Source organism: Nomascus leucogenys, chromosome 8, assembly GCF_006542625.1.
Source record: "Nomascus leucogenys isolate Asia chromosome 8, Asia_NLE_v1, whole genome shotgun sequence".
NCBI classification, from domain to species: Eukaryota; Metazoa; Chordata; class Mammalia; order Primates; family Hylobatidae; genus Nomascus; species Nomascus leucogenys.
In genome coordinates this window covers 44929204-45446467 of record NC_044388.1, presented here as the reverse complement: position 1 = coordinate 45446467, position 517264 = coordinate 44929204, and the positions used below count along the sequence as shown (strand labels likewise).

Sequence of the window (517264 nt, the reverse complement as noted above, 5' to 3'; positions counted from 1 at the left end):
CATTCAAATGGAAAACCCTTCAGAGAGCCCTCAGAGCCCTCAGGAGAAAACTCCAATGTAAAGGGGCACAAATCTTTAAATTTAGAATAAAGAAAAAACCTTAGTCTTTCTTTTTCTCTCTTTGCTTCTGTCTGTCTCTGTCTACACATATCAGAAAGGAAAGGGAAAGAGAGACAGACAGACAGACAGGAACAGAAACATTTTTAAACTGTCTAAACATCATTGATATCTAAATATAGTTTTGGATATCTCTCTCTCTATCTCTCTCTCTCTCTCTGTCTCCATCCGTCCATCCATTTATTTATCTATCTTTCTATCTATTCATCTATCCATCCACCATCTATCCTTCTCTCTGTCTCTCTATCTATTCATCCATCCATCCATCCAGCCAGCCAGCCAGCCAGCCATCTATCCTTCTACCTATTTATCAAGATGGAAATGGGCACACAGACAGACACAGCAAGAGAGAAGCTAGGAAGGATGCTAAAGGTAAGGCCAGCTGGGAATATGTCCCAACTGAGGGGACTGGCCTGAAAAAAGCCCCTTCCAATGGCTAGAAACACAGTTCAAAAACTTGGAGTAGAGAAGAGGGGTGGAGGAAAGTCTGTATGCTGCTAAAACTGCCTTCAGTTTTAACCATTGTTTTATTTACTGATAGAACCCTGTGTCAGCCTAGGTCGAAGCCCTAGGAAGTAATGTTGAGAAATAGTAGCAATAGCAATAAAGGCAAAGGGAAATTAATCTCAGCCCAGTGCTGCTCTGGGAAAGCAGGTAAGGATTATCCACTTTGTCAATGAAGTTTTCTTCTGTCAGAGCCAACAGAAGTTGAAAGTGATCAGGACTATCGGGAGCATCAGTAGGGACCTCTGTGGCTCTAAAGTGGGGTGGATTTATGCAGCATATGGAAACTCAAGGCAGCTCTTCACGATGGAATCAGTCAGGGAGTAAGAGGTGTTTATTGGTTTCTAAGTGTTCTTTTCTGCTTTTCAGCAACGTCTTTTCTCATAAAGCCTGCAAGCGGGGCTTGAAAAATAAGATGTCCTGCCCACTGTGGGTTGTCATACATTAAAGAGCCTGGCACTGGGACCTTGGAACAGAGCCATGCCAGTCGGCAAGAACGCATTCCACTGTGGAGCTTTTGATAAATGTTTGCCAGAGGAGGAGGAAGAGAACATCAGAAAGTTCTTTCCGAGATGTGTGTGGGTTGTTAACTTGCAGATCAGGTCCCTGAGCATATCTGTTCTGGTTTATGTGTGGATTTTCAGTTCTTTGAAGACTTTCCTAGATCACAAGGAGATGCAGGAAAAAGCCAGTGAGGAGCCTGACCCCTTAGCCCGAAGTAGAGGTTCCCCCTGTCCCCGGTTCTTTGGTGACGTACTGCACCTCCTTGCTTCCCCTGCTAGGAAGCTGGGCTGTGCCTGGTGGAGCAGTGAAGACCCTGGAGAAGAGTGAAGGGCATGTACACGTGATACTGCCTCCTTAGGACCTTGCCTTACCTGCCAGCACCTCAGTGCCCTGGCTTAATTGCCTGGCTCACTCCTTAGAGGATTCTGACTTGGAATTGAAGGTCTTGCCCCATATCCAAAGGCTGCCTGCCCTAGTGCATGTTCTAATGTTCAACAGAGCTACCTCAAAATGGGGGATGCTGCAGGTGAGAAGGCTGTGACCTGTCGACAGATCCCCTGCCTGATAAGCTTACTGGTGGCAACAGTTCCATTTACTGAGGACTGAGTGCTGTACCAATCTTTCTGTGCATCCTGTCATTTCTTTCTTCCGATGACCTCTCAAGTGGTAGATATCTCAATTTTGCACGCTCTTCCTTAGAGGAAATTGTAGCTCATGGAAGTCCTGTAATGTGCACAGCTACAATATCTGGGCCCTGTTATTTTGCAAATTCTGCAAATACCACCATCCTTAGTCTTGTCACTCACTCCCCCTCCCCTTCACTGTCTGAGGTTAAAGGACAGGTGACAATGCAGTTGAGTTCAATTGTGGTCTCTTTAATTCAGTAAGGATGTATTGGGCTCTTAGAATGTGCCAAGTACTGAGTCTGGGGCCCAGCACGCAGGATGGGCAGTAATGTCGGCACTGTCTGGGTAATGGCATGGAGCTCCTTGAGGCCAGAGATTAATGTGTGCGGCACAAGTGTCATATCACTCAAGTGGCCCTAAGTGCACTGGCAGAGGCACACTGCTCAGACAGGTGCTGGTGCTTTTTTTGGTGTTAGTGGCTAGTGGGGTAGGATGTGGTGTGGTGGACAGGCCCGGATTCACAGAGGCACTGTGAGGTGGGATCTGCAGAGTTTGTGAGAGTTCAGTGGTTAGACAAGGGGGAAAGGACACTCCAGGTGGATGACACAAAAGCTCAGAGCTCCGAGTGCATGGAAATGGTGTGCAGTGTAGCTTTGCTGGAGCACAGAGTGAGGGGAGTGAGTCTGGGAAGCTAACCAGGCCCGATTCCCTGCCTGTGGCCCCTGGAGGTGAAGAGCAGACGAACTGGCTAAGGAGGGGCCAGTTAGCCAGTTATGGGGCTGGAAGGCCTTATGCTACATGGATCCTGCCCTGGGAAGGAGATGAGATCTCCGAGCACAGCAAGTGGCTGTCTGTTCTGGGACTTCATGCAGTTTCCTTAACACCCAGAAGAAAGAGAGAAAACAAGGTGACCTCTGACTGAAAGGGAAAAGAATTCCAGACTAGATCTGATGAAGAAGCAAAAGGGAATACTGTGAAAAATGCTTCAGGCTTGCAATTCCAGGCACCTTCACCTCTCCAGTCTCTGCAGCAGCTGTGTGGGGCCGGGCCAGGGAGGGAAAGAGATACCATTCTAACTAGTGCATTTAAGGGAGAACTGTAGGTCTGCAGTTTTGAAAGTTTTTCTTTCTCTTTCTTTCTTTCTTTCTTTCTTTCTTTCTTTCTTTCTTTCTTTCTTTCTTTCTTTCTTTCTTTTTTTCTTTTCTTTCTTTCTTTCTTTCTTTCTTTCTTTCTTTTTTCTTTCTCTTTCTTTCTTTCTTTCTTTCTTTCTTTCTTTCTTTCTTTCTTTCTTTCTTCTTTCTCTTTCTTTCTTTCTTCTTTCAATACCACAGAGACAGTGATAAAGAGCTGGGTGAGATTCAAGGGTTTTGGTTAGCAGACAGCCACTTGGCGAGTTGCTGACCTCAGCACTTGCTCTTTCCCTTCCTCAAGTGCTTTTCTCCTCCTGTGCTAAATACACAAAAAGAAACACCCTGACATGAAATATCAATGTTTTTTGTTTTCATTTTTCAGTACTGATCTGAGTAAATCATGCCGGGGTCATTTATTGGGAAGGAAAATGTGGCATGGCAGGGGATATGCCTTGAGGTGAGTGTCATGTTTAAGGAGAGCAGACAACGGTGGGGCCAGTTTCCTCTCCCTGGGGAGCCTCTTGGAGCCAGCTGTTAGGTGCATGGGCTGCTCTGGATGCACACTGGGTATCTGTTGATATACAGGCTTTCCAGGCAGGTTAAATATGGAGCGGAAACATCCCCTTTCTTTGTGGCTGCACCAGCCCCTGAGAGTCATCCAGAGGGGCAGAGCTAGGTTGTTCTAAGGAGGGGCTTCACAGCATAAACCTCTATCTCTTCACAAACCAGAGTTGCTATTGAAGACTCTGAGTGAGAAGAAAGTGGGAACGAACAAAGAAGAAAGTGTGGAAAATTAAGAAGCTGTGATTATATATTTTAAGCACTTCTTTTGCTTTTCAGTTTCATTTTGTAACAGGAAGGGACCAAAACTGGTCTAGGCAGTGTCTTGGCTAAATGCTATGATACTTGTGGTGGTAGTGAATGGAATATAAAACATCCCCTTGGGTGCTCAAGAATGCCATCAGTTTGCAATTTGCAGAACGGAAAATGTTTATTATAAAGTATAGAGAAATTTTTATACGCAACATTACTGCAATGGATTGTATAAAATAAATCTGGGGAGTGAAAGTTTATATCCTGAGTTCCAGAGTCTCAGATCTTTAAATCAATACTCCCCTCCACTGATGAGAGCAGTTTCCCAACTGATGCATCAGTACAGCCAGTCAAAACATAAAAGGAGCCCCCAGGGAGGAAGCAGGTGTGATACTAAATTCTCCTCTCAGCCTAGGGACAGCCTAAACTCTGAATCGAATTTCTGTAACTGTAAATTCTGGAGTTAACTATGTTGGCCAGAAATTGCACTAAAAAGCCGTCTCATGGTCTGGTGATCATGGTATTCATAAGGATCCCTTACAGCTTTTAATTCGTGTCCTTGGCTGCCTGATGGACAGACCTCGTGAGGTTTGTATTTGTGTCTTTAGGAGTCAGGTGTGCCAGAGCCTCTTTGCATGGGTGTTTCACGTGCGTGTGCAAACCATTGGTCACAACTGCTCTTGGAGGTTTGCCCCCAGATCAGCTGCAATGATCAGATGCTTGGCTATAAACATGGATTCAAGGTTAGGGCTTTCAAGGTAAGGGCTAAGTCCTTAGTGTGATTAGACTAGGGTCTGGGGAGTTATACCCTAATGCCAGGATCATAGAATAGCATTGCTGATGAGACATTGGTAAGTGGAGAAATAAAGGTGCAGAGAGGACTTCTGAGGCTTTGTCTTAGGTTCCTAAGCTAAGACAGAGTGTTTCTGCATCTGTCACCCTCCCTCTTCTGAGCTTCCAGGGCCATCTAGTCCTCCTCTGCTGTCAGCAAAATGAGATTCCATTTGCCACTTTTGCCCAATGCCCCCACCCCACCTGTAAGCCCTTGTCCTCACATGAACGCAATCATTGCCACACAAAAGCACAACACCTTGACGATGACAGCTGGCCGTTTGTGTCCCCAGCTGAGACAAAGACCCAGAGAGGAGAAAACTGATCCACAGGGGAGGGACATGCCTGACCTGGGAACACCTGTGTCCATCGGGGAAAGGAGAGTTAGAAAGGCAGCGGGACTGTGTGTGTCTCACACCATCAATGAGCTAAAACCCAGACCACGCTGCCCTGCGGTTTCCTGTGCCAGACCACGTGCTCTGCTGTCAGACTTCATTTCTTCTGTAGTTGTCTTTCCCCCATCCCTAAGACAGGGAGGCAACACCAAGCCCAAGTAAACTCCCCCAGAAGAAGGCTGATAGAGAAGCAGGACTGTGGGCTATTCTGTAGAGAGTGCCTGGGGTCATCTGGCTGGAGAAAGACTTTGTGAAATGCAATGTAGTGTGTTTCCTTTCTGGGTGCCCTAGGTTTCAATGAGTAGTCAGAACCAAGACACATACTGCTGTATGGTGTGTTGGGTAACTCCATGTCTGAGTCAGGGGAGATTCTGATGCCTCCAAATGCCCATGGAGTCTCTGTAGCCTACGGTGCCAAGCTATTTCTCATCCATGTGCATGAGGTCAGTTCTTCCTAAAAGTATCTTGCCCTGTAAGAAAGTGAGGCTTGTTATCCGAGGTCTGTACCACATTATGCATCAACACTAATGCATCAGTGCATTTGATTAAATGATATTTATGTTTGAGTTCAGGAATTTCCAAAAAACATTAAAAAAATTGCCTTTTGATGTCTCCTAAGTCAGCTGGCAGAGAAATAATTGCAAGGGAAATTCTCTTTGGTGAAAGTGGACATTCTGCTTAACTGAATGAGAATACCAGGGGGTGGGGAGAAATAAACATGCTTTGTTTTCCACAGAAGGGAGCTTGCATATGTCCTTGAGGAGTGTACAGATCTGGGGCAAACAATACACAAATATGTGCTTCTACTAAGAGATCCCAAGGAGGGGCGAGTCTGTCACGCTTTTCCTGAAGAAGGTGACAAGAGGAATTCGGATGGATTGTAATTACAGATGTCACATCTCAGGGGACCCCTCAACCTTGAGAAACCTCAGGGCTTAGACAAATGAACAAACGACAGAGATACAAATCAGTGGCTCTGGTCCTCACAGACCAGCAGGTTTGAAAACATTGGAGACATTACTTGTCATGAGCAATTCATTTTACTTGGAAATGTTTGTAAGTGTTGGACTTTTCGGCATGACTTGGAGATGAGATTAAACATCACGAGAGCTTTAGAAACACCCCCAAATGGAAAATTCGTAACGCTTGAAAGGAAGCAGCAAATTTGCAAAAGGATTTCAAGGCTGTTGTTAAGTCATGCTATTAGGAAAGAAAGGTCAGCCCTTGCCCGAATGGAAAATCGATGGAGCGTGGCTCTGGAACTTGTCTTCCTCCTTGTGTGGACAGCGAGAGACGGCATTCCCCCTCCAGGGGCATCCGGCCTATTCTGCGCCTTCTCTCAACTGTCCTTCAGTCTTCTTACCTGGCAATGAAAGGCAAAGTAGGGTTTTGTTTGTTTGTTTGTTTTTTGTTTCTGTATTTTTAGATTTACAGACTTATTTTTGTGTGCAGTTTTAGGTTTACAAAAAATTGAGCAGAAAGTATCCATGTACCCCCTCTCACCACAGTTTCTCTCTGTTATTAATATCTTGCATTAGTGTAGCACATTTGCTGCAACTAACGAACCCACATGGACACATCATTATCACCCAAAGCCCACTGTTGCGCTCAGGGCTCACTCTTTGTGTTATATCTTCTATGAGTGTTGACAAGTACATAATATGTGTCCACTATCACAGTGTCATACAGAGCAGTTTCCCTGGCTGAAAAATCCTATGTGCTCTGCCTACTCACCATCCCCACACCCCTCAGGCAACCACTGATCTTTTTGCCATGTCCATAGTTTTCCATTTTTTAGAACATTATGTAGCTAGTATCATATAGGATGCAGCCTTTTCAGATTGACTTCTTGTACTTAGTAATATGCATTTAAGTTTTCTTTATGTCTTTTCATGGCCTGATAGCTTATTTATTTTCTTTTCCTCTCCTCTCCTCCCCTCCATTCCCCTCCCCTTCCCCTCCTCCCCTCCCCTCTCCCTCCTCCCCTCCCCTCTCCCTCCTCCCCTCCCCTCCCCTCTCCTCCTCTCCCCTCTCCTCCCCTCCCCTCCCCTCTCCTCCTTTCCCCTCTCCTCCCCTCTCCTCCCCTCCCATCCCCTCCCCTCCCATTTCCTTCCTTCCTTCCTTCCTTCTCTCCCTCCCTCCCTTCCTTTCATTCCTTTCCTTCCTTTCCTCCCTCCCTTCCCCTCCCCTCCCCTCCCCTTCCCTCCCTCCATCCCTCTGTCCCGTCTTTCCTTCCTTCCTTCCTTCCTTCCTTCCTTCCTTGCTTCCTTCCCTCCTTCCTTCCTTCCTTCCCTCCTTCCTTCCTTCCTTCCCTCCTTCCTTCCTTCCTGAATACTATTCCATTGTATGGATGTGCCATGGTTTACCTATTAATCTATTGAAGGATATCTTGGTTGCTAATGGCAAGATTTTTAATCTTATGATTATATTAGTATTACTGAAATTGAGAGGGGAAAGTGGCCAATTCAGGGAAAATATAACTATTTATAGTCTCCTTTTTAAAAATAAAACAAGACTTTTGTCAGTTTATAAAAGAAACAAGGTTGAACCATATGAAATTGCCAATATTTAATCCTTTTTTCACATTCAAAAATAGTAGTTTCACATGGTTCAACGCAGCATATGCTCACAGTATATAGCTCACATACAGAAATGTAGAAAATTGAAAGTGAAACATAGGATTTTTTTGTAGGTAAAGAAATATAAAATTAATGTAAAAGTATTTTCTGTCTCAAAGTCCAGTCAGACTAGTTTCAACCCCATAGCTAGTTTTAGTCTTTTTAATCCCAGAAAGAGGTGAACTCATTGCATGCTTTGAGTGGATAGCAACACTGGTGGATTTTGAAGCAACCCACCCAGACATGGAGTTATGGCTCCTCTGCTGTGCAGCAACCCTCCTGATGAAGTTAGCTGGTGCTCATAGCTATCCAATTTATTGACAAGCCATTGGACACCAGGGCACAGGGCTGGCCTTCTATAGCTTCCTTGTTTGTGGGCTATAAGGGAGAGCTTTGATTTCTCAGGCCAAGACAAAACATTGCAGGATATGCTGCTCGGTGTAGTGAAAAGTGTGCTGGTCTTAGGGTCAGTAGTTGGTCAATAGCTATTATTTAAAAAAAAATCTATGTACTGAGTTCTGGAGATTTAGCAGTGAGCAATTCAGACTAGTCCCTGCCCTCAACAAGCTTATATTGCAGAGTGCTGGATGTGGATGTGGGGAACTACATGAGCAGAAGATGGCCCAACTCAGCCATGAGCCAGGGCGAAGGACCTGTGTGACCTTGGCTGGTTGCTCAGCCTCCCTGAGCCTTGGGGTTTTTCGAGTATCAGCGGAGATAGCCTGTTCATAGTATATATAAAATCACTTTGTAAATTGTACATTACTCTCTCAGTGTAGTTTCTGTGGTTATCTGTTTTCAAACTATAACCCTCTGCTTTGGAAGCGGGCTTTCCCAGGCTTAATTACTTTGGAGCTCCTAGGAGAGCTTCCATGTTACCTCTTATTCCATCATGATTTTGGAACCTGGTCACATCTGTGCTCCCCTGCACTCTCTGGATGCCATCCCGTGCTCCTCTACTCCTTTCCGAACATCTGTTCCCTCAGTGGGTTCTGGATATTTTTTCTAGAAGTTTTATTGTTTTAGGTTACATAGTTAGATTTATAATCCATCTTGAGTTAATTTTTAATATGGTGCTGATATAGATCAGTTAATTCTTTTGCTTATGGATATCCAGTTGCTTTAGCATCTTTTATTGGAAAGAGCAGCCTTTCTCCATTGAATTACTTTGCTTCTTTGTCAGAATCAATTGACCAGATAAATGTGAATCTCTTTCTGGCCACTGTGTTCTGTTTTCATTAATCTGTTGGTGTATATTGATAGCAATACCATACTCTCTTGATTACCATAGTTTTTTGATAATCTTGAAGCAGGTAGTGTAAGTCCTCTATCTCTGTTCTTTGCTTTCACAGTTGTTTTGGCACTTCTAAGTGCTTTGCATGTTCAAATGCATTGTAGAATCTATTTGTCAAATTCTACAAAAAACAGCTACAGAGGTTTTAATTGGAATTGCATGGAATCTGTAATAACTTGTCAGATAATTGACATCTTAACAATATCGAGTCTTTAATCCATAGTATTAATATAGCTCTCAATTTTTTTGTTTTCAATTTCTTTCAACAATGTTTTATATTTTTTAGTGTATAGGTCTTGCACATATTTTGTCAGATTTATCTCCAAATATTTCATATTTCTGATAGTATTATAAATGGTATTTAGACAATTAAATTATAAATGTTATTTTTTAAAATTTAAATTCTCTATGATCACACCACTGCACTCATTCTGGGTGACAGAATGAGACCCATCTTTTTAAAAATTTCAATTTCTAATTTTGTGTTGCTAGTATGTAGCAATGCAATTGGTTTTAGATGTCAATCTTGTATCCTGAAACATTGCTAACCTACTAATTAGATCTAGAAGCTTTTTAAAACCATTGCTAACCTACCAATTAGATCTAGAAGCTTTTAAAATAGATTCTATATTTTCTACTGCTACAGTCATGTTGTTTGAGAATAAAAACAGTTTTTTTTCTTTATTTTGTGGAAATAAATGAAGACCATCCAAATGAAAACAAAGCGTATTTATTCAGAGCTTGCTATAGCAAGATAGTCAGCCACAATCATTTGTGTTTGACAGAGACTCAAAGGCAGGCAGGGGAGTGGGGAAGCTTCATGGTGGAAAAGAGAGGGAATCGTGTATGCCTTGACTGGAGGTGATTGGCATAGGGAAGCTTTAGGTGGGTTAACTAGAAGTGGGGCAGTGTACATGACTGGTTTGGGGTGGATATTTGGCTTTTTTTCCAGTTGGTTCTAAGTTGGAAGTGGGAGCAATATGAGAAAAGCTGTCAATTACTCATTATATTCTGGCTGTTCTGTGCTGATTGCTACAGGAGTTATTGTTTGGCTTTGTGGGCTGTTTGCTACATAGTAGTTTGCCTTCCTGGACTCATTACTGCAGACAGTAGGTTGGCTTCCCGGGCTGATTGCTACAGTTTGTGGGTCAGAGTACTATTTGTTTTTAATTTTTAATTTTTGTGGGTACACAGTAGGTATATATATTTATAGGGTACATGAGATATTTTGATATAGGTATACAATGCATAGTAATTACATCTGGGTAAATGGGGTCTTCATCCCCTCAGGAATTTGACTTTTCTTTGTGTTACAAACAGTCCAATTATACTCTCTTAGTTATTTTAAAATGTATAATAAATTATTGTTGACTCAAGTCACCCTGTTGTGCTATCTAATTTTTGTTTTTATATATGGTCTGACCATTGCCATTTGCATATTCAGTCTTTCATTTTGCAATTTGGATGCACTGTATTTCTTTTTCTTGCCTTATCATGCTGGCTAGAACTTCCAGTACAATATTGCATATAGAAAGGGTGACAGTAGACACCTTTGCCTAATTCATCTTGGAAAAAACATTCAGTCTTTCACCACTAAGTACAACGCTAGCTGTAGGTTTTCATAGGTGCCTTTTACAGGGGTGAGGAAGTTTCCTTCTATTCCTAGTTTGCTGAAAGTTTTCTTTTTTAAATCAGTTTATGTTTGATTTTCTCACATGCTTTTTTTTTGGCATCTATTCCACAGTTGCAATGTTGATGTGAGTTTTCTTCTCCCTTCTTTGCCTTCCCTCTCTCCTCCCTCCCTCACTCCCTTCCCTCCCTTCCCTTGCCTTCCCTGCTCTTCTCCTTCCTTCCTTCCCTCCCTCCTCCCTCCCTTCCTCCTTTCCTTCCTCCCTCTCTCCCTTCCTCCCTCCCTTTCTCTCTCTCTTTCTGTAGGTATGATAAATTCTATTAATTTATTTTTAAATGTTAAATCTACCTTGCATTCCTGGGACAAATGTCCCTTGGTCATGATGTATTATTCGTTGTATATGTCCTTAGATTTGATTTGCTAAAAATTTGTTAAGAATTCTTATATCTATGTTCATGAATGATATCGGTTTGTGTTTTTTTTCTTGTAATGTCCTTGTTTTTGATATCAGAATAATACTGGCATCAGAATGAGTTGGAAAGTATTCCCTCTTTTTCAATTTTGGGAAGAATTGGTGTACAATTGGTGTTTTTTTTTTTTAATGTTTCATAGAATTTCTTAGTGAAACCATCCAAATGTGATGTTTCCTTTGTGAAAAGATTTTAACCACAAATTTAATTTCTGTCACCCAGGCTGGAGTGCAGTGGTGCAATCTCAGCTCACTGCAAGCTCTGCCTACTGGGTTCATGCCATTCTCCTGCCTCAGCCTCCCGAGTAGCTGAGACTACAGGAACCCGCCACCATGCCTGGCTAATTTTTTGTATTTTTTAGTAGAGACAGGGTTTCACCATGTTAGCCAGGATGGTCTTGATCTCCTGACCTCGTGATCGGCCTGCCCCGGCCTCCCAAAGTGCTGCGATTATGGGCATGAGCCACCACTCCCGCCCTATTTATTCTTAAGTAAGCTTTGGTAGTTTGTCTTTTCAAGTAATTTGCTCATTTCATCTAAGTTGTAGAATTAATTGGCAGAGTCATTTATAATATTACCTGATTATTATTTTAATATATGTAGAAGGAGTCATGTTTTTTTATCTCTCATTCCTGATATTCATGATTAGTGTCTTTTCTCTATTTGTTTCCCCATTGGTCTGACTAGAGATTTATCAGTTTTACTGATCTCAGAGAACCAGCTTTTGCTTTCATTGATTTTCTCTTTTGTATTTCTATTTTTGTTTTCTTGATTTCCCTCTAATGCTTATATTTTTTCCTTTCTTCTGCTTTCATGAGGATTAATTTATAGAAGTCCTCCTTATCCATGGCTTTGCTTTCCACAGTTTCAATTACCCTCAGCCAACCATGGTCTGAAAACATTACATGGAAAATTCCAGAAATGAACAATTCATGAGGTTTAAGTTGCATTCTGTCCTGAGCAGCACATGAAACCTCATACCATCCAGCTTCATCCCGCCCTGGCCGTGAATCCTCCCTTTGCCCAGTGTCTCTGCGCTGTGGGTGCTCTCTGCCTGTAAGTCACACTTGTAGACCTCACGGGTTGTCAGATCCACTGATGAGGCATCGCCATGCTTGTGTCCAAGTCACCCTTACTTGACTTAATAATGACTCCAAAGCACAAAAGTAGTGGTGCTGGCAACTCAGATACGCCAAAGAGAAGCTGTAAAGTGTTTCCTTTAAGTGAAAACATGAAAGTTCTCAACTTAATAAGGACAAAAATTGTATGCTGAGGTTGCTAAGATTTACACAAGAATAGATCTTCCATCCATGAAATTGTGAAGAAAAAGAAATTTGTGTTACTTTTGCAGTCGCATTTCAAACTGCAAAAGTTATGACCACAGTGTGTGATAAGTGCTTAGTTAAGATGGAAAGGCATTAAATTTATTGATGGATGACATGGATAGAACATGTTCTGATTGACAGCGATGGGGATTGGCACTATCTGTGGTTTCAGGCACCCACTGCGGGTCTTGGAACCTATTCTATAAAAGAAGACTGCCGTACTGTTCTTTTTCTAGTTTTATAAGGTGCAAGCTGAGGTCTTTGATTTCAGATCTTTCCTCTTTTCTCTTGTAAGCATTTAGTGCTGTAAATTTGGGATGGCATTTCAAAGTCTCCATATAATGAATACGGAGTGTTAAAATTGATTGGGACACTTGAAATTCTCATGTTCTATCTTTACATTTTACAGTTAAGGAAACATATATTAGTCAGCATTTTACAATTAATTTATGTACCACTCTTGGTGTTTATTGAAAAAATTTCTCTGGTGAAACCAGTTTTGGAATGTTACCTATCTTTATATTCAGAGACAGACTCTGTCTGTTCTGTTTTAATCTTGTTAACTGAATCCAAAATTACATTCTAGTTACTCTTTGTGGACCTAGAACAGCCTTCAGTGAAATGCAATCCCAGTTTTCTTCTGTAAGCACAGTCTGTTTGTTCCCATCTATCCTAGCGTCCAGAATTCTTGAGGAAGGGGAATTTCATTAGACATACTAAGCCAAAAGAAGATGTCACACTGAAGAAGGTGGCTGTGTGAATTCTGACCAGTAAGTTGGGAGGTACAAGGACTGAATGAGGATGGTAAATGAACGGATGTTCACAGAAGGAGATGCTGAGATTTCACAAGAGAATAACCAGAACGTGCATGCTGGCCGTTCTTTGTTTTGGTAGCAATAACTCAACCAAAATACTTCACATTCCAGATTACTTAAGCAAGTATATTTTGACCCTTGTCTGTATATGGTATGAATGAATGAATGAATGAATGAATGTCATGTACTTCTGTGTACTATTTACCTTCTGTAATTCATAACCGTTCAACTTTTCTCATAGCTGAAATATAGCATAGCTTGTTTTTCTTTTTTTGGTAGAATTGGTTTAATCTAGTAAAAAAAAAAAAGCTACGAATATTAATAGGACTCAAACCTTTGTCAATTTCCTTTCTCACTTTGGCCCAATTTTGTAAATTCACTCTCAGCAGAGAGGAGTAAGGTTAGAAATACCAGAAATTGGATTGAAATGTGACTTAGAATCAACACATCACCCCCTTGTTGAAGTCCAGAAGGAAGGGCTGTGCAGAAGAGAACAGATGGTTGTGTTTAAGGTACTAATTTCTTCTGGCTTCCTAATTCAGCAAGGAAGAAAGGAATCAGCAGCCACAGTCTCCCCTTGGCTGCTGTGTCTTGTCATGGAAGTCAGAAACAACTGCAGTGGGCTGTTGAGGAGCTGAAGGCAGCTAAACCCTCTCTCCTTTAAAAAAAATAATGGTCATCATTTTCCACCCTTATTAACCAGTTTTCAGAATCTTAGTACATTTCTATGAAACAGCAAATCAGTCAGCAGGTAAAAAAAAAAGTGGGCCAGGAGGCTTATTTGAAATCTAGCTAAGAGCAGATGGTGGGAGGGAAAGGGTTATGCATGGTACTGCATAATGTGGTGCCCAATAATGTTAGGATGAAGACATTATTATTTTCCCTGGATGAGAAAATGTCCAGCCTGAATGCATGATTACACTGGTTAAACACTTCTCAGTAGTTTTGGACTAACTTTATATGTGCATATTTATCTGTGGGCTGACTTTTGTGAAGAGACTGAATCAAAATTAGATTGTCAAGAATGATGAGGGTCAGGAAGAAATTATAGAATCCTGACCATGTGTTTGAGAAAGACAAGCAGAACTGAGTTTGACAGACACTTCTGTTTCCTTTGCTTTAACTTCAGTCTGAGACGGTGAGACTAATTAATATACCAGATGCAATCATTTCAAACCAAAGAGCATTTTTTGGACACCTACAGTACATTGTACCTTGTTAGAATATAGAAGATCTAACATGCATTGTTCTTTGCCAAAGGGTTGTGGTTTGGAACCACATGAGACAAGCTGGGCAGTTATTAATCTGTCTTTTATGAATTGATGAAATGAAAATCAGAAAGGGCTAAACTATGTGGCCAAGACAATGAGAGCTGTGAGAGGTCAGTATAGGATGAAATTAGTGTTCTGGAGATACAGGAGAAGATTTCAGAGACAGGTCAGTCTTGCAATAGACATTGAAGGGTCTGTTTACATATACACAGTCTAGTATATCAAAGAGAGGCATATGTGTATCCCAGGAACTGGGGTGACAATCAGCAAACGCTTAGAAGCATCAATATGCAATGCATGATCTTGGGTGCTAGGAAAACGTATCCTGCAGTCCAGCACTGGAGTTAAGACTTTAGTCTCTGAAGTCAGAAAGCCTGAGTTCAAATCCTGGCTCTATACAGTGTGTACTTGTACAAGTTAAATATTATTTAACCTCAGAATGCAGAGTGTTAAAAGTTCATAATATGTTTTTCAACTCTGTCTATGCAAGCCACCTCTCTTGTTATTTATTGACTTATGTACTTTCATCATCACACCCTGGGATGGATTTGACCTTAGGCAAGGCAGCTCTCTGCAGCTCAGGGGATCCCTGAAAAGGCTGGGATCTGTCAAACCCCAGGAGCCGGGGTAATGAGTTCTCCATTGAATGGGGATCGGGGCAGTGTGTCTTCACGTCCATCAAACTGATGTAACTCTGAGTTTTAAGGGTCTATGTATGGATTCTGCCAAATTTTCTAGATAAATGTTTGTTATTATTTGCAAACAATAAGTTTTAGCTCTTCCCTTCCTATTCTTAGATCTCTTTCTTTCTTGGCAGGGAACTCCAGTGCTATATTCGGCAGCAGTAGTGAGAGTGGCCATATTTTTCTTGTTTCTAGTCTTTAAAAGAATGCTATCAATATTTCCATATTAAGTATAATGGTTGTTATAGATTTTTCATGTAACCTGTATGGAGAGAAGAATAGCCCTATCTTTCCTTAGCTACTTGAATTTTTAAAATATTATAAATAGGTGCTGGATTTTGTCAAATGATTTTTCTGCATTGATTTAGATATGTAGTTTTTCTTCCGTTAGTCTATTAATGTGGTGAATAATATTGATTTTTTAGGGTTGTGTTATGTTTGCATTACTGATTAATCCATGATTGATCATGATATATTATTTAAAAAAACACAATGTTGTATTCAGTTTTACTTAAGGGTTTTGGCATCAACATTTAAAAGCAATGGACCTATCAACCTCATAAAATGATCTGGGCATTTGAACCTCTAAAAAATATCTTTGGTGGTGTTAGTGGCGGTGGTGGTGGTAGAGAAGAGAGGAAGTGGTTGGTGATCATTTCAATTATTATTATTTTTTGAGATGGAGTTTCGCTCTTGTTGCCAAGGCTGGAGTGCAGTGGCGCCATCTCTGCTCACTGCAACCTCTGCCTTATGGGTTCAAGCAATTCTCCTGCCTCACCCTCCCAAGTAGCTGGGATTACAGGCACCCGCCACCATGCCCTGCTAATTTTTGTGTTTTTAGTAGAGATAGGGTTTCACCATATTGGCCAGGCTGGTCTCAAACTCCTGACCTCAGGTGATCCGCCCACCTCAGCCTCCCAAAGTGCTGGGATTACAAGCGTGAGCCATTGTGCCTGGCCTCGATTTCTTTAATACTTGAGATTTTTTTCAAGTTCTTTTTTATTCTGGGGATTTTTTATCATGTTTTCTAGATCCGTATCTCTTATGTTTATGTAGTTATTTATAGTAGTTTTTATAATTTAGTTTTTAAATAACAGCTTTATTTTGATATAAATACTATAAAGTTTACCATTTTAAGTGTATAGTTTGGTGATTGTTGGTTATTTGGTGGAGTTTTGCATGGATCACCACCACTGCCTCCAGAACATTCACACCACTTCCCCCAAAACCCCTAAACTCACTAGCGGCATAGGTTAGTAGTATTAAACAAACTCTGTGCCCATTCTCCCCTTTGCCAAGCCCCTAGCAAGCGTTAATCTATTCTCGGTCTCTGTAGATTTGCTTATTCTGGATATTTTCGTATGTGTAGAATCATATAATGTGTGCCCCTTGTTTCTGACTTCTGTCACTTAGTGTAATGTTTCAAGGCATATCCATGTTGTAGCATGTGTCAGAGTTTCATTCCTTTCTACAGCTGAATGATATTTATGATAGGATATACTGCATTTTAAAAATCCATTCATCAGTTGTTGGATATATGAATTATTTCCACATATTGATTATTATGAATAATGCTACTACAGTCATGTACAAGTTTTTGTGTGAATATGTTTTTCAATTCTCATGAGCGTACACCTATGAGTGAAATTTCAGAGTCATATGGTAACTCTCACTTCTTCACGAACTGCCAAACTGTTTGCCAAAGTGGCCACAGCATTTTATGTTCCCACCAGAGTGTGTAAGGTCTCAATTTCTCCACCTCCTTGGGGAACACTTGTTATTGTCTGCCTTTCTGATAGCCAACTTAGCATGTGTGAAGTGATATTCCAAGGACCTATTTTTCCAGTGACCAATGATGGTGAATATTTTACCAATGACCAATGATGGTGAGTATCTTTTCATCAACTTATTGACCCTTTGTACATCTCTCCTGGAGAACCAATACCTCCCCTCAAGCCTCACAACTCGCGCCTTGACTATAAATCCCCACTTGTTCTGATTGTATTTGGAATCAAGCCCAGTTCCATGCTGGAGCATTTCTTCCCTTCTTGCAATAGTTTTTGAATGAAATCTATCTTTACCACTTTAACATCTGCCCAGCTCTGGTTTTCTTTAACTAAGTCCTTTGCCCATGATTTTAATTGAGATATTTGTCTTTTTATAATTAAGTCAAAAAAATTGTTTACATATTCGGGATAAAAGTCCCTTAACAGACACATGATTTGAAAATATTTCTCCCATTCTGTGTGTTGTCTTTTCACTTTCTTTTTGTTTTGTTTGTTTGTTTATTTTCGAGACAGAGTCTCACTCTATCACCCAGGCTGGAATGCAGTGACATGATCTCGGCTCACTGCAACCTCTGCCTCCTGGGTTCAAGTGATTCTCCTGCCTCAGCCTTCCGAGCAGCTGGGACTACAGGCACCCGCCACCATGCCCATCTAATTTTTATCTTTTTAGTAGCGACGGGGTTTCACCATATTGGCCAGGCTGGTCTTGAACTCCTGACCTCGAGATCCACCCACCTCAGCCTCCCAAAATGCTGGGATTACAGGCGTGAGCCACCGGTGTCTTTGAAGCACAACATTTAAACAATTTTGATGACATCCAATTTACTTATTTTTCTTGTCACATGTGCTTTTGGTGTCACATCTAAGAAGCCATTGTTTAACTCAAGGTTACAAATATTCAGAGGCTTTTATAGTTTTGGCTGTTACATCAAGGCCTACAATACATTTTGAGTTAACTTCTGTATATGGCAGGAGGTAGAAGTCCAACTCCACTGTTTTGCATATATTTAATTGTCCCATCATTATTTGTTGAATTGTGCTGGCATGGTTGTCAAAAATCCATGAACCACCAATGAAAGGATTTATTTATGGATTCTTAATTCTATTCCATTGATCTATATATCCATCTTTATGCCAGTACTACCCTGTCTTGATTACTGTAGCTTTATAGTAAGTTTTGAATTGGGGAGTATGAGCTCTCCAACTTTGTTCATTGCAAGAATGTTTTGGCTAATCTGAGTCCACGTGAATTTTAGAATCAGCTTGTTCCTAAGTAGTTTTTTTTTTTAAGCTATTGGAAATGAAGTTGTTTAATTTCATTTTTAGATTGTTAATTGTTAGTGTTTAGAAATGCAATTGGTTTTTGTATTTTGATCTTGCTTCTTGCAACCTGGCTGAATTAGTTTACTAATTCTAATTTTTGGTGGATCAGTTAGGATTATGTCATCTGCAAGTAGAGAGAGTTTTATTTCTTCTTTCCAGTTTAGATGCTTCCCTCACCCTCCTCACCCCCACGATTTGTCACCTAATTGTCCTGCTGTGAACCTCCACTACAATGTCAAATGAAGGTGGCGAGAGGGCATGTTCTTGTCTTGCTCCTCATCTTAGGAGGAAAGCTTCTGATCCACCATGAAGTGTGCTGGTAGGGTTTTTCACAGATGGCCCTATCAGGTTGGGAAACTTCATTGCTATTCCTAGTTGTTGAGTGTTTTTGTCATGAGAGGATGTTAAATTTTGTTCAAAGCTTTTTCTGGCTCTATTGAGATGATCTTAGGGTTTTTGTCTTTCCTTCTATAAAAGTGGTACATTACATTAATGGGTTTTCATGTATTAAACCAATAAATCTTACTTGGCCATGGTATATATTCCTACTACCCAATATGTCTGCTTTATATTTTTTATGATTTCATGTTTTTGCTTCATATTGGTAATATCTTCTCAACTTCTTAAATATACTTATCTTTCTTATTTAAAATTCTTGGTTCATATATTCCAATATTTTTGTTTCACTTGGTTTTGTGCCCGTTGCCTACAAGAATGTCGGTGCTCCGGACTAAAACAGGAACATTGAGCAAGGGATTTAATATAGGAGGAAAGATAATGGTTCTTTCTGGAAGTACAGACAGTCCCCAACTTACGATGTTTCAACTTAACAATTGTTCGACTTTCTGAGAAAACGATACGCCTTCTGTAGAAGCCATACTTCAGTACAGTATTGAATAATTCACGAGATCATCGACACTATATTATAAAACAGGCTTGGTGGTAGACGATTTTTGCCAGCTGTAGGCTAATGTAAGTGTTCTGAGCGTGTGTAGGGTAGGCCAGGCTAAGCTATGGTGTCGGGTGGGTTAGGTGTGTCAAATGCATTTCGATTTAGGTGATGCATTTTAATTTCAGTTTACCGCAAGCTTATGGGGAGAAATCCCATCGTGAGTCAAGGAGCATCTGTACTGAGTTTCAGTAGGGTGGTCGGATAGCTAAAGGGCAAGGTTGTGAAGGTGGTTAGGAGGAGGAGAAAAAAAGTTGGGAGGGGAGGGAAAGATAAGATTCTGAGAAATGAAAACCGGCAGTTGAAGAGCTTGAGAGCTGGAAGGCGTTAGAGCAGTGCCCCTGCCAAAAGTGGGCTTCCTTCACACTCCACACCTCTCAGCCTGCTGTTTCCAGGTTGCCGGCGGGTTGGCCTTGAGACTGCTTCTCCCTGATTTTGCCTCTCACTGAGGTGCTATCCAGCTGAAGCCAGAAGACAGCTCACTCAGTCTGGTTTCTTTTCCTGCCAATCTGGGCTTGGCAGCCACCAGGGAGAGATGGGAGAGTTGAAAGGAGAGGAAAGGAAAGCCGCGATTTTTAAAAATCCATTTTCCTAGGAAGCACTGGGGGAGCTGGTGAAACATCTAATGCCCCAAACTCTATCCCTAGTAATTCTTATTATTCAGTCAGGAACCCGCCTTTTAAAAACACTCCCTGTGATTCTGAATAGGTGATCCAGGCATCAAACTGAGAGAGAATGGAAAGGAAAGGACTCTTGCAGTTTGACCTCCGGCCGTCCCCTCTCAGCTGTCCCCACGAGGGGGTGCTTTGCGTGTCCTCACCTCTAGAAATGTAAACCTCTGCCTGTGTTTCTCTCTGGTTCCTCTCTGGTCCCTCTAGTTGAGGGAGAGGCATGACACAGAGCTCTGGGCGCTTCTTGGCCGGTGGGTACTTGCATTAGTTCAGCTTTCACCCTGCTGATAAAGACATTCCTGAGACTGGGTAATTTATAAAGAAAAAGAGGTCCTATGTGGTTGGGGAGGCCTCACAATCATGGTGGAAGGCAAAAGGCATGTCTTACATGGTGGCAGGCAAGAGAGAATGAAAGCCAAGCAAAAGAGGTTTCCCCTTATTAAACCATCAGATCTTGTGAGACTTATTCACTACCACGAGAACAGTATTTGGGGAAACTGCACCCATGATTCAATTATCTCCCACCAGGTCCCTCCCACAATATGAATTATGGGAATTATGGGAACCACAGTTCAAGATGAAATTTGGGTGGTGATGCAGCCAAACCATATTAGTATTGATTAAATACTGATAATGTATTTCCAAAATAGATAATCCAGCCTCTCTAGCCAGGTGGTTGAGTTGAGGATGCATTACAATTTAAAATAAAAGTCCTACAACTCAAAAAATCTTCTACTCAACCACCTGGCTAGAGATGATGGATTATGTATTTCAGAAATTCCCTGTTTTTCTTTAATCATGCCATCAAATGAAAGCAACCTGCAAACAGACTAAAATCTGGGTCTTTGAGTAGGCAAATAGAAAAATTAAAAGCAGGTGGGGGTTGAGCTGCAGGTGATAATGGAATTGCAGCTGGCAGGGAATGTGCCTGCTTCCCTAAGGCCTGTAAAGTTGGATTAAATCAAACAAATACTGGTGGAATAGTCAAATATGCTTTGGAGTACTTAAATCTGTTTGGGGACTAAGAAAGATGGGATTCAAAAGAAAAAAATTTCTGTTATCCCGTCATTAGGTGAAACAAAGCTACTTACCTATTTTTCTACAGTATTACAGCTGGCCCCAGCTGCATTGGTGAGAGAATTTTCATCCCTGCCCCACTTCCACTGAGTAATTTTCTGTGCAAAAAACTGACTCAAGGGTGGGGAGGGCAACATTAGTGTAGAGATGGGAGCGACAGATAGGCTGTTCCATGCACATCATTTTACACTGAGAAATGTTCTTTATAGAATTCTCTGATTACTTTTTTCAGGTTATAAATGTTATATATTCTTAGAAGTATTTTTTGAAAATAATGTGGATACAAAATCCTCAAAAATAAAGTCACCTTTTAAGTGCACCCTAGGAATTTGACTTTTAAAATATAATTTGCTGAGAGACGGAGAATCCCTTTGTTCAGCGAGTACTCTACTATTTTGTTTGTTTAGTTAATCCAACTTTTTCTTCTACTATTGCTTTGTTTAAAGCGAGTTTCGTTACAGTTAACAGTATTTAAAGAGGGACAGCCCTGTGCAGAATGTTTAAAGGTGTGTTGTGGGGTTGGATCAAGAGAAATGGAAGATTCGCTCAAGATAACAGAGTTCAATTTGAGAATAATTAATGATGCATGCTGCAAAGTATAAAGTAATAGGGTAAAAAGATAACCTAACATAAAAATGTTATACAGAATAATGAGGTGATCAGAGTAGGTTGGGGGAGCTCCCGGGAGCCTTGTTGCAGCTGTTGACCTTATTGGGGTTGTCTGAGGGACTGCCCTGCCTGCTTTGTCATTCACATAAGGGTGGGGACACTTGCCCCTTGTTTTTTCCCACAGACTAAACCTCACTCGAAATCGGTGGCTGTCCATTCACATGTGATCTCTCTGAGGCCCCTCTCAGTGATCCCACGTGATCCAGCTGTGCCCCCCCGCCCCTCTGCCCAGATGCTTCAGGGACCCGGCTTTTCAGGCTTGCCCTCACCAGCGGCCATCAGCCAACACTCAGGGAGGTAGCTAACACCACTCCACCAGGGCTTTCCGTAGGAAGAGCTGAGGCTGCCTGGGAGGCCCGGGGCGACAGGAAAAGGGCTCTCTCGAGTTCTGAAAAGAGAATCTCCCGCCAGATCGAATTTCAACCCCTAAGCTTGTTTAGCCTTATGGTCCGAATTCAGATTAGGTTGTCACTCAGTCTGAGATGCCAGGAAAGGCCTTCTGCAGACAAAATGTCCCCTCCCCCCGCCCATCTGCAGCCAGGTGTGTGCTGCACCGCAGCCTTCCCGAGACACAGTGTGGATTTTAAAAATTTGTTTATTTTTGTTTCTCAACCACTTTATAATGTATTTTAAGTTTATTTTGTAACATCTTGTTTTTAAGTATTGCTGCTGTGCCTGTTATCCTTCCCATTGTTTTCATCACTGATTTATTTTGTGAAAGTTGTACACTAATGTCCTGTTTTATGTCAAAATCAAAAGTATTTAATGAAATACCAGTTCTGTTTAATGTGGTTATGGAACCAGCTGGAAACACAAAACGAACAGTGATTGTACAGCAGGCTGGACCCAGGAGGTCAGGTTCATTTTGGTACATACGCAATAAACTCGTGACTTTACGAAAAAAAAGAAAGAAAGAAAGAAAGAAAGAAAGAAGAAGAAGAAAGAAAGAAAGAAAGGAAGAAAGAAAGAAGAAAAGAAAGAAAGAAAGAAAGAAAGAAAGAAAGAAAGAAAGAAAGAAAGAAAGAAAGAAAGACAGAAATCGGTGGCTATCATACTCGTCCTTGCCCTTGCCAGTGGTGGGGTTAATTTTTGGACTCCACACAGTGCTATTTTTACAAAGTGCTATAATTTTTCTTAGTCCAGCCACAAATTTTACAGAAGAAAGCTGAGACATCAGAAACTGTAGCTCAGGATTGGCTCATGTTGTTTAAGATTCCACATTTCAGAAGGATTTGTTAGCTTTGTTACTTCACATTACCCAGTCTTCTCTGACTTTAATCACCGATCACACTGGCTTTATTTTTTCTCTTATCCCTAATTTTAACTTCTCTTCAAGGGCTTTCTGGGGAAATAGTGCTTTTTTTCCCCAAACAGCAAAAGAGAGGCCTAGATGAGCCTGTGTTCTTTTATTTCTCACGTGACTCTGTTTAAAATGCACAGACATCATGGAGACATATTTAGCTCTGTACTGAACACCACAGAAAACTGTTCCTCCAGGCTTTGGTGGTAATTTAATTTTTTGAGTTGCAGGACTTTTATTTAAAATTGTAACACATTGATGTAGTCACTTGTGTAGGCAGACAGCCACGTAGATAATTACAAACATGATTCCACAATCACGGGCACTGCACATCCCACTGTACATGATGTTTTTCCTCCAGCAAAAATTTGCTTTTTCCTAATACTTTTTATGATAAGTGTTCCTCATTTTAAATGCTGTTTTAAACATATTTTGGAAGAAACTAAGTGACCTAATTCTAGAAACATTGGGACTACCCTTTTTGCTTTTGGAAATTGAACTGATTGCTGTGTAGAAGAAGAAAGACCCCAGGAGAACATCTAGTGTAGATGGATGGCACATGTATTAGTCAGCCTAGGCTGTGTCATAACAAGATACCAGATCTGGGGGCTTAACCAACAGACATTTTTTTTTTTGCTGTTTTGGAGGCTAGACGTCCATGCTCAAGGTGCCAGCAGGGCTGGTTTCTGGCGAGGGCTCTCTCCTGGCGTGTAGACAGCCGCCTTCTTGCTGTATCCTCACGTGGCCTTTTCTCTGTGCACATGGACAGAGAGGGAGCACAATCTCTGATGTCTCTTCCCCTTCATATAAAGACAGCAGTCCTATCAGTTAGGGCCCCACCCTTGTGACTTCACCTAACCTTAATTACCTCCTGACAGACCCTGCTTCCAGATACAGTCACATTGGGGATGAGGGCTGCAACACAGTTCAGTCCAGAATAAAACAAATGTCCACAATCGTATAGTTAAAAGCTAAGGCATGGCACCTTCAGCCACAGAAGCCTGCATATCTGATCACAGGTTAAAGGACACTTTACCAAGCTAGTATCTAGTGGATCCCTGACTCTTGGAAACAGTAGAGGAGTTAACTCTGCCTTGTCCCAAACCTCTCTTCCTCAACACACTGCCTCTGTTTGAGCTGTGGACTCTGCAGCAAGACAACTGCCACCCTGAATATCCACTTTTGCACTAGTTGTAGGAAACCCTCAGTTTCTTCAGAGCTTATGCTTCAACTGCAGTCTTCATCAGCTCACCTGCTGAGACGTTTCCTCCACCGTGCACTCTGTCAAATGCCTGTGGGCAATGCTGCTTAGGACTATCTCTGGTCTGCGGGCTCCCTTGCTCCTCTCTGACCTGTACTGCAGCCATGGAGTTTAGAGATGGAAGTAGATGTGTGAGGCTTTCAATTTCATTTTTTGAATTCAACGGGATCTGTAACAACATATTTCAAATGTACACGACACTTTTACACAATGGTCTTAATTCTTCAAGGGTCTTGGTCTCTTGTTCCGAGGTCAACTTATTCTTTCCTTCACATGTTCAATCACTGAAATGACAAATCTTTATTGAACACCGGCCATATGTCAGGCATTGTGATAGACTTTGGGGATACAATAGTGAAACCAACAGATATAATCCCTGTTCACTGAAAACTTGTAAGTTGTGGGATCTTGAGAAAATCTCTTGGTCTTTCTGGGACATATATTGCTCATCTTAAGGTAGGACTATTGGAATGATAAATCATCAGTGTTAGAATGAATCTTTAAAATGATGATTTTTCCATCTGATAATTGGAATGATTTGATCTTCTAAGTAATCTAAAATTTCAAAAAAGCATTAATAAGAAAACTTAAGATCACTTGTAATCCATATAAACAATGCTAATCCTTTTGTACGTTTCTTCCTAGATCTTTGCCTTGTATATGCATACAGATGCATATACATTTTTGTTTAAAAATTTACATTCTGATTAGAAACTGCCTTTTAAAATTTATTATATATATATATATTTATGTCATTGAATATTATTATTATGCTTGCCAGTGGCTCTTTGGTATCTATTATATGGAATATATTACAATATTTATCCCTCTTGTTTTAGGGCATTTAACTTATTTTCCGATGTTTACTACTATAAATAAATGGAAATACATGTCTCTGATTGCTTCCTTAGAATAAATTCAAAGAAGTAGGATTGTTGACTCAAACAAGTTTTTGCTTTGGATATATATTGCAAAATTTCCATCCAGGAAGCTTGTATCAATTTACATGCCTATTATCTATGTACACAAGTGCTAGCTTTTTCTGCATCTTCACCAATATGGATATATATATTTTGTAAATCCTTGCCAATTTGACGGGAGAAAGAAACACATTTTTTAAATTAAACAGTTGTAAGGTAGCACTTGGATGAATTTCTTTTTGTAAGTCTTTTAACTATTAGTATTTCTACAATTCCTATTTCTATCCTTTGTCTATTTTAATGTTTCTTTCTGAATAAATTTATGAGGACACTTCTGATCTCAGAGATAGTAAAGCCATTTTCTTTTACACACTGCAAATATTTTTCCTACTTTGTGGGTTTCTTCTTACATATACGTATTTCAAATTGAAAACACTTATTTTTTTGTTGCCAGGTCCATCAAGTCATGCATTTTTTTCTTTCTTTGCTTAGAAAACTTTCCCATCACAAAGTTAAATATATTTTCCTAGTTTTCTTTTAGTCCCAAATTATTGACTCTATTTTGGGACTTTTTATTATAGTCCATGTATTTGTCTGTTTATTCTGCCATTAAGGCCATATTACATTTGTTCTGGTTTTTCATGTATAAGATCTCTAGTTTCTTTTTTTATTCTCGTTTTACTTTTTATTCTAAGCATTCTAGAAATTGTCTCTATCTTGACTTCTACATAGATCTCCCGTGTTGATTCTGCTATTAAAGTGAAAGACCTTCAAGCTATGATGTTTTAAATTTCCGTTCTGTATTAACACAGACCCTAATACCTTATCTCAATCTGTTGTCTTATCTCATCTTTCAGCTTTTACTCTGTTGATATTTTCTTGAATTAAATGACAAAAAAGTGCCATTTAAAACTTCTACTTATTGTAGTAAATATTTTGCAAACAATTGCTTAATTTCCTTGAGAGTTTCTCAAAAGTCTTCTTTCATATTTTTTTCACAGTTTTTTTTTTTTTTATAGATGCCACCAATCTTTGGCAGAGCAGAAGGTTACTAAGGCCAGCCATGTGTCTCTGCTATGTGTGGTTGGCCTTGGATCTTTCCATCATCTACCTAAATCCTTTTAGGATCTTCTGATCTGATTTTAGCACTAGGACTCAGTTAAAGACCATTTCAGTAGCCCAGTGGCCTGGGCAGGAGGTCTGGGACCTGGCACCTTGGGATCTTCTAGCAGAGGAGTTTGACTTCTTCCTTCCTTGTGTTGGAGAAGCCTTCCTTTAGGGACCAGCTTTCTCTTCCTAGAGTTTTAGTTGACCCATCATTCACTCTAGGTACAGGGAGTTTCTGTGCCCAGTGTTCTTCCCCTGACAAATAAGGGAAGATACATCCATTTGGAAAAGAGTTCCATTCATTAGAGGGAATCCCCAACACTTGTGGTTTTCTATTTGTCTTGTCTGCATTTAACCCTGCCTCCTAGTGAGACCATGCTGCACCTTTTCCAGGGCTCATCCCTGGGGCCCTCAGTGAAGGGATGCTTCCTGGGGTTCTGCCAGGATGCCCTTTCATTTCATCCTGTGTGATGGAGTCCCTCATCTCACATCAGCAGGTTGTTTTGCAGGAACCCCAGTGTGCTGGACATTTGGTGTTTCCTGTCCTTTCCCTATTGGCTCTTCTTCTCCCTGGAATGACTTCAAATGTGGTAGCATGTGAGAATCACTCTTTGTTCCAGGTTTTCCTGTTTTATTGAGGTCCTCGGCTTATTTTAGCTGGTTTCTAGAAGAGGTATAATTAGACGCTTCTGATGAAATAAGATGGTGGAAGACTTATCTAGGAAATCAGAAATGGATCTTAAAGCTTATTTGAGATAGCACCTCTCCTGCCAGCCTCACAACTGTGATTCAGGGATGAAATGAGATGATGAACGTGGAAGGACTTTGAAGACTGCCTGAAGCATTATGCAAATACAAGGTTGCTTTGTTATCGCCACATTTTATGATACCAGAAATCAGTAGCCCTGCTGGAAGCAAATTTGAGTTGTGAATTGTTTTGAGGCATGTGTGATAATGGAAGATGGTTATTTAGGTGAGGCAAAAAGCCATTCTATTTCTATGTGTTTCGCCTCCTTCTTTCACAGCAATACATCTGAAATAGAGGTTTGTCTTGTTCTTTATTCCCCCAAAGAGAAGGCTGGCCTGAATTTCCATTTTAGACTATTTCCTTGAGTGCCAAGAGATTGTTTCAGCAAAAGAAACTAATCTTCAGATAGGTCTGTCCCCGCACAATGCCTAGGATCGGGGGCAAAGGCTTTAATTAAAATGGAAGAGTTGGTAATTTCTGGTTGATCTGGGAAGCTTAAAGTTGATGTGGTTTGAATGAAAGCAATGACTTTTGCTCAAAATGCAAATATTAATGCAAAAAAGAGCCTGGGATTGACTCTCAGTGCAATTGGAAGAGATTGTTATTTCTTTTTAATGTCTTTTCCCTTAATGTAATGGTTCTTTTTTTCCCCCTGAAACTCTGTAATATATACATTTAACAAGTGGGTATTTTGTTCTCCTTAAACTTCTTTTCACTTGGCAGTTTGCCTGTCTTTTCAGACTCTTAAAAGCAGTGGAAATTTTGGTACTAACAAATCTTGGAAAAAGTAATAAGGATGTGTTTTTGCTTGTGTTTATTTGGATGATGTAAGAGCCAGTTTCAGATGTAGCTTTTCCTCCAGCCCTTCGCAGTGTAGTTGTGTGTATAGCTTAGACCTACCTATCCTCTAGTCTCTATTTATACACAGAAAGTGAAAGTGACACTTATGTACCCTGGCATTTGTATGTACTAAAATGAAGTTTTAAAATTGGAAGTAGCATGTATTGCTCTTGGGTTAAGAAGGCTCATCTAATACCAAGTACTCCAATGAAACAAAAATGCATTTTGAATGTTCATAAGACATTAACAAGGGTAGATGAAAATGTGAACAATTATACCAGTATACATTAACAGCATTTCTGATCAGTGATGCTTTTTACTAATTACAATAATTGTGGGTAAAAAGTGTACATAATGTGAAATCAAAATGGCTTAAGCATTGCAAAATTATTATTATTATATTTATGTTATAGGCAAATTTGTTATAAAAATAAAAAATAAAAACCAATCATACTCCCCGTATCCTAATAAATCATGGTTTTTTTTTTCTTTTTCTTTTCTACCTGTATTATCTACTTAAGCACTTTTATGTAATTGTAATCATAGTATCTGTGCAGTTTTGAGTTTAGCATTTTTCTTTCAACATTCATTATATATGTAGGTACATATATATGTATATATATAATATACATTTAAAAACCTTTATATATATGTGAGTGTGTGTGTATATATATAAAGTTTTTCCCCCCTGCAATTCTCCCTTTAACATAGGGCATGCCACGGCTGCTTTATCCAGCCTTCTGCTGTTAAATCTGCAATTGTCTCCCTAATTTGTTGTTCCTATTTAGGTAATGCGGCAATGGATATCTTTGTTTCAATTAACTTTAACTTTCTTGTCGCAGGAAAGTTTTCGTTCATTTGTTTGTTTTTTAGAATACATTGAAAGGAGTGAGATTACTGTGCCAAATCTCAAAGAATTTCCAGTAGGTACAGGGTAGAGAGGAGCCAGTTAGAGGAAGACACTGTAAGTGTCTCAGAGAGTCTCATTTAGAGAGAGAGGTGAGAAAGCCAGGAAGAAAGGAAAGGATGGCTGAGGTGGGCAGCTCACTTGAGGCCAGGAGTTAGAGACCATCCTGGCCAACATAGTGAAACCCTGTCTCTACTAAAAATACAAAAACTAGCCAGGCGTGGTGGCACGCTCCTATAATCCCAGCTACTGGGGAGGCTGAGGCAGGAGAATCGCTTGAACCTGGGAGGTGGAGGTTGCAGTGAGCTGAGATTGTGCCATTGCACTCCAGCCTGGGCGACAGAATGAGACTCTGTCACCAAAAAAAAAAAAAAAGAGAGAGAGAGAGAGAAAGGAAGAAAGGAGGAAGAAAGGGAGGGAGGGAGGGAAGGAGGGAGGGAGGAAGGAAGGAGGGGCTCCCTGGCAGGTCTCCATCCTCAGGTGCCACAGGCCTAGGCTGGAGGCAGGGCAAGCTGTAGAAACCCTAGGAATGATCTGCAGGGAACTTCTTTCCCTTTGTCAACCAACGTAATTTGGAAGCAGCTTTGGATTTGAGTCAGGCTAATTGGGAATGTGACTCCACACTCCTCCCCCTGAGAAGTCTGCAGATTTTCACTTCCTGCTGGAAGTTGTGGGCAAGGAAGGCAATGGATCTGGTCCAGGCACCCTGGGGAAAGCAAAGAGAGGGAAAAAGGTGCCCAGGCAAAAGGAATGCTGCTAAATAATGAACGAGGGTGCCTCCACCATCATTCCAGAATCAGGTGGTATTTGCCAAAGCTCTGATTTCCCTCACCGGAAACCACAGGCAAGAGCGCTGCTTGCGGTGTAGCCATTCCTTTTCCCTCCAAAACTGGAGGTGGGGGGCCCTGAGGGAGGAAAACAAGCCCGTACTGATCAAAATCACTAATAAGCCTCAAATCCCAACATCTCACATCACTAATGGCTTCGTACCAGAGCTTGGCATTTATTTTCCTTTCCTTTTCAGCCAATGAGTTCTGACTAGTTTGTCCAGCTGTAATTAAATAACTCAGTGAACTCTGCCTTTACTAGAAGTTCTTTTTAAAAGAAATGGAATACTTTAGATTAAGAGGAAAAAAAAAAAACAAACAGCCACAAACCAGGCCGCATGATGAGATTTCTAGTTTTGCCATAATTTCATTCTCTGGAAATCCAGAGCTTTAGGAGATTGATAATGCAGGGAATGTGAGAAGAAGTTCCTCTATGGTAACAAATCCAAAATTGAAAATCCACTGCAACCACATTTGAGCTCACATCGTTCCCACTTGTTTTTCCACCCATTATCGTCTGTGTGCTTTTTCACCAGCTCAGGCTCTGTCCACGTTCAGCATCTTGCAGGTTAAATGTTCCTTTTTATTCTTTTGACTGCAGTAGTAGTCCCAGTATAACCATGACTCCTTCCCTACCTCTAAAATACCCTCAGCAAAATGGCAGAAAATATGTACAGATGTTAGTAAGCTGCAAATTTATTTGCAAAGAGAAAAATATAAGCCTGCACTGTCATTTTCAAAAACATGTAGAAGCCGCATAGTAATGTTGACTCATCTGACATACACCTACATGTATGTTTCTCTTAAAAAATCTTCTAGACAAAAAAAAAAACTCCAGATGACCATTGATTAAAACCTACTATGTAACCTAGAAATGGTGCTATAAGTGTTGACAATATATTTCTAAGTCACATTTCAGTACTTTTACACGTCTGTAAAAATTTTTCATGTTTCACTGGCACTTTTAAACCCATTTAAAGGCCTTAAAAGTGTTCAGGGATTGTCTAGAAGCATGGTCTTCTTGCTCTAGACAGAATATAGGAATTAAGAAAGTGATGAATGAGGAAAATGGACAGGAAGGATTTACAATCTATCCTGTAAACAAGATGCAACTTGCTGTGTGTTCTCTGAAAATCACTTTGCCTTTGTGGCTGATTCATAAAAGTAAACCACTATCCAGGAGATGGGCTAGGATGCAGCTGTAAATAAAGTTATAGTGGAACAAAAGTCTGGAAAAGAAGAAAATAACCTCTAAGTAAAGGAAAGGGAAGGGGGATTGGAATTAGGGAACAATAGATTCGAGAGGTGATGCAGTCAACAGTGAGAAATGTTTAATATTATGCAGATTGCAATTTTTCGTATGCAATGTCTCATGTGATTCTTATGACATCCTAGCAAATATTGTGGTATTCATTTTGTACATGGAGAAAATGTGACTCATTCTGATATAAACACATTCCAATAAGAGACTGGCCTAATATCACACAACTAGGAAGTGGTAGAGCTGGAACCCAGATTCTGAATGTGTGATGACTCTTAGTGTTCTTTTCACTCTGCCATCCTGCCTCAGGTAGAAACTTGAAGTTAGAACTGCTGTACTGCTGTATTCTTTAAACGTGATGGGAATCCGGGATGAAACTCTTCAGTTGAGCGAAGAAGAGGAAATAGGGAACAAAGAAGGAATCAATTTCTCCATGCTGGGCATGGACCAGTCAGTATAGCCAGAAATCAACAATCCTGCTAATTCCAAAGAAAATGAGTCTTTATTTGCTCAACTGCATCATCTGCTGGCAGGTAGCTTAGGCTGCGGTCAGTCCGCAGACTGACATGCAATTCTCTTTAGTTTGCTCATGATATCTGACCTGAGAGAATCCCATCCCTTTTGACAGCTTATTAATGAAGCCTGTGTGTGGGAGAGCCGTGAGAAAAGGCTTCTACTGGGGGTGAGGTGTACCAGGCTCCCAAGGAGGCATTGTCCCCAGACCCTGAGGGCAGGGCAGCAGTAGTGAGAGAGATCACTGTGCCTCTTCTTATCACAATTAATGCTTATGTGATTTCCTTTGCTTATTTGTTTTTATTTTTTGAGGAAAATTAAATATAGTATATTATCCACCCTAGGCTAAATGATTTCAATGCCTTCACCTTCTTCATTACTGTGTTTTCTCATCCTGAAATTACATTGGCTTTAGAACTTGGGGCAAGCCACTTCACCTATCTGAAACTACGTCCTACATCCCTCACAGGAGTATGCAGAAGTGTCTTCTACTGAAAATACATTTCTTTTTGCATTTGCGGGCACTGGCTAGGTTTCAAAGGATTCGAAATGGCTTCTCTTATATAGTATCTGCTTCTGCTTTTCCTTCCCAGAGTCGAAAACATGCAAGCAAAGTCCGACTGTATTACATGCTTCACCCCAGGGATGGAGGGTGTCCTGCCAAGAGGCTCCGGTCAGAAAATGTGAGTATCTGGTACCATGTGATATCCTCAGATGATTTGTTCTGTGTACCGAGAACTTTGCAGGTGTAGGAATTGTAGTCTAGTCCAGATTCATAGAAAAGCTGAGTGAGTAGAAATACCTCTCATTAAATATTACAGGTATTATAATATATATCGAGGTTTTTTTATTTTCCTGCCAGAACTTGCCCATATAGTATTGGAGGAGTTTTTGATGACATTGCACTGGGACCATAAACAGTGAGAATACACAGAGGTTGTGGGGCAGAGATCGAGGCTGGGTGAGGGGAGGCAGGACCACAAAATGATGAAATATTAAGAAGACAGGACCTCAGGGGCAAATCTGTCAGAAATATTAGATACTTCACTTTTTACATACTTTATTTTTCCTCTGGTGTATGAAACAGAATGCCTTGTTTGTTAATTTATAATGAAGAGTGTGCATATTTTGAAAATAAAAACACCCAGGCTTCTTGATCCCTCTCTCTGAAGGAACATTTGCTTGGGAAGACAAATGACAATTATAAAGTTGCTTTGAGGGTGTCAAGTCAGAGCAAAGGGCTTATTTCAGCCAGGCCAAGGCAAGGCTGATGAAATAAACATTCCCTCCTACCAGCAGGGGTTACTTTTCCTAATGAGTAGAATATTCATATCCGCCAGCTGCAGAGGCTCCTCCTGATAAACACTGTGGATTAAACACAGAAATTCCTCGCCCTTTGAGTTAAGAGGAGGCTCCAGGCGTAGAATTTATACCCCACACCATCCGTGTGCTTGTGATCTTGTTTTCTTTCTGCTGCCATGTAGATGACGGTTGTCTTTTCTCATTAAAAATTAATATATGATCATTGAAGAAACTTTACAAAACCTTCACTGTGTATTTTTCACAGGGGATAAAAAGAGGGAGCAAGAGAACTGCCCATGAGCAGAGGTTGTGAACATCAGGGCTGGTGTTTTTAACAAATTCTAATCACGCCTCTTGGTGTCACAAAATGAGCTGTTCATACACAGACTAATCTGGAACACTGCAGATCTGTCTTTACTGCCTTGGTGAAGCAGCCTTTAGAGCTTATTGGAAGCAAAAGGTGTCATGAAAACTTTGCAAGCTGCTAAGAGCCGGGACTGAGTCTAGTTTTTTTTTTTTATCCCTTAGCTGTAGGACCCTGGGCAAATAATTGATCTCTTGAAGCCCCAGTTTTCTCGGTCAGGCAGGCCATAATCGTCATATTTTACTTTCCTCACTGGGCTATGATGAACATTAAATGAAGTGGTAGACAGGAGGTGTACTGTGACTTGTCAAGCATCACATGCAGGCACTGAGAAAACAGATAAATAAGACGCAGTGTTGCCTTAAAGAAATTCATAATGTAGTGTGGGAGATTGACATCGTATAAAGAGTAGCTGTAGTATCACAGCATAAGTGTTTATTAACATCCTGCGCAAAGAACCATGGAGACAAAAGGCAAGTGGATCATGCCAAGGGGCTCTGGTCAGGGAGGGTGTTCCTGAAGAGTTGGCATTTGAGCTGCAGCTTGGGGGCATGAATGGATTTTACCAGATGGAGGCCGTAGGAGTGAGGGAGGAGGATACCAGTTTCCTAGGCACATTCCTCTCAGAAAAACTTATTAAGCCATGGGAGAGTTGACCTACACCAGCTTTTATGTAACCTCACAACTCTATGGCTACTGGAATGGTGCTTCCTATTGGGAGAGTATCTATTAGCAGAAAGAATAGCATCCTTTTTTTACTTCTTGAAATTATCCAGCAATCAGATCTGAATCCCTTCATTTAATAGCCATTTAGTGTCTTATGCTAATGGTCAGAGACAATGGGGTTCATGGCCACTTGACAATTAGCTATTTGGACACAGGTTATTTTCTCTCTGCTCAGGTTGTAATAACGAATGTTGCACTTACATCTGAGCTCCTAGGGAAGGCTTAAAGTGGCAAACAGAGATGACTGCACTCAAGCTAGTGTTGTATTTGTCCAGACTCGAGATGGTCCTTGCCACTCTGGTCAGGTGCACAATCCCCTTTACTCAAGCTCTGGTGCTGCCAATAACCGCAAGGACAGTTTACAGTGGGAAAGATGTTTGGATTTCAGAGCAAGAAGCATCTGTTTGCATTCTTTATCAAAGGCCCCATGGAAAACTTCTTTCTCTGCTGTTTCCTGGGTTTTGAAAAACCTTGATCTACCAATGATTTATTTATCAAATCATTTTTCTATAATTTATTGAACATAATATAAAAGCAAACCAGTAAACAGAAAAAGCAATAAAATCATCTTACTTTTTGAGAGTGATAGTTGATGCTTTTGTTACACTATGTGTACATTTATAGGTGAATATATGATTTCCACTATGCATTTTGATCTATTGGACACAGCATAGAAGTCACCCCCAGTACTTCTCAGGGGCTTTAAGAGTGTATGTTGGTAATTATATGAATCAACTTTCTTTTGTACAGGCTTATACCTAAGAATTGAGAGATTGAATATACAAAGACGTTGTCTGGAGAATAAGAAATCGTGTCTTATTTTTGGGCATTGAAGCCATTGCTGGGTCCGGGGTCAGGGACCACTGCTGTTCTGGGTGAGTGGGTGCAGTGGCTCACACCTGTAAACCCGGAACTTTGGGAGGCTGGCAAGAGGAACACTTGAGGCCAGGAGTTCAAAACCAGCTTGGACAACATAGTGAGACCCTGTGTCTACAAATTTTTTTTTTTTTTAATTAGCCAGGCGTGGTGGTACATACCTATAGCCCCCGCTCCTCAGGAGGCTGAGGCTGATGGATTGCTTGAGTTTAGGAATCAGAGGCTGCAGTGAGCTACGATTGTGCCACTGCACTCCAGTCTGGGCAACAGAGTGAGACACTGTCTCTAAAAATAATAACAATAATAATATCGAATGTATAGATTTATCATAAGGCCCAACTGACGTAAGTCATATTTGTTTAGCATTTTGTTTTCAAAGCACTTTCTGCATGTATTATTATTACTGATACTCTCTCCACTAGCACCCTGTATTCTCAGAAGGATATAACACTTTATTCTGCTTGCCTCACTTCCTACTCAGCTTCTCTGCTCCCAGGGGCTGTGACAGGTTTGCATCCCAGTGTTAACTGATTGAGAAAAGCATTCACATCTGCCCTGAATACCACCAGTGCGTGGCTTCTGTAAACAGAGAAAACGTGTTCCTGATTTCCCACACGCTGACCACGTATGAGCCCTGCTCCCACTCCATTCATAGGAACTTGAAATTTACTCACAAATACAGCGAAGGGCCTGTTATTACTTTTAAGGTCTATTGTAGCCATTTCTACTTCACGTCGTTTGGCTTTTGCTGTTGTTGTTCTAAACACCCAAATTCATTTCTATCTTATGTTTTGACATTGTCGGCTGTTTCAATTTTCTCTTCACGTGCTTTTCTCTTTAGAATCCTTACTTGGATCTCACATTTTTTTTTCCCCTGGAAGACATTTTTCCCTTGAGGCCACAGAGTAAAATTAAATGAGAAATAAATTGTTATAGTCAATTGCCTTAGAGAAATTTTCAGTAATCCCTCCAGCGTTAGAGACAGAAAGGACTTCAGTGTTCACGCAGTCCATTGAGACTCAGTTTTTCACGCTTTTATTATCTTCACACCCATGGGTCAGATGCTTTGGGAAAAAATGATCTGTATGGGAAACAGCACTTTTAAGTAAAAAAGGTGATTTAGTTTTACCTGGGTTTTTGTGTGTGTGTGTGTGATACTTTGATTTTTGCAAAATGTAAGTAACTGCTGACCAAAATTGCAAGTCAGTATTAAGTAAACAGTATTTTTATGTGGAGTTAAGATAATTCCCTCTAAACATAGAGAAGCTTAGCATTTGGTTAGTGTCATCAGGGTTATTACTCTTAATATACATGCTTTCCTTTAGATCTGAAATATTCTGCATAGCTTGAGAAGCTGAGTGTCACTTTCACAAGTCCCTAAACATCCTAGAGTCTAGATGGGGAGGAATCAATCTAATCTAAACCCTGCTTATTACAAAGGTGAAAATAAAGAAGTACCATGACTTGACCAAAGTGGTCAGACCTGAGATTAAAATCCTGCTTCCCTAAATGCTATTCCTAGTCTTTTTCCACATATCTTGAAGTGGTGTGTTATTTTTCGGCCTTGTAACTGTTACGGGGTCTGGAGCCAGGGAGCATTGTTGTTCTGAGCAGGATAAAAATAGTGGCTGGCTTTTATCAGGCACTTTCCACGCATGTTCTAAATGCTTTATATATATGAGTGATCTTTCATCTTCACAAGCCCTGGAGAAGGCAGAAGTTGTCACTGTCCCCACTTAGCAGAGAACTAAACAGAGAGATTAAGTAATTGACTGTGATCACCCAGCTGGTACTTGACAGAGACGTGGCTGGAAAAGTAGAAAACAAAAGGAGATTTACTCTGATACTGTAACCTGGCTCCACAATGTCCCATTGTAAGACGATAATGAGCATCTGCAAAGTGCTGGGGGACATGGACACCGTCCCCAACACAGATCAGGGTCTAGTGGGGAAGTCAGATGTGTAGACCCTGTATCTCAATGCAGCATGTAAGTGCTACCATAGGCATATGCCTGGGCATGGTGAAGGGTCCCTGGCCTCTCCTGATAGGTTGGGGCTAGATAAGGTTTCCTGGGGAAAGTGACACTGAACCACTTCTTAAAGGATAGATTTGGGTGAGCTAAATAAAAAAGAGTGGGGAAATGCCCTTTTGAGTGTGCAGTCAGCATTGGTAATGTTTTCAGGGAAACAAACTCAGAGGCTTTTCTTGAGTATGAAGTTCTAGCACTGTTGACTACCTAGGGCTGCTGTAACAAATTGCCACAAACTGGGTGGCTTCAACAAAGAGCATTTATTCTCTGGTGGTTCTGGTGGCTGTAAGTGTGAAATTGAGGCATGGGCAGGGCCTTCTTCTGGAAAATCTGAATGAGAATCTCTTCCTTGCCTATCTCATAGATGCTGGTGGTTGCTGGATTTGCAACTGTACCACACAAACCTCTGCCTCTTCTATCTTTTCATTTTTGTTTTTTTATTTTTAGAGATGGCGTCTTGCTCTGTTGCCCAGGCTGGAATGCAGTGGCACAATTATAGCTCACTGCAGCCTCAAACTCCCAGGCTCAAGGGATCTTCCAGCCTTAGCCTCCCAAGTAGGTGGGATTGCAGGCGTGCACCACCACACCTGGCTAATTAAAAAAATTTTTTTGGAGAGATGGGATCTTGCTGTTTCCCAGGTTGGTCTTGAACTCCTGGCTTTGAGTGATCCTCCCACCTCAGCTTCTCAAAGTGTTGGGATTACAGGCGTGAACCACCACACCTGGCCTTCTTCTCTGTGTGTATCTCTGTGTGTTCTCTCTCCTTCTTATAAGGACGCCAATAATTGGATTTATGGCCCAGTACAATCCAACATGACATCTTCTTAACTACTTACATGTGCAAGACCCCATTTCCAAATAACATTGCATGTCCTAGGTTGATGTCAATTTGGAGAGGGACATTATTCACTCAGTACTATGGCAGAGGCAGGAGTCGGGGTTGGGATGGTGGGACATTGTGCGTAACATTCACATTTACTTTGTCAAATGTCCCTTGTGTTCTCAAGTGGTCTGCTGCTGACTTCGTGGTCAGTTCTCAAAGACAGATGCGTTTACCAACAAGTGCTGTGTGTTTTGGCTTTCGGCTTAAATAGTACCCAGCATTGAGAGTCAGAAGTGGAGATTCTATCCCCAGTTCTGCTACGCATGAGTTTCACAACTTTGCTTTAGACTTTCTAAAACTCAATTACTATGGTTATAATCAAGCAATATAATTGCTGTCCTACCTGTCTCTCAGAGTTGTTAAGGGACTCAAGATAAAATCATGTTTGTGAAGGTGCATGATAAATTGTAAAGTGTGTGTCAAGTGTTCTGTCGTGGAATTTTTTCTTCTTTCTTGTGGATTATCTCCTGATAATTATGAAGGCCCCTTCATAATTAATTAATCAATCAGCCAATTTCTACTGAGCTTCTACTATGTACAGAGTACAGAGCTGCATACTGTAAAGGACACAGAAAAAGGATGAAATATGAAGTTCATCAGGTAGTTGGAGAGAAAAGTCATACAGAAAGCAATTTAAAAACAATCAAGGGCTAATTTGTGTGGCCCTGCCTCTAATGAAGCTGATGATCAGAGAAGTGATTTTTTGGTGGGAGCTGGAGTGCTTAACAATGGCTTCCCCAAGGCAGATGCTTTAGAAGGCTCTGGAAGATTTGTACCGTGATGGGGCGCCTGTTCTTGGTGGAGCTGCCTGCTGTGCAAAGCCTTAGAGGCAACGATGAATAAGGCCTGTGGGAGACCCGGTTAGGCAGAGACTTGCAGGGACCCTTCAAACTGACTTTCATTCAATATTTATTTAGAAAGGCCCTTTGAAAAATTAGAAATACATATAGTTGTTTTATAAACCCAGTTATAACATTAAAACATGTTTGGAATTGTATCTCTTGTGGATAGCTGTAGTTACACACATTTGGCCAAGATAGAGATTATGTTCATGGATGTAATTATGAAGTACTATGTGACATATGTTTAAAATTTCCCTTTATTGCCTTTTGTTATAGCAAATTATCCCCCCCCCCCCCCACTGCCCCGGCCCTCCCTCACCTTTCTTTCTTCCTTCTTTTCTCTTCTTCAGCCTCCTTTTGTTAATTTCCAAACTAGCAATTTCTTGGGAGGACAATTAAAGGTTTATAATGTAGGTAACACAAGTGCTTCATTTTTAGGAAACCACATGCATTATCAGGTTCAGGATTGTAGCTGACTGTAACTGTCAATACCACGTTGGCCAAGCCCCAGGTTGGTGATGAAATCTGCAGTAGCTCTGTGCAACTTGCATGTGCATAGTGCAAAAGCACGAGAGAGAGAAAGAAAGAGAGAGAGACCGCGACAGAGAGAGAGAGAAGAGCATGACAGAGAGAGAGAGACCGCGACAGAGAGAGAGAGAAGAGCATGACACAGAGAGAGAGAGAGACTGCGACAGAGGGAGAGAGAGAGAGAGATCTTTGTGGTCAGAATGTTCCCTCGTTCCAGCTTTGCCAGAAGCAAGAACCATTCAGAGTTAATCAGTGGAAACTTGGCTTAACAGGCGTTTTGTTTTTTCTGACTTCTTTCAGTGCAGATTTTGCACTGCTTTTAGTTAGGTGACCCGAGATGCCGCTTAGCTCTCCTACCCCCTAATCTGGTTCTGGTGAGGGTGCTGCGAAGCAGGGCTGGAGCCTGGGGTATGTTTGGGGAGGGATGGAGACTGAGTTCGCCAGTAGGAGGGGCTGGGTGCCTGAGGGCAGGTGAAAGATTTGCAGAAGCAAGTTTATGCCAACCTACAGATGTTTCCAAGGGGTCAAATAAAAGAAAAAACTCAGGACTTAGGTAAGGACTGATCGTATATGGAAGTCTATTGCAATAGGGGGAATGTCCCAACCACTTGGAGAAGTAGAGCACGGCTAGAAGGAGCTGGGTATTGGAGAGTCAAGTGAGTAGGTGCTGTGAGTGAGCAACTAAACAGGAATGTTTCTCTGCATATGTAGTCAGTCGATTATAGGGAAAGGCTGTTGGCAGTAGTGGTGTCTTGTCTGCATTCTTGCATAAGCTCTCAGTGCTCGCACAAGCATAAGAGTGGGACAAAGTTCAGGGACCATGGGAAAGCAGAGAAGACTGACCAAAGTTTGGTCCGGCTGAGTTAGTGGGCATTTTGTCCAGATTTGTTAGTGGGGACGAATAGTTCAGTTAATTATTTATGAGCAGAAGAATGGGAATTGGGAAAGTTTGTGTCTGGCCTTGTCAATAGGTAAATAAGATGATCATCCACACATCTTATCTAAGTCTTTTGGGGAAAGGTTGGTCTTTGCAGCAAGCCCTTTCCTGGAACAGAAAAGGATGGGAGATTTAAAAGAAACTATTCATCTTTTCCAGAAGCAGGAGCTCATATTTTTCCAGGACTTCAGCTAAAGTTCAACATTGTCATGTGGGTGGGGCGCAACCAAGACGGTCGACCCTTGTCTTAGTTGGCCTGTGCTGCTATAACAAAATCCCACAGCCTAGGTGGCTTAAACATCAGAAAAGTAATTCTCACAGTTCTGGGGAGTCCGAGATCAAGCTGTCAGCCGATTCAGTTTCCGGCGAGGGTTCTCATCCTGCTTTGCAGATGAACATCTTATGGCAGTTCAGGTGGCATATGGGATAGCAAGAGAGATCATCTCTTTGTGTCTCTTTTTACAAGGGTACTAATCCCATTCACGAGGGCTCCATTCCCATGACCTAGTCATCTCTCAAAGGTAATACTATCTTATGACCTTTACATATAATCGCATTGGGGATTGGGTCTTCAATATAGGAATTTAGCAACCATAGATTCTAGACTGGCTTTTCTCTTTTCTCTCTTTTTTTTTTTTTTTTTGAGATGGAGTCTCTCTCTGTTGCCCAGTCTGGAGTGCAGTGGCCCATCCTCAGCTCACTGCAACCTCCACCTCCCGGGTTCAAGTGATTCTCCTGCCTCAGCCTCCAGAGTAGCTGGGATTACAGGCACTCACCTCCATGCCCGGCTAATTTTTGTAATTTTAGTAGAGACTGGGTTTCGCGATGTTGGTCAGGCTGGTCTCGAACTCCTGATCTCATGATCTGCCCACCTCGGCCTCCAAAGGGCTAGGATTACAGGCGTGATCCATCGCACCTGGCCTAGACTGGCTTTTCTCAGATACCGTTCCAAAGGGCTGATGTAATACAATTATGATTGCAATAGCGTTATGCATGTTTCTTTTCTCCAGCAGGTGATTAGAAAGCATTACTGATTCTCTGTTTCGTTTTCTTTGAATGTCTAGCGTCCTTTCCATTGTTCTGTCTTTAACCAGTAGAGACAGTTCTCTCTGTGGCATTAGCAAGTCTGTGTCTCTGCTTTGCTGCACGCTTATGCTAGGGAGCACTGTCACCATCCAACTCTCATGGGTCAACATCCTATTTATTCCCAAGCTCCATTTTTCTTTGCTTCCTTCTAGAGACCACCAGCTATTCAGCTTTTCTTCTTCTTTCTATTTAGTATTTTTTTCATAATAAGTAATTTTTTTGTGCTGTTCACACAAATGGAAAAGACCACAGACAGAATTTTAAATTAGACATTGTCATTTACAGAAAATCTATATTCAGGGAAGGAATGGTTGAGGGCCCTTAATAACTAAAATCTGGTGATGACCACACCATAGTTCTTTAATATGTCAACACAGGAATTGTTGCTCTGCTTGTTTTTTGAAAGGGATGATGATAACATACATTTGAAAAGAGTCATGGTGACTAATGAAAAAACATTACAGATTGTCATTTCACTGAATCTACCGGCTTTCTCTTATGACTGACGTGAAGTGGTGACTGCGGAGGGACTGGCTTCATGACAAGAAGAGAAAGGGAATACAATGAAGTCTTCCTCCCATTTCTGTCCTTCAGTTGTTCAGAGGAGTATTAGGGTTCTCTAGAGGGACAGAACTAATAGGATAGGTGTATATGTAAACAGGAGCTTATTAAGGAATATTGACTCACACGATCACAAGGTGAGATCCAACAATAGGGTGCCTGCAAGCTGAGGAACAAAGAAGCCAGTCCGAGTCCTGAGACCTCAAAAGTAGAGAAGCCGACAGTGCAGCCTTCAGTCTGTGGTCGAAGGTCCAGGAGTCCCAAAGCTGAAGAACTTGGAGTCTGATGTTCTAGGGCAGGAAGGATGCAGCATGGGAGAAAGATTAGGCTGGGAGACTCAGCCAGTCCAGTCTTCTCATTTTCTTCTGTCTGCTTTTATTCTGGCCACACTGGCAGCCTTGATTAGATGGTGCCCACCCAGACTGAGGGTGGGTCTGCCTCTCCCAGTCCACTGACTCAAATGTTAACCTCCTTTGGCAACATGTCACAGAACAATACTTTGCATCCTTCAATCCGATCAAGTTGATACCCAATATTAGCCATCGCAAGAGTTAATTCATTGCCCTTCCAAGGATATTTGATGGATACATAAATAAATATATTATTTTCCTATATTTTACATTAAGTATGGTGCAGTATTTGTACCATTTTACCTTTTCTTTTTTTTTTTTTTTTTTTTTTTTTGAGATGGAGTCTTGCTCTGTTGCCCAGACTGGAGTGCAGTGGCGCAATCTCGGCTCACTGCAACCTCTGCCCTCCAGGTTCAAGTGATTCTCCTGCCTCAGCCTCCCAAGTAGTTGGGACTACAGGCACGTGCCATCATGCCCGGCTAATTTTTGGTATTTTTACACATCTTGGAGGTCATTTGACATGAGGTAAAGAGTGTTTGTGTGCATGTGTGTGTGTATGTGTGTACAGTGGATGCTCATTATTTGTGGATTCCATATGTGCAGATTAGCCTACTCATTGAACTTTACTTGTAACCTCCCATCAGTACTGGCACACATTTGTACTCATTCACAGCCATGGGCAGAGTAGTGAAAAGTTTGAGTCACCCAAAGTGCATGTTTCCAGCTGAGGTCAAACCAGGTAAGACTCTGCCTTCCTGCTTCGGCTTCCATACTGTGAACAAGTGTCCTTCTCACAGTCTGTTTAGAGCCATGCTTGTTACCTTTTTGTGCTTTTTAATGTTGATTTCATTGTTTAAAATGGCCTCCAAACACAACGCTGAAGTGCTGCACTGGGTTCCAAAACACAAGAGGGCTGTAAGGTGCCTCAGGGAGAAAAGACATGCATTAAATAAGCTTCCTTCAGCCTGAGTGACAGTGCTGCTGGCCGTGTGCTCAGTGTTAACAAATCACCAATGTATATTAAATAATGTGTCTTTTAACAGAAACGGGCATAAAATGAGGTTACATATTGATCATTTGAAAATGTTATAAACAGAGGCTCACAGGAAGCTAATCTTGTATTTTCTTTAAGAGCAATGGTTCAGTATTTGCTAATTTAGTGTTCATAGCAACTTTATAGAACAGAACTGCCACACATAATAAGAATCGAGTACACAAACACACACACACACACACACACACAAACATAAACCCGAACAGATGCTGAGGATTTCATTGTAAAGATATCCCATAATTTATGTAGTCCCTTACTTATGGATATTTGGGTTTTTCCTATCACTTGCTATTACAAAGAATGCCATGATGAATAAATGTGTGTATCTCTTTTTCAGGTATACAAGTATATATATATATATATTTATATCTGAACGTTTCCTAGACGTGAAATTGCTGGGTGAAAATGTGTGCATTTATAATTTTGATAGGTATTGCTCTGTTTCTCCATGGAAGCTGTATTCGTCTACACTGCCCGGGGCTGCCAGCACCTACTGTCTCCTGGAGCACCTTTCTCCACAACCCTGGTGGCAGAAATGAACACAGACTTTGGACTTTTCTTTGTGTTTTTTAAGACAAATACACAGAACTTGATGTTTGAGAGTCTGCTCTGTATGCCAGACGCATGAGAGTAACTTTAAGCATCCAGATGCTTTTTATCTTTCCCCACTCAAAGTACCCCTGGTGGGACGAGAGTGAAGCAATAATGTTTAAGGTCCCAAGGAGACGATCAATGTGTATGGGTTCCCTTCATTTGGGTCTCTTCAGGGTAATTTGCAACTTCTATAGTCCAGTTAGGACAGGCCTGCTGTTCCCACCTGGAAGACCTGAAGGGCAATTAGAAAATCAATAGATGTGATTTAGTGTTTACTAATGTGCCTCACTGGCTCAAGTCAGGAGTTAAAAGATAACCACTGGCCAAATTCAGCCATCTCCTGTTTTTGTGTGGTCTGTAAGCTAGGAATAATTTAAAATTTTTTTAATGTTTGAAAAAAATCAAAAGAAGAAGGGTATATCATGACACATAAAAAATACATGAAATTCAGGCCGGGTGCAGTGGTTCGCACCTGTAATCCCAGCAGTTTGGGAGGCCAAGGTGGGCAGATTGCTTGAGTCCAGATGTTTGAGACCAGCGTGGACAACATGCAGAAACTCTGTCTCTACAAAAAATACAAAAATTAGCTGGGCATGGTGGTGCATGCCTGTAGTCCCAGCTTCCCAGAAGGCTGAGGTGGGAGGATCACTTGAACCCAGGAGGCAGAGGTTGCAGTGAGCCAAGATGGTGCCATTGCACTCCAGCCTGGGTGACAGAGTGGGACCCTGTCTCAAAGAAAATCACAGGAAATTCAAATATTAATATTCATAAATAGAAAGTCTTATTGGAACACAGCCACACTCATCCCTTTACGTGTTATCCACAGCTGCTTTCATGCCACAAGGGGAGAATTGAGTAGTTGCAACAGGGATGGTATATCCCAGAAGGCCTAAGATATTTACTGTGACCCTTTACAGAAGATGTTTGCTGCCCATTGAAACTCTAAAGGTGCCTTTCTTCTCTTCGTTATCAGACTTTCAGTTTGTGGCTGTTAGGTTGAAAGTTTCACCTAAAAGAGAAGCATCATTTCAAACCCCTGAGTTTCCATTTGCATTGTTGCCATTTGGCTTTGTTTCTTTTCGGAGAAAAGTTTGAAATTTGTGAAAATATGATGTGGAAACAATGAGGACAGCTTATTTCTGTTTCTTTCTTCTTTTCTTTTCTCTCTCTTTCCTTCTTTTCTTTTCTTTCTTTTCCTTCTTTCAAAATAGGGTCACTCTCTGTTGCCCAGGCTGGATGGAGTGCAATAGCATAATCATAGCTCATGGTCTCAAGTGATCCTCCCACCTGAGTCTCCAAAATAGCCAGACCACAGGCATGCATCACCACACCCAGTGAATTTTTAAATTTTTAAAAAATTTTTAGTTGAGACAAGGTCTCACTATGTTGCCCAGGCTGGTCTCGAACCTCTGGCCTCAAACGATTCTTCCTGTCTTGGCCTCTCATAGTGCTAGGATTATAGGCAACAGTCAGCCCACCTGCTCATTTTATGCCATCTGTCCTTCAAGCCAAATTATGATAACCCAAATTCCTGAGTTTTCTAGGACAGCCCAGATTTAATATGTTCTTTCTTGTCAATATAAATTACCTCACCAAACTATACCCCCAGGTGGAATAAAATTTTTTTGTTATACAGGTACAAATACACAAATAATAATTTAAATGAAAAAAATAGTAGAACTCGTCATTGATGGAAACATATGGCATATTGCTTCAGCTACACATGATTTTCTCGGCTTGAGATTAATTCTCTAGCTTGGGACTCTGCTTCTGAAACTCATTTATACTGAGATATATATCATAGTTATAACTTCTGCCTAGAATCTGATACAGAGGAGAGGAAAGAAGGATTCATTGAAAAGACAGCCGTGGAAATAATTGTTTTCCCTGGTGGAGATAGTGCCATGGGTCTTTGATCATTGGAAAGCCTGGTAGCCCCCTCCTGTACTCTAACTCCACTGTTTTGTTGTTAACATATCATTGCATATACCCTCTTGTTTGTTTGCATGCCATTTGTTAAACCTTTTTTTTTTTTTTTTTTTTTTTTTTTGAGATGGAATCTTGCTCTGTTGCCAGGCTGGAGTGCAGTGGCGTGATCTCAGCTCACTGCAACCTCTGCCTCCCGGGTTCAAGCAATTCTCCTTCCTCAGCCTCTCGAGTAGCTGAGACTACAGGCATGTGCCACCACACCCAGCTAGTTTTTGTATTTTTAGTAGAGAAGGAGTTTCACCATGTTGGCCAGGATGGTCTCTATCTCTTCACCTCGTGATCTGCCCACCTCGGTCTCCCAAAACACTGGGATTACAGGCGTGAGCCACCGTGCCCAGCCTAAACCTTTTTAATGTGTCAGGCCCTATGCTAAATACTTGATAGAAATTTCATTTGAACTTCATAAATATGAGTAAGAATCTTCATCACCTCTGGTGAAAAACATGTGGAGGGAGCTTAAGTCAAGAATCTTATCCACAGTTACACACCTTGTGGGTGATACAGCCAAGATTCAAACTCAATACTGTTTGGCTCTAGAACCTGAGGTCTGTATTATCATATGATCTTCAATCATTTATTTTTTCAATCAGAAAATATTAATTGCTTGTCTACCAAGAGTCAGGCAGTGTGCTGATTGCTGGGAATTTAACAGTGAATGAAACAGATGCAGTTTTTGTTTACAGAACTTACAAGGATAGTGGTGGGGGGGAATGGATGTTAATTTTTAAAAATCGTACAAATATTTAAATAAAGAAATGTAATGGAAACGTTAGAATAAAGAACTCCACAAGGTCTTTGGAATCAGGGAAGGGCTTTTCTGAATACGTGATGCTTGAGCCGTGTCTAGAAGTTGATTAGTGATTAACTAAGCAGAGAGGTGTATATTTTGCGGTGATGGTGGGGAAGGGTGTGGTGTGATAATTCCAGGTAGAGTAAGTAGGATGTGCAAAGGCCCTAAGGTCTGAGAGAGCATGGTCTTTGGAAGGACTAAGAAGGAAGTCATAAAAAAGAATGAGTTTATGTTCTTTGCAGGGACGTGGATGAAGCTGGAAACCATCATTCTCAGCAAACTAACACAGGAACAGAAAAACAAACACTGCATGTTCTCACTCATAATTGGGAGTTGAACAATAAGAACACATGGACACAGGGAGGGGAACGTCACACACCGGGGCCTGTTGGGGGGTGGGGGGAAGGGGAGGGAGAGCATTAGGAAAAATACCTAATGCATACGAGGCTTAAAACCTAGATGACGGGTTGACAGGTGCAGCAAACCGCTATGGCACATTTATACCTATGTAACAAACCTGCACATTCTGCACATGTATCCCAGAACTTAAAGTAAAATTTAAAAAAAAGAAGAAGACAGCCAGCATGAGCATGGCTGGTGTCTGCAGACAGAAGAAGGTAGTGATGGGAGATGCAGAGTGGACTCAGGGAAGAAGAGCTGAGGGGAGCTGTCGAGTATCAGCCTTGCAAGAGTCCACTGAATCAGTGTGGCCTTGGATGAGGCTGATGGCAGAAGTGAAAAATGAGACATTGATAGATTTTGAGGATACCTGAGTAGGTAAAAATGGATGAATGGGAAAATTAGTGTGAGATCAAAGGAGGTTTTCGAATGACTTCCAGGCTGAGAACTGGAACGTTGCTGTCCCGTCCTGCGGTCACAGGGATGCTGATCTTTAAGGCCAGGAGTGCAGAGAATGGGAAGACATGAGAAGCAGGGAGGATGTGAGGAAAAACTGTTTCTCCAGGTTATTCCAGGTTCTACAGGTGGAGCAGGAGTGAAGTTGTATGAAGGTGCAGTTTGCTTCCAGCCAATGGGGTAGTGGGCAGCCTGGTAGAAGCGACTGGGCGAACTCTTGTTCTCAGAGCTTCCTTTAAGCCAAGACTTTCTCCTTCTCTGATGACAAGAGCAGTAGGGGGAAGGAGGAGAAGTCAGGGCAAGCCCAGTGGCAGAGGGACACAGGGACACAGGCTAGAGGCACCCTGCCATTGTGCTGATGCCCAAAGCCAGGAGAGTGGGCTGGGTTCCAGGTAGGTGCCAAGTGAGAGGGCACCCTGGTGTCACAAAGTAGGGCAGCAGGAGGTTGTCTGGAGGGCTTCCCGGGGGGATGCGGGTCAGCAGTGATTTGATATGTGCTTCCAGTAGGAGGACTGGAGTTACTTAAACAGCTGGTAGAACTCAGGTGTGGTCTTGGGATCTCAGTCCCAGTAACTCCCGGAGGGTCCACCCTGTTCTTCCTTAAACTTAAAAGGCAGAGATGGGAAGACCCAGAGATCACAGTGTTAGACTTTAGGAGGGCAGGGGTCTTTCCTTATGCATCTTTGCATCCTCAGCATTTTGCACGGGGGCGGGGGGTGATGTTCATATTTTCATAATACTGCCCTATTATTTTTCTTTGAAACAACTATAATTTTAAAAATTATTTTCATTAAAACCTGTTGTTTGTATAGAAAGTCTTAGAGAGCAACGGAAGTGCATCTGGTTTTCATTATACACCTATCGAAGCTGCCCTCCCCTTCTGTAACCGCCCTCTTACTGGCTGTCTCTCTTGGTCATCACTGCCCTAAGCTTGACCTTATTTCACATCAGGCTCATTAGTGCAGGGGTTGATGTTATAGTCTGGATATTTGCCCCACCCAAATCTCAGGTCGAAATGTAATTCCCAGTGTTGGAAATGGGACCTGGTGGGAAGTGATTGGATCATGGGGATGGATTTCTCGTGGGTGGTTTAGAATGGTTTATCTAATTAATGGTTTATCATGAGGACTGCACCATCCCCTTGGTGCAGTCCTCATGAGAGTGAGTGAGTTCTTACGAGATCTGATTGTTAAGTGTGTGGCACCTACTCCTCACATCTCCTGCTCCCACTCCTGCCATGTGACACCTACTTCCCCTTCTGCCATGATTGGAAGCTTCCCGAGGCCTCACCAGAAGCAGATGCTGGCACCATGCTTCCTGTAAAGCCTGCAGAACCGTGAGCCAATTAAATCCGTTTTCTTGTAAATTACCCAGTCTCAGGTATTTATTTATAGCAATGCAAGAGTGGCTTAATAAAGTTGATTTGCAGCTAGCAGAGGTCCATGTCCTTCCCAGATTCAATTCATATTTCAGCCATAAGAGAGAAGGAGCGTGTTCCTCAGGAAGTTCTTCTCTGGAAGACATTATGGCTGTGCCTCAGGGGTGAAAGGACTGATCGTACATATTGCATGACCCTTTGTCATGGAAGATTATAAGCCACATCCTTTAATGGTGTCTTTCTCTTGACACACTAAATGTGCCCTTGAAAATGAGACCAAATCTATTTTTGTTTAGGGTAGTTTGAATAGAAGAATACTGGTGGCAACAGACTGCAAAAGAGAGTGATTATTTTATATCAAAATCACTCTCTAACTTCAGTTCTGCAAGGTTAATTTCCCATGCTGGTGTTTGTTTTTGGGGGACCCCACTGTGGTGCACAGGAATCTCCAGACATGGTCTGATGGCCCACCTGGGTGTGGCAGCTGGGTTCTTCAGTGTTCTCTTTCCTTTCTGCTCTGTTTCTTTTTTTCAGGTGTCTGATTCTCCAGTATATGTTTCCTGACCCCATTTTTCCCCTGATAGATGGATTTCTTTGGTTAACATGCTAGAGTCCCACAAAACTTAAGTTTATTTTTCTCATGAATCTCAACTCTTTCCTGAAAATTTGTATCATTCGCTCTTAATAAAATTCCTTTCCTTCTGTGTCTGGGTCCATTTGTCTTCATCTCTTGCTGGGGTACAGGGAGGGGTCTGGGAGGATCTCTCCTCTTTGCCTTCCTTTGTCCTACATAGCACCATGAGTCTTCACTCTCATATGGCTCTCATAAATCACGCTTGCTGTCTTCCCATTAGGTGACCCCCTGTGACCATTCTGTTTCTCTTTAGTAACCTCTGGGCATTCCTCATGCCTAGAATATTATTCTTGCAGAACGAAGAAGTCTGTTTCCTTCACTACATTCTGGCTTGTGACTGCTTGGCTTTGTTTAGGTTGATGTGTTCTGTTAGGAATATATATATATATTTTTTTCTTTTTGCCTTAGAATCAGCCAAGGATGGTGACATTAAAATACAAGACACATTTATAACTTCATGTGACCTGGATTTGGTGCAGGTCATGCTGAGACAATGATGAATGTCTCCTGATCAACACCAGAAAACCTTGCAGAAAATACATTTAAAAAATAGGAGTGATGTATTGAGTTCTATTAATTTGCAGTAAATTGTCTTTTTGGACTTAGGTCTGGCAAACCCCTACTGTGCACCTGCCCTGTGTCACAGGCTGCACTGGGAACTCTGCATATGTTATCTTACATAATTTTCAGAAAATTCTATCATGTAAGCATTACTGTGTGCATTTTGCAAATGATCTAAGGAAAGGGCAGAGGGCAGTGGAAGTAGAGATAAGATGAAAACTGAGGTCACCTAAATCTAGCACCTTTTTTATCTTGTCACCTCCCTGTGGCCGCCTTTGATGCATTGCATTTCTTTATTTTTAAGAACATAACTTTCACTCAATCCTGCCTCAACCATTTCATGTATAAGTGACCTTAGTAGTCCCAGGTTCCTGTAGAACATTTTTTATGAGCGTAGCTCAAGGAATTCTTCCCCTCAAAGCCTGCAGTGGGTGGAGCAGTGTTCACAGGGTCATCCTAACTTTGTTCTTTTTTCCCAGGTGCCTGCTGAGAGTTGGTGGCTTGCAGACTTGTTGAAAATCTGAGGGGTCAGATAATGTGGCGCCACTAATTCAGCATCATGTAAAAGAGAGGGCATAGGCTTTGAAAACTCCCCTGGGGTCAAATCAGGCCTCCAGTTCCTGCTAGCTGAATGACCTCAGTCAATTTCCTTAATTTTTATTAGGTTTAGTTTCTTCATCTAAAAATTTTAAAGAATAAATATGATCATCTAAGCTTAAAGCATAGAGTACAGGATGTGGTGAGAGACAGGTGCTCATTAACTATTACCTCTTTCTCCTTTCCAATGAACCAGATGATGCTGAACCTCTTTCTGATTGGATATTTGATAGTGTATTAGTCTGTTCTCATGCTGCTAATAAAGACATACCCAAGACTGGGTAATTTATAAAGGGAAGAGGTTTAATGGACTCACAGTTCTATATGGCTGGGGAGGCCTCACAATCATGGTGGAAGATGAAGGGCAAGTCTTAGATGGTGGCAGACAAGAGACAGTGAGAATCAAATGAAAGGGGTTACCCCTTATAAAACCATCAGCTCTCATGAGACTTACGTGCTACCACAAGAACAGCACTGGGGAAACTGCCTCCATAATTCAATTATCTCCCACTGGGTCCCTCCCACAATGCGTGGGAATCATGGGAGCCACAGTTCAAGTTGAGATTTAGATGGGGACACAGCCAAACCATATCTGATAGGGAGTAAGAGAAACCAACAACAAAAGACTGATTAGAATGAGCTAGTGGGTCTGTATTCCAAGATCAAATGCTGCTTAGAGATGCATTTATTAAAAAAATAAAAGCCCTAAGTAATTGTCAAGGAATTAGAAAAACAGAAAATATTACTGTGTTCAATACCTTTCTTGTTTTAAAGAAGCTAAACGAATACAAAGAGTAAAAAAATATGGTGTTGGCATTTGCACACTGGGGCTTTGCTTGGAGGAACACATCTTGTCATTACTTGACTGTGATCCAGCCCCAATATTTAAGTCTAGCCAGAAGAGAGTTAAGATATTTTGAACAGCTCTAGATGACAGCACACACAGCCCTGAGCTGTGTGCACGGAGCAGCTGGTTGTATTCCCCTCCCTTCTGCTCATGGGTGGTGTTATTCAGTCATGGCACAGTGACTTTAATAGATATTAAAAGTGCAGCTATTTGAGCACGTCATTCTCAAAGCCCCATTGAAACGCTCTACGGCAGCACATGTGACTGAACATGGTACAAGGCCATTACTTTCCTGCAACGGGAACCATTCCTTTTGATCTGTGACTCCGTATAGCAAAATAGTTTTGTAATCATGTATAATTCGTCTATTAGTTTTGTCTTTGTGCCAAGCATAGTTAAAAGAAAAATCGTGTGGAAAAGATTATTTTTATTGTGAATTCCTGATGGAAAAAGGCATTTTCCTTCAAAGTTATTATCTTGGTTTTATAGCTGACCTTTAAAAGAGTGTTTATGACTTTAAATACTCCAGAGCTCAGCAAATATTATCCTCCATATATTTTTAAATAGTCATTATAGCTTTGTCTATAAGCATTGAGTATGTATCATAAGACGCAATGTTGGTTGTTTAAAATTTTTGATATTTTATTGTAAAAGAAAAAAACTTGTTTCATTGGTACATTGAGTGATGATTGACCTTTTCTTATTAAATTTCCTCTTCATATTTCATCTGTATGTAATCCTAGAAGGTCACTGGTTGGCATTAGCAACCCCAAAAATGAATGGTCATGATGTCACATCCTAGAATTAACAAATTAGTTTGTTTGGTCTCTCATTATCTACTATATCCTTTACTGTAATGTGAGATGAAAAAGTTCAAGATGGAATTGTGGCCTGCAATGTCTTGGACACCAAGAATTAGGGATCTTCAGTGTGTCCCTCCTCCCACCTCTCTTACCATACATACTTTGCATTTTTATGTGTTTTCTTTTGTATGCTTTATGACATACTCCTGGGCATGAGTTTTCTGCTATCATGGCGGATGATGCAAAAAAAAAAAAAAGGGGGGGGTGGGGAAGAGAAAGAAGGGAGGGAGAAAGGGAAGAAATAGAGTGCTATTGAGGGAAAAGTAAAGCTGAATCATAACCAAAGAATATCTAAGCCTGGAAGGGTTTATATGGCTTTTCAATGGAGTCTTGCCACCTAGAAACAAAACAGAAAATCTATATTCCTGTGTGCATTTCACTTGCACTTCCAGAAAGGCTGGAGATCATGGGCGAGTCATGTAACTTCCCTGCATTATTTCTTCCTCTGCAATAAATGATCAATTGTTCCTTTCCAATTTTAATAGCATGTGATTTAAAAGCTCCTTGGAAACCAATACCATGATTTATAAACAAAAGGGATCAGTGGATAGTTGATAATTTCAAGTAATTCTTTTATTTTATCATGAAATCATTATTCATTTTTATAAACCATTAATCCGAGTTTCGTGCATATTCTGGCATAGCATAAGTAGTGAGCACAGCCGGGAAGGGTCCCCGCCCTCCATTGAAAGTGGCAGCTCTCGTAAGTGCTATGGATGAAGGGGCACGGTCCCTGGGAGAGCACATGGGGAGAGATCACCAGCCTCGGAATGAGGGAAGGTTTCTGCAGCAGTGATTCTGAGTGGCATCTGAACGGTGCACAGGCTTTTGCTGGGTAAGGAGGTAAAGGAAGAGCATTCCAGGAAGAGGGACAGCATTATGAAAGTTTGGGGAGAAACGGAAAGAAGGCAAGTTAGGCTAATGCAGAACAAAGCGGGATGTTGTGATAGAAAAGGCTAGCATGACCAATATGGTAGGAGCCAGACCATGTGCGGTTTTTAGGGAAGGAGTGACAGTATCATTTATCATCCAAACATGACACTTCTGAAAGTGAAAGGGCACTATTAGTAGTAAAACTGGGCTGGGCGTGGTGGCTTATGCCTGTAATCCCAGCATTTTGGGAGGCCGAGGTGGGCAGAGGTCAGGAGTTTGAGACCAGCCTGGCCAGCATGGTGAAACCCGTCTCTACTAAAAATACAAAAATTAACTGGATGTGGTGATATGCGCCTATAGTCCTAACTACTCGGGAGGCTGAGGCAGGAGAATTGCTTGAACCCGGGAGGTGGAGGTTGCAGTGAGCCAAGATTGCGCCACTGCACTCCAGCCTGGGCAAGAGAGTGAGACTCTGTCAAAAAAAAAAAAGAGAAAGAAAGGGAAGAAAAGAAAGGAAAGAAAAGGAAAAGGAAGAAAAGAAAGGAAAGAAAAGGAAAGGAAAGGAAAAGAAAGGAAAGGGAAGGAAAGGAAGGGAGAAAGAAAGAAAAGAGGAAGGAAGGGAGGGAGGGAGGGAGGGAAGGAAGGAGGGAAGAAAGAAAGAGATGTTAACGAGGAGTGGCAGTTCCTCTGCAGAGCTCAGAGGAGAGATTTGGGTGGGAGAGTTAAATTTGTGTGTGAGCTCTGCAGTTGAGAACGTCTACCAAGAAAGCTTGAGGAGAGAAGAAAAGTGAGCCGGGAAACCTACTGGCTGCGAAGATGGTGAGACCACCAAAGAGACCTGGAAGAAACAGGCAGGTAGGAAGAAAACTAGGAGTGTGTTGTGTCAGGGAAGCTAAGGGACACTTAGCTGAGTACTAACAAATTAGTGCTAGAGGATGAAATAAAAATCATGTGCATTTTATTACTGTATGTTCAATAACATATATATTGAGTGGACCATTTTTGTTTCCTCAAGAGAGGAATTGAGTGATGAGCAATATAAAACACCAAATGTCCCTATTTTCTTACCTTCGCAGTGATTTTGATGATCTTAGAGATAGGCATAGGAGAAACCCATCCTCTGGCTGGAAATGGGGGAATATTGCCTGGCAGATCTGGCTCTGAACATTGTCCTAAGGTAAGGAATGTGCCATCTGCGGTCCTCTTTCTGCACTTATTCTCTCTCAGAGCCATCATGCTTGAATTTCTAACAGGATCTTCACCCTATTTCCAGATCCTTGGCTTGGGAAAGGACCTTGCAAACTCGTTTATACTAAGGTGTAAAGGATTGATAAGCCTAAGTCTTTTGTTTTGCTCAGAGAACTACACCTGAAACAACAAGAAAGCTGTCTCTATTCTGGAAAATGCAGTTCTCTGAGTGTGGGGAGGATGTTCTGAACCTGCCTCTCTTACTTGAATTACTTCCTTGTAGTTTGCTTTTAAATACCTTCGAAATAGAACCCTAGGGTCACACAATTGTAGACTTTGGGCTGCTTTCAGTCTACAGTAATCACACCTCAGAGGACTTATCTTTCCTTTCTCTCCAAACCTGCTTCCCCTCTTAAATTTCCTTTTAGAATTTGATTAATAACACCAACTTCTTCCCTTCTTCCCTTCATCCAGTCTAGAAACGATTGAATTATATTTGACCTGCTCGCTCACCACATCCGGATGCTGTGAGTCCGCCCTGCCTGCCACTGCCGGCTTCATCTCTGTCCCTTCCTGTGGTTTCAGAATGAGATCACGCTTTTATCAACTCTCCCTTGGCCTCATGCCTCTGCCTCCTGACCCTTGTTCCAAGTCTGTTTTCTTCTATTCAGCCTAGAAATTGTGCTAACAGCATTGCCTTTCTTATGTAAGGATCTGAACTTGGGCCCATCCTCTCCATACATCTTTGCTGGTGCATTTTCTCCTAAAGCCTAAACTTCTTCTCAAAGCACCTATTGTCCCTTCTAAGGGCTGCCAAACTAGAGCTTGCCTGCCTTACTTATTATTTTTGTTTGACATTAGTTGAAAATTGCAGGATAGCAAGAGAAGAGACCAGCTAAAACATTTTACTCTTTCTTCATTCCTAGCCAAAGGTGGGGGTCTATCATTTTATGCCCCTTTGTGAAGATGCAAGTCTCAAACTACCCAAAAGAACCGAACACCTGGGGTGGGAGTTGCTTAATCATTCAATGGGAAGGAACTCTGTGGGTTACGGCTGAACAGCTCCAGGGGCTGCAGTGAAGAGGGTGCTGGAAGTGGGGCAAAGGCTTAAACTTGATGTATTCTTTTGCTTAAGACAGAAATGTGAACCCTTGGGTAAATTTTATCACATTTCTCTTTCCTTATTTGAGCCGCTGAAGAGCAGGGTGTTCCTAATATTTTCTAGAAATATAAAACAAAGCCAGCGTGATGACTAAGGCAGCTGGACACCTGCAGATGTGTCTTGCCACCTGGCTTCGGCTCCATCTCCCTACCCCATCTTCACCCCCAGCAGGAACAGACTGGCCTTTGACTTCTGCTGGCTAGGGACACGGACTCCCTGGATTCATCTGGATTAAGAACCCAAGACAGTAGTCATAATCTGTGAAGCAGTCTCTTCTGCTTCCCACGAGGAAGAAACATCTTAACAGGTAGGGTTGGAGAATCCAAGGTCCCATGGAGGGGACTTTTCATAAGGTGGCCCTTCACAGGCCTGTATTATCTCATTCTAATCTCAGTCTTTCTGGGCTCAGTGCTGGGCGTTCACCGAGGTGAAGCATAATCATGTCAAACCTGATACTCCTTGCTCCTGGGAGCATTCATCCTAGCCATATTTTTTTCAAAGCTGTTCACCCTTCCAGAAATGGACATATGCTATCCTCTTCCTTTTTCTGGAGAAGCCCATTCCTCACTCACGGATCTGCTCAAACAGTACCTGCACCACGAAGGCCACCGTGATCTGTGGCTCCACAGCCAGAATCCGCCGCTCCTTCTCCGTGCCCCTGTCCCCATGACCACCATGATCTGTGGCTCCAGAATCGGCCGCTCCTTCCCCGTGCCCCAGTCCCCATGACCACCATGATCTGTGGCTTCACAGCCAGAATCGGCTTCTCCCTCCCCGTGCCCCTATCCCCATTCTGTTTTGCGGTGTATGTGTGTGTCCTGTGTACCGAGGGCTTCCAACTCTCTGTGAGGAGCCCGGACCAATGGGATTCTATTAGTCCGCTGTGGTCCTCCTGCGTTACTCACGCTTCAAGTCCTTGTGCATTGTAGGCACTCAGTGAGTGTAGGATGAATAAATGAAGGACTGAATGAGAAAACAGCCCCTGGGTTTTAGCCAGACCTCTGTCAGTGCAGAACGTCCCTTGAGAAGCTGACATCCTGGCCCTGGGGAAGTGTTTGGTGGATAACTCAGGCAGGAGAACCTCCAATCCGCTGTCTGGGGCTCCTCCCGATTTCTTGAGTCCATTAGGGAATAATCAGGAAGGAAACTCCCTGTTCAGCTGTCATCCCAGGTCACTGCTCTCAGGTGTTCACTGAAACGATGCAATCAAATAAATGTTTTAAAGCCCTAAATTCTTGCTGAGTAGGGAAAGACCTCAATTATTCAAAGGCTCCTTTCATAGAGGTCAGCCTTTGGCCTACACAGAAAATAAATAAATGTATTTATTTTCTTTTCTGATTATAAAATGATGTACAATGATTATTTTTTAAATATTGTAGCTGGGATTATAGGTGTCTGCCACCACGCCTGGATAATTTTTGTATTTTTTTTTTAGTAGAGATGGGGTTTCGCCATGTTGGCCAGGCTGGTCTTGAACTCCTGACCTCAGGTGATCCACTTGCCTCAGCCTCCCAAAGTGCTAGGATTACAGGCATTAGCCACTGTGCCGGGCCAATGTCTTTTTTAAGCTTTTACAACCTTTTCCAAATTTTCCATTGTTATTTCTCCTTAATTATTGACTTTTACATTTTATTCTTTGTGTTCTTTCCCCAGTTTGTGAAATTGTCTTCTAACTTTGAGACGGCTGTTTGTGTGTGTGTTTGTGTGTGTGTGTGCATGTTTGCACATTTATCAAAGGTTGATGCTGTTCACGCGAATTTTTGCTAAAGGAGATAACACCCACTGAAATAGATTCTTTAGGAGTGTATAAAGCAGATTAGAGGGAGGAAATGAAAACTGGAGGGAGGCACCTTTGAATTTGAGGTCCCTATAAAATCAGTTCACACATTTCTGCTGCAGCATCTCAGTCCTTCGACATTGGCCCCCAATTATTATTTTTTAAATATTGTTTATTTATTTTAGTTGAAAATTAAAATCCCTCTCCTAAGACATATCACCGTTAACAGTGGGATATAGATTGATCCTTTCAGATTTCTTTACTTTTATGTATCTGCAAATATATATATATGTATATATTTATACACATATATTTATATACAAGTGATATATATTTTATATATAAACCACATATATAAACTATATTTCTATATTATATATATATGGTTTTTAAGGCAGAATTGAGGTTACATTATCAGTGATGTTCTGTATTCTACTTTTTTTTCAAGACAGGGTCTCACTCTGTCACCCAGGCTGGAGTGCAGTGGTGTGACATGGCTCACTGCAACCTCGACCTCCTGATCTCAGGTGATCCTCCCACCTTAGCCTCCTGAGTAGCTGGACTACAGGCAGGTGCCACCACACCCAGCTTGGTGTTTCTTTCCTTCTTTCTTTCTTTCTTTCTTTCTTTCTTTCTTTCTTTCTTTCTTCTTTCTTTTTGTATTTTTAGTAGAGACAGAGTTTTACCATGTTGTCCAAGCTGGTCTCAAACTCCTGGCATCAAGTGATCTGCCCGCCTCGGCCTCTCAAAGTATTGGGATTACAGGCGTGAGCCACCATACCTGGGTATTCTACTTTTTATGTACTAAAATAGTTTAGTCAGATTTCTATTTCAATACATATGTTTTATTTTTAATGCTTTCTTGTTTAGTGTTACATTGATGGATATTTTGTAACATATTTAACCAATCTCTTACAATTGAAAATTTACGTTGTTTCCAACTTTTCACTGTTATTTTTGTCCACTGGTACAGGAACTTACCTAGAGACAGTCCGACACTTGGCATTGCCACAATTCAATGCATGCACATTTCACAGCCTTTGAGCTGTGTAGCCAGGCTGCCCTGCAGAAAGATGGGACTCATTGATATTCCCAACACCGATATATGAAAGTCTCCACTTTACCTCATCTTCACAAATGATCTTGTCAATATAATAATACTGGACGTTACTAATCTTTATAAATTTGATAGGCAAAAATGCAATTGCTTTCATTAATACAAATTTAATCACTAGCAAGGTCATCATTTCCTATGTTTATGTCTTTTTTTTTTTTGAGACGGACTTCCGCTCTTTCGCCCAGACTGGAGTGAAGTAATGCAATTTAGGCTCACTGCAACCTCCGCCCCCCAGCTTCAAGTGATTCTCCTACCTCAGCCTCCCTAGTAGCTTGGATTATAGGTGTGTGCCACCATGCCTGGCTAATCTTTGTATTTTTTTAGTAGAGATGGGGTTTCGCCATGTTGGCAGGGCTGGTCTTGGACTCCTGACCTCAGGTGATCCACCTGCCTCGGCCTCCCAAAGTGCTAGGATTACAGACATGAGCCACCGTGCCCGGCCAATGTCTTTTTTAAACCTTCACAACCTTTTCCAAATTTTCCATTGTTATTTCTCTTTAATTATTGACTTTTCCATTTTATTCTTTGTGTTTTTTCCCAAGTTTGTGAAATTGTCTTCTAACTTTGAGATAGCTGTGTGTGTGTGTGTGTGTGTGTGTGTGTGTGTGTGTGGTGTGCATTTATCAAAGGTTAGTGCTGTTCAAATGAATTTTTGCTAAAGGAGATAACACCCACTGAAATTGATTCTTTAAGAATGTGTAAAGTAGATTGGAGGGAGGAAATGAAAATTGGAGGGAGGCACCTTTGAATTTGAGGTCCCTATAAAATCAGTTTGTACATTTCTGCTGCAGCATCTCAGTCCTTCAACACTGGCCCCCAGTTCATTTGTTTTATGCGTAAGGAGTTAGAGCACACAGATTTTTCACAAGCCTCCATAAACTGCTGTGTGCACAGTCCTAGAGGTCTGTGAACTTAGATGGGAAAAAATTGCATGTTTATATGCACCAATCTCTTGAAAGTTAGTATTTCTTTCAATTATAAATGTGAGTAACAACTAACAGTAATACTAGCAGTTTCTGACACCAATAAAAACCAATATTTTAAAATCACATTACTGTTGTTGAAGATATCTTGAAATATCACTACTATGAATTGAAACTAGATTTTGTTATTTTATAAAGAAGCATATTGTTATTGTATCTTTTATCACACAAGCATTATATATTTTGATGGTTGCATTTCAATAGATCATGAACCTGTGCGTTTTGCTTTATGCATTTAAAAATGTTATTTTGCGCAAATCAAAACCACAATGAGATACCATCTCACGTCAGTTGGAATGGCGATCATTAAAATGGCAGGAAACAACAGATGCTGGAGAGGATATGGAGAAATAGAAACTTTTATGATGTTGGTGGGAGTGTAAACCATTGTGGAAGATGGTGTGGCAATTCCTCAAGAAATACCAGAAATACCATTTGACCCAGCAATGCCATTACTGGGTATATACCCAAAGGATTGCAAACCATTCTACTATAAAGACACATGCACACGAATGTTTATTGCAGCACTATTTACAATAGTAAAGACTTGGAACCAACCCAAATGCCCATCAATGGTAGACTGGGTAAAGAAAATGTAGCAACATATACACCATGGAATACTAAGCAGCCATAAAAAAGAATGAGTTCATGTCTTTGCAGGGACATGGATGAAATTGGAAACCATCATTGTCAGCACACTAACACAGGAACAGACAACCAAACACTGCATGTTCTCACTCATAAGTGGGAGTCGAACAAAGAGAACACATGGACACAGGGAGGGAATATCATACACCGGGGCCTGTCGGCGGGTGGGAGGCAAAGGGAGGGAGTGCATTAGAACAAATACCTAATGCATGCTGGGCTTAAAACCTAGATGATGGGTTGATGGGTGCAGCAAACCACCACGGCACATGTATACCTATGTAACAAACCTGCACTTTCTGCACATGTACCCCAGAACTTAAAGTAAAACAAACAAACAAACAAAAACCTTGATATGTAAAGAGGTTACGTGGGCACATAGTGAGTAAATAGCTTATGTCAGCTCTTTTCTTCCTGTGTCAGTTGTACTGCTGGAACTCAAATAGATCACTGTATTACCTTTTACAATCCCAAATTAAAGAATTTCCAGAATCAAGCTTGTCATCTACTATCAGTGTCTTACACACTTTAATATTGTCTTCTCTCAGGAGGGGGACATTTCAAAAAAAATATGTTATTTTGAAAAGGGGTCTTTAGGCTTCAACAGGCTGCTAAGGGCAAGGCACCCATAGGTTAAGAATCTCTGAGCTGGAGACAGCGTTAAAATTACAAGAAGGTTCTAGTTTGCTCCTTGGTGAGAAGCTAAGGTTTCTTCTGCTGCCATGGCTCCTTTTGGGTATTCTTTCTCCTCAGTTTTGCCCATGTGACTGAGTTAAGAGCTTTTCGGAGGCTCCTGGAAGCTTCTCAAATGCTGTATCAAATGTATTAACATCCACCCACGTTCCACATTAAATACATTTTCATTATAAAAACTTGAAAAAATTATTCTAATTTTGTTTTTTAAATCCTTGGTTTGAGAAACTAATTTAATTTACAACTGAATGCAATTTATTGACAACCAGTGTGCTTACTCAGGGTTCTAGTAAAGTGGGAAAATCTAACATACAAATTGTCTTCTAAATGTAATGAAATTTTTATGAGCACTAAATTTCACAATTAATGAAGTCGACACACGATACGTTTTGTGTACATTTAATTAAACATTTAGCAATAGCAATTTTTGGGATTTTCTTTTCATATTTTGGAGGCATTTTTGTAAAGTCTGTTTTACAGGTCCTGGAAAGCACCTAGACGCTTGTGCCAGTGTCTAATGGATTAAATGTTGACAGGGGCCACAGCCTTTTATACTCAACGTTTTCACAGAGCACATCCTCCACCTCCTCTCAGTAACTGAACACTTGGTTCCCTCTCTTCGCGCAAGGACTTTCCTGCCACCATCTGTAGGAGCGGAGGCTACTGGCTGCCCTTTGCTGTGGGGACTACAGGCAGTGTTAGCATATTCCTACTTCTTTCTTGCTTCTTGCATGGTTTTACTCAGTGCAAAACCATCCCCTGTACTTTAAGATTCATTTTATCCACAGATATCATCCTGATAGTTCTCCTTTTGCTGTAATCTGTTTTAGCCTTTATGCTCTTTGATCCCTGAGTTAATAGCCTTCCTGCTGTCCAGCCACTGCCTTGCACAACTTTCACCTCCCATGGGGACAAGCTGTCCCGCCACCGCCTTGCACAACTTTCACCTCCCATGGGGACAAGCTGTCCCGCCTTCTAACCTCAGAGCTCTATGGCAGGGTCTGAACTTTGTTCAAGGCATGTCTCCAGCTTCCCAAACAAAACAGAGTCATTTTCTCAAGAAATGTTTGTTTCTTAATACTACATGAATACCCTTTGTCTCCGTTGCAATCCAATTCCCCAGTTACAGAGTCTTATTCCTTTGTTAACACGTGGTACCTCCACTGTATTAAAATGCAATATATAAACTTCTAATCAGAACCTCCTACTCGTCTAATTCTCCAACTCCTGATTCTTGGGACTCATTCTTTACCTCATCCATATCCCCCGTCCCTTCCTGCTTTTCTTTCCAACCCATCCAATACTGACTTCTTTGCTTCTCTTTTTGCAGCTTTCCTTTAGACCAGTCTTTTGCCAGCATCCTCAATGTCTTAGCTGTAATAGGAAAAATGGCAGTCATATTAATCACTAACATGACCAAGTGCCTGCAGTGGACCAGACTCTAGGCTCAGTGCTTCCCATGCATTGCTTCATGGATGTAGGTACTATTATTCTCTTCATTAAAAAAAAAAAATAAGCAAAGGATAAGACAGATCAAATAACTTGTCTCATACTGTTTGAAAACTCAGACCTGATATTTTATGCCATTTTCCACTAAATGTATACATAATCAGATGTCCTCTCAACTCCACTTCCTCTCCTTGAGCAAGTTTACGCAGGCTTCTCATCTCATTTACTTTCTGCTCACATGGCTTTGGGCACCTCTGAAGCATTGGCCAAGGTTACTGATGACTTGCTAATTACTGTGCCAATAGGCCTTTTTAGTTCTTTTCTCACCTGCTCTGAGCATATGATACCAACAACTATTCAAGTATTATTTAAAATAACGCTTTATTTTTTTCCGCTTGGATTCGATGACTTTTCTTCCTCCTCCTTTTCCTTCTATTTCTGACCACTTCATTCTCTGTGGCTGGCTTGCCTTCCATTGTTCTTCTTTCAAATTCTGACCCATCCAGAGAGCTCATCCTTGCCTCGCATCCCTCCTCTCCTTAAATCGGGGGTGTCCAATCTTTTGGTTTCCTTGGCTCACATTGGAAGAAGAAGAATGGTCTTGGACCACACATAAATTACACTAATGCTAACGATAGCTGATGAGCTAAAAAAAAAAAATCGCAAAAAAAATCTCATAATCTTTTAAGAAAGTTTACAAATTTGTGTTGGGCCACATTCAAAGCTGTCCTGGGCCAAGGGTTGGACAAGCCTGCTCTAAATGTAGTCTCTGTTGTTTTATTCGCTGCAGTGGCTTCAATCACCGCCCGGCCTGTTGACCTTCAGACCTCCTGCTTACTTCTAGACCTCCGTCCCAAATGCTTTATAGATCTTTCCATTTGGAAGTTGCTTAGGCACTGCTTATGTCCAGTCAGAGCTACCTCTATTCCCTGTATTTCCAATCTTGGTCAATGAGCCTGCCCAGCCAGCTAGGCTGGAGTCATTCTCACTTTTACCCCTATTTTCAGTCCATGAGTACCTCCTCTCTTTGTTAGCTGCTTAGCCCCCATCTCTGTTTCCTCCACCCGCCCCTCACTGGTTTTAATATCCTGCTTTGCTTCACTCCTCCCATCCTCACAGACTGCCAGAGGACTGTTCTCAATTGCAAAACCCATTACTTCACAAGCCTTCCTCTGCTCATACTATTACCTCCAATCACTCCCTATTCTTGTGGACTGCCTCCCTTAGCTCCTTTTGTTATGTATTCGTACAATGCTTCCAACAATTTTGGTGACTGGTTTTTCTGCTTTCTTTAGTTTGACTCTGCGTGCCTCCTGGGCAGCCATGATGCCTCTTCATTTTGTACTTCCAAGTGCTTATATGGTACTTTTCTTATAGTGGGTGTTCTGTAAATATTCACCGAATGAATGAGAAGCATGAGATGCCACTTGAGACTGTGAGCTAGACCTTACTGCTGAAAGATGTAAAAATAGCATTCCAGGAAAGCAAGCATTCTGGGTAATATCCGCCATTGCCTGACTGACGTTTGCTCCTTGATATTGGTATAATGTGGCCAACAGGGTCCCTCCTCCACCTCTTGTACTCTTTCCTGGCGAGCTGTTTGCAGCAGTCAGGAAAGGTTAGAGGAGTTGTCATCATTTTTACCAGCTTGATGTGTTTGCCTGGACTCAGGGCCCCAGGCAACAAAATGGACTCTTTTGGTGGTTTTCCTTCTCCATGTTCCTGAGGCCATTGTGGTTGAAAGATTCCTAGGAGATCAGGTGAGGTTGGTCAGAGTCTTCCTTAATAGCATCGGTGGACTTTATACAGTGTTTCTCCTGCTCTGCACTGTGGCATTACTACGTCTGCTGAGGTATTTACTTGTCTTATCTGCATTCCTAAGTAATCCATCTTGGATTCTTAGCTTCTAAGAAGACTGAATTTGAAAGATCTAATTTCCAGCTTCATCTCAGCTACCAATTTACTGTGTGCCCTGGGACAAGTCACTCCCACTCCCCATGCCTGTTTCTTTCTCTGGAAAATGAAGATGCTTCCCAAGCGCCCATCCAGACATGCTGTTCTGGGACTCTGAGTGTTGTGATGGGTCCTGCAGTTAAACGTCCATATGTGTTTGTTTACAGTATCTTAATAGTGAGACACTGAACTCACTGTTTTACAGAGACTATCGAATACACTGAACACCATGCTTAGTAAATTGTGATTGCCAGCTGTAGGAACGTCCCTTCTGAGAGGAGAGTTGAAAACGTGGCTATAACACAAAACCTGTTTCCTCAGGCTTTATGAGGGGTTAAATTCCTGAAACCAGCTCTCAAATATTTTTTAGATCCAGTTTCTAACTCATATCCTTTATTTTAGTAATGCTTTTAAAAAAATCTGGCACTGTCTGAAAATGGACTATTCTAAATAGGTATGTTTTTCAGATAACTGACTACGATTCTATGAGCACACAAACTGGATAGTGCTCATTTTATAAGGATGGAAATCCTTACAAAACATATAGAATGTTATCGTGTCCTATAAAGAGAAAATATTGAGTATAATATAATTTAAATTTCCTATGTGACTAAAGTCATGTCTTTTATTCCTTTATTCAACAAATACGTATTAAACTTCAAATATATGCTAAGCACTGTGCTTAAGTAGCGGGTATCTCATGTCTTACTTTGCAGATTTATTACCACCAAAGATTCCTCCTTATTTCTTCATTTATACAAGTTGACTGTTTTGATTTTATATATTAAATTTGGAGTTCTGAGCAACGATAAGGCAGAGTTTCTGCCTAGAGCATCAGATTTGGTGGGCAATTCAAATTGTCACATGCTCAGTCAGTAAAAAGCTGAGTCAGCTGTGTCTCACACCAGCCATTTTAGTCATCTAGACATAGGCGTTCCCCCAACAAAGAGTTTGAAATAGCAAACATCAAACTCAACAGGCTCTGTAATCTTTAGGTCCCAGCAGATTCTAATTTTATTTTATTTCAAGCAAGAGGGCATTATTGCAAAATATTTAATTTCTACATTAATGTCTTTAGAGATTTTTTTAATTTTGGACAATTCCAATAATATAATTTTTTCGTTAGGAGATTTTCAAGGTTGGCCTCCAGTAACCTTGAAAACAGCCTTAAGTCATATTATGGGATGGTGGTGTTTTGGAATAATTGCTGTTAAATGTAAGGTCACTCCTACTTTCCCTTTTACATTCATTTTAAACCTGGAGATGGTTTCTATAGAGAGTTGGGAGAACAGGCTGGTGAATGTTTTCTAATGAGAGATGGGTAATTACCAGGGTCTTCCAGAATGTTAGAGCATGCCGACAGGCTACTTTGACTCTCTCTCTCTCCGCTCGGTTGTACTTTTCCATCTCCAGAATCTTTCACCTAGGACACAGGGCAGTTTCTTCACAAGGAAATCATCTAAATTTACACCCAAATCTTCCAGACTTTGTTTTCTTTTATTTTGTAGAGTCTCATGAAGTCGATTGTGGTTCACACGCAGGTGCCAATGATACATTACACATTTCACACACTGCATCTTAAAACTGGGGCTCGTAACTCCTCTTAAGGGCCATTTAAGAACGTGCCAGGGTGTTTTTTTATTGTTGCAGTGGGGTGTTACAGGTACTTAGCAGGAGAGGCCAGCCATGCCAAATGTCCTGCAATTTGGAGAGCAATATTTCATAAGACTAGTCCCATCTAAAATGCCAAAAGTATGCCTATTGAGAAATAACTTTGCCATGTCCAGTGCATTCCTTGTAGCTTGCTGTCCTCATTCTTTTAAGCATTGTTCATCTTTCCTACTTGCAACCACTAATGGTTAAAATCCTGCTATCTTTGAGTCTTACCTAGGGACTACCTTCCTTGTGGAACTCTCCTTGAATTTCTTGCTGGAAATAGTGTCTCCACCATTTTAGTGTTCATAGTATCTTGTTTTTACAGATCACTTCTGGATGTAGCTAATTATTAATATCTACCTCCAAGGTGTCAGCTCCTTGAGGGCAAGGATGTGTCTTACTCAGAGTATTCCTGGAATACTATGGGGATTCATGGCAAGGCTCAGGAAACATTTGTTGAATGAATGAACGAGAGTTGTTGAGTAAATAGAAAACTCTTTATTCCTGCTAATTTAGACCTGTTCTAAGGCTGCCTTTCACAACCAGTATTTCTTAAACTAGAGCCCACCTATAATAGTTATCTGAAATCCCTGCATATGTCATTCTTAATGAAATATGAAAGCAGTGCCTAAGGCTCCACCAAGAACAGTGATTCTCGTTGGCCTGCCCCTGAAATTGTCTTGACACAACTTGTAATAGGCTATGACTGCTCAACAAATCCAAAAACTTCTGCATTTCAGCAACTTAACAGGCCCCCAAACAACTCTAGTTAATTCTGTAGAATACAGAAGATTCACTTTGAAGTATATAATAATATTAACACAAGTCCTGTGAATTAACATTGTGACTAGGCATGCATTGCAAATTAGATGCAGTTACCCTCTCTTGGACTTTTTAAAATGTAGAACATAATGGAGTTTCAAGGCATTTTAAGTTTGGGAATGAAATATACCAGAGTTTTGATTTTTGCAAAGACAATGGCAAACTTAATGAAAGACCAAGAATGGGTCTGTTCTATTCACTGAACCCCCTGCGATAATTGTCTGCCTGCAAAGATGAATTCAGGGCTCTTAAAAAAGGATGTCAGCTCCCTTTAACTGTGCTCAGATTTTTAAGTTAAAAGTATGGAGGTCAGCCAAACGTGTTGGGTTTTGCTTGTAAGCCCAGCTACTCAGGAGGCAGGATTGCTTGAGGCCAGGATTTCAAGACCAGCCTGGGCAACATAGCAAGACCTCTAAGAAAATGAAAATAAAAAATTAGCTTGGTGTGGTGGCCTGTGCCTGTCTTCCCAGCTACTTGGCAGGGTGAGGTGAGAGGATCGCTTGAGCCCAGGAGTTCGGAGATGCAGTAAGCTGTGATCATGCCACTGCATTCCAGCCTGAGCAACAATGCTAAACCCCCAACTCAAAAAAAAAAAAAAATGGAGGTCTTGCTCAGCCCAGGTCTGCCAGATGTCCCTGGTTCCCAGTGTCTGCCTTCTTCCTCCTCCCACAGCTGAGGCCACTGGGGCATCCAGGCCTCAGGGCCTTTTTGGGAAGAGATGATTAAGGCCTGCCCCATAACGCTGGACACCAGTATCAGTCATGCTTGCTCCAAGGCTTATCCTGCCCTCATGGACCTGTGGATATTTTGGATAGCTATAGACTGTCCTTCCTCCTCTGCCCCTGTGGCATCTTGGTAATTTAGCTGCCACTCTGGAGCAGGTGCCTGTTCCTACCAGGGAGAAGAGTCCTGGATGTGAATCCAGCCCAGTGGCTTGGGCCCTGCTCACTGCTGCCCAACTGTACAGATGCCAGATGCCTCTTTCCTACTTGGGCTCCTAAGGCTGCAGGCCATGGCATCTCATTGTGCCGGCTCCAGCTCTGTCTGGTGCCAAGTGTGTGCCTGGGCTGGCATCTCTTTCTTGCTGGAGTTGGCTGCCTCCCAGTACCTGCTGCAGGGTCTGATCTTCCTGTTGTAGGCACTCTTCTAAGGTCCCTTTGTCTTTTTTTCTTTTTTTCCCAATTTTTAAAAATTAGGGTGAAACATGTATACATAAAATTTACGGTCTTAGGCATTTTAAGCATACAGTTCATTGGTATTAAATACATTCACAGTGTTGTGCAAACATCATCACTCTCTGTCTCTAGAACTCTCTCCATCTGATAAAACTGAAACTCTATACCCATTAAACAATAACTCCCTGATTCCCCTCCTCCCAGCCCCTGGCAATCACCATTCTACTTGCTGTCTCTGACTCCCGTAGGTACCTCATGTAAGTGGAATCACACAGTATTTGCCTTTTCATGAGTGACTTGTTTCACTCAGCATAATGTCCACAAGTTTCATCCATGTTGCAGCATTTGTCAGAATTTCCTTCTTTTTAAAGGCTAGATAGTATTCCATTATATGTATATATCACATTTTGTTTATTCCATCATCCATCCATGGACACTGAATTGCTTCCACCTGTTAGCTGCCGTGAACGTGTGTGTGCAAATATCTCTAATTTTTGTTATTTCGACTTTATTCATAAATCATTTTCTTGAATTTTTCCGTGTCTTCCCTGTAGTCTTTGATCAGCTTTACAACAGCTGTTTTCAAGTGTTTGTCTCATAGATTTGCCATCAGGTGCTCTTCAGGGGCAGTTTCTGCTGATTTACTGATTTACTGTTTTTCCTTTGAATGGAATGTACTTCTCTGTTTCTTTGTATGTCTTGTTACTTTTTTCCTTTTTGTTGATAATTTGAGTCTAATAAGGTAGTAACTCTGGACATGATTCTTCTTCTTCCCTTGGGTTTGCTGTTTCTTGTTATTGTTTTTGTCTGTTTCTCTCTCTCTCTCTCTCTCTGATCATTGTAGGCTGTCTCTGTGCGAAGGATCAACCTGAAGTATGAATTTAAAGTCTTCTCAGGTCTTTTCTGAGCCTGTGCCTTTTACTGGACATGTGCAGTCATTTTCTAAATCCCCCCCATATGCAGTTACTTTGGAATGTTCCAGTCTTTCCTGGCTGGCTCCCAAAAAAGAAAAATACAGGGGAAGGGAATGGGTACCCGTCCTATAAATCCCCTGGAACTCACTCCAGCCAGGGGAAGTGGGGCTTGCAACAAATGGGGAAGTGCAACAATAGTGTCCCCTCAGCTCTTTGCACCTCTGTGATCAGAAGCAGTGATCAGTGATTAGGGTGCAGATCGCTGATATTTGAAGGCCAGGATTCTTTTCGCCCACCCTGGCTCCTGCAACTCTGTGTAGGTTGCTCCAGGAACCCATACACAGTAGCCTGCTATGGGGCTGTGGCTGGGAGATGAGTAGCTGCTACTGTGCAAGGAGCTGAAATTGACTGAAATTCACTGCAGTTTACTGTTCAAGCCTTCTCTTGGAAGTTGCAAGCCTTCAATGGACTCCAGAGTTCCAAAACAGTTACATTAGATAGAGTCTATAAGTGTGACTGCTATCTAGATGGGGAAACAGATTCCAGGAATTTCCTACTCCCATGATCTTCCCAGAATCCTTTCTTGGGCTCTTTTTCTTTGAGCCAGATTTGTTTGCCCTTCTTTGAGGGGAGTTGTTTCCCTAGGGTTTCCTTAGAGCCTTCTGAAATCCCCACCAGGCTATGTCAGTCCCACTCAGACACACACTTAGATCTGAATCCTTTGGTGCAACACGGGTTGGGAACACTCTTAAGAACCCACATACACAGAACATAGAATGAGTACAAATTAAGTATTTTAGAGGAATAAAGTATTGTGAATGTGTTAGATTAGGCAAATAAAAAAGGATCATCATATGATGGCACATTCATGCACATTTATAAATAACATTTCTATTTTTGTATGTTGGAATCCCAACAGACATGCTCATATTTCCAAATGAGGGATAGATTTAAATCAATTCATCTTCAATTACAGTTTTCCTGTTACGTATTTTTATCGTGTTCTCATATATGTGAAATCATTAGTAAAAGTAAAGCAAAGAATACTGGTCTCTTTCATCTTTCAGCACTATTGAAGCAAGAAAGATGACTGTTTTCACAACGTGTTTTTAGGGTGCCAACATTGAAAGGGACTGGGAAAAATTTTCTTGTAAAATATTCATGAATTCATGACTATGGGCTTCCATTCATGGATAATTGTGATAAATGTTTCATTTACATTTCTATTATTATGGATTATCTGTTTTCTTTTTAGTTTAGATTAAAACATAATGTACTCACATATGAAATTCAAGTGAAGCCTTCTGTGAATCACAGGTCTGCAGATTTTAAACATAATTATGGTTACTCAAACATTGTTTATGCCTGACCAACCATGTTTTAATCAATGCCAAATAATTTTGTTTTTTTAAATACTGAGGCTTCAAGAGAGAAATATATGCCCAAGCGGGCCTGTAATCCCAGCACTTTGGGAGGCCAAGGCAGGCAGATCACAAGGTCAAGAGATTGAGACCATCCTTGCCAACGTGGTGAAACCCCGCCCGTCCTCAAAATACAAAAATTAGCTGGGTGTGGTGGCACATGCCTGTAGTCTCAGTTACTCGGGAGGCTGAGGCAGGAGAGTCATTTACTTGAACCCGGGAGGTGGAGGTTGCAGTGGGCCGAGATTGTGCCACTGCACTCCAGCCTGGTGACAGAGCGAGACTCCGTCTCAAAAAAAAAAGAAAAAAAAGAAAGAAATATACAAAGAAAGCACTAATATGCATTAACTAAAAATTATTTGTTGCTTTGGATATTGGTTGATTATTTAGTATCTACTTAGAACATGTGTATAACTACTTGAAATATGATTTTGCTCTGTTGTTTAACATGGTTAACAGTAAAATGTGTAAATGAATAATAATGCTTTAGACTGGATTTCAAAATGTACTATATATGTAGCATGAATACCCCCACAGCTTTTACTTAGCTCTTCTAGCCTAAAGGTCAGAACAATACACAGACCTCCCATTTGGTTACTTGATACGACAGAGATAATTAACTGTCCTCCGAAAGATTTGTACCCTACCTCTTAGAGTACAGAATTGTTGCTGACAAGTGTCTTCCCTACTAAAGACATCATTTCCTAGCCCTCCTTACAATTAGATGGGTCATGATACTAGTTCTCACCAGTGGAATGTGAACAGAAGTGAAATGCATCGCTTTTAGGTCAAACTGTTTAAAAAGAAAATGTAAAACAGTTGAACAAAGAAACAAATCCATGACGTATTCACGCATTAGAATACTGTTCCCCAATAGGAAGGAAAGAACTACTGATTCAGGCAAAACATGGATAAGTTTCAAAACATTGTGTGCTAGAAGCCAAACACAAAAGAGACCATATTGTATAATTCGATTCGTATGAAGTCCAGTAATAGACAAAACTAGTCTATGGTGAGAAAAATCAGGAAGTGGTTGCCTGCGGGGAATAGCGGGTTGACTACACACGAGCACTAGGCAACATTCTAGGTAGAAAAACAAATGGTTGGCGTCTTGTTCTGAATGGTTATTACACAGGTGTAACAGTTGTCAAAACTCATTGAACTCAACACTTAAGATCCAAGCATTTATGTGTGCATGTGTAAATTACATTTTAATGAAACCAGATGTGCCTTCCCGACTCTCTCTTTCCCCATCCTCTAACTCCGTGGTCTCAACCAGAGGCAATTTTGTTTCCCAGGAGACATTTGGCAGCAGTAGGAGGCATTTTTGATTGTTGTGCTTCTGGTGTCTAGTTAGTACTGGTCAGTGATGCTTCTCAACTTCCTACAATGGCACACAATAGCCCTCCACAACAAAGCACCATGTGTTCTGAAATACCAGTGATGCTCAGGTTGGGAGACTGCTGTAGCTGAATGCAGTATGGACCCACAAGATGGAAACATTTTTGCCACCAGCACAGGATGTTACATGAACAAGAAAAAAATTTATACTGTGTTAAGGCACTGAAGTATTAGAGTTTGTTTGTTTCAGTGGTTAGCATCACTTTAACTAATATACAAGACTTTAAATCCTTGAAGCTAAGAATAATATTTATGAGGAAATGAGTGAAATTTATCTTAAGTTTTAATATCAAGCAAAGTTATGCTTCCTCTAAACCATTATTGTAATTTTATCTGAAGGACATTGTCAGTTTTATTATTTGATGTGTTTCCCTTCTTGTTTCAAATCACAGAGAGTAATTCCTAGGCAGCTCTTAACTCTCCAGGAACATATGATTTGTGTTTCTGCATACTCCCCTTGTCTTTAATATTTTTCTATCTTTATTTCCTAGCACTAATCCCATAGCTACCTATTTTTGCTTTTGGTATTTCGTTATTTTTTAAAGGCTAGCTCATCTTCTTTGCGTAAAAATTCAGCTTATAAAAATAAATAAAATATTATTCAAATACTTAACATTCCTTTATTTTAGGTTTTGAATTAATAATGGTTTTTGTATCTCAGACCTTGAAGGGATTTTTATCTTGTCTTAACCTCTTAAGATCGAGAGACATAAAATGTTCATAGTGATAGTTCATAAAGTTGTTTCATCTCTAAAATAGAAGGTGTTCTCTACTGTATATAAAAGTTCTATACTTTATACATGGATTATAACTTGTTCATCACTAATTGGACACACCTTTTGAATTATTCTTCTGATAAGGAAATGGGATTCATGCCACTCTGTAGTAGACATTCTTGGCTACCTACTCAATATCCACCCTCTTCTCCGTTTTCCTTCTGGCAGATCTCCAATTTTGTTCAAGTATCCACTCATTTCAGCTAATCTATAAGTTTCATGGGAGAAATACGTCCACTTAGCACCACACGTAGCATCATGGGTGGATTAAGCTGTGGCCTTTGCCTCCTTGTCAGCCATTGGTTTAATCCATGGATCGGTGGTGCTATTCTGGCTACTGAAATGCAGAAGCCAACTGAGGTGGGGAGTGGGAGTTCCAGGAATGATTTTCCTCAACCTTAAAAATAGACACGAGGGAAGATGATTGTTCTGTTGCTTGTGGACACTGTTGTATCTGCCTGAGATGATGAGAACTCTGGCAGCCATCACAGGACTATATGGAGAGTTAGCCAGAAGCACAAACCAGGCAGGCCAAAGATAGCAGCCAAAGAGATAAAAAAGAACCTGAGTGTTTGTTAGACTTCCAAACCACTAACAAAAAGGACTCCAGAGCTAAATTCCCTCTCCCTTTGTTGTATGAGGAAATAATTTCCTCAAGCCAGTTGGTTTAGGGTTTTCTTGTACTTGTACTTGAAAGTATCCTTCCGAAATATCTTCTTGTACCTCTCTGATGACTTAGGGTGGTTTTAATATTTACAGTGTTCCTGTGTGTGGTCAGTATGAAATCCAGGCTTATGAACTAGAGGATGTGAGACCTTTACCTTAGTCAAACTATGCTCTAAGAAGCAGAACGCATTAGCCCAAGCCCCCAAGAGAGTTGGCAAAGTTCTGTGAAGAGCCAGAAGGTAAGTATTTTAGATTCTGCCAGCCATATTGTTTCTGTTGCCACTCCTCAACTCTGCTATTATAGTACAAAAGCAGCCACTGAGAATACATAAGTGAGTGAGCATGGCTGTGTGCCAATAAAACTATATTTACAAAAAGCAGGCAGTGGGCCAGGTTTGGGTTGTGGGTTTGCTGACTTCTGACCTAAATTACATTCAGTCCAACTAAAAATAATCTAGGTTGATGGGGACACGGAACAGCTAACTATGAGATTACTTACCTGGCTCCACTGTCCCTCCTTTTTCTTGGATTATCTGCCCTCTGGTAGAATAACCATTTTGCAGTAAGGTGGCAGAAAGGCCAAAAGTCAGGAGAGAGAAAATTGAGAACAAGAGATTTACATTATAGACATACTACTTAATCAGTTACTGAATAACCAGTGGTTGGCTACACTCCTCTGAAACTACTTGTCTAGAAAAGCCCACGATCTTGATGCCACCAAATGAATGACAAAAATGCATTTGGACCAGGTTTACTCTGATCTGTCTGTTTTAACACAAATATCTTTGACCAAATAAAAGGCAACATGTTCTGCCTTCAGAGTTTGGATAAAGGCAGGTGCATCTGGGCAGTCTATGCAAGGATGCTGTTCTAATTAGGGAAATGGAAAAGCCTTTAATTCTGAAAGTGCCAGCCTGTCACATTTAGCCAGCATATCTGAGATCTAATGAACCTCTGTCAAAAACAACAAGGGGTAATGGAAATCAGGTATGATGATTTAGGAAAATGCCAGTGATGAGGATCTGTTGAGAAATAAGTAAGATAGGAAAAGCAGAATGGAAATTGGAGCATCCTGGCTTAGCTGGTCCAATGATAAAAATTATGCAAATGTGCGCAGCACATCTTTAGAATACTATTATTAATTATACAAAGCCCATCTCTTACTTCTCGTTCCCCTGTTTGTTTAAATGCAATGCTGTCTCTGAAAGTAGGCTGACATGAAATCATGATTGTTTTTTCTTTTTTTCTTTTTTTTGAGGCAGAGTCTCACTCTGTCACCAGGCTGGAGTGCAGTGGCACGATCTCAGCTCATTGCAACCTCTGCCTCCCAGGTTCAAGCGATTCTCCTGCCTCAGCCTCCTGGAAATCACGACTTTAAAGGAGATCTTTAGTGTACATAAGCCCCAGAGTGAAAGCGTCCCAGTGAATCACTTGATTCCTCTGTGACAGCAGCTGAGGATCCGCAAAGCATGTGCATCTTAGACTAAGCATTTTGTTTTCAGCAACATTGGGCTGAAGCCCATTCCAAATAGAAGTATACATGTTGCACATGAATACATGCCATCTCGAGACATTTCTATCCAGGACTTTAGTGGACTCTGATTAATACTAATACATACAAAAATGAAAATGGAACAAAAGAAACCCCCCCTGAGGATGCCCCTCAGGAAAGACGTTACATTAGCTTTGTTTCTAATTAGGTCCTTTCTGCCTTTTGGGGAATGGAGGAGACCTGAATCCCTGTAACTCTTTCATCCAGTCGCTCCCCACAGCCTGACTGTCATTTTACAATTAATTGAAAAACCTATGCTTTTAAGTTGATGCCAGATGACTTAGCAGGAATAAACACACTTACAGGTGTCTCAGGAAGCACAACTCTAATGCCTAGGAATTCTTGATGACTTCCCTCCTGATGGCACTTCCCGCAGTTTGCAACTAACTAGGCAGGCGTTCCATAGCAAAGTGGTTTACTTGCAAGTCATGTAGTGATGGAAAAGGAGTCATAATTTTAGCACTATTAATGGAAAATATAGACAGGTTAAACAAGAAGTATAATGCTGAGTTCCAATCCTTCAGTTAGTAAAAATATTCTGTAGTGAGTGTGGGGAGCTAAAGGTATCATCCCAGCTAGGTCTGGAACCTTCTTTTGGCCTGGATCCTGCCTCTCTGTCCACTTCATCTCCTACTCTGCATTTCTTTCCCTTTTCCAGATGGTGCCATCTCCTTTCTCATCTCCACATCTCACATAGGCTTGGCCAAGTCCTATGCATCCTTCAAGACTCAGTTCAAATCCTTCTTCATCTGTGAAGGCCCCAGTGCTCTTAGGGAAAGTTATTGTCTCTTCTGTGCTTCCCCTTGTCTACTGTAGATCCCATCACAGTGTATTGAGGTTGACTGACCCAGTGATGTGTCATTCTTCTTCTTTCATTGCAAGCTTCTGAAGATCAGAATTATTCATCATTGTCTCCTCAATGCCTGGCATATAGTAGATGATCAATGCATATCTGTAAGTATGAGTCAGACTACTGAAAAGCTAGATGTCATCTTCATTGTCCAATGATGTACTTATTTATAAAATAGGTTGAAACAAAATCAAATGTTCTTTACAAGGCTGTCACAGCACACTACTGAACTGAAAGCCAATTAGCTCCAAATCTGAGAGCTTAGAGAATGATTTCACATCTGGACTTCCTATGTGACTTTGGTCCACCATAGAGACCACATCTGGCTTTTCCATTGGTGTTGCCATCCCTTTTTCCCCATCCAATTTGGGTTTTATTACCAAGTAAAGTCCCAGAATGAGGTCCACCTACCCCTTTTCTTGTGGTTCTTATCTCAGGGCTGCTTTGCTGGGCAGAGAACTGAAAACAATGAGAACACTGGGGAATGTCTTTTGTGCAGAGAAATCTAAGTGCAGTGGGAAGAACAAGCCCAAAGGACAAGAAAAGAAAAAGAAAAACCTCACATAAACTAAGCAGAGTTGCTTATCTGGATCTTTGGGGAAGAGCCTTGGCTGGGAACAAGTAAAGGGATGTGTACCAGGAAGACTCGGGAGGCAATTTTGCACATAGGGACTCCGGAGGGTGGAACCAGGGTGCATTTTCACATGTGGCATTTTCAGGAAGTGGCAGCTCTCTGCTGGCTCTCACTACCCACACAGGGGCAGGGGGCACAGTCCCCCTCTCCACCAGCAGCACCTTTCTCCAAGACAAAGGGCAAAAATCTATCCCCTGGCCCTCCTCATTAGTCACCAAAGGACAAATGTATTGTGTTCCAATGGTTGATTTATAAATATGTTACCTAGAGTATGAAACACTTTTCCTCCACAGGAATAATATAAAATCTGGTTAGATTCCTAACTGATCCACCAATCCTCATTAATTTAGAATTAATTTAGAGAATTAAAAGAAACTTTTGGCTTTCTTTTAATTTAATTAATATCCAATTTTTTTTTTTTTTTTTTTGAGATGGAATCTTGCTGTGTCACCCAGGCTGGAGTGCAGTAGTGCGATCTCAGCTCACTGCAACCTCTGTGTCCGGGGTTTAAGCGATTCTCCTGCCTCAGCTTCCCCAGAAGCTGGGATTACAGGTGCCTGCCACCATTCTGAGCTAATTTTTGTATTTTTGGTAGAGATGGCGGTTCACCATGTTGGCCAGGCTAGTGTCAAACTCCTTACCTCAGGTGATCTGCCCACCTCGGCCTCCCAAAGTGTTGGGATTACAGGCGTGAGCCACCGTGCCCAGCCCTACCCAATCTTTATAGCATGATTTCTATTAGAAGGTATATTTTGGGCTCTAAATGTGGATACTCATTCTCCTATCCCTTTCTGCCCTGCCTGAGGAGACTTTTAGGTCCTTGGTATTCACAGGCAATGCTCTGGGGGTTACAGTTCTAAGCACTGGTTAGTTTCTCACTTTTAAAACAAGTGACACCTCTGTTACTGCATTGAGAAGACATTTTCACATCCTTGTCTTCTCCCCGAGTGAAGATGCCATTCCAGTTACAATGGGGTGGGAAGAAATGGCATGGTCCCAGTGGGTAGGGGCCTCACATGCTTTGGAAAACCTTTTCTTGTACATGAGCCATTCTTGTGTTGAGAATTTGTATGTTGGTGATGTTGAGGACTAACTTCTGAGTATGTGTGTGGACGCTCACAGGTGGAGATGTATGTGAGCCCTTATCACCCGGTGTCTGATTCCACCTCTGCCTCCTTCCCCCGGTAGAGTCACACCATTCAGGAGGTGCTTCGTGCAGCCTGCTACAATCCCCGCAGGTTCCTCCTCCTGCCTGTGAGCAGGGAGGGTGTTTGTTGGTGGTGTACATGCAGCTTTTTCCTTTGGGATTTCATTAGATAGTTTTATTTTATGCATCAAAGAAAAAAGAGCAGGAATATTAGACTTTTTGAGAGTAATGTGAATGTGAATTTATCATATTTGATGCCAATTTACTTAAGGACACACTTAGGGCTCTTTTTAAAGAAATGCAGAGAGTCTACAAAAAAATCATTGCAAGCGTAATAAAGCTGGGGAAGTGGCTTCAAGATGTGTGTGATCCAATTGTATACAGTACTTATCTGGTTATAAATACAAATTCCCTCCCTACTAAGATGCTTCTAGCTAATAGCTCTAAATTACAGTCGCATGGCCTGGCTTTAAGACAAAGCTATATAAGGTGTAGGAAACCTCCACCCTCAGTGTCACCTTAAGGCTTAAAAATAGCTTTCTCATGAGACTGACTACTCTGCCTCTGAGCCTCTCTTTCCCCTCCTTCTCTCCCTCCCACCTTACTCAGATTGTGCTAAAAGGAAACAGGGCTTCTAAAAGAGTCTATCGGGCTGCGCATGGTGGCTCATGCCTGTAATCCAGCATTTTGAGAGGCTGAGGTGGGCGGATTACTTGAGGTCAGGAGTTCAAGACCAGCCTGGCTAACATGGAGAAACCCAGTTTTTAGAGAAATACAAAAATTAGCTGGTCATGGTGTGGGCACCTGTAATCTCAGCTACTTGGGAGGCTGAGGCAGGAGAATTGCTTGAATCCAGAAGGCAGAGGTTGCAGTGAGCCGAGATCATGCCACTGCACTCCAGCCTGGGTGACAGAGCAAGACTGCATCTCAAAAAAAAAAAAAAAGATTCTACCCAGACATGCTGATAGTTTATCTGGCCTGTGATCTAGCTGGGCATTGATGCCACACTTACTGTCTGCCTTGTCCTGTAACTTAGATGGATGATTACAGCAAGGAGGAGGGGATAATGCAAGTCCTTCTGACCACAGACTAATACCTGCATTCATCCAGAGCTACCATAAAGAGTTCTAGAAAACCAAGTGTAGATTTTATGAAGTTGGGAACACTTACTCTGAATGGTCTGCTAATTCCCTCTACATTCATACTCAATAATAGTGCTGATTAATAAGATCAATAGTGACAACAATCACCTGAATGGAATTGCTTTTATTTAGATCATGAATCATGACCATGTTGATGTTTTCAAACAAATTTCTGAGACTAAATAACATGCCCCAAAAGTTGATAAGAATGTTCAGCTGCAGACATTCATTATTACTTTGCAATTAGGGAGAGGCAAGTCCATTGTTGACCTAGGTTCACGGGAGGCAGAGAATTAAGTAGATGGTCACTGGGTCCTACTGCAGAGGGCATGGTGAAATTGTCTACAGATCTTAACATCCAGACAGAACTCACCTTGGAGAAGCATGGGCTGCTGAGGAGTGTGGGGCCTGTGCCCTTTGCCTCCAGGGAGAGCAAGCACATTAAAAGGCTTTGAATGGCCCGGGCGGGGTGGCTCACGCCTGTAATCCCAGCACTTTGGGAGGCTGAGGGGGGGCAGATCACCTGAGGTCAGGAGTTCAAGACCAGCCTGTCCCACATGGCAAAACCCCATCTCTACTAAATAATACAAAAATTGGCAGGGTGTGGTGGTGGGCACCTGTAGGCCCTGCTACTCTGTAGCCTGAGGCATGAGAATCACTTGAACCCAGGAGGCAGAGGTTGCAGTGAGCTGAGATTGTACCACTGCACTCCAGCCTGGGTGACTCCGTCTCAAAAAAAACAAAAAACAAAAAACAAAAAAAAAGGCCTTGAGTGCCCTCTCCATGAACTCGCTGCCTGTCAGTCACTGTTGTTGAGTATTTCTCCCTGCTTTCTCTAATTTGCCTTCACTAAAGTCTTTTATTTTATTTATTTATTTATTTATTTATTTATTTATTTATTTTTTGAGACAGAATCTTGCGTGTCACCCAGGCTGGATGGTGCCATCTCAGCTCACTGCAACCTCTGACTCCAAGTTTCAAGCTATTATCTTGCCTCAGCCCCCCAAGCAGCTGGGACTACAGGCCCCTGCCACCACACCTGGGTAATTTTTTTGTGTATTTTTAGTAGAGACAGGGTTTCACTATGTTGGCCAGGCTGGTCTTGAACTCCTGACCTCATAATTTGCCCGCCTCAGCCTCCCAAAGTGCTGGGGTTACAGGCATGAGTCATCACACCTGGCTTCAAAGTCTTAACAACTCATATGTCAACTTGTTAATTACCAAAAGACAGAGAAGAAAACATCAGTTTGGGGTAATGCATTTAAAGGGAGCCCTCAGGCTGATTTCTAGGCCCCATCCAGTTCTCATCTGAGTGAGCAGTATTTTGAAGTTGCCTCCAAGAATTGGACTTGATCATTTAGTTTCCTCTCATTTCTAAGGATTCCTGGGATTCCAGGTCAGTGCCACAGGGGAACCTTGGGAAGTGTGTGTGTGTCAGAAATTTAGAGGAAGAATGTCATCAGAAATTGGAACTTGAATCCACCAGAGTATGAGAGATAATTGCTTCCACTTCGGAAGTCGTTATTTTGTGCTCCCAGAACCTGTATCTTTAGAGCAGGCATGAGAACTATGGTTTAGATGGGCTGTTTGCACATTTTACTTTGTGCTACAAATTTTTGCTTGCTTTTCTCTCTGTGTGTGTCTCTGTGTCACTGTCATGGAGACGAACTGGATGAGGGAAGGAAGAAGGAGGCTGGGTGAGCAGTTAATCGTGCAGTAGCTGTTCTCCAGAGAATCCTACCCAAGGGTCATGGGTGATTTCTGTTTTTCCTCTACCTTTGCCCAGACTGCCTTTCTACTGTTGCCTTTGAATAAACTGGAAATTTAAAAAAAAATCATAAGTGCAGTTTCCTAAATCATTTGACACTCCAGTCATCTTGCGAGTATTGTTATAAGGAGTTTCCCACAGAACAAGCTGGCTTACTTTTATCTTCAAAGATGGGATCAGTAAGCTTGGCTAGATTGTCCAGTTCATTTGGGCCCAAAGTAGATTTCTTCCTCTAACCCAGGCCTACCTAAGAGGATGGTGGGGTCTGAGTAGAGCTAGCCTAACCTCCATGGCAGGCTGGTGACACTGTTGACGCAGACTGGTCACTGCCCTGTGGATTGCTTTATTTTTAGGGCAGAATTGCTACCAGTTATGAAGTGCAGGATGCTGTGTTGGTTAATTAACAGCTATTTATAAGTGGCTATCTATATGAGGTTCTAATCCAGAAGTTGGCAGGAAGGAGTAAAAGAGAACTGAAAAACAAAATGCTAAATGCAATGTGGCATCCTGGATTGGATTCTGGAACAGAAAAAGAACATTAGTGGAAAAACTAGTGAAATCTGTATAAAGTCTGGAGTTTTGGTAATAGTAAGCTATCAAAGTTAATTTCTCCGTTATGATGAATGTATCATAGTTATGTAAGGTGTTAACAGGAGGGGAAACAGAGAACAGTATATGGTAACTTACTGTACTTTCTGTAAATTTAAAATTATTCATAATGAAAAATTTATTAAAAATAAAAAGAAACACCATCCAGAGTCACAATAACTTTAGTAAAGTTGGTCCCTATTGACAGACTCTTTGAAGTTTTAAGTTTATGTATTTTTTTAAGAAATATACATTTTTACTGAATGCTTTATTTTGTTTTTATTTATTTATGAATTTAAATTAATTTTTTTTGCTTGTTTTTTAGAGACAGAGTCTTGCTCTGTCACCTGGGCTGGAGTGCAGTGGTACAATTACAGCTCACTGCAGCCTTGAACTCCTGGGCTCAAGGGATCCTCTTGCTTCAGCCTACCCAGTAGCTGGGACTAGAGGTGTGCACCACCACACCTGGCTAATTATTTTTTATTTTTATTTTGTAGAGATGGAGTATCACTGTGTTGCCAAGGCTGGTCTCAAACTCCTGGCCTCAAGCAATCCTCCTGCCTGGACCTCCCAAAGTGCTGGGATTACAGGCGTGAGCCACTGTACCCTGCCTGAATGCTTTATTTTGAATATTTTGCATTAGAAGATATTTCTGGGTGGAACTAACACAGAAAAGCTAATAAATATGTGATTTGTTTTGACCTTTTTGTACACTCTATATCAGAGACCAACTACTTATTAAATGGTGAGTGGAAATTTCAGAATACTTTCCATCTGGGTCCTTCAAATTGGGACTTAAGGACCTTCAGTGTGTGCAAGGTTTGATAATCAAAAGGATGATTTCACCCTACTGGGAAAAGATGGTATTACTGAAGAATCAAAGATAAAATTACAGGATTATAGATGAGATACAACATGTTTCAGCTCTTCTCCTTGGTAAAATCAAGTGCTCAGAACTTTTCATAGGAGGACAGAGTTTTATATCCAGAGAGATTAACTTTCCAGTGACACAATTTCACAATGATAGATATGCTAGCGTCCAGGGAACAGGAGGAGAAAAGGCAGGTCCACGTGATCCCCATGGGCATCCTGGAGAAACTGCTAATGACAAAGCTCCAGCTCAGTCTGACCAGCTAGCAAAGTAAAAAGGCCTGGGTCGGTGTTGATATCGCAAGGAGACTTGCTTTTAGAAACCTCCGTGGAGCACAGAGTAGTAATGAAGATCTCCTGCTAGAGGGCGAGACATTTGGACCCTAATCAAACTGACTCCCTCTTATTTATTTTTGAGACAGTCTCGTTCTGTCGCCCAGGTTGGTGTGCAGTGGTGCGATCTCAGTTCACCACAAACTCCACCTCCCAGGTTCAAGCGATTCTCCTGCCTCAGCCTCCTGAGTAGCTGGGATTACAGGCATGCACCACCACGCCCAGATAATTTTTGTATTTTTAGTAGAGATGGGGTTTCGCCATCTTGGCCAGGCTAGGCTCATACTCCTGACCTCAGGTGATCTGCCCGCCTCGGCCTCCCAAAGTGCTGGGATTACAGGCATGAGCCACTGCGCCTGGCCCAAACTGACTCTCTCTTAAGTAAAGGGAGGGAGAGTCCAAGGAAACACCTCTTGTAGTGGATTTGTGGCATTCTGTAGCATGGGGCTGACTCTCTTGGAGGGCTTGATCCCCTTCCCATATTTCTGATGCAGCAGGTCTGGCGAGGGGCCCTGGGCATTTGCATTTCCAGCAAGCTCTCAGGTGACACTGAGGCTGCAAATCTGGGTACCACATTTTGAGAATCCAGACTTTCTTTTCTGAGTATCGTGAATCCAGTTGAGATTTGAAATCTTTTCCCCTATAAAGCCGTCCATTAAAGTTATATCTTTTCTTTAGATCTGATCCTGTTCTTTTCCTCTGTGCTGAGTGATAAAGATAGCAGTGGAAATTGGAGGACACGTGTCTGTCTCTGATTGGCTTCTCTACAGAACTGAGGACCTGAGGTAGCACTTGGGGTGATAAAGTTATAAAACCACAGGCGCTTGTAGGCTTGGGCAGAAAACATTCATCTTGATGCCTTAGCAGTTTTTCTCCGTGATTTGGAGGGCCTGGCTGTTGTCAGGGTTGCAGCTTGTTTGGAAGTCCACATGGTATGTAAATGGACCCACAGGGGAACCTGCCGAACGAAGGGACCCAGATTAGTGAGATGGGTCATGCTGGTGGCAGTGCCAACTAGAGACATCCCTGTAGATCTGCCCCATGCATGTCTGGGCTTCCTCCCAAAGAGCAAAAGGAGATCTTATCTCATAAAGCATACATTCTCTCTCCCCTTTTATTTGTTAACCCTATAAAATTGTGGGATGAGGGGTTTACTTACTCTAAATAATTATTTTTCAAAATTTGATTTCTTTTTTAAAAGTAAAAAAGCATCACCTACTGTGGAATGTTTAGACAATTCATAAAGGACAAAGAAAAAATAATTTTGCATAATCGGATGTATATATATATCACCTTTTTAATATTTAGAGGCTTGCCTTTCAGGTTTTGTTTTTACTCTTGTTCTTTCACACATGTGCAAATCTTCTTTCTGGGTACTACGTAGATCATGGCTGTGGTTTCCTCTCTATGGCTTTGCCTCTCACTCTGGGTACCAGCTGTGTCTTTATAATCAGCTACAAGGCTCTGTTTGGTAGTCATCATTTCCCCTTCACTGCCTGAGCTCATCGCCTCTTACTCCCTCTGTTCCCGTGTGGCTGGTTTCCTTTGCTAATCTGTGCACACGCTGCTCACCTCATGCTCAAGGCCTCTCTACTCACTGTTTCTTCTACTTTGAATGCTGTTCCCCAGTTCATCATTTCTTTCTGGCCTTTATTCAAAAGTCCCTTCCATAGCGAGTCTTCTTGAACCCCTTTAACATTTCACGCACTTTTTTTTTTGAGACGGAGTCTCCCTCTGTTGCCAGGCTGGAGTGTGGTGGAGCGATCTCGGCTCACTGCAACCTCCGCCTCCTGAGTTCAAGCCATTCTCCTCCCTCAGCCTCCCGAGTAGCTGGGATTACAGGCATGTGCCACCACTTCTGGCTAATTTTTGTATTTTTAGTAGAGATGGGGTTTCACCATATTGGCCAGGATGGTCTCGATATCCTGACCTCATGATCCGCCGGCCTTGGCCTCCCAAAGTGCTGGGATTACAAGTGTGAGCCACTGCGCCCAGCCTATTTCACACACTTCTTCCTGTAAACTTATTTCACTTCTTTCCTCCTTAGAAAGCATGACTAACTAACATAATATGTATTCTACATTTTACTTACTTGTCTTAACTATGGTCAGCTTCTCCAGCTAGAATATAAACTCCATGACAAAAGGCATCACTGGATTGCTTTCTGCACTGTCCCTAGGACAGTGCCTGGTGGAGGGTTGACACCCCATAAAAAGCTGCTTTAAGATGTCAAATGACTGAGCTCAACAATACATCATAAATTATATTCCATATTCCATGGCATATTTTTCTTTATCATGTTTTTTTAATTTTATTATTATTATACTTTAAGTTTTAGGATACGTGTGCACAATGTGCAGGTTTGTTACATATGTATACACGTGCCATGTTGGTGTGCTGCACCCATTAACTTGTCATTTAGCATTAAGTATATCTCCTAATGCTATCCCTCCCCTCCCCCACCACCCCACAACAGTCCCCAGTGTGTGATGTTCCCCTTCCTGTGTTCATGTGTTCTCATTGTTCAATTCCCACCTATGAGTGAGAACATGCAGTGTTTGGTTTTTTGTCCTTGTGATAATTTGCTAAGAATGATGGTTTCCAGTTTCATCCATGTCCCTACAAAGGACATGAACTCATCATTTTTTATGGCTGCATAGTATTCCATGGTGTATATGTGCCACATTTTCTTAATCCAGTCTATCGTTGTTGGACATTTAGGTTGGTTCCAAGTCTTTGCTATTGTGAATAGTGCCACTATAAACATACATGTGCATGTGTCTTTATAGCAGCATGATTTATAATCCTTTGGGTATATACCCAGTAATGGGATGGCTAGGTCAAAAGGTATTTCTAGTTCTAGATCCCTGAGGAATCGCCACACTGACTTCCACAATGGTTGAACTAGTTTACAGTCCCACCAACAGTGTAAAAGTGTTCCTATTTCTCCACATCCTCTCCAGCACCTGTTGTTTCCTGACTTTTTAATGATCGCCATTCTAACTGGTGTGAGATGGTATCTCAATGTGGTTGTGATTTGCATTTCTCTGATGGCCAGTGATGATGAGCATTTTTTCATGTGTTATTTGGCTGCATAAATGTCTTCTTTTGAGAAGTGTCTGTTCATATTCTTCACCCACTTTTTGATGGGGTTGTTTTTTTCTTGTAAATTTGTTTGAGTTCATTGTAGATTCTGGATAGTAGCCCTTTGTCAGATGTGTAGGTTGCGAAAATTTTCTCCCATTCTGTAGGTTGCCCGTTCACTCTGATGGTAGTTTCTTTTGCTGTGCAGAAGCTGTTTAGTTTAATTAGATCCCATTTGTCAATTTTGGCTTTTGTTGCCATTGCTTTTGGTGTTTTAGACATGAAGTCCTTGCCCATGCCTATGTCCTGAATGGTATTGCCTAGGTTTTCTTTTTTTTTTTTTTTTTTTTTTGAGACGGAGTGCCGCTCTGTCACCCAGGCTGGAGTGCAGTGGCGCAACCTCAGCTCACTGCAAGCTCCGCCTCCCAGGTTCACGCCATTCTCCTGCCTCAGCCTCTTCGAGTGGCTGGGACTACAGGCGCCCACCACCACGCCTGGCTAATTTTTTGTATTTTTAGTAGAGACGGTGTTTCACCGTGGTCTCGATCTCCTGACCTCATGATCCGCCTGCCTCGGCCTCCCAAAGTGCTGGGATTACAAGCGTAAGCCACTGTGCCCGGCTTGCCTAGGTTTTCTTCTAGGGTTTTTATGGTTTGAGGTCTAACATGTAAGTCTTTAATCCATCTTGAATTAATTTTTGTATAAGGCATAAGGAAGGGATCCAGTTTCAGGTTTCTACATATGGCTAGCCAGTTTTCCCAGCACCATTTATTAAATAGGGAATCCTTTCCCCATTGCTTGTTTTTGTCAGGTTTGTCAAAGATCAGATAGTTGTAGACATGCAGCATTATTTTTGAGGGCTCTATTCTGTTCCATTGGTCTATATCTCTGTTTTGGTACCAGTACCATGCTGTTTTGGTTACTGTAGCCTTGTAGTATAGTTTGAAGTCAGGTAGCATGATGCCTCCAGCTTTGTTCTTTTGGCTTAGGATCGACTTGGTGATGCGGACTCTTTTTTGGTTCCATATGAACTTTAAAGTAGTTTTTTCCAATTCTGTGAAGAAAGTCATTGGTAGCTTGATGGGGATGGCACTGAATCTATAAATTACCTTGGGCAGTATGGCCATTTTCACAAGATTGATTCTTCCTACCCATGAGCATGGAATATTCTTCCATTTGTTTGTATCCTCTTGTATTTCATTGAGCAGCTGTTTGTAGTTCTCCTTGAAGAGGTCCTTCAAGGAATCCCTTGTAAGTTGGATTCCTAGGTATTTTATTCTCTTTGAAGCAATTGTGAATGGTAGTTCACTCATGATTTGGCTCTCTGTTTGTCTGTGATTGGTGTACAAGAATGCTTGTGATTTTCGTACATTGATTTTGTATCCTCAGACTTTGCTGAAGTTGGTTATCAGCTTGAAGAGATTTTGGGCTGAGACGATGGGGTTTTCTAGGTATACAATCATATCATCTGCAAACAGGTACAATTTGACTTCCTCTTTTCCTAATTGAATAACCTTTATTTCCTTCTCCTGCCTGATTGCCCTGGCCAGAACTTCCAAAACTATGTTGAATAGGAGTGGTGAGAGAGGGCATCCCTGTCTTGTGCCAGTTTTCAAAGGGAATGCTTCCAGTTTTTGCCCATTCAGTATGATATTGGCTATGGGTTTGTCATAGATAGCTCTTATTATTTTGAGATACATCCCATTAATACCTAATTTATTGAGAGTTTTTAGCATGAAGAGTTGTTGAATTTTGTCAAAGGCCTTTTCTGCATCTATTGAGATAATCATGTGGTTTTTGTCTTTGGTTCTGTTAATATGCTGGATTACATTTATTGATTTGCGTATGTTGAACCAGTCTTGCATCCCAGGGATGAAACCCACTTGATCATGGTGGATAAGCTTTTTGATGTGCTGCTGGATTCGGTTTGCCAGTATTTTATTGAGGATTTTTGCATCGATATTCATCAAGGATATTGGTCTAAAATTCTCTTTTTTGGTTGTGTCTCTGCCAGGCTTTGGAATCAGGATGATGCTGGCGTAATAAAATAAGTTAGGGAGGATTCCCTCTTTTTCTATTGATTGAAATAGTTTCAGAAGGAATGGTACCAGCTCCTCTTTGTACCTCTGGTAGAATTCGGCTGTGAATCCATCTGGTCCTGGGCTTTTTTTGGTTGGTAGGCTATTGATTATTGCCTCAATTTCAGAGCCTGTTATTGGTCTATTCAGAGATTCAACTTCTTCCTGGTTTAGCCTTGGGAGGATGTATGTGTCAAGGAATTTATCCATTTCTTCTAGATTTTCTAGTTTATTTGCATAGAGGTGTTTATAGTATTCTCTGATGGTAGTTTGTATTTCTGTGGGTTCAGTGGTGATATTCCCTTTATCATTTATTGCGTCTATTTGATTCTTCTCTCTTTTCTTCTGTATTAGTCTTGCTAGCGGGCTATCAATTTTGTTGATCTTTTCAAAAAACCAGCTCCTGGATTCATTAATTTTTTGAAGGTTTTTTTGTGTCTCTATTTCCTTCAGTTCTGCTCTGATCTTAGTTATTTCTTGCCTTCTGCTAGCTTTTGAATGTGTTTGCTCTTGCTTTTCTAGTTCTTTTAATTGTGATGTTAGGGTGCCAATTTTAGATCTTTCCCGTTTTCTCTTGTGGGCATTTAGTGCTATAAATTTCCCTCTACATACTGCTTTGAATGTGTCCCAGAGATTCTCGTATGCTGTGTCTTTGTTCTCGTTGGTTTCAAAGAACATCTTTATTTCTGCCTTCATTTCGTTATGTACCCAGTAGTCATTCAGGAGCAGGTTGCTCAGTTTCCATGTAGTTGAGCGGTTTTGAGTGAGTTTCTTAATCCTGAGTTCTAGTTTGATTGCACTGTGGTCTGAGAGACAGTTTGTTATAATTTCTGTTCTTTTACATTTGCTAAGGAGTGCTTTACTTCCAACTATGTGGTCAATTTTGGAGAAGGTGTGGTGTGGTGCTGAAAAGAATGTATATTCTGTTGATTTGGGGTGGAGAGTTCTGTAGATGTCTATTAGGTCCACTTGGTGCAGAGCCTAGTTCAATTCCTGGGTATCCTTGTTAACTTTCTGTATCGTTGATCTGTCTAATGTTGACAGTGGGGTGTTTAAATCTCCCATTATTATTGTGTGGGAGTCTAAGTCTCTTTGTAGGTCACTAAGGACTTGCTTTATGAATCTGGGTGCTCCTGTGTTGGGTGCATGTATATTTAGGATAGTTAGCTCTTCTTGTTGAATTGATCCCTTCACCATTATGTAATGGCTTTCTTTGTCTCTTTTGATCTTTGTTGGTTTAAAGTCTGTTTTATCAGAGACTAGGATTGCAACCCGTGCCTTTTATTATTTTCCATTTGCTTGGTAGATCTTCCTGCATCCCTTTATTTTGAGCCTATGTGTGTCTCTACACGTGAGATGGGTTTCCTGAATACAGCACACTGATGGGTCTTGACGCTTTATCCAATTTGCCAGTCTGTGTCTTTTAATTGGAGTGTTTAGCCCATTTCCATTTAAGGTTAATATTGTTATGTGTGAATTTGATCCTGTCATTATGATGTTAGCTGGTTATTTTGCTTGTTAGTTGATGCAGTTTCTTCCTAGCCTCGATGGTCTTTACAATTTGGCATGTTTTTGCAGTGGCTAGTACTGGTTGTTCCTTTCCATGTTTAGTGCTTCCTTCAGGAGCTCTTTTAAGGCAGTCCTGGTGGTGACAAAATCTCTCAGCATTTGCTTGTCTGTAAAGGATTTCATTTCTCCTTCACTTATGAAGCTTAGTTTGGCTGGATATGAAATTCTGGGTTGAAAATTCTTTTCTTTAAGAATGTTGAATATTGGCCCCCACTCTCTTCTGGCTTGTAGAGTTTCTGCTGAGAGATCAGCTGTTAATATAATGGGCTTCCCTTTGTGGGTAATCCGACCTTTCTCTCTGGCTGCCCTTAAGATTTTTTCCTTCATTTCAACTTTGGTGAATCTGACAATTATGTGTCTTGCAGCTGCTCTTCTCGAGGAGTATCTTTGTGGCATTCTCTGTATTTCTTGAATTTGAATGTTGGCCTGCCTTGCTAGATTGGGGAAGTTCTCTTGGATAATATCCTGCAGAGTGTTTTCCAACTTGGTTCCATTCTCCCCATCACTTTCAGGTACACCAATCAGACGTAGATTTGGTCTTTTCACATAGTCCCGTATTTCTTGGAGGCTTTGTTCGTTTCTTTTTATTCTTTTTTCTCTAAACTTTTCTTCTCGGTTCATTTCATTCATTTGATTTTCCATCACTGATACCCTTTCTTCCAGTTGATCACATCAGCTACTGAGGCTTCTGCATTCATCACGTAGCTCTCGTGCCTTGGTTTTCAGCTCCATCAGGTCCTTTAAGGACTTCTCTGCATTGTTTATTCTAGTTATCCATTCATCTAATTTTTTTTCAAAGCTTTTAACTTCTTTGCCATTGGTTCGAATTTCCTCCTGTAGCTCGGAGTAGTTTGATCATCTGAAGCCTTCTTCTCTCAACTCGTCAAAGCCATTCTCCATCCAGCTTTGTTCTGTTGCTGGTGAGGAGCTGCGTTCCTTTGGAGGAGGACAGGCGCTTTGATTTTTAGAGTTTCCAGTTTTTCTGCTCTGTTTTTTTTCCATCTTTGTGGTTTTATCTACCTTTGGTCTTTGATGATGGTGATGTACAGATGGGTTTTTGGCATGGATGTCCTTTCTGTTTGTGTTTTCCTTTTAACAGACAGGACCCTCAGCTGCAGGTCTGTTGGAGTTTGCTAGAGGTCCACTCTAGACCTGTATGGCTGGGTATCAGCAGCAGTGGCTGCAGAACAGCGGATATTGGTGAACCGCAAATGCTGCTGCCTGATCGTTCCTCTGGAAGTTTTGTCTCAGAGGAGTACCCGGCCGTGTGAGGTGTCAGTCCACCCCTACTGGGGGGTACCTCCCAGTTAGGCTACTTGGGGGTCAGGGACCCACTTGAGGAGGCAGTTTGCCTGTTCTCAGATCTCAAGCTGCATGCTGGGAGAACCACTACTCTCTTCAAAGCTGTCAGACAGGGACATTTAAGTCTGTGGAGGTTACTGCTGTCTTTTTGTTTGTCTGTGCCCTGCCCCCAGAGGTGCAGCCTACAGAGGCAGGCAGGCCTCCTTGAGCTGTGGTGGGCTCCACCCAGTTCGAGCTTCCCTGCTGCTTTGTTTACCTAATCAAACAACTAACTCGGCAATGGTGGGCACCGCTCCCCCAGCCTCGCTGCCGCCTTGTGGTTTGATCTCAGACTGCTGTGCTAGCAATGAGCGAGACTCCATGGGCATGGACCCTCCGAGACAGGTGCGGGATATAATCTCCTGGTGAGCCGTTTTTTAAGCCTCAGTGGGAAATGCAGAAATCACCCATCTTCTGCATCGCTCATGCTGGGAGCTGTGGACCGGAGCTGTTCCTATTCAGCCATCTTGGCTCCTCCCCCTGTGTCATGATTTTTAATAGCTGTTTCCACATAATAGCTTTTTCCCATTGTATCAATACATGACTATACCACAGTTAATTAAACATGAATTTAATAATGAATATACAACAGTTTTTTCAAATATTATACTCCATTAACTTCAGTATTGTAAGTTTCTGCTTATTTTGCTGTTATAATCGGCACCTTAGCAATCAACCTTGTATGTATTTGCTCAAATCCTGATAATTTTCCTAGAATAACTTTCCAGAAATTAACTTTCTGGGTCAAGAAGAATGTATCTTTAAGGTGTTTGATCTACATTCTCAAATCACTATCCAAAAGGCTGTTTCTCTAAGCAGTGATTTCTAATGCTGATTTCTTTGCACCTTTGACAATAAGACATTATTTTTCAAAAATATTCCAATTTTTATGAGTAAAATATGGTAACTCATTAAATAATTTTATGTTCCTTAGGTTACTGGTAAAATTGATCTTTTTTATGTTTTTTAAAATTGGATATGTATATTTCTTTTCTTTTATTTCTTTCTTTTTCTTTTTTTTTTGTTTTGTTTTTGAGATGGAGTTTCACTTTTGTTGCCCAGGCTGGAGTGCAGTGGTGGGATCTTGGCTCACTGCAACCTCCACCTCCTGGGTTCAAGCAATTCTCCTGCCTCAGCCTCTCAAGTAGCTGGGATTACAGGCACCTGCCACTACACCCGGCTAATTTTTGTGTTTTTAGTAGATGCCAGGTTTCACCATATTGGTCAGGCTGGTCTCGAACTCCTGACTGCAAGTGGTCCACCTGCCTCTGCCTCCCAAAGTGCTGGGATTGCAGGCAGGAGCCACTGCGCCTGGCCTGGATATGTATATTTCTTTTTATCCACTTTTAGTTTATGTCGTTTGCTTAACTGGTGGGGGGTTAACTAGCTTCCTTTTAACGCTTTGCAAGTGTTCTTTATGTAAATAAGCATTTAAAAATATGTATGGTTAATATTTTTTTGCCATTTGCTTTTAAATACCTTCATGTTGTTTTTTTTTCTACCATTACCTTACCTTGATCTTGACTTCGTGTGATTTCTTGATATACAGAATTTTATATGAAATACGATATGCATGTATTTTATGTTTTGAACTGTTTTCAGTGTAATGCTTAAAAAGTTAAACTCATCCTAAGACTATATGAGTATTTCTATTTATTTCTCCTAGTGACTTTATGGTTTCATTATTTTCCTGAAATTGTTATTCAGTCCTTCAGTTCCATTTATTGAATAATGTCCTTTTCCTCCCTGACTTGACATTTCCTTTATTACATACTAATTTGAATGTGTTATTTCGTTGTTTTGGCTCTGACTGTTTTATTAACTTGTGCTTTTCTGTAGCAGAAACCCACTTTAAAAATTATTAGAGTTTTATAATATGTTTTTCGTATTTCAGACTACAACCGCTTCTCATTTTTGATTTTCAAAATTATCTTAATTATTTAGTATCCATATTTTTCTTGAAGAAGAAATTCAGAATCATTTTGTTCCAACCTCCAGTGTTCAAACTTGCATCAGTTTTGCAAATACATATGGGAAGAAATTACTGCTGTTGGCTAATTCAATTGGCAAATTCTTTAGTCCCTTTCTTTAGTGCCATTATGAGATGCGATTTGATATGCACTGCTCCTGGGGCAATTCCCAATTTCTGGAAGTTCTTCAGCTAGCAAAGCTCTGTTCCTCCAGGTGCCATCTTTTCCTGCTCCTTGCTACCTGGTTTCCCAACATTAGGAGACAGGGCCTTCTGTGAAAACCGTGATTTCAGGATATGGCGCTACTGGAGCTTCCCTGTCCACCCATGTAGCCTGTCTGCGGGTAAGGTGGGGAGCTGCATTCACCAGCATGCAATGTACCAACTGCCTTCCCCATCCTGACTGCTAAGTAGGCAGGGATGTCACAGAATGGATGTAGAAAGATGGCAAAACAATGTGTGTTTTATTTATTGACGTGATAGCATGTGCTAAAGAAAGAACGGAAACAACAGAAGCCCATGGTACAGGATAAATGGTCAGCGATTTTGTTGGTACAAATCTGAGTCTGGGAGACACAGTGGAGATATCCTCCATGTCTTATCTTTGTTTCAGAGGTTTCTCTTTTATGAGACACAACCCTGGGTCAGTCGGCTTTTAATAAAAACAGTAGCTTATTCTTAAATATAGTTTTTGCTCGCTAGGTTAGGCACCATTCTAAGTACTTTCCACATATAAACTCATTTGATTCTCACGACTGCCTTATGAGATAAATCCTATTATGATTTGGGTTTTATGGCTTATCTCAATTGAACTTATGCCTTACAGCAGGTAGAAATTCACTTTAGATTCTGGCATCAGGTGGTCTATCAAATTAATTTTTAGTGTGCACTTCATCCTTTTCTATCTTTGTTAATGTTTAAAAGTTATAGTTAGGTAGACACCTAGGGCTGCTAACCAGGTACATTTTAAACTGGAATTCATCTTTTATAAACCTTTTATTAGAAAATAAAACCCATATACAAAATTTAGAAAACAGATGTATCCCTTAATGAGTCCTAAGGTAAACACTATGATAACCACTACCCAGGTTGTGAAATAGATCTTTGCCAATCATTCCAGAAGCTTTTCCCATTGTCTCCTCCCAAGGTTGACCCTCTCTTTTCCACCAGAAGTATCCACTCTCCTGACTTTTCCAGAATCACTTTCCTGAGTTTTTGTATAATTTTATCACTAATGTACCCCTCTAATGAGCGTAGTTTAATCTTTCCCAATTTAAAAAATCTTGACATACTTTTTACATCTATTTTAGTCGGCAGGTTTCTTCTCCATCTTTCATTCTTTACCATTTACCTATAAAAGAACCTGGGAGCATTTGACGTAAAGAGTTTTCTAAAGTATAGGTTTTGCTGATTGTGTACTTGTGATCCCCATTCAACACTTTCCTCTGTCCTTTCCGTTCTCTGAAAATTGGCAGATGGATCCAGAGACTTGATTGGATTTGGGGTTGATACATTCGGCAAGACTATAAACGGTGTTGCGTTCTTTCATTAAGAGGCGCATGATATCTGATTGTCTCTCTTTTTGTGATGTTAGCAGCTGTTGATGACCAATGCCTAGATCCATTAATTCATTGGAGGTTGCAAAGCTGTTTTCTTCTATTTTTTTTCATTGATTAATTGGAATAATTTTAGAACAAGTGATTTTCCTCATTTATTGTTTGACACTCTGTGCTACAATTCTTTTAGGAAAAGCAGAAAAAATGCTTCATTCTTTTCTTTTATCAAGTGTCTAATTAAAGAACTGGTTCCCTATCATTCTACAAAGGTGAACAAACAGGTTTTTAGGAAATGTTAGTATGAATTCATGTATTTGGAGCTATTTGAAACGTCTTGGCCGCACACGGTGGCTCATGCCTGTAATCCCAGTACTTTGGGTGGCCATAGTGTGTGGATCATGAGGTCAAGAGATCGAGACCATCCTAGCCAACATGGTGAAACCCTGTCTCTACTAAAAATACAAAAAAAAAATTTATCTGGGCATAGTGGCACATGCCTATAGTCCCAGCTACTCAGGAGGCTGAGGCAGAAGAATCGCTTGAACCTGGGAGGTGGAGGTTGCAGTGAGCCAAGATCGCGCCACCGCACTTCAGCCTGGTGGCAGAGTGAGACTCTGTCTCAAAAAAAAAAAAAAAAGAAAAGTCTCGATCCTTTTAAAGATCCAATTGTCTCATTTGCTTCAAGGTTGCCTTTGAGTCCTTGTGTCGTGACTGTAGTAGTCATTCCTAGCTTTCTTGTTGTCTAGCACGGCAAGATATTCCAGGATCATGTGGCACACTTCCTAGAATTAGTCTTTCCCCCCACCCCGCCACAAAAGCCTGGGTTTCTTTTTGTGGCAATGGCGCTTCAAGATTGCTAGGGTTTTTGAGTGCTAGGGAGGTTTTGTAGAGTTTGTCATTGTTTTTAAGGCCTCTTCACTGGTTAGAATTAAGAAGTATATATGTTTATATGATATCTCAAGGGTTTATACTAACACTTCCAATTCAAATCACAATTATAGGGTTTGATACTCTCCTGTATTCCATCTGCTCACTCTTTCTACACTGAGTATGTTGGTTCACAAAGACGCAGGAAATGATGAATTAGAATATTCCATAATTATTGATATACTTTATCCAATAATATTGCACATATCCCATGAATAACAATAGTGATGCTGCAGCACCAGTATAACTAACTGAGAAATTAAATCTCTTTATTGCAGCACATATTCTCCCAGTGTCTCCCCATCTTTAAATATGCTGTATCTGTGGTATCTGAGTTTACAGCCGTTATACACTGTACTTTATCCCTATTGGTTCTATTTATCTTAATTATATCTATTTATATATCTATATGTATATATCTCAGACTACCACCAGTTTTTTTTCTTTTTTTGAGACTGAGTCTCACACTGTTGCCCAGGCTGGAGTGCAATGGAACGATTTCGGCTCACTGCCACCTCCACCTCCAGGGTTCACGAGATTCTCCTGCCTCAGCCTTCCCAGTAGCTGAGATTACAGGCAAGCACCACCACACCGGGCTAATTTTTTGTATTTTTAGTAGAGACAAAGTTTCACTATGTTGGCCAGACTGGTCTCAAACTCCTGACCTCGTGATCTGCCAGCCTCAGCCTCCCAGAGTGCTGAGATTACAGGCATGAGCCACCACGCCCGGCTCAACTACTACCAATTCTTATATCAATGTCTCCACAGTCATTTTGGTTATTAAAATCAGTCTTACATTCTAGTAGGCACATCAGAGACAGCTCATGAGAATAAGCTTCCCTGACTTCTGGCCTGTTTCCTCATTGAGGCCTTTATACTTATATGTCAGCTTTGCTGGATATACAAAATTTGTCACACATTATTTTGCAAATCTAAAATATGTTACATCGTTTGTGTTTGAAATAAAACATTGCAGTTGAAATGTCTGACGATAATCTAATTTTGTTTTCCTTCCATCTTTTTCTTAAAGGCTCAGGTAATTTAAAAATATCTTTCTATACGGTTTAGTAATTTTACTGAAAAATTTTTTTGTGTTGATTTCTTTCGGTTGAGATTTAGGGGTATACATGAGGCTCTTTCAATACAGTTGGCCCTCCATATTTGTGGGCTCCACATTCATGGATTCAACCAACTGCAGGTCAAAAATATTTGATAAAACGAAATAAAAATAATACAAATAAAAGATACAGTATAACTATTAGCATAGCATTTACATTCTCTTAGGTACTAGAAGTAATGAAGGGATGGTTTAAAGTCTACAGGAGGATGCCTGTAGGTTATATGCAAACAGTGACATTTTCTTTCAAGGACTTGAGCATTTGCAGACTTTGACAACTGTAGGGGTCCTGGAACAAATTCCCCATGGATACTGAAGGATGATTGCGTATACTTCCTTTAATTTTAATTGTAGGAGAGTTTTCTCAATTTATAGTTTGTTTTGTTTTGGTTTGTTTGCTGAGATTATGCCTGTAATTCCAGCACTTTGGGAGGCCGAAGTGGGTGGATCACCTGAGGTCGAGAGCTCGAGACCAGCCTGGCCAACATGGTGAAAGCCCATCTCTACTAAAAATACAAAAATTAGCCGACGTGGTGGTGGGCACCTGTGATCCCAGCTACTCGGGACGCTGAGGCAGAAGAATCACTTGAACCTGGGTGGCGGAGATTGCAGTGAGCCGAGATTGTGCCACTCACTGCCCTCCAGCATGGGTGACAGAGCAAGACTCACTTTCAAAAAAAAAAAAAATCGAGATTGCTTTCCTAACTTAACAGAGCTTCTCTGAGAGAGAGAGAGAGAGAGAGAGAGAGAGAGTATGTGTGTGTGTGTGTGTAGGGTAGTGAAGTGTTTAAGAACAGAATGGTTTGTTTACTGAAGTGTATTAGCTCCAGTTTCCCCCACATTTGTCTGAACCTTCTCTTTGTTTTGTCTCCATCATTTTTGTCCTCAGTTTTAATTCTACTCTCAGCAGTTTCTCCTCAGTATGAAGCTGTGGCCTGAAAAAAGTTCTGGTAGGTTGTATGGAAAAATTGCAGGTCTAGGCTGTGTCTGCCCCTCCAGGCTCTCCACAGACCTGTCTTATAATCTGTTGTGGGGATGGGACATGTGCTCCTGATGCCAGCTGCTGTTCTCACACAGGGATGCCAGGCTTTCTGTGAATACCTGCTGCTATTGAGGGTTCCTCCGGCTCCAGGTCCAGCAGAGCTCTCATTGCCTCACTCTATTTCCCTGCACAGATGCTGATAGCATGCAGATTTTGTGCTATTACTGGTTTATTTCCATTCCCTTATGTTTTGAGGTTCATGAGAACAACCTTGTCACCTAGTTTTGTAATAAATATTGTCTGTGAGTTTTTTATTTGCCTTTCTAGTTCTATTTTTATTTGGGAATTTAGAGAGATTTAAAAAATGATACCACTGCTGCCAACATTTTCCAAGAACTCTCATTTTATTTTGTATGTATGTAGTTTTCATCAATCAACAGATATTTATTAAATGGTCTATGGCAGGTCCTATTATAGACACCAAGGATATAGCTATAAACAAAGCAGAGTTTCTACCCTCAAGACATATAATAGGAAAAGAATGGTATTGAACATACACACCACTAAATAAGTGAAAAAACATCAAATATAAGTAAATTTCATGAAGTAAATGAAATGAGATAATATGCATCTATTCTTTTAAACCATTTGATTACATGTATATACACACATACATACACACACTTTATATACACACATATATGTATTATATATGTATACATACACATATACGTACTCACACACAAAGATATTTGACTTACATACAAATATTTTTGAATAGTATTTTCTGGATTACAAAGCCTGTTTCCATACAACGCACTCTTTTATCTTTTTATGAATAGGCAGATAGGGTAGGTTTTACTCCCCATGTGACAGAGGAGGAATTTCATGTTTAATAATTGTAAGTGACATCCAATACACTTACAGCCAAAGCTTCATCAAGTATCTTTTGAATCTGAATCTGCTTTTTTAAACTTAATATTCTATTTTTTAATACCACATTACATAAAACACTGTGCTGGGGCTTAGAGATGACACCTTTTCAGCCCAAATAATTAAGTTTCAATTAGAGACAATAAGATATATGCTTAGTGCTGTCAGATGGGGGTGGGGGGGGCGGGCAGGCCTGAATGAAGTTCTATGGGAGTGAGGAAGCATCAGCTGTCTTTGTGATGGGATGTCCCGGGGAAGCCTAATGAAGGAGATTGCATCTGAGTGGCCCTTGCATATAGAGACGAGGCATTGTTAGTTGGAATGAACCATGTGAACAAAGACAGGTAGGCATATCCTTACCGTAGCTGGAGGAGAGCGAGAGTTCAATCAACTGTTTAGTTTTTCTTCATACACTCATCATTCAATGAGTTTTCAAGTTACTATGTGCCAAGGCAGAGATAGAAAGATACGGAAGGAGCTTAGTCTAGTGGGGGAGACATGTGCTCCCCACCTGATTCGAAAGTGAGACCTTTCAGTGGGACTGAATCTTCACTTACCTGCAGCATCCAACAAAAACAGGCAGCCGGGAGATGAGGAGCAGAGGATTTTAGTGCTGGGATTCTGAGCCATTTTCTTGGCAGGCTGCTTGGTGTTCCTAACCTTGAAAAAAATCAATTTGCTTAGAGCATATTATGTCTAAAGGCACCCGTGGGGGAAGAGACCAGAAAAGTGTGTTGAGTGTTAGACGTTAGCGGAATTTAAATGTCATGATAAGGAATTTATTTTGGGGTAGTAAAGCGTGGTTGAGAGTTTTTGACAGGAAGACTGACCTAAAATGGCAGTGCGTCCATGAATTTGGCCAAAAATTCAAAAATCAGTTCCATCACTTTCTGAAAAGGTGACATATTGATGAATTTAAACCCTCTGAGCTTCATTTTCTTGACCTGTTAAAATTGGGAATTTATTTATGTATTTATCCACTGACACCTCATTTATTCATTCATTTTTAAGTTCAACTGATATTTAATAATTACTCAGTTCTGGCCGGGCGCAGTGGCTCACGCCTGTAATCCCAGCACTTTGGGAGGCCGAAGCGGGAGGATCATGGGATCAGGAGATCGAGACCAGCCTGTCTAACACGGTGAAACCCCGTCTCTACTAAAAAAATACAAAAAATTAGTTGGACATGGTGGCACACGCCTGTAGTCCCAGCTACTTGGGAGGCTGAGGCAGGAGAATCGCTTGAACCTGGGAGGCAGAGGTTGCAGTGAGCCGAGATCGCACCACTGTCACCTGGGCGACAGAGCGAGACTCTGTCTCAAAAAAAAAAAAACCTAATAATAAATAAATAAATACTCAGTTCTGGAGCTACGTGGTCTAATGCAATAGCCACTCACTCAAAAGAGCTATTGAACACTTGAAATGCAGGTAGTCTGAATTGAGATGTGCTATCAGTGTGAAATATACACTTGATTTGGAAGTCTTCGTATGAGAAAAAGAATATAAAATACCTCATTAATGATTTTTATGTTGAATACATCCTGAAAAGAAAGAAGAAATAAGTTTAAGAGAGCTATTGTACAGCATGGTGACTATAGCTAATGATGATACATTATATTATTGAAAAATGCCAAGAGAGTTGGTGTTAAGTGCTCTTGCCACAAAAATTATTGCTATGTGAGGCAATACATATGTTAATTAGCTAGATTTAACCATTCCACAATGTATATGTGCTTCAAATGCATAGAATTTTATCTGTCAATTAAAAAATAAATTTGAAAAAATGTTTTTTGAAATTAATTTCATGATTCTTTTTTTCAAAGATATATCATTTAGAATACTTAAATGTGGCCTCATTTACAGCTTGTACTGTATTTCTACTGGACAATGCTGCTCTAGATACTGGGTGTACAATATTGAATAGTGGTCAGAGACAGATAGCAAATAAGCACATTTAAATATCTAAGTCATCTAATTCTAGACTGTGAAATAAGTGCTGTGATCTTCCCACCTGCCTCTCATCCCGCCTTTGCTCTCTCCGGCCGCTCTGTTCATTTGTGGCATTTTCTTAGCCACTTCTCTTGGTTAGTGGGGCTTATCTAACTTACATAGTTGTCCTCTCTCAGGAACTCTGGCTAATTTCTCCCTTTTGGGGTCTTGCAACTACTGTGACCATCTGTTTAAATATTTCTTCAGTGACTGAAAAAACAAACGAAAGCCATCCAAATCCCAAAGGCAAACAGAATTCTTCATTTCTCTTCAGTAGAAATCTTCATTCTCTCTTTCCTTTATTATCAAAATTACCATTTCCCCCAATACTATGGAAATTGGGAGTTTTCATCCACAGAGTGGGTGGTTTGTATCCAAATAGCAGGGCATATATCTATCTAGTTCATGCCAGCCTTCCTGTAGACACTATAGCTTCCCCATGGGACTCTGAACATCACCTACCTTCTAGCCGTAGGACACATCCTTTGTATGTGGACAAACTCACACAATAACATGTCATTCCAATTATATCCATTTCAGTACAGTGTATGAATGCCACTTTATGCCAATTGGCCTTTTCCTGAGACAAAGCAATCATATTGGTAAGAAAGCAAGGGAGATAGTACATTAGGTGGAAAACAGAGTTAAGTGACCAAGTTAGAAATGGTTAATGAATGGCCATGTCAAGTCCTTCAACTATTTAGTTCATGTTTATCAAGTCTGTTTTATAAATCCAGACCTGTGTCAGGCACTGGCTATGATGGGAGGATAATTTCTAAAGTTCTTATAAATTTGTTACCTTTAAGATGTTTTTAGAAAGACAATTCTAAAACAAAAACAAAATGCTAATAAGGAAATTAAAGGGCAGGACCAAATCAAAATGTATGGCAAGGATGTTAAGGACTGGGAGAGGTCAGGAAGGAAGATGTGGATGAAATTTGCAGACATCTTGAAGGAACTGTTGGAGAAAATGGACCTTGATATCTGGATGTGACTTAAACAGGTCAGGAGGAGAAAGAACAGCTTGACCCAAATGGAGTGGAACGGGATGCATGAGAGAGAACAGTGGGAGACAACGTTACCCAGGACCCTGTAGTCAATCAGGAAATGTGACTTCCAGGCCTTTTGATCCCAGTAAAGCGGGAGAGAAGAGACATCATTTTCTGCATTCTGCTTTTCTCCAAAGTTAAATACCAGAATATAACCAGAACATGCATAACAATGGAAATAGTGGCATTTATTGGACATTCTATCTTACTACACGGTATGTGCTGAGAGGTGCAGTTATTTCTGTGTCTAGCAGAAGGTATCAGATGACTGCTGCCTTCAGGTGTAGCTTAGTAGCAGCTGCCAAGTGGAGTTTCATTATAGCCACAGAATGTCTTTTGCCAAAATGAACACCAGTGATCAGGATCGTAGAATGTCTAGCCAGTGCTCAAAGAAATTCCATATACTACACGGGAGCCAACATGAACAAAATACTCCTCATTATTATTCGCTTCCTGAATGGGTTTCACCTACAAGTAGAGGATGCCTAGAAAAGAAAAAAACCAACAACTTAAGCTTCAAGTTGCAACATATCTTTGGGATTTTTAAATCATTTAAATGAATCTTTTAGACTTTTTCTCTAGAACAGAATATTGAGATACAATTCATATGTCACAAAACTCACCTATTTTTAAAGTATAAAATTCAAGGGTTTTAGGTATATTCACAGAGCCGTGTGACTGCCAGATCTACAGTAACCCTGGAAACTCTTTACCCATTAGAAATCACTCCTCATTTCCCCTCCCATCTCCCTCCTCCCTGTTCCCCCACTGCCATCTGATTCCTAGACAATCACTAATTCACTCTCTGTATTTATAGATTTTCCTATTCTGGAAATATCATGTAAACGGAGTCATACATTGTGTGGTCTTTTGTGATGGATTGGCTTCTTTTATTTAGCGTAATGTTTTCAAGATTCATCCATGTTGTAGCCTGTATCAGTACTTTATTCTTTTGGTTGCAAATACCATACCTTTGTATGGACATACCACATTTTATTTACTCCCTCTGCAGTTGGCAGACATTTGGGCTGTTTCCACTTTGGGGCTATTATGAATGATGTGGCTACAAAAACTCATGTAAAAGTTTTTATGTGGACATATATTTTTATTTCTCTTGAATGAAATACATTCAATTCTCATTTTCCACAGTAGTTATGTTCTATAAAGTTGTCATCAACACTGAATTAGCAAATGCTAAGCCACTGCTCCTAGGTAAAATGCAGGATTAGGTCTGGGAGGCCTCTGGTCACAATATTTTTGTCAATCCATCCATATGTAACCTTGGTTTGTGTGTGTTTCTGTTTAGAGACACCTTATTGAATATGCATATATATATAGTAAATATACATATATATATATAGTAAATATACATATATATATATATAGTAAATTTCTTTGCTTTTTAGCCTCACAACAATGCTATCCACTATGCTTTTTTATCGATTGTTATCTCTGGAATTCACAAATTTAGACAACTTTTTTCCATCGCTCCATTACTCTCTATGCATGTTTCTTTAGCATTTTCTGGAGTGGTCTCACATAGAGATCAGTGAATTTCCTCTCTCTCCTTCTGGATGTAAGTACTAGTGATTGACTAGCATTGAACTCAAGGCCAGCAGCACTACGATGCATGCCTGAGTGAAGCTTAGCTAACACGTGTGTTTTCTCCATAAGGAGTTTCACCGAACACCTCACTGCCATTCTGAAAGTGCATGTCTCCCTCTTAGGCTTTCTACCTTCACCTAAGCAAAAGAGAATGAGGACAATCATCTGAATTAAATTAAAGAAATCTTTATAACAAAAGGGAAAGGTGTTTGGGGATTAGATTTCTAGCCAGAGTCAGTGAGGTTTTCCATCCTGATTGAATTCTTCTGAAAACTTTTTAACTTTGCAAAATGTTTTGACTGAGCAGCCTTAGGTTACTCCACAAACATTCTTTTTATTTCTTTCAGCAATATGAACGTTGCATTTAAAAAGTCTGACTGAATTTTTGCCTCCAGTTTGAAACTCATAATTTAAAAATAATCTTTAAGCCAGAAACTTTAAATATATTCATTGAGGTCAATTAATCAAACTTTATGGAGTTTCTACCCTGGGCTGTATATCAACCTTGCTCTGGATGCAGCAAGATACTCTAATGAAAGTGACGTCTTAATTCTTTTTGTGCTACTGTAACAGAACACCACAGCCTGGGTAATTTATAATGAACATAAATGTATTCAGCTCATGGTTCTAGAGGCTGGGAAGTCCAAGACTGAGGGGTTGCATCTGGTGAGGGTTTTCTTGCTGTGTCATAACATGGTGGAGGGCATCACACGGTGACTGAGAGCAAGTGAGGGTTGAACTTGCTTTTACATCAATCCCACTATCTTGATAACAAACCCCCTCTCTCCATAACAGCATTAATCCATTCATGAGGGCTTAGCCCTCTTAAAGGTCCCACCTCTCAACACTGTTGCATTGGCGATTAAGTTTCCAACACATTCAAATCATAGCAGATGATATAATTTAGAGTTGCAAAGAGCCATTAATTTGGGATTTTGGTGGCTAAGAATATGCAGTTAAAATTCTGCATAGTGGGCTGAGCGGCAGTGGCTCAGGCCTGTAATCCCAGCACTTTGGGAGGCCAAGGTGGATAGATCACTTCAGGTCAGGAGTTTGAGACCAGCTTGGCCAACATGGTGAAACCCCATCTCTACTAAAAATACAAAAAATTAGCCAGGCATAGGGTGTGCACCTGTAATCCCAGCTACTCAGGAGGCTGAAATGGGAGAATCACTGAAATCCAGCAGGCAGAGGTTGCAGTGAGCCGAGATCACGCCACTGCACTCCAGCCTGGGAGGCAGAGTGAGATTCCATCTCAAAAAAAAAAAAAAAAAAAAAAAAATTCTGCATAGTTGTGTATCCACCAGTGTCATTAGAGCAGTTAGTGTTAGTGGCAGTTAGAATTGCACTATGTGAATAACTGGCCCCTTTTGTAAAGTATCTCACTAAGTGTGTACTGTTGGCATGAAAGGCTGCCTAACTTTTCAGGGCCTCACAGCCCCTCTATTGTCAGGTACCTAAAATTGCCTGGTCCCTCCTTTACAACTATGGCATAACTATATCCCATGATACATTATTGTATAAGAATTGGTTTTCCTCTTCTATTATTTTTTATTTTTCTATGTGATAATGAGATTGCCCAGGAGAGCAGAAATCTAGGAATATATGTTAAAACTACCATTGTGAAACTAACATATTTCCCTACTGAACCCTCAAGTTGGTTTATAAATTGTTGTCACCTCTGGTTCTTTACCTGGCCATCTTTCTGTCAGTTGGAAAAATGTTGGGTTGCCATAGACCTCCCTGTGTTACCTGTCTCCTCTTGACTTTTATGTCATACAAGTTACTAATCCCACAAACGAACCCTCTGCTCCATTCATTCAGTACACATTTGAAGGTCCTCCAGTGTGGTAAATGTGGTGCTAGGTGCTGGCTCCTCCCTATCAATGAGACAGTTTCCTAGACCTTAAAGAAGTTTTGCCATCTCATAAGGCGGACAAATATGAAAACAAGTAAGTGCAATAATTCCATGTTCTGTAGAAGAAGAATGTACAAGGCACCCAGGAGACCCAAAGGCTGGTTCTCACTTCTCCCAGACAGTAGAGGGAGCCAGAAGGAATTTCAGGCTGGTGCAGTGGCTCACTCCTACAATCCCAGCACTTTGGGAGGCCAAAGCAGGAGCATTGCTTGAGCCTAGGAGTTCAAGGCCAGCCCGGAAAACAGGTTGTAGACATTCTCTCTCTACACACAATAAAAAAGTATTATCCAGATGTAGTGGCATGTGCCTGTGACCCTAGCTACTCTGGAGGTTGAGGTGAAAGGATTGCTTGAACCCAAGGAGTTCCAGGCTATAGTGAGCTATGATGGCACCACTGCACTCCAGCCTGAGTGACAGAGCAAGACTCTGCAGCAAAAAAAAAAAAAAAAAACGCAGCAGCTTCACCTCAAGGAAGTGATGAGCCAGGAAGACAGATTCTGGTATGACTGAATTAGACACGAAGCGATTCAGACGGGCATTCCAGCATTTCCTTTAAGAAGGCTTAAAGATGAAAACCCACACAAACAGTCCTGATTTACATTAATTTTTTTTTAATCTTACAATTAGGAGTATGTGAGTCCAACATGAGACTCTAGTTCTTTGATTATAATACTTCCTCTTATTTTCTGTCTACTTCTCCAATTCTCCTGGTGCCAGCCTCCTTGATAACAGGGCATGGAGTCATATTCATCTACCACAGCATCTAACACAATTATAGGTCCTTAAAAATGTGTTGGGTAAATAAATACCATAAATCTGTTTTTCATTCATTAAGGGCAACTCTTTGCCCTGGAAACTAGTTCTCAGTCATTTTGTATGATGATACTGGCCTCTGTATCTAGGCCCCTAGACTTTCTTTGGACATTTCTACCGGTTAGAGCTTCAGGGAGAAAGGCCAGGCATGGCTGGAGTTTTCACTGGAAGTGGTGGAAGAGATGCACAGATTCTAAAGAGAATGCACAGATGAACAGATACACAGATTCTAAGACTGAGAATTAAGCTCTGGCTTCTGAACTTGTTCCTAATTTTAAAAAATTACACACTTTGACGTATGTCATGCATAAGTAGTTAAAAAAAATGGTATAATTCAAGCACCCACTTTCACCCTGATAATCTTCCTTTTTAAAAAAGGGTAAGACTTGATTTCATTCTTTTTTATGGCTGAGTAGTATTCCATGGGGTGTGTGTGTGTGTGTGTGTGTGTGCATTTACATTTTCTTTATCCAATCGTCTATTGATGGACACTTACATTGATTCAATATCTTTGCTATTGTGAATAGTGCTGCAATAAACATAAGAGTGAAGTTATCTTTTTAACACAATGATTTTTTTTTTTCCTTTGGGTAGATACCCATTAGTGGGATTTCTGGATCACATGATAGTTCTATTTTTAGTTCTTTGTTACGCTAATAGCCCAGACTTCACCGCTCTGCAACATATCTGTGTCACAAAACTGCACTTGTATCCCTCAAATGTACACAAATTTTAAAAAGTGAGACTAATACATATCCTCTAGCATGTCGTAAAAAGGCACCAAGTTTGGTCTCTCATTCCTCTTGCATAATCCACTCCTCATTTAATGGGCAGGAACCCTTCAGGAACTCCCTGATTTACCTCTTCCTGGTGATCCTGGTATATGCCATCTCCCTGGCTTCCATGCTGTCTCCTAGGCTTGACTGAGGAGGTAGGTAGCTCGGGGAGCCAGGAAGCCAACCCTGCCCCTTCCCTCCAGGTCCATTTCATTTCCATAGTATTCCACACAGAAGTAAAAGTATTCATACTATTTTGTTTTTTTCTCTATGGAGGAAACTGAAAGCACTTCGGCTTTCAGTATTGAAACCCTCAGCAAGGGTATTGCCAATGGGCACAGCCTCAGGGCTACTAGATTTCCTAGCAGGAGAGGACCCATTGGGAAAGCCCCTCCTCTCTCCAGTGGTCCTTTTCCACTCACTGACCACCTCCATCCCAGCCCCAGTGTTTGAAGTCTCTCCCTGAACTTCAGGCCAGCCTCCTGCTCCTGGGACACACACACAACCCCTTCCTTCCAAGGATGAAATGCTAATTATCAGAGATATTACAGACTAATGCCTTAAGGAGGAAGGAGTTCATTTCCTAACTACCACATAATTTGCCAGGCAACACTCTCTAGCAGTCTGGACATCTTATTACTCTACAGATAAAATATGTAATTCCCTTCCTACAGCCAGTCACCACCCTCATCATCCTCACCATCCAATTTTAAATTGTACTCTCTGGGCTCACTAGGAATAAGAGAAGGGGCCATTGTGGGGCCATATACTCATTCCAGCTTACTCTTTAACAAAGAGATGCTCGGCTATTGCTGCACCATTAAGGAATAGATTAACTTCTTGTCTAAACATCTGTTCTACCCTCCACTTCCAACTGAGCAGGAGGGGAAGCAATGGATTACTCCTCCCCTTCGTAAGTATAGATAAATGATGACCTGCGTGCACAATAGCAGGTCACGTGGTCTGACCAAAGATTAATTTTTTTCTGAATTATGATTCATTTTCATTAAGTCTTACAAAGGAATAAAAATCCAGCTGGATTTAAACATTTTGTGCAGCATTTAATGAATCACCTTTCCTGAAAAAAAGGAAAATTATGCAAACTCTCCCAGAAAATCCAGCCAGCATAGTCATCATAGCTTTATGATACAGAATTAATTATGAAAAACACTCAATTCCTTAAAGAAATCTCTAAAAATCTTGAACATCATGGCCATGTATCCTGGTGAGGCTAAAATTGGTCAAAAGCAGAGCGGAATAACAAATGGTAATTTCTGCTAAATAATTCAGGCTATCTGAACTCTGATATTTTACTGACTTTAATGAGTATAATGGGTCCAATTAGAGACTGCTTTCCTTCACCGTGCCAGGCTCAATGTGCTCTCTCTTAATTGTGGGTCCCGTTTTTTTTTTTTTTTTTTTGAGGCGGAGTCTCGCTCTGCCGCCCAGGCTGGAGTGCAGTGGCGCGATCTCGGCTCACTGCAAGCTCCGTCTCCCGGGTTCACGCCATTCTCCTGCCTCAGCCTCTCCGAGTAGCTGGGACTACAGGCGCCCGCCACCACGCCCGGCTGATTTTTTTATATTTTTAGTAGAGACAGGGTTTCACCGTGGTCTCGATCTCCTGACCTCGTGATTCGCCCGCCTCGGCCTCCCAAAGTGCTGGGATTACAAGCGTGAGCCACCGCGCCCGGCCCCGTTTTTATTTGGATAACTCATCTCTACAAATTTGTCCTGAAATCCCAGTAACTGGCATTAATAGCTACTAACTGTATGTCGAAGTCAGTCATTGAGTAAGTTTTGATGATGATTATCATGAAGAAAAAGATACTGCACCGGGGCCTGTCAGGGGGTGGGGGGCTAGGGGAGGGATAGCATTAGGAGAAATACCTAATGTAGATGACAGGTTGGTGGGTGCAGCGAACCGCCATGGCACGTCTATACCTACGTGACAAACCTGAACTTTCTGCATATGTAATTCCAGAACTTAAAGTATAATAAAAAATTTTTTTAAAAAAAGAAGATGAGTAGAAAGCAAGGCAAAAAGAGAGAGAGATTGCAGGACAAAAACTAGATGTTTCAATACACTATTTCGTCTGGGATAAGTCTCATTTGTAAAAGAATGGAATGGGCTTCTCTCACACGTGGCCTTTCTTTCTCCCCGCGCAGGGAAGTGATGCCGACATGGTGGATAAGAACAAGTGCTGCACACTCTGCAACATGTCATTCACTTCGGCGGTGGTGGCCGATTCCCATTATCAAGGCAAAATCCACGCCAAGAGGTTAAAACTCTTGCTAGGAGAGAAGACCCCATTAAAGACCACAGGTACGTGCAGGAACAGTGATGGTGGGGAGACCCTGAAAACCAAGTGCTGGCCTGTCATGCGGATCATGCTCCTCCTTCAGACGCAGTTGCCAGAACCAGAGCCTAATGGTAGACGTCACTCAAATCCTAAAGGGATGGGTGGCAGACCTTAGCAGACCTGGCTGTCCTAAGACCCCTAAATACCATTGCGGGCGCTCATTCTATCACCCTGGCTCCTTCAGCTTGCATCTGCTGAAGAGCTGTGTGCATTCTGCAAGATGTTGTCTATCATGCCTATTGTGTATTATATAAGATGTGATATCTATTCTGTTTCCTAGATTCTGTCTGCAATTAGTGTGGATCATGCATGCTGTGTTATGTGTAATAGAGAGGTCTCCTACCAATGTCTGTATAATGCAGGACATCATCCTTTTTTTTACCTTGGCAGGGGAGAGTGGGAGAAAAAGAAAGGAAAACTGTAATCTTTAAAACTACTTTAGTGTGCCAAGAACTGATTTTTTTTTTTTTTCTGAGATGACATTCTCATCATCTTTGCAGGGGATCCTGTGATTCATCTTGCAGGAGATCCTGTGATTCAAGCCTATTAACTTTCACAAGTAAAATCTTAAATATTGATAACCGATGATCTGACCTTCTAATTGCTAACTAAAATAAATTCTTCAGAGGTCTATCTCATCATGAAACTAAAACACTGATATAATTTAATCAAGATAAACTATTTGGACAAGATTTGTGTTGTGGCAGAAATGTGACCAAACAGGTTATAATCCAGAGAAGTTGGGGGCATATTTCATGGTGCTTACTCTTTTCATGCGATTAAAATTTAGCAGTACATTTTATCTGCTAATGAATCATGCATAAACTGTAGGTGTAATTACTTTGTAAATGGCATTTTGCAAACTAGAGAGAGCCTAAAACAATGCTTGGCTTTTATCCTTACCTCTGTTTTTCTTAAGAAAAAAATGTATTATTTTACCTAGAGAATCACAAGGAATCATTTTACTGTATTTTTCTATTTAGTTTAACTAAACAACATTGTTTTTGTAAAAGCGGCTGTGACATTCAGGCATAGGATGTGGTTGCAAAACACATGAAATCTGGAGACAAGCTCTGTATGTTTGGGGGCACAGGTTGTGTATCAGCCTTTGACAAGCAGCCAGTCAATTGAAACTCCTGATTCTTGCTCCCTTAAAGGTTGCATATTCACCTTGTAACCTACTCCCCATCAAATCTCTTAAAATAGACACCTCAAAAAAACAGTCACTGGAAAATTTTTACCTGTTTTCCATGAATTAATAACCAGCCCATTTGTTCTCTCTGCTGAAGCAGAATATTACTGTTAAATTAAATTTTGGAGGTAATGATGGAAGAGGAGAAGGTGTGTGTTTGCTTATCACATCAATTGGCAAATGGGAGAGTTATTCTTTCTACCAAAAAAAAAAAAATCGCACATGCAAAACTAGTTCTTTGTGAATTTAAATACAGCTTCAAGACAACTGAGCATCCAGTTGTTTTCCTGAATTCAAACACTCTCAGATCTGGGAAATAGAACTTGAGTGTAATTTGTTAGCTGTCATCAATATATTCCAAAGGAAAAGGAAAAAACGAAGTACAGCCTTTTCTTAATGGCTTAGTCTTGGCTGTTCATGGGACTGGCTCAGCCCTCCCTGTTGCAGAAACCAGGTTGCTGGATAGGCAAGAAGGGAACGAATAGGGTGTGGTGCACCGAAAGCTATGGCTCAGGTTGGGCGTGCCTTGTGCCAGCACCCCCTTCACACCCAGCTCATACCCCCTTCTGCAGTGTGCCCTCCCATCCATTCCCTTCTGCAGCTGATTTGAGCAGAAAGGATCTTGGAAAGTGGCAGCACCAGACAGATCAGAGGGCCTAGGAAGCTAAACTGGCTCCTGGCATGGGTTGGTGTCAACCCAGCTGTTGGCAGGGAGCAGAGAAAGCAAGGCCTCCTACTAGAGGAAGTGCGTAGTCAGACATGAGGCAGATTGGTTAATAGGAGAAAAGACATGCAAATGTATGCAATGTGTGTGCACGAGCACCCTCAGAATGAAGACCCAAATGCAGTAGAAATCGGCCATTTTTATGGTTACTTCAGCAAAGTAAGGGCAGCCATGTAGAAATATGATTGCACAAAAAGGGAATGATCTAATGCTGTTGGGCAGAGTGGGGACACCCAGCAAGGCCTATCTGTCTAGATTCTTCTTGGCCTCTCCTAGCAGCACTCCTTCCTTCTGGCTGTGGGGCAGGATCCTGTCTGGAAAGGGGGTCTAGTGTCCTACTCTCCAACAAGGTCAATCAGATAATTTCCTTATGGTCAGTTTTTACACAGAAAGGTGAAGGGAGTGAGGGGAAAGTTAGAGGAATAGTTTTTAGGTTTTATGGCTGGCTTTGGGGAAAAGGGGTTTCTGGTTTTTATGATCTGCTTTGGAGAAGTGGGTTTCCAGGCTAGCCTTGGGGGAGAATGGGACTGGGAGACAGGAGGGTAGGAGAATGTCAGAGAAAAACTTCACTTCTGAGGCTGCTGCTCAGGTCTTCATTTTGAGATATTGTCTTGAGTCCCAACAGCAGAAGTAGGCATTCTGGGGATGTCCCAGGTTAAGGGTTGAAGGCCTGATAGGAGGATGGCACCAGCATCAGAGGCTCTGGGCCCAGGGAGCATGCAGATGAACCAGCAGTGTGCTGGTGTTGGGAGAGCCTGGCAGATGGTAGCAAGGCCTGCTACAGTCCTGGGTTCTAGGAAAGGATAGGCTGTGAAGACCATGGCAGGACTCCACCATTTAATACAAGCATGCTGGGCTGGAGACCACGCAGAGGGAACAAAACAGGAACCTGAATTCTAGCCTTAGAGTATGAGGTGGAGGCTTGGTCTCAAGTTACTGCAAGTACAGGAGAAAGACCAGGAGGCACTGGAAAAGAAAACCCACACTATGGCCTCCTGAACTATCAAGTACAGCTCCTTGAATGGAGTCCAGATGGCCATCCTCCCTTACTGCCTGCAGCCACACCCAGCAGCAGCTTCTCCAGGGCTCCAGCTTCCATGTGGTGGCTGCCTTGTGCTCCTCTAGGAACCGCTCTGCCTAATTAACCAAGCTGGCTTGAAATTGCTTCTATAATAAAAACAAAAGGAAAAAAAAAGAACATAGAAAATCCAATCAACTGAATCAAGATGCAAGAGAAACAATTCTGCTCAGGTATGCTGCCCCCACCCCCGTGAATAACAGGCTCTTGAACTGGGGTGATTTCTGTGTTGGAATAATGGAACCACAACTCATTGCTTCTGCCAGCTACTTTGTCTGGTGAGGGTGGGCAGTTGGGATCTGTGAATCACTACCTTTCTACCCCCTCAAGCTGCACTTTGATCAAGCATCTTCTGGGTCTCCTGCAGAATGAGTTGCAACTTAAGTTGCCTTCTCCAGATGGGTGCATGTTTACTAGAATTTCTGAAATGCTTGGCAGAGCCACTGGAATAACACTCATTCATTTACATATTGTCTGTGGCTGCTTTTATGCTGCAATGGCAGAATTGAGTCGTTATAACAGGGATGATCCAGGCCACAAAGCCTAAAATATTTGCTATGTGGTTCTTTACATAAAAAGTTTGACTCTTGATCTAGATATTGGATGATCTTGAGGAACACGCATCAGGGAGGCAATGGGTTTTTTATACAGAAACTCACAACAGGTGCCAGTGTGAGTTTCTGTATAAAATGGAAGCAGTCTTCCAGGCTGTGCACCAGTCAGGAGCTGGGGAGGTGCCTGGGATAGAGATTGATGAAAAGGATGTGACTGAGAGCAGGCTCATACCTGTAATTCCAACACTCTGGGAGGCTGAGGCTGGAGGATTGCTTGAGCCCAGGAATTTGATACCAGCCTGGGCAACGTAGTGAGACCCTTTCCCTACAAAAAATTAAAAATTAGCCGGGCATGATGGCACATGCCTGCAGTCCAAGCTCCTTGGGAGGCTGAGGTGGGAGGGTCGATTTAGCCTGGGAGGTTGATGCTGCAGTGAGCTGAGGTTGCACCACTGCACTCCAACCTGGGTGACAGAGTGAAACCCTGTCTTCGGGAAAACAAGAAAAAAGACCCCAGTCATTGGGTTTAGGGCACACTTTAATCCAGTATGATCTCATTTTAGCTCAACTAGTTACAGTTGCAAAAAACCTATTTCCAAAAAAATTGACATTCTGAGATTCTGAGGGGACATGAATTTGAGGGGACACTAACCCAGTATATGAGCAAACTCCAGTTAACTGCTGGCAACCAGCAAAGATCATAGGCCCTGATTCTGTGCCTGCCAGCTCGTGATTCTCCTCCCCCAACCTCTTTTTTTTTGTGATAAACCCGTATCAGCAAGATCTCATTCAAAATCCTAAAGAAAACGTCATTTAACTGTTCTCTTTAGAAACTTACTTTTGGAGAAAATATGAATGAGAGGAAATCTGATGTATGGAAAAAAATCCTTAAACTATAGTTATTCTCCATTTTCCACCATTCATCAAAGTAATTTTTAAGATTATGCATAATCGGAATGGTTAGGTTCTATCCAGCATTAATAAGAACATTCATCTGTGTCTATAGCAGAGACTTTGCTTATCAGACACCCATTTGCTTTTTATCTTCCCCCGACTTGCAATTGATTGTGTGTTAAGACCTGGCTACAAGATGGAAGAGAGCCATTCAACTGCATTAGACTTTGCACGAACAAGAAATAAGCATTTATTGTGATACTTTGTGGTTGTGTGGTATTACAGGAGAGTCTAATCTACCCTGGTGGCTACATTATCCCTTAAAGTTATTGTTTCATTATAAGCTTTTATGAACACATCTATCATTCACAGTAAAAATGGATATGAGTGCAATCATTCATATAATTCCCAGACATCATTAGTTTGACAGGTAATGGCATCAAATTTAGCAATAACCTTTCTTTCATTTTTGACCCTTCAGAGTTTGAAGTGGCCCTAGGGTTATATGTGTCTTCAGTAACAAGGCTGGTTGGATAGAGAACCATTCTGAAGTGTGCTCTGCAGGGACCACAGTTGTTACCGCCTCTGTTCATGACTGCACTTCTGGGCACATAGTAGGCATTTAATTAATACTTGTTCGATGTGTAAAAATTGGAAGCATACATTAGAATAATAATAGGCAGTTAAGCAACTATAGTTTTATTTTAAAATTTAGTTACCTTGGTTATTTAAATTTTAGTCAAGTAAAGAAGATATAAGTAAAATACTTACTATAGTGCCTGCCACACAATTCAGTGTGGAATGGATATATTATTGTATGTAAATACACACAAGTGTATGCATACACACAACTGATCCTCATTGTTTGAGGATTCTGTATTTATGAGTCCACTAAGATTTATTTGTAACTCCAAATTAATTCTCCTGGCACTTTGGTGGTTATTTCCAGACATGTGTGGAATTGTGAAAAATGTGAGTCATGCCAAGTGCACATTCCCAGCTGGGGTTGAACACGGTGACATTCTGCCTTCATGCTTCAGCTCTCATTCTGCAAACAAGTCTCTCTCTCTCTTTTTTTTTTTTGCAGTCTATTTAGTGCCACGTGTTTTGCACATTTTGTGCCTTTTGTTGGTGACTTTGCCATTTAAAATGGCCCCAAAGAGTAGTGCTGAAGTGCTATCTAATACAAGAAGGCTGTGATGAACCTTACTGAGAAAATAAGATTTGCTCAGACATGAGTTACAGTGCCACTGGTGGTGTGTTTAAAGTTAATGAACCAAACATTTATATTAAATCAGACACATCTAAGCAGAAACACACATACATCAAGGTTGTATATTGATTGATCAAAATCTTGTAACCACAAGTTCCTAGGAACCTAACCCTGAATTTCTCCTAGGAGCAAATGTTCAGTATTTGCTATTTCAGTGTTCCTGGTAACTTTGTAAAACACAACTATCATGAATAACAAGAATGGACTATATTCATAGCAAAAGTACTTTCTATTCATTACATTTATATAAAAAAGTTTCAAAAAGTCTGTTTATTTCTCAATAATTAAATAAGAATATATTAATATTTAAAAGATTCTGGGTGTGGTAAAACTATATATAGTTGAATAGACTGAATCTAGCTTAATAAAGAAATCAGTAATTATAACTGATAATTGTAATTGTAAAGATATTATACAGATACAACACACGCATTGTTTGACCTAATCTTCATAAAAAGCGTGACGTTTACAGTATTATTGTATCCAATTAACTGAGGAGGAAACTGAGCCCCTGCAGGCTGAGTAACTTGCCTGATGTTACATTGTAAGATACAGAATTGTAAGTCAAACCTACCTTTTTTCATTTCTAGCAATACATAATGTTTTATAAAATGATTTACTGGTATTTGCTGGTCTACTGAATAGAACATTTCAAAATCCAAGGCTCTCACTAAGTGGATTGGTAGCAACAAAGACAGATATTTATACACTTTAAATCAAGTATCTGTTATTTGTAGGAACAGTAAACAATGTAAGAAAAGCAACAGGTAAGCAATGATCTCATTCATTGCATGTGTTGTAAGTGTGTTTATTGTATATTCCTCTTCTAAAATCTTATTGGTTCTCTTCTTTTTTTCCCTTATTTCCTGTTGAAAATTAGAGAGACAGAGCTTCAGAACTTTTACATAAATTTCCATGCCAGACAAGAATTGCTTATTTAAGTTCTCTGTTGAATAAGTAAAGATCAGGGTATTCTAGATCTGCTTGAAAGTTACATAAATTCAAATTTTGAATAATATATGCACTCTAGGTTCAATCAGCACCTCATATTTGCATATAAGATTTTATACACCATAGCAGTTATTTCATCTGAATCAAGTTATTTGGTTTGTGTGGCATAATCTGTCTAGATGCTTGTTTTAATAGATGCAAACAATAGTTTGTCAAACAGGCAGATGTTAATAGTGGTGCATCTTCTTTTAAATTAGGAAAGCTGGCATGTTCTGAGGCATCATCTCTAGATCAGTGCATTTGTTCCAGTTGATGTTTTTGGCTTTTCTAAGCTTATAAATATAAGTAATAGATTCACAGAATTGCAGAGCTGGAAGGGGCTTAGTGATCGTTATTTTAGCCATCTCAGATACCTTGTGAGAAAACTAAAGCCCAGAGAGGTGAAATCATTTACCCAAGGTGATACAAGTGGCTGACAGCAAAGACACTTCTCTTGCAGTAATGCTTCCCTGGTGTCACTGGCGGGAGAAACCATGCCAGTTAGTCCATGCCTATCCTACAGTGAGTAAGATTTAAATCCATTAGCAATGTGAGGTAAGCTGAATTCTTCTGGCCATAATTTTTCTGCACTGGGTCATAGCAAGCTTGGGGCAATGATCAGATTAAGACTGCTGTGTTTTTTGTTTTGTAGTTGATGACTAGTGAAACAAGAGATCAATGATTGAATAAAACTAAAGATTTTAACAAGGAGCCTACTGCCTAGGTGATTTTCACAAATCCTTTTCAATACCATAAACTAGCTTTTCTCTTTTGAGTGATCACATAGTGGTATAAGACCATTGATGATCTCAGCATCTTTTATGATGTGGTTATACCTTTGTTTCAGAAAATATTCTTGACATACTTTTATAAAGGAAAATAGTAGAACAATAAAATAATCAATTTCCTGTGCATACTCTGAAACTGTCAACAGGAGACATGGTCAGGACTTGAAATCCATATACAAAATGCATTGCTATTCAGAAAAAAACTACAAGAGAAGGATTTTCTAGTGACAACTCCGGAATCATCTATTAAAGATAAGAACCCTAAAAGTGTCTAGTCTATGAAATTGAGAAGACACTCATAAAGTAAGCATCACACCTGAAATAATGGGTAGTAAATGTCCCAAACTATATTCTCATTCTTTGAAATATCTATACATTTTAAACATCAGCCTCAAAATTCTCACTTAATGCTCAGATTCGTTTCTTTAAGAATCGGATGCAATAGGTGCAAATTACTGCATGGCATTTGAGTGTGATTAATATAACATTTTAAAATATTTTCTAAATTCATGTAAATTACTTCTGTTCTCTGACCCTGAAGGTTGGTGAGAAGACCGGCCCCAGCCATTCACTGGGGTATCCTCTCCCTCTTTAGTGCCACTCAAAGGGCTCAGAGGATTCTCGACCTGTGGACTCTGGCTACTTGATGATCTTACCCAGGATGCTGTCGTGTTCTCAGCCTCCACAAACTGGAGGTCCAGCCCTGGGGCTCCCTCAGAAGTGTATTTTAATCATCTGTTTTCTTCATGGGCCAAGTCTCCTTTGTTTCAACCTAGGCCATGGAAAAGAAGCCCAAGGCCCTATGGGAGACATTCCTAGGGAGGTCCCACCACCTTGGACACACTGTTTTTAAGCTGCTCAGGTCTCTATCAACAGTTACAACTCCCTTTTTTCCTAGTCCCCAAGAAGCCAATTACTTTCTTGACACCAGGCATACTCCTCTTTGACATTCAGATCCCTTTGCCTCTCAGACAACTCAACACAAATCCATTTGCTCATTCTCTCCCAGAGGTGGGGAAAACCAGACTTTAGAGCCTGGCTACGTTTTTGGAATGGAATGCAAAAATTCTTCTCATTTTAATGAAGTGAGCCTATAAGAAAATAATTTCTAATTTCTCGATAGGTTACTCTGCTATGTAAATTGTCACATGACACAGACACCTAGCATGTTCACTTACTGAAAACAGAAATATGAAATTTAATGTATTTTCCTCACTTTGCCAGCCTTCAGAGAAGTTGTTTCTCTTGTGTAGGATTTCCTGCTAAGTAATTTTCTGCTATTGTTTGTTGAGCACTCAGTAGTTTATGGCTCTAATCGTAAATCCACCTAAGGTTTGTAAGTGTATTTTGGCCATCTTGAGGTACCATGAATTGCAAATGGGAGACTAAAGGGGCCCAACAAAGTTTATTTTATTTTATTTTATTTTTATTTTTATTTTTTTTCGAGACGGAGTCTTGCCCTGTCACCCAGGCTGGAGAGCAGTGGTGCGATCTCAGTTCTCTGCAACCTCCACTTCCTGGGTTCAAGCAATTCTCCTGCCTCAGCCTCCCGAGCAGCTGGGATTACAGGTGCATGCCAATACACTCAGCTAATTTTTGTATTTTTAGTAGAGATGGGATTTCACCATGTTGGTCAGGCTGGTCTTGAACTCTTGACCTTGTGATCCACCTGTCTGGGCCTCTCATAGTGCTGGGATTACAGGCATGAGCCGCCGCCCCCCCGGCCTATTTTACTTTATTAAATTTGTTGTTGTGGTGGTGGTGTTGCTCAGTTGCATTGAAGGACTAAGCAACGAAGTTTTTGCAACTCTTTTTAGAGGCAGCAATTTGTCTTGGTCGTGGTACTGGCTGAAGACATGATCTGGGCATTCTGAGTGCAATCCTCAAGACTTAGAAATCAGTAAGTCTTTGGAAGCTAGGGGTCCTCAGTCATCTGAAGGAAGGATTGCTGCTCTCTTGCCACTTGTTGAGATCACTTAACTGAGAAGCAGGAGATGGGTTGAAGGCCTACCCGTGAATTCTTGCTGTGATTATTTCCTGATTAGTGCAGACTGCTAATCATTAGCATCTTCATTTTGCATTTCACTCTACAGAGCAGATGAAATCTTAATACCTGGCCCTTTCATTTTCAGTTAGCAAAACTAATATATCAAAAATGCTGATGAGAAGGTGAGGCAAGGATTCACTGTGGTATATGTGGTAAATTAACATTTAGTCCATCCTTTTTGATACAGAGGGAGGTTTTATTTGTAGTCAAAGTAAGTCAGAGAGAAAAAGGTCCATACATCTGATGAACCCTGATGATTTAATATTCAAAAATCGTGCTTTAAAAAAAAAATGTTTCATCCAGAGTGTGGGGTATAGAATGACTTCTACCTAGAAGCTCATGAATCTCGAATCACCAACATGTTTTCTGTTTCTGATAAGATTCTATTTAACTCTTTCTCATTGTCTGGTATGCTTTACCCAATATCTCTCCCTCCCCCATCAGGTATTAATAATCCTTAATTCTACCAACCTCCCAGAACCGCCCTCCCCGGGACAGTCAGCATGCCTTCACGTCAGGGATCAGCTCCCTTAAGCTCCCTCTCCTCTCTGTTTCAAAGCTGTTTTTCAGCAGCTTTGGAAAACAGCTGGCCATCAGTCCAAATTCTGTCACCTTCTATGTGTCTCAAGTGTCATTAAGTTGTACTTCAGTGCCCCATCTTCTGGCTAAGTAATTCCACATCCTTTATCCTGCATCATATGCTTTTCTTCCTCATATCATCTCTCTGGCTCTTATATATACTTTCTATTATTCTGTAAAACATCCTGGATGGCTTTGAAGGAATCTCTGACTGCTGGAGTGTCAGCACACTTACGACCAGCTACAGGAACATGCCATCACCATTGCACTAGCTTTTCTGACTCACTCTTACCAACCGCTCTTCCTGCCTCATGTTCTTCACAGCCCAGCAATGTGGGACTGAGGAAAGAACACAGGACAGCAGTTAGGGGATCTGGGTTCTAGTCTTAGTCTTCTCTGTGGTTAAGATGCCTGCAAAGTAACTTTTGTCAAACAGACACTTTTAATCCTCACAACAATGGTGTGAAATTGAACCACTGGCCCCATTTTATTTTAGGAAACATTCTCACTGTAGGTAAAATAACCCACCAGAGTTGTGATTGGAATCTGGTTTTGGTTTTATTTCAAAATGATATTTCATGATATTATTTTCTTTGTACCTGTTGCTCTTATGATTTTTTAAAATTATTATTACTTTTGTTTTAAATTTGTACACACAGGGACTTGCTCTGTTGCCCAAGCTGGAATGCAGTGGTGCAACCACGGCTCACTGCAGCTTCCTGGGGTCAAAGGAATCTCCCACCTCAGACTTCCGAGTAGCAGGGACTACAGATGTTCATCACTATGCCAGGCTGTTACCCACCTTGGAGTACAGTGGCCTTAAGATTACCTCCTACCTCAGCCTCCCAAGTAGCTGGGGATGTAGTCTCACTATGTTGTCCAGGCTGGTCTCGAATTCCTGGTTTCAAGCAATCTTCCCACCTCAGCCTCCCAAAGTGCTGGGATTACAGGTGTGAGCCATCGTGCCTCGCATATGATTTTTTTTAAAGCACATAGACTTCTGTAGAATTAATACATCTTAATAAAATAGTTCTGTAAAATTAGTTCAAAATATGTCTATTTCAGACTTTAAGCTCCATGAGGTCATGCATGGCTCTCTATACTAAGGCAGGGCACATTTCCAGAACATAGTTGAATGAATGAAACGTGACTATACGAATATTTGGTATGGCTGAGGTGCAAGTGAATCCCATCCCTACGCTGTTGCTCCAGTCTGAGGGTTCCCAGTCCTGTCTGCCCATTGGAGGTACCTGCAAAGCTTTAACATCTATCATGGCTCGGCCCCATCCCAAGCCATTCTGAGCTAAGTGGCCTAACTGGGTCTGGAGTCTTTGAGTGTCTAAACATCCCCAAGGTGATTCTGATGGGAACCTAATCCAGTGCTTTCCTAATTTAATTTGCATATGAGTCACTCAAGCCTCTTGCAAAATGCAGATTCTTATCCTGTGGTCCAGGTTGGGGCCTGAGATGGGCTTCTTTAATCAGCCACCTAGTGCTGTGGATGGTCTTGGTGGGTGGTGCACACTTGGAGCAGCAGGTTTTAAAGCAGCTACGTCCTCACTGGCTGTTAATGATACACTTGTCCTAAAAAAATCCCTCAAAATAAATCATTCGTATTTTCTCTCATGTGCTCCCTTCCATCTGTGTCTGCATGGCAGTAATGAAGTATGCAATTTGTGACCAAGCCATAGTTAAATTAATGATTGTGGGTGACACAGCGGAATAATTCAGGCTCTAAGTAGGCTTCTGCTCCCCCAGGGACTGAATTTGCCTAAAGATTTTCCAACTTTTGTCTGCAAAGTCTTGTCTACCCTAAAACCAACTTCCTCCTTTGCAGTGTTCCTTTGTCCATCAGCCTCATTGCTCAATTTGAGAAGCAGTGGTGTAGGGGTGTGGTCTTCAAGCCCTCAGGGACTAGGGTACCTTCTTGCTTTTACATTTAATACTCTGAATTCTTTCAATCTTGGTGATGGGAGGGACTTGACATGATGGAGCAGAGTAGCCCCATCTACCTTACATCTGATCTCAAGAATTCGAGAGTTACTTTGACATTTCATAGATTGACTCAGAAAAGCAGTTCCCAAATGGCAGTTGAGATAAAGTGCTTTATTTCTAGATTAAATTCAAAGTGATACATGCAAAATATATGCATAGCTAATATTCATCATTCAAATACAAAACAGAGCCAATTTTCAGAGCTTGCAAACCATGGGTTAGTAAGACCAATGTTATTTTTAGGGATATATGCTTAAGGCAACTCAAAATGGAGGTTCAACAGAGAAACCATGAGGTCCCTTTTTTCAGGGGTGGGGGTGGTAGCTGAAGAGCGGATATAGACACAGGCGTTCCACTCACAGAATGGAACAGCACCAACTTCCCTAAATTCATTCTAAAATCGCAGCTCTATTCTAGCCCAGGGCAAAAGTCCACCCTCTTTGTCTCTCTTCCTCTAAACTTAGCCTGCACTTTCTCTCTGCTGTGCCTCTGGCACTGATCACTTTTCTCATCTTTGAATTCTCTATAAATATTCATAGGATATAAGAAATGATCCAGGAAGCTGGCTCTCTAGTTGAATAGCTAATGCTGCCGGATAAGTAAATCATTCCCCAATCCTGAGCACGAGGTATAGATTAGGTGTCTGGGGAAGGCTGGTAGAATTAAAAGAACCAAAGCTGGTTTCAGTTCCCAGGGGTCAGCGCACCAGTCCTGCAGCTCCTTACTGCCTGTGATCCAGGGGGTGCCTCCAGCTCAGTACTCCAAGAGCGGCACCTTCAGTGGGCATTGGGAGTGCCAGTGGCTCAACCAGTTCCTGTCAGGGAAGCCCACGTTGTCCATCTGGAGCTCCGTGTTAAATGTAGGGTTTGAGGTTTACGAGGAAAGGCCATCATTGTTTCTAGCAGTGCCCAGTTAGCAGATCATTGATTCTTCCTAAGCAATGTGCAAAGAAGGGAGAAATGTGAAGTCATAACCCTTAGAGTTTCTGAAATTTTACCACAGTCTTAATGTCTCTGTACTTTTCTTTTTCTTTTGCTATTCCCTTAGGTCAAAAGAAATGCCTAATAGGTAAGTTTATTAAATAGCTAGATCCAAACAACTTAAGTACTTATGTCCTAATAATTTAGTAGCCATCTGATTTTTTTTTTTTTTTCTAAGACAGGATCCCCTCTTGTCCCAGGCTGGAATGCAGTGGCACAAATATGGCTCGCTGCAGCCTTGACCTTATGGGCTCAAGCAATCCTCCCGTCTCAGCCCCTCCTTGTGTAGCTGGGACTACAGGCACGTGCCACGATGCCCACCTAATTTTTGTATTTTTTTGTAGAGACTGGGTTTTGCCTTGTTGCCCAGGATGGTTCCAAACTCCTGGGCTTGAGTGATCCACCCATTTGGGCCTCTGAAGTTCTGGAATTACAAGCGTGAGCCACTGTGCCTGGTCTGAAATAATTATACCCATAAATTGAAAAAAAATTCCTAACATTTTTGCTTCTTTCTTAAATAACTACACTAATGAATGTGTTTACCTGGTGGGTACTGCATAACTTTAAAACCAAATTGAATCTTGCCACCTGTGTTTCTTGTTTCTCACTGAATGATTTGATTGACTGGTCATACACAGCAGTATCCAAAAACCCAGTTTCACAGAAATCAAAACAGTTAAAACGAATGTAGCATCTAAGTTGAAACTGTGAGCTACCTTAAGCTAATGGTCCCTGTGGTGTCCAACAGCTGTTATGAGGCTTTCCTCAAAATGTTAAAATATCTTACAGATTTCCTATGACTTAATTCATTGTGTCATCATAGGACACCTCTGCACAGAGTTTGAGAACTGTGGCCACAACTGGAGATTTTGATACTGAACTCAGGGAGTGTAGCACCTTGACTGAGTAGTGTTTGAAGATTTAATGCCCATGAGTATACTATAGGGAAATAACTGCTTTTCAGATCCGTCTGGACAGAGTGGATGCTATCATTGATTCCGGCATTCATCGTTATACCTACAAGATGTCCTCAAGTACAGCAGTTTATGTAAGAGAAGTGATTTCTTCTCTTATGTAAATTATGCTATGGAGAATAAGCTGCTCCCATCATTCACGAAGGGTTTATTTAACACCTATTATGTGCCAAGCCCAGTTCTAGGTACCTGGAATCTATCAGTAAACAAAGGATAAAAATCCTTGCCTCATGGACCTTAGGTTCTGGCCTCTTGATTTCAAGGCAAAGAATGTGGAATATTACAGCCTTTGGATTCTTTTGCCAAGCAACCCACGAAAGTCATAAAAGGACTTTTATCCCCTCTAAAGTTCTATTTAATGGCTTATTTTCAAAGATTAAAATTCTGCAGAAAACAGGCGTACTTATGATATTTAGAACCTAATCAAGTGACTGAAACTAGAGGGAATTATTCTATATTAATGAAACTCAATGATCTATGAATACTCTCTTAATGAAAACTGACGATATATGAATGCAGTGTGGGTAAAGAAGCAACTTCTGTTAATAGGCTGATTATACTTAGAAGGTTGATGCATAATTGAATTGGACAGTCCCCTTAAGTCATCCTCATCTTTGTTTATGCTCAGGAAATGTGAAATGGCATGTATTTTGAAACATCAGATACATTATAGTGCTTTTTAATTTCCTTTGTGGTATAAAATAAATAGCATGTGGATTTTTCTATCTCATGGTGCCAGGTAGCAGAATTCACATCCAGACATATCATATGAGAAGAGAGGTGCTTCTTTTTATCTAAATAATTAGAGCCATATTTGGATCTGTGATAACAGTGGGACAACTGCTTTTCTCAGGATCTCTTAGAGAAATCAGGGAAGCTGGTACTTTTACATTATATTCTGACTGGGCCAGCCTTCCTCCAGCTCATTTTCCCTCAAGTCTACAATAAATTAATAATAAAGCACTACAAATAAAATCTTCTGAGATTTAAGACTGGGTTGTGGCACCACAAGTTCCCTAAACAGTGTTTTTTAGACTTTGTACTAAAACAAGCTAACATAAAATGTGGCCTATATATAAATGGTAAAATAAAAATGTTTTCCATCTTCATCGGGGAGTATATATCCATGAGTACACAGCAGATCACCCATATTCCACAACTCAGAAACAACTGTTACTAAGATTTTTTTCTATAGCCTTCTAATCTGTATCATTTTATACATATATATAGTAATAGTAGTAGTTAAAGTTTTGCAGCTATGTGTATAAATGATTTTGTTGATATTATACATATAAACCACATCTTTTAGTTTACATCCTATTCTGAACGTTTCCCCAGGTCCCTAAATATTTTTCTAAAACATATCTTTTTTTTATTTCTGCATGTCTCTCAGAGTATAGATGGCTATAATTTATTTAATCTATCACCTATTAAGAGTATCTAACTTGTTTCTTTAACCCTGTAAAATAAGTTTAATGAAACTATCAAATATTTAATGTTTAGCTATCATATTTATCAAAACATGAAAATTCCCCCAAGTTGATATTAAAAGTCACCAGTACTTTTCTCCATGTATTTATCACATGTTCATTGAGCATCTATTATCTACACAAGAGGCCCAAGCCTCTGCCAGAGATGCAAAAGAAATCTAAGTATGAGGCCTGACTTTGCGGTGGGCATGGAGGTGAGGTGCTTCCCTGCAGAGGAGGCTGGACTGTGTGGTGACAGAACTACAGAACGACACTGACAGCTGCCTCTTAAGCCACTCACTGAATGGTCTAATCTAACTTTACTGTTGATAGCATTTGCAAAAACAGTAATATTTGCTGAAGAAATACTCCTACCAATTTGATTTAGGGTGGGAAAAAAAGGCAGTTTATCATAGGGACTGGAAATCAGAAAAAAGCGTTTTCTAGAAAAAAATGCGCATTTCCAAATAATCCCCACTGAGAGTAGATGTTGAAGCCTAGGAAATGTGCTTTGATTCTAGAATTAATCTGTTTGTTTATTTGGCCTATTGCTCTGTAGGCATTATTGGAAACGAGTTGACATTGAAATATGGGGCTGGTCTTAGAGTCCAGAGATCTGGTCTTTACCACTTCCTCTGCTGCTTAGTAATCAAGGGACTCTACACTAGTGGGTTCATCTCCCTGGGCTTCAAGCTGCCTTATTGACCAGACAAGATCTCTGAGTAACTTAAGAAAACACAAGGAACAGACATAATAAACTGCATAATATCACACAGCTGGGAAGAATTATTGTTGTGGATAAGAATGTGTTAGTTGAGAGAAACCACATATTTTAAAATGAATAAATTCTGGCTTTATTTCTCTATATCAAAAGCCCCCAAATCCCTTGTGAGAATGAATTAAACTTCACTATCCTAAAGCCTAGAAAGCATTAAGCATGAGAGAAAAGGGAGAGAAAAGAGGAGAAAAGAAGGAAGGAAGAAAATAAAGAGCCAGGGGCTTGGGGAGGGAGCTTGATGGGGGATGTAGAGAGAGAGAGAGAAAGTGTGTGTGTGTGTGTGTGTGTGTGTGTGTGTGCATTAGACATGTTGAGAGAGAGAGAGAGACAGAGAGAGGAATGTATGTTGTCAGCTTGAATGGCAGAGAACCCTGTGGCTCCCTGGCAAACTGAAAGGGCCTAGAAGGCAGACAGGCAGGTGGGAATCTATCTCACTGCTGACAGTTTCACCCTCCTCCCCAGCTAATGACGCCCACCTGGTGGTCTGACAGAGCTTTGAGATCTGTTCGTGGATCTTGTCTTCTTGGTTGAAACACCTGCTCTCATCTCTGGAACAGTTGTTCCCAAAGTCTTTACTCATTTCCCAGGACGATGTTAAATCCAGTCTGTCCTCAGAAGCTGGGGTGACCAATTTCAGTTTGCCTAGGACTTTCCTTGTTTTAGCCCCCAAAACCGCAGGTCCTGGGAAACCCTCTCAGTCCCAGGAAAGCTAGGATGGTTGGGGCCATACCGAAAGCTGGTGTTAGGGTTTGGATGCCAGGATAAACAAGTCAGAGTAAAAGGTTTCCTGTTTGAAAGTAAATTTTCCAGAAGAATGTGCACTCTCTGCAACTTACAGAAATAGACCACCCCAGAAAATATAAGTTTGGGGGAATAATGGCTTTTAATATATTTAGTTGAATCCAAAAGAAGGAGAGAGACTGTGATATGTATGTACACTTTGACATGTTTTCCTTCTGCAATTTAGCCACCAGGACCTTGCCAGGTAACTGGCTTATATTTATATTGACTGGCACAGGACCTAGCTACCTCAGCTCTAAATGACACAATCTAGAAGAAACAAGAAAACTCTTGGTTACCGTATTTCTTTACTCACTCATAGTGTAAAGAACATTTTATTTATTCACTCATTCATTTATTCATCAAAAGGCATGGAATTTACACTATGTGTCTGTTGCATGCAAAGTGCTGGCACCATGAAGAGTCAGGTTGTAGAATATGTTAGACAATTAGACAGTGTAGACGATTACAGAATGAGGAAATTTTCTGAAAGAGACTGATACGGTTTGGCTGTGTCCCCACCCAAATCTCATCTTGAATTGTAGTTCTTATAATCTCCATTTGTCGTGGGAGGGGGCTCCCAGTGGGAGGTAATTGAATCATGAGAGTGGTTAGCCCCACACTGCTGATCTAGTGATAGTGAGTGAGTTCTCACAAGATCTGATGGCTTTATAAGGGGCCTTCCCCACCTTTGCTCGGCATTTCTCCTTCCTGCTGCCATGTGAAGAAGGACGTGTTTTCTTCCCCTTCTGCCATGATTGTAAGTTTCCTGAAGCCTCCCCAGCCCTGTGGAACTCATGAGTTAATTAAACCTCTTTCCTTTATAAATTACCCAGTCTCAGGTATGTCTTTATTAGTAGGGTGAGAACAGACTAATATAGAGACACACACAGGAGCTGTGGAAATATTTTTATCCTTAAATCAACTATGATTATTATTCCTGGAATAAATAAATATAAGATGAATATACATATTATTTTAGATTATTACTCAAGACAACATATCCAACAGGTGACAGCTGCTGATAACATACTCCTTGACAAACCTTGCATAAGGGACTAAAAGTGATGCTGAAATTCATTCCATGATGAGGTGATTCTTAGAAATCAAGTGCTGAAAACTGACTTGCTTCAATCAGCTCAAGCCTTAGAGCAGCTCGCATTGATTTTATTGACTCTGAATCAACCATAGATCCATGATCTTTTGTTCAAAATATATGGGGCTGATTGTATTTTGCAAATCAGAAATTGTAGGATTTGGGATATATAGTAAGGCCCAGATACCATACGTTGTGTTTATATGGAGATAGGACAGCAGTCCATGACCAGAGATATTAATAATTCTATTGCAATATGTATGTATGTTTATACCAAATGTAAAGACTATAAATCGTCTCATGTGACTTCAGGTCAGGTTTTGGTAATAAATGAATCTGAAAAAACTTGAGTTTTGGGGGTCTTTGCATTTTTACGAATTGAAACAGGGACTGTGAAGATGTACTAGAAGAGAGTCAATGCAAAAGTGTCTAATGGGAGCTTCTGTTCCAGTTTCCCTTACACATACACACAGATGAGCAGTCACACAGCTAAGGTTACAAGGTGGTATTTAAGAAATGCCAAAGGAATTGTGCAGTGAGTAAACGCTTTATAAGCTTAGAGGAGGGAGAACTACTTCTTGCTTAGGTTGTTAAGGCCCCACAACGCATATGGGATTCAGTAGCATCTTGTGGGACAGGTGCATGGCTATGTGGAGAGGCTGGTACAGGTCAGCACACCATTCTAGTCATGGCCTTGGGCAAAGGCTGGTGGGATAACAGCTTAATGTTCTCTTGAGTTTCTTCATGGGGAAAGGAATCAGAATTTCCATCTAACTTTACCAATATTAATTTATAATGTTAGCTACTATTTTAGAGATTCTTTTTTGTTATGGTGAAATGGGAAAATTAATTGGGGTTTTAAAAAGGCGAATAATTATTTCTCTCTGTCTCATGGATGATATGACATTTTGGCTATTGCCTACAGCAAAACTAGCTCCATTGCTGTTGGATGTATTATGCTGCTTTCTTTTATGTGAAGATCTAAGAAAGCTTCATTCTATAGTTATTTTCAAAGAAAATGTGGCAATATTTAGATCATTTGTTCTCAACATTGGCCGTGCTTTGGAAACAAGAATCAGGCTGTGGGAGGAAGGAGGTTTTAAAAACATCCTGATGCTTGGTTCCCACCCCTAGAGTTTTCGATACAATTGATCTGGGGCACAGACTGGACACAGAAATTTTTAAAGCCTGGTGAGTCTAATGTTGAAATTACTGGTTTCGATTAATCGACTTTTGGTCGAATCTATATAAAGGGTAGGTAAAGTAAATATTTAGTTAATATTTTTGCAATTAGAATAAAAAAACTAAAATCAAAATAAAGATTAACTATATGTCAACTGAAGTGTTTTTTAAAGCATGTTTTTAAACCAAAAGATAACCTTTGCCCCATTCTTCATTCATTTTGTTGGAATAATACACTCTGCCAAAGCATGTAAGTGTTAGGGTTCATGTACATGCACAGATTTATCATTAAAACCTGGAAACTGCTCTCCTCTCACATAATTTCTATATCTGGTATTGAATCAAAGCCGTACAAGGGAGACAGCTTCCACAGTTTGTTCCGTCCACACCCTATGGGTTAGCTGCAAAGTGTGTTAATTTTAAAAGCGATGGTGAGTCTGAATTTTTACCTTGAGGAAACCAGGGACATTAGAAATTTGCCAAAGGTCACACAGCTCACTGATGGTGGAGCCCCACCCAACCAGAGATCTGTCTTTGATTCAAGGCTGTTTTCATGCTACTGCCTTTGTCTGCTTTTATAGGCACTACGGGAATATAATCTGGATTGAAATGAGTGAAGACAGTTAAAACGGAAGCAAAAAAAAAAATCTTTTAAACTTTCAGACTATACACAAGATTGTAGAATTATTCAGAGAGAGAAGCTACAATACCAATGTAGCATCAAATTACTTTCTTATGTGCAAGATAAGATTATCTTATTTGATGAATATTCTATTGTGCCTCACCCCTACCAGGATATGGTATAGAAGGTATCAATTGATAAGATTGACTGAAATGTTTTATAGGGCTCACTTTAAAGAAAAATAAATTATGCTTCAAGAGTCAACATTTATTCAGATTGTAAACGTTTGATATGTTTTCCATTGCCATCAAAAACAATAGCTAGCTATAAATCCTCAGAAATTGATAAGGATTCAGGAAACTTTGAAAGTGAGATTCAATTACCTTCACAAAAGTGGATAGAGATCTTTTCACATCCAGGTCAACTGCATATTTGTAGCTTTTATTTCTAAGTCATAGCAGAATGATACTGGGTGGCTGCTGGAAAGGCCCACATTTAAGCTTTATTTCTACATGGTGATACATGACCAAATCCTGCAATGAGGCTTTTAAGGGGCATACTGTTTGTGAGTCCCTGTAGAAATAACACCATTAAGTTTAATCTAAACTAGCTAAAACTTCTTGATATGATGAAATCTCTGGATAAAGAAAAAAGAGCTTCTTAGAAATACTGTGATGATACAGGCATTACTTGAATTAAAATGTCATTTAGCAAGTATTTGTTTCTATATAAGTTATTTAATTGAAAAAATAAAAGTCCACCTAAAAGTTACCTGAAAGCTTGGGGAGTTGGTTAATTGGTTCCTTAACTTGTTTTGAGGTCTTGGACCTCAGCTTTTCCTTGGAACGATAACCCTGATGCTCACGGTTTTGCCAGCTGCATCCCACATCTCAGAGACCAAGAAAACACACAGGATGCTGCTATACCGCGCTAGGACTAATGGCCCATGTGAGAATTTACATATTGATTTCTTCTCCAAAATATTTGGATCGGAATATTTTTTCCAAAATTTAATGAAATCCTATATGATATAGAAAGATGATGGATCTAGAAAAAATGTCCCTTTGCTTATTAAGAAGTATGAAAAGGATCTTTGGGAGAGTATTGAAGGGAACATTGGCTTTGGGAATTCCAGATTTCATTTTAGTCCTGTTTTTCCCATCAGTAGATATCTCACCCTCAGTAAGCCACTGGCATTTCTGAAATCAATCTATCATCTGAGAAATGGGATAAAAGACCAAGTCACAGTCCTTGTAAGGATGGAAGCAACTTGTATGTTGTAATACATAGAAAAGTTATTGTTACTTTCCATTAGTAAGCTCTTTCAAGTTAGGCTCTTTTTTGTTTGTTTGTTTTCTGGACCAGAAATAATCCTAAGCTCACAATAAAATGTGTTAATTTAATAGGTGGAACAATGCAATCTCAAAATAGTGATACATGGCTATTCTGTTTAGATAAGTACACCTGATCTATAGTATTTTTCTTTTGGTTTTTAGAAAAACATTGTTATTTCAGCATCAATGTGAGCAGGTAGAGGTTGAAAACAGTCTATTACAATAAACTGAAGCAGCTGACAATAAAATTAGCGTGACTTCCTCAATTAATACAATCCATGTCACCAAAAGATCAGTTTCTACCGCTTAGCCAAATCCTTTATTTATTAGTTAATTACATTTATAGCACACAAACGTCCAATTCATTCATTCAGAATCTTTTAAGTCATGATTGTCCAATGTTTACTTCAAGTATTAGCTTTATTTTGACTGATAGATCACTCCCTTACCACTAATAATTTATTTATTTAGTTGCATTTTATCCAGTATTTATTTTTAGTGTTACATACACACAAAAATAATTGAAGGCAATTACAATAGGCTTATTGCATTATTAGTGATGCTAGAAAAATTAAGTTATTGCTCAAGTTTTACCTGGCTCATTGAGCTTGTCCCCTGTATTTTACTACTTTTTTTTCTCTAAATGCCCATGTTAAAGCAGAATGCATTTTACAAGTGAGTGGGAAAGGCCTTCAATAACCATGTTTTCAAAGCTACTCCAGGCAGCCAAATACTTACAGCTACTGTCCATAGCTCCTGAGAGCCACAGTGGGAATAACTGAGAACTTATTTTTAAAAATCTTATTTTTCCCCTAAGGGATGGTCTTTTGAATTATCAGATTTTGGCATAACAATACGCAAACTCTGATGTCAATACATTAAGAATTTTTATTTGTGTCCCAACTCAAAAATCAAAGCTGGCAGGGCTAATTTTCCTGCTGTCAATGAACTCTTGGGGATGTTTAAGCTCTGGAGTGAACAGGAGACTTTTGGTCTTCGGGTATTGAGGAAGAGTGGACTCAGTGTTGGACTAACGTGGCTGTGGTTCTCTGGTTGTTTCCTTTCACAGCAACACCCCTGAGCCCACTTAAGCCCCCACGGATGGACACTGCTCCGGTGGTCGCATCTCCCTATCAAAGAAGAGATTCAGACAGATACTGTGGGCTCTGTGCAGCCTGGTTTAATAACCCTCTGATGGCCCAGCAACATTATGATGGCAAGAAACACAAAAAGAATGCGGCAAGAGTTGCTTTATTAGAACAACTGGGGACAACCCTGGATATGGGGGAACTGAGAGGTAAGGGCAGCTCTTCTCACTTCTGCCACAAAACTGGGCTTTCAGAGAAAAGATGGGGCTTTCACAAATTGGAATGATTCTTCTTCTTGCTTTAATTATTAAGGAAAAAGTGAGGCTCACCCAAAAGAAATGGACAAGAAAGGAAATGAGCAGACTTGCTTTAGTTTGATTTTTATAATCTCCTTTGTTTCAAAGTGTTTATTTCCATATTTTTATTGACTGCTATTCAAACCAAAGGCACATTCATGAACCAGATTGTTTTCCTTCTGCTTTATCTTTAACTGCCTTCTTTACTGAATGCTCTTGTAGAGTAGCAGTGTTAAAAAAAAAAAAAAAAAAAAAAAAAAAAAGATGCTAAATGGGAGGCTGAGGCGGGCGGATTGCTTAAGGTCAGGAGTTCAAGACCAGCCTGGCCAATATGGTGAAACCCCGTCTGTACTAAAATATGAAAATTAGCCGGGTGTGGCAGTGCACGCCTACAGTCCCAGCTACTTGGGAGGCTGAGGCAGGAGAATAGCTTGAACCCAGGAGGCAGAAATTGCAGTGAGCCGAGATCGCGCCATTGCACTCCAGCCTGGGTAACAGAGTGAGACTCTGTCTCAAAAATTAGAAAAAAAAAAAAGATGCTAAAGAGGCCAAATAGTATTATCTTACCTTAAACTTTTGTGCTTTTATAAATTTAGCCAAAACAAAGCCACAAATTGACTCAATTTAATGACTTGAAGCAAGCCCAAGCCCCTTTAATGAAATCTTCAGGAAATCACGGTAAGACGGTGCTGTGTGGCAATACGCAGTCAACACCTGACTCCTCCGCACCACGCCCCTGCCCCAGACAGGGTTTTCTTGACAGCTAGAAACCATATGTCATTTGAAGTTCATGTGAGGTTTCACAGAAGCTGCTGAATTTGGAAAACATAGCGTGAGGATTAGTTCTGTGGATTCCTTAGGAAGCCATCAACCAATTTGTGGGACTAAATAGAATATTTTATCACCAGCAACCATTTAAGCATTTTTGATCACCTACATACTTTTGATCAGCTTGATGTCGGCAGCATAGAAGTACAGCAAAATTGCATACTATATTTTCTGAAAGAATGCATTTTTCTCAGAAAAATAAAAATAATTCTGCAAGAGGTGCTATTGATACTTTACTTCAGATTTGGTGTAAGTTTGATGAGCTTTTGTGGGCAGGTCATTCATAATGGCTGTAAGCTATAGATAACAACATTTACAGATCAATTTGGAGAAGACAACCTGGGTTTAAACGGGGTTCTGCATACATAATTCTAATTACCCTAATCTGGCTGTGAACCTCTAAGGGGGATAATTATAACAGAAAATGACTTGGAACATTTCTAGACAAAATAAGTAATATAAAAGGTCATGCTACAATGAGTTGAGAGGAGGGACAGGTCACTTCTCAATATGTTGGTTGCAGAAGATCTCACCAAGGGAATATACTCGATTTGGAACTAGAAAAGTGGGTGGCATTTTAGAAGGTGAGAAGGCATTCCACGTGAGCAGAATCACATATGCATGAGCAAAGGTCAGGAAACAAGCTAGAGACAGCTAAGAAGTCATCATGGAAGAATCTTATACTGCAGCATAGATTTAAGGTTGGAGATCCATGGCTACGTATATAGAGCTTGATTAGAGATTGATTTTTTTCCAAAAGACCTGATTAAAAACAAAAAAGGAGCAAACATTAAAAACACTTTATTTTTGTGTATGTGTTCTAGCTACAGAAAAGCAACTTGGGGCTTCCTATTTCATTGTGTTGGATAATCTCATTGCAGAAGCTTTTTTTTTTTTTTTTTGAGACGGAGTCTCTCTCTGTCGCCCAGGCTGGAGTGCAGTGGCGCAATCTCGGCTCACTGCAAGCTCCGCCTCCCGGGTTCACGCCATTCTCCTGCCTCAGCCTCTCTGAGTAGCTGGGACTACAGGCGCCCGCACCACGCCCGGCTAATTTTTTTGTATTTTTAGTAGAGACGGGGTTTCACCGTGGTCTCGATCTCCTGACCTCGTGATCCGCCCGCCTCGGCCTCCCAAAGTGCTGGGATTACAAGCGTGAGCCACCGCTCCTGGCCTGCAGAAGCTTTTGAGTCAATGGTACTACTGCTTTTTGATGGAGGATTTCATATGTTTTCAGTCTATGTCTTGTTAAAGAAAATAGGCAGGGTCTCTCCATAGCTGAAGGCCTACCTGCAATGCCTGTGTTGCTGGCAGATAACAAGTTGTTTCAGTGGCTCCTTCCTGGCAGGGCACTGAAGGAGAAAAACAGGGCTTTATTTATGTTTGGTGCCAGATATTATGACTTGAAGAAAAAGTATTCCTAGAGCACATTCTTCCTGTCTATTTTGAATTATCAGTGCTGCATCTTTTATGTACAACTACATCTTAATGACTTGGGTGTCTGAATTCTGTAACATTTGAGCAGCTTGTCTTTCATACAGAAGACAAAAAGGCTGCTCTTTGACTTGATAACTCAATGTGACTGTGACTCAGTAGCCCATGGAATGCGATTAGCATTGAGCACAATGCCCTTGAAACCAACCTTTCCACACGCTCCAGGTGATATCCTGATAGATATTTATTCAAGCATTAAATATTGCAAAAGCTTAAGAATAAAACAACTATGGTAACCCAGCACTTTGAAACACACACACACATACCACACACACCCGCCTCTATTCCTGGAATGCTTCTAATGTATGATCAATCAATTAATAAAGGCAAAAATGCCAATCCATAAATATAGGCATATCCATGACTTTAATAACATCGTATTAGGCAGCTGAAGCATGATGTAGCAATGTTACAGGATGGTAGGCTTTTTCTGTTTCTCTCATAGCACTTCTCACATTTTTAAACACTATCTTGTTCACTTACTTTTTTTTTGTATTTTGTTTCTCTCTACTTACTTTATAGATTATTAGCATCTTAAAAGCAGGCATTTATGTCTGGTTTGCTCATTTATATGTTCAAAACACCTAGAGTAGTGGCAGACACATAATTGTTACTCAATAGTTGCTGAATGAATGAATGAATGAACACAGAATGCCCTAAAACAAAATCACCTGAAATCTTACATTCTTAACACGGCAATCATTTTCATTTCTAGAAGGATTCTGATTTCATATTTTTTATAAGAAACTATTTCTAATTTTAATTTTTTTAAATGATGCATATTTTATGTATAGTGAAATGCAGAGATATTACATGTTACAGTTCTATGAGTTTTGACAGTGCAAACACCTGTGTAACCCACAGCCTTATAAGATACATAACTTTTCCATCATGGGGAAAATTCCCATGTCAACTCCAAACCTCCATTCCAGAGAACCATTTTTCTCATTTATTCATCATAGATTAGTTTTGCTTGTTCTAAAACTCCATATAAGTGGAATCATAGAATATGTATTTCTTGTGTGTCTGGCTTATTTTGGATCGCACATTGTTTATGAAATTTATCCATTTATAGCATATAAAGCAAAGTAGTACCATTTTATTACTGAGTAGTACTCTATAGACAAAAATACCACAGTTTGTCTATCCACTCTATTCATTGATGACCTTTGGATTATTTTGGTGCTATTTTAGATAAAGCTTTCATGAACGTTACTGCACAAGACTTTTTTTGGTCAACGTGTGTTTTACTTCTCTTGGTAAATAGGCATAGGATTGCTGGGTCATAAGTTGCATGTATTTTTAACTATATAAGAAACTGCCAAAATCTAAAGTAGTTGCATTATTTTGCACTTCAAAAAGCCAACATATAAAAATTCCATAGCCTCACCAACATCTGTTCATGTCAGTCTTTTAAATTTTAGCCATTTTAGTGCATATAGGAGGGTATTTCATGATGCCTTTAATTTGTATTTCCATATTGACTAATGATGTCAAGTCCTTTTTCTGAGACAGAGTCTTGCTCTGTTGCCAGGCTGGAGTGCAGTGGCACGATCTCAGCTCACTGCAACCTCTGCCTCCCAGGTTCAAGAGATTCTCCTGCCTCAGCCTCCCAAGTAGCTGGGACTACAGGTGCATGCCACCACGCCCAGCTAATTTTCGTATTTTTAGTAGAGACGGGGTTTCACCATGTTGGTCAGGATGGTCTTGATCTCTTGACCTCGTGATCCACCCACCTTGGCCTCCCAAAGTGCTGGGATTACAGGCATGAGCCACCGCACCCTGCCGTCAAGTACTTTTTAAATGTGGTTATTGGTCATTTGTGTATCTTCCTTTGTGAAGTGTCTGTTTATGTCTTTTATCTATTTTTAAAAATTTGTTTTTTGCCTTTTATTAATGAGATGAGGTAGAAGGCTTTCACATATTATGGATTCACATTCTTTGTTGAATATATGCATTATGAATATTCTCTCCTAGTTTGCGACTTGGCTGTTAATTTTCTTAAGCCTTTCAATGAGCAGGCATTTTTAAATTTTGGGAGGCTAACTTAACTTTTTTATTCTTTTATAATCATTGCTTTTTGTGTCTTACCTAAAAAAATCTTTGCCTGTACCAACATATTCTTGTATGTTTTCTTCTACAAGTTTCATAGTTTTAACTTTTACATGTAGGATTATGATGTATCTGAAATTAATTTTTGTGTACAGTATGAAGTAAAGGTTACAATTTATTTCATTTTTATATATTTACACAGTTGTCACAGAAAGTTGCAGAAAATATTTACTTTTCCTCATTGAATTGCCATGAATGACCTTTATTGAACATCTATTGATTGTGTGAGTCTATATCTGGACAATTTATTCTGTTCCATGGATCTCTTTGTCTTTATACCAGCATCACACTGTAATGATTTTTCAGCATTCTAGAAGTCTCGAAATGAGGTAGTGCAAGTTCTCCAACTTTCTTCTTCTTTCTCAAGATTATTTGGCTGTTCTAAATCCTTTAAATGTCTACATAAATTTTAGAATCAATCTTGCATAAAAGCTTTGTTGGAATGTTGAATGGGATTGAATTCAGTCTGTAGACCAATTTGGGAATAATTTATTTAAATTCTTCAAAGTATTGAGTCTTCCAATCCATGAATATCCTCTATCTCTCTATTCATTTGTTTTTAAGTTGTATAGGCAATGTTTTGTAGTTTACAGTGTAAAGATTTTGCACATCATTTGTTAAATGTGTCACCAAGTACAATTGACTCTTGAACAACACAAGGATCGGGGCACCAACCCCCTACACGATGGAAAATCTGCAAATAACTTTTGACTCCTCAAAAACTTAACTACTGATAGTCTACTGTTGACTGGAAGCCTTACCAATAACGTGGTTGATTAACACTTATTTTGTGGGTTATACATACTTTATACTGTAATTTTACAATAAAGTAACATAAATAAAATGTTGTTAAGAAAATCATCAGGAAGAGAAAATATATTTACTATTTGTTAAATGGAAGGACTCATCATCTTCATGTTGAGTAGGTGCAGTAGGATGAAGAGTAGGGGTTGGTTCTGCCTCTCAGGGGTGGCAGAGGCAAAAGTGGTGGAGAAGGTGGAAGGAGAGGCAGAGAGTCAGGCACTCTCGGTGGAACTTTATGAAATACATCATCATTTATCTGACTTTTTTGCTTTTTCATTTCTCTAAAAATGTTTCTCTACAGTACCAGTCCTTCCATTGCTTGCTTTTATTTCAATATCTGTATCATATAAGGGCCCGTGTCATAAAAGAAGTCAAAAAGCAGTCTTGAATCATTGGACTCCTTCTGCCAGATTGTCTAACATCGACTTGTTTTCTGGCACTGCTTCTTCTACGTCCTCTTCCTCATCATCTGGCACTGGCTCAGACTCACTCACTTCCATCAAGTTGTCTTCTGTTAATTCCTCTGGTGTAGTGTCTGTTAGGCCTTAGATTCCAAACTTTCATAATGTTTTCTCTATCAGAGTTCTCTTCCATAGTGTCCACAGTCTTGTCCATAGAGCACTGTGGGTAATGAGCCTTAGAGTTCCTGACTCCCCTGACCTATGGGCTGAATTATATACATTGTGTTTAGTCGGGGGTAAACCACTTTGACACCTTCAATGGTGAATTTATGGGGTTCTGGGCAGTGAAGGGCATTGTCCAATATAAAAAAACAAAACAAAACACACTTTGAAAGGCAGTTCCTTACTGGCAAGGTACTTCCTAATTTCAGGGACAAAGCATCGATGGAGCCAATCCAGAAAAATGGTTGTTGTTGTCCAGGACTTTTTGTACAGCCAAAAGACTGGCAGCTGGTGTTTATATTTTCCTTTCAAGGCTGGTGGGGAAGGTGGGTAGCAGCTTTATAGATAAGGGCAGTCCTGATCATAAACCTGACTGCATTTGCACAAAACAGTAGAGTTAGCCTATCCCTTCTTGCCTTAAACCCTGGTGCTTGCCTCTCTTCCTTACTAATGAGTGCCCTTAGTGGCATTTTTTTCCCTAGAATAGGGCAATTTTTTCTGCATTAAAAGCCCACTCAGGAGGATGATTTTCTTTTTTTTCTTTTTTCTTTTTCTTCTTCTTCTTCTTTTTTTTTTTTTTTTTAGACAAAGTCTCGCTCTGTCACCAGGCTAGAGTGCAGTGGCACTATCTTGGCTCACTGCAACCTCCACCTCCTGGGTTCAAGCAATTCTCCTACCTCAGCCTCTGGAGTAGCTGGGACTACAGGTGCATACCACCACGCCTGCTTAATTTTTGTATTTTTAGTAGAGATGGGGTTTCCCAATGTTGGCCAGGCTGGTTCCAATCCTGATCTCAAGTGATCCGCCTGCCTCGACCTTCCAAAGTGTTGGGATTGCAGACATGAGCCACTGTGCCCAGCCACTCCTCAATAGTTTCCTTAATGATGCCTGGGAACTCTTCTGCTGCTTCTTTGTTGGCAGAAGCTGCTTCTCCTATTATCGAACCTTCCCTTGCTGGCATTAACTTCTCCAGCTTTAGATCCTTCACCTTCCTTTTGCTTTAAGTTGTCATACAATGAATTCACTTTTTCTCGAATCATATTAGGTATGCCTTTCCTATAGCAATCCTGCACTCACATAAAAGCTGCATTTTCAATACGAGGCCAAAAGTATTTCTCATAAAGTTCAAAGTTTTTATGCCTGCTAATGTAGCTATAGCAATAACTTCATACATTTCTTTTTCTTGTTTTTTCTTTTGTTGTTGTTTATTTTTTTTTTAAACAATGGACGTTATGCTGGATTCATTTATGTTGAAGTGGCAGGCAACCAATCTGAAGATCTCCATCCATAGTATATATCAAACAATTCAACTTGTTCTTGTAGTCATGACTTTCCTGTGCTTCTTAAGAGCACTTCCAGCATCATGAGTTACACTTAGTATAGATCCATGGTGTTATTCAAGGTTTCCAGCATTGCATTAAACATGATGAAAAATACACGAGAACCTTGAGAGATCACTTTTTACTGCAATACACAATTTACTGGGGAGACAAACTGCTCACGTGGAGATGATTAGGATCACATGGCATTGTAAGTGAATCCTCACAATACTTGTGCTCATTCCAACAGGAGATGGTTATGAAATTACTGCAGGACAGGGCCAGGCACGGTGGCTCACACATGTAATCCCAGCACTTTGAGAGGCCGGGGTAGGCAGATCACGAGGTCAGGAGATTGAGACCGTCCTGATTAACACTGTGAAACCCTGTCTCTACTAAAAATACAAAAATTAGCCGGGTGTGGTGGCGGGCCCCTATAGTCCCAGCTACTCGGGAGGCTGAGGCAGGGGAATGGCATGAACCTGGGAGGCGGAGCTTGCAGTGAGCCGAGATTGCACCACTGCACTCCAGCCTGGGTGACAGAGTGAGACTCTGTCTCAAAAAAAAAAAAAAAAAAAAAAAATTATCACAGTCTAGTGTTTACTGCCTTAACTTTATGCAGCTATGATTTAATACTGCATCTTTACATTTCTTTACATTTCTCTTGACTACAAATGGCGCCATGCGTGCAGTCTGTGTATATGTGTGAAAGTTTTGAGAACTTTCAACTTTTAATAATAGATTTGCATATATTTTATAATAGTAAATATAAAATAGACTGGTATCTACATATATTTTAGGCATTCATGACATACCTAATTTTTATTAATTTTTTGACATTTCTAGGCTTTGTGGTTCTCTGCTTTCTCATATTGTTGCAAATCTCCAGATATTTTTCCAATATATTGATTGAAAAAATTGTGTGTATAAATAGACCCATGCAGTTCAAACCTGTGCTGTTTGAAAGTCAACTAAATTTTGTGTTGTTTAACCCTAGTATACACTGTATTGTATTTTTGACATTTTATTTTGTGTGTTTTATTTTTTTGTGCTGCTGATATATAGAAAATGAAATTGAATTTTGTTCATTTGCCTTGATTCCTGTGACTTCCACGTAACTTTCTACTTGTTATTAGTATATACTTTAATAGTGCAAATAATTTCCTCCTTTTGTATTTTTTTAATTTTCACATTAATCATTGGGAACCCTGTGAAATTGTGTTATTCTTGCCTTTGCTTCAAGTAGCAAATCAAATTCTTAAAAATAAAATTATTTTTGCAGATTAACAAAGAATTATAAATGAGGTTGGCCTAGATGGTTATGAATATGCATAACTTGATTATTGACTCAACTTTAGTGTTATTTGTTCCAGAAAAAGATGATACCTGTCTCTACTTCCAAATTTTAAATTAATAAGAAAAAAGTCTTCTCTTCCTGAATATGTAATGTAATGTAGAAAACAAAGGAAGTTATTGAGTTATGGAATTATAAAGTTCAATGGTCAGAAAGTACTTTAGAGGTTTTCTTTATAGATTAAATTCTTCTTGCCAGTATAAAACACAGATAGAAGGCAGTTTCTTACTTAGAAACAGTGGCAATGTAAATTATAAAATTATGGCTAGGTTAAGATAGAATATTCATTTTGCAGACCTTGATCACTTATTCTTTTAAATACTTTAGGATGGAAAAATGCACAGTTATTTTATTGTTGCAGAGGAAACGAGACTATTCTATTCTAATTCTCATCTGAAGACACAGAACAAAAGAATTCATTAAAAAATTTAATGATGTTTCCAAGAACTGTAAGCTGAGTTGTGCTGGAAAAGACAGTCAATATCATTGAATTATATCCCTTCTTTTTACAAAGAATGATTCTGAGGCCCAGAGACATGAAGTGACTGTCCCCTTCTAAGTCGGGGCTAGACCCACGGCTCCTCACTGAGGGTCTCACAGTTTCTGGTGATTCATCATTGACCACCCAGAATCCTGAGTAATTAACTCTTTTGTTTAAACAGTTGAGTTTGGGAGACTTCAATATTTTTCGTGTAGAAAACTTGCTTTGAACTCAAGTATAGAATAAACACAGCCAACTCTGAGTTTTCTGGGAATGGATTATTGGCAACATGCATTATGGACCTTTAACAAAGGACTTTCCCGGACATTCATGACTCCATCTCAGCCGGAGTGAATACAGCCATGCAAAGAACTGTAGTCACTATTCATGGGGGCCTGGGTGAGAGAGACAAAGTTCTAGAAAGAGAAGACATACTGCTGGAGAGGCCCCTCGAATGTACAGTAGCTCCCCCTGTAATGCAGCTGCTGCCTCTGTGTGTGGAAATGGGGGTGGATTGCAAGAGGATGCAGGCAGCTTATCTAGGACTTAAAATCATGAAAGTAGTATGTGCGACAGAGGAACAGATTTGCCTCAAGATAAGCAGAACCTGGTGGTTGAGAGGGCTTTACATTTTTTGTTTTTTGTGTGTGTGTTTTTGTTGTCGTTTGTTTTTTTGAGACAGTCTTGCTCTGTCACCCAGCCTGGAGTGCAGTGGTGCAATCTCAGCTCACTGCAACCTCCACCTCTCAGGTTCAAGTGATTCTCCTGCCTCAGGCTCCTGAGTAGTTGGAATTACAGGTGCCCACCACCACGCCTGGCTAGGGCTTTACGTTTTGAATTATTTCTGCTGTGAGCTTTCAAGTGACAGAGGATTAACTGCTTCATATTTTCTTCCATTTAACCTTGGCATGGCCTTTCTCCACATCTCAGGCAGTGGACAATGTGGTGACACTCTTCTACGTTCAGGTACCCAAGTCACCTGTGCATGGGCACTCAGGCTGTGGGTCTGCTCCAAGACCAATGAAAGGAAAGACATTCTAGGTAAATATCAATAGTAATAATAATTTTAAAAAAGTTTTATAAGGTAACCAATGCAACTGTTGCTGTGCAATAATTACCTCCAAACTTAGTGGCTTACAACAACAAATGACGCTTCTTATCTCTCACAGTTTCCATGAGGGGATTTGGGAGTAGCTTGGCTCAGTGATTCTGCCTTGAGGTTCTTCATAAAATTGTAGCAGAGACATCAACCAGGGCTGCTGTCATCTGAAAGCTTGAAGGAGGCTGGAGGGTCTACTCCTAAAGCCAACTCATTGCATTCTGGGTAATAGATTAGTGGTTGCCAGGCATTGCAGAGAGCAGGAGAGATTGATGATAATGGGGTATTGGAAGCATAATGGAAATTATGCTTGGATCATGGTGGTGGCAACCTGGCTTTATGGTTTTGTCAAAATCTGAATAGCTATGCACCAAGAAGAGAGCAGTGTGTACATTTAACAAGCTAAGTAGAAGAAGAGAGAAAAGGCAGCTCACTCACACACCTGGCTTATTGGTGAGAGGGCTTTGTTTGTCTCCTTGTGGGCCTCTCCCTGGGGTTTTGAACGTACTGGTGTTGTGTTCGCTGGCTTCCTGCAGAGTGAGTGACCCAAGGCAGCATCTGGAGGAAGCTCCCCTTTCTATTACACTTGAAGGTCTCTGAGCACCACTTCCACACATTCTATTTGTTAGAACTTCTTCATATCACCCACAATACCCCAAACAAGGTGTTGCTGATAGAAGTCCTGGAGGATGGGTCTCCCTCCTGTCACCTAATGGAAAAACTACACTCCACATTCTCCACTGTCTGTGGTACAGTAAGAATTAAGGGTCTCAGACCGATGATTCAACATTTTCAAGTACTGAATACTTGACAGAAACTAGTGTCAATTAATATGTACTTTGATTATATTTAATCAATTAAAATAAAAGCATTAGTTCTCCTTATACCAATATTTTCAACCTCTGAAATCTGTATGTATTGTATCTAGTTAAGAATCAGCAGAAAATAGGACCTTTAAGCAGATAAGATAATTATAGAACACAATTCTAAATTAAATGTTAGTGAAGAGGTGCCAGAGAAAATACTCAGCTTAGATTACACCTGGTTATTTTTGCATTATTATTTTTAATGTGTTTTGACACCTCAGCTGTTCTATGTAGACTCACTCTGATCTTCAGAGCCCACATTTTGGATTAGATAATTAAACTGCTTAAACGGCTCATGTTCCTGTCATATTACTGGGTAGGAATGAAGTGGGAAAATAGTGTGATATAGAAGAGATAATTTTCATTCACTCATTTTGTCATTCATTCATTCACTTATTCAAACGCAATAAGTTCCTGTTATGTGAGAGGCCCCTGTGCTTGAATTTATAAGGGAATGTGACTCATCCTCCAATCTCAAAGGGTTTGAAGTCTGAGGAAGGGATGGGGGAGAAGATAATATCTTTATTGAAATAAACATAACACAAAATGTGAAAAAAAGCTTAGGAGCCTTCCAACCACAATGCTTCGGGAATGGAGAACACCGGAAAAACGACTTCCAACTTGAAGTTAACATTGAGATATGTAGAAGTTGGAGGCTAGTTTCCCTAGAGTGGAGAGATCAGCATGACTACAGGCACAGAGAGATGGGGAAAGGGGATCATAACTAGCACTCAGGTCAGATGGGACCTCGGGTTAGATGAAGGTAAGAGAAGGCTGGGAAGACAGATTGGAACCCAACTGTAAATGGCCTTGCATGTCAGGCAAAGCGGAACTGTATTTGGTGGCCACTGATGTGTTTTTGAGTAGAGAAATGAATACTTGTCAGTAGAGGATGTGATCATTGGAGTGAGGAGATTCTGAAAGCCAGGAAACCAAATCGAATTCATGCAGAGGCCTGCTGAGGGCCTGGAGGAGACCGAGGCGGAGGTCAAGGAAGAGGGGACAAGGGGGAGAAGTGGAACAAGTGAAAGATATATTTCTTGGTGCACTATTCAGAGTGCTCTCCCAGTTAGCAAAATGAAAATGAGCCTGTACATTAGAATTCTCAGACACCTTGGCAAGGCCAACATTTCCTATTGGGAACTCCAATAGGAAAAACAGAAACGTAATGAGTAATATAAGTAATAATTTAGATTTCTGTTCAGTCTCAAATCCAACAAGAAATGTAATATGAACATTCTCAGTTGTGTATTTACATACTGTAGGGGCATTCTTCCTTCAGCTGCGATAGGTTTTGCCTGCTATTGTTATTAATGAAGCTAATAAATGGAACACTCTCTAAAGAAGCTTGGTTAACTCTTCCATCATCACTGACTAGGTTCCAAGAGAGATGAGAGCTTGGCTTCTAAAATGAAATCATTTTTGCACTACTGCGTCCATTTATGCACTGTGGGCAAACTCAAGCAGGAAATTAGAAACCTATCCGGATTTCAAATATTAGAGTCAGCTACTACATTGGAAACAGCCCTATATTTGATATATGGAAATACTGTTCTCTGTTATTAGATGTTGACCAAGAAAAGGGCAAAAGCAACAACAAAATACCCCTACTCATATCCAAAGTACTTACCTGGGCCGGGCGTGGTGGCTTATGCTTAGAATCTCAGCAATTTGGGAGGCCAAGGTGGGAGGATTGCTTGAGCACAGGAATTCGAGATAAACCTGGGCAACATAGTGAAGCCCCACGTCTATAAAAAATAAAAAAATTAGCCAGGCATGGTGGTGCACACCTGTGGTCCCAGCTACACAGGAGGTTGAGCTGGGAGAATCACTTGAGCCTGTGATGCAGAGATTACAGTGAGTCATGATTGCACCACCGCACTCCAGCCTGGGTGACAGTGTGAGACCCTGTCTCAAAAAAAAAAAAAGTACTTAATCTGTTCTTTAGTTACCAATTTTGGCCACATTGAAGAAGCTGACAATATCATGTGAAACTGCTAACCAATTCATTTTTCTCCTCAGTGCTCTAAGACCCTCCCTTCCTGGGTGTTGACTGAAGATCTCTATTGTTTAGTTTAAGCTCTAGAACCAGTGTAGTATTTTGCAGGAGCTCAGCATAGTGGTTTCATAAGGCTCTGGGAAGATGTATCCATTACGCTGCCTCTAAAAAGATGTGGGCTTTTTTGTGGCCCATATTCATTTGACAAAACAAGAGACGCTTGTGAAAAGATGCAAAATCAGGAGAAACCTGTCCTAGAACAAATGGGAAACTGTTTTGTTTGTTTCTAAAATTGTAATTTTAACTCCATAGAAAAAAGTAGCCTTGCCTTTTATTTTAAAGCTGCTGCCGATGGACCTAATTTTCTGCAGTAGATGGGATTCTCTAACTGATTGTGAACTGAGATTATGGTATAAGAAACAAATGTCAGGTTTACTCAAAGTAGAACATACCTCTTGACATATTTGTTTACTATCTCATGTTGGCTAATATTTAATAAACACTGACTGGGCATGATGGCTGATGCCAGTAATGCCAGCACTTTGGCAGGGCAAGGCAAGTGGATTGCCAGAGGTCAAGAGTTCAGGACCAGCCTGGCCAACATGGTGAAACCCCATTTCTACTAAAAATAAAAAAATTAGCTGGGTGTGGTGGTGCATACCTATAGTCCCAGCTAGTCAGGAGGCTGAGACAAAAGAATCACTTGAACCTGGGAGGCGGAGGTTGCACTGCACTCTGGCCTGGGCAACAGAGCAAGGCTCTGTATCAAAAAAAAAAAAAAAAAGTCAGATTTACTCCAAGTAGAACATACTTATTGATGTATCTGTTTACTCTCTCATTTTGACTAATATTTAATAAGCACCTACTGTTTAACAGGCATGTGATAAACCCTGGAATACCAAGATGCCATTGTCCTGATATATAAAAAAAGACATGCATTCTCTCTTCAAAAAGTCCACATCATTGTGATTTCTGAGGCAAATAAAATACTGTGAAGAGCTTTTTACCTGAAGATGTCTGGTATGTTTTGTGTATGTAAAAGCGTAGAGATAAGGTAAAGAAAGAAATGAACAAAAGCTGAGCTCATTCAGTACTCTACAATTTGCTTTTCTTTTTTTTTTTTTTTTTTTTTTTTTGAGACGGAGTCTGTCTCTGTCGCCCAGGCTGGAGTGCAGTGGTGCAGTCTCGGCTCACTGCAAGCTCCACCTCCCAGGTTCACGCCATTCTCCTGCCTCAGCCTCTCCGAGTAGCTGGGACTACAGGCGCCCACCACCACGCCTGGCTAATTTTTTGTATTTTTAGTAGAGACGGGGTTTCACCGTGGTCTCGATCTCCTGACCTCGTGATCCGCCCACCTCGGCCTCCCAAAGTGCTGGGATTACAAGCGTGAGCCACCGCGCCCGGCCTACAATTTGCTTTTCAAATAGATTCTGCTGCTGGCCATTATCATCTTATGTGAATGTTTCCCCAAGAAAATGGGGATTTTATAGTTGAGGTTGAGGTAAGGGAGGAAACAGCAAGTGTACTGATAAATTGTGTCTGAAACCTTGGTATGGCTTTATACCCAGGACCAAAACTGCTACCTGAAAATGGAGAAATTCAATTCTATGGTGCTTTGCTACAATGGAGTCACCTGAAAGAAAGAGCTCTTGATTTGTCCATCCATGAGTCACTCAACAAATGCCTATTAGGTGGTTATTATGTAACGGGCACTATACCCCGTACTGAAGATATAGTAATGAAAAAGGAATAGTTATTTCCTTCAGGAAACTTCTAAGCTAGCAGGTAATGCAAGCAATCTAACGTTATTTGAAGCATGCTTTTTAGATCCTCAAATGATTTGCATATCTTTACTGTAAGAAGTAGGAAAACTTCCTTTAAAATCTGGAAAAAGCCACTTCAACTTAAAAATACACAACTAAAGATTTCTTTACAAATATTGAGGCTGGTGTTTTGCTGCCAATAGAAATGTTATTTACCAAAACAGATCTTTTATTTAGAAGGTGAGTATGATGTCTACATTAGATGAGTGGGTTCCTAGACCTGAATAATAAACAAAAATATGCAATAACTTGAATTTAGAACCTATTTTTACAAAGTATGACAAATAATATGTTTACTGAAATAACTAATGGGCCAGTGGCATGGCAGCACAGCTTTTCACAGATAGCAGCTGGCAAACTGTTAAATGATTTGCAGTGAGTTATCAAGCACTGCTGTTTTGTAAATAAGAGTCTTGATTTCTTTTGCAGTTATATGTGAAAGAAAGGCATCTATCACTCAATATAAACCCTATTGCAGGAAGTATAGTTTTACAAAGTCCCAGTGAATCAGTAAGGTTCAGTGTAGTAGAGTCAGGGTCATAAGCCCTGAATTTGAGTCCTGTTTTTCCTGCTAAGTAACTGTGAGACCTTGATGAGTTGGTTCATCTCTCTGGGTCTCAGTCTCCTCTCGGAAACGAAGGTGTTGGGATAGGTGATCTCTTCTAGCATTGTTGTCCATCTAGTTTCCTTCTAGGTCAGTCTGTACCACAGAGGAACAATACATTGTGAGTCTGTGAACTTGGATTGTGAATAACTGTGCCTCCAGAATATGTAAAATATCAGATTGTTCGAGCTTATGTTTAATGACGCACTGACCCTACCTTGGGACTACAAAAAAAGGTTTATTTTGTCCCCTCTCCATTCTGTTTGACCACCCCTGGACTTCAGCATCCAAGGGCAATGCAAGGTCTCAAGGCAGCTATATGTTCATAGCAAAAAGCTTTTTATTATGATTTGGCTTGAGTCTGGACAAAATGTATCTTGACTTGTGGCCCTAAGCAAAACAACATATGAGGAATTTTGGAGGTGTCTCAACACATTCCCTCATACCTAAAACTTGCTCTCTACCCTCAAGGGGCAATGTCTACTAAATTTATTGACTCCTGCCCTCATCTTATTTCCGTTTCATAACCTCCTTCACTTTAAAGTGCACACTTATGAGTTTTATATTTTCAGCTTTTAGACATAAAGTTTCTTTAGTGGAGTCATCGGTGGTCTTGGCCTCTGCAGCACATGCACACACTCATGTACCCACCCATGGTTCCTGATCATATATGTTGTTTCTAATTGTCACTCATATTTTCCAAGTGTGGTTACCGTGTGAATGGAGGTCACTATTGCTGCAACCGTGTCTTGGGGATCCATTTCTACAAATGCTAGAGTAATCAGACCAACCCTTCTACTGATAATAGCTGTAAACTCTGGAGAAAATATAAAAATCATCTACTTGAAGACAATGGGGAACAATCAAAACCAGGCAGAAACTGGAGGGAGGTGAACATTTGGAATAAGGAAGGAACATTGAGTGAGTTTTCCAGTTTTTGTGGCTATTTTCCTCAGGGCTGATCCCAGTCATCAGCAAGCTGGCTGGCTGGAATGTAGCTAAAAACCCACAGTCTTACTGGCTTGAAGACCAGAGGAGAGAGCTCTGCGGAACCATAGCACTGGAAAGTAAAGCAAAAAATTCAATAAAGTGGAAAATCAGAGTTGTGTGTGTGTGTGTGTGTGTGTGTGTGTGTATGTGTCTAACACTGCCTAAACCTGTCCTTGATAACTAAACAACGTACCCATGGAGCCAACGCCAGACATCTTAGCTCAAGCTAAAAGTGCTGAGCAGAAATTTCAGCTGTTTCACACAGACCTCCCAATCCCCCATGCCCCATCCCAATTCCCACACCACCGCTACCACACACACATCACAAGGGAACAGAATTTGGAGTTTGACTTCAGCTAAGTTTGCTGCCGGCTTTCAGAATCAATGTTCTGGAGGAATATAACAGAATCCAGCGTTTATACAATGTATCATTCATAATATTAGGATGCAGTCTTAAATTAATATGCACAGGAGGAACTAGGAAATGTGACTCATGCTCAAGAGAACAAGCAATCAATAGAGACTAATACTGAGATAATCCAGCTAATAGAATGCAAGGATTTAAAAGTAGCTATTATAATTATGCTCAAGGATATAAAGGAAAGTATACTCACAGTGAATTATGGAATAGAACATTAATCAGCAATAGAAACAAAAAGAGCCAAGAGAATCTGAAAAATAAAACATTCAAAGTGAAAAATATACTGGATGAGTTTATAACATGAGTTGGATTTAAAGAGAGTGAACTTGAAATTAAACAGGTACTATCTAATCTCAAGAACACAGAGAAAAATATTTTTAAAAATTAAAACACAGTGTGTGGGACAATGTCAAAAGTCTTTCATATGTGAAAGGAACACATTTGCATGTTTAAGAAGTTCATGAATCCCAAGTAAGATAAATATAAAGAAAACCACACCTAAAATTATTACATACATTAATTCCTCACTTAACATCTTCAATAAGTTCTTGGAAACTGAGACTTTAAGTGAAAGCCCTACAGCAAGTCCTCAAAGAAGATAATTTTGTTCAACTTGTTTTGTTGATGAGAAAAAAATCATCTCTTTATACATTGTCTCATTAAAGTCACAATTTCTAAGAACGTATTGACAACATTAAGTGAGAACTTACTGTACATACTGGTCAAATTGCTGAAGACCAAGGAGAAAGAGGAAATCCTGAAAGCAGTCAGAGAAGAATTACACATTATATAGATGTCAACAACAATATGAATTATAACTGATTTCTCATTAAAACAAAAAATTAAATCCAGGATTGAGTGAAACTCTGTGTAGAGTACTGCAAGAAAAAAAAAGCCTGTTAATCGGTGAAAATATTCTTCAAGAATAAAGGTGTAATAATGACATTTTTAAATCAACAAAAACTAAAGAATTTGTTGCCAGCACATCTGTACTACTGGAAATGCTGAAAGAAGTTCTTCAGGCTATACTGAAATACCAGATGAAAAATCAGATCTTCAAAAAAGATTGAAAATGACCAGGAATGATAAATATGTGTATTAGCATAACACGCTTTCTTTGTTCTTAATTTCTTTAAAATACATACGATTTTTATGACTCCTTTAAGAAACTGAGACATACCCAGCAACTTGGGAAGCTGAGGTGAGAGGATGGTTTGAGCCTGGGAGGTAGAAGTTGCAGTGAGCCGAGATTGTGTCATTGCACTCCAGCTTGAGCGAGAGAGCCAGAACCTGTCTCAAAATAAGTAAATAAATAATAAATAAATACTGAGACATAATTCACACACCATAACATTTACCATTTTGAAGTATACATTTCAGTGGTTTTTAGTATATTCATGCGGTTGTGCAACTGTGAACAAAATTAATTTTAGGGCATTTCACCATTTCCCATTATTCCCTCACCATAGCCCCAAGCAACCACTAGCCTAGGTTTTATCTCTGTGGGCTTGCCTACTTTGGACATTTCATATAAATATAAATGTAAAATATGTGCCTTTTGTGTCCCTTTTTTATTGATACATAACAGTTGTACATATTTATGGGGTAGATTTTTTTTTTGATTCATACATGCTGCCTATAGTGATCAAATCAAGGTAGTCCCAATATTCTTCACTTCAGATATTTAGCATAATGTGTTTAAGGGTCATTTATTTTGTAGCATGTATCAGTACATCATTCATTTTTATTATTTAATGATATTTTATTGTGTGGATGCACTTTTTGTTCATTCATTGGTGGACATTTAGGTTGTTTCTATCTTTTGACTATTATGAATAATACTGCTAGGTACATTCATGGAAAAGTTTTTGTGTGGATGTATGTTATCAGTTCTCTTGAATATATGCCTAGGAGTAGAATTGCTGGGTCATATGATAACTCTATATTTAACTTATTAAGTAATTGCAAAGTGTTTGCAAAAGTGATTGCACCATTTTACATTCCCACCAGCAATAGATGTGTTCCAATTCATATACATCTTTGTCAACACTTATTATTATCTACCTTCTTTATTCTACCTATCCTAGAATATGACATAGTAAGTCACTGTGGCTTTGATTTACTTTTTTCCTGATGGCTAATGAGATTCAGTGTCTTTTCATGTGTTTATTGAACATTTGTAGATCTTCTGGGAGAAATACCTATTCATATCCTTTACTTAGTCTTTAATTGAATTATTTGCCTTTTATTGTTGAGTTGTAAGTAGTCTGGATACTGGATTCTTATCAGATATATGATTTTCAATTTTGTCTCTCATTCTGTGGACAATCTTTCAATTTAACAATACCATTTGAAGCACAGACATTTTAAATTTTAATTAAGTTCCATTTCTATATATTTTCTGTTGTTGTTGTTTGCATTTTTTTTATCACATTGAAGGAAATATTGCCTAATCTAATTGTTACAAAGATTTACATCAAAATTTTATTCTAAGAGTTTCGTAGTTTTCTTCTTACATTTATGTCTTTGATCCATTTTGACTTAATTTTGGTATGTGATTTGAAGTAAGAATCCAACTTTATTCTTTTGCATGTGGAATGTAGTTGTAATGGTACCATTTGTTGAAAAGACTTCTCTTATTGCATTGTCATGGCACCTTTGCTGAAACTCAATGGACCATAAATGTATGGGTCTATGTCTGGCCTATCAATTCTATTCCATTAATTCATATGTCTTTTTTTTTTCTGCAACACTGCACAATCTTGATTACTGTAGCATTGTAGTAAGTTTTAAACTCAAAAAGTGTCAGTTCTCCAAATTTGTTCTTTTTTGTTCCAGACTTTTTTGGTGTTTTGGGGTCTTTTTAATTTTCATATGAATTTTAGAGCCACCTTGTCAATTTCTCCAAAAAGGCAGCTAGGATTTTGGTAGGGATTGTGTTGACTCTGTAGATAATTTTGAGGAATATTGCCATTTCAGCAATATTAAGCCTTCCAATTTATGAACACAAAATGACTTCATTTATTTAGATTTTCTTTCAACAATATGTTATAGGTTTCAGTGTGTAAGTCTTGCATGTGTTTTGTTAAACTTATTCCTAATTTTTTTACACAGTTGCAAGTGGAATTGTTATCTTAATTTTATTTTTGGATTGCTCATTGTAAATATGTAGAAATATATTTTTTAATATAAATCTTGTATCTTGCAACCTTGCAGAACATATTTCCTAGCTCTAATGGTATGCTGTGTGTGTGTATGTGTGTGTGTGTGTGTGTGTGTGTGTAGGTATTCCTTAGGATTTTCTAAATACAACATCATGTTATCTCCCAATAGAGAGTTTTACTACTTCTTTTCCAATATGGATGCCTTTTGTTTAATTTTCTTTCCTAATGGTACTGGCCAGAACCTCCAGTACAATCTTGAATAGAAGTGGCAAGCATAGGCATACTTGTCTTATTTCTGATCTTAGGGAGGAAGCTTTTAATTATCGCTATGAAGTATGATGTTAGCTGTGGATTTTTTCATAAATACTCTTTATCAGGAGGAATTTTCTATTATAGTTTGTTGAGTGTTTTCAGCATGAAAGGGTGTTGTGCTGTGTCAAATGCCTTTTCTTTATCCATTGAGATGATCAGGCGATTTTTATCTTTTATTTAATTTGTTTCACGAATTATATTTATTGATTTTCATATGTTAAACCAACCTTGCATTCCTGGTGTAGCTTCCACTTGGTTATAGTGTACTATCATTTTTAGGTTTCTGGATTTAGTTTGCAAGCATTTTGTTGAGAATTTTGATGTCTAGTTTTATTAGAGATGTTGGTCTGTAGTGTTCTTTTTTTTTGTGATGACTTTATGTGGTCTTGGTATCAGGGTAATAAAGACCTATAGTGAGTTTGTGAAATTTCAGGGTTAAACAATGAAAAAGATATGACCAGTAGCACACATGAGCTTTATGTATGTGATGCTTTGATAGGCTTGTATGCAAGGGAAGTGCCTCATTGCATGTATTTCACAGGCTACAGTGTGAGGACCACTACACAGAACAGGAGGTGGTCCAGGAAACTTCTAAAGGAGAAGATAACCAGAGAGGGGACTTGACTGTATAGGTAATGTTGCTCAGCAGCATGGCAGGGAGTCCCTGGGCTAGAGAGCCATGAAGGCAGTGGTGGCTTTGCATCTTTTATAGATACAATATTTATTTTGCCTATGGCTAGCAGATGTTGAGCACAGTTTCACAGGGTATGAAAAACAGGCAGGCTCAATGTGACAAAAATCTGCTTACTGGCTCTATTTAATGTAAATGAATGCATAAAAAATTTGAGTTTGGTTCTGGTGGGTTTTGTGCTAACAGATCTCAGCCTGCTATGAAGGAGGAACCAACCTAGGGCAAACATACAGGGGCCATAAAGCTCATTTATATGACAGCAGCTTATAGAGTGAGTTGGGGAGCATTTCCTGTTTTCCTGTTTTTAGAAAGACTTTGTGAAGGATTGGTGTTAACTTTTCTTAAAATAGTAGAATTCACCAATGAAGCCATCCAGTCTGACTCTTTTTTTGTATGAAATATTTTTGATTTCTAAGTCAGTGTCTTTACTTGTTATAAGTCTACTCACACATTCTATTTTTTCTTGAGTCAGTTTTGGTAGTTTCTTTCTTCTATGAATTTATCTGTTTTAAGTAGGTTGTCTTATTTATTGGCATGCAATTTTCCATAGTATTAACTAACAATCCTTTCTATTTCTGTAAGATCATTAGTAAGATCATTAGTGATATCCTCTCTTTCATTTTTTAGTTTAGTAATTTGTGAGTTATCTCTTTTTGTCAATTTAGCTAGATATTTATCAATTTTGTTGATCTTTTCAAATAATCAACTTTCAGTTTTGTTGACTTCCATTATTATTTTCCTATAATCTATTTCATCTTCTTCTATTCCAATGTATTATTTCCTTCCTTCTGCTTTCATTGAGTTTTTTCATTGAGTATTTTGCTCTATTTCTAGTTTTTAAGATAGAAGTTTAGTTATTGAATTGAGATCTTTCTTATGTTTTTAAATGTTTTATTTATAGCTATAAATTTCCCTTCAAGTACTCCTTTTGCTGCATCCTGTAAGTTTGGATATATTGTTTTCATTTTCATTTATCTCAGTGTATTTTTTGCTGTCCATTTTTATTTGTAACTTGATCTATTGGTTATTTAAGAGTGTGTGGTTTAAGTTCTACTTATTTTTGGATTTCTCAAATTTCTTTTTTTTTACTGATTTCTAATTTTGTTCCATTATGGTTAAAGAATATACTTATCTGATTTTAATCCATTTCAATTTATTAAGACATGTTTTATGGCCAAACATATGATTCGTCCTAGAGAATGATTCATGTGCACTTGAGAAGAATATGTATTCTGTTGTTGATGAGTGAAGTGTTCTACAGATGTCTCTAAGGTTTACTTGGTTTATAATGTTGTTCAAGCCTTTTATTTCTTGTTGATCTTTTGCTAATCATTCTATCCATATTGAAAGTGGAGTAGTGAATTCTCTAACTATTACAGTTGAATGATCTATTTCTCCTTTAAATTCTATCAGCTTTTGCTTTATGTACTTTTGGGGCTCTGTTCTTAGGTACATATATGTTTATAACTGATAGATTGACTGTATTATCATAATGAAATGTTCTTCTTTGCCTCTAGACAAATTAAATTAAATTGATAACAATAAATACAATTTATTAAATGGATACTTATTATTTTAAATTGGTTAATATAAATTACATTGTCAACTATATAATCAACTATAAAGTTGATTAAATATTAATGAAATTGACAACTATCACATAAAGAATAAGACTATAAGGTTTTTATACTTTATGGGAAGTGATACAATGTTAATTCTAAGTAGAATAAAAAGTTAAAGTATGTTTACAATAATACGTAGAGAAGCCACCATGAAATACAAAGAAATATAGCTAAAAAGGTAACTGATAAATAAAAATGACAGTCTAAATATTCAATTAAATGAAAAAAGCACGAAGAGAGGAACAGAGAAGCAAAAAATAGATGAGATAAACAGAAAACAAGTGGTAAAAATGGAAATCCTAAATTTAATCATCTTAGTAGTGACATTAATTATAAGTGGATTAAACACTTAAAAGCAAAAATTTTCAGAATATATAAAATTCAAAACACAACAAAACCAGTCCTCACTGATTTCTATATATGAATGGTTTATAATATATATTAGGACCTATATATTAGTGGTTTATAATGGAGACACTTCTTTGTGTGAACTTATTACAAAGGAGATGCTTATTTATTATGGTGTGAATAACTCACAATAAAGAGATTATGATTCTAGTGGTAAATAGTGTATTATCTGTGTATCACTCTGTTGTATTATTGTTACATTGCTATATACATTATATATATATTACTGTGTATGGCTATATACATACAACTGTGAATACTATACTTTATGGATGATTTAAGTTTATTCAAAGATAATTTTGGTTTTAATGCATTTGTATCTCATATGCCATGAATTGTCACTCAGTTGTATTTAGCTCACCTCTCTGTATGAATCTCAGCCAGTGTTGGAGATTTTACATCCAAACTTGAAGCATTTCAGTTATATCTCAATCAGGCATTTCCTTGAATACTTTCATCCTAAGGTGCTCCAGTTTTAGGCTAAGAATTCTTTTCCCCAGGCAACAATATGGCTGGACATAAAGTTTCTCTAGATATTTTCTTCTCCATTTTTACAAATGTTTATTCAAATAAAGACCATTACTGCAATGGACCTACATTTTCTGTGTGTTCTATTTAGTTTTATATATTCTTCTCTCTGATCCATCAGACAAAACGTCCTTAAACACAATATTGATTATGTCATGGTTTTTCCTAAAACCTGAATTCTGCCCTCAAATACTGCTTGCTTAGTAAAGTTAGGTTTTTTCTTAATAATTTAAAATTTTCATTCTTATCCATGTCTTATTTATCTTTTAAATAAACATTTTATTTTAGAATAGTTTTAGATTTACTAAAACATGGTGAAGATAGCACAGTTTTTATATATGCCACAACCAGCTTCTCCTGTTATTAACATCTCACATTTGTCACAATTAATGAGCGAATATTTTACATTATTATTAACTAAAGTCCATAGTTTATTCAGATTTCCTTAATTTTTACTGAGTGTCCTTTTTCTGTTTCAGAATCCCATATAGAATACTATATTAAATTTATTCATCACCTATTTTTAGACTCCTCCTCTTGGCTGTGACAGTTTCATAGGCTTTCCTTGTTTTTGGCGATTTAATAGTTTTGAAAGCACTGGTCAGATATTTTGGAGAATGCTCCTCAACTGGAATTTTCCTGATGTTTCTCTCAGGATTAGACTGGGATATGCGTTTTTGAGAGAAAGACCACAGAGGGAAAGTCCCATTTTCGTCACATCTTATCAAGTGTGCATGCTATTACCATGATTTATTGCTGCTGATGTTGACCTTGGTCACCTGGCTCTTGATCATCTTGGTCACTCTTAGTCGTCCTGTACTCTTCCGAAGGAATTCATTATGCACAGCCCAGCCTTAGGAGTGGGGAGTTATATTTCACCTCCTTGAGGGTGTAGTATCTACATAAATTATTCAAAATAATTCTGCATGTGAGGTTTATCTATCCTCTTTGTTTATTCAGTCATTTATATTTGAATAAACTCATGGATATATTTATTTTACACTTCATATTATAATCTAATTCTACTGTGATTATTTTATTGTTCAAATTGCTCTAGATTTTGCTATTGGGAATTCTTTTTGTTGGCTCCCGTGTGCCTTTGATATACTCAAATCACTGTGTGTGTGGGTGTGTGTGGTTTTTTCTGTACTTCCTTATTTTCCAGCACAACAAGATGCTCAAGGCTCATTTTGTAAATTTCCTGCCTCAGTCCTAGAAATAGCCATTTCTGAAAGGAGTTCCAGTCCTTTTTTTCTGGAGAATGATATTAGAAACCAAGATTTGGGTGCTAGGTTGCTTGCTTAGCTTAAATGATTTTCTCTTTTTTATTCCATGTAATCAAATTCTTTCCCTTCAAATATTTTTTTAAGTGGCATTTATACCTTTAAGCTTATTCATTCCTCTACTATAAGCTTAGAGTCTCCTAAATGGTCTCCCTCTTCAACCTATTTCCTACTTGGCAACTATAGAGATTTTTATAAAATACAAATCTCATTATGCCATTATCCTGGTTTAAAAACCTTCATAATCTCAGTATTGTCCTCAGGAGAAAGTTTAAACTTAATATTGCTGGAAATGTATTTGGGATCTGGTTTCTGGTTTCTATTTTCCTCTCCAACTTCACCTCTTAAAAATTCTCAACCTTGGTTTACACTGCATCCTTACTAAAATTATTTTCATTTCTTATGAGCCTTTGCATAGTTTTTTTTCCTGGAACACTGACCTTACTCTTTTTTTTTTTTTTTTTTGCACACACACAAACACACACGCACACTCTTACTTCACTTTGTAGATTTCTACTCAATTTTCAACTTTTTCCTTAAATGAGCATCTTTTGGGGAGTTTTCTCTAGAATGCTTCCAGGCTGGGCTCGCTTCCTGTCTCCACAGGGCTCTGTACAATTGCAGCACTCATTGCAATGGGCAGTAATTACCATTTTACAGTCTCTTCCCTCTGGACAGAGTTTGTGATGGCAGAGACCTTGTATCTTTGTTTCATCATTGTATGATTAACATTTAGCACAATATCTGTCACTTGATATGCACTAAAGAAGTGTTTATTTAGTGAATCAATAAATGATCCATGCTAGCTTCAGGATGTAGTGGTCACTGACATATTTCTAAAGAAATATGGTTTTCCAAGTGTTAAATATGTATTAATTTTTGTAGGCAAAGCATGCTTCAGTATGAGACACCTCCTCCACAATGGAAAGATGAGAACAGTTACTGAAGATCATCTGTGGTTACTCACAGTTAGGCAGAGTTCCTGGCTTTCTTTGTTCTTCATTGCCACCATGGAAACAAAAGGCAGATGAAAGCTTCTTGACTGCTTGGGATCAGTTCTTATCTAGTGTGTGGGCATAAATATGTGCTTGGTTAAACAGACTGGGAAGCCAGCCATGGAGAAATGTACAGGAATGCTAAAGCTGCGAAGGAATTTACACCTGCACCTCATAGCTCAGAACAGAACATGGCCTCCGTGGTATCTTCAAATTCCAAAACTTCTCCACTTTCATCCCGAGAGTTATACACTCATGAAGAATCGAACACAAGAACAAGTAGATAAGGTTTGACTTTGCCTACTCCTGCCCTTTTTTTACTCAGAGAAAACTTTGGTATCTTTTAAATATCTTCCCTAGGGAAACTGGGACAGTCATTTTGGTCTCATGAAATATGGCTTGTATTTGAGGTTTCCAGAGCTGCTAGAATGGAAATGATCTCTGCTCCTTCTGAACATATGCACAGCAGTGCTCCTCCTCTAAATCTGGTAGTATATTGTACACATTCCCTCCAATCCTCTTGACTTAGCTCACATATCCCGGGGATGGAGAAATGGAGAGAATATTAATAGCCCTCCTCTAGCAGATAGCTTTTCTAGGGAAGAGGCTAAACTTGCCACAACTTTGCCAGGTTGTTCTTATGAAGGAAGAACACACTTGTGTATTAGGTTTGAAAACAATCTTTACCTTGGTACTAGATAGAGTTAATGATATATTGTCTTAAAGGGATGACCCTATTTGACACAGTGAGAAAACTGGGACAGCCAAATGGTCTGAAGTATTTGGCTTCTCTAGTATCTTGGTAGCCACATTGACTGTGAATGTGTGATGTCCCTCTCAATCACAGTAATTAGGATGACTAAATGTTTAATTATTTTTCCTACTCTTTGCCCTTGATAACCTAGCATAACTTTTGTTGGATACCGTATATTATCGAATGTTCACCCACTAGAACAGTGCGCCATTTGGTGCAGGTAGGAATTTTTTTATGGCCTCTAAGTTTATCAGATAAAGTACCAGATGACTAATTGAATTTGAATTTCAGATAACAACTCTTTTAACCTACGTACAATAAGTATGCAGGTATTTGGGACATACTTATACTAAAAATCTGTTTGTTATTTATCCAAAATTCAAATTTAATCGAGCATCCTGTATTTTTATTTGGTAAATTTGACAACCTTAATGACCTGCCTATTTTTCGGGTTTAAATATCTTTAAAAGTTTAAATTTCAATCAAATAAAGAGTATAAGGCCATTTTAGAGAGAGGAAATGAGTTCACTTTGTTTTTATTTATTTTATTATTATCATTATTTTAGGCGGATTCTCGCTTTGTTACCCAAGCTGCTTGTTCGTGATCCCAAAATTTGTAAAGTCATTTAAAAAAAGCATAAATGAAAGCTTATATCCTTTGACTAACAAATCCTAGAGATCTAATAGGCAGAGTGCCTACACTTAAAAATACTGTACTGTATACTTAAAAATTTGCTAAGAAGGCAGATCTTACGTTAAGTGCTTTTATCACAATTAAAATAATAAGAATAAATAAAGAGGGCAGAGGAAACGCAGAGGTGATGAATGGGTAAGAGCACAGATTGTGGTGATGGTTTCAAAGGCATACATTTAGCTCCAAATCCATCCAAGTTGTGTACATTAAATATTTACAGCTTTTTGTATGCCAATCCTACTTCAATACAGTAGCTTAAAAAATAAAAGAATAAAATCACTAAGACACTGTTTTTTAGAATAATTCTTTTCTGTACAAATTCTTGAGATGTTTAAAGTGTGCAAAAAAACTGAGCTTTTCCTTCATTCCCATTTGTCTAACAAGATTTGGAAAGTCACCTAACCAAAATAAATGTAAATGTTTTTCCACATAAAATTTGACTTTTTTTTTCCATTATATTGTGACATCAAAGCCTCAGCCATCTTCTGTTTTCTTTTAAAAGGCTTTTAGTGGTAATTTTGCTCATTTAGCAATGTGCCCCGTTAGCACCTTTGCTACACTTTTATCCACAGATAGATTATTTTATCTGCTGCCTTGACACAGATCTCTAGAGATATTGGAAATATTTGACACATATTTACAAAATAATTCTTACTGTGATTAAGCTAGCTTTAGTCATTCTTTTAACTGTTTAGGAAATTTGGTTTGTAAAGTTGATGAATTCTTATGCAAGCCCTGTGAACCCTGTTCTATTGTAGTTGCTGCTGCTGTATAGTCTATCTTTTTTTATTTCTTTTTTTTGAGATGGAGTCTCCCCCTATCACCCAGGCTGGAGTGCAGTGGCACAATCTCGGCTCACTGCAACCTCCGCCTTGCGGATTCAAGCAATTCTCCTGCCTCAGCCTTCCGTGTAGCTGGGACTACAGGCATGCACCACCAAGCCCTGCTAATTTTTGTATTTTTAGTAGAGATGGAGTTTCACCATGTTGGCCATGCTGCTCTTGAACTCCTGACCTCAGGTGATCCACCACCTCGACCTCCCAAAGTGCTGGGATGACAGGCATGAGCCACCATGCCTGGCCTCTATACTTTTTTTTTTTTTTTAAATAAAGGGAGCTAAGTTGACAAAAACTTTTTTTCTTTTTTCTGGAACTATCCCAAGATTTTCCCAGAACTTTCCAGAACTCTCAAGGCAAGTTTCTGATACATCTTTAAAATTACTTGGCAAACCAAACCTAGATATCAAAAAATGTTTTTTGTTAGTCTGTTCGTTAGCAGACACTGCTTGTGCTGCATTTGTGACGAGAACCATGCAGAGAGGTGACCTATGGAATCATAAGACTGCCTCTGTGCAATCAAGATGGAGCCATTGGCAACTGTGTCTTTTCAAGTATCACTAAATAATTTGACCTATTGGATTCTGCTGAGCTACCATTCTAGCCTTCACATCCTCTGCAAAGTCATCCAGAACATTAAGAGAGATATAAGGGGCTAGTGCTGTGGTTCACGCCTGTAATCTCAACATTTTAGGAGGCTGAGACTCAACATTTTAGGAGGCTGAGGCAGGAGGATTGCTTGGGCCCAGGAGTTCAAGACCAGCCTGGACAGCTTAGGGAGACTTCATCTCTACAAAAAACAAGAAAACTTAGTCAGCCTTGGTTGTGCACACCTGTAGTCCAAGCTACCCAGGAGGCTGAGGTGGGAGGATTACTTGAACCCAGGGGTTCGAGGCTACAGTGAACTATGATTTCACCACTGCACTGGGTGACAGAGTGAGACCCATGTCTCAAAAAAATACATACATACATAAATACATACATAAAATTTTAAAAAAGAAAAAGAAAGATGGATATAACAGCATGAGAGAGGACCAGACAAGGGAGTTATTTGGGTTAGTTTTTTTACCCTTTTTAAAAAGTTACCTCCACACTCTGTGTTCTCTCCTAAATCTTTCTGTTGTATAATAATGTACAATAGAATATATACAAAGAATGTGTGTGTGTGTGTGTGTGTAACAAAAGGACTTAATTTTGTTAGCTTGAGGCATGTATTCACCCTTAAAGATATGAGGGTTAGAGCCAGCAGGCAGGAATTCAGATACACGTTCTCTGTAACTTCATTGTGTGTGTTCTTGAGTGTGTGTGTGTGTGTGTTCTTGCCTTCTGTCACCCACTTTCCCTTCTGCTCCCTTTATTTTTTGTAGAAAAGTTATTTGGGAAAAATCCAAATTTACTTTGACCCCAAGAAAAATGAGATTTTGTCTTTCCATTCTACCTTTATGAAGGATTGTTAGGAAAATATCCTTCATGGCCAAGAGTTGTAGTAATTCCAAAGCTCAAGACTCTCCACTAAGCTGGAGCGCTAGGTAGCCAGAAATTCCGATATCGGCTAAGGGTCTCGGAGTCTACCTGGGCACATCAGCCCCAGCCAGGCTTTGCCATTTCACAGACCATCTCCAATCTCATTCAAAAACTCCTGGGAAACTTTACTGGAGCACAGTCTTTATATCCCCAATTTTCGTAACTGGATTAAGGAATGTGCAAAGCAGTGATAGATAAGAAATTTAAAAAGCTAAAAAAAACCCAGCAAAGCTGAATGCAAGAATTCCTTCTAAAGAGTGGCCGGTCCATGTTTCTCCAGGCTCCTATCTGCAGCATGTGTCCCTCCCATTGCCAGGTCAGCCCAAGAAGCAGCAGAGTCAGACACCTGGCCATGGACCTGGCCAAAGGTTGGCTGGAGGGGCGTCCTGCAGTCCGCCAGCACAGAGGGTAGTATGGGAGTGCAGCAAGGCTACCGTGACTAAGAACACTTATTCCATGATGGTATCATCACTTAACAGTTGGGTATTAGACTGATTGCAACTATCATAAAATCACAAAAGCTTTTTTGTTGACTTAATATTTATAATGTGCATTCTCTTGGTTATCCTTTTTTATTCCCCACACATAATACCTTGTACATTTACTCAGGATTCTCCATTTAAAAGAAATCCAAACAGTGGATATAATCATGGCAGAGCCTCTGGTTTATGTTCCATTTTCTCCATAGGATCAGCAGCTTTTTCTGAGGCCTTCACATGCAGGCACAGCCTGACAGATGCAAAATTGAGAAGTGGGTGAAATTTGACTTTAATGACTGCACTTGTTTCTTCTGATGCCTTTTCTAGCCTCAGAGTCACTCTTGTGGTACTTGTCTTCTTGGTCCCCATTGATTCTCTGAACACTGTTCCTTATAACAAACATAGGTAGTCTCAGAGTCTGATAAGTGGGTGCTTTATTGTAGAAGAGACTCGGTGGATTTCCTCTCCTAGCAGAGGTGCCTTTTAACCCTTACTTGAACTGTGGAATGAAAGACTCTATCTCTTATTAAATGAGTATAAATTAAAGACAAATATAAGATGTGTTTGTTGTTTTAATTTTATGTTTAATTGACAAATCATAATTGCATATATTCTGGAGTACAAGGCGATGTTTTGATACGTACATCCATTGTGAAATGATCAAATCAGGCCAATTAACATATCCATTACCTCACCTATTTATCATTTCCTTGGGGTGGGAACATTCAAAATCTATTCTTTTCACCATTTTGAAATATACACTACATGATTATTAACTATAGTCACTATATTGTACAATTGATCACCAGAACCTCTTCCTGCTGTCTAACTGAAACAGTGTACCTTTTGACCAATGTCTCCTCTTTATCCATTTGTTGGTCTTGCTTCAGCCTCTGGTAACCACCATTCTACTCTCTACTGCTAAGAATTCAACTATTTGAGATTCCACATATGACTGACATCATGTAGCATTTGTCTCCATGCGTCTGGCCTAGTTCACTTTGCATAATGTTCTCTAGATTCATCCATGTTGTTGAAAATGACAATTTTTCTCTCTTTTGAAAGACTAAATAGTATTCCATTTTGTAGGTCGGCATAAAAGTCTTCCCAATACCTCTTAAAATATAGCACGTGTTATATACTACTGCACTCACTAGCTTCCCAGGGATCAGTGCTTAGAAGCAAGTTGGGTCCAGGAAGGACTGCTCCACCTGAGTCACATGTGTGGTTTTCCCAGGTGTTCTTAAATGCAGTCATTTGTCCAGGTTGTCATCATGGTCTGAATTGCCTTAGTGCCTCTTTCTATTCTGTAGCTTCTATTGCAGCAAATGACCCACCTAATAACTATTTTAATATGGCATTGGGGGATTTATGTTTCTAAAATGAATCTTAACTATTCTCTAATTGAATCCCCTTAATCTCTCTCTCTCTCTCTCTCTCTCTCTCTCTGTCACTCTGGGGAGACAAGGAGTGGTAGGTGCACAACTTAAAGGAATTACATATTAATGCCTTGGTTGAGGTCACTTTGTCCAGACCTTGGCTGATTCAGAGACTTGACTTTAGAAATCCCACATTTGCTGGGATGTCAGCCTCTTCAAGTTTGAGTCAACCTCACTGTCAATAATTCTGATTTGGTGCTCCGCAATTCCCATGTTAACTGTTGACTTTTATTGTGTTTCTAAAATTGCTTCCATTCTAAGAATGATTTGAAAATAATTTTATGTTATTTTATTTTGATTGTATTACCGTGGCATTCCCTTGGACCACGTCTCTAACATTTGCAATTTGGTTGAGAAATGTGGTTTCAAGACAGAGAAGACATTTCAGGACTTCTGTGTGCCTACATGGGAATGGGAATTGCAGAGTTTTTTTTTTTAAATCTATTTCATTATTTTTTATATTTAGGACCCAGACTCTTTTCCTCCTTTTTGAACTTTTCAAGGTGATTATTTTTTTTTCCAGGAACTACACCTTCAAGTCTCAGCTAAAGAAGTAATTACTTTTTAAAGATACCTGGTTTTGCATTCGGCAGCTCTCAGATCAGAAATAGGTACTGTGACTCCCTCTGGAGGGAGGTGTTTGTTAAAAAGATAGAAAGTTTTCATTTTAAAAGTTGGCAATTGTGTCTCATGAATTTGGTGGAATTAAAATTGATCCTGGGACCCCAGTCCCTCATTAAAGATTCCTCAATGCTCCAAATGTTCCCCATTAGGCGGCTACTTGATCATCTAAGACAAACTCTTCCCTGCAGAGGATCCATTGTCAGTGGTTTCTTCTTGGTACTCAAAGCTCCACTGTTTAATTACAAGCTCTTTTAGGCTCTGTCAGTGGTGATTGATTGTCACCCTGTTTCTCTCCTCTGATAGCCCCTGAGGCTCTAGCAGCACAGCACATTATCCTCCTTTTCTAAGTTGTTATTTATTTCCCTGAAAGAATAATGAAAGCAGCTGTAGAAATGTGGAGGCATTTGAAGCTGACCTTCTGAACACCAGAAAAACCCCACTGTAAAGGCTATGTTGATTGGGTTTGTCAGAATAAATTGAGCACTGGCTAAAAAACGTGATGGATATGTGCAGGGCTTGAGGCAACTCTTTGGCTCGATGTCAGAGATGCGGATTTTTCCAAACTGAAAGCTTTTGTGCACCATACATCAACCCCTATTGCTCAGCGAAGTCAGTTTTTTAATTGCAGTCCATTTTGTGAGTGCAAGCCAGTTTCTCAAGATGAAAAGGGCTGCACACCGTGTGTGTGTGTATGTATATGTGTATGTGTGCTTACGCAATCTCACATTTCTAAGACATTCTCTCGTGTCCACTCAATTAAAAAGCAATTGAATATTGAGAGGCATGTTTGAATCATTGCAGGCTCTTTGGGGGAATATCTTGAATTTTGATTGCTAGACTTGTTCACAGTTCTGCACAACACACCTTACAACAGTCAGATAGGAAACTTACTCAAACGTCTCTAACCTTGAGATGAATCTGAGCCACTGCTACTTTTTCTTGAGGGTGGTAATAGAGGCCCCCAAACTGTTCCAGAACTCAGAAATCTTTCCCCCTCTCCAACTTTTACTAATTAGGTTACAGTTTGACTTTTAAAAGGTGTCCTTTTAAAATGTTGCCTTTCAGATCACATCCACAAAGGCCATGTCTATTAGTCATTTACTCTACAATAGCAAATATTTTTTAGGAGCCTTTTCATGGTTGTGACACCAAAGTTAAAGACAAGGTCACTGCAGATGTAGAGTGATTTTTCAGAGGTGCAGAATTAATAAATCAAAAAGCAGCAGTTCAAACCTAGGACTTCCATGTTTAAGTCTGGTGCTCTGAGATATTGCCACCACGCCCTCACTGAGAAATACTTACAATATATATTTATTGTACCTCTAATACCAGGGAATAGAGGTTTTGATTACTTGCATCAGAGGATGGGCATCTTGGAACAGAAGTATGCCTGAGGTTGGGACTCAAATGTGTGTAAGAGCGTATCTGTGTATGGTGGGGTCGGGGTGTTCTTGCAAAGAAGCAAGTGACAGCACTTTGAGGTGTGAGTGTATGTCTGTGTGTGGTGGGGTGTTCTTAACAGGCAACAGGGGATTGTTAGGGAGAGAATGAGAGGCAGAAAGTCAGATAGAAGGTAACAAGGACATAATTTCCCCTAGTTATCCTACCCACTCGTATTCAGGCCCCTAGCGGAAGCACCAACTAAGACTCATTGAAAATCATTCCCTAAGCCATCTTTTATATTTCGATGCCTTGGCTAAGTGATCCTCAGAAATCACATAAATGAAATTGCTTTGTACAGGTTTGGGAGAGAAAACCTGGAACACTGTTGTTCACCAGATTTCTTTGGAATTCAGTTACCTGTACTGTAGTTGAACAGTGTACTCATAGATCCCCAGGAAATTGCTGTCCTTGCCTTTAAAAAGATCTCTCATCACCTAAATGGGGAGACAGAATGGAGACATATGATTGGATTCCAGAAATATTGCTATAAAACTCCTATAAATATGTACAAATTAATATACTGCAAATGATGCGCAAGGTGCTGAAAGGCATGTGTGTAATGGCCTCATCAGAGTCCGCAGGAAGCTAGATTGCAAAATAAATCACGCATCAGTATCTTTTCTATAACTGTACGGATGGCTCCCTTCCTTAGATGCTTTTATACACAAGCGAGTTGTATGAGATTATTGGCATTTGCTTGTTTTTTTTTTTTGTAAAGTGATAAGGTATCATCAATGCAAAGAAGGTAATTGGTCTTAAGATCACCATGGTAAATGATTCCTCAAGAAAGGAAACCTCTACCAGCAAACAGCGTGCATTCCCTGCCCAGCTCCTTGCATATAGAATTAAAACTTCTGGAGCCTCTTAACTACATGTAGGATAACTGCTTGATGCATAACATTATTACTTTGGCTTACATTTAAATTTCTAGGTGAAATAAAGGATGTGGAAATAATCTTTCTGTGGGATTGGTGTTATAGGAGTGTTCTGTGTTCTAAAAAATGATTTTTTAGAGGTGAGTGCAAATAGAAAATATTTCTCTCTAGCTATTTTACAGGGACAAACTGAGGCAATAAAAGCCTCAGATTCATTCACATCGTGCATAGATGCACAGAGGAATCAGGTTCTTTGTCTAGACTTACAGGGTCTTTTTCAGGAACCTCTACCTACTTGTGGACCAGGAAGAAATTAACTTCATTCAGTCCAATGCTGTTTAAAGCTCCGTGGTATCTGATGTTTAAACAATCTTTTTAGAGAATTCTCCATCTCTCAGATATTTGCCAATTTGCCCATACCTTTTGTTTTGCTCCTCTCCATAACTTTTTTTCTTAAGACAATGTTTTTGCCCCTTTACTTTTCATTCATTTCTACCTTCCCAATCACCTCTTCAAAAATGCACTTGGGTGCATGTGGACAGCAGTGGCTCATGTGACCTCAGGGTCCAGGAGAGCAGTGTGTCCTTCATCAAGGTCCAAGGACTCGGTGTGTCCTTCATCAGGGTCCAGGGGAGCAGTGTGTCCTTCATCAGGGTCCAAGGACTCAGTGTGTCCTTCATCAGTGCTGACTTCCCAGGAGATGTCACTCAGCTGCCTGGTTGCTATTTCCTGGTGGCATTTGGAGTTGTTGCTGAGGTAACTCATAGCTAAGCTGCTTTCCGAAAACGGGCAGAGCTTCATGGTGCTCCTGGCTTACATGGACTCACGTCTGCCCCTGCAGATGTAGTGGACACCTTGAGACTCTGCCTGTGACAACTATTTATCCTTGCCTGATGAGCTGTCCTGAAGCTATTCCTGTAGAATCGTCTCATTCCCACTTAGCCAGTCCCCTTTGAGAAGCTCCCAATCAGACTCAAACATGCTTCTGGTTCTTCTCTACACTATTAGGGAAGCTTGAAAAAGCTCAACCTCATGGCTTGCTCACACTAGCCTCACATTACCTTGATGTTGCTACATGCCAGGTTGGTGCAGGGTAGCTCTGAGATGGCCATGGAGCGAGGACAGACCTTTTATGTGCTACCCTCACTAACTGTACTTTTGCCCAAATATCTCCCCATCTTCTGGTCACCCCTTGTCCCTCACTACTTCGTACTGCTGAGGGTCCCAGCGGTTAAATATCTGTTTTCCCTACATCATATCCTGTCTTTGCCATCACATCGCATGTGTCACTTTCCCACTTATCAGGTTACCTACTTATTGGGGACAGAAGAGGTGTTTCTGCCCTGGGAGAACACTATGAGTTGAATTGCTCAGACTTGGTTTTTGGTCAGCTCAAAAGTATAGATTTGAGGGATGAATATGGGGTTAATAACAGGAAAAACAAAGGGATTTTGAAAAATTTGCATTCTAGACAACAGCTGAGCTCCCATGGCTATAGCGTTACTGTACAATTAGGTCTTGAAAGTCAAAATATTAATGTTAACTGTTTCTTCGCATTTCTTCTGCAATAAATTGTAATCTTCTCCTCATCCAAACCTACCCTCCAGCCCTGGAAGGTTCTTGGGACAAGGAGGATGAAAACCATCCACAGAAAGGCAAAAGAGGACAAGTCCGTGACAGTGAGTCCTTGCTGTGTCTGGGACATTGAACAAGCTCAATAAGTAGTAATCTCCCTCTCCTTTAACTGAAATTAAAATAAAATCTATCCCACAACACCACTACGTCAAATATGTGTACATGTGAGAAATACAGAAAGGAGAATCACAGTTTTGATGAGTTATGGTGGTGAGGTTGTACATGGTTGCGTTATTTTGCTAGAGTTGCCATAACAAACTGCCACATCTGCGTAGCTTAAAACAAAAGAAACTGATTATCTCACAGTTTGTAGGGCAGATTTCAGAAGTCCAGGTGTTGGCAGGGCTGTGCTCCTTCTGCAGGCTCTGGAGACTCATCCTTCCTTGCTTCTCCTGGCTTTCCTCGGCTCACAGCTACAAAACTCCGATCTGTGCTCAGCTTTACAGGGCCTTCTTCTCTTTGTCTCAGTCTTTCATAAACACGTTAATCTTTGGATTTAGGGCCCACCCTCCTCCAGGATGATCTCACCTCAAGATCCCTACTTTAATTACATCTGAGGTCCTGAAAGGACATGTCCTCTGGGAGTCCCTATTTAACCCACAACAGGGGCGTATGTTCTCCTTTATTATTTTCTTGTTTTTGAGATAGCATTGTTTTGCACATTACCAACTAGTAATAAGGAGGGGAGAAAATGGCATGGCTTTCCAAAAAAAAAAATCTATAAAACTATTTTGCTAGGATTATTCCCCTTTTTAAAAACATTTTCTTGCCCTTCACTCCTGAAAAATTCTATGTGCCTGGCCTTGTTTTTATGGAAATCCTCGCATCTAAAAACAAGCTGTGTAAAACTGGTATTCCAGACATCAGGCACCAAATACTTCACCCCAGGAATTCTCAGCCCAGTCTATTCAATCACTAGACAGCCCTATAAATAGAATCACAAACATTTTTGGCTCTGCTTCTCCAGTTGGACCAGGCAGGAAAGGCTCCCTGTGGTTGTTTCACTTGGGAAAAAAAAACTGGATTTGAGCAGAAACCTAGCTCCAGAGAAAGAAATCACTTAGCTCTTATGCACAGGTACAAGATGTCTGCAGGGCAATATTGACTTGAGAGGTTTCGTCTGAGTATTTGAAGTGGGAGGATTCATCTTGAACTGAAAAATGGATTGCCATATCTCAGGGTAAGATTCTAGCTTAGTCTTGTGTTCAGACACCTTTTACAGCATAGATCTCCTACCAGAAATCAGGTTTCCCATCCAATGGCTTAGAGCATAAAACCCTCTCTAAATGCTTAACTCCATTTCTCTTTCTCAATTTCCTCTTTTGCAAAATGAGAGTGGGTATCACATGGTACCATTATGTTGCTTCTATGTCAAAAAGTGTTAAAGAATGTGATTTAACTTCCATCCCCCACTCCCCACCGTCTCCTGATCCCTCTATTAAAACATGGAACAATAGGCAGGAACAGGCCAGACCAGGGAACTGCATATATCTTGCATTAGAACTGAGTAGAATTTAACAAGTTGCTCAGCTTTTCTAAGACTTAGTGTCTAATCTGTAAAATAATGGCATCAAAGTAGATAATTCTGGCCAAGTGTGGTGGCTCATGCTTGTAATCCCAGCACTTTGGGAGGCCGAGGTGGGTGGTTTACCTGAGGTCAGGAGTTTGAGACCAGCCTGGCCAACATGGTGAAATTCCATCTCTACTAAAAATATAAAAATTAGCTGGGTGTGGTGATATGCACCTATAGTCCCAACTACTCGGGAGGCTGAGGCAGGAGAATTGCAGAGGTTGCAGTGAGCCGAAATCTCGCCTCGGCACTCCAGCCTGGACGAGAGAGTGAGACTCTGTCTTAAACAAACAAACAAACAAACAAACAAAAAAATAAAGTAGATAATTCCTATAAGCCTTCCCACCTCCCACCTCTCATATTCCATTACAGCGTGGTCTAATAAGATAGCCAAGAGCCAGATGTTGCTGCTGAGCACTTGAAATGTGGCTAGTCTGAATGAAAAGAAACTGTAAGTGTAAAGGACACACCAGATTTTCAACACTTGCCATGAAAAAAATGTGCATTTCTAATTAATATTTTTATATGGATTACATGTTGAAGTGATAGTATCTGGATGCATTAGGTAAAACATATTACTAAAATTAATTTTACTTACTTTGTTTTACTTTTGACTATGGCTTCTAGAAAATTTAAAATTACACATGTGGCTCTTATTTCATATCTGTTGTCCAGTACCACCCTATAATAGCTACGCAAAATAGTGTAGAAACTAAAGTCCAAATGTTCAGAGTTACATATAGTGCTCATATGTCACATGTGCATAAATTTGTGCACAACATGTGTGCATTAACTGTGACTGGGGTTTTAGTGATGCTGTTGTAATGTGGTACAGCTTACAGTATTTTTTCGCTTGTGTACACATGACACGTATACCACTTGTATTCCCATTTTCCCACCAGTCAACCACTGCCAAATATTTCCCACTTCCTAGGATTGAACACAAGACTAATCGTCAGCATGATGATGTCCATGCTTAAATTCTGAGTTCCCCACGGTTTGGTTGTGTGAGTCTAGGAAAGTAAAGCGACCTCTTTGACCCTCAGTTTCTTCGTTTATGAAGTGGAACTGATAGCAGCTATCTTCCACATAGGATATATATGAGGTCTAGAGAAGGTAATGCACTAAAGGCACCAATTCTAAGCCTGCAGGGAAATATGTTTTCAATGAAGGTGAGTTATTGTTTCCTAACTGTGGACACGTCTATAGGCAGGAGAGACATTTGAAGTATACAAATAAAATACTGTGGATTTCTTGTACCAGTTAACGTATACTTCCGTTTAAAGAAGAAAAGAAAACTTGCAGAAGATGGAATTAGGTCCAAACAAGAGAGCATTTGGATAAATACTGTTGAGGGTTGGACATTTCAGGTAGAGAAACCAACATAAGTAATATAGAACCTCACCTGTGGAGCAGAAAATTACTGAACAGGGATTGAAAGTAAGTTTTCTGAGGGGAGATAGAATTAAAATTGAAAAGGAAGCTCGAGGGTAGCAAACATTAAATATATCTACATGTGATGTTTCATAGAAATGCGATCTTCATTTCCATTGTATGGTGTCTCTTTACATCTATGTAGTTAGATTCTAATAGAAGTGATTCTGTATAGTAGAGATGTATGTTGGCATTTTTATCTAGTGGATACGCCTTATTTTCATCCTCTCTAAGCCTAAAAGGACCCAGAAGTGATGTTGGAAGTAAAAATCCTTCTACTTTATGCTATTTCAGAATTTCCCCCTCTCTGCTCCAAGTTAGTAATCATGTCCTTTGAGGATGATGCCATCCAGCTACCAACCTTTACACCATCTTGTCAACCCCTCCACCAATTCCTCCTTCCCTCCTTTCCATACAAAATTTCACGCCTCGACCACAGCTTTCTACACTTACAAGTTTCTTTTTTTTTTTGAGATGGAGTCTTGCTCTGTCCTCCAGGCTGGAGCGCAGTGGCGCGATCTCGGCTCACTGCAAGCTCCGCCTCCTGGGTTCACGCCATTCTCCTGCCTCAGCCTCTCCGAGTAGCTGGGTCTACAGGCGACCGCCACCACGCCCGGCTAATTTTTTGTATTTTTAGTAGAGAACGGGGTTTCACCGTGATCTCCATCTCCTGACCTCGTGATCCGCCCGCCTCGGCCTCCCAAAGTGCTGGGATTACAAGCGTGAGCCACCGCGCCTGGCCCACTTACAAGTTTCTTAATTCCATAATAGCCATTCTCCATGTGGTCTTATAATAAAATGGATGGGAGGGCCGAGGCTTCCTATTTTCATTGTGTTATTAGCAGTATGACCTTGGATAATTTATTTAACTTCTCTGAGCCTAGAATAGAGATAATCATAACACACACTTCATAAGGTTATTACGAAGACTAAATGAAAGAATGTATATTAAATGCTTAACGCATTGCATGGTCCACAGTAAGTCTTCCAAAATATTATTCAGTGTTAACAATCCTTTTAGCCCTTTGATCCATATATTACCGTCTTATCAACATTTTCCTGTCTTCGTCTCATTTCTTATTTAGCCTAGACATCAATATGTCTCTCTGTCTTCAATAAATCTCTTATTTGTACCCTTGGGTCTCCAGCCCTCTTGAGTTTATACCCTCTCAGGCAGACTTTAACTGCGAGGCATACTATGATCGAGATGTTGAGACTCCAATGGAGAAAATCTCGATAAATTAACAAAATCCTCCCTTAACTCTTAAATTAGACTCTAGCTCTTCTGTGTGCCCCTACAGAACACTTTTTTCCTCTTCTCTATGAGCAGACATTTCAAAGCTTCTTTGAAGTCTCTTTCTAACCCCACCACATTCCCTCGCAGCAGGTGGCCTCCCCTCTCACTACAGAGACAAAATCATGATCTTCAAGCCTTAAATCCCTCAGGCTCCTGCCTTCACAGCTATGGACTTATCTTTCCCTCCCGCCCCATCCCCTCAAAGGATTCTCTAAGAAATAGGGCTATATCAGTTGGAAAGCCTTATTAATATACCTATTTGTTGAACATAGGGAATGTTCATTGCTATGTAAGAAAAAAAAGATACTTCTCTCAATGGATTTAAAATCTGAATAGGCAAGTTGAAATAACTCAAATATGAAAAACCATCTAGAAAGCATTTAAATCTCACAGGCATAAGATGTTTTAATTATATTCCCTGCTTATACATGGTTGAAAAATTTTAAATGGTAGAAAAATTATAATTCAAATCATAGGTTGAATTATAATATTGTTAATAAATGTTATTGAATATTTTAGGAATACATATATTTTCTTCATCCACGAAGACAGTAAAACAATAAATATTTTCTCTGTGTGTGTATATTTATATATACGCACATGAACACATATATGTATATACACGTTTGTGTGTATGTGTGTGTTTGTGTGTGTGTACTTGTCTTTTGCTTAAGCATTAGATTCTCATGCCTGGCTATGCTACAGATATATTTGGTTCTAAAATGTTCCAGTTATATAATGTGATGATACATTCTTAGTGTGCTTAATGCCCTTGAAAATCTCAGCCTCTCTAATAGAACATTCCACAGCAACATTCTTAGCCTGAATACAAATCTCAGATTTTCAAGGACAAACTGACTTCAAATATCCCAACCTACTAGTTGACTGAATATTGATTGGTTCAATAATCATTTGCTGAGTATCTGCTAGGCCAGGCACAGTTCTGGGAGGGAATGAGCAAAGGTAGATGATGGCCATGCAATTTTACAAACAGAATTATCAGGGAGACCCATAAAGGGCGTGGATCATTCAGAGCAGGGTTATTAGGAGAAATTTTAGAGTCATATGTCCTAAATTTGGGTTTGGATATTTAGTTCATCAAATGTATAATCCCATAGCTTCCCATTCTCTCCTTCTTTTACCCAAAATCCAAACTCAGTAAACTGTAGCTTCTCTGTGTGCAGCTGTCAATGGCCACCTCCAGCCTCCCTCCCCAACTCCATCATAACTGGTGCCTGTCCATCCAACATCTCACATTAGCAATCCCAGTATTGCTTTTTCTTCTCTAAAGATCCATGGGCATTTTTATTTAGTCACAGAGGCCTGACTTCACACCAGCAGGATGAAGATCTAGTCTGTCTCTCAATGTTATGGCTACAGGGGGATATCACAAAAAGATTCCTAACTAACCAGCTTTGCTAAGTCCCCAGACATCGTGCATGTTTGCTGACGATGGCATGGAGGCAGGTAAGACAGGTCCAGAATCTGGGGCTGGCAGTTAGCAGCCTAGAGTCTACCCTGGGCCCTAACACAGAAGAGTTTTATATGTTTAGGAATTTTTCCTTTATTGATTTCTTCCTTTAAGCATGAGGTCAAAAATCTCTTCTAGTGCTGCTGTTTCTAGAGAGTGGCACCATGAATTCCTATGTTGTCAGAACCCTCATCTTACTAAGCTAGAAACACTTTTATTTCCTATTGGTTTCTGAGACGCCACACTTACCTGGTTTTCTTCTCACTAGCTGCACTTCCAGGGCACCTTGGCAGCTCCTCTTTCTTACTTGATTTTAGAGAGGGAAGTGCCTCAGGGATTTCTCCTTAGTCATCTGCTCTTTTCTTTGTATACATCTCCCTCATGCTCTTATTTAGCCCCGAGACTTCTAATCCAGTCTTTATTTTTTATTTTTATTTTTTTCTGAGACAGAGTTTTGCTCTTGTTGCCCAGGCTGGAGTGCAATGGCGCAATCTCAGCTCACTGCAACCTCCATCTCCCGGGTTCAAACGATTCTCCTGCCTCAGCCCCCCGAGTAGCTGGGATTACAGGCATGTGCCACCACACCAGGCTGATTTTGTATTTTTGGTAGAGTTGGGTTTCTCCATGTTGGTCAGGCTGATCTCAAACTCCCGACCTCAGGTGATCCACCTGCCTTGGCCTCCCAAAGTGCTGGGATTACAGGCATGAGCCACCGCACCCAGCCCCCCAGTCTGGTCTTTACGCAGATGACTAACAAATTGACTTACCTAGCTCCAACCTCTCCTTTAAATGCTTGAATGATGTCCCACCTTCTTGCTCTACATCTGTGCTTGGTGTTTACTAAATATCTCGCCTTAACTTTTCTCAGAGTCAGTGATCTCCTCCCCATCTCTCCTAGCCCTGCCTCCCAGCTTGTTGCTGTAAATGGTACCACATCCATCCAATTACTTTTGCCAAAAGCTGTGATAAGTCATGATCAATTCCTTTCTTTCCCTCTAATGTCACGTTTAATCTATAAACCCAGTTTTCTCTGCTCCCAAATAGACCCACAATTTGGCCATTTTTCACCACTTCTATCGCAACCACCCTAAGCCACTTCAACCCTCTCCCTGACCTTGGCCACAGCCTCCTAAATATTCTTCCTCTCCTGCCTGACAGAGTCATATTTCTAAAGCATAAATTAGATGATCACATGCCTCTGCTAAAATATCTCCAGTGGCTTCCCATTATAACCGGAATAGAATTGGAACCGGTTCTTAGGGTGTGTAAGACTCACACTATCTGGCTCCTTCCTGCCTCCCTGTCCCTCGCTGCCTTCCCTCCCTTCTTCCCCTCATTTTTTGAGTTCCAGCTGCTGATTTTCTTGCTATCCGCTGGATGCATCAAGATTTTCTCTCTCAGAGCCTTGGGATTTGCTAGTCTCAGTGCTTGACATTTTCTTCCCCAGGGCTTCATATGGCTACCACCCGCTCATTGTTCAGGTTGCAACTCAAATGTCGCTTTTTCAGAGAGCCTTCTCAACACTCTGGATAAGGAGCACCACCCCCTCCTTTCACCACATCACCTTAATTCCACTTCTTCATAGTCCTTAGCACTATTTGAAATTATCCAATACTTTGACATGTTTTATATCTGGCACTATCCATCACATGCTAAGCTCCTTGGGGCATGAACTCTGTCCATTGTCTTTAAGGCTGCATTCTCAGTGGCTGGATCAGTCCCTGGCTGTGGGAAGTGCAGAGTACGTGTTTGTTGAATGACTGACTGAAAACTAGGCTTGACCAGCTCTTTTTGCTTTACCTCTTCAGCAACGGTGTAGAATATTGAAGTTTTCCAATTAAGAGGGAATCCTTTAGTCCTAGGCAGGAAGAGGATATGTACTGAGATCTGGGAAGAATTTAGAAACACTTTGAAATATAGTCACGACTAAGCATCCAACAAAATATTCTTTTATTTAACAAATATTTCTTAAGAATTAAAGATGTGTCAGACGCTATAGGCTGGAGCAACAAGGCAAACAAATTATTGTTTCCATCCTTAAGGAGCTAATAATTTGGAAAGGAAGGTGGGCATTGTCTTAGTTTGGGCTGCTGTAGCAAAACACATAGACTGGGTAGCTTAAACAATTGATCTTTATTTTCTGACAGTCCTGGAGGCTGGAATTCCAAAGATCAGGATGCAATCAGGGTCTGGCTCTGGTGAGAGTTCTCATCCTAGTTGCAGACCACTGCCTTCTCGCTGAACCTCACATGACCCTTCCTCAGTGTGTGTCCAGAGAGAGTGAGAGAGAAATCTCTTTTTATCACCTTATAGGGCCACCATTTCTATCTGATTGAAGCTCTACCCTTGTGACCTCACTTGACCTTAATTACCTCCTAAAGACTCTATCTCCAAATATAGTTGCATTAGCATTGGGGTTTAGGGCTTCAACATATGAATTTTGGGGGCACATAATCCATTCCATGGCAGACACATACATATCCCCTTGCAATTCACCAGCAGAGGAAATTGCAGAATACTAGAAGCACAGGCAAGAAAAATAGTATGACCTGGAATTAGCAGGCCCAGGCACTCCTCCACAGGTATAGACCAGTGAAGCAAGCCAAGAAAATTGGTGTTTATCATAAGCTTCAAATGCCTGTAGGATCCAGGGGCAAAGGGCCACTAGTCACAGAAAGTGTCTTCTGCTAGAATAAGGTGATTCAGCACTGTAGTGGCTTAAATGGGGCTGATGGATACTCTGCTATTTCTGCGGAGGAGGAAGGGATCTTTTATTTCATCTTAGGCCTATGTAGCCTTTCAGGGGCCCTGTGGTTTGTAGGATAGCTTTGTCTCTCATGCCCTGTGTGACAGATTTCCAACAACTAAGAGAACTCTCACCCTCTGGTTGTTGCTGGAACGTTTGATTCAGTTTCTTGTACACATGGTCATTTCTGATAGTCATAGGCAAGACAGACTTGGAGGTTCGCAGGTTAGAGATCACCACTTCTTCCAGCAAGGCTAAGCAGGCCCAACTAAGGCAAAATTGCAAAATGTGTCTTCTTACTTCTTGGCTTCTCTTGTGAGTAACTTTGATATCAGTAAAACTGAACATAGCTACCATAGTTATGCTGGGCATTTGCTAGTATTTTCTCATGCATTCTCTCTTTTCAATCTTTACACTTACCCTGCAAGGAAAATATTATTCTTGTTTTCCAGAATCAAAGAAGAATGCTTACAGTGTTTGCATAGAGTAGGCTCCAGAATCTGCATTCTATGCCATATTCTACACCACATCATCCTAGTGCCTGCCATGAAGCCGGGCACTCGGATGACCATGCTATTCTCTAGCTGGGCTTCTTCTGTTATATCTAGTGACTTTCCCTCTGTCCTCTTAACATCCACGCTGCCATTTTTCCATCTTCATTTTGCTCAGTGCTTTGATCTGTCCTTGTTATTCCTCCAACTAGACAGAAGCCTTCTTAATGTCTTGGATACTTTTTCTTGTGTTGGTGTCCCCAGTACTTAATACAGACTCTGACATGGAGGAGGGAGGTGATAAAGGTTTGCCAAATGAAGTGTAACTACTATCTAACCTTTTGGACTCACAACACTTGAGTTGGCCTTAAATCTCTGATATACTTTGGATATTTGTCCCTCCAAATCTCATGTTGAAATTTGATCCCCAATGTTGGAGGTGGGACCTGGTGGGAGGTGTTTGGGTCATGGGGATGGATCCCTCATGAATGACATGTACTGTCTTCATGGTAATGAGTAAGGTCTTGCTCTGTTAGTTCTAGTGAGAATTGATTCTTAAAAAGAGCCTGGCATCTTGCTGTCACCATGTGACACACCAGCTCCCCTTCCCCTTCCTCCATGAGTGGAAGCTTCCTGAGGCCTCACCAGGAGTGGATGCTGATGCCATGGTTCTTGCACAGCCTGCAGAATGATGAGCCAAATTAATCTCTTTATAAACTACCTAGCCTCAGGTATTCCTTGATAGCGGTGCAAACAAACTAAGATGATCCCCTCTTTAGCAAATGAAACATAAAACCCAGAAAAGGGAAGAGATTTGTGCAACTTCACCCAGTTGATAACATGATTTAGGGCAGAGCTGATTCTGCCAGTGTTCTTTTTTCTCCATAACTCTGTGTTACCCAGGCCAGGTTCTTGGAAATACAAAACACTGGCCTCAGAGGGGCCTCCCTTGAAGTGTTGGAGAAGGCAGGCATTTGGGGCAAGGGTCTTTTCCTGTATCATTAAGTCACAAGCCACCCACACATATTCAAGCTCTCTACTGTTCTCTTTGGGCAGATACAAGTAAAGTATAAACCCCAAATATCTGGAATAAGCTATTTGTTTATCTTATAATTCAAACATATGAAACATAAGCCATAGTAATTGGTTAGTGAAAAGAATTACCAGGTCATTTTTCAATTAAAAATACCCTTGTACTTTCTGTTGTGCTTTCATGTATTGCGAATGTGTGATGTAAACATGTAAAATACTTGGAACTGATGATTCCTATTAAGCATATAATAAATGTTCTTACGGTGAATTGAAGTGGAATGTCTATTTTTACTAAAACTAAGTGAAATACTCAATATTGATAGTGCCTTATTAATAAATTCCATCACCCCATAACTGCTATTAGTTCTGCCACAACTGAAATAGGAAAACCATAGGTGGGTAAGCTTTTTCAAAATGTGATTTAACTTGCCTTGAACAATTCATAGATGGTATCAAAGAATCACTAGAATATTAAATCTTAGACTCTGAGTGGCTCTTACAGATCTGGTCCAAGTCATTCATTTCACAAAGAGAAAAATCCAAAGAGGAAATGTGCGATATTTTCCTGATTCCCCACTCCATTTCCCAGCGACCTTCAAAGCCAAAAATTGTGATACTGAGCATGCCCAATGCAGGGTCTCAGGAGTCAGTGCCGTTAGCTTGATGATGTCAAATCATGTCAGTATTGTTACTTGTTCCTTCAACTCTAACCTTGTGCTTGAAATTCCCAGCCTTGCCTGCTCCCACATTTCTACCATCTCTCAGCTTTGCCCTGCCCTTGTTATCTGTTCCAATTTCGGAACCCCTGGATCTTTGCAAATTATCAGCTGCTCAGAACTGATCATTTTGGACTCATTAGCTCCAGCTGGTGGAACTGTATCCTACTCTCAGTCATTTCCCTCCAGATTTGAGTACTAGTTGGGGACTGTCTTCAGTCTCTTGCGTCTGCATTCATCCATCAGTGGTCTAAGTTCTGGTCTCACCTAAGTATTTCAACATCTTCCCATCTGCCCACCTGGTGAGTTTTCCTGGACAGGTGGCCCTGTTGTGTGCTGGCCGGTTTCACTCGCATCAGCACTGTGTCTGGCGCTAAGTAACTTTCCCGAGGTGATCCACTCCCTCGCTGGTAGGGCTGAGATTTTTAGGACAGTGTTCTGCCTCCACCGAGCCCATGTTCTTCATGGTGCTTACTCTTGTTAGGCTAAAAGGACAGAGACCGGAAATAGTGGATGCCACTTCTCTAATAAAGCAACCCAAGCCTCAATTTTGTGGAACAGAAATGTTGCTAATATTAGAATATAAATAAGTCCGTCAAGACTTTACTAGTTTTCTAAGATGCATTGGAAATGAATAAGCAGTAGGGGATATATAATCAAATGCTTCTGCTGAAAAATAAATGTACAGCACAGACTTGAAAGGAGCTTGAGCCACAGCAAGGCTTGCCTGAGAATGCCACTAAAATATAAACAGATCTTCATCAACAGTTTTGAGCCAGTTCTCAGAGAGGTTGTGTTAAGCACTATAACTGCAGAATTACAACCTACCAGGGCCATTTGTTATGGAATTTCTCAAGTAGCAGCAATAGGAAATCAAGTGACCTGATCAACAGCTTAATAATAACATCTGTAAAACAAGTGATGGGAGTGAAGAATTGTTAATTGGATAATTTGTGTCATAATAGCATATGATGAATTTTACATTGAGAGCATCTCAAAATCTGACAATGGTCTCTCTCCCCTTTGAACAAAATCTTTGGTTTGCTATTAAATGGGATCCCTCAGGAATGATCCTGAGCTACAAAAATGTTCTTTTCCAGAGGAATAAAAGTAATATTAATCAGGTTAACAGATCACTAGCTCTGGGGAAAAATGATCTCACTGTGTCCTTGTCCTGTGCCCTGAGGTCACTAGCCCTGCCGCGCTTTGGGGAAGGATGGAAGAAAGCATCTTCTGACGTTTCCCACATCAATCTTTGCTCCAGCATCAACTCTCTGTCATTCTAAATGCCCAGACTTTTATTTCTCACATTATAGTTAGCCTCTGTTGTGATTTTTCAGGATCCACAGTGGCAGAGGTAAAATTCTTACAAGGTGATCAGTACGCATGGCCTATAGCAATAACCTGCTGCATTCCTAAGTAAGCTGAGATACTCTCCTGTTTCAGGATCTCTGAGAACTCTACACAGCTAGTGAAAAAAATCTAGATTTATTTTTCATGTCAAGCACTCTGCAAATGCTAAGATTTTGTTTGGCTGAGGTCCTAGCGTTTATGGAGTTGAACGTTTCTATTGTGCATTTTCCTTGTAAGTGATTCACTCAAAGAAACTAAATTGAAGTGTCTTGGGCCACTGATAATGGGCTGTGCCTTAAGTCTGAAAAAGACATATAGACCCACAGTTAAAGGGCATGCATTTTGGCTGTTTATGGTGGGCCTGGTCTGCACGGGTCCCTTCACACTCTCTTCCCAGGTCACACTTCCTTACTCAAGGGATTGTCGAAAAGCCTGAATCACCTTCAGAGCCTCTGATTTAAATGTCATGGTGCATAGCTGATGCTAAGAAATAATGAAATACAACTGCTGGCTGGCATGAGCTCTTCCCTAAATGCTGCTGCCCTCTCTGGTGCTCTCCAGTGCCTGCCTACCTGGGCCTTGCCCCTGCACACCTGTCCTGTCTCCCCATTCTGTGTCAGAGAATCAGGTTCTGCTGCTGCTCTCTGCCTGCTTGCCAACAGTGCAGTGCAGTGCAGAGCCCTTTCCTGCATTTCCCATCCAGACTCAACGGCTTCCCCATTAGTGTCCGCTTTAAAAGCAATCTCTGATTCCAGTGTGAATCCCACCCCAGCACAGCATATCTGATGGAGGCATCAAGTGTACCCTACTCATGTATAGAGATCCAAAGAATCTGTGCCTTTATTATCATTCTTTAAGCATTTTAAAAAAAATCTCCAAGTCATCTTTCTGTGCTGGACAGACTGCAGAGAGTTGGAATGGGCATAAAGGAGACTGATCTTGTTGGAGCCCCACCCATATTTTCTACCCACAATCCTTTAGTGCATGTGGACTCAACTCAGCATTGTGGCCACCAACATTTGTCTGAGGGCTTTCTGTGGTCACTAGAGCCCACTTTGATGCCCCTGTGGCCAGCTGAAAGCATCAGAGAATTAATAGTCCTGCCCCTTCTCCTAGCAACCAATCACAAATGATGGGCCAGGAATTGGTTACTGACCCACTCCCTCACCTCTCAGGTGGGACTACTCCAAAACATTAACTCCTTTACACTCGCTCCCAGAGTTCCCAGTATGATTCAGCTTTATTCATGGACCGCAAACCCTTCACTAGACATTTAAACTTACCTGTCTAATTTCCCCACTCCCCATTAGTGTTTCCTGGAATTGTTTCTAGAAGAAACTTTTTGCACTCGATTCCTTGAATCCATCACTTCTGGGGAAACCAAAACCAAGGTGCCATTTGAGCAGGAGCAAGGAGACGGTTGGGCAGGAAACTGTGCTTTTCAGGTGCCTGCAGTGCTGTCCTGAGGGAGACAGACCCTTGCTCTGGTCCCACTTTCCATCTTCTGTATGGATCTGACCTGGGAAACCAGTCATTTCTTTCTATTTTTCTAGTCGTAGAAAAAGTGTAGTATACTGTATAAAAATGACTATATAGTTTCAATGTTTACATTAAACAAATGAATTGGTAGCTTGGATTTAAAGGTGTCAAAAGATGATTAAAAACCTTGTACTAAATAGTACCTGATTTTCTGTCAATACAAACTGCGTCCTCTTAAAAGATATTTAAACCACCATTGTATTTTTTAAATCTGCAGCATCAGTTAGGCACCATGAAATATATCTGGTGTCAAGGAGTATTATTTATACTCACTGTTTCCCCAGACCCTCTGACAGAATTGTTTATGAGCATTTAGTTCTGTAGAGCAGGGATGTGGAAGATAAATACCAGTGGGTCCTCTGGGACACCCCATTACAGACGAACAGGCTGCCTCGTGTTGTTTTTGTCCTGGTCATGCCAGGACAAAGAATTTGTTTTCTCTTTGTTATAAGTGCACTGGTATTTTAAAGTTCCTCTAAATATTGAGTCTGAAAAGTCTTATTAAGATGGTGCTGTTCCTAGGGTTGGTTACCTTGTTAAAACATGCACACCAGTGGTGGAAATCTGGTGCCTACAGATTAATGTATAGAAACCAATGATGAGTCCAACTCACACATCCAGCTAGTCTCCATCACACCTTCTAAAGGTAGAGAGTGTGTTAGAATTTGAGAGAATATTCCAGTGGTCCGATCGGTGCTGTGTGCCTTATTTGTTTTATTTCCAATCTCACACCAATTGTCTATAGCAAAACTATCTGTGGGAGGAAAATTTTCATTTTGGAAAAGCAAAACGTTGCATGTATCTTGGGCTGCCTCAGCAGAGAGCATATTCAGTAAACAGTTTGTGTCTGTGGGCACAGTTTATTGTACATCATCTTGCCCTTAGTAAAATGCTATCATCTTTTGTTGTGTGGCTCTTCTTCTGGATTTTATTGTAAGCTTTGATGCAGGGACCCTGCTTCAACTTTTAAGCAGCCTGCATTTCATACTCTATGCTGTTTATTTAACTGGGGCATTGTAACCACAGAGGGCATTTACAGATATTTGCTCAAAGAATATTCAACTGATCCGTAATTTTCCATCTCATTTTAGCTTTATATATATTTTATGCTTCCTGAAACTCAAACAATTGTGTCTGCTTGCATAGCGTTTCAGCATTCCAAGTGACGTTTAGAATGCTCTCTTAGAAGCTGCCTCTGCTACTAAAATTGCAGCAACTCTCTGTATAACGTTTAGGTGAAACTGTTGGAAATTGCCAGTGTTCAAACTTTGGTGTGCATTAGGTTCTTCTTGTCTAAAATATACCTGCATAGGCCCTAGCCTTGGAGCACTGATTGGTAGGTCTGGAGGGACCCTGAAATGTGTATTTTTAAGAAACTTCTTGTGTACATCAAAGTTGCAACCAATGTTCCAACATCTTGCTATTGCCTTTCCCTAAATTCTAGTGCAAGAAAAAGCTACATGGGGAGTACTCTGCATTTTTACACTTTTTGTTAATGATGTATAATATAAAGAATATGATCCTTTGCTTTAAGACCCTTATGTAAAGATCATCATCACATCATGTCACGATATCACATTGTGACATCATGACAAATTCTTCTCAAAGCTCAGGGTCTAGTCATAGCTGAGATATTTTTTCTTGATAAATTTACTTGCAATTATTTCTTCATGAGTGAGAATGATTATGTGTCCTTCTTCACTCTGGCTATTAGAAAACCTAAAACCAAGTTTTATAAAATTACTATAGTTCTGCTCTAACAGGCTTTTTTTATTTTTATTTTTTATACTTTAAGTTCTAGGGTACGTGTGCACAATGTGCAGGTTTATTACATATGTATACATGTGCCATGTTGGTGTGCTGCATCCATTAACTCGTGATTTACATTAGGTGTATCTCCTAATGCTATCCCTCCCCCATCGCCCCAACCCACGACAGGCCCCGGTGTGTGATGTTCCCCTTCCTGTGTCCAAGTGTTCTCATTGTTCAATTCCCACATATGAGTGAGAACATGTGGTGTTTGGTTTTTTGTTCTTGCGATAGTTTGCTCAGAATGATGATTTCCAGCTTCATCCACGTCCCTACGAAGGACATGAACTCATCCTTTTTCATGGCTGCATAGTATTCCATGGTGTATATGTGCCACATTTTCTTAATCCAGTCTATCATTGATGGACATTTGGGCTGGTTCCAAGTCTTTGCTACTGTGAACAGTGCCACAGTAAACATACGTGTGCATGTGTCTTTATAGCAGCATGATTTGCAATCCTTTGGGTATATACCCAGTAATGAGATGGCTGGGTCAAATGGTATTTCTAGTGCTAGATCCTTGAGGAATTGCCTCCCTGTCTTCCACAATGGTTAAACTAGTTTACAGTCCCACCAACAGTGTAAAAGTTTCCTATTTCTCCACATCCTCTCCAGCACCTGTTGTTTCCTGACTTTTCCATGATCACCATTCTAACTGGTGTGAGATGGTATCTCATTGTGGTTTTGATTTGCATTTCTCTGATGGCTAGTGATGATGAGCATTTTTTCATATATCTGTTGGCTGCATAAATGTCTTCTTTTGAGAAGTGTCTGTTCATATCCTTTGCCCACTTTTTGATGGGGTTGTTTGTTTTTTTCTTGTAAATTTGTTTGAAATCTTTGTAGATTCTGGATATTAGCCCTTTTTCAGATGAGTAGATTGCAAAAATTTTCAGATGAGTAGATTGCTTTCTAAAAACCTTGAAAAAAGACTAGATGAATGGCTAACAAGAATAAGCAGTGTAGAGAAGTCCTTAAATGACCTGATGGAGCTGAAAACCATGGCGTGGGAACTACATGATGAATGAACAAGCTTCAGTAACTGATTCGATCAACTGGAAGAAAGGGTATCAGTGATTGAAGATCAAATGAATGAAATGAAGTGAGAAGAGAAGTTTAGAGAGAAAAGAGTAAAAAGAAAAGAACAAGGCCTCCAAGAAATATGGGACTCTGTGAAAAGACCAAATCTATGTCTGATTTGTGTACTTGAAAGTGATGGGGAGAATGGAACCAAGTTGGAAAACACTCTGCAGGCTATTATCCCGGAGAACTTCCCCAACCTAGCAAGGCAGGCCAACATTCAAATTCAGGAAATACAGAGAATGCCACAAAGATACTCCTCGAGAAGAGCAACTCCAAGACACATAATTGTCAGATTTACCAAAGTTGAAATGAAGGAAAAAATCTTAAGGGCAGCCAGAGAGAAAGGTCGGGTTACTTACAAAGGGAAGCCCATCAGACTAAGAGTGGATCTCTCGGCAGAAACTCTACAAGCCAGAAGAGTGGGGACCAATGTTCAACATTCTTAAAGAAAATAATTTTCAACCCAAAATTTCATATCCAGCCAAACTAAGCTTCACAAGTGAAAGAGAAATAAAATCCTTTACAGACAAGCAAATGCTGAGAGATTTTGTCACCACCAGGCCTGCCCTACGAGAGCTCCTCAAGGAAGCACTAAACATGGAAAGGAACAACCAGTACTAGCCACTGCAAAAACATGCCAAATTGTAAAGACCATCAATGCTAGGAAGAAACTGCATCAACTAACAAGCAAAATAACCAGCTAACATCATAATGACAGGATCAAATTCACACATAACAATATTAACCTTAAATGTAAATGGACTAAATGCTCCAATTAAAAGACACAGACTGGCAAATTGGATAAAGCGTCAAGACTCATCAGTGTGCTGTATTCAGGAAACCCATCTCATGTGCAGAGACACACATAGGCTCAAAATAAAGGGATGGAGGAAGATCTACCAAGCAAATGGAAAACAAAAAAAGGCACGGGTTGCAATCCTAGTCTCTGATAAGACAGACTTTAAACCAACAAAGGTCAAAGAGACAAAGAAAGCCATTACATAATGGTAAAGGGATCAATTCAACAAGAAGAGCTAACTATCCTAAATATATATGCACCCAGTACAGGAGCACTCAGATTCATAAAGCAAGTGCTTGGAGACTTACAAAGAGACTTAGACTCCCACACAATAATAATGGGAGACTTTAACACCCCACTGTCAACATTAGACAGATCAACGAGACAGAAAGTTAACAAGGATATCCAGGAATTGAACTCAGCTCTGCACCAAGCAGACCTAATAGACATCTACAGAACTCTCCACCCCAAATCAACAGAATATACATTCTTCTGACAAGCTTTTAAACTAATAACTATTTATTTTTTATTTTCCCTTAGTGCTTGAACCAGAAAAAGGTAAACGAGCCAAGGATTTTATGTTATTGTAAAGAGGATTTTATTTAACGTCACATTCAATCCTTTTTAGAATTGTTCTTAGTCCTGGGCTTCCTAGAAAAGAGAGCTTTGAGCAAAGATTAAAATGCTGACACTTCCTTTGCAAGGGTAGCAAAAGTGAGGAAAAATCAGAGGGGGTTCAAAGAAAGATGCGAAGCAATAAAAAGTGATCCATGACTGTGCTGGCTACGGCTTCATGATGAGCTGCAAGATGATACAGAAGGTGACCCAGCAAGGTTGTCACTCAGTACGTGGGACACTTCTGGACTGTCCATATCAAGGACACTTGCTTTAAAGCAACCAATAGGAGGGAGGAATCAGGGGCATTCTTTTGTTCAGGCTTATCTCAGCTCTTTGATTTTCTTTGGGGCAAAATTGGCCCCATGGAAAGCCAACTCTCCCACACTTCCAGCTTGAGTCATCCAAGTCCTTTGGAGGCTGGCTTGGATGCTGATTCCATGCCCTCCAGTGCAGTGATTCCCTCAAGTTCAGAAGCTGTGGAAGGAGCCGGAAACTCAGGGCATGCGCCTGGCCTGGCACTTTCAGGGCAAGTGACTTACTGTCCTCTGGTGGTGTCATTAAGTCCATGAAACAGGCTAGCTGAGGAAATCCAAGACTACAGATAAGATTTGCATTTAACACAGAAGCAGATAAGAAGTAGGGAGCATGTGTGAGCTGGAAAGAAGATGGGAGGGAAGGAAAATTCAAACCTGAATAAAGTAGTAAATATACAAATGTTGGACAAAGGGCAAAGTGTGTTTCACCAATTTGAATGGGCAGGTGAGGCTAGGCGTGGTGGCTCATGCTTGCAATCCCAGCACTTTAGGAGGCCAAGGTGGGCAGATCACTTGAAGTCAGGAGTTTGAGACCCGCCTGACCAACATGGTGAAACCCCATCTACTAAAAATACAAAAAATATTAGCTGGGCATGGTGGCAGGCGCCTGTAATCCCAGCTACTCAAACGGCTGAGGCAGGAGAATTGCTTGAACCCAGGAGGTAGAAGTTTCAGTGAGCCGAGATCCCACCACTGTACTCCAGCCTGAGACTCCATCCTGAACAAAAACAACAAAAAAAGAAAGTAAGAGAGAAAGAAAGAAAGAAAGAAAGAAAGGAAGGAAGAAAGAAAGAAAGAAAGAAAGAAAAAAGAGCAGGTGAAAGATTTCAAGTTTGAGAATGACTGGGTAGAGGCCAGGCACGGTGGCTCACACCTGTAATCGCAGCATTTTGGGAGGCTGAGGTGGGTGTATCACGAGGTCAGGAGTTTGAGACCAGCTTAGCCAACATGGTGAAACCCCGTGTCTACTAAAAATACAAAAATTAGCCGGCTGTGGTGGCGGGCACCTGTAATCCCAGCTACTTAGGAGGCTGAGGCAGGAGAATCACTTGAACCCGGCAGGTGGAGGTTGCAGTGAGCCAAGATCACATCATTGCACTCCAGCCTGGGGGACAAGAGCAAGACTTCATCTCAAAAAAAACCCCAAAAAACAAAAAACAGAGAATGACTGGGTAGAAATCCATTGAATAAAGTATACAAAATATAAGGAACATGTTTTTAGGGAGGTAGGGGAGGGGATTGAGTAGGATGAGGTAGCACAGATGCTTTGGTCATGTTGAGTTTGAGGTCCTTCAGGTGAAGATATCAGGTATTCATTGGATGTGAGTCTGGAACCTAGCAGGAAAACCAGGACAAGCATATGGACTTCAGATGATAAACACAAGGTCATGACAGAAGTCTATGAGTGGATAAAATCAGTGACAAGAGCAAGAAGAAAAGCAAACAAAGCACAGGAACTTGAGGGATACACACTTTTAAGGAATGGATACTGTGTGTGCATGGGAAGCCAGGGTCCACAAAGGAAATTTGGAAAGAGCTGCCAGTGCTATGGACAACTTAGAAATTTTCTGTGGTTGTCACTAGTAGCTTATTTGGCATGGAACCTGCATTTCCTGCTCATTATTTGTATTGACACACAAATTGGTCCCGGGGTCTGTACTATTGCCCCAGAGCAGTAGCAGATATGATTTAGCATGCACACAGTTCTAAGAGAAAGAAGACAGCGGATATGAATGCGCATTGATTGAGTATTCATAATATATAACGAACTGTGCTGGGGACCTTACGTACATGGCCTCCTTTGTTGCTCCTCTATAACTCTGTGAAGTGAAAGGTATTATCTTCATTCTTACAAAGCAGGAAGATGGGCCTCAGTGTCATGACAGTAAGTAATGGTGCTGCAACTGGAGTCTCAGGTTTGTCTGATCCCAATGCCCATGCTCCCCCTCTATGCTGGCCTACTCCAGCCTTTCAACCATGAAAATGGGGGTCTGTTCACAAAAATTCTTGCTGGAAAAATCAGCTCTCTGGTTTCCAGACCCTAAATCTTTCAGTTTAGTATTACATTTTTTCTGTGAAATGAAAATAGATGATAGCAAAATTTTATTTTTGACCTCTGTTGAGAAACTATTTGAACATTCAAAACTTTACTTTTCATTTTTACTGATCTCCCTTACCAGTGTTCAGAATAATGAACATGAGACGAACATTTTCTCCAGAAGGGAATCCTACATTGATATGATGTAGGACAGGATAGTTTTTCTAAATGTGATTACATGCACCAGACAATAAATTAAAATGTGAGTTTCTGGCCGGGCACGGTGGCTCACGCCCATAATCCCAGCACTTTGGGAGGCTGAGGCGGGCAGATCAGGAGGTCAGGAGATCGAGACCATACCGGCTAACATGGTGACACCCCGTCTCTACTAAAAATACAAAAAATTAGCTGGGCGTGGTGGCGGGCGCCTGTAGTCCCAGCTACTCGGAGAGGCTGAGCCAGGAGAATGGCGTGAATCCGGGAGGCGGAGCTTGCAGTGAGCCGAGATTGCGCCACTGCACTCCAGCCTGGGCAATAGAGTGAGACTCTGTCTCACAAAAAAAAAAAAAAAAAAATTAGCCGGGCTTGGCGGCGTGCGCCCGTATTCCCAGCTGCTGGGGAGGCTGAGGCAGGAGAATGGCATGAACCCGGGAGGCAGAGCTTGCAGTGAGCATAGATTGCACCACTGGGCGACAGAGTGAGACTCCATCTCAAAAAAACAAACAAACAAAAAAAAGTGAGTTTCTGGGATAAGATATATTCTACAGATAATATATAAAAGTTCCAGGCAGACACAATTAATGATGACACAATGATGTAGTTTAAATGGACCACAACCTAAATAATGCTGTAGCTGACATGCTAGGCCTGTATTTTTGCCCTGAATAGATTTTCCACATTTGAATGGAATATTTATGCTCTTACGCTAAAATGAAAGAGCAAAGTCAAAGAAGCTATTACATAGTCCATTAAAACTACTTTCAAGTGACTCTCAATAGGAGAAATTTCCACAACTTTTGCATTTGCAAAAGGAACTTTTCAATTAAGCACAGACTGCTGTTCTCAGAACTCAAAGAAAAGTGCAGATGCCACTCAGGTCTTTTTGGAGATGATAATTGTGCATTTGTTATGTAGTGATGAGCTAAGACAAACAAAAAAAAAATGCAAAAGGGCAAATCTGGTTTTTAAGTCTGAGAATAGGAGAAAATTTAGTCTAGGACTACCCCGGGTTTCACATGTAGCCTTTTTTTTTTCTTTTTTTCTATGGCCTATCTCTTATTCTCCTTTTTGCTCTTTATAGAGCACACTGGAATCAAAGATATGCCCAACGAATCAAGAGGGCATGAGGCATCCTCTCTTTTTTATTTACAGTCTCAAGCAAAACATGACAAATGTACAAACATCAAATGCCTATTTCTATGTGAAACCCTGGCGCTCTTCCCAAGCAGAGAAGTTAACGGAATTAAATTGTATTCATGCCATTTTTGACAGAAATTGTTCCTGCTTTCATCCAAATGAGGCAGATGACTCATTTTCCCTTAAGTGATTCCACTGACAATCACGCTTCCCAGACAGATGAAATGGAAAAAAAAAAAAAGTATATGATTTGATTGATTATCCACTTAATTAGGATGTTTTTGTGAGATTGTCTTTGGATATCCCCTCATGGGATGAATTGCCAACCCTGCATCGCTCCCTCACACAACCCATATTTGCTTTATAATATTGTGTCTACCTAAGGCATGATATGCTTGCAAAGTTTTATTGGTTTGATCTATGATAAAAGATAACTATATACCCAGGTGTTCTTTGTGCACACAAAAAATTTGTTTGGGTCTTCTTTAAGTTGATTGATGAGTGTCTCTACAAATGATTTCTCTATTTCCTGGATGTATGATATAAAACGAAAGCTTTTCACATTCCGGATTTGGTAATCAATGAGGACCTATTTGTGGATTCTTTGTAGTTTTGTTTGTTTTCAAAGATTGGAATTATCACAGGATATTTTTATTTGTTCATATGATTGAAATAAACTATGTAGCATTCACCAATTAGAATCTGTTACAATTGCAAGGCATTTATTTAATCTTCTAACAATTGTAAAGATCAAAGATACTGTCTTACCTTGGCACTGTTTAATATCAGGACAGAATAAAGGGCTGAGACCTGAATCTGGTGCAATGTGCATTCACTGACAGCAAATTCTGTGACTTGCATCCTTGCTGCATTGTGGTTTTGTGGGCTCAGGTGGAACACAGAGTAACTCCTCAAAAGAAACTAAGTAAACAACAGGACTTAAAACTGGGGGGAAGCCAAGGTTCAAAGCTATAAGAATTTACAGCAGTGATACAGCAAAGAGCCTTGGATCAGTTTTCCATCAAGAGATCAAGGAAGTGAGAATAGGTAAGAAGAAAATTGAGAAGAATCCAGAAAAAAAAAATCTTACCTTACTAATTTGTCATACGAGGCATATATGAGCTTTGGCTAAGTTCAAATGACTGATGGTAAGACAGCTTGGCCAATATTAGAGCCTAACTGTGGGTTTTACAAGTAAATTCTTATTGAAAGGGAGAACATGGAGAGCCTTTGGGCAGTAGTCACCATGTTGCTATCTGGGAAGACACACTGCCAGCCCTCAGGATGCTCAAGGTGAAGTGGTGGAGTGAACCAGGGGACAATGGGTAGGTGGAGCCTGCTTTTGAGGTCTGGAAGCAACGAAGAAACTCCAGTGGATTGAAACAGTAGCTCATAGACCCATGCTGGTCTGAGAACTGATTTTCACTTATTTGCAGACACAAGTACAGACATCAAGAGTAATCATTTAGAGACTTTTTTCCATACTTTATAGAGCAATATTAATTCTGTTGAATCCGATGATAAAATTTGGGTCTTACGTTTAGGAAGTTATTGTTTTTATTTTATTTTTCTACTAATTTACTTTTTATAGAATTTTGCAAAAGTATGGTCTGCAATGTATTGAAAATTAAAAGTTGCTGATGACAGAAAATGGCAGATAGGAGGCAGTACTAACTTACAGCTCCCACTCGGGCAGACAAAGCAGTGTGTGGACACTCACCTTGTGAACTTTCACTCAAGAACTACCGCAGGAACATACCAGGAAAGCCAAGAGAATCCACAGACCCTGTGAAGGTAACAGCTTGCCACTGTAGGCCCTGTGAGACAGCTGAAAAACTGTGAGTGCCTCATGTGTGAAAGGGGGAAAGTCTGCCCCTGAACACACATCCTCACTGGGGAACTTGATGGTCCAGATCATGGGAGGATTTAATCTTACCTGGAGCTGAGACAAATTGAGAGAGCCGAGTGAAATATAGGGGTAAAGGAAGCAGCAGGAAGAACCCTGTGGGCACTCTCAGTCCCCAGGGAAGCCATCTCTGACTTTGTCTCACAGGGGTCCTTGGGGAGGACTACCAGTGGAGCTGGGGAAGGACATCAGGGAGAAGGAAACTTCCAGCTGAACTCTGTAACAATTCTGACTGAACACGAAGTTTCCTGGACAGAATCTGGGGGATGGAGCAAAGATACCAGCACAAAAACCGCAGTAAGTGGGAAGGCATGAAACCTGAAAACCCCACCTGCTTTCTCAGCAGGGAGGCTTGTAGCATAGGACAAATTCTGAGCCCTGCTTACCGGCTGACTGGAAATAAACTCAGTGCTGTTGGGGGGCCGCTGTGGAATGAGACTGGCGTTTCTGACTGTGTGGAAGCTGAGTGAGGCCTGTCAGTGCCAGCTTTCCCCCATTTTCCTGGTGACCTGGATGATGCAGCAGGGGCAGCCATATTTCCCCTAGGAACACAACTCCCATGGGCTTGAGAAACACACCTCATCTCCAACAGCAGCTACAGCAACCCTGCCCAAGAAGAGTCTGAGCTCAGACACGCCTAATCCTGCCCCCATCTGATGGTCTTTCTTTACCCTCCCTAGTAGCCAAAGACAAAGACATAATCTCTTGGGAACTTCATGGCCCTGCCCACTGCCTGAGAAACCTGAATACTTATCCAGACAACCCTAGGTCAAGCTTGTATCCTTCCTATACTACTGCAACTGATGCTCTCTTTTAAGAGCCACCTCCTGGCTGGAGGCCAACCAACATAAGATCAACACACTAAACAAAAACACAACCAAGGACCCCCACAGAATCCACTTCACTCCCCTGCTTCATCCACTGGAGCAGATGCTGGTATCCATGGCTGAGAGACCTGAAGAGAAATCACATCCCAGGGCTCTTTGCAGACACACCCCAGTACTAGCCCAGAGCCTGGTAGCTCTGCTGGGTGACTAGATCCAGGAGAGAAATAACAATCACTGCAGTTTCACTCTCAGAAAGCCACATCACTAGGGGAATGGGGAGAGCACCACATCAAGGGAGCACTCTGTGAATAGCAGCCCTTGAACTGGAGATCTTCCCTTGGACATAGCCTACCCAAATGAGAAGGAACCAGAAAAACAATTCTGGTAATATGACAAAACAAGGTTCTTTAACACTCCCAAGAAATCATACTTGGCTTGGATCCAAGCCAAGAAAAAATCCCCGAATTGCCAGAAAAAGGATTCAGAAGGTCAATTGTTAAGCTACTCAGGGAGGCACCAGAGAAAGGTGAACACCAACTCAAAGAAATAGTTTTTAAAAAGATACAAGATATGGGCCAGGCGCCGTGGCTCATGCCTGTAATCCTAGTACTTTGGGAGGCTGAGGTGGATGGATCACGAGGTCAGGAGATCGAGACCATCCCAGCTAACATGGTAAAACCTCATCTCTACTAAAAATACAAAAAATTAGCTGGGCATGGTGGCGGGCACCTGTAGTCCCAGGTACTCGGGAGGCTGAGGCAAGAGAATGGCATGAACTCGGGAGGTGAAGCTAGCAGTGAGCCAAGATTGTGCCACTGCACTCCAGCCTGGGCAACAGAGTGAGACTCCATCTCAAAACAAAACAAAAACAAGCAAACAAACAAACAAACAAAAACTGCTGAAAGAAATTATAGACAACACAAAGAAATGGAAACACCTATCCCATGCTCATGAATAGGTAGAATCGGTATTGTGAAAACGACATTACTGCCAAAAGCAATCTACAAATTCAATGCAATTTCCTTCAAAATACCATCATCATTCTTCACAGAACTAGAAAAAACAATCCTAAAACTCAAATAGAACCAGAAAAAGAGTCCACATAGCCAAAGCAAGACTAAGCAAAAAGAACAAATCTGGAGACATCATATTACCTGACTTCAAAGTATAATATAAGACTATGGTCACCAAAACAGAATGGTACTGGTATAAAAATAGGCACATAGACCAATGGAACAGAATAGAGAACCCAGAAATCAAGCCAAATATTCACAGCCAACTGATCTTTGCCAAAGCAAACAAAAACATGAAGTGGGAAAAAGACACCATTCAACAAATGGTGCTGGGATAATTGGCAAGACACATGTATGTAGAAGAATAAAACTGGATCATCGTCTCTCACAATTTTGCACTTGAGTAGTACAAAATTCCACTCAAGATGGATCAAAGACTTAAATCTAAGACCTGAAACCATAAAAATTCTAGAAGATAACATGAGATAAACTCTTCCAGACATTGGCTTAGACAAAGAGTTCATGACCAAGAACCCAAAAGCAAATGCGACAAAAACAAAGATAAATAGATGGGACTTAATTAAACTAAAAAGCTTCTGCACAGCAAAAGAAATAATCAGCAGAGTAAACAGACAACCTACAGAGTGAGAGAAAATCTTCAGACACTATGCATCCGATGAAGGACTAATGTCCAGAATCTACAAGGAACTCAAACAAATCAGCAAAAAAACAAAACAAAACAAAACAAAAACAAAAACACAAAAAAACCCAAATAATCCCATCATCAAAAAGTGGGCTAAGGACATAAATAGACAATTCTCAAAAGACATAAAAATGGCCAAAAAACATATGAAAAATGCTCAACATCACTAATTATCAGGGAAATGCAAATCAAAACTACAAAGTAACATCACTTCACTCCTGTAAGAATGGCCATAGACAAAAAATAAAACAAAATAGCGGTTGGCATGGATGTGGTGAAAAGGGAACACTTTTACACCCTTTGGTGTGAATGTAAACTAATACAACCACTATGGAGCAACAACGTGCAGATTCCTTAAAGAATTAAAAGTAGATCTACCATTTGATCCAGCCAGCATTCCTACTACTGGGTATCTACCCAGAGGAAAAGAAGTTATTTTATGAAAAAGATACTTGCACATGCATGTTTATAGTAGCACAATTCACACTTGCAAAAATACGGAACCAGCCCAAGTGCCCATCAATCGAGTGAATAAAGAAAACGTGATATATATGTATACACACACATAATACTACTCAGCCATAAAAAGGAACAAAATAATGGCATTTGCAGAAACCTGGATGGAATTGCAGACCATTATTCTAAGTGAAGTAATTCAGGAATGCAAAACCAAGCATCATATGTTCTCACTCCTAAGTGCAAGCTAGACTATGAGGACACAAAGGCATAAGAATGATACAATGTACTTTGGAGACTCAAGGGAAAGGGCAGAAGGGGGAGGAGGAGAATACACATTGGGTAGAGTGTACACTTATTGGATGATGGGTGCACCAAAATCTCAGAAACCACCACTAAAGAATTTATTCATGTAACCAAACACCACCTGTTCCCCTACTGAAAAAATTAAAAGTCAATAAAAACAAAAACATCTGTTGCCTGTACCAAAGATATTTTGAGAAGCATTGACGATGTAAGAGGAATAAAACACACCTTATAGGGTCCCCAGTCTCTCCCTTGCCTTCTACCTTTGCCTGCCTGCCTTCTTTCCTTCCTTCCTGCCTGCCTGCCTGCCTTCCTTCTCTCCCTCCCTCCCTCTCTTTTCTTTTCTTTTCTTTTCTTTTCTTCTTTCTTTCTTTTTTTCTTTCTTTCTCTTTCTTTCTTTCTTTTCTTTCCTTCTTTCTCTTCTTTCTATTTCCTTCTTTCTCTCCTTCTCTTTCTCTTTCTTTCTCTCTTTCCTTCTTTTTCTCTTTCTCTTTCTTTTTCTTTCTTTCTTCTTTCTTCTCTTTCTTTCTTTCTTCTTCTCTCTTTCTTTCTCCCTCCCTCTCCTTTCTCTTTTCTTTCTTTCTTTCTTTCTTTCTTTCTTTCTTTCTTTCTTTCTTTCTTTCTCCTCTCTCTCTCCTTCCTTCCTTCCTTCTTCCTTCCTTCTCTCCCTCCCTCTCTCTCTTTTCTTTTCTCTTTCTTTCTTTCTTTTTCTTTCTATTTCTTTCTTTCTCTCCTTCTCTTTCTCTCTTTCTTTCTTTCTTCTTCCTTCTTTCTCTCTTTCTCTTTCTTCTTCTTTCTTTCTCTTTCTTTCTCTCTTTCTTTCTTTTTCCCTTTCTCTCTTTCTTTCTCCCTCTCTCCCCTTTCTCTTTTCTTTCTTTCTCTCTCTCTCGCTCTTTCTTTCTTCCTTCCTTTCTTTCTTTCTTTCTTCCTTCCTTTCTCTCTTTCTTTCTTTCTTTTCCTTCCTTCCTTCCTTCCTTCCTTCCTTCCTTCCTTCCTTTCCTCCTTCTTTCCTTCCTTCTTTTGGCTATCAGCCTCTTTACCTGTGAACTTTGAAGACCTTTTAAACCAAAATAAATCACTTATTTCAAAAGATTATTTTGATGGATATTAGTACCCTGGACTGCAGTTTCTGGTTAAAATGGAAAAAATATGCTGCCTCGGTCAAAATTACAAAGACACATACTGGACTTTCCCCTACCCTGTAAAATCCTGACCCTGTTTCCACTACCAGGAGTCACCTGGTCTCCAGTGTTCTTGATGATGCATCAACTGAATAAAGGTTTTCGTTTCTATTTGAATCCCTTACATAGTTTTCTTTCAACAGCTGAAAATATTCAAGCAATAGGGATGCTAAAAGTGAGTCTCATTTTCAAGTTGATGGGAGGGAGGTGAGTCTCATACTGCTTGCTGTCAGTCTATGACCTATGCCTGGCAGTTAAAAGTTCAGGTGTGGATGGAACAGCAGATATTTTTCCTAACCCATTGGGCTACAGGGACAAAAGTTGCTATTTTCTGCCCAGTGGAGTCCTATTAATTAAGAGAAGGATGCAGCAGCTTGCTATTCTGTCTGTGGACAGCTGGGATGGGATGGGGATGGCAGTGTGGGCTGACATGAGGAAATGAGAGCTTCTCCTGGACAAAGGCCCTGGTATCAGGACTAAGTCAGGAATCTGATCTGCATACTCATGGAGGAACTGGAGTTTGGCACTCTAGACCATTGGAGCCCTTCAGAAGGCCTGTTATTAGGACTGTGACACCCAACAAGATCAGATTATAGCAAGTGTGACTCACTGCTCTGTCCTGGGGCATATAATTAGAACCTTCTCACTTCCTCTGCTTGAGGTTAGGACAGCCCAGAGACTGTCAAAGGCTAGGCTGAGCATGTGGTGAAGGGAAGGTGGGCTCAACAGGGAAGGAGTAAGAAGGCTATGTGGGCTGGAACCCAGGCAGGAGCCTGTCCACACCCTGTATGAAGTGGTGTAGGAATGCTTTATTTTGTCCATTTTTATCTTGGTAGAGTCAGCATGGCTCATGACAGAATGGAGGTCAGAATAACAGAATATCTGAATGCAAGAGAAATTTTACTTTGCTTATCTGTTGACTTTTGTCCTGGGAGGAATAATGGGTGTTGGAGAAGTTGCAGATTGGGATATCCAGTTTATGGAAGTAAAGCAAAAACAAACAAAACAAACAAACAAACAAACACCTTTCTCCGTCCTCTGCAGTCCACTAAATAGCCCCAATACATGTATACACACACATGTTTAATTAAACAGCCATTTAGTGAGCAGCACAGGGAGCAGCGCTCTTGCAGGTGGGGTTAGAGAGAAAGATGCCTGACTTGAGATGGCATTGTTGCTTTGAAGCAGTTTTTAGTTCAAACGGGGACATGCAAGCATGGCAACAAATGAGACTGTGCTAGCTCGAGTAGATCAGGACCAAGAGGAGTCCCACACTCTGCTTGACGAATGGAGATAATCAGTCTAAGGAACCCAAAGGGTGACTCAGGCACTGTGCGTGGTAAGGAAAGATAACAGAAGGGACCGGTGCTGGGAACCCAGGACTCACTGGGACAAGGGGCGGGGGCCCCGCTATGCCTCCCACCATTCTCCTTACACAGCACATGTTCAGGCGGACCCCTCCCTCGTGTGTCTCCCATCCAGATGTCTTCAGCCCACTCTCCCACCTGCCTTTAGGCACAGCCCTGGGGGAGAAAGCCACACGTAGGACAGCAAGGCCATCTGCTTCTGCAGCTATTGTTAAAGATTAGCTGTCAGGTTGAAGGGAAGTGGACATTTCCTTAAGATGGTATTTCATCAGGTAAGGTGTTCCTCTATTTTTACCAAAGGGAGGAGAAACTCAGCTTTTCATGGAGAAGACCCCTTAAATACTAAAAAATCCGTCTTTGGTCAAGTTTTCCAATTTTACCTGGGAAATACAGCTCTTCAACTTTCTGGAAGTCAGTATGGAAAAACGTTTATGTCTACACACACACACACACACAGACACACACACATATATATGTGTTGTGTATACATATGTATGTGTGGGTACATATGTGTGATGTATTTGACAATGAGATTCCTACTAATTAACCTAAATTACAGACCAAAATTGAATACCTACTATGTGTCAGATCCTATGTTGGAAATATATAAAAGAATCAGGACATTTCTTATTCCCCAGGGACCTATAACCAAGTAGTATTGGAGGGCAGAGTGTTAGATGACTAAAGTGTAATGAGGAAAAAAGAGAGATGGAAGAGAGAGAAATTACAATAAGGGAATGTGTGGTACCTTAAGATTTCAATTCTGAAGTATTTTAGAATAGAGGTCAAGTCAGGCATTAGAATAAACGTCAATGTCAGACATTTAAGAGTTCAGAAAATCTTCTATCTAAAACTTCTGATTGATTTGTCTGTGTCTATTTCTCTTATTGAATTAACTATTTTGCAGTCAAACTCCTCCTCCACCACCCCAAATTGTAATAATTCACTAAATAGCAGACTTTTGTAGTGGCTGATCAGGAAAACCCCGTAACAATCCAAATCTATGGTGATAACTACATCTAAAAACTGCATTTGGAACATTAAGGAAGCACTTTCTGGCTGTTGGGATTTTATCTCATTGAATTCTAGGACTAATATTTTATTTATTTTCTTATACATGTCAACATAGGATTCCAAAATAAATTCATTATACCCTTTAAAATATACATTGTGCAATGTATGTTTATTGCAGCACTATTCACAATAGCAAAGACTTGGAACCAACCCAAATACCCATCAATGATAGATTGGATTAAAAAAATATGGCACATATACACCATGGAATACTATGCAGCTATATAAAAAGAATGAGATCATGTCCTTTGCAGGGACATGGATGAAACTGGAAACCATCATTCTCAGCAAACTAACACAGGAACAGAAAACCAAACACCACATGTTCTCACTCATAAGTGACAGTTGAACAATGAGAATACATGGACACAGGGTGGGGAACAACACACACTGGGGCCTGTCGGGTGGTAGGGGTGAGGGAAGGGAGAGCATTAGGACAAATACCTAATGCATGTGGGGCTTAAACCAAGATGATGGATCGATAGGTGCAGTAAACCACCATGGCATATGTATACCTATGTAACACACCTGCACATTCTGCACATGTATCCTGGAACTTAAAGTAAAAAGCAAACAAACAAACAAAATATATATATACACATTGTGCATTACTTTCGTGGTCAAAGAAAGCATATCACTCACATATTGACGTATGAAAAAGAAACATTAAATTGAGTGTGCTCTTTTTTCTGAATTGTGGTATAACCCTATAAAACAAAATTAAGGGAGCTTTAAAAATGCACATAGTCTTTGCCCCTTCAAACATCTCCTTTTGGAAAAGGCATATTACTGTATTGATGGGAGGAAGAGAGACATTATAGTTACTCTTAAATCTTCCTCTCACATCCATAAGCATTAGTTTTAAATTGTCATGAAATTCAAATAATAGCTTGATAAGTTTTTCCATCCAGGTTAAAGAAAAAGAATCATTTGGATACTTCTCTAAAGATTAAGCATTCCTTCAGAGTTCAATTTATCCACATTACCTTTTAATGTTTACTCATTTCATTTGTTCATCTATTCATCCATGAAAACATTTTTTGAGCACCTATATGTGTCAAGCACTCCTCTGAACTCAGAGATATGAGTTACCAAAAGACAAAAGAAAAATCTACCTTTGAATGTTAGGTTCAATGCAGCATTTCAGAAAAAAATTAAAAAGTAAAATATGCAATATATTACCTATTGCTAAATGCTGTGGAGAAGGGTAAGATAAAACAGGGCCTAGGGTTGAGGTTTGCAGTTTAGCTGGAGCACTCAAGAAAGGCTTCACAAAGGTGACATTCGAAGGAAGCCCAGAAGGAGCTGAGGGCGACTCCTGCACAGATCCAGGATCAGACAGAGGAAGTAGCAAGCCCAGGCCCAATTTTTCAATCTGACTTACTGCAACTGGCCTGCACACCAGTCTCTCTCTTTCTGCTCTTCTCACCTCCACTAGACAATTATCAACACAAGAGTTAGAGTAATCCTCTTCATAATATTTCAGTCCAATGACTCTGATCAAAAGCCAAAGTCATCAAGTGGCCTGCAAGTCCTCCACATTGTCTTGACCTTTCGTGTTGAGTGTATACATGCACTAAATTCTCCTTATTCGTAGTAGTTATCTTCTATAGTCATCTTGCCCCGAGACACTGAATAAGCCAATACTGAAAACATTGCTCCTACAAGAAATATGTACATCTATCTATCCATCCATCCATCCATCCATCCCCATATCTCACATAGATTATAATCTTAAATCCAAAAGAACTCATTCTGGATTTTCTTTATTACGAAAGAGAAAATGAGGCTCAGAAGCCTTAAGTGAGTTGCTTGGGAGCCACCCCATTAGCAGGAGCCAGAGTTGAGATTCAAATCCCAGTCAACTGGCCCCAGAGCTAGAACTTCATGCACTGCCCTATGCTGTGCCTATGGCCTTCGTCCTCTCTGTGGGAGAGTTGGAACAGGGAGACAGAGGTTGCCTCATTCAACCTCAGCTGGCTACTTGCACATGGGCTACTCTATTGATTTGGGGGTTACAAATACATTTTAGCAAGTAGACAAGTTCACAAGTATGAATCTGTAGATAATAGTGAGGACTGAATGAATATAGACATATACAGTCATGTACCGCATAACAAGGCTTTTGTCAACAATGAATCACATATATGATGGTGTTCTCACAAAATTATAATGGAGCTGAAAAATTCCTGTCACCCAGTGATGTCCTGATGATCCTGACCTCATGTAGGCCTAGGCTGATGTGCATGTTTATGTCCTCATTTTTCACAGAAAAAAGTTTATAAATTTTTTAAAAATCAAAAATTTCAAAAATAGAAAATCTTATAGAATAAGAATATAAAGAAAGAAAATGTTTTTGTACAGCCGTGCAATGCATTTGTGTTTTAAGCTGTTATTACAAAAGAGTCAAAAAATAAAGTTTACGAAGAAAATTAAAGTAAGCTAAAGTTGATTTATTATTGAAGAAAAAATAGTTTTTATAAATTTAGCGTAGCCTAAGCATACAGTGTTTATAAAGTCTACAGTAGTGTACAGTAATGTCCTAGGCCTTCCCATTCACTCATCACTCACTTACTGACTCACCCAGAGCAACTTCTAGACATGCAAGCTTCAATCACAGTAGGTGCCCCATACAATGTACTATTTCTTATCTTATATTGTGGGGTTTTTTTTGTTTTTTTTTTTGAGACAGAGTTTTGGTTTTGTCTCCCAGGTTGGACTGCAATGGCACTGTCTTGGCTCACTGCAATGCTGCAACCTCCCCCTCCTGGGTTCAAGTGATTCTCCTGCCTCAACCTCCTTAGTAGCTGGGATTACAGGCGCCCACAACCATGCCTGGCTAATTTTTGTATTTTTAGTAGAGACGGGGTTTCACCATGTTGGCCAGGTTGGTCTTGAACTCCTGACCTTAGGTGATCTGTCTGCCTCGGCCTCCCAAAGTGCTGGGATTACAGGAGTGGGCCACCACGCCCAGCCTTACACTGTGTTTTTATAGTACTTTTTACATAAATACTTACCACTCACTCACTGACTCACCCTAGGCAACTTCCAGTCTTGTAAGCTCCATTCATGAGAAGTGCCCTATACAAGTGTACCATTCTTATTTTTATGCTATAGTTTTACTGTACCTTTTCTGTGCTTAAGTATGTTTAGATACACAAATACTTACCATTGTGTAACAATGGCCTACAGAATTCACTACAGTAGCATCTGTATAGGTTTGTAGCCTAAGAGCAATAGACCATACCTCATAGCCTAAGTGTGTAGGTAAGCTATACCACGTAGGTTTATGTAAGTACACTGTGTTGTTCACACAACCAAATTCCCTTATGCATTTCTCAGAACATATCCCTATCATAAAGCAACATATCACTGTGTGGTGTGTATACATATATACACACATATATATGTGTGTGTGTCTGTATACATTTATACACGTGTGTGTATGTATGGCTGTATAATTTTTCTATTTGGGTGCATCAAAGTGTACTGGGAGATCAGTCTGAACAGTTGGAAAGGTATTGCCACCCTCCCCAAAGCCACTGCCTGCTCAGAGTTCAAAACAACCCTAGAGCACAAATGGCATTGTTCGCAGAGGCTGTTGATAGAAAGGAAAAGCAAGGCTTCAGATGGATCCTGGGGTGCTCTCCTTAAAACTAAAAAACGTGCAATTACACGACTTTCAATATATCCTTTTGCTTTTGCTTTTTATCTGGTTTATGAACTTAACTAATTACCCATTCAATAACCTCAGTCACTCGATTTAAGAACAAAGCAGGGAAAATATATTGAGATCCACTATGTCAACAGCTTTCTTAGAAGCTGTTCGTGTAATGTCCTATCTTCCATGTTTTCAAAAAATGTTTAAGAACGAAGAAGAGAGATAATTTTCCATTCAAATATATGCCAAGAAAATATAGGATGATTAGTATATAAGGAAGCATTTGACCTGTCAAAAAAGATGGGTATAAATAGCATCTGTAGAGAAGGCAGCCTGCCAGAATAATTTGAATATGCCTGAGGATGCCAAAAATGAGTGTTCCTTCCAGAATATTAAATTGTTACAAAATGTCCCACTCATGAGTTAGGTCTTTATTTTTGTCCAAAGCAAAGGACTACCCTGATTAAAAATAATCATAGTTTACACTGATTGAGCTGTTTGGGCTTTTTCAAAGTTGTTTGCCTATATTAACTCATTTAATTTTCATATTAACTCTTTGAGTAGGTACAATTATTATCTCCATTTTAGGAAACAGAGACACATAAAGGTTACAAACACATATAGAATGAAAAAGGAGAGATTAGGGAGCTCCTCTCCATGAAAATGATCTGTAGGTATGTCATTCTTTCATTTCCTCTGTCTCTTCAGGCCTCAATACATTTGGAAATTTTTGAGATAGAGTCATTTCTAGGCTTTATAGAATATTTTTATTTTCTACACATCAACACTTTCTCTTATCTATAATTTGTGAGTTCTGTTATTCTCTGTTACCTTGTAAATCAAATGAGGTCAGGTGTGTTTCTATAAATAGATAAGGCCACTGAGATAACTGTATTAAACTGGGAGGCCCCCTGTCATGTGTCCCACAGAAAATCTTCCATGAAAGTGGCAGTGGGGCTGTCAGGTGTCAGGGTGTCAGTGTCAGGCTGGCGTAGGGGAAAGGAGAAGCAGGCAGCCATCTGGCTTTGGTGCCTTGGGGGCCACTGTCTATGAAACTCTCTCCAACCTAACTGGCCACACCTGAAATTTCACCTTTAAAGGTGTTTTCTTCTGGTGTTGAAGACTTTCTAATTTAAAAGGCGAATACTACAGGGATGCAGCAGACAACCAGGACTTAACACAGCATTTGGCAGTCTGGCTGCTGAAAAAAGATAAAGACCTGCTTTAAGTGATGTGTCTCCAAGCAGGGGAGAATGAGGATCTACGAGCTAGAAGGACACTGAAGATTAGACCCAGGTACCCAACAGCTGGCTTGTATGTGAATGGCAGAGAGGGTAAGAGAGAAAGAGTATAATCTGGTTTTAATAAAACAGATTAACAGGAGATATTGACAATTAGCATCTTCTTTTAACAACTCAATGTCAAGTCCTAGTTGAGTCTGGAAAATCACCACTAATGCTGCATCCACTTCCCTTGGCCCTATCATTGGCCAGGTGGCAGGTAAAGCTCTAAAGTGGAGGTTGGTGAAGACACATTAGGACTTTCAGCTGATGTAGCTAAAAGGCAAATATCACAATCCTTCGACAGTTGTGACCTATCACTATCGATGCTTACTCAGGGAAATCATAGAGGCCAACAATCCCCAACATTTGAGAAGAAATGAGAAATAGCCTGGAAGAGATGCCACTGCAAGGCAGAGAGAAGGGAAGAAGCGTGCTTCTACACTTGTTCATTGTGCCCTGCATACATACCGCTTTCTACCACCCCAGATAGCAACAAGCAACTGTTTGAGCTTTAATCCAACCCACTGTGTATCTTGATACCATAATCCACAACTCCATGTTAGAAGCCCAATCCACTTCAGGCATAAAGGAAGCTGAATTAACAATTGTGTTCTAGAAAAAATGAATTTTATGAAAACACTTTACATAAAAAATTGCCCTGCTGTGTTAGTGCTTCCCTATATCCGACGAGATCTATGGCACCAGCATGGGAAGGAAAGAAAAAGCACATTTTGTATCTATGAATTTTCATTTGCATCACATCAAAACCCAGACCAACAAAAAGATATTTCCCCCATGTATTGTTATTTAATATATGGTTAAAAGTCACTTTGAGTACACTTCAAAGGAATAGATTGCTTCAGAGTAGATCTATTTATTTCTGTTTTCTTAACATTCAATTCAGAGCACAAAAAAAAAAACAAAAAAAAGCTTAATTCCTTATGTTTCTTGCAGTTTGCCACAGTGACCATCTCCAAGACCAAAATCAAGGTTGTCTGAAGATGATTTGCTCAAACGTTAAAATCTATCATCTTCCCTCTGCCGTATAGAATACATCTAAACCATCTTCCAATAAAGAAGATCTTTAAATATTTAGAATGATCTACTGTGTCCCATCTGAATCTTCACTGTAGGGTGACAATTTTCCAGCCCTTTCTTGGGTCAGGCATCCAACATGGCTAAAATTGTCTTTTAATGACTGAGAATAAATTTATTCCCTAGCTTTAGATTTCGTTTGTTTAGAAACAGCTTTTGAAGATGCAAAGCCATTTGCTTCCCAATTAAATTTTCAAAGCTTTGCATATATACTATTTAAATAGAGAAAGAATTGTTTTAGAAATTGTGTGTTCTTTGTTTAATTGACTGTTTGGTACCCTGCAGTCTATGCCTGCAGGCAGTGAGATGAATTCAGAAGGCTAAACATTTAAACATCCTGTACTTTGGAATGACTGTAGTATGGAGTAATAGAGTAATACAGGCTCTTTAACTAGGGCTGCGGCAAACCCTGATATTGGTGAGTTTTCTTAGATTGAACTCACAGGGAAGAGCTGTTTTCACTGTGCAAGTGTAAGACTGGATGTGCCCCCATTCCTCCTATTATCCTTATGGGAGTGGCGTGGCAAACTGTTGTGATTTCCCAATGGGGATGTCCCTGAGGTTCCTTACTTGGGGCACCCTAAGAGCTGTGCTTAAAATTTGATGGGAAACAAACTGGTGCTCCTTGCCCCTACCCCCCATTTCAACTAGAGCAGCCATGCTTCATCTATTTCACATAACAGTTTCAAAATTAGGTGTTTTAAAACAAACAAACAATAAAAACATTGTTCTTCTATTTTCCCTCCCTCTATTTTTTTTCCATAAAAGACCTAGTGTAGTAATTAAGGTAATTAATTTTGAAATAGGAAATAAATAGTTTCAGATCTGGCTTTTCTGCTTACTAGTTCTGCCTTTAATGTCTTTGAACCATGGTTTTCTCATCTGTAAAAAGAGCTCATAGTATTCATAAGGTGGTTTTGAGGATTAACTGTGATAATAACAACCCTTTCATCCTTTTAGGAAAGCTTTCTTCTCTTGGCTTCCTTGATATCACCAAATTCCACATCAGGGTTTGATGAGAAGAATGAACCACTATGACTGACATAGAATAAGACCTTTATGATAAGGATTAGACCTCATGCAATTATGGGAACTGGTGAGGCAGTCTTTTAAGGCTATTTTTTCTGCATCTTTTGTTGGGCCTGCTAGAAGAATAAGGGAGGTGAGGTAGGAAGGAGCGAAGAGAAATGGTACTGGGGTGGAGAGGGGGAAACTGGAGCCCAGGAGGACAAACTGGAGGCTGTGTCTGTGTCTTAGTGCCCCCAGCCTCAGTCACATGGGTGACCGACCTGCAGGATAGATTGGGTCCTTGCACCTGGTTCCTGCACACATATCTGGCCCAGGATTCAGCAACCTTGAGGGTGGAGATGCAGTGGGAGCTGGAGGTGTCTATGGACTTGGCCTTGCCCCATGCATGAAGGTGAGACAGCAGATTAGCAATGATTCCACACCAAGTGTCACTGTACTAACTGCTCTTTCACACTCTGGAACTTCCTTCTCTTTACCTACACCACCTTCATACACGATCTGACCATCCCTGTGGTTTTAAATGCCACCTATGTGTTAATGACTCCCTGGTCCACCAGCACCTTCCTTGCCCTGAATTTTCTACAATATATGTTGATGGGCTGGAGCTTGAAAGACACAGACATGAAGAGTAAGCCACTAGCACCCCACCCGTCACCACAAACAGATGAGGCTAATAGATGGTGGAGACCTCTCCCTATCAGCTGGGGTGAAGGCTCATAGTGTTTTCAGAGCACTCTAGACAGTTACTACCAACCAATCATAATTGACACATGAGCTGAATTATATTTGCTATCCCTAGAGGAATAGGTAGAACTCATTGAGATGGAACCCAATGGGGACAAACATTAATATCTAAGTAATCAAGCAGAAAGATAAAGAAAACAAAGATGTGGCTTAGCAGAAACGTGTGTAGAAAAGCCTTAAGGGAATTGATTGATAGCAGGTTCAGTATGAATATTGATTTGTGTCTCAAGACTCACACACACACACACACACGCTTATACTGAAAGCTTTAAAAGTATTGATAGACATAATAGTGCACAAGATCTGTGACTGTCCTTCTCTACTTTGCACTGATGAGACCATAGTAGGGACTTGGCCCTCAGTTTGAGAGTTGTAGTTTAAGAAAATTATCAACAAAGAGGATGTGCCATCTAAAATAGCCTGGAGGTGATGCAGGAAGCTTGAATGCATATTCCAATGAGAACACTGTAAAAGAGCCGCTTGACTTTCAGCCTGGTAAACAAAACCTTAGGGGAGATGATAACTCTCAAGTATTTGATGTATTTAAAGAGATGAGAATACACTTATGCTAGGGACCCACACAATGCAGAATTTAGGCCAGTGGATAGAATTCAGCTGTATTTAAGAAAGTATTTAGGCCAGATATGGTGGCTCACATCTGTAATCCCAGAACTTTGGGAGGCTAAGGTGGAAGAATTGCTTGAGCCCAGGAGTTTGAGACCTGCCTGGACAACATAGAAAGACTCTGTTTCAACAAAAATAAAAAATAAAAAAAAAACTAGCAAGGCATGGTAGTGCATGCCTGTGGTCCCAGCAGAATACTAAGGAGGCTGAGGCAGGAGAAATGCTTGAGCCCTGGAGTTCGAGGCTGCAGTGAACTACAATCGTGACACTGTATTCTATTCTGGGTGCAGAGCAAGTCCTCATCTAAAAAGGAAGGAAGAAACGAAGGAAGGAAAGAAGGAAGGAAGGAAGGAAGGAAGGAAGGAAGGAAGGAAGGAAGGAAAGAAAGAAGGGAGGGAGGAAGAAGGGAGAGAAGGGAAGGGAAGGGAAGGGGAAGGAGAAGGGAGGGAGAGGAGGAAGGAAAGAAAGAAGAAAGGAAGGGAAGGAAATAAATAAAAAAGAAAGTAAAGACAAAAGAAAGAAAGAAAGAGAAAGAAAAGAAAGAAAGAAAGAAGAAAGGGAAAGGAAAGGAAAAGAAAGGAAAGGAAAGGAAAGGAAAGGAAAGGAAGAAGGACAAAGGAAGAAGGAAGGAAGGTCTCTAAGTGTAAGATGTTTCATGTCACCAATGGTACTACGGCAGGACAAAAATCGATTCTGCTTGTCAACGATTTAACAAATTCCTACAAACCCTATGTAGTTTGGAGGGACCAATGGTTTCTTCAAACTTTTAAGCTTTAAAAATACATAGATTTCTAGGTACCAATGTAAATTTACTGAATCATAATCATCTAGGATAAGGCTGGAATTTGTGTTTTTAACAACTCCTACATGATTCTCACTTGTCAGGTGGGCAGATATGAGAATACTGGACCAGATGATCTTGAAAGAGCTTTTCATACTCCCTTGATTCTATTTCTAGTCCCTGTCATAGGAGGAAATATTCACAGTGGGAGGAGTATAGACTCTACAGCCAGAATGTGTGGGTTCAAAACCCAACTCTGTCTCCCACTAGCTAGATGGTTTTGAGCAAGTCTCCATACCTCAGTTTCCTCCCTGTTAAATCAGTATAACAATAGTATCTACCCCTAGAGTGTTGCAAAGAGTAAATAAGCAAATGGGAAAATGCGTAAAGTAAGCACATCAGTGCTTATATATGGCAAACATCAGTATTAGTTATTTTCCTTCTGCTCAAAGATGACAAATCCATGTACAAGACAGTTTGATTAATGGGTGTATCAGAAGTGGAAGAGAAAGAAATTACTCAAAAACAAAGACCTTATTGTTTCTACCTTTATATTATTAATCATCTTTCGAAATAGTTCCAGCTTTAGTGAACATTATAATGCAGAACATATGTAAATATTTGAGTGTTGCGATCAATTCTTTTTTTTTTTCTGTTTTTTTTTAAATTTTTTTTGTACACAAAACAATAAACATTTTCTAAAAATACATACAAACAAAAAGATGTGTATCAAACATATTAGGAAGGTTGCACATGGGAAGACGGGGAATAGAAATGGGGAGTGGGAATTAAAGAAAATAAATGAGAGAGGGACTTTATATGGATCAGTGATAATAACTCAATCCTCTATTTGACAAAGAAGAAGGAGAAGGAAGAGGAAGAAAAAGAAAGTGGGATAAAGGATCAGAAAGGGAGGAAAATAGAAAAAATTAGAGTATGACTCCAGGGTAGACCTGTTTTGTTGTCACTGGGTTGGTTGGTTGGTTTGTCTGTTGTATTTTTCATATGTTTCGCCATGTTGGCCAGACTGGTCTCAAACTCCTAGCCTGAAGTGATCAACCCACCCCGGCCCCCCAGAGTGCTGGGACCACAGGCGTGAGCCACCACGTCCAGCCCCCACATTGCTTCTGGCCTCCGTGGTAGACCTCCCAGACGGGGCGGTCGGGCCGAGGCGCTCGCCACATCCCAGATGGGGCAGCCGGGCAGAGGTGCTCCTCACTTCTTCCCAGACGGGGCGGCCGGGCAGAGGCACTCCTCACTTCTTCCCAGACGGGGCGGCCGGGCAGAGGCGCTCCTCACTTCTTCCCAGACGGGGCGGCCGAGGCGCTCCTCACATCCCTGACGGGGCGGCCGAGCTATCAATTCTTGTGTTGATGGGCGTTGGGGTTGTTTTGAGGTTTTGGCTATTGTGAGCAAAGTTGCTAGAAACATTCTTGTAGAAATCCTTTTTTAACACTAAGTATTTGCTCCTTTTAGGTAAATATCTAGGAGTAGAATTTCTACTGCTAGACATTTCTTGTCATAAGGTAGATATATGTCTAACTTTATTAAGTACTATCAATCCGTTTTCCAAATTATTTGTTCCATTTTGCAATCCCCTCGGGAATGGGTCAAATTCTAGTTGTTCCATATGGTCATTTACATTTGATATTGTTTTAATTTGATGTTAGTATTCATGGTGGGTATGCAATAGTATTTAATTGTTCTTTTAATTTGTATTTGTCTAATGACACATGATGTTGAGCACCTTTTCACTTGCTTATTGGTCATTTTTATGTCTTCTTTTATGATACATGTAATAAATTATTTTGCCCTTTAAAAAAATTAGATTGTCTTTTTATCATTGAGTTGTAGGAGTTAATTATATATTCTGGATAAAAGTTCTGTATCAGATACATGTGTTACATATATTTTTCCCCAGGCACTGTCTTATCTTTTTGTTTTCCTAATGATATCTTTTACAGACAGAAGCTTTTGCTTTTTATAAAATCTAATTTGTCACTTTGTAACGGTCAATACATTTTGTTTCCTAAGAAATCTGTGCCTGTTCTAATTTCATGAAGATATTATTTTATATTTTTCCAGAAGATATCTCATGTTTTTATGTTTTTATAGTTTTGGTTTTTACATTTAAATATATAACCAATGTTATTATTGATGTGTGTTGGAAGGTATTCTTAAGCTTTGTTATTGGCTAAATTGTATTTACAACTATTAGGTTCTCCTGATGAATTTCTTCCTTTATCATTATAAAATATTTTCTTAATCTCTGGTAAAAACATCTTGTCATGACATTTATTTTGTCTAATATTAATATAGACACTTCTACTTTCTTAAACTTATTTTCATAGGATGTCTTTTTCTATCCTTTTACTTTCAACCTATAAGTGTTCGAGGTGCCTCCTTTGAATTCAGCGTATATTTAATCTTGCTTTTTGTCTAGTCTGATAGTTTTGGCCTTTTGACTATTTAATTCATTTATATGTAATTTAATTATTAATATGGTTGACTTTAGCTCCATAATTTTGCTATTTGTTTTCTATTTGTTTCTTCCATTTTCTGTTTTGCTATTCCTTCTTTTCTGCCTTATTTTGGCTTAATCTAATACTTTTTATTATTCCATTTTATTTTCTCTATATTTTTTAGCTTTCTTTCTTTGTATTTGCTTATTTGTTGCTCTAAGAGATTACAGTATACAACCTTAAATTATCACTGCTCCATTTCATATAAAATACAATAGTCTTTAAACAATATTGTTCTACTCTGAGCCATTCTTGAGCTGCTGTTGTCATAGATTTTACATGCCTGTACATTATAAACAGCATAATACACAATACAGTGTTTTAATTTTTGCTTAAATTGTTTGCTTCCTTCAAATAAATCAAGAGGAATTTTAAAAGATAGATACCCACATATGAATAATTTCTGAGATTTTTCTCTTTTTTTCCCCATAGTCTAAATCTGGTTGCATTTCCCCTCCACCAGAAGACCTCCATATAGCATTTCTGTAGTACTGGTTTGCTCTCAAACTATTCATTTTATTTTTGTTCATTGAGAATATTCTTAGCCTACCTTCAATTTTGACAGAAATTTTTGCTAGAAATAGAATTCTGAGTGAATAGATTTTTTCTGTTTGTTTTTCCTTTTTTTTTTTCTTTTATCACTTTTTGTTCCTTGAGCAGTTCAGGCCCATTTCCACTCTGGGCCTCTATGCATGCTGTTTGCTACCCCTGGATAGCTCTTTACCCTCCTCTTCACATCTCAGGCTAATCAGCATTGTCTGGTTCCATTTCACACTTCTCCGAGAACTCTGTTGACCATACTATCCCAAATCACTCTTCTTCCCACTTACTTTCTCCCTCATTATCCTGCTTACATCCTGTGCAACATTTTCACAACCTTTAATTATATTTTTTAATTTGTTTACTTGTTTCTTGTCTTTTTCCCTGATTAGCTCCATAAGAAAATGTACTCTGTCTTATTCTCTCCCATATTCATAGCATTCAGCAAAATACCTCACACCGTAATAAAGGCTCAATGATATTTCTCTAATGTAGAATGGATACAATCGAAGTCATAAGGACTTCTAGCTTTGCTAGACTTGAAAAGACATACTTGAGTAGTCATGTGCTGCTAAAGTCTCCAGGACCATATGTTTTACAAACACTGTGCTAGGAAATATAAATACAAAAGTGATGCATCTTCAAGGAGATTTTCCAGATCCTCTGAGTTAGAAACAATCTCCTCTCCTCCTCTAGTTTCTATCACATTTCACTTCATCCTCATTGTAATACTTTTAATGGTCTACCTTGAATTGTTACTACTTCTGCATCTGTTTTCTGTCTCCAACTGGATTGTCCGACAGGTCCTTGCAGGTAGGAACTATATTTTTCTAACACATATTAGGCAATCCTGCAGAAATAGCCTTTAGGTCGGCAGAAATTTTAAGATACTCTTAATATGGTGTTGTGCTGAAAGTGAATAAGGAAGTTAGCATTTTTTGGTTTAATAAGATGTTCTAGTTCTCTAAGGAAAAGAAGACTCATATAAGTCCGAAGTAATTAGGATTTCAACTGTGCATTAATAAAGCACAGTTCCCACCAAGGACACTGTGTCATGCGTGGGGGAGGACTCCTCTGCCCCTTCTCTGTCTTTGTTCTTGTTTATATGCACTGCCTTTCCAATTTATAATCCCTGTAGTTTGCATTGCAATAAAGTGCCAAATATTTCCTGCCCACGCCTCTGGCTGCAGAGCGTGAGAACTGTTATGGAAAGCAACAGATCAGAATATGTTTTAGATTTGTTGGAGTTCTTAAAAATGCCCATTTTTAAACATAAATATTTATGCCTATCACAAGCTGAATCTCTATTTGTTATGGGGAGAACTTTGATTAGCCTGTAGCCTGTAGAAGACCCATATAAATAGTAGTTAATATTTATTGTGACAAGATTAACGGAGAACTCTGGAAGGAATAAACCCTGAAGCTGGTTTTAGTATTCTGATTCCATGCATAGAAGAGGAGAATGGGTCAGCCCTGGATAAGCATTTAAAAACTCACACACTGGTAGTTATAATTTATTGCCTCTGAGTTTGCGAACCATAGTAATCTTACTGAATCATGAATCCCTGTGCAATGGAAAGTCAGTATAACTGTAGCACTTTTTTATGGAATAGCTTTTTTTTTTAAGGTCCAGTATTGTTCTGACAAATTTAAGCTCCCAAAAGGAGTACGATTTTTATGGGAGAATTCTTTGTAAAGCGCAGGTGTATGGTGAGATTGGGGGTTGATCTGAAGCTTCTTGTACATTTCCAAGCCCCAAACAAAAGCTTAGAGTATCAGAATCTCCGGAAGTTGTGCCTGGGAATCTGGATTTTATCATGATCCCTGGAGGATGCATCCACACTCTGAAGTTTGAGAGTCACTGCTTGAGAAAATAGGTTTCAATATTTGTCTGTTTTATCTCTGAACTGGCAGTTTGTACCTGAAAAGTTGTCAGCCTCTTAAGCTGCTTCCTAAGAAGATCCCAGATATTTGTGGTTTCATTGTTCTTTTCTCATAATTAAATGGACTCTTAATTGAACAGTCAGGTAAGTCAGTACCTGATTATGTGATTGCAACAAAAACAAAAACGAAGCTAGCTCTCATGCCAACCCACCCAGCTTATTATATGCAATTCAAATAGGTCTCTCTGAAATGCTCACTGGGCCATAGGAATGTGAACGCCTCCAGGAAACTCTGCTCTTTGTTCAGATTGCTGTAGACGTGGGCATTTCTAAGGACACTGACATTCAGCGAGCAGGACTCATTGGATTTGATGGAATCGGAAAGTAATTTTAGGCCTGGCGTGGTGGCTCACGCCTGTAATCCCAGCACTTTGGGAGGCCAAGGTGGGTGGATCACTTGAGATCAGGCGTTCGAGACCAGCCTGGCCAACATGGTGAAACTCTGTCTCTACTAAAAATAGAAAAATTAGCCAGGCGTGGTGACACTTGCCTGTAATCCCAGCTACTTGGGAGGCTGAGGCAGGAGAATTGCTTGAACTCGGGAGGCAGAGGTTGCAGTGAGCTGAGATCATGTCACTTGCACTCCAGCCTGGGTGACAGAGTGAGACTCCATGTCAAAACAACAACAAAAAACTTTATTTCTGCCCTCCAGTAGCTCATTCAAATTGTCTTTGTGGGATTATTTTTTCCAGACTTTTAGATAGAAACTAGGGCAAGTTTCATGAACTTTCACTTATTTTTAAGTAGTAAAGAGTCCTTTGCTACTTGTAAATACATACATTCTGTATTCCTTAATTAATATATCCATGATAGAGCAGTAATTTTTAAATCTTTCCAAAATTTATGAAAAGTTAATTGTCCCCACTTCCAGCTCAGTCCTGCTTGGCGCTGTCTACTTAACACGGGAAAAGAGGGTGTGGGGGGCTTCTCTCTTTGTTCTGCCTGGAGCTTTTGCTTTTCTTCCTTCACCTCAGTACATTGCTCTGGCTCCTCCAGGGCTGAGGGATGCAAGTGGAAGCCTAGCAAGGGAAATGGAAGTTTACTTGGTAGGTCCTGTGCAAAGCTAGGACCTTTGCTAGGACCTACTGCTTGTCTGGGAAGGAAGTGTGAATTGATTCTCCTCAGGATGCTTTTGTGAAAGGAAAATAAACTCAGGCCCCCGAAATCACCAAGCCAAGCGAAATGTCAAGCTGGGAAACCTGCCTCCCATTTTCTTCCTAAATATGATAGCTACAAATTTCAGAAGCTACATACCTCCCTCACAATTTGCCCTCAAGGAAATTCCTTGCGGACAAAGGGCAGATAGAATTCGAAGTCATCCATCTGAGGCTCACCTGAGACAAATGCATATATGATTGTTTCCTCTACCCTATTGTTGATGTAAAAATGCACATTCGCTGAGCCAGACTAAATTCTGTATTTAGTGGGAGGCTGATCAAGGACTCAAAAGAATGCAACCTTTTGTCTCTTGTCTACTCATGACCTGGAAGCCCCCGCCTCAAGTGTTCCCACCATCTTACACATATTGATTGATGCCTCGTGGCTCCCTAAAATGTATTGAAGCATTGCCCACTTTGGGCACGTGTCCTCAGGACCTCCTGAGGCTGTGGCAGAGATGCATCCTTAAACGTGGCAGAATAAATTATCCAAATTGAAATTGATTGAGACCTGTCTCAGATATCTTTTGGTTTACAATTTCATGACTTTTTCAGGGACTTGTCATTACTTAATACAGGCCAAGTAGCTCCTCTGGCATCACTTTAAGCACCTAGATAGCCAGGTGAACACTTCCAGCATCTTTCTGCGGAAGTCTCATTGCCCTCAACTTCAGGCAGCCCTTTTGGGTAGTATCTAAGAAGTCATCAAATCAGCTTCTTTCATACGGGGTACGCACGGTCTGTGAGAAGCTTTCATATATCCTTTCTTCTGACAAGCTCTGAGAACACAGGCCACGCCCAATTCTGTCACCTTTTATACTTTGCCACCAGAGAAGATAACAAACCACAGTCTCTAGCCCTTTGCGTCTTGCAGGTGATGTCAGAGTCCAATCTACCACTTCCGAAGTAACGAGAAGGTACTCCTCAAGCCCTCTAGGTAGGTAGTTCTGTGCAATCCCTTCTCCACAGGCTTAAGGTGAGGGAGAACTCTACGGTCCCACATGGAACTCACGGTACAATATAGCTCTCTCTTAAGAAAGTCTCTACCCATTTCTTTCTTTCTTCTTCAGTCTCTTCTTCATACTAGTGGCGAGTGGTCAGCACAGGTTTGTGACCACTTCCCCTGGACGTTCTGCACTGATGCTCTCTTACCTCATTTTGGTAATGTGGGTATAGTTATCATCTGTGTCTAGGACTTCCCAGTAGGGCTTCAACTGGGACACTCAAACAGAAAGTGTTTCCATTTTAACATCTCTTCAAAATAGTAAAAATAGCAAGCCCATATTGATCACTTGTTATGCGCTGGGCACTCTCACATACATGCCATATCTCACTCAGCCCTCCCCACAATACTGCAAGAAAACAGAAGTCCAGAAGGGTCAAATAATTTGCATAAAGTTACCCAGGTAGCAAGTTGCAAAGCTGTCCCAGCATAGTGCATTATTTTCTTTTCAGGAAAAGAGGAATAACTCTGCCTCTTAGAAATTAAATACTATGCATTGATAAAAACAAACGCTACAGCTTTCAGTCCTGGCATTTACAATGCTAGAACAGAATTTCGTACGCATTTGCTAAACATTGTTGTATATATATGTCACTTTTTTTTTTTGAGACAGGGTCTCACTCTGTCATCCAGGCTGGCAGTAGCACTGTCATAGCTCACTGTGATCTTGAACTGGGCTCTCGGCCTCCTGAGTAGCTAGGACTACAAGTGTGTGCCACCATGCCTGACTTTTAAAAATATTTTTGTTGAGACCAGATATTGCTATGTGGCCCAGGTTGGTCTTGAACTCCTGGCTTCAAGCTATCCTCCTGCCTCAGCCTCCCAAATCATTGGGATTCCTGGCCATTTTAATATCTTATTCACCTAGTTCTTACAACACCTAGTGATGTGATCAGCCTTGTCTTCAAACTGAGGCTAGAAAGAAGTTTCGTGACTTCCTCCAGATCACAAAACTAGAAATGACTGGAGTCAGAATTAAAATCCAAAGTTTCAGATCATGACCGACTTTACTTTCCTCTCTATTCTGAAGGGACATACTAGCTGAAGGAATATGTTTCATTATGGGTCTCAGCTCTGCGGCAAATGTTTAAGGCTATTTGGTTAAAGCTGCTTTCTAACATAAATTGGCTCTAGATTAGTCAAGATTTTTACTAAACTTCTGAAAGCAAAGACCATCTTATCCATCTTGGAATCCCTAGTACCTGGCCCAAAGTTAATACTGTATTAGTGAATTAATTAAATGAATGAAAAAGTGAATGAATAGATTGTTTTCTAAATTCTGGTGGAAAATAAGACTTCACATGAACCAGACTGATGTATTATTCTCCTCCTGGTATTTACATTTTATAAAATAATCCTAGAAGAAACACCTAAATGAATGATGTCTAAAGTTGAATTTTCAATGCTGTCATTGGAGTAGAGTGGAAAGGAATTAGGATAGAGTTTTTCTCTGGAGTCTCAAATTTCACTGCAGAGATGACAGCGTATTATGTCTATATGATCTAGAGAAAAATAGAATGCATCTTTGAGTATAAAATGCCCAGGAACACCTTACCTCAATGCAAAGAAGGATGCTCTAATAATTTAAGCCTTCCAGAAATGAAATAAGCTGCTTCTAACATATTCATAATTACACTTCTGCTAAGAGACCTGTTTGCTGTGTTCTGCAAGGAAGGGTTGAAGTGTTGGTGGGGCAGATCAGGAGTTCTCTCTGACACTGTGTCCCTGAACTTCTGGAGACGCTAGGATTCATTTCAGGTGGTTGATGACTGGATGCAGCTAACTAGGTCTGTCTGTTGTCCACAGGTCTGAGGCGCAATTACAGATGTACCATCTGCAGTGTCTCCCTAAACTCAATAGAACAGTATCATGCCCATCTGAAAGGATCTAAACACCAGACCAAGTAGGTACTTTTGTGCTTTCACTCTTCAGTTTCTTCGATGTAATTTTTAGTAAGATGACTAAAGGCTCAACATTTCATCTATTTCTAAATAAGTAGAGTGGAAATTACATCTCTTTTGCTTCAAAGTTCGCATGATATTTATGCTCACTTGAAAAATGGCTTCTTCCTTTTATTTGGCATGAGTAATAAGAATCTCTTTTTTTCATTTTTTCAAGGACAGTTTAGCATACTTTTATGAAATTAGGACATATTAAAATCTATGCTAAGTGTTTTAAAATCAATAATATTATTCTTATTTGTAGGATGTACCAAACTTTGATGACAAATTCTATGAATGTCTTCTACCGTTTTCCCTTTCTGGATGAATATTATTGATTATTATAGAAACATAACAAATCCCCCAGGATATTAAGTCATTTATATACATAACTATTTCCAAGTGAATGGAAACTTATTCCATTTTTTTCAAATACTCTCATAATTTTAAACTGAGAAAGTCTCACCAGGCACCGTTTCACCTATATTTTTACTATGCAGCTCTTTAAAAACCACTGGACATTTTTAAACCAGCTGCTAGGACTGTTAATAAGATGCTAATAAAATATATGAAAAAAGGAAAGAATGTCTCAAAAAGATGTAATTTTCCTGAGCATAATTGTTTTCATTTTTCTAATATTCATTAGGAGGATCATTTAACAGATTGAACTGTATCAAGACCTCATGAATTATGAATGCTAATTTAACAAACATTTGTCTAGAGCCCACTATGTCTCATACTCCAAGCTGTGCACTAGGGAAGAAAAGACGAATAGGCTGGGCGCGGTTGCTCACGCCTGTAGTCCCAGCATTTTTGGAGGCTGAGGTGGGAGGATCACGAGGTCAGGAGATAGAGACCATCCTGGCCAACACGGTGAAACCCTGTCTCCACTAAAAATACAAAAATTGAGCCTGGAGTGGTGGCATGTGCCTGTAGTCCCAGCTACTCGGGAGGCTGAGGCAGGAGAATCTCTTGAACCCAGGAGGTGGAGATTGCAGTAAGCCAAGATCGGGCCACTGCACTCCAGCCTGGGTGACAGAGCAGGACTTCATCTCAAAAAAAAAAAAAAAAAAAAAGATGAATACATTGAGTCCTTCCTCTTCCCCCTGCCAGGCTGAGGAAGCAGCTGTGTAAACCCATAGATTGTTCTCTAATGCCACGTGTGCACCCGGAGCTTTAAGCATGGCCGAGGGAGCAATCCAGGGCAAGCTTTAGGGGACACTAGTGCAGAGGCTGGTGCATAAGGATGAGGTTATGGTCTGATTTTGCTCAACACAATATCCTTGTTTCCTAGTACAGCACCAGATATATTTTAGGGTCTTTATACACTTTTTTGATTAAATGAATATGTGATTTCAAAAGATGAGTAACCATTTTCTAAGCAGGAGTATGAAATGGAGCATTACAAGCAAAGAAATTGTTTTGCAAAGATGTTGTAAAGATGTACATCACAGGGAGTCTAGCTCAGGTGAGAAAATTTAAACCCAAAGTTAGTTATTGACTCTCAGTTTTCTCCTCAATATTCTCTTGTGAGTCAAAGCCAGTTCCATGGCTTGCATTACTCTGGTCCACCCGGAGGACTCTTATTGGAATAATTCTTCAAAAAGAAGGTTTTTCTTGATTTGTTATGGAATACTAGAGTTCTTGTATTGATTATTGGATACTGCTCATTCCCCCAAGCTGTTTTCATCATTTCTCTAAGTAACATTTTGTTACAGGCACCTTACACATTTGAATTAACCTGTATCTGATGTGCAGACAGACACACAAATACCTGCAACAATAAAAGATAACTTTTTGGGAGCATGTATTCATCGCTCAATACATAGAAAAAGATAAACAATGATGACTTTAAATGGTATGAATTATTTAAATAACTAATATAGATAGTATCTCCAGATTCAGAAAAATGTCTCTCTTCTCTATTCTGTACATACGTAACTTCATGGGCTGGAATCTGTGCTAGGTATTTTCACATCTATTATCTCATTTAATTCCCTTAACTACCCTTGAGATAAATATTAATATTATTGACCTGTTATCTTACATGAGAAAACTAATGCATGCTCAGAGAGGTTAAGTGACTTGCCCACTGTCATCCTGACAGCAGATGGCAGAGCCAGCACTGATCACAGTGGTGTCTGACTTATGTCTCTACTTACTCCATGTCATTCAGTTACCACGAACTTAGGCTTGGAATGAGAGCCAACAGAGAGTAGTATGTGCATTTTGAAAAGAGGGTTCCACTTCCTTGAAGTGATTTAAATACACAAGGTTTCAGAAGGAAACATCTCTTATAGTGCTGCCTTCTTTCCTATAAATAAGATGTTTTTCATTTCTAACTCAAAAGCACGAAGCTGCTCTGTTTGTGAAGAAAATAATTATACTGTCCTGTTTCACATGCCTGTTTTATCTTCCCTTAGACCTAATTTGCATATCATGTGCGGGCATGCTTGTGATTGAGATTGAGATTGAGAGAGAGAGAGAAGAGAGAGAATAAATGTTAAATGATTGTTCAATTCTTTTGTCTGTTTATAAAAATCAAAATTTTTTTAGTAAGTTGTAGAAGTGTCTAATTTTTAAGGAAGTCTAATTCATCAGTCCTTTTTTATGGTTAAAGTTTTTTGAGTGCTATTTAAGAATGCTCTGCTTATCCCGAGGTCGATAAGATAATCTCCTATGATATTATGTTGGTTTCCTTACAAATATAGGTCTTTGATCCACCTAGTGTTAATTTTATGCATAGTGTGAGGGAGAGATCAAGCTTCATGATTTTTTTTCCATACAGATACCAATTAATCCAATACTATTTACTGAAAAGACCATCATAGACCTTTTTTGTGAAACAGGTGACTTACAAATATGTGTACATGTGTGTCTGTCTCTATATTCTGTCTCAGTGTTATATTTCTTTTTTATGCTAATGTCACATTACTTATTTCCTATAGTTTTACAGTGTCTTGATATCTGATAGAGTAAATCTTCTAATTGTATCTTCTTATTCAAGACTGTCTTCACTGTTCTTTCCTCTTTGCGTTTCCCTATAATTTTTAGAATCAGCTTGTCAACTTCCTCAAAAAATCCTTCAAAATACTGAGTTTTCTAATCCATAATCATGGTACATACCAGCGTTTGTTTATATCTTCTTTAATTCTTTCAATAGTGTTTTGTAGAGTTCTTTGTAGAGGTCTTAAACATCTTTATTTAGATTTATTCCTAAGAATTTATTGTTTTGGGATACTAGAACAAATTTGATTATTTAATAATTTCATTGTTAAAATTAATTACTAAATTAAATAATAATTACAATCTATTATTGTTTATAATTGATACATAATTGTACATATTTATGGGACCTAGTGTGATATTTTGATATATATTTATAATTAGCAAATTCATCACCTCAAACATTTATCATTTCTTTATATTGGGAACATTTACAATCCTCTCTTCTAGCTATTTGCAAACATGCAATACATTTTTGTAGAACGCTAAAACTTGTTTCTTTTATCTAGGTGGAATTTTGTATCTATTAACCAATATTTTCCTCTCCCCTCTCCCACTATTCTTTTCAGCCTCTAGTAACAACGATTTGAATCTACTCCTATGAGATCAACTCTTTTAGCTTTCATATGAGTGAGAAGATGTAGATCTTCTTTCTGTGCCAGGCTATTTCACTTAACATAATGTCCTCCTGGCTTATCCATGTTTCCATGAATAAAAAGAGTTCATTCTTTTTAATGGCTGAATAGTATTACATGTCTTTATATAGGTGACATTTTCCCTACCCATTCATCTACTGATGGACACTTAGGTTGATTCCATATTTTGGCTCTTGTGAATACTGCTACAACAGAAATGGGAGCACAGACATCTCTTTTTTTTTTGAGACGGAGTTTCACTCTTGTTCCCCAGGCTAGCGTGCAATGGCACAGTCTCGGCTCACTGCAACTTCTGCCTCCTGTGTTCAAGCGATTCTCCTGTCTCAGCCTCCCAGGTAGCTGAGATTACAGGCACCCACCATCATGCCTGGCTAATTTTTGTATTTTTAGTAGGGACAGGGTTTCACCATATTGGCCAGGCTGGTCTTGAACTCCTGACCTCAGGTGATCTGCCCACCTCAGCCTCCCAAAGTGCTGGGATTACAGGTGTGAGCCACCACACCCAGCTGCCATTTCTTAAATACACTGAATTTCTTTCCTTTGGATACATACCCAGTAGTGGAATTACTGGATCGTATGGTAGTTCTATTTTTAGATTTTGGATTTATTGTTTATCTTTGCAGCTTGGTGGTTTTCCGTAGTGATAAGGTTTGATTCCTTTACCTTTCTCTTTTGTTTGTCTGTCCCACCAGTGAGATACTTTCACATATTTTTATAATGGTAGTTATTCTTCTTTTATTTCTAGACGTAGGACTTCCTTAAACATTTTTTGTAAGGCTGGTCTGGTGATGATTAATTTCTTCAGTTTTTGCTTGTTTAGGAACTTCATTTCTGAAGAATAGCCTTCCAGGGTATAGTATTCTTGACTGACTTTTTTTTTTTTTTTTCCTTTCAGCACTTCAAATATGTCATCCCATTCTCTCCTGGCCTGTGAGGTTTCTGCTAATAAATCGGTTGTTAGTCTGATGGAGATTCCTTTACATATGACCTGATGCGTTTCTCTTGTTGTTTTTAGAATTCTCTCTTTGTCTTTGACTTTTGACAGTTTGACTATAATGTGCCTCAGGGAGGACCTTTTTGGATTTAATCTATTTGGGAACTTTTGAGCTGTGTTTATCTGGTTATTTATGTATCTCTGAAGATTTGATAAATTTTTAGCTGTTATTTCATTAAATAGGTTTTCTACACATTTTCCCATCTCTACTCCTTCTTGAACTCCCATAATACAAATATTTGTGTTATGGTTTCCCGTATGTTTTTAGGCTTTCTTCATCTTTTTATTTATTTATTTATTTATTTATTTATTTTTTTTATTATACTTTAGGTTTTAGGGTACATGTGCACAATGTGCAGGTTTGTTACATATGTATCCATGTGCCATGTTGATTTCCTGCACCCATTAACTCATCATTTAGCATTAGGTATATCTCCTAATGCTGTCCCTCCCCCCTCCCCCCACCCCACAACAGTCCCCGGAGTGTGATGTTCCCCTTCCTGTGTCCATGAGTTCTCATTGTTCAATTCCCACCTATGAGTGAGAACATGCGGTGTTTGATTTTTTGTCCTTGTGATAGTTTACTGAGAATGATGTTTTCCAGTTTCATCCATGTCCCTACAAAGGACACGAACTCATCATTTTTTATGGCTGCATAGTATTCCATGGTGTATATGTGCCACATTTTCTTAATCCAGTCTATTGTTGTTGGACATTTGGGTTGGTTCCAACTCTTTGCTATTGTGAATAGTGCCGCAATAAACATACGTGTGCATGTGTCTTTATAGCAGCATGATTTATAGTCCTGTGGGTATATACCCAGTAATGGGATGGCTGGGTCAAATGGTATTTCTAGTTCTAGATCCCTGAGGAATCGCCACACTGACTTCCACAATGGTTGAACTAGTTTACAGTCCCACCAACAGTGTAAAAGTGTTCCTATTTCTCCACATCCTCTCCAGCACCTGTTGTTTCCTGATTTTTTAATGATGGCCATTCTAACTGGTGTGAGATGGTATCTCACTGTGGTTTTGATTTGCATTTCTCTGATGGCCAGTGATGATGAGCATTTCTTCATGTGTTTTTTGGCTGCATATCTGTCTTCTTTTGAGAAGTGTCTGTAAAAATCAATGTACAAAAATCACAAGCATTCTTGTACACCAATCACAGACAAACAGAGAGCCAAATCATGAGTGAACTCCCATTCACAATTGCTTCAAAGAGAATAAAATACCTAGGAATCCATCTTACAAGGGATGTGAAGGACCTCTTCAAGGAGAACTACAAACCACTGCTCAATGAAATAAAAGAGGATACAAACAAATGGAAGAACATTCCATGCTCATGGGTTGGAAGAATCAATATCGTGAAAATGGCCATACTGCCCAAAGTAATTTATAGATTCAATGCCATCCCCATCAAGCTACCAATGACTTTCTTCACAGAATTGGAAAAAACTACTTTAAAGTTCATATGGAACCAAAAAAGAGCCCGCATCGCCAAGTCAATCCTAAGCCAAAAGAACAAAGCTGGAGGCATCACGCTACCTGACTTCAAACTATACTACAAGGCTACAGTAACCAAAACAGCATGGTACTGGTACCACAACAGAGATATAGATCAATGGAACAGAACAGAGCTCTCAGAAATGATGCCGCATATCTACAACTATCTGATCTTTGACACACCTGACAAAAACAAGAAATGGGGAAAGGATTCCCTATTTAATAAATGGTGCTGGGAAAACTGGCTAGCCATATGTAGAAAGCTGAAACTGGATCCCTTCCTTACACCTTATACAAAAATTAATTCAAGATGGATTAAGGACATAAATGTTAGACCTAAAACTATTAAACTCCTACAAGAAAACCTAGGCAATACCATTCAGGACATAGGCGTGGGCAAGGACTTCATGTCTAAAACACCAAAAGCAATGGCAACAAAAGCCAAAATTGACAAATGGGATCTAATTAAACTAAAGAGCTTCTGCACAGCAAAAGAAACTACCATCAGAGTGAACAGGCAACCTACAGAATGGGAGAAAATTTTTGCAACCTACTCATCTGACAAAGGGCTAATATCCAGAATCTACAATGAACTCAAACAAATTTACAAGAAAAAAACAAACAACCCCATCAAAAAGTGGGCAAAGGACATGAACAGACGCTTCTCTTCATCTTTTTTATTCTTTATTATTTTTCTATTTTGTCTGCCTGAGTTATTTCAAAAGGTGTGTCTTCAAGCTTAGAAATTATTTCTTCTGCTTGAGCTGGTTTGTTTTTTTTAATTCTTGATGGTGCTTTTTATTTTATTCATTGAATTTGTCATTGCCAAGATTTGTTTGGTTATCTTTCTTGAGATATCTAACTTTTTGTTGAATTTCTCATTCTGATAATGAATTGTTTTTCCAATTTTGTTGAATTGTCTATCTGTATTCTCTCGTATCTCACTGAATTTCCTTAAGATTTTTATTTTGAATTCCTTTTCTGGCATTTTGTAATTTCATTTTTTATGGCTCTATTACTGGGGAATTATGATCCTTTGGAGGTGTCATGTTTCCTTCACTTTTCATGTTTTTTATGTCTCTACATTGATAACTGTGCATTCAGTAGAATAGTCACCTCTTCCAATTTTATGGAATAGCTTTCATAGAAAAGTATTTTTCCTGTAGATGGATCCCAGGGTCTCAGTAGAATAGAGTGTAGTGACTTTGATTCTAGGTAAACACAGCAGTATGGTCTCTGCATAGTTTCTCCAGCTGTAATTAACAGTAGTGACATTGTAAATGCCTCAGTGACCTCAGCTGTGGGAGTTTGTGGTGGCAGTGGTGTGGCTTTGCTGAAGGTGAGCTTAGTGAGCTGGTTCTCAGTCTGGGGACATGGCCATGCACTTGGTGGGTCAGCCTTAGATGTAAATAGGGTCTTTGTAGATGTAATCAGTTAAGATTCTCAAGATGAAGTCATCCTAAATCTACAGTAAGCCTTAAATCCAATGCCTGGTGGCTTTAAAAGAGAAAGGAAAGGGAGATTTGGATACACAGAGAAGAAGGCTAAGTGCAGATGAAGGCAGAAATTGGAGTTACGTTTCCACAAACCAAGGAATCACCAGGAACTGGAAGAATCGAGGAAGGATTCACTCCTAGAGCCTTTGGAGGGAGAGTGAGGAAGCTGACACCTTGATTTCCCACTTCTGGCCTCCAGAGATTGTGATTAATTCTTCTCTTACGGAAAGAATGAATTTCTGCTGTAAACCACCCACATTATGATACATTTTAGGCAACCCTTTAGACACATTTTACTAAGCCACTGCTTACAATGCCTGCCCAGGTGATGATGACGATAGAGATGATGCCACCATGGATAACTGGAGTGTAACTTGTGAGCCTCTGGAGTACAGCAACAAATTTTATTGTTCTGAAAGTACTATCATATCTAAAATGCACAGCATTCTTGTAGTTGGCCAGATGTTCTTATCTTCAGGTTATAGGTTAGAAAATTGAGTCTCAGAGAAGTTAAATGACTTTTCCAAGGCCCTAAAAGTAATTGTTAGCAGAGGCAAGAGTCAGGTCATATGCCCTTATTACTACTACTATTACGATAACTAATCAAATTGTAATTGTCAGATTGCTCTTTGCTGGTAGTAACATGGTCTTTTACATTTTTGGGCAAAAGCTGTAAACAGTATAATGGCAGTCAAATTTGTCTCCATTGTTAAACAGCAAGAGAAATATTAACTATCTGATGAGATTAAAGGTTTGGAAATGCAAATGCTCATGGCAATATTTAAAGCAATTGCCTATTAGTAGATTTTTCAGAGCTTCCAGGGAATATAGTCTGTCAATTAGTACAAATGATTAAAATAAAATGTAAGGGCGCTGTGAGTATGTACCATAGACTAATGAACAATTCCCCATTAATATACTTAAATTTGAGCTTAGGGAACACTCCAGGCCTCAGGACATTATGTTACCTAGAAATAAAGGATATGAAAGTTGTCATTACTTACTTTGATACTTCAGTTGGTAGAAAATGAGATACAAGTGTCTAAGATAATAAATCAGACTGACCAAAAATTAGTAGTAAATTCTAAATCTGCTTCTTCCTTTGAGAAGAGGCCTTAACGCGTAATATCCATTTGTTTCTCTGAGGTTTTTTCCCAACTGGCATGAATCCTCATGACAAAGGGCTTGTATTATTTATTTCCCCATTATACTCATTTATTTGGGAAGTACTTGAATGAATGTTCAGACTAATTTTCAGGGATGGAGTATCTTTGTTTTAAATATTTTGGAATTCACTTCCCACATTCAGCATACTAGTGAGTCAGCTGAGGGTTGCACAGTAATAAATAAGACACTTTTGTAAGATACGTGAACCACAAAGAACCTTCTATATTTAATAAAAAATAGAAGCAGCTTAAAAGCTTGAGAAGATGTTCTCTTTGAAAACAATCAAACAAACCATAAATCATGCATGGATTTCAAAAGCTAAACATATTAATATTCTTTGTAGAATTTTCAATATAGTTTACTGATATTAACCAAGAACCCCAATAACCAAGAAACCTGAGACTTCGATATTGTGCTTTTCATGAGAAAGCATTTTTTTTTCTGAAAAATAAAAAATATGTATCACCAGTAAAGTTTTGAGATAACAGGCCATAAGAAAATATTGAAAATAGAGCTACCTTTTCCAAAGAATGTAAAGTTATTTCTCTTCAGCTGATAATCATTTGTAAGCTGCTAGTAAAGCTCTGAATAAAGAGTGAAATCTGGAACCCATTGCTAATTCTTTGCTTGCCCCATTTTATAATTCCGAATGTAAAAAATAGCTCTTCTCCCTGAAAGTAAGACTTGTGGTGTGTCATCAAGTCTTTCTAGCTAAGGACTATCTGCATAATCAGCATCACTGTGACAATGGCAGGAATGAGGCTGTGTCACAGCCTTTGGGCCAAAGGGTGCTTTCTACCTAGCCCTGTCTTTAATTGGTAGAACACTTTAGTCCACTACTGTTAAGAACCATCCCTTCTATGAGGAAGGCATCAGAAGAAATCGGCTCTAACTTCTCACATGGAAAAGGCAGTAGCTTTTAGAGAGAATTTCAGAGATGCCAAAAAAGACTGTATATATCTCTCTGTATCTACAGCACTAATACACAGGCAATTTGAGCAGCTCTCTTTTTCCTAAGTTGCACTTGCATGCTTTCGCTATACAGGCTGTACCTAGGGATACATTATAATTACAGTATGTGACTAGATGAGGTGTTCTGCAGACTTGAAAAGAACTAAATGGGGAGCATGTTCATTCTTTCATATCACTTCTAAAATTAACCAATGACACCTAATATTGTTTAGCTCATTCATTTCCTCCCTGCTTCCTTCTTGGGGGACCTATAATCATTATTTTGTCTTGCTTGAAATTTGCGTGAGTCATGATTGCCTCCAGAGTGGTTCCGAGCTGATGATTTAATATCTCAGCTTTAATTGTGAACCCCATGGAATACCTCTCATGTTCTTACGATGCTGCTTCAGATTAGTCCTCCAGTACCAATCTCCAGGGGTGCAAGGCCATTACCCGATGTGGTTCTGAGAAGTTTATTTGCATCAAGAAAGAAAAGAACAGGAAGGAGAGTGGTGGAGCCATATAGACCTGGCCTGGGAAGCAGATGGCCAGAGTCCCAGGGTCAGCCCTGTCTCTCACATCCTGAGATCCTGAGTGGCTTTAAAAACTTAACAAGTTTTTTTTTTTTTTTTTTTTTCTGTTGTTGTTGTTCTTTGGAGACAGGGTTGCTCTCTGTTGCCCAGGCTAGAGTGCAGTGGTTCCATCTCAGCTCACTGCAACCTCCACTTCCTCGACTTAAATGATCCTCCCACCTCAGCCTCTAGAGTAGCTGGGACTTCAGGCGCACATCACCATACCTGGTTAACTTTTTGTATTTTTAGTAGAGATGGGGTTTTGCCGTGTGGCCCAGTCTGGTCTCAAACTCCTTGTCTCAAGCAATCCTCTTGCCTCAATCTCTCACAGTGCTGGAATTATAGGCACGAGCCACTGCACGTGGCCCCACAAGTTACTTTTAAATAAACCGATTGAGCTGCAGTTGAATACAATGCTATGCATAGATTTCAGCTACGCAATTTGATGGGTTTTGACAGTCATCTACACCATGCAACCATCAGCCCAATCAAGATATAGAACATTTTCATAACCACCAAAGGTTCTCTTGGACCCCTTTTTGCCCAATTTCCTATCCCCATCACAGCTAACCATTATCTGATTTCTATCACTGTAGCCTAGTCTTGTCTATTCTAGAACTTAATGGAATGATACGGCATGCTTTCTTTTTTCTCTGGCTGCTTCTGCTCAACATAATGTTTTTGAGAGTTGTTCACATTATTACATGTGTCATTTGTTCTTTCTTTTCCTTTGTGGATTTGAACAAAACAAGTTCCCTCACTGAGTTTTAGTGTCTTCATTTGAAATGTGAGGGGTTGGAATACAGAGTAGTCGAGGTTCCAATCAATTCCAACAATCTCTAATGTTATAACCTTAAAGTTTAACTGAAATTTCTTTAGTGTTTTTATATTTTCCAGCTGGCAGAAGGTTGTCTGTAAAATCTTTCTTCTCCAGTGCTTTCTTCTTTACTGCACGGTGGCCTAGAAGCTGACCCACCCTCCATTTGGGTCCAGCTAGGCCTACTACAAAGAATAAGATTGTGGAGGCCTCTTTTTCCGGTCCTTACGTTAAAGGCAATAGGGCTGTTCAGGTGGTTATGACTTGGGGCAGAAGCAATAAATTCGGTTTTACAGGGAGAAAGTGAAGAAAGGAGCTTATTTTCACTTTATTTCCTACTATGAATACAGAGCACAAAATCTAATGACTTCTCAGGCAAACAGGGATGGGTAAGAGGGAGTCAAGAAGGTTCTAAAGGAGATCCTGGCTCCTCCTCTGAGCAGCCCAGGCTGCTGGACTTATCCTCATTCTGGGTCTTCTGTAAGTTAGTGTAGCGCCTTCTCAAATGTTTCACCAAATTTTATAAGAAATTAAAATATGTCCATTTGTAAACCATCTATAGCTGAGATTGATTTTTACAAAAACTTTGGTAGAATTTTGAGTTTAGCCAATATTTCTCTGTTCTCTTAGAGGTTGTGGCTTGTGGAATACCCGGCAATTGAATTAAATAAATGAGAAATGTCACTTCATTTAATTAGATTTTGCTGGGGAAGTAGGGAGAGAAGATAAGCTGGGAATGGACATGCCCTTGATTGTGTTCCTGAATCAGTTATCTATCACTTCTCTTTGGGGTAGAGGATAAGAGCTCATTTTGGCTGGGATTTTCATTTTGTAGATGGAGTTGGGGTGTGAATTATGGACAAATCAGCACCCTCATCCCATTTAATTTAATCCCATAATCAAAATCCGTTGAGTACTGACTATGTTTGGGACATTAAAACAGGCCCTAGGGGCAATGCAAGGTGATTATAGAGATGATTGTACCTTTTAACAAATTAATAATCTAGTTGAGGAGATGCAACAAGTAGTGATTACAGTTAACGTCAACGTGTGATATGGTGAGTACAAGAGGTGCAAAACATGGGTAGAATTCAGGGGAAGAAGTAATTGCATCTGCCTGGAGCCATCAAGAAAGGTTATTGTGGAGTGGGTGCAGTAATGTGTATTGGGAATGAGACTGGCTGGGTTCAGTCCTGAACCTATCTACTAGTTCTGTGACCTTGAACAGATACCTAAATACATCATTATGGCTTAGTTTCCATATTTGTGAAATGTAATAGTTATAAAAAGTACCTACCCAAACTGACTATAGTGAGGATTGAGTTTTAAGAACAAAAACAACAATAATAATAATTATAAGTACTAAATGGGCCCTGAGGAATGGGTAGATGAATGCTGAGGTGTAACCCTCAATACTTCTGTCTCAAAATTATGAAAATGCCCAGAATTTTTCCTTGCATGGCTAGCTTCTTACCCAAGATTGGGGTTTATGGATTCTCACAAAGTTCTGGCCTGCTCAGGGTTTAGAACCCCAGTGGATCTCAGTGAAGCTGCGGGGTAGAAGAAGTGATCCAGGAAAGGTCTCGAAAGACGATTCTCATTCTGAGTTTCTTGTGATCTTCTGCCTCGTTTTATACAACAGTCTCAAGCTTTATATTCAGTCCTGCACTCTCAGAAGAAATGTTTCTTGAATGCTCTCAATTATATGTGGCCATTACACCCTAATTTCTCACTCAGACTCCCCACTTCCTCTAGCTCTTTGATTACCAAGTTCATTTTGTCAGTCATGTACCATTAGCACATTATTCTCTGGAGACCATGGTGTATTAACCTTGACAATAAATAAAATAAATGAAACTATTTTCCTGGATGAATTTCCTAAATCATTCTCCCAGTGGCCTGTGGGATTCTCTACGTGGAATTTCTTTACCATTTTGATTTTAGGAAGGTTATTTTTCTTCCCATTTACATTTTTCATTTTATTATTAAACATATATACACTGCCTACTCAGGAATCTTTATGCTACCACTGATAGTATATTCTGGCTAATCTCAATATTCACTGATTAAATCTGAGTGATGACATTTGATAAATGCTGTATTTTCCAGAGTTGGAAGGATTTTTTTCAAAAAACAAATGATGTCTATGCATGACGGAGACATCTCTTTAAGTGTTAAACACTGTTATTTAGGTAATAATTTAGTGATAAACGTTTTAAAGAGTTTTGGGTTTTTTTCTTCTTCTTTTTTTTTTTTTTTGAGGCAGAGTCTTGCTCTGTCCCCCAGGCTGGAGTGCAGTGGCATGATCTCGGCTCACTGCAACCTCTGCCTCCTGGGTTCAAGTGATTCCCCTGCCTCAGCCTCTAGAGTAGCTAAAAATTTTTGTCTTTTTAGTAGAGACAGGGTTTCACCATGTTGGTGAGGTTGGTCTCGAACTCCTGACCTCAGGTGATCTGCCCGCTTGAGCCTCCCAGAGTGCTGGGATTACAGGAGTGAGCCACCATGCCTGGCTTTTCTTCTTTTTTGAGTTAATGTTATCTAGATCATTCTATGTTATGTTAAGAATAGCCAGATGTAACCACAATGTACACTTCATTCAGAATATAAACTTATATAAACATCAATAGTAATATGTATTACCTGCAATAGTCCTTAACAGCAAGTAGGAACCATGTGCTTTTTCTTTAGCTTTTAGAGTAACAGAAAAATCTCAGTCCATTTCACGCTGAGTAGTCAAATACAAATCAAAACCTATAAAGTTCGCTTTCAGAAATGTTGGTGATATTTCAAGCTCTAGGACACAATTAGTTCAAAGTTCTATATCTACAGCCTCTGGTGCTATTGTACTCTCCAGAGACAGATCTGTCTTTTCTCTTCCTTATGTAAGTGCCCTTCCTTCTAAAGACACCCAACAGGATAACATGTGCACTTTACTCTTTTTGATTTCTAAAACCATCACCACTGAACTGATTTCTATTCTAACAAAAAGATCTTATAAATGCCTTAAATAGATGAGTTTCAGACCTCTGGTTTTATTTCCTGGGACATGGATAAAGTTCAAATAATACATTCTGTTTTCTGACATCTTTCCAGTGCTAAATGACATAAGCTTACTAGATAACTCAGATGTCATGGCCACATAGCTTACTAAATTAGCATCTAGTTGTCCCTTAGTATCTGTATTGGAATGGACACTTTAAGTCTCTGTGTAGGTGGGTCTAACTGCGTATGTTAAAGTTTCTCATTTTAAATCTAGCTTTTGGTCAGCGTAATTCCTATTCAAGGCAACTGAGTAGGGGGGAGCTTCAGATTTTTCAGTATCCTCCATACCAGAAGGTTTGGAAGTCATGCAGGTTTCTATTGGAACCAGATGTCATCATTTCTGTATTCCACATCCCGTGAGAGTCCTGAAAGTAAAATTACACCTCCCATGGAAAGGAGAGATCAGGTCACAGTGTAATTTGAGAAAGTCATCCCAGCCTGGAAATCGAATGACCACCCTCTCCTGCACCCCTTCTAAAGGTGATAGGAAGGAGGTCAGGCTCTCTCACACCCACATGTCAGGAAAACATCAGCACAAGTTAAAAAAAGACTCGATCAATGCTCTTCATTCTATGTGCACATTGGAGAGGCAGCTTTCATTTCCAACTTACTCTAAAGAAACTCAGTATAAAATAACTAGTCAACCTTTTGGTGCATGCGAGTGATATTTCTGGAGTGAATCTAGAGAGTTTATTTCTGGGGATGAAATCTGGTCCACTCACGATCTGGAGGTTTTCAGTGAGATAGTGTGTCATGGTGGAGGAACATCAGCAGAACTTTCCTTGATTTGGTTGATAGTTTAGCAAATATTTATTAAGTGACCCACCCACTCCGTGCTAGGCTCTTAATCCCATAGTAAATGACAAGTAAATAAATTGCTTTTTTTTTCCTTAAAGTGCTCAGGTAATTTTTAAAACACCTAAACCCTAAAGCTCTATGATTCCCAAAAAGGCACCCAAATTCTTGAACTCATTGAAATCACAGAAGAGAGTGCTGGGGGCCTTCACAGTGGTGAAGGTCATGGAGTCCTATTAGCAGTTCTCAGGAGTGTGGCGTTGGGTGACTGGGCACCAACACGGACCTGCAGTTCTTCCAAGCCCAAGTTATCACCAGCAATGTAGGTTCTCTGGGGAGCTCTTATTAAAAAAAAAAAAAAAAAAAAAAAAAGGTAGCTTGGAACATGAGTTGGGAAAGAAAGAAGGCAGGCTTAGGATCTAGGAGGGATGTCAGATATGAAAAAGATGGGGGCAATGACCAGGCGTGGTGGTTCATGCCTGTAATCCCAGCACTTTGGGAGGCCGAGGAGGGTAGATCACCTGAAGACAGGAGTTCAAGACCAGCCTGGCCAATATGGTGAAACCCCATCTGTACTAAAAATACAAAAAATTAGCTGGGTGTGGTGGCAGAATGTCTGTAACCCCAGTTACTCATGAGCCTTAGGTAGGAGAATCACTTGAATCTGGGAGGTGGGGGTTGCAGCGATCGCCACACTGCACTCCAGCCAGGGCAACAAGAACAAAACTTCATCTCAAAAAAAAAAAAAAAAGATGGTGGCACCAAACCAGCACTTGCTATTGCGTTGAATGAGCTGATATAGAAGCTTTGACTTCTAAGGACCTACCCAAGGAAATTACTTTTGTCACTCAGAAACTCATATCTTCCGGGCCTTCTCTGAAAAGCCCTCATCACTTATATATGATGATTTAAATTTTGTAACACCTGATAGAACATTTCATTGCTATTAAGTAAGGGAAGAAACCAGGATTTAAAACTTCTGTTAAGAACAAATGACATTTGTGATCAAAGAATAATGATTAGAGACATCTATCTGTCCAACCTCTGTTGAAAATTACTTTGGTTATTCTTTCTCCCTTATAACACTTGCTCTAGTGTCATTTAAGGAATTGGTAGCAAATGAGCAGCTCCAATAAGACAGTGTACAGATAAAAGAGTAAGACAGGATGTCAGATTTTGTTAACAAGAACTGCTTTATTGTTCTAAAGCAGATTTTTTACTATCTGTGCAGGTAATTTTTCTTTTAACCTTGAAGCAAGATTATTCCTGTGTCTTCTGATTAAAATATCTCATCCTGTGCCCACAATGGATGCTCAACAATTAATAGTCTTTCTTTTCTCAACTGTTTAATTAGGGTTGAGGCCAACACATAATTTGAATGACTAAAATCAATGAATATCATGAATATCATTCCAAAATGTACTCTACTAATGTGAGTAATTTCTCCTTTCCCATGAGACAATGGAGCAGGCTGCAACAGTGGCCCTGCCTTATGATGTAATTTCAATAAATTGCTTCCTTTTCTCAAAGTGGTATCTTCTCCCCTATACACACCTGCTAGGTAACTGTCAACATTTTTTCCACAGAAGAAAACTTCGCTTTTGTCTACTTTGCAGGCAGGGATAATTGCACAGTGAGATGCGTAAATGACAAATACTAAAATCTTATCTGTGAGAAGTTTAGAGGGGGGTGGCCCAAGACTGAAATATAGAGTGTCATTGACAGGTGGAGAGAAGGCAGAAAGAGGAAGCTGGCACCAGCAAGGAAAATCTTGGCCTTTTAGGGTCCAGGGTTGGGCAATCCTGTAGCAGTAACCCCTGCTTCAATATACTCTCGACTTATAAAAAGAGAAGTGATCAATACAAAACTCAGTGAGTTAAATATCGTCTTCTACATGAACGTATTCCTGGACTCCCTTACCATGGTAGCTTTGTCCATGAGGATTTCTTTACCTTCTCCAGCTTAGTGTTCATTAAGCAAATATTTCAAGTATTCTGGAACTACTTGACCTCATTCACGTATTTTCTCTTTTTGGAGGGCAGACTGAGATTAAGTAATTTCATGATCATATTTATTCAGAAAAGTCTGGTGGAGATTAGATGTGTGGTCTCTGAGAATCCGAGGGAGACTGGGATGAGAAAGTGAAAGGACATCTCTTTCCTCAGCCACTGGGTGGAAACTCATTGGTTTCGCCTGTAGGAGACCTGCCATTGGGAGCAAGGGTAGGGGCTGGAGGAAACTAAGAGGCCCTCCTGCTCCCTCACAGCCTACCAGCATCACCCCAGTTTCTGGACTAGTTTTCAGAGTCAAGGAACAGCTCCCTTTAAGGACAGAGCCACTGTGGTCAAATAAATCATGTCCTTTACCCTCTGTCATAAAATTCATTGGTCTAAGAAGAGAGTTGGAAGTGGAGATACCTTCTCAAGTCCAGCAGAATCATGCATGTGGTATAATTTCATAAGACATCATTATAATTCAAAGTCTAGTTCAGAAAATTTTCTGTTCTTGTCTGTTTTTTCATTTCAGAATTGTTTCTTCTACTAGTAGTGCTCAAAGAAGATGAATTGCACTGTTACCTTTGGATTTAGACAGCAGATATATTTATGGTTTCCTAGCATGTTCCACTTTTGCTAGAGACCTAATACTTGAGAGAGATTCAGTTCAGCTCTGTGTATTTACTCTGTGTCTAGCTAAGTGTCAGATATTGCAAGGATATAGCACCAGCAAATAGTGTGATTCCTGCCTGCAATAAACCTATTGTTTAACTGAGGAGACCAAATTAATAGATGAAAATAATCAAACAACATTTAAATGCTAATATATTTGAGACTGACTTTATATAACATGTAAGGACTTCAGAGAAGGGAGAGATGATGCAGACATGAGTAATGAGAGAAAGCTGCCAGGATGAGATGAACCTGGGCTGGGGAATGAGAATGAATTCAGTTTGGGGTGGAATGAGTTTGAGGGGCCTAGGAACATTCAGATGAAGATGCCGGTGGGCATTGAAGTTTATGGCTCTGGAGTTCAAGAAACAAATGAGGGCTGAAGATTCAGATTCAGGATGCATAGGGTCACAGGAGCTGGTTGAAGTGTCTGATATGGGAGTAGATGAGTTCACTCAAGGTGAGTGTGTAGAGTAAGAGGAACTTGAGGAATAAACACACATATGTTTACACAGCACACATGCGTGCACACACAAGTGGTGACAAAGGAAGAGAAGTCAACGCTTTTTCTCATAATGATACATTTTATATTTCTTTTCTAAGTAGGAGAACAGGACAGATTAGTGCTTCAGAAGTCAAGGGAGAAAAAAACATTTCAAGAAGGAAGGTGTAGAACAAACTGATTAAATGCCAGAAAGAGTCAAGTAGAAAGAGGATTGACAGATGGCTTGTCAATCAGGAGGGGTTGTCATTGTTTGCCTGGGGAGTTTTGTAGAAATTTCTAGACCATGATTACCACAATGGCTGGGGTAGAAAGAAAGAGGGGGAGTTCCTTACCAGTGTGCCACTGTATGAGGGAGAGTGCCCAGCAGCCCCATTGATGACAGCACTCAGGAGGATGGAAGGTGATGTGTAGCTGTTTGCCATGCATAGGGGAAGGGGTTTGCATAAGAACTCAAATTAAACAGCAGAACCCTCTTTTAAAATAAGTAGCAGGTGGAATTTCATAAAAGTAGTCTTTTTTGGAATTAGACATGTTGGGTCCAAAGTGCCACCCAATGAAATTCCTCCCTGGCCCCTGCTGATCCCTAGAACTCTGGGGAACCATTGGTAATCATTGATGATGGGATTTCTGAGAGGATGGCCTAAGGTGCCTACCTGTCTTCAGCTTAGGAGATGGAAGAAATTCTGATAGAATCCGGCCAGGAGTGCAAGAAGTTAAGTTTTAGACACAGTGCTTTTGAAGGAATGGTGCTTTACCCGAGCAGGAATGTCCTACAGGTTCTTGGAAAGCAGACCTGATATGAAGACTTGAACCAGACTTCGAATGGACATTTTGGAGTCAGCTAAATCGGTACAAGTTAAAGCCAGGGAGAAGACGTATCGTCCAAAGTAGAGAAAGGTGCAGAGAGAAAGAACCGTGCCCTGGGCATTGCACCTGACTGACTTCAGTCAGAGAAGCAAGACCTCTAGGAGGTGTGTGTCTGTCTCTCCCTCTCTTTTTCTCTCTTACACACAGACATACACTCACACATGGATTTATAACAGGGATTAGACCTTACCAGGGGTGTCCAATCTTTTAGCTTCCCTGGGCCATATTGGAAGAAGAAAAATTGTCTTGGGCCACACATAAAATACACGAACATTAATGATAGCTGATGAGCTAAAAAAAATTGCAAAAAACTCTCATAATGTTTTGAGAAAGTTTACGAATTTGTGTTGGGCCATATTCAAAGCCATCCTGAGCCGCATGCAGCCTGTGGGCTGGGGGTTGGACAAGCTTGCATTGAGCCTTTGTGAGAGCTGGTTCAGCACCCTCTCTAATGCTGGTGCTTGGAGCCTGGAAGACAGGCTGTTGGAGGAGAGATTTTGGGTGGGGAAGAGAAAGTGCTACTCAGACCCTGAGCACCAGCTGGGACCTCTAAGGACAGACTGAAACCCGAGTTAGTTCTCTCCACCTTCAACCTCAATGAAGTGGTAGTTCTGCAGGAGAACCTGGTGCTTACATGTGGAAGCTGTGAGCCCTGACCTTCTGAGAGTGAAAACCAGAAACATATAGCTAAGGGAATTATAAGAAATGCTGTGCAGGCTGGCCATGTTAGTACACTGTAAAACCACCACAGTACCCTCTAAAGCTGCCAGCTAACAGTACACAGCAGGATAGTTAAATGCCAAATGAAAGACCACAGCATTAAAAGTGCTGAGTCTTCTTGTCCTTCTTTGGAAAAAAAAATCAAAGATATAGTAACTTAAGATGTTTCCATTTTTGTCAGAAAAATGAGCTTATTTTATTAACAAATGACACTGAATCTCTTTGCACAGAAATCTCTTTGCACAGTACATAGAAAAACTTATAAAGCAAAGACCGTCTTTTATTTAAACAGAACTGTATGATTTTAATGAAAATATTCTAGAATCATATGTGTAGTGCCAACATAGAAAATATGGAGAGGTAAATCTCTACTAAGTAAAAGGCTTTTTTTGTGGACTAATATACAAGAAGTAGGACGGCAATGCGAGACATACATATAGACCAGGGTGGCCTCCTGTATGTCCAGAGAACAGAGGAAAAGGTTAGGGTTTAATTGGGGAAAGAGGAGATTATACAGGTTATTTTGAAAGTTCACTAGCTGGCGACGTCTTTCAGGAGCTGGCAAGCTCTGGTGAGTGACAGTGGGGGCGTTGCTAGGTAAAACTTGTAGCCTCAAAGTCATAGCAGCTGTTTCTTTGGATTGAGTTTGTGAAATAGTGTGTCAGGCAAGTGTTTTTGCATAAGTGGCTAGCTGTCCTTGTGATCATTCATATTATCAGGCAAATCGTATTAGGACAGGCCTCCCACCATGATCTTCTCTGGCTCCATTTTGCCAGAGTTTGACAAGTGACACAAGACACAAGTGACTCCATTTTGAATCTCACGAGTTTCACAGTAAATGTTTAATATATATCTAGGATGACTTGTACCCGGGATGCTAAAGAATTAAAATATCACCTGGAGAATTCACAGCTTCATCTGCATTCTGAGGTTATTTTGAGGGGAAAGATACGATTATTTGTTTTCCAAGAAAAAGCATTGATGAATAAAATGAAAAAATATATTTCTGCTGGTACTGTGGCATAGGAATTTACTACAGAGCTTTCATGTAAAATAGACTGTCTATAATTGGAAGTATTATTATTTACATAATTTGTTCAGGACAATGAGTTAAGATAAAATGTACAATTTCCCTTGGTCAAATTTATCTATCTATCTATCTATCTATCTATCTATCTATCTATCTATCATCTATCTATCATCTATCATCATGTATCTATTTATCTATATAAAGTTTGACAAGATTATGGAAGATAATTCAAAAGGAAATCACTTGGCACTGTGTGACTAGCTTGAGCTAGAAATGTATTAGAGGCACAGGTACTGACAGTGGCAGGAAGCCATGGACAAACTGTCATTAGGACAGGAGTTAGTGGGAGAGTGGGACAGACCTCAGGGAGCAAAAATGCATAAAAATTACACTGACATGGAGTCTTTGCCCAGCTCCAGTATCTCCTCTGTGGTTTCTGCCTGAGGAAGATTATCGCATAAGTTTGATCCCAAAGGGGCCATGGGGATTATTTCTGGGTCATCTATTTTTTTCTATTAACATACTCAGGAAAAGCTCTGATCTACTTTCATAAACATCTGTGTTTGTATTTGTGTGTACTTTGGTGGTTGTGTATATCTGTGTGTCTCTGTGATTATGTGTGTTCACATGTGTGTTCGTGTGTTTTTGTGTTTGTGTGGTTGTGTGTATTTGTGTATGTGTGCCTTCAGTTCTATATCTACAACTCTGCCTTATCCACTGAGTCAACTGAAAAATTATATCATTTATAAATTTAGAAGGGAGACTTTATTTTTTATAAAGGGTTACAACCTACAAGATGGCCATTCTGACAGGTTGGGAAGCGTCTCTAGCAGAGGCCAAAAAGCAGGCACTTCACAGGAGGGGGGGGAGGAACAAGGATTTGTGCTAAACAAGTTGGCCAAGTACACATATTTAACAGGTTATAGGAGGAGGTACGAATATTCATGCAGGGGTTTGGTTATGTTAGGAGGAGGAATGCATATTCATGAAGGGGTTCAGTATGATTCATGCATACTGAACAAACATGCATGTTACATGTGTCCCATGTTCCCTTTGAGGTGGAGACTTAACATTTAAGTGTATTATAATTAGGCCCTGTATGTGAAGAGGTGAAGCAGGGACATGAAGGCACTCAGTGCACAGCCTCTGTAAAGCCAGCCAGAACCAGTTCACAGTCGGTGGTCTTTTATCAGGAGAAAGTTACAGAAATCAGTCTATTGTGCAATCAAAGCTATAGTTATGGTTGTAGAACAGGAGGACTCCGTTAGTCAGTGTCTGGTGGTGGGCGAGCTGCAATTGTTTCAACACTGCTTGTCTCAAAGCCAGTGCTTGTTAGCTGCTGAAGAAAAAGACAAACCTGTGGCAGTTAAAACATAGTTTATTCGTTTATTCTTTAAGTGCAGGGGTGCAGGGCCTTACCCTTTACCGGCATGGCCTTAGGTCCTGTTTATGATTTGGTATCTTATTGCCACAAAGAGTCTGTTCTGTCAGTCTTATGGCCTCTCTTTTAACATGAATGTTGGTTGGCTGTTGTGTCTAAACCACAAACGGGAGTGGGCCTAATGAGGCATATCTGACCTCTCATCCTGTCATGGCTGGGATCTCTGGGGTCCCCTCGGCCAAGAAGGGGGAGCCCATTCAGTCAGTTGGGGGCCTTAGGATTTTATTTTTAGTTCTCACCTGGGACTCAAGACTCTCAATTTAGATGTGCAGCAGGCGTCTCAAACTTCACATGGTCATAAAGAGAATACTTGATGTCTATCTCCTTCTACCTCCTTCTCCCCAAATCTCCCCTTACTTCTAAATAGCACTATTTTTATGCAGTTTCTCAAGGCAGAAGTCTTGAAGATAATGGCAGTTCCTTCCTTCCCCTCCATTTCCACATCTGTCCATAAGCCAGTTCTGTGACTCCACCTCCACACGCCTCAAATCTGCCCCCTTTGCTCCCTTTCCCCTGCTAGTCACGTGTCCAAGCCTCCAGTCTCTCTCTCTGATGGGCTGCCCACGACAGCTTCCTAACTAGCTCCCCGTGGGGACATTTGCCTTTCTATTGCCATTCCTCACATCAGCCAGAGTGAACGTTGGAGAATATCATCCAGATCATAGTCCCCTCTGCTGGCAATCCACTGACACCTTCCCACTGTACTCAGAAGAGGATTCGGACTCTTCATGCTGGCTCCCACAGCCTTGTGTGATCCAATATCAACCCACCTCCCCGCCTTGGCTCAGGCAAATCTCCCCTCCCCACCACACCCATGGCAGCCTGGCCGGCCTTCTTTCTGATTTTCAAGTAGCCAAACTTCTTCCTACCTAACTGGAGTTTCCTGCTCTAGGTAGAATTGCTTTCTGATGTGCCTTGCCCCCAGTCATCACATGACTAGCCCCTTCTTGTCAACCCAAGCTCAGTTCAAATTTCACCTCAGTATTCTCTGTCACATCAATCTATCCATCCACGCATTCATCTATCCATCTATCATCTATTTATCTATCTCTTCTTTTACAAATGGAGTAAAAGCTGCAGAGGTGCATGGCTTTTCTGGGTCTTGTTCACAGCTGCATCTCCAGGGTTTAGAAGGGACCAGCACACAGAGGGCAGACTCTGGTTAGAGACAACCAGAGAGAGGGGATGTTATTATAAGGTGGGAAATGCCTTGTTAAGAAAAAGCAGAGAGTGCTGTGGGAATATAAAAGAGGGGCTACCAACCTCAACAGTGAGGAGAACTTGAAGAGCTGGTACTTGGCTTGAGTTGTTGAAGAGTGGACAGATGTACAGGAAGAGTAAAGAGGTTGGTTCAGGACCATACGTAAAGGCTGATTTATATGTCTGAGAGGGACACTTGCATGATATCTTCAGGGAACTACAAATCTTTAAAATAGTACTGGAAAAAACCCTGGAATGCAGAGAGGAAAGAAATAAGCCTGAGACATTAGCAGGAGGTAGGAGCTAGAGTAAGAGCCTAAATGGCATTTTAAATTAACTATTATATTCTTTTTATGGCTGAAGAGTATTCTATTGTGTATATATACCATGTATTCATTGGTCAATGGACATTTAGGTTGATTCCATGTCATTGCTATTGTAAATAGTGTTGCAATAAACATGAGAGTGCAGGTATCCTTTTGAAATATACATTTCTTTTCCTTTGGGTGAAACTCGAGGTCATTATGTTAAGTGAGATAAGCCAGGCACAGAAATACTGATGCCTCATGTTCTCACTCATGTATGGGAGCTAAAAAAAATAGATCTCATGGAGCTAGAGAGTAGAATGATAGGTATCAGTGTCTGAGAAGAGTTTGTAGGTGGGAGTGGGGGTTAAAAAGAGTTGGTTAGTGGGTACTAGCATCCAGTTAGATAAAACAAATAAGCCCCAATACTCATTAGCAAAGGAGAGTGACTATGGTTAGCAACAATGTATTCTATATTTCAAAGCAGCTAGAAGAAAGGACTTAAGCAGTCCTAACAAATAGAAATGATAAAAACTTAAGGTGATAGATATCCCAAGTACTCTGACACGTTTTACACATCTAACAAAATACTCACATGTACCCCATAGACATGTAAAATATTTTGTATCAATTAAAGTATTCTACAGGTGGTGGAGTCACATGGAAGTGATTTTAATTCAGAAGATGGGAAGTTGGTTTAAGAAGGAAAAATCTAGGAACAGAAATAACATTTAAGAAATTATTTAGGTAGTCCAGGCACGATGTGATGTGCTTCTTACCCAGGAGAGTGGTTGTAGGACTGGGTGGAGAAAGGGACAAGAGATTTATCTAAGACATTAACAACACTGTTAAGTTGGAGAGAGGGATGAGTAAAAGACAGTTGTATAAAACAATCCCAGATTTCGTATTGAAAAATTGGATCGATGGTGGAGGTATCACTCCAATAAAGGAGGAAATGCTAGTTTGAGACAATGAGAAAAATTATGAGTTGAATTGTGTTCATGTTAAATTTGAGAAGTCTATGAATCATTAAGAATAACTTTTTAAGTAAAAAACTGAACAAGAGTGTTGGAGGAAGCACACAATAAGTTAAGGGTGGAAATATAAGATTTGAGAATTCTCATCTAGTGGTAGTTAAAACCATGAGCATGGGTGCTAGGTAGAAAAAAGGATATAGGGTAAGGAGAGAGGCAAGCAAGGATAAACCCTAAAAAACAGCAAAATGTAAGTGTGGGAGGAAGGAGATGAAAAAGGAATTGCTATAGAAGTAGGAGAACCATGTGACTGGTATCTCAGAATAGAGGGCAGAGTTTTAAGGTGGGAGACCACCGGCAGCATCAAATGCAAGGGAGAAATACGGTAATATAAAGTCCAAATACCATCTGCATAGTCTGGAAGTGGGCTGTTTTGATGACCTTAGCAAAGGCAGTTGGTTGAGTGGTTGGGAGAGAAAACAAATTGCAGTGTGTTAAGTGTTGAATAGAACCGGAGAATCCTGTCTGTGAGTAGGAGGAGGGACCCACTCTGAGATTTGGGGAAGAATGGAAGAGACCATGGTATATTATTCATCTAGTGAAGGAGGCTGGGGGAATTCATGCTGTAAATGATCAATCTCATCAGTGATGAAGGAACGATCAGTCACAAGTGAAGGAGCAGAGACTGTAAAAGAGACAGTATGGACCCTGACATTGTAGTTATGTGTTGCCACTACAACTCATTAGCTGCGTGACATTGCGAAAGTAGCTTATCCTCTCTGAGTTTCAGTTTCTTTATATACAAAATAGGAATACTACTTCCTGCTTCATGGGACTATGAGAACTGAAGATAATTTTCACAAATCTGAGGACAAGTGCTCAGCCTGAGCAAGCTTTTACTAAATGTTACCTGCTATTTTTGTGATGGTGGTTGTTAATCTTGAAGACTGTGGAGTATATCTGAGATGGTGATTAAGAAGTATTTGTAAACTAAAAATAGAACTACCATATGATCTAGAAATCTCACTACTGAGTGTTCATCCAAAGGAAAATACATCAGTATATCCAAGAGATACCTGCACTCACATGTTTATTGCAGCAGTATTCACAATAGCCAATATATGGAATTAACCTAAGTGTCCATCAATGGATGAATCGATAAAGAAAATGTAGTATATACACAATGGAATATTATTTGGCCATAAAAAAGAATGAAATCATGCCATTTGCAGCAACATTGATGGAACTCATTATGTTAAGTAAAATAAGCCAGGGACAGAAAAGCAACATCACATGTTCTCACTCATATGTAGGAGGTATAAAAGTTAATCTCATGGAGATAGAGAGTAGAATGATAGATACCAGAGGCTGGGAAGGATGTCTGGGTGTGGGTATAGGTGAGGAGGCGGAATTAAGAGAGATTGATTAATGGACACAAAATACAGTCTGATAGAAGAAATAAATTCTGGTGTCTGATAACAGTAAGGTGACTATAGTTAGCAATAATGTGTTGTTTATTTCAAAGTGGCTAGAATAGAGGACTTTAAATATTACCAACACTTAGAAATGATACTCAAGGTGACAGATATCCCAAATATGCTGGCATGGTCTTCACACATTCTATGTATGTAACAATATATCACTTATACTCCATAAATACATAAAATACTATGCATCAATTAAATTTAGAAATGAAAAAAGAAGTATTTGAGAAGTAGTTGATGAAAGACCAATACAGATATTTTAAATATTTTATTCATAGATAAAAATGTTATTGATGACCCAACTGGGATGAATGAGAAAGTGGTATGAGACAGAATGACATTTTTCCCAAAGGTTTTTGCTTGATTTCCACATGTTTATGATTGTTTAACATTTTCAGGCAAATTCTGTGAGGACAGAAGTTTATATCTAGTTTTTTCACCAATGTATTCCCAGTACCTAGATTACCCTCTTTAGTTAATTTTTGTTTGTCTTAAAAAAAACAATGGTTGGTTTGTAGTTATCAAAAGCAGAAGCAGAAGTTGGTGGTAATCTTGAAGGTGGTGGTTTGACTGAGGTTGTATTTGAAATCTGTTCTATCCTTGCTTTTTACCCAAACACAAAAAACTTTAAGTGACCCCCAAAAAAGTACTTAGGGATAATCTCACCTCATACCTTGTCAGCTTACAACTATAAAAACTAAAAAGGGACAGAAATACTAAAACCAGACCGTGGAGACTTTGGTATGCTATGATGTGATATGATATGATATGACATGACAAGACATGTATATGTATAATACCTGTACCCTTAAGCGGCATGAGTGGCCACTGAAAATGCTCTTGTTAATTTCTTTCACCCTTGAGAGTCCTCATCTGTAAACTGATGTTATCAAGAGCTGTATCATTGGATGTGATGATTAAATGAAATAAATGTAAAGTACCTGGTTTGTTCCTTGGCACAGAATGAATAATTGGTAAGTTTTTTTCTTTCCTCTCCCTATCATCAAACAGTCTTTGGTTTGGGAAGAGATTGATCTAGAAAGTGTAATAGAGATGGAATCAGGTTGGTTTGAAATTCAGGAATTCTGAATTCTCATGCCATCCATATCACTCATTATCTAAGCAACCTTAGGCGATCACTTAGTATCATCTATACAATGGAGAATAGTAATTTTTCCTACTTCTCCAGTGGAATTATTGTAAGGATGAAATGATATCAGTCATGAAATTCTGTCTGGATGCCAGGTGTGACTATTTTGGTCCTCACAGCCACCTGTTGCCCAGATAGTCATTCCCATCCTGGATGACAGTCAACCATAGCTTTGAAAATTTTTTTTGGCATTTTTAGGTCTCCAAGCTGATGGCACAAGAAATTCAGAAGCTAACTGAAATGCAGTATGCCACCCTCTACTTTGAATGCACTTCAAAACATCAGAATGTTCAAGTTTTCTATTAGCCATCCAGGGCTGTATAAGAAATTACCCCAAAACTCGGTAGCTTGAAACAACAAACATTTATTGCCTCATAGTTACTGTGAATCAGGAATGATGTTAGAATGTAATCTGGGGCTGCAGTCATCTGAAGGTTTGAGTGGGGCTACAGGATTTGCTTCCAAGGTGCTGCACTCACATGGCTGTGGGCAGGAGGCCTCTGTTCCATGGCTCTTTCCTCCTAGGATGGAAGCTAACATTTTCCAGGGTGGCCAGTCCAAGAGAAAGAATAAGGAGGGGACACAGTTCATTTTATGACCAAATCTCCAAAGTCACACACCATTAACCCATTTATGCCTGAGATTACAATTTTTTGAATTTTTATAATCAGTCCTTGGCGATGACCTTGAGCAGCAGGATATAAATAACTCCCACATGCTTAGCTTTCCAATAATGGAACACTAGGCATAAGTGGCTAGTATATTTTTTTCTATTTGTTAGAGGCAAGTTAAGTTCAGCCACAGTGATGGGAGGTGGGGTGAAGATTAGGCTCCTCCTCTTGAAGGGAGGAGTGTGAAATAATCTGTGGATGTATTTTTAACACTATCACATTGAGGTATAGTCAAAGTTAAAGAGGCCCCATGTGGCCTTTTGGTCATCTGCGGAGTGTGTGACTGCCTGTGATGATGACACATTTAATTTAGGAGACTCATCCTTCTCCACTCATCTTCTCCATGGGTTTCCAAGGGACCCATTCAGCCTGCTTGCTCAAGTTCTCCCAGTAGAGTCTGGCTTATGTTTATATATGTTTTCATACACTGTCTCCTTTAAAATATAATGTCTCTAGCGAAACAGAACACAATGCCTGGCACAAGTAGGAGTTCAGTAAATGTTAGTTAAATGTATTGAAGTCTCCCTAACACAAATGGCTTATCCGGTCCTTTGCGGTAGATAGATTTTGGTATGAGAAAGAGGGAGAGGACATAAAGACTTGGATAGTAGGAATAAGGGAAGGGGACCAACTGGGGAAAAGATGCACAATTAGGTGCTCAGAGCACAACCTTATGACTGCATATGTTTAGGGAGGGCTAACTGTGAGACCTGAAGGTGGACCAAGCCCTGTGAAAAGAAGTAGTAGCAACTTGATTGGTGGCAAGATGACCTAAAGAGTGGGAAATACATTGGGGACATTTCTCAAAACCTGCAAAAGAGAGCTCACTCAGAACTGGAGTAGGGAATAGTACCCAAAGAGTAAATGGGTTCAGCAAGAGAAGAGAGGGCTATTATGAGAAATCTTTCCAAGTAGATTTTAATCCTGAAGAAATACCATGTTGTAAATTCATCTCAGACATTTAAAATGCATTACATGCCATTCTGGCCCTAGCTGCTGATTCAGCCGGCATTTGTTGAGCAGCGAATGTGTGTCAGACACAGTTCTTAAGGCGTGCACATTTATGATCTCATTTAATCCTCACACACACTGTACGGGAAGTTTTAGTACTCTTCTTCTTTGATAAGAAATTAGTGCTGTGGGAGCTTATGTGTCTTATTCAAGGTCACACTGCAAGGAGAAAAACTGGGATTTGAATCTAAGTTTTTGAACTTAGATTCATGCCACAACTTTCATTTCTGAAAATGAGAAATTACAAGTGCAGCTATATCATGGATTAAATCACATTTCTTAAAATATAGCATCTACCTAAGTGAGAGACCAGTATTAGGTAAGCAGTGGGCCTATCTTGTTTCATGAAAAATACCTTGGTCTTGACAACAGAGGTTTATTGTAGCAATGCTTAAAGTGAGAGTGGTGATTTTCTTTTTGGAGTTTGTTCTGCAAATTCAGATCTGTCCCACTCAGAGGTATGGTTGAATGTTCCCCAACACAAATCGTCTACCTTTCTTGATCATCCAGACTACACCCATGCATCGTCTACTGTATGAAAACTAATAACCATGTAACCACTACAATAGTCAAGCATAACACAATTGCAAAACTTTAAAGCCTTGATTTATGATTATATACTTAATTGAAAGTTTAATAGAACAACGTGATATCTTTCTCATGATCCTTACTGATTAGAATTTACTCACTTTCTGTTCTTCCTTCAAGGAAAGAAAATATTTTCTCTTTTGCCGTTATGTTTTTCTGGGTTCTTTGATTTCTACCCCTGTCCTCCAGGCTTGTGTGCCGTTCATTCATCCATGTATTCAGTAAACATTAATTCATTCATTAATTCTATAAACATTAACTCTTTTAGCATGTATTTATTATCTACTATGTGCTAAGTACTCTCCTAGTCACTAAAGAACCATTATGGATTATAGGCCAGCCACTCTGCTCACTTTTGTGGATATAGAGAGGTCGTGTGAGACAACATCGCTGTAATAAACAAATGAAGCATAATAGGAGATACAATGGCATTTCAGGTGGGATACAGCAGGGACATGAAAATGTACAAACCTAATATTAGTGGTTCTGTTATAAAGTCTATATGATATTCTGCTATTATATGTTGTTTTACCTACAGGAGATAAGCTATTTTCCAGAGGACCAACCTGTCGACTAAAAAGTAGGTATATTACTCCGTTCTCATGCTGCTGTGAAGAAATACTTGAGACTGGGTAATTTATAAAGGAAAGAGGTTGAATTGACTCATAATTCTGCATTGCTGGGAAGGCCTCGGGAAACTTACAATCATGGCAGAAGGCAAAGGGGAAGCAGGCACCTTCTTCACAGGGCAGCAGGATGGAGTGGCCCCAAGCAGGGGAAATGCCAGATGCTTATAAAACCATCATATCTTGTGAGACTCACTCACTATCACGAGAAGAGCGTGAGGGAAACCACCTTCGTGATCCAATTACCTTCAGCTGGTCCCACCCTTGACGTGTGGGGAATATGGGGATTACAATTCAAGGTGATATTTGGGTGCAGACACAGAGCCAAACCATATCAGTAGACCTTGACAGATGGTCACTGTGTTAGTGTGTGACCTGTTCCTCTGAGAAGCAGAGTCCAAGACAGGATTAAACATGCAGGAATTTTGTTATGGAAAACACCTGTGAGAGAAATGTGGAAGGATCTAGGAGAAACTGGGAGAGCTGTTAGACCACTATTCTAAGCCTTAGTGGAAGATAGAGGGAAGGATGGTCAGGTGGAAGCATCCTGGACACTGTGCAGTCTCAGAAAGCAGGTTCCATTGGAAGGTGGAGCCAATGTTTCTCTTCAGAGAAGCCCTCTGGTTTCCAGAAGGGGTCTGCTTTAAAATCCCTGCTGCATTCATGGTCTGGGAGTGGCCCAAGAGAAGCCATCACAACTCAGGAGTTGGAACCTTGGTTGACTACTCCCTGTAGGGACAGGTCTGTGAGACACACTCTCAGGGCTACCACAGCCACCCTGAGTTGGTACTCCAGGCTGAGAGGGAAATTGGCAAAGAATTTGTTTAAAGCAGTTTGGTGCATTTTAGGAGAATGACAAGCTCAATATGGCAGGACTTTAAGGTGCCTTTTGGTTGGAGAAACAAGAAGACAAAAAGGGAGAACATTTAGAAATAATGCCAGAGAAATGCTCAGTACGTTAGACTCTGATAAGATCAGTAGTCAGATCAGAGTCTAGTGTATAAATCTAAGGAATTTAGGCAATGAAGAGAAATTGGCGAATTTTAAGTAGGGAAGGGCTCAATTAGTTTTTTTTTCTTTCAAATAAATCAATTAGTGAACATATTAGAAGATGTGATAAGAAGCAGGGAGACGAGTTGGAACAGAGTATGTTTTGAACTACAGCAGTGACAGTGGAAATGTGGAAGCTAAAAAAAGTATTTGAAAAGTAGAATTAACATCACTGGATCACCAGTTGTGTGTGAGGAATCTCTGATTGCCTGGTTTCTGGCTTGGACACTAGATAGGAGCCATTCCCTCATCAAAAGATTGCATGAAAGTGACACTGGTTTGGGGGAAAACTAGTTAAGATTTGGACAGTGAAGTATTTTAGGTCTCTCAGATACTGATTTATCCAGCAGCCAAAAGATAATTCAAGGCTTGAAATGCAAACTTGGGAGTTGTAAGCTTTTCTTTCTCAGGAGCCATTTTTAGCAATCCTAGTGGAGTCAGTCAAGAACCTCAAATCTTGTAAAGGGATTAGTCTGTTCTAGCTGCCATAACAAAATACCTCAGACTGGGTAATTTATAAAGAACAGAAATGTGTCTCTCATGGTTCTGGAGGCTGGGAAGTCCAAGTTCAAGGTGGCAACAGATTCAGTGTCTGGTGAGGGCCCATTGTTTATAGTTGGCAGCTTCTTGTTGGGTCTTTACATGGAAGAAGGGGCAAAAGCATTCCTTCAAGCCTGGTTTATAAGGCCACTACTCATATTCATGAGGGTGAAGGCCTCATGACCCCATTGCCTCCCAAAGGCTACACCTCTTAATATTATTCAGCTGAGGATTAGGTTTCAACATATGAATTCTGTGGGTGGGAGTACAGACATTTAGACCATAGCAAAGGGTATTGGTTAGCTTGTTTCTCTTGAATCTTGGCACCTCCTTTGACCTTTGTCAGCTTAGCAGAGGTCAGTAAAGAGAAGAACAGCCATAAATTGATGTAATGCCTACAAGATCACAACATTCCAAAACAAGTTTTTCACCAAATGGACAAAGAATTCTATCAGCCTCATTCCTGTCTTTGTCTTTCTTTCTTTTTTTGTTTTGTTTTGTTTTAAGACTCTATTACTGCATTTCAAGCAGATGTGTGAAGTGAATCTGCACACATTGTTCAAGAGTACCCTTATCTCTGGACCTCTTATGAGAGATGGTGAGATATTATCTGACTTTCTTGACTCAACCATGCAGAACTCACACACAGAAATCATCAGAATCTCTAAGAAAATAACATGCTTTGGCTTTAAATTTCATTTCCATTGTTTAAATTTCATGACATTAATTCAGGCAACATAGACATTTCCAACAAAACTTCTATGCATAAATCACAGTCTTGGGGGAATGGGGAAGAGAATGAAAGATTGTTGTGATTCTGTGGAATGTGAAGAAGGTTTCAAAATAGCATTTTAAAAATCACCTATCTATGCCAGGAGATAGCTATGTGCTTTATATCCTTCCTCTTCTTCCTCCTCCTCTTTTTTTTTTAATCTTCTTTTAATGCACTAAATCTTTAATGATCAAACCACCCACTCTGTGGTTCAAAATAAACAAATGGTTTTCCATCTTGTTCAGCATGAAACTGTGATCTTGTGTCATGGCCTGAAGGGTCCTTCCTACACCTAAATGTTTATCTCTTTGCATTCCTTCCAACTTCTCACCCTTCTTCCCTGGGCTCCAGCCACTTGGATTTCTTAGCTGCCCCTTGAAGACCTCCGTGGAACTCTGGCTTCAGAGCTTTGCCCTTGCTAGTCCTTCTGCCAGCTCTTCCCCTGACAACCACATGCCAAATGGTCATTTCCCAGGGAGGCCTTCCCGGATCACCCTACTTAAAATTGCAAACTGCTGCTTCCAAATCCTTCATAACGCTTCTCCTGCTTTATTTTTCTGGTTTTTTTTTTTTTTGAGACAGAGTCTTGCTCTGTCCCCCGGGCTGGAGTGCAGTGGCGCAATCTCGGCTCACTGCAAGCTCCGCCTCCCGGGTTCACGCCATTCTCCTGCCTCAGCCTCCGAGTAGCTGGGACTACAGGCACCCGCCACCGCGCCCGGCTGATTTTTTGTATTTTTTAGTAGAGACGGGGTTTCACCATGGTCGCAATCTCCTGACCTCGTGATCTGCCCGCCTCGGCCTCCCAAAGTGCTGGGATTACAAGCGTGAGCCACCACGCCCGGCCTCCTGCTTTATTTTTCTTCATAGCCCTTATCATTTTCCAATGTCCTATATAATTTATTTATTTTCATTCATCGTGAGTCTCTCCATATTAAATATAAGGTGTGGGTTTTTGCTGCTTTGATTTTCTGCTGTGTTTTCCGCACATTAAAAGAGATTAGGAGAAATACCTAATGTAGATGACAGGTTGGTGGGTGCAGCAAACCACCATGGCACATGTAATGTAACAAACCTGCACGTTCGGCACATGTACCCAGAACTTAAAGTATAATTTTTAAAAAATAAAATAAAAGAGTGCCCAGCTCTAAATCTGTGTGAGGGGTAAATATTAACATTCCCATTCATGTGTAAAGAGATTGGGCTGAGAAAGCTTAAGTAATTTGCCCAAGTCACATGATTCATAAATTGCAAGGTTAAATTTCAAATTCAAATCTGTCTGGCCCCAAGGTCCACGCCCTACCCATCACTCTGTGGCTTCCTTCATTTCCAAACAGTGAAATGCTTTCATAGAATGAAGATGAGGCTTCTTAACAGCGAGCTGCTGCTTTCCAAACTCTGGATTTTAGATCAGGGAGTCAGACTGTGAGAGACCCATGTCAGAGGCCAAGAGAGGAAACAAACGCCATCAACAAAACAGCGGGATTTGCAGGCTAACCCCAGCAGTCGTTCATGAGATCACTGAACACCTTCTTCCCGGTTCCCAGGCTGGGTTGCCCACACACAGACTGTGGGAAAACTGGTGACACACGCGAGCCTGCCAAGAGTTCCATTTAGATTGCATGCACAGATGTCTAATTGGAGTTCTCTGTTTATTAACATAAGCTGCTTTGCTATTCCGAAATGGAAGTTAATCAAAATATTGCAAATGATGCACCTTAAGAAATGTCACTCTTTATCATGATTGCATTTCCATATTTTTTCCATGAAAGTTTGCTCTGTGTGTGTGCGTGAGTGTGTGTATGTTCAATTCTTTAAAAAATCTACTCTACTAAGATCAGGTGCTGGTGGTGGGATGTGTCTAAATCTATGTTCAGAGGAACTGGCAGAGAAAGAAGGAGCCACAATCCGTTGCAGCTTTATGTACTGCACATAACCTACATTTCTGCAGCAACTGGTTAGGAGCAGAGCGATTTCCTGGCATTTGCAGCTCACACCAAGCTCTGGAGAGCCTTTCTCCCTTCCCTTTCTGTGTCTGTCACCAGGGAGGAAAGGTCATCAGCTGGAAGCAGATAATTATGCTGCCTCAGGAACTGGCACTTTCCTCTGAGGACCGCTAGAATGTAATTCATTTCTTCCTTCTTTCTTCTTGAGTATTAACAAAGTCAACAAAAAGGATTTTCTTCCCACCAGGACTTGCCAGCATTGGATGAGAGCAGTCAGCATGAATTTTAATCAGAGTGACTGTTTTTCAGCCCCGAATTTTCCATAATCAATTTCTTTTTGTCTATTAATTGAAAGTGAATATTTATAGAGTTTGAGAAATGATGGATCCTAACACCTCGAATCCCACTCAGTCACATTCAGAGTTGAGCTCCGGTGCGTCTCCATAGAACCTCGAGTTATGTAAGGGATGCATTTGAAGATGATTTTCTTTTCTTTCTTTCTTTTTTTTTTTTTTTGTTCAAGTGATTCACCCTGTGGTTTCTTTAAATAGGTCAGCTAGTGCTGTAAATTAATTTACACAAGAGGGAGTCAAATTTTCCTTCCTCTTTTTTTAAAAAGAAAATTCATATTGAAGATGAGATTCACGTGGATTTTCTTAAATTTGCTTTTCTTTTTACTGTGCCTTGTGGTTTGCTTTGTGTTGTTTTCCTCCAGCTACTCTTACCTTTGTGGGCTGTGTGAAGGAGAGACTTGCCCACCTGGGACACTCATTACACTGGCTCCATAACTTCCTTTGTGATCAGAACAGCCTGATGCTGATGGTGTTTGAATAGGGATAAACACACAGACTTTGTTTTTTTTTTTTTTAATGGGCTTTAGTGTGAGGGTGTCAGGATTTCAGAGGACTGCTGGGATTAGAGAAAATTGTTACTTGGTTACTTTTTTCCTGCTTGGTATCACACCTTTCTTCCTTTTTTATTGACTGTCTTAATTGCTAGGGCTGCCATAACAAAGTACCAAAAATGAGTGACATAAACAACAGAAATGGGTTCTCTCACAATTCTAGTGGCTAGAAGTTCAAGATCAAGTCATGAGCAAGGTTGCACTCCCTCTGAAGGTGCAAGAGAAGGGTCTGTTGAGGCCTTTCTCCTGACTTCTGGTAGAGCTTTGGCTTGTGGCAGCAGAACTCCAGTCTTCACATGGCTTTCTTCTTGTACATGCTCTTCGATGCCCAAATTTGTCCTTTTCATAAGGACACCAGTCGTATTGGGTTAAGAGTCACCCTACTCCAGTATGACTCATCTTAACTAATTATATCTACAATGATTATTTCCAAATAGGGCTGCATTCTGAGACACTGAGTGTTAGGACTTCAACATACAGTTTTGGGGGGTAGCGTAATTCTACCATAACACTGACTGTTAGTTATCAATTGTTGCTTAACAAATTACTCAAAAACTTAGTGGCTTCAAACAACAACATCTATTATCTCACAGTTCCTATGGGTCCAGAATTCAGGAATGGCCTAGCATAGTGTAACCGGGTTCTGGTCTTTAGTTCTGAGCTTCTCCTGAGGCTTCAATCAAGGCCGTCATCATCTTAAGGCTCAACTAGGGGGAGTCTGCTCTCAACCTCACTCGCTCAGTTGCTTGAAAAAGTCCACAAAGATTTGGTTCCTTGTGGGTTGTTGGAATGAGGGTCTCAGTTCCTGCTGAACTCCAGAGCAGAGGCATCGCTAGGCATGAGAAGCTCAAACATACAGCAACTCACAATGATCGCAGTAAACAAGCAAGAGGGCAAAAGAGGAACAAGATGGAAAACACAGTATTTTATAACCTAGTCTTGGAAATAATAATACGATTCATATGCTATTTGTTAGAAACTTGTCATCAGACCCAGTCTACACTCAAGGAGAGGGGATTATACCAGGACACGGATCCCAGGATTCAGAGACCTTTGAAAGCCATTTCAGAAGCTGCTACCTTGGTCCATCCTCTGAGTCATCCCTTTTTGTGAAAACTAGAGCTTGTTTGTAACTGATTAGTTTACTTGACTTGCTACTTCCCATTAGAATTCCTGGGGTCTACTAACCTTTTTTTCATTTTGCACTGTCTCTGCTACTTTTGGTACAAAACGACAGTGTTTCTGCTGGTGACATTAACTTAAAAGCATTGTGGGATTTCCTTGAATCTTATTTGAGTTTACTGTACTAGAAAAAAAGTTATACCCACAAATCTCTCCAAGAAAAGCCCTTCTCCACCTTTGGGGTCTGCTCAGAAGCCTGAGAGATCATGTCTTGATGCTTCCTAGCCGTCCGACTGTTCCATTGAGACAATCGGTAAGACACATCTTTCATCTCTTTAAAAGGCTCTTTGTGAGGCAGAATAACACTCTGATCCTTTGATCTTTTTGAAGTCTTAACCAGTAGTTATGCAGTCTTACCCTTGGCTATATGTCTATACCACATTTTCCTGAAAGTACTCAAAAGCTATTTCTTAATTCTAGCATCTTTTGCTGTCCAGAGAGATTGAGACTTTTCAAAATTATCAGGTCTTGTTTCCTTTATGTTTAACAATTCTTCCTTCAATTTATCACTCTTACAGTTTACTATAAGCAGCACAAAAAGGCCAGACGGCACCTTCAGCCCTTTGCTTGAAAATCCCAGCTCCATCACCAAGTTCATTAGTGCTGGCCAGGGCAGAGTTGTGAGGTCGAAAATAGAGTCAGTTGGCCCCTCCCACACATGTGCACCTCCCTGTGGCATCCCCTTCCCTGACTGTCCTTCCCCCTCCACCACTGGCTTCATCATTTTTTGCAGTTTTTGACTGCATAGGCTGAAATTTCCAACACCCAGCTTGACATGTCTTGTTTCCAATAGCTTCAATATATTAAATTCAATTCCCTGGACACTTGGAAGTCCATGGTGATAGTACTCATCATATAAGCAAATCACTGATAATGCTTTGGTTGGCTAATGTTGTTCCCTCTACCTTATCTCAGTTAAAATGTATAAAATAGTCTTTAAGGGGTGGTAAGGTCATACGATGATATAAAGTTATAATTCTAATGATTTCTACCTGAATAGCTTTACGACTACCTTACCATTTATAAAGGGCTTCCTTTCACTCATTTATTCCTCACCAAAGGCCTATATGGCCAGTGTCTTCTTAATTTAGAGATTAGGGAACTGAGGCTCATAGAGGTGAAGTCATCTGCTGTAGGTTCCATGATTTAGACAGTGCTGAGTGGCACCAGCAGGACCACACTCCACAGCACTGTGTCCCATTCCATATCCTCGATGTCCTGCTGGAACAATTTGGAGGATATCATTATTTGGTGTGGGGGATCAGGGTGGATTTTAACTAACATAATTCCCAGACGTGGCTGAACTGTTTCTACAACATTGAGTTTCACTACAGCAGACGCTACAGCCATTGCCGCCTTTGCAGTATGGGCTTTGCTTTGTATTGGTCCAGACCTGGATGCCCTGGGGGTTGCCACACCAGAACACAGTCTCCCAGAGCCTCTGCAAGCATGTGCTGGCTTTCTCTATCCTCTTCCATGGCCTATCAGCAAGTTAGAGTTTGGCCCTGTCTGCAGAATGTGCTGACAGCTTTCAGTAATGGATATGGACACCTGCTGAAAGGTTTGGCTGTGTTTGTAGCTGGGTGCTGGTTGGCACATAAACTCTGAGCCTGAAGGTGGAAAAAAAAAAAAAAAGAAAAGGAAAGAAAGTTAGCATAGAATTCGCTCTATCTGTGGATTTGTCATCTTGGAGTTTGTGATCATTTTAGACAGGACTGACAGAAACTGCTGAACTTGGAGCTGAGTGATGTTAGAGGCATGAGCCCATCTCTGCTGCAATGATGTTGGCCAGGCCACAGGCATTCAGCCTGGTGGAGATGAAGGGAACTTAGGGAATGGCCTGGTCCAATTCTTCATTGAATAGATGAAGAAATTGAGGCTCGTGGAGATGAAGTGACATTTCCAATGCAGCCATTTAGTGATAAATCCATTGTGTTGATTGATCTTCATTTCATTCTCTTCCACGGTTCACTTATTCTGTTACATAATGTTGTTTCAGAGTTGTCCCGATAGTATAATTATTGTCAAATAATTTGTTATAAAAATTGTATGAGGTCAGGCACACTGGTTCATGTGTATAATTCCAGCACTTTGAGAGGCAGAAGCGGGTGGATCAGTTGAGGCCAGGAGCTGGAGACCAGCCTGGGCAACATAGTGCCACACTGTATCTACAAAAAACAAAAAAATTAGCTGGGAGTGGTGGCATGTATGTGTAGTCCCAGCTACTCCAGAGCCTGAGGTGGGAGGATCACTTAAGCCCAGGAGTTTGAGACTGCAGTGAGCTATGATTGCACCACTGCACTCCAGCCTGTGTTACAGAGTGAGATCCTGTCTCTAAAAATAAATTAAAAATAAATAAATAAATAAACAAATAAATAAATAAATAAAATTAAAAATTAGATGACCATATTATTGCTTTTTCTACCACTCGTAGGCCAGCCCTTGTACCAGGGTCCTCCCTGACCCCTTGGTGGCCCACACATGAGTACAGGCTCCCTGGTCTTCTCCATCAGCTTCCCAACTTCTTTTTCTCCATGCCAGCCTGGCACGTTCCTTCTGCAAGCAGGGCTGCATCCCATCCCACATTACTTCCCATTCTCCTTCTCAGCAACCTACCACATACAGTGCTCTTTTCAAACTTCACGGCTTCGGTTCCCAGTCCTTCCCTCCCCTCCGGCCTCTCCACCACACATTCCTCCCTGCAACAAAACATACTTCTGCCAACTTATCCCTTGCACCTGCTGCTCTGCCTCTCCATCCTTCAGTCCCACTCTGCCTGAGGGCCAGATTTGGAGAGTAACTTTCCACTCCTGCCAGTGGCTGACCTGAGCATAGTAGTAATTGCTGGCATTGTGGGACTCTAGATTTTCACAGCACATGTACCCCAGGAGATGTACTCATGAGCTAAAGGGGAGTCTGACATTTTCCCTTCCCCTGCTCCCTGTGCTTCGAGGCACTGCAGTGTTTGAGAGAGAGACACAAATTATTACAACATAGCGGTGGCTCATTTCTCTATCAAATTCACCTATTTTTTTTCATTTTATTTTCTATTTGGGAAAAATCAATGGATTGATTTGCATTTCAAAACATATCTGATTTCAGACACTTTCAGTGACTCTAGCCCAGAACTGTCCATTGGAATGTTCCGTGGTGAGCGACATGTTTTGTGTCTACTTTATAACACAGTAGCCACTGGCCAGACTCAATTGCTAATACTTGAAAGTGGCTAATGTGACGGAGGAACTGAATTTTAAATAGTATTTAATTTTAATTATTTTATATTTAAATAGCCACACATGGCTACTGGGTACCTAAGTGGGCAGTGTAGACTAGACCATTGTACCCTTTGTTGAGGGGAGAATTGTGAACTTATCAAATATTGACATTCCCCAACTTCCACCATCTTTTTGCCACATCCCACCATTTCCCATGATTCTTTGCTTGCCCTTGAACAGGTAAAACCAGGGCTGCTCTTGGTTTCTGGAAGGTATATCTGTCTTCAGTCCCCCATCTCTGTTTCTGCCAATTATATAACTTAGTAATTGACTTAGCCTAAAACAGAGGCTCATGTAGCAAATAATATATAATAAATAATAGATCACATTTATTTGTTGCTCCATATGTACCAGGTATGTAATACTTCCATATATTAATTCGTTTAATCTTCAAAGCAGCCCTGTGAGGTCTGTGTGTTATTATATTATACCCATTTTATAGTTCAGGAAACTGAGGCAAAAACTACAGAGCTACTACATGCCAGAACTGGGATTTGAAGTTGGGCATTTGATAGTAAACCTCACTCTTGGGCACCTATTGAACTGCATCTGCCATATGCTCCCCTGCAGAGAAATTCCTGGCCTGGCATCTTGGATGCTCTCTGTGCCTGCCAGCATGGAGTGGGATTGGGCTCTGTATACTAAAAAACAGAAACAGAATCAGAATCAGAGAGGTTTCCTACTGCAATACTGCAATGCAATTCTGACGCTAACTACCTAGAGTTAGTGCAGACTCCACAACTTAAGGGCACAGACTTCAGCAAGACCGCCCTCACTTCAGATGTCAGCTGCAAGCTCTGAGGGTCCCAGGACACCTGCACTTCTGACCAATTGGCTACAAATTTGGGGTTCCCATTACTCCCTCAGGTTTGATACCTAGAAGGAATGTCAGAACTGGGGAGAGATATAGACTTGCAATTACGGTTTTATTATGAAGGCTACAAATCAGGACCAACCAAATGACAAGATGTATAGAAGAAGGTCTAGGAGGCTCCCAAATGTGGAGCTTGTGTGTCCTCTTCTTGTGAAATCAGGGTTGTGGGACTTTTCTTTAATTCAGCTAAAGATGGGGTCCTTGTCACATGGCCACAAAAATTCAGGCTCGCAGACAATCTAAAAGGTGAGTAAGACAGGATTTTATTGGGTGAAAAAGGAAAAAAAGGAAAGAGGGACCCTTCACAAGCCAGAGTCCCTGCTGATGCGCTTCCTGCCCGCAGCTTGAATCCCAGGTTCCACACAGGAAAAGGAGGGGCCAGGCTCCTTGTCCACTGCAAAGGGTGCCAACTTCCTGAGGCTCCACCCCAGTGCACAGGCTGGTTGGAGTTTTTCTGGGAACCTCTTTGCACTCAGCTGTCTTATCAAGACACAATACTCCCTCATCACGCTGATGTGTTCACTCAACTGAGCTTCGGTGTCCAGAGTTTTATTATGCTTTCATTACTTAGGTATGACTGAAGTATTGATCATGTGACTGAACTCAGTCTAGCCTCTCTCTACTCCCTAAAGGTTGGGCTGCTATTATTTGGCCTCAACCCTCTGATCACACAGTTTATCTTTCCAGCATGGCCAGACGTCATCCTGAATCTATCTAGGGACTCACTATGAGTCACCTCATTAGCATAAGCTGTCAAGTTCCACCATGAATTACAAAGATACTGCTGTCATTTGGGAAATCCCAAGCGCTTAGACCTCCACCTCAAGAACCTGGAAAAAAGACCTGACAAACTCATTGTACAAGAGCTACATCAGAAATTTTTCTTTCAAGTAACTAAGAGTAAGGAAACAAGCACTTCTAAATGTCCAGTGGTTATTGGTCATATTCATCTACATTATATCATTTTATCTTCATGACATTCCTAGGAGGAAGATATTATCGATGTCTTTGTTTTATAGATGAATAAAGTGAGGCTAAATAAAATTAATAACCACGTACATGAACATCCAAGTAGTAACAATTGGTATGGAAGTTTAAAATCAAGTTTAAAATCTAACTTTCAATCACAAGCCCTTTGAATACGTTACAAGAATAGTAGAAGGAGATAAGAATAGAGATATAGATGCTTTCAACACCTAATTGTTTTTCTTATCTAAAAATGCAGGATGGGAATGGACTTGCCCAGGATAGGACAGTCAATGAGAAATGTGAGGATCTGAGAGTGAGGCTTCTTCCCAATGTGCCAAATGATTGCTTTTCTGATTTTCCTCATGTGTTTATTTACGAAAGATTACATTTTAATGTGTGTCAGGCCTTTAATATTTAGCAAGCATTGAAAATACACAAATAGAGAGACACAGACCCCAGGCTTCCTTGAAGAGGACACAGACAGTACACAAAATATTGCAATGTGACATGGCTACTGAAACAATAAAGAAAAGCACTTAGAAAAATGCAATAAAAGGCTAGTTGTGGTGGCTCATCCCTGTAATCCCAGCACTTTGGGAGGCCAAGGCGGGTGGATCATGAGGTCAGGAGATCAAGACCAGCCTGGCCAATATGGTGAAACCCTGTCTCTACTAAAACTACAAAAATTAGCCAGGCATGGTGGCGGGTGCCTGTAATCCCAGCTACTTGGGAAGCTGAGGCAGGAGAATTGCTGGAACCTGGGAGGCAGAGGTTGCAGTGAGCTGAGATGGTGCCACTGCACCACTCCAGCCTGGGTGACACAGCAAGATTCTGTCTCAAAAAAAAAGAGAGAAAGAAAAATGCAATAAAGGAAACAATAAAAGAAAGTTCTAACTAGAAAGGGGCGGGAGGAAGAGGGGAGTCAGGAAAGATTAGGGGAGAGAATGCAGGAGCTAGGGGTTGGAAACAAACAATGATTAACCAGATTTCGAGTTCCATAAGTGAATAGAAGAGGGGTATTGAACTCTCTCTCACTTCAGATGAGGAGGCTAACGGGTTGTCGACAAACAGAGTTAAACTCTGTAAAATATTTAAATAGATGTATTATTGGCCAAATATGAGTTACTATGGCCCGTGATGCAGCCCTCAGGAGGTCCTGAGAACATGTGCTCAGGGTGGTCGGGGTGTAGCTTGGTTTTATACATTTTAGGGAGGCATGAGACATCAATCAAATACATTTAAAAAGTACATTGGTTTGGTCCAGAAAGGCGGGACAACGAGAGGCGGGGTTCGGAGGCTTCCAGGTTATAGGTAAATTTAAACATTTTTTGGTTGCCAGTTGGTTGAATTTGTCTGAAGACCTGGGATTAACAGAAAGGAATGTCTGGGTTAAGATCAAGGGTTGCAGAGACACAAGATTTTATTTGCAGAGGAAGCCTTCAGGCAGTAGGCTCCAGAGAAAATAGGTTGCAAAGTGTTTCTTATCAGACTTACTAAAGTCTGTGTTGATGTTCATTCTGGAGAGGTATAATGAGGCATGTCTGACCCCCATTACCCATCATGGCCTGAAACGGTTTCTTAGGTTAAATTTTAAAGAGCCCTGGCTGAGCAGGAAGTCCATTCTAATGATTATGGGGAGGGTTTCTTAGAATTTTATTTTTTGGTTACAGGGTCCTGATGATGCTCAAAGCCTAGCACTTTGCAGACCCCTTGCTCTGCCTCAGCTGTAGCCAGAACCCCCAAAGTAGAAGGGAATGGAGTCACCCAAATAAGGGAGGTCAGGTTGTGATGTTGTAGATCTCAGGAATGAGGAGGATGTGTGTGTATTAGGAGTTCCAGCAAGTTTCCTCATCTGTAAAATGATGATGTTCGACCTCCCTAGATAATCTCTGGGATCCCTTCTGGCTCTAACATTTCATTATTTTGTGATTTTGTGAAAAATGTTTTGCAAAGCAAATGAATAGTGTAAACAAGATTATAAAGAGAATATTTGCCTTCTTAAGGGAATAAACTGTTCTGAAGCACATCAGGAGTGTTCATTTGCATATAAACAATGCAAATTCTATATAAGCAGAGAAGGCTTGTTTTCTTAGATGTTTTGGTAAGTTAATTACAAATCGTTCTTGTCAATTTTGCTAGTGTATATGTATTAGGAAGCAGAAGAGCTGAATTCATTTCAAAAGTGCTATACTTTTGAATGTTCACAATTTCTTGAATGTTCCCAATACCTGACTTTTCTCTGAATTAGCCCGAATTTTCTTAAATTATTTCTTTATTCCATGGGTTAAAACATTTGGGATTTGTTTTTTTCAAGAAGGTTTTGGATAATTTGTTATGTTCATCAGATCTCAGAGGTGTCAGCTGAACCCCATTCTACTTTCAGTCATCCCGAATGGGCTTAGGACTACTCAACAAAGTCTATAACTTGTTAGGGTCCAAAGTCCTGCCTCCACTTTTGATTCCCAACATCTTAATGATCTCTCTTCATCTTTCTCCCCCTGTACATTTGAGTGCTTCTTTTTCCCACTCCCCATATCAATTAGACTACGTAGGCTTCCAATAAAAATTACCACTTTGGAAGTATTTTATTTGTCTAGACGACTGTATTGAAGATTTGGTTGTCATACAGAGCTAGCACCATGCAGAGCACAAAGCCATCTTCCTGATTCCATTCTCTCTAGGCCTCTTCCCCTTCTCTCATATTCTCTTTCTCTTCTCTGTTTTTTTTCTCCAAACCCCCTCATCCCCCTGACATTCACCCTTTTCAGAAGCAAGACACCTTGTGCCCCTTGTCTTAAGCACAGCAGTTTCCTGCTGTAGCTTGGGCATTTTCTAAAAGTTTTGTTCTCCACTCCCAGGTGTTGCTCAAAGTATTCCAAATACATTTTGTTGTGTCAGGGTAGATTCAGGAAACATGATCTGGAAGAAGCAGGTTTCCACCAAAGGGGATAGGAGAGGCTGGGCAAGCAGAGAGGTGGGGGATGAGTTTCTGGCAGAAGGAACAGCCTGCACCAACCATGGCAACATGGGAGACCCAGCACGTAGAGGAGCCTCACCTGATTTTCTGTGATCTGGATAGGTGGAGTAATGGCAAGGAGTAATGAGTAAAAGACAGGAATGGAGAAGAAGATGCCAGTGACATTACAGTGACCTTTATGTGTCATATTAAGACATTTTTATTTTCTCAGAAGGTGCTGGGAACCCAGTGAGGCATTGCAGCACCAGTGTGATGAGGCTGCAGAGCTGACTGCAAACATCCCAGATAGAAAACTAGTGCAATGCCATGGACCAAGAGTAGGACATGGGGCAGGGGATGCGAGGAAATGGGACATTTAAGAGTGAAGTAGGAGACCAATACGATTTGGGATTGATTGATTATGGGCTGAGGGAGAAAAAGGAACTGGCCAGGGAAAACGCTGCACTTTTGTCTTGAATATTTATTGGCCAGGTTAGGAAATACAAGAATAGAAATTAGGAGATGTTCAATTTTGGAAATATAACTTCATTTGGTTTATCACTGCACTATTTTAATTTATGGGGCCAAAGTGTTACGTCCTTGGATGTCATTCAGTTCTCAGGCAATAGGCTGAACAAGTTCCAAGTCATGACTGTTCAGCAACATTTTTGTGAAAAATGCCTTAGACATGACTCCTCCTCTCCTAACAAACTCTGGCCATATCATTTCATGTAAACCATGGCGCATGATTGCCTTTTCCTTGTCACTATAAGCTTGCTACCCGGCTATCAGAAATGAGGCTTCATCATGGCTAAGGATGTTCTGCTCTGTTTTCTCACTGGCTTATTGAACAGTTTACATTCAGTGTGGGATCAATTAATCATTATATATTTCTCTAGCTGCCACCTTCAAACTCACATGGTCGAAGCGCTTTCTTCATTCTTCCTCCATATTGTTAATATCTCAAGAAGACTGTGTACATCTCTGGTCATTTTAAATGGTGAGACCATTTTTTTTTTTTTTTTTTTTTTGAGACAGAGACTTGCTCTGTCGCCAGGCTGGAGTACAGTGGCACAATCTCAGCCCACTGCAACCTCTGCCTCCTGGGTTCAAGCAATTCTCCTGCCTCAGCCTCCCAGATAGCTAGGACTACAGGTGCGTGCCACCATGCCCAGCTAATTCTTGTATTTTTAGTAGAGACGGGGTTTCACCATGTTGGCCAGGATGGTCTCGATCTCTTGACCTCATGATCTGCCTGCCTCAGCTTCCCAAAGTGCTGGGATTACAGGCGTGAGCCACCGCACCCGGCCAAGGTGAGACCATTTTCAATGGTTGTTACTAGTCTATCTTAAGATTTCTGTCTCAAAACCAGGTCAGAGAATCCCCCTATCCTGGATCTTCCGGATGAGAGTAAGGGGAAAGACTAGCGGTGGAAGAAACGGAAGGTTTTGGACGTGCCTGTTCCTACAGATGTGATTCTCATCTGGCTTGTGCTAGAAGGCTGCCGCATGCCCCATGTGGCCCAGCCTTCAACAGGGGCTGAACGTCACAGAAGTTCTATCTCTCATCACATTCCCTGACAGGGACACTTCTCTTTTGGGAAGGCAGAGGTATCCATTCCAAATTGCCCAACATTTTTCTAACTGCTTCCTGAGACCCCATGAAAAGTCCCTATTAACACTCAGTTACATTAGTTTTAGAAAGGTAGCAAATGTGGGCCGGGCGTGGTGGCTCACACCTGTAATCCCAGCGCTTTGGGAGGCCGAGGTGGGTGGATCACCTGAGGTCAGGAGTTTGAGACCAGCCTGGCCAACATGGCAAAACCCTGTATCTACTAAAAATACAAAAATTAGCTAGGTGTGGTAGCACACGGCTGTAATCCCAGTTACTTGGGAGGCTGAAGCAGAATTGCTTAACCTGAGAGGCAGAGGTTGCAGTGAGCTGAGATTGTGCCACTGCACTCCAGCCTGGGCGACAAAGCGCGACTCAGTCTCAAAAAAAAAAAAAAGTAGCAAATGTGCAAATGTGAAACTGAGGCCATGTTTTCATCATGTTTGTGGTTTCATATATGTCAAAAAGAAGATGGGCTATCTGAGTATGATTGGTACGTATATGGCACAATTGAAATTCTCTCTTCAGATGGAATCATGTTTAAGGCTGTCCGAGAATAAAGACCGCCCTTCGCCACAAATGGAAGCTATGTGATGAATTTTTTCCCTATGCCTTTCTTCAATTTTCTATTTAAAGAAATTTCTGAAAATACATGAATTATGCAGCTTATCTCTCAGATGAAAAAGAATTTTCTTCTTGGATTGGATGGCTGCGTGTTTATTAATAGCAGTGAAATTTTCCGTGTTCTTTTGTATCAAATGGGATGCTGACTAAAATACGAAGTAACCTTTCCAGCAATAATAACAGTAATGGATGAATAATTACAAAAGCTATATGGAATTGAAAGACATTTTGTCATTATTTCTATGTCTTCAGAAAGGATCTGAATAATTATGATGACTATATAAAGGAAGAGTGTGATATTTTTCCTCATTATGGGATTAAGTTCTTAATATACTACTTTTACTATAAGTTTAAAAAAAAAACCCTTTCATCTGATTTTCTCTAACAAGGTAATCATTACTAAAGACTGTTTAGCTGTGAATGTTTGGTCTTCTTACTGTTACGTGAAGATGCTGTGCTTCAAACTCATTTTAATCTCAAAAGTGTTCATCTTTGCAGTTTATAAAAATGAAATTATACTTATTTGCTCAGTGAGAACTTTCAACCCTTACGTCACATTAATTTGTGAAGATGACAAGGACTGTTGAATTTCCTTAGGTCATGACCGGATGATAGCAGAGTATGAGATTCTAAAACAGCATTTTAATTTTTATAACAACTACTAAAAAGTGGCTATAGCTACCAGAGTCATGCTAAGGCAAAATTTCAAATATTTCAAAGCTATTTTTAAAAATATGCATATAGTCTCAATTTTTTTAGTCCACATTTTACCAACAATGTTCAAATTCTTATTCAGATCCTAAGAATATTCTATGACAGCACTTTTTTTGGAAAATGAAATTTCAACATATGCTCTGTGTTTCTAGGTGAGTGATAGAATTTTCTTTTGTAGCTTTTGAATTTTCATTTACCAGATTGCCAGTGAGACATTGGGACCTTAGCGATGGGAGACGGGAAAACCTGTGAAAAGGGTCTAACCTCCTCTAACACTTTCGCCGCCCTTCCCTCTAAAATATTCTTTAAGGGAAACAGCCACCACTAGAAGATGCTTTTCCAGCAGCCTCCTTTCAGCTGGAGCACTTCTTCAGCGGCACGGGAGAAATCCCCAGCAGAAGATGTCAACAGGCTCTCTCACCTTCTGCTTTTGAGTTTTCCAGGGTTCAAGTCCCACCCCTTAACAGCTGTTTGATCTTGTGCCACTAATTTAGCCAAGTGAAACCTCAGTGTTCTCAACTTTAAAAGGGGTGGAAATGGTATACATAGTAAAAGTGGTCTGTAGATTAAATTAAAATGTAAAGTAAATGTAAAATTCATAGTAGGCATGTGGTAAGAGGTAGTATCTTGCTGTCATAAAGAAAAAAACAAAACTAAAAAATCCTTCAAAAATTAGCTCTCAATTTGATTAAATCAATACCTTTTGCAAGTAAAGCCAGAAAGAATTTTTTTTTTTTTTTTTTGTGAGACGGAGTCTCGCTCTGTTGCCAGGCTGGAGTACAGTGGTGCAATATCTCAGCTCACTGCATCAGGTTCAAGCGATTCTCCTGCTTCAGCCTCCTGAGTAGCTGGGACTACAGGCACGCTACCATGCCCGGCTAATTGTTGTATTTTTGGTAGAGACGGGGTTTCACTATGTTGGCCAGGATAGTCTTGATCTCCTGACCTCGTGATCTGCCCGCCTCCGCCTCCCAAAGTGCTGGGATTACAGGCATGAGCCACTGCAGCCGGCCCAGAAACAATTTTTTTTTTTCTATTCATCTAACAGAGAAAATTCTGAATGAGTGGATAACGAGGCTTAATTTGAAATTTAGCCACTGTAATGTTGCTCTCCACTTTCAACAAGAGGGTTCTGCACGTAGTTATATCTGAAACTTAAAGATGGGTGTATGCAGCATGCCAGAAATAAAAATCAATTCATTATTTTTATTTTAAGAACATTTGGAATGAATTTAGTGTCTGGATTGACAATGCAGAGCTATACATTTTCTTGTACGTATGTGGAGATGGCATTGGTAATGGAGATATTACATATATAGGTTATTTAGAACCTGAAAGATTAACTTTACAAATTCAGATACATTTGAATTTGATGGTTAAGGTAATATGAGAAGTAGAAGGGAGACAGGCGGTGGGGGGAGAAAGAGGTGTTGGAATTTGTAAGTATGAAAGAAGGTAACACTGTGTTTCCTTCTGTCTTATAGCCTGAAGAATAAGTAGTGAAAGCATCAATCAAGGGATAAGAACAAAATATCAGCATTTCTCTGCCGTGGAGAATTGCTTATCGATCACCAGAGGAGGCTTCTTTCTTGAACAATAAACATTTCCTACAAGAACTCACAGATTCACATACGACTGATCTTGATTTTTGGAAATGAATGAGGTTTCTTTTTTCTTTTTCCTTTTTTTAATTTTGGGGTAAGTTATGATATTTGGATGGATTTTTAAATTCTTTCCTGATAACACATTTAGCACATGTTCTAAATTATAATCCTATAGCAAACAGTTGGAGCATTATTCAAACTGAAAGTGGAAAAATTTAAATTTCCAATTTATTCTAGATTTCCTCCGAGCATAATTATTCTGTTAAATCCTCAATGAGTGTGATGTCAACCACCTCTATCCAGAAATATACATTCTTTTCTCATCATGTTGGACACAGTTGAGGGTGACATGCACAGAACCGGAACAGATCACTATTAGTGGAAAATACCAAATGGACAAATAAATACCAATCCTTCTCCGTTCTCCAAGCACAGGAGCCAGGTTTACCATCTGGACAACGAAGACGAAGAGAGTAAATAAAGGAAGAATTCTCATCTTTTTTTCTGATCATTCAAAGAACAGTTTCTCAAGGTTAAGCCAAGTCCTCCTTGCAAGTTGCCAAATAATAGCTTAGGAAAAGAATTAGTCTGCCTGCATGATGATCTTAGGCAAAAACGTCTTCACAGCCCTTGACCTTGGTGAATTTTTTCCCCCAAAAGCATCCAAAAGAAGAATTATAAACCCCAGAATGAGATGGAAATAAATGAGTATTTTTTTTTTACGGTGTTTGGCCTGAACTGTGGGCTTTAATTTGGGGATACTGATGGTTTGGAAAGAAGCGAGAAAATTCTAAAGAAATGGTGGCCTTGGGCTAGGCGGGGTCCCCTATTTCTTCTGTTTCTCACTGAAGTCCTGCTGCTGAGCCAAGACCCAGTCACTTTGGAAAGAGCATGACCGATAAGGGAAACAGTTGCTTTCTGATGGGGAGCGTCTGAGTGCAGATCATGAGGCTCTTTCTCTAGGTTTAATTCTTTTCCATGGTGACCGGACTTGGTGTCTTGCAGCCTGGTTACAAAGTGGAACGTTGAGCTTCTACTGACGATGCCCTGCATGGACCAGCTGGGATCTGGCTGGGGCTGCCCTGTGTCCCTAGCGACCATAGGCAATCCATCTTCTTGCGTCAGCAATTTCTGGACACCCACTGTTTTCCACCAAGAGCTGAGGTGGCAACAACTCAGTGAGCAATAAACAAAATGACACAGAAATGCACAGTGTTGTTAGGAAGGAGCCTGTTTCCCTGTGTTCAAATTCTGGCACCATTCCCTTGAGCAGGGCCCGCTCAGGAGGGACCAGGTCTGCCAGTTTCTGTGCCTGCAGAGAGAGGAAGCCCCACCAGCCACACCCTACTCTATGAGAGGAAAGGGGGTTGGATGGGAAGAATCTGTTTTGCTGTTTTGGAAAGCACACAGCCGACCTACAAACCTCCTGTGATGGTGTTTCTTCGGATGTGTAAAATAAGCCTTTATTTGTCAATTCTGCTGTAAAATAAGCACTGTCCAAGTAAAAACAGCAACAACAACAAAACACTGTTTCTGTTTGGGTTCAGTGAGTGAGCTTATGCCCTAAAGTGCTGTGCATGTGTGTGTGTGTGTGTTTGTTTTTTTAAAATAACCTAATATAGAAAAGTCTATGAACATAGATTTTTACTTTACAGAGAGGCTATGCCAAACCCTTTATAGATAAGCTTCCGGCCATAATAATCAGATTATTTCAGAATTCCTCGTCTAAATACCATTGCTCTTTGGCAACCTGTCAAATGCAAGTGAATACTCTGCAAGAGGTTTTGTGTGTTTGTTTGTTTTCAAATTTCTCTATTTTTGCCCACGCAGATAATGGAAATTATCATTCTAGTGTACCCTGGAGATGACATATTTAGTTTTAGGCAGGAAGGGGCTGCTAATGTTGTTTACATTTTGGGAATTCTGGAATGGAAAGATTCCTACTTGGGAAACCAGCTGTTTGTGGTTGTCTTTTCTGTTTGGTTTGCTGTGTTTATGTTTGTTCAGCTAAGTGATATCTTACCTTCCCATTTTTTTATGAGTGGATGGAAGTGGGATGGAAGGTAAATGTTTTCAAATAACCAAATCAATTCTGAAGGAGAGGAAAGAGACCCACACAGACCCGGGTGTGTCCCTGTCTTACGTCCAGCCCACCCTGGAGCTGCTGACACGTGGTCCCAGCAGAGACTCCGGGCAAGCTGAGAACATGAGTCAAGTGATTTTCTGTAAAATGTTAATTCAAAGGACCTAGGAGAGAACCCATACATTTGAAAGAGTGAAGCTATTCAAATTATCAATATTTAAAGTATTTTTACTATTCCAGAGTTTTTATAATAATGTTAACTAAACTAACCAAATACTGCCCATTTAAAGTTTTGCTGCAGTGGGGGAAAAATTGTTCAAAATTAACATAACACACAAGCTTAATGGACTCCTTAAACTATATCAGAGTAAAATTATTTGTACTTAAAAGGTTAGTGGCTATGTGGTTGAAATGTGCAATAAACTTCAGGTAGTAAAGTAGATAACTCTGATAAGTATTCTTTTTAAAAATTATACAATACGAACATATGACTAATATGTTAGATCCTGGACTGCCCTAAACTTAAAATTTTGGTGAGGTGAAATTAGGAAACAATGAATAACAAAATATGTAGTGTTGATATTTGGTAAGTGGATTGCATTTATATATTTGACAAAACATGGAACTTTATTTTAGGACCTTCATTGTGAATTTTCCCAGCATGATTTAACAAAACTGTAGTATGTGAATATTAAAAAAAAAAAAAAAAGAAGATGAAACACTCCTATAGTCTTGGTCATACAATTAATTTACTTTGCAAAAAGTTTTTCTTCGTCAGTACAGAGGTAAGCTTCAGGTTAGCACCTGTGCCAGAGGCCACGAATGCAACGGTAGTGAAACCCAAATTAATGAGCCTTCGTTAAATTTAGTCTCCAAAGCCCAGTGAACTAATAAATATAGTCATAAAGTAATCTGCTAAGTAGAGGGGACTACAGTGATTCCTTTGGCTGATAAAGGTAGTAATAAAACTCTCATCCGCAATTGCTTGACTACAAAGACAAATAGGATTTGTGTTTCACTTGCCTATTAGACGACATATATAAGCATAAATTGGAACTGAAAGAGTCTTTACACTTTTCTATTGACATGAGTTTATTAGGTCAACCAGACCAAAGGATGAAAAATTTAAGATACATGAAAAATACTAAAACTCCCATAGGAACATTTGAACCTTCTGGATGGGGCTGGGGGTGGAGTGTGGGAGCATCCTAACTCTTCCAAAGCTGATATTTTGAGTCGGAAATTTCTGACGGGTCAGTGTGAACACAAAATATTAAAGGCCTACTAAGAAAATTACCTTTTAAACTGCCAGGTAATAAGATAACTATACTCTCTCTATATTCCATACAAACAAAATATTCATTGTTCACTTGACCCACTTATATGAGGAACTGTTTTTCTTTTGTGACCAGAATAAGGAGGGTTCAATCAACATATTATTGTGGAGATAGGCTTTTTTTTTTTTTCTGGCTCCTACCTAATTTGTTTGTAATAAAGACAAGCTAGGCTACCTCGTAGGATTCTGGTGTGGATTCGCTAATTAATAAATATCAAGTGCTTAAAAATATGGATCTCTGTATAAATCCTGCCTTAATTTGTTTTCTAGTTTAAGAAGTTTAAGATGTGCACATCAAATCAACTGTCTGAATATTTGATTGTAATATTCATGTTTGTAAATTTGGCTTTAAATTTAAGATATAAAAATTTTGATGTGAAATGGAATCTTAGCATGGGTTGAGAGCATCTAACCCAAGACTGGCAGATATAGCACCTAGGGAAACAAAAAGCACCTGGAAACCAAACCAAACCAAAGTGTTTTTAGAAGGCATTTTTGACTGGGCGCAGTGGCTCACGCCTGTAATCCCAGTACTTTGGGAGGCTGAGGCTGGCAGATCTCTTGAGGTCAGGAGTTCAAGACTAGCATGATCAACATGGTGAAAACCCATCTCTACTGAAAATACAAAAATTAACTCGGTGTGGTGGTGCATGCCTGTAATCCCAGCTACTCCAGAGGCAGAGGCAGGAGAATTGCTTGAACCCAGCTTGCGGAGGTTGCAGTGAACCGAGATTGTGCCATTGTACTCCAGCCTGGGTGACAGAGCAAGACTCTGTCTCAAAACAAACAAGCAAACAAAAAGCAATTTAAAAGAAGGAAAGGAGGGAGTCTCAGCACTGGTTTGAGAAGGAAATTAAGTGATTCTGTGTTATAATAATTAAAATGCCAAGATTCATCAATGAGTTACATAAAAAGTAGACTGGATTTAAAGTGAAGACTATGATAATGTAATCCTTACTTCACTCCCATGTTGAGTGAAAGGTAAAGGGAAATCATAGCTAGTCCACATATTTCTAAATACCTGCAAGAGTGACTGTGCAGATGAACTTGATTTGTGTCTTCATAGAAAAATGTTGAGCACTATTTTTTTAAATGATATAGCCTAAAGAGAAAAGAGTGAAATTAGTATCTAACAGTTTCTTAGTAACACCATCTGAAGGCTCTATGGTAACTAGTTAAAAGATGATTTTACTGCTGGCTGAACTGCGCTGCCATTTTCCCCTTATGATTAATTACTCCTTAGTCACTATTCTGAGTAGAAGTTTTATTTGCTAATTTCAAATGCCTCCACTTAATTAGCAATTCGTTCTGACCTTTAAAAACTACATTCTATAATCTTCAAATTATATGAGCACAGGAAAAAAAAAAATCCAATTTTACTTGCCTCCCACCACCAGCCACCCATAGCGGGTTACATTGTTTCTGAGATACCGTGAAACTATTGCACTGTGTCAAATTTGAGTTAACGGTGGTCATTTGAAATCCAGGCTAAAGTTCCTTCATCCTTCAGGGGGTCAGTAGGTTCAGTGACAGGTAGGGATGCTCCAACTTCAGAGAGTTGAGGTAATGTATGATGTAGCACATTTGACTGGTACATTTTTTTTTAATTAAAGAAAAATAAGAAAAGGCTACACACAATAATGAATTCCCTTTTGTATCCTTACTCACAACTCTCTTTTGAGAATTCTCAGCACATTTTCCACTTGAATTGTTGCTCAATTAAGTGTCTGACACTAAGACCATCCAAAATTAGCAATATGAGGTTTCCTTGGGGTTACGAAGTCAGTGGCCAAGGGGTCTACTTTGAGATCAATTTTTTAAAATTCTCGTATTTCTTGAAATTGTCTTTATTGTGGGATGGGGTGTTAATCAGGGTGCATAACATTAGTGCTGATGATTTTACTGTTGAAAATTCAAAGAGTTACCATGTTGAGTCAACCTCGTATCCCATTAATCCACTACTCTGACTCTAAATAGTCTCTAAGAATCTCATAATCAAGGGATATGATTTGTTTCCCTGATATTAGTTCCAAGGAACTCATTAATACTAGATATATGCAAGCAGAGAAGCCAGAATATTTCTCTATTTTTCAAAATTACAATATTTTTGGCTGATTTTGAGAATAATGGAATCATAGGCAGTCACTATGCAAGGAAGGCATTCTACAGCGGCCCTTATCCTCAGAGCCTCAGAGTTAGCACACCCTGCAGCGAAACCACAACTCCTACCCTCAGCTGTCCCCATTTGGAGGGCATCCACTGTTGGCTTTAGGGCCATCCATACATGGTTTAAGTTTGTCATCCTTCTTGTGAATCAATTCTTCCTGTCATTTCTTAGATCCACTTGGTAGCTTTCATATTGATTGGCTCTAAGGACCCCATTTTCAGAACGCTGGGGTGTTTAGTCCTTTTTTCCACCACTCTTCGGTTTAACCAGAGCACATTGCTATTAAACAGGTGACTGGTAACATGACAATACAATCGGTATATAGAAGATATTTGCCATTTTGGAGATGTATTTTTTTGAAAGCCAACAGGTTTCCACGTTCAACTAGTTACATGTCTATAAGCTTCTTTCCTCATTATCCCCTTCTTTACCACTTAACTGAAGGCCAATTACAAGCCCATCTCTTACATCTTTATATAAGCTAACATGTTTTTGTGTCCTTTAGTTGTAGAGAGTTTAATTGTGATGAAAACTAATCAAGAACCCTTTAAAAGCCACCTATGGGGGTGTGTAATAAAATGATGTTCCCCTGGGGGTTTGTATCAACCATTTATTTCTTTGATAGTGTTGAATTGTAAATGAACTAAGTGCTTGAGCTTTTTATTTTTCTAGTCACTCGTGGGTTCAAAAACTGCCCATCTTCCTTATGCATGGTGAACCTTTCTCTATGTGGAATTGACTCAGTCTTTCTCCATTTATACTTAGTAACACATCTTCGTTACTTCAGGGTCTCTTCTCTGTAGATGTGCAGTGCAAGAAGGAATACAGCCCCCACTTGTAGGAATTGACTCATACTCTCTGACTTATTGCTGCGATTTGAGGCAAATATATCCTTTTTCTTTTGAAATTATCTTCTTTAGCCAACTTTTTCTGAGAATTGAGATGGGTACCCCTAAAAGGGAAAAACCAGTAATAAAACCCATTTCTGTGCTAAACTCTAGTTATCCAGTTTATAACAAGTAGTAAAAGGATCATTATATTATGTTTATAATATATTTACATATTAAGTAATTAATTATTTAATATAAAGTTTCAAAGAATGTTCTTATAGAGGAAATGGTACAGGAGTTTGAAAACCCATATTTAGAATATGATTTTGCCATTCATTGGCCTTGAGATCTCGGGCAAGCTTAAGTTACCCAATATCTAAAGTGGGGATAATAGAATTTCTTCTTGAGTTGTAAAGAGGAGACAAACTTACTATGTGCATTTCTTCTTCTCTTCTCCACCATCAAAATAGCTAAAAACTGTGCAGTCTAATACAGAACCATTGAATGGAGAGCTGGAAGAGATATTTGAGACCATGTTATCTGTCTCCCTTATTTTGAACATTCTAGTTGTTAAAAAATATGCCATGAAATAGAACCTTATGAAGGAGTGGATCAGCGCTAGTTTAACTCCTGTAGCAAATAGCTCCCCAGAAAGGCAAAACTCAAAGTGTTACAGAAGTTGTCTTTGTGAGTTCCCAAAAGGCACCTGTTTTCTCCTCCCCATCATCTTCACTCATGTATTTCTGCCAGCATCCCCTCCTGCCCCTCAAGCCTCATGCCTCTCTGCCAGCAGCCAGTCAGGCTTTTAATCAGTATGAGGACCTCACCCTTGCATGTTGCTGAAGAATATTCAAGTGAGGAGATGGGCCAGTTACAAGCCCTTCTCCTACCTCTTTATGTAAGCTACTATCTCTTGGTGTCTGGGAGCAGCTGGTGAGGAGAGCCTGAGATCAATTTTACTCCAGCACAGAAGGAAAAGACATGCTGCTTCGCAACATTTTCCCTCAGGAAGAGCAGAGTTCAACATATGTTCTTATATAGTATTTGTATGCAGCATACATGCATATGTGCATATAAATATAAATCGACTACAGCACGACCTCTTTATTTTGACATTCTTTCCTGTTCTTTAGTGAGGTGCAGGATGAATAACACAACTGTGGATGTCTCCCCTTTGTTCCTTTGTCTCATGATAGGAGCCATTTAACTAAAGGTGAAGCTGGATTTATGACCGCCAGTCTGTTTGAGTGGTAATGAATGTCAGACAGACATTGCTGAGTCATAAACTCAGTGAGTTTGAGCCTAACTCACTGCATAAATCAGCTTTCTACACGTTAGCCCCCTGTTCCAGAAAGTTGGCTCACTACAAACAGACATGAAGTTCCAACAACCCAGTCTTCCAAATATATCTGCCCCTTGACATCCTAATTTTTTTTTACTGTTGACCGATTAGAATGCTGTCTTTGTTCAGAAATTTGCCCTATGATTCAAGGAGTTCTTCACGTCATGAATACCAGAGAAGCAGGCACGTTGTTGGTGTGTAGACAGAATCTTCATGATGGGGGTGGACAGTGGATTCCTGTGGGTTGGAGCCTACTTATTTCTGCTTAGTTCTGTGGCAAGCATGATAGGTTTAGGAAGTCCCTGAGACAATGAGAGCCCTGCTTGGCAATGAGAGACATCTGGGAATATACAGTTGCCCTTCTACTTAGAACTTGGGGTTCCTGTGATATTCAGACTGCTACATATTCACATATCTGGCTTTGGTCTCCTTGTACAGTCAACATGTGCCCTGAGTGATGACTGCTCTGTCTAGTGCTCTACTCCTAGGTCCCTTTTCCTGGAGCCTGGTCCCTAAATGGAATTTGTGTTTATTTCACCAGCCCCCTCAATCTTGATGAGGTGTGCTACTAATTTCCCCTGCAGAGGTGAGCTCTGTTCTGGTTAGCTCTTTTATGCCAGTGATTACTAAGCTTCCAAACTTTTTCATGCTAGGAGTCTTCTCATCAACTGTGGACAGGATACTGACAGTTCAACAAGTAGAGAAAAACAGTGGAGGCATGAGTTTATATGGTCTGCACACTTTTTAAAAAAAAAACCAGCTTCACTGGTTCAGGTATCTGAAGGGATTAAATAAATCGTTCACAGAATTAAAAATGAATGTAATTTGAAACTCTGCCTATGAATTGGCAGCATCAAAATGCAGTCACAAAAAGGGAAATGAAATTTAGGAGATGGTGGTTTTAGCCATGTCCCGCCAGTAGAGAAACTTGGGACTTTGTAAAGCAAGTTACTTTTATTTCTCCAGCCCCAACTTTTAAAGGTAAAACAAGGGGGAGATGGATCTAATGGTCTCAGTTACTGCCTGGTATATTTGAAATCAATGGAATATTAAAGAAAATGACTGTCCATTTTTACTGCCATACAGTATAACAAAGTAGTACAGCCTGCTTTAAGATAATTTCAGTATTTAAGAATGTGAATTAAAACAACTCAGAAAAATGAATTTGAAAAGAGCACACGAGGACAGCACTGATGCTGCCTGCATCAGTAAATGAAATTTGCAACGACTTTGTCTGGAATATTATACTAGCATCAACTCCCAAATGTGTCCAGAGAGTTTCTGGAATTTTACCCTGTGCCCTTAGCTTTTACTCTGATGCCATCTCCACTGGCCTCTCATATAATATGGTTTCTGACTCATTTACTTTTCATTATTGTGGATGTGCAATTGTCCAATATGTCCCTGGTTTCAGTTTACAGTGACAGAGTTGCCTTAGTTCTATAACCAAATATGTAAAGCAATTTAAATAACTAAAACAATTATAAAAAAGAACATTGACTTCAAGATCAAATCAATGTATAGGTTATAGGCAGCAGAAGGAAAGTTCTCATCCCAGCCACAGTGACAGACTATTCAGCAGCCTAGGTGTTGTCAGAAACACGCATGTGTAGCTGTGTTGTTCTGTTGCACAGCAGGTTGAATACAGTTAACAATAACTTATTGTATATTTCAAAATATCTGGAAGAGAGGATTCTGAATGTTCTTACCACAAAGAAATGATAAATGTATGAGATGATGGATGTGTTAATTATTCTCATTTGATGATTACACAATGTATACATGTATTGAAATGTCACATTGTACCCCATAAATACATATCGTTATGAAGTGTCAATAAAATGCTCGACAAATTAGACATGGAAGGAATGTATTTCAACATAATTAAGGTCATATATGACAAACCCATAGCTAATATCATACTGAATGGAAAAATGTTGAAATCTTTTTCTCTAAAATCTGAAACAAGACAAGGATGCCAACTCTCACCACTCTTATTCAAGATAATACTGGAAGTCCTTGCCAGAGCAATTTGGTAAGAGAAATAAAGGACATCCAAATTGGAAAGAAACAAGTTAAATTGTCCCCATTGGCAGATGACATAATATTATATATAGAAAGCACTAAAGATTCCACTAAAAAATTCAATGCTGATACACAAATTCAGTAAAGTTGCAGGATACAAAATCGATATAGAAAAAGCAGTAGCATTTTATACCTTAATAGCGAACTATCCAAAAGAGGAATCAAGAAAACAATCCTATTTGCAATAGTTAAAAAAAAAAATACATAGATGTAAGTTTAACTAAAGAGATAAAAGATTTCTACACAAAACTATAAAACATGGACAAAACAAATTGAAAAGACACAACTTAATGGAATGATAGCCCACACTCATGGATTAAAATAATTAATATTGTTAAAATGTTCATACTACCCAAAGCAATCTACAGATTCAATGCAATCCCTATCAAAATACCAATGACATTTTTCACAAAAATATGAAGTCACTACCTGACTTCAAAATATACTACAAAGCTATAGTAATCAAAACAGCATGGAATTGGCATAAAAAATAGACACATAGATCAATGCAACAGAATAGAGAACCCAGAAATAAATCCACACACTTACAACCAACTGATTTTTGACAAAGATGCCAAAAACACACAATAGAGAAAGAATATTGCCTTTAATAAATAGTGCTAGAAAAATTTGATATTCATATGCAGAATAATGAAGCTAGACCCCTTTTTTCTCACAATACACAAACATCAACTCAAAATTAATTAAAGAGTTAAATGTAGAGCCTGGAATGATAAAACAATTAGAAGAAAACACAGAGGAAGCATATCATGATACTGGTATAGGCAGAGATTTTTTGCATAAGACCCCAAAAGCACAGTCATAAAGGTGAACATTGACAAATGGGATTACATCAAACTAAAAATCTTTTGCACAGCAAATAAAACAATCAACTACTGTAGATGAAAATACGACCTACAGAATAGAAGAAAATATTTGCAAACTATGCATCTAACAAGAAGTTAATATTCAGAATATATAAAGAACTCAAACAACTCAATAGCAGAAAAACAATATAATTTAAAAATGGGCACAGACCGGGCATAGTGGCTCATGCCTGTAATCCCAGCACTTTGGGAGGCCGAGGGGGTGGATCACGAGGTCAGGAGATCAAGACCATCCTGGTTAACACGGTGAAACCCCGTCTTTACTACAAATAGAAAAAATTAGCCAGGCATGGTGGCGGGCGCCTGTGGTCCCAGCTACTCGGGAGGCTGAGGCAGGAGAATGGCATGAACCCAGGAGGCAGAGCTTGCAGTGAGCCGAGACCATGCCACTGCACTCCAGCCTGGGCGACAGAGCAAGACTCAATATCAAAAAGAAAAAAAAAAAAAGGGCACAAAGCCTGGATAGATAGCTCTTAAAAGAAGACTTACAGATGGCTAACACATATATGAAAAAATGTTCAATATCATTAAATACTAGGGAAATACAAGTCAAAACCACAATAAAATGTTATCTCACTTTATTTAGAATGACTATTATCAAAAAGACAAAAAATAACAAATGCTGGTGTGGATGTGGAGAAAGGGGAACTCATATACTGTTGCTAGGAATGTAAATTAGTATAGCCATTATGGAAAACAGTATGTAGGATCCTCAAAAAATTAAAAATGGAATTACCGTATGACCCAGCCATCCCATTACTGACTATATACCCAAAGGATTTGAAATTGTATGTCAAAGAGATGCCTGTAACCCCATTTACTGCAGCACTATCCACAGTAGCCAAGAGAAGGAATCAACCTTAATGTCTATCAATGAATGAATGGATGAAAAAACGTGATATACAGGCATACCTCATTTTATTGCACTTCACTTTATTGTACTTTGCAGATACTGTGATTTTTATAAATTAAAGTTTTGTGTCAACTCTGTGTAGAGCAAGTCTATCAAAACCATTTTTTCCAATAGCATGTGCTCACTTTGCGTCTTTGTGTCAGCATTTTTAGTAATAGAGTATTTTTTAATTAAGATATGTACATTTGTTTAGACATAATGTTATGGCACACTTAATAGGCCACAGTATGGTGCAAATATAACTTCTATATGCACTCAGAAAAAAAAAAGTGACTTGCTTTATTGTGATGGTCTGCAATGAACTGGCAGTATATCCGAGGTATGTCCATATGTACAGAATGAAATACTATGCAGCCATAAAAAAGAAAGAAATTCTGTCATTGCAACAACATGGATGAACCCAGAGAATGTTTTATTATGTGCTATAAGCCAGGCACAGAAACACAAATACCCCATAGGATCTCATTTACATGTGGAATCTAAAGAATTTAACCTCATAGAAATAGAGAGTAGAATGATGGTTACTAGAGGACGGAGATGGTTGGAGGAAGGGGTAATAGGGAGAGATTAGTCAGTGGGTGCAGAGTCACAGCTAGATAGGAGGAATAAGTCCTGGTGTTCTATCCACATTAAGGTGACTATGGTTAACAATTCTGTATTGCATGTTTCAAAATAGCTAGAGGAGGGGACTATTAAATATTCTCACCACAAAGAAATGATAAATGTTTGAGGTGATGGATATGCTAATTACCCTGATTTGATTTTTACACAATGTACACGTGTATCAAAACACCACGCTGTATCCCATAAATATGTACAACTATTATGTATCAATTGAAAACAAAATAAAAAAAAAAACAAAATAAAAAAACCCACAGATGTGTAGTCAGTCATCACCACTGGCCTCTGTGAGTACAGCCCAAAAAACTCTGCTTCTACCTCCTGGCCCCTGAGCCAGAAAGAAACAGCACATGCCAGAGAGCTCTTTGAAAAATGAGGCAGCATCCCTTAGCCTGGTTGGAGGCATGCTAATAAATGTCTGTATGAGAAACAGAAGAGGCTGGGGCTGTCTCTTTTCCCATCAGAAGCTGCAGCTGGGAGCAGGGCAAGGGAAATGGAGCCTTCTCGATCCCTGAGCACAGTGCCGGAGTGGCTTCCAGGCTCCTGCCCCTTCCAATCAATTCCATTTAAATCTACCCACTATTGAAAAATGTGAAATCATTGTCTGCTGTTGTGGAGAACACCCACTTGGTGCTGGATGGGACAAAGGGAACAATGGGGATAGGGCTTTGGAACACAGCACAGTGAAGAGAATTGCTCCGGGAATAACACCAGTCCTGCAATGGATGAATGCTCACTGCAGGGAAAAACTCTGTTATAATAATGGTTGTTAGGATGGAGAATGTAAATAACAGGGAGTTTAAATTGAATATTTGAAAACACTGAGATCCTGTGAGTGTGCATTGAATTTTTATGTTAAAAAAGAGCTTTATTTAAACAGAAGGCCCGCAAAGGCCTCAAAAACATCCCTTGTTTCACTTAGTAGGGGAAATATTTTGTTTCTCACAGTTGGAAATGACAGATATTGTCTCCTATGTGGAGTAAAAAAAGTCTCTTGGAAGGGGATGTTTTAGGTAATTACTTAAGCCAATTTGCTTCTAAAATGACAAGATTGGCAAACTGCCCATTGTCACATTGGCATATCAAATGATGATAATGTTCCCGAGGAATATTAGGGCACTATGTGAGTTCTACTTCCTGGCTAGGGGAGAGGAGTGGCTCCTTCCTGGCAGGGAGGAGAGGGCTAGCTTCTGCACAACTATTGTAGCTCAGCAAAGGTTCTAGATTGCGGTGGGAGAGGATAGGAAAACAAGGAGGATGGGAAAGTAGAATTCAGGCAAAACCAGGGCTTCAAGAAGAAGGAAAAGTGTGAGTTTTCTGACATTTCTTTAGACATTCTACTTGACACTCACATAAAGAAGATAATTTGAAAACCTACCTTTCTTGTGTCACCTAGAATGGGGACAGGCCAGCAGTTTGCATGATGCCTGGAAGTGACCTTCAAGGTATCCCCCTGACCTCCCCCCATTGTTTACAAAGAGCTCAGGCACCAGAGTTCTAGTTTCATTTCTGCCGCCAACTCTGAGACTCTGGGAAAGACCTTCTCTGAGTCTCACCTTTCTAGTCTATAAAATGTAGGATTGGGCCGGGCACGGTGGCTCATGCCTGTAATCCCAGCATTTTGGGAGACCAGGGCAGGTGGATCACGAGGTCAGGAGTTCGAGACCAGCCTGGCCAACATAGTGAAACCACATCTCTACTAAAAATACAATAATTAGCTGGGTGTGGTGGCATGTGCCTGTAATCCCAGCTGCTCTGGAGGCTGAGGCAGGAGAATTGCTTGAACCTGGGAGGCAGAGGTTGCAGTGAGCAGAGATTGTGCCACTGCACTCCAGCCTGGACAACAGAGCGAGACTCTGTCTCAAAAAGCAAAACAAAACAAAGCAAAACAAAACAAACAAACAAACAAATGTAGGATTGGTGTGAGATGATCCATAAGGTATTTGTTTCGGTCAGTCATTCCAGCTCATCCTCCTACCTATTCTCTGGATATATCAGAAAAATCATCAAATCAAGCCCTGACTTCTCTGCAAAACAAACCGAGAGGGTTGGCCAACTCACTCTGTTTGATGTTAACTTTCTGCCTCAGGTGTATATACTTTCTCTAAACAAGACCTTGCAGGAAAGGAGATGCTGAGGGAACCTTCTGGTTACTGATCATTGCCAATCTTCAGTGGAAATCTATTGCCATGAGGCACTGCCTTGGAATAATGAGACTTGTCACATCTTGAGTGCCTTCCCAAGTGAGATACCCAGAGACCTGAACATCATACATCAGCAGAAACAAACATACAGCTGAATCTGGATGGAAACTAAGGACACTGACCAAATGGCAAGGACCCGTGACAGCAAGAATTGCGTGAAGGACCATTGAGTGATTTCCAAAACAAGCTTGCAAACTCTGGTGGGATTTGGGAGTGTTCCCATCCAGTGGAGCACAATCTGATTGTGGATAAGGGAAAAGGACCACATGGTCAGGCAGAGGTTGCCAGGAAGAGGCTGGAAAGAGAGAGACTAGAATGTAGCCATCTGAGTAAAACACACATCAAGAGCTGGTCAGGACAGGAGGTGAGCTGCCGGGGGTTTGCCACGGCTTTCAGCTGGTGCTTTAGGGACTGCATCAAAAAGAGGACCCAGGTTGGATGAATCTGGAGGAGGCAGCAGGTGGCTATAACCTGCCAGCCTTGGACTGAGCAGGTGCTGAGCAAGAGTGAAAGCCAGGAGAGGGCACACATGCAGCGACGGGGCAGACAGAAGCCAGAAGAAAGAACAGAAGCCAGAAAAAAACACCTCATTGGAGGTGCCAAGAGGCAGAGCCCAGTAGACAAACCTAGAACAGGGGCAGCAAGAGTGGAATCAGCTCCCCAAACATCCCCAAAGGTCTGCCTGATTGTTGGATGCTACTCTAACTTTATTTCAGTTTTCTCCACCCATAGCTGCTTGTGATAGGATAAATATCTGATTTCTGTTCCAGTCCATTATGGCCAGAATGGTCAGGTTAGCCATGGCATTCAGCCGCTGAGATGCAGGGATTATATGGGTAATACAGGATCTGGCTCAGTGGGCCTGAAGCTGCTGCTGAATAATGCCCTTGCAAGATATTGGCTTAGAGAATTTGGGGAACAGAGACTGCAGCCAAAAGAGGCAGGTAGATATAGGCTGCCTGTAAGTGTTGTGAAAAAACTCCCCAAACTCATTAAGCCAAAGGGAAAAGTTGAGCTGGGAACTGGGTGGCCAAACCTGCCTCCCGCTTTTGGTTCCTAAATAAGATGGCTACAAGATGAAAAGCTACACGCCTCCGCCATATTTTTTCTACAAGGAAATTCCAGTGAGCTGCAAGGTATTTGCCCTAAAGTGTTTCTATTAAAGTTTTACCATGGTAATAGAAATTGATAGCTTACCTTTGCAGGTGCAGTTGCCCTGGCTCACCAGACACAAATGCATATCTGATTGTTCCCCTGCCCCATTTCATTCATGGTAGCTTATATAAAAAAAAAAAAAAAATGCAGATTCATGCTTAAACCCAGGAGGCAGAAGTTGCAGTGACTGAGATCACGCCACTGCATTCCAGCCTGGGCAACAGAGCGAGATTCCATCTCAAAAAAAAAAAGCAGATTCACTAAGCCAGACAAAGGCAGGAAGGACTATTTTTCCCTACCCCCTCCTACCTGAAAACTGTGTACTTCATACGCCGCACGTTTCCCCTTTAAATTTGGAGCCCTCAAAATCATCTTCGGAGAAAGGAATAGACCTGTCTCCCTGATGTGCGTCCTTAACTTTGGCAAATAAATGTCCTAAAATGATTGAGACTTGTCATTTTTCTGCATTGACAGTGTTAACATAGGCTCTTTGATCTACTCTCAAATTAACACCAAAGGAAGGGCTATTTTGTGGGCACAAGTCATGCTATTGCAGATTTAGTTTCAATGCATTTCAGAAGCTAAAAATATAGTATAGAAACATTCTCATAGGTTAAGGAGAAACCTGTGCTTGTCACAGACTTAAAGTTCTAATTAGAAGTGTAATTGCTTGGAATACTATAAAGCCATAAAGAATGATGAGTTCATGTCCTTTGTAGGGACATGGATGAAGCTGGAAACCATCATTCTCAGCAAACTATTGCAAGGACAAAAAACCAAACACCACATATTCTTACTCATAGGTGGGAATTGAACAATGAGAACACATGGACACAGGAAGGGGAACATCACACACTGGGCCTGTTGTGGGGTGGGGGAAGGGGGGAGGGATAGCATTAGGAGATATACCTAATGTAAATGACGAGTTAATGGGTGCAGCACACCAACATGGCACATGTATACATATGTAACAAATCTGCACGTTTTGCACATGTACCCTAGAACTTAAAGTATAATAAAAATATATATATACATAAAAGAAGTGCAATTGCTAATCACATCATTGGTATTCAAGTTTATGTGCATAGAAAAATGTAATTTGCTTATTGTACTAAGAGGCTGTGCTAGAGTAATGTGAAGCTCTCAAAAACATAGATGAAAGTCCTGTCTATTTGATTAAAGTCTGATGTGCTCTGCTCTTCACCAAAAAATAACTTGTCATGTTAATTTTCTCTGGTAGTTTATGAAATATGCCAGGCTGGTTCAAGCCATCAACATGAGTCAGCCAATACTCTGAAGGATCTAAAGGTTTTAAACCACTTTTGGAATATCTACCCTTTTCCTTCAGAAAAACTCCACCTCAAATCTTGAGAAATAAATGAAATCAAATCACTCTATGGGCTGGAACAATGAGTTTGTTCTTCACTCATTTGTAGAAAGCTATAGATCATCCATGGACTCTTTCAATGAGGAAAGTCTGCTAATCATAGTAACTTTGGCAAAAGAAAATTAGTTAGACCTCATTAATCCTCCTCTAAAAGTGAGTGAAAATGACTTCTATGAGAGACAGAAGGAGAAAACTGGTTATTTCCACCCATTTGTTGAAGTAATTGTTGTCTTGGAAATATGAAGGCCATCAGATGTGTAATGCAGGTGATAGATGGTAAGAAGTAATTAACAAAATCATAACTAAGACATGCTTATTGAAGTTGGTCAGAGTCTCTTAAAAATGAATCAGAGAAAATGAAAGTCTTATTCATAGGCATGTACCAAAAAAAAAAAAAGAACAAAGACATAACTTTATTGGCGGTGCCAAGAGGCTGAGCCAAATAGAAAAAGCAAGCCCCACCTAGAACAGGGGCACCCAGAGTGGAACCAGCTCCCCAAACGTCCTTCTCTAAGGACAGACCCTTGCAACACCACTGCTCCCTTCAGATTCCGATGTGCTTGGAGTGTACCATTTTACAGCTGACTACAAGGAGGCAAATGGGTTGTGAGGTCACTCTGTAAATATGATACTTGGTGCTTCTCAAACTCGAGTTGGGGTCGAGGTGACAAAGGGCTCATATCACAGCTCAGCATCTCTCTGCCTTAGTCAGGCCCCGAGAATGCTTTACGTGTCCCTAAGGTTTGAGAACTCATGATCCAAGCCCTCCCCACCCACCCCCAAAAAAACCCCAAAGAATATACTAGTCTCTAAAATGTTTGTTATCCTTAATCAATGATGGTTTAACCTGCAACCTCAGTTTATATTTCCAAAAGAAGGTGAGAGAGAGTACCCTTTCACAAATATATCAGTAAATACTTCTTGCTTACCTGCACATTATATCAGACTTTCTTTTTATGAAGTACAGCAGTTTGTACACACTGTAAACATACCGAAGAGCCTAGAAATGTAGCAGGTGAGCTATTCCATTCACATTGGCTTTAAACCAACGTGCTACCATGGGCTCACGCAATGTAGCCATTCCATTTCGCTGAGTCTTGCAAAAACTCCCACCCATCTCCTGAGCTCCATTTGGTCCTTTTCTTACTCATAACTTTTCCTGGTCATTGCTGCTATACTGTATGCTTTGCAAGTTGCACAATTCTCTCTGTCCTCCACAATCATTGCAACAGTCCAATAGTTCATTTCCATAAGCACATGAAGTATCTATCATGCCAAAAATATCCACTTTTAATTATTTTTTTTCTGAGTTAACTTTTTTTTAATCCTAATAAAACATCCCTTTGTGTTGGTGCATTTCACACCTTCTCCTCTGGTATTTATTGGGCCTGCTGAGCTTTATGATATTTGTGAAACACTTCAACACTAAGTTCAAATGTAACAATTCAACTAACAGAACCAACAAAAATCATGCCTGGGCTACATCGTATGAACATAAGACTGCATATCTTGGTGGCAACCTCATCAGATGCTCTTTTTTCTTGTGTGTATCCCTACTTATTCCTCTGCAAATTACTATTTAAAAGTCAAGAAGCAGGAAAGTTTTAGTAGCTGAGTTATACCCAGCAAAAAATTGGCCCTGAGCTATTTGTTAGCTGTTCAAAGAGTGTGCAAAGCTGTCTCGCACTGCCCTATCTGGGACCAGGGTCCCACCAACTGGTACTGGGATGTACCCAGAATGCTGCCAGTGCTTGGCTACTTGAGGCTCCCAGCAGAACACAGCCTCCCAGCCCTCCGCACTAAGTGCGGACATGTGAGTGAAACTGCCTGAACTTGCCAGATAGACCCATCAGCAGCTGAATAACGCAAGTGAGCCAGTGGACCCCACATGGAGCAAAGGATTCTCTCGGCAAGCCCTGCCTGATTTCCTGATCCATTTCATTGTGAGATAGAATAAAATGGCTATGTTAAGCCACTCAGTTTTGGAATAGTTTGTTACACAGAAATAGATTACCAAGAGATAAATGCATACAAACGGACAATTATAAAACAATATAAAATGTTAGCAGTAGCTGCTTAGGAGAATAGATTTCAATGGCAAATTAAGTAATTATAATAACAGGCACCTGTTTCCAACAAACGATAAGCTTAAAATCTACATTTATGTATAATTTTTTGAATTTTATTTATTTTTGTAATTATTAACCAGGTCTCTTTTAGCAGCAGGTGGCAGTTACAGTATTCAGCAGAACCAAAAAGACAATTTAATGGGCATCAGGACCGAGAAGAAGAAATTCTAGGTAGGGCCCAGTAAACTGGGCCTGCACCTTCTCGACCTTTCTTCATCACTGGTCTGCTCTGCTGATCTCACACAACAGGCAGCCTGTCTTCATGGGGATGAGAGGAGAAGCTGACTGTGGACAGCCCGGGCAGAATAACTTGTTCTTCCCCACTTCGCATTTGTATAAGTAAATGGTCTCGGGAAGAACTGCCCAGGCCTGGCTCTGCTCATTACCATGGACTGAGGTTTAAGATGTAGGGTCTGTAAGATGAAAGAGAATAGGAAAAATCATGGAAATAGTTTAAATCAGTGCTGAGCAATTACTATTATTCCCAGGGAGCTGCTGTACTTGAACTTACAAATTCAGAAGATTCTCCAGAAAAGAGATGCTTAAAAATAAACAAAATCTAATGTCATGCAGTGCATCATTACTTGGAAAATGAAAGTTTTAGGGGATAATAAAATTGTTATTAAGTTCCTACCCAGTGCAAATCACAGTCCAGATTCTAAGCAAAATTTAAAATGAAGGATTTGAACTGAAGAATTTTCTGATCTAATTTTATCACGTTACATAAAAGTTTAACAGTTTTAGCCATCATAAAAGATATAAATATGAAAAATGATAGCCCATTTTAGACCAATTTGTGAATATTGTTAAAAATGTGGTTTTATGAAAGGTTCAAGATGTGATTACCTTGCATAGTTTGTGAAAAAAAATGCTGGTGATGCTAAACTGTCCTTATTTTAATAGGAAAAAAATGATCTTATTGATGGAATGTTGAAAACTGAGAAAAAAATTGCCATCTTTTCAAACATATGAGTATTTTAGTTACCTTATTATCTTATTATTTTAAAAGTAACTTTACCATTTTAAGAAAGATCCTGTTCTTTATAAGCAGTAAGAGAGTGAAGATGAGAGCAAGCTCTGTACTTTTACCCATAGGCATTGCCCATTGAGTATGGCACTGGGGCACCTTACAGAAATATTGACATTTGCTATTCTGCCATATTTCCTCTACTTTTTCTTTGGGTTTTGTAGAAGAGAGATAGGTTTATCTGAAAACTCTTGTAGTTTTTGACTGACTACTGAGATGCAAAACTTGTATTAACATATGTCTGGCTCAGCTGGGTGCAATGGTTCGTGCCTGTAATCCCAGCACTTTGAGAGGCTAAGGCAGGAAGATCCCTTGAGCCCAGGAGTTTGAGACCAGCCTGGGCAACATAGCAAAACTCTGTCTCTAGGAAAAAATTTAAAATATTAGCCAGGCATGGTGGTGAGTGCCTATAGTACCAGATACTCAGGAGGCTAAGGTGGAGGATTGCTTGAACCCAGGATGTTGAGGCTGCAGTGAGCTATGATAGGACTACTACACTCCAACCTGGGTGACAGAGCAAGACCTTGTCTAAATACACACACACACACACACACACACCCCTGGCTATTTGCTTCTTCTCATTCATTTTACTTCCTTTCAGTGACCTTTTAAAATCTGTGCCTTGGGTCTGACGTTATATTTATAAATGCTTTTTTTCTGGTTATATATTTTATTACTGCTTTTGTTCCATTTATTCATCTTAACTTTGGTTGTCTGCATCTGTTTGCCTTTTTATCTACAGTCAAGTGGAACTTTTAAGGCTCTTCCTCTAGATTACTCCTTTGACTTTTTTGCCGTATTGATTTTGACTTCTAAAGCAGATTGCAGTTCTATGATTGCATTTCAATTGTCTATAATCTTTCCTTATTTTACCTAACAACTTTTTTTATCTGTTTCTGATTCTCAGCTTTTTTTTCCATCTCAACTTGTGTCTCAACAGCTAATCTTTCAACTTGCCTTTTATAAAGTCTTCCCGTTCTTAAGATTGAGAATTTAAGCAACAGTTTTCAAAATATATTTTTTGTGTCCTGTACTAGATGATACAATGTGTTTCCTCTTTTATATCAAAAATATATCCTTAGGCCCAATGCATATTTTCTTTTCACTGCTCCTTCTCCCTAATTGGGGGCGAGAGCAATTAGGTTCTATTGCTTGCCCTCAAAAAGAATAGAATTTCCTAGCTCCCCTGTTCTTGCTGTTTGAATTATCTGTTCGATCTCAAGCAGCAGGATATACTGACATTACGAGTTTATTTAACTTAATTTGCTTTAGCCATAGATCTGGTGCCTAGCATTTATTTGTCTAGTGTGTATCCTTTAGATCTGTGTTGTTCAATAGAGTAACCACTAGCCACGTGTAGCTATAAATTTAAATTAAACACACTTAACTTTAGCTTCCTAATTTGCATTAGCCACATTTGAAGTGCTCAGTAGCTCCTGATTGCAGACCTGAGACGTCCCCATCATTGCAAAAAGTCCTACTGGATGGTGTTATTCTAGAGTGAGATTCGTCTGCTCATACTCTGCAGTTATCTAGCTATGAAACATTGAATTTATTCCTGTAATATGAAAACATTCTATGATTTTCTTCTTACGAGATACAGAAAATGAAAAGTACAATCCTCTGTGTATGACTGTACCATGGGTCTTCCTGTCTACACCACTTTTTAATTATATTCTTAATATTGCAAGATGCAAGACAGCCCCATTTATCTAGACTCCTCCTCTGTCCAGTAGGACTTTTTGCAATGATGGGAGTGTCCCATGTCTGTAATCAGGAGCTGTTTCCATATTGGCAATTACTGGGCATTTGATTCCCAGAAAGGAAGTGCTCGGAAAGAGGGGCTGATTTTCAGAAAAAGAAACAAATTGAGGAATGTGTGCATAGGTGGGAGAGTATGAAAGACTGAAAAGGCCTCAGGTACTGCAGAAATCATTGCTTCACATGAGAAACATGGTTGTCGGACTGCTGGCTGACAAAGGCTCCTTGTCTCTCAAGAAGGGACACATGATGGGAGTCATGAAGGTCTTCTCTGTGGCTACATGGCCAAGTTGTATCTCAAAGCTTCCTCTATGTTTTTCTCTGTACAAGACCATTCGCCAATGTTCTTATCTCCAGATAAATGGTAGCTTAACTTGTCTTTTCAACTTCCAAGGTTGTTCCAGTGGAAAGGTAGGGAAAGGTAGGGAAAGGTGAGACCAGTGTTGAAATGAAAGGATTATCTTCCCAGAATGAGCCTATGTAGGCTCAACTGTCCAAGGTCAGCTTCCTCCCTGAGCATGGTGCTGGTGCTTCCTAGTTCCTTTCTGACCCTCCTTTCCTTCTCTCCAGTACTTTTTGCTTCCAGCAGGATGCAAACCTTGCTCGGCATAATACCCAGTTGAAAGCTAAGTAAATATACAGCCTGGAGCCTATTTTTGGCGAGAATGATAAGTAGAAATTTGGAATAATCTCCTTTTTTCATGAATGTTTTACCTTGCTTTCAAATATACTTCTTGTCACTCCATTTTAAAAAAAGAATTATCTAAAATTCAAGCCCAACATATAGGGAGAAATCCAGCCTAGACTGGACTTCATTTCCATGAAGGCAGGAGTAATGTCACTGCTGTTTCTGCAGGACCTATGTGGATTTCTTTCAGTCTATAGAAAATATATACCTTGATGCTTTACAAAGTGACTCAGTAGAATTTTTAGAGGCTTCAAGATCAACAAAATTTATTTTAGTCTTGAAGTGAATTTAGTGCAATCTCCTTATTTTATAGGTAGGGAAACTGAGAAACAGAGAGATAACTTTTTAAAAAAACATAAAAAGAGCACATTCTTTGCAGGTGAATATATTCGGATCTCATCACTCATTAGGTTAAGTGTGCAGTGGATTGAATGCCTCTCTACCCGACTTTCTCATCTGTAAAATGAGACTAATGATGCTTCCCTTCCTTATATGATTTATTTATTTATTTATTTATTTTGAGGCAGAGTCTCGCTCTATCACCCAGGCTGGAGTGCAGTGACATGATCTTGGCTCATTGCAACCTCTTCCTCCCGGGTTCAAGCGTTTCTCTTGCCTCAGCCTCCCAAGTAACTGGGATTACAGGTGCCTGCCACCACACCTGGCTAATTTTTGCATTTTCAGTAGAGATGAGGTTTCATCATGTTGGCCAGGCTGGTCTCAAACTCTTGATCTCAGGTGACCTGCCCACCTCAGCCTCCCAAAGTCCTGGGATTACAGGCGTGAGCCACCATGCCCAGCCCCTTTATATGATTCTTATGAGATAATGTACCCATTTGTCATTCTACAAAGAACAGCATTATTTCTCAAAGGCAGGTAGAGAGTTAGAATCAAAGTGCATCTCTCCTCTTCCCCAGAACTGGGCTCACTGTCTTTGTGGGATGCAGTCCATATCACATGTGACAGGGGCCCAGTCCAGAGGGTTGATGACCTTTGGGGAAATGAGGTTGCTGAGGAGGTCAGAGATGGAGAAACGCAGAGCTGAATTAACTGGCCAATCAATGTCCCGCATGCTCATCCTACTGTTTTGTATTGAATGTTCAGAATATATTCAAATTCTCAAATTCATTGGCCTGCAGAGAATTTCTCATGTGAAGGTTGAGCTGTTTCTGGCTGTTTGGAGTAAGTGCCTAATCTTCCTATAGTTGTGGGCATTAGAACTGCTGCCCTTCCTCTTTTTTTTCAGTAGGAAAAACTGACCACCTCCCACCGGTGGGAGGAGCAGGCAGAACAAAGGATGATAGTGATGAGAAGAAATCATACAAGTAGAAATGGGTATGAGTGTTCTACCAGGGAAACTTCCTTAAAGCCAACCTCAGGCAATGGAGAACAGCCCTCTTCTTATTACAACTCTCCACTTCACTACAACCCCGACTACAAGGCCAGCAAACTTTTGGCTCTAAAGGGCTTAGACAGTAATGACATTAGGCTAGGTGGGTCCTACCATCTCTTTTGTAACTGCTCAGTCGGGCCTGTGCAGTAGGAAAGCAGCCATATTCAACACATAAATAGCTGAGCTAGCTGTGCTCCATGCAACTGTATTTATGAAGACTGACATCTGGATTTCATATAATTTTCACATGCCACAAAACATTATCCTTCTATTGATATTTTTCAACCTTTTAAAAATGGAAAAGCCTTTCTTAGCCTACAAAAAATGTCGGTGGGCCAGATTTGGCCCCTGGACTATAGTTTACTGACCAGCCCCTGCTTCCATAGCAGACCAGGTTAGGATTTTTGAAATAATTTCACTGGAGTGCCCGAGGCAAATTTTGCAAAATAGATCAAAGTTTGTCCCAGCCCCTCTTGCCTTCCCGCTGTGTTCCTAGCCTCTCTGTCTTCTGGATTTCACTTTAATTCGAGTTTACAGAGAACTCACACAGGCTTTTGTCTGCCAGTGACCCTCACACCCAGCCAAGGGTGGAATGGATGGGTCGTGATAACGAGAAATGATCAGAAAATCAACCTATTTTGAAGAATTTGCACTGTCAGGTTTAAGACTTCTCCTTCCTGTGGGTAAACATCTTCTCCTTTAAAATACAGAGTTTTTAAGTTGGTCCACGAATTGAAAATAATGACAGTGTTCCCAGATCTTCCCTGCCTATTCCTGGCCTTTCTGCAGTCTGTGACATTTTTCTCCTGAAGCGAGGTCAAAAGAAAGGGGCTCCATTACTGACACTGAATTTTCGCAAAGTTAGCAACCTCATCCCTGGCATCTGTGGGTCTTTCTCCTATGGCCTCTGCCTGCTCACACAGCCAGGCCTGGCAGGACCTGGTGCCTGAGCAAGGGCCGGCCTAATGTCTAGTTTGGATTTCCAGCACTGAAGGGCCCCTAAAACAGAGGCAGAGGCTGCCTGAGGGTCCTTTGCTTACTGTACCCGAGCCCAGCCCACTCCAGAGAAGTGAAACATGCTCTGCATTGGCTGTGTAATGAGGATCGCCAGCAGGCAGGTAGGCCTGGCAGGGGCAGATGTGGCAGCCGCAACAGCCCCAGGACACAGCAAGCTTGCAGCAGAGCCTGTGGGGTGCCTGCAGCAGGGAGACCCCGCCAGGACCCAGTGATGGTAAGGGATCTGCTTTGGGTCTTTCACTCATGACAAAAGGCCAGTGCTCAGCCACTGGGACCCTCTGGGCAGTGCCCTCTAATTATGGCTTTCCCTTGCCTGCCCTCAAGGCTAGACCTGCCTTCCAAAGCAACAGCATGGAAAGGCAATAAAAATAGGATGAGCTTGCATGCTGGTTCCAGCTTTACTACTAAATAGAATGTGTCAGTGTCACTTAGCCTCTTTGATTCTAGGCAGTCTGTAAAATGAGGAGCTGGGTTAGGTCAATGATTTTCCCTACAGGACAGGGTACATGGGGTGGGGGAAACGTCACAAAATGCACCGGAATCTATGGAGGATCATATTCTAAATAGCATGTAAGCCTCCTGTACCAACTCCAACCCGAATGTATCAGAATTGGGGTACAGCATAGGCAGGGTATGAACTTTAAACAATCTTTGGCAGACACTGAGATGAAGAAACCCTGACCCAGATGAGAACCATTAGGCTAAATCCTTTCTAAAGACCCCTTGAGCTCTGACAGTCTATGATTCTGTGAAAAGAATAGAGTCGACAGTGTCAGCACTCTGTCCTCTCTGAATAATCTATGTGGAGTAATGGAACACTGAGTTCAAAAATACGTAACACGACAAACATGGTTAATATTGATTTTTTTAAAAATTATTTGTAGCGGCCGGGCGCAGTGGCTCACGCTTGTAATCCCAGCACTTTGGGAGGCCGAGGCGGGCGGATCACGAGGTCAGGAGATCGAGACCACGGTGAAACCCCGTCTCTACTAAAAATACAAAAAATTAGCCAGGCGTGGTGGCGGGTGCCTGTAGTCCCAGCTACTCGGAGAGGCTGAGACAGGAGAATGGCGTGAACCTGGGAGGCGGAGCTTGCAGTGAGCCGAGATTGCGCCACTGCACTCCAGCTTGGGCGACAGAGCGAGACTCGGTCTCAAAAAATAAATAAATTATTTGTAGATGTTTGACTCCCTGCAGCGTCTACCCTTAGGAGGATATTGCTCTGGATGAATCAGATGCAAGTGCATCTAGGGAGTGGAAACATACTGGTATCAGGCCAAGGCATCTTAGGTAGAAATTGCATACCATGCAGGTAACACCTTGAATGTGGACAAGGCCAATCCAGATGGGGCCACCTGTTAGTCAAAGTCATCCTGGCCTCTGGCAGTTTTAGAGTGTGTGATGTGCTGATGTTCGAATCCTTTGGTTATTGGACCCATGCTTTCACTGGTGAGACATTCTGAAGTTTATTACTGTTTTTCTGATAAGGTCAAGATGTTCTTCCAACATTAGATGCTCCAACAGTCTTTTGTATCTTCTGTTTGGTAACATGTGTCACACTTGTAGCTGCTTGTCAAATTGTCTCTCTTCTGCACTGAAATGTAAGCTCCATGAGAATAGTGACCTTGTCTGTCGTGTTCAACATGATGCCCAGCATGGGGCCCTGCACATCATGGAAATTCAATAAAAACTTATTAAATATGGATGCTACCGTGTTTAAAGAGTCCTTGCCTGTAGAAACTTCCCCCCAGACAACTGCTGGTTCTCCAAACCACACCAGCCTGGAGAACATAACAATTCTTTGCTCAGCCTCAGCCCATGAAATTTCCTGGTGCTCCAAGGCCCCACTCTAGATCAGCCTTCTTTTACAGGATAAGAGCCAATGCTGTCTCCTAAGTGGTTTTCTTTATCTTCCATCCTCCATTCTTCATTCCCCCTTATTCACATTCCCCAGTTCACCCATAGGCTCCTGGCTAACCTCTCCATGTGTGTTAGTTTGCCTTGGGCTCTGAGGTCACTGCCGAGGGATGTGATGGGGATTTGAAATCCTGATATGACCCTCAGATGGTGGATGGCTAAAGGGAAGTTAACTTCAGGACTGAGGGGAAAATAAAAAAGGCAAGAAGTTTGGATGGAACAACAGAGAGATGAGTTAGGCTTACCTGGAAGGTGAATAAGACTCCCAAACCAAAAATGTTGAACTACCCAAAAGATTAAAAGGGAAGCAGAAAAAAAATAGCTAGAATGGAGGTTAGAGTGTTGAGAGTGGGTTTTGATTTTTCCTGCCCCTTTTTCAATCCTTCTTCTTGTTCCCCACTGTAAAGAGTGGGCCTTGCGCATATAGTTTCTAAGCTCCAGGATGAGTCAGAGCAAAGATGAGTGGGTGTTGCAGCTGACATGAGGTTGTCCACTTCTGAGGGTTTCTGTCCTGGGGCACATCACTCCCCATTCTCCGAAGCCTCTGTAGCTAGAATTCAAGTCGCTGCCTCTCAGCATCCAGGGGCTTTCATGGCCAGCAGGGCTAATAAAAGTCATGCATAAGGAATGAAAACAGCAACTTCAGAGCTCTTTGAAATACTATATCCATCGGAAGGAAATCAACAAAACAAGGGAAAGAGCATTTTTAACTGAGCTGACTGGTATTTATCTGTATTTATCCAAGTCCACAAGGCTCTTAGCAGGTTGCAAATTAATACTTCAAGCCAGATTCTGAATAAGCCACAGGGGACCAACCAGAACTTACGTGCCTAGAAACTAGAAGGCCTAATGGATCAGCTGTCACTCCCTCTGCTGGGCTGGCAGTTAGAGTTCGCATCAAGCCATTTCTTCCCATTATCAAAGTCATGGAGTATTTTACATCCTTCACTGACACTCACGATTTGGCAGGCTCACCCTGTGTTTTTCCCTGCCAATCTGCAAGATCATCTCCTTCCTCCTAACCTGATGCAGTCCTGGTTTGTTATTATTCCCAGCCCTACAGAAAAATAACAGGAGAAGAATGGAAGATGCCTTTAGATGTGGATGAGAAAAAGAAGAGGCATAGATTTCAGGAACTGGGTGCACGGGGAACAAAGTTGGGATAGAGAGAATGGTCTGAGCTTCCCCCGACTGTGGACAATAAATGGGTGCATTATCTGAAAAGAACTTAAAAACAACAGAAAAAGGAATAAAAGTCTGCTTTTTATTACCCATGCATAGGTAATTCTAAACAATGCCAGTGATAACATTTTCCTTGCACTGGCATGACCCCTACCCTCAGATTACCTCAAGGTACAGTTGCTTGAGTGTCAATTAACCCAAACTTCTCATGTGCTGATGGGGAAATGTGGCTCCAGTGTCTGAACACAGGTCCTTCAGTCAGAGCTTCTCATTGAGCCCAGGTCTCTTTTCTGCCTCTCAGAGGCCTTTTTACTCTGTTATGCTTCCTGAATCTGGGTTTAGAAAACACTGAGTGAAACTATTTCCTTGGCAGAATTTGTTCATGCTAAACAAATAAAAAATCTGAAAATCCTGAAGAAAGTCCAACAGCTGCCCCCAGTACCTGCTTTGCTTATAACCCATATTTGAGAATTTTCAGTCTTAAAGCAATGTAGTTCTATCCTACCTTTTATTAATGTAAAGACAGTTGTTCTTCTCATATTGGAAAATACAAATATTTTCATATAGATTGATTTCTATTTTAAAATCACTGTGAGTCTCTCTTCTGGTTTTCAGTTCTGAAACTCAGGGGTGCAAGGAATATCACACAAAATGCACAACGATAAATACTTCATTTTGTAAATTAAAACACCAGTTTATTATGGACTCACAGTCCTCATCCCACCAAGTAGGCAGGAAAGTCAACTTCGGGTATTTAAGAGCTTTTTCACTTTGAGGTTTTCAAGCCATAGCCTTGTCTTTGCAGTTTAGCCCATCCTCCTGGGAACTCCCATGCCATCTGCCCTACAGCCCCTCTTGCATCATATTCGGTGCCTTGGCCTCCTCTCAGGGGGGTCGCCAGTCTCCCTGGATAACGTTTATTTCCTGGTTCTTTTTGGTAGGCACTTTGTTGTTGAATTTCCTGGTATTTTATACTTATTATCGCACGTGATCTTTTTTCTCTTTGAAGGGAATTATTTTTCTCCTGGGCTTTTAAGATCAGAAACATGTTATTAGAGACTCAACTGGAAAAGGAATTAATCCAAGGAAATGCATCCACAAACCAAGAGAAAGGCAAGCGTGGGATTAACTTGACCAACACCCAAGTCAGGAGTGGTTTTGTGTTTGATTTATCCACATGAGGGGAGTGAATTCATCACCCCAGGTGACGTATCTCCCTGAGTTATTTCCCTCGCTGACCTCCATCCACCTACATTGCACATGCTCCAAAGAAAAGCAAAGTCAGTGAGATATAGTGAGACCTCCACCTCTACACACACACAAAAAAGGTCTTTGCCTTCACACTCTGCCTCCACAGGTCAAACCTATGTCAAACGTCTGTCCCTACCTGCTTGGCCAACACTGGGAGGAGAAAGAGAGAGAATGAGGAGCTAGAAGGAGCTGGGGACACATAGGAGTGAGGGGACAGACCATTAGGGAGCCCAGATCAGAGCCCTGCAGACTTAGTCTCCTGGAGCAGAGTCCTGCTCCCTCCTGGGCTTCCTTACAGTCGACATGGTGCTTCCTCACAAGGGGTTTCCTTTAATCTTTGCAACAGCCCAGAGTGGCAGACACTTTACAGATAAGGACACAGGACTGGAGCAGGCAGCAGTGCACCCTGGGTTATCCATTGCATTCACAGCGAGGTGGGACTCAAATGGTCAACCTCTTTCTGGTGGATTCTGGGTCTTGTGGTCTAACATGGTGGGAAAAAATGGGTTTGGAAGCCAGTAAGACCTTGCCTCAAATCCTAGCTCAAATGCATATTGGCTCTGTGACCTGGAGGAAATTCTTTAATGTTGCTATCTTGGGAACTGTTTTCCTCATATTTCAAAACTTTTCTTGTGAGGATTGAATGAGTTAATATAGATAAGTCCCAGCACAGTGACTGGCACCTAGAAGGGGCTCAATCTCTAAGAATAGGAAACTGCACATCAGTCCCAGAACATGTAGACACACAGATAATTGAAAACAAACAAATACAGATTTGATAAGAAATGAATGGGTGCTCCATTTCCTATGTTTTGCAATTAACTTAGGAAAGTTTAGCCTTTAGATCAATTTAATATCCTTGCTTAGGCCAGGTACCGTGGCTCATGCCTATAATCCCACCACATTGGGAAGTCAAGGTGGGAGGATTGCTTGAGGCAAGGAGATCACGTCTCTACAAAAAAGTAGAGTTCAAGACCAGCCTGGCAAACATGGTGAAACCCTGTCTCTACTAAAAATACAAAACATTAGCCAGACATGGTGGCAGGTGCCTGTGATCCCAGCTACTCAGGAGGCTGAGGCAAGAGAATCACCTGAACCTAGGAGGTGAAGGCTACAGTGAGCTGAGATCATGCCATCGCACTCCAGCCGTCCAGCCTGGGCAACAAGAGTGAAGCTCCATCTCAAAACAAACAAACAAAAAAGAAACAACAACAATGACAAAAGACACTAGCTGGGCATGGTGGTATGCATCCCAGCTACACAGCTGGCTGTGGTGGGAGGACTGCTCGAGCCCGGAGTTCAAGGCTTCATTGAGCCATAATTGCACTACTGCACTCTAGCTTCAAAAAAAAAAAAAATGGTGAGTGCAGTGGCTCATACCTGTAATTACAGCACTTTGGGAAACTGAGGTGGGAGGATTGTTTGAGGCCAGGAATTGGAGACCAGTCCAGGAGACATAGTGAGACCCCCATCTCTACACATACGCACACACGCAAATTATAAAACCAGCTGGGCATGGTGGTGCACACCTGCAGTCCCAGCTACTCAAGAGTCTTAGGTGGGATGACTGCTTGAGCCTGGGAGGTTAAGGCTGCAGTAAGCTACGATTGCACCACTACACTGCAGCCTGGGTGACAGGGCAAGACCCTATCTCGAAGAAAAAAAAAAAGAAAAGAAAAAAAAGAAAAGAAAGAAAAAGAAAATTCCCACCTACAGCTTGGCGCAGACTTAGCAAGTTGCCATAGTACCAGCCCCTCAGAATTAGTGCTCTCAAACCTCCAGCTGCTTCTCACACGTGTGCGGTTCCGCTGTGTGGCTCAAACTCCAAGTGACCTCACTGAGCTATTGTCATGTTTGCATAAGCTTCTTTCCTGAAGTTGGAATGGAGCTGTTGAATTACTCATGTTTTTATCCAGACCCTGCTTTTGAATCTAGCATACATGTTCTCTTGAAACTTCCAGTCTTAAATTAAATATTGCTCTGACCTTAATTAGGTGAATAACCAATTGCTGGAGAGATGAGAAAAAAGTAACTTGGAAGTGTTCTGAACTTCAGTGGGGATAAGATGGCTGGATGCTTTCAGTTCAGGTCTGGCACAAGGGCATCCCTTGTTGTGGAGCGTGGGGTTTCCTTCCCACTTCCGATGTTTCCTCCCAGGTAGGAAAGCTCAAGGAGTATAACATTCCTGCTCCTTCACTTCCTCTCTCGTAGGGAAAGTTGAGTGATTAATTCGATTGGGAAGTTTGGGGAAAAGGAATCACCTTGCTTTCTTCGTCTCCTCCCATATTCCACAGTTCACCTCCAAGGATGGCCTCTGTTGTAGCAGGGCATCAGATAAGGCTCAGGCACTGAGGGCTACCCTAGTCCAGTCTGGCCCTGGCACTTACCAGGCATGAAAGTCTGCCTAGGCTGGGGGCAATGGCTCACACCTGTAATCCCAGCACTTTTGGAGGCTGAGGTGCCTAGATCATCTGCGATCAGGAGTTTGAGACCAGCCTGGCCAACATGGTGAAACCCGGTCTCTACCAAAAGTACAAGAAATTAGCTTGGCGCGTGGTGAAGTGAACTTGTGGCAGGAGAATTGCTTGAACCTAGGAGGTGGAGGTTGCAGTGAGCAGAGGTCACACCACTGCACTCCAGCCTGGGTGACAGAGCGAGACTCCATCTCAAAAAAAGAAGACTAGCTGCCCATATATAAAAATCATATATTTCCATATAGACTTTACCGGTAAAATGGTTACATTTGGCAGCTATTTCTATTTGCCTAACTGCTGAATTTGCTCAAAACTAAAACAGAGAGAAAAGCGTTATTCATTTCCCTTCCTCAAAGATTTTGTTGCCATTGGGTGTTCATGGCCCAGCCTTAACCCTGTACCCTCAAAGGTCTACAGGAGACTTGAGGCTCAACTGTTAAGTGGAATATAATAATACAGGGATGGGGTAGGAGGAAAGAAGGGATGTCTCCCATAATGAGTATATCTGTGGGCATGTCTGAAATTGGAATCATTTACAGTGAAAAGAACTGAACCAAACTGAAGTCGATCAGGACCCATGTCCCTCTGAGGGTTAAATTCATTCTGTTAAAAAGGCCAAGGTTGTGGGTTCAAAGTCCATTATGTTCAGCTAGCTCTATAGAAGCAAAAACCTTTTCAGAAGTTATGACCTTGGGATGCTATCATGAAAATCCCCTTTATTGGTCACAGGGGAAACCTCAGGAATGAATGTAAATGGATCCATACCAACCCATTCCCACTAGAGGGAATGCAGCTCAAAGTAGGTTCTATGTATTAGAAAAGTAGAACTGATCACTGCGTTGAATGCATTAAATGGAATAGCAGCCATGACAGTTTGCAGACCTCAGTGTTAAAAAGAAAAACATTTATTTATTGAAAAAAGTTGAACACCTACCAGGGAGCTAGGTGCTCTGGTAAAAATCAATAAACACGAGGTAGTATCCCCAGTGGTACTTATCTACTAGAAAGTAGCAGGAAAAACGTTTAAGAATAACTAACTAGAGGAGCAGCTATATTAAAAAAAAAACAAAACACCAAAATAGTGGAATAGGCAGGAAATACTAAGAAAATTCCTGGAGGACTGAGATTCAAAGGAAGTTGAGAGAAGAGTTGAACGGGATTTTATTTTTTATTTTTGTTTTATTTTATTTTTGAGACAGAGTTTCGGTCTTGCTATCTGGGCTGGAGTGCAATGGCACGATCTCGGCTCACCACAACCTCCACCTCCCAGGTTCAACCAATTCTCCTGCCTCAGCCTCCCAAGTAGCTGGGATTACAGGCATGTGCCACCACACCTGGCTAATTTTATGTTTTTTTGAGTAGAGACGGGGTTTCTCCATCTGCTGGTCTTGAACTCCTGGCCTCCAGTGATCCTCCCACCTCAGTCTCAGAAAGTGCTGGGATTACGGGCATAAGCCACTGCACCTGGCCTTTTATTTTATTTCATTTTTTAATTCCAAGGTACATGTGCAGGATGTACAGGTTTGTTACATAGGTAAACATGTGCTGTGGCAGTTTGCTGCACCTATCAACCCATAACCTAGGTTTTAAGCCCAGCAAGCATTTGCTCTTTTTCGTAATTGAGCAGGATTTTAACAAGTGAAGCCAGGCTGGTGGGAGCAGTGATGAGGGAGAGGAAAGGTGGGGAACACCATCTGAGCAATGGGAGCAACATGGGCAGAGGCTGCAAGAAGAAAACCAGCAGGAGTTAGTACAAGAGGTAGTCTTGTCTCCATGGAGACAGTTTGGTTAAGACTGAGTAAAAGGTAAGGTGAGAAAAAAAATGGGCTGGGACCAGATCATGCAATGTTTCCATGCTAAATTAGAGGATTTAGACTTTATTCTGTAGATAATGCCAGATCCTTGAGAATTGTTGAAGAGGGGAATGGTATGATTAAAAAATAAGGATTTTTAGATTTTTGAAAAATTATTCTGGTACCATGCAGGATAGACTGATGGGGAGAAACTGGGGTGGATAATGGATTCATTGAAATGGAAACTGCTTAACCAACATGGCCAGATTCTTGAAAATAATGAAAATGTCACTAATGATCAAACACAGGTCTAATTAGGACTTAATAATGGCATAGATAAGACAGAGTGAAAGGTGGAAAAAGTCAAATCCAGCAAAGCTTTCAGATGCGATGTCTGAGAAAATAGCAGCAGAGACTTATCAACATGGGAGGAGTATTGGAGAAAGATGTCCAGTTCAAGCAGGTGAGACTTCCATCAGCCATTGCTCACCCTGAACCCTGTCCCTGCCTTCCTTGGCCAAAGGTACAAAAGGCTTGCATCTCACAGACTCAGCCCTGTCTAATTTCTGTACTACTGAGAACACAAACGTCAAGCTCTTCAGGAGCTCTTTCTTGCAAGTGAGGAGGAGGCTTTTCCATCGTCTGCTAGTCCCAGGGCCCAACCTATAGCCCTACATCTCTTTGACACTTTGAGGGCCCTGTTCACCTGACTTACTTTCTTCCTCGCATTGGAATTTGATGTTCCTATTGCAGGTCAGCACTGGGTCTAGAAGTCATTTCTGAGACCAAGTTTACTTCAATGGACACTTTGTCAAGTTCTTGTTGCCTTTTTTCCCAAGGGCTGCACCTTGCTTCTGGCTTTCTCTGCCTCATTTAGGTTTTCCGCCTTCATTTATCATGCTGGTATCTTCCTGATAACAAGAGCTGCTGGCACTTAATCCTCTGGCCCCAAGTAAATCAAATCCCTTAACCCTGGAGGCCAGTGTGGGGTGGATTTGTGTTTGTGACAGCTCTAGAGAAAGTGGTTTGAGATCTTGGTCCTTCTCCAGAGATGGTTCATTTTTCTTTCTTGACTGGATGCCATCAGTCTTTGTTTGCTATCAGAGCCAGTTAATCCCTCCTTGGTTGCATGGAATTCCTGTGAGATGTATGACTACCACTGTTCCCTCAATGATGGTGAATGGTAAAAGCATGACAAAGAATTCAAAATGTTCAGGAGGTGGCCTAACATTCCATATTGAAACTGACATCAGAGGTCAGGGTGAGACATTCCAATTTTGGAGTCATCTCCACAAATAAACACATAACTATGGTTACCGCCGAAGTAAGGCTCAGATACACGTGAAGAAATGAGTCAGTAAGGAGATCTAACAGCAAAACTGCACCACAGAACATTTCTATTTGTTTTGCCTTTTGAATATAAGACACTGGTGAGAAGGAGTTATATTTGGGATGGAACAGAGCACTCCTCAAAAACTACTTCAATAGTTTTTGAGAAGAGGAGACTTAGAAAAGCAGAGATTTTAAAAGCAGAGACTAAAAGCCTGACAAAGTCTAACATCAGGAAAATAAGAGGAGAAGGGGAAGAAAGAAGGAGAAAGAGGAGGAGAGGAAGAGGGAGAGGGAGAGAGAAAAGGGAGAGAGAGAAGGAGAAATAGAAGAGGGAGGAGGAGAAAAAGAAGAGCAAGAGGAGAGGAAGATGGAGGAGGAGGAGAAGGAGAAGAAAGAAGAGAAGAAGGAGAAGGAGAAGGAGGAGATGGAGGAGAAGGAGGAGAGGGAGAAGAGGGAGGAGGAGGAGGGGAAGGAGGAGGAGAAGAGGGAGAAGGAGAAGGAGGAGGAGAAGGAGAAGAGGAAGGGGGGGAAGGAGAAGGAGGAGGACCAGGAGAAGAGGAAGGAAGAGGAAGGGAAGGAGAAAGAGGAGGAGGAGAAGGAGGAGGAGAGGATGGTAAAGGAAGAGGAGCAGGGGTTGGCAGGGAAGAGAGAAGAAGGAGAAAATGATCCCGGAGTAGTTGGGGTGGCATTCAAGAGAAGACACAGGGCCACGTGACAGAGGCCAGGAGAGCTTGCAGCATGTTGGGTGGTCAGAGGTGACAAATCCTAGGAGATATTGAAGACAGACTTGAGCCTGCTTCCCCCGTTCTAGAGGGCCTGCTCTTGCCCATTTTCACAACCTCTTCTTGGGAAAGAATTTGTGACTGCAAAATAATGTCGGAAGACAGCCTTTGGTCCTGTGTGCACATCCTCAGGCATGGGTCTGAGTGGGAGACCCTCTTAGCCCGGCTGCGATAACGAGGGCTGAGAGCTCCTGCAGCCTTTATGACAGCTCTGGGTGCCACTGAGGCTTTCATGCCTGCGAGCCATAGGACCCAATTTCGAGGGGCAGGAATAGAGCACAAGAGAAAATGTTTCCAATTCAATATCAAACAAAAATATATCACGGGTTCCAGCCAGTAGATATTCTGGGAGCAGCCTTTTTTCCAGTCCCTTAAATGTAACCAGCTGGAAGTCTTTTTTAAGTGCTGTACTATTCAACCTTTGAGAGGAAGCATTTGCCATTTGATGAGAAAGCTACCTTTCAACGTGGAGATGGAGCTGTTAGTCCTTAGCTTCTTGATTCTGGTTCCTTCTTGATAAAATAGGCTTAATAGACAAATACATAGAAAGGAGCAAATATGTGGTAAGTAGGAAAGTATGAGACAGTATTCTGTGTTCCCAAGGTCCTGGATGCCATCTGATGAAAACTCAAAAGTAAACATCTGAGTTCCTGTTTCACAGCCAGCATGTCTTTCTGTTGAACATTTATAGAAAAAAATAGCATCCAATAGCTTTAGAGTCATTTAACTTGGCTATGAGTAAAGAAAGGTTCAAGAATGATGAGGATGTGGATATGTAGCAAGCTCTTGCATGAACCTTGGCACCGTAAGATGTTTGCTCACCCTCAGTTTCTTCTTGGAAAGCTAGATATGGTATCTAGAGAACACTGCGGCTACATTCCAATAGCCTCTATCATAATTGGAAGCCCAAGGCGTTTGGTGGATAAGAACAGGAAAGGGGACCAGAATGGAGGTCAAAGACATCAGTTCAAATCCTGCTTCTACTCTCTACCATTTGTGCAATTCTGTGCAAGTTGCTCAAATTGTCTTTACTTTTTTTGTAATTCTATGCATGGTGCTCAAATTCTCTGAATCTCTGTTTACTAATATGAAAAATTAACATATTCTCGTGTGCCTTAAAATTGTCACAAAGGTTGACTGCATTAATACATGCAAAAAGTTTGGTAAGCTATAGAAGCACCAGGAAAGGGCCATTTTAAAAGTACAGTTGGCTAGAGGGCAGTCTTAGAATTCTGAACCAAACTTCCAGAAGCGCAAATGGCCAAAATGTCCCAGAGGAAGAAGTAATCAAATAGGCTTCATTTCTAAAACAACAGGGATCTCCGTTATTGACTTTATCGGCAGGTTAATTAAGAACTCTGCTAGTAATGATGTTAAGGAAGCTGTCACATTCTCCCTTCTCGCAGACATTACTCAACATCAGATGCTGCTGCTGTTTGCTCAATAAGACAGGTTGCCCAATCTGTGAAAAAAAAAAAAATGCTTTCTGTATAAAAGATCTTCATGGGAATCCTCAGGAGGAACTCTCATTTTCCCACAGTGTTCCATAGCACACACGTGCTGCACCCAAGGTGTGGGGAAACAATCTGTGATGATGGCTTATTTTAAAACATTCTTGGCTAGGTGTAGTGGCTCACACCTGTCATCCAGCACTTTGGGAGGCCGAGGTGGGCAGATCACCTGAGGTCAGGATTTCGAGACTAGCCTGGCCAACATGGTGAAACCCTATCTCTACTAACAGTACAAAAATTAGTTGGGCATGGTGGCGTGTGCCTGTAGTCCCAGTTACTCAAAGGGCTGAGGCAGGAGAATCACTTGAATCCCTGAGGCAGAGGTTTCAGTGAGCCGATATCGTGCCATTGCACTCCAGCCTGGGTGACAGAGCAAGACTCTGTCTCAAAAAATAACCATACAAACAAACAAAATAATTCTTGGTCATTTGTAAGCTGGGTGACTTTGGGTAAGATATTTAACTTCTTCATATCTGTTTCTTTTTATCTGCAAAATAAATAAATAAATAACCTAGCGAAGTAGAATGTGGGAAAATTGAATAAAATGACTGCATGAAGACCACAGGCACTTAGCCTCCAAGCACTAAGACCAGAACATAGAATAATTTCATCAGGTTAGTTCCCTGCCCTTCCTCCCTCCATACTCTGTTTGGAAGCCAACAACAAAGACAAAAACTTAGAGCAAGTTTGATTGTGTAATTTTTTTTTTTTTTTTTTTTTTTTAGAGTCTCGCACTGTCACCCAGGCTGGAGTGCGGTGGTGCGATCTCAGCTCACTACAACCTCTGCCTCACAGGTTCAAACAATTCTCCTGCCTCAGCCTCCCAAGTAGCTGGGATTACAGGTGCCCACCACGACGCCTGGCTGATTTTTGTATTTTTAGTAGAGACGGGGTTTCACCATGTTGGTCAGGCTGGTCTTGAACTCCTGACCTCAAGCGATCCACCTGCCTCGGCCTCCGAAAGTGCTGGGATTACAGAAGTGAGGCACCACAACTGGCCTGATTGTGTATACCTTCCTAAGAGTTACACATGATTTGCACGTGATATTTCTCTTGTAATCTTTCCTTCTTAATGTATCCACTACTAGATTGACCAGCAAAACTGTGCAATCAAATTCACGGTGAAAAGTCTCCCGATTGGGCCAAACACATGTGTGCTGATGCGTTGACTTTGAAAATCAGTATTGTCTTTTCCAAGTAGAATACTTAGGATTTCTTATGGAATGTCAAAAGGAAACTTAATAAGGACATTTCCTTTTTAATATTAAATTTTTAATTAGCCCAGGTTAACAGCAAGAACAAAATTTCAGACAGACTCTGAATACCTCAAGCTGTTTGGTTATATTTTCCTATTAGAAAAGAAAGCCTGGTATAGGCTTGAAGAAATAAGTTTGAGGCATGTTTGAGACAACCTTTAAAAATGTGGAAATGCTCTAGATGCCAGGATTAAGCTCTGGCTTGACCTCTTACCGACGGTTCAACCTCAGGGAAGTCATTTTCTTCTATTTCTGTTTTCTCATCTATAAGATTAAAACAAAATGGGCAGAGGGATATTTCGATCACTTTTCCTGGGTAGTTGTTAGATTCCAATAAAATAACATAAAGTTCAGGGCTCTGCAAATGGAGAGAGCCAGGCAGGTGGGAAATTCCTCATTCTCTTAATTTTCTGGTCCACACAAGGCTGAGGGCAAATCTCCAAGGTGTCCCTGCAGCAGTATGAGAACCACAAAGCAGAATCACTGGGTGGACCATCACTGCCTCCTTCAAGAGCAGGTTCTCAGAGGCCCTGGGGCATCCTGCTGGCACAGCTAATCCTCGCTGCCCTTCCCCTTGCGGTCCTTCATCCACCAGCAATGCCTCTGAAACATCTGGGGTTGGTCTTGCCACTCTGACCCGCCATTGTTGCCCTGGGGATTCTCTTGAACAGCTGATACTCACCTGGTGCTCAGGATGCTGCTGATGTTGTTTTTGGAAAGGGGAGAAAGTACCTCGCTGTGAGGCCAGGATGCTTATTGGGCTCTCTTAAAGAAGGACTTGTCTCAGCTTTCTCTAGGAAGCTGGGGAAATGTACCTTCAAGGGTGGGACAGAGAACCCTGGAGGGACATACAGTGTGTAACACTCTGAAGAGTGCTTTGGGCTGTGTTTAGTTTTCTAGGGCCACCATAACAAATTCCAACACTGGGTGATTTAAAACAACAGGAATGTATACTCTTACAGTGCTAGAGGCCAGAACTCTGAAATCTAGATCTTAGCAGAGCTAGTCCTTTCCTGGAGACACTAGGGGACATTCCTTAATTCCTTCTGGTGGTTGTGATCTTCCTTGAGGCTACATCACTCCAATCTCTGCCTCTGTCTTCATTATCTTCTTTGCTTCTCCCCATGTCTCTCCTCTGGGTGTCTTTTATAAAACACTTGTCATTGAGATTAGGGGCCACCATGATAATCCATCTTTGGATCCTTAGCATAATCCCATCTACAAAGACCCCTTTTCTGAACTAAATCACGTTCATAGGTTCTGAGGGTTAGGACATGGACGTGTGTTTTCAGAGGCCTCCATTCAGCCCACTGCCCCATGCTGCATGGATTATAGATGACAGACAGGCAAGCAAGCCATGTCCCCCTTAGGAGGCTCTGAAAATTGTACAGGCAAGAAACGGAGGTGGCTTGGACTAAACCTAGTCCAAACAGTGGAGGCTGTGAAATGTGTTCACAAACTGTGTGTATCTTGAAGGCTGAGCTAACAAGATTTGCTGTTGAACTAAATACGGGTTATAAGAAAAAAGAGGAATCAGAGATGGTCCCCAGTTTTTGACCTGAGCAACTAGAGAATAGGATTTTTGTTTACTGAGTTGAAGAACATTTGGGAAGGAAGAGGCTTGAGGCGAAAGGCAGGAGCCTTATTTTGTAGGTGCTATGTTTGGAAGGTCTATCTGTTATCCCAAGTGGAAATATCATGCCCTTGGTAGGAGACACAAATCCACACATAGGAATGAATGAGACTCAACTTTCCAGGAGCTCATGGTTGTAGTTTGGGGGAGACATGCATGTAGGTGGACAACAACAACCCACCCTGACCAGAGCTACAGAAGGCAAGGGAGCTAAGTCTCATGGGGCCTACAGAAGGGGGTTGGGGCTGGACTTAGAGGGTTTTTTGGTGGCCACGCAGAAGAAACCCCTCAGCATTCACTGAGAAGCTTAATGGCAAGAAAGTCACCCTAAGGGAAACAAGAGTGAAAGGTGGAGCAGGAGCAAAGAGAGGAGGCTTTGACAAAACGCAACAGATGACACCATTAAAGTCTATTTCACAGGCCGAGAGCTCAAGGCAGTTCTGCTCTGTAAACTGGTCAGTGCCCAGGGAACCTACATAGCCACCACAAAGCAGGAAATTTGCACATCAGCAGCAGGAGAGAATGTTACTGTGAAGACTGGAGATTCACCCTGGCCTCACCTGGAACAATGGTGGAGGGTGTGGGACAGCCATGCCACATAGGACAGGATGGTTACAAGTACCTGGGAGAAGCCCCATGACCCCCAAAGAGCCAGGAAGACCTATCTGGAGCTAATCTTCTTTTGCAAATGTGCTACTGGGCAGATGTGAGACTCCAGCCCAGTTACTAAGGTGTGTGCCCCTTTGCCTGGGGAAATACTCAATACAGCAAGTGGTCAGGAGCAAAATGCCATGGCAAATCAGAGCACTGTGGTGTGCTGCCTTGACCAAACTCAAGCTCAAATCTGGTCACTCTGTGAAAGGAACTTAGCTTTTAATGGACTTTTCTTAGTTTTAACTAATAGGTGTTATAATGGGTACATACATAACTCTAAACACCTCTTTGGATGGTAGCTTTTATTCTCTTATATTCACTTATGTATACATTTCGCAGTGTGCATGCCTGTGAGATGTAATTAATGAAGAGAGAAGAGAGGAAACAGATATACTTGTGCCTGTCACTTACACATCAACTTTAGTTGTGAAAGTCCTCAGGTTCTTTCCAGTGAGAGATGGAAGCTCGGGCCCGAGTGCAGGGAGATCTGCCTCCATAGCAACGTCGCTTGCAGCCAATGTTAAGACAACTTCTCCCCTCAGCAGTAAATCCTGTCAAGATGCAATCAAGACATGCTACCCCAGAGCTTTCAGTTAGTCAGAATTTTGGATTTCTGAAGGTCATGCATTGGTGTAATATTTTTTGGAGCAGGAAAAAGAAAGATTGGCAGAGAAAGAGCAAAGACACTACCTGAGTGCTCCTAGAGCTGTGTGGTGAGCTGTTCCCACCTATGATCACTGTTCCACCATCAGTCCCCATTTGCACTTTTTGTCAGATGTGCCTGAAGGTACGCTGCTCAACCCTAGAACTACGGGGAGCTGACAGTCTTAGGGACAAAGATTGAGGGCATCACTGTTTACCAAGATTTGAGTCAGGAGACCAGAGCTGTCAGGTACTTGATACAGTGGCTGCGTTTATTTTTTTTCAAAGGTTTCAAAAAGTGCATCAGGTTAAAGAAATAAGTAAGAGAGGCAAGTCTCAGCCAAAACTAGATCTTAAAGTGGACAGGAACCTCTCAGAATCCCACTGTGATGGGTAATTTTATGTGTTAACTTGACTGGATTAAGGGACACTCAGCTGATAAAACAGTATTTCTGGGTATGTCTGTGAGGCTGTTTCTGGAAGAGGTTAACACTTGAATCAATAGACTGAGTAAAGAAGATCTGACCCCACTGTGGGCAGGCATGATCCAATCCATTGAGAGCCTGGATAGAAAGAAAAGGCAGAGGAAAGACAAATTCACAGTCTCTTTGGGACATGCACCTGCTGTTGTTGGATATGAGAGCTGCAGGTTCTTGGGTCTTTACTCCAGTAGCCCTCCAGTCCCTCAGGCTTTCTGCCTGGAACTGACAATGACGCCACTGGCTCCTCTGGTTCTCAGGTCTTTGAACCTGGCCTGACTTACAGCACTGGCCTCCCTGATTCTCCACCTTGCTGATGGCATGTTGTGGGACTTCTCGGCCCTCATAATCACATGAATCAATTCTCATGATATATCCCTCTTGTATGTCTCTACTTATTTATATATATCCTATTGGTTATTTTTATCCAGAGAACAAATACAGCCACACTCAGGACATTATCTTGTTTATTAAGATGTGAGATTGGCAATTAAAAAAATAATAACACTTTGTTAAATGCCTTAATATGCCTCCATGTTTTTGGATTGCCTTTACCCTTCTCTGCTTTTTTGTCATCATGCTCTCTAGCAACAGTAAGTCACCCTGAGTGCAAAGTGTTGGAACAGTTATATTTTACTTTTTAAATGAAAAGAATAAGACTAAGATCCCATCCAGGCCCTCTCTTCTGATTAGCAGGCAAGCACAAAGATACTTGCATACTTAGATGGAGCAGCCAAACCTGCACGTAGACATATTGATCCCATCCAGGGTCGGCTGAGTTGAAACACTCATTGATGAGGAGTGAAGTAGCAACATCACTCAGAAAAAAAAAAAATGCATGTTTATAGGAATTTATTGATACAAAAACTCACTGTCCCTTGTAACCAGGAGGAAAAACCCGCAGGCACTATTCTATTTTTTAAAAAATAATAGTAGCCTTTCAGAGTGGTAGGAATGGTGCATGTCTGGGAAAACATCCGGGCAGGCACCCACGGAAGAAGAGGAAGAGAGTGCTGGTGGGGTGATGTTGAGGCTGGCATCAGGGTTTTGCTAAAGCATAGTATTTTGACATTTTTGGGTTCTGGCAAGTGGGCACAGGCTAAGAAATGGGTGCTTAATGACACATGGGCTCAAAAGTGAGATCCCAGCACCCACCATGGGCCCTCATGTTGGTGAGCATGGCAAGTCCATGGATATTCTCCAGCAGCAGGACAACAGATTCCTGAAGGAGCAAGGGGCTCAGGTAGGAATTTGGGAGCTGAAATTTGCTTCTTCACCGGCTCTGCTCCCTTTCCTAATTTAGTCTTTAGGAATATTTTAATATTTTGTGGAACACAAAACTGACACACAAGAAACTATTAATAAGCAGCTGATGAAATATATATGGATTAAGTGAGATGGTTGACTCCATAAAATTTGGATTTTATAGACCAGATTATATATACTGATAACTAACACACTTGTTGGATGAAACATTAAGGGAAACTCTTTTTGCCATTTTTTTAATCTACCAGCATCTTCCCTGACTGGGTACTCTCCCCAATCCTGTTATCAGATGCCTACCCCATCTCAGTTAGGTGGGGACAAATTGCTTTTAGATACTGGTCTATTTTTCTTCCTCCAAGCCCAGATCAAAAAAAAAAAAAGAGGATAACCTTAGTGAAAATCATGGGCATTGAAGTTAACATTGCTAGAGGGGCAAGATTTCATCCTCTAACTAAGGAGATTAGCACCGCATGGTCATTTTACCCCTTTGCTTGTTCTAATTTTGCTTTTGAAACTCAAACATTTTGAGGTAGAGGAAGGATATTGCCATCGAAGGAGCAAGTTCTCCCAACCTGTTTGTATAGCTCGTTATAAACATTGCTTAGAGTATAAACATTGTTACACAAGAACTTAATTTTCCCCACTTTGCTCTCCAAATCAGTGATAATGTTCTAGTCCCCAGTGCTCCATTTGGAAAGATTCAATAAACCTGTACATTGAGATGAACAACATCACAATCAGATCCTGAGCTCTCCTGAAGCTGTTAAGCCTCAATATATATGTTTTTAATATTAGTTGATGTGGATTTAATATCAACCAAGTATCCTAGTTAATTAAATGTGTTGCTAGGAATATTTCCAAAGCTTAATTCAAAGTCATACTCAAAGGCCTTGGTTACCATTTTAATATCACTCTAGAGTATTATTGGTTCATCTTGGATGAGTAATAAACACTAGGAAATAGACAATGAATAATGTGTTTTCTTCGTTTTCCCAATGCTAGCTATTTACAAAACAAAAGCACCAACTCTTTAGGAATTATCTTCTTGTTAGCCCTTGTTCTCTCTCTCTCTCTCTCACCTCTCTCCCTTTTTTTCCTCCCTCCCCTCCCCTACAAGAATCCTAACAAAAAATTAAGTATACTCCTCCAAAGCCAGTCTGAAAAGCACATTTGCCAAAACTGGACCTTAGAGAATTTTGTTCACAGAAGATAATTGGCAATGTTTGGAGAAAATGTTGATTGACATGATGGGGCTGGGGGAGGGGAGGATGCTCTGACATATAGTAGGTGGAGATCATGGACCCTGCTAAACATTCTAAACATACAGGACAACCCCCACAACACAGAATTATCCCATCCACAGTGTCAGTAGTGCTGAGGCCGAGGAACCCTGCCGAAAGTGAATAAATTTGTTGAGCATGAGATGGCCCCGTGTGTTAAAGGCAGCATTACATAGAGAAAATAAAGGCTTCCTCTCTTTCTGAAGTGTAGAGACACACATTTTTGCACACATACGTGTGTGCAAAGCTTGACACATCAAGGAGCAACTACTACTCATTTTCTTCATTCGGCTTTCTCCTGGTATTCCTATGCACACTGCTATCATTTATCTCTGAATTAATGCACGTATAGACAGGCACTACTGAAATGCAGTGTGAATCATATTCACCTTACTAATATTAATTAACCAAAATAAATACATATCCATCTTTTCAGCTTTATCTCAGACAATATGCTCCTTCTCTTTCTTGCCTAACAAGAAACATGTCTCCCCAGGACCCAGTGCAAAGCTAGCCTCAAAATGAGGGTTCAATATATACTTGTTCATTGATGGAATGGTGTATACTCATCTGCATATTTTATTTGTTTAAATTTATAATTATTTGCTCCCTTAAATAAAACAAAAAATAAAAACCAAAATAGTCCAGCCACAGAGGAATACATTGAAAACAAGCAGATTCCACTGTGATCGGACTTGGATGAATAATCGCAGAGCATGATAAAGCTTGGTGAAAGAAAGCATTTATTTCTTCATCAAACACTTAGAGAATAGCTGCTATGTGACTATTGAGAACACAGAGATGAATGCACAGTTTCTGTGTGTGTGAATCACAAAGTCTAGAAGTATGATAAGGCAAATAATCAGATGGGAGGGGTTGCTCTTCGGATCTGGGAGAGATCTGAGAACATCAGCTATAGACGGATGAATCAAAATTTTCCAAATGGATAACAACATAAGGGAGCTGTATTCTTGACACAAGGGAAAAAACAGCAGCAAAGATAGAGGCATAAAAGCACATGGTGAAGTCAGGCAGCTGTTACTCATCTGGAAAATTGAAATGTCAGGTGAGTGGAGTTGAAGTAAAGCTGAAATTCTAGACTGCAGATGGATAGGAAAGGGCTTGTAAAGCCATGACCAGGGATTTCCTTTCGGCCTAAAATCAGAATTTGAGAAGGGGAGCTCATTTTCCTCGGGTACAGGAGCCTGCGGGTGATACTAGGAGGGTTTGCACCTGTAGGAAGCTTTCAAGGCTGAGAAGGAGTTTGGGTTAAAATTCAACCAAGAAACATCAGCTTGTTTAAACAGACAGGGAAGCTACAGGTCTGGGTGGTGTGGGTGTTCTCTATGCACCTGGGAGACAGGCAAGGCAGGGAATGGAGACACCAGTGCAGTGCTCCTGGCAGACAGCTTTCCCTCAGGAGCTGGTGCACCCATCAGCAGGCCCCGATCACCTCCTGTGGCAGGAGGATGCATGCCTGCAATGGGGACCAAGGGGCTGAACAGAACTCTCAAGATTCCACTTTCTACTTGCCGTCCATCACTCCCTGCTTTCTGTCCTCTCTTAATAGAGTAACTAAAAGAAAGCAGGAGCTACTGTGCTTCATCGAGCTGCAAGACAATGCAGGAATGAATAACAAGACCACAGTTGTGTGTGAGAAGCTGGCATTGAACCTGGTCTGTCGCCTTTAGATTGTTAGGCTTTCTTCTGTCAACTGTGGTTATATCTTGTCAACTTTTCTCTTTTCATTGAGAAGAAATTCCTTATTTTCTCTTTTATCCCCCCCACCCTTCTTTTAAAAGTTAATAGTTTTGTTTAATTATAAAAAGAGTCTATCCTTCTTATTGGGAAATTTAGGATATCCAGAGAAATACAAAGAAATAAAAGTACAAATCAACCATAGTCTCAGCTCCCGGAGACAATCACTGTCAATCTTTGGGGGGGGTGGGGGGGTGGTATAATCAGAGGAGGAAGTCTCCATATTCAATTTCAGAAGATGTCCAAGACTAGTTTGGAAATCCTATCACTAAATATAGAGTCCATGAATTAGAAGGAAAGGAGAGGGTGTGGCTGTGATCACAAGTCTTTACCTACCTTCCTGCAGGTGACCTAGCACAGGCAATGGTGAGTTGGGTGCAAGGAGGCATGTGCCACCTCTTAGCATGAAGGCATTTCATTCATCTTCAGATGGGGCAGCAAACAGGTGAGTGGACTTTCTTTGAAAAGGGTGTGAAGTCTTTCAATTTCAGGCTCTTGTGCTGAATACAGTGGCTGTTGAAGACAATGACTGCCTACCAGGGCACTATTCCACATGGTCATCGGCCAAGGATGTCAAAATTCACAGACTATTTTACACTGACATCCATCTTTTCTCCTTTATTGCAGCCTGAATAGCCAACATGTGATGGATTGATCTTCAATTGCTAAACGGGTCCCTTTTCATTCAGTAGCTGATAGATTTGGGAAATTATGCTCCCTCCCCAGCACCTGATGATATGTGGAGCCAAATCTTCATTCATTAAGGTCAAATTATTGCCCTTGTTATGAGCATGAAATGAGATCCACTGGGGTGTCCTGGGATTCAATGAGTTCCAGGGCTTCCAACAAACTGAGCACAGCTGTTGGGCACAGCCAGCTCCACGCATCAGCATGAAGAAAGCTACCTGCATGGTGTGACTCAGAGGACCTTCTGCTCCCTTAGAGCTTCTTAACTTGATTTTCTTAAAACTTTAGTTTGGTTGGCACCGGAGAACTCACATTCAGTGCCAAGAAGAAAAAAGGAGACATGATGCGGGGAAGACAGGCAGGAGTGCATTTCTACCCACACTGTGTGCCAGGTGTCTCTCCTTGCCTAGCCCTTTAAAATAAGTAGACTGAGCTGCAAGTAATGCCCAGGCATTGTGAACAGCTGCATGCAGCTCAGGGCCCTCTGGGGGCCAGGTTCACTTCTACCCCTCCAGTCCTCTCCTCTATCATTTAGTATACTGTTTATTTTAAAATTGTATGTTCACATTTATTAATTGTCCATGACATACTCTTTTTATAATTAAAAAGCCCCGCGGTGTGATGACTCCTGGCCACACTCCACTGCCTTGCTGCCTGACTGACTGTTCCCATGGAGTGGTTTGGAATCCTTTTTGGGGGAACTGAATGTTCTCTTCTTTCTCTTTCCCATCCTCTTCTTTGGCTAGGCATTGCTTGGTGGTACCAGATGGAAAACAATTCACTTTAGCCTTATAATCCTACAATTTGAGTTCTAGAGACATTTCATTTCAAGTGCAATGTTATGCCACCCCCATCCCATAAGGCATCACTGGGGAAAAATGACACACAAGGGTTCCACCACTCACTAGCCAGAAGCTGCCTCACTCCCCACCTAACAAGTGAAATCACTGACCCTGACCTCAGACCCACCATTGCTCTCTCTCCTAAAATCTTTCGAGGGAAATCTAAAATGCCACCCTTATCTTTCCATGTTTCCCTATGAGAGGGATAGGGAAGGCAGGGATAGGGTGATTGTCTCTAATCTTATCAGCTTTGCTGGCATAGCTGGTGCGTAGGTGAGCCAGAGGAAATAGGCCCAGCTTCTTAAAGCAGATACTGTCTGTTCTAGCCTACAACTGCTCTTTGCTTGTGTGGTTGCAAAAGTCCAAGTTTCTAAGTTTCACTCTATTCCCACCAAGAAATGGTGTGTTGCCAAGAAGGCAGGTTGGGGGCACCCAGCCCACAAAGGGCTCAGATATTGTTTCAGTACTGCCCAGCCAGCCAGGAGGGAGCTGGCTAGGCCAGGTTCACTTCTACCCCTCTGGTCCTCTCCTCTATCATTTAATATATTGTTTATTTTAAAATTATATGTTCACATTTATTAGTTGTCCATGACATACCAGGCACTAGATTAGATATTGAACATCCAGCAACGAAAAAAACAGACAAAACCTTTGTCATCCTGTAGTTTATAGCCTAGCGGAGGGAGGTAGATGATTAAAAAGAAAATTAAGTCAAATATAGAGCGTGTTTTAGGGTGAGGGCTATGAAAAAGAAGAAATCAGGAGCAGGGATAGGGAATACCGACAGTCAGAGGTGGGTCACATTGGAACCCACACCTGCAGAAGAGGGAATGGCCTGGGTGGGAAGTAGCTCTAGGAAGTGGAAAGGGAGGCACAAAAACCTTCCGGTGTAGGGAGGACTGAAGATTTCCCATGAGATTCAGCTAAGTTGGTCATTAGTGATCTTGACAAGCACAGTTTAGCTTTAGTGGAGTGGAGAGGAAGGATGAATGCTTGACTGGAGTGAAATCAAAACATGACAGGAGAGGATGGCTGAGCAATCGTGAGTGCACAGAGCTCTCTGGGGTTCCTTGAAGACAATCAGAGAAATGGGTAAAGTAACTGGAGAGAGAGGTAAATTTAAAACAGGGGTTTCCTTCCTTCCTTCCTTCCTTCCTTCCTTCCTTTCCTCCCTCCCTCCCTCCTCCTCCTCCTTCCTCCTTCCTTCCTCCTTCCTCCTCCTCCCTCTCTCCCTCCTTCCTTCCTTCTCTTCTCTTCCCTTCCCTTTCCTTCCCTTTCCTTCCTTCCTCCCTCCCTCCCTCCATCTCTCCCTCTTTCCTTCCTTCCTTTCCTTCCTTCCTTGTTTTTTTTTTTTTTTTTTTTTTTTTAAGACAAGCTCTCACTCTGTCATCAGGCTGGAGTACAGAGGTGCCACCATAGCTCACTGCAGCCTCGATCTCCTGGGCTCAGGTGATTCTCCCATCTCAGCCTCCTGGGTAGCTGGGACTATAGGTGTGCACCACCATGCCAGGTTAATTTTGTATCTATTGTAGAGATGGGGTCTTGCCATGTCACCCAGGATGGTCTCAAACTCCTGGCCTCAAGCAATCCACACACCTCAGCCTCCCAAAGTGTTGGGATTACAGATGTGAGCCACCACTCCCAGCCTCTTTTTTTCTTAAAATGGAGAAATAATAATATGTTTATAAGAAAATAGGAATCACCCCCAGAAGAGCGACAGCATTGGATGATGCATAGAGAGGGGAAAATTTCTAGACACATGTCTCTGAGTAGGTAAAAGGGAGTGGGATCATGCACTCACTTAGGCTTATTTAGGAATAGGCAAGTTTACCCTTAGTAGGAAAGAGGGCACGGCATAGGGGCATAGACAGAGCTAGGCGAGTAGCAGCTGGCAGGAGATTATGGAAATTCTCTCCGATTGTTTCCATTTCTTCAGTGAAATGGGAAGAAATCATCAACTGAGCATGAGAAAGGAGGGAGTGCTGGACATTAGAAGAGAGAGAAGAAATGAAGCAGTCATCTTGGAAAGGGAAGGAATAAAATGTAGTATGATTACTAAGGGGCACATTGAGTTTTGTCCTCGTACATTGAATGATTTGGGGTTTGCTCTCTGGCCAGGTTCATCTACGTGGTGCAGGTATTGAGTGGAGGAGAGTTGACTTTAACAAAAGACAGGTTGATGATGACAATGGGATAATGGGTCAAGGCAGTTGAAGACAACGAAGCAAGCGATTATTGTAAGCTGGGCTAGGGGATAAATGAGGACTGAAGAGTGAAGAGAGACTTAAAACCTCCCAAGACCAATGCCTTGAGAGAGTAAGAAGATAGGAAGTGGGAAACAGAATGAGCCGCTTGGCTTTGAAATTATGAATGTGTTGTAGCTACTAATGATTCTGAAGCCCAAGACATATGGAATCTGAATAATTCACAGGATATTCATATTGAGACCACCAGAACTGATTAGCAAAATGGATCAGGAAGGTCATAGCTGAAGATACGGATTGGTATTGGGTGCAGGTGGTGGTTGAAATCCTGGGAGCGAAATGATCAGAATTGTCCAGGAAACCAGAGAGGGAGAAGGTGTGGACTTTACTTGCCTTTTGGTCTGCAAAAGAGACCAGCCTTTTCTGCCACCCATGAGCAGTAGAAGCAAAACTGTCAAGCTCCTTGGGAGACACAGCCCATTTGTGCACATGCACAGTGAGCAGGCATAGAATGAAACAAGGTCCTGTGAATTTACAGACTTTGGAAACCTCAACATTCCTTTTCAAGCTTCACCGTTTGCAAAGCTTTGCCAGAAAGCTGCACTGGCCTTTCATCTTCCCAGGAATTACAAGATTTATCAGCATAATCATTCATTAAAATTGCCCATCCGGAAAGTGGTAGAAGACTATGGAGCCTCAAACTTGAGTTCATATTTCTTGATATGAAGTGTCTTTGAGCAATGAGATCCACTGAGAGTCCTGCAGCTAGAAAAGGCTTGGAGTACCAGAGGTTTCTGAAATATTCTGCTCAATTTTTTATTGATTTCCTTTAGGAAAACACTAATTGTGATTGATTCTCTTGACTGAATTACCAGCAGTGTGGTTCCTCTGGTCAATTACTTATATATCTATATAGATAAATAAAATTTTACTCCTCGGTGAATTCATTGTCTTTCTTCAACATTAGAGAGCTCTGCATTCTTATTTTCAAGGGAAGCCACAAATAACAACACTTTTTTCACTATTTTACTCCTGCAGACCTTGAAAAGGACTGTGACAAGTAAAATGGTTGAGCCAAATTCCTGGAAATGAAACTCATGCACAACAGCTTCTTCACCAGTGATCCTCACACTTTCACCTGTGCAGCAGGTTGGGGGTGGCTCTTTAAAGCACAGGATTCTGGGCTCCATCCCCAGATATTTTGATTTACTAGATCTGGGTTAGGATCTGTGAATTTCCATTTCTAATAAATTCACAGTTGATGCCAATGTTACCGGTCTGAGCACTGCACTTGGAGAACCACTGCCCACACCACATGAGGGAAGACCAGAACTTCCATCTTTTTGTCTGAAGGGCTCAACTCTCAACAGAACCCCAAGATTACATCCTAAATACTGATGAACACCTCTATTTGTTTTATAGGGCTGTCATAGCAAAATACCACACATGGGACGGCATAAACAACAGACATTTACTCGCTCATGGTTCTTGAGACTCCAAGTCCAAGATCAAGGTGTCAGTGGGGTTTATTTCTTCTGGGGTTCCTCTCCTTGCTTTGTAGATGGCTGCCTTCTCACTGTGTTCTCACATGACTTTTCCTCTATGTGTCTATGTCCTAATATCTTTTTCTTATAAAGATACCAGTCATATTGGATTAGGGCTTGCCCTAATGACATTATTTGAAGTTAATAACTTCTTTTAAAACACTGTGTCCCAATAGAGTCACATTCTGTACTGGAGGCTAGGGCTTCAGGATATGAATTTACAGATTTATGGGGCGGGGGGATAATTTTGCCCATAACAACATCCCTCTGTGATCTTAGCTTTACAAAAGCAGAGCATCTCTTAGAAATCCTGCTGGGAAAGGCAGTGCTGGAAGGAGCCACTTGGTGGTCTTGCACATCCTGGAGGGCCTCATGCAAGCTGAGAGGGGAAAAGACAGCGTTAGATGCGCCCCAGGGTGGAATCTGAGCAGAGAGATGGGCAGGCCCAGCTTCCTGCCTACAATTCAAAGAGGCAGGTGGAGCTGCGCTGCTCCCAGCTTTACTTCGCTGAAGCTCTTCTCCCTGCAATCCCCACACTGCTAGCTCAATTTACGGCCTTTACCAAGTGTCTGGGAATGCCTGGCTGGGTTCTAGTAGCTGAGCATGGAGCAATGAACAACAAAAAATAAATTCCCATATCCCTGCCCTCCTGGTGCTCACAGGCTAGTGGGGAGACAGACTGTCGTAAACGCACAGGTAGATATGCCCAGCAGTGGTAAATGACACTAAGAAGGGTAAAGCAGGCAGAATGAGGGAGATGGAAGTGGCTCCTTCAGAAGGTGCAGTCAGTCTTCCCTGAGGAGGTGACCCTTGTATTTGTACGCCTTCACTTTTGGAAATCCTATGCTCTGTCCTACTTCTTCAGGCAAAACCTGTCCTAGGGGAAAAATAAATCTATATGTGGAAAAAACTTGAGCAGCTCAGTCACTGTGCAAACATACACTTGCATAAACACACACAAAACCAAAACACAAAATATACTTTGGAGAGAAGTCCCTCGTTCTTCTCCTTAGATTCTTCAAAGCTCTTCTTTTAGACCAAGAGTTCTGTTTTTTAATTGGATTTTTATGGGAATAAAATAAAGGGGTACAGCATAGTTTTATGTAGTGGTAAAGTCTGGGCTTTCAGTGTAACCGTCACCTGCATAACGTACAGTATACCCGTTAAGTAATGTCTCATTCCTCACTCTCCTTTCACTCACCCATCCTTCTGAAGCTCCAGTGACTGTTATTCCATGCTCCATGTTCATGTATACAGATTATTTAGCTTCCACTTATAAGTGAGAACATGCGGTATTTGACTTTGTTTCTGAGTTATTTCACCTAAGACAATTGCCTCCAGTTCTATCCATGTTGCTGCAAAAAGCATAATTTCATTCTTTTAATGGCTGAATATTATTCCAGTATATATATAAAACACATTTTCTTTAATCATCTGTTGATTGACACTTAATTTGATTCCATAGCTTTGCTACTATAAGTAGTGCTGTGATAAACATATGAGTGCAGGTATCATTTTAATATAATGATTTCCTTTCCTTTGGATTAGATACCCAATAGTGGGATTGCTGGATTGAATGGTAATTTTCTTTATAGTTTTTTGAAAACTCTCCATACTGTTTTTCACAGAAGTTGTACTAATTTACATTCCTACCAACAATATATAAAAATTTCCTTTTGTCCTCACGAAGTTATTTTTTGATATTTTAGTAATAGCCATACTCGCTGGTTCAAGATGATATCTCAGTGTGGTTCTAATTTGCATTGCTGTGATGACTCATGATGTTGAGCATTTTTCATATGCTTATTGGTCATTCGTATGTCTTGTTTTGAAAATGACTATTCATGTCCTTTACCGACTTTTTAGTGGGGTTATTTTTTGTTGTTGTTGAGTTGTTTGAATTCCTTGTAATTTCTGGATATCAATCGTCTGTCAGATCTACAATTTGCAAATACTCTCTCCTATTCTGACAGGCTGTTCACTCTGTTGGCTATTTCCTTTGCTGTGCAGAAGCTTTTTGGTTTAATAAAATCTCATTTTTCTATTTTTGCTTTTTTGGCTTGTGCTTTTGAAGTCTTAGTCATAAGTTTTTTGCCTAGACCAATGTCCGAAACAGTTTTCCCTAGGTTTTCTTCCAGTACTTTATAGTTTTAGGTCTTACATTTAACTCTTCAATCTATCTTGAGATGAATTTTTATATGGTGAGAGATAGGGGTCTTCTGCATATAGCAATCCAATTTTCCAAGCACTATTTGTTGAAAAGGGTGCCCTTTCCTTAGTGTATGTTTTGGTTGACTTTGCCAAAGATCAATTGGCTGTAGATATGTGGCTTTACTTCTGGGTTCACTATTCTGTTCCATTGATCTCTATGTCTACTTTCATACCAGTGCCATGCTCTTTTGATTATTATAGCCTTGTAGTATAATTTGAGTCAGTTAATGTGATGCCTCTAGCTTTGTTCTTTTTACTTAGGATTGCTTTAGCTATTTGTGCTCTTTTCTGGTTCCATATGAATTTTAGAATTGTTTTTTCTAATTCTGTGAAACATGGAAGTATGTTTATAGGAATTGTATTAAATGTGCAAATTGCTTTGGGTAGCGTGGTCATTTTAATGATATTAATTCTTCCAATCCATGATCAAGGGATGTTCTTCCATTTGTTTTTGTCATCTACAATTTCTTTCATCAATATTTGATTGTTTTACTTGTAGAGATCTTTCATCTTCTTGGTTAAATGTATTCCTAGTTTTTTTTTCTTTCGTTTTTTGTAGCTACTGTAAGTGGGATTGACTTCTTGATTTGGTTCTCAGCTTGATTGTTATTGGTGTGTATAAATGCTACTGATTTTTGTATGTTGATTTTGTATCCTGAAACTTTACCAAATTCATTTATCAAATCCAAGAGGCTTTGGAGGAATCTTTAGGGAAGCTATGTGCAATCTTTTGGTTTCCCTGGGCCACATTGGAAAAAGAATTTTTTTGGGCCACATAAAAAATACAATAACACTATCCATAACTGATGAGCTTTAAAAAAAAGAAGTCCGTGCGTAAATCTCATAATGTCTTAAAAAAATTTACACATTTATATTGGGCCTCATTCAAAGCTGTCCTGGGCCACATATGGCCCATGGGTCACGGGATAGACAAGCTTGCTTTAGGGTTTTCTAGGTATAAGATCATACTGTCAGTGAACAGAGATAATTTGACTTCCAATTTTTCAATTTGGATGCTTTTCATTTCTTTCTCTTGCCTGATTGTTCTGTCTAGGACTTCCAGTATTATGTTGAATAGGAGTGGCAAAAGTGGGCATCTTTGTCTTGTTCTAGTTCATAGATGGAATGCTTTCAACTTTTCTCCATTCAATATCATGTTGGCTGTGGGTTTGATATATACGGCTTTTTTATTTTGAAGTATGTCCCTTCTATGTCTAGTTTGCTGAGAGTTTTTGTCATGAAGAAATGCTGAATTTTATCAAATGCTTTTTCTGCATCTGTTGAGATGATTATATGATTTTTGTCCTTAAGTCAGTTTATGTGATGAATCACATTTATTGATTTCCATATGTTGAAACATCCTTGTGTTCCTGGAATAAAACACATCTGGCCATTGTGTTTTATCTTCTTGATATACTGTTGGATTCTGTTTGCTGGTATTTTGTTGAGGATTTTTGTATTTATGTTCATCAGGGATATTGTAAACCAAGAGTTCTTAAGATCACCTTGGAAGGGTCCTCTTTGATAATCTAATGAAATCTACAGGCTTTTTGACCAATGCACATGAGCCTACATAGGCAATTTTGTGTGTAGCTTTAGGGTTTTTATAAATTCTCTGAAGTCTTCCATGGATTCAGATACAGGCCCCTATTTACAGTAATAATAATGATAATTAGAGCTATAATTTTTGAACACTTACTAGGTAGTCTGCTAAAATCATAATATTCATTATTTAATCTAATCCTCACAAAATGATCATATATAACTGTTGTCATCCTGAGATCCTCCTGCAGATGAGGAATCTGAGGCTCCAAAAGGAAAAGCAAGGTCATAGACTAATTAGTGGCAGAGCCATGGTGTGCCTGAAGATTCACAGTAGGAGTCACCAGGCTCTACATCCTCTATCATTTACTTTTTAACTTTTTATTTTGAAATGCTTTTAGATTTACAGCAGAGAAATAAGATAGTACAAGACTTCTCATATACCTTTCACCCAGCTTCCCCTAATGTTAGCATCTCACATAATGCTGCCTCACTTATCAGAACAACAAAAAATTATACCAACCAACTTAATTAAAAGGAAGGCAAGAGAAATTGCTGTATAAGCAGGCACAAAGGTGACATGCACAGCTGTCTTGGTTTGCAGGCATAACATCCAGAACAACTGAATTATCTGTGAAGTTTAACTGAACCATGACAGGGTATTTGGGATTCCCCATAAAATCAAGAAAAGTTTAATGAGATTCAGTATTATCTTTAAGAGTTTTAAAAAATTATCAGAACACTCGTCTTCTGACAGTTTTGGGGCCCGGGATAGAAGGAGGCCTGGGAGTATCTGGGAGGGAGAAATAGAATATTAGAGAAGCTGTAGAGTGTTAGAGAAGTCAAGAGTGTGGGCTTTGGAAATGAGGCGGCTGGATTGGAGCTTATTAACTCTGTAACTTTTGGCATGTTACTATTGTCTTTGTGTCTTCATTTTTCCGTGTATAAAATGGAAATAATAATGGTCCTATCTCAGAGTGCTGCTGAGAAAGTTAATTGAGTTAACAGGGCATTTTGAACAGTGGCTGGAATATAGTAGGTCCTCAATAAATTTTAGTAAAAATTATAGTAATATTATATATAATATATAGTACATATATTATCATAGAATAATTATATAGTGGCTTATCATGAACACTTTTACAGTCCAGTATAAGTTTCTTTGTAATTACCCTTTTTTCCCTTTGGATTGCTGGGAAGTTCATTGGGATAAGCATACCATTACCACCTCTTTTTTTTTTTCATACTCTCCCTTTCACCATTAAACCATTATTCTCCCACAACTCCTAGTTCTGTGTGAATAGACACACATTCTTTAGCATGAAGCATCTACAAGATAGAGTGGACTCTCTTTTCTTTATTGATTTTCTCTTAGAATAGCTTTAATATGTTATAAAACTAAAAGAAACTTTCACTCAGATGATGATGTCATGCAGTGAAGGGCATGGAGGTGACCTTGCCACTCTGTTGCCCTGTATAGTTTTTCCATCTTCAGAACAAGGGGGTTCTGCTTCTTCTTCCAGCAGTTGTTAGATAGAGCTGAGTGGAAGGAATGGCTGCATCAGAGCACCCTAAGCGTCTAGTCACATGGAATGTGGAGCAGAGACTATGCTACATCTTCACCACATTCTCATTCTGACTGCATCATCTGGGTTTTGCAAGCTTGGATTCTAGGGCCCCTAGGTTAAGGTCAATGGGAAGCGACTTACTCTCCCCTGATGTTGCAGGAGAATGAGTACCAGTCTCTCTCAAAGAAAAAGCACCATTGAATCCCCAATCTTGGATGTCGGTCATTCTCTTCATCTTCTTGCCCGGTTTGCTACTTCCTAACTGAGGAAGGACAAGATTCTTCCCTGGTCATGCTTTTGTTAAGGACCATGAAGAGTCTGAAGAGTCCCAAGTTTAGTCAACCCCGAATCTTATAAGGAGGCTCCTAGCAAACATGCCCAACCTCTGATCTGGAGGTTCCATTATCTGTACTACCCTGGTCAGGAAACAGATATTCCCTCTTCCTTGGAGGGAGACACTATTTCCATCTTCAAAGGCTGTTTGCTATAGAAATGTCATTTTAAGGTATTTAGGGAATAAACTGTCAATACCTCATCACAAAATGTACAGAAATGCAAGAGATCCATCAAGAAATATCTACCAACAGTTTTTCAAGGTGCTCTTGGCTGTCCAGGTAATAATTGTTACAGACTTAAAGTTGTGCTATCAAGGAAGAGACCTCCAGAGGGTTGCCCTGGGATACGTCCAGGCATGATGGAGCAATAAGCATATGGGGAAGTTCTTACTTCTTAGGGCTAATGTTGAGAACCACTGGCTTCTTACTGAGTATCTAAAACCTCCTCAGTTTGGGGCAGGGTGTATTAATCAGTCCTAGTTCATCTTTTCTGAGTCTTTTAATCCATACCTCACAATCAGAGAGGCATGTTCACATATGGCTTGACTGTGAGGAATTTGTAGAGATATTTTTAATGCAAGCTCTGAAACCACTGCTCTCTGGCAGAATTATTCATTTTGAAGAGTTTCTCAACCTTTTAAAATTATGTCCCCACAAGGAATCTTTTTAGATATATCCCTCCCACCCAACCCCATAAAATTTTAATACCAGAGATGCAGTATATCTGTTTATGTACCATGGCCCTTTAGAGGGACACAAACTATTATAATATCATAGTTTTCTTGTGCACCCAAGAACCAATTTTAATCTCCATACCTCATCAATGTGGTGATGTCACCCACACTGAAAATGCAGGATCTAGAAAACTCTTGCATTAGTCCAGGTTCTCTGAGAGACAGATGCCAAGACAGGTTAAACATGTAAGAATTTTATTAGGAGAAATATCTGTGTGAAAGTGTATGAAGGCCAGCCCGGTGGCTCACGACCATAATCCTACCATTTTGGGATGCCGAGGCAGGCAGATCACAAGGTCAGGAGATTGAGACCAGCCTGACCAGTATGGTGGAACCCCATCTCTACTAAAAATTCAAAAATTAGCTGGGCGTCGTGGCATGTGCCTATAATCCCAGCTACTCAGGAGGCTGAGGCAGGAGAATCTCTTGAACCTGGGAGGCGGAAGGTTGCAGTGAGCCAAGATCGTGCCCCTGCACTCCAGCCTGGGTGACAGAGCGGGACTCCATCTCAGAAAAAACAAAAAAAATACAGTGTATGAAGGGAGGGAGCCAGGTATGTTTCTAGGTTCAGATCATTGAGGTCCCATTAGCTGTGGTAGCTGAATGTGGACTCAGTGTCATTCACAGCTAATGGGGGTGTGTGAATACCTGATACTGGGCATACCTCTCCCTGTTTTAGGTGACTCCACTAACCTCATGGAGAAGGCACTGAAATCCCCCTGATGGAGTAGGCTTGGGCAGACATGTAGAATAGCACCAAGAGCTTCTTGAGGCTTGACTGGTTCTACTGTGAGGTCCCAGCCATTTGTGCAATTACACTTGCTCCTCCAAATTTTTCCACAGTGCCATCTTTCACAAGTGCTTTCTCCCTGTCTAGAAGTAGGGATGGGGCCTCCCTTGACAAAGGAGACTCCAGGAATCTGCCTAAGAAGTTCATTCTTTTTTTTTTTTTGAGACGGAGTCTCACTCTTTTGCCCAGGCTGTAGTGCAGTGAAGCCATCTCAGCTCATTGCAGCCTCCGCCTCCCAGGTTCAAGCAATTCTGCTGCCTCCGCCTCCCCAGTAGCTGGGACTACAGGTGCACACCGCCACACTCGGCTAATTTCTTTTGTATTTTAGTACAGACGAGTTTCACCATGTTGCCTAGGCTGGTCTCAAACTCCTGAGCTCAGACAGTCTGCCTGTCTTGGCCTTCCAAAGTGCTAGGATTACAGGCATGAGCCACCGCACCCAGCCAAGAAGTTCATACTTCACTTGTTTTTGGAGAAACCTATAAATTTGCTTCTGTACAATATTTTCTGCTTCTCCTCCCGGTCCTGGTTCCCCTTGTTGTTTGTTTCTCTGATTGTGGGCAACTTCTGTTCTCTGCCATCTGAATGAATCAAAATAACAGGGTGAATCCATTAGGCCTCTCAAAATTCATGAAGCGGGGTGGCAGACCTGAGGTTTATGAGATTCCCACCAGCACTTGCTCAAGCCTTGCAAAATGTATCTCACCTCATGACATCCTCCTCTCTTCAGTGATGCAAAAATATTTCTAACCTCATCAAAAGCTAGGAGTCCTTCCGTCCTTTTTCTGCCAGGTGGTCAATAATTTAGCACATGCTTTCTCAGCAGTTTCCAGTCTGCCAAAAAAATCACTCCAGAGCAAGTAGCTACTTAAGTTTCATGACTTTTACACCATGTGCAACCTCCAAACTTGCCATAATCCCCTGCATTCCCTAACATCAGAGACATTTTGTTCCTGTTAGAGTTCCCTATTATGTTTAAACTGTAGTTCAGATTCCTTATCCACTGGGACTTTATCCAATTAATCTACATTTACCATTTTAAAACACTGAGCTTTGTATTTCAGGTAATTCAAGCACAGTTGCATTGCTTCCCTTATCTCTGTCAACCCAAAATCTGGAAGAGAATGGGTCTGGATCTGATGTGAGTTGGGCTTAGCATATAAGTTATGGATCTTTTACTTTCTGAGGTAAAGCAAACATAAAAACAATTATTTGTAGGATATTTACCATTTCTTCACATAACTTAAAAAAAGGTATTATTTTAAGCAATCTTTTCTCCACAAGGGTCAGAATAGGATAGAAATGTGAGAGGCTGAAGGGGAAAAGAACCTATGTCTAAATGTAGTATGCCATATTTGTCCCTCACAGAGCCTGGAATTCCCACCTGGGAACAAAGAGGCTTTTGTTGACATGGCCTTTTCACACAGCATCAAAGGACCATGCCACTGGAGCAGTCCTGGGGAAAATGGGGCAGTCCTAGAAGGGAAGAGGGAGTTCTCTTGGACTGATTGACTTAAAAAGCTAAACCTTCCAAATATGGCAGCCTACAGGAACCTCTGAGCTAGGTATGTCTAAAAGATGAAATTAGAGTCTTCACTTAACACAAGTTTCTCTTGCTCATAAATAGGAAGTTCAGTGCCAGAAAATATTGTACCACTACATGAGTTAGGAATGTATTTAGCAGCAAATAATAGAAAATTTGACTGAGTGCTTTAAGCCATGTGATATATATTTTTTACTTAATAATAAATCCATAGACATCTGGATTCTAAATAGGTACAGCACCTCCAAGTCAGAGCTGGTGGATATGTCTGAGATTTTCTTGCCATTCTCTTGGTGTTGCCAAGTGACTACTTCAACAATGGATATAACATCTTCATATGACTGTGCCCAAAGGTAGGAATTAGGAGAGTGACCAGGGCTCTCGGAGAGAGGAAGAAGTGAACAAAACAGCAAGTGAGAGAGAGTTCTTCTTGTGACCCTCTCATTTCATCTGGAAGAAAAATCTTTCCTGGAAGCTCTCCAGTAGACTTTATCTTACATTTCACTGGTTTGAATTGAGCCAATATTACCTCTAGATCAATCACTCATAGAGGAGGTGCTATCCAGAGGCTCAACTGAGAACAACCACAGTTCATCTCCTGGGACCTGGCACAGTTCCACTTGAACAAAACTAAGCATTGTTAGCAAAGAAGAAATGAGGCAAAAAGCAGTGTTTGCCATAACTTTAGAGACAAGGTCAATAGTCAGCTGGTGCATGATACTCGTGCATATTTTTGGACTTGGCAATGCATTCCTTTACCCTTTGTTAACTATTTTGAAAATTATACCTAAATAAAAGAACGTTGGGGATTACCTATCCCAAATTCTTACATGCTCTTCCCCCCACCAAAAAAATATATCTAGATCATTGCACTGATGTCAGTTATGTTGTGTGCAGTACCCTACTGTAGAAAAACAAATATACTCTAAGCTGTGTGGAGATCAGGACTGGGTCTTCCCCCATCATTTCCCCAGTGCCTTTTATTGTGTTTGGCACACAAGAGACACTAAAAATGTTTTCTGCTTGAATTCATATTATAGATGAGCAAACATAGGCCCACAGAAGGGAAATGGTAAGTTTAAAGTCATTCTGCTAGTTACGCCCAGAACCAAAACCACAAGTTAGTTCTTCTGATTTGTGATTTGATTTTTATTTTCCCATTTTCACATGGTACTTATCCAAAAAAAGACATATACAGATTTTTTAAAAGTACCCAAAAAATCAACTTCTCAGAAAAAAACTATGAAGATGGAGACCTAGGAAGCGATTTTCTCACCTATGATTGCATGGGAAGCTGGGGAGATAATGGAAGACATGATCTTGAAGACATAAATGCCCACAGGAAGTGGAAGCTGCAGATGGGACTTATTTCAGGACTGGAAAGAAATGGTTTTCTTCTAGGAAGAGCTCTGTCCCTCAATTCTATGTGAGCCCAACTGCTCTGCATGAAGACTTGAGCTACACCTTCTGACCAGCCTCTCCACTGTCTGAGTTGACTGTCCTATTTCATATTTTTTAATGACTTCCTGAAACATGTGAACTATCAGTTCTCCTAATTCAGAGGGTGGTGATGAGGAATGAAAAGGACTCCGCATAGTCCTGCGTCATTTCCAAACTGTCATCTGCTGGCAGAATGGCATTTGTTTTATGAGACTACAGATGATTAGCATTTTTAATGTGCCATTGTGACAGTCACAAAGTCAACAAAACATAGGGGTCTAGACATGGGTAATGTCTAGGTTAAAATCTCAGCTCTGCTATCTACCGTGCGTCATTTGTTGAAAAGCTGCTTAACCACTTTATGCCTGTTTCTATTTTTTTTTTTGTAAAATGAGGGTAAAAATAACTTACGAGAATGTGAGGATTAAACTACCTAGTTAATGTTCAAAGTGTTAGAACAATATGTGGCACTTAGGAAAAATAAAAATAGTGTTACCTAGGAATACTGTTTCACATTTCATCATATTTATCTTGGAATTGTATTCATAATGCAAAAAATAGAAAACATAAAAATAACTGTATCATATTTACCAAGGTTCATAATAGATCCCTTTAATTTTTGTACATTAAACAAACAGCAAATCCTAGGTAACAAATACATAGATGGTTACTGTACACCATTTCATACTTGTGTTATTTTTGTTTTGGGAGTGTTGTTTGTTTGTTTGTTTGTTTTGTTTTGTTTTAGTCAGGGTCTCACTCTGTCACCCAGGCTAGAGTGTGGTGGCACAATCATAGCTCATTGCAGCCTCAACCTCCTGGGCTAAAGCAATCCTCCTGCCTCTGCCTCCCAAGTAGCTAGGACTACAGGCATGCACCACCATGCCCAGCTAATTTTTTATTTCTTTGTGGAGAGGAGGTGTCAGTATGTTGCCCAGGCTGGCCACAAACTCCTGGCCTCAAGGGATCCTCCTGCCTTGGCCTCCCAAAGCACTGGAATTATGGGAATGAGCCACCATGCCCATCCAGATTCCTATCCTAAATTTTCACGGCAAATCACTCATGGTCCCTGCTCAATGAGGCCTTAGCTAGGATGACTTAAATAGCTGGGATCTGGAATAAACTCAGGCCTTCTTTCTTCACATGTCTGATACCTAGGCTAGCATTACTTGAAGACTTAAAATATCTGCACGTGGCATCTCCATGTGGCTGGAGCATCTCTTAGTGGAGTTTCTGGGTTCTGAGAGGGAGGCCCCTAATTGAATCAGGTGGAAGCTGTTTGACCTTTTATGACTTGATGGCATAGAATCACTCCCACCATTCTCAATTGACTGAAGCAATCATAACTTCATACGTCCGATCCCCTGGGAGAAGTGGAATTACTACACATTAGTAAACAAAGAACACTTTCCTCAGTTTCAAGGTTATAAGCCTTACGTATTTCAGGAGTATCTCTAACTTTTATGATTGTTAATCCTGGAATGAACATGACCTTCTGTGATATATCTCAGTGTTTCCCTGTGGAGAACAGACTGTCAAGATGTTACTCTTCTGTTCCCAAATGGTAACATTCCAGGTTTTTATTCCTTTTTCTCTTCCGTTTGGTTATCAGTCAAGTTTCTTTGGGTCTTGGAGCAACAACTAGTGCATCAGGGGATACGATGCTTTCCATAAATGCAGGCTTCACCCTAGGACCAAAGCATAGCATGCTTTGGAATGCATTCTTTTTTTTTTTTTCTTTTTTTTTTTGAGATGAAGTCTTGCTCTGTTGCCAAGGCTGGAGTGCAATGGTGCGATCTTGGCTCACTGCAACATCCCCCTCTCGGGTTCAAGCGATTATCTTGCCTCAGCCTCCCGAGTAGTTGGGATTACAGGTGCCCACCACCATGCCCAGCTAAGTTTTGTATTTTTAGTAGAGACAGGGTTTCGCCATGTTGGTCAGGCTGGTCTCGAACCCCTGACCTCAGGTGATCCACCTGCCTCAGCCTCCCAGGAATGCATTCTTTTCCTCAGTTAATGCTGGCATTTGGCAGCTGCCATTCCCTAAAACTTCTGATCCCAGAGCCTGTGCCTCAGTCCTCAAATGCCCTGTAGACATTACTTCCTCACTCTGCACTTGTTCCCTTTCAATCTCACCATTGCTCTCTCCTCTCTGCTGTGATGAGCAATTGCTGCCTTCTCACACCAGGGATGGCTTCCATCTGGCCAGAACTGTAGGTGGAGTCCTGATCCATGTGAAGAAGGACTGCTGGGAGCCCATCTTTTTTTTTTTTTTTTTTTTTTTTTTTTTTTTTTTTTTTTTTTTTTTTTTATTATTACTTTAGGGTTTAGGGTACATGTGCACAATGTGCAGGTTTGTTACATATGTATCCATGTGCCATGTTGATTTCCTGCACCCATTAACTCATCATTTAGCAATAGGTGTATCTCCCAATGCTGTCCCTCCCCCCTCCCCCCACCCCACAACAGTCCCCGGATTGTGATGTTTCCCTTCCTGTGTCCATGAGTTCTCATTGTTCAATTCCCACCTATGAGAGAGAACATGCGGTGTTTGGTTTTTTGTCCTTGCGATAGTTTACTGAGAATGATGTTCTCCAGTTTCATCCATGTCCCTACAAAGGACACGAACTCATCATTTTTTATGGCTGCATAGTATTCCATGGTGTATATATGCCACATTTTCTTAATCCAGTCTATCGTTGTTGGACATTTGGGTTGTGTTAGACCTAAAACCATTAAAATCCTACAAGAAAACCTAGGCGATACCATTCAGGACATAGGCGTGGGCAAGGACTTCATGTCTAAAACACCAAAAGCAATGGCAACAAAAGCCAAAATCGACAAATGGGATCTCATTAAACTAAAGAGCTTCTGCACAGCAAAAGAAACTATCATCAGAATGAACAGGCAACCTACAGAATGGGAGAAAATTTTTGCAACCTACTCATCTGACAAAGGGCTAATATCCAGAATCTACAATGAACTCAAACAAATTTACAAGAAAAAAACAAACAACCCCATCAAAAAGTGGGCAGAGGACATGAACAGACACTTCTCAAAAGAAGACATTTATGCAGCCAGAAAACACATGAAGAAATGCTCATCATCACTGGCCATCAGAGAAATGCAAATCAAAACCACAGTGAGATACCATCTCACACCAGTTAGAATGGCCATCATTAAAAAATCGGGAAACAACAGGTGCTGGAGAGGATGTGGAGAAATAGGAACACTTTTACACTGTTGGTGGGACTGTAAACTAGTTCAACCATTGTGGAAGTCAGTGTGGCGATTCCTCAGGGATCTCGAACTAGAAATACCATTTGACCCAGCCATCCATTACTGGGTATATACCAAAGGACTATAAATCATGCTGCTATAAAGACACATGCACACGTATGTTTATTGCGGCACTATTCACAATAGCAAAGAGTGGGAGCCCATCTTAAAAGTAATACCTTTTTACCATCTTGGGAAGACTTCAAGGTGAGGTGTGCTTCACAGTTCCCCAAGCTTCTTCCTGAAGTGCACTGAGGTTTCTGAGCCCCTCTTCAAGGCAGCTCCTCTGCTATCAAAGGTGCACCTGTTGCTGGCCATCCAGCTTCTGGGCTAGAGCTCTGGAAGAGCTGCCATGTCAAAGCCACCCGCTGTAAAACCAGTCCCCTCGTTCCCAGCATTGCTCTTTCTCCAGTGACAGACTTAATGTTTCCCCACTTGCTTTTTTGAAAAATAACTAAATAAACCCAAGGGAGAGTTCAACAGTTTTAGGGAGAATGCCAGAACACCAAGAAGAAAGGATTCATTCCTAAAATAGAAATTCTGAAGCACTAGGAGTACATGCTACAGACCCCAGTTGTAGAACCCAGGGTGTAAGCCATTTTTCTATGATGAAGTTTGAGTTTGTTTTGCTTTTGGTTTAGTTCGGTTTACTTTTTTCCTAGTGAGTTCTGTCTCCATAGGGTTTTTTTGTTTGTTTGTTTGTTTATTTGTTTGTTTTTTTCTGTAGGACGGGTTCTGCTGACACTGTTTTGCTTGAAGGGAGGTGGGGACAGCTGAGACACTGGTAAGCAGTTCTTATGCATGAAAGTTAACAGATTTGTCCCGTAGCAACTGGCTCCTGCTGCCAGGGTTGGCTGGGCCTGCAGAGTAGTGACTGCAGGACTCCAGGCCCCCTGCTTCTGTTTCCAAATGGGATCCTGCCGCTGGTAGCAAAGCTGCTCCCTTTTGTCAAGCCCTCCTGGTGCATCCTTTACAGATAAGTGGGCTGCAGCTTTTGCCAGATGGGCTGCTGATGGTGCAGCTGCCCCAACTGAGCAGTAAACTCAAAAAAAAAAAAAAAAAAAAAAAAAAAAGAGCTGATGGGAATGGGTGTGCTGAGCAAACGCGGCTGTCTCGGGGAGAGCAGCACACAGTTTGTCTGGGGAAGCTCCCTGGGGCTTAAGTACATATTGATGGAAGCCAAACAGAAGTCTGAGAGATCTTGCTTACTGAAGTCAAAATCTGTCTGCTCTGAACATAAGGTGTTGAGCATTTCATGTCACCCTCTTGGGGATCAAGTGCTGTGGCTGTTTGGTGGGGTAATTACAAACGTGGGCTCTGGAGTGAGATTGGGTTGGAGTGCCCTCTGCCACTTCATAACAGCGAGAACTTAGGCAAGTTAATGAACTCTGCAAAGCTTCAGTTTTCTTTATTTGTAAATCTGAGATGCTAATATTCATCTTTGAGGATTTTTATCATGATTAAAAGAGAAAATACATGCACACCACTTTGCATGGTGCCTGGTAAAAAGAACATGAGTATTGCAGTTGGACAAATCTGGATAGTAATCCTAGCTTGACTACCCACCAGCAGTAAAGACATAATCTCTGGTAGCCTCAGTTTATTCATCTGTTTAATGGTTTCACAATCATCTTCTAATTGGTTGTTATTAAAATTAAATGACAATTTATGAACATAGGGAAAGCATTTATGAGAGGCACATACATGCTGGTTTCACCCGCCTTTGTCTGCCACTGCATGCTCTGGGTTATCCGGGGCCTGTGGAGGGAGTGAGTCTCCCACCACCATCATCGATTTATCGGGGCCAACAAGGACTTTTCTGCCAGGACCTTGCTGGGGATTCCATGCATCCACTTCACCATTGCAGTCAGGAATGGATTTTTCCACCTGAAGTGACGAGAAGAAAAGGTGCATTAATGTGGAGCCTCCACACCATACATTTCACAAAGACCAATAACCAACTCTGAAAGGTGCAAGCCCAGGATTTATATGTGTGATAAGTCACAGCTTTACCTATTTTTTTCTAGACCACCACAATGAGCTGAAAAAAGAATGTATGAAAGTCATTTCCCTCTATTTAAAAACCTGGACCTACACTGTAGAATATAAAATAGCCTGTAAGCTATTTCCGAAGGGAAGAGGCACTTGATTAAAGGAGAGAAGAGATAAAAGCAAAAGAAAAAGCAAACAAAGGGAAATGCAAGAGCTGCAACTAAAAACAGGATATTACAAAGAAAGTTCACATTTTGTGGCTGCCAATAATTTAATTAGCACGGCAGCAAAGGAAGGGGTACAGGAAAGGAAAAGAGAAGAACCTGGGCTCGGGGACACCTCTTTGCACCTCTCACCTCCATACTCAAGAGATCAGCTCTGAAATGTAGAGAGACCACCTGGTAAGGGGCCCAGCAGTCACAAGGTCTTCTTTCCATGTGCTGGTGCCGAGTCTGCTGGGCACCCCAAGAGGCACGAAATGACCTGGGTGAAGACAGCCTCAGGTATATCTGATGTCTGTGTGCCACTGAGGTAGGAGATAGAGTGTAGGAGCCATATATGATGACTTAATTCTGTGACTACACCTCAGTGAAGAATGGAACAGAAGGAGTGTGTGCTTGGGGAGGGAGCCAGGGTAATGATGAAAGCCGGGACACTGGGGCATCCTAAGGTTGTCATGGTCAAAGGCCAAGCTCTGAGAACACAGGACATCTGGGAATCTATCACCACTGCTACTTACATCGAATGTTTTACCCAAGGTTCAGCAGCTGGGTAAAGAGAGCTGCAGGAATTCATGCTTATATTTTTCAAATGGGAAAAACAAGTATGGTCATTATTAGGATCAGAGAATTAGTGACAAAAGGAATCTTGGTTATCTATGCTCACCAAAGGAATTGATCATGGCTCACCATAAGCCCAGAGATCCACATATACCAAAGCTGTTAACATGGCTGAAAAGATGAATGGGACACAACAGAAGAGAGAGAGAGAGAGAAACCCAAACCCCAAACTCCTCTTTAAAATCTGTAGCAACAGAAGTTTCAGCTTCCTAGCAATGGAGACAAAGGAAAACCAATGACCTTTGAGATCACCAAATCCAATCCTCTCATTTTATGGATTAGGAAATGAAGGTCTATATTATTTTTAAAAGCTTTTCATCAATGAAATGTGCTTCTGTAGTTTCCGTAGCTAAGCATGGAATTATTTCCACTTTAATGTTTGAGATTGATTTTTTTTTTCAAATGGGCTTTTTCATGAGGCACTGCTGACCTCCCAGAAACCAATTATGCATCAGAGCAGTGCAGAATGCTACATGAAAAGTTAACCTTCAAGGAGCTACAACACTTCACACAACAAGAAAACAGTCCTTTTACTCTGAATACTATTCTCCTGACGATATGCAAGCCGTGTACTCTAGAAGTCCTCTCTGCTGCCTTGAGTCAAGTCATCCCAAATGCCTTTCATCTGTTTATCATGCTCACGGTGGCCTTGAGCTCCCCCTAGGTGTCCACTTTTGCTTATAGTTGCTGGACTTGGGTAAAAGTGAGACTGAACAAAAACCCCTTACTTGATATTGATTATATGCTGAAATTTTCCCCAGGCATCAGGCAGTCAATCTAGCAAGTCACCAGACAAATCAGCAATGTACCTTAGAGCAGATGGTTTCGAGATGACTCAAGCACATTACATTTATTGTGCCTTTATTTCTATTATTACTATATTGTTAAATGTAGAATAAAATAATTATAAAATTCACCATAATGTAGAATCAGCAGGAACTCTGAGCTTGTTTTCCTGCAATGAGACAGTCCCATCTGGGGGTGATGGGAGACAGTGACAGATCATCAGGCGTTAGATTCTCATAAGGAGAATGCAACCTAGATTTCTCATGTGTGCAGTTCACAATAGGGTTCATGTTCCTATGAGAATCTAATGCTGTTGCTAATCTGACAGGAGGCAGAGCTCAGGCAGTAATGCGAGCGATGGGGAGTGGCTGTAAATACAGAGGAAGCTTCACTCACTGGCTCACTGCTCACCTCCTGCTGTGCACCCCAGTTCCTAACAGGCCACAGACTAGTACTGGTCTGTGTCCTGGGGATTGAAGACTCCTTACTTAGAGAACAGACTCTTCCTACCTGATCTTTGATGGTCTGCTAGACAGTGCTGCCTCTGGACAGTTTTTGAGAAACAACAACTGGATCAATGGAGATCTGAAGCCTCTGAGGCAAGATAGAGGAAGCCCTGTTGTAGCACTGATGTGATGGGAATTGTAACTCTTGGCTGCCAACACTATGAAGAATACAATGGAGTAACAGCAAGGACTTGTCATGGATTCTGCTCCCATGAGTCTCCCTACCCAAGGCACAGCATTAGATGCAACCTGTCTCACCTGCTTTTTGTTTCATCTGGTATTGAAGTAACCAGCTCTGTAGGGTTACAAATATACACAGTCATAACCTGGAAGCATCCCACCTTATGCCTATGCTAACTGCCTCTTGCTTCTCAGTTCAGGGTTTCTCTGCTCAGCACCATGCATCAGTGACTTGTGGAGTAGACCTTAACTAGCAAAGAATGGGGCCAATTTATAGCACTTCTTGGTGGGTGGTCCTCAAGGGCAGAGCAGCATGTCACACTTAATGATGATGTTGTCATCAGTGACTTTTGTACTGTTTCTCTCTCTCCTTCCTTGCTACATTCTCCTTACTCTTTTATTCTGTGGAGTTCCCTGTAAATTAAAAGCATGAAAGCCTCTGCTTCAGGCTCAGTTTTCTGGGAGCCCAGGCATAGACAGGTACTCACCTTCAAGGACATTTCTCCTATTTCAATTAAATTGGATTAGGTTTTCTGGTCTACCTCACTGAGGGAATGACTTAGATTCTGCAGTTGGTTTGGTTTTTAATTTGGCCACCTAGACTGGATTTGCCTTCTTTTGGCAAAATAATCTTTATTTTTTTCTGGCAATTTGTCTCTTCTCCACTCCTGGTTATGCACATCTAATGGAGCTAATTCCATTTCCAGCTCAAGGAGTAAACACGTGGTTTGGTTCCAGTCAATCTGAACGCTATATACCTCTGACCAGTGCTGGTCAACAATGGTCACATAATCCAAAATGAGCCAATGTGACAGTAAAAACACGTGCCAGGGCTACTGCGTAAGAGACATGTTTTCTTTTCTATGATGCTTGAAGGCCTGAACCTAGAAAATGTGATAATGGCGCCCCCACAGCCATGAGGCCAACCCAGGAGGAAAGCCATCCCAGAATGGGTCCAACAGCAAGAGGAAGTAGAGCTCAGAGATGTCAGGATCAGGTGGCATAGCTTGGCCATGCTCTTCCCTCACATTCCTTCCCATTGAGCTATGGCTGAGGCCCTAGATTTTACGTTTATTTGAGCCAGTACATTCCCGTTTTGCTCAAACCTGTTTTTGGTATTGTTCATCTGCAACCTAAAGAGTCTTGACTGACATGAAGCTCCAGCTGCCTCAAATCTTGGTTGTTACTGTAAGACTGTTAGTTTTAAGTATTTATTTTTATTATATGTTGATGATTTTAGAAAGAAAATTTATAAGATTTAAAAAGTAACTATAAACCAAATTTCCAACTATTTGCCACTCAATTTAAGAAAGAAACCATGGCTGTTACTTTTAAAGTTCTTGGTAGAACTCTGCTATAATCTAACAATGGATTTAAACTATACCCTAGAACAAATGAACTTAACAGATATTGACAGAACATTTACCCAACAACCACAGAATATACACTCTGTTCATCAGTGCAAGGAACTTTCTCCAAGATAGACCATATGATAGGCCACAAAGGAAGTCTTAATAAATTTACGAAATTTGAAATTATATCAAGTACTCCCTCAGACCACAGTGGAATAAAATTGGAAATCAACTCCAAAAGGAACCTTCAAAACCGTGCAAACACATGGAAATTAAATAACCTGCCTCTGAATGATCATTGGGTCAACAATGAAATCAAATGGAAATTTAAAAATTATTTGAACTGAATGATAATAATGATACAATCTATCAAAACCTCTGGCAGTGCTAAGAGGAAAGTTCATAGCCTTAAATGCCTACATCAAAAAGTCTGAAAGAGCACAAATAGACACCTAAGGTCACACCTCAAGGAACTAGGGAAACAAGAACAAACCAAACCCAAATCCTGCCGGAAGAAAAGAAACAACCAAGATCAGAGCAGAATTAAATAAAATTGAAACAAACAAAAAACAATACAAAAGACAAATGCAACAAAAAGCTGGTTATTTGAAAAGATAAATTACAACCGATGCCACAGAAATACAAAAGATCACTCAAGGCTACTATGAACACCTTTAAATGCATAAACTAGAAAGCCTAGAGGCGATGGATAAATTCCTGGAAATATACAACTCTCCTAGCTTAAATCAGGAATAATTAGAAACCCTGAATAGACCAATAACAAGCAGCAAGATTGAAATGGTAATAAAAAAATTACCAACCAAAAAAGTCCAGGACCAGACAGATTCCCAGCTGAATTCTATCAGACATTCAAAGAATTGGTCCCAATCCTATCTACATTATTCCACAAGATAGGGAAAGAGAGGATCCTCCCTAAATCATTCTAAGAAGCCAGAATCACCCTGATACCAAAACCAGAAAAGGACATAACCAAAAATGAAAACTACAGACCGATATCCCTGATGAACATAGATGCTGAAATCCTTAACAAAATATTTGCTAAGTGAATCCAACAATATATCAAAAAGATAATCTACCATGATCAAGTGGGTTTCATACCAAAGATGCAGGGATGGTTTAACATATGCAAGTCAATAAATGTGATACACCTCATAAACAGAATTAAAAACAAAAAAATCACATGATCATCTCAATAGATGCAAAAAAGCATTTGACAAAATCCAGCATTCCTTTATGATTAAAACCCTCAACAAAATTGGCACACAAGGGACATACCTCCATGTAATAAAAGCCATCTATGACAAACCCACAGCCAACATTATACTGAACAGGGAAAAAAGCAGTTGAAAGCATTCTCTCTGAGAACTGGAACAAGACAAGGATGCCCACTCTCATTACGTCTATTCAACATAGTACTGGAAGGCCTAGCCAGAGCAATCACAAGAGAAAGAAGTCAAGGGCATCCAAATCAGTCCGTTGCTGTTTGCTGATGATATGATTGTATACCTAGAAAACCCTGAAGACTCTTCTAAAAAAGTTCCTAGAACTGATAAATGAATTCAGCAAAGTTTCAGGATACAAAATTATTGGACACACTTAGTAGCTCTTGTATACACCAGTAGTGACCAAGATGAGAATCAAATCAAGAACTCAACCCCTTTTACAATAACTCAACCCCTTTTACAATAGCTGCAAAAAAAAACCTTAGGAATATACTTAACCAAGGAGATGAAAGACCTCTGCAAGGAAAACTATGAAACACTGCTGAAAGAAGTCATCTTAGATGGCACAAACAAATGGAAACACATCCCATACTCATGGATGAGTAGAATCAATTTTGTGAAAATGACCATACTGCCAAAAGTAATCTACAAATTCATTGCAATTCCCATTAAAACACCACCATCATTCTTCACAGAACTAGAAAAGACAATCCTAAAATTCATATGGAACCAAAAAAAGAGCCCACATAGCTAAAGCAAGACAAAGAAAAAGAAACAAATCTGGAGGCATCACATTATCTGACTTCAAACTATACTATAAGGCCATAGTCGCCAAAACAGCATGGTACTGGTATAAAAATAGGCACATAGACCAATGGAACAGAATAGAGAACTCAGAAATAAACCCCAAAACTTACAGCTAACTGATCTTTAACAAAGCCAACAAAAACATAAAGTGGGGAAAGGACATCCTATTCGACAAATGGTGCTGGGATAATTGGCAAGTCACATGTAGGAGAATGAAACTGGATCCTCATCTCTCACCTTATACAAAAATCAACTCAAGATGGATCAAGGACTTAAATCTAAGACCTCAAACTATAAAAACTCTAGAAGATGACATCAGAAAAACCCTTCTGGACGTTGGCTTAGGCAAAGACTTTATGATCAAGAACCCAAAAGCAAATGCAACAAAAACAAAGATAAATAGCTAGGACTTAATTAAACTAAAGAGTTTCCTCCACAGCAAAAGGAACAGTCAGCAGAGTAAACAGACAACCCACAGAGTGGGAGAAGATCTTCAAAATCTATGCATCCAACAAAGGACTGATATCCAGAATTTACAATGAACTCAAACAAATTAGCAAGATAAAAACAACCCCATCAAAAAGTGGGCTAAGGACAATTCTCAAAAGAAGATATACAAATGGCTAACAAACATGAAAAAATGTCCAACATGACTAATGACCAGGGAAATGCAAATCAAAACCACAATGCAATACCACCTTACTCCTGCAAGAATGGCCATAATAAAAAACTCAAAAAATAATAGATGTTGGCGTGGATGTGGTGAAAAGGGAACACTTCTACATGGCTGGTGGCAATGAAACTAGTACAACCACTATGAAAACAGTGTAGAGATTCCTTAAATAACTAAAAGTAGGACTACCATTTGATCTGCAATCCCCCTACTGGGTATCGACCAGTAGATAAAGTAGTAAAGAAATCATTATACAAAAGGGATACTTACACACGCATGTTTATAGCAGCACAATTTGCAATTGCAAAAATGTGGAACCAATCCGAATGCCCATCAATCAATGAGTGGATAAATTGTGGTGTGTATATACACACACACACACACACACACACACACACACCTTTTTATGGCTGAGTAGTATTCTATCATATATATGGAATACTACTCAGCCATAAAAAGGCATTCCATCATATATATATATATATAGAGTATTCCATCATATATATGATATATATGCTCAGCCATAAAAAGATACATATATATACACACACATACTACAATTCCTTTATCTACTTATTGATTTATGGGCATTCTACTATTGATGGGAATACTACTCAGCCATAAAAAGGAAGAAATTAATGGCACTCACAGCAACCGAGATGGAACTGGAGACTATTATTCCAGATGCAGTGACTCAGGAATGAAAAACCAAACATTGTGCATTCTCACACATAAGTGGGAGCTAAGCTATGAGGATATGAAGGCATAAGAATGACAAAATGGACTTTAGGGACTCAGGAGAAAGGGTGGGAAAAGGGTGAGGGATAAAAGACTGCCAATTGGATTCCGTGTATACTGCTTGGGTGATGGGTGCACCGAAATCTCACAAATCACCACCAAAGAACTTACTCATGTAACAAAATACCACTTGTTCCCCAAAACCTATGGAAATAAATTTTTAAAAAAAATCTCTGCTATGTTCTAAAGCTTTTACTGCACCTTCAGAGACAGCCACTGTGTGGAAGTTTGTGTTAAACTCACATGCTTTTCTTTATAATTTTATCATATGTTTGTATCCCTAAATAATTTATTACAGTTTTGTATGATTTTTAACTATACATAAATGCAATCATAGTGTTTATATTCTTCCTTGACTTGTGTTTTAAACTCAATACCATACAGTGGGATTCTTTCATATTATTGCATGTAGCTGTAATGCATTTATTTTTGATGTTGTATGCATATACTACAATATTTTTCTGCTTTTGGTGAAAACGTTTCTTTCCAGGTTTGTTTGCATGATTGATATTACAAACAATTGTGATATGAACGGTCTGGTACGTGTGTCCTTGTGTACATATGTATAGATTTCTTTAGGGTTTACACTTAGGAGAAAAGTCTTTCTGTCATAGTTTATCTGCACTTTCAAATTTACTAGATAAGTGAAAATTATTCTTTGGATTTCTTTTTTACTAATGTATAATCCCATAAACCATGAAAAAGTATAGTTTTTTTCATAATTTCTCTAAAACCTGATATTATCAGACTTTACTCTTTGCCAGTAATAATGGCTATAAAACGGTATTTCATCATGTGGTTTCAACTTACATTTTTTTTTTCTAATCAGGACTGATGTTAATTAAAATCATAAACTACATTGTAAGAATTTTATCAGTGTTTCCTCTGAAAGTAAAAATTATATTCTGTATTAATCATCTTTGCTTTTAAAGTGAGCACTGAACAGATTTATTTAATTAATTAATGAGAAAATAATCAAAATAGTGAAGCTTTTTAAAGAGAATTGGAGAGTGACCTATTTATAATGGCTAAAAGAATGCTTAAATGAGATGGTTAATTTTCATACAAAATTAGTTTATATTCTACAGTATAATAAAACTGCAACTTTAGAGATGATTTCTTTTATTATGTAGAAATCTTCTGGATATCTATGAAGCAATTTTTTTCCATTCCTATCAGACAACTATCATTTACATTGCTATCAGTTTTCTGTAAGTCACCATCTACAATTTTAGAGTTGAAAACTACCCTTATCGGTAGTAACTAGCAAGTCAAACAAAGAGAAACATTTCAAGAGCAGGGGTTGGCAAACTTTTCCTGTAGAAGGCCGGAAAGTACCTTATTTTGGCTTTGGGGGCCACATAGTTTTTGTAGCAATGACTCATTTTTGCCTACACGTGCAGCCACAGGCAATTTATCAATAAAGGTGACCACAATATTTGTCCTGTGGGTCAAAGTTTGAAGACGCCGGCCCTGGATAATTAGATAATCCACAGGTAAGTCTGTGAGAAAATTGACGGGACACTCAGTTTTCTTTGTTACAGTTTTAAGGTTTGAATAATTATTCTTAACAGTCTCCCTTTTGATTATAAATAATTTCCAAAGATTATTATTGATTATGAAAAGCTGATCTCATTGTGTTTGGGCCTGATTCATGTACATAGTTGCAGCAAAAAGTGTTAATTAATACACATAAGCCACCTTTCAATACTGTCAGCAAATCTAGAGCCCTATGGCATTAAGCAACTTGTAAGGCCAGAAAATTAACTTCTGTCTGGAGAAATGGAAGAGTTTCTCTTGTTTCAGAGATGGGTTTTATTGTTCTTATCTATTTTTTTCTAATCCGAGGCCAGAAAATGAAACTCAAGACATTTGTCTCTACTAGTTTTGCTTGCAATGTCTGTAAAAGTGAGTAAGTTCTTCTCTTCTCTATTAAAGTTCCTGGTCAGCCAAGGAACCTGTAAGGATTGGAAGGATTTTACTACCTGTAAGGATTGGAAGTTTTAAGCCAAGGGTCAGCAAACTTTTTGTAAAGGGCCGGATATTAACTATTTTAGACTTTGAGGGCCGTAAGTTAAGCTCCATAGACAACATGTAAATGAATGAGTATGACTATATTCTAACAAAACTTTACTCACAAAGCAGATGATGGACTGGATTTGGCCCACAGGTCACAGTTTGCCAACATTTGCTTTAAGTCATAGAACAAGCACTAACCCGGTTTTTTCATCAGACATCATAAAAGGTGGTAAAGAAAACTAGACAAACATTCCAAGATAAATTTATTATTTAGACAGAAAACCTAATTCCCTCTGTTTTGCATCAACATGATATTTGATACCAAAGGAATCACAGCTCTCTTTAAAAAATCTTTTGAATAAACTCATTAAAACCGAGTGACATTTGGCAAAATGTTTACACATTGAATTTCTTCTTTTCAGACTCCTTATTTGCCCATACAAACAGAATTCCCTTCTGCAAAAGGAATCTATATTTTTTCTTCACTATCCACTTCCACAGTTTAGAACAACCAGAACAATAAAATAATTAATTTTAAACAAAACTCTCCTCTTTTTTCACCTAACAAGATCACCTCATTACCTTTGTACTAAATTGTTATCTCTATCCTATTATTGCTCCTGGTAGAGTCTCATTTATGTATGTCAATGATAACTTTTTACCAAAGTATGTAACATCCATTCCACAGAAAGAACTAGGAGGTACGTGGCAACTGTCATATGTAAGCATTTTAACAGGACTACAAGGCTCATTTGCATGTATAACATGAACCCTGCAGCCACAAATATCTTTTTAACATCTTCTACCTACTTAAAGTGGCAAAAAATAATCACCTTTGTTAATATTACCCAGAGATATAGCCAATCTATAATGGATAAAAATAAGAAGCTAAGAAGCTAAGAAGCAAAGAACACATACACACACATACATGCACATATGCACGTGCACACACACACACACAGACACACACACACACTTTTTTTTTCTGGGTAGCATTCTATCTTACTTAGAAATTAGCCAAGTATTTGAAGAGTATATATTAAGCAATTCAATTAATATGATTTATAAGATCTTAAAATTAACTACAGAATAGGACAATTCTATTTAAATTGACACACTGCAGAAAATAATTGCTATTGATATAAATCACTTGTCAGAATGAGAATTCAACTTAAGCACATATTATATTACTTATAATCTGAAACATGTGAGTAATATAAGCTTCTTTAGTAAGTAAAACAGCATAAGAAGTTTAGAAAGATGAGATTAATAAGCCTCTTAGTTAAGAAAATAAAGACAAAAACCTACATTTTTCCTTAAAAAAATAAAATGAGTATTTTTATATTCTTTGCCAGTAAAATCAGGGAAATATATATAGATGTTTTAAAACCAAAATGTATCACAATAGTCTGATTTGTTCAAGAGCTCATTTCATCATGTGAGCTTAGCTTAGCTTCTGACTTAGCAGTTTCTATGAGAAGCAATTTTTTTAAGGCTAGCACAATTAGAACATTAGAAGTTTAGTTTTTTTGTTATTCTGGGAGTTGTGGGAGTATTAGATTGTGAGAGAAATAGTATTCGATTGAAAGAAGTTCTTATTAATGTACATAAACCAATTAGAACAGAACACATTTTAAGGGGTTTTACAATGTAATGTGTTACTATATTCAGTATGTTAATATATGCATACAGGCACACATACATACATCACACTTGCATAATGAGAGGCAAAGTCTTCTCTCAATTACAGACACAGAGAGTTTTTAGCTTCTGCTTTATAACTTTAGCCATGGGGAAGAAAAACATAGAAAACAAAAAAATAAACACACCAATACAGATCTTAAAGATCTGTTCTACCTTCCAGTGGAAACAAGACATCTTCTTGCACAAAGACACAAACAAAATATTTAGGACAATTCTCTGTTATCTCTGACCCAATGAGCCTAGATTCCTATCTTCACTGGATGGAGGTTACCCAATGGTCAGATCATAAACTCAGCAATCATGGCTTCCACCAAGGGCAATAACAGGTGGGATACAAACAAATTAAAACTGCAGCCTAATTCAGCTAGTTAGAAGCAGAGATTAAAGAAAAAGCATGGAGTTAAGAAAAAAGAGGAAGGAAGGAAAGGGAAGGGAAGGAAGGGAAGGGGAAAGAGAAAAAGGAGGGGAGGAATGGAGGAAGAGAGGAAGGAGGAAAGGATGGGAGGAGGGAGGAAAGGAAGTAAGGAAGAAGGGAGAGATGGAAGAGGACAAAAAAAAAGGTCATAAAAGCAAATTTGTATTGCCGCTGAGGATTCACTCCAGAAGCTGAGAAAAGACATGTCAGCCTAAACAGCCCAGGAGGGGCCTCTTGGACAACAGTGCTTAATTGACTGAGGAAAATAAGCCAACTGGAAATCTCAGTAGAACCTCCCAAAGTGTCAAATACAATTTTCAAAAAGCTGAAAACCATGTGATTCACGCAAACATGAAGTAAGCATGTGTTAAAGATTCATGCAACTCATGAATGAGAAAACCAGCTAGTTGATGAGACTGGTTCTCTAATCTTTTAAATATTTATTGGCTCATTTCTCTGCTCCAAACCTTCAGTGGACCCTTAAGATGTTCTTTGCTTTTTTGCATCTGATTTGCCTCGAAAAAAAGTGAAGAAAATCTTGGATCCCATGATATGGAAGGCAACATTCACAAAAAAATTACCTGCTTCTTTATCAAGAGTTGTTTCTACTGCACTGCAACTACCTCTGCTGAGACACAATGCTTGTCTTCTAGAAGCTTGTATAAGCTTTGGAAACATGAATACACAGTGATAAAGAAGGAACCCAGGGCAGAAACTCCATGGTCACTGTGAGCTGACTTAGTCATCACAATTTATGGAGCAGGAAAGAACTGAATGAGTCCCCAAGGTCAAAAGCCCTCCAATAAGACGTGTTCATGGGTAATGAGCACACTGGGTTTCATTTGCAGTAGGTCTAGGGAGATTCAACATGAGTGAATTATCAACTGACAACCAAAAAGTTGTTTTTTGTTTTGTTACTGAAATCTTGGAAAGATAGTAAGAGATTTAATAAACAGACATGCGTTTTTCACTGGTAATAAGTATTGGCTTTTTCAGAAGTACAATTATAACATATTTTCTGTAGATCCATGTTATCTACTTCTCATATTTATTATCAAAGCTCCAGACATAAGTACATGGTAGATTAATCCATATGCCCTTCCTCCCTAAAGCAAAATAACTTTGATATCAACTTTTAACATAATACAAGAAAACATTGCCTGAACCTTGAACAACAATGAGAAAGAAAGAGCAAAGAGAAGGGGAGAGATTACAGAGAGAGAGAAAGAGAGAGAGAGAGAGAGCGAGAGAGAGGGAGAGAGAGAGAGAGGGAGAGAGAGAGAGAGAGAGACAGAGAGAAACTGGCTTTTCTGCAAAACAAAGGAAGAAACCATCTTCTAAATAAATAGCTTAATTCCAAGCAAAGTGTGAATCATAAACTGAAGTAGATTTCTAGGTATAAAATGCAGTTAGAATGACTTTAGACATTTAAGGTAATGTTGAAAACTTGGTAGAACCTGTTTAACATCAATTCTTAGGGAAAAAAAGAAAATCTGACGAGTTTTGATGATGAAGTCAGATAAAGGTAAACATGGAATGTTTAAGGTGAGTAAGCAAGAATGTGTGTTTGTATAGAAATGAGATGTCACTCTGAGCCTTTCTTGTGTTGCTCTCGCCTTTATGGGAGGAAAGAAATATGGTCTCCAGAAAAGTCCCCTGTAGGACCACCTGCTGTGAAGCTGCTCTGAAGAAAGATAAAACTGCTTTTTATATAAAAAGGTAGTAGCAAGTGGGAGAGAACTCTTTTGACAGAACGATATTTTTCTAAGAATAAGAAGCAGATAGGACTTGACAGTTATTTCCATTAAAAGATCTGACACTTGAGTTTAGATTTCATATTATTATGCTTCTCCTGCCAAACCAAAGGTTAGGCATTCTAGCTAATTTGTTTTTATTTCCCATTAGTAGATATCTATAATCCCCAACGGATGCTGATGGTCCTTAATGAGCACATTAATTCATTAATTACTTACGGAGAATATTTGGAAACCGAAGTCCTGTGGCTTGAGACATTCTGACTCAGTAGGTCTAGAATAAGCCCTGGAAATCGGCAAGTATTTTTAAACACTCTTCAGAATTTCTGATGATCAACCGACTTAGGGGCAATTACCTTACCTAGGAGCACTGGGGTCAGAATTAACTATGTAAATTAATCTGCTTATCTTGAAGGTGCATTCCAGAAGATAGCAGAGATGAATTTCAGAGGGAAAGGACTAGCAGGATGTTGACTGAATTAAAAGAGAAAGAGAAAGTTTGGCACATTCTTGGAATGACTGTAGAGAAAATTAAACAGCGACCAGAAGAGCTTGTATTTTGGGCAGTGACAAAGATTGCAGGCATATCTTTTCAGCCTCAAGACAACCAAGATCGTAAGTCCAGATTGTTCCCTTAGGGCTTTCAGGCCACAGCCACAGCCTGGTAAGTCAAGCAGCATATCCTGACAGCTGTGAATCTTCCATGCCATCCTCTAGAGGGAGGGACAGCAGCTAGCTGTACTGTATGCACAATGCAATGACATTCCATGGCTATGAGATCATGCCAAATATCAACTTAATTACAGCTGACAAAGCATATACAGGGAGTATCGTTCTAAGATTGGGTCTATTTTGAATCTTTAGATCAGGCACAATTTGTTTTTGCATGCATCACATTGTGATTCAACACTTGATATGCCTTAGTTGAATTTTCTCCAGAGGAGGAGGTGAGAACTGAAAAGGGAGCCGAGTAAGAGTTGTTACAGTGCAAATGTAGACACTAAGAAAACAAGACCTTTGTAGGCCTTGAATCCTGACCTCCCCCAAAAGGTATGTGCGTGTTGTAATCTGGAACCTGTGATGAACTAATTTGGAAAAAGAGTCTTTATAGATGTAACTAAGTTAAGGATCTCTAGGTTAGTTCATTCTAGATTACCCTAGTGGGCCCTAATCCAATGGGAAGTGTCTTCACAAGAGAAACACAGGGGAGAGAGGCAGAGGAGAAAGCCACATAACGATGAAGGCAGAGATTAGAGTTACGCAGTTGCAAACCAGCAAACACCTGGGACCACCAGAAGCTGGAAGAGATGACAAAGCATTCTCCCCTAGAGCCTCCAGGGGAGCATGGTCCTGTCACCACCTTGATGTTGGACTACTCATCTCCAAAACTATGGCAGAATCAATGCCAGTTGCTTTAAGCCACTCAGTTTGTGATAATCTGTTACAGCAGCTTTAGGAAACCAAGACAAACCTTTATCATAAAAAGTGGGGAAAAATTCTTCCCTCACCACTGTTTTGTGCAACACATAAGTGATAGAAAAGGAAAGAGATGAAGCCCACAAGGAGGTAAGCAAAGATCTCAAATGATGGGGAATAGCAAACGGTCAGAAGGCTGGCAGAGGGCTGCATTTCAAGGGCCATGCTAGGAAATGGAATACCACCAGTGCATGCTGGCCATGCCGAGAAAGCAGAGACCACAGGACAAAAACAGTGGTAGAGGAAATAGGAACTGGTAGCTTTAGAGAATTTCAGTAGCCAACCGAATAATCAAATCTGCTTTGGACTGTTCCTTAGGAAAGAAGGGTTCATTAGGTGATAAACTCCCCATGATTCTCCTGGTAGGAGCTCCATGCACTCCTCATCTCAAATAACGGGGATAGAAGGAGGTGTCATCTAGGTTACATATATGCTCAGTGCTTGTTCATTAGATATTAGGTGCCAGTGTTCCCTGAATTATCCTTAGATGACATGACTGCGTCAAACAAAACCAAAATGCTGCCTGAGGGAATAGTTGCTAGAAAATAAAAAGTGTCTTGGGAGAAATCTAGATTTTAGGATGTTTATTCAACCTATCTCCTGTGTAGAGTGAGCAGAAGGAACACTCCTCTAAAGAGTCACATTAGAAAGATTAAGGAGCAGTGCTCATCACAGCCAGATAAACACAAGAGGGTACCCTAGAGGGGATGATATCATCAAATTAATATTTCTTAAATATTTGCTCAGCATTTATTTAGTAGAAGAGGAAACAAAGGGATTTCTGTTAATATCTTGAACCAAATTTGATCTCAACTTTTTAAGGAAACTCTTTGACTTACTGATTTGCTTTTCTTTACTAAAGCAGAGGCAATATTCTTGGGAAAAAAAAGAAACAAACTTTGCAAAATGTTTCTTATTTTTAATAGTTATTTGTTCTCCAGTTTATTTTCCTTATTTTCAGGAGCAGAAAATTTCTTGGGACAAAAATTAATGGTTTAAAACATAGATAATTAAAAGAGTCATTTAATTTTAGTAAGCTGTACTACATTCAGTAAATTTTGTGTGTGTACTTTTTTGCTTTTGTTTTTTAAGAGCTCTGTCACCCAGACTGGAGTGCAGTGGTATGATCATGGCTCACCACAGCCTCAATGTCCCGGGCTCAAGTGATCCTCTTGCCTCAGCCTCTGGGGTAGCTGGTACTACAGCACACGCCACGTGCCTAGCTAAGTTTTTTTGTTTGTTTGTTTTGTTTTGTAGAGATGGGGTCTTGCTATGTTGCCCCAGCTGCTCTGGAAGTCCTGGCCTCAAGTGATCCTCTCACCTGGGTCTCCCAAAGGTCTGGGCCAGTAATGTTTTGTTCAGAACCTCAACTGAGATTGCCAATGTGAATAATATGAAAAACTCAACAGATACAAGTCAGCATTAGAGAGGAGTGGTATACAATTCCTGCTCCAGACTTGAGTCCAAGTCCTTGGGTTTAGAAGCAGTTCATGGCTTACCCGTTATATGAGAAGTTGTACCTGAAAATGAGTTAAGTGATGCCATATTTCTGTGATTTTCTTTTCCTTCTTTCTTTTTTTTTTTGAGACAGAGTCTCGCTCTTTCGCCAGGCTGGAGTACAGTGGCATGATCTCGGCTCACTGCAACCTCTGCCTTCCAGAGTCAAGCAATTCTCCTGCCTCAGCCTCCTGAGTAGCTGGGACTACAGATGCGTGCCACCACGCCCAGCTGATTTTTGTATTTTTAGTAGAGATGGGGTATCACCATGTTGGCCAGGATGGTTTCGATCTCTTGACCTTGTGATCTGCCCACCTCGGCCTCCCAAAGTGCCTGGCCCATGAATTTTTGTTCTTTGTGGATGGATATCTTGGGAAGCTGCCTTTCTTTTGCCCCTGAATCTAGGTCTGAGTCTAATGACAGCCTCTGTCAGTCTGCTTTCACTTCAGCCTTGTGCCTAGAGATGATTTAAAGCCCATGCAAAAGGCTTATTAGTCTAAACTGTCTCCATCCATCAAGACACAATGCATGTCCTGTAATTTTCAATGAGTCTTTCTTCCATGATGCTACGGTTTACACAAAACCCTTTCTAATCGAGCCATTGCAATGATTGCATATGAGTTAATTTTGGAACTTAATATTTTCTATTAAAACTTTCAGTTTACAAAGCACTTTATCCTAATATATTTTAATCATGATGAAAGAAACCCTTCAAAATAGGGTTTATTATTATTATTTTCTATTTTCAGGACAATGAAACTTGAAGTGATTTGCCCAGTATCCCACATGCAGTGAGCAATAACCCCAGGATTCTAAGCCAGGTCATTCATTTGCTCTCCATTTACAAATACCTTTTCATTGATTCTAGGATGCACTTTTTATTTACATTTCAACATCTCAAAAACTGGTATGATGTGTTTAGTGGCTTCTTAAGAGTAAAAAATATAAAATTATATTTCTTAACAGCAGTGCTATCTTAGATTAGGTAGAGTACTGTATTTAATGAGGGTTTACCATACTCCAGGAGCTGTGCTGGGCACAAGAAATAAAGCTGTGAGTGACACAGTCTTCTTTCCCACTCCTGTCAAATTTCCAGTGTTTCCCCTGAATCATTATACCAACCAGACCTAGCCTGTTGTAAATTGCTTTCTATTGTGTCCCATGTGTTGGAAACAATAGTCTTAACAAGATTACAAGCCCATTGCAGTGCTGCATCTGGCTGAATTGCCTTCCCTGTATATAACCCGTGATAACTTTCCTGTGTATTTTTTTCTGATGCTTACTTTGGCTTTCTACACCAGATAGAAAGACGTCACAGGTGGTAGAATAATTATATTGATCCAGACTTTTAAAATATTTTTCTAGAACTTGGGAAATCACAGCTGGGCCAGTGATATGGAAGCACTAACAGGGATCTACAGCTTTGCATCACTGTAATCTGCCGGCATAGCACCTGATGCCTTTGAGGCACAGGGATATTTAATAGGCAGAGCCCCGTTCTCACATATATTGCCCCCAAACACATTGCTAAAAAAAAACAATACGAAAATAATGGAGATTGTTTCTTTTCTTTCTTTTTTTTTTTTTTTGAGACCGAGTCTCGCTCTGTCGCCCAGGCTGGAGTGCAGTGGGCGAATCTCGGCCCACTGCAACCTCCGCCTCCCAGGTTCAAGCAATTCTCCTGCCTCAGCCTCCCGAGTAGCTGGGATTACAGACGCATGCCGCCACGCCCGGCTAATTTTTTGTATTTTCAGTAGAGACGGGGTTTCACTGTGTTGCCCAGGCTGTTGGCGAACTCCTGAGCTCAGGCAATCCGCCCTCCTCAGCCTCCCAAAGTCCTGGGATTACAGGCATGAGCCACCGTGCCTGGCCGATTCTGTTTCTTTATAGCAGTCTTGGCATTAGCAGCTGCAGCAGTCTAAGATGAAAGGGACTTCTGAGAAACAGTGAGGCCACGAAACTCGAGCTGTAGCCCTGGCTTTTCTGCTAACTGCTATCAGTCTCTGAGCCAACACTGACTTGTCTCTAAGGTGGATGTATCCGACTGAATAATTTTCAGGTCCTTCCTGGCTTTAACAGCATAAGAAGTGGAAGCCAACTAAGGTTCGGTTTTATTTTTCCACCATGTGCTTCCAATTAGGGGTTATCACTCAGAAGATGCTGGCCCCCAAATTAAAGAGATGCCACAACAGTTGTGTCAGAACTAGCTCTGGAAGGTCTTTGGCCAACAGAACACTTTGTAGTTTTCAATGTAATTTATTAATCACTGCAGTGGCATAAGGCAGGGGGGCCTGGTGACTAACCTCTCCTCTGCTCCCTTCCTGCTGGTGAAGTGTCTGACACAGAGCATGAGAAAAGCAGGAAGGGCCGGGCGCGGTGTCTCACGCTTGTAATCCCTGCACTTTGGGAGGCCGAGGCGGGTGGATCACGAGGTCAGGAGATCGAGACCACGGTGAAACCCCGTCTCTACTGAAAATACAAAAAAAAATTAGCCGGGCGTGGTGGCGGGCGCCTGTAGTCCCAGCTACTCGGAGAGGCTGAGGCAGGAGAATGGCTGAACCCGGGAGGCGGAGCTTGCAGTGAGCCGAGATTGCGCCACTGCACTCCAGCTTGGGCGACAGAGCGAGACTCCGTCTCAAAAAAAAAAAAAAAAAAGAAAAGCAGGAAGTATTGTGGTGGGCAAATAGTATCCTGTTACTCATCCCAATCCATGCACAGCTGCTGCACCTGCTGTCCTACCTGGGTTATGCCTTATGACTGAGTAAGTGACTGGTGTAAACAAGCAGCAAATCCATCTTCCAAGCCAGCAATATCCTAGACACCTCAGGAAAAGTCACCTCTGATCATCAAAATTTATTTTTTTATTTTTAAATTTCAACATTTATTTTAGGTTCAAGGCATACATGTGCAGCTTTGCTACATGGTGCATATTACCTGATGCTGAGGTTTGTGGTACAAATAATCTTGTCACCCAGGTAGTGAACATATTACCCGAGAGGTAGTTTTTCAACTCTTGATCCCCTCCCTCCCCTCTCTAGTAGTCAGTCTCCAACGTCTTTTAAGTTTCCATCTTTATGTCCATGAGTACCCAGTGTTTAACTCCTACTTATAAGTAAGAATATGCAGTACTTTGTTTTCTGTTCCTGAGTTAATTTGCTTAGGGTAATGGCCTCCAGCTGCATCCATGTTGCTGCAGAGAACATAATTTCATTATTTATTCTGGCTGCATAGTATTCTATAGTGTATAATGCCACATTTTTTAAATGGAATCTACTGCTGATGGGCATCTAGCTTGATTCCATGTCTTTGCTACTGTGAATGGTGCTGTGATGAACATACTAATGCAGGTGTCTTTTTTGGTAGAATGATTTATTTTCCTTTGGATAAATACCCAGAAATGGGATTGCTGGTTAAAAGAGAATAATAGTTCTCCTTTAAGTTCTTTGAGAAATCTCCAAACTGATTTTTACAGTGGCTGAACTAATTTGCATTCCCTCCAGCAGTGTATAAGTGTTCCCTTTTCTTCACAGCCTTACCAACATGTTATTTTTTTACTTTTTATTAATAGCCATTCTGACTGGTGTGAGATGGTATTTCATTGTGGTTTTGATTTGCATTTCTCTAGTGATTAGTGATTTTGAGCATTTTTTCATACGTTTGTGGTCAACTTCAGTAAAGTTTCAGTATACAGACTGGGTGCAGTGGCTCACGCCCGATATTGCAGCACTTTGGGAGGCCGAGGCAGGCAGATCACTTGAGGCCAGGAGTTTGAGACAAGCCTGGCCAACATGGAGAAACCCTGTCTCTACTAAAAATACAAAAATTAGCCAGGCTTGGTGGCATGCACATGTAATCCCAACTACTCAGGAAGCTGAGGCAGAAGAATCACTTGAATCTGAAACGTGGAGGTTGCAGTGAGCTGAGATCATGCCACTGCACTCCAGCCTGGGCAACAGAGCAAGACTCCTTCTAAAAAAAAAAAAAAAAAAAAAGCTTCAGGAGTACAAAATCAACGTGAAAAAATCTATAGCATTTCTATACACCAATAACGTTTAAGCTGTGAGCCAAATCAAGAATGCAATCCCATTTTCAAAAGCCACACACAAATAAATACCTGGGACTACCTCTAATTGCAGAGTTGAAAGATCTCTACAAGGACTACAAAACACCACTCAAAGGAATCATAGATGACCGAAACAAGTGGAAACACATTCCATGCTCCATGGATTGGAAGAATCAATATTGTTAAAATGGCCATACTGCCCAAAGCAATCTACAAATTCAAGACTATTGCTATTAAACTCTCCATGTAATTTTTCATAGAAATAGAAAAACTATTTTAAAACTCATATGGAACCAAAAAAGAGTTTGAATAGCCAAAGCAATCCTAAGCAAAAGAAAAAAAAAAAAACCAAAGCCATCACATTACCCAATTTCTAACTATATTACAAGGCTATTGTCACCAAAACAGCATGGCACAGTAGAAAAACAGACACATGGACCAAGGGAATGGAATAGAGAACCTAGAAATAAAGCCACACATCTACAACCATCTGATCTTCAACAAAGTCAACAAAAATAAGCAATGGGGAAAGGATTCTCTATTTAATAAATAATCCTATTTAATAATCTCTATTTAATAAATAGGTAAATAACTGGCTAGCCATACACAGAAGAATGAAACTGGACCCCTACCTTTCACCATGTATAAAAATTAAGATGGATTAAAGGCTTAAATATAAGACCTAAAACTACAAAATTCTACAAGCAAACCTAGAAAATACCATTCTGGACATTGGCCTTGGCAAAGAATTTATGACTAAATCCTCAAAAGCAATTGCAACAAAAACAAAAACTGACAAATGGGACCTAATTAAAGAGTTTCTGCACAGCAAAAGAAACTATTAACAGAGTAAACAGACAACCTACAGGATGGGATAAAATATTCATAAATTATGCATCTGACACTAATCTAATATCCAGAATCTATAAGAAAGTTAAACAAGTCAGTGAGCAAAAAACAAATAAGCCCATTAAAAGGTGGGCAAAGGACATGAAGTGACACTTCTCAAAAAAAGGTAATTAAAATGTAAACATAGGCCTTCAATTTTAGTTTCCTTTCTATTTTAGTTTTTGTAGTGAGAATGCACTTGCATGTATGTACCTCTGTTTGAAACTGTGTTTCCTAGGAAATAATCAAATTGTTTCATATGTGCAAGCCTACATTTTCTTTCCACAGACATCTCATCTCTGAAGGGGTCAAGGTGTCAGGAGTCAACTCATCATTTCTCATTGAAAGAAACTTGTGGAGTCATCAACATTTTTGTGCAGGCTGTAATGTAGAATAAGTGATACAATCAAAAGAAAAGCCAAAACCAATTAAAGATTTGGAAGGGACGTTGGAGATGCTCTGGTCCAAACCCTGCATTTTATAGATGTGGTGATATGACTCACCCGGGATTGGTTAATTCTTGAACTAAATCCACTGGTTCTCAGTTCAGTCTCCTCATCCCTCCCAGAGCTCACAACTGAGGTACAGAACTGTGCAGTCAAACTTTGCAAACAAAGGCTCCAAGGATGTGCATTCATTCTACCATGAGGCACTGAACTGGGGAGCAGAGTTTCCCCAAGATCACAGCTCAGAAACAGAGATAGAGAGGAGGTGGTAAAATGGAGCATTAAGGTGAAAACATTTTAATCAGTAAAAGCGCAAAATTAGAATATCCCCTAATTTCACTTTAATGCGTTTTTTATCTTCTCAAGTTAGAGAGAGAACTATGTTATGAGAGAGCTATGTACACTAGATATCAGATACCAAGTTCCAGTCTCAGCTTTTTCTCACTTACCAGCTGCACAGTACAGCACTGTAGAAAAAGCTTTGGGTATAGAGTCTGAAGAAGCTAGGGAGTCACTCTGTAGTAGCTCATAGATATATGCCAAATTTTCTAGTGGGTCTCACTATATCATGTGATAATATGTGTTTCTTTTCTTTTTTTCCCTTCTATTCCTGTTTCTATGTCTACGTTTTTTTTCAACAAAAAAAATGCATGACAATTACAGTTTGATCACATATTAGTAGCTATAAGCATCCATGTTCTTATCCCTTCTGAGTGGGAATAATAGTATAAACTTGCAGAAATGTTGATATAATTAAAGGAGATAATAAAATGAGCTTAGAATGTAATAGTTGCTCAATAAACCTATTTACATTCCTCTGAGTAACCTCGCGTGATTCATTTATTTTCAGTCTCTATTTCCTCATCAGAGAAAAGGAATGATGATAATAGCACACCTCAAGGTAGTCAAAATCGAATGTGACAAAGTATGTCAAAATGTTTATGGAAATGAAAGACATGCTATAGGATATAAATGCTGGATATAATTATATAAAAAAGCCAGTACAATTATAATGTGGTGCTATATAAATTGACATAAAACATGATGCCTACTTCACAATAGGATACCACTACACACTTATCAGAATGGCTACAATTTAAGAAAAAGTGGTAATACCAAATGCTGGCAAAGATGCAGAGAAACTAGATAATTTGTACATTGCTGATGGGAAAGCAGAACAGTACAGCCACTCTGTAAAACAGTCTGGTAGTTTCGTATAAAAGTAAATATGCAATTACCATACAAATTAGTATTATGCTTTGAGGCATTAGTCCCAGAGAAACAATAGCCTATGTTCACACAAAAACCTGTGCATAAATATTCATAGCAGCTTTACTCATCATAGCCCAATGCTGGAAACAACCCACATGTCTTCAATGGGTAAATGGTTAAACAAACCGTAGACATCAGAACATGAAATACCACTCAGCAATCAATAGGGATGAATTATTGATACATACAACTTGGATGAGTTACTGGGAAATTATGCTGAGTTTTTAAATGTCTCTCTTAAAAGGTTATTGTGTTAGTCCATTCAGACTGCTATAACAAAATACCTTAGACTAGATGATTTATAAATAACAGAGATTTATTTCTTATAGTTTTAGAGACTGGGCAGTCCAACATCAAGGCACCAGCTGATTTCATGTCTGGTGGGTCCTTGTTTTCTGCTTCATAGATGGCACCTTCTTGCTGTATCCTCACATGGTGGAAGAGGCAAATAAGCTCCCTCAGGCCTCTTTTATAAGCAAACTAACCCCATTCAAGAGGGCTCGGCCTTCATGACCCCATCACCTCCTGAAGACCCCATCTCTTAATACTGTTGCATTGGTAATTTGATTTCAACATATAAATTTGGGGAGGGGGACACAAACATTCAAACCACAGCAGTTCCATACTGTATAATCATATTTATACAACATTCTTGAAATGACAGTGATACAGAACTGGAGAATAGATTAGGGGTTGTGCAGGTTAGTGATGGGGGAGGGGATTGAGAGGGAGGTAGGCAAGGTTATAGAAGGGCAGCCTGAGGGATCTTTGTGGGGCTGGAACTGTTTCTTGAGTGTGGTGATGGGTACGTGAATCTACATATGTGCTAAAATTGCATAGGACTATACACACACATACACACACATGCATGTAAATAAAATAGGGAACATCAGAATAAAATCAGTAGATTGTAATGACCTCAATATCCTGATTCCGATATTGTACTTTAGTTTTCTAAGATGTTACCATGGGTAAAGGTGGGTAAAAGATACAAGCAATCTCTCTGTATTCTTTGTTACAACTGAATGTGAAACAAAAATTATCTCCACATGTGAAAGTTTAATTAAAAAGCGAGGCTTAGATCATTTGTTACATGAAAAAGCAGTCTACTTTTATGAAACATGCATAGTGAAAGTTGGGAGAATGCACTCTTAGTCAGGGTTCAGTTGCACATAACAGAAGCCATTCAACTATTTTCGGCACAGAGGGATTTGACACAGGAAATTAAGTGTTTGCAAAGTCACTGAAAAGCTTAAGGATCAGACATTAGGCTGAGCTTCCAGTAGTGACCCCCTGAACAACACTGGAGGTCAGGCCATGAAGGAGCTGCCACAATCAGTAGCCACAGCCCCAAGCTGTGCAGCCACCACTAGCTCAAGCTGCACTTCTTCAACTAAGGTTGCACCAGCAACACAGGCGCTTTGTGGCGTGGGCTGAACACAACATGGGCGCTGTGCTGCAGCCTTTACTGATTAAACATCCATGCTGCTTGTCAGGGGAAACTGCAGATGCAGCACAAACACAAACTCCATCTCATTTCCACCGTCCAGACTTCACACTGTGCTTTGGCTTGGGGGCTGGTGGATCATATGGGAAACGTGAGGTTTAAGGGAGTCTGAGAAATGCACCCTTTACATGTCCAGCTTCTAAAGTGAAGTATGAGATGCTATGGGAATTCGAATGGAGTTCAGGGAGTCAATCTGCCACGCCCACCACACATATGCACCAACATTTCTATTGGATCTCCCATATATAAATTTGTCATAATTTGTCATTTCCTCTTCTTTCTCTATGCCTGTTTTTTAATGTATGTCAATATTAATAAAAACAAAAGCCAATTCCAGTTTGAAAAGTCAGACCAAACAAGTAATCAATGACCAGTCTGGGGAGTGGAGGTGAAGCTACAGTAATTGGACCCTGATCATCTTTAAAGTATCTTTAAGGCCAGGTGTGGTGGCTCATGCCTGTAATCCCAGCATTTTGGGAGGCCAAGGCAGGATGATGGCTTGAGCCCAGGAGTTTGAGACCAGACTGGGTAACATAGCAAGACACCATCTCTACAAAAAAAAAATAATAATAATACAAAAATTTGCTGGGTATGGTGGTGTGTGCCTGTAGCCTTAGCTACTCAGGAGGCTGAAGTAGGAGAATCACTTGAACTCAGGAGTACAGGGCTGCGGTGAGCTGTGATTGCAACCACTGCATTCCAGCCTGGGCAGCAGAGACAGACCTTGTCTCGAAAAAAAAAAAAAAAAGAAAAAAAAGAAAAGAAAAGAAAAAAAGAAAGTAACTTTAAAGTCTGAAAGCCTATGTTTCTGTGATAAATGGCCATTTCAGCCTAGAAGGCTTTAGGCTCAGGGTTCAAAATGGAAACGTCTGCAATAAGAAGTAATATAAATGAGAGAAATAGGCTGGGTAAGACAATATAGAGTGATGAAAACTGCAAACCTGTCCCGTTTGAAGTGGAAAGTCACTGTTTGGTGCCAGCTAATTATTGCCATTTAGAAATTCAGGTTCAGGTTTATCCAATCTTCTGATTTTTTTAAAAAAGGATTTTTATGAAAGACAGGATAATTTTAAATGTTGGTTTCAACACATTTAAATCTTGGCTTCTACTGATAGCAGCAGAAACAGCAGCTCCTTGGTGGCCTATTCTACAACGTCGTTAGGGGAATCATTACTACACTACTGAAAGTTCAATTAAAATATTGTTGCTAACATTCTGACGTCCAAACAGAACACCTCCTTAAGCTGGATTTTTCTAGGAAGCCACCAAGTATGCAAGCTCTGTGTTAAGCCCTTGCTACAGCTGAAGCTCTGTCTTTGAAGTTCCAGTAGATACTTTCCTGAACAACAGTGATTCCAGGGAAGGACATCCAGTCAAGCCAATGGGTGTAGCTACCATGATATGAACTTGTGGGATTTGGTGACTTCTCCCTAAGCGCGCCTTGGAGCCAAGGTGGAGATGCTTTCAGAGGCTATTTGGGAGAACTTGCTTTGTCTGTCTCCTCCATGAACATCACATCAACTGACAAAGCACAGAGCATGAGGGGATGTTCATGCTTGAGACATCATTTAGCACCAAAGTAGCCCTCACGACTCCACCTTTGAATATATTCCTAAGAGGAAACAAAAAAGATAAAAATGGGCTGCCGCCGGGCGCGGTGGCTCACGCTTGTAATCCCAGCACTTTGGGAGGCTGATGCGGGAAGATCACGAGGTCAGGAGATCGAGACCACGGTGAAACCCTGTCTCTACTAAAAATACAAAAAAAAAAAAAGTTAGCCGGGCGTGGTGGCGGGCGCCTGTAGTCCCAGCCACTCGGAGAGGCTGAGGCAGGAGAATGGCGTGAACCCGGAGACGGAGCTTGCAGGGAGCCGAGATTGCGCCACTGCACTCCAGCCTGGGCGACAGAGCGAGACTCCATCTCAAAAAAAAAAAAAAAAAAAAAAAAAAAAAGGGCTGCCAAGGAATGTTGGAATTGAATACATACAATAACTGTCATGACTTTTCTAACGCTACCGAGAGCTACCATTTGTGCAATGTTTCCTGAGTGCAAAGAATTTTCCTAAGCACCTTGCATATATTAACTTGTTCAGTCCTCACAATAGCCTGGGAGGTAGATGAGTGATTATTTTTTCCATACTGAAGTTGAGGAAACAAAGGCACAGAGAGGTCAGATGATACACCGGATTCAGTCTATGCATCACTGTAGATCCAGGGCCTGTCTGGCCAGAGCCAGTCTAGCGATGGCCTTCATCATTCTCAGCATCATGGAACAGGGTTCCTGATGCTGTTGTTTCTGCCCCTATAGGCCAATGGCTCAGCCCTGCTGTTGCTTATAAACACAACCTGACAGTGTCAGCCAGGCACAGTGACTCATGCCTGTAAAAATACCAGCACTTTGAGAGGCTGAGGCTAGAGGATCGTCTGAACCCAGGAGTTCAAGACTAGCCTGAGCAACATGGCGAAGCCCCACCTCTACAAAAAAAAAATAAAAGTTAGCTGGGCATGATGATGCATGCTTGCAGTCCTAGCTACTGGGGAGGCTGAGGTGGGAGGATCACTGGAGGCTGGGGAGGCTGCAGTGAGCTGTGATTGCACCACTGCACTCGAGCCTGGGTGACAGAGTGAGACCTTGTCTCAAAAAAAAAAAAAAAAAAAAAAAAAAAAAGCAAAAAAACCAAAAACCAGCCTTACAGTATCCACCTTCCATGTGAGCCACCTGTCTCTCAGTCCCTGCCTGGGGCTCCATGTGGTCCGCAATGACACTCACTCATTTCCCATGCATGGAAACACTAGAAGTTCAGGGAAATTAACCCACAGTAATGGCGAACTTTGATCAACGAAAAATATGAATCGGCAGCTGCACTCCTATTTCCTAACCTTAGGAAGTAGTTTCACATCTTGGAAGATATTGAGAAATCAGTTGTCGTGCAGCTGTGATTAGCCTAGTTCTGTACTTTCTTACAATTGTTCTCCCCTTTTTCTGCCTCACTTCCCCTTTCCTTTACTCATTTTCAGTGGGATTGCACTCCCTAGTGAGGTGAGCACATAATCTCCGCCTTATGCTCTGTGTTCTAAGGAACTTGGATAACTAGATAACTCATCCAAGGTTGTGCAGCTAGTAAGTACCAGTACCAGAAGAGTCCAGAAATCTATTTCCAGAGTCTGTATGTTTTAATCACTCAATATACTACCTCTAAAGGAAGAAATAAAACCTTGGGTTACAAAGTTAATGTCATCTTTAAAAATAACCACCCCCTATCTAGCAAGAGTATTGCTGGCATTTTCTGCCTTTCCTCACACTTAAATCCAATCGTACTTTGCTCCAGGCTGGGTGCTGGACATTTCCTATATAAACTACTAATTTTGTTTATTCTATATCTCCCAACTACTGGATGTTGGCTATTAGAGAGCAAAATCTACCTGACTGTACTGTGAGAAATTGCATGGAACATGTAATGTAAAAGCTACTAAATGATAGCCAAAGAGCTGTTTCATATAGTTTTGTTTCAGTTGTCAAATAATCTCAATTTCTCTCCAACAAATGCTTATTCGGTTCTTATTATGAAGCACACAAGAGGTCAGATAGCAAGAGAAGAAGCCATGTAAAATATGGTCCTCATGCTCATAGACACCTGCTTCTCCTGGGGGAGACAGAGAAGTCAATAAATAATTTTAACATTATGATCAAGTGCTATCGCTGCATTTTCCTTAATGAAATCTTGCTTTTAAAGAGAACTTGGTTAACTTGCTCCACTGAAAACTTTTAAGCAGGCTGGGCACGGTGGCTAACGCCTCTAATCCCAGCACTTCGGGAGGCCGAGGTGGGTGGATTGCTTGAAGTCAGGAGTTCAAGACCAGCCTGGCCAACATGGTAAAACCCCGTCTCTACTAAAAACACAAAAATCAGCTGGGCATGGTGGTACATGCCTGTAATCCCAGATACTCGGGAGGCTGAGGCAGGAGAATCACTTGAACCTGGGAGGCAAAGGTTGTAGTGAGCCAGGATAGTGCCACTGCACTCCAGCCTGGGCAACAAAATAAGACTTTGTCTCAAAAAAAAAAAAAAAAAAAAAAAAAGAAGAAAGAAAGAAAGAAAACCTTTAAACAAATAAGTAATGAAGGTCCTGAAGTATTTTTGTTTGTATAAATTTAAGGGTACAAGGGCAGTTTTGTTACATAGATATGACGCACAATGGTGAAGTCTGGGTTTTAATGTAACCATCACCCAAGTAATGTACATTGTACTTATTAAGTCATTTCTCACCCCTCACCCACCTCCCACCCTCTAGAGTCTCATTCCACACTCTACGTCCATGTGTATACATTATTCAGCACCCACTTGTAAGTGAGATCATGTAATATTTGTCTTTCTGTTTCTGGGTTGTTTCACTTGAGATAATTGCCTCCAGTTCCATTCATGTTGCTGCAAAGTACATAATTTCACTCTTCCTTATGGCTGAATAGTGTTTCAGTGTGAATAGGTACCACATTTTCTTTATCCAATCACCCGCTGATGGATGTTTCAGTTAATTCCATATATTTGCTATTGTGAATAGTGCTATGATAAATATACACAGGCAGATATCTTTTTGATACAAATGGTTTATTTTCCTTTGGCTACATATCAGTAGTGAGGTTGCTGGATGAAATGCTAGTTCTATCTGTAGTTTTGTTGCAAAATCTCCATATTGTTTTCTAAAGGAGTTGTATTCATTTATATTCCTACCAACAGTGCATAAGCATTTCTCTTTCTATGGGCCTTAATATTTTTTTAAAGAAATGAGATCCCAGATCTGTGCAGGACAGAAAAATGTGGGATGCTCAGAGAGGACCAGCAGAACCACAACATATGCAACCTCATTCAAAAGTAAGGTCATATACTGCTACCAATCCAATAATAGGTGCCGACATTTATCGAGGTCGCTCCATGTCAGGCTTTGCAAAGTATTTTAGCTATTTTAACACATTAAAGTCTCACAAGGGTAGTATAAGGTGGGCACTACTAATGTGGTCCTCATTTTATAGATGAGAAACTAGAGCATAGAGTGATTAATTGCTTAGTCCAACGACACACAGATGGCAGGTGTAGGGCGGGCATCTGAGCACTGTGACCTCTGCTGCAGAGTTGGCCTTAACACCCACCATGCTCCCCACCTGCCTCTCTGAGCTCTAATCAGCCTCCTGGGCACAATCCTTGGTGGATGGATATCATCTAGCTTCTCCTATGAAGGATTTCTGACTTTTCTTTTCAAAATTATGTCCTAAACCTTTTAGAAATAATTTTGAATTTCTCCATATATGACCTCTTGAGGCAATGAGAATAATATGTAGTGCTCAGATTAGGACACTTTTGAGAGTAAAAAGGAGGCACCATTAATACTTCAACCAGGTTAAAGGTGAAACCAGGACTGTTCTAGGTGGGCCAAGAGGTACAGTTACCTAGACACACATCATGTACCCCTGCAGAAAGAAATGGTGGAGTTTGTATTAATACCATGTTGGATCCAGAAGGTTTAAACAGAAAACCTCAGTCAGACTATGACAGAGCTGGAAGAAAGAATCAAGGACTTCTTAGAATGGAACCTTTCAAAGGTTTTCCATTTCTTTAAACATAATATTTCAAGCTTCTCAGTCTATTGCAAAAGGTCCCTCATTATCTGGTTCCTGCCTAACTTTCTCATTTCCTCCCCAAATTCCTTCTTCCTTTCCTGACCTTGTGTCTGGTCAGTGGGTTATGTCAGGTTTTTTGTTCCTTCCACACCTCTATGTCTTGTGCATGCTGTTGCCTTTCCTTAGAGCTCTGTTTATCCTGGTATGCAAGTGGCAAATCCCTAAGTATCTTTGAAGAACCAACTGAGAGCTGATCCTTTCCTTCTCTTTCACTAGAAGGCAAGTTTCTTGCATAGAACACTCAGTTCAAGTTACACAAAGAATAAACAATTGATCCAGAAGGTTTACACAGATTTAACTGGATCCAAAGCCAGTTGCCCTGGCTCTCAAAGGATTCGGAGGAGTTTCCCAGGCAGAAAACGTTGAAGCGGGGTTGGGGGACCTAAGGGCCAAGGGAAGGGGATAGAAAAAGATAGGAAATACCGGAACATTGTGATAGAGAAAAGCCAGAAGCCCAGAGAAGCAGGAAATGAAGATGAGGCCTGGAAGTACAGGGCCTGTGGTCTGCACTAACGCAGCTCAGAGAGAGATTAGATGAGACTCTGCCGAAGGTGAGCCTTCTTCTTTAGCAATGGTTTCAAGGACTACTCGCCTCTCAGCTGGATTGCTGATAGTGTCAAGTGGTGATGGAATGATCAAATTCGTTGTATACCGTGAAAAAGAAAATAGCTTTTCCATCTCCATTACTGCTGCGATTAGAAAAATGTTATTAACCTTTCAAAAACTTATGATTTTGGTTTTTTGTTTTTTTTTTGCAGTTTGGTCAAGGTTTCACATTTATCTTGAAAATGCTAGTTTCTGCACTATTTTTAATTGAAGGGCTTTAGGGCAAATTCAATTAAGTTGTGGTATATGAACTGAAACTTGGAATGTATTAAAAATATTCCACTGCACAGTTCACCAATTACCTGACTTCTAATTTGAGTCCCATTGTCATTCCACTTTGCATTCAAACTCAAAAGATTGGCTCAGAAAAATGGACCGAGGGCTTTAGGAATCACAAATATACCAAATGCATTTGGGCTTAAAGACAATATGTCCAATATGAAACCAATCCTGACTCGTACTTAGAGAATTGCAAAGCTAGAAGTGGCCTCAGTAATCTTCTTTTAAACCCTTCCTCTTATAGATGAGCAAACTGATGCCCAAAGAGTAGAATCCATTCAACACATACAACAGAGCTAAGGCTAAAAATCAAGAATCCTGAGAATTGACTGTCTTAGCACAGTCCCAGGGTTGCTTAGAATGCTACTCACCCGGTGTTCTTCGGTGGAATTCACTTCGTAGAGGCCCCATAATCAGGATCCTAATGTTTTAGGCTGGTGGAGCAGTAAAGGAGAGACAGTCAACAACGGAACTATCACAGATCTATGCTGATCCTTGTTCTCTTCTTCCTAGCTTCTTACAAACTATACTGTCTATGCCATTGTGCTAATATTTTATTACCACCAGCCAGAACAGGATCCAGGCCCCTCCCATGCAACACTCTCCCAGATTGCCTCCTGGTGCTATCTCCCCATAAAGTCCAGCCCCCAGGGAGGAATCCGAGGAGAGGAAGGGGGTGAAGCAGGTATCCAGGTTCTAGACCTGTATTTCAGTCACTGTATGTATTGACAATACTGGAAATATACTTCAAAGCTAAATTGGAATTATCTATTAGCAGTTGTTTTTCATTAACCACAGCTGTCTGCCTCTTGTTAGCAAAAGCAAAGCCAAGCCCTTGAACAGCTGCTTCATATTCCCGCACAATTTTTAGGGCAAATGTCCGTAAATCATTATGCAAATTTGCTGACTGTGACTAGTTAATACAATGGCTTTCAGTTGAACATAGTGAATTCCATGTTTCAGGAATTTTTCAGGCAGGTGTACCAATATCTCATCCAGAAGAATGTTCTGCAGGCTTTACTAGGAAGACCTCGTCATTTGGAGAACAGTATTTGATTTTCTCTGTTTAATAAATATTGTTACATCTTTTTAATTAAAATAAAATTTTTGTAAAAGAAATACAATACTGGTAATGCAATTACTCAATACACCAATTTCATTTTTGCCTATTTGCCTTCTAGGTTTTAAAATTATGCTTGAAAATTTAAAAAGCATCATGAGTTTGCCCTTTTACAAATTGGCTTTTTAAAATTTAACATATAAGAAACTTTTTTTCTAACTTTGAATTTTTCTTTATTTAAAATAGCTGTAATATTTTATCAGCTTTATGTACTATAATTTAATAGCTTCCTTCTCTTTTAATTTTGTTGCTTGTGTTGGCTAATCTTGAGTGTCAACTTGGTTGAATTGAAGGACGCAAAGTATTGTTCCTGGGTGTATCTGTGAGGGTGTTACCAAAGGAGATTAACATTTGAGTCAGTGGACTAGGAGAGGCAGACCCACCCTCAATCTGTGTGGTCACCGTCTAATCAGCTACCAGCGTGGCCAGAATAAAAGCAGGCAGAAGAATGTGGAAAGACTAGACTGGTTTAGTCTTCTGGCTTACATTTTTCTCCCATGCTGGATGCTTCCTGCCCTCGAACATCAGACTCTAAGTTCTTCAGCTTTGGGAATCAAACTGGTTTCCTAGCTCCTCAGCTTGCAGATGGTGCATTGAGACCTCACCTTGTGATGGTGTGAGTCAGTACTCCTTAATAAACTCCCCTTTATATATGCATCTATCCTATTAGCTCTGTCCCTCTAGAGAATGCTGACTAATTCATTGTTATTATCAATTGCTGCCATATACAGACTTAAACTTTTTTCCTTTCTAGAATTTTCTTACAAAAAAAAATTCTTGTTTGGATAAAGATGTGAACATTTTAATGTCATTTACTGTACATTATTATATTGATTTCCAAAAGGGATATATTAATTTGCAATGTCACCAGGAGAATGTGTATGTGCCAGTTTTACAGGAATATCAACATCTTACCTTTTATTTACTTATTCCTAGCTTGTAAAATGCACTCAAGTTTCTATATGACTTTTTTTTGATCAATTCATTGATCAATTCCTTTAATTAGTCAGTCAAGAAATATTTATCAAATGAATGTCTTGCTAGGAGCTGGCAAATGAGAGCTGGAAGAAGTCCTTTGCCCTAAAAAGACCTCAATCTAAGCACCAAAGTTGATGGCACAACACAGGCATTTATAGTGGAATGTTTTAAGAATGATGGGAGAGTTATACAAGGGACCCTCTGAGAGCACTGAGACAGGCATTTACCTTGAGATGGAGGTATAAAAAGTGACTTCAGAAATGAATTGACAAATGGGGAACATAGGAATTCCAGAGAGGGAATCAGAGGAATGATGGGTAAATGCATGGAGGTATGAGAGGAAAAGTCAGCTTGAAAGCCCACAGCTTGAGGGATCTGCAGAATCAGGTATGGTTGAATGATGAGGAAAGATATGGGTATATTAGTTAGGACCACTTTGGCTTCGAATGTCATAAATGTCAAGTAGAAATAGTTTAAGCAAGGAGAAGGAGACGGAGGAGGAAAAGAAGGATAATTATTTATTATAAAGAACCATGCTACTTTAGTGAGCCCAAGGGCAGCCATAGGTCTGAATCTTAGAAGCAACTGTAATTAGAAAACTTAAATGCTGACAGGCACTTCTCTTTTCTCTCATATCTGTTTTCAGTCTTTGTATCTCTCTCTCTCTGTGTGTCTCATTCTTTCTTTCCTTGCTTACATCATCCACTTTTCCAATTTACATGGCAGGAAATATAGCCACCAGCTGCTTTACAGCATGCAATTTGCACACTCAAACAAAGACTGTCTCACTCGCCTAGTCCCAGTTCAAAAGTTTCCAGGGAAGTCCTCTGATTGCCTCAGCTTGGATCAGAGCCCCACCTCTGAAACAACTTACGAAGGCTATAAAAACAGGTTAGGGTTCTACAGCAACATGAAAATTCCTGAGAAAAATGTGACAATGCCAGGGGAGGTGACCATTCATTCCAAGAAAAGGGGAGGTGAGTATTGTGGTGCTAAGGAAACAAAACAATAGGTATTCATTATTATTGAGGAGAAAGCCTAGGGTATGATCATGTATGACATTTAATAATATTCCGTGGACTTTTAATTTTCTATAGGCAATATGATTTACCATTTGGCCAACCTGTGTATCTCCTACTCTTACAGCTTGCCTTTTGTTTGTTTGGAGTAATTTGGCTTGAGTGGTCCTTTTCCAGGGAGCTGGTAGAGAGGAATGAGGGAACTAATCACCTCCCAAGTCTTCTGTGTTGGCAGAGCAGCTAGCAGCTTTTCCTATGTGTGGAAGCTATCACGTTGTAATTGGAACACACCTTGATCTTGACTTTGACCTTGAAGACGATCCTGTGGGGTTCATGTACCTTCACCTCTGCCCACATAGTCCGATTGAGAGACTCACTGAAGCTGGCCCATAGTCTTTCCAAGGGGCTGCTGTACCTTTTGGTCTCTTGGCCTTCTGCCTCAGCTTCTGCTTAGACTTGGGTCAAGTTTGGTCCCTTCCTCTTTCTAAAATCCCATCCTTTTTCAGTGTTTTCCAAGTAGGTATAAACCATAAGGTCTTTTTGCATTAAGTGGTTAGAAAAAAATTGAAAAAGTAAAAACTTGAAGAGATTTTGAGCAGGAGTTTGAGATAAGCAGGTATCTTTTCTTTTTTTTTTATCGTATACATATGTATATTGGAAAAATCACTCTGCCAGCTGCAGATTGAGGTTAGAGGCAGCAACAATAGTTAGGAAGATTGTTTTATTAATCTAAGTGAGAAATAAGGAAAGCCTAACCTAAGATAGTGGCGGTGGAGACAGTGGTGGGGAGATAGACATTAGACACTGATAAGACATGATGAATCATTTAGGGAGCTTTTGGCAGCAAGTAATAGGAAAACAAACAGCACACACCAGCTCCAATAATAAATAAATGTGTTTGGTAACCAAACATTAAGTCCAGAAAGGGGGTGAATTTCAGTGACTTGCAGTGCCTCGTACTCTGAACATCCACTTGATCTTCTTGTCTGTTGTTCGTGTTGATTTCATTCTCAAGATGACAGCAAGATGGTTACAGCCATTCCAGACCTCATATCCATATATGAAGTCATCCAGAGAGAGAGGCTCATTTTCAGAAGCTAACTCAACAAGCTGGCCCTGAAAGGATAACCACCCCAGAAGCACCTGGTAAACCTCTTTTTGGTTCTCATTAGCCTGAATGAGGTCACATGGCCTATTCCTGAATCAGTCGTTGGCCAGGGGTAATGGGATTACTGTTACATATGTGTCCCTGGAACATTCTTGAAGTGGATGGTAGGATTTACTTCTCCAGTAGCAAATGGATTGTGTCTAGATGGGGGGAGGAGACAGAAAAAAATTGATCAAAATCAGGGTATTCTAGAAATGGGGGAGGGGGACACAGATGTGCAGTAGGCAGTCAACATTGTTCAATACTGTCAGTAACTGTTTTGGTGTGGGGAAGTGGAGGGAGCGCTGTCAGTATTCTCAGGCTTACTGAACTCGGTGATTAGATATTTTCATCAGGATAAGAAACAAGAGAATAAACAGCTTTGGGCAGAAGATCAGTTTTGATGAGAATGAAGTAGATCTATGTAAAGATGTCAAATAGGCATCTAAATAAGCAGTTAAACATATGAGTTTGAAGCTTAGAAAAGGGTTTAGATTAAAAATATATATTTGGAAGTTGCACGCATATGGAATTATATAGCACAGGTGCAGGGTGAGGTCATTGTTGGATGCAATAACTCAAGAAAGTATGCCGCGTGAGGAGAGAAAAGATAAGCCTTCATCTCTAGAAAAGGCCAAAGTCTGATTTGAAATTAACTACCTTGATTTGCATATCAAAGGGGTGTTTCTTGCATTTGGATAGCTGTTGCAGTGAAAATTTCTACATAACTAAATGATTTCTAAACTCCATTTGACAGCTCATTATTTTTAAAGTCACATTCCTCCCCCACCTCTGACAAAATTCACTTAAAAAGTTTGGAAAGAACTTTGGAGTTAGTAGCAATTGGATTTCGCCTAAAATAGCAAATACTTCATGGATTGTAAAAATGTTTGGAATTCTTTTATGACACAAATAACCAGCTATGGTTAACCGGCCAGATGGCTTCCCCTGGAATGATGACATGTTTAGTGAACTTATAGTTGGTGACTTTGCAGTTGAATCTAATAAATTAAACTTGACAATCTTACAGGAGGGCTTTAGCAAGAGCTCAAAGAATATTAAGATCAAATCCAACTGAAAGTTTAGGCATCTCATTCTACCAAATTGAAAGTGAAAGAACAAACAAATACAGGGAGAGGAGTCATCTGATTTTGCTTGATTTTGAGGAGCTATGAGGACTGTAAGCCTGCCTCTCCTGGCTGGCAGAGACCACGGGGTAGGTGGCCCCACAGTGCTGGAATCCAGCAAAATCTCTCTCCAGAGTTGGCGTGATCAGATTCCAGAAGCACAGCCACTCCTGCTTATTCACATGATCTGACCCAGCATGAAAGAGGACTGGGTCAGCAAAACTCCAAGGAAGAAAGCTAACCAGGCAGGCCCGGACACGTCAGAGCTTTCTAGTTTCCTATTTAGAGGACATTTCTCACATGCATAAAAAGATTGTCACAGACAATTTTTCTAAGCCAAAGAGAAAAAGGTTTTTTAACGCTAGATAGAAGCGAACAAGGGGTCAGACCTGGGAAATGCCCTGGGAAATTCAGGAAAAACGAAGGCTGAGACCTTTCTCCCTCCTTGCTCAGCTAAGTAATAGACCACTTAACTGATTAAGAAAGGAGAGGGTGGCCAGACGGGGTTTGGGGGTGGTGTAAGATTCCGTGAAGTCCAGGCATTTCCTTCCATCTCTAGAGTTCTGTGTCCCTGCAGTTGACAGAAATGGACAGGGATGCCCAGATTTCAGTACAGCTCAGCCACTCCCTGGCCATGTTACATTTCCTTTGATTCACTTTCTCCATTTGGAAAATAACTGGATGGAGCTGATGATCCCTGAGGGAGTGTCAGTGTAGTGGTCAAAGGCAGATTACCTAGGCTTAAATCCTAGCTCAACTGTCTCTATGATATGATCTTGGGGGTCATATCATAGAAAGATTTGCGAATCGGACAACCTCCAGAATCACACATCATATCATAGAAAGATATGACCCCCGAGGATCATATCTTTTTTTCATTTTCATAGAAAAAAGAAAAGAAAGGAAAGGAAAAGAAAAGATGAAGGAAGTGAAGGAGCAGTCAAGAAAAAGAAAAAGCTTTTCAAGCTTCCCAGTTCCTTAGATTACACCTGAGAAAAGGATTTTGAGCCCGTGCAGTGCCCAGAGCAGTGCCTAGTACATAGTGAGCATCTTTTTAGTGTTGGTGACTTTTATTCTAGCTCCAATTTTATGTAAATCTATAATTCCAGGACAAGCAATTACCATGATCCTTTTAGCCCAAGTCAAGATTCCTAGGAAGTGCTTCAATACATATGAACACATCTTGAAAATATTCCATGGCCAGAAATTAGGTTGGCTAAACTGCCTTTTTATTATTACTAAGTATTTCTAAGCCCTTTTAAGGAAGGTTGTTTTCAAAATAAGGTAAAGGATTTTAATTAGGCTTCGTAATATCTTGTAAAACCATGCCCTACAGGGTATCTCTCCTTTGTATTAAATGGAGCTGTATTAGAATTAATTACCAGAAGAGATGGATGAGAGTCCACTGGCTGCTTGTTGAGAACTCACTGCCCCCAGCTCAGTAACCTCCACACCCCAGAGTAAGGTCGGCTGTAATTACAGGGGGATGGGAGAGGGGAACATGATCCAACTCTGAGGGGAAAAAGCGACTTAAACCCTTCTTTCCCTGAGAAAGAAAAATGGCTTGATTCATCATTCATCTGTTCATTCATCCATTCATTTGTTCATCTATTCTTTTTCCTTCCCTCCTTTATCTCATAACCCTTTACATTAGAAGTATGCACAAAAATCACTTGGGGTTACTTGTGTCAAAAGAAAACTTTAGACAAGTTAAATCTGATGGAGTTTAATTGAGAAAAAAAAATCCAAAAACAATTTGCGAATTGGACAACCTCCAGAATCACAGCAGATTCAGAGAGACTACAGGGATGCCTCATGGTCTGAACAAACTTATAGACAAAAAAAAGTAAAAAGAAGTACAGCAATCGGAAGTGAGATACAGAAACAGTGGGATTGATTATCATTTGCCTTATTCGAACAGTTTGAACACTCAGCAGTCTATGAGGGGTTGAGGTATGGCCGCTGGGATTGGCCAACACTCTGCTATTAAGCTAGGTTACCATTCGTCCACAAGGACTCAAACGTAGAAGTACGGAGTCTTTCTGGGGCCACATTTAGTTCACTTTAACCCTTGATAAAATGCAGATTCTAGTCTTTTTCTTCTGATTTCATAAAGTTAGATCGGAGTCACCAGTCTGCATTTTTAACTAGTGCAGCAGAAAATTCTGATGCTCACAGCATGGGCTTCAGTAAAATACTACTTGATGGTGAGGAATGGTAAATCCCAAGACCAGGCAGACTTGTGGGCAATGTGGATGGACTAATGATCTGATGACTCTTCAAAATGATTTTCTTTAAACATTTATTCAACATTTATATGATGACTTTTATTTGGTGACATATTTACATGAAAGCGTATTTTAATTCATATTTCTATTAATAGACATTCAGAAAAGATTTGCCTAATAATTCATCTCTATCCAAAGTAGACTGCATGCTGTAAAGAAAGCTCAGCAAAACAGAACTGCAATGCACATTACCCAGATTCAGAATTTGAGGTGGCTACAGCTGCCAATTCCAGAAGACAATCATCTTGTCGAGAGTAGATTTGTACTTGCAACATGCAAGTTTTTTCATATATAATTTTTTATTTTCATTTACCTTTGAGGGCACTCTGAAAGGCAGGACTAATAAACATTTCACCAGTTATCCAATTAGTCCCTGTGGAAACCTGAGTTAATTGGTGTCATAATTTCTATTTATTGCATTGATATTTTAACGTCCTTTGCAGACTAGCATGATGCGTGGTTCCTCATCTCTCCTTCCTTTAATCTTTTCTAGGTAGGACCACTAGATATAAATTAAAAAAAAAAATGAGTAAAAGGAGGAACTTCAGCTGGGATTGGTGGCTCATGCCTGTAATCCCAGCACCTTGGGAGCCCGAGGGGGACGGATCATGCATGAGGTCAGGAGTTTGAGATCAGCCTGACCAACATTGTGAAACCCTTTCTCTACTAAAAATACAAAAATTAGCCAGGTGTGGTGGCGTGCACCTGTAATCCCAGCTACTCAGGAGGCTAAGGCAGGAGAATTGCTTGAACCCAGGAGGCGGAGGTTGCAGTGAGCCGAGATCACACCACTGTGCTCCATCCTGGGCAACAGAGTGAGATTCTGTCTCAAAAAAAACAAAAAGGCAGTGTGGGGGTGGGGCGTGGAGGAACTTCTGGGGATTGGGCCAGGCTGTAAGTGTCAGTCTCAGAATGAAAAGCTCACAGTCAGTGGTCTGTAATGGTGTTGTTATCCAGTATATGCTTGGTGCTGAGTCTCACCGCACTGCCACAGGACTCTTAGGAAAAGATGGTAGCAGTGGTTGAGAATGAACCTTGGAAAAGACCTCAGCCAGCAGTTGCTACTGTAAAGAACCAGGGTCTAGAGAGTGGGCTTCTCAGAAAAGATACTTGCAACAGTTACACGGGTGTCAGGACCCTGTCACTTGGCCTTAGTTCAAGGCAGAGCTCAGTCCCAGAGCAACTGGCAGAAACTCACATATGTGCATGGAATGTGTACAGTGCATGCAGAACACCATGAATACCTAGGTGTTCAGGGATCAGCCCTAGGCCACAGGCTCCCCTGTTAGAGCAACTGGCCCAAGTCCCCTCTCAATCCATTGTTGGAGATGAATTGCTAAAAACTCTCTGTGATCCTATTCAGAATTGTCTGAAGATATAGGAAGAATTGTCTTAGAATTTAAACAACTGCTTCTAGCTCCCATTTCTGAGAAAAAAAATAAATGGGTAACCCAAAGACTAGAGCCTTATTGAATATTCAACCTGTTGAAAGATAAATGCTCATCCCAGAAACCGTATCTTCAAAGGGTGAAGAGTTAAGGTAATGGTGTGATTTTCAGGTTTAAATGATGTTACCCACTTTTTTGGAGGCCTAATAATGTGCACGTAATTAAACCTCCAATTTTACACATTAAAAATTTCTCCTCTGCCCATGTATATTACACTGTGCTAAGTATAATATACATGTTTGTGTGCAGGTGTGTGAGTGTGTGTGTGCATCTGTGTGAGTGTGTGTGTGGGTTATGTGCATATGCGTACCTATTTCTGACTTATTCCTCACAATGACCTTAAGAGTTGGATCCGTTATTCCATTCTATGGATGAGCCAAATGAGTCTCAGAGAAGTTGAGTAACTTGGTTGAGATGACAAAGCTGGCGAGTGGTGAGACTGGTTTGGACTTTGTGTGCTTCTAGATCCTCCCTTCTTCATTGCTTTGCTCTGTGGTGGGGGGACACATAGCACAACTAACAGAATACAGGGTGGGATGAACAAATACGGCTTCAAGTGGCAGATAAGCTCTTTTTTTTTTTTTTTGACATGGAGTCTCGCTCTGTCATCCAGGCTGGAGTGCAGTGGCACCATGTCGGCTCACCGCAACCTCCACCTCCCGGGTTTAAGCAATTCTCCGGCCTCAGCCTCCCAAGTAGCTGGGATTACAGGTGCCTGCCCCAAGCCCGGCTAATTTTTGTAGTTTTAGTAAAGATGGGGTTTCACCTTGTTGGCCAGGCTGGTCTCAATCTCCTGACCTCAGGTGATCCGCACACCTTGGCCTCCCAAAGTGCTAGGATTACAGGCATGAGCCACTGCGCCCAGCCCAGATATGCTTTTAGCTAGCTTTGTGAACTTTCTTAATTCAGTGATTTTCCATTCATTGAAAAAAAAAAGTTGCAAAGCATCTTTTATATCCTAAACACTACTTTAGTGAAAAAAAACAAACAAGCAAGCAAACACACTTGTCTTTATAAACCTTATACTTTAACATAGAGTAGAGATGATGAACAGGAAACCTAGTAACTGCATTACAAAATACAATGCAAAATATCATTACAAAGACATATTTTAAAATAAATACAAAAAACCCTAATAAAAAAACAAGTATTATATTGTTAACAAGTGATAAATCCTATGAGAAAACAAAAAGTGCAATGAAGGGACACTGGAAATGTGGGAGATGGGTATGCAACTGTTTAAAATAGGGTGATCAGGATAGCCCAAGACTCATTAAGAAGGTGATATTTGATAGAAAGAAAGAGAGAGAGAGAGAAAGAAAGGAAGAAAGGAGGGAGGGAGGGATGAAGGAAGGAAGAAGAAAGAAGGAAAGAAAGAAGAAAGAAAGAAAGAAAAAAGAAAAAAAGAAAGAAAGAAAAGAAAGAAAGAAAGAGAAAAGAAAGAAAGAACAGAAGGAAGGAAGGAAGGAAGGAAGAAAGGAGGGAGGGATGGATGAAGGAAGGAAGGAGAAAGGGAGAAAGAAAGGAAGAATGAAAGGAAGGAAGAAGGAAATAGGAAAGAAAAAAAAGAAAAGAAGAAGGAGGTGAAGGAGTTAGTCAAGAGGATATCAAAGGAGAGAATAACAGGTGGAAACTGGTGTAAAGGCCTTGAAACTAGAGCTTGCCTGGCGTCTTTGAGGAATAGCAGGTGGCTGGTATGGCTGCAGTAATGTCAGAGGATCATAAGCATCTATGTCACGAAGGGACTCTTAGACCGTAGTGGAAAATGGGGAGCTATTGCAGGGTCCCCAACAGGGAAGTGGCAAGACCCAAACTTATTTCGGTTTTTTTTTGTTTTTTTTTTGTTTTTTTTTTTGAGACAGGGTAGCATAATTCCAGGTTCAGTCTTTCTCTTAACCAATGTGCTATACTGCATCATGGACCAATCATTTTCCTTCCTTCCTTCCTTCTTTCCTTCCTTCCTTTCTTTTTTTTTAATAAGATATGGTCTCACTTTGTTGCCCAGGCTGGAGTGCAGTTGTGGTGATAAATCCTCATTGCAGCTTTGACCCCCTGGGCTCAAGCAATCCTCCTGCCTCAGCCTCCTGAGCAGCTAGGACTGCAAGCACGCTCCATCGTGCCTGGTTAATTTTTTACCTTTTTTCTACAGATGGCGTCTCACTATGTTTTTCAGGCTAGTCTCAAACTCCCAGCCTCAAGCCATCCTCCTGCCTGGGACTTCCACAGTGTTGAAATTACATGCATGAGCCACTGTGCCTGGCCTCAGCTTACCTTTTGCAAAGAATTTCTGTGGCTGCTGTGCTGTTGAGAGACAAGGGAGAAAGCAAGGAAACCCATGATAATGAGGTCATCACAATGTCCAGGCAAAAGAGGACGGCGGCTTGCCCTGAGGTAGCAGTAATGCACGGGAGAGGAAAATTGCTCAAATTCTGCATTTCTTTTAAGGGTAGAACCAACATGTTTCCTTGATGGGTTTGATGTAGGATGTAGGGTGAGAGAGAAGGAGAGGAGTGAGTCAGAGCTGCCTAGGAATTTGGGAATGAACATCTGAAAGGATGGTGTTGTCTCTACTCAGAAGGGGAAGACAAAGAAATTAGTAGGTTTGGGATCAATATCAGATGCTCCCGTTGAAACATGTGATATGTGAAATAACTATTAGACATCCAAAGGAAGTTTTTCAGTATTCCATTTGATCCATGACTCTGGAGTTTCGAAGAGAAGTCTGAGCATCTGAGCAGACACTGCGGGCCCAGGAGTCATCTGCACACAGCTAGCATTATCAGGCCAGCTCCTGCAGAAAGAGGGACATATTCAAAAGCTCCCACAGAAAAGAATCAAATCAGGGGCTGTCTACAGGGATGTTGGCAGGATAGAAGGGATTTACAAGGAATGGTGGGCACCCAGGGAACAGCAGAGGTGGAAAAGCCATTACAATGTTTAGGGTTGAAGAAGCCGGGAGGGAACAGTGTGTCTGAAGCAGTGAGAGTTAGAACCCTGGAAAACTCCCGCTCTTGCAGTTTCCGTCTATGGGCTGAGCAGACAGGAGCTAGCTGGCAGGGAGGCCTGGGTAATGTAATCTGCAGCCTTAGCTTCTTGCGGCATGAACTAGGCCGAGGAGGCTGGAGGAAGAATCTGAAGGTACAAGGCAAAAGAACGAATCAGCAGCACAGATTGTATGTAAAGCCTGAGGCTAGATATGATCACTAAGGCAGTAAGTAAGTAGCTAGGAGAAGACAAAGAACTGAGCCTGGGACTCTTTGTCATGAAGAGGTTTGGAAGAAGAGGAAGAACTAGCAAAGGGCACTACAAAGAACTAGCCTGTGAGATAGGACCAGGAGCAGAAAGGATGAAATCCAAGAAGCTAAGAGAAGAACAAGGGAGGGAGTGTGATCAAGGGGGAGAGTGTGATCTCTGCATCAAATGCAGCCAATGTGTCAAATGAGACGCAGACTGACAGCTGAGCCGTGGAGTTAGCAACATGCAAATTATTGGTGTCTGGGATTCTAACTAAGTCTCCTCATTTTTTTAGAGGTGGTTTAATTATTTTTTTCCTCTGTCTCTCTACTTTCTCATTTTCCCAGCTCCCTGTTTCCTATTTGGCTTTTCAAAAATGCAAATATAAGCTTACACCTCTCTTTCACCAGACATTCCCTCCAGGGTAAGTTTTTCTAATGATGTACTGCTGCAGATCTCTCCTAGAAAGTCGATGGTCAGTTTGCAGACCAAAGCATACCCGCCATGGAACTTTCACCTCCAGGGGTTTGCCTGGAAACTTTTTCCATCCTTCCTGGGTTGACTAAGAACTTTTATCCACCTGCTTGGCCACTTTTACAACTTTCTTCTGCCCAGGAAGGCACCAGCTCAACTGTCCGATAGACAAGTCACCAAGCTAACTGAGGTACCCCTGTCCTTACTCATTTCCTCCCCTATCTTATAAAAATAACTGTTTTCTGCCCCAAAGGTGATGCAGCACATTTAAAGACAGGATCCTTTGTGCACCTTCCTCCAAACTAGCTTCTGAATAAATTCACTTTTAAAAATCAGACCTCTTTCTTATTAATTAAACTCTACATGCGGCGAGCAACTAACCAACCTGCTTTTGGGTTACAGGACAAGCACTTTTTCAGTAGAGTGTTGGGAGAGAGATATACCTCTTGAGAGTACCCTCAAGGGGACAGGATGAGAGGGGTTTCTGACAGCAAGAGACAAGTCTTTCCGGGAGTTTTGCTGCACAGAGGAGCAAAACAATGGGGCAGAAAGTGAGGAATGAGCCGAAGGTCAAGATAAATATGTTTTAGGTGAAAAAATAACAGCGTGTTTCCATGATGTTGGGAAAGATCTAAAGAGAGAGAAAAATGAATCAGGATAAGGAAGAGAGAATGCCTAAAGTGATGTCTTGTCCTGGTTCATGCTTCGTCCATGGAACAGCATCCTAATTTGCCATTTATGGGGGCTGCTTGGAGTGGGAATAGGACACAATTAAAGTATGTGACCTGCTGGCAAGGTCAGACACTCAGCGCCAACCTTCCCCACCTACCCTGCCTGGCTTTTAGAGCATCCATAATCTCCTCCTCAAGTGAGACGTAGCAGGCACCCCATTTTTAGGGGCCCGTGGGACCCCAAGCAAGGAAATAAAGGAAAATACTGAGTTCCTTCAAGGGAAATTCCAGGCACCCAGCTAGTCCTGAGAAGTAAATGAGTAGCTTGATAAGCAAAAGGTAACAGTAACTTAAAACAATAGCCAAAGAAGTTAGAGTCATAAGAGGTTTGGTTCCCCTATAGAAACTAAAGGTAACATCTTGACATATGTCCCTGAGCTGTTTTTCAGGAGCCTGGACCACCACCAAAGACTCCCAGCAAACAGATCTGCTGGCACACAGACCTCAGACGAGGGAGTGCTGAAGATGGGACTGACCACCTTTCTTTGTTCTAAAGTTCTTCTTGAGGGGCCTGGAGAGAGTTGCATTCACAAACTGGAGCTAACATTCCTTTCTGCTGATCCCAAATTTTTGAACAAAGCTTTTCTGTCCTAGCCAGTTGCTATCAGAAAATCTTCCAATCTACCTATGATTTGTTCAAGCCTCTACCTCAAGATACCCTGCGCTTTTAGGCCAAAAGCAACATGTACCCTCCATGTATTGATTTATGATTTTGCCTGTAACTTCTGCTTTCCTGAAGTATACCCCTGCCTTTAAAAACCCTTACCTGAGAGCCACCAGGAAGGTCAGAATTAGAATGTTAGCTGCCTGGTCCTCCTTGCCTGGCACCCTGGGAAAAACGCCTTCCTTTTTCCCATTGCAAATTTTGGAATGGATATCTGGTCTTACTGCAATGGGCAAGCAGATCCCAGTTCAGTTCTATAACACAAGGTCAGTAACAGGGAGTTATCTGGCACCTGGTATGCACCAGGCACTGTACTTCATATACATTAACTAAAACCTCTACACCAACCAGAACTTTATGTCTAATTTCTGGAACAGGATATTTGCATGACAGTATTTCAAAGAGGTTAAGAAACTTATAGGCCATAGCTCCCAGGAGGCAGAACGAAGACACAAATCCTGGTGTTTGTGACAAAGACCTTATTCTATTTAGTCTCCCCATCCAGCCTCATAGTTAGCTTTGCTTTTTCTGTATCACCTCTCTCTTTTACTAATTCTGTCTCGGCTTTTCACTATCTATTCATTGCTCTCCAAAATCTCTACCTCCTCACTCCCAGCCACTTTCTCCTCATTAAAAATCATCTCTGATAACATTAATATTTAGTACGATCAGGTTCCCCCTCCAAGAAGTACTATTTTTCCATTAAAATGGGACCTTCCTGCAAAATTCAGACTTTCCCTTTTCCCAGGATCAGTCTCTAATAGTGGAATTTCATGCATAACAATTGGTAAAGGAAAGAACAGGGCCTTCCAAAAGCCAAAGAAATCTAGCTGTGAAGACCAGTATCTTGTGCCTCTGAAAGATTGTTCTGTCTCTTCATGCTATTCATTTAGACAACTACTTATTCTTCAATTCGAGTTCTCAAGAATTTATGACCTTAGCATCTTGGCAGGTCATAACTGAACTGCCTGTTTTCCTAGCTTAAAGTTGATCAATGCTGTTGTCTACCCCATTAGAAATGCTTCTTTCTGTGTCTCTCTCTAGCTCTTTTTCTATCTCCTGTTCTTTCTTTTTCTTGCTCTGTCTCTCTCTTTCTCTGTCTCTCTCTGTTACACACACATTGCTCTTCCTAAAAAAGGAATCCTTTCACCCAGGCTCTACTTCATTTTTGCCCATGGTGCTTAGAACATGAAGATTTGGGGAGGATGGAGTGACCTGCCACTGTTGCTAATAGGTCAGATCGATATTGCAAAATGCACCACATCCTTCTTCATTTTCTCATCATGGGACAATTGATAGCCTTGCTTTGCCTGTAAACCTTTGGCAAAGGTTAGACACTTTTTACTTCTTGAACTGGGCATTCTCACTGCAAGGTACCGGAGGCAGAAAAGGAGGGTCTGGTCCTGAATTTGCCAAGTTTGAGTGGCTTGCGCTCACTGCCCTATGGTCCCCATGGAACACCCATGTTCACAGATGTGCAGGTGTGAATGAGGGAGCATGAGTGTGTGGGTGCCTGCATGTGCATGCATTTCCTGAATGTAAGTAGATCAAAAGCATCTACTGCAATTTACCTTCACAGAACTTAACTCTAGAAGAGATACAAAGTGCAGAAGGATGTACCCTTCCCTATAAATTAATGCCATATGGAAAACCTTTTTTTTTTCTGATGACTTAATGCAGCAGGCATTTGGTATAGGGAAGTAACAGTACCTGCTTTTCAATGATGCTGCTGCTCTGCCCTAGCTTATCATGCTTACTCTGGATCCAAAGATACGTGCTCTGATAAAGGACCTGTGGGACAACGTTTCTGACCTTAGGCAGACCAAGCCATGCCTCTATATTGTGATTCAAAAGGTTGGAAAGTTCTCTTTACCCCAAACAGAAATGTCACTTCCTCCAGGACCACCACAATGCCTCAACCTCTTGCATGACTAACTACCCTAGGGTTAGACAATGCAGGCGGCAGCTAAAATGTAAACATAATGTGTGTGTGGCGGGGGAGGGAGAGTAATATATCAATCCATTTGTATGATTCGGATACTTGTCCCCTTCAAATCTCATGTTGAAATGTGTTTGAGTTATAGGGGAAGATGCCTCATGAATGGCTTGATGCTGTCCTCAAGACGGTGAGTGTGCTCTTGCAAGATCTGGTGGTTTAACAGTGTGCAGCACCTCCCAGCCCCCCTTGCTTCCCCTCTTGCTGTGATGTGCCTGCTCCTGCTTCCTCTTCTGCCATAAGCAAAAGCTCCCCAAGGCCTCCCCAGAAGCCAAGCAGGTGCCAGCACCATGCTTCCTGTACAGCCTGCAGGACTGTGAGCCCATTAAACCTCTTTTCTTTATTTATTACTCAGCCTCAGGTGTTTCTTTACAGAAATGCAAAAGAAGGGCCTAACACATCCACTCATTCCTGATTGTGAATTAGTATATCAAATTAGTGTTAGACTTCTGGAAATTTCTGAAAGAATGAGAGCCAGGAAGAGGGAGTTGGGCAAAATGCAGCACCCCACGGGTGTTCACATCAGAGTCCCTGGCACCTGTGCACATGTTACCTCACGTAGCAAAAAGCACTTTGCCGATGTCCTTAAGTTAAGGACCTTGAGACGGAGACACATCAGGTGTGTAACTAGCAAAAGGGTCAGGCTGCTCAATGCTTGTAGAAAGAAGTCAAACATAATAACCAGTGATAAGAGGGAGTGACATTTTCCTTTATTCTCTATGCTAGCAGAGGAAGAGCAGTAAACAAGTCCACTCTTCAATCTGTGGTGGGAACACAGGGGTTTTTAAAGCAGGGTCTGGAATGCAGAAGAGGCTACGGGGGCTCAGAGGTGCCAGGTGGTATGACTTGCTGTGTGATCCTCTTGAATTATGGTCCCAGTTGGTGAAGGGGCTGGCACCATCATGGATCCTGCCAGGTTATAAGTGAGTTATTCTTCATCCAGGTGTGGGTTCCGACCTTGAAGTAATCTTTCGTTGGAGTGAGAATTCCAGCAGTGTCTGGTCTCTATCGGGATCTGACTCCTAAAGCTTCTAAGGAAATATATGACCAGATAAGAGAACATGGTGTGTGTTTAACAAGCCCTTAGGTAAATAAATATGCATAAGGCATGTGAGCATAGCAGGGGGAAGGAAAGGGAGTAGGGGTCACAGCACAGTCCAAGGTTGTATTTTAACATAAGAGGTAACATACATGCAGCTGGTTTCAAAGTTATTATGTTGAGACTGGGGGTAGGGAGAGGAAGAGGGAAAGAAGAAGGAAAAAGAGTTCAAAATGCAGTTTGTGGCTCAGCTGCTAAGCTGCTGGTTACAGGTGGACCCCATAAAATGTGGTATATATACAAAATGGAATACTATTCAGCCATAAAAAAGAATGAAATTGATAGAGGGGCAGGAGGCTGACAGATGCCTGGACAGATAGGGGAACTTGCACAGGGGGATACCTCATATGGACTGGGAGAATGGGGTGGAGCTACCAGAAATATGTGCCTTAGGCAGGGGAGGAGCCTGGCCTCTTCAACTCACGTGTGTGGTCTGGTATTCAATTTGTGAGATGGAAACCTGAGTGCAAGACCTCTCTTTTTGTTGAGAGCTTTCCTTTCACTTAATCAATTCTGCCCTGCTCACCTTTCAATTTTTCGGCATGTCTAATTTTTCCTGGTTATGCAACAAGAACCTAGATTTACCTGAAATAACAAGAAAAAAATCCTGCATCAAAATCATGTCTTTTGCAGCAACATGGATAGAAATGTGGGCTATTAAGTAAAATAACTCACAAACAGGACGTTACAAATATCACATATTCTCACTTATAAGTGGAAGCTACGTAATGTATACACAGACAGAAAGAGTGGAATAATAGACATTGGTGACTAGGATGGGTGAGAGGGTAGAAGAGTTGAGGGATGAGAAATTACCTAGCAAGTATAGTGTACACTATTTGGGTGACAGTTACACTAAAAGCCCAAGTTTTACATAACATATCCATGTAACAAAACTACACTTGTGCCCCTTAAATTTATGCAAATAATTTTTTTGGAAGTAGAGGGAGGGGGCAGAAGAGAAGAGTCAGAGAATGCTCTGTGAAGCAGAAGCAAGGTCAGAATAATGTTGTGTGAGAAGGATGCAACCTGCTTCTGCCGGCTCTGAAGATGGAGGAAGAGGAAGAAGCCAGGAGCCAGCGTACATTGATGCTTCCTAGAAGCTGGAAAAGGCAAGGAAGCAAGTTCTTCCCTAGGGCATCCAGAAAGGAGCACAGACAGTCCTACTGACAGCTTGATTTTAGCCCCATGAGGCTAGTGTTTGATGTCTAACCTACAGAACTAAAAGAGAATAAATTTGTTTTCTTTTCAGCCACTAAATTTGTGGTCATTTTTTGTGACATCAATAGGAAACAAATACAGAAAGTGAGCTTTGAAAGAAAAGAGAGAATCCAGACCACCTGAATTTGGGGAAGGCACCTGAGAGGGCAGGCTAGGTTGGTAAATGGAGCCCAGGGAAGACATGAGGTAGCCTCGGGGAGCTTCTGGGGAGAAACAAGAGATGGGGTAAATATGAGCTGAGACAAGGGCATCCCTCACTTGAGGCCCTGGTGCCATTCATGCAGGAAATGCATCTCCAGAAGCCCAACTCTGAAAGGTACTGGGGGAGGCAGGGGTCGCAGAGAAACACAAGGAGCATGCCCTCAGCCAACAGGCTGGGCACAGAGACACAGCAGTCTGGTAGGTGCTGTCCTGGCCACTGCAGCTTCCCCTCCAGATCATCCAAGACGTTTCACGTTCCAAGGCCCTTAGCCTCCGTGTTCAATCTTGGCTCATCTTCTGATGAAAGATATCAGACCGAGGCCAGAGGGGACTTTCTCTCAACCCCAGCAAGTCTCAGCCATTCAGGCCAGGAAAGTTCATATCCTGTGATGTGAGGGTTGTCAGATATAGCTTGACAGACAAAATCTATGGGAAACAAAGCATGGGAAGGAGGATGGCAGGGTAGATAACTGTTTCCAGAAAGCAACTTAAACTTTTCAACCTGGCTGGTGTGGAAAAAAATACTAAGTTTCAAAAACATATGGTATCTTTAGGTGGTGGCTAAAGCACTGAAACCAAAACACACAGGAACATAATTTCCCAGGGCAAAGAACTCATAACCTGGAGGAGTGCAGCGGTGCAGTCATGGCTCACTGCAGCCTCGTACTCCTGGATCCAAGTGGACCTCCAGCCTTGGCCTCCCAAGTAGCTGGGACTATAGGTCTCTGCTGCTGTGGCTGGCTTTTTTTTTTTTTCTTAGCAACAAGGTCTTGCCATGTTGCCCAAGCTGATCTTGAACTCCTGGCCTCAAGTGATCCTGACACCTTGGGCTCCCAAAGTACTGGGATTATAGGCAAGAGCCACCATACCTGGCAACAACTTGTAGCTTCTAGGGAGAAATTTTATTTCCCTTTTGCCTGGATCTTAAGTACTGTCTGTAAAGTGACACGAGGTGGTTGTTAATGATGAACCAAATCAGCAAGACTGATTTTTCTGGAAATTCTCTTCATGTATACTCACCCAACAGGTATGAGAATTATATGAAAGGAGGGGAGCTTGGTGCATCTTATACAGTGACAAGAGGTTTGTAATAGGAGGAAGAGACACCTTTCTCTTCTCTTCCCCTTTAAAAGATGCCAGAAGTATATAACGTCTGAATCAGTAGCTTTGTGACATGCATTTCTCCAGGTGATTGGTGTCATGGACGATTGCCCATAAGCATTTCTCAGCCCTATCTCTACAATCCCGAGAATATCTGAACTATGGACAATCATTCTAATCACAATGTAATATTAAGAAGTCAAATGATCAGAAAATACTACATCAAACGCCCAGAACACAGACTGGAAATAGACATTGATAATTGCTAGTTAAATGTGGCTATGAAACGCATTTCCTTCACCTGTCTTAGTGGAACACATATTCTTTTCTCTGATGACATTCGAGGCCCGGAGGCACATGCTTCAGTTTGCAGCTCCCCAGCTCTGAGGAAACCCGTGGAAACTGCACTGTCTCACCTCCACCCTGCCACTGGGGTAAGCTCCCTCCTTGCTCAAGCTTGTTTGGGTCCCTAACATGCCCTAAATGAGATTGCTGGGCAGAAAACCCTCTCCAGCCTGCCTCGGGGAGGCCCTCCGGGTGCCACCTTCAAGGATCTATGGACCCCAAAGTGATCTATGAGCAGCTCTCCCTCATCACTGAACTCTCTTCCCCCATGAGGTGGAAAAGCTTGTTTCCTAGCACTCTGCCACCACACTGCCTTTCTCCATTCCCACTCAGTCCTTGCCTTTTGTCCTTCACTGACCAGTGGCATACTTTTAATCTCTGAGAGGCTCCCTAGAGCGCTCTTCTGGGTGACGGCCTCTGTGCTTCTGTTTACATGTTATTCAGTGTGGCTGCTCTCACTGCTGGGGACTGACAGCTTAGTGACAGTAATCTGAATTCTCCTTTCTTGGGGACCCAAAAGTATGAAAAACTCAGTAGGTTTTGGCAAAGTGCTTAGATTTTATAGATTTAGAATCTATTACACAGGCACGGATAGATAGTGGAATCTAAGAATATTAGGAGGAGGAGGGAAAGAAGGAAAGGCCGGGCGCAGTGGCTTACACCTGTAATCCCAGTGCGAGGCCAAGGAGGGAGGATCGCTTGAGGCCAGGAGTTCGAGGCTGCAGTGAGCTATGATGGCACCACTACACTCCAGCCTGGGGGACAGAGCGAGACCCCATCTCTAAAAACGAATTTTAAAAAAAGAAAGGAGGAAGAGGAAAAGGTAGAAAAGGAAACAAAGAAGAGAGTTTTTTAAAAAGTGTTAACTTCTAAAACTGAAGAGGACAAACCATGCAGAAAAGATCATAGCAAGCAACCGAATAGAATTTCTACTCCCATGGGGCAAAAAAGGTCACTTCCAAGTATTCTGCCATGATGCCACGGGGGAGAATAGCTCTCTCCTTCCCAGCACTTGGTGGTCCTTCAGTCCCCCTACAGGCTGATAAGAGCAAGCAATGCCCACGCCTGGAATCCATCTACCCAACCAGGCTAGGTTTCTGCTCAATTTAGATCACCTCCAGGAGACACACAGGGCATCTTGCCCTTCTCCACAGCCACTGGGATGAAGGGAGGAGACTACGCAGGTGCCCCGAATGCAAAGCAGCCCGCAGCAAAAGGTGCACTTGGTGCCCCTGTATGGGCCTTGGCACGGGGTCCTTGACTCCTCCCTCTCATTACACCTCTATCTCCACCCTCTCTATATTCTAATTGGAACCCTGTGGCTGCAGGAACCCCCAAATATCACAATCAAACAGGCTTCCAAGTCTGTGGGGAGCTGATGGGTAAATAAACCACTGCATGAAAAAGCTATAGAAGATAGACATTGATCTGAACTTGGAGGCAAAGTGTGTGAAATTGTTCATAAATTGTCTGGATAATTGTAGGCACTGACGTGGGACACCAGCTCTCTCATCCTCTCTTGGCTTTTGCACAGTATTAACTCTCCCATAGGAAATAGCATGCTCCTTAAAGCCAGGCAGGCCCGGATTCGAATGCTGCTTTTAATCCTTACTGGATGTCTGAATTCAGAGTAGTCACGTTTTCATTGCCACAACTTCTTTGGAGAAAAAAATATTTCTTGGAGGCATTGTACTCAGAATGAAATGAGGTTGGCTACACGAACGACCCAGAACAGGGACTGGCATTTACTAGGTGCTCCTTTAATGCTTCCTTACTCCATAGCGTTCCTTGGATTTGTTAGAACGAAGATCCTGAATTTTCACCTTTCCTTCCCGTAGGAGCTGACCATGCTGTCTTCTCCCTCAAGCCTGCTTTTCCTCCAGATCTCCTAATCTCTGTGAAGGCTCCTGGGCTGGATTTCGCTTGTCCCTGGCCTGAGACCCTCTCCCCACCCCTTCCACTCTGCCCTCCTTGCCTGCAAGGGTCACAGCCACAGGCTCAGGTGCACGTTGTTTCCAGCTGTGTGTGTCCACACTCCTGAGAGTCTCAGCAGGAGATCAGAGGGAGTAAGGAGGGTGAAGACAGGAGTTTACTCCCTTGGCTCCTTCCCTGTGAGGTCAGCTAGGGCTGGCTGAGCCCTCGCCTGAAGCCCAGTGCTCTTCTTAAGGTGTCTGCCCTTTAGGACTTGCCCTCTTGATTCTGAAAACCAATTCCTACCTTTGAACTTCGTCCCAGTCTCCTACACAGTCCCTTACAGTTGCCCTGCACCCTGCCAACACCTTTCTAACTGCACTCCTTGTAGAAAACAAAAGTAACAACAACAGACAAAGAATTCACGTTATTCTAATTTGAGAGGTCACTTGTTCCTTGTGGGAATTCTAACTCAGTCATGGCCAGCATCTCTCCTGGTCCTCAAATCAAGAATCTAGAAGCAATTTTATTCTTTTTTCTCTTGTGTTAATACCTCTAATCCATGCTAACCCTCAAGCCTTGCCAGATTTACCACTCAAGTGTCTGTGGAAGTGGGCGTTCCCTTCTATTCCCAGGGATTGTCCTCTTAGCTGAAATCCCCATCCTTGCTTCTTTGAGTCTCTGAATGGTTTCCCTGCCTCTATTCTCATGACTCCTCGGTCCACCCTTTCTTCTCCCAACAGAGTGGCCTGAGATCCTCTCCCAGATTCCCAGTGCTTAAAAGAGTCTCCAAAAGACCCATCACGGCAACGAGATGCATTACAATGCCACGTTTGGTCAACTCCCCACATCCCCACCCTGTGCCCCCTTCTCTACCCTCCCTCAGGCCACATAGAAACCCTGGTGTCCATCATCTGTGATCACATCATAGGCAAATGCAGGGAGACTGTTGGAATGAGAGAAACAGGAATATGGAGAGGAAGTGCTTCTTTCTTTATATATTTGTTTCTTCTAGAGACAGGGTCTTGTTCTATCACTTAGGCTGGCGTGTAGGGGCGCCATCACATCGCACCACAGCCATGACCTCTTTGGCTCAAGTGATACTCCTGCCTCAGCTTCCTGAGTCACAGGGACCACAGATATATGCCACCTTGCCCAGCTAGTTTTCACAAAATTTTTGAAGAGACGGGATCTTGCCATGTAGCCCAGGCTTATCTTGCCTGGGCTCAAGCTCAAGCAATCCTCCAGCCTTGTCCTCCTAAAGGGTTGGGATTACAGGTGTGAGCCAACTCACTCAGCAGGAAGTGACAATTTAAATGAATGGTGTTTCTGACTCCTGCTGTGCTAGATGAACACTCTGTCTTCCCTTAGATGTGGTAGGCTGAGAGCTAGGAGTCATTACCCTTATGAGCCTGCACCCCTTCCCTAGTGTAGGCCTGTTACCACTCAGCCTAGAGTTTGAAGATGTACATGATTTGTTGAGCATGACTTCAAAACTCAAGCCAATTCATCATCTGCTGCTTAGATGAAGAAACACAATCTTGCTTCAGTAATGGAAAGCAATATCTGTTGGATACAGTAAGAAATGATATGTCAGTCCCCTAAGGTATTTCCAAGAGTATATTGACTATTGTGGCCTTCCCCTCCTCTGCTGGTTCATGCAACACATGGTCTGGGAATATCCCACCCTCCTTCATGCCAAGGTAGTTTGCACATCCCTCTCACCTACCAGGAGCATCCTCCCAGGGTTTCTTACTCAGGTTAAAACCTGCATGTTCTCCATGACTCTGCATAAAGCAGGAAAATGCTCCTTCCTTTTTCCCCTGAAAGTCTTTAGTACACGTTTCTATTCCAATATTCATCTCCTTGTTTTGTAACTGGTTACTGGCCTATCTTTCCACTGGACTGTGAGCTCCTTGAGGGAAGATGTTAGTTCATCTTCTTATCCCCTGTGTACCTTGCCTTTCTTTGTCACACACCATCATTCTGCTAGGGTTCCAGCTCAAGATCACACCACCCCCTGGAATAATGTTCTCAGCAAAGCTGCAGAGCTGTGGTCCTTTACTAAACATGACCCCTACTTCTGCTCTGTGACCTGAGATAGGCATGGTTGCACCAACAAGCCACCAGGCACTTTGCTCCATCTTGCCCCAAGAGAGAGCTCCGTCATGATGTTGAGCTATGTTAGCCTCACAGAGAGGCCTGAGTGGCCAATCACTCATCCTTTTGAGGTTTGCTTCTTTACAACAGCTCCATCAGTGGCATCAGAGAGCTCCACTCAGCTAGTGAGGTGGAGCTTGACTAGAACTTTGCAATATTGCTGTGTAAATCAGAGCCCGGGCATACTTGAAAGGTTTACTTGAAGAGAATTTAATGAAGAGACTGCAGAAGTATAGCAGGGTTCATGGACTAATAAACAACCATGCAGTACCCAGGGACCGCCAACAGCAAAAGCATTGCCACTCCTATGCTGAAGAGGAAAGAGGACGAAGTTGTTACTCCAACCCAGCAAGAACTGTGGCCAAGGAAGTGGATGTCTGCCCCTCAGGAGCTGTGGCTATTGATTGAAGATGAGCAGGAGGAATACCCCAAACTCTCTTTCTCTCCTCTTTCTAACTCTGCCAGTGCAGAAATTGGGGAACTCAACTGGAAAGCAAAAAGCAATGGGTCTCTGGATGGGCAGTCATGGACATTAGCTGCATGGGGCTCAAAACTGGGAGGGAGAGAAGGCTGGGGAAGAGATTCAAAGGGGCAGATAGAGAATAATAAAGAATGATCACTTTGGAATGCTCCAAATTATCAGTTATGCTCTGCAAGGTGACCTGGAATCATAGGGTCTCTTGTGGACTGAATAGTGTCTCCCCTAAAATTCCTATGTTGATGCCCAATCCCCCAAGGCGATTGTATTCAGAGGAGGGACCTGTGGGGAGGTAATTAGGGCTAAATGAGTGGGGAGGTAAATAGAGCTAGATGGGGTCATAATCTGATGGGATTGTGTTCTTAAAGAAGGAGGAGTAGAGGAGAAGAAAGTTCCGTCTGTTTCCCTGCAAGCTCAAGGGTCCTTGCACCCCAGAGAAGAAAGGCCCTGTGGGAACAGACACAGTAAGTAGGTTGCTATCCACAAGCCAGGAAGAGAGGCCTTATCAGAAATCTGTCATGTTGGCACTTGGATTCCAGAGTTTTCATCTCCAGAACTGTGAGAAAACAAATGTCTGTTTTGAAGCCACCCAGTCTGTCATATTTTGTAGCCCAAGCAAACTAATATAAGATCCTTGGAAGGCAATGCCAATTTATGGCAGAAAGACCACCTGTTTTTTTAACTGCACCAATAAGGATGACTGGACACAGGGAATATATCCCTCTGTTCCCAATCTTTCTATGCTATGGGTAACTCTACGAAGGTGACTCTGGCCCATCTTCTCAGATATGCCACATAGTCATTTCATTTTCCTTGATTTCCCCATTTTGCCAGACTGCTTTCAGGAAGGATGAGGTCTGTGCAGTGTGTCACTGATACTCCCTGATCTCAGAGTCTCCAGATCTATCCAGGGGCTTAGTCACCTCCTTTCCAGAGCCTAGACCTCTCTAGTATTAAACTATCTTGGTTTCCTTTTTCATTCTTTCTCTTCTCCCATCTAGAAGAAAGACAGAAAACTTGTTTTTTTTTTTGTTTTTTTTTTTACATATTCTTCCAAAGTCCAGAATAGTTTCCTATCTTCTTTGGGTTATGTCATTCTTCTCCTGGAATTACAGAAGAGGAAAATATGACAGGGTGACAGGATGGGGAAGACATTGTCTATTTAAAATACCATCCTACAATACCATATATAATTCATGATAATAATAATTTCATAAGAAAGCCTGGAAGCCTTAGGAGTCATTCTCGGAATCTCACTGGAGCACAATGTGGGGACATAGTGGCTGCTCCACAGAGCTGAGTCCAGGCATGAAGCTCCACCCCAACCTTGCAAGCTGTGCTGCCAGCTTGGCCTCCACCATAGCGGCTCAGCCCTGCCTTCTTATAGGTCATGAGTATAGACAGCAAGAGTGACTTTATTCATTTTTCCCTGGTGGGAGATGGAATTCTAGGGAAGTGTGGGTTTCAGAAATATGTTTGAATCTCTTCTCCATCTTAATGAGAAAAAAGAATGATGACTGAGTCATGGATACCCAACCTGAGACAACCTAATACTTCTGAGTTGGAGGACAGGAGGCCAACACAGCATCTGGGAAACAGGTTAAAGCTCTGGGGGAATCATCCAGGAAGTCAGGCTAAATCTGGCAGGCTGGATTTGGGAAGCAGAATTGGACCAAGAGTTCAGGGCCAGGGCGATGATAAAGAAAATTCCTATCAGTAGGAAAATGTGCTGAATGGAATTCAGTGCTCTGAGCTATCTGCTTTTTAGGTCTACTGGTCAGAGATGGTCTAGAGAACCAACCAAAGATTAGAGAAAGCACAAATGTTATAATCAATGCATATTTTCTTGAAGGTTTTGGTAAGTAGTCCCAGCTCCAGCTAAGCATCTAAGGATGGAGGACTATATTTTGTTAAAAAGAGAGTAATACCTTTTATATATTTATGGTATCAAGTGTGGGAATAAACAGGCACCACTCTTAGGATGTACCTATAACAGGTCTCTCCAGCCTCGGAGGCATTTTATCTCTTGTTTTTATGAGTGATCTGGAAGGGCAAGTTTACAGAGAATTCCCCAAAGTTGTCGATGACACTCAGCATTTCAACGTTTTCTGGTTGTAAAATATTAAGCAGACATATATAAATTTTTCAAAGATCTTGTCATCTTTTCACTGGGAGAGATAAGAGGTCATCGGATGAAGCCTGGATGGTTCTTTACCAAGTGATCTCACAGGGAGGCATTCACCTTGGTGAATTCACTGTGCCCGTGAGTCCTACACTTTGTCATTGTCCTAGAGTCAAACTGCATCAAGGGCACTGACTCACACTAACCAAATTAAAATCAAAGCACATCAGAAGATGCAAACCTTATTGGTACATAATGGAAGATATTTTGATCCAATGAAAGGAATTCTCATTTCTCCTGCTGGGAGACAGCTTCTTCCAAGAGAGGTCAAAATAATAACTCTGAAGTTGCATAGTAAGCATGGAATCAGAACAAAGGGAGGTGGAGAGTCTGGGAGATTTTTATCCAGGCCATGTCGGGTGTGATGAATCATTCCTACCCCTTGGTACAGAACACCTCTCTAGTAATTTAATTAAGGTTGTCTTACAGATTCAGTGTCTTCTTAGCTTGGACAATGCTGGAAAAACACAGCCAATTTTTGTTCTGTTGAGCTGTACTTTTTATGATCCAGACTGTCCTTTTATGCTCATACATTACAATACAATCGATGGGGCTTTTGCTTGCTAAATAGTAACCACATTCCTGTCCTGCCTCTCTGAGACCCAGGTCACCTTGGGTGGAATAACAGGACTATTCAAATCCTTTGGCCACATATTTACAGACAGTCTCTTATTTACTCATCTAGGTTTCTAAACATTGCGTGTGGATTTTACCAGCTGAATCCTTGGAACCAAATCTTCTTTCTTTTATTTCTAACTTATTAGGGAAAATCTCACCCCTACTCTCCCAACCCCAGGTCCACAACATAATCTTTTGCTAGAAGGTTATAAAATGTGTCAGATAACTTTTTGTGTGAGCAAAGGGTTGCATTTTAGCTGGAAAAATATGTTACCTATAATATAGGGTACAGGCATGGCATTATTTATAATCCATTATAGGCAGACAGTACCCCTTAAAGTTTAGAAGAGGTTTTATTTAAGGACAATTCTTCTTATTTTTTTTTTGAGACCGGACTTCACTTTCTAGTTCAGACTGGAGTGCAGTGGTGTGATCTTGGCTCACTGCAGCCTCGACCTCCCAGACTCAAGCAATCATCCCACCTCAGCCTCCTAAGTAGCCGGGACTACAGGCATACTCCACCATGCCTAACTAATTTTGTTTATTTTTTGTAGAGACAAGGTCTTACTATCTTGCCCAGGCTGGTCTCGAACTCCTGGGGTCAAGCGATTCTCCATAAAGTAAAATTATGAAGTCAATTTACCAAATAGGTGATGCAGGTTAAAAATATAATGGGCACACGAAGGTCTATATAAATTCTTGTCAGACCTTTATAGATGATTAAAAAGAACAATGGTGTTGGAAGGTCATCCGTAGCCTCTGAAGCTATATAAGTGTAGCCAGAGGCTCCCACTGCATAAACCCAGGTGCTATCATTAAACAGATGACACTGAGCCAGGGGGACTGTGACCCAGAGAGGCAATTTCTGCTTTGTCTCTGCCCCTCACGGGCAGTTGCAGCGCAGGTATAAAAAAAAAGACTCTGAGACTGAGATTTGTGTGCAGATGTTTTACTGAAAGCGTAACCCTCAAAAACATCTAAATAAGAAGAGGGAAGCAGGACAAGGCTAACGGAGAAGTTGACTGTTATACCCTCGCTAGAGACTTCAGAGATCAAGAGGTCTTCCAGAGCTGGGATGGGCTTTTAGGATTGTCTCGTCTTGAGGCAAGGGAGTTGGGCCTTTATTAACCCCTGCCCAAGCGTTGCACGGTAAGCATGGAATCGGCAAAATCAGAGGACTGGGTGAAAAGCTTTTGTCAAGTTCCTTTCCTTGGCTGAAGGCACATCCAAGAGAGAAACTGAGAGGGGATCCTTGAGCTACAAACACTTCTAGCAGCTGGGGAAATGAGTGTCTAAGTCTGGGGCAATGCACTAGAGCACCAAACCAATAGGTACTCCCAGGCCCCGACCATTTAACTGCATCTGGTCATGCAAGTTAGGGACAAGCCCACTGTTGGGACGGAGATCTTCCTGGTCTGGTGCATTGTTTGCTAAGAATTGGCAGTGCTGGGTAAAAGACCTCATTCCAGGCGCAGAGAGAGTGATCATATCACTGTGTAGACAATGTGGTCTTCATGCCGCCAACCCCAAAATGGAGTCAACACGCAGCACTGGCTGACACATTCCCACCCTCACCCGCATACATGATGTGGATGGCTGCTCAGAACATGCAAGCAGGGCAGAAAATAGGCTTTTCAGCTGTAACTCTGATCACAGGGGACTATGTTAAAGGGAAGTTTACCATCTCACAGAGATATGAGCAGATTGTCTTTGGTGTCTGTTCCTTGGCCCCTTCTGTATTCTGGTGCCTGATGCCCTTATTGCAGCGTCTCACTCATCTCTTTCCCTCTCTTACCTCTAAATCCATTGTTGGGAAATGACATGGGATTTGTTGGCAGTAAGGTGTAGATGACTCATAATAGTTGTTGCCCTTCTCCATGAGACACTTAGCTTAAGTCTTTTGGCAATCATCTGTAATGCAATGGAGGCACTGGTCATGTTTTTGGCAGCACAAATCAGGGGAGAACAGGATTTCCGGAGAATGTGGAAGAGACTGACAGCTGCCTGCCCAGTGTTCTCTTTTCCTTTTTGCTAACAGAAAACCAGTTTTATTTTGTGTGGTCATGAACTCAGCTAAAAGACTGCACTTCCCAGCCTTTCAAGCAGTTAGGTGCGGCCAAATTGCTGTTAAGTAGCAGTCACTGGGGAAAGCTCAGAGGAAAAGGTTTTAAATCACATGGTTCCTCTGACAGGTATTACTTCTTGTTCAGCACTCTTCCCCACTTCTCCTTCCTCTTGCTTGGAACATGAATGTCATGGCTGGAGAGTCAGCAAGCATTTTGGATAATGAGGTAGCCTTGAGGACGGTGGAGCAGAAAGGAAGAAGGAGACTAGTTCTTTGAAATGTCCATAATGACTCTGTTAGAGGCATTTAAACTCAAGCAACTCTATCTCGAATAGGGGCCGGGTAAAATGAGGCTGAGACCTACTGGGCTGCATTCCCAGACAGTTAGGGCATTCTAAGTCACAGGATGAGATAAAGGTTGGCACAAGATACAGGTCATAATGACCTTGCTGATAAAACAGGTTGCAGTAAAGGAAGCCAGCTAAAACCCACCAAAATCAAGATGGCCACCAGAGTGACCTCTGGTTGTCCTCACTGCTACACTCCCACCAGTGCCATGACAGTTTACAGATGCCATGGCAACATCAGGAAGTTACCCTATATGGTATAAAGGGGGGTATGAATAATCCAGCCCTTGTTTAGCATATCATCAAGAAATAACCATAAAAATGGGCGACCAGCAGCCCTCAAGGTTGCTCTGGCCATGGAGTAGCCATTATTTTATTCCTTTACTTTCTTAATAAACTTGCTTTCACTTTACTCTATGGACTCGCCCTGAATTCTTTCTTGTGTGAGATCCAAGAAACCTCTCTTGGGGTCTGGATTAGGACCCCCTTCCTGTAATAACTCTATTAGTCCTAGCCTGCCTACTTTTTTCATGTGAGAGAGAAATGAACCATTATCCTGTTTAGATCACATATTTGGGGTCTTAGTTATACGCAGCTGAAACAAATCTTAATGAATACAGAAGGTTCTAAAAGTGGGGTGCTAGAGATAATAGAACCCAAAACATCAACCTGGCTGAACAGAGGAGGTGGGGAGGCCGATGTTTAGGATTCAGATATTGCAGCCTGAAAATCTTGCTGCCCCTGTGAAACATTTTGTCACATCTGTTGCCCACTGTACCTTGGGGACCAGAGTGTATGCTGACCAAAGTTCAAGTACTGGGAAAATGGTAGGAAAGTTACAAATTGTGGTGTGTGTTGGCCTCTCCCTGCTGCTCTCTGCAGAGTCCTAAAAGAAAGAAAGTGGCTCATAATAGAGCTAGCCACATTAAAAGCACAAATGGAAAGAAATGACAATTTCATAAGGGAGATGCTCCTGCTTACGATCTGCAGTCTGAGTTGAATAGGAGTCTCATAATTTAAGCCTTGCACAGTTGAAAAGGCCAAATGCATTTGTACCCCAAACTGAAGCCATTATAAATAGTGGTTGTAAAATTGCTGTCTTTACAAGCGACAAGACTGATACCCTCTCATTGGAAGTTGGGAACTCACTGATAAATGTGGGATTAAAGGTATTACATTCCCATCCAAGCTCATTGTTTCAGATGGGTCAAGAAAGTGACCATTAATTTGAGAAAGCAAGACATAGCAGAGCACAGAGACCAGTAAATAAAAGATGAGACCTTTCCTGTTTAAAAGCTCTTTCTAGCCTTTGTCTTTGATTACTCTGCCTATAGCTGAATAGAAGCCAGAAGAGAGGAAGCTTGCTCAAAATTACAAAAACAAGATAATAATTATAATAAACTTAAGCGTAACCCATCAGGCTGAGCCTTTTCTTTTTTCTTTTTCTTTTTTTTTTTTTTTTTTTGAGATGGCGTCTCACTCTGTCGCCCAGGCTGGAGTGCAATGGTGCAATCTCAGCTCACTGCAACCTCTGCCTCCCAGGTTCAAGCGATTCTCCTGCCTCAGCCTCCTGAGTAGCTGGGACTATAGGCGCCCACCACCACACCCAGTTAATTTTTGTGTTTTTAGTAGAGATGGGGTTTCACCATTTTGGTCTTGAACTCCTGACCTCAGGTGATCCACCAGCCTTGGCCTCCCAAAGTGCTGGGATTACAGGAATGAGCAACCATGCCTAGCAAGGGGCTGAGACTTTTCTACCATCAAGGCAATCTCTGGGACCCAAAACTGTACCAGAAGTAAGTGGACTATGCGAGGTACGCAGCTCCCCAAAGAGTACTCTTCAGTCCCTCCTTCAGGTACAGTCAAGGACTTCTAGTGTTCAGGACCAGGGCAACAGAGAATAAAGGAAAAGGAGGGGAGTTCTTTCCAGAGGGCAGAACCAAGACTGCCTGATAAGCTAAATCATCAAACACACCCCTGAGATCCCCCACTGCCCGACTAAGAATCTTTGCTATTATTACCCAAAAGAATTTAATAATTACAATAGATTAGTGTTTCCCATTCTCCATTTTCCAGATGAAAGGTTTTGTTTCCTTGTGAAAACAAAATTGCAATTATTCCATTTCTTTTCCCTCATGGTGCTTTGGTTTTTGTGAAGAAGATAACTTGCTTTTAAACTTAGGTGTCACTGAACCACAAGAAGAAACATCCAAATTTGTTGGCGATAACTGCACACCATTCAGATATCCTGGACTTTGAGCTGGGTACAGCCATTGGATAAGAATGTGGAACTGACTCTTGAGGCAGGTGGTGACTATGTTTTACTAGGTTGGTGCAAAAGCATTGAAAGTAATGGTAAAAACTGCAATTTTACCATTAAAAGTAATGGTAAAAACTGCAATTGCTTTGCTTTTGCACCAGCCTCATATGTAGTCTTCATAGGTGGAGAGCAAACAGGCAGGTTGTGTCAGAGACAGTTGTGGCTGGTGACTCACACCATACTCTAGTACTTTGAGAGGCAGGAGGATTGTGTGAGCCCAGGAGCTTGAAACCAGCCTGAGGAACATAGTAAGACTCCGTCTCTACCAAAAGAAAAAAAAAAAAACAAAATTAGCCGGGCATAGTGGTGTGTGCCTGTAGTCCCAGCTACTCAGGAGGGTGAAGTGGGAGGATCTGGAGCCAGAGAGTTTAAGGCTGCAGTGAGCCATCATTGTGCCATTGCACTACAGCCTAGGGAATAGATACAAATCCTGTCTAACAAAAAAAAAAAAAAAAAAGAGAACAGTTTGCTGCTCACCAATATACATTCTCCCCTTCTTTTTTTCTAACAGAAGCTGAATGTTCCTGTTTAAGAAAGTGTCCCTGCATTTTTTGTTTAGTTTAGTTTTGTTTTTTAGAGGCTATTTTTAACAAATTCCCTTACCACTGGGGGCGGCTAATGGAATCTAACTGGGGGTCATGGGAGTCTTCCAGGAAAGCTCATTAAAGAGAGGTGATTCCTCTGGGAGGGGGGCTTTTTTGCATTTTTTCTTTTTCCTTCTTCCTACCAAAAATGTGGAGATGATGGTTGGAGCTCTGCCAGTCAACTTGGACCTCAAATCAGCCTTGAGCATGAAGCCCAGTTCTGAGATGGTGAAGCAGGAAGATAGAAGGAGATTGGGTCTCTCCTAACCACACCCACATATTAGTCTTCATTAACTGGTGTTGGTATTTTCTTTCAGGAGAGACAAAAATAAATGTGTTTTATGGAAACCATGTGCCTTTTCTGTTACATACAGATTAACCTAATCCTAGCCCATACCAGTATTGAGTGGAGCTTCACACTCCAGAAGTAATTGCTTCTTTATGTTGTTACATTACCCATCCATAGGGCGGACCTAGGTAAAGTCACAGGATGGAAGCCCTGCCTTGAACTGGTCCTCTGCTCTGAGAGTGAATATTCTAAAAGCCATGTTGAGAAGAAACTAGGAAACAAGTTACGTGGTGCATGACCTCTGAAACAAAGCAGAGGATGGGCCCTCTAGGCCTACTGGGCAACAGAACTGTTTAGAGGCTGAATCCAAGCACACAAGAGATGGACAGACATAGGAGGGTTTGTGCTTGAACCAGCTTGCTTGAAATTGAAGGAGCCTGGTGGCTTGATCCCCTAACTCTTTATCAAAAACACGGTTTCAGTTTCACTGACCAAGAGGTATAATTTCCATGGTCTAACAGAGAAAATTAGGGGGCTTTTCCAGTTTAGGTTATGACCACATGAAAATAGGAACTCTGATTTCATTTTTTTCTGTGCTGCTGGGATCCCACAATTGACAGAGGCTATATTAGTTTTCCATTGTTGTTGTAACAAATTGCCATAAATTCAGTGGTTTAAACAACACTAAGTTACTCTCTTACAGTTCCGAAGGTCAGAAATCCTAAGATGAATCACTAGGACTCTATTCCTTCTGGGGATTCTATGGCAGAACCTGTTTCCATGCCTTTTCTAGCTTCTAAAGGCTTCCTGCATTCCTTGGCTTGTGGCCCCATTCACCATCTTCAAAATCAGCAGTGCAGCATGGCATCTTCCCATCTCTCTCTGTGTCCCTCTGCTTCCATCCTCACACGGTTTTCTGTCTAAGCCTAATTCTACAACCTCCTTCTCTAAGAATCTTTGTGACTATATTGGGCCTACTTGAACAGTCTAACATAGTCTCTCCATCACAAAAGCCTTAATTACAACAAAAAGTCCCTTTCTTCATATAAGCTGACATCTTCACAGGTTTCAGAGATCAGGATGTGGACATCTTCGGGAGGTCATTTGTCACACAAATACCAAGGTCAACTCAATATCCTCATGGCTGTACTTATTGGCCTGTTTCCCAGGTCCCTAAATAGTTCCCTCTGCAAGCTTACAATGTTGTCTGAATTTTTTTTGCCATTAAAGCATTTATCAAAAGACCTCTATTAAAATAAATATACTACATGCTGTGTTAATGTATAGAGCTGTAAGTTGCTCTTCAGATTCCCTGTCGACATGCAACAATCTTAGAGAAGAGGAGAAATTGGCTCTGGGCTTATTAAATTTTATTAAGAGACAAGTTGATATGAAAAGTTGTACTGCCAGCATGAGTCTGCAAAGAGCCCAGCTGTAGAGGCCCTAAGCAGGGTGGAGCTATCAGAGATCACTTCCTAACAGTGAGTTGTGGAGGTGCATAAACGCAGAGCTCAGGAAGACAAAGAGGGTATCAGGCAGAAGTATGAAAGCAGAACCTTCCTCTTTCAAGAGTGTTTAGGGATAGTACCATTGCTAAGAGCTAACATTAATTGAGCTTTTATTATATGTCAAGGTGACACAGGTAAATTATTGGTCCTCATTCTTTATATTCCCATTCAAATTCATGTTCTTGGCTATGCGATTTTGCAGTTTCTCCCATAAAGATAGAATATAGTTCCCTGGTGTTTTATTTTTGGGCTCATCCACATGACTCGTTTGGCCAACACATTGTTACCAGATGAGAAAGAAATAGAGGACTGATGATTGTGCTTTCTTGTTCAGGATTGTTCTCTTTGCCACAGGAATATAAGAATATTCCTGCCTAGCCCACTGGCCCAAGGAGGGTGAGAGAAATATGGAGTGCACCCAATGCAATCTGCAGCTTAGAGTTGCCCCAGCTGATTGCAGACAGATGAAAAGGAATTGTTTGCTATTGCATGTGACTGAGATTTTTGGAATTATTTAGGTAAAGTTGCTTATTTTTTGAGCCAGTCGGAGACAGTTCTAAGTGTTTTACATGCATTAATTAATCTAAACCACACCTTGATCTTATAAAGTAGTTTTAGTTTTAGTCTCCCTGTTTTGCAAACAAGGAAACTAAGGCATTCATCTATTAAGGAACTTTCTCGAAGTCATGCAACTAGTAGGTGCTGGAAATGCAATTTGAATCAGTCGTATGTCCACTTAGGTCCTGACTACAAGATTTTATTGGGGCCATAGCCACAGGCATTAGGTTTCTTTCTTTCTTTGCTCTCCACTTTGTGGCCTATTTTTAATTTGTCCTAAAATGTTGGGGTTTTAAACCTTTTTCTAAGTATGTAAGATGAGAAATCCACTGGGTTAAAAGCCTGGCAACCCAGGTTCTGATCTCACTGTCAATAAGAAATGAAAGATTGCCCAAATAAAAACAAATATTTTCTTTGTTGATCCATTACCCACATTTCCAAGGCCTGATCTGATGAACAATATCCTGGAAAAACAAGGACATGTGCCTAGAAGCCAACCACGATGTCCCTAAGACTGCTAGACGATGCCCAGTTGTAGGACTAGCCATGTTTGATAATTTTATAAATAGTACCTTTTTTCTTTGCTTCAAGCTCCTGAGAAAGAGTGTTTTATTCTTTTGGGAAACTTGTGGAAGTTGAGTTCTCAGGAGGATAATAGAGGCCTACGAGGTAAATGGTCACCTACATGTAGAAAGAACCCCAAATGTGAAACTGAACATAGGTGCCGAAGAGTAGGATTTGCATGGGGCAAAAACTTGACAGAGACTGGAAGAGCCAAGAGCATTCCTGTTTCTAGATTTAAAAAGATAGGGGCCAATAAAATGAGTACCAAAAATAAAATATTTAGGGCTTATCAATTAAGGACAGTGAGGCTGAGGATATCATAAGAATATTTTTTAATTTTTTGTGACATGTGGCACCTACTATTTTTTGTTTGGTAGCGATTGGTAGTAAAAATCATGAAAAACAAGCTGATAATGTTATTGTGGGAAGTATCAAGAAGGTGGAGAATGAGGAAGACTATTTCTACTGCTCAATCTTGGATGATGATGATGATGATGATGATGACAGTAATGATGACATCAATCAGCATTTATTGAACACTTACTGTGTTAAGCTCTTTATAGAATGATCCAGTTTAATTTTACAGTGCAACCCTGTACAAGAGATACTAACATTATGTCTCTTTATACAGATGCAGGGTTTCAGACCTAGAGAGATTAAATTATTCTCCAAAGTCACAGAGGTAGTCAATGATGGAAGGAGTGTTCAAATATAGAAAATGTGATTTATTGATTATTAACAAACCAACAAATAGAGAAACAGTTGAAACAGAGGAAGTGGCCATCATTCGGAAAAGGAAAGCACAGATGGAAGATTCCCCTGGAATTTCTATATTGGATGCAGGGGTACACATGTTGCTGACACATGAGGAAACCTCTGATGTAGGTGAAAAGGGGCAGCATGGTAAGCCCTTGGCAGCCACATCTTGACTGGTTCAAGATGAGTATACGAGGAGCCTTGGTCTTCCATGGCCCCTGCCATATTTATCCAGCCTACCCCACGGAAAGTCTACCTTCTCTCTGACTGACACATGGCCCCTTTGCTTTTCAGAATGAACCTTCATCTGGAGCTAGGGCTGGCCATGGCAGACATAACAGGTGAGGGAAGCATTCTTCAAAGCCCCTGAACTGGAGCAGGGAGCTCTTCCCAAGACAGTGGGGGGTACCAGGGCTGCAGTAGCAAATTAACCAGAAGTGGCATAGAAAGACAGTCCTAAGGGACAAGAGATGAACATAAAAGCCAAATCTTTGGAATCAGAAAATTAAGGCCAAGCAAAGGAGATTAGAGGCAAACTGGATAGGTAGTTGCGTTGAAGGCAGCTTGGTATTCGATGCCGGCTTTTGGGCCTGCAGGGCATTATGAGTGAATGCATTGGTCCTGCATAAAGGGGCAGGGGTAGGGTGGCCTTGCTAGAACTAAGGCTAATGCTTAAGCTCTACTTAGTTTGATGGGGGTCTAAACATGGTATTCAGAGCTTGTCAATCCCTCCCTCAGGAAACCTGGTCCTTAAACAACTAGCTGCTAGTGGAATCCAGCCCCCCAAACGAGCTGGCCATCAGAAACCACCATACGGTCATTTTGTCTGATCATGAAAGTCTCCTATAGTTTACATTTCCGCTGCAGACTCTTTTAATGAATACCATCAGTACATAAGCCCCAGACACCAGCACAAGTCCACGTGACACCTGGCTCTTCCCATCACTCACCCATTGCCTAGGCCTAGTTGTCTTGTCACATCAGTCCTGCTTGGCTCCATTTCTGTCACCTTCAGTCATAGCCATGTCCTATGAGCAGAAGGAAATCTTCCCAGGATGGCAGACACTTCTTTAAGAGGAATTGAAGTTGACAGAATTCACTGCTGCCAGAGGTACCATTTTTTGCCTTTTCTCTCTCAAATTACTTTTTCACCCTTTCCTTCTCTGGCTTGTATTATAAGAAGCTGACTCATGAAAACTAAATTTTCTAGCCTTTCTGAATCTGTTGAGTGCAGCAAATGGGAGTTATTGGTAGGAGGCCTGGGGATAAACGGAAGGAAGCAGCCAGGGAATTTCTCTCCTCTCCTCCCTCTGCTTTGGGTGCATCTCTGGAAGTGACTTTGATTCCTCCATGGTTCCAGCTACCTTTGGACAATCTCTCTCCATGGTCTCAGCTCCTACAGGCAACCCTAGATATAGGCCCAGCTTCTACTGAGTAGCTCTTAAGCTCTGGTAACACCATCTCCTCCCTGAGTTTCTCCAGCCCTAGGAGTGGTAACAGTCTCCTGCTATTGCTAAATCTCTGAGTTGCCTCACAATCCCTTCCTTGAAGTTTCAACTCCTCCAATATTTTTATAACTATCTCCCCATATTAAAGCTGGCTGGAAAGTGCCCAACACACCAAAAAGCAAATTCAATGGAATTGCTGATTTCACCCCAGGCTTGGTCCTGATGCTGCAGCTGGGTGGCCAGGGGGCTGAATGGGGTAATGAGAGGCTCCCAAGGTAACAGTCACTAACTTCTACAGATTGCCCTGTGTTCCCTACTGCCCTGGAGACCAGACCTACCCCGACCAGAATTTCCCAAGAGGAGGCCAGTCTGAGTCACCTTCCATTTGTATAAGTGGTCTAGAAAGGCCTTGTTTTCAGGATTTTTCTTGTTAAGATGCAAATGCTGTCATAAAATATCTTCATCACAATAAAAATGCAAAGTACAAAGTTGCCGTTCCACACCACATCACAGAGGGATGCGGAGACATTATTCAAATGTGCACAGGACAATTGCTGCACATGCACTCGCAGGCTGACGGGGACTTAAAAATAGCACATTCCATTAAAAGAAAGAAAAAAAAAAACTCTTTGGTCACAAAATAAGTGACTGTTCTCTTTGTCCCTTTTTTCTACAGACAGCAGCCCCCTCACCAGACTCTCTGCAGAGTTACAGTTTTCCAGGAAATGTTAGGGACCAGCAGGACACAGTTAAAAGGGGGACCCAGGGCAAGAGAAAGAAGCCAGGGGCAGGAGAGCTTAGGACCACCTCCATCCTCCCACCGCCTGCTGTCTCCCCATCCCCCCGCATAGTTTACCTGCCATTGCTATGGGGCATTACCTGGGATTGCTGGCTTTCTGAAGAAATGCAGCAGTATTGGAAAGGGAGATTAACCAGAATACTTTGCAAGAATTTCAAGTTGTCAATAACCAGTGTTGTTTTTTAACTTATCCATTTATATTACAGATGAGGAACTCAGACCCAGAAGAACCAAGTGACTTGCCAAAAGTCCTTCAGCTGTTTCAGCAGAGCAAGAACTAGGGTTCCCAGTGCAGTGTTCTTTACACTCCAATTTAGTGGAGGCATGAGCCACATGGGGACATTTTGGCTCCTGATAGACCACAGACAAAACAGTGGTCCCCTAAGATTATAATGGAACTGCCCTATATAGGTGTACTAATTTTTACCTTTTACACCATATTTTTACTGTATCTTCATTTATTTATTTAGTTAGTTAGTTAGTTTTTGAGACAGATTTTTGCTCTTGTTGCCCAGGCTGGAGTGCAATGGCTCAATCTCGGCTCACTGCAACCTCTGCCTCCCAGGTTCAAGCAATTCTCCCGCCTCAGCCTGCCAAGTAGCTGGGATTACAGGCACCCACCACCACACCCAGCTAATTTTTTGTATTTTTAGTGGAGACGGGGTTTCACCATGTTGGCCAAGCTTGTCTCAAACTCCTGACCTCAGCTGATCCACCCACCCAGCCTCCCAAAGTGCTGGGACTACAGGCATGAGCCACCTTGCACGGCCTACTGTATCTTTTATATGTTTAGATATATTTAGATGCAAAAATACCAATGTGTTACAATTGCCTGGGGTATTCAGTACAGTGCATGCTGTACAGGTTTGTAGCCTAAGAGCAGTAGGCTATACCATGTAGCCTAGGAGTGCAATGGGCTGCAGCATCCAGGCTTAAGTAAGTGCACTCCATGATGTTTACACGATGACAAAATGGGCTAACAACACATTTCTCAGAAGGCATCCCCTTCTTTAAGTGACTCATGACTACACAGTGTTCAGTCAAAGAAAGGGCAGGTCTAATAACTTGAATTTAAGATCTTCATCCCCAAGCCAGCCTCATAAGAAGGCTGCCACTCAGGAGCTGATGTGGTGGAGTGAACAGAGAATCAGATACACATTGAGGAATCCTAATGCCAGTCCATCCTGGCTAGTGCTAGATGATGCAATGGGGGTAAGTCATAAAACCTCTCTGAATGTCATTTTCCTCAGCAGAAAACTGGCATAAAGTCACCCACCATAACCACTTTATAGGGTGTTACGCTGCTAAAACAGGTCAATATGTAGAAAAATGTGGAAATTATGATGTTTGCAGATGTTAGGGAAAAGTAGGGATCAGTACACTGTTTCTGAGGGACCAGATAATAAAACGTTACGTTTTCAGGCCAAATACAGTCTCTGTTGCAGCTGTGCAAGCCTGTTGTTGTAGCACAAAATTAGCAAGAGACAAACCCTAAATGAACAAATGTGGCTGTGTTTCAATAAAACTTTATTGATAAAACAGGCAGCAGATTAAATTTAGCCTGCGGGCCACAGGTTGCTCACCCCTGGGATAAAGCCACTCATTTTGCTTAGTGCTCGTTCACTGGAAAAGCCTCCCTGCCTCCTCTACCATCTCCCTTCCCTAAACTCAGGGCTTGATGACTCAGCCCAAGCCTTATTTTTGGTGCATCAGCTTTTTAAAGCAAAACATAGCTCACTGGAGGGGTTTAAGACACATAGTCATCTGCACCAGTAGAAAAAAAAAGCTAAAAGTACATTTATAGCCACAGTCACAGCCGTCCTTCTCCATGAATATGTTTAAGTCCTCATTTAGACACACAGCTGCAGACATAAAGTAATATAGAAAAAGGGACGGAGCTGTGGATTTCATTGAGGCTGAAATAGAGGACTAGATAGAGGCATAAAAAACAACATTTTTACTTCCCAGCCCTAACTTTTGAAAGCACATTCACATTTATTTTCACTTATCATGATGAGATTATGAGGGAGTTTTGACAGATTTGAGAGGAAGCAGGTACTTTACCTGCTGTCAGGAATCCGGCCGGTGGCGGAGCCCAGGCTCAAACAAGCCCAGGTGCTTATCTTTGTGAACCCATCTGAGCACTCTTTTCTCAGCCCAAGAACAGGCACAGCCCCAAGCCCTGGGCTTGGCCACAGAGTGGCCTTTTGCAGTGGTTATGCTCCTTACCGACTCCTTGCCACAGGATCATAAAGTCAGTCTTCTTTGGGGATATTACATTATCCTCCCCTTGATTAAAATGATGTCTGTTACCTCAAAACAAAGAGTATTTTCAGCCAGGTGCTGTGGTTCATGCCTGTAATCCCAGCACTTTGGGAGGCTGAGGCGTGCAGATCACTTGAGGCCAGGAGTTGGAGACCAACCTGGCCAACATGGCAAAATCCTGTCTCTACTAAAAATACAAAATAATTAGCCAGGTGCAGTGGTGCACAGCTGTAGTCCCAGCTACTCAGGAGGCTGATTCAGGAGAATCGCTTGAACCTTGGAGGCAGAGGTTACAGTGAGCCAAGATCGAACCACTGCACTCCAGCCTGGGTGACAGAGAAAGACACTGCCTCAAAAAATAACAATAATAATAATTTCAAAAACAGAAAACCCAGTATGTTAAACACTCTGGGATCAGTGGAAGACTACATCAAGTCATCCTCAAAAAGTACTGAAATTGGACAGTGCTGGCTTGATCATTTCTTGGGCTATGGATAGGTTAACCATCTCTGAGTGAGCTACATTCAAGATGTTCCTCAGGCAAAAAGAAGGACTTTAGATGAGTCTTTGATACCATTGAAATCTATGGTAGCAAAGGGACCACCAGCCTTGAAACAGAAGAGGACAGCATCTGCAGCAGGCTTTGGCAGGAGAAGAAGAAACACAGCCTGGATGCTGACTGTATCTTAGAAGAGTGAAGAAGCTTTGCGGTGGGGTTGGTGCGACTAAGCCAAGAACCTGCTGAAGATGTCGTAGGTCACTACACAGAGCACCAGAAATGCCGATTGCACTTTGATGGCTGAACCACACAACTCACCTGTGGGAGAAGAAATTGCTTGGAAGGCAAGTGCAGGATCGTCTCGGCCCCAGGTAAAAAGCACGGGGTCACCTAAAACTGAGGTCTTGGCACAGGCAGCCAGATGTTGAGGGACCACCTTGGGAGTCAAACAAAAGTAAAGATCGGAAAGGTTCTCAAAAGCGCCAAGACGTGCAGCTGCAATGCTAACATAACATCCACTCTATAGTAAGCTATATCCAGCTGATACCAGCCTGAGTCGAAGTCTGAACTGGGAAGTATGGAGAAGGGAGGACAGGCAGAGCCCAATTTCGATGAGCCTGTGGAAAATACACATTTGTGGGAATAAACTGAATTTGAATACAAAGTTTGTCAAGCATTATTTGTCCTTGGAATTTCTCATGATTATAATTCTCTCAGTATTTGCTACTTTACGTAAAACCTGTGGTTTACATGGATTTAATCCCTGCTTAGAGCAGACAGAATTTTTTGATTTGACAGCTGAAATCATTTTTCTTTAGGGACATTGTAATATATTATGATTCTTGAAGAACATTACTGTTTGGGAACGCCTAGGATAAAATAGATCTTTATGACTTGTGCAAGCCCTCGTAATACTGTTTCTCTGAAAAGTTGCTCTGAACAACCGATTTATAAATGGCTACTGTCTCAGAGGTATATTTTTCAGTTTGGGACTGCTGGTTTATGCAGAGGGCAGCGTGTGTGTGTGTGTGTGTGTGTGTGTGTGTGTGTGTGTGTGTGTGTGTGTGTTCAGTGTCTTCTAAACCCTCCGACTGTCCGGTAAAATGAACACCCACTCTTTGTAAAGCTTGATCCTCAAGTCATTGTTTTTGTTTTTTTAAAAAAAGCCCTCATATGAATCTATTTACTTATGCCCACACCCTATCAAATGAGAAGTTGTTTAGCAGAAGCAAATGTACCTAGCAGCACCTTCTGCTCTCAGCCCATTGTGTCCCCTGAAAAAATCTGCCCATGGGCTTGATCTCTACTATGTGGAGTAAACAGAATCACTGAAGCTATATTTCTCTTCTATTCTAAACAGCAGCAGAAAGGAATGGGGGAGAAGAGGGCCCATGCAGTTATTGCCCGATCGTACTCACAATCAGGGGCTTGGAAGCCCCCACAGGGAAGTGAGTGGAGGCCTTCAGTGCACATCCACGCAGCAACACCCTCCCACCTCAGTCAGGTCAATTTGAGCAACCACCCATCAGCTCAACGGCTCTCAATTCAGTGGGTCTGAAACAAAGGTCTGACCAGCAGGTTTTATCCCCACCCTATCTCATAATTGAGAATCTCTGCTTCCAGGAGGCAAAGGGAAGCAGGGGGAGGAAAGCATGTCCTCAGAAATAAGAATAAACAAAGAAAGAGAAAAGAAAGGAAGAAAAGGGCCATTCAACTTCTTTCTTCTAACGATGAGTCCCACAGGAAGATAGATGCTGGGAATTAAAGTCGTCCTCCCGGCCCTCTGGGTCTCAGTCTAGACGTGCAGAATCACTTTTGCCAGGTTCTGCTATATCTCTAGGACAATCAGGGCTTCTGGGGAGAAATTATTTTTCCAAACAGGACTCTACAGAATATTAAAATATACAAATATTAGGCATGCTGGAAGGTTTTACTTCCTATATCAAGGGCCTGAGGTAAAGTAGCGTGATTTGTAAAGGTATCCCAGCTCAGAAAGGGGCTAAGAGAAATTGGTGGATCGATCCCTGGGGCAAAATCAAGTGATGTAAGCTGATTTGCTGAGAGATAGGATGATTCTGTATGTTCAAGAGGCCAAAGCTGGGAAGAGAGGCTGAAAGATCAAGATCACCTGAAAGATCAAGATCGCCCATCCACAGAGTTCACGATACCTGTGGTGTAATAGAAAATATATGGAACTTGAAGTGAGAACTCATGCAAGTGAGTCCCCACTGCGCCACTAGTACATAATATTAACAGTTACACGACCTCAGAATGACTTTCATACTTTCTGAAGCTCAATTTCTTCACTCACCTATACCTTGGAGATCATAACACTATGAAGATAACACAAGTTAGCTTCAAAGTATTTTACAATAATTAAATGAGAAAATGCATGAAAAACTGTGAAAAATGCAAAGTGCAATGCAAATAAAAAGCTTGTATACATTTTAACACTGTTTTTAATGGACTTAAGCAAGCCAGGTGTTAGTAAGGCACTGATTTCCAGCCTTGAAAAATGAATTCTGAATAAGGTTCTTATTAAAACTTGGCTATTATAGGTAGTTGTTATACAGAAAAAAAATGTATACACTACTGTGGTCAATTCTTTTTAGTTAGTTACATTCCATAGTGTTGCTTTTTGGATACTTAGCCTACAAATTGACAAATACACTATTGTTCTAATTTAATTAGATTTGGGACAATATTTTTAGCACAGAATGACTTTCTAATTTGTAAATTTACATTTGGGTTTTTAAAATTGGTATGGGTGAGTAATAATAATCTTTCATAGTTACATAGCATTTCAGAGTTTACCAAACACTCTCACATTTTAACTCACCTTATTCTGTCAAAAACTCTGGGAAGCATCATTTCACAGATGCTAAAGATAAGACACAGAAAGGAGGTGACCCTCCCAAAGTCACAAAGTAAGTGACCAGAACCCATAACAGCCAGGCCCCTTTCCATTGCATAACAGTACCTGTCCCTAATCCCAGGGCCCTCATACCACAACCCTAACCTTACCCCACACTGGAAAGCACTAGAGGCTACTCAGGGCCAGCGCTATAATTGATGGTTTTGTGACCTCATAAATTTGCTGAATCACTACCATTCAGGCACCTGGAATTCTAGATCTGTCTGGATAAATATTTACTTCCCAAGGCAGTTTCTCAACACCAAGCTCTCTGGAACAGAAAGGCATTTTTTAAAACGTGATTCTACAACACTTTCCCTGGGGTCAAAATCATCCTGAACCTTGTTACAGATAACTTATTTTCCTCTTGGTGGTTTGTATAGTCCAGTCATAGAGGTAAGAGAGAGAACAGCCAACGTTGCAGCCGCTTTGTCTGTTACCACCTAACCTTGGAAAGGACATATCGTTATCTCTGTTGCATTCCACTGGTGTCACAGAACAACCTTGGTACACCTTGGGAGGGAACCATAAGAGGGTATGACAACCAGGAGTCAAGAATGACAGGAGCATTCTTATTTTATTTATTTATTTATTTTTTTTTTTTGAGACAGAGTCTCGTTCAGTCACCTAGGCTGGAGTGCAGTGGCACGATCTTGGCACACTGCAACCTCCACCTCCTGGGTTCTAGCGATTCTCCTGCCTCAGCCTCCCAAGTAGCTGGGATTACAGGTGTGTGCCACCACCCTGCCTGGCTAATTTTTGTATTTTCAGTAGAGACAGGGTTTCCTTATGTTGGCTAGGCTGGACTCAAACTCCTGACCTCAGGTGATGCGCTTGCCTCAGCCTCCCAGAGTGCTGGGATTACAGGCGTGAGTCACCATGCCCAGCTGATAGGGGCATTCTTAGTGGCTGGCTTCCACACATTGGCAGGGCTGGAGTAACGGTAACTTCTCAGATGTTACTCAGGCCATGTATTAGTCCTTTTTCATGCTGCTGACAGAGACATACCTGAAACTGGATAATTTATAAAGAAGAAAAGGTTTAATGGACTTACAGTTCCATGTGGCTAGGGAGGCCTCACAATCATGGTGGAAGGTGAAAGGCACATCTCACATGGTGGCAGGCAAGAGAGAATGGGAAACAAGAGAAAGGATTTTCCCCTTATAAAACCATCAGATCTCATGAGACTTACTCACTACCACCAGAACAGTAGTTGGGGGAAATCACCCCCATTATTCAATTATCTCCCACTGGGTCCCTCCCACAACACGTGGGAATTATGGGGAGCTACAATTCAAGATGAGATTTAGGTGAGGACACAGCCAATCTATATCAGGCCACAACAGGGGAGATGCTACTGGGGGAGAAATGATGATTTCGTCCAGATCCCAAGAAATCAGCAAGCATTGCAGCTCTCCTCCTTCTGCTATAGCTAGGAAGAATCAGAGAAAAGTTCTGCAAAGAAGGCCCCACATGCCCACAGGGAACAGTGAAATCATTCACCACATGTCTAAGGCAGCAGTGTTATAAACCTGAGAAGCAGAGGCCCCCGACAATCTGACAGTCTTAGTGAGAGATTATAGCCACAGATGGTGTGGGGACCGCTCTTGCTGGAGGCTGGAAACAGAGCTGGTATTGTGAAGTTGCAAACTGGCTGATTTGGTCATACACAACTCACAGGTTCTTTCTGGTAGATAACAGTAGTCACCAAAATGTTTGAGTTGGGTGAGGAGTAGCTATAGCTCTGCAGTCTTGCTACAAGATTATAATGAAAACAAATCTCAGACTGAAATCTTTTCCATGTTTGGACATTTACTAAATAAACATTTGTTAGCTAATAGGCATAAAACAATCCTTATATCTAGGTCATTCAACCAATCCTGTGTAAAATTCTCACTTAATGCAGATAGAAAATAATATTCTAAAGATGGGATTCTTTTATCCTGAGAATAAGTATTACATAACAGTGTCTTCTGACTAATAGCTGGACACTAGACTGTGCAATATCTGGCCATTGCACAGTACCCCAAGTGTTATCAAACTGCAAGTGTTATCCCTTACAGGAAAGTTGCAAAGCTGATTAGATGTTCATGCAAAAGGGAGAAGACCCTCTGCAATATTCTAGTCATGACATGCAGTTTGAATACCACTAATCTCAACTATGAGAACCCATATTTAATATTCATCATGCTAATTCCTAAAGCCTCTGATGTTGGCAGGAGATAAAGATAGCTAAAGCGCTTGTATTATTCATGTACTAATATGACTTCATATTTATAAAGCATTTAGCCCAGTGCCTGTCATAAAGTAAACACTACGTGTTTGTTCAGCATAAATTAAAAAAAAAAGAAAGAAAAAGAAAAGAGGAGCTACCTCTAGAGTAGGCCAGCCTGCAATGCTAACAGTGGGAATTCCAGAATAAGGCGACTAACTGACTGCCCCACTACAGAGTGTTAAATAACACACAAATAAGATCGCACTGTTCTGGCCGATGTGATTTTAAGTGAATTACAGAATCCAGGGAGGTGCTAGTAGTCTCAACAAGATAACCAAAGACCAGATGTGATTTAGAAGTGATGAGCTGCATCTCAGCAAATGCTAAGACAGGATGAGGATAGACACAGACCTGGCTCCTGAGAAGTCTCCCTGAAAGTCTGCAGAAAATAATGAGCCTGACAAGATAAAGATTGCTGGAAAGTAACTAAATTAAGTTCTCCGCTCCAATAGCTTTAGGAAAAACTGCAATAATTGCTCTCCACATAAACCTCTTTCTTAAGTGTTTTCAGATTCTAAAATGTTATCAGTCATCACCTTAGTGGTGTGCTCCCTCTTACCCTCTGTATCCCCCAGCTCAAGTACATCCTGATCTAAAGGCCACGTGCTTCATCAGCTTTTAATTTCCATGCCATCACCCCAAATCTTGTGTTATAACTCCTCTAGTTGTGGTGAGCCGATATTGCACCATTGAACTCCATCCTGGGCAACAAGAGTGAAACTCAATAAAATAAAATAAAATATAACCCCTCTACTGAGTTTTAGAAGTGACTATTTACATCCTTCATGCCCTTGAAACATGCTCCCCAAATAAATCCTCTTTGCCCCCTATCTCTATGGTAATCACAAGTCTCTCCCCCCCAGTGACAGCAGCTGTGTCTAAACCACCCATCTGCTGTCTTTCTGGTGCTCTGCCATATTCTGCCTCATACCCACTTGCGAGTGTATCACATTTCTATTTAGAAACATTCTGCCTACCCTGGTTATTTTTGGCTACTTATCAGTGTGTACCTCATTAGCAGTCAATGGAACTGCTGAACTGCCGCACCCCTAACATGCTATCATCCGTAGCTGGGCCAGTATGGGTAAAAGTTACAAAACAGAGAGGGTAAGTGAAAAGTCTCTGGTGGCTGATGCATTGCCCTATGGGGATGGGGTAGTGGGGTGGTGGTGAGGTGTCAGGGCAAAGGGAGGAGATACGAAGTGTGAGTATGGGGAGCTGTGGTTACTTGTCAACAGAATGGAGACTCACAGAGAACTGTATACACCAAGCCAATTTTTAAAAATTGAGGTAAAATTCACATAACATAAAATTGACCATTTTTAAGAGGACAATTTTAGTATACTCACAATGCTGTGCAGCCAACAAATCATCCCTATCTAGTTGCAAAACATTGCATCAACACCTCCACCAAAAATCCCATACTTATTAAGCAGTCAGTTCCCATTTCTTCCTCCCTCTACCACTAAGCAACCACTGCTCTGCGTTCTGTTTCTATGGATTTACCTATTCTATACATTTCATATAGATGGCATCATACAATATGTGGTTTTCTGTGTCTGGCTTCCTTCACTGAGCATAGTATTTTCAAAGTTCATCCATGTTGTAGCATGTACCACAACTTTACTCTTTTTTATGGCTGAATAATATTCTGTTATACTTATATACCACATTTTGTTTACTTATGTATCTGTTGATGAACATTTGGGTTGTTTTTACCTTTCGCTATTGTGAACTATGCTGCTAGGAGTATTCCTGTAAAAACATTTGCTTGAGTACCTGTTTTCAATTCTTTTCAGCATATACCAAGTGTGGATAAATTAGCAACAATGAGGAGGAAGCCCCAAGGTAGGGAAGAACAATTGTTCTGAGAGACAACTAACCGCGAACAACTCTCTGGCACAACATCCTGTTCCCAAATAACTCTCTCAGAAACTAGCCCCAGCAGCATGATGTTATCTGCATGTAGCCTCTCTAGCACAACCCTGTAAAACTACCCTCAAGCCCCTGCCTCTTGGCAGACAGCCCCTTCTCTGCTGTGCTGCCCCTTGCACTCTCACAACATATTTTGTACTTTCTCTAATAAAACTGCCTTTCTTTGCCCATGACTGTCTTGGTAAGTTCTTTTGCCTCCCATGATGCCAGCTCCAGCCACCCACACCTGGAACACCAAGGATTGGAATTGTTGGGTCATATGATAATTCTATGTTTAAGTTTTTGAGGGACCACCAAACTGTTTTCCATGATAGTTGCACCATTTTACACTCCTACCAGCAATGTATGAGAGTTCCTATTCTTCCACATCATTGCTAACAGTCGTTATTTCCTGAGTTTTAGTGTTTGTTTGTTGTTGTTATTTTTTGTTATTATAGCCATCCTAGTGGGTGTGAAGTGGTATTTCATGTGGGAATTTGTATTACCCTAATAAGTAATTATGTTGAGCATCTTTTCATGTGTTTATTGGCCATTGGTGTATCTTTTCTGAAAAAAATGTCCATTCAGATCTGTTGCTGACTTGTTTTTGAGTTTCATGGTTGTGTTAGGTTTCATTGTTGTATTATGTTGTGTTCACTTGAGTGTGTAGATTATGTTGGACAGTTGTATTAGTCCATTCTTGCATTGCTATAAAGAAATACCTGAGATTGGGTAATTTATAAAGAAAAGAGTTTTAATTGGCTTATGGTTCTGCAGGCTGTACAGGAAGTATAGTGCCATCTGCTTCTGGAGAGGCCTCAGGAAACTTCCAATAATGATGGAAGGCAAAGGGGGAGCAGGCATATCATATGGCAAAGGCAGGAGCAAGAGAGAGAGAGGGGGGGTCACACACTTTCAAACAACCAGATCTTGTGAGAATTCACTCGCTATCACAAGGACAGCACCAAGGGGATGGTGCTAAATCATTCATTAGAAATCCACCCCCATAATCCAATCACCTCCCAGCAGGCCCCACCTCCAACATTGGGAATTACAATTCAACATGAGATTTGGGTGGGGACATAGATCCAAACTGTATCAATAGTATTGACACCTTAACAATATTAAGTCTTCCAATCCATGAAAACAGGATGTCTTTTCTTTTATTTGTATCATCTTTAAATTCTTTTAGCAATGCCTTGTAGTTTTCAGTGTACACGTTTCCCACCTCATTGGTTAAATTTATTCCTAAGTATCTTATCCTTTTGGATGCTGTTGTAAATGAAATTGTATATTTTATTAATCTCCCTTTTCAGACAGTTCATTCCTCGTATATAAAAGACAGCTAATCTCTATGCCTTGATCTTGTACCATGCAACTTTGCTTATTACCTTTATTAATTTTTGTGAATTATTTAGAGTTTTCCCTATATGGGATCATGTCATCTGCATACAGACCCTAATATCACCCTTGTAAATAACTCAGATCCAGGCACTGAGTATGATCTTACAAACTCTGTCAACACTACATCCATTTTCTGAGAATAAGATGATACAGGTGGTGATTCTGATGAGAAAGAGAAAAGTGTGAATCAGTGGGTGTAACTGACAGCCTATGTACCCAGGCACACACTAAGCATTATGCAGCATAACCCCCACTCTCAGGAATAGTTTATGCCCTTATTTTCTTCTTTCCCCAGTTTTCAGCCTATTTAAATTCTAGTCTCCATTCAACACTCAACTCATTCTTGGCCTTGTTTCTGAATTTCTGAGCTTCCTGCGTTGAGCACTCAATGAACTTTTCCTTCTCTGGACTAATGTTATATTTGTTATCTTTACCATGAAATCTAGTACTTGACTATTATGTATTTGTGCATTAATTTTTATGGTCTCAAATTGCTCTCATGTATTTCACCTGCAGGGATCACATGTGGAAATTCTCATGTGTGACTTGCCTTACCAGCTATTTGTAAAAGAATATACCAGCTTTTGTACTAAGAGGTGTTACAGTTTCCTGGTTGAGAGCAAGGTTTCTGTAAACAGCCTCTAGAGTTGAGTCCTTGCTCTACCTCTTACTAGCTTTGGCACCACAGGCAAACTGCTCAGTATCTCTTTGCCTCTGTTTTCTTATCTGTAATCAGGAATAACAATACCTACAAGTAAAGGTCATTGTATAGGTTAAATGAGTTAATATACATAAAACATTTATAGCACTGCTGGACATGTAACCAGTTTTTAAATTTATAATTATTGAAAAATTATAATTATAAATATTGCTTATTTAATAAAAATTTAATTGAACACCTACTACATATCAGACATATAGGAAAGAGAGAACGTTCTAAAATGTGAAAGGAAAAAGAAGTGAGGAAGCCAGCGATAACTGAATACGGCTTTGTGGCATTTTGCAGACCAGGTTAAAGATTCTGGCTATTATTCTCTGAGAAGTTAACAGGAAAGTTGAAAATGGGGTAGCAAACCAGTTCACTTTAAAAATAGAAAACTTTCAAAACTAAATAAAGCTATCGCAAGAAAAGAAAATTGGAGATCACTATCTTTTATGATTATAGACATAACAATTCTCAACAATATACTAGATAATGGAATCTAGAAATACGTAAAAAAGACTTATACACCGTGACCAAGTTGGATTTATCCTAATAATGAAGATTGGCTCAATATCCAAAAATCAATAAATGTAATATATCATATAAATTGGATAAAGGACAAAATCCACAATGATCATCTGAGGTGCCAAAACAGTATTTGACAAAAATCTAACACCCTTTCGTGATAAAAACAACAGCCCTCTATAAGTAGGAATAGAAGAGAACTACCTCAAACTGATAAAGTCTATGTATGAGAAACTCACAGATGACATCATACTTGAAAATGAAAGAGCGAATGCTTTCCCCCTATAATCAGTAACAAAACAAGGATGTTTACTCTCAATACTTCCATTCAACGTTGTACTGGAAGTTCTAGTCTGGGAAACTTGGCAATAAAATGAGACAAAAAAGTAAAACTACTTCCATTTGCATATGCTATGAACTTGTATATTTAAAAATCCTAAGGAATCCATACAATACCTATTAGAATTTATAAATGTGTTCATCAAATTTGAAAGATATAAGATCAACATACAGAAATCAAATTGTATTTCTTTACCTTAGCAACAAACAATTCAAAAATGAAATTTTAAAAAGATTCAATTTACAATAGCATCCAAAATATTAAAAAGTAAAACTACCTCCATTTGCTATGATATGAACTTGTATATTTGAAAATACTAAGGAATCCATCCAATACCTATTAGAATTTACAAATATGTTCATCAAATTTGAAAGATATAAGATCAGCATACAGAAATCAAATTGTATTTCTTTACCTTCGCAACAAACAATTCAAAAATGAAATTTTAAAAAGATTTAATTTACAATAGCATCCAAAATATTAGAAATAAATTTAACAAAAGATCTATAAGACTTTTACTCTGAAAACAATAAAATTGCTGTAATACATGAAAGATGTAAATAAATGGAAAGGCTTCCCATGTCCATGAGTTGAAAGACTTCCTATTGTTAAATGGTAATACTTCCCAAGTTTATCTATAGATCCAATTCAATACCAGTTAAAATTCCAAATTTTTTTTTGCAGAAAATGACAAGTTATCCTAATATTCATATGACAATTCAAGAGGCCCAGACTAGCCAAAATAATCTTGAAACAGAGAACAAAATTAAAGGATTCATACTTCCTACACTATACTGAATGCTTATGTCTTCCTCAAATTCATACATTGATGTCCTGATCACTAAGATAATAGTATTAGATGGAGCCTTTGAGAGGTGATTAGGTTATGAAGCAGAGTCCTCCTGGATGAGATTAGCAGCCTTATAAAAGATACCCCAGAGAGCTCCCTTGCCCCTTCCACAATGTGTGGTTACAGGGAGAAGGCTGCTATCTATAAGAAATCCAGCCATTACCAAACACTGAATCTGCTGGCACGTTGGATTTCCAAGACTCTGGGACTGTGAGAAATAAACCTGTGTTTTTTATTAGGCACTCAATCTATGATATTTTGTTATAGTAACTCAACAGACTAAAAAAACTTCCCAATGTCAACATTAACACAAACATACAGTAATCAAAATAGTGTGGTGTTGGCATAAGTATAGACATATAGAATAACAAAATAGAATTGGGAGTTCAGAAATGAGCCCTTACATTTACAGTTAGTTGATTTTCAGCAAGGGTGACAAATTAATTCAATGGTAAAAAGAATAGTTATTTTAAATAAATTGTGCTCCAATAGGTAGACACAGCAATGCAAAAGAATGAAGTCAAATCCCTTCCTCATACCATAAACAAAAATAACTCAAAATGGGTCACAGACATACATGTGGGAGCTAAAGCTATACAAGTTTTCTAAGAAAACATAGCAGTAAAACTTTGTGATATTGGGTTAGTCAAAGCCAGCTTAGACAAAAGCACAAGTGACCAAAAAAAAAAAAATGGATAAGTTAGTAATACTTTTGTGCTTCAAATGACATAATGAAGAAAGTAAAAAAGCAACTCAGAGAATGGGAGAAATTATTTGCAAATTATATATATATATACACACATCTTATATATAAAACTTATATATATGTGGATATATATACAACATATATATATACACACACACACACACACACCTTATATATATAAGCAAGAGAATCACTTGAACCCAGGAGGCAGAGGTTGCAGTGAGCCAAGAATGTGCCTTTGCACTCCAACCTGGGTGACCTTAAATACATATATATACCTTATATATAAACACACACACACACATACATATATATATATATAAAATAAGGGACTTATATTTAGAATAATAAAGAACTCCTACAACTCAACAAGAAAAAGACAACCCAATTCTAGAAGATTGGGTGGATAACCATACAAGCCAGTCATCTTTATGAGAGGCTGAGAAAAACAGTACTAAATAACACCAATTGGAATCAGCAACATAGAGAACTCTGGTGGTGATGGGTATGGAAGTCATCATGAACTGTATAGGTTTTTAATAGCATGAACTGTACAGGTTTTTAAGAAAAAGGGAATGGAGATGACAACTAAAACAAATTCTTTCAATGGGAAGAGAAATAGAATCAACAAAGACTGTGACCAGCAATTTGAAAAGTCATTGACAACTTTTCCAAGAATTTAGATGGAGAAGAAGCTTGCATCTGTTAATGGTAATTAGGTTAAGGATTATCCCTCGGGTATTTTAAAAAATTCTCTCCTACTAGCTGCATTACATCACTACTGTACTATGTCATGTGAACTAAAATGATGTGTTTCTATGTCTAGGTCTCCAGCTGAAATGAAATTGTTCCTACTCATAGAGCAATTACATAGTAGATGTGGATGATAGGTTTCTGCTGGGATTAGGCATAACAAATTGATTATCAATTACATCAGGCCATACTGGTGTGTTAAAGAAAAAGATGTCTCAAGTCATCAAATGAGCTTCCAACCTACTCAGGCCTGCATTTTTGTTCCCTTTGTTCTTTGTCTTCAGTGTTTTGTTTTCTAAGATTCTACATTTTTCTAATTAATCTGCATTTTATTTATTTCTGAATATTTTAGGCCCAAAGACAAAAGATATTTCTGAATATTTTTAATAGAGGTGCTGAGATTCTTTGTTTTCCGTCCTTTTAGATGTAGAATTTATATAATGTTGGTATTTATATCATATTGATGCCAGGCATTTGGGAAGAAATACAGGTAACAGTATCAGATGTAAGTAATAGTTCTTGGGAGCAGCACCTTAAAAAGCTGAATAATTTTGTAGTGTTTATGAGCTGTTGCTGCCTATTGCAAGTCTGTAAGAGCCAGCAAGGAAAAGATACAGTCTCTATATTGAGACCTTCAAGGATAAAACATCTTTAATTGCATAGGTAAATATGATATTTGTACATTTCCTTTCTTTCACCGCTTGGAATGAAGATTCACTTGTCATAAGATTTTTTTTTTTTTTTTTTTTGGTCTGCAGAAAGACATTGAAGTGGAGATTGTGAAAGTACTGTGAAACGAGGAACAAACATTAGCCCACATAAAGCTTTGACATATTGTATTATTTTGACTTGAACATTAGACAACAAATTGCTGGCTCCCATAATGTCCATGGATAGTATGACGACAATAAGCTTGCTGGTGTTTGGTAATACTCCGAAACGCTGAAACCCTATGGCAGATGTCACTGCTGTGAATGGAGTGCCCTAGTGAGTAAAGGAACAAGTGAATTAAGAAATTAACAGAGGCTCGGCACAGTGGCTCACACCTGTAATCCCAGCACTCTGGGTGGCCGAGGTGGGTGGATCACCTGAGGTCAGGAGTTTGAGACCAGCCTGGCCAACATGGTGAAACCCTGTCCCTATTAAAAATACAAAAATTAGCCAGATGAGGTGGTGCACGCCTATAGTCCCAGCTACTCGGAGGCTGATACACGAGAATCGCTTGAACAGAGGTTGCAGTGAGCCGAGATTGTGCCATTGCACTCCCACCTGGGTGACAGAGTGAGACTCTATCTCAAATTTTTAAATGAATTAATCAATTAACAGATATGAGTCTTTAATATACAGCATGGTTACATGCAAGATATTTTGGTTTTGTAATATTTATAAGAAACTTGGAACAATGCCTGGCACATAATAAAACGGCACTGATGGTCAAGTTATTTCTAAGAATAAGTGCGGATATAGTGTCTGGGAGGGGCAGATGGTTTTGAAGCAGACGAGCTCTAGAAGGGGATGTGAAGACTTTAACACTCTGGTTCTCCGAGCTGTTTTACCACATTTCCAGGAGTCAGACTGAGGATCTTCTCAGGGTGAGAGTAGCAGCGGGGCAAGACGGTTCTGAAGCTTTCTCTGATCATATCTGGGGCTCTCTGCAACAGGTGAGTGACTTGATTTTCGAGAAATCACATAGTAAGATGGTGTTCAGACCACCATCAAACCTCTGTGGACTCCGATGGAATTATACCTCTCTCCAGGGGCTGAATGGAGAATAGCTTCTTATGAGATTGACAGGAACGTCAGGACTTGAAGTTTCTTCACTTCCTAACAATGAACAAATAATGCTGATAGCTTTTCTTACATCATCATTAGATTTCCCATTCATACGTGGTGCCCAGAGTATTTGGAGGTCAAAAAACGGGTCAAAGTGACATCCCTGTAGTTTGGGTAGGGACTTGTTCCTATAGACAAGGGATAAATCTCAATAAGGTTACTAGTTTCTTCTTTCTGCAGGGGCCCAGAGGTGGAGGTTATATAAGACAGTCATCCTGCCCCCTTTTCCTGATGTGGTTAGTGCAGAGGGAGCTGTGCTGAGTGCATACAATGTCCTAGGGGGATGTTCCTGCGTTTAAAAAAGACATTGTATGAGGAAGCCAAATTCTGGATGCATTTATAAATCTTCCCAATAAACTGAGCCTAAAGTGCTATTCTTTCTTGAAGAGTTTAAAAGGAATAAAAAAAAAAAACCTCACAGAAAGAAACAAATGAGGGACCCTGGAACATCTTCCTTTTCAATGAGAATGGTAAATTGGTTCGTACATTGAAGCAAAGATTTTTGGCTTTTAAGGCTCCAGTCTTCTCTGCCTGTAAACAAACATGGGGCAATGAGAAACAATAGCAGCAAGAAGACACACTCTTAATCCAGGACAATAGCAAAACACTCTTCTAAAAAAGACGTGCTAATGATCCTTTGTGATACTAAATTGTGCAATTAGAAAGATGGAAAGCAAATAGCCTTAATTTGAAGGCTACACATTTTGTTCACCCCCTACTGATCACTGCTGCCAGACCCTGTGGGTTTTTGCTGAATTCATATGTCTTTTGCTCTTGAGCCATGAAATTATTTGTCATTTCTCTCTAGTGAACTGTTAATGGAGAGCACTAAAATTCAATTTAAAAGTGGGAGTTACTACATAATACTATCATTGATGATGGATTATGGGATTTAAAGGGATTGTCCACATCATAACTTTTTTGAGGTTATAAACTATCAGAAAGAAAGGCCTCTGTAATATGCTAATGCAGAAAAAGCCAAACAGGTTCATGGGAATATAGCTATCGATGAGACTTCATCACCTCGTGGACCAAATAGGCTGAAAATCATATGATCTAATTAGAAATACTCCCCAAGGAAGAATGCACTGGATCCAGGTGGTTAAAAAAATTATTGCTGGCCGGGCGCAGTGGCTCACACCTGTAATCCCAGCACTTTGGGAGGCCGAGGCAGGCGGATCACCTGAGGTCAGGAGCTCGAGACTAGCCTGACCAACATGGAGAAAACCCATCTCTACTAAAAATACAAAATTAGCCAGCTGTGGTGGCTCATGCCTGTAATCCCAGGTACTCTGGAGGCTGAGACAGGAGAATTGCTTGAACCCAGGAGGTGGAGGTTGTGGTGAGCCGCTATTGCACCATTGCACTCCAGCCTGGGCAACAGGAGCGAAACTCTGTCCCTACCACAAAAAAAATTATTGCCTTTTAGATAAGAATATTGACAGCCAAACTTCTTTGCCAGAGACGTCTAGATGTTCACCAAACCTGGTTTTCTCTTCCTTCTGGGTCATATCCTGATGACATTTCCCAGCCTCTCTTGCCCTGTCCTGCGTGGTCCGTGTCTGGACTCAGAGACATGGCATGTGCTTAGAAGTGACACACACCACTCCCAAGCCCCACCCATAAATCCCTCTGGTGTGATATACTCCATGTTCTTCCCCACACTCTCCTGTTGGCAACCACGGTAAGAAAGCTGAGCTAGAAGATGGGTCCTGAATGATTGGCGAGAAGCTGCCTGCTGGTCAGATACATACTTTTGGGTGTTGGATAAGTGAGAAATAACGTACAACTGGATTAAGCCCTGAAGACTTTGGAATGTATGTATTGTATCAGTGGCTAACATTATCTGCATATGTTTAACTGAGTTGACAAGCCATTTTATGAAGTGGTCAAGTACATGGGCTTTGGTGTCAGACAGATCTGGATGTGAATCTCTGCTCTGTCAACTGTGGCCACATAAACTTGGGCATGTTGCTGAATCTCTCTGAGTTTAGGTTATCTCATCTATGCAACCAGGATGGATATGCCCACCTTGCACCTCCTTATGAGACAGTAGTAAGATCACATTTTTCAGTTGTTGGCACAAGCTGGCACACAGCAGGTGCTCGTGTTCCTCATTCCAGTACCAGTTTATTCAATTCAAGATGCAGGTGCAGTCCTGGCTCAAGCAGAATTTTTCCAAGATTAGGAACCCAGCGGTTGGGAACCAGTACATGAAATTACAGAGCTGAGTTATATAGATGTCCATCTACTCTAGGCTTTTCTAATGCAAATATTACAAACCAGAGGCTTGTAAGCTGAATTCAGCCCTTGGCTATGTCTTGTTTGGTGTATGTAAAGTGTTAAAGGTTTTTAAATTACTTAATATTTGAAATCACAGTGAAAATAAAATTTCTAGCTTTTCCCTTCCTTCCTTCCTTCCTTCCTTCCTTCCTTCCTTCCTTCCTTCCTTCCTTCCTTTCTTTCCCTTTCTTTCTTTTCTTTCTTTCTTTCTTTCTTTCTTTCTTTCTTTCTTTCTTTCTTTCTTTCTTTCTTTCTTTCTTTCTTTCTTTCAAGAGGGGTCTTGCTCTGACACCAAGGCTGATCTTGAACTCCTGGGCTCAAGGGACCCACCTGCCTTGGCCTCCCAAAGTGCTGGGATTACAGGTGTGAGCCACTGCAGCCAGCCTCTAGCTTTGCTTAAGTAATTGAATCCTCTGACACAGTTGGCCCACATTCTCACCTTGGTAATAATGGAGTGGAGCTGAGTATCAACGGCCTGCTGTGGATGGGATCTGCAGTCTCTGGTTACTGCAATTTCCAGAGTACCCACATCTGCTATTATCCCCTATCTGGCTCCTGGAGGGATCTGAGTTTGCAAACCTGGATCTCTAGTCTGATGGCCAGGATAGGAAAGCCCCATATAATCTTACCAGGTGCCAGGTACTGTTCTAAGCATTTTGTCTATAATTTGATTTGATCTTTACAACAAACTTATGCAAATGGTACTCTTATCATTCCTATTTTTTAGAAGAGAAAATAGATGTACGAGAAAATCAGGTAACTTGCCCAAGGTCATGCAATCAGAAGATGGGGTTCAAATCCACGAAGTCCAGCTCCAGGATTGTGCTCTAAAATGGCTGTGCCGCCCCACCTTTCATGTTAACCAGCCCATTTTTGGTGCTATACACATCGTGTGTGTGTGTGTGCAATACCCCCTTCTACCATGTTCTTTTGGCAGGTAGCTTGCAGGAGTTTATTGCTTAAGTGCAGGAAAACCGAGGTGGCAGTTCATTTTGGAAATTAATTCTTGAGGAAGTAGTGCAGGGGACCTCAGTGACTTACTAGATGGAGGTTAATTACCCATGGCTTTCGTAAGGTAGAGAAAGGGCCAAATGAAATAGAGAGAAAGCCAGATTCAGACAAAAGGAAATCTCTGCCAAACGCCTCCTTTCTCCAGCTCCAGAGGAGAAAATAAACAGGATTGCAAGAAATATCCAGATTCCTGTATTTTACAATAATAAGGTAATTTCTGACCTAATTTATTTGTGGATCCCTCACTTCTTATTATATCACTAGCTAAGACCTCAACAATGAGAAAAAAAATATCGAATGTCCAAAGGCAGCGTTATTTGGGATAGTAAATATCCTAAAACCCTGTGAGGCAGATGATGTTAGTAATATCACTATTTAGCTACTGGAAACCCTGAAGTATCAGAAGGTTAAATGACTCCTCTAGGCTCATAATCATCCAGATGTCCTGGCTCTTACCCAATGTCCTAGCATCGTCACTCCCAGATTTTAATAATAATGCTTGCATTATGATGCTGCGGGGCTGTTTTCAAAGCTGAAAAACATTTTTATTTGATTTTTAATCTCACAAGAACTTTATGGCATAGGTAAAGCCAACTTATCACATTTTTAAATGATAAAACCTGAGTCTAAGAGAGATGACTAAACTTGCCACTGGTCACAAAGCAGAAAATAATAGAGAAATAAATCCAGATCCTCTGATTTCAACTGCAGTAAGTATTCTACTACATTAACTTGCTATGTACCATTTTCTTCCCAGAGTCAAGAATTCTGGAGCTGTTTCAGAGAGCTGCACACAAAGGTTTACCAGCAAATATCCTGGAGTTCAGTAAAAGAGCCTAGCTTCTAGATCGGTAGTCCTTTTCCTATTTTTAAATTTAGATTCAAGGGCCACATGTGCAGGTTCCTTACAAGGGTATATTGCACCCATGCTGAGCTTTGGGTTTCTGTTGATCCTGTCACCCAAATAGTGGGCATAATACCTAATATGGGCCAGGCACGGTGGCTCACTCTTGTAACCAGCACTTTGGGAAGCCAAGGCGGGCAGATCACTTGAGGTCAGGAGTTCAAGACCAATCTGGCCAACCAGGTGAAACCCCATCTCTACTAAAAATACAAAAAATTAGCCGAGTGTGGTGGCATGCACCTGTAGTCCCAGCTACTCAGCAGGCTGAGGCAGGAGAATCACTGGAACTCCTGAGGTGGAGGTTGCAGTAAGCCAAGATTGCACCACTGCACTCCAGCCTGGGAGACAAAGTGAGACTCTGTCTCAAAAAACAAGAAACCAACCAACAAACAAAAAAACCTAATAGGTAGTTTTTCAACCCTTCCCCTTCTCCCACCTTCCTCTCCCTTGGAGTCCCCAGTGTCTATCATTTCCATTTTTATATCCATGTGTACCCAATGTTTAGCTCCTACTTACAAGTGAGAAAATACAGTATTAGGTTTTCTGTTTCTGCATCAATTCACTTAGGATAATGGCCTCCAGCTGCATCCATGTTGCTGCAAAGGACATCATTTTGGGTTTTTTTTATGCCTGCATAGTATTCCATGATGTATAAGTACCACTTTTTTTTTTAAATCCAATTTGCCATTGATGAGCACATAGATTGATTCCATGTCTTTGCTATTGTGAATAGCACTGCAATAAACATTCGTGTGCATGTGTCTTTGATAGAACAATTTATTTTCCTTTGGGTATACAGCCAGCAGGAGAATTGCTGGGTCAAATGGTAGTTCTATTTTTAGTTCTTTGAGAAATATCCAAACTGTGTCCACAGTGGCTAAACTAATTTACATTCCCACCAACAGTGTATAAACGTTTCCGTTTCTCTGCGACCTAGCCAAAATTTATCAATTTTTGATGTTTTAATGATGGCCATTCTGACTGGTATGAGATGGTGTCTCACTGTGGTTTTGATTCACATTTCTCTGCTGATTAGTGAGGTTCAGTATTTTTTCATATGTTTGTTGGCCGCTTGTCTGCCTTCTTTTGAGAAATGTCTGTTCACATTCTTTTCTAGGTGGGTAGTCTGAAAAGGCACAAGATTGAGGAATCTGGAAATGAGAAGCAAGAAGAAGTGTTATCAAAAGCTAGAGAAGCCAATAAACGGAGTTCCAGACTTGAGCCATTGAAACAGAAAGAAGTCAGGAAAATTATATATACTGCCAGTATAAGGCAAGCAGAATTGGAGAAAGGTACTATCAGTTATGATTGTATCAGCTGCTTGTGGACAGGAACCCAATCACAGTGACTCATTCACATGTGGGTTTATTTTCCTTATGTAACTGTAATCTGGAAATGAACAGGCCATGGCTAGTACTGTGACCATTCAATGCCTTAAGGCTCACAGACTCCTTCTTGGCTCTCTGCTCCATCCTTAGTTTGTTGCTTTCATTTGAGGCTGAAAATGTGGGTGCTGTGTCCACTGTCCAAGAAAAAAAGGGAAAAAAGAGCTAAAGAAACAGAGAGGCAAACCATCTGGGATGGTCCCCTTTTTAAAGAACATTTCTAGAAATCTTCCTTTTGCAATGCTTGGTTGCATCTCACTGGCCTGAATTATGTTGTATGACCACTCCTGGTTAAAAGGGATTCAGATAAACTGAGGTTTCTTTGGTTTTGAGATGATTACATAGCAATTCTGAACAGAATTCAGCTCTATAACTGCATCAGTTAGCATCCTAATGGGAAACAGACGGCACATCCAAATTAAAATATTAAGATGATAAATGGGCCACAGACAATGGTGTAGCTAGGTGTAGGGCGTCTCCGAAGATCCATACAGTTACCTGGGACCAGTAACAGGCTATCAGTTAGGCCAGAAGGGATGAAGAGAGAATGAGCTATCCCAACCAGGAAAGGCAGAAGCAGGCAGAGAATGCCACTTTGAAAGGAGTAGTGACCTTTGATCAAAGGACACAATCAACCCAAGGCAACCTAGAAAGCAAAAAGGTACTAATAGCCTGCACTCACTTTCCACCCTCCCTCTTATATCTGCCAAAGCTCCCTATTGGCCAAACAGAAGCTCAGGGCAAATGAACCTTGTGATGTCATCCCTATGGGTCAGTACCTTGAGGATGACAGCAAACTCACAGGAAGTGGATTCAGAATCAAACAGACAAATCCTGTCCAGGACTCAAATTTTTTAACAGCCTTTCTTCCCCAATTTGTTCTTATCCACCTGTGTTCCCTTGGTTTGGAACGTTACGATATTCCTATCCACTACCCTTCTCTCACCTAAGCCCGTCTCGTCCTTCAGCCTAAGAATCACATCCATGTAGAGGCCATATGTTCTCAAGGTACCCCCCTGGGAGGAACTCACCACCGTGTAATTTACCTAATTAATGGGCATTTTACATCAGGCTGTATGCACCTTCACAATCTTTTTTATTCCAGCAATGCCCAATGCAAATACAGCACAGAGAACTATTAGACGTTCAATAAGTATTTGTTTGTATTTATCATTGCAAAATAGAAATCGCTCAATTGCCCACAGATTGGGGTGCATGGAATATATGCATTGACAGCTGAGTTGTCCTGCAGAATATTTCATTTCAGCCTGAAGGATTATTTCTGCTTAACCCTGAAAATTGATCTGTGAGAGACTCAAGCAGCAGATCTGGTTTCTCTGCCCTGGGCAATGTTGGGGAGACTTGGACAAATTCAAGACTTCTTGTGCAGCCCCAGGCTCTTGTAATGAATTTGAGCTCTTCTACCTTTTGCATGGGTAATGAAGAAGGGCAGGGGGCAACACTTGCAATTATTTCTCGACGCACAGGCAGCAGAAATGGCTTTGATGAGTGTGTGTGCATACATGCACGTGTGTGTGTGTGTGTGTGTATTTGTGCACACAGATGGGCATGAGAAGGAGGCGTTAGAGATTGTGGCTTGGCCAAATAATCCCACCCATCTCTTGCCCTGAGGATACATGTGAATGATTCGAGGAGGCCCTTTGTGGTTTTGTTTTGTTCGTTTTGTTTTGTTTGAGATGGGATCTCATTCTGTCGCCCAGGCTGGAGTGCAGTGGCATGATCTTGGCTCACTGAAACCTCCCCCTCCCGGCCTCAAGTGATCCTCCCACCTCAGCCTCCTGAGTAGGTGGGATCACAGACATGCACCACCATGTCTAGCTAATTTATTTGTATCTGGTAGAGATGGGGTTTTACCATGTTGCCCAGGCTAGTGTCAAACTCCTGAGCTCAAGCAATCTGCCTGCCTTGGCCTCCCGAAGTGCTGGGATTATAGGCATGAGCCACCGCACCTGACCGTGGAGGCCCTTTGTTAACATGAGTTCGTGGTAGCCAGAGCCCAAAGTCAGTCAACTTATCCCTCATTTTGTCCAAAGATGACTAGAATTTCTGTCTTCCTCTCTGAAAACAACAAAGGAATTTTCCAGTTGTATGTTAGATGGGTTACAGTTGTAGTTGTTATATACTAACAAACTGCTCATCCTTCCCCCAGGTAGCTACAGGGACCCTGAAATGTACTCTTTGTACATTTCTTTTATGCTCTACAAAGATGTACAATTATATACTGTGATTAGACAACTTAATCATACAATACTGATTAAGCAGCTAGGCAGAACATGTTTATTTCCAATCTGTGCTGCATCTTCATCATGTAATATAGTCAAAAACTGACAGGTGTTGAGTAAATAAAGATGTAACACATTGTCGTGATGCTTGAAGGAAGCGTTAGTACTTCACACCCTCTTATTCTTCATGTTAACCCTTATGGTATTATAGTCATCTTACCATAGTCCGTCCCCCAGTTCATGTGCACCCTTCCTGTATCACTGTCGATACTCTCAGAAGTGACCCCCTTACTGGGTATGCAATTGCCTCGAAACATACTATTTGATGTAAGTAATAAAGTATAATTTATCTTACCTTGCTTATTTTAGTATACTTGATTATATTTGAGAATAGCTGGACAAATTTTAGGATGTAATCTAGTATTATTAAAAACAAATGTACAAAATTATTAGGAGATCATATTTATCCCTTGTTCCTGAATCACTGGGGAAGATGTGATTCGTGCCTGCTCCATGCTATGCATTTGAAAAATGAAGCATGTGCGTGTATGTGAGTGCACACAATAACATGAAGATAGAGTCTCTCCAATAATTCAACTTATACAGGCCCGTATTTATCTCAACATTCTATGTGTAGATTTCTATAGCACCCTGAAAGTTGAATTCTTAAATATTCATGTGTGTAGTAAACTGATACTGAAGTTTCGATCATTCACAGCTTACCATCTTGCCATCCCCTCCATCTGCCCAGCCACCTCCCACTCATCCTTCCAAGCCCCATCCAAGCATAGGCTCCACCCATACTGATGCTTCTCTTACTCAATTTGTCTTTGTGCTTTATCTATTTCACCCCAGGAAATCCCAATTTAACAGAGTTCACCTATTTTCTACCTGCCTATGATGGATCATTTATTATTTCATCATAGAATTTTATCTTTTGTTTTTTATGTGCATACATATTTTATCTCCCAACTAATAATAAAGGCTAACATTTATTGAGTACTTTCCTGTATCAATTCACTTAATCTTCCTAATAAACGCTAAAAGTGTATATTATTATTATTATTTCCACTTCATCAGATAAAGTAGTGGACACAAAGAAAGTGTAAGAAACTTTTCCTAGGTCACCTACAATTAGGTAAATTCACCCACTTTTTTTCTGCAGTCATGAAATATTTACTCGTAGCAATGTTGTCTTACATGGGAGGTTCTGTATAATCAGTTATTCCTGGGCAGGGGCAGTAGCTTGTAGTTTTGCAGCTATAGCTATACCTCTGAAGCTTCCCACAGTGTCAGGCATATAGTACCTGCCAGAGGCATGCTTGTGGGTTAACTGAGCTATTACATATTATATATGATTTTGAATTTACCAAAGAAGATTAAATTTAAGGTTAAGCTAAGGTACAATCTTACAGAATCTCATGGCCACTGAGATATGCTCTTTCTCCACGCATATGGTTGGATGGCCACACAGCCCAGCTCACTTAGTAGAAGAAAGCCACCTCCTAGTACTCTGCTTCTCCAGGAGAAATTTGATTTTGGATTAAGAGTTCACTTTCAAACCAAACTGTACACATCCTGCTGCTTCATTTCATAATCGTGTATTGACATGAACGCAGTGGCAGTTAGGGTTCCTCTGGCCAACTGCATGCTATGAGAATCTTCTTCCTAGAATCTAACCCAACTGATCAAAGGTTATTGCAGCTCTGGAGTTCCTTACGGTCAAAAGATTTGTTTCCATCAAGACTTTTAGTAGAGGAAAAGGCATTATCTTCTGGATAGGGTTATATAAAGCAGCTCTCCAGCATTAAGAAACATAGCTTTGCCAATATTTCTGCTCATTGCAAAGAAATAGGTAAGGCACCAATTCCAGAATATATGGCAAAGGGAATGGAGTTGAGTCTTGGCTCTAACACAGTTTAAAATCCCCAAATCCAAACTGTCTAAATAGGTACACATTGAATTCTTTGTCAAACAATTTATAGAACTGGATGGAGTCTAGTTATCAAAACTTCTCATTTTACTGTTAATTAAATAAACGTTTTTATAGACTTGTGTGACTTGTACAAAGCTATGACTACCTGGGTAGGTAGTGTCAGACTGGGTAGTAAAATAGAGGCCTTATAATTCTTTTTTTTTTCTTTTTGAGATGGAGTCTTGCTCTGTCGCCCAGGCCAGAGTGCAGTGGTGCAGTGTCAGCTCACTGCAACCTCTGCCTCCCAGGTTGAAGTGATTCTCCTGCCTCAGCCTCCCGGGTAGCTGGGACTATAGGTGCATGCCACCACACTCAGCTAATTTTTGTATTTTTTTGGTAGAGACGGGGTTTCACCATATTGGCCAGGCTGGTCTTGAACTCCCAACCTCATGTTCTGCCTGCCTTGGCCTCCCAAAGTGCTGGGATTACAGCCGTGAGAGGCCTTATAATTCTTATTCCAGAATTATTTTCTTAGTACTCTGATATTCTCAACTACTTATAGAATATGCCATCTCACAGACACTTCTCAAAAGAAGACATACAAGTGGCCAACAAACATAAATAAATGTTCAACATCACTAATCATCAGAAAAATGCAAATTAAAACCACAATTAAATACCATCTCATACCAGCCAGAATGATCATTGTTAAAAAGTCAAAAAATAGGCTGGGCACAGTGGCTCATGCCTGTAATCCCAGCACTTTGGGAGGCCGAGGCAGGCGGATCACCAGGTCAGGAGATCAAGACCATCCTGGCTAACACGGTGAAACCCTGTCTCTACTAAAAATACAAAAAATTAGCCGGGCATGGTGGCAGGCGCCTGTAGTCCCAGCTACTTGGGAGACTGAGGCAGGAGAATGGAGCGAACCCAGGAGGCGGAGCTTGGAGTGAGCCGGAGCTTGCAGTGAGCCAAGATTGCGCCGCTGCATTCCAACCTGGCCGACAGAGTGAGACTCCGTCTCAAAAATAATAATAATAAAAATAAAAAATAAAATAAAATAAAATAGATTTCAATTTGAAAAATTCTGATACAAACAGAACTTCTTTGGAGCACAGCCAGTGAGGGATCCCTCTAATATAAACTATTTCTATTATTGTATAGCCTGAGGATTGGTTAATTACAGATTTGGCCTCCTGCTTAGAAGCTATGGAAAACAAAATGAAACAACAACAAAACAAACAGAGTACTATTGGAATGTGGGACTGGCTTTGAAATCACATGGTAAAATTTAAGCAAGTGCCCACTGCCTGCAAAGGTCTGCACAGGACACTTACTTGCTTCTGCCTTTGTCTTGCCATGTCCTGGAGAGGTAGCTCCTGGACCATCCTGTATATGTGGAAACCCCAGAAGCCTCACACCCTTACCCAACATGTGACTATCTATGAATGGGCAACATAGAAATTTTATGGTTTCCACTAAGTTTCTGGGGGCTGTTCAGGGAAGCAAGTCCCATTTTTCTCTCTGCCAGCTAATACAGTTGTCTCCTCTTTCTCACAGTTTTATTTACCCAAGGTCAACCACAGACTGAAAATATTAAATGGAAAATTCCAGAAATCAACAATTCATAAGTTTTACATTGTGCATTGCTCTGAGTAGGTGATAAAATCTTTCCCAGTCCTGCTCTGTCCCACCCAAGATATGAATCATCTCTTTGTCCAGCAAATCCACACTGTAGATGTCATCAGCCCATGAGTCAACTAGCAATTGTCTCAGTTATCAGCTCAGCGGTCATGATATGGCAGTGCTTATCATGAACTATGATGTGCTTGTATTCCTGTCACCCTTATTTTATTTAATAATGCTATGTCGCAGTTTCTGAGCCATTGGTCTCACTTCATCTCACCACAAAGGCATTGTATCTTCTCACATCAGCACAAGAAGGGTGAGCATAGTGCAATCAGATGTCCTGAGAGAGACACTCATGTAACTTTATTACAGTGTATTGTTATAATGTTCTATTTTTTTTATCGTTGTTACTCTTACTATGCCTAATTTATAAATTACACTTTATCATAGGTGTATTAGTCAGGCTTCCTTCTCCAGAGGGACAGAATCCACAGAAAACATATATTTGAAAGGGAATTTATTAAAGAGAATTGGCTCACATGACCATAAAGGTAAGATCCCACCACCAGATAGGTTTAAATGATTTCTGCAAGCTGGGGAATGATAGAAGCCAACTGCAGAGGGTCAAACAGCTGCCAAACAGAGGAGCTAGGAGTCACACCCGAGAGTATATGAACCTAAAGCCACTTCTAGTATCTACGGAATCTGACAGCAGAATAGGTGTTTAACGATCTTGAGACACTGTTTATTATTTCAGGGTTCATGATGTGATGAGCATCATGATGTTATGAACATGAAAAGCCCCACAAACCTAGTGAGCCAGTCCAAGTGTGGAACCCGAGAAGCAGGGAAGCTGGCAGAGCAGCCCCCAGCCTGAGGCCGAATGCCTGACAGCCCCACGGAGGCCGCTGGTGCAATCCCCAGAGTCCAAAGGCTGAAGAACCTAAGTCTGATGTCCGAGGTCAGAAGGAGAAAAGACATCCCGCTAGGGAGAAAAGAAAAAGACAAGAGGAGGTGCCAGACTCCGAAAAAACCTGTTCTCACGAGAACTGAGGAGAACTCACTCGCTCCCGGGAGAGTGGCACCAAGCCGAAGCATCCGCCTCGAGGATCCAAACACTTCCTATCTGGCTCCATCTCCAACAATGGGGATCAAATTTTGGCACGAGACTTGATCGGGTCTAACAAACTATATCCAAACCACAGCAATAGATTTGTATGTGTGGTAAAAAACGTAGTATATATAGGGCTCGATGTCATTCGCAGTTTTCGGTATCTACTGGGGGCCTTGGAAGTATCCCCTGTGGGTAAGGGGAAGCTGCTGTACTTGGCTGGAGCCAGACCCAGCCTATGGCTGGAAGATCAGAGCTCCATCAGCATAATTTCTAAAAAGAACAAGCTGTTACATAAGTATTTTCCCATGACTTGCAAAAACAAAACAAGAGAATAGAGGTCAAAATGTATTGCATTTCAGCCATGTGCATATGTACAATGTTTCTTAAACAACTAAACAAAGTGATTTAGATAAAAAGATTCTAAGAAAAAAAATTAGTGCAAGCTGCCTGTGATGAGAAAGAGGGAGGAAGGTGGTGAGGTCTGTACTGAAAAATGTAACTGGCTGGGTCAGATGTAGCTATGATTTCATGTGGGTCCAAACTCCTTTAGACTTTGAGGAAAGTGATAGAAGTCTCAGTTTTGCCGTATCAGAGTTCCCTAATACAGTTTGCCCTGCAATTAAGCTAACATATTCACTCTGATTTGATTTCTTTTTCTTTTTTTTTTTTTTTTTTTTTTGAGACAGAATCTTGCTCTGGAGTGCAGTGGCACAATCTTGGCTCACTGCAACCTCCACCTCCCAGGTTCAAACAATTCTCCTGCCTCAGCCTCTCCAGTACCTGGGATTACAGGCATCCGCCACCACATCCAGCTAATTTTTTTTTTTTTTTTTTTTTTTTTTGAGACAAAGTGTCGATCTGTCGCCCAGGCTGGAGTGCAGTGGCGTGATCTCGGCTCACTGCAAGCTCCGCCTCCCGGGTTCACACTATTCTCCTGCCTCAGCCTCCTGAGTAGCTGGGACTACAGGCGCCCGCCACAACACCTGGCTAATTTTGTGTATTTTTTAGTAGAGACGGGGTTTCACCATGTTAGCCAGGATGGTCTCGATCTCCCGACCTCGTGATCCACCCCCCTCGGCATCCCAAAGTGCTGGGATTACAGGCGTAAGCCATCGTGCCCGGCCTAATTTTTGTATTTTAGTAGAGACAGGGTTTTGCCATGCTGGCCAGGCTGGTCTCAAACTCCTGACCTCAGGTGATCCACCAACCTTGGCCTCCCAAAGTGCCAGGATTACAGGCGCGAGCCACCGTGTCCAGCTGACTCTGATTTGATTTCTATTACATTTCTAAATTTGTTTGGAAGCATTGGAGAAGGATATGATTAGCATTGCAGAAACAACCCATGACATTAGAAGTTAAGAAGAGACAGGAATTCAAGAAGGAGGAAGGCAGCAACAGGATCAAAGGTGTTGAGAAATCAACAGTAGTAAGCCCTCAGTACATGCTCACACACCAGACAGGAATCAGGCCAAGGTCATTAGACACATTTCCTCACCTAATTATCAGGGGAGTCCTCTGATGAAGGATTTGTTATATTCATTTTACATAGGTGGGAAATGAGGTTTAAAGTTAAGCAACTGCAAAGGGTCAAGCAGCTGGTAAACAGAGGAGCTAGGCATCCCATCCGAGAGCATCTGAGCTCAAAGCCACTTCTGAGCTCTACGGAATCTGACAACAAAATAGGTGCTTAATGACCTTGAGAGCACCGTTTATTATTTCAGGGTTCATGATGTTATAAAGCAGACTGCAACTGGTTAACTAGATAATGGGAGGTAAGGAGAGAGATAGCAGAGAGAGTTCAATTTTTAATGCAGTCTGGCATTGAAGGTCAGAAGAGGTGGAGTAGGAAAAACCGAGATGCAGGGATTTTTTTTTTTTTCTATTCAGATAAAAGAGATTTTGAAATTATTTAAGTGCTGTTAGGAGAGAGAATAGGATGGGAGAGGTGACCATACCTGAGATCTGGGGGATAATTGAGGGAGGGAGTCCCTGAGGAGGCAGCAGAGAAAGGAGAACTATGCAAGTTGAGTCAGTTCCTTTCTCTTAGTTTCTTTTTTCTTGGTGAAGCAGGAAGTGAGGTTAACATCCAGGAATAAATTGAAGAGAGGAGGAGATGGAGATGATTGTATTTTGAGAGGAGACTACGAATCATGGACTAGTGTCCAACCAGACAGGACTAAAGAGAAATGACCCAAGCACCAGCTTGTTCAAACAGCCCAGCCTGTCAGTCCTCCCTCTATAGTGATCACGTTTGGGAAAGAAAATCTGTGCTCATCACTGCTTTAACTATCATTTTCCTGACATTTTTCTTGGTAGACAGGCTTTGTCATTGTTGTGTTATTGCTTGCAGTTACTTGTTTTTTGAGTTTTGATGTTTTTTTTCCTTTAAAAAAAAAAGCCAGTTTTTTTTTTCAAGGAATGCTGATTTTTTTTTTTAACTTTTATTTTAGGTTCAAAGGTACATGTGCAGGTTTATTATTTAAGTGAATTCATGTCATGGGGGCTTGTTGTACTGATTATTTCATCACCCAGATACTAAGCCTAGTACCCAACAGTTATTTCTTCTGATCTTCCTCTTCTCACCCACCACCCTCAAGTAGGACCCAGTGTTTTTCCCCTCTGTGTGTCCACATGTTCTCATCGTTTAGCTCCCACTTGTAAGTGAACATGTGGTATTTGGTTTTCCGTTCCTAGGTCAGTTTGCTAAGGATGATGGTATCCAGCTCCATCCGTGTTCCTGCAAAGAACTTGATCTCCCTCTTTTGTATGGCTGTGTAGTAAGGAATGCTGATTTTAATAGACATGGATCTCATTCTGTCTTATATTATCCAGCTGTGTCAACAGAAGACATTTACTGAGGTCTACCCTATGGGCCATGATTTCAATATAACCCATTCTGATTTCCTGGTATACCGTGACCTTGGACAATGTCATACCAAAGCTTCTAACTAATCCTGTACACTCTTTAGATTTTCCCACAGTGTGCTCTCTTCGTTACGCATCAGGTATTTTTTTCCCCAAGTAAATAATCAAATGTAAAGGAGTTTTTATAGTGCATCCATGGTTGTGGTACATGATGTAGAACATTTAAAAAGGGCACAATTTTTAAACTTAAGGAGCTTCTATTTCAAATGCCACTGCAAAACAACATGCAATAAATGACTAGAGAACAATGTAAAAGAGAAAGTGCTGTTTCTCCGGGTGGATGGTGATTAGTGTGGGCTGGCATGGCCTTCACGGAAAGGTAGGATGGAAGTGGTGTCTTTAAGGATAGTAGAACTGGACCAGCCAAGAGCAAGGGACAAGGTGCTTTGAATTGGAAAGACAGAATGTAAAGGCATAGAGGTGAGCTTAACTAGATCACATAGGAAGTTCGGTAAGGAATCTCTGCAAGGGGGTGTTTGTATTAAGGAAATATGGTAAACAAGTTTGATAGCACACAAAATCATAGACTAAAAGCCACCTTCAAACCCACTTATAACATCTCTTATTTTACAGTTTGGAAGACTAAGGCTGAGAGGCAAATGATTTCCTGAGTTTTTTCAGCAGGAAGAACTGGGTTAAACATTCAGGTTTTTGTTTGTTTGTTTATTTGTTTATTTTAATTGCAAGTGTTATGGGACCAGGGGTGATCACGCACAGAGAAAAGGCTTTGTGAGGACACAGTGAGAAGATTGCTGTCTGCAAACCAAGGAAAGAGGTCTCCGGAGAAACCTGACCTGCTGACACCTTGAGCTGGGATTTCCAGCCTCCAGAACTGTAAGAAAGTAAATGTTGATGGTTTAAAAAAAAAGGCGGATGGATCACCTGAGGTCAGGAGTTTGAAACCAGCCTGGCCAACATGGTAAAACCTTGTCTCTACTAAAAACACACAGACACAAAATTAGCCATGCATTGTGGCAGGCACCTGTAATCCCAGCTACTCGGGAGGCTGAGGCAGGACAATCGCTTGAACCCAGGATGCAGTGGTTGCAGTGAGCAGAGATGCCACCACTGCACTCCAGCCTGGGCAACAGAGCGAGACTTTGTCTCAAAAAAAATAAAAATAAAAAAAAGAAAGGGGGGTTATTGACTGAATGTTTGTGTCCCCTTAAAATCCCAAAATTTGTTTGTTGAAGCTTCAACGTCTAATGTATGGTATTTGGAGGTGGGGTTTAGGGAGGAAATTACAGTTAGATGACATCATAAGGGTGAAGCCCAAGTCAAATAGGATTTGTGCCCTTATAAGAAGGGTCACCAGAGAGTTTGCTCCTCCCGCCGCCCCCACCAGCCCCACATGCACAGAGAAGAAGTCACATGAGTGCACAGAGAGATGGTGGCTGCCTACAAGTCGAAAGAAGAGGCCCCAGAATGAAAGCTATTTGGCCAGTACCTTGATCTTGGACTTTCTTCCCAGCCTCAAGAACTGTAAGAGATAAATTTCTGTTGTTTAAGACACCTAATCTATGGTATTTTGTTATGGTAACCTAAGCAGACTAAGAAAGCAAGAGTTGATTGCCAAACCAGAGGCTTTCCTATATTCACTGCTGTCTCTTACAGGGCTGTTTGTAGGGAGGCGTAAGAGCACAGAAATTAAGCCTACTGGCCCTGTGATAGCCCCAGCTGCAAAACTGGTTTTGATCATTACAGTCATGTGACTTTGGACATATTGATTTTTTTTTAAAACCTCTCAGAGTCTCTGTTTCCTCATTTGTGTAGTGTGGTTACTAATGGAATCCATTTAGAATGCTTTGCATGTGTATATTAAATAATACATGCAAAGTGCTGATCATAACACAGAGAACATACTAAGTATCTGATATGTTATCTATTGTTTTATTCATTTTCATTCATTTCTTTCATGAGAGACTGATATATTTGTTAAGATTATTTGAGATATATAAAGATAGATTAGATAGACGGCTTACTGCTTAATAGGAGAGATAAGATTTACAGACAAAAATTTATAATAAAAGATAAAGAGTAGTCAGGATTGTCAGTCAGGCATAGATAAAGTACTGTGGTCATTAAGAAAAAAGATAAATTTCTTTTGTGTGTATAATTGGAAATGGCTTTGAGGAAATGATGGATTATTTCAAAAATAAACATGTCAGAAAAAAAGCAACCAAATACTTGCTATCCTTCAGTCACTTTGGGAGGCTGTATATTTATGAAGTGATTCTTCAGTTAATAGTCAAATTACATTTGAGAGTGGGGCTTTGGGGAGGAAATTACAGTTAGATGACGTCATGAGGGTGAAGCCCAAGTCAGCTAGGTTTAGTGCCCTTGTAAGAAGAGTCAACTGGGAGTGGTGGCTCACACCTGTAATCCTAACACTTTGGGAGGCCAAGGTGGGTGGATCCCCTGAGGTTCAGGGCTCAAGACCAGCCTAGCCAACATGGTGAAAACCCATCTCTACTAAAAATACAAAAAATCATCTAGGCATGGTAGCAGTTGCCTGTAATTCCAGCTACTCAGGAGACTGAAGCAGGAGAATTGCTTGAACCCAGGAAGTGGAGGTTTCAGTGAGCTGAGATCACACCACTGCACTTCAGCCTGGGCAACAGGGCAAGACTCTGTCTCAAAAAAAAAAAAAAAAAAGAAAGAGTCACCAGAGAGCTTGCTCCTCCCTGCCTTTGGGAACTGCCCCCACGGTCATTGACGCAGTCACTCAGGAGATCACCTTCCCAATTGCATTTTAGAAGGGTGTGGCAGATTCATGATGCCGAAGGGAGGAGAGAAGGCAGGAGGTGAAGGAGACGGCACAGGCAGAGGTACAGAGTGGTGACTGAAACCACACGCCATGTTGGGAGACTTCCAAACAAGTCTAGAGGGTTGGCACTTAGGGATGAAGAAATCATCTTCTGGTGAGTCCAGCGGTCCTTCCTGACCTACCTAGCAGATACACTAAGTTAGAACTGATGCCAGTGGATTATTTAGGATATTGCTTAGGGAAAAATTGGGAAGGAGCGTACAGAAAGATTGAAAGGACCCAAGAATGAGAATGGGTAGGTCCGTGAGAGCCCAGAGAACTGGGTTTTCATGTGGGTGATGAGATATCATGTGGAACAGAAGTGCGACTAGACATTCTTGTATTTTATTCTTTTTTTAAAAGGAAATGTTTTGATCATTACAAAATTAAATATGATCTTTGTTGTAGTGTTTTTTAATTGGAACTTTATCAGATTAAGGAAGTTTCTTTCTAATCTGGATTTAGTGATTTTTTTAAATCATGAATGGCTATGACATTTAATTTTTTGGCTTCAATTGAGTTACACTGTTCTTCTTTTTTAATATATTAATGTAAGAATTTATATAGATAGATTTTCTAATGTCAAATCAATTGACATCATGACCAACTTGGTCTTGATGCATTTCTTTATTTGTTTTGCTTTTGTTTTTTTTTTTGAGACGGAGTCTTGCTCTGTCGCCCAGGCTGGAGTGCAGTGCGCAATCTCGGCTCACTGCAAGCTCCGCCTCCTGGGTCACGCCATCTCCTGCCTCAGCCTCTCCGAGTAGCTGGACTACAGCGCCCCCACCCCCCGGCTATTTTTGTATTTAGTAGACGGGTTTCACCGTGGTCTCGATCTCCTGACCTCGTGATTCGCCCCTCGCCTCCAAGTGCTGGATTACAAGCGTGCCACCGCGCCCCGCCGATGCATTTCTTTAAACATTGCTGGATCAGCTTTGCTAGTGTTTTGTTTAGGACATTTGAACCTGTATTCTTGAGTGAAATTGGCCTCTCACTTTCTCTCCTTTGGACTATCCTTCTCTGGTTTACATTATGACAGTAATAGGGTCATAAAATAAGTTTGGGAGGATTACGTCCTTTCCTCTGAAAGAATTTTATAGGATTGGAATATATTCCTTAAAGATGGCATTTGACCACACTGGTTAGATACTGTGATGTTTTCTTGGTGGAAATTTTTTAAATTCAGGGTTCAATATATGTAGTGATTATAGAATCATTATTCCTTCTTGAGTCAATTTTTATTAGATTTTTATTTTTTTTTTTGAGACAGGGTCTTGCTGTGTCACTTAGCCTTGTATGCAGTGACACAATCACAGCTCACTGCAGCCTTGACCTCCCAGGTTCAAGCAATCCTCCCACCTCAGCCTCCCATGTAGCTGAGACTACAGGAATTACCACATGTGGCTAATTTTTTTAAATTATTTGTAGACATGGGGTCTCCCTATATTGCCCAGGCTGGTCTTGAACTCCTGGACTCAAGCAAGCCTCCCACCTCAGCTTTCCAAAGGGCTGGAATTACAGGTATGAACCATGATGCTGGGCCTAGATGTTTTTCCTATGGATGTGTGCATTTTATTTATGTTCAAAATCATTTACTTAAATTATTATTTACAATATGTTTACTTCCCTTTTAAATTTCTGATGTTTCTTCTAAATTTTTATAATTTCATCCTCCTTTATATTTCAAACATTCTTAATTTGTGCTTTATTTACTTGTTTTCTTAATCAATTTATCCAGGGTTTTTTTTGTGTGTGTACGTGTGTTTGTTTTTCAAATTTTGAAAACCCAACTTTTGTCTTTGTTTACATACTCTATTGTATCTGTTTTCTATTTCATTTATTTCTGTCTTCATCTTTATTACTTATTTTCATCTGATTTTAGTTGAGTTTATTCCGGGTTTCTTATACCCAAAAGATGCAATCATATGTTGAGAGAAATGGCAATTAAACTTATTAAATTTTCAGTGGGATGAGTGACATGCTCCCCTTACAACCACCCACCAAAAAATGCTAAGAACTATTCCAGAGAAATACATTTAGGGTATGTTTTTAGGATTTAGACTGACTGGAATTTAAATCTATGAAGTTTGGGGTACATTAAATAGTTTTGTTTCTCCATTTGTAAAGTAAGTCAAAACAATTATACCTCATAGGGTCTTGCGGCATTTACATGAAATAATCCATGTGCCTTGCTTAACGCATAGTTGCCCTCACAATAGGACCTCAGTATACAGTGACGATTTTTACTGGCATATGGATAAGATAATAAGGAATTATGTGATGACAGCCAACTGAGAGTAATCGACAATAAATGCTATAGTGTTGAAAAGTGGAGAATAATTGTTGGCTGGAATAGCCAAAGAAGTCTTCTGGAAGAATCTAAAATAAACTTAATGTTGGTAAAAGGGAGAACCACTGGGACAGGCAGACAAATGGGCATAGCATAAGACATAAGAAAAAAGAACAAATCACCTTGAGATGGGGTCATGCTTTCAAATACCATCCTTTGCATTACTTACAAGTACATTTCATAATTTACTAATACACTGACATTCTCAAGTTTTTAATCTATGTTGTCTTTGTCTGCCCTACAAATTCATTTTGTAAAATAAATGAAGACAGAGCCTTCATCTTTTATTTCTTCTGTGATCCTCCACAGCATTTAGTATTCTACTCTATATACAATGAGCACTTAATCAATGCCTATTGCTTGAATAAGTCCTCACTTCTGGGAGTGTGACCTCTGTCTTACTTTCAGCACTTATTCTTCTCATAGTGAGGGTGATTGTAGAATACCTAGTGACTATCAGGTGAAAAGGCTACAAGAAAATTGTGGGGGGATAATTTGGAATCAGCTCACAGAGGAAATAATCAAAGGTTCTGAAGTTGATGGGTAATCCCTCGGAAATGTTTTCGATAAGACACCTCTTCAAAGTAAAAGAGACAGCCCACTTTTCTCATAGATGGTGGAATAGTACGTCAATCTAGCTATTCTAGACACTAAAGGGGCTTCTGGCTAGGATTTGTGTTTTCTTTCCAAGCATGGAGCCAGCTGAATAAACCTTACTTAACTATGAGAAAGAACAATTTAGTAAGGAATTGGAAATGTCACATTATTTAGGGAATTATCTATTACAAAAGCCCAAATTACATATCATGTTAGTCTAATCTCATGCTACTGTAAGGACGTGACTGAGACTGGATAATTTATAATGGAAAGAGGTTTAATTGACTCACATTTCTGCCGGGTTGGGGAGGCCTCAGGAAACTTAGAATCATGGCAGAAGGGGAAGCAAACACATACTTCTTCACAGGGCAGCAGGAAGGAGAAGAATGAGTGCCTAGTGAAGGGGGAAGCCCCTATAAAACCATCTGATCTTGTGAGAACTAACTCACTATCATGAAAAGAGGATGGGGGAAACCACCCCCATGATTCAATTATCTCCACCTGGTTTCTTCCACGACATGTGGGGATTATGGAAACTACAATTCGAGATGAGATCTGGGTGGGGACACAACCAAGATGTATCACATATATAACTTAAATTGGATCAGTATTTAATGGATACCTAGTTGCCAGCTACCTTGTTGGTTCTTGAAGAGACAATGATGAGTAAGAACGGTTTATATCCTTAAAGATCTTAAACCAAAGAGAGAAGGAAACACATAGGTATGCATACCAGGATATAAAGTCAGGCTATGCCAAACACAAACATAGATAAACAGAGTGTTATAAAATTAGTGGATAGCGGAAATTAAATTTGAGTTGGAGTCAAGGAAGCTACCCCAGAAGTGGTAATACTGGAGATAATTCTTGAAATACCAGTGGAATTTAAACATATGTGAGGCTAGGGAATTTTAAAAACCTGGAAAGTGACATGTGTCTGGAATGGAACACAGGCTGGCAGAATTGCAATTTAGGGTGGATGGGGAGACTGGTGGAGTCAACTGTTAGCTATATAACTCTGAAAAACATTCAAGAGGTCAAGTGTCAGGATGGCTGAGTGGTCTAAGGCACCAGACTCAAGCTTAAGATTTGGGAGGTCATAAGAAGAACAGAGGAGGTTAGATATAAGAATTACTATAATGCCATATATGGCAAAAGCTGACAACCAGTTGAATGCCACAGGTGGAAGCAATGAAAGAATCAGTGATGAATGAGCTTTTTAGCTGAGGAAAAGCAGCAAATAGTGATGTCTACACCTGCAATAAAAAATCAGACACAAGAACCAATTTAGACAGGGTCGACATATTGAAGATGAGATGTGAGTTAAATGTGGCTATAGAGGCTGCATTAGGAAATACGGGTTGTGAAAATATGCGATACTGGAAAGGAAAAAGGCTTATTAGACTAGCACAAAGAAAGTTAGGATGGGTGAAAATTATGTTACATTTTACATGGAAGGAAAGGAAATTTGACACAAAAAGCCTTAACTACAAGCTATCCCCCAACTACTCCCAAATCTATGTCTCTAAACAGACCCTTTTATTAGAATCATAGGCTGTATATTTATGTAAATTATCATCATCATTACTTGGTTATAGGGTAAGAATTTCAAACAACATTTTCAAAACAGATTCATGACTGACATTAGATTATTGTGAGTGTATAAAAATGCAACTGATTTCTGGGTGCTGACTTCTTATCCTGCTACTTTACTGAATTTATTAGTTCTAGCAATTTTTAGTGGTGTCTTTAGGGTTTTCTACTTATCAGATCATATCACCAGTGAACAGAAATAATTTTACTTCTTTCTTTCCAATTTGGATGACTTTATTTCCCTGCTTAATAGTCTGGCTAGAACTTTCAGTACTATGTTGAACAGAAGTGATGTGATCTTGGCTCACTGAAACTTCCGCCTCCTGGCTTCAAGCAATTCTCCTGCCTCAGCCTCCCAAACAGCTGGGACTACAGGTGCACGCCACCATGCTCAGATAATTTTCGTACTTTTAGTAGAGATGGGGTTTCACCATGTTGGCCAGGAAGGTCTCAATCTCTTGACCTCGTGATCCACCTGCCTCGGCCTCCCAAAGTGCTGGGATTACAGGCATGAGCCACTGTGCCCAGACAAATCTTTTTTTTTTTTTTTTCCATTGAGACTTAGCTTCTCAGGAATAGGTAACTAAACTGGTCAGATAATAGGAATTAACGAAGCTGTTGGGACATAAGGATGATGTTACGGTAAGGCATCTGAGAATATTGATGAGTTGTTTAGGTTTGTCAGGAAGGTGAGAGAGGCTAGGAATGGACAAAGGGTTTGGAGGTTTGAAGGGGCACATGCAGGGTGTGAGTGAAAATGACATATAGGTGGAAGATACTGGTCGTAAACCAAAGATAAAATTCTAAGCTCCCCAGCCAACTGAATGGACCCCTCTTTTTGCAAAAGATTCCCAAAAGAAGCCTGAAAAATTAGTTCAGGCCATGACAGGAATCAGGGGGTGAAAATACAGCATTATAGCCTCTTCCTTTTGGAGTTTAGACACAACTTACCAGCATTAACATTAAAACAGATATCTTAAAATGAACAAAACAGACTCTGTGGCAATAAGACACTGAGTTCCAACCTGACTCTGGTTTAGGATCACATGACAGGTGGTAGGCCCTGAAGAAAATCAAAGTATTTTACCCCAAAACATATTCCTTTGACATATTCTGAAATAGCCCTGCAAATTATCTCTTGTGGGGGAAATTTGCATTCTGTAAGAATCTCCTTCCTTCACCAAGTCTTTTCCAGAGAGTCTGACACATTCAAGTTCTGATAAGAGTCACTCACTGTCTCTTCTCTTTGAAACTTGCTACCTGGAGGTTTCATCTACATGACAAGAACCCTGGCTTCCACAACCCCCTTGTCTAAATGCAAGCATTTTTTACACTGAATTCAATTCTTCAAGCAGAGCTTAACTCAACCAATTGCCAATCAGGAAATCTTCTAATCCACCTATGACCTGGAAGCCCCCTGCCCACCTCCATCCTTCCCCCACCTACTTTTAGATGTCTGACCTTTCTGGGCCAAACCAATATATACCTTAAATATATTAATTGATGTGTTTGTCTGTAACTTCTGTCTCCCTAAAATGTATAAAACCAAGCTGTAACCCAACCACCTTGGGCACATGTGCTCAGAACCTCCTAAGAGTGTGTCACTGGCCTTGCCAATTGATCCCTAACCTTGGCAAAATAAACCTCTAAATTGATTGAGACATGTCTCAGATATATTTTAGGTTATATGGCTAAATTTTTTAATTTATCTGGTTTATCTCAGAAGAGCTGAAAAGATCTTAGTGATGGCTTGGCCTGAGCTCCTCGTTCTGTCACTGAAAAAGTTATGGCCTGAAGAGGTGACCTGACTCTCCAGCATCCTGCAGTTAAAATGAGGTCCACCTGAATACAGCCCAAGTCCCCAGTCACAGATGAAAAGCAAGTCTTCCACTGGGCTCTTCTCTCACCCAACTTTCTTCCAGTGGAGTTCCAGCTACTGTCACTCCTGCTCCCCAGTTTTTGTTTGTTTGTTTGTTTTAAACCAACCTCAAAATTCTCAGTGACAAGGAAAATGTCTAAACTAGAGCCCTGCACTGTTTGCTCTGCAGTTCAGTAAGTTTTGGCTTCAGATCATTTGGAAGTTTGTTTCTGAGAGAAGATACAATGTAACTGCCTCCAGGCTCTTAGCTTGCCAGCAGGATGACTATCTCTAGCTGACAGGACCCACTGCCCCCTGCTGTTTGGATTGCTAACCAGGTTGTCTGACAGCAGGGTACCTTCCAGTTTGATCAGGGACAGTGGGCCCTAGATCAACATTCATCATTCATGAGGCTTTCCACTCAAACTGGGAAAAATCTCATGGCCATGTTGGCTGTTGGTTCAGCTGGGACTAGGAGAGAGGCAGAGATGACTCACCTGGGCGAAGGCTGCACAGGAGTCCTCTGGATTCAGTGTGGTTTCTGGAAAGACGTCTGTGTGGTGAGTGGAGAGACCTGCATTCTAGTCCTCCTCCACTGTCTACTCAGCGCATGTGAATAAAGTCATGTCACCTCGCTAAGCCTTGGTTTAGTCATCTACAAAGTAAAGTGTCAGCAGAAATAATTTTGTAGGGTTTACTCCTGTTCAAAAATATGTAATTGCATGGAAAAAGACTGACATTTTTTATATGAGGACCCATGTGATAAAACATGAGTGAAATGGAGTGTCCTAGGAAATTCCTGTTAACTGCTGGTTATTGATCATACTGATTATTACGAAAAGTGTGTTAAGAATGAACCCATGACAGCCAATGCCAGAATTCCAGCTCTTGCAGAGGATCCAAGCACCATGCCCAGGAATAGGTTGGGTCTCTTCATGTAAAGCAGAGAGAGGCAGGGAGGCCTGAGGCAGGACAGTCAGCAAGCAAGCTAGATAGACCTCAATTCCGGGGAAGAAGCATCTGCTGATTGCTCTGTTTTTTATTGGTGATGAATTGCTTTGGGTCCACAGATGTTAATTGTAGCCAGAAAAAGATCAGAAAGCTGCAATAGCATGATATATTAGGAAAAACACATGATTGGGAATGGAGCATAACTGGAGTCAAATCCCATTCTGGAACTAACTATTCATCCTTTCTGAATCTAAATTCTGTCATTATAACTCAGGGATAATTATATTTTTGCACGGGTTTTATGAGGATTAGAGACAACGTATGCAAAACACTTGGCACATGGTAAACATTTGCTAAATGTTATGCAATTTTATCAACGAGGTGTGGGAAAGGGACAAGAATTTAAGCCCAAAGAGCAGCACAGGTACAATGTGATTTTGCCAAACTCAGAACTTCTAAGGATACTTCTAGATCCACGTGTGGTTTTGTAATGAGGTCCTTGACACAGCCATATGAGAGGGATAATTTCTCAGGAGCCCCGGGTGGCAGCCATAGGAAGATGCACAGTTATATGTCTCTGAGCTTCCGTTTGGGGACTACAGAAAATCCGGACTCCAAAATTTCTACAGAAGAGCCCTAAGAATGGCAATTTAGTAAGAAATGGGATCTAAGAAATTGCCATTGTGTGCATATAAATTTATGAATTACTAGAAAATATTAATTGTCCATATGAAGAAATAGAAGACATGGATTGAATGAGGGTTGGGAGACAAGGCCCTCTCCTCACTATAAACCACAAATAAAATTCTAAGACCCCCCCCAACCACCTGAAAGAGCTTCTTCCTAAGCCAGGGCTCTTTTAAAATTTAACCTGAAGACTGTTTCAGGTCATGATGGGAAGTGGGGTTGGATATGATGCCTCGTTATACCTCTCCAGGATTAATGCGAACACAGACTTTAGGTCTAATAGAAATATTTTACAACCTATTCTCCCTGAAGCCCTACTACCTGAAGGCTTCCTCTGCAAATAAGAACTTGAGTCCCCACAATCCTTTATCTTACCCCAGAATTTCTTTCATTTTTGTTTTTGTTTTTTTGAGAAGGATTTTCGCTCTTATCCCCAAGGCTGGAGTGCAATGGCATGATCTCTGCTTACTGCAACCTCCACCTCCTGGGTTCAAGCAATTCTCCTGCCTCAGACTCCCAAGAGGCTGGGATTACAGGTGCCCACCACCATGCCTGGCTAATTTTTATATTTTTAGTAGAGATGGGGTTTCACCATGCTAGCTAGGGTAGTTTCAAACTTTAATCGTGGAAAAGAAAAGCTATAGGCCAAATTCTAATAAGGGTAAATGCATGCATATCTATAAAGCTCAATTTTTGGCTTCAATCTCCCTCTACCCCATACATATGCACATGCACACAATATATACACACAAACAATACACACACACCCTCATTGGAAACAAGACAAAAAACTAGAAGGCAACGTTCTCCACTCATATATCATTTATTTAATAAGCATAAATATAGAAGAAATAAACTTAACTTCAAGCAAAGATGGGCTGAGAATAGATAGAAGCCTCCCTAAGTACAGGTAACTGCAGTGACAGAAAGAATTATGTTAAATGTAATACCTAGGTTAAATTAATTAAATATTTACTAAGTGTTTTTATGGAGATTCAGAGCTAAAAGTTAGTGTTCTTAATCTTTTTTTTTTTTTTTTTTTTGAGACAGTGTCTCGCTCTGTCACCCAGGCTGGTGTGCAGTGGCGCGATCTGGGCTCACTGCAAGCTCCGCCTCCCGAGTTCACGCCATTCTCCTGCCTTAGCTTCCAGAGTAGCTAGCTGGGACTACAGGCGCCCGCCACCACGCCCGGCTAATTTTTATTTTATTTTTATTTTTTTTGTATTTTTAGTAGAGACGGGGTTTCACTGTGTTAGCCAGGATGGTCTCGAGCTCCTGATTTTGTGATCCGCCCGCCTCGGCCTCCCAAAGTGCTGGGATTACAGGAGTGAGCCACTACTCCTGGCCAGTGTTCTTAATCTCAATGAGCTCTAGTCCAATATGCAGCTTAACTGTATGCATTCATCATAGTTTTATGCCAATAACCTACTGCGGAGAATGGAAGGAGCAAAGGATGTGGTTAGATTATTCTATCTACTTAATGGATAAATGTCCTTGAGCGAGTGAGACGGAGCTTTAAGCCTTGGTATCTTTATCTATAACAGAAAGGTAATAATACCTATTCACTAGATTGCAGTGAGGATCAAATGAGTTAAGGTAAGTAAAAGAGCTCTATAAACTTTAAGAAGCCCATACAAATGCTAATTGTTGCTATTTTCTTTCCCCTTAAGGGTACGCTTGGTCTTTCCTGATGAAGTTTTAAGAGAAAGGCAGAGTTGACCCTGGGCTTTCAAAAAACTGTTCTTTCAGGTACAAACTACGAATTATGATTTTGAACTTCAAAAAAAAAAAGGGATAACTTTCAAAAATACCCAGTTTTGAAACACTCTGTCTATTCTTCATTCATTCATCTCCCATTGTCATTCCATGCCATTTCCCAGACTTTAGTCCCTTCTTAACTCTTCCTTGTGACAATTTTCTTTCTGCTTTCCTTTTCCTTCCTTCTCAAGGCAAAACCTCAGAGAGAAGAATTGGCTGCTAGGGATCCTCTGCAGAGACCTTGAAGAACATGGCAATTATGAAACTTCAACAAGAAAAGATTTAAGCTGATCTTTTAAAAAAAAATACTGTCGGGAATTTTGTAGAAATGACTTTAATATAATAACTGCTTCTTTGACTTATGTTTTGTCTGGTGGTGAAAAGAAAAATATTTATAAAAGCATGCCTGTGTCCTAAAATTGGGGACACAAACTTAAATGACTGAAGGCAGTTGAGGAGTGGAGGCAAGGATGGTGAAACCAGGCCCTGTACCAAGCAGGAAAGCGTGAACCTGCTAAAGAGAGTGGCTGCTTCTCATTTCCAGTCAACTCATCTGAAATGGAGTTGCGAATCCATTTCAGCCACAGCGATTGATCTGGATTTTTTTGTAAAATTCCCTGATTTTTACATATTGACAAATAATTAATTAATTAAGAAGAAATGTAAATGTTCAGCCATGCTGTGTACTCAGGAAATACCTTTATAAGACATCATGGGCCTAAATTCTGGGCCAAAGGAGCTAGAGAAAAAGGATAGGAATTCATCAGATCCAACATCACTACTGGATATTTAAATAGTCCAGGCCAGGCGTGGTGGCTCATGCCTGTAATCCCAGCACTTTGGGAGGCCGAGGCAGGCAGATCAAGAGGTCAGGAGATCGAGACCATCCTGGCTAACATGGTGAAACCCCGTCTCTACTAAAAATACAAAAAATTAGCTGGACGTGGTGGTAGGCACCTGTAGTCCCAGCTACTAGTGAGGCTGAGGCAGGAGAATGGCGTGAACCCGGGAGGCAGAGCTTGCAGTGAGCCGAGATCGCGCCACTGCACTCCATCCAGCCTGGGCGACAGAGCAAGATGCCATCTCAAAAAAAAAAAAAAAAGATAAAATAAAAAATAAATGAAAAAATCCAGAGTTTATATCCTGCTAAACATAGATAAATGAACAACTTTGGATTCCCAGGGTTACATGAGCATTCATGATGATTTATTTATTCATCACCATTTGAATAGATCACTGGGCAAAATGTAGAGATGACTGAGATAATGCTTGTGTTTTGACCCCATGGAGCATATAATCTAAACTGAAAGGCAAGCAAGGTATATACAAATGAAAATAGACGATAGAAATTAAAATGATGCAAATTCCTTTAATGGAGTGGTTCGTAGCATTGGCCATGGAGTCAAATGGGCATAGTATCATATCTTGACAAATTACCTTTCCTCAGTCTCCTGAGCTATAGATAGCAATGGAACCTATGCCACAGGAATGCTGTAAGCACTAATGAGAAAATATATATAAGGTTCTTAGCACAGTTTCTGACACAAATTTGGTAATGTTTTCATAAGATACAATACTAATGGTGGTAATGACAACAACAATAATAATAACAGAAGTAAGACAACTCAAATGTCACAAGGCTGGAAATGATAGAATTATGTGAGAGATGCAGGCAGCATATGTTAGACCCTTGCTACTTAAGGTAGGACCTATGGCCATGCAGCGTTGGCATCTTCTGGGCAGCTGTTAGAAAAGCAGGAGCTCAGGCCTCAGCCCAGAGGGACTGCATCAGAATCTGCATTTTATTTAGCATTTTCCCCAGGTAGACAGCATGCACATTAAAGTTCAAAAAGCACTGTGCTAGATGACATCAGAGGAGGCATGAACAAAGGTCTCCAGAATGAGACAAGATTGGACCAGATCATAAGTTTTCAAACATTTTGGTCTAAAGACCACTCTACAATTTTAAAAATTATTGAGGACCCACAGCCATTTGTTTATGTGTTTTATCTGTCTGATGTTTAACGATATAAGACATCTGGATGATCATATCTGCTTCAGCATTCAATCTGTTGTGTTATGTTCTTTTGGTTGACATATATGAAGAAAATGAGGCTGTACACAAATATATAGCTTGCAAAGGTAGGGGCATTTTAATACCCTTTTCATATAATTGTGGATATTCTCTCTCATTGTTCCAGAAAAATTCTGCAAGTGGTAGATAAACTCATGGAATCTCAAATTTAATGAGTCAACATTTGGAAGACTTGTAAAACTCTGTGAACCGATATTTTCCAAATGACAAATGCATGCTTTTACAAAATGTGGAACGTGAGTCAAAGACCCACTCGAAGTAGACTACTACATTTCAGTCTGTATAAACTAATGGATTTTCACATACCAGGAAAAAATATTCAGTGCCTATATTTTTTCTTGAGACCACCGTAGTACTTTGGCATGCAGCAGAAGTGCTTTGGTGTGCTTCCTATTTCCTCACATGAAATATTAAAAAGAAATGTACTTAAGGGTCAACATTCATTGAATTAATAATTTTTATTGTTTCATCCAGAACATTCTTAAGTGGAATGCACACTGGTGAGAAATGCAATGACTACTGGCATGGTTTGGGACCACTACCTTGATTCATGCTAGGCAGTACTTTCACTCACTATTGTTTTTGCACTTTCAGGGCAAATTTTAGCACAGTGGAAAAAGCAAGTAAACTCTTAATATTATTACAAATGTTTTTTAATTTCTCAAAGGTCCTTAAAAGGATTTCGGGTACTCTAAAAGTCTTTAGGCCATACTTTGAGGAACACAGGAATAGAACACTGGAAGACAGTGGCTCCATAAAAGGCTAGGTGAAAGGAAGAGGCCCACAGGACTAATGGAGTTAGGCCAGTGAAAATAGAAGTAAGAGGAAGCAAAGTGTGTTCAACCAATCTGCGTGGAGCTGAGCTTATGCAATTCAGAAACTGCTGCTTGAGCTACTCTGTTCTGCTCCTAAGAACAGAGGCATGGACAGAGAGAACATCATCCTTTTAGTTTGTTTATTAAACACGTCTTGGTGAAGTAGTTTCAACTTCAGCTAGACTACATTTTGCTAAGTGAACCTGAAAATCTTGGCAGTTGATTCAAACTAAAAAATCAAAGAGAAAACACATGAATAAATTACTTTTGCCATTTGCCATTATGTCTAACTAAAGAATTGGTACTCTCCCTTTAAAAAAAAATAGAGACGATCTTTTTTTTTTTTTTTTTTTTTTTTTTTTGAGACAGAGTCTTTCTCTGTCCCCCAGGCTGGAGTGCAGTGGCGCGATCTCGGCTCACTGCAAGCTCCGCCTCCCGGGTTCACGCCATTCTCCTGCCTTAGCCTCCAGAGTAGCTGGGACTACAGGCGCCCGCCACCACGCCCAGCTAATTTTTTGCACTTTTTAGTAGAGACGGGGTTTCACTGTGTTAGCCAGGATGGTCTCGATCTCCTGACCTCGCGATCCACCCGCCTCGGCCTCCCAAAGTGCTGGGATTACAGGCTTGAGCCACAGCACCCTGCCGATCATTTTTTTTTTAAAGAAATTGCCATTTTAGTTTTACAATTCATATAAATACTATTTTTTCTGAGTGAGTTATGTCCTCCCTCCTGAAGACCCAAGTGGTTAGGGACCCTATTACTTATTTGTATGTTACATACTTTAGAGAAAATGCTCATAGCTTGGAAAATCTAATGGATTAGATTCGAGATGATGAGTGACCTTGACTTCTAAATGTATGACATGTATTTTCATGTATGGAGAAGTTTCACACTGTCAATCATAGGAAACACAAGTGTAGGAGGCTAGAACACAAACCTCAGTGTCTTGGCTTTTGTATACCTAAATTTCACCCAAATACCAACAAAATGAAATTACCCTTAAAGAGGCTACCTCTGGGACAGGTGTTACCCATAGAAGTTGGTCAGAACCTGCAAGGTCTGTTATGTACAGACTGTAGGACCAGATACACATATAACAACCCTGGGATCCGAGGACCCTTAGGAATCTCAGGCGGCCACCGACGTTACAGGAACCTTATGTAGCATCTATGGATCTCTCCACCTTCTCCAAAACTCTGCCACTCAAGCTCACATGGTTCCCTGACTTACCTGCAGGATTAGTCCTAGGCTGTCCGTTTGATAACTAGTTGGGAGGGTGTTTTCCTCAGAGACGTACAGTGAAGCTCCTTTTCATCCAGACAATGCTTTTACAGTTCACGCCTGGGGCCTCTCTCATTTTCTCTGAAATAGACTTTAAGAGATGCTTGGCTGCGTAACATCATTAGTGAAAATAACTCACAGGAGGACTTTTGAGGTAACATAGCTGAAAGTGCCATGGAGTCCTTTTCTTTTCTTTCTTTCTTTCTTTCTTTCTTTCTTTTCTTTTTTTTTTTTTTGAGATGGAGTTTTGCTCTTGTTCCCCAGGCTGCAGTAGAATGGTGCCATCTTGGCTCACTGCAACCTCCGCCCCCACCCCCCAGAAGGTTTCAAGCAATTCTCCTGCCTCAGCCTCCCGAGTAGCTGGGATTATAGGTGCCTGCCACCATGCCCGGCTAATTTTTTGTATTTTTAGTAGAGATGAGGTTTCACCATGTTGGCCAGGCTGGTCTCAAACTCCAGACCTCAGGTGATCCGCCTGCCTCAGCCTCCCAAAGTGCCCAGATTACAGGCATGAGCCACCGCGCCAGACCCTGAGTCCTTTTCTAAATCCTGCTTTATGTGCTTTTTATCTCCTAACCTGACTTAGATGTTTTATTCCAATATTCAGAAGGACTTGAAAAATAATCTTTTTCAGATTATAAAATGAACGCTTATTTACTTTAGAAATTGTGTAAAATTATAAAAAATAAAGGAAATTAAAATGATCTATTTCTGTGAAGAACAAAATATTCAAAACTTGAAAATGGGCCAGAAATACAGGTGGCATATCTTTCCAGCATTATATGAGGGTGACAGCTCACTTAAGGATTCTCTAGAACCAGTATAAATATCATGTGAAACACAGCAGGATTTGTGAAACTGCATAATGGGTTCAAGCAATTCTCCTGCCTCAACCTCCCAAGTAGCTGGGACTACAGGTATGTGCCACTGCACCCAGCTAATTTTTATATTTTTAGTAGAGACGGGGTTTCACCATGTTGACCAGGCTGGTCTTGAACTCATGTCTTTAAATGATCTGCCCGCCTTCGCCTCCCAAAATGCTGGGATTGCAGACATGAGCCACTCTGCCTGGTCCATAATTTAAAATTTTATAATAGCCATATTCAAAATGTAAAAGGATACAAGTAAAACTAATTTTTATAAAATAATTTACTTAACCCAATATATCCCAAATGTTATCAATTTAACATGTAAGAGAAAGAAGAAATTAATAATGAGCTATTTTATATCTTTTTGTTGAACTAGCTCTTTCAAATCTGAAATGTATTAGTTTCCTTTTTAGTTGACACTTCATAATTCATAATGTGTCCACATTTATGAGACGCATTGATATTTTATACATGTATACAATGTGTAATGATCAAATCAAAGTAATTAGCGTAACCATCACCTCAAATATTTATCATTTCTTTGCATTGTAAACAGTCAACATCCTCTCTTTTACCTTTTTTAAAACATACAATAAATTATCATCATTATTATTATTTTTGAGATGGAGTCTTGCTCTGTTGCCTAGGCTGGAGTGCAGTGGTGTGATCTCAGCTCACTGCAACCTCCGCCTCCTGGGTTCAAGCGATTCTCCTATCTCAGCTTCCCGAGTAACTGGGACAACAAGCGCCCACCACCACATCCGGCTAATTTTGTATTCTCTTAGTAGAGACAGGGTTTCGCCATGTTGGCCAGGCTGGTCTTGAATGCCTGACCTCATATTGTTTGCCCACCTCGGCCCCCCAAAGTGCTGGAATTATAGATGTGAGCCACCACGCCCAGCCAAAGCATACAATAAATTATAATTAACCACACTCACTCAGCTCTAGTGTTGCAGGACACTAGAACTTATACCTCCCTTCTTGCAGTAATTTTGTATCCCTTAACCAACTGTTTCCTATCCTCCTCTCTCCTACTCGTCACAGCCCCTAATGACTATAGTTCTACTCTCTACTTCTATGAGCACAATTGTTTTTAGCTCCCACATATGAGTGAGAACATGTTGTATTTCTCTTTCTATGCCAGACTTACTTCACTTAACATAGTGAAATTTCCTCCAGGCTCATCCATATTGCTCTGAATGACAGGGTTTCATTCTTTTTTTATGGCTGAATAGTATTCCATAGTAAATATCTATATCTGTATCTATATATGACATTTTCTTTATCTGTTCATCTGTTGATGGATATATAGGTTGATTCCATATCTTGGCTATTGTGAATAGTGCTACAGTAAACCAATAAAAATATAATGTGAAACACGAGAAAAGCACATAATTTTAAATTTCCTAATTGGCATATTAAAAACATAAAAAGAAACAAGTAAAACAAATTTTTATAATATAATTTATGTAACCCAATATATCCCAAATATTATCAATTTAATATGTAAGAGAGAGAATAAATCATTAACGAGATATTTTATATTCTCTGATTGTACTAAGTCTTTAAAATCCGGTGTGTATTTTATACTTACAGCACGTCTCAGCTTAGGCTAGTGCTACTTCAAACGTTCAAAAGCTACATATGACTAGTGGCTACCATGATGAAAAACATAAATCTAAGGGAAAGAACTTTGTTCCACTCACTGTTCACTATCGGCCTCAGACTAGTGAAGTAACAAGTTAATTTGTTGCTTTTTTTTCCCCGGTAGAGATACAAATAAGATCTGTCCAGTAGGAAAGAGAAACACCGGTAATCATTTTGGGTGCTACATTATTAGCTAATTTTGTATGCAGCTGAGCAATAATATCCTAGAATTCCTTTATTCAATTACCTATAAAGAATACCTAGCTCCTCAAACATTCTTTGAACCAGTCTTAATATACTACTAGTGCCCTCATTGCTTAATAATTGGAACAAAATCTTGGACATGTGTTTATTTTGTATTTTCATGAGTCATGGCTTTTACCTTGTTGAAAATTCTACTTCAGCATTTCCACTACCTGCAACCACTATTCACATGTCACCGTCTTCTATTGTCTCTCTACAGCCCAACCCACATATCCACATACATAGCTCTATCATCTCAATTTCTACCTATGTAAATATTGAAAACACTGAATTAAGTAAATGCTCACGTTTATTTTTGCTACTTTGAAATTGAAGAATTTTATATATATTTCCAAAGTTTTTGATATCCATTACTAAATTGTCTGAAATGTTTTATCATAAACTTTCTTATTACCAGATAATAAAAGTGCTCGATTCCTTACTCTAGAAAACTCAACATAAGAATTGATAATATTGCTCTCTTTTTAAGAAATCTAGATTTATTTTATCTTTTTACAGTGACTAAAATGTCCATAATAATAGCAGCAGTAAAAGGAGCTTTTTTCATTTTATGTCTGACTTAGAATATGACTAGAATTCTCACTGCCAGGTTAGATGTTCGCCATTGTTTTATGATTGTTTCCTGTCATATTAAGGATATATTTACTGACTCCTAGTTTGCTAATTAAAAAAAAACTGGAATAAAACTCTGTCAAATGTATACTTTTTCTTTTAATTTACTAATATCATACATTATGTTCATAAGTCTTCTAATAATTATCCATATATTCTTAGATTAAACCTTACCTGACAAAGGGCATTATTCCTTTAATATAAGTTTATTAGCTCTTATTTAGCATCACTTTTTATTTATTTATTTATTTATTTTTATTATACTTTAAGTTCTAGGATACATGTCCAGAACGTGCAGGTTTGTTACATAGGTATATACAAGCTATGGTGATTTTCTACACCCATCAACCCGTCATCTTCATTAGCTATTTCTCCTAATGCTATCCCTCCCCTATCACCTCACCCCACAACAGGCCCTGGTGTGTGATGCTCCCCTCCCTGTGTCCATGTGTTCTCGTTGTTCAACTCCCACTTATGAGTGAGAACATGTGGTGTTTGGTTTTCTGTTCCTGCATGAGTTTGCTGAGAATGATGGTTTCCAGCTTCAACCATGTCCCTGCAAAGGACATGAACTCATTCTTTTTTATGGCTGCATAGTATTCCATGGTGTATATGTGCCACATTTTCTTTATCCAGTCTGACATTGGTGGGTGTTTAGGTTGCTTCCAAGTCTTTGCTATTGTGAACAGTGCTGCAATAAATATACGTGTGCATGTCTTTATAGCAGCATGATTTATAATCCTTTGGGTATATACCCAGTAATGGAATTGCTGGGTCAAATGGTATTTCTGGTTCTAGATCCTTGAGGAATCGCCACACTGTCTTCCACAATGGTTGAACTAATTTACACTTCCACCGATGGTGTAAAAGCTTTCCTATTTCTCCACATCCTCTCCAGCATCTGTTGTTTCTGACTTTTTAATGATTGCCATTCTAACTGGCGTTAGATAGATGGTCTCTCATTGTGGTTTTAATTTGCATTTCTCTAATGACCAGTGAGCGTTACTTTTTTTTTTTTAACATATTTGATATCTATATTGATAAGTCACTCTGGTGAAAATGTTTTATTTTTAAAACAATCTAATCAAATTTTAATATCAAAGTATACTCACTTAGTAAAATGAAATTTAAGGGTTTTTCAGTTCTTTTGAATCCTTTGAAACATTTAAATAGTACAGGGATAATTGGTTCCTTAAATCTTTGAAATAATTTCTGTGATGCCCAGGGACATCTTTCCTAGAGGTTATTCTTTCATAAACTTGTAAAACTTTCTTCACATTTTTGTTTTATTTTTTCTTCTTCTATTTGAGTCATTTAAAAAACTTTAAATATAGTTAATCATTATCAAGATCCCTAATTTTTGTACTGAGATTATATATGTGTATAAATATGTTTACATTTATAAAACTATGCATAACTGTATATATGTATATTTGTATGTGTGTAAATGTATATTATAGTTCTTCTGTATTTGTATTCTTATTTTTCTTAAGTAAATTAGCTAAATATTTTTCACTTTTATTTGTTAGAGCATCTACTTTTGATTGGAATTGATCAGTTTTTAAATATGCTTTGATTTCATCTTTTTAATTTGTTTTCCTTCTGAGGGCAGTTGGAAGCCACTCAAGAATCTTAAGCAGAGGAGTGGCCTGAGGATGTCTGTGCTGTGAAACATGCTCTGCCCACTGAGGGGCCTTGGGGTGGAGAAGAGAACATCATGGCCAGGCTGGGCTCCTGGTCCGTGGCAGCCTCCAGGACCCAGCTGTTGGGCAAGAGCATCTCATGGCTGGATGGGGCAAAGCAGAGAGGAGAACTTAGCTATAGTATCATGTTCCTAATGGGAGGTCCAGGTGTGGGGAGCAGAATCCAAAAATATTAGAGGATTTTGCCTGGTTAAGGCCAAGCTCCATAATCTAGAAGGAAGGTTTTAATCTGAGAGGCCCAATATAGCACTTCTATCAATAAGTGAGGTAGACGTGTGATTTGTTGCAATGGGAGCCTAGCCAAGCTCTGGGATGAAGAAGCATAACCCCCCTCCTACAATAGGACTATTGGGATATTGGCAAGAGGGCTGAAGGTCACTTAGTTGGTGCAAGTGCAAATCCCAAAAACAACATTCACATGCACTGCAGCATGAAGGGCATCACTTGGAATTGTGTGGTGCTGTGTGCACCACTAATCCAGGAATCTAAATAGGACTTGTGTATTGCTGTGTGCACCACTAATCCAGGAATCTAAATAGGACTTGTGTATTGCTGGTGTACCACTAATCCAGGAATCTAAATAGGACTTGTGTATTGCTGGTGTACCACTAATCCAGGAATCTAAATAGGACTTGTGTATTGCTGGTGTACCACTAATCCAGGAATCTAAATAGGACTTGTGTATTGCTGGTGTACCACTAATCCAGGAATCTAAATAGGAATTGTGTAGTGCTGTGTGCACCACTAATCCAGGAATCTAAATAGGACTTGTGTATTGCTGTGTGCACCACCAATCCAGGAATCTAAATAGGACCTCAGTGCTATTAAGTAGCTGAGCTCAGAAGAGGGACCTAAGGTAGAAACCTAGACACTGAACTGGGACACTTGGGGAGGGTCTGGGGGAAGCTGCAGCATGAAATGTACACATGTATTGAAACATCACTCTGGACCCCATACACATTTACAATTATTACATGTCTGAACTTTTTACAAACACCCTAAAATAAATTAATTAGTTTCAAAAATGGGAAAAAGAATGTTAGGAAGTCCTAGGCTCATCTCTGGAACATGGTCCTACAAAATTGAGACCATACCAGCCCTCAGCTGCAATGATAATGAGGTTTCTAATTGTGATCTAAGCCTCAGGATTAGTGCAGAAAACAGACTGTGGCAAATATGAGTGAAAAGGCCATGAATGATTGCAATTGAGAGAGAATAAGAGACCCCATGCACATGTAGGTCATGCTCCTATACTTCTGACAGTCACATGACTTCTTTACCGCCCTCCTTGTTCTTTAGTTCTCTCCTTTCTTTTTGAATATCCCCACTTCCATTCATTCTTTTTGTTTGTCCATGCCTTCACCCAGCTCTTATCCCCAAGCCCTGTGGTCGCTTCTAAGTGCTAATGAAGTTGTCAAGCCCTGCTTCCCCTCCAGGTGAAAGAAGTCCAAGTGGATGTGCCTTCTCACTCAAGAGCAGGGCTGCCCAGAGACTCATTTCAAGACATTTATCTGCCACTGAACAATGGTGTCTGCTGCTGAGAAGAAATTAAAGCGACTGCTAAGTAGAGCAGCACAGCACATAACAGCCTCGTGGAACAGGAGAGGGTGTTTGATGGCGATGGCTGTGAAGCCAGGTCTGACAAGGTCCTCACCCATATTGCCTGCAATCCTTCAGCAGCTGGCTGTGCAGCTGCTGCGGAGTCTGGCACTCCCCATGCTGACGGATGCTGAAGAGCACATTCCGGTGTTGGGGGGAATCCAATGAGGCAGGAAACAGCTTGACCAGGACAAGCTCTCTCTGCATATCAAAGTGGGGCTGCTGAAAGAAAAATCTGGGAAGGGACAGTATTGAGGGCAGGGGGGTAGTTTAACCAAATTTGCTTCAGTGAGCTCAAAAACAGGATATGAATAGGATGTGACAACCCTTCCCATTATAACAGAACCCGTGTCAGGTAAGATAACCCTCATGAATTGGCTGAAAACCCCACAGCAGGGCAACTGACCTCATGGTCATTTGGCAGTCACAGAAGCTAAAAACTAGCTCCAATTAAATTTTAAAAGAAGGAAAAAAGCATTGTGACTAACAAACATCATTCTTTCTCTGAGGCAAAGGCTTGTATTTTCCCCTTCAACAACCTTGCAAGAAAGAATGACCGAGCTCCTGCTGCAGAGGATAAACTGTGAAGCTTCTAACCTCTTCTGCAGTGCTCTCTCTCTCGCCAGCCCCCCAGTGAGGGTTGACAAGCCCTTGAAGTTCTTGGACACAGACACCAAACTGTGGCATAGGAGAAAGGGCAGGAACCTGAGTTTGAATGTCAATTTCCTCACATAGTGCTAGGTAACTTTTGGTCAAGGCACTTAATCATCCTGAGATAATTTTGTTTGTTTTTTTGTGAGGGTTAATTGAGAACATTTATATAAATGCACCCAGCACAGTGCCTGAACTTTTAAAATTAGTCAGCAAGTGTGAATTCCTTTCATCTTCCCTGTAAAAAATCTCTGTATTTCCAGAAATAACACAGCCCTTGGAGTATGGGACGGACTCAATACATGAATATGTAGCTTAGTATATTAGACTCCATGAGCAGTATTCTCTAGCAAACTATGACAAGTTCTGAATGTATTGTAGTTATTTATTCCACCAGGAAAACAAGAATGTATATTCACTCAAGAATATTTCTTAACTATCTACTTTGCATATGTACCATGTAGGCCTTGGGGACATAGCAGTGAAAAAGATAAATATGGTCCTTATCTGTGTCATTCAGGATGCTTTTGGTCACGTAACAGAACAATCAGTTCAAAGTGACTTAAATAATAAAAAGGGATAATTGTCTTACAATTAGAAAAGTCCAAGATAAAGTAAGCTTCAGGAGTGGTTTGATTCATCTACTCACTGGGATCATGAGGGACTCTTTCCGTCTCTGCTCTGCCTTCCACAGCATCTGCTAATCATAAGACTGGTCGCTGTCAAGGTTACATGCTTTCTCTTCCATACGCAGAAGGCTTTACCTGCTGGCAGGTCTCAGCCAATCTCTCTTTGTGTCTCACCATCTGTAATTGAGTAACATGCATCCCTGAATATACTGAGGCGGGGAGACAGGATCATGCTGATTAGTTTAGTCCTGAGACACATATACTACTCTAGAGCAGGGGTATAATCAGCTGAGGACAAAGCTCATGAGCTGAAGGCAAGGAACAGAGCTATCCAATAAACCCAGGGTGGATAGGAAGAGAAGAGGGGATGATATTGAGAAGTTATAACCACGGCACTGTAACCTCGTTTGTGTTCTCACAGATCTTCTGATTATTAAGTTTGACATCTTTGCAAAGTAGACTTTTGTAAAAACAAAAAATAAAAGTTTGTGCTGCTTTCCTGGGGAACATGTGTATCAAGAACAAATAATATTCCTTCACATCTAACGATAAGGTCACTTAATAAACCAGATAGCTAATCTATTTAATAAGTGGTGCTAGGTGCTAGGGAAACATACAGAAAAGTGTGAAATGAGAGCCACTATCATTAAGAAGTCGACTGGGTGCAGTGACCCAAACCTGCAATTCTAGCAATTTGGAATGTCAATGCAGGAAGATCACTTGAGCCCATGAGTTCCAGATCAGCCTGGGAAACATTGGGAGACCCCCTTTCTACAAATAATAAAAATTTAGCTGGGCATGGTGATGCACAAGTATAGTCCCAGCTACTGGGGAGGGTGAGGTGGGAGGATCGTTTGAGCCCAGGAGGTCAAGTCTGGAGTGAGCCATGCACAATAGCACTACTGCACTCCACCCTGGGTGACAGAGTGAAACCCTGTCTGTCAAAAGAAGAAGAAGAAGAAGCCAAATGTGCAATACATAAAATATTTTATTCACTTGTAAAATGACAAATAGTAAAATGGTGTTGTGTGGTAAGTGACCAGAGAATGGCACAGACATTGATTTTTGTAGACTTGTGAGTTGCAAACTTCCCTAAGAATCATCTGGGGTCAGCTTCTTTAAAATGCAGATTTTTAGACCAATGATTTTGATTCAGTGCCTTGAGATGGCACCCAAGACTATAATTAGGAAAAAAATTTTAAAAAACCAAAATTACGTAGTTATTGCATTGCAAAAGAGGAGTTGGGCTGGGCTGCTGTGGACAGAAGCCTTCAGGATTCTGCAAGGAGAACATAGCACCTGGTTTCTTTATTGCCATTGCAGCACGGCCATCAGTATAACAGCACCTCATCCAGTGTAGATAGCTGAAATGGAATTGAATGAATGAATTGACTGTGGCTCTTTTTCAGGTTGAGATGGAGTGAGGAGATACCAGAAGCAGGGAGTTGGGGTCATTGTAATAGTCTTTGCATGAAATGATGTGGAATTAGCCTAGAGAGCATGAAAAGAAAGGAAGAAATTTCTATCCCAAAGCCCTTCAACAAATCCCTTGGTTATTCAGCAGATAATTTATACTCCATGGGAAAGTTGGCAGAATGTTTCAAATTATTTAAAAGAAAGTGTGAGTGGATGAGAAAAAGAAACTTGAGCTCTCTTATTTAATGTTTTCACATTTTCTCTATTTTGATATAAAATAAAAAGGAAAGAGAATTAACTTGGGAGCAGGACACAAGAGTTCCAGCCTCAGCTTGCTTCTCAGGAGCTATGTGACCTTGGGGAAATTCCCTTTCTTCTTTGGAGCAATTTTCCTATTGGCAAAATGAAGGGGTGTGATAATCTCCAACATCCCAACACCCTCTGTTGCTAAGATGGAATATCACTGTATGCACCTTGATGAAAACTGCATTGTAAATTTCATTTACTTATTAGACTGTTAAAACAAGTATGGCTGAAAACAAAATGCATATTGTACTCAATGTAAGGGTAATGATGTGCGTTCTAATTATCTACTCAAGCAATGTAACCACAGTTAAATTTATGATAAGAATAGCACATATATTGGGCTGAGCAGGTTGTACTAAATTAAAACTTACAGCTGCCCTTTGTATTAATTTAAAGGCATTCCTCTGCCACCAGCCATGGAACTCTTATCAGCATATGAATGAGGTCCATTAGCATAACAAAAGTTGTATCACATAATGTCAAAATCCTGTGCTAGACATCTAACCTTGTACACACTGCACTGTATCTAAGGATAAATTCACGTTTATTATCCCTGGCACTAGCCCAGATTCCCTTCTATCTGTAACTGAGTCTGAAAGGGCAGAGGAAAAGGCTAGGAAAACTTATTTTCTCCTTTCTTGAGGACCACAGACACCCATGGCTGGCATGGGTGTGTTGTCCCCCACTGAAGTTCATCCTAATATTTTTAAATTTCTAGACCAACTCATTGGTCACTTGAAGGATTGTCCTCTTTCCAAACAAATTTTTTTTTTTTTTTTTTTTTTTTTTTTTTGAGACAGAGTCTCGCTCTGTCGCCCAGGCTGGAGTGCAGTGGCTCGATCTCGGCTCCCTGCAAGCTCCGCCTCCCGGGTTCACACCATTCTCCTGCCTCAGCCTCTCTGAGTAGCTGGGACTACAGGCGCCCGCCACCACGCCCGGCTAATTTTTTTATATTTTTAGTAGAGACGTGGTTTCACCGTGGTCTCAATCTCCTAACCTCGTGATCCGCCCGCCTCGGCCTCCCAAAGTGCTGGGATTACAAGCGTGAGCCACTGCGCCCGGCTCCAAACAAAAATTAACAAAGAATTTTATTACAGGCAAATTGCCAAATGTATTGTAGATATGATTCAGTATCTAGAAACTTAACACATACCCAAATTTTCAGGAATGTTATTGTGTAAATAATAAAAGCTAACTTTTTGAGTGCATACAAGCTGGCAGAACCTGCATTACTAACACTACTAAAATTCTTTCTACTTCTTCTAATTAACCTGAAAGTTAGATGTCATCTCCTGTCTATAGATAAAGTTCAAGGAAGTTGTCACTTGTTGAAGGTCAGACATAACTAAGTATTCATAGCTGTACCCATTTGACTCCAAAGTGTGGAGTCCTAATTAGGGAAAGAAAGTCAGACTGGCAGGGACACAGAAAAGCAAAAAGAAGAAGCAGATCAGCTATATGTTTGCCTTTCTTCACGGTCCAGGACACACAGCCATCTTGCACAAATAACTCCCCATCTTCCTGCACCCAACTATCACCAAACACCTGCATGTTAGCTCACTGCCACCTTGGCATTACCGGTACTGCGCAAAGCCCTCTTCAGCATGCATCATAAACACTCTTCTATACAATCTCCTCTTCTCTCCTGCTGACCCTACCCATTGCCCACTCGCAACATTTTCTCACTTTCTTTAACAAATCTCCCTTTTTCTACCTGTAACTGTCTTGTTAAATTCTTTTACCCCTGCACCAAGGGCCTAGATAGTTGTTGCTCTCCTGTGACAAAAAGCACGTAATTATTCTACTCTGACCTGCTACTATAAAATAAAGTCTACAGTACTGTCCAATAATATATCATTCACCTGAATCATTCCTTATTGTAACTGAGATAAGTAGCTTTTAATGCTTCCAAGTCGAATGTATACTTTGTTTTTGCTTCGAATGGCTATAATTAGTGACATACATTTTTGGACTATAATTAAAGGTGTGATAGCCTGGAAAATTTCAAGACAAAGAGTTCTAGTTTTTCCAGGGTTTTTTTTAAATAATTAAATACTTTTGGATTTTTAATGTTTTTATAAAGCTGACTAAAACATTTAAGATTTCTTAATAAAACATTTACATTTATTAATGCAATACCTTTAAGTTATTTCTAATATTTATGTAATAAAAATAGTTCTATATAAAACTCTACAGCAGACTTGGCATTGGGACTAGACTGTTTTTTTTTCTAAGTGATTTGGGGTAAAATAAGTAGTTTAATAACTCAGCTGTGGACCTATATACAGGAAAAAGAAAAAGAAATGTGAAATGTACAGACCTGCAATACCTTCTCCATAATCTCAAAATCCTTAGGTATAAAAAAGCCTAAAACTGAGCCAAGAATATTCCTCTCTTTGCAGAAGACATTTCAATAGATTTAGGATAAGTGTAACCACCAGATCCTTTTGGGGTGGTAATGAGATATGGACATATTGTGCTTCTAAAATCTACATTCAATACAGATGGCCAGTGTAAACAATAAGATACTGCAGAAATGATGGTTTGTTTCTTCTGAAATGATGTCATAAGAAATTGCTGCTCTGCACCCCTCTTTCTTGGATTACTTGTGGGAAGCCAGTTGCCTTGTCGTGAGACACATAAGCCACTTGAGGGAGAGGTCCAAATGGCCTGGAACTGAGGCCTCTTGCTAACTGCCATGTGAGTGAACTACCTCGGAAGTAGCTCCTTCAGCCTAGTCAAGCCATCGATGACAGCATCCCCAGCTAACATATGGACTGCAACTTCATGAGAGACCTGGAGCCAGAGTCACTAGTTGAGCTGCTACCAAATTTTTGACCCAAAGAAACTGCATGAGAAAATAAACTTGTATTATTGTTTAAGCTGCTAAGTTTTGGATAAATTAAAAAGCACATCAGCTTTTTCAAGTTGCTGTAAATTACCTGATTCTAAGATTCAAAAACAGAAATGTGGATGAATACATAAATTAGATTTTTAAAAATTTTTATTTTAAGTTCTGGGGTGCATGTGCAGAATGTGCAGGTTACACAGGTAAGCAGTGCCATAGTGGTTTGCTGCACCTATCAACCCATCACCTAGGTATTAAGCGCAGCATGCATTAGCTATTTTTCCTGATGCTCTGCCCAACTGACCTCTCCTGACAGGACCCAGTGTGTGTTGTTTCCCTCCCTGTGTCCATGTGTTCTCCTTGTTCAGCTCCACTTATAAGTGAGAACATGTGGTATTTGGTTTTCTTTTCCTGGAAAAAAAAATCACTATTATCAGAGCAAACAGACGACCTATAGAATGGGAGAAAAATTTTGCACTCCACCCATCTGACAATTGTCTAATATCCAGAGTCTAAAAGGAACTTCAGCAAATTTACAAGAAAAAGCAACAACCCCATCAAAAAGTGGGCAAAGGACACAAACAGACACTTCTCAAAAGAAGACATACATGCAGCTAACAAATATGACAAAAAGCTCAATGTCACTGATCGTCAGAGAAATGCAAATCAAAACCACAACGAGATACCATCTCATGCCAGTCAGAATGGCTATTACTAAAAAGTCAAGAAACAACAGATGCTGGTGAGGTTGTGGAGAAATAGGAACATTTTTACACTGTTGGTGGAAATGTAAATTAGTTCAACCATTGTGGAAGACAGTGTGGTGATTCCTCAAAGATTTAGAACCAGAAGTACCATTTGACCCAGCAATCCCTTTACTGAGTATATACCCAAAGGAATATAAATCATTCTATTATAAAGATACAAATTAAGATTTTTAAAGAGTAGAATACTTAGAATATGCTGTTTAGGGGGAAACTTCAACATTTTGCATAATACAGAATAACAAAATAATAACAGAATGACTGGATTTTACTAAACAGTGCACAGACTGGTAATGTGTGGAACCCCCAGGAACAGAACGGGCTTCACTGCTCCAGTGCCTCCTATTGACATAGCAGGATAGCTTTGGATGCCTCCAGTTCTTGACTTCACTTGACTTATTTTTGCTGCAGTTTACTCATTTTCTGCAAATTAGGGATAAAATTAGGGATAATTAAATTATTCAGTCCAAATCAGGAAACACGCCATAATTGAAGGGTAGAAAATTTGCTTTATAATTCAAGCAAGCCTTCGGTGTTCTGATGAAGCCAAACCACTATTAGTGCTTTCCATTGTTCTGAATAACTACGCAAAACACTCATTTTTAGAAAAGAAACCAAAAAAGTAAAGGAGAATAAACTTTATTGAATAAACTTCAGTCACATGTAATTTACTATTTTCCATGCTATTAGTAAGTTCTGTTTTAATATAACATTGATAGCTTTTTCTTGTTTACAAGAAGCAGGCAAAAAATGTGAAGGTAAAAATATATGCTTCATTTTTAAAAACTAAAGAAAACTCAAAGTTTGTTGTGTCACAATATGACATAAAATGACAACTAAATATACTGTTTAAAAGTGCCATACCAAATTTAGTTATTCCAAGAACAAATAAAATGAATCATAATGCTGCCTCAAATCCTTTCAGAATAAGAAAGAATATTTGCGTTTGTATAATTTTGCATAATGTCATGGATTTTTCATTTTTTGGGTATTTTTCTTAGTTATTCAGCAACTAAAAAAACAAGTATTTGTCTTTTATGACCTCTTCTTAAAAGTTATACATTCGATGATGAAGAAAGAACATAACTAAGTGCATTGAGAAGGCCGGAGACTTCCTTCCACAAGTGGATTTCTGATGAAGAGTATTGATATGGTTTGTCTGTGTCCCGACCTTAATCTCATCTTGAACTGCAGCTCCCATAATTCTCACGTGTGTGGGAGGAATCTGATGGAGGATAATTGAATCATGAAGGTGATTTCCACCATACTGTTCTCATTGTAGTGAATAAGTCTCATGAGATCTGATGGTTTTCCAAGGGGAAATCCCTTTCACTTGGCTCTCACTTCTCTCTTGCCTACCTCCATGTAAGATATGCCTTTCACCTTCCACCATGATTGTGAGGCCTCCTCAGTCACGTGGAACTGTGAGTCCATTAAACTTCTTTTTCTTTATACATTTCCCATTCTCTGGTATGTTTTTATCAGCAGCATGAAAACAGACTAATACAAGTATATCTCTAGGATTGAGGATACTTGGCTGATCACCTGCCTGAGCAGAGAGAGAGGATACAAAGCTCTTTCCTGTTTTCCTTTAAAACCTTCTCCCTTATCAACCAGTCTCAATGCCTGATATGCTGCATTTGGTAACTCATTTCTTTTGACCAAGGAGAATTATCTTTAAAGTGGATTAAGGCTGGTGCAGTGGCTCACACCTGTAATCCCAGCACTTTGGGAGGCCAAAGTGGGAGGATCACTTGAGGCCAGGAGTTTCAGACCAGCTTGGGCAACATGGCAAGACCCTGTCTCTACAAAAAAAAAAAAAAAAAATTTTAAAAGACAGCTGGGCTGGGCGCAGTGGCTCACGTCTGTAATCCCAGCACTTTGGGAGGCTGAGGCGGGCAGATCGTGAGGTCAGGAGATCGAGACCATCCTGGCCAACATGGTGAAACCCTGTCTTTACTAAAAATACAAAAATTAGCTGGGTGTGGTGGCAAGCGCCTGTAATCCCAGCTACTCAGGAGGCTGAGGCAGGAGAATTACTTGAATCCAGGAGGCAGAGGTTGCAGTGAGCCTAGATCATGTCACTGCATTCCAGCCTGGCGACAGAGCAAGACTCTGTCTCAAAAATAAAAATTAAAAAAAAATAAAAAGATAGTTGGGAATGGTGGTGTATGCCTGCAGTCCTAGTTACTAAGGAGGAAGAGGCAGAAAAATCACTTAAACCCAAGAGATTGAGGCTTTAATGAGCCAAGATTGCACCCTTACACTTTAGCCTGGGTGATAGAAGGAGACCCTGTCTCTAAAAAAAACAAAACAAAACAAAAACCAAAAAAAATTAACACCTTAGTATTGATACATTTATCTCAGTCTTACTCTGCTCAATCGCTAGTTGAAAAGATATCATATTTGATGAGGACGTGGACGCTGGTGAAGACACATTGTGGGACTCTAAGGCAGTTAAGGAAGCTCATTAGGGCATTTTGGTTTGCTAGGATGGATGCCCAGAAGCTACGAATGGTACCAAAAGGGAAATTGGACAGAAAGTGCTAAAGTGATTTCTCATCTCTGAAGCTGTTGGTGAGAAAAGAGAAAATATTAAAAAGGTGTGAAGAAACTCTCTGAACCCTGGAAACAATAGACTCTCACTCCGGTCCAGAAATCCAGTTGGTGATTGCCTCAGCCTTTTTTATATCCATTACACTGAATTGAATTACTCCTCATTTACACAGGCGAGACAAGAATAATGATTAGCCATATTAGCTCTTTTTAAGTTTGTTTTGCTGGGATTTTTGATAACCAATCCAGATTGGACTTGGAAAAGCCTCTTGAAGCTAGAAGATCAAACCAGGGACTTGTCATGAGCCTGTGTCTGCAACACCTATCGGTTTGGGTAAATTATTCTCTTCTTAAGATCCCCCAAATATCCTGAGTTTCCTGAGTGTTAAGAATAAATTATTTAATAATACTTGTTAAAACACAATAAAAATGGTTTATTCAGGACTATCGTGATAGGTATAGGGACCACTGTAACATGGTCTTGCAGCTGGGGAGACAGATTGGGATCCACTCCCAGTAACACATGGGCAAGTGGGAATTCGTATTCAAAAAGCAGTGTGGGGGTCAATGGATGGAAAATTACTAAGTGGAAACATCAGTGATGGGGGGGTTCTGACTAAATGGATCTAATGAATTCCTGCTAAAGACAGGCCAGAGTGATCAGGCATCACCTAGTGGGTGGTAAGAATGAGGAACCAGATCAGATATTGAGGATCATCTGATATCAAAGGTGGGGGTTCTGGCTAAACTGACTTAGCAGGGCCATTTCGATAAAACTGGATTTTACAAGAAAGTGCACAGATGGGCCTAGGAAGAGTTTCAGAAACCTCATTAAAGTTTAGCCAGCAAATAATCTTCATTAGTCCACTTTCTTGTTCAACATAAGCAGATTTTCTCACTTGGTCGCCTTTGGTTCATGTAGGACCCGCTGACTCATCTGCTGGGATTTGGTATTAGAGAATGTCTACTGGGTAGTGTGAGCCATCAGGATTTAACAAAGAGAGATTAATTTCTATGAAAATAAAATAAAAACAAAGATTAATAGTTGAAAAAAAACTATAAATTCAGTTTCTGAGTCCTGAGAGCAGCCAGTCAAGAAGATTTCTAGATGCTGGGCTTGAAGCATCATCAGCTGGAGTGAGAACAGACAGTGGCAAATGACAGATTTTCCTGGTTTCCAGTTTAAATGTCACAAAGGTTCTCAAAAGCTGTTGTGGTGATCTCTCTGAAGTTTATATCGTTATCTAGCTTCAGCTTGCAGGGCTTCAAGGAAAGGGAAGTTTTAATTTTAGTGATTCCAGGCCAGAATAGTGGGAGAAAAACGGGAGCATTAATTTGGAGAGTTGGAGCCAGATATTGCAGGAAACTAGAAAAAGTTAAGATCTAGTCTCGACTGAAGGTAGATAATAAAACCTCAAAGAAAACAAAGAGGGCTAGTATCTAACACTGGGTACACTATAGTTTTGTTCTGAAAGATATTTTTTCTCTCTACAGTCACTCCCATTTCTAACTCAGATAATAAAGTCAGACTCATTTGTTTTCAAAATAAGTTTATCTCATTAATCTTGGCCTCCTCATTTACATAGGTGAGACAAGAATAGTGATTGGCCATATTGGCTCTTGTAAAGTTCGTTTGGCTGGGATTTTTTATCAGAAATCTAAAATTGGACTTATAAAAGCATCTTGAGGCTAGAAGATCGAACCAAGGATTTGCCATGAGGCTGTGTCTGTAACATCTATAGATTTGAGTCAATTATTCTCTTCTTAAGATCCCCAAAATATCCCAAGTTTCCTGAGCCTGCCAGGAAGTGACATTCCTTACTCACCCATGAGTCTGGGAACTCTCAGGCCAGTTTTTCCAAGAAGAGATTTATTGGCTGTCAACCTTTGTTTCTTAAAAATGTTTGATCATATCTGAAAATATGATATCCTAGTCGCATATATATATATCTCATAATATAACCAGTGTTTCCAATTTACTATTATAAGAAAAACAGATTCTTATTGAATTTATGCAAATAACTGCATTGCCATAAAAATAAGAATGCTAATGAATAGTTTCTAAATTCTGAAGGTATCTGGTAAGGAGAAAAAGTAAATGCTTCAAATTCTTTCACGAAAGTATACTGTACCAAATTGCTATAAGCAAATAGATAGCTTAAAAGGAAAGGAAATTCCTTAAATCAGGAAAACAAAACATTTGAAGAAACAGCAATGTTTCAAATAAAAAGTCATTAAATAATTATCTTCATCATTTCATTCAATCCCATAATTAATTTTGTTCTGCTTGAAGTTTTATGAAGCCATCAGTTTCTTCATTAGAGATCCGGAAATTCTTACCCAATCCAATGGTTAGAGGTATCAGAAATCTGACAAGAATACTTGTCAGAGTGTTTTCCAATTATATTCTTGAAGAAGAAGCATTTTGGACTGGAGCTAATTGCAAGTGCTTTTAGAGAAAAATTAAAGTAAAACAATAATCTTCTATGAAAGAAAAAGACTTAAAATGTCCACGGTTAAAATCTGATGAGTTCACTTTAATAATGATGCAACTGACAAAAAAAATGTGGCTATTTCTATGGTATACATCTTAACATAATAACCCAAATTATCACTAATATATATCTAGGAATCAAATACAATTTTGGAACACTGATATCAATAATACACCCATAAATATAGCTTTAAAAAGGTTTAGCACCACTTATTTGACAATGCTTTTTATGTAATTTAATATAATAAATATGTTTAATTGTTTGATGTCTCTCTTTTACAAGCTTAGAGACACATCATTTGATCTTCTCAGGGGCCTAATTGAAAAACCTCAAAGTTAATTCAAGGTTAAAAATGCTTAATTTAGAATTAGATTTTGGGAAGTATGTCAAAAATGCCAAAAAATTTAAAACAATTAAATATGATCTTGGTTACCTAATTAATCAAAATGACAATAACAGATTTTAAAGGCAAATACAGAAGGGTTCACAGTTGTGAACAAAAATTTAGTTCCTTTAATGTTAAGACTTTTAATGTTGAGAAGACTCCGTTTTCTTAAGTAATCAAACACTTAATAGAAGACAACATTATGCACAAGAAGCTATCTTGATAAAACACAAAATCTTTGTTTCCGAGGCCAATTCCTTAAAACAAACAAACAAAAAAACCTCACATTCTTAGACCAATACTCCAAAATAACCTTGTTATCTTAACAGAGAAGATCAAATTTTACTTTTGCATCAATGTACTACAAAAACAATTCCTAGTAAAATATTATAAATGAGTCTATCTGATCTCAATCAGCTTTACCCACAGAAGATAAGATTTTCACTCTTTTACAACCTCGTTTTTTTATTTTTCTTTTGCAACTTACATGCATCAAGCAATTAAACAATTCATAATCATCTAGCAGATACAATACAAACCTATTTGACCAACAAACCCAGGTAAAAATGTATGTCTGTATTATATTTAATACTGTCAATTCTAAAGATATTCCTATTTTATTTTACCAACAATTGTAAAATTAGCTTTTATTTACCAAACATTACTCCATATCACATGAACGTTAAAAAAAAATTGGTCAGTTTCTACGTTTCTGAGAATTTTATGAATACTTAATTTGTTTAAGTACTCACTTATCCCTAAATCAATTTGAGTATTTTCATTTGGTAATACAATTGTAGGTAGAAAAATATCACATCTACATAAGATACAAACATACATATATACATATACAGATAGAGGCAATGAAATCTTGTGGCTTTTTATTTTAAAAATTTTAGTCATTGAGGCAGTAAACCACAATGATGTAAACTCACTGGTTCATCTTCACTTACATTTTTATCCAAACTGTGTTTCTGATGAAAATGGCACAGGTTGAAGTTACCTACTCAATAAGGGCTAAAGCTTTTTTACCAACATTTGTGAAGAAGCCTTTTAATATTTTTAATTTTCCCGTTTCCTTCTCTTTTTAGTTTTAGATGTTTATGAGAGGGACCCTGAGTCCCTTGAAAGCCCACAATGGAGGGCCTTAAGTTCAACGATCTGAGGGGCTGGAGTGGGTAAAGAAATGATCTGGTAGGGGTAGATGGAGAGATGGAGGAGGTAGGGGCTTGAAGGGGGACATGCCAAAGGATTCAAGAGAACTGGAAGGCAAAATCATAACAAGGAGTAGACAGAGTTGGCAGAGCATGTCATCAGTAGGGGTTCAAAAGAAAGGCTTTGCATGACAGAGGTGTACCCATGGGAGAAGCAGGATCCAATAGAGAGAATAGAGGGAAATAGAGTGGCCTCATAGCCAGCTAGCAAGAAGGACTTCCAGCCCAGGGAATCAGGAAATAATCCCAACTCAGAACAAGGAGCCAGAAAAATGACCTTCCAGCCAGGGGAAAGCTTTCACATGAAGCCTGGCTTCAGAGCACATACTCGTACCTTAAGGATCAAAATCTGTCCTGACCAACTTCAAGGGCATTTGTCTGGAGCAATGGTTCAGGCACATGATTCACTAGTGAATCTCAAATCAATCAGTTAGGAGTGAGGACAAAGGCTTCAAAGGTACACATTTAGGGTCCTGAGTAAGAAGCCTGGGGGTCCAATAATGAATTTGATCTTAACAAGTCACAGCACAGTAACTCCTAAAGAAAAAAATTATTCAGTGATACCTGTTAAAGCCCGGTAGGGAAGAATTTATTCATAGGTGTTGCCATATGTGTAGGAGCCACTGCAAGGAAGTCTTGCAATAGAGGAGAAACATCTGCTCAACTCCCAATACAGAATAAGCAAGTGGGAATTGATAGCCAAGGAGCAGTGCGGAAGTCAGTGCATGGAAAATTACTAAGAGGAAACATGAGGGATAAGGGGGATTCTGGCTAAATGAACATAACAGGATTCTTGCTGAAGACAGAAGGTGAAGGATGAAGAACCTGATCAGATATCGAGGATGATCAGATATCAAGGATAAGGGGTTCTAGCTAAACTGACTTCGCAGGGTCATTTTGCTAAAACTAGCTTTTACCAGGAAGTTCACAGATGGAGCTAGGGGAAGTTTCGGAAAGTTGACTAAAGTTTAGCCAAGGAAAAAATCTCTTTCAGCTAGAATGCAGATTTCTAACTAATGCTGACAGATTACACCTGCAAACGTTGCTTTCTTTATTTAGCTAAAGCCACTCAATAACTTGTACTCTGGAACGATAATGGATAGCAATTTTACTTGTGCTTATAAAATTATTCACAAAATTCTTCCCCTTTTCTCTGTTTTGTTTGTTTGTTTTTTGCCCCTGACCTCTATTGCTTTCACTTTAAGATTATACTTTTTCTAGACTGTGGTAGTCAGAGCTCTGTTCTGTTCACTAATTCAGCAGTGAGTGAGTCTGTTTGTCTTAGCAATGATGGAAGAAAAAGGCAAGAAAAGAGATAGATGGCTAGAAGAAACAAAGGTTATCTAAAAGGGCATATTTCTATATAAGTTACAAACATTAACAGTGTCCTTTCAGATAACCTTTTCTCTAAATTTCTAAATATGAATTTGGATTGAATTGTCCCAGAAAATTCTTATTTGTTTTTGAGAAATATTATTCAGCTCCTCATCCTCCCACCTCTGCCCAAATATTTGGACACAGGATGTGTTGGGACTAGAGCTGGCAACATGGTGGGAGGCTAAGAAAGGGAAATAGCATCAGGGGAGTTGGTGGAGGAGCACAATAGGCAGGTTCCAGGGTATTTAGCACTAAGCTCTTATTTACAGTTGACTTTTGAACAATGGAAAGGTTAGGAGCACTGATCTCCCATGCAGTCAAAAATCCATGCATATCTTTTTTCAAAAACGTAACTACTAATAACCTATGATTGACTGGAAGCCTTAACAATAACATAGTCGATTAACAGTTTTTTAAAAAATGTTGTACGTATTATATACTGTATTCTTACATTAAAGTAGGCTAGAGAAAAAATGTGATTAAGAAAAACATAAGGAAAAGAAAACATATTCACTATTCATTAAGTGGAAGTGGATCATCATAAAGGTCTTCATCCTCATCATCTTCAGTAGGCCGAGGAGGAGGAGGAAGAGGAGAAGTTGGTCTTGCTGTCTCAGGGGTGGCAGAGATGAAAGAGAATCTGCATATAAGTGGACCCATGTAATGAAAACCTGTGTTGTTCCAAGGTCAGCTGTTTAGTCATCATGTGCTATTACTAGGTCTTTAGTACAGTTGTGTCAAAAGCTAAAGGAATTTAAGGGGGTGGGCCCAGATTTCCATGCTTAGCATGAGTCATCAGGAGATAAAGGCCTCCCTGGCACTGCTATTCTACAGAGGCCAGGGTGCCCGGCAGTATTTTCAAAGGAGCATGGTGATCTCAAAAGCACAGACCAATATGAAAATAGCATTAGAATATCTATCCTTCTGTCCTCTCCAAATATTGAGAGGAAGGAAATCCTGAAAGGTGAAGGCTAAATACTTTGTAAGAAAAGACTATGCAGCTAGTAGCTTTCTGGATGGTACACATACCCTTTAGATCACAGTCTGAAAATGTCCCTCTGAGGTAGATTTGCAAAATGTCTAGACAAAATGGAAATGGCTAAAAAAGCAAGATCAATCTTTGTCCAACCAAGGGAGAAAGAAACTGCAGCTGATAAACGTAGACCTAAAGAACTGTAAGGAAAATCTCAATCAATTTATAAACCTGGAGGTTGCATCTTCTCTGCTGGTTAAGAAGTTAATTCATACGTGCCCCTTTCATTTCATTATTCATGCAATACAAATTAAACGACTTAGCTATTTCAATAGAGATTAATTACATTAGGCACAAAGCACATTTCCAGTTCAGGCCATGGTTTCTACTTCATTTAATTCATTATCCCATGTGAAATCCAGTGGCATCCTGAAGATAAAAGCTAATTTCAATCACATATGTCTTTTTCAGCACTTTTTTCTCTTTCAGGCTTTTCTAAGAAAGTTGCTTGCTAGGACAAAACGAAAAAATATGTAGTTTGACCAAAGGGATTTAATCCTAAAGGATTTTCTCTTATTTTTCTTTTTGTTTGAGTGTCCTCTGATTGGCATGAAACATGGAGGCATCACCAGGCCTCATTGAGAAAGGTGCTATTTCTGATCTACAGGAAATACCTAGAGGAGGAAGAGAGTGATGGTCTGAAGGGCCTGAATTAGGGTTGCCATGGATGTGGATGGAGGCCCACTGCTTCCAACCACTTATGAGAGCAAGATGGTGATGTTAACCAGGCCTTTTAACCCTGTGCAGAGTTGTTTACCTTGGCATACTCCTTGCAGGGTATTTTTCACCCGGCAAGAAGCAAAGTCTCATGCACGTGTCTGTAGGCATATTTTCCACAGACTTCTTCCGAAAGGTACCTCTTAGAAGATTAACTGCCAAGAACACTGAAATTTCTTTCTCTGCAGCTGTGAGCAGAAGTTGATGTCACAGAGGAGTAGCCTCCCATATAGAACTGGAACATTTATATACATCCAAATTCCTTATGAAAATGAAGTTAAAATGCCAGATGCATGGAATGCTCTTACTGAAAAGCAACTCGGAAAGTGTTCTCCTGAGCTCCAGGCTTAAGACACACAAAGGATTCAGTATGGGGCGGGGGTAATAGGAAAAGCCTGTTTTGTGGGATTAAGCCTTGAGACATTTGTCAGGGACAGAGGAATACAGAGAATGGCATTCTGCAAACCCAGAGGACAGCAGCAGAAGAACCCAGAGGAAGCCAAGATCATGGATACTTTATCTGTATTCAGCTTTGTCAAAAATAAATAGGCCAGGCGCGAAGGCTCACGCTTGTAATCCCAGCACTTTGGGAGGCTGAGGCGAGCGGATCACCTAGGTCAGGAGTTCAAGACCAGCCTGGCCAACATGGTGAAACCCCACCTCTACTAAAAAGACAAAAATTAGCTGGACATGGTGGCGCCTGCCTGTAATCCCAGCTACCTGGGAACCCAGGAGGTGGAGATTGCAGTGAGCCGAGATCATACCATTGCACTCCAGCCTGGACGACAAGAGCAAGACTCCATCTTCATAAAATAAATAAATAAACAAACAAATAAATTAGGATAATTGATTATTTTGTCTCAAAAAATTTTTTTTGAGCCTTGCCATTTAGTCCAAAAAAATCCTTCACATATTTTCATTTCCCCATTTCTGATCAGAAACAAACAGAATTGAACTGGGGAAACAAAATGAATATAAAAGTATACTTTCATTTGCCTGTAATCCCAGCACTTTGGGAGGCCGAGGCGGGCGGATCACGAGGTCGGGAGATCAAGACCATCCTGGCTAACATGGTGAAACTCCGTCTCTACTAAAGAAAAAAAAAAAAAAAAAAAAAACAAATTAGCTGGGTGTAGTGGCAGGTGCCTGTGGTCCCAGCTACTCGGGAGGCTGAGGCAGGAGAATGGCGTGAACCCGGGAGGCGGAGCTTGCAGTGAGCAGAGATGGCGCCACCACACTCCAGCCTGGGCAACAGAGCGCTCAAATAAAAAAAAAAAGTATACTTTTATTTGGAAATAAAAGTATTAAGTTGATATTACTTGGAGAATTATAATAAATTTTCCTAAAAGTCTGTCTTTGCTATAGGGGCAGGAGTCTTTTTTCTTAACTCATTACCTGCTTTTCTACCAGTTTCTAAATTTTATACTATATATTCCTAAGGAAGGCTGCAAGAACAACCCCACTCCCCTTACTGCTTTGTTTATAAATCCAAAGACTTTTGGACAATTTGGATGCCTGGTCTTAGGGCTTTGAATCCTCTCTGTAACTTCTGCCAAAACATCACAAGAGAAAGGAAAAGATAATAAGAAACCGTCTAAAGACAATCAAACCACCATTAATCCCCTACTCTTTCTACACACGATAAACATTAGCTGTAGCTCAATTAAACGCTACAGTTCACAGATGTTCACAATAATGATTGCCCTGCAATAGCATTCTTCTCATTAAGGTGTTTTGGAACCCTGCATATGCCGCCAACTCCTTCCCACCAGGGAACTGGGGAAGTGAGAAAAGCACAGGTACCGGGCATGCCTGGAATATGAAGCAGAAGACAGCTGCCCGCTCTTTCCAGAAAAGGTGCTTCAGCAGGATTTATCATCATGCTTTTTGCCAACACATCACCCCCTGCCCCCTCCTTGAGTCATTAACAGTAAAAATACAGGAGAAGTCAACAAAGGCACAGACCAAAAATGTGTCCCTGGAGCCTGGAGCCATCTGGAAGAAACACCAGATTTCCCTGCGCCTGGGTGCTGCTGAACAGGAGCCAGCTCGGCTTTCACATGGAATGTGCTTTTCTGTCTTGTTTCTTCAGGTGCCCCAGACACTTCAAGCTGTGTTTCCTTTGGGGAAATTAGTTGCATAACAGGGATGTGGAAGGTATTGGAGAGGAATTTGAAGCAGTTCATTTGTATATAAAGTGCCAGTAGCTAGTACCCCATTCCTTGAAAAGTGAAGGGATGGCGAGCTTAGTGAGTAAGGTGCTTAAATCTCAAGAGACCGGCTGTGTTCCACTTTCCCACCAATCAGAACTGAGCCTGCAGTGTACCCAGCCTGGGTCCTCCTGTCTCCTGGAGCTAGAGTGCGGCATTTGTAGGCAAAGTCATAACGCCACCTACGCGACACACACTGAGATTCTTTACACTATGGATGTGGCTGTAGTTACCATCTCACAATAGGTTTTTCCTTTAACCTGACTTTCATACTAATAAATAGCTCTGCCTCAGGAGCCTTTGGCAAAAATGATCATCAGCCTCATTGTGAAAACAGCTTTTCTTTTACAGAAGTAACATGGCCAGGCGCAGTGGCACACACCTGTAATTCCAACACAGTGGGAGGATCTCTTGAGGCCAAGAGTGCAAGGCCAGCCTGGGCAGCATAGTAAGACCCCTGTCTCTATAAAAAATTTTTTTCATGTCAAAAGAATTAAAAAAAAAAAAAAAAGAAGTAACAACGCCACTTCAAGACTAGGGATCTCAGCTCTAAAAATCCAGGGACTTCCTGGCTAGGCCTGATCTGTGTTGATGTTGAGAGGGGTTAATTTCTTGGAACAAAATGATGTAGAGGCACAGAAGTGGGTCTGGAGCAGGAACATCGAATCAGGAGTTCTCAATCCACCTAATACCTGGTTTCTGATTAGCTCAGTCACCACCCTGTCTTCTGTGACTGATGGGTAAGATTCTCCTAAAGGAATCTTTTAAAAAATAATCTGACAAGAAGGGCTCAAGCTTCCTAATATCTCATCAGAGATTTGTTATTGTTACTAAGTGTAATGGGATGAAAACCTTCCAGATTCTATAAGACCAGATTTGAAAATCCAGTATTGCAACTACATCTAGGAAAGAGAAAATGCCAGTGCTGAACTAATTTGTTGAAATTAGGGATTGCACTGTCTTCAGACTATCAACCCAGGTATTTTTTTAAATATTTAAGAACAAAAGGAATTTTCATGGCAGAAAAAATCTAAATCTGATTGGAACAGCTTTGCTTAACTTTTATCTAGGTGGTATAGTAGTGTTATTGTTCTAATAATTATCCCATTGCCTTGCAAATAACTGAGAGTTGGGACAGATAAAATAGTTGTAAGCATTGCTTTTAACTCTGTGTAGCATTTCCCACCCAGATAGGCTTTAGGCAAGTTCTGCTGTTAGTGCTTCTCTCTCAAAACTTCGTCCCACTTGTCATGACGCCAGCACCCTCATCCCCAGGAAAACACACCAACATACACATTCAAGGCAGAGTCCCTTTTGGTATGGTTGATCCTTAAATATGTCTTCTTTCTCATTTTCTTTTCCCTCTCTCTCTTCTACACTCCAAACCATGTCTCTGACCCTGTCCCATTCCCCCTAGGACTTGCACAGGCACACCCATGGGGCTACAGACCGTGAGGACAATCGCTCTGTGCTTTCTGCATATTCATCACAGAAGTAGAACTTGCCACATGCATAGGCTGAAGGGAAAGAGTGCTGTGGGATTGTATCTCTGTAGGCCTCCAGTCTCAGGGACTTTTTCAGAAGGTCTGAGAGGTCAAAACTATTTCTGGGTAAAATAAGCACTGAAAGTCCAAGATGAGCAGTGGATTTTAATATAATGGAGTAAAGAAAAAAGTGCATTTAAATTCTTTCACACTGCACTGTCATTAACCACTGGTAACTTACTTTTAAGAAACTATCATTTGTCACATTTTGAGGGTAGTATCAAAGAGGAATATTCTAAATTATCTGAAAATATTGCTAATATACTCCTCCTTTTTCTGACTACATGTCACTGTGAGGCTGGATTTTCTTCAATCAAAACAACATAACACAACAGATCGAATGCAGAAGCATGTATAAGCATCCAGCTGTCTTCTATTAACATAGACATTAAAGAGATTTGTACACATGTAAGACAATGCCACTTTCTCAACATTTTTGAAAAAGTTATTTTTCATTAAGACATGTTATTTATTTATGTTAACATGAATTTACTATTATGTTAAATAAGTAAACATATTGAAATTTTTTCAGCTTTAGTTTCTAATATGGTAAATATTGATGGATATAACCCATATCAACAAAATCTTTTTGGGGTTCTCAGTAACTTTAAAGAGTGTAAAGAAGTCCTAAAACCAAAACATTTGAGATCCACAGTTCGAGAATATCTCTAGTCATTGCATCTTGACACCCAAAGCATTGGGCCTAAGGGTCACCCTTTCTGCTGTCCCAAGAGTTATCTCTGGTCTTACCTATTATTTTTGAGCAGTGCCTTGAGAAGAATTTCAGTCTGTTTGTAGGCCCCACTGCAGCTAATTCGGTACCTGAGACCTTCAGTCTTGGCTCTACAATTTCCTAAAATTGCATGAAAAAAAAATCTGTGATTGTGTAATTGCACATTTTCTAGAGAGAATTTCCCTAGTTCTGTTAAGCCTCAAAGGACTTAGTGACCTATTCAGGTCAGAGACCACAGCTCTAACCAGAGAGCCCGGAGCTGGCCCTGCCCCTGCTTCCATGCTACACACTAAACATACCCCAGGCATTCCTTAGGGGTAATATTGAACTCTTGGTCATCTAGTTTCTGTCAAAATTCATCTGACATATGGTTACATGGGTTTTGAAGAAGAGAGAGGAAAAAGAATATGAAATTTTATAAATAACATGAAAAGAACAATATAGGGCCATTTTCACAAAAATAAAGACAAATGGAATATGAAAAAAGGAAAAATATAGCTTTTAAAGTCTAGGGAATTATGCTTTTCTCATCTTCAAAATTTTTTAAAAAACCTCTTTATGTTGCTTTTACTATTAAAAGTGATGACATGAATACCGGCATGACATTGTGATTCTTCTTCTGAGCCTTCTGGAAGCTTAAAATAGCATTTAATGCTCATATATAGTAGCCATATTAGCCTACATACATCAATTTCTCTCCTTCCCATATATAGTTTTCATTTTTTAAATGATCATTGTAATTTGTACACTTCCATTACAAGTCACCTTGGATTCTTTTTGAAACAAACTTTTCAGACAAATCTGATTGAATTAATTCTTCTTAATGTATTGATTCGTATGAAGGTGGCAGGAGGGACACTTAGAGCCGGTGACTACTTTGCATTGTCACAGCTTGCCTTTGACAAGGGCACCTCCTCAGTCAAGTGTCCCAGCTGGGAGAGAGACTTTGGGAGGGCAACAGAAATGAGGGTCCAGTATGAGCCTGTTTGTTTCTTGTCTTTCCTGTATGAATCCTGTTCCACTGTAACACTGGAATGATAATAATCCTCAATGTCCTTGAAACTCTTGGAAAGTAAAATGCCTTGAAAGAATGCTCTTGTGTCTTTCATTTGAAGACCATTTATTAAGGGTACTGTCAGAGCTGGACTAAGTCTGTCCAATTCAGTTAGGGTCAGAAATCCTTGACCTCTAATGGGTGCTCCAGCTTTTGACCTGGCATGTGCCATCTGGCAAAGACCACCACGAATTCTCAAGCAAGCCTTGGGATAGAGCTTTCAACAGGATCCAGTCCTGCAATGGCAGCTCAGCTCCAGTTAAACTAAAGCCTGGGCAGTTCCAGTTGCTGTTTTCAACACAGTTCTTCCTCTTTGTTTTGGGAAATAAAACAATAGTTATAAATATTTACATTTGAAACCAAAACATTTTGACAACAATTGCAGCTGCTAAATGATTTATGAAACTTGTGAAATCAAATCAAGAAAGATAGAAGACAAACATGCTGCTGCTAAGAAGGAAGGTTTCCCTGGCTTTAATTTAGTAGATGACGCAGGTTTCCTAGAGTGTAATTATACAGTAATGCTTCTTAAGGGAGTTTGGTTTAAAAATATGATACATTTAATTGCCATTTGATGATTAGCATTTCACTGTCATTAACCTTCAGCTGACAAATTACCTACCTAGGAGAGATATATTTCAATTTAAACTGTTGGAGGGGGTGGCATACTCCATGTATCTGGGTCAAAAGCCAGATCTATGGATGAAAACTCAAATCTGGGACTCAAAGAAGGAAACATCTCAGTATGGCTTAAGTTTTCCAAAATAGGCAAGTAATTTTCAAATAAATAAATATATGTGCTAATCTACAATGAAACACCTCTCCTTTCTGTTATAGTTAACAATTTGATCAAAGTGTGCAAATAGCTGAGTAGTGTCTACTGGCCTTGTAAACTGAGAGTTACAAATTTAAACTTTCCTAGAGATTTTGTTCTTCACAGAGAAGCAAGCACATCTTGTGTACTATGGAATCAGAAGACCTGGATGTGAATCCCTCCTCTGACTCTTAGTAACTGAGTGGCTAGGGAAAGTGACTTCCTTTCTCTGAGTCTCAGTTTCATTACCTGCAACACAGAAAATAGGGATACCTGCTGCATGGTAATGCTGTTAAGTATTTAAGAGGTAATTCAAGGAAAGAAGCCAGCAGCCTAATAGAAGCTGGATAAATAGTAGCTCTAATTGCTATCAGGGCAAGAGAGCTTTGAAATAATTGACTTGAACTCATATTTATTTAGAGTCCAGTAGACCCAGGGACTTCCACAGAGCTAAGTGGGTAAGTTAATTGGTGAGATAAATTTTTTTCCACATAACCTTTCTTCCTGCCATCTCTGGGGCCACAGACATATGCATGAATCTTCACATCCAGGTGGAAGGAAATCTAGCTGTGGGGTAGGGATAGATTAAAAGAAAAACTGCTCAAAAAAAGAGAAGGGAAGGACAAAGAGGGAAGAGAAAGAAACCCATGCTTCTCTGTCTAGCTCAGCAAGTACCCAAGGTATTCAAAAAGAGGAACAGAACTGAGCCTGAGCAGTATCTCAAGAGCAGGGGCAAGGAAGGGCAGTGATGCTCAGAAAAGAATTGGGCTGGGAGCAAGTTTAGCAGCGGCCCCCCCGGTGATCCACAGGCCCTGTGTGCCCTGCATTGCAAGGGAGGGGACTGCCAGGGTGGGCAGGAGCTGTGACAGAGCAGACATTGTGTCAGGAGGGCCCGCAGCATTGTGTGTGTATGTGTGTGTGTGTGTGTGTGTATGCATGCATGTGCATCTGTGTGTACGTGTTGGGAGTGGAGGAAAGGGTCATGAAGGATAAGAGCCTGCTGGTTCAGAGCAGCACAGTGCAGGTAGAGCCCCAACATGACAATAATAGAGAAGCGACAATGAAGGTTAAAACAGAAAATAACCTAATCTCAGCATTTTGGAAGGCCAAGGCAGGCGGATCATCTAAGGTCAGGAGTTTAAGACCATCCTGGCCAACATGGTGATACCCCGTCTCTACTAAAAAATACAAAAATTAGCTGGGCATGGTGGCGTGAGCATGTAGTCCCAGTTACTGGGGGTGCTGAGGCACGAGAATCACTTGAACCCTGGAGACAGAGGTTGCAGTGAGCAGAGATTGTGCCACAATCTGGGCCTGGGCAACAGAGTGAGATCCTGTCTCAAAATAATAGTAATAACTGAGAATAACCAGAGGAAGAAGGCCTGCTGCTGAAAAACCCCAGCCCACTTGGTTTCTGGGAGAATCAAGACTTGAGTAAAAACTCTATGTTCCAGTTATCTGTGAAGAAAACAGCACGCCGTTGCAATGGAAAAAGTACATGCACAGGAATGATCAAATCCCTTGTTTCTTCCTCAGGTCAGTGGCCCAGACAATGCTTTTGATGAACAGATGATGAGTGACAATGCAAGATGAACTGTGACAAGGATCCTGTGGGTTGTCAAATGAGTTAAGAGGAAGGAAAAATCCCTTTGGGCTGCTGAGGCCAAGATAAGCTTCATTTCAAGCTTAGTCCTGAAGATGAGTGGGATTAAGATAAAAAATAAAGAATGGAAATGAGCATGAACAAAAACGTGATGGTGAAAGCATACTTGCTATTTTCAAAAGCGAGGAGCAGTGCTATCAGAGGCAGGCAAACAGGCCTGGAAAAGAAGGTGCCAAGACAAGGATATCTTCAAAATACAGGATTGAGCCCTTAATCTAAAGTCAGAAAAAAACATTGGCTTCAACTGTCCATCAAACTCTATTAAATATAAGAAAGTTTCCTAAATATATCATTTTCCCTGTTAGAATTCATTGTCTCTACTGATTTCAAAATCAGCAAATATTTATTGTAAAAAAGAAAGAAAAAATAGTTGTTAAAATCTATTTCTATAAAAACTACTGCGACTGGTTTCTCCCTAAATGCCTGGCAGTGAGCAAAGAAAGATACTGTTAACATTTAGTAGCCACTGCGGTCACCTTGGCATAATCGAGTGAACACAGACTTTAATGGCAGTTTAATTAGATTTACCACGGGGAAGATGTCACACAGGAGATGCGATGCTTCTGTATTTAGAAACCTATATGATGACATGAATAAATAAAAAATGAACAGAAAATGAAACATTGCAAAGATCACAGCAGTGATTTCTCTTCCCTTTCTCCTTACAGTTTAAATACATATGGTGCTGTTCTCCTGCAGTGCAAAAGTCTAAGTGCCTTTATTGCTTATGGGAGTTGACGGTGCATATGGAGAGGAGGGTTACTTGCCATGTTTTATATTTTATGAGCTGGCAGCATATCTCCAAGAAAGATTTTCAATTGATTATACTTTTTGTTGAATGAGAAGAGAAAGCAGTTTTATCTCCACTATGAAAAAAATGTAGAAGTTCCCCCCAGAAGCTGGAGAAGTAGTAGATGGTCTCTATGACTGAGGGAACCAGTAATACATCCTGGACTCCAATCTCCCCTAGCACTTCAGAGGCTGAAAACTCAACAGACCCAGGCATGTTCATTTTTAATCTGTTGCCCTATAAAGAGGCGAAAACCTTCTTTTAGAGAGGCAGGCATAAAAGAGGAGCATGTGGAAGGAATAATTTGTGAGTCATTTCCCACATAAGAAACATGGTTAGACACTCTGTAATCATTTCTACACCTGTTGTGGGTGCCAAAAAGAATTGACTTAGAGCATCCAAATGCTTTCTATAGGATGAAGTCATCCCAGGACCCAATCCAGCAGGTGCAAAATTCTGATCAGTAGGTTCTGGCGAGTTGTTGACAACACCTGGGCATTTTGGAAGAAAACCTATGGATTTGGAAATGATGACTTAAATATTCCATTTGGGATTCTTCTAGGAAAATTAGGCAGAACTGAAAACTGTCCACATCTAAGGTAGACGTTTTTGAGATCTCTTTAAAGAACTTTTTCAACCGCAGAGAGTTCTCATCCTATCTATGTGCTGATAAAATGAAATTTAGCAGCATTTCAATGAGCTCAGTGAGCCTAATGGCAGGCCTTAAGCGAGATGCCAAGGCTGCGCATCCCTAAGTGAGGTCTGTGCACCACCTGCATGAAATTCCGGAGTGGAGAAGGTTGTTGATAATGCAATTTCATAAGCTTCATCTCAAGTTTGAACAAGAATCTCCTGAGAATGGGAAAACCTTGAGAATCTCCTTTTTAACAGCGTCCACCACCCCCAACTCTATCTTCCAGAGGATTCTCATGTATACACAGTCAGAGAAGCACTCCAGGAGAAATCTGGAAAGTTAAGTTTTAAAAAAGGGAAGGATAGCAGTGTATTCTCTTCTCTGGATTTCACAGTAACCTTTTCCTGTAAGAATTGAAGACATCTACTTTAATGATTGCTTTTACTAACATTGATCTCCAAAATGATCAGATGGGGCAGAACAAGTAGGGCTTGAATTGCTGATTTGTTGCCAACATTCTGAAGAACATACTATGCATTGGGCATTGCTCTAGATTCTTTCCATTTATTATCTCATTTAATCCTTATGGCAATTCTGTCTGGAAAGTAGGTGCTTTTATTATTCCCCAATGTAAAGGTAGAAAATTAGATGAGATTTCCTAAGTCAGATCCTGCTCAATGCAAATGATGTCAGGGAGAAGACAAATCAAAGAGCAAGTGAAAGGGGAATGCACCTTGGCCAAAGCAACACATCTGGCTAAATTCTCTCTGAGAAGAGAGATGAACAATATAAGCTTTTAAAAAGTCAGATAAAGGCCGAGTGTGGTGGCTCATGCCCATAATCCCAGCACTTTGGGAGGCCAAGGTGGGTGGATCACCTGAGGTCAGGAGTTCGAGACCAGCTTGACCAACATGGAGAAACCCCCATCTCTATCAAAAATATAAAATTAGCTGGGTGTAGCGGTGCATGCCTGTAACCCCAGCTACTTGGGAGGCTGAGGCAGGAGAATCACTTGAACCTGGGAGGCAGAGGTTGTGGTGAACCGAGATTGCACTCTAGCCTGGGCCATTGCACTCCAGCCTGGGCAACAAGAGTGAAACTCCATCTCAAAAAAAAAAAAAAAAAAGACAGATGAAAATGGGAATCAGAGTGCACTTCAAGTCCTAGAAACAGAGACAACTCCTTCCAGATCTAATAAAGATCTAACATCCCATGTCTGTTTTTCATTAATTTTTATGTATTTAGGAATGTGAGTTACTGTAAGGTGGTCAAGCTCCCTTTAGTTACTTGTTTCTATGTATAGAATAAAACACTGAAGCTTTCTCATTAAATACATGACACCACTCTCCATGGATTTATTAAAAAGACCCCCCAGAGAAAAGAGTTATAAAATCTGATCAAGTCAGCAGTTCCAGCTGTGAAACTGATATCCATTATTTTCTATTGACTGCTGTGCAGAACTTCAATTTCTGTAGCATAAACAGAATCCCCATTTCTTTTGCAAGGAGACTGCCATGGGGTACAGCTAAAAATAAGCTTCATCAGTAAAATCATTTCATAAATTCCCAGAGACTCTCAGGAAAGCTCCTGAGAGAATGGTTTCCTATGAAAGAATTTCTTCATCATAAATCACTTTTATATTTCAAGTCATTACATTTGTTCTACATGATTATTTTCTCTTTGTAACATATAACATAGGGTACAGCCTCCAGAAGATTGGGGGATGAATAGCTAAGAGCAAAAAGGCATGTTAGAAGATATCCAAGTCTCCATTTTTTCTTCTGTCTTTCAGAGTCCTAAAAGTTACAAGATACTATTCTCTGCCCAAAACAAAGTCATCCAAATATATCATGCTTCATAATTATTATTCTGTTCATGATTCCTAAGCATAGTTTCACGTTTTATCTTAAGAGGAAAAGAATTAAACATTACCCCGATAAGATTTGTAAATTCCATAGCTGAGTTGCAGGAAAAAACAAACAAACAAAAGGTGTTTTATACGTACTAGAAAAATACTTAGTAAGGTGTATTAGTCTGTTCTCATGCTGCTAATAAAGACATACCTGAGACTGGATAATTTATAAAAGAAAGAAGTTTAATTGACTCAGTTCCACATGGCTGGGGAGGCCTCACAATCATGGCTGAAGGTGAATGACAAAGTCACGTCTTACATGAGGGCCGGCAAGAGGGCATGTGTGAGGGAACTCCCCATTATAAAACCATCAGATCTCATGAGACTTATTCACTATCACGAGAACAGCATAGGAAAGACCCACCCCCATGATTCAGTTACCTCCCATCAGGCTCTCCCATGACACATGGAAATTATGGGAGTTACAGTTCAAGATGAGATTTGGGTGGGGACGCAGTCTAACCGTATCATAAGACTTACCTTTTCCCATGTTGATCCATTTCCAAAGACAGCCTCCATGGTACAAACAAAAGGCTTGAAGCTCCACAGAGGTAATAAAAGATTTGTGACCGCCTCTTTATTACCAAGATTAGCTAACCTCGGCTATGACCTATAACCCTACAACTCCTGATATTTGCATTTCTGATGGTTTTCTTTGGAAGAATGGAAGACACTTGGGCTTTCCATTCAAATCCTCTGTGTTTTTGTTTTTCTTCTGCAGCTATTTGCCTACTGTAATTTTAGTTTCCCTGATGGGGTGTTAGTGAAAATACTTCTTTCAACTTTTTTTAGTGGTGGAGGGGAATACTGTGAAGTCAGCACAGAGTAGGATTTAAGTAAAGATATTTTTCAGTTAACACTGATCCTGCTCATAATCGCTGTTTCTCCTAGAGCAGAAACTATTCCATGGTGATTTGCTTCCTTAGCTAAATATCCCCAACAGCATGGCCCTTTGGGAGTGAAGATGGTTGCTGCCAAGTAAAAGTGATGTGCTCCCAGGCAGGTTAATGTATTTTGTTCGTTTGTTTGTTATTTCCCTTAAAAGTGTTGGAGGTATTCAGAGGGAGCCCTTTGGACTCCAGTCATGGAATTCATAAAGACTTGCCCCCAAGGTAAAAGGGAAATGCCAACATTTGTCCATGTTTTTGACACTTTCTTGGTTTTTGTTCTCTTTCTTTTTCAGCCTTTTTAATGCTCAGTCAATGTCTCTTTTCTTACAGATCTGGGACTTTATCTACTCATCCCAATAGAGTCCTATAAATAATGTCCTCTGTCACTCAATACCTGCTGTATCCCCCATTCCACATCTCCTACTGACTCTTTTCACACTGTAACCTCTCCTGCCACATGACCTCAGCCAGACCCTCTTCTTCTATCCTTCCCCTCCCACATTCCCCACCCAATGTACCCCCACCCACACACACATACACACATATCTGTCCCACTGCACCACACCCAGTACACAGTTTAATAAAGCTCTTACTGTACTACCTGATTCACTACAGGTCCTGCATACATGTTATTAACTTCTTTCCTTCCTCTTTCCCTCTTTTCACTTCCCCAGGGGTCTTTGGATACTAAAAGAGGATGTCTTGAGGAAGGTAATGGCTAATACAAAAGAGAGTTACCAAAAGATTACATTTCAGCCACAAGGGTACATGGATTTGGGTGGTGGCAGGGGCGTGGGTAGAGAGGGTCTTTTAAAGACATAGATTTGTGATTTTAAAAAATAGGACTTTTGGGCTGAGTGCGGTGTCTGAAGCCTGTAATCCTCAGCACTTTGGGAGGCCGAAGAGGGTGGATCACCTGAGGTCAGGAGTTCAAGAACAGCCTGGCCAACATGGCAAAACCCCATCTCTACTAAAAATACAAAAATTAGCTGGGCATGGTGGCACACCCCTGGAGTCTCGGCTACTCAGGAGGCTGAGGCAGGAGAATCGATTGAACCCAGGAGATGGAGGTTGTGGTGAGCTGAGTTCACACCACTGCACTCTAGCCTGGGCAACAGAGCAAGACTCTATCTCAACAACAAAAAAAATGGGCTTATGCATTTCTTTTACTGAAGCATTAAAAATTATGAACTGCTTTTATTTTGCTTTATTATAACAGATAACTCAAGAATCTTTAGGACTGACACAGCATCACCTGGAAAGCCCATTTATGTCCCTAGTGGGGGGCCAGTCTCTCTTGTGAGCTGCTTCTTGCTGGAATGGGGCTAGCAGAAGGGTAATTTTACATAGGTCACGTGTTTTCCATTTATACTACACTTTGCGCAGTGATCCCTAGGAAATAGTTTATATGTATTTCTATATAATTTTCCTCCCTGCTAGGCCTCCAGCTTTTCAGCAAAAGAGCTGCTCTTAAGGTCTGATAAGAGGTATAAATGATCCTCTTGGCTCTAAGTAAAACAAAGCAGTGTGATTACCCACTTCACTTAACCGCTCTTACAGGATTTCTGAGGCTCTTATGAAGAAGGCAAAGAGAGGACAGAGGCAAGAGGATGTTTTTCTCTGCTCAGACACTAGCTATAGTCCAAAGAAAGCATGCAAGACCCAGCCACTGCAACCTGCTTACATAATTCTCTTCTCTTCTGTTAGGCTCCTAAAAGGGAGCAAAGATACTCAAGTTGGTTAAATTTTAAGTACGAGTCTATAGGATTAGGAGAAAACAGCAAAAGCAATGCACCGTTTACGGTTACCAGACTTTCCTTATTCCTCCTGATGTTGGCCCCTGGGTCCTGTTTTTGTCATAATTATCTGGATTAGCTAGGATTTCAATTGCCTGAACATAACAGTATATGCTAACTACAGTGGCTCAAACAAATTGGGATGCATATTTCTCTCCTAACACAAAGTCCTAAAGCAGGTGGTTGATCATTTTGGTTTACCTAACCGGTGACTCTATGCTCAAACTCTTCTTTGATATCTTATTTTGTCTTCTGAAAATTGCCTTTTGTCATTGTGTTCTTCCCTTCATGAATAATAGATGTCTGTTTCCTCTTCAAAAACATCGACCTCCACATTCAAGGCAGTGAGGAAAGAAAGGGCCATATTCAGCCACCTTTGACATTTTTTAATTAGGAAAGCAAAAACCAATTCTAAGCATTTTCTGTTTTTGTTTCATTAGTCAAAACAGTGTTACATGCTCACCTCTCACTGCAGAGTGGGCTGGCAAGGCACCATGTGTTGGTTTTCACAGCCTTTATTACAGAAGTTGGCAAAAGAGTGACAGCTACTGTACTACACAGACTTATGATCTAATTTTGTGACCTTGATCCTCATTCCTGATTTCAGTTTCTCATTTCAGACAACTGAAATGCCCAGTGCCTCAGCATTCTTAGACCCGAAATGTACTCAGATTCCATCAAACTCCACAAAAGCATATCTTCATGGGGGACCTGAGCCCTTCTAACATGCCATGCCATTTAGGTTAAAACAAGTCGTTCTAAATTAAAAGCTTGTATTGGTGAAGGCATCAAAAATCAAGGTCATCTCCTCCCATAATAGTGGCATCACACATAAAGGATGGTGGATTCATTTCAGTGAGTGTTACTATTTCTTCCACTTACAAATATTTAATTATCCATGGACAGACTATGAGAAAAATAACAAATAAGTCATCATTTGTCCATAAAGTGATGAATCAAAGCTGCTGCCCAGTCCTGTCCATAAGTGAATTCTGCCTCCTGCAGTCAGTCAGCTCCTGGGTGTTTTTCTGATTATGTTTATCTCTGACTGTTCCTTAAGCATCACCACTACAGTTTAAGAGGAAGGGATTTCTGCTCCCATACACCTTTGGTTTTGGATGACCACCCAGGGAAAGAGCAAATTCCTTTAGGAAGCAAGCTCTTGACAATCATTTGCAGGTTAACTGTTCAATTTTGGGGCATTTTGCTCTTCTCTAATAAGTACACGATATGCTTTTATTAGCCAGCATTTTCAGTCTCAAGCTATTTAGGAGATATTTTATGGCAAAGCCATTATTACAATGAACTAGAACACAAGTGAAATTTATGCTTCTTTTCCAAGGTGGCTCAAAGGTGATTTCCCTTAAATGTATTATCCACTGCTTATCTAAAACTAATCATAACTAAAGGTCACAGGTGAAACAGGCTGTGTTTCCATAGCCCTAAATCTGCTAAGAGCCCAAACCAGTAAGCTTTACACTTTCATTGTAGAACTCTTATAAACTCGCTGTGGCTTTCGTGTAATAAATCAGTCCCCAGATAGTTTGTGGAAGCCAGATAGTGAGAACGTGCTAGTACAGGCTTTCTTAACCAGGGTCCTGAGGCATCACTGAATATTATGAACTAACTTCTCCCCTATTCTTTACAGTGGTACTATCTATGTACTGTCCTTGGGAGATCTGACTAAATAATCATAAATATTATGTCTTATTTTCTCTTGTTCAGATGAAAAGTCACAGTTGGAAAAGTCTAACTGGGAGTCAGTTTCAGGCCAGCCTACAACCCTGCGATTTGAGGCAAATTATTTAACTGGAAGCCTTGGGCTCCTATCTGAAAAATTGAATGGATTGCTTTAGATGAATTCTAAGATGGCTTCTATAGCTATGATAAAAAAATTTGCTCTATATAAATTTATTCTGGAAAAGTTTAGGATCTTAGAGAAACAAATTCAATACTGTGTTTAGTCACATGGCCTTTTTGCATCCCATCAAAAAAAAAGTGGAGTTGAAATTTAAGAAAAATATTTTCTGTGTAACTACTCTTTATCTATCCTGCCTTCATCACAGCCTCTACCTTGCCCCACAGTTCTGCTTGGAAATTATAAATACTGAGAGTACTGAATCCTCCATGCAGTTAAATACTTTGTGCTCTGCAAGTTGTCAAAGGGATAAGCTCTTTGATGCTGGCTAGGTGGAGATAAAACTCAGCAGCTTCTCCCCTATCTCTGCTGCTTACCTGTTTCTCTCCTCAGGGCTATCTCTCCCCCTAGTTGCCCAAATATGGAAAAAAATAGACCTCTCAGTCTCCCACGACACCTCCTAATGTGCAAATAGATGCCTGGAGACATGAGCAGTGTCAGAAGCTACAGAAACTGACAAAACTCTTGAAATAAAGCTATTATATTAAACCTCACAACCAAAATAAAAAGGAAATAAACAGGAAAGGAAAGAGCATCTGATGTAGAAATCATATCTTGTGATCAATTCTCTGAGCATTGCCTCCCTGTTTTGTATATTTCTCTCATATTTTTCAGGGTAAACAGAAATTGGTTAATAAAATGTGAGAATACTGGGAAACATGATTATTAGCAACTTCTCTATTGGTTTCTGTGCTATTCTGAATTAGTCCTTGCTCTTTGGTAAATACATGACAAGGAAGGAAGGAGGCTTGAGATGAATCAGTTGGATCTAGGAGCCAACATCACAGCCTAATCTCTTGCATTGCTAGTGGGAAAAAGTGTATATAAGGCTGAGGGTGGTAGGGAGATCTCAAATGCCCACAGATTGTCACTCTCCATTTTATAGATAAACTCTTAGGGATGTTGTAGGAAGGTGGAAAATCTGTTTGGAGAAGGATTATAAAGCTAAATATGAGCTCTGTGGGAAAATGCCGTGGTTGATTACTGATGTCTGCTATGGCTCTGGTTAAGATAGGAATGCCATGGGTATTTCCTGGTTTTGTAGACTTTCTCATTGGTTGCCCTGAAATAAATTTGACAGCCTACAAACCAGAAGTAATCAAATCCTGATAATGTACAATCTTCCTTATATACAACTAATTCAGATTTACATCCTGAATCCTAACAATTATTCAATATATCACTAGAACGTTTGAGTATACTTTAAAAGTTCATATACCTTTAGTCACAGTGGTTGTGTCACTGAACCAAACTGGGTCCATTTGACTGCACAATGGAAAGCCAAACACTGAAGCACTGGGTTTTTGCAGTGAGGAAAGCTTACTGCGAGTCGGCTCACAAGGAAACAGGAGGAAATGCTCAAATCTGTCTCCCAGAGCTGGGACTAGGTTGCGTTTTATAAGCATAGGGTAATGAGATGTGATCTGATTGAATCTTGCAATGAGGTGATGCTAGGAGTCATGATCTGACTGCCTCCTGCCATGGGGTGACACCAGGGCTCAATCTTATTGAATCCTGGATCCTGCCATGTGTTCTCTGCCTCTTAATTCAGCCCCCACTTCTTGGTTCAAGTACTTAAGCTCTACTCATAGTTGCATACGTGGTTCACTGGGGCATGCTTAGCTTCTGTGGTCTTCAACCTAGGGGTCCATGGCAACTGAAAAACAACTCACAACTCTGTTACATAACAGTTGAAGCAGATTGGTCTGATGTGTTTACAGTTGGACAAATGACCTTTCACATTCCTTTTAGCCTAGAGATTCTGTGATCCAATGAAACACTGGTTTCTCTATCAGCAACTCCTTTTTTCACCTTAACACATTTTTAACAAGACAGAATGTCTGAAGTGTGTCAATGCAAACATTACCTGCTCACTAAGATTAGCAGTTTGATTTCTCATCATGAAGGACAGACATGGAATACTAAAAGTGCTGAAAGGACAACAAAACAAACAAAAAAACCAACAGAAACTTCAATCAAGAATTCTTTATCCAGTAAAACTGTCCTTCAAAGAGGAAGGAGGAATTTAGTCTTTCCTAGATAAATAAAGCTCAGGGTGTTTGTAGCTGATGGACCTGCCTTATAAAAAATGCTACAAAGATCCTTCAGGCTGAAATGCAGGAGGACACTGAGTAGTAACTTGAGAAATAAACAATACCAGTGAAGGTATAATCACTACACAGTTGGCCATAATTTTAAAAATAATAAAGAAAAAAATTATCAGAATATAATTTTTCTTTGAACTATAGATAATTAACCTGTTTCTTCAATTTTGGCAAATTTTTGAATGGGGAATTCCATAATTTTAAGAGGAAAAAAGGTGTGCTAACATCTGAAATAATTCTCTGCTTCAAAGCTTTGATATCTTAGAGACAAAGGCTACAGGGAACCATGGTGTTAGTTGTAGGAAAGCTCCATTTTCATTACATTATTTACTGGTCATTTGTTTAGAATTTTAAAATAAGTGGATTCTGGATCTGTGTTTCTTTAAAATATAGCTCTGTTGCTGTGCCTTTGCATGCTTTTTGCTGTTCCTTACACAAAAGCACAAAACGCAGTGACCCTCGGATCTTCCAGAGGACAGCAGGGAGTACAAGCCACGAATGAACCAAGAGTCCTGAACCAAAGCCATCAACTAAGATCTCTTTACTCAGATCTGGAAACAGGAGAGAGGAAGAGCCCAGGGCGAGGAGAGCTATTCTTATTCAGACTAAGCCCTTAAGCATAAACACAAAGACTAATTTGTTTGGAGATCATGATATCTGTTATGTTATATGAATAGTGAATATATGATAAAATGTTATCACATCAATCTGTCAATCTTCGAACCTTTTCTGCAAGTCAACAGCACACAAAGTAAGTGCTAAGCTCCATACTGCAGTGAATGCAAAGCGGCATCAGGCTAGGACCCAACTTTCAAGAAACTTATACCTCGGTTGAGTAGAATCCACAACTTTCAGAACAAAGCAAACATGCAAATCCCAAGTAAATATTCTACAGTATAATACAAAAATTATGTTCATTATATGTAAAATAAAAGTAAGTTTTGAAACTGCCATTACATAATTATAACTGAGCTGACCTAACCAACTCCATCTTGCTTCTAACCTCCAAATTGTCCCTGTTCATTCCTGGGCATAGGCTGCACTAACTTTGAGAGGAACTTAGTTCATAGTTTAAAACAAAGATGATAACAGCCCTTTCCCAAAACAAACCTTCTTCTTGCCTGGGGACTAGACTGCTTTTGTAGGACTAATAAATTAGGCACAAGATTAGAAATTATGGTTTAGGAGTTATGCAGCTGGAGACTACAAGATTCTTACTCTCCCTAAACTGCTCCTAAGATCAGTGCAGACCCTGCACTTGATGCATCAGCTGGCACCACCCAGATCGATAACCTGGCTCATGATCTTGTGTTCCCCACTAAGGAACTGACTCGGCACAAGAGGACGGCTTCAACTTACCATTATTTCATCTCCTGCTTAACCATTCAGCACTCCTGGCTCACTGGCTTCCCCACCTACCAAGTTATTCTTAAAAACTCTGATCCCAGAATGCTCAGGGAGACTGATTTGAGTAATAAATAAAACTCTGGTCTCCCACACAGCCAGCTCTGCATGAATTACTGTTTTCTCTATTGCAATGGCCCTGTCTTGAGAAATCAGCTCTGTCTAGGAAGCGGGCAAGGTGAACCCACTGGGCAGTTACAGTTTCATTTCAGAGTCAATATTATCTAGATTTGGACTCAGAATCTCTTGAGTTCTAATCAGGTTCCCACCATTTATTAGCTGTGTAACTTGAGTATTTTAATCTCTCTGTACCTCATTTTCCTTGTTTGAAATGAGGCTAGCAGTACCTTCTTCATCAAATTGTTGTGAAGATAAATTATATTGTGTATGTGTATTAGTCAGGTTTTGTTGAAATAATGCTGCATAATGAGCATCTCTCAAACATTTCTCTTCTTCTCACATTCTGCAGGTGGGCTCTGGCTCAACAAGGCTGGGTTGGCTTTGGTTCATATCCGTCCCATGTGTCCAATCCAATTCAGAATCCAATTATTCCAGATTTAAGCTGAAGTAGCACAATTATCTGGAATCTGTTCATCTAAGGATAAGCAGGATGAAACTGTTCATCTCAGGATGACAGGACTACAAAAGGGCAAGAAGAAATAGGTCATGTCTTTCAAAACTGCCACTCAGAACTGGTACACATCACATTGGTCAAGCTGGTCACATGGCCAAGCCTAAAGTCAGTGGAATAGGGAAGCATACAGTGTCCCCTGGGATACCACGGCAAGCCTGGAGAGAGAATGAAGTCTTATGAACAAATATATACTCTGTTACAGTATGTAAAACATGTTACACAGTGAACATACTTGCCTTATGTATTTCCTATCATTGCTGTTACCAAGATTCTGTCCTCTGTCCTTTACTTTTTCCAATCCCTTTGCTCAGCTTTAATAACAATTGTATCACTATTGTAAAACAAAGGTGGACCATGATAGAGAGCCAAATATAAGCACTCACTTGGGTATGTTTTTCCAATTCGGTGAAGAGTCCTCGGAAGTGAGGTTTTCCTTCCTGTATCACAGGCATCTTTTTTTTTTTTTTTCTTGAGACAGAGTCTCGCTCTCTTGCCCAGGCTGGAGTGCAGGGGCGCAATCTCGGCTCACTGCAAGCTCCGCCTCCCGGGTTCACGCCATTCTCCTGCCTCAGCCTCTCCGAGTAGCTGGGACTACAGGCGCCGGTCACCACGCCCGGCTAATTTTTTTTTTTTTTTGTATTTTTAGTAGAGACGGGGTTTCACCGTGGTCTCGATCTCCTGACCTCGTGATCCGCCCCCCTCGGCCTCCCAAAGTGCTGGGATTACAAGCATGAGCCACCACGCCCGGCCCATCACAGGCATCTTATACAGTGTCCTTCTCCAGCATTTCCTCTGTTAAGCTTTCTTTGATCATGAAGGTTGAAAAATCTCTTTTCTCTTGCTTTACATCAGCATCATTCAACAGAAATATAATGTTGGCCATCTATGTGCTATAATGTTTTATATTTAAGAAGTCTTCAAAAATGTTCAACAAAATTATCCAAAATATTTTCGATGTGAAATCAATGTAAATAATTACTGTTATTTGTTAATGAGATAATTAACATTTTTTTCTATAATAAATCTTCAAAACCCAATGTCATAGTAATTTAAAATACCTATAATTCGGCCGGGCACAGTGGCTCACGCCTGCAATCTGAGCACTTTGGGAGGTAGAGGCAGGCAGAACACCTGAAGTTGGGAGTTCAAGACCAGCCTGGCCAACATGGTGAAACCCCATCTCTAATAAAAATACAAAAAATAAGCTGGGCAAAGTGGCGCATGCCTGTAGTCCCAGCTACTCGGGAGGCTGAGGCAGGAGAATCGCTTGAACCCAGGAGGCAGGTATTTCAGTGAGCTAAGATTGCACCACTGCACTCCAGCATGGGTGACAGAGAAAGACTTTGACTCAAAAAATAAAATTTAAAAATAAATAAATAAATTACCCATAATTCAAATGCTCAGTAGCCACATCTGGCTAGTGGCTACATATTGGAGAAAGGGAACTATATAGTGTAACCTTGCTCAGTCATTTCTTATTTTGTGTCTGACTTTCTTCTTTCTATTAGACTAAATGCATTTATTATACTTTTTTCTCTCCCACACTACCTCTGATGTTTGTTTGGATGTTTATTTTACTCCAGGTTTAACCAGAAATTTTTTTTAAAAGGGAAACAAACCAAAACAAATAAACAGACACTGTTTAGAGTAAGAGTTAAAAAACAAAATCACTGAGGTACAAATTAAATAATTTACAGACTAAATCTGAAATCTTACCTGCAGATGTACAATTCTACCTTGGATTTCTTCCGATCATCCTAGAAAGGACTTAGAGAATAGAGCATCTTAGAATGTAGCACATACTCAAATGATTTTTTAAAGTCATTAATTTGACCAACTTATGAAGCCAAAAGGTCTCTCTATCACAAGGTAGCTAAGGTTTATTGAAGCAATTCAGCACAACTTATTTTTTATAGAGACTACTTAACTGAAATGACTGAAAGGATGTTATGTGCCTATAAATAAATCTATAAGAAGCAACAGTGCATGTAAGAGAGTAAGTTGTGGGAAGACCCAGTGCAGTTATCAAGTGAGATTGGATAGAAAATAAGTAGGACATTTCATGACCTATAGGATAGGATGTATTAGGTGTCAGTAACAAATGGTTGTCTACAGCCATCTAAGTTACTGATGGTAATGATCCTAAAGTCTTTCTTTCTATACTAAACTACATATAAATGTTTTGTGAAGGGTTGGTTAACTATGCATGAGTGAGAAATCTGTTACAAAATTATCTCATGTGTGAGACACCATAATTTAATATGAGATAGTTGGGGATAATGTAAAGACTTTTTTGAAAAATACACACATTGTAAATCTGCTCACAAACGAAAAGAATATCCCAATCTTATGCCAGTCTCAGGATCTGTGTCAGCATAAAATGTGGACACAGAGCTTCCTATAGATGCATATGAAGTCCTTCCTAGTAGAGAGGGCTTGGTAGAGCACATCGGCTTTGTTCAGGCCAGGAGCTTCAAAGCTGGTTTTTCCATTTACCAGCTGTGAATCCCTGAACAATCAAGTTAAGTGAAGTCTGAGGGTTTCTTTGTTTGTTGTTTAAATTTCTAAAGTTGGTAAAATAATAGTAAGTCCCTCCTACACATGGTTAGCTTGGCATATAGTAAGCACTTGATCTAAGTTAACTATTGTTGTTAATTATTTTAGGAACAAGGAAATGTCTTTGGCTACTTCTGAAAAGTCAGCAAAATCTCCTTATTCGTACTTAGAAAAAAGAACAAAATACGTACTGCGGTGGAAGGCTGGACAATACACATGAGCACATCATATAGTTTTCTCCATCCCTTATTTTGCCTTGACTGCCAAAACATTTTCTTAAACTGACAGATCCATGAAGATATAAGGATGTAATAGGTACATTTCAATTATCTCTTTACAAATTTTGAAACTGAGCATTACATCTTACCTTCCATCTTTTTATTTAAAAATAGAAAGAAGCAGAATAAACAGATGACATTTACAGTCATTCTGCATTGGTGTTCATCTCAGTGCCTCATCTATGCTATTGACTTATGGCTTTTTCTTATTTTTTATTTTTATTTTTTTAGACTGAGTCTCACTTTGTCTCCAAGGCTGGAGTGCAGTGGCATGATCTTGGTTCACTGCAACCTCTGCTTCCTGGGTTCAAGCAATTCTTGTGCCTCAAGAATTGAGTAGCTGGGACTACAGGCACGCACCACCACGCCCAGCTGATTTTTTGTATTTTTAGTAGAGATAGGGTTTCGCCATGTTGGCCAGGCTAATCTTTCAGGTGATCCGCCCGCCACAGCCTCCCAAAGTACTGGGATTATAGGCATGAGCCACCGTGTCTGGCTGACTTTTCTATTTCAGCATTGTTTCTTAATTATGCAAGAATCATTATTTTGTTGGAATCTATAAGCTATGTGAAACATACAGATAATTATATCACATACGTATACATCTGAAATCAGAAAAGACCAAGAAAGTTTGTCCTATAAAGTAATTAACTGCTTTGTTCTTTATGAATTAAATTAACAATTTATTTTTCAACATATACAGTCTAGCTGATTTTTCTATTTGTAGCCTGATTTTTTTCCTCAGACTGCTGTGTAGTAAAGGATAATTAGAGACATTTACACTTATCATCCCAGCAAGAACATTGCTTTTGCTACTAAGGAAATAGTCCAATCCAGTGTGATTTATATTTGCATAATATCCTGTTGCAATATTAAAAAACACTTTGCTGAAAAACAGAGGAAGGTATTGAAATTGGGGTTTATAGAAGGGAAAGTGAGGTTATGAATAACCATTGTCAAAAAAAAAAACCCGTTAGCTTATTCTATCAGTTTGCTCCAATGAAATTAAGCCTGTTTTTTTTTCCTTAGAAATGATTAACACAAAATGGAGGTAACTCTGTCAAGTATGTGCTGTGTGGCATTATTCAGACGCCCAGCTGGCTTCTTAAGTCAGTGTTCTACTTTTTATCTGGTTGGGTGTAATGCCAAGGAGAAACAGCATTTTAAAATTCAATTTTGCCTTCTCGACCTCCTGTGAATCAAGAGTCAACCAAAACAAGTCTTGAAAAGCTATTTTTTACAAAGCAAGGACACATTTCCACAGGAAAATAAATGCATAATCATTATTAATTCAAATTGTAAGTTTTAAATACCTCTGTGCCCAGCTTAAAAATCATGTTAATGAACTTCGTGATTTAATTATACTCATTTGACTAATTCCAACTGACATCAGCCTTACAACTTTAAAAGTATAATTTCAAGTCACAATATTTTGTTCTCATTTTAAGCATTCAGATTCACTTTGAGAAGCTATAAGATCACTAACCACCCCAGTTTTCCCAGGACTGAGGGGCTACATTCCTGAGAGGCAAGAATTTTTTTCTTTTGAGACAGTGTTTCTCACTCTATCTCCCAGGCTGGAGTGCAGTGGCACAACTCAGCTCACTGCAACCTCTGCCTCCTGGGTTCAAGCGATTCTCATGCTTCAGCCTCCTAAGTAGCTGGGACTACAGGTGCCCGCCACAACGCCTGACTAATTTTCGTATTTTTGGTAGAGACAGAATTGGCCAGGCTGGCCTCAAACTCCTGGCCTCAAGTGAGCCACCCTCGGCAGCCTCCCAAAGTCTGGGATTACAGGCATGAGCCACTGTACCTGAGAGGCAAGACTTTCAATGCTGAAACAATAGCAGACTGGGGTGACTGGTACATCATAACATGAAACTCAAAGAAGGATCTTAGGAGAGCTCAGTATTTAAAATAAAGTCTTCTGCAAAATGAGGAAAGCCTGAGTCATTAATTATGCATTTATGTAGTTATACTTTATTAAATACCTTCTATGAATCAGTTATTGGGCTGAGCATCAGAGATTAAGAAGAAGTTTTTGTCCCAGGTATGTGTATAAGAAGACACAGAGGCCAGACGCAATGGCTCATGCCTGTAATCCCAGCACTTTGGGAGGCCGAGGCGGGCGGGTCACAAGGTCAGGAGATCGAGACCATCCTTGCTAACATGGTGAAACCCCGTCTCTACTAAAAATACAAAAAATTAGCCGGGCATGGTGGCGGGCGCCTGTAATCCCAGCTGCTCGGGAGGCTGAGGCAGGAGAATGGCATGAACCCCGGAGGCGGAGCTTGCAGTGAGCCAAGATCGCACCACCGCACTCCAGCCTGGGTGACAGAGCAAGACTCCTCAAAAAAAAAAAAAAAAAAAAAAAAAGAGCAATAAGCAAATAGAGAATTCATAATTGAGAGATGCTTAAGGGGCTATTGGACACAAAGGTGTATACTGAAAATATAACTGATACATTTCCCATATCTGTTTCCTAAGTTTCAATTTTGACATTTATACCTGTTAAAATCAAGTTGTATATATCTTAAATACATACAACTAAATATAAGTAAATACAAGTAAACTAAAATTTCAGCAACTTAAAAAAGTTGCTTTCATAAATAATAAACTCATTCACTGTCATGTATGAAAAATAAATAGTCCCTGAAGCAAATCAGTTTTATTGTCAGTATATAATTTATTTTATTTCATGAGCAACTTATTGATAAAAAGGCCAATTCACAGAGAAGACATACCAATTCTATGTGGTTCTAACCTAACAAAAGAACTTAAAAATATATGGAGGGAAAAAAAAAAACCTGTGGAATACAACTAAAGCCATGCTTTGAGGGAAACTTAAAGCTCTCCACAATTGTATCAGAAAAGAAGGAAGCTTTGAAATCAACAATTAGCCCCTCCATAAAACTGGAAGGGGAAAGGAGAAAGAAAAAAAAAAAAAAAAAAGCGGGGGGGGGGGGGGGGGGGGGGGGGGGGGGGGGGGGAGGAGGAAATGGCAAAGAAAAAAAAAAAAAAAAAAAAAGAAATCAACAATTAAAAAACCTACCATAAGAAACTGGAAAGTGGGAAAGGAGAAAAGTTCAAATTAAGAACGAAGCAAGCAGAAGAAAGGAAATGATAAGGATAATGGCAGAAATCAATAAAATTGGGAACAGAAAAACAATACGAAGGAACCAATGAAACCAAATGTGGGTCTTTGAAAAGAGGAGTACGATCGATAAACATTTGGGTATACGATCAAAAACAAAAACTGGGGAAGTTTTCTGGTTGCTGGTACAGCATCAGAGAAGCTTGGAAGTTGTCACTTTATCCTAACAATAAGTAAAAAGCTGAACACACTGAAAAAACAACTTTTTTAGATCTACAAGAGAAGTGATATCACAAGGTAAACTGCTGTCCCCAAAATTAGAGAGAACAGACGGGTGAGTACAGAGAATTACAACTTGCTGGGTCAGAAGCTCACAAGCAGAATCCTCCATGGGAACCAGTACCAGGGTAGGAAAACCTAAACTGTAATTGATGAAATGCTAGAGGCTTTCTGTGAACAACTCTGAGAATTAAAAACTCCAGGGAGGCTCAGTGTCTTAGGCAGTTTTGCATTGCTATAAAGGAATACCTGAAACTGGGTAATCTATAAAGGCAAAAGGCTCGCGGTTCTGCAGGCTGTACAAGAAGTGTGATGCTAGCCTCTGCTTCTAGTGAGAGTCTTTTTTTTTTTTTTGAGACAGAGTCTCGCTGTCGCCCAGGCTGGAGTGCAGTGGCGCGATCTCTGCTCACTGCAGGCTCCGCCCCCCGGGGTTCACGCCATTCTCCTGCCTCAGCCTCTCGAGTAGCTGGGACTACAGGCGCCCGCCAACACGCCCGGCTAAGTTTTTGTATTTTTAGTAGAGATGGGCTTTCACTGTGTTAGCCAGGATGGTCTCGATCTCCTGACCTCGTGATCCGCCTGCCTCGGCCTCCCAAAGTGCTGGGATTACAGGCGTGAGCCACCGCGCCCGGCCTTCTAGTGAGAGTCTTAACGAAGCTTACAATCATGGCGGAAGGCAAACGGGGAGCCAGCATGTCACATGGCAGGTAAGAGAGGGAGCAAAAGAGAGAAGGGGAAAGTCCCAGGCTTTTTTAAATAATCAGCTCTCACATGGAGTCATTACTATGGGAAGTGCACCATGCCATTCATGAGGAATCTGCCCCCGTGACCCAGACACCTCCCAACAGGTCCCACCTCCAACACTGGAGATCACATTTTAACACAAGATTTTCAGGAGACAAACATTCGAACAATATCATTCAGCCATATGGGGGTTTCCACACTTTTGCGAGTTTTATAAATGGCATAGAAAAATTCCCTTATGCTTCTTCCTTCATGGAGCGGGGAAAATAAACCACTTTGAAATAGCCCAGAGAATTATAGTCTTCTTAGCAAAATCTGCCCTCAGGAGAAACTATTTTACCAGAACCTCACCCACTGGGATTTTATCAAAGCCTTACTGAGCTGGAGGAAGGAAAAGGCCAAGTCCAGACTCTTCCAGCTAAGACAATGAGGCGGGAGGGGGATGCAGAAGCATGTGTGGAGTTCACAGTCTGACTGAAGCTCATTAGAAGACTGAGACCCAATCATAGGACTATTGGATGCTTCCCCTCCTACACACCACACCACCACACTAATAAAGGCCTAGCTACAGAAGTTCCTTTTATTTGGTGCTCTCAAGAAATAGTTAAATAGCATACTAAAAGGCAAATAACACAGTTTGAAGAGGCAAAACAAGCATCAAAAACAGACTCTGATATCACAGAGATGCTGAAATGATCAGACAGAATTTAAAACAATGATGGCAAATATACTAGAGACTTTAATGGATAAGGAGTCTATAGGAAATGATGGACAATGCAAGCAGAGAGATGAAATTCTAAGAAAGAACCAAAAATAAATGCTAGAGATCAGAAACATTGTCACAGAAATGAAGAATGCATTTGATAGACTTATTTGTAGACTGGACATGGCTGAGAATAAAATCTCTGAGTTTTAGAACATTTCCAGAGAAACCTCCAAAACTAAAAAGCAAAGAGAACAAAAGACTGGAAATAATAGGACAGAATATCCAAGAACAGTGGGGCAACTACAAAAGGTGTAAATCTGTGTATGGGAGTATCAGAAAAAAAAAAGAGAGAATGGATCAGAAGATATGTTTAGACAATCATGACGGAGATTTTCCCCAAATTAACTTGGATACCAAACCACATATTGAGGAAACTCAGAAAACAAAACTAGGGTAAATTCCCCCCTAAAATTACACAACAGAAATCTCTACACCTAGGCATATCATATTCAAACTACAGAAAATCAAAGATAAAGAAAAAATTATGAAAGAAGCCAGAGAAAAGAAACACCTTACCTGTACTAGAGCAAAGATAATAATTACATTTAGCTTCTCAAAATCCATGCAAACAAGAAGAGAGTGGAAGGAAATATTTAAAGTGTTGAAAGAAAAAAAAAATCCCACCAATGTACAGTTCTATACCCTATAAAATGATCCTTCAAAAGTGAAAGAGAAATAAAGACTTAAACAAACAAACAAACAACAACAAAAATCGAGGGACTTTATTGCCAGTAGATCTATCTTGCAGGATATGTGAAAAGAACTTTTTTGAGAGAGAAGGACAATGATATAGGTGAGAAATTCAGATCTACACAAGGAAAGGAAAAGCATTGAAGAAAAAAAAGTGAAGGTAAAATACAACTTTTTTCTTATTCTTTATAGCTCTAACAGATAATAATTTGTTCAAAATCATAATGATGATTATGTATCAATTACATATGCTTACGTATGTATATATGTATGTATGTGTGTGTATATATAATATATATAATTCAATTTAATATATATATTGAAATGAATGCTAGCAATGACACAAGGGTCAGAAGGGGGGAATTAGGATTATCTTTATAAAGTATTCATACTACTTGTGAAATGGCAAAGTATTACTTAAAAGTTAACTTGGATTAGTTGTAATGTATATTGGAAACTAGGGCAATCACTAAAAAAAAGTGAAAAAAGAAGCGTAAAAGAGTGACAATGAAATCATATAAAATCATATAAAATACACAATGTAAAATCACAGAAGGCAGAAAAAGAGTGGATGAGTGGGAAAAAATAAGCAAAAAAGGTCAACAAAATACAAAACAGTAATAAATGTGGTAGATATTAATCCACCTATATCAAGAACTTTGAGTGTCAATGGTCTAAATGCATGAATTCAAAGATAGAAATTATCAGAGCAGATCAAAATACAACTATATGTTGTCTACAAAAAACCCACTTTACACATAAAGACCTATAGATTAAAGGTAAGTATATGGAGAAAGATATATCATGCTAACACTGATTGAAAGAAAGTAGAAGTAGTTATGTTAATTTTAAATATAGCTGACTTCAAAGCGAGTAAAGTTGTAGGGATAAAGAGGGTCATTACATAATGATAAAGGGTCAATTCTCCAAGAAGACATAATGATCGTTAGTGTATGTGCGTGTCTAATAACACAGCATCAAAACACATGAGGCAAAAACTCACAGAAGTGGAAGGAGAAATAGATGAATGCGTTATTACAGCCAGAGACTTCAAGTCTCTTATCACAAATGGACAGACCCAGCAGGCAGAAAATCAGTAAGAACAGAGTTGAACTCAACACCATCATCAATCAACTGGATACAGTGGACATCTGTAGTAGTCTACTTCTTCCAGCAACAGCAGAATGCACATTATTCTCAGGCTCACATGAAACATTTGTCAGGACATACCACAGTTGGATCATAAAACACAACAAATTTAAAAGAATGGAAATTATACAATATCTGCTCATACAACAATGAAATTAAATAAGAAATCAATAACAAACATATAGCTGTAAAATCCCCGAAAATTTTAAGATTAAGGAACACACCTATAAATAAAACATGGATCAAAGAAGAAATCTCAAAAGAAATTATAAACTATTTTTAATTAATTAAAGCACAATTTATCAAAATTTGTGAGATGCAGTAAAAGCAGGGCTTAGAGGGAAATGTCTAGTATTGAATGCATATACTAGAAAAGAAAAAAGATCTCAAATCAATTTTCTAAGCTTCTGCCTTAGGAAAACATGAAAAAAAGCCCCGCAAGTTAATTCTAAAATAAACAGAAGAAAATAAATAATAAAAATTACAGTGGAAGTCAGTGAAACTGAAAACAGTAGATCAATAGAGAAAAATTAACAAAACCAAAAGACGATTCTTTGAAAAGATCAATAAAATCAATAAGCTTCTAATTAGTCTAAGTAAAAAAGAGGTGACAATTACTAATATCACAATGAAAGGGGTTACGTTAGTACAGATTCCAGGGACATTAAAAGAATAATAAGGAATATTATGAACAACTCTGTGCCCACACATTTAATAATGTGGGTGACATGAACAAATTCCTTAAATACATAATCTATCAAAACTCATACAAGAAGTAGATAAACTGAATAGTCCTATATCCATTAAAGAAACTGAATTAATATCTAATAACCTTTGAAAACAGAAGACACCAGGCCTAGAAGAGTTTGCTGGAGAATTCTATAAAACATTTAAAGAAGAAATAATGCCAACTCTCTGCAATGTCTTTCAGAAACAGAAGCAGAGGAAGGACTTCCTAACTTATTCTAGAAGGCCAGCAATACCCTATACCAAAACCAAAGATATTATAAGAAAAGAAGAGTACAGCCAATATCTCTCTAGAACCTAGATGCAAAAATCCTCAATAAAATATTAGTAAATCAAAACCAACAATGTATAAAAATAACTATGTACCATAACTAGGTGGGACTTAGGACCTCAGGTATGAAAGGCTGGTTAAAAATTTGAAAACCAATTATAGAATCTATTATATTAACAGGTTAAACAAGAAAAATTACATAATCATATCCACAGACACAGAAAAAGCATTTGACAAAATTAGGAATCCATTCATGATAAAAACTCTCAGCAAACTCAAAATAGAGGAAAACTTTCAACTTATTAAAGAATATCAATAATAAACCTGCAGCTCACATAATATTTAATGATGAGAAACTAGAAGCTTGCCCACTAAGATCATAAAAAAGCCAAAGATAGGGAAATTTAATATTGTCAAGATTTTAGTTGTTCTTAAATTTATATGTAGATTCAGTGCAATTTCAATCAAAATATCAGTAGGTTATTTTGTGGATATCAGTAGAATCAGGACGAACTGATCCTAAAGTTTATATAGAAAAATAAAAGCCCCAGAACAACCAACACAATATTTACAGAGAAGAGCAAAGTTGGAAGAGTGACACTACCTGATATCAAGACTTATTATAAAGCTATAGTAATTAGGATAGTGTGGTATTGGTGAAAGAATAGACAAATAGATCAATGAAAAATAATTGATAGCTCAGAAATAAATTAACATAAATATAGTCAACTGATATTTAACCAAAGGACAACAGCAATACAATGTAGAAATAATGTCTTTTCAGTGAATGGTGCTAGAGTAACTGTACATCCACATGTTTAAAAAAAATGATTCTAGATGCTGACCTTAAACCCTTCACAAAAATTAACTCAAAATGAGTCACAGACCTAAATGTAAAATGCAAAACTACAAAACTCCCAGAAGACAACATAGAAGAAAATCTAGATGGTGTTGGGTTTTATAATGACTCTTTAGATATGACACAAAAGCCATGATCTATGAAAGAAAAAATTGATAAACTGGACTTTATTAAAATAAAAATTCCTGCTCTGCAAAAGACACTGACAAGAGACTGAATATACGAGCTGGCCAGGTGCAGTGGCCCATGACTGTAATGCCAGCACTTTGGGAGGCTGAGTCAGGCAGATTGCTTGAGCCCAGGAGTTTGAGACCAGCCTGGGCAACACAGTAAAACCCTATCTCTACAAAAATATACAACAACAACAAAATTACTGGGTGTGGTGGCACACGCCTGTGGTCCCAGCTACTCAGAAGGCAGAGGTGAGAGGATCACTTCTGCCTGGGAGGTCGCAGCTGCAATGAGCCTTCATTGCACCACTGTACTCCATCCTGGTCAACAGAGACTGTCTGAAAAAAAAAAAAAAAAAAAAAGAAAAGAAAAGACAAAACAACTCAACTAAAAAATGGGCCAAGGAACTTAACAGACATCTCACCAAAGAAGATACACATATGAGCTGGGCATGGTGGCTCACACCTCTAATCCCAGCACTTTGGGAGGCCAAGACAGGTGGATCACCTGAAGTTAGGAGTTCAAGACCAGCCTGGCCAACATGGCGAACCCTGTCTCTACTAAAAAATATAAAAATTAGCCAGGTATGGTGGCACACACCTGTAATCCCAGCTACTCAGGAGGTTGAGGCAGGAGAATCACTTGAAGCTGGGAGGCAGAGGTTGCAGTGAGCCAAGATCACGCCACTGCACTCCAGCCTGGGTGACAGAGTGAGACTCTGTCTCAAAAAAAAAAGAAAGAAAAAAGATTCACATATGGCAATTAAGCATTTGAAAATATGCTCCACATAGTATGTCATCAGGGAAATGCAAATTAAAACAACAATAAAATACCACTGCATACCTGTTAGAATGGCCAAAATTCAGAACACTGACAACACCAAATGCTAGTAAGGATGTGGAGGAACAGGAACTCTCATCATTGATGTTAGGAATACAAAATGGTATAGCCACTTTGAAAAATGGTTCTTACCAAACAAAATTTACTCTTACTACCACTCATGCTTTCTGGTATTTTAACCCCAATGAGTGGGATATTTATGTCTGCAAAAACCTTCGTGCAGATTCTTATAGTAGCTTTATTCAGAATTGCAAAACTTGGAAGTAACCAAGATATCCTTTAATAGGTGAGTGGTAGGTAAACTGTGGTACATCCAGAAATGGAACACTTAGCACTAAAAAGAAATGAGCTATCAAGCCATGAAAAGGCTGGAGGAAACTTAAATGTTTATTCGTAAGTGAAAGAAGCCAGTCTGTAAAGGTGACATACTGTCTGATTTAACTGTATGGCATTTGGGAAAAGTCAGGACTATGAAGAGCATGAAAAGATCAGTGATTGCCAGGTGTTCAGAGCAAGGGATGAATAGGCAGAGCACAGAGGATTTTTTGAGCAGCAAAACAACTCTGTATGATACTATAATAGAGGATATATGTCGTTATATTTTTGTCCAAATAACCCAATATATAACACCAATAGGGAAGCCCAATGCAAATTATGGTCTTTGAGTGATAATGATGTGTCAGTGCAGATTCATTAATTGTAGCAAATGTACCACTCTAATGGGAAATATTGATAATGGGGGTAAGTTATGCATGTGTGGCAGCAGGGTGTATATGGGATATCTCCGTATCTTCCTCAAAATTTTGCTCTGTACTTAAAACTGCTCTAAAAATAAAGTTAACTAAAAAAAGAAGAAATTATCAATATCAGAAAAGAAAAAGAAAGTATCAATATCATAAATAAAGGACATTACTATAAATTCTACAGACATTAAAAGGATATTACGGGAACATTATGAACAGCTGTTTGTCAATAAATTTGACACATAGATGAAATGGAAAAACTCCTTGAATTCCTACCAAAGCTCAATAGAAAATAATTGGATGGCTGGAAAAGTCCTATATTTATTAAATAAATTGAATTCATAAACGTCTTTCAACCAAGAAAACTTCAGGCCCAGATACTTAACAGGCAAACTTCATTCAAAGGTGAAATAAGACCAATTCTGCAAACATTCTTCCAGAAAAATATAAAAAGAGGAAGTACTTTCCAACTCATTTATGAGGCCAAAATTACCCTGGTACCAAGGTAAGACAAAAATTGTCAAGAAAAGAAGACCTCACACCTGCATTATGCAATATTGCAGCCAACAGCAATATGTACCTATTCTGCACTTGAAATGTTGCTAGTCCAAGTTAAGATGTGCTGTAAGTATAAAATAAACACCACGTTTCAAAGCCTTAGTATGAAAGAAAGACAAAATGTTTCATCAATATTTTACGTTGATATAATATTATAACCATTGGTAATATTTATATTAAGTAAATAACATTATTAAAATTAATTTTGCTATTTTTTGTTTTTATGTTATTACAGCACAATTTAAAAATACGTTTGTGATTTTTACTATGTATCTACTTGACAATGCTATAAACCAATATCCCTCATAAACACTGATGCAAAAATTCTTTTTAAAAATTAGCAAATTAGGCTGGGTACAGTGGCTCACACCTGTAATCCTAGCACTTTGGGAGGCAGAGGTGGGTGGATCACTTGAGCCCAGGAGTTCAAGACCTGTCTGGAAAACACAATGAACCCCTATCTCTACAAAAAAACAACAACAACAACAAAAAATTAGTCAGGCATGGTGGTATGCACTGTAGTCCCAGCTACCTGGGAGGCTGGGATAGTTGCTTGAGCCTGGGAGGCAGAAGTTGCAGTGAGTCAAGATTGTGCCACTGCACTGAAGCCTGGGCAACAGGGTGAGACCCCGTCTCAAAAAACAAAAAACAAATTAAATTAGGAAACATATTCAAAGAATAATAGAACCTGATACAATGGGGTTTATCATAGGAAAGCAAGATTGGGTCAATATGAAAATCAGTAAGTTTAATTCACCAAATTAACAGACTAATGGAGAAAAAAACCATATGATCATCTCAGTTGAGGCACAAAAGGCATTTGACAAAATTTAACATTTATTCATGGTTTAAAAAGCAAAACAAAACATGAGAAAACCCTAAACAAAGTAGGAATTAAAGGGAACCTTCTCAACCTTATAAAGGGTATGTATGAAAAAATCTATAAACACATTCCATACGTAATGGTAACAGACAGATTGCTTTCCCCTGAAATCAGAAATGAGGTAAGAATGTCATTCTCATCATTCCTTTCAACATATAATAGAAGACATATAATAAATTTTTTAAAATGCATATATAATTGAAAAAGATAAATGAAATAGTCTTTATTCACAGAAGACCTAATTGTCTCTGTAAAAAAATCACAAAGACAAGAAATCTACAATAAAGCTGCTGGAACTAATAATTGACTTTAGTGAAGTTGCAGAACACAAGGGCAATATACAGAAATCGATGACCTTTCTATATATTTGCAGTAAACAACTAGAAATTGAAAATTTTAAAGTATTATTTACAATAGCACCACAATAGGAGATAGGGATAAATCTAACAAAGTATGTACAAGATTTATTAAAACTATACAGCACTCATGAGAGAAATACAAAATGACTAAAGAAATAAAGAAGCATACTGTGCTCATATATTAGAACGGCGGTCCCAAACTTTTTTGGCACCAGGGACTGGTTTTGTGGAAGACAATTTTTTCCACAGGGTGGATGGGGAGGGATGGTTTTGGGATGGAACTGCTCTACCTCAGATCATCAGGTATTAGTTAGATTCTCATAAAGACCACACACCCTAGATCCCTCGCATGCACAGTTCACAATAGGGTTAGTACTCCTGTGAGAATCTAATGCCATTGCTGATCTGAACTGGAGACAGTAACGCTCACTTGCCCACAGCTCACCTGCTGTGCAGCCCTGTTCCGTTAGGACCAGCACTGGTCTGTGTTCCGGGAGCTGGCAACCCCTGCATTAGAATGCTCAAATCCTTTCCTAGATGATCTACATTTTTAAAAAATTAGAAGACTTGATATTGTTATTATGTCAATTCTCCCATAATTTACCTACAGATTCAATGAAATCCTAAAATTCCAGCAGGCTTTTATTTTACAGAAATCAGTATGCTGATTCTGAAATTTACATGGAAATCTCATGGAACTAGAATAGCTAAAACACAAAAAAGCAAGTTACAGAACTCACGCTACCTGACTTACTTTAAAGCCACTGTTATTAAGACAATTTGTTACTTCCATAGTAATAGATACATAGATCAAAAGAAAAGAAGATAATCTAGAAATACACTCACACATAATATAGTCAATTGACAAGGATACCAAGTCAATTCATTGGAGAAAGTTTTTTCTTTTTGAAAAATTGAATATCCATATCCACAATGGTAATCCTTGACCCTTATCCATCATTACATTAAAAAATTAACTCAAAATGGGTTGTAGACCTATATGTAAAAACTGAACTTATAAAATTTCTAGAAGAAAACAAAAATTATTTGGAACATTGAGTGAGGCAAATATTTCTTAGATAAAACAAGAAAGCACAAACTACGAAAGAAAAAATAGATAAACTGGGCTTCATCAAAATTAAAAATGTCTGCTCTTTGAAGGATAATGTTAAGAAAATAAAAAGGTTGCAGACTCTGGAAAAATATTTGCAAAACGGATGTCTGATAAAGGACTGGTATCCATAGCATACATTCAGAAATTTTACAAGTCAGCAATAAGAAAACAAATAACCCAATAAAAATGAGCAAAAGATTTATATAGGCACTTCCCCAAAAATGATAAATGGATAAATAAGCACATGAAAAGATGCTGAACATCATTATTCAATAGAGAAATGCAAATTACAGGCACAATATGTTACAACTAAACTCCTGTTAGAATGGTTTCAATTAAAAGACACTGACAATAAAGTGCCTGCAAAGATACACCACATATGTGACTCTCATACATTGCTAATGGAAATGCAGAATTGATACTTTGGAAAACAGTTTGGAGATTTCTTATAGAGTTAAAGATTTACTTATCATATGACCCAGAAATCTCACTCCTAGGATTTACTCAAGAGAAATAGAAACATATGAAGTTATCCTGTGGTATTGATAGGGAATTGGTTTCGGGACCCCCTCAGATGCCAAAATCCACAGGTACTCAAGTACCTCATAGAAAATGGCCTAGTGTTTAAATATAACCTACACACATCCTTTTGTATACTTTAAACCATCTCTAGATTCCCCAGATGATTAGATGATAATACTGACATTGCCTGGTTGCCTAGATTAGAATACCTAATACAATGTAAATGCTATGTACGTTGTCATTATACTTTGCTTTTTCATTTGCATTTTTAAATTGTTTTTTAATATATTTTCAATCTGTGATTGTGTGAATCCATTAATTCAGAACTCATGGAGACGAAGGGCAACTGTATTCACAGAAAAACTATGCATATTTTTTTCTAGTAGCTTTATTGCCAAAATTGGAAATAATCCCAACTGTCATTAACTAGAGGATAATAAATTATAATACATCTACAGAATTAAATATTAGTAAAAAATACATAAAAAGTGAATTGTTGATAGGTTGGTGCAAAAGTAATTACTTGTAAGTAATTATAAGTAACGGCAAAAACTGCAACTACTTTTGCACCAACCTAATAGTAATTCAATATAGATAAATCTCAAATACACAATGCTATGCAAAAAAAATCTAGGATAAAACAGCTATATGCTATGATTCCGTTTATATGACATTCCAGAAGTGAAATCATCTTTGCAAAAATTCTAACAGTGAGAAGATTATGACAATGAAAGAGATGTGATCTAACCAACCCTCATCTTGCCTTTAACCCCCAAACTGCCCTTGGTCATCCCTGGATTTGTGCTAAGCTAAGTTTGAGAGAAATTTAGCTTGTAGTTTAAATGAAAATAGCCTTTCCCCAAAACTAAACCACCTAGTAAAACTAATGAAAGGCCATCAGGTTAGGAGGATGAGAGGGGCCTGAATTCTCTTAAGATGTAGGCATAATTAAATGATTACCAGCCATTATTTCAGAGGTCACAAGATTTTGCAACTTCCCCAATTACTTCTGTAAATAACATCACTATTGTAGAACTGAAGATTGGCCTTTTGAGATGTCTTCTCAGGATTTTGCATTTCTGAAGACCAGATGGTTCCTCTGGACCAGCACCTTGCTGTGGCTCCCACCTAGAGGCAAACTCAGTGCAGGAAGACTGTTTTCCATACTCCTATGATTGCATCCCCAACCAGCATCCATTCCCCTATCCTCCTGCTGGCCAAATTATCCTTTAAAAACCCTAGCCTCTGAATTTTCAGGGAGATTGATTTGAGTAATAACTCCGACTCCTGTGTGGCATGGCCAGCCTTGTGTCAATTAAACTCTTTATTTACTGCAGTGCTGTGATCTCAGTGAATTGATTTGGTCTGTGCACTAGGCAGGAAGAAGTCGTTGGGTGATTACGGAAATATCAAAACAATAAGGGCTGAAAACATGTCAATGTTTGCCATGAGATACGACTAGAAGTAGGGGATTGGCCACAAATGTGCACAGTGGAAGTTTTGGGGTGATAGCAATTCTATATCTTGATCATGGTCTTAGTATATGCATTTATCAAAATGTATAAAATTGTAGACAGAAAAAGGTGGGTTTTACTGTTCTAAGTTATAATTCAATAAACTAGACTTAAAAACAAGAAAAAGATATATGTAAAAGGGACATTTTTTTTCTTGCTTGCAGTCTTCCAAGATGGCCTTGCATTACATAACAGAATTTCCTTCACATTAGTAAAAGTTAAATCACCCTCTTCAATTTGGAAAAAAATGCAGTCTTGGATGACACTGTAAAGAAAATTCTCTTACAGTCAATGAAGCTGCATATATTTCTATTCACAACTCAGTCATTAGTTATCTTTATTTGGTTTTTGTAAAGTAGGCACATGGCTATGCAACTGTGGATGCTTGATATAAATATTAGTTGAATCAATACATGAATAATTGCATTAATCAACAATGAGCAAATTAGTGAACTAAGATGAACATTCTGTAGTCATGTACTCAAGGTACACACTAGGGGTGTTTGTTCTTTTTTTATTATTACTATTATTATACTTTAAGTTTTAGGGTACACGTGCACAATGTGCAGGTTTGTTACATATGTTATCCATGTGCCGTGTTGGTGTGCTGCACCCATTAACTCGTCATTTAGTATTAGGTATATCTCCTTTAAATGAACTCCATAATAAATATTTGTGTAACTGAATAAGTGATTTAAATATGAAAATAAATACATTTGTTTTGAAAACAAGACTCTACTTGATGGGAATTTTAAAAAAACCTATAAAATATTCACATATTTTTCAAAACCCAATTCACTGAGATTTCATGACATCTTAGATTACTCTTTAGTGTAGTTACCCATGAATTTCTTTTTTAAAATACCAGTGCAGAGATGTCTAAAAATAATAGTTAACATTTATGCTTACTATGAGCCTAGCATTCTTGTAAGCATTTCACATGTAGTAACTCATTTAATTTTAGCATCAGCTCTACTACACAGGTTACTGTTATTAACCATTTTACATCTGGAAAATCTGAGGCAGAGGAGGTTAAGAAACTTCTCTAAAGTCACATGACTACTTAGAGGTGGTCTGGAATTAAAACTCAAGAAACTAGACTCCTAATCAGCTAAATACGATGAATTGCTACCTAGCTGCTCATTTGACAGCAACAATCATCATACTCCTTCCCTATATTCTTCATAGAGATTATTGGAGGGGTGTGCATGGGCAAGGAGAGCCTAGCTCCAAATCCTAAGCAAATCCTTCAGTGATTTCCTCATGCTTAAAAAAAAAAAAAAAAAAAAAAAGCCCTCTGTTTTTACCTCCATTTAGGACATTTAAGAGTAGCACTTGCATCCTGTGGGTACTCTTCAAAACTTCAGAAGAATCAAATAGTATCTTTCATCTAAAAATTTTGGACATTTCCCCCTTATTTCTCCACAATCCTAACACTTTTAAGCTAATGTCTTCCCACAACAGTGATAGTATTACTATAGATGGTGAGACAGAGGATCTTCCTTTATCTCCTTTGGAGAATCAGTATACCTCTGTCATCTTCCCCTGCAAGAACAAGCAAAAATAAGCCTTCCTTTTGGCACTGATTCTTAATCTTTCCTTCTATTAAGGATTCGTGTTATGATATTTATCTTCTGTCTTTTTAATCACTGCCTCTTACCAAAAGATAATTTCAATGTGACTTTGCTGACATTTACAGAAATGTTATCTTCATCACTTTTTTCTTTAGAGCCAAACATAGCCAAGAAGTATAAACTTCCATGGTCTCTCCTGCGCCCTGAGCCCTTGCAAGTGGGCATCTTTCTCTTCTTCCCTATTGAAATTGATCTCCCTCAGGAAAAATCCAACAGTAATTGTTAGTTTCATACTCCTTGGCTTTTTCAGATAGTGCTTTCATTAAATATCATGGCTTCAAATATTGAATTAATACTAATGATGTCTCCTGTATTATTTTACCTCTTATCTTTTACTCAAGCTAAATTCCACCTTCCATGCAGCTCAGAGGATATGTATTTTAAGATATCTGATCATCCATCTTAATTAAATAAGATATTTTATTTAAAACAACTTATTCATATCCCCTTTTTCTAAATATCTGTCAAAGGCAAAAAATTCAGCGTGAAATCCTTTCCTTTTTATTACATAATCCATGGTCATTTAATCTTGCTTATCTTTTCTTTACATTTTTCACATGGACAGCTCTCCATTTCCATTGGCTGCTGGACAATCTAGTCGTTCAAATCTTCACACTTGAATTATAATTTTGATATCTCTATTTCCACCATTCTAATTCATAATTCACATTATAACCATTATAATTGTTTCACCACTTTATTTTCAACAGGTCCTTCCCAATATTAAGAGACTATTGCATGCCTGTTGTGCATTGTACACATCTCAACTATTCATTTGTGATGGAAATCATTTAGCTCCCTTTACCGTTCTAGAGTAGACATCAGCCAGGCACGGTGGTTTACTCCTGTAATCCCAGCACGTTAGCAAGCCAAGGCGGAAGGATCACTTGAAGCTGGGATTTTGACACCAGCCTAGGCAAAATAGTGAGACCTCATCTCTACAAAAAAATTGTTAAAAAAAAAAATTAGCCGGATGTGGTGCCACACACCTGTAGTACTAGCTACTTGGGAGACTGAGGTGGGAAGATTGCTTGAGCCCAGGAGGTCAAGGCTGCACTCAGCTGTGATCCTGCCAATGCAGCCCAGCTTGGGCAACAGAGTGAGACTTTGTCTGTCTGTCTGTCTGTCTCTCTCTCTCTCTCTCTCTCTCACACACACACACACACAAAGTAGATATCTTTTATTTTGGTCAGCCCAGCTGTCCTTTCCCGAACCCATGTGGGTTTTTCAACCCTAGTAACCATCCTCTTCACTCTACCCCTTGCTACAAATAGGAACAAGGACCCAGACCTGGTCAATCATCATATCCCACCCATTCTCCCAAAACTATGACCCCAGCTGAGTCAATCAGAATCCATTCCTGAGATGATTTATGGATCTGTGAAAGATAAAACTTCTACAGGGTTCATGAGCTATCAAAACAATCAATCATATGTATTTTAATGAAAAGTATACACTGGAAGGTATATTTTAAAAAGGGAGGGAAGAGACAGAGCACAAATTCTATTGTTTGAGCATGTTGATCAAGGCACATATAATGCCAAATCCACTCTTGGACTTCTCAGTTATATGAGCCAGTACATTTAATTTTTGGTTACACTTCTATTTTGGGTTTCAGACACTTGCAACTAAAAGAGTCTGTTTATTACACAATATGAGTGTACCCATTATTTGGTTTATCACTGCAAGGCCATAGATAGGATCAAGAGTTAAAGATTAATCAAGCACCATAGAGTAGTTCTGTAGTTAATTTAAAAGAAGTGTGTCCTCTGTTATGTTATTGTGTATATGTGAGTTTGGCAAGTGCTTCAAGAGCAATACAGAGGGCTAAGAAACTGCAGAGAGTAAAGTGATTCATTCTGACTGGGCAGACCGGGAAAGTTTCTGGGTATAACAGCATTTTAAGCTGGACTTTGAAAGATGAATAAGTTGTCAATACTATTGCTAAGTTTGATATCAAACATTGTATTATTTGCTCATTTATTTCTGAACTCATTTCCAATACTGTTTATTAACCTAAATTTATTTTTCATTAGGCTCTAGTCCATAAGTAACTTGTCCTCGTCCTGCTTGCTTTGATATTAGATTATATCATTTTTAGTTACTTCATTTTTTTTCTTATTTGTTTGTTTGGTTTTTATTTTTAGAGACAGGTTCTCACTCTGTCACCCAGGCTGAAATGCAGTGGCTCGATCATAGCTCACTATAGCCTCAAACTCCTGGGCTCAAGCAATTCTCCTGCCTTAGCCTCGCCAGTAGCTGGGATTATGGGCATGCACACCATGCCTGGCTAATTTTTTTTTTTTTTTTTTTTTTTTTGTAGAGACAAGGTCTCCCTATGTTGCCCAGGCTGGTCTTAAACTCCTGGCCTCAAGCAATCCTCCCAACTCTGCCTCCCAAAGTGCTGGGATTACAGGTGAGAGCCACAGCGCCCAGCCTCCATATGTGCATACTGCATATCCTAATTCGGCCATAATCTCTGGAAAGGAAATACTATCTTATCATCTCTTTAATATCTACTATAGCATCTAACACAGCACTGGGCACAAAGTACTTAGAAAACAATAAAAGAATGCAAATGCCAAGTTTTTGATAGTTTGATTAAATGTCTGTATGTGGTAGATTAATTTCATTCCTAAATGATGTTGAAGATTTTCTGTTACTCTTGAATGAAAAAACCTAGTAGCTTATAAAATTCCTTTCCCTTCCATGAAACTATTTCAAGCATGCAGAGGAAAGTATATTAAGTGGTGTTTGATTGACAAGTCTAAATTGAGACTGGTTTTTTAACCTGCTTTGACCTCTGAGCTTTTAACTAGAATCTTGGAATTGAGTTCATTAGATATGTAGTTTATTAGGAAAATAAAATATTTGGAAAGAAGATGAAAACAGACTGAAATAAAAGCTGAAGGAGTGTTCAAAATGATTAGACTGAAGTTGCAAGTGAACTAAAGTAGCAGTAAAGACATCTGAGACATAGGAAATTATTTTGCTAGAGAATAGTAAGAAGACCTCAAAGCCATTAAAATACGAGAGTGTAAAGTCAAAGACTTACAAGGCTGAAATTACTAAGATTTTAGGATTACTTTGCTGTGGGACACGTAACTGAAGGTCACATCTTTGAAATTAAATGTGTAGGAAATAGTTCTTTCCACATGAAGGGTAACATTAACCAATGTAAGGCTCATCAATGAGTAATGGTAATTTCACAAATAGGATTACTGTGTAAAAATATGACAACATGGAACTACAGAAAAATTGTATCTTATCACAGGGAAGACAGAACTATCAGAGAAGAAAGGAAAATTCAACAGTCAAATATCTGATTATTTAGATTAAGGCAGGTCCAGGTTTTATGGGACCTGAAGCTTATACAATTTTGGGGACATTCTTTAAAAAAACAACATTATGAGGCCAGGCACAGTGGCTCACACCTGTAATCCCAGCACTTTGGGAGGCCAAGGCGAGCGGATCACGAGGTCAGGAGATCGAGACCATCCTGGTTAACACTGTGAAACCCCATTTCTACTAAAAATACAAAAATTAGCCGGGCATGGTGGCGGGTGCCTGTAGTCCCAGCTACTCGGGAGGCTGAGTCAGGAGAATGGCATGAACCTGGGAGGGGGAGCTTGCAGTGAGCAGAGATTACACCACTGCACTCCAGCCTGGGCGACAGAGCGAGACTCTGACTCAAACAAACAAACAAAAAAAATTATGAATGCCAAATTTGGTATAACAGCGTCCATTTAGAATGAGAAAAAAATCACAACAAATTACAAATCTATGTAATGTTAAGAAATTATATAATTCAGAAAAAATAACAACTAATAATGGCCTGACACACCTATATAATTAATGACTTTTCTGCATTTTTGCTACATATTATTTCATTGCCTGTCCATATCACAAAGATTTTTTTAAATAACATTCTCTATATAGAAAACAGAAAGATAATCAGTTTTTATGTTAGCATCATTGATAAAAAACTTTTCATTATTGATAGTTACGAAAAGTTTCCTTTTGCTTCGAAACTCAGTGTTGGTTGCATCTCATAAATTATTAGACTTCCAAATTTGGAAGTCTTCTACCAAGATTTTTTCATATACAAGCTCTTACAAATGTAGTTGCTGTTTGTATTACTGCTAGTGGTTTAAGCCTTACAAATAAGAATTCTGATACATTCTATTTGGCACAATTTTTATCAAAAAGAAAAAAGTATGATGCTTTTATAATTGTATGTTTCTTATGAATA

The 517264-nt window shown here is 40.3% G+C and overlaps 1 protein-coding gene and 1 long non-coding RNA gene across 2 annotated transcripts; both read left to right on the top strand.

The window, feature by feature from the left end:
* The first annotated feature begins 31030 nt into the window (after window positions 1-31030).
* Window positions 31031-265889, top strand: ZMAT4 (zinc finger matrin-type 4). Its single transcript, XM_030818372.1, has 6 exons — window positions 31031-31126; window positions 31779-31868; window positions 107260-107416; window positions 129852-130079; window positions 214974-215070; window positions 264245-265889. The coding sequence occupies exons 1-6, from the start codon at window positions 31031-31033 to the stop codon at window positions 264258-264260; spliced, it is 684 nt and encodes a 227-aa protein (XP_030674232.1). The 3' UTR covers window positions 264261-265889.
* Window positions 265890-436098: 170209 nt separating this feature from the next.
* Window positions 436099-446536, top strand: LOC101178177. The gene is made up of 3 exons (XR_001116158.2): window positions 436099-436184; window positions 445776-445854; window positions 446055-446536. It is a non-coding gene; the product is annotated as an uncharacterized LOC101178177 (long non-coding RNA).
* Window positions 446537-517264: the final 70728 nt, after the last annotated feature.

Coding starts and splice junctions, on each gene's coding strand:
- ZMAT4 (XM_030818372.1), top strand. CDS start 31,031: ATGGGAATCCGGGATGAAACTCTTCAGTTGAGCGAAGAAGAGGAAATA. Junction 31,127..31,778: donor TGCTGGGCATGGACCAGTCA/GTATAGCCAGAA, acceptor TTTCCTTCCCAG/AGTCGAAAACATGCAAGCAA. Junction 31,869..107,259: donor AGAGGCTCCGGTCAGAAAAT/GTGAGTATCTGG, acceptor CTCCCCGCGCAG/GGAAGTGATGCCGACATGGT.